Source organism: Anopheles marshallii, chromosome 2, assembly GCF_943734725.1.
Source record: "Anopheles marshallii chromosome 2, idAnoMarsDA_429_01, whole genome shotgun sequence".
Taxonomy (NCBI): domain Eukaryota; kingdom Metazoa; phylum Arthropoda; class Insecta; order Diptera; family Culicidae; genus Anopheles; species Anopheles marshallii.
In genome coordinates this window covers 50271479-50842580 of record NC_071326.1, presented here as the reverse complement: position 1 = coordinate 50842580, position 571102 = coordinate 50271479, and the positions used below count along the sequence as shown (strand labels likewise).

Genomic DNA, 571102 nt, shown 5'->3' with positions numbered 1-571102 from the left:
CGTCACCCTTTCCAACCATTCGCTTATTAGACCAGCTACGAAACTTCTTCAACTGTCTCTACGGAGTATTGTGCAGTTATGAGGGAAAAAAACTGTAAATATGACAATTTGCGTTGCAACGACATATACATAGCAAGCTGCAAATAAACGTACGACATTCGTCATACACTCTTGGTTCGGACACAAAGTGTCGATCCACAATGGAAATTATGATGGAGTGTGAATGATGGACATAACCTACTTGCAAGCTGCTATAAATAAATGCATCCATACACCTTGTTGAGGTCCGATTTATCGTACAAAAAATACGGTTTGCATTAAATCGAACAGAACAAAGAATGCCCATTGGACTTACGTCCATCCGGAACGGGAAGAAAGATTCATATTGGCCTCCAATTGTGTGTAAAAAATGGATTATTTTCGTCATACAGTCTTTATCGCTCTGTTAATGGTGTGTTGGTAAAGGCACAGGGTAACACAGCGGTTTTATCAAGTGCCTAAGCACCGCATGACTAAGTGTATTGACATTTGTCGTACTGCATTTTAGTCTTGCCCCAAGAGGCCGTAAATCGACGCTCTTGACTACAGATTGTGGGATGTGGGTTTGATGTTATTTTCGGTGGAATTTGTGACGTAAAAGAACAGGAGATTTTTAACGTTTATTTTTTATTACTACTTCTTTCATCTGGTGTAATAAAGCAACGCTTACATACTAGATAAAAACAAAATATTATATTTGATCTATGAAGATTTCTGGTACTGTATATCATTCTTATAATACAATGCTTCGTACACATTCAATACAATAACAATTCATCATTCCGTACATCTCTACTTTCACAATGCCATTTTCAATGCATAACAGCTCCCAGAAATTAAGAAATTGCATCGTACGGAATGAATAAAGAGCGGGAAAAATTAAGTTAGAGGAAAGCAAACATTCTCTTATGGGCGTGAGAGAACAGCAAAACATCTTTTGGGATGCGTATGAGAGCCGATGCTGTTTAACGGCGAGAATTTGTTAGCAAAGCAAAGCTCTTGACCTACTAAACCATATACTGTGTGTGCTGGGTACATCGCAATACAGGTGTCGCTGGGTTTTGCTCATACCAGCAGATATGAACGCACACAGGGAGTGTATACCATGGTTCGGCTAAATGCAGCACAATATGTGATGGATTAAAAATGCATATTTAATTTGTTTGCCGAATGATAACGAGAATCGTCCAACGAAGAAGCGCTCGTAAAAATGGTGGTTGGTTTTTGGGAGCATCTCATCACTCATTTTAATCATGATTAAATGCAATTATTTAGTGAAAATGGATTATGATTTATCGTAACATTATATTGCCTTATCTCGTCCTTTACTTTACTTTACTTGAATAGCTTTTATTGAGGATTTTTATAAAAATAATTAGTTTAGTTAGTGTTTTTGTCTACCAATCAGTAAAATTTTGTTCACTACTATGTTTCCTTGATGTTAATCAAACATGGGGTTTATCATTCCTGCCACATGCTATCCATGACCCAACGACATAAAACAACATCGAAAATTATGTATTATTTGAGCAGAAAAACTCAAAAACAGAAAACAATTAGTTACGATTTGTGGACATCCATTTGCGGCTGTTTTGGATCCCGCAATGTAAGCAAATGATACTAAGCTCGTATCACGCACAGGAAAAAAAAACCAAAATATTTGCTACAGAATAACCTCACCGTCACATGTTTTCGTATAACATTTGGTCGATGTTTGCGTCAGAATTAGGTCATTCTTTGCATGGTAGACAGAAGGCGCACATTCTAGCGCGATGATTTGATGTACGCTTCAAACAAACACAGTTACAACAAAAATACATCCACCTTGCACATGGTTTGCCATGCGTACGTGTACACATGTGCGTACGCACGCGCGCATACGCGAGTAAATCGGAACGATCAACCCTTACGATAAAATCATCCATCAGCTAGCGACTACGCACAATTTGAGGTTGCTTTTTTCCAAAATATGTTTATTTTAATTAAAATGTTAAGATGCACTCCAAATAGTTTTTTTTTATATTCCCCATCGCAGTAATTGGTTGTACTGGTTTCAATAGAAAAAGATACATATCGTTCGTCTCTTTGCATAAGATTCTCCGGTGTTCAAGACTTATGGGATGAGTTGTAATCAGCAAAAAACATTTATTTTTCATTTACACCATAAAACTTATAATATATCCCACAAAGTTATAAGCAATTTTTATAATACTAGTAGAATTACTTACATCATCTGCATGCGTGTGACTATTTACTGGAAAATTAGTGACATCCGCGTATAAGACCTTCTCTACACAGTTAGCGACTGTCGCAATTGCGACTGCGACAAAAGTAGCTCAATTTTCACAAACAAATTTTGCGACATTCTTGCGACTTCTCGAGCTGTCAAAGTTGTTTACATTTTCACACACACACACAGTTTGTTTACGATTTTGGTTGAACCGGTTGCAAGAAATCATTATCGAATTTAATTAAATTAAGCTGTTAAAGAATATACAGTGTGTACTGCATTTATTATTTCGCCGAACGAGAGTTGATTAACGAGAGGCTAGTGATGGTGTTTGAAAACAGTCAACAGCTCGACGACGGGTAACACCGGATGGTACTAAAATGTAGTGATAAATAAATAAAAATTAAATACATTCTCTTAATTTATACCAGCACGTAAACTTACTTAAATTAAATATTACTTTATTCCATTCTATTGGTTCAAAACTGAATTTATTTGAATTTAAACGTTTGAATCGACAGCATATCAGGCAACTGCACCCGTGACGACAGGTAAACTGTCATGGCGTCGAAGTCGTACAAAGTCGCAGAAAATACACACATCGACAGTTTAACACAGACACACAGACAGTTTAAGATTTAATCCTGCTATACTGAAGGCACAATTTTAACAAAGTACACGGGAGTACAACAGAACAGTACAAAGTTCTCATACACGGGAAACATCCGTAATTAATTTGTGCTCTTATCATTTTACAAGTCTATATTCTATTGGAACGTATCGTGAGTCTGATCGCAACAACAATATTCTTCTACAGTATCTCACGATTTTTTTATTTCATCTTACGATTTCACTTCGCTAGAATCAGGAACTTTTTGCGGACGTTGATGGAAATGTAATCAACGACAGCTTTTCTGCTTGCTTGTTCTCCTGAGAAGGGGAGAACACAGTGCTGTGATATCACGGTATTGCACGCACACAGGGCACGGTACAAAGCCGTCGGGAGGAGGTGACCGTTAAGACGACACAACATCTGAACTTCATTCATTATTAACTATGAACGGCGAGAAGGCAACGGCACTGGAAGACTATTAAGTTGGAAGAGGTTGGCGGCGAAATAAAGCACTGTTATGTTACGGGTATGAGTACGCCCTGTCCATTCCCTCGACTCTCCTCGCTATTCGAACCATCTCTTTAACCATCCCCGATACGAATCCGTGGTTTGGATTAGGTTCATAAAACATTCACCGTCCTGGAGAAGGAAAAAAAAAACTAGCAACACAAATCGGCAGATCAAATACGTGCGAGAAATTGTTCCCGTTTCCTTTTGTTGCGGAACGAGCTTATTTCTTATATCTCTCGTTTTTGTAATCTTGGAAAACTTTGTCAGCAACGCACAAGAAATGATATGTTTTTCCATAAACGAAAATCACCCATTCATTTTTGTTGTCTCTCAGGACTGTTGCTGCTAGGTTGTGTATTGGAAGCAATGGCATCACAGTTTGTTAGTGTGCAACGTTACGCCGTTGCGGATGATGACTGTGAATTGATGAGTTTTTCTTTGCTTTATGCGGGTGAAAATCAGCTCACGAAAGGGTAGAGACGTATCCGCTCTACGCAACAGGGGGAAAAAATACAACGGTCGCTCCGCTCCTGGCCTGGCCCATTGCCTCGACCTACATTTGCAACATGCGCTTTCCACGTTTGTTTGCGTGATTCAGTAATTTTCACCGATTTTTCACGTATATTAATTTGTGGTCAGCTTTATCTAGGCTGCGAACACGTACGTTCGAATTGCCTGCAACTTTTAAGTGGTGAATTTCTTGTGGGTTAAAAAAAACAAACAAAATCTCTTCTTTATCGGCACTACAACTTTAAGAGGTCTAAGGCCTGCCTTTTCTGGCTTTCTGTGACTGTATTTACCCGTAGCCGGATAGTCAGCCCTGCGTACGGGGGTTTGGATCAGATGGGATTATGGTCCGATCCGTTTGAAGACCAGCACCGCTAACATCATGCCACCGGGCCGCCCCAAAAATAAAATTACAGTGGGGTTTTAATGTCCTTCATTTTTGTATTAGTTTGGAGCTATTCTGCTGCTGCTTCCATGCTAAACTATTTGAAGTCTATATCATGGAGCATTTTTCCTTTTCAAGATGTCTATCGGAGGACCGAGAAATTGATTTTACCAAGTAGCGATGGTGTACCGATTGGTCGTACCAATGTGGCTTGTGTGATTTTTCTTTGTTTTTTCAAAGTTATTAAAAACCTTAATCCCAAAAGCAACAGATGTTCCAAATGTGACAATTTGCTTCGGGTTCTCCAGTTTAGTTTTAATGTGGTGTATCGTGAAAAGCCTTTTTACCCATGTCTCACCATAATTGTCAAGTAATAGAAAAAGCTAGGCCTATAATATTCATGCATTATCAAAGTTTATGGTTCAGCCTGTAGCGCTCTGTTCCCACAACTAATAATTGTTAATGCATTCAAGATGAGCTTTCCTAGTGAATTTCGAACCCAATATTACACCAAGGTAAAACATTCGTTCATACATGAGCCATTGATGATTTATTCTTATGTTAACTCTTCCTCAAACTCCCGACTGTTCAAGACTAATCTTAGTATGGGTTCCATGCGAATTGGGGTCATAATTGAATTAAATAAACTTCCTTGTAAAACTACATCGAATTAATCATATGAAACTGGGGTAGATCACGCTCTAAGCCAGTTTTTTGTATGCGTTTTGACGTTTCCAGCCTTATCCGCTTACAGCACGCCATACAAATGGCAAGCCAAGTTAAGCCTAAGAAAGAAGGATTAAATTGGTTTCTCAATTAAAGTACCCAAGTACCCAAAACCCAAACTCGACAAATGTCAAAACAAAGAATTTTGCTAGCTTAGCCAAGGTTAGGCCATGTTTCCCGTGTGCGAAAAAGGTAAACAAATTTTTTTGTAACGAAATCAACTGAAAAAGGATTATTTTAATAATGAGACTTATATATTATTTCAAATGAATTGAATTTAAAATTAAATTTCTAAACTATAATCGATTTTTCTCAATTTGTAGTTTACAAAAATGATCCCTTGTGTCATTCTTTATGTCAAAATGCTATGTCCTTTACGAATCTGTACAGAATGATACAGCCCGGTACCTGGATTTTTCTGTCGATAAAAAAGACAAAAAGATGCTGATTGCAGCATGATATAATGCATTTAAATTACGAATTTGGCTTAATTCATGTTTGGTCCGCAGTGTATTGTTCATATTGTGTTCGCACATCACTGAATTCGCTTTTTTCGGATTTCGGGACGAAATTGATTTTTTTTTTCGGGACGAAGCTGCAAAACTGGTATCCTTTACAAAAAGACATAAATATACTTTCTAATAGTGATAATAGCGGGTGAATTTTACGCCATTATCATGTTGCATTTCGACGAGTAACTTCTGATCTACACCTCACGTCGTTTTAATTACCGACTGCGCGTCAATATTTCTTGCCAAAAGTGACAACAATGCAATAGTGCAGTGTTCACTAGCACACTGCCACAAACAAAGCGGAAGAGCACATACATATAACGTCTTACGTCATGCAGTTGAAGTAGACGGGCTTCCTAGTTAGTGGTGAACTGATGCACAACAACGCGGTTGGCTCATACTTTACCCCGTAGTGCATCGTGAGCCGTGAGACGTGTGTCGAAAGGAAAATGGAATGTTACCAAACGGCTGTTGGGATATTTGAAGGAAGTTTCACAGCAACAGAGATTCGTACGCTTACAGCTCATAACTTTATAAAACATAACAGCATTTCTTGTCTGTTGCCTTATCTTATTGTTGTTTTTGAGTCGAAAAAAATTTTGCATTTCAAATAAGTTTAAAAGAGAAATTAGAATTAGAAGAGTTTACATCAATTGGTGAAAAGTGTTGGCCTCTATTTTTAACCCAGATACTCATCATTACTTAAAAAAGCTTCAGATTGAAGAATGTTAACGTATCGATTGCAGAACAGATGGCAACAAAACTTGAGTGCGGCCAAAAAGCTAGGGCAATGCTCTATGCTCGTGAGTGCTGTCAAGCTATAACGTACCTGTTCGATTGTCGTCTGATAGTTTTGTCGTAATGACAAAGAGAAGTAACAAGAAGATGTCTACAGAACGCGTAGCACCCACTCGGCAACAGCTGACTTGTCTTGGCAAACGATCCATTGCCGGTACAAGTCAGCATAATGGTTAGCTTGAATGAATCGTGAAAAGGCGCAAACTGATTGCGTTTCGTCTTGTGCGCTCTATTCGTCGCTTTCTTCCAAAGGAACTATTTATAAATAATACGAGTTGGTTACATTACCCGCTGGCACTCTTAAGAATTGTCCATTTTGTTTTGTTATCTATGCACCATTACTTCTTTAGTATAGCTAAACCATCATGAATATTCAGAACGGTACCGATGTTAATCGAATTTGATTTATGCTACTTAATTTCACCTTAAATTCCGTTTACGCCGACCATTTCTCCCCCTGCTACAGTATAGCTTAAGCTCTATAAATAATCTCACAATCAAGCTGACATGTTTGTGCCCTCATGAGCGTTAAACAAACACAAAAACGCGACATAGCTTACCGAAAACCACCGACGACACGGAATGGATTGAATGCTCAATATCGACCGTATCGGTTGCGGCGTTGTGCATCTTCGGACGAAGGTTGATGCAATTCCTATCAACATTGAAAAAAACGTGTGCGACGTCATCGTGCCGATATATCGTACAAATAGGTGAATAAGCAGATGAGCTGATGCAAATTAGCGTCCACCAACGTGTATGTATCGATGTGCGATTTTGTTCTTGTTAGCGAAGCGAAGCGCATGTGTGTGTGTGTGTCTGTCCTATAAAAGATTTCCACCTTTTGATAGAAAAATGATAAAAAAAAACTAACACAAGGTCGCAGGGAACCGAGCAACAAAGGGACCATCGTCTTCCTTGTCGAGCCCTCGTACTACACACATTTGCATCAATACAAATCGGGAAATCGTCCGAAGGGAGCAATCTTGCGAATGTAAGCTTCGTTGTATTTTGAACTTGAACCAATTTGTTGAACCCGTTGCTTTTAGCTCAGTGCACTGGCGAATATTGGTGCGGGTCGACGTTGGCCGATAGTTCAGAATCGCGATCGTTCATATAGTTTGCGTCGGTGATTTAGGTGAAAACTCGTAAACCTTAAGCAAATGGATGGAAGTGAAATGAAGGAAAACTTGTCTTTGGGCAAATTGGTGCAATAATATAGTGTTCAGTTTTCATCAAAGTTATTTTGCGCCGCAGTCTGCTGTTGCTGTGCGCTTGCTTTTGCTAGATTGTGTCTTCGTTACGAAACACTGCTCTTTCGTGTCATCCTGTGTACGTGATTGTGTTAGACTCATTGTGACTGCTAAAATGGAAAAAAGGAAAGCAAATTACGAAAACTCACTTCAAGAAATGTGTGTTACTGTGCTTAGTTCTGAAAAATATTGTTTCATTTATTCATTTAAACTTCCGTTACTTAAGTTACTAAGAGTTGGACATTTTACATTACAGCATTTTCTTGTAACTGGCATGATATTAGTTAATTGTTTCATGATCTCCCATGCCATGACATTAAACTTTACCAAAGGTTTTACAGTAGGTCTGTTCGGAAAGTGGATTATGATCGGTTTGTTTGTTCTGTTTTGTTTTCGTGTTTTCATCGCTGCAATCGACTTTGAGCCAGTGTATATTTTACTCCCACTCCCATACACTTTTTGACGTTTTGTTTGTTTAGTTAAAATTTTCAAAGGCCATCAAAATGCGTACCCTTCCCTCTTAAGGAACCGAAGAAAAAAGGGAACCGGAAGATACTTTTCTTTTGATGATCTTTACTCTCGATCTAGAAACGTTTTATTACTTTGCAATCTTGTATCTGGATTATATAAAACTGTCCAAACAAAACTTCTTACTTATCTAATACTAATCTTTCTCAAAAACTTATCGTTTAGTACATCTTTATGTTAGTTTGTTTCGAAAATGGCTTTTCTTGAGGTTTCCCATCCATTTAATTATTTAATCTGCAAAAATAGCCAAAGAGCATATTTGTGTTGATTTCATCATGACGTTCACACTCACACATACATTAAAGGAAGGCACAATCTCAGTGACGATCAGTGTCGTTGATTTGATGATCGATTTCGAAGTGTAGTTTTCGTAATAAGTGAGAGTGAACCACAGCAAAAAAGTTACTAGACATCAGATAGTGCAATCGGAGGGTTGCGAGCGAACAATATTTTGAAGTGCAACCCAGCAATACAATGCTATTTGAATCGGAATGTGCATTTTTCATGTCGGCTGCTGCCGCCGCAGTGTCAACGGCAACCGCAGCAGCGTCGGAAATGACGGATCCAACCAACAGGCTGAACATGTCTTCATCACCATTTTCAAAAGATGTTACCTTTTCCAACGGCTTTTTCGATATAGAACAACCACATCTGTTGGTACCCCTGACGCTAAAACAAACGGACTTCAATTTGGATCCGCAGCCAAAGCAAACAACAGCGCAGCAAGACACACAGCCCCAACTCCAGCAACAAGAGCAAGTACAGCAGCAGCATCAACAGCAGCAACAGCTCCAGAAGTCTTCTACACTAACAAAAATTACCCTTCAACGACCTATGGAAGTTGAACTACAGCAGCAGCACCTTAATAATGACCAGTCGCCAGTAGGGAAACCAGTTGCCCAAGAACTGCAAAACGCTTCCAATGATCAGCACGAACAAAAACCTGCGAAAAAGAAATCAATCTCAAAGCAAAAGCAACGATCTGCGGAAGAATTGTCCACATGCAGCCAAATGGCTGTTGATTCCGATCATCCCAAGTCTGCCTCGGCACCGGAAGCAACCACCAAGTCTAAGGCAACATCCACCAAAACAAAATCCACTGCCAACGGGGCCGAACCGAAAAAAATTAGTCCAAAGACCAGAAAGGCGTCTTTATCTTCCATTATCTATCGCCAGCTGATGGCCGCCGGTGGTCTGGGACTCGGTGTCGGTATTGATAAGACTGTGCCGATACCGGCACGACAGCGCCCTCCAGTGCGAAAGTCACAAACCGCCTCCATGACGGAGGCCACAGTTGTCAAAAAGTCTTCCACCTCGTCGAAGGCCAACAGTTCCGATTCGTCAGGCGATCCCATGCCGGAGCATTTCGGGTCAGCGATCGGAGAAAGTTAGTAGAGTACATCTGCGTTACACCTGTGAAGGGATGTGGCAGGATTTTTGGGGGGGGGAGGACATTTATTTTTTTCAAAACTAATAAAAGTAAGGAGGGTTTCAGGAGTAGAGACAAACAGTCCTCAAGCACGCGCGTGTCGCATGCATGCCTAAATGTCTGCAAGGTTGTTCGTGGTTGTGAGTGTTTTTTGTTTGTGTTTTGTGGCTGTTTGTTGTTTGATGTATATTTTATGTCACGAAACGACAAAATGTATTGGAGTTTCGTGTTGTTTTCGTGTAATTGTACTGTTAGTTTGCATGTGTTGATGTACACCGCACCATCGAATCATTTATTTAGGAAAATGAACCGTATGTTGACACATTTGGAGGTGACGTTTGGAAATGTGTTGACCAAAGAAAAAAAAGTTTTTTTTCGTTCCAGATGTATTATTGCGAGATAGTTGATCCGTATTAAAGTTCTGTCGAGTTGTTGCAATTCACAATACCTACAGTTCTATTCAGATTTTATGTTCTTGCTTCCTTTTTTGACCTTCTACCCATCGAACGACGGTTTTCAATCAACCACAAAGTATTTTAATAACCTGTTCTGTGTTGTCGTGGTTGCTGATCTGGTGTTGAAATTTGTTGCTCGTTCACCCCAAAATTCTGTGGATGTCCAACAAAATGTGTTCCGAATATTCGTTTCACCACTGAATAAGTTTTTTATATGAAATTGTTATTAATAACTTTCACAAAACGTTCAAGTTGTTCATATGTTTTTTAATTTCCACTATTGTTGTGTAATGAGACGAGAACTGTTCGTATATCTATCCCGAAACAATGGGTTCGGTTCTGGCTACAAAACATAGAATATAGAACCTTTTCCGGTAGGAATCATCTTCTTCGGCAGAGTTCGTAAATCAATGCCAGTTTATTCGTTGGGGCATCGGTTCTCAAAAACTAATTAATAATTCAAAACGTTTTGTGATCGTAAAAATCTTTTCTTGCATTAATCCTAGACCTAATTAACCCAGCTTGATGAACGGGATTGGTGTTTTAATTAAAAGTTAGGTTTGAAACGTGTTATAATCGACTGATGCCATAACCGTCGAGTAAAACATTTGACAATCGACCTCTGTTCCATTCTGCCAGATAATAGATTATGCTTTGATGCATCTATCACGTGTCTTGCTCTCAGCGCCCTCTCTTGGCCTTTCCGTCATATGATCCGATAATTGATCTTCCTCGCACCTGTCCTATGTGGAGGGGCAGGTGCTGCATGGTTAGTACAGACGTACGGGTGCTCGTACAAATTTATGCAATGGGAGCTACACCAGCTGAAAAGAACCATCGCCCACCACACCCATGCCATGGCAGCAAGTTTCTGAAAGCGAATCGATTCCTCCATGTCAGCGACAGGGAAAACTGATAACTTGTGAGCCGGTTTTCGATTACGTTCGGTTTACTTTGTTGTTGACGGATTGACACGTCGTATTCTTATAACGTTTTGCATTGAAAGTCAATGATTCATCCTACAACGGAATAGCCACTAGCACTGACGATGGAGGAGCAGGTCGTTCAATGTTAATTATCAATGTTCAAGAATGTATCACAGCGGAAATAATATGATACTTGGGAAATATTATTCTATTTTTCAATTTAGCATTAAGTATACACGGATCAGTAAGAGTATCATTAAGATAAACATACTGATAAGGTTTTGGTATAAAATATTACACATTTATTGATTGTTTTCTGTCACTGCTTTTCGGAAAATGTTTGCTCCAGTTTCCCATAATTCTGAAACTCCAACCCAATTAGACATTGTTCTTGTCATTCTGACAGCGACATATCAAACAGCGAAATAGTTTATCTGTTGCAATAAAGCTTCATCTCAAACCCGCTTCTTCAGTGCGGTTCTCGTTTCACTTTGGTTTTGGTGCAGGCTAACAACTACTCCAAGCGCATGCCCCGAAAGAAGCATTTGTACGAAACAACGGGGACACTCTCTCAATCAATGTTTCCAACCTGCCGCTGTACGCTCTCGCCAACTCAGCCTATTAGAAGCAGTAAACATCATGACGGCTAGTTTGGCCCGTCGGTGCAGCTGGTAGTGAAATTGGCTGCGGTGTGAATCCTTGCCATTCACCTAGAAAGGATAACTGGAGGAACATGACGCTCGATTCGCTTTACTGGCTGCTGCTGCCGTTGCTGCTGCAGTTGCTCTTGTATGGCATCCGAGTAGTGTAATGCTGCTGCGCTTACTGGTTTGTATGTTGATCCTCATCTGTCTCCGCCATGCTGCCTGACATTGGACAGCTGACGCTGGCAAATGGCAGGACGGACGATGGCGCCACGAATCCTATCTTGTGGTGTCACGAATAGTAGTGCGACTTACTATGACGGGTGTTCCATTTCTGACGCTATAATAATGCCATCCGAGAGAGAGAGAGGGGTGTGGCCGATCGTTTATCGAGATACGTTTATCTTGAGGATCACAAACAAATTTTAAAACGTTATTGCATCATGTCACAAATTTTCCAAACCTTTCCGCATTTTTGCTGATAGTTAGTTCATTCGAAATCGAAGTGAGTGAGAGGAAGTGAATCCATTCGAACAGTGCTAAATTGTGTTTGCTCTGAAACATATTCATTAGCAACTCAAACATGGTCTTCATAGTAGAAACAGTCGAACTGACCTTCATAGGTAAGTGTATACGTGCATATGAACAATGAATGCGTTCGAGAATGTTGATTCCCAAATTAAATGATTTAAGAATTACAAAACAATACATCAAAACAGCTTTCTTATTTATCCAGCACCTCTGGCCTTCGTGTGCTCATTTACATTACGAAACCACCGCCGGAAGCGGAATCAGTCAGATTACTTAACTTGTTTGCTACATAAAATTCGTTCCGATCGGGTGGTGGTAGTTTACCATGGTCATCGTTTTAGCCCCCGTAGCTGTCATCAGCTTCACACAAATCCAAACACTTTCCGTACCATATTTTCCAATCTGGAAAAGCACGCGGTCTCTAGCATCCGTAACCGGGCGCGGCTTAGATCGAGCGTCCCGGAGTTGAATTATTTATATCGTTTCTTCGTGCATTTATTCATGCGAACTCGCTGAATTCGTCACAGGAACGTTCGTACATAGGTCCTACAGAGCAGCGAATGGGTACGAATATTAGGAGAGCAAGACAGGATCAGTAGCACCGAACTGTCCTGGGTTACCATGACACACACAGCTAATGTTTTAAAGATGATTCAATGAATCGGTGGAGGGTGTAACGCTGTGGCAGATCGAAAAGGCAGTTGCGAAAAGAAGTTCAATAAAGAATAGATAGCGGAATCAGCGTCTACGTGTCTCGTTGCGCATGCCGGTCTCCTATCCTCTGCCGGTATCTAAAAATATAACTATCGAAATTTAAATATTTCGGGCCATTCGCGAAAATTCCCGTTGCCGAAAAGAGTCTTTGGATAATGTGCTCTACTGTACTAGAGGGACCTGTTTTATTTTATTGCTCGGTTTTGGCTCGCTTACTTTTATCCTTTAGTAAATCTGGTTCAGTTACAAGAGACGGTTTTAGCGCCTGGTTTATTTTTTCGTGCTAAACTGAAGGTCTTTGCAACTGTCTAAATCCATACTCCAGGGGAGTCCTTTTGCTCTACATCGTCTCCTGATTCAATATAGTCTTGCCAAAATGTAACGAACGTGAAAGTGTATGTAATGACTGAAACGTGCAAATAACTTATGCACTACTTTGAAAAAAATAATGGAGCTGGCTGGTTTACATCGGTATCGCCTGGTACATTAAGCATACGAATACAAGCGATCCTGGGAGCGGCTGTCGGGTTCCACGTTTGTTTCGTGTATTGCATAACTATCATCATCGTTATAGTTATTGAACACGAAGTAATTTCGTATCATTATAAGCTTTCGCACGAAAATGTGTAGTAACCATTTGGACATATAGATAGTCAGTAGTCCTGCGTACGGGGGTTTGGTCTGCATGGGATTTCGGTCCGGTCCGTTCGTGTGAAGACCGGCCTCGCTACCGTCATGCCACCATGCTTATGCTTGCTTATTTTTAGATCATTTATTTTTGATATGATACATCACATATCATACATTGATTTAATGCATCTATCTGTTTTTAATATGCGGTAACTTACCTGTTTTGTATTCCACTCATTCGAATAACAATTGACACTAAGTGGCCCCAGTGGTATTGGGAATAAAAATTCAAATTGTCATTAATTTTTTGTCTTGAAATAGATGCACTAACATGTATATAGATTTTGTAAAAAACCAAAGTTACAAACTAGAGTAAAGTATGTATGCTTGTATACTTGTTTTATAACGATCATATTTTGCATATTTGTATACTGACGTTAATAACATTTAGCATAAGCCAATTTTTGCATTTTACTTCAATATTTTCAATTGTCACCGTTGTTTAATATGTAAATTACGTACTGGATTTATAGCATTTTAAATAAATTTTATGTTCAAGTAAATCGTCCAAACTAAGCTGTGTTGTCAATTTTTGTATTAATTGATTTGTGATAATAGCAACAATATTGCGAGTGAAGCTTGTTACCGTAATTGATGTACCATTTTCGATGCAATTACGTTGTCAACCATTTTATTATAGCGTGCTACATTTAAAAGCTTTTTCGTGATTGATCTATTCTGCCACATCCCTTTGCAATTCTTTTAAGAAAGTTGCACATTTGCTTCAGTTGAATGTTGTCGTTACTTTCTTTAACTTTTTTTTTATTCAAAATGCATCTCAATAATAGTAGCGACCACCATTCCAGGCAACAATCCACCGGTGAGGCAACGTGTTCGTCTAGACGCAGAGCAGCTAGAATGCATGGGTTCGATCTTCATACATCGAATATCGCCATGTAAGCCTTTCGTGTGTTTCAACTGGTATTACATACACTATTTCATGTTTCATCTCTATGCCGAGCGCTCCGACCTATTCTTCTCTATTAACATTGATCAAATATTGCTACCCAAGCACGAATGGGTAGCAAAGCGAAAACAAAACGAGCGATGTTTTGGTGTTGTGTTTCTTGTTCTTCAAAATGTGTAAAAATATTATGGTCTTAGGATTTCGCTTTAATGATAAGGAATACTCCACAGTTACGTAGATTGCTGGTATGTGGGGAGAGACCTATGACTTTCTTATTCAAACTAAATAAGAAAAAGTTGGTACAATCTACAATCAGCCTGCAGATGGTACTGCTATGGACCAATGCCGTTTGACTGTTGGGGCGCGTAATCTAATCAAAATTAAGTTTTTTTTCGTTAAAAAATGTGTCTTAAACGTTGAGTTGAACAGCTGAAATAAGTAATGATCAGTTATATATATAACATATAATAAGTAATGATCTTATACTAGACGTATTTATACTCATATTGATAGCACATTTTTAAACAAATATGATGGAATATGAAATTTTATAGTTCGATTACTTTTGATTCCACCCTTCAGCTATACGTTTTCTTTAAGCCGCCTAAATGCTCTCTATTCAGATACACTTGTGTGTCATATGGATTGCCTAACTTCAGGGGTAGATTGATTTTTTTTCATTATCTGTTCAATGGTTGTTAGTAGATACGCGATTTATTTTTTCGTTTTGTGGGAAATTTTGTTTAGTGCACATACAAAATGGACATTTTATTAAAGCTTTTTATAGAGTCGCCGTATTATTTGATCGATTGTACGATGAACAAATCCACATTTCTCTCTTTGTTTGTTCCAAAAATATCGATATTGGATCTACTTGCTTTTTTTTTGTTTTTTTGATATTGCTAAATATTCTGCTATGAGTTATTAAACCGATGTTTTATATTGAATTTTTATAGTTAGCAGAACACTGATATTATAAATAAAAAATCTACTTGTTTGTATCAAGTAGCTAGATAGTTAGGTCTTGCAATGGGGGAAAACTCCTGGAATTTTATTACTAATTCTGCGTAGTGAAAGACCGGTTCCGCAATCACTGTAAAAGAGTAATAAATTTCACTACACTAAAATTTATTGTACAATATTCTTGCATATACTAGGATCGATAATAGCTCATGTTTATTGTTGTTTCTATTGCTTATCAGTATCTCTGAAATTGTGCCAACTAGTGACACCATTCAATACCACCACTGACATGCATATTCCAATTGTAGCCTTCTTCTGTCAATCAAAGCATTGAATAAATACGGTCAGTGGTGGAGATAGACTAAATTGCTTATGAAACTTTGTTCAAAGTTTTAATCTTCTATAAGAACTTAACTTATGGAACTTATACTTTGAAATCGTTACACACCAACCTAAAAGCATTCAAATATTTTTGGCCCTTAGTCATCCGTTTCGTTTCGTTTCGTTGACACTATTTCTGTCCGCAAACTGGATGCTCAAACTGGCCGTAACCGATAAGATCGTGTTGCTCTAACCAGTATGGTTAAGACCTGGAATTTAAACATAAATGTGAAAATTAGCCACGGGTGGATTCCATTTGTTCAACCATTTAACACTGCACAATGTACAGCGATCCGATCATGTGACAAATTCGTTCGTCGTTATATGGAGTGTTATATGCAGGATAAATGTACCTCATCTGTAGCACAAAGTACACTTCCTAGCTGTGAGCTCTGAATATAAGAAAGCTTCTATTGTATATTGCCCTCCTTCGACTTTATCATGGCATGAGAAGTGAGTGAGTGTATGAGCTGTTTGTGGCTGTGGTTATCACACTTTTTTTAGACTATTATTTATATGTACACAGCTGACTCGTGAGAAGCTAATACTCTTTAATCATTGACCATTTCACGGTTGTGAAACTGTTGAAAAATGTGTTAAAGTAAATGATTTTTTGTTGTGTTGCGAGCTTTGTTCCCATTTGATATCTTTAGGCAATTATAGAACAAATGAAATAAGTGAATGGAATCAATTTTATTCCATTTTAAGTTACACATATTAGAGATGGAAGTAATAAATCACTTGCTATGTGGGTTATTTAAAATTAGTTATTTGAATAAAAAACTAATCTTTCATTTCTAAAAAATGAGTTAATCTGTCATAGAGCTGCAATATGATTTTAATTCATTTAAATTATTTATGTTATTCAACCAATGAGTTAATTTAAGTCACAGAGAGTTAAATCACAAAAGAGATATAAAATAAAAGAGGATCATTGAATGAATGCACACTCCAATCTATTTACTCATTCATTTTTAATCAATCAATATTCTCTTCACTATCACAGACATTAAACAAAGTTTGCACAAAATTTAATAGACCCTAAGTTAATGTTAGTATAATCATTTCACACACGTATAGCTGGATGCCAAATCCCACTACGTCACATTTCATTTTTAGCAACGAGATTAAGATTAAGAGTGAATAGAGTAACTGACCCAGATTTATTTCGAACTCATTACTACTTATATACTTATTAGTACTTAATACTTAGTTCTTCTTATTATTACTCATTACGTAGTACTACTTATTGACACTTATTTTAAACATTGCAATTAGTACATCCAAATGGCCAGGGTTTTGAATCAGCTCGTATTCTACAGTTCACCTTTGACCCCAACTAAGCACTAACATTGACCTTGGTTGGGCAGTATGGCTGGGCTCAGCTGAACATTCGGTTCGGCATCACGAAAAAGAATAAAAAATACCCACCACCTACGCGGAGCCATATAGTTTTTGCGTTGGATGGTCGGCAAACATTCTTTTCGTGCAAGTAGTTCATCAAAGAAGCAGAAAAAAAGTTTTGCCTTGATGGCGGGTTACCCACACGACGTTCTAATGAGCCACAAGACATTCTCTTCAAGCAAGGAAAGGAAGTGTTTTTTTTTTTCAGAGCTAAAAAATGAGCTAGAAGTGCTGCACTGGAATTGTTATTGCCAAGGGCTAGCTGGGTATTGCCCACTCACACACACACACTGTCCGCCCTATAACCGGAGGATGGGAAGGACGTTAAAGTGGCCGCGAACAAAAGGGTAAATTTGCTGACATACGCGCAATAGCGGATGTACTCCTGTTGGCACGTACATAATGCGCCATCTAGTGGGCGAACCAAGCATTAAATAGTTGCTTAAGTATATGCACGAGACTTCGGGAAAGTCTCTTCCTCAAAAGCACGCCAATTGTGCGAAGTTTGTTATCAGGAACCTCAACTGAAGAAGGTCTTTAGTTGTCCAGGACGAACGTCTGGGTATTATAAAAATGCCCACAAATATAAAGCTAATGCAGACACGAGATAATTTTAAGCAATGACAGTGACACATCATACCGCATGCGTCCAATACCTTCCGGACGCAAAATCTTGTCTCTGTAGTTTGCTTTTGACCCGTCGCATACAATGCAGTTATATCCTTGTGATGCAATGTGGAGAGGGCTGTACAATGGTTGTTCGTACCCAGTAGTTGGTGCCGTTGGTGGGCCAAATTTGAACAAGGACATTGCAGCCAAAACGTGAACAGAAACTCTTTTGACGACACTGCAGAAGATGTGCAGTTTGAATACATTTATAACATAGTTTGATTGCATATCCATACCCCCTGTGGTTTCGGTGATTACTTAGTCAGTAAAAGTATAACTTAATTAAATCTTCCAAAAAAAAGCTGCTGATACAAGAGATGAATTTAGCTACCAATGTTCTTTTTCAATATATGTTTATTGAGTCTATCATGCAATAATAATTGTAATTATTTTTTTCTTGTTCTTTTTCTCTCTTTCCAGGTAAGTTGCTGTTACACTACTCCGTGATGTGATATGAACTATACAAAATCTGCATTTGTTAGTGTAGCAATGCAATACGACAAAGGTTTGTCTGAAGCGAGGACATTGCAATTTCTTTAGTTGCTTTACTACCTTTACAATCGCCTTTAAATCGATCAGCAAATAGGTGGCTTTATGTGGTTTAACTACCCAGTTCTTTAACGACGATCACCGCTCACATTACATTGGATTGTTGCAGTTGTCTTTAGTCACATTCCGAGTGAAACAATGAAGAAAATTTAAGAGAACATTTCGTGGTAAATATCTCCATCGTCTAATGATCATCTGACGTATTGATCATTGCACAGGTATGGCATCAGAGGGAAAAGCTCTCATTGATTCTTTTGTGTGCCTACTGCTGTTGGGCCCTTATATGCATCTGATGCATACTTGGGAAATATGCATTGTTTTGTGGTATGGAGCGCATAACTAAACAGTATGTACACTTGGTTTCCCTTGTTACTGTTACCTTAGAAAATTGATCGCCCACAGAGGGAAGTTGGCGAACCTTATTAAATCACTGCACCATTAAACTGCCATTAAGGAAGCGAATTGCAAGTGTCGTTGGATTTACGCAACGGTTTTTACCGTACCATAACACTAGTGAAACAAGTTTAGGTTAGAAATAGACCACAGTAGTTGTTGTGTTGGATTGCATTCACCGGTCTGATCCAGAATCGTAAATATACGATGTTTATTGTTGTACACCATGGCAGATGTACCCTGTGGTGGTGGAAGGTCCTTTTTTCCTTTCAAATGTAAGGCACCGCAACTGCATCACAGCGCAACGGTCCCTGTAAAAGTAAATTCTGGACAAGGTCAACACAGTTACCAATTATTTAACCACCACAACGTCGTAGTGAATCGTCAATGTAGGTCACAGTATATTCGGTCACAGTACACTGAAGACCTTTTGTCGTCGAGTCCGGTTGGTTATGTGTGCGACGCATCAATTGTTATGCTTTCACCAGTCTTTCTAAATCATGTATCATGCTATTTGTAACATATTATTTATTTGTACACAATACCAAAATCAAACGATTGTGTCTTAAAACTGTTTCGGTATGCTTTCCTGTCTCACGTCAGGATGCGATCGTTACGGGAAATGAATTTCGCAGATTGTTTAACCTGTGTATGCACTCATTGGGAACTAGCATCATTTGTGTAGGACGCCAATTCTCTCGAGAGTTCCCGATTCCATGCTTACGTACAGTTTATTCTTGCTAGTGCTAGTTCTACGCGACTATGTTTTAAGTCTTTCGGTTACCTCAAAGGTTTTATTAAATTTAACTACATTTTAGACACTTCCGTTTTCGAGTCTTCCGTCCTCCTTTTATCTGGAACTTTAATATTAAACGATTCATGTATGAACCACTACATCGAGCACGAGTCAATCTCCTTAAGCTCCATGATGTTGGCGGTGTTCTCTCACGCCGCTCTACGACAGTTGGGATCCCTCTTTACAAATCGAAAAAAATCCCCATGCTGCTCCACTGTACACAACTCTTGAGTCTCTCTTTTTCTCAGACCGTGCTCTTTCACTTAGTGGAGCACACTGTCCGCTGTTGCGGGGGGGGGGTTGGTTTTCCATCCGGTAGACGATGGACGAGATGATGGTGCGTTTTCGTACCAAGCGCAAGTCTTGTTGCTCTGCTCTGGTCTCTCTTTGGTGAGAATGAAGGAGCGAATTCGTCCAGAGCGGCATTGCCGAAGCCAGCCCACATAGCCTAGTCGAAACCACTCACCGTACGTATGTCTCTTGACAGACGGTTCGCGGTTTTCTCGCAGTTTCATCGAAGACACGCGTACGATTGGAAGTGTTTCGCGCGCGCGGTCTCTACCTACGCAAAGCAGAGCCGCACGGAGGAAACAGTGAAACAGCTTAGACCAGATCCCCCGTAGCAAGTGGTCCGGGTTTTGCATGTGTTTCGTTTCCTATCTTGTTTCACAGTATGTGGCGCTTAAATTGTTTGGCGTGGAATGTTGAAAGTGTGGGGCACGTTCTCCACTGACAGAGTTCATTTACGAATTTATTCTTCCCATACACCATACGAACTCATCGGTCGCTCCCGTCGTCGTGTTATTTCGCCGCCTGCTGACTGTTAAAACCGCGTGCTAAGTTTGCAAAAATCGTCGCCTACTTTTCATGGGTTGCATTTGCTGCTCTTCTTTTTTTTTCGTTGATGTCGTCCAGTGTCTTATTCTTCTTCCTAGCGCGGCTCTGCTCCAACCGATGGGGGGATAAGCAGTTAAGTGGCCACAGCAAAGAAGATGGTGCGAAAGAGAACGAACGAACGAATGCGTGTGATCAAGAATAAATGTGGTTGTGGGCTGTGGGTGGAACAAAAGGAGGAGGGAGGAAAAACGTCAACGTCACACACCCCGCGGTTGTCGTCGCAGTTTCCTATCTGTGCTCCACTCGCAATGTGTGTGTGTGTGTGCGTGCATTATCCATAGGCGCGGTGGCTTAAGTCTCGTGCGCGGCTGATTTACCGCGTGCGTTTAACGTTTTGTGTACGTGTGCGTGGTTGGTGTTGTAAAAATCGGCGATAGAAAATTTTGGTACGATAATGCCAGTGGGGTGTGTGGGTCGCGTTTGGATATCGACGATGCGCCAAACGGGCGAAAGAGAAGGAAATAACAGAAAAGGAATGGAAGGGAAAATTGATTGATAGAATGATTGTTAGCAAAACAAATCCACATACCTGTTATTTGGTATACTGGCCATGCCAAAATTACTGCTGCTCTTCTAGAAAGATCCAAACACGAAGCCACCGTGCAAAGTTGCGTGCCCCTACTTGAGCGAGCCCGCATACACACAAACCAGCGAGTTGGTCTTATCGTGCGACTTAAATACCCACTCGCAATCGAGGGAAAGAAAGCCACTGGCATATTCGTTCCGCTTGCAACACAATTCCTCCCGGTACGCAGTGTGAGGAGTGTGAAAATTTGGTGAAAAGTAAGCCAAAAAATAAAAATAAATAACGACGTTTGGCCATCAACTCGCGCGTGTACCGGCGCGGGTCCTCTGCGGTTCGTTGTGCTAGTTTACTTCTTCATTCTCTCTCTCTCCCTCTTATGCGCTTTTAATCGATCCGGCTACGCGTTCATGTTTAGTGCAAGTGTCACACGACTAGGAAAACGCAAACAGCAACGAAGGCGGCGCCCCTGTGCCGTGAGTGTGTGTGTGTGTGTGTGTGTGTGTGTGTGTGTGTGTACGCCGATCAAAGCGAGAGAAACCATGTGCCGGTGTGCGTGTCTTCCCTGTCGTCATAGTGATGATTACAGCTAATTGTTGTTCGGTAGATTATTTAATCGGGATCGGTTTTGTGCGTACCTTTTACTTCCGTCGAGATCGATGAACAGGGTGGAGTTGGGGAGAGTTTTTTTCCACTTGGAATTATACAAAAAAATAGTAATTTAACTAGCGCCAACGAGCCGAAAAATGAAAAGTGTGTGCGCAGCGGAAAGTTTCGGGCGCTCGCGCGGTTGTGTGTGTGTGTGCGTGAATTCGTGGTTAATACTGCACGATTTGTATGCTTGCATGTGCTTGTGTGCTGCTTCTGCAATGTCTCTACCGAGCAGAGCGTATATCAGTGGGGTTTCGTATATGCATCGAGTTTTTGGGCATCGAGTGCATCAACTTCTTGTAGAATAAAAAGTGTGGTGGCAGTTATGGGCAAGCTAGCAAAATGCATCGGAAAGTGCAATTTTCGTGGTTGTGCATCGCATTTCACTTTCACTGCCCGTTGTGTAATGTGCCGCGGTGGTGTGCTGTTACGTCCTTGAGAAGCGTGGGCAGAACTAAGAAAATATAAAAGTGTTGAAAGACTTCGGTTTGCAAGAGAAGGAAAAACCTACAAAAATCCCTAACCCCATTCATCTGCCTGCTCTTCAATGTAACGATTATCGGTCTCCAACGAAACACTCGCTCCAAGTACAATATTTATCAGTTTATCTTCCAATTCCCACGGTAGAAAGCCATGGTTATTCATTTTGTGGGATGATGGCAACTAAAAAGGCAACTATGCAATAGCTTTCTTGTTTCCCCCATTCACGAAAACGATACTATTCCCCACCAGAAAGCAAAAGACAATACTTTTATTCACTCTTCCGCAAGCTATTGCATCAACAAAACTGGCTCTAGATATATGTCCCCCCTTCCCTTTCATCTTTGTACAGATGTGAACGCCCACACGACGAACCAACGTTGCTTTTGATCTTTCTTCGGCTAGTTTGACTCTAAACACAGCTGCCGACTGAATTTTCACAGATCGCACTTGATCTCGTTCGCGTGAATCCCATCACAAGCGATCAGGAACGCATCTTGTCCGTAGGTCTGCGATCATGGTCCAACTCACGTACGTAACGCGAATGACGTTTCGTTTAAGGAACTGTGAACTCGTCATACTCGTTTAAGCACCGTTTATGATGGCAAGAATTCCCCTATGAAAACCCCTAGTTTTGTTAGGCTTTGAAAAAGAAAAGAAAAAGAAAAAGGATAAATTCGATTTCCACCATTTTCCGAACGGAACAGAAAATCAATCAGCGCGAATCACACGCCCCCGTTCGCGTTCCCCGTTAGGTTTTCCTACTCAGGGCGCTTTCTGTCAGCTGTGCTAACTCACAGGAAGACCCCAATCAATCAATTGATGGAATAATTTTGCACCAATTTCTGTCTGCCGCCCAAGGTTTGGTTCCGTGGGAGTTGTGGGGGAAGTTCGAGTTGGATGTTATTGGCACGAATATCGAGCTCATCTCTTCAAACGGCAACCTTGAAACGGGCCGTATCGTTGCTGTAGTTGTGGTTTCGTTGTCAAATTGTGTACGAGCGGGTGTGTACACACCACCTCCTAGCCGCGGCATCATAATCTCATTTGCAAGCCATTATCTCTAGTCGAGCCGCTGCACTTGAAAGTGATTGTGTAATGGGTACATGAAAACGAATTGATCATTTCCATTTATTGTGTGCGTCTTTTCAAGTATACTAGTATTGTGCCTAAGGAATCTTTTGAGAAGAGTCATTCGTATTAATCTCTAGTGAGGAGTCACTCAAATCAGAAATCGAGTCCCAAAAGATGCATGGGTCATTCGCCATTCTCGGAGCAGTGATGCATCATGCCCCTTGGAGATCTATAAAAACTGACTCGGATCTGACCAAACACTAAAGTTAAAGTATAAACATTTTCGTATATAAACTATACATAAAGATTAATGTTGGGTGTATCGAATTCAGATCTATGAATCTGAATGAACATATCTGAATCTCTATTTAAATGTCGATTCCCGATTTGAATGACTCCTCACTAATGACTTTTATCAAAGGATTCATGAAGCAACAACACTTATAAAGGTGTTTGATAAAATAATTTCCCCTACTTTTCATGTGATACGATCGTATAAGTTTTCCTTTCTCACATTACAACCGAAACTGGAAAGGTTTTATTCACTGCTGAAAAGCAAAGAACATTCAGTTGCCAAGTTCCACGTTTGTAAATTATTAAGGAAACAATATTTCAATTTTCCTCCGAAGAGAGAGAAAGAAAACGTGCATCGATAGGTGTGTGTACTTTTACGAAAGAAAAACACCGATGAGAAACCCTTGTTAATTGCCTCTCGATAAAGTGTAACATTATCGGTAAACGTGACACAGTTAATTAACAAACGGGGCGGGAAGCTTTTCCACGTTGCGGTGATATAGCCATGTTAGGAAATAAACAGCAAAGAAGTTCTCGAAATGTTTACTCACTTGGTTGAATTCCATGAAAGGAACAACGTTTCGAGGAGCGTTTTTACTTATTTGCGCGATAAAAGACGAAACGCATAACATCACTTTACAAAGAAGTCTTGCTTAATTTCCTGTTAATTTTGTCAACTCGTTATAGTGTTGTTCTGTAATATTGGGTAAATTTTTCTATGTAAAGTTACATTATGTTTTGTTTTTGTCTGTACACAGATGTAAAATTTGGTCCTGTTATGGTACAACACCGTCCAAAACGTGTATGGCGTTGTTGTTAGTCAACTTGTGTGTAGCGGATCTTCCTACGCCATTCGTTCCTTTTCACGTTGCTCTGAGGTCATTGCGTTTTCATCGCGTTTTCAACTCGTGGTTTCACGGCGCCGCACGAAACGATCGGATGACGTTTCGTGGAATTCCGTGGTTCGCCAACACCACCAACACACCGGTTTTCGGTTGAGTTTGTTCGCACTGAACGCCATGGCGCGGTATGATGACTGTTTCAGCAGAAAGTCTCTTCCTTTCAAAGCCGCAGACAGACGATCCCGGCTCGTAAATTTTTATTTTTTTCATAACCTTTTAAAAACGCTGTTGACTCATCGAGGCAGTTTCGAGAATTATTACGCGTGTTTGGTGCGAAATTTCTCTTTTGAAGATTTTTCCTACATTGAATAATTAAAATGCTTTATCAATGATAAATTAATAACCTGGGACTTATTAAAAATTAAGCTCCTCCAAGGCTTGATTTGTTTCAAAATAATTAACACCCTATCGATAGCTTCATTTGAATTATCAACCTTTCATTGCGGTTGCTTCAGGTTAAAAAACAATCATCTTGATTGAGCAATTTGCGCTCAAAGTCTGTAGAAGCGAAGCTCGATTGTTTCTTTTACACATTTCACGCACAGACACAACCAATCCACCCACCCGATTCTGCCCGACTTCGCCAAAATGGGCTGAAATGTAGAAAGAAGTGAAGCAAAAACAAACGAATGCGTTCACTATCCACAGATAACATACTTTCTTTTCAACTCTGGTCACTCGAAGAACGAAATGGAAGCGCAAAACAGACGTTGTTGGCCTCCTCCCGGTGTGATTTCTCCGTAAGATGGGGTCAGTTCCTATCCATGTTCCGTAGGCTTGCGTATGCTGCCGATGGATTGGTAGTAGTGGGGCGGCTTGCAGTTGGTGAGAGTTTAAAATAAATCATTCGCCAGCTGCTGGCTGTTAGTGGTGCTAAAAATAGCTTCCCGAACTGCGAAAATATGTAATGTTGTGCATGCTTTTATGCTACGGCGCGCTACACGATGAATGATCACGGGCGATAGAGTTTATGTTTGTGAGCTTCTGTGCATAGGTGTATGTGTTGCAAGAAGAGAGAAAAGGTGAGAAACTTTCATGTGCTGTCTGTAGCTACTACTGGCTCTGTATTGATAGGCGGTATGCTTCGCACTCAAAGTTTTGCCATCTGTGTATCGTTTGATCGCATGATGCATGGGTCCGGGATAGCATCTAAACGTGAAGCATACCTAGAAACGATCGGCCAAGCAACAATTCACTCTGTACGTCATACAGGGTACAGTCAGAGGTTTATTACACTCAGTAGCAAATTTCACGACTGGATGGAATGGTAGCATAAAAGAGTTGTGTAGCATAATATTTGTACAGCCGGCTTTGTTTTGTTTTACGACACCACTGGCATCGCATTACATAGCATCGAACGCATGTGTAGATGTGGTCCGACGTATATCGGGCAGGGTTGGATGACTGATTCACCCGAGAGCCACAGTTCTGATCGCATTGATTCGCTCGGTTCAAGGAATGATCGTTCGTTGACCGCTACGAGTTATGTGATGCGGCAACAACACACCATGCCCCAAACGCACATTTGTGTATGTTTGGCATACTTCCCTGCAGTTGTACTCCGACCATCACACGGTTCTGATATAAAAATGTCAATTTAGAGAAATGAGCACACATGTGCAAGTTGCCAACCAACAGCCAAAGCTCCTTATGCAATCCGTTCTCACAATAAAAGTATTACCGAGGAAACATGAAATGTAATCTTCATGCAGCGAAGATAATTTTTTTTAAAATTTTTTAAAGTATTTATTATTACGTAAAAGGGTGCTTGAAGAATGGTTTTACAACAACAAAAAAAAACCCAAAATGTTCAATCAACCCAGCCAAGTCAAACCATTTGCTGGATTGGAAGGGTTGGCGTTTGTGGCATGTAACTGTGACGGGAAGGAAGAATATGTTTTCCTTTGTCCAATCGTACCACGATAAATATTTATTAAACGTCCTCATGTTTTCCACGCGGTGCGCCCTGAACTCGGGTACACACTATCTTTAATAAGTTAACGTTTTCATCATCTCCACCGACGTGTTTCGATTTCCCTTTGCGTCGAAAACACGCGAACCTTTTTCTTCAATCGATCGAGAAGTGTTCATGCGCCTTTCCAAACCTCCGCGCGGTCGCGCATTTTATTGTTCGCATTATTCGCTCTCCCGTCCGTTCCGGCGTAGTTCGAACGTTCGAACGAGGACACCGCGTCTAAATTAAAGTGCATCATCAATTGGTGGAAACGCCACAAACATATTGCCCACCGAAGGAAGGCTGGCAGTAATTTTTATTTTAAAGTTAAAGCCTTGTTTCTTGCGGAGCTGACGAGAAAAGAGGCACAAACGAACAAAACAAAAAAAAGATCATTCGTCTGGAACATTCGGTGCGCACCCACCGTTCCCCCGGCATTGTCTCTGTGAATTAGCAATTGGATTGTGTCGTTATCTAGTTATCTATTGTAAGAGAAAGGCCCATTTATAAAACATTTCGTGAATTTTTCAACCATTCAAGCAACTTCAGGCCGGGTGCACACCAAATTGTAGTTCATTATCTGTGTGTGAGTGTTTTGTGCTTCGTGCGGTATAGCACCTCACTTTTGTATATAATTTTTTTTATTTTTAACTTTTTTTTGTACGATTAAGAATGAAATCGAAACAAAAGAACCAAATGCGCGAATATGTTAACCTTGACTGGCGATCGGCGGACCCCTTTCGTTCTACTAAAGCACGATGAATTGCTTCCTCGCTATGGCTCACTGGCCAACAATCGACAGTTTGATGGATACATTACGCCGTTTGTTCAAGAGTTTTGTTTTTTTTTTTTTTTGTTCGTTTGTCCACAATTCGTCAAGCTAGGAATTTTGGCTGATGCAATCGTGCAGCGACATTTCATCAGTTTATCGGCCTTACCGGTGTATCACTTTACATGGTTTATCAACACAATAAAATAAACCCATGCTCTGGTACTGTCGACACATTACCAAAATTGAAAATTTGAAGCTTCGCCTTATCTCTTCGCACGATTCCGTCAGGATAGAGTTTATGTAGCTTATCCAATCTAAAAGGAATTGGGGAAATGAAGCCCCGCACCTCGTTTACCCCGTCATAGTTTCATCACTGGGTTCGTCAACAAAACGTTCCACATTTCGTGTCTAATTGCGTGCGTGAAAAGCTTCCATCCAATATGAATGATCCGTTATGTGAGCAGGAAATGGCCACTGAACCTGCTGGAAACACTTGATCATAAGCACACCGAGACGCTCATCGTGAAGGACGCGATTTACTGCTGCACACACACACATATATACGGGCAGCATAAACCTACCCCGCGGGGTGAAGTTAGAACCGGTTGATGATAAAACCTGGCAGCGAATAATTAACCATCTCGTCTCCCTAATGGCGAATTGGAAGCAGCTACCGACGAAAAGCTTGCTAGAACGAGACGTGCGTTTGCGGCATAACAGTTGCCGTAGGGTGTCGTGTGTTACATGCGAAAAAAAAAATGCCTCACCGCAAAGGAATGCAAGGTTTTCGTACCATCCATTGCCATCTCTTTGGCATTTTGATGCACTCGTGATATCTTTACGCTGGGCTGTATTGCAAATTGGGCAAATATTTGTGTATTGTTTGAAACAAATCTAATTTTTAGTCTGAGCCTATGTAAATTGTATTTTATTAAATTACCCTAGTAGCTGTGCTGTCCAGTGATATCACTAACCACATTCCACGATTTGCTTAAGTTCGCGAACACGTTCCATAAACACGTGAGAGATTATCTCTGGGTTATTTTCTCTCGGCAATTTGTTGTGCTTTTGGCTTTCGTAAACAAAAAAGGCGTCGAAATATTTCCCTTTTTTTTAAGGTTATGTGCCATTTTAACAATTGTGCCATGTCCCATTCAATTTATTGTAAACCTCTGGACAGTGATCGAAGGTTCTCGCGCCCTTGCCACAGCGACCAAAACAGCCAGCATCAATACACGCTCTCACCTGCGCGGGGTTACGGAGCAGTTTTGATGGTGCGCAGATTGATTTAAGACGCAATTTCTTGGTTCTTCTTTGGTTCCCATCCGTTTTCAAGTTGGGGGGACACCACTTTCACGACTAGAGTACAGCGCGTTCCTCGACTTTGGGTTTGGTTGCGGTCGCTAGATAGGGAGTGGGAAGTTCCCCGCACCATTAGGGATTTGTTGCGTTTGTTATGCTGCAAGTTCCAGGCGCGACAGCTTCGAGTGGGTTGTGTATGTGTGCGTATTGTCAAGCACGTCAGTATGCGCCACGGTAAGACCTTGTTTTGGTGCAAAACAGTCAGGGCGAGAAGTGCAAATGGAACGGTCAAACGTGCCGACGTTTGCAGTTTTCTTTAACATCATTTTGTATTGCGCGCTGCGTTGGGAAGTCGGGTGGTCGTATTGTGGGGTTTTCCCTAAAGCTAGCCAGCAGTACAGGGGCACTTTTAGAAAGCAGTTGCGGAGGATGATGATCGCCAGCGTTGTCGGATTTGGAGGAACGACAACCGTTCGACAGTAACATCGGCCTATTAAGATAGGATCACCCACCAGACGCTTAAGAAATGCACTGAATCGTCACAGCCGTCTAGCTTTTGCGAGTGCTTCGTTCGAAGACCTTAGGATATGAGTTTGAATTATTCGGCTGTCTCACCGATAAGTTTGTTATTCTTCATCCAACAGAGCGTGTGTTTGCTACTCTAATCTATAGACAACATACACAATACAAAGGGCAAGTGATAGCTTCCTTTCGCACATCGGAAAGCTTCAAGGAAAAGTACGTGCTGTGAAGTTGAAATAGTTTCTAAATCGGTGCCATAATTTTCTGCCCGGAACAAGATGGCAGCACTAGCGACCACAACGGTACGCGAGATGACTGATAGTGTAAGTGAAGTGTCTGGGACGGCCAGATCATCATCATCGACAGCGCCGATCATCACATTATCGGGCGTGTTTCGAAGACGCATCGAGAACCTCAAACACAACAGTGAGTGCGAAAATGATGAGCAGCGCCACAACCAGACATTACCCTCGTTTGCCGACGCCAAGATGGCCGCATCCGACTCCGGTGTGTTCCTCTCGATGCAGGACATCGATCGAGATCCGCCCGGTAGTGGAGCCGGCAGTGTTATCGGTATGTCACGGTTGCTCTCCAACGGTGGTGGTAGCTCCGGAGCCCGCACCAAGGAGCCAACGCCGCGGCTGGATCGCGATCGTTGCACGGCACCGGAGAGCAATATCGCAAGCAACGCTGGAGTACTGCAGCGGAAGGTCGTACGGGAGGAGGAAGACGACCGCACCGTGGATGGGAATGATAACGGTGTAGATAACGACGACGAGGAAGTGGGCATAACGCTGCGGCTGGGAAAGAAGAAACCCGAACTGAGACTGATGAAGGATCGTACCTGTCAGAGTTTGCCGGACGTCAACAGTCCGCGCCCGAAAGCGTTACCGAAGGTAGTAACCGCCTGTGATAGTACGGATACGGATGGGTTCGCCGAGCCCGATGACGACGACAACGACGACAACGTCAATCAACCCTCCGCACTGGTGCGACCTAGTGATACGGGTGGCACATCCACAATGGCCGCAATAGTGGAGCAACCGGCCGGTAGCAGCAGTGGTGAGGAAGAAAGTGGCACTGCCGCAACCGCTGTTCCTGCTCCGAACAATCCGCTAGTGAAGCCGGTGCCTGTGCCCGGCCCGCCAATATCCGACCCAAACGTACTGCAAGTGTTCGCGATCGATCCCAAACTGATCAACAAATACGACGGGTTGGAGCAAACGCTTTACTACATAGACGAAAACGGTAGTCCCAAGATCCGCGAGAAGTACGCACTGCAACGCCAGCTGGCCGAAGAAAAGCGGCAACGAAAGCAGCAAAAGAAGCTCGAGCGGGCAGCCAAGTACGGCAGTTCGCTCGACGGGGAACCGCCGGTGCAGTGTTCCTGCTTCAGTTTCAGTCGACTGTCCCGCAAGCTCAAGGAGATGTGTAAGTTACCTTTGTTGTTGATCAGTTCAGATCAGATCGTCACCACCTGCATGGGTGGTGTTTAATCAAACATTTGCTCGCTAACGCTAACTACCCGTGCGACCGGCTCCTTCGCGCGTTACTAGTGACTGGAAGGTGGTAGAGCGTCCGTAACGTCCTAAATCTCTGTGATAAGAACGGTGTCAGGTGTTGTTTGCCACGAGGCGTTTATGTTATTTGATTGTTTTGTTTATTTTCGTCTTCAGGAAGCAATTATCACCCTGATTCCTTATCGCGCATGCCGTTCTGTGAGGCAAAAGCCACGAGGATTAAAACGCGGAGCTTGTGCTGATTTGCGACTAAATACTTATGTACGTCCAGTCAAGCACGCTGTTGTTGCCGCGCCTCTAAATGCTTTTCCACCAATTCGGATGCTAAATGACTTGTAATAATGTGCTATGAAGTGTTTACATAAAAAAAGTCAATGAGCACCTATTGATCCTTTACCGTACAGCGAAACACTACCAGAGACCGAGTACAGCAGCGTAGTGATGTTTATTCTAGCAAGGTTTTTTGAAAGTCAACTCTCTCAATACACCACTATTGACGTCAGGTAATACGTAAGCCCGATTAAATTCCGAATAAGTATGTAGGAAGTGCGATCTCTGTATGATCGGTCGCTCCGTCCATCGTTTGTCAGCCATTCCGTTCTCAAACTGTTCTCAAACGTCCATTTGTGGTTGTTACAAACTGTGGATGGTTTAAATTGAGGAATTGAAGGTTTAATTATTTATTTTACTATCAACCTATCAACCTTTCCATCCAGACGCACATTTAGAGCGATTATTTACGTGCAGGTGGAGTGCATGTTCGTTAAAGTGCACGATTGGTTTTAGCAACGGCTAACAAACCTTGAGTCATCAATTTGCAAGTAGAGATTAATTAAAATTCCTACCCAACGGGGGATACAAAACCCGTCGGGGTAAGCCATCACCCCATCGCACACAGGAAAGATTTATCGATTACGCGACACAACCCCATATCATGACGCGGTATGACGGATGCTCTTAATTATTCATCACTTATCACTTGTGATACAAGTTGTAATAATATAAATTTTTGTTTAATTCTTCAATACACAAGTCGTCATCATCGAGAATGTGGGTCTAACCTTTAGTTTTAGAACTTTTAGTTAAACTATTTGATGCATAGCTGCACCACCTGAGCAATGGGTCTGCATTGCGTGAGCTTTACTTAGGTAACAACCCGCATGAGACGCAGTGAACCTTGAAAGTGAGACCATGTACCGCTGTAAAACCCGTTCCAATACCACACGGAACTCGACGGCTGCGGCCGTTACCGTTGAACTCTCCTACCCACCTATGCCACGGGCGTACAGCAGTCTTCGACGAAACGCACGCACAAACATATTCGTGGATCTCCTTAGTGTCTGTATCCGTTTTGAAGGAAACACCGACCAGCCGCTAGTACAAGATCACTCACGATCTCGTTACGTCTTAACCGCGTCGTCTAATTTCAACTTCCGCAAACAAATGTGTTGCTCCGCTTCCTGTCTAGCGGTGCGTCCAGTGCGGACTTTTGGTCATGATCGAAAAGCGGAACACTTCCGCCCAGACAGGGCGGGAAAGGTTAGGCTAGGTGTGGAATGTAACTGTATAGAAAGATTGATAGCTACTCGCGTATTTTTGGAATAGTTCGTGTATCGTAGTATTCTCTTCGACTATACTTCCCACGGTCCCACGGCACGGTATTCATATTCCAGAACGGTAGCGTGATGTTTGCTGTATACGTTACACTTTGCACCAATGTTAATCGCTTTTTGCGTATCGGAGTTTGCTCCCGTGCAAGATTTGCTCAGCCAAGGGGATCACACAAAAATCTCGTTCTCGCTTGTTTTGCGTCGATTAATTCTGTCTCAAGGTGGGATGGCAAACAAACAGCGACATCCTGGATGGAGATAGTGCCGTCATCCTCGAACCGTTGATACTGCGTCGTGTCCAGTACGCCATTTCATAAATACACACGGTTCATGGCAAAAGCACAGGGCTGCGAAGTGAAGATAATGTATGTTCTGGGTGGTAAATGCTGGCAACAAACATTCAAATAATCAGTTCGTTGACTGAACTCTCGACTGAAGCTTCGGTGTCATGGAGAGTCAGAGCAGGGCGTTCTAGGAAATATTCACCTGGCGTGATTCCCGTAAGCCCTTAAAATTCAAAATAGTGCTGTATTTAAGAAAACCAGCAAGCATAAACTGTTGATGAATCGTTTCCACACTAAGGTTTGCGTAACTCATCTCTTACTAACGAAACTATAAATCGCACAGTATTTCTATAAATATAAGACCTTCATTGAATGAAAACGATCGCCTTGCTACAAAACTTCGTAGTGTGCAGTCCTTATCGCGAAAGTCAATCGGTGGTACGGTTAGCAACAATTAACCTATGAATTCTGCATGTGCTGTCTCTTTGTTGAGCGGCTTATCAATATCAGCTCCGAAATATAAAACAATAAATAACGATTCACAAAAATTAACCGCTACCGTTACAACCGTACAGGGATTTATCAACTTTCGTGCGCTTTAGAGTTTGCGGAGGCTCGTCATTGTCGTGATAACGCGATCCAGCAGCACTGGTCCACACAACCATCACCGCTTGGCATGATATAGCAGACATTGGTTACAACTCTTATCTTCGATCGCTAACCCTGTCATGCCATAATGGTTGGGTTGGTAACACAGATCGATGTTTCCTTGTGAATGTATAGCACCGAATTTTACCGAAGTTTCCGTTAAGTGTAGGTTTTCGTAAAGGTTTTGATTGTGTCTGGCATCTTACTGTTGCATTGCTGGAACGCCAATTGCTGTTACTTCCAATCATCAACTTTGTAAGATTGGTAATGGATGTTTGTTTATGGTTTTATTTGCGGCTCTTCGTATACGATTTTCGTGTCAATTGATGGGACATCATGCTTATTTGATAGTTTCTGTCACACATTTTCGTCATGTCGACTGAGTACGATTTGAATATAATTTAAAATAGCATACCTCCCTTGTACTCTGCTGTAAGTCTGCTTATTTTTTCTGATTTGCAATAATAATATATTTTGATATAGACTTATTATTCGGATCCGCGATAACCTGCTGCCACGCGAGATGATAACCGTCGAACGGCTCATCTTGTTTTGCTCTATGAGGCGTACTGCTCTAATTGGAACGCTTTGCATGATAGCGATGTATTTAGAACAAACGTTAATAACATGATGAGAATCGATGTAAACAGGTCACCCGTTTACCACTACGTGTTCTGTTCTCTTCAAAACATCATTAGGTTTAATTCTATGAGATATGTGGTGGGAGATTTTCTCTATCCTTTATTCAACAGTGGAAGGGTTCTGAAACTAAAGTTCGGTATTAATTTCACTTACAATTTCATTAATTTCTTATCATCTACTTTCGTTCCTATTCTTCACCACTGCTTCCTCACTTGATTACTAACTTCCTGACTTCACTTGTGTTGTCCTTGCTCGCATTGTCAACTTATTCTGGCTGTCCCTGACGTTGCGCTTGTTTCGTCCTGTCGCCTGTCACCGCGCCATGAGTGTCGCAACGCCAGGGAGTTGTTTGGGCGTGTGAGAATTTCCATACCCCTATCGCCAACTAAGTATTATACCATTTTTATGTAAGATTTTAAAACGAATCTGCTGGAATAAAATCCTAAAAATCTGAACAAAAAGCTTGACCCAAAAGCGGCACCGCCAATGTGTAATAAATCAAGCGCACTGACATGGTTGCATTGTGTAGGAGTATACAATTGTATAATGAAATAACGATTGTGCATAAATGGATGAAATATCATTTAGATATAGACAATCTAATCAGCGTCGACGACAAAATGTAATCTATAATTGAGCAGCTTGCGACGACATCAATATCTTTGCTTGGCAATTAAAAGACCGACCAGAACCGGTAAAATGGTGTTATCTTCAAGCTTGATAGAGCTGCGGCATCATGGCCAATGGCACAATGTTACATCTTCGATACCCATTCCCTACGACTATAATTATAGAAAGAAAAGGCTTTCAAATTAATTTTATTTGATGAAACTACATGTTTCTTTACTGCTTGCTGCTGATACCAGAATCATTGGTGGTGTTTATTGGGTTGTAAATAGGAGAATTGTAAGATAATAGGATCTCCAGAGATATAAACGTATTGCTTGGAAAAAATCGATGATGATAACAGATACTTACAATTAGCCATACTGACTGTTCTTAGAGAGTTTTTTTTGTTGTTGTTAAATAGTAGTGCTGCGGCGATTTCCATTCTTTATGGCAAACCACCAAACTTGACCGTTAGCCACAGTGGCAACAATTCCTAGGTACAGCATGCAGTCGATCGATTTGCCGATCACAAGGCATAAATTATGAAAATAGGCTAATGTTTCGTAAAACTTCAATACACATTACCGAACCATCTCCAGCTTCAGTTGGATCATCCGTAATGTAATTGGCTTAATTCGGATCTGGTAGGACATTGGGCAGATGTTAGCATCTAGGCGGTTAGTAGGATTTTATTTCATCAACAATTTTAATTGAAATTCATGTAATTACGTAACTTTCCGTAAGTTTGTAAACATTTATAGAGCAATACGGATCCAAAATGTTCTGTAAAAAAAAGTTGATTGGACAATTTTGTTACTGTTACCGTCAATTACCATACATTTTTTCTAATCGATTGCTATCGTTGCTTTTACCGATGGTTCCTAATTGGTGTAACGAAGACGGCACCTAGTTCCCGGCCCCTGTAACGGCGTACCCATTTCGTATAAATTATGCAAAAGTTTCACCTCCACCACCGCGTAACGGGTGACCGGTTAACGCCAACATTATCGTCATCGTATCCCCATAAACGCTTTTGCGTCACTACTTATCCGGTAAAAATAAGAATAAATCGATTTTTGGTTTTTGAGGTGGTGATAACGAAAAAAGAAAGTAAAGCAATCTGCTGTATCAATTAAAAGCTGGTACTAAAGTGAATGTCCGATTGATAAACTTTTGCGACCGATGTGTTATGGGGTTACCGTGTGTGGCACAAGCTAATAATCCAACACAGGCTATTTTGTTAAACCTGGTCGAGAATATTTATCGTTCAGAAGCAGTAGCCTATGAGATTCTATAAATATACACATGTAAAGGTTTTTGCCACTGCGGTAAATTGCTGTTAATGTTGTAATTGTACTGGTCGCTTTAATCGCAAAAGGTTGTGTTGTTGCCGAAGTTGTGCAAATTATCAGATCGATATTTTGTTTTCCCTTTAACATGGCCTTAAAAAATTCTCGCAGTTTAGCGTCCTTGCAGCGTTGTGAGTAATAAACCACCCCGTCTAGTGTAAATTTGTCGTCGGTAAAACTGTAACCATCAATTTGAATATACACCAGGGAGCGAAAGGAAAGCAACATTCTTTGCCAAACTTTCGCCAGGATTAGTAAATCGGTGGGAATTGCACTGTTGCGAAACCCTTTCTCCAACTGAGTTTTGTGTCTGAATATCATTAAGTGCGACTCTTAACGAAGTTCACCCTTGGCAGTCGGTGGTTTACCTTGACACCAGCATCATATTTCTAATCGAATTTATATCATCTCCTTTTCTCTTCATCTCTCCGCAGGTAAGGACGGTTCCAAAGTGACGACGGTTGTAGCTACACCCGGACAAGGCCCAGATAGACCACAGGAAGTATCATACACAGATACGAAGATAATTGGCAATGGAAGCTTCGGTGTCGTCTTCCAGGCGAAACTCTGTGATACGGGCGAGCTAGTCGCCATCAAGAAGGTGTTACAGGACAAACGATTTAAGGTAAGTGTATGGAAGGACGGAAAGTTGTACATAGCTGGCAACCACCAGGCAGTCGGTTTGGTTGGTGGTAGACCGCACATGCTTCACTAGCAAACTGAGCGGTGCATCTAACGATAAGTAAGGAAGATGGGCGTTGCTAATATGACTATCATTAGGATGTTATTAGCAACGATTGCGACAGTAGGGTATAGCGGGAGGAATTCAATTATGCTGCTACCTTGCAGGTAGGTTCACTAGCACTATCAGGTACGAGTGTGGGCAATACACAAACCATCACAAACATACGTCCTTCTAAGTGTGTATGGTATTGTTTAATGGTGCGTCATATTAGAGCGAGCAAACAGCCCTTCGGTTCACTTCCACCTGCAAGTTTACGCTTATTCATTCCCGACTCACATACCACGCTCCGAGCACTGGGTTTGTTATGGGATGTTAATTAGAAGTCTCGACAAGATGCCCTCGTTGCATCATTCATTCGCCAAAGACTGTACGCGGATGTACATGTTGCCTCAGTTTAGCGGTTGCATGTAAATTAACTATTGCACACACGGCAGGGATCCTTGAGCGTGAGGAGTTATTTTTTATTGCTTTTTTTAAATGAAGAGGATTTCGAGCTTAATAAGCACAACGGTGCTCTACCCGGTGAGATGCAGATAATCGAACGTAACATACGCTCATAGAATTTTGTAGATTGTCATCAGCACCTTGTGTGTCGCTGTAAATATGATGGGTGATGTTGACTGTATCAACATCATGTTTAGTGATGAGTCAATATGCTAATGAAGCTGATTCACATTTCCACCCCTCCACGAGCAAAACACACAATACTATTTGACGGCGAAAAAAAAATCGGGTAAAACCGGACACAAGCAGTTTATACTGAATTGATCATGTGGGGGCTTGAACCAATCGCCAACAGATTGAAAAAAAGAGAATAACGACGATAATAAACTCCCCGAATAATAACCGGGAATGATTATCACATTATTGTTGGAAGTTTTGGATGATTGGGACAAATTGTAGGTCACTTAATCGAAAATGAACGCATGAATACAATTCCTACGCTATCCCTGCACTGTGACATGGAATTTAAATATAACGATGCTTGATTCCTGATTTTACCTTTAGTTTATTACGCACTCTTGATACAAAGCCTTCCAAACTTCCGAGAAACTGGCCATTTTCCATAAATTCGGTAATCGGTAGTGAAGTGATCCATGTGAGACGTCATCGGGGAGATCTCATATATGTCCTTGCCTAATTCTCCATTTATCGATTGGGAGTAGTGCCGTGTGTTGACCAGCGCTACCGGAACGGAATTGCCTGTGTCAAGGTTAATTCACCATTCGAAAGGTGAATTTAATGTTTTGATATGATATTGATTGGTCTTTCTTTCGTATTTAAACTCATTTTACCCAAATGAAGCACTTGGTGTACCGCCAGGAGAAACTCGGTAGTAAAATGTGGCAACGTAGATGGAAATAAATAGATTCGTCATATTTCTAGGCCCACTTTACCATGAGTGGGAAAACTACGAATTATCGATTAACTTTTCCCAGAAAGAAACTACACGCGAGCAACGCTTTTTATGCTTTTGCCCTTACTAATCGGACATCTGTCGGGGTGTGGGCAAGTATTAATTATTCACGTCTTAGCGTGTTAGTTTGTTTTTTTTTTTGTTTAGTTATTTTTTTGTTACTTAGTGTAACAAACTGCCAACGGTTGTCCTGGTCCCTACTTTTGGCATCCCTTTCTAACCATAATATGGCAACTGATAGGTTCATTTGTATTTTCTTATTTTTTCCAGAACCGTGAACTACAGATCATGCGACGACTAGAACACTGTAACATCGTTAAGCTAAAGTACTTCTTCTACTCCAGTGGCGAAAAGGTATGTATACAGTGCTTCACGTGGAAAAGCACAAAGCACAGTGTCTTCTGCCACTGATATCCGTCACCCGGTGTTGCCAAGCGGTGGTTGTATGCTGTAGCTCATTCGCTTCTAGAATATTTACTACGTTTTACGCATCCGGTAAATGTCTCACTTCCGTGCCGGCAAACTTTATCGTGCTCTCTGGGGTTCTGTGGAAAGGTGGGCTGGTGCTTTTCGCTTTACAGTTGGTTTTGTCATTTGCAGACTTGGTTACACATCTTTAAGAATAAGGATATATGCTATAAAAGTCTGATAATAGTATGGTGCTATTCTAACTGTTTGCTCTAAAGTGTAAGAAGTTATTAATTTTCTTGGAAGATCATGGTTGTTAACATTAATTGAAGTAAAGTAATTGAATTGAACCATCCTTATGAGATCATTCGAGCAACGGCATTGATTTCGTTTGTGCTACAATTTTTTTTATTCCTTTTTTTTCATTATCAATCACTGCAGGCTACTGTAAATAATAGTGTCGTTTCCACAATTCAGGGGAGATATACAGTCAGCATGTTTGAAAAAAAAAAGTTATTGTGTATCCTTAAAGTTTTAGCTTTCAGGAACATCTGGTAAAATTTTTAATTGGTAAATTAAAAACAAATATCGAACGGCCGAAGGAGTTAATGTATTGCCATGCGGGCATGTTTAATGTTCTTTAATTTGTAAGCGCTATATTCTAGAAACAACTAAATCAGTATCCCAAATTGGTCGGAGACCTTCGAACCGATTGACTTGAAATTTGCACCAGATATTCCAGGAAAGAAATCGCCTTGTGATAAAAGTAAAGAAGATATTCCGATGAAAGACTGACAAAAATGTCAATAATCTGTCAGATAGATACATTACAATTTATTCAATATATGAGATAGTTTTTATAAAAATCCAAAATATTACTTTTTTCGAGCTTCTGAGCCTATCTACCTATGAATAGATGTGAATTAAACAATTTCGTTGAAATGAAATGAGTGAACCAGAGCCAATTTAGCTAATTACACAATTGTAGAGCATATACGGTAACATTGTATCACACTGTACTGTATGTACCATCACTTATGAATGCTGATTTTTTTTACTGAATAGCAGTGTTCTGTAGTTTATTCTTCACGCTAGAAAAAATAATGTTTCGATGTTTTAGCCAAGACATGATGGCATTTCTGTCTCCAAACATGATCAATTGCGTATTAATCAACTCTCTTTTCTTTTTTTATTTCAACTTGTTCTAACACATACCAACATCTATTCGCCCATTATAAATCGCCACTGTCGAAATCGAAAATCGAAAATCTAAATCGAAAACAAATAAAAATATATTGTAAAATAATTGTATCACCACCTCCGAATGAACCCTCACCAAATACCACTCTCCGTTCATTACACCATCGTTTCAAAACACCGTTTCATTACACACACATTCTACAGCGTGATGATTTTCCCTTGGACATGGGACTATTCGCCGGTGCCTTGCAGTCGCAGGTAGAGAGACAAATGCGAAAATCGTATGAACGAATGTGAAATAAAAAATAAAACAAAAACGAATGTGCACACACAATGCTAGGCTCTCCCCGAGCCGCAGATATGCGAACTGCAATGAAATGCAGCTGCTGCTGCTGCGGAGTGCTGGTGTGGTCCCCCTTACCCTCCAATGTATATGCTCTCCGTGCTCTCCTTTGTGTGTGGCAATTATTGGATTTTTAATAAGCATTACTTACCTTCCCAACCACTTTCCATTGATTGATCGCGCAGTATATGCACCCGGCAGCAGAAAGCATAAGGAACGCTAGTTGGAAATGTCTTCCAGTTAGGCACACATGCAGACGTACTACTCCCACATACATTTCGTTAATCGCTTTTGACTCATTAGCTGATGCTACTCAAAATCGAACACCAGCACATTGCCCACTAAGCTAAACCTACCGATCCGTTCCTCCGACGTGTGCTAATGTGTTTCTTTGTGTGTTTGTAATTTTTGTGCGCAAAATTCCTTTTATTGGTTATGTTTCATTTGATTTGTAGAAGCACACTAGTTTACCACGAGTCCATAGATGTGTGTATTCATTATCATATTGGTTGGTTTTTCGCTACCATTTTTAATCACTAAATTCATTTCTTTTGCGTGGTTGTTTTGTTTTTTTTTCATTATTTTTGTATTTTGTTTGTTAATCTACGGAACCGTGCGTTATTTTTTACATTTTGTTATAGCAGTTGTGCCTATACTAGAGAACAAACCGCGCAGTTTGACCATCACTATTGAAACACTGCTTTGTTCCGTTATCAAACCATGCGAAGTGTGTGTATGCCTGTTTTTGAGTGTGTGGATAAAATCAGAAATAAATAATAAATCAAATTGTACCGCAATATCAATTAAATGGCTTGTTTCGCCTTCAGATTTTAAAGGATGAATTGAATAGTTGATGGAACCCCTTCATTGCACAAGTTGTTGAGATGTATTGAAGCTCATTTACGTCTGAATGCCGCACGGTTTCATTTTTTTCCCAGACACCACAATTTCGTAGATATTTGCACAAATGGATAACTGTTTCATTCGTATGTCACGAACGTCAATGTGTAACTTTCATTGTACAGCTCACGAATCTATGGCGTGTTACGTTGAAATGGATTCACTATCAAAACGTTTTTTTTTCAACCGGTTTCAGCAGGATTGGTGTAGATTTGTTCGTCTTAGAAACATAATAATACACCTGTATGTTAATACGCATTACCACCTGTTTTAAATGTGTGGAAGGTATATTTTCTGATCAGCAGGAGGTTTGTAAGTTTCTTTTGCGGGCAAACCTTTCAAGTAAATTGTTTTACATACACTTGATTGATGACTCAGTAGTTTTTCACTATTTTAGGCTAAAGTTGTTTCCGTATACACGCTTGCTAATTCGATAATAATAATAATGTCGCAGTGTGGAGTGGTTAATTTGTTCAAAAGTCGTTTGAAACTGTCCGTTACTAATGATTTCGCAGTTATCTACTATGTCAGCGTTCACTTTCATGTCAAGTACATATCACCTTACTAACTGTTTTATTTTTTTCCACCCTTACAGAAAGACGAAGTTTATCTGAACTTAGTGCTCGAATATATACCAGAAACGGTTTATAAAGTCGCCCGCCACTATGCTAAGAACAAATTAACGATACCCATCAACTATATCCGAGTAAGTAGTGTGGAACACAGATGAAAACGTACCAGAATGTGTCCGGTTACTGACCTGAACGTTTGTTTGTTTTTCTTCCTTTCCCCACGCGGCGGTCTGCGTATGATGCTTCCTTCCGGTTTGCACATTGACCCATTTCATCGATGTCGGACGGTACATTTCTGGCGGGCAGATTTACATGTATCAATTATTCAGAAGTCTTGCTTACATCCATTCGCTCGGTATCTGCCATCGTGACATCAAACCACAGAACCTGCTGCTGAACCCAGAGACGGCGGTCCTGAAATTGTGCGATTTCGGTAGCGCCAAGCAGCTGCTGGACGGTGAACCCAACGTGTCGTACATTTGTTCCAGATATTACCGAGCTCCGGAGTTGATATTCGGAGCCATCAACTACACCACCAAGATTGGTAAGATTTGATTTGTTCAAGGCATGTGTTGTGGTGCAAGTTTTTTTAACATATTCTTTTCCATTTTATGGACAACGGCACACATCATTAGACGTTTGGAGTGCAGGATGCGTGCTAGCAGAGCTGCTGCTCGGACAACCCATCTTCCCGGGAGATTCGGGCGTCGATCAGCTGGTAGAAATCATCAAGGTTCTTGGCACGCCGACACGGGAACAGATCAAAGAAATGAATCCCAACTACACGGAGTTCAAATTCCCGCAGATCAAAAGTCATCCATGGCAAAAGGTACGATGGATATGGGTGGTTTGATAGCAACAAAAAAGAAAACCCACCTAGGACACGCTGCGCGTCAGACCCCTAGCGTATAGAAGCACTTCTGTCGTTCTCCACATCACCCATATGAATCCTGTCCTCCACCGTAGATCGCAAGATCGTAGGCCCTCATTCGTTCATGAGGGTCTGCAATTCTTTTGGGCGATTTATCGATCTGGAGGAAGTGTGTCGTTTTATTTTTTTCCATTTTCCCATCCTTTTTCTCTAATTACAACAACAAACCTTGCACGGCAAATTCTGCAATATGCGGGATATTGGTTTTCTTCACATCCCTTAAAAAGCTTTCTTTTCCTACATTTTAATTTTTCTATTACCATATTACCAAGATTAGTAATCGTTTCGCACTTTCCTGCAATTATGTCAATGACGCCACGTGTGTGTTTCGTTTCAAATCAGTGATGAACCAACCGCTTTCTAGTTAGATGCCGTTCTAAATTTGCCAACCCCAACAGTTACCGGAAACAGAAATCATTTTCCGTACGATTCGCTTCGACTCATTTCAGTTAATGCTAGAGCGAATGTCTTTCCCTACCACGACCAAGACCGACCACCAACGTATTAGAGTAAGAACATGGAAACATTGTTGTCGAAAATAAGATAGGAACGAACTTACCGCTAGCCTACCGTTTTTTCTTACTTTACTTACGCTCAGTCCGGCCACTACAAACAGCCCAAAAAACACCCAATACTCAAAAATATACAACCCCACTATCTTCATTCATCCACCAACTATAAATAGTGAAAAATTGTTAAGAAATACTCACAGAAATTGACAGTAAAGCACTGGAGTATGGAGTATCTACACTTACATACGCTACACGCGTGGCTGTAAAAGCGGAGTCAAAATGTATCTACGTTTTAACAAGTGTTGATTGATTTTCCGTGGTACTACTCCCTGTCGTGATGTTGTTCTATTGTATCCTATTTCTGTTATCTTCATATCTTTTTATGCTGTCTAGAAACTTTTAAAACATGCGAAGGACTTGTGTTGTGCCTTATATTCATCCATTCGGAAGATAAGCATGAGCAGTCATATTTGAACATGATTCTTATGAAGATGGTGAAATTTATGCAGTTGGTGGAATTGTCTTACACACGCACACATAAACGTACACACACGCATACACGCGCGCACACACGCAAAACAATTCTACTAAAAGCAGTGTTCGGTTTGAACTGGTAATGTTTGAAAGTCTGCCAATGTGTTATTATCTACAGTTTTTTTTTCCTCTACTTTATCTATCTAAGCTAGTGCTTTTTCTCCCCACTTGCGGGTTCAGCATCAGCATTTTTGTTCGCTTTCTTTTGTGGTGTGATAAATTTAACATTTAGCACAACCTGCAAAAGTATATGCACATTATGTATGTGTCGATTCGACTTTTCACCGTGACGGAAAGCAACCAAGCGCAACCATCACTCATTCGAAAATTAATTGCCTAGTCATTTGTTTACCGTATTCATGTTTGTCGCCTTGTTTTGTCTCTTATTTTCTATCATATGCATTCCCGAGAATCATTATATCGCTCCTATGCGACACAGTTCTCATACACTTCATATAGCGCTGCGGGTTGAAATCTTTTTTTTAAGATCTAACCAAAACTGGTGCTTCGAAATATACTCGACGATTACAGCTGAGTGGTATGGAAAGTGGTAAATCGCGTTTTTACTTTTATCGCATTCAACGCTTCACAAATAGTGTACAACTATGCACTGCTCCGTCGCGCACTCGTTCCACCGTAACTGAAGTGTATGAGTCGAACCGAGTTATTTTGAACTGAACCGTTCAACGCTTCTATTTTGCCCACTGTTGATCCATTTATCACACATTTACAATAATTGTCAGTGCTTGTCTCTTACCTTTTACGTCACATACGATGAGTTAGCTGCTGTTTTTTTTTTGTTCTGCATCAGCTTTCTTCAACGGTTTTTGCTTTAACGGAATATTCAAATTATACTAGCGCGTGTTCTTCTATGAAAACATTCGCCGGCAATTTCACAACTTTTCTAACGTTTTACACATGTTATGTTTTTTTTTGTTGTTTCTTCACTACCATTAATTGCCCCCGCCCGGATGTACCGGTCAAGCGTCGTGTTGTTCTGTTCTGTTTCGTTCACGTTTAATTATCTCCCTCGCTAATTTGTGACGCATCCATGAGTTCTCACTGAGTTTGGTCTAACGTGTCTTAATGTGTTTTTTTTCTTGCTAGGCACGCTGATGGGACTGCGCGGCGCGCGCAATGCAATGCGTTTTGGCCGATCGCGTCTAAAACTTACCCTGACTAACACAATTCCCTGTTGTTTTCTCACTGTATTCCTCCGTTAAGGTATTCCGGACACGTACTCCACCGGAAGCGATCGCACTGGTGTCCCGCCTGCTGGAATACACGCCGGGCACAAGAATCACGCCGATGCAAGCTTGCGCTCATCCGTTCTTCAACGAGCTGCGGGAAGGCAGCAAGTACCTACCGAATGGTCGCGAGTTTCCACCATTATTCAATTTCACCGAGCAAGGTAAGTTTGTATGCTTGTTTGCCATAACTGTTTGATTGAGTAATGTTATCAATGTTCTTCCACAGAGCTTGCCATTCAGCCGAGTCTGAACCTAATTCTGAGGCCCAGAAACCAAAACGAGGCAGCATCAAAGGCTGGACAGTCGTCCAGCGGCTCCATGGAAGGTGGCAGCGGTAGTAGTGGCAATGGTGGTGCCGGTGTAGGCAGCTCATCTGGCAGTGGTGGTGTTAGTGGCAGTGGCGGCGGTGCCGGTGCCAGCAGCACTAGCGATCCGACCAACTTGGCGCAGCAATCCTGCAGTGGCGCAGCTGGCGGTGCCAGTGGTAGCGGTGTCGGACCGGACGACATGACTACCGCTAGTGGAGGCGATGCGGGCACTTGCCAACCCTCGGCTGCCACCTCCTCGATGGGTTAGCTTTAATGGTTCTAGTTTCGGCAGCAACCAACGTGCAAGCAAGCAAGCAGAATATGTAATGAAAACGGCAATCGCCTTCCACGCGAAATGGGAAAACAAAATTTAAATCAAAGCATATTAGAGTTCTTGCAGCGAAGGACCGGTGCAAACGCACACCGTCACCGCACGGTACAGAAGAAGCGAGCTATATGTGTACAGTGTCTGCACGCAAGGCAATAGGCAATAGGGCACGCAAAATCAATGAAAAGTAAACGAAAATTTAATAATAGCAAATAAATTCGTGAGTGTGTAGTAGCAGTTGCCAGGAATGGTATCGATGGCAAAAGCAACAAGAGTAAGGTGTCTGCTGTATAACATGTCGAACACATAGGACTAGTGCTGAAATAACCGATGGCAGGTGAGGTAGGAGAAAAAGGATACCGCTGAACACGGAGAAAACACATTGGGCGTTAATCTTCGCCTTCGTTCTTCGTTAATTTTAATTATTAAAAAAAGATTAAATTAAAATTAATTAATTAAAATTAATTTTAATTATTATTTAAAGGATCGCCGAGGATATGGGATACAATAATGTATCGCTGTGTAAAATTGAAGAAGAGAAAAACAAACAACTTAGCGCAGCGCAGTATGTAATGCTCGGAGTGGTCCAAATAACAGATGGAAGAGGTAGTCAATCTGTTAAGATCGTTTGTTCGTTTCAAATTGTTTATATATATATTTTTTTTACTTTACATCAGTCATGTTTTGGACGAAAAGCGTGCGTTTTGTTTTTGTTTTGTTTTAGCCAGTAGAAGCAGTAGAAAGGCCCTTGTACGAGTGCAACACCTTGAACATCGTCTCGTTTGTGTGTAGTTACTGAAGGTAACAGAATTACCTCTGTTCAATGAAACGTAAGGCACACACAGATACACGTTCACAAACAACACAAATTTTAAATTCACAATCACGAAGTCTACACTACGAAGGAAGAAACATCAGCAACAAAGTGAATACAATTTGTTGTGCACATATGTACACTATAACACCCCAATCAAAAATAACATGAAAAAGGGAAAAGGCTTAAGAGCTTGCAAAAAGAATGCAAATATTTAGAACCATCCTCTTCGTGGTGGTAATCCTCATTCGCTGCACCACTCAACTAAGATCAATAAGGCATAGCTACAAGCAGAGAACGATTCCTCTTGGCTTGTGGATAGTTAACCCGGATGCTTGACACGGTATAATGGAATCGCCCAATCTTGAACGATTGGAGTGATGTCGGTAATCCAATAAAGTCCCAGGAAATTGCCCAATCACACATAACAAGAGAAAAATACCAATGGGCGATGAAATATTTTATTCAGAAATTAGCGATAAAAAGATATAACACCGAGGAACGCGAAATGGCATTGAGTGGTATCTTGCATGGAGTTAAAGGAAAACTTTTCTTTTTTTTTATTCTTTTTACTCCATTTTCTCCATTTGCGTGTTGACGATATATTTAACTTCTAGACGATTATCTCAAAGTAACAGCCGCAACTTACCACGAAAACGGAGTGAAATTGTATGAAAACAGAAAGTTAATGTTGTGATTGGACCTAGCAAGTCCAGTGAAGCAGTGTGTAAGACGTAATAAAGAGCAAAACAAGAATACGATAAGTGCGAGACACAACCTCTAAACATATAATAAGCCAATAATCTAAGCCCAACGCGTTGGTAAGCCAATGTGCTGGGAGCGCCAGTTAGAAAAATAGACAAATATAGCGAAAATCCTAAAAAGAAACAACCAACAGAGGGAAGAATATAATCGTATCAGCGTGGCATAATTAATTGTGCCGTTTTGTTCTATTTGTTTTTTTTTTCCTTTCGAAGGATTCCGAGATGATGAAAAGTCAGCAGCGGTCACAAATTAGTTACGTAATGGGCTCAGGATGAGAAAGATACGATCACAAACAACGGTCCGCAAAAATGGGAAGGCATTATAATCTTCTCTGCATGGCGCACCATGAGCATAGCCGACAAACGGGACATGACTGTTGAATTGGTGCCGCCCTTGGTGCGTACTGCACGGTCTGCTCTTGTAAGGCAAAAAAAGGAATGATCTCGCAAGGATATCTTCTTCCGACAACATACGAAGTCTTAAAGTGTGGCTATAGGTTTGGTTTAGAACCGAATGCACTACATTTCATTGACCCAAAAACAGCGCATAGTCAACGCGAAATAAATCATCACTCGACTCGATCGGAATCTGGATTGGATGATCACGTGCAACGTGTGTGGTAATTAGATTTTCAAAGGGGTCAAAAAGCGTGTTGTAGATATCGTTCTGCCACAGAAGCGCAAAACCATTGTATAAAAGAGCGACTTTACTCGAAAGCCTAGTACACACACCGTAGTTACATAGTTAGCCCCAGGTTCCATAACTTATGATGCAGACGATCTAGTCGATCTCACGTTCTGCAGCTTAGCATGTAACAAACGCGAACGTAATGCAGCTTTGCATATGCGTATTGTGGATACAGCGAAACTGTTATGAATGAAAAATGATACAATTTATTTACCGTGCGGCATGTTCATATGAGAAGAAAGTGTTAATTGGCTGTTTTCTTTTATCGTTTCGTGTATTTGTATAAGGGCTTTTCCGGTGAATGATGAGTTTCGCTGCTGCAAACATATGTAAAGTAAGGGTAGCTTTTGCTGTTTAGGGTGTTTCTCTCCAAGCATGAAGTTCAACGGCAATTTCCTGTGGTGTACCCGAACAGCACTGAAAAACAAAAGGGAAACGTATTGAATTGTCATTACCGAGAGACGCTGGGTGGGGAAAACCGACAGGTAACTGAACAGAACATATACATAAATCTATAAAAAATACACACGTTGATGCGACGTCTACATACGACAGAATAGAGAAGAGGTGGAACAGTATATGGTTAATCAACTGATAAATTATTTTAAATGGAAGAAAATTAACAAAAAATAATAATTCGTGAGCTGAAGGCGACGAGTAGTGAAGCAAAAAACACATAATAGAGAGATAAACACAGTAAGAATATATGAGTAAAATCTTTGTAGTATATATATATATATATATATATAAATATAATTAATAAAAATGGCAAGGAAAATATACATACTACAGCATAAGTAATTTAAAGGCATCAACCAGCACTGGAGTGTAGTGGAAGCCAGATGAACGGTGGATGGAGGATTATTAATTACACTTTATACATGCATAGTAACGCAAAAGCCACGAGAGATATACCGGCTGAAATAATGTTTGATTCGAATGCTGTTTTGTGTTTGGGACGCGTGTTTTTCGTACCAAAGGACAGAAGGGATGGGGTAGGGGAAGGGGGTGGGGGGTGTTGTTATATCACGGGCAACAATCACGGTCAAGGAAATGTTTATTTAAATGAAATTGTTCCCCGTCTGCCTCTGACCGAAATGTGGGAAGATTTTCTTGTCCGTGTTTTGCAGTGGAAGGGAGAACAGATGGTACAATCTCACGGTGTATAAGGTTTATGTTTTCTTTCGTTAGTGTTAATCAAGAAGCAGGGGCAAAATACGGTTAAAATGTGTTGCCCGAGCACGCGAAGCGCACGGTTCGTTGAATTGTCCAGTACTCTTCTTCGTGTTTTCGCGCGATACACATAGATTGTTCGCTTTAGTTGGTAGCACATCCTTTTGGATTTTGCGAAGTCTTGCTCGAGCTGGAGGAGATGTTGAATCCCTAAAACGAGGAAAATGAAATTAATTTAAATTATTATAAATTTTCACGAGATTCAGAAACACGGTAAAGATGACACAAACGTTATAATTTATGGATCCTGTTAGTCAACTCTACCGCTCTTATTTCAATAATGCAACAAATTAGAAAGAACCGAGATTGGATTCAGCTAAACACGATTAGAGAAAATGACATATAAACAAAAAAAAGATACCAAAACACAACGGAATCGTAATTTCGTAAAACAAAAATCAGCTAACAGCATTTCACTTATACTCACAACAAAGTAAATAGTAATTCAACTCTAGCAAAAAGACTTATAAAGAGAGATGCATTACAAAATTGTAGCATAATTTTCAGACACATGGAAACGCGCACCGGCATAGCAAGAACTAAAGGAACAAAATACATTTTCAATACATTAAAAAAATGTAAAGTCTTAACACTGCGTAACAAAAACGTGTAACAATGTTCCAAAATGTTCTATAAACACACACACACACACATATGAGTTCATCTCAATACTACTTTACGCAAGCAAAGAAGAACACCAAATTTGGGATAAAAAATTGAAAAACACACACATTACAATACAAGTTCTTTGTGCGTTCTATACTAGACAGCATACACGAACAAAACAAAAAAACACACACAGAACAGCACCCAAATGTCAGGCGAACAGATTAAGCATTAAATACTTGCAACTAATACCAGAATTTCCATTTTTATGTCCAGGCAAAGAGAAACCCCGAACCGACAACATACACAAAAACGTGTGTGTAAAACAGAGAGAGAGATAAAGAAAGCGAGACAGAGAGATAGAAGGTGATGAAAAAGCAGTAAAAGTGCATTGTTAGAAAAAGAAATGAAGAAAGTTGAAAAATAAATTGAAAAAGAGTCGAATAAAAAAAAATATGGAAAAACAACAAAACAAACCGCAGATGTAAGTAATCTACAGACTATCATACACCAACGTATGATAAATGATTCTTTGGATGCAATCAACGTACGCAAACCCAAAGAGAGTGGTGTGAATGATCGAATGGTGGTTACGATCAATTTGTAATGCAAGTGTGTCAGTCATACACGCAGGCACAATACAACACAACAGTGTCTTTTCATTTTTTTTGTTGCGCTTTTGTTCTGCAGTAGAACGTCGATTATCCGGGGCCTGATTAACCGTCGGGCGAATTATCCGTGAAATAAAGAATGACAGCTAGTGGAATGGTTTTTACTTGTTTTCACCAGTTGGCCCGAGAGGAACTTGGAACTTTTCTATTAAGAGATTACCGAGTTCAACTCCCTGAAAAATGTTCCATATTGTTAATAAACACTAACTTATTACATTAATGATATATGAATGCTTATAGCGTTATCCTGTCATTTTAATCTTCAGTTATTGTACGTATAATGCTGAAGCGCCTGCTATCCGGGAAAATCGATTAGCTGGCATGCGATCGGTCCGCAGTTGCCCGGATAATCGACGTTTGACTGTACTTTCAACTATTTTGACTTGTTACTACTCACCTAGGAAGCGACTTATTTTCTTTTTTTTCATGATTGGTTGGTTTGTTGGTTTTGTATAATTTAAATTGTAGCTGAAAATGTTGAGAAACGGTTTCATTTACTTTTTATGTACATAAGTTTTACCTTCAAACCAATATTTGTTGTTTGCTTTAGTCTTTCTTGTTTATTAAAAAAACACAACACATTTGTTTCGTAAAGTGTTGCGTGTTCGTTGAGTATATTCATGATACGCACGCTCTCCTTATCATAATCATATCCTGATGATGGAATGCATGTATAATCGCTAGCGGCGAAGAAAGGATTTTATATTTTCCTGTAAGCAAAAATATGCAACACGAACGCGGCGTATTCTCTGGTGTGTCTTTCCGATCTCAGTAGCCAGGTAGCGGTAGTTGGAAGAACGAAACACACGCAAACATACTAGATGAAGTACATACGCAAATCAGTAAAGAGTCAACACCGTTTAGTAACAGTAGAGATGTGTTCAACCGCTGCTGTGCTGTGTGAACACTATGCTGTTTACTCTGTGACCCTAGCTGAAGAGCTAAACGAAAACGAAGTAAGATATAATACTGTCCAAACCCACACACACACATCCAAAACACAAAATAACGATACTCGAGCCGAAACAGACAGTTATGCTATAAAAAATACCCGTTTAGCACCAAAACCGCGGCCCCACGTGTTAAGCCGTCGTGTTTGTGTTGGTACAGTTTTGATGCCGGTTTTTGCTGTTGGTTTGATTTAGAAATTTCATAAGAAATTCAACCTTACAAAAAAAACAGATAACACACACTCAAAACTTACATGAAAATGTTTAGAGTAGAACAAAAGAGAAGAAAGTGACCCGAAACAAACATGATTCCCTAGTTACTAAAATTGAATGTGCAGGCTAAGGAGCTGATTATGACACATTCACACACACACTCAACCGAAAGCAGTAGAACACATGCGTTATAACGGAGAAATTTGTTTGCGACGTCAAACAGTGTGAATCCCAGAAGCCTCTGCGAATCTCATCTTACTTTCTTGATCGTTCGATAGTAGAGAGCAAACTGTGCGAACTCACAGCAAGGTATTTAAACTGTTGTGCTAACAAAAGCATAAAGTGTACATCCGACAAAATATTAACTGCTCTTCTTCCCAGCATTAAACAAAGCAAAATGACAAAACATAAACGAGGTGACAGGAACTTGAAGTTCAAAATCAATAGTTAAAAAAAGACGCAGTGTGCGTTTCTCGTGGCGGAGGAAAATAGTAGCCGTAGTTTCGACGAGAGTAGTAGTGTGAGTGGAACAAATAGCAAGATGGCGGTTGGATGGCATTTCTATAGTTTCCCGGTTGGTTCCTTCTCCAGTGGTTTTCCGTAAACGGGAGCTTGTGCATTCATCTCTGTGCGAAGTTTGTTGCAAATTTTATCAGTAGAAAAAGATAACGAATGGAATTTTGCGAACTCTAAGCTGAATAACAAACATTTGTTATTATCCAACACACTCCGTAGAACAAATCGTAATTGCGCAGCCAGTGGCGTGTGTGCGTCATGTGTAGTCACTTAGTTTATGTGGACCGAGTGTTCTGGGGACTATTTTTTTCTTCAACGTTGTTTAGTTCCCTCTCCTCTAGGGCATTAGTATTAGTAATGAACTCTTCTAGATGAAAAATGAAACACAAACAAAGAAAAACAAATCAACTTAGAAGAACAAAAAATAAAGCTCCGCAAAAAAAGTTGAGAGACATCTTACCTAAAAAAAGGACCAGAACAGTGAAAATAAAGCACTGAACACACGTGTAAAGAGAAGTGGGAAATTTAAACTGTAGTACGTTAGGCACACTGTGAAGGTCGTTCGATCCGTCGAACAATTGGCGTTTGTTTTTGTTTTACCGAACAAACAAGTAAGCACCAAGCTACAAAACAAAAACATAGCAAAAAAAACAAAACACACATAAAAACCAAACAAAAGTATATATTAGGAGGATTCTGTTAAATAGACATGTCTCAAAAATATATATTTATATACTAAGTTTCCGTTGAATGTGCCCATAATGGCTCCCTTCGTGTAAGAATCGTAATGTTATTTGAAGAAGAAGAAAACAAACACACACAGACAGCTACGAAAATAAGAAACAATACAAACACAGAACTGTTCGTTCGTTTCCAACTCATTTCTAAACGCTCCTCCACACTCTTCTTGAAACGGTTCATTTTTATACATTTACCTCTACCGTGTAACTTGATTCAAGCTAGTAAAATGACTAAGTAATGAATGATAGACCAGTACTAGAACGTATCTTAGTACAACACGCATTTGGCTGCGGAAGAGGCGCAAAGAAAGCGAAGCAAAATCCCCAGCAGAAAGCCGGCGAGAACATTAAAAACAAACAAACAGGGAAGCTCGCTTCAGAATAATGCGAAAAGCATTGAGAGCGTGGAAAGTGACATGCAAACAGCAGATACAGAGAAGGAATTAATAGCGATCAGTGAGGAAAAGAAGCCACGTTAGGGAAAACCGGAAACATCGATGTAAGGAAAGACGGATAATCAACTAGCAAACGAGAGAAGAAGGTTAAAATAGGAGGAAGACGGGACCGGGGCGTATGGGGACAGGTGCGAAGAAAAAAAACAGAGAGCGTGAATCAGTTTTGTAAAAACTTGTATGTTTGTTATAGCTTATAGTAAAGTCGAAGGTGAAACAGTGCGTGCGTGCGTTGGCATAACGATATAGAAGCGGGACAAGATCACGGTGGTGTAGTGTAGTAACTGGGCTAGTAGCCATGTACACTACCTTCTCCGCTCTTACGTTCACCACCCAGGTGGCCGTGCATCACACGTGTACCGTTGCGTGTGGAATGCCGAAGAAAACGTGGTAAAGAGGAACGTTTTCGGTGATCGGAGAAAAATAGAGAAAGAGAGAAACGAAGTACACGAGCAGAACAAATATCGCTATACAAAACGATCGGAATGGATTAAGGTAATGTGGCATGAGCGTAACAGATAATTGCAATAAATGTTATAACGAAAAACTGTAAATGACAAATTTCAACCACTAACACGGTTTCTGTATTTGCCAGTTTCACTTTTCTTGTCTTCTATTTCGCTTTTTACTTCAACCATCCAGTCCTTTCAGTGACGGATGTAACGGTAGGCGGTCGCCTGGGTTCCCGAAAAAAAGGTGTTTAAAAGGAAAAACGGTTTGAATTGTGCCAGAAAAGGGCCCGAAAAGCGTCGCTTATACCCTCTCCGGATGCTGGAGAGGCCCCGAAGTGTATCACAAGGAGCCTCTGGAGAAAGCAGCATACTACCCCTCCCCAGCCCTCCCGATTATTTCTTAAATTTGTTTATGACCCCCCAGTGGAGAAAATGTTTTTTTTTTTTTTAAATTAGGTGCCCCGGCTACCTTTTCGCCCAGGGCCTCTAAGGGTCCGCCACTGAGTCCTTCGGAGTGTAGCAAGATTTTCATTCTTCTGTATTTTACAGCAGTGCATTCCTTGCCGTCAGTGATGGAGTGAAACACCCTCAAATAGTCGCCAAGTTAATCGAGATTAGTGGTTTCACTAGTAGACGACATTCGCATGCTATTGGCACCTAGAATAGAGGAACCTCGAAAGACCATCAATTCGCTCGACATATTAACGCACCAAGCAGTGAAATGAGCTGGTGGTGTATTGGTCACGACAGGACCGGTCTAAAATCCCATCCTGGCCAATCTCCGACCAATACGCGCTAGGGTGATATCTGCCAAACAGTCTTTCTACAGCCTACGGAAACTTATCTACTCAAAACTCCTGTAGCTACGAACGAAGTTGGGACTATATAGAACCGATATAGTTCCCGTACTCACATACGCCGCTGAGACATTGACTTTGTCCAAAACTGCAGAAACCCTTTTAACCGCGTTCGAATGGAAACCGCTCAATCGACAATGGAGGAGTCGCTACAATGACGAACTCTACGAACTGTACGACGAAGTTACTGTCGTACAGTGATTTAGATTCGCCAGGCTCCAGTAGACGAGTCGCGTCATGAGAATGACACTTGATAAACCAACCCGTAAAGTCCATTTAGGTTGTCCACATGGATAGAGGAGGCATGGTAGGCTCAAATTGAGATGGATGGCTGGCGTTGATGCATTCGCCAAATAGGCCACGCAATTGGCCTACCGTAGGCCAATACCCCAGCAGTTATAGTGCCAAGAAAGTAAATAAGTATTAGTTCTATTTTAGTACGTATCTACGTATCTAGAGGTTAACTGCTGCGATTTTTTAAAAATTAACTCAGTATATCCACTGATTGGATATAGAGCCGGTCTCAAGATTACAGCTGAATTCACTGCTTCTTGATGTCTAAAATCCTATACTGTTGTGTAGGGATGTTAGTTATGAGAACCCGTGACAGGCTGTTATGTCGGTTTTGTCTATGTACACTCCTGTGCCTTTTCGCTTGGGCCAATCAACAGCTCTACTCTCTTAATGCTCGATACGACGACTTCATCTGACCGAGGCTCTTTAAATTCCGGGTCTCTTGATGAGTGAGATCGATGCTTTTGATCTCTGATTTCTCATGAATTCCTGCACTTCTATCCTTTTCTCTATCCATTTTTATACTCCCTCTAGTAAGTTCTTTTTCTTATTTACCGGTCACAGCCATAAAAGTTCGATTCTCAGCAGAATTCGTAACTTTTTTCGTTTATTTCGCTATTTTGTTTATAATGCTTTTTTTGTCCCCTTCCATTCCCGGATTCCACCACTTCCCCGCGAAGCTGCTTCGTAAGCTTTTAGCTTATTTAAGTATTTCCTTTTCGGGTCTGTATTTAATATTTCCTTTATACCTGGAATTGGACAGCTTTGTATATGCTCGGCAATACGGCCTAGGTCGTAACATCAGAAAAAAAATTAAATTTCATGAAAATCAGAAGATTATTAATGAAATCAAATTTTGCTCACCAAACTTAACACTTCATTAAATGTTATATAGTGCCTGCAGTAGATATGATGGTTTGAAAAATATGTCTCAAACGCAACGGTTAATTCAAAATTAAGTAATGTTGCAAACCCTCTGAGGTATTGTGGATCGATCAACTCTACACTATAGACAAAATGCTGTACAACTGTCACTAGTTGTCATTGTTTACCGCATGGCTGTCAAAATAACATTGTTTACCTATGCCGGCTGCAAGCACGGGTAAATTATTACACCGAAATACGTGCCGTACTCAGTAAAAAGTGAGTTCAATTGAAATAATATTACTAAGGTAAGCTCTATTTACAAAATGTGCATCTATAGTGCAAATGAACAACGTGTAAAACGTGTCAGGTTAAGGCCTCCCACGTTGCTATCTAGATCAGAATATTGTCCTAAGATGTGCTTTCAATGTGCATTCGCGAATATCTCACTAATTTTCTACGTTTCCAGGCTTGGTGAACATCCACTTTTAAGCTACCACCATGGTGCGTCGGTTGAGAAAGACGAAAAAAGCCCAAAAATATGATTACTCTCGCAATAGGAAGCGTTTGTCACAGAAAACTCGTCGCAATGGAAACATCAAAAGGTAAGCTACGGGTGCGAGGTAAACATTCTTCAATAGATACTGTGCAATGCTAATGCATGGGCATTCATTGGTTTCAGTGCCGAAATTCGAGCTGCTTATGATGATAAAAAACGACCGGCGAGAAATATCCGCGATATGGGCCTCGCGTACGATGTGAACCGTGCCATCCCAATTCCAAATGTTAAGAAACAAATGCAGGACATGGAAAAGGTGCTATCCGGGCAGAAGGTAAAATCTGCGGCGCGTAAGACACGTGCTGCACCGAAGCAGCACGTCGCTGAACAGCTGGAGGAGGATGCAAATGAATTCGTCGGCACACGGTTCCGAATGGCTAGATCGATGGTGCGGATCATCACGGCAATGATCGATCGGCATGGATTCAACTATCAGGCGATGGCAAGGGATCGAACCAACTACGAGCAGGAAACGTGGCGACAGTTCCGCAGCAAGATTCGACGTTTTCTACGCATTCCGGAACAATGTACACCGTACCTAGAGCAGAAGGGTTGGATCGATTGCGATATGAGCGATCCGACCGATCCACGATGGAAGGAATTTGGTACCGATGATGAATCGTAACCGATAGTACTTTATGTAAGATTGAACGGTTGTTAATAAAATCAAATAAGCAATCTATGCTAATACAATTTGCATGACTTTTTGAAGCATTTTGTAGGGAAAGAAAGATGCGAATTTTTGGGGCACGAAATCCTCAAATCAGTTGGTTGGTTGGTTGGGCAATGTTATTTAGTTTTTCAGTTTTATTTGTTGATCACTTTGTTCGAGTGCTTTGTTGATTGGTATGTTTTAATTTTGATTGATATTTGATTTAACATTTTCATAAAAAACACGGAAAGTTTTATATTATTTTTTTCGTTAGAACGGGTTGGTATCGACTTATTTAACTACGTAGGCGGGATAGTCTAGCCCTTTGGCTCCGGGGAATGGTCCGGATGGGATTTTAGTCCGGTCCGATCTTGTAAAGACCGCTACCCACATGCCACCTGTCTGCTCCGAAAGAAATTAAATTATATTTAAAATAATATTGCTCAGGAATAGTATTTTACAATTAGTTTTAGTGTTGGTGTTGTAGTATCTTTCTTTCTGCAGGTAACATGAGTAAGAACGGTAGTAGCTAAACAAGCGTTACAAGTGGAGAACTTCACATGTTTATACCTAATGAATCCCCTGAAGTTTTCAACTTATCTGGAAACTCTTGTTATCAAATGTTTACACAAAGCAAAGACTGTTAACTTATTGTTATTTTTACTATTTATTCGTACAAAACACTCTAATGACCTGGTGAAACATACGTTCGAAACCTATTTCTAAAAAATTGACAATATAGTTTTTTTTTATTATTAAAGACTTTTCCACTAGCTTTAGGCTTACTTGGACGTGCGAATAACAACAGAGCATATATCTAACTAATATCTAACCAATGTAAAAACACTGCCTACTGTGTTTGTGTGTGTTATATTTTTTGTGTTTTTATTCTTTTTTTATTTTTTCGCTTAGTTAATCTAATTGGATACATTTCCTCTATTAGCTGCATACCTTTACACCTTATACAATACAAAACACGTTGGCGACATAACTAGACAAACACACATGTAAGCGGATAGTGCGCCAGAAGAGTGCGTTAAAGTAAAAACATATGTATATATTTTTATTCCTACCATGAAAAGATATCGCCGGACAATAGTATATTAGACCGATTAGTATGACAGAATCGGTGAAGGTAAAACGATATTGCAGTTACGATTTAAAACCAAACAGAAAAAACACATGTGTGCGATGTAAGGGTGACGCACACGCGCAATAAAATGTCTTCAGAATATTAGTTGAAAAAGATGGGTACAACTATAGCAAACTGTTATTTTCCCTAACTTTGCCAGTACCGGATGTATATGAACGTTTAGCTCGAGTGTTTCGACTTCTTCTTTGAAAATATTCTGAAAACGCCCTTCTTGTCTTTGCCGCTTGACTCCTTGCCGCCCTTGATGAAGCTGGCCTCGCTTTCGCTAGAACTTTCGGCCGATTGATGACGACCAACGCCACTGGTAACGAGCTGGCCAAAGTCTTGACCTACCACCATCGTGCCACTCGTGCTGCCAGTGTTGGCGCTGTTGTTGTTACCCCCCGGCGGCAAAGACGTTGGTCGAGTACTGTCAAATCTGGTCTGACCCCAGCCTGCAAGAGGAATAAAACACGCATCAGTTTCCGTTTATTATTGTACAGTATACAGTTTGAAGGAATTATTTAACGATGCACCACCACCGACCCCACCGAGCCACCGAGTTAACGGTTAACCAATGTTAACGATTTCAAACAGTTCGACTCATTAAACCTCTTTTTCCTACATTGTTTGCGCAATTTTCGACTTCATTCCACCTGCTACGATGAATCAGTCACGTTGGTGGTCGCTTAAAAAAAACGATGGAATCTTCCAACATAAAAAAAATGTCCACTCCTCATTTTATCGTGGCTTTCGAATTTAAGTTATTTCATTTATTTTCACTACAACAAAGAAAGAAGCATAATAGTTATACAAAGACAGTCAACATAAAGGATTGTTGTTTTTTATACAAATATTTCTTTGGTAAAGCTTAATATTTATATACTTCTACTGGATCGGATGAGTTGTGGGGATTTAATGTTACTGAATGGATAAGCTATAGGACCAATGATAACTTTCAAACCCTAGAACGATACCAACCAAGGTGCTTAAATGATAAATTCCCCGATATACGCAATAGCGAAAGGGACACTCAGTCGATACGCGGTTTTGTATCGGGAAATATTTTTTGTGGCATGTATGTGGTCAGGTATTGTTTTTTGTCGAATCAGCAACAGAATAACAATTCTTTCGATAGAAATAAATTGTTTAATAGTATCAAGTTCGTATCATGGTGGACCGATAGAAAATCTAGTGGTTACGGCACCCTACTTTTATACGAGAATACTGATACCAAATCGTAATCGACGGTTGTTTATTCATATATCCTGAAAGCAAGTACTTGACCACTCATTAAATAGGGAAATAAGTCTATACTATTATGTATGAAATGTGTACAAAGGCTTCACACTAATCTAATCACTACACTAAACGAAGTTTGTCTAATTTTGAAGGTATCGGCAAATAATATAAATTAATTCTTCAATCAGCATTTTAAACTTGTTTTATGTATCTCTGATTATGTTGATGTGTTGCCTTAGTAAATGATCATACCTGTGTATAAACTTGATTATTGGATATAAATAAGACTTAGCAGAACAACCAATTGAGTCAAGTAAATTAACAAAAAAAAACCATCCAACCCAAAACCAAAAATGCGACGAAAGGTTCATAAAATAGAACGAGAAGTTAACAACATTCCAACCACAAATTGATTTACAACCGAACAAACCCGCTGTGACCACTGACAAGGAAAAACCATCGCCCGAGAACGTACAGGAGTTAGCGATAAGAGTCAGAATAAGATTAATGTGCGAAGAGAGAAAACCAGCCGTGAAAATGAGGATGATTTGGAGAGATGCATTTGCTGCAGTACCGGTGCTGAAACCATCCAGGTTGATGCTGTTGCCGAACGTGTTGCTGCTGCTACTGCTGCTGTTGCCCATATGCGCTGGCTGTACGACCATGTTTCCCTGCACGTGATGATGATGTGGATGGTGATGATGGTTGTGCTTTCCGTTACCATTGTTGTGGTAAGCCGGATGGTCATTGGCGGTGCCGCCGGTTCCATTACCGGTTGATTGTGTAGGAACCATCGGATGGTGCCATGTCGTCCGGGAGGTGCCATTGTTTCCGGCCGGTCCAGCCGTAGAACCACGTTGCGTAGCCGAATTGTTACCTGACTGATGCTCCCGTCGTATGAACTGATCAATCTGTTGCTTTTGATGTTGCTGCTGAGGCATGTGGTGATTTGGGTGAGGTTGGAAGGTGGAGGTGGTCCCTGTAGATGATGGCGTTTGCTGGTAGTGTTGTACCGGATGCTGATAACCAGACGGAGGCTTCAGCGGTGTAAATGTGCTCAACGGCGGTGATGTGGCCGGGAGCGGTGGAACTGCACATTTTCGTAGCATTCATCGGGAAATGACAGCCGGTCGAGCGATGGTGGGAACATTTGCAAGGATTTTGCGAGGATTCAGGGTAGGTATACAAAAGTGTATTTTTGTAAGGGATAAGACACATAAATTAGCGACATATAACATGAAACATACACATAGTGCAGATGTATCCGTGCCCAATTACGAATAATTAGAGAGCGTGTAAAAGGGAGTACAGTGAAATTCCGAAAGTTTCGGAGTGTGTAGGTGACGAACCCTTAAAACCAAACAGCTGCACGAGCGAAAGGAACTAAAAAAATGTATCTACTTATTTGGCATACGATTCCCACAAGAATGGTAACAATTTCCCAAACTCTTTCCAGCAGATTTCTAATGTCGTTGTAAAGCTTTCACTTGATCTTCGAATGTCCCATAGAACAATAGAAAGACTAGCACCTACCTGATGTTCTTATTTCACTGTTTCGTAACCACACATCTTCTCCAGTGGCATTGCCATTTTGTGATCCCGATTGCGATTTGTTATGCATTGCGCCAGGTTGCAAAGAGTACGGCCGATTTACACCTCCAAGGTTGGCATTATCATAGTCTAAAAATATGCAACAAATTAATGCTCCGTTGTCATATGAGCAGCAATGGGAACCTTTATAACCAATATGCTTACCACTTCCATTCGGACTATTGCTAGAACCAGGTTTGGAGCGCATCTGTACGGAACCATTGTTGTTGTTCAACACGTTGTCCGTACTGGACTGGCGTTGGGGAACCGGCGGAGGCATGCCACGTGGTGGAATTGGGGGCTTGTCTGCTAAACCAAATACTTCCGGCACCGGTACTGGCGCGGTTGGAGACGGCAAGTTGTTGTGTTGCTGCATTTGACCGGTTGACATACGCTGCTGCGGTGACGAGAAGTTGAGAGTTGATAAGAAAAAAAACCGTTTAATTAATATTACCTCAAATAACGGTCACGGTTCCACCTACCTGTAGTTCCTGCTCGCGTAATTCTTTCTGCTTTTGTAGGAAGTTGGTCTGGGGAGTGTGGAAACTACCGTTACTTCCCGATCCCGATTTGGCACTGTTTAGTGAGGTTCGCGAGTCCCGGCGCTGACTATCTGGGGAGGAAGTTCGCGAACTTATCGACGATGCGGCGTCGCTTCGATCAGGCGTTGGAGATTGGGTGGAGCTGATTGATTTCATGTCCGGCGCGCTATTGTTTTGCTGTTGGGGTAAAATGAGAAGCAATTTCAATGTACATGTAAGTAAAATAGAATATCACTCCGCACCACATACCTTCACTGACTCGTCATAACTCATAAGTTGTAAATTCGGTGGCAGCGCAGCATGGAAGGCAATTTTGTTGACCCACTCGCTTAGCGATTCCTTAGAGTTGGTCATGAACAGGAACTCGGATCCATCGAGCAACACCAACCGGAACACGTTCTTCTTCTTGGTGTAGTTTTCCGCTCTTTCGCATCTTGCGTTCAGGATGTTCACCGGAGCTGTGGCCGCCTTTTGCATTGCAAAGTCTTCGGCATCCTTGAAGAAGCACAATAGCTGACCGCACAATACCGTGTAGTACGGTTTCCACGATCGTACCGGTGCCTTTTTGCCACCAGATTGAAGCTCGTGTTTACGCTCCAACATTCCCTGTACTTCTACCGGAGGCAGAAGGGAAGCATCCGATTCAGATCCCGCTCCTCCGGTACGTTGATTCTTGCGGAAGCTCTGCGCACGGCGACGTGTGGTGAATGAGGGTGCGCGTTTTACTGGCTTCAGGCCCATTTTCATGCTTTCCGCACGCTTGATGTTGCTATCGGACCCACGACGCAAACGTTCCTGCAGCATTGTTGCAAAGGAATTCGATTTCTGCACCGGACTCGTTTGGTCGGCGTGGCTAACGGTGATAGGGACGGTGTTGCTCGATGTGTTCAACACACTAGCCGAGACAGCGGAGTCATTGCGATCGACCATCATGCCAGCGCTACCAGATGGCAAATGGCCAGTCGAACTGCCCATGCCAGAGACCGAATTTAACCCGCCGTCGTTGTAACCGTTGATCGAGACCGGTTCCCGGCGCCGTCGTTCTTCCGTGATTCGTTGCACCTCCTTCTGCTTAAGAGCTTCATGACGTTCGCGTTCAATTCGTTCCTTTTCGGCGATCCGAGCGGCTTGTTCTGCTTCAAGCTGTTTCTTGAATGTCTGCTCAAGCAGCGTGATGCGTTTGAGAGCCAATACCTTCTCCTCCTGAGCAGCTACCGTTTTCTCAAAGTCTTCGTGCTTGCGTAACAGATCTTCGACCTGGGCGATCGAGTCACCCAATTTCGTTTCCTTCAGTTGCATCTGGCGGCTTATAATCCATCCCTCCATGTCTTCTGCTTCCTTCAGGAAACGTTGCGTATCCAAGTTGAGCTCGTACATCTCCAGGCGCTGCATAATAGTATTATCGAGCAGACGCTTGCGCTGTTCGAGCACGGCGATCTTTTCCTGCACTTCATTGGCCAGGAAATGTTTGTCGTGTATCAATTTTCGTCCAGTCCGGTTAAATACTTCGAATGCTTCCTTTCTCGCCTCCACTTCGGTACGATGTTCTTTGATCTTGCCGATCAACGCCTCGGCACCGGCAACATCCTTTGCTAGGTCCGGTGCGGTGATCTTTGCCAACATCTCGTTGATCCACGCCATTAGATCACGATAATCATCGAAGTACGCTTGTAACTGTTCAGCTTGCATGAGCTTCTCCTTGCGTTGGATTGTCCTTTCTTTTAACTCGGACCATACTTCAATCGTTTCATCTCGCTTCACCTCGATATGTTCCTTTGCGTCGGGATACGTTTCAGCCAACTTTTGTGCTTCGTTCACTACCGACTCGAGCTGCTCCTTGATAGCGCCCAGTTCTGCCTCGAAAGCTTCATGTGTGCGTACCAATGACTGGATCGTCTCGAGATCGTGTCCGTAATCTTCCGACAATACAGAGGATATCTTCTCGTTGATCCAAGCGATCGTCTCATCAGCCGTTCTATCAAACACGTGTACCTGTCGGGCACCGGCCAGTGCTTCTTGACGTGCAACCACCAAATCCTTCAGCTCTTCCCACAGCTGTTTCGTTTCGTCTCGTTTTGCCTTAATTGTGTCTTTGTTGGGATTGCCATCGTTAAGCAGTGCCTCACCCTTGGCCACGCAAGTCGTCACGCGGGATTCGTTCGCATTCAAATTCGACACGAACGATTCGAACTGTGCCGTTAGCTGTTCGACGTGCTCCACGTCCGTACCGTATTCCTCCGAACCAGCTGTTGTCATCTGTACCTCGATCCACTCCTGCAGATCATCGATCTCACGTACAAACTCGTACAACTTCTTCATTTCGGCAAGCTTTTTTTCACGCTCTGCCGCCAACCGGTTAAGCTCCTGGAATTGGTACTGAATTTTATCGTTTTTGCTCTTGATTTTTTCACTATCGAAGTGACCACGAGTCTGAAGGCCGCTGGAGAGTTTTTCAATCTTTTCTACCGTCGGTTTGAACGCACCCAGTTCACGCTGAAGCCCATCGAGCTTTTTCTGCAATGAACTGACCGAATCTTCGTCTTTGCCGTAATCCTGCGACGAAATAATTGGCTTCTTCTCGCGTAACCAAAATTCGGCCTCATTTGCCTCTGCATAGAACTGTTGGCTCTCGACGGCGTCTAGCAGACGAAGCCGTCGCACATTTGTTAGGTTCCGTAAGTTTACCAACTTGTTCTGAAGCTGACCACACTGTCGTTCAATTTGCTCAACGGCGTAATGATTATCACGGATCATTTGCTGACCGCGCTGCACCAATGCTGATATGATGGGTTCCTGGATCAGAATTTCTGCCTCGAGAGCTTGATGTTTCTTCTGCAAACTTTGGACCGCTGTTAGGCTGCTGCCTAGATCCTTCGACGCTGCCTGTGGTTCTTTCTCGTTCAGCCACAGCAGCTCATCTTCAGCATCGCGCAAGAATTGATGCAGCTGTAGAGAATCTTCCAGATTGTCCCGCCGTATAGTAGTTGGCTCGTGTAGTGAATGGTAGCGCTTAATTGTGAGCATTGCACTCTCGTGCAGCTCGTCCTTCAAGAAATGATCCGAAGACAGCATCTTCGCATCGGTGCCTTTGATTTGCTCACATGTGTCCGCATGATGAGCAACATCTGCCTCGAGCATGTCGTGCTTCTTCAACAGATTGTGTACGGATGCTAGATCACGACCGTAATCCTCTGACGATAATTGTTGCTCAACTTCGTCCATCCAATTGTTGAAATCTTCCAAACTACGTTGGAACAGCAACGCTTCGTAGGCTTCCGCCAAGCGCTCCTTTTTCTCTCGAGATGCTTCGCGTAGCTTCTGCCACTCGTTTTCCACGATATCCAGTTGTTCCTGCACTAAACTGCCAGCGTAGTGTTCGGCGTTGATCAGGGACTCCCCTTCCTCAATAACGGCCGTCACACGACCAGAATTGGCAAGCAATTCTGCGTCGAAAGCGGCATGCTTCTGAATTTTGCTCTGCAAATTACTAGGTTCTCGGTAGTTCTCATCGAGCGCGATTTGCATTTTCTGGTTCGTCCATTTTTCAACCTCATACAACGATCGTAAGAATTGTTGCAATTGCAAGCTTTCGTGAAGCTTGTGTTTTCTGTATTCGGCCGATGCAAGAAGTTTATCTTTGCGACTGATGACCGCATACAGACGCTGCTTGATCACATCCGCTTCAAACGGACTTTCGGCCAAAATTTCCTCCGCAAATCGTTCCAGTTCGCCGATGCGATTGGAGTGAAGTAATTTCTCAAAAGCTTCATGCTTCTTTATCAGCGCTTCCACAGCCGTGAACGACTCGCCAAGATCATCATTGTTCAGGAAAGCTTCCTTGTTCGTTAACCATTCCACGATCTGATCGGCCTGCTCCTTGAACAGTTGCAGCTGATGAGCTTCCTTGAGACCACGGAAACGTCCCTTCCAGGAGTCATGCAGATGTTTGTTTAGATCCTCCAAATTACGCAACGCCTTTTCGACGTGATCGTTACGTACTGAGCGCTCGCGATTTTCTGCCACCAAACGATCACCGTGTTCCTTCAAGTCTCGGAACACCAGATCTCGTCCATCGATTTCAGCCTTACGCTCGTTGTGCAACTGAATCTGTGCCTCACAGTCAGCAATAGTTGCCGGGTTAGTGGCGGAATCCATTCGTTTTATCATTTCATTAGCCCAAAGTTCAAGCTCCTTCACGTTTGCGGTGAATTTGTGAGCTGTGTAACCTTGCTTGAGCAACTCCGCTCGTTTCACGCTCGCGTTCTGTAGCTCGTTCCACTGTTTCTTAAGCTCGTCCAGCTTCTCCACAATGTTGATCGCATTGTCAGGGTACTTGTCGGCTAGCGATGCAGCACTGGTTTCATGTTCACGAATCTTTTGCTCCACCGCCGTCATGTCCCGTTCGATGGCTTCTTGTTTGCGTTTTAGGGCTTCAACGGCAATTAGATCGCGTCCAGTATCATCCACGCTCATGGCAAGCATCTTCTCAGCAATACGTTCGGCGGTATCGTCGACGTCTCGATTGAACACGTGTATTTCATACGCACCAGCGAGCAAATCGCGATAGCGACTTAGTGCACCTTGTAGTGACTTCCATTTGTTGTTGAAGTTTTCTCTACGCTGTTGTACATTCTTTCCTTCGACTTTGTCTTGGCTCACCAGCTTATCTGCCAATTGGTTGATATTTTTAATGCGCTGATCATCCACCCGCATATCACTATCCACGTCATCCAGCTTCCGCCGTAATGCATTGCAATGCTCTAAATCTCGACCCGTCTCGCCAGCATTTATCATCATCTCCTTGTCGCGGATCCAGGCCTCCAGTTTATCGAGTTGTGTGTTGAATTCCAAAATATCTTGTGCCTCCTTCAAGCCTCTGCTTCTTGAGGCCAGCTCGTTCAACAGTATGTTCCAAGATTGCATCAGCTTTACTACCTCGTCCTGGATCTCCCCAGCACATTCGTGCTTTTTGCCGATTAACTTTTCTCCCTTATCACGCACCTCTCGTATGCGGCCCTCGTTGGCGTTCACTTCCGCATCGAATGCCTGCAATTTCTTTAACTTTTTCACCTTATCTTCCATATTACTGGCACCGGTATAACTGTGCGCATCCGCTTCCAGCTTTTTCTGCTTTTCGTTAATCCATGCCCCGGCCTCAGCACAGTCACGAATGAATTGCGCATAAAGGAGCGCATTTGCCAACTTCTGACGTCGCAGCGCGCACAGATCCTTTACCTTTTGACGTCTTTCGACGATCTCCCGCAAGCGTCGACGGATGTTTTCACTGTCATAGTGATTCTGTTCAACTAGCTTACGTCCATGATCTTGTAGTATCGCTACCTTTTCATCCTGTGTTTGGATCAACTTTTCAAACGCTTCATGTCGCTTAACCTGATCCTGCACCACCTCAACAGTCTGGCCAAAGTCGGAACTGGATAGTGTAGCCTCTTGGCCACTGGAAATATTATCAATCACCTTCGCATCACGCATAAAGCAGAAAAGATCTATCTTCTGTTCAAGTAAAATTTTCTTCTTGTTGTATGCTGAATGCAGCTTTGCTCGCTCGTCCAGCAACGCTGAACATTTCTCTTCTACCTCCGTGGCCGCATAATGTCCCGTCTGGACCATGGAATCGCTGAGCTCGTTCAGTTCACGGAATGTTTGCTCGCGGGCTTCGATTTCGCCGTATATGGCATCATGTTGAATCTTGAGAGCAGTCGCACCAGCCGCATCACTGACATGTTCCTCGGCTTGCAATGCAGCTCGCAAGTTTGTGGCCCACGACATCAGATCGCGTACCTGCGTTAGGAAATGCTGTAGATCACAGCTAGCGTGCAGTTGATCGTTTCGCAGGGCTGATTTTTCTTTCAGCAAATTCCAGTACTGGATTACATTTTCCTGTTCGGCAGCGATTGCCTTAGCATTGTCTCCTGGGTATTTTGTTTGCAAGCGCAATGAATCGTCAACCAGCACCTGCAGCTGAGCTTCCAGCGGTACTAACTCGTTCTCGAACGCTTCATGTTTGCGGGCTAGTGCGAGAGCTGAATTCAAATCTTTTCCTAACTCGCTTGACAGGGCAGCATTTTTATCCTGCAAAATGAAAATATATCAAAATTTTACGTAAATTCCAAGGAAAAGGATCATGCTAAATTTTGAAAATCAAAAATGGTCATCAAAAAAATCAAATATTGCAATTAGCTTACCTGTATACGGAACAATGCTTCGGCAGCATCACGATGGAACCTGTGTATTTCACCAGCAGCGTGAAGTTTCTTTTCACGTGCATCCAGTTGCTCAAGGAGATGTTGCCAAGCAATACTGTTGGAATGTTTACCAATCATTAGTAAAAATCATAGTTTACATTTATTTGAACATTGAACAACATAGCATATGCGCTAACTAAATATGAATGATTCTACATTTTTATATCTATGTACGTATGGTAACAATGAATGCGTACGCTTTTGGAATGATTTGTAGCTAGTTTGCCATAACATATGACATGACACGATAAAGATGATAACATTAAGCTATTTGTGAAACACAAATGAAAAACGAATTTATACGATTGTACGATATACGAAATTTTATACGATGTACGAAATACGATTATAGACATCAATAACAAAAAAGTTGAAAATTAAACATATTTTGACGGAAACATTAAAACACACATTAGTAACATAACATTGAAGCCAACCATTGTGTTGCGTACAAGCAAAGGGAATGTAAGATATTTTACCGTAGGTTATCATACAAATCGACGACATCCAACTGTGCTTCCGAAAATGATCTTTATGGAACAATCCACCATTGATCATCAATTTTTATTTCGTTTATGATGGTTTTATAACAAACAGAGGAAGAGGTGTATAGTGATAGCGCAGAGGTAGGAGAGAGGGCATGCACAGAAAAAAAACATAAATGTCGAAAGTGGGAGTAATTACAAAGGAAGATAAAGAGTTCAGTAAGAGCTGTACAGATCAAATCGGTTTCAATATTTTGAATTTTAATTTGTCGAATGTTCTTAGCATAATCAATTACACGCAATGGACTTACCTCAATAGTTCTTGCCGTTTTTCTATTTCAGATACATACGGACTATCTCCACCGATAAGTTTCTTTGCGAAATTTTCACACTGGTTAAAGCGCTCCGCTCCAACTTCAATGCGATGTTTAAGGTCATCAAATTTGTTTTGAAGAATCTAAAATAGGGCAGATGAAGAAAAATGCTATAGATCGCACTAGTAGTTAATTTTAAATTTCCTAAACTTACCAGCAAATGTTCATAATCATGACCGTAGTCTTCCGAATTGACAGCTTGTTCCTGTTCCTTGATCCACTGTTCTAATTCAGCTGACTCTACAAAATATTCGTGGCGATACAGGCTTTCCATTAGGCGTAGTTGTCTCTGGCCAGCAAGTCTTTGCAGGGATTTCAGCATCTTCTCAATAAGCTGCTGCTTTGTCCCTATTACTTTACTGTCCGGATGTTTGGCTGCAATCATGGCTGATGCCGTATGACCCATCTCGGATACGATACCGGAGTAAGTGTCAAGCTCCAGTTCAATTACCTTGTGCTTGGTTAGCAGCTTCGTAGCTGAGTCACGATCCCGGCCGTAATCCGACGAACGTAGGACGTTATTGCGTTCACCTAACCATGTTTCGATTTCTCCCGCCTCGGACAAATACTGTTGCGCCTTGAGAGATAATTCCAGTTTACGCGATCGCTCCGCTGACTGATCTTGAAGATCAGCCCATGCTTTCTCAAGTGCGTTGCAGAGTTCCTTCACTTTCACTCGCTCCGGATGATTCTGGTTGATCAGATTTTCTGCAGAAGTCAATGTTTTGTTTATCATCGGTTGATGACCCTCTATTTCTGCTTCCAGTTTTTTGTGTTTCTTGGAAAGACTTTGCGCTTGGTGTAGATTTTGACCGATTACTTCCGATTTCGCTGCTGGAAGGTGCTCGTTAATCCACTGAAGCTCGGTATCCAGTTCGAAGACAAACTTGTGGAAGCGTAAGCTTTCATCAAGCGCATCCCTACGTTGCCGGGCAGGATCCTTTAATCCAGCGAATTGAGCTTGCAATTTTTTAGTCTCATTCTGTATATTGTTGGCATCGAAGTGACCCTCGTGTGCCATCTCTTCACCAGTGGTGACCAGTTCAGCTACCTTCTGCTCCCAGAGTGCAATGTCATTCTCCAGGACTTGATGTTTGTTCATTAGCTCCTTGCAGCTGCGCAAATCGTTACCCACTTGCTTGCTCTGTAGCGCATGATCCAGCTCATCAAACTTGTTCTTGGAGTCTTCAATGTAGCGATTGTGTTCTCGTTGTAGCGCAGCCTGTTCCAGTCGCCGGCCCTTCTCCAGCGACGTGGCGACTAGATCCTTCCATTTCTGATTGATAGTCGCAAGCGTATCACTCACTTCACCAGCACGGTTGTTTGTCTTGATCAACGATTCACCTTCTTTGTTGACCATGCGCAACTGACCTTCGTTGGCTCGCAATTCTCTCTCAAAGGCCTTATGTTTCTGTAATTTGCGCGGAAGATTCAAAAGATCCTTATAACTTTCATCGCTTGCAATTTTGGTCTTATCCGCCAGCCATCTATTTAAATCATCCACATCGGACGAAAACTTTTGGAAATCCTTGGAAGCTTGTAATGCGTTGCGACGCTTTTGTGCCAACTCCTTGACTCGTTCACGACGGGCCAATACTTGAACACGACGTTCATCAATGTACTTGGCGTCGTAATGATTGTTGCGAATCAACCGGTCGGCGCCCTCGGAAAAGTTTTTCAGAATCTTATCCTGTGCTCCCAGAGAATTTTCGAAATCAATGTGCCGCTTCATAATGGCCTCCACATCGTCAAGCGAGTCACCCAAATCGTCATATTCCAGGTAGGCCTCATGGCTTTTCGTCGTCGCATCAATTTTGTCGGCTTCGCGATTAAATATTTGTAGCTCAATGCATTGCTGCAACTTCTTCTCTTTCGCCAACCAGGCACCATGTAGCCTCTGACGTTCGGCCTCTAGTTTTGCCATCTTGTTTGCCATATCAGGATCTTCGGTTAACGCAGGATTACGCTCTAAAATTTGCTGGCCAAGCTTGGCTAGTTGTACAAACTCATCATCGTGTGCGTTTATATCCTCACCCAAATCCTTGTGTTTCTTTAGCAACTTTTCTGCCGTTTCAACATCACGCGCTGTTTCTTCTGCGTTCAGCTGGTTATTGCACTCCGCGATCCAACTAAGTAATGCCTTAGTGCTGTTATTGAATATTTGCTGTCCAACAGCATTCTCCAATCGAGAACGTCTTTCTTTTGCCTTTTCCTGTACCTTTTGCCACAGGTTCTGAATTTCACGCTGTTTTTCGCTCACATTATCGCGCTCGGATGGATACGAATTTTTTACGGTGTTACCAAGCAAATTCACTCGGTTCACCTTCTCTTTCACCGGGGCTAATTCGCGTTCAAGATTTTCATGGCGACGTTGCAGTGCTTGCACAGTTTTCAGATCCGGTCCAACCTCTGCCGTATCGAGCTGAGTCATCTTTTCGTTCATCCAATCGATCGCTTCTTCGCACGTTCGATAGAATAGCTCCACGCTGGACGCACCCTCGAGACTCTTCTCCTTCTGTCCTTTCAGGTAATTCAGGTGTTCCCACATCTGGTGAATCTGTCGTTGACGAGCTTTCACCTTATCTAGCTGCGAGTGGCCTTGGCGCACAAAATCTTCTACATCGGAATCGATCGCTTCTACGCGTTTTGAAGACGCAGAAAGATCATTTACAAATGTTTCAAACTGACGCCTGGCGGTCTCCACGCTACCCTTCGGATCATCGGTACGGAGCATTTTTTCCTTGTCCTTTATCCATTTTTCGAAATCATCACACTCGCGATAAAAGCGGAACAAGCAGATTGAATCTTCCAATAAAGCTCGTCGCCTTTCTGCAAGATCCTGAAGCTGATCGTACGTTCCATTGATATGTTTTTGACGCTTATCAACACTGTCGTTGCTATCGAGGGCTGTTAGATCATCGCCTCTAGCACGACGTTTAACCAGAGGCTTCATCTGACTTACCTTTGCCGGTCGCACACGCTTCACCTGTATAACTTCCTTCACCAGGATAGTTTTCTTCACCTTTTGCATCACCTTTACCTTCTCTGCTTTGCGAACTAAGCAGGGCACGGGTCGTGGCTCTATTTCTTTCACATAATTCGCCGGAACAAAACCTTCCGTACCGTCGAGCTTACGAACGTTCCACCAGTCAACATTGTTTTTGTTTTGCAGAATCATTACATCACCTTTGGCTACTTTCATGTTTTGACCCTCGAACCGGTACAAGGCTTGTACGTGGGGCAGCAATTTGTTCTCGGTCACAGTGCGATGTTCAAGCCGTTCGACTGGTTCGTCTTCCCACACTTCCTTGGGAACTAGACGAGTTTCATTAACCCACTCTTCCTGCTCCATTTCTTGCACGGGTTCCGGATCGGCTGATAGGTCTAGCGTACAAATTCCAGCCTTGATCAATTTTTCGGCCTGCTGATTCAAATTCAGTATATCTCCCGAGTAAGCATTCAGTTCACCTTGCAAATCCCGGTGACGCTGCAGGAGCGCTTGGGCTGACGGTTCATCAACGCCAAAATCATCCGAAGCAACCAATGCCATTTTTTCGTTCAGCCACGAATCTGCCTCGTTTGCATCGGCATAGTACTGATAAGCTTCGGCTGCGTCCTCAAGCTGTCGCTTCCGTAGATCCACCAAATCCTCCAAGGCTTTCCAGTGCTCCTGAAGTGAGTCGATTTTTCCTTGCACTTCAGACATCCGCGAGTGTTTATCCGCAATCAACTTTTTTCCTGCTTCGGTGATCTGGTTGGATTTTGGTTTTCGCACTTTCATCTCATCTTCCAGCGTTTTATGCTTCTGCTGGAGTGACATGACGGCACGCAGATCCTTCGCCGTGATACCAGCTTTACATATGCGCTGCTTATCCACGAGCCATCCCTCTTCGTTCTCGTGATCCTCCACAAACTGATAAAAATCCCGGGCTTCGTCTAGCCGCGCACGACGTGCTGCACTCATAGCTTGCAGTTCCTGATACAACTTGGCCAATTCGGCGAGTTTCGCCTCCAGTTGACTGGTGTCCTTGTAGTCCCCTCTTTTGAACGCCTCTCCTTGACGAACGTAGCGACGTTGCGTTTCGCCGAGCGTGGTAACCTGTAGCTCAAGTAAGGAATGAGCCTGCAGTAATTCTTCCACTCCCAGCAGGTGCGGCCCTACATCTTCGGAAGCAAACTGTGTCTGAAGCGCGTTTATTGTAGTCATCGTTGCATCAATCTCTCGCAAAAGATTCATCAATGAACTCATTTGAGACAACTTCTGCTTATGATTTTCCAGTAATTCCAGCAATTCCTTCCACTTCGTAATCACCTCCATCTCGCGCTCCTTAACACGATCCTTTCCGTGATAGTTTTCCTCGTGCAATTCGTTACTCATGTCGGTTAGATCATTGAATCGATCTGCGCGTGCCAGGATATCAGCCGAGATGGCTTCATGTTTCTTGACGGTGGCATCAACCTGCCGCAAAGCAGGACCATACCGTGGATCCGTCAGTACTTGTATCATCTCATTCAAGTATCCTTCGCGAAGTACGGATTTCTTCTCGAACTTGAAGTTCAACTGTTCCAATTTCTCTTGCCGTAATAGTTCGTCACGCAATGCCACCTCTCTGTTGTGCTCAGCATTTTCCAGACGCTGCCAGGCTTTTTCGATGTCGTTTATCATCTTACCATCCTGTGGCGTGTAATGAGGTTGATTCAGTGATTTGAGAAGTGTATTCACGTGAAAGTAGAGGGCTTCGATTTCGCTACGTTCCTTGTATTTGGGTGGTTTTTCTACCGTACGATATTCCTTGAACGCTAACAACTCGCCCTGGATACCCTCGACAGAGTTGGGAAAGTTTCGCTTCTCTAACTCTACCGTCTTAGCCCGTATCCAGCTCAGCAGATTCGTTATCAGGTGCTCGAACTGCATTTTTTTTTTATCCGCATCCATCAGCTTGTTGACAATGTTAGCAATACGTTTTCCGCCCTTTTGTTCGCTTTTCATCCGGGCAAAAGTGTGATAGTATGAGGCAACGTACGTGAGAATGGATTTTTCATCCGGCCGGGCCGTGTCGATATCTTCCGCGTCCAGCAACTGGGGTATGCCGAGCTCTCGTTCCGCCACGTCAAACGCATGGTTAAGGTTTTCAATGTTTCGCCCAGGCATGAGGCTGTTGTAATCGAACAAATCTGGGCGGTGCGAATGAATAAGCGCATTGAAGCCAAGGCCCGAACGCCACGAGTTGGTAAAATCGGTAATGTGTACATGCTGGTATCCGTGGGTCTTTCGCTGGCACCACAGCAATAATGCATCTTTGGCGGATTTCTTTTCCGACGATTCATTTTCTTCGTCCTGCAAACATAACAATAGAATTTGTTTAGTGTGTAATAGTGAAGCTGCATTTTGAAGATATAAGACCACTACGTTTTACTGGAGGAACTCGTTTTTGACATCATACATATGCACGAACTGAACCAACTCTACGAATTTACACATTAACTGGAATTACAAAAATAAACCTTCTAAATACTCTGACTCTTATGTAAAATCTGATAGTCATTACAAGCTGCCAACAATCTTTAATCTTCTCTTCACAAAATGATCATCTTAGTGCGATTGGAATCATAAACTGGACTGATGATGATAACCGATAATAAATTGCCGATGTTATTAACATAATGCAAGTTTATCGATCAATGTTCGGAAAAAAGTTTCGTGGTTCTACTACACGTCCACACGCACACACACACCATACACACTTACCACATCGATTTCGATCTCCTGAATCTGGAAACGAAGAATGATCGTCCAAATCAGGCCGAGAATAAGGCGGGGATTATGGTCTACTATGTCTTCCGCACCGATCGATTCCAAGCGAACCTAAAACGACAGGAATGTAGGATAAAAAAGTAAGAAATAAGAGAAAAAAAACAGTTGATGATTAACGCGGATCTGGAAGACAATCGACGAGGTTAATGGCGCCATTTCTCATAACGGCCGCTGGTTTCGATCTTTCGAATTGATCGTTCAGTCAAATCAGGCCTCGCTAGATACACAAAACTATCTAATGAAAAACTAATCAGCTCTCATCCCTCTTCCCTACAACCCGACTAACGCCCTCTCCCGTTTCGGGCAGCTACTTCAAAATGGTCTAAAACGAAGCCCTGAAAAACCTGCTTCAATATCCGTTAGACACTCCTAACTACAGAACGACGCTGATGGGAGTGCGTTTTTTTTTTCTCAAACTCATGGTTGTTAACTGTTCCTTAGTGTTGATGTTATTTCGGGCAAACTAATTGAATTAGCTTCATTCTTCTGCCGATCGGTGAAAACCATTCGTCTGTTAGGCGGTCGGCAGAAAGTGTTGCTCGAACACGTCCGATTTCATACTGTTTGCAGGTTCTGACCTGCTCCGTACTGGAAAGAAGGTAATTTGCCGCATACATCACCTGTTCCCATGTCTCGCATACTCTTGCCGGGTGCTCTTTAATGAAAAGGCGAAAAGCTTTATCGTGTACCAAAAAAAAATGCTTCAACACAACGAATCGAACACTGAATGGTGCTGGCCGAATCGCACAGTCTAGCAAAACACACAACGGCGGGAAATGGATGCCAATCATTCTTCATCGTACTGTGGGAGCATGAAGCATTTTTTACAACTATCAAACGATGTAAATAGTATTATAGTGTAATTAACAGCAGTAATTGATTCGGTTTGTGCAAATGGCGTACAAATTGTTTATTAGATTTAAGATCAATTTTCTGCCAACAAAAACTGAGAAAACGTGAACTTATATGCTTTTTTAACATGGATAAGAGATAGCACACATTTCTAAATCAACTATGCTGTTTGTGATCTACAGTCTTTTTACACACTCTCTTCACAGTAGTTTGATCGAAAACAATACGCCGAACGAGAGCTTCATCAATTCATGATCAACCTACATCGTGTGCTAAAGGCACGTTTTTATAGATCCAGCCAACCAATCATTGGATTAAGGCAAAAGTCCGTTCACACCGCTTTATTTCACACGTCTTTCGTTCGTACAGTGTATGCATAGCGCACATTCATAAACGTGCTTCCGTCATCGCAAAACGTGCAGATGGTTAGTGGTGGCCGTCTGGCAACGAACGTTTCCCCAGCCTGTTCCGAATCGCTAATTCAATTTGGAATGGATAAAATGCAAATCACACCCTGTGAGAAAGCGTTTGACAACAATATCCATCGCAAACCAGCACCGAGGTCACCAAAACGCAACAAACTAAACCCTGCAAACAACACATTTCTACTATCTCGCAACCGCCCAACGTCCGCACGAGGGAAAGTAAGTAATGGCTTCGGTCAAGTGCGGAAGCGATATATTTAAGGTGATTTCAGACGGCATTTGACCAGTTTGCTTACCAAACAAATGTGTCGTTTAGGGAATATATCTCTTGAAAGGGTTCATCCTCCAAGACAATTGTACTAACTTCGGTTAATAGGAAAATTTTGCACAAATGGCAAAGCATTCCTATCACGCTGGTGAACTGGCGGTCCAAGGTTGGCGAGAAATACGTGACCATAATTGCATTAACCCCGCTGGAGTCCGCAACTCGATCCGAAACTTTGCCCGTCGGCGAAGATCAAGACATTGCCCAACAGTACTGCCTCGACGGATGCTTTACAGACCACCGGAGCTTACCAAAGAAACTAACTTTCAAATTCTTTTTACGCTAAACAGCCGAAAGCGGTATGTTCAACGTTAGTCGCCACTGGAGTTTGCTGTCTGTGTTGCTTATATTTTATCCAGGGTGAAATATTCCATTTTCAGCTCAGTTTTCCATTTTTGGCAACAAAACACCTCCACTACAAATATACGTAACTCACATAAAACACAAAGCAATGTCTCATTGAGACATTAGGCGCACTTCCGCGTTTCGCCGAAGAACCATGGCAGGTGGGAAAGTGATATAGCTCCCCTTTGGATCCCCTGAACGTTGAGTCCGTGAACGGCTAGTGGTCTGTTTTTTTAAGGGGTATTCAATGATCCAGCAAAGTTTTAGTGTACAGCACATGCGCGTTGCATGGCGAAAAATTCAACTAACCGATGTAGGAGCTACCCCTTTGGCTAACAAATTGCTCACTTTAGTCGCAATCAGTGGAATTCATGGATGAACATGGGCCAGACAAAGTCCATCCGAACACTCAGTACATTCACACTCTGCTCTTTCGAATTGAGTTAAGCTTGAACGGTTCGCACTATCAGTTACCGGAAGGCCGCAAATTTCCACCTTGAAGGCGTAGTGATTGTTTGGGCTATTTGTTCAACTGCCACTAGCATAGAGTGGCTAATAAATTGCACTGAAACCGCTCTTACAGTTTGGGCTTGAAAGCGAAATCAGCTGTGCATCAATTCGCCGCTAGCCATGCCTCGAGGGAACTCTTGAATTGCACCGGACGTAAAACAAAACAGAAACCAAATGGCACTGAGATTTTTGTTTTAGTAGCACTACACTACATCGTAGTTTGACAACACAGGTGATTTTGGAAAATAAATTAAAAGTAAACATTTATCAATTCTAATTAGTTTGACACACACACGTTTCAAACCAATGTAGAAATTCGTGTATGTTATTTACTTACTTACTTTACTATTTACTTATTTTACTTTAAACATGCATGAGTGAGAACTAGTTCAAATCACGGTCATTTAGTAATCAAGTATAATATTTATATCTAGCATGTCGTCAACAAAACTGTGTTCATCGAGTTGCATACACTGTAGCTACACTTTCACACAATAGCTAATACATTATTCAGTTTGGTTCGTGTCACCCTTCCCAGCGCGTTAAACAGAACCCTAAACTAAATGCTTCGGGAACGTGATCTATCGCCAATAACAGAAACTAAGCGATTTTGTTTAAAACCACTTAAGTATTCATAACTGGATCTCGATGTTGATAGGGTGAAATCCATCGAACCGACCACCAAACCGCACCTTGTAACACATTACGTTTGTTTCGTGATACAACGGCTCTTTGCATGCTGGTCGTTGTAGCAAAGTTTCAGTAAAACGCGTGACTATCGTTTATTTTTTGCAAAACTAGCAGATATTTCACCCCGGCTGGGAGGCCCAGGCAGGCACGAGAAGAGAATACCATGGAATGTAGCACCGACCATTGAAAGCAGTATTCCTTTTGTTCGGTATTCATCTGCAAGTTGTTGGGCGATTAAAACAAGGAGATTAAATCACCACCAGCGGTTGACTGGAAAATCATTATGTATTTGTAACTAGCTTAATTGTTAATACTATAGTAACAAGATTCAACGATCTAAAATTGTCATAGTATTGATGAAAGTGTGTCATTGAAATAGATTTCATGACGATACGTTCCTTGGTTTAATGAACCCTGAATCCACGATTACAACAGTTTGGACAACGGACACCAGCAGGCCTAATCAAAACCGATTGTTCTGGCCGGATCTAATCGGATTTTCTAGTATGCTAGTGAATCATTCGATTCAATAATTAACAATCCATCACAGAAGTGATGTTTCACCAATCAATTTAATTTCTGTTAAATAGTTACACAATATCCGTGTTGTGGCCGAAATATAAAGCCATTACCTAGGTCAAGGTTGAGCAATTCTGGTACCCAGTGGCCAAGGAAAGAGGAGGCCGTTTTTTTAGATTCGCGCTTCGCCTTCCCTACACCCCCCGGTCAACCACGCGAACGGTTGTTGCATCATCATAGGTGTTGCACGGAAATGATTTAATTACATATACGGTAGCCCACCAAAAGCGCGTAATAAATCATTTTCAAACCATTGTTTGTCAATTTATCCACGGTTCACCGTGACGTGTAGGGGCAAAACATATCCCAAAACGGTAAATTGACACGCTTGTTGTTGTTTGTTGTCCTAAATCTTCGTTCAACCATCACGCAGCTGCTGTACACACACTTGTTTTTAGCAAACTTTGCGAAAAACATATTAAATGATACAAGTCAAACAAATAAACAAAAAACAGGCATTTAAGGTATACATGGTACTAAATGCGAAACGAATTTCAAAACAGCTGCGTTTTTGTTTCATTAATAATGTGAACTTCTTTTTTGTTCGAACTTACCTTCGTGTGCAGAAAGGCCAAACTTTTGTTAACGTTCTCTATCTTATGTACACGCATGCGGCCACTGTTGGGTTTGCCCAGCTTCTCGCCGGAGATGATTTCCAGCAACTTCAGAAGCTTGATACCGTCTGCCAGATCGATAAACAGGTCGTCGACCTCCATCTTGGCCTGTGGAAAAGGTGAGAAGATCGAAACGAAAGGTGTTAGTGGTGCTCCAATCAAACGTCAAGCAAAACACAACGGACCCAAACATAGAACTGGTGAGAAGAGATATGATACTGGAGAGGGAAAATGTTAGTTACCTACCTCTAATTTCGAAGATGAACTTGACTTCATTGGCTGCTAAGAGGGCTTTTCTAATGCTTTCAACATTAGGTTGGAAATGAAGGAGTAAGTAAACGGCTTAGCAAAAACAGGCACAAATATTCATTATCCAGCAGCGATGATAAAATTTTATCATGATTTATGATCTCGGAAAACATGACCCATCGCGGATACATACAAAAACAACACTCGATGGTTTGGGGATGGCCGTTACAGATCTTCAGTCTCCCGCTGGTGATAATTTGTTTCGTCACCATCGAAAGCCTTCGAATCAATAAATAACACCCGAGAAGCATGGTAGGCGTGATACTGATTTTCATTCCTCATTAGCAACACTCCGCGGGATGCGAGAATGTGAGCGATGGACTAGCGCAACCGATTCCGGTTCCGGAAGAATGGTTTGAATGGGTCGGCGAGGAAAGGAACGCAAAATCCGTTACTCATTAGCATGGCCATTTGGAGTTGAATGTAGAACACGCATTCGCACCATTTTGCGGAGCCGGCAACGGCCGGTTAGATTCTTTCATTTCCCTATTGCTTCATGGTAGACCGCTCGTGATGGAGGAGGTTTAAAACATGACTCATTCCCCGTGAGCGCCACTGAGGTAGGCCAATGTTTTTACTTTTCTTGCTTAATCCCAACTCCAACTACATCCATTGCCGGGTTCATGGTTATTCTTTACACCCACTCGGTGAGATGGATCTATTTTTTCACAGCTATGGCACCATAAGTGCAACTTTACAACCAGAGCTAACCACCGACCGGCGCTCGCATGCCTTACAGTGCTCGTCATAAAATGTCATATTCCAGCACGTTCCGATTCCAGCAGTCAAGTGTTGCAGGCGCTGTGGGCACAACAATAGTAATAAAACGGAACAATTGCTCTTTTTCACTGAAACGGCTAAATATTCGCACGATGTGGCCCACTAACCTACCCGGGAGCAGTGGGAGTAGCATGTTGTCACCTTCCGAGATCTGACCCATTTGTTGTGGGTACCCTCGAGCGGTCTCAGCCGCTTGTAGTTGGGCGAGTAGTCCCTTCCCCCGCCGATACAATACATTTAATAAACAAACAATGACGCATTCGTGAGAGAGCGCACCCATGCCTGAGAAATGCAGCTAATATTGCAATTAGCGATTGAAGCATACCTGCGTCGCGTAGTGGACAGGAAAATGGGTGAAATGAAAACACATTACTTTCTCTTTTTTCAATAATGCTTGTTCGGATTAGATGCAGTTTCTTTTGCGGAAAATTTTGCTAAATTATTTTATCGAGCCCAAATTGCCATAAACTTTGTTTCCCTAACAAAAAGCACTGGAATACCAATCTGTTCATCATCTCCACCGCTTTTAAGAAGTCTTCTTCTGCCATTGCTGGCTAATCTTTGGTTTTATTTACCTGTTGTTAGACGGTCAGTCAGATAGATGGAATTTTGTCCGGGTCGTGTTATGTGAAACACACCTCCCGGCCACCCCAATTTATTAATGCCTAAATTAAACCCAAACATGGTGTGTTAACGACACTTACCTTTACCAGAAACGAGTTCATCCATTTTGTAAACGTTTTCTTCTGGATATGCAAACGTTCTTCCTGCAGCGTTTTAATACGCTCATTCTCGAACTTATGAATGCCTTCCCGTTGCGTCATGTTGGTGCGCTGCTGTACCTGGAGCGCATAGCCGCCTGGTTCATAATTGGAACCTATTGTAAGAAAAAAAAATAATACACCGAATATAAGTTATGTGAGCGTTTTTATGGCATCGTATAAATAACATAAACATTCTTGTGAAACGACCGGATGGCGAGTTACATGAGTTATCATGAGTTTGCCAATCGATCGTTACCCGATTTGCGAGCCGCTATGATTTATACCATCGTCCGTTTAGCAAACAAACATTACTTATCGCTAATGTTTGCTTGGTCGTGGGGCCACCATCAGACTGTCATCAGTGGCATATTACCGACCACAATTTTACTTGCCCTATTGAACTTCCGCAACGCTTTAAAGTACCGCGCGGCACTTAGTACAATTCCGCTATGGAAAATAGGAGATGTGATTGAAGATTTCATAGAGGTAAAAGGCGCAATACTAAACAGCTGTGACCATCGTAGGGAGCGTGACATTCATCGCGTAAACGGGGACCAATGGTAACGGAGGTTATCAACAGAAGTAAGCTCCGAGATAAGGGGCCATCGTTATCGATGGTCACAACTGGAGCGACTAGCGTCACTTTGAACTTAGGAAAGGTGGGTTTGCCCGAATGGAATAAAGCGTACACATTGGAATTTAATTATCTGAGCATTTGACATTGTGCAGTTTGCATTTCTACTCCACGGATTATTTGGGTTGCAAAATTTGTTGGAACACTTGTAATATGAGTTTGCCACTCGCCGAGATAAGATGGTTGGATCATCGATTTTATCTTCTACTCCTTAGAAGATTACGGAATTCCAATTTCTTTGCGAGTTACCGCAGGTTCTATCCAAATTTGTTCGAGATATCTCCGATTCTTGTGTTTGAATTTAGTGATTGTGGGATACTGCTTCGCAAATGTACACAATTTTTCCCCCTGCTGCCTAATCTGCCTTAGGCTCATATCGAAAATTGAACGCACATCGCATTCCTGTTTCGGAAGCCCTGTAACGCGCTAGATAATTACGGTCATACGTAAACCTATATCACAGTCGGCCAACAGATAACGGCTTCAAAAATAGAGCTACATTTGCCACACCAGTACTTGGTCAATGTCGGCCGCACGCCAGCGAAGTGTTCTGCACATTAAAAGGTTGGGCTACCTTTTATCACATTCCGCATTCCCAGGTCCATACGACTTTTTGTTTGTTTTACTTTACTTTACACCAGATACAAGAACATCTTCGCGCTGCAAGGTGCGATAACGCTAATTGACTCATCTGCTGTTGGTCAGCGTATGAAACATGATGTCATTCACGCGTACCAAGAGTCGAGATCGTTCCATCTACTTGCTTCTGCTTTGAATAAAATATTTACCCCTCCCCAAATTATAGTGTTTTCAAAACACAAAAAGTTTACAAAACTTCTTCTCAAACTTGTGCCCGTGAAACCGTTATCAAACTGTTTTTAAATTCGCTCGCATCTTCACTACCCTCACTTACCAGATCTTCTGTGTGATGTAAACTCATATCGATACTGGGACATGATGTGCGATAAGTTAACTTGTTTCCAGTGTCTCAAAAACCGATCTTCAATTATCTGTCAACTAACACAACATTTTTCACTTCCCCTTTGCTCTAGGCACACTAGATATTTTATGTATTTCAACTATTTTATTTGCACGTCTGTGACTACTCTTATGCCTGTTCAGATGAACTCTCCTCCCTGCTTGAAAAACACTCGACGACTGTGAGTTACGTTGTGCGCGAAAACATTGAACACATGATATCTTCGGGTTTGGGGAGCGCTTATCAGCACTCACACCTACGGGAAGACGTCCGTCCTACGAAGGCTGCAGATAAAACCCTGCTCGGGAAACAACGTGGACAGCACGGCGACGCACCCTCAACTACACACACTGCACAGGTAAATACAAACGACTTGGTCAAAACGTGAGCATGTGAGCTTGCATACCCAACGAACGACTAATTCTTCTACAGCTGCTGTAACCAGAGATATTACACCTTCTTCCTGAGTAGGAACTCGCTAAATGCCGGAACCAACCATAATTTATTAGCTTCTAATCAGGAACTCAACCTATTCTTATCACATTTTACATCAAATGACGCGTAAAACTCCAATTACTGCATCTTCCATAAACTTCTTAAAATTCTACCCTCTGCTGGTTCTATTACTATTTGTGACGCACCAAGCTGAATAGTTAATTAGTTCTTCAAACTTTTTAAAGTAGGAGTTTATCCAACCGAGACATGATGATTTATATGTAGGCTGTATCACTGATAACTGTACGGCTACAGCTCTAATCGAATAAAGTAATGTTATGTTGAACAATAGGTCAATAGACATAAACGTCCCTGTAATTCAATAGCAGCGGCACCAGCGTTCACACGACAGAACTGGAACGAAATCTGATCCGAACTGTCTTTTTTATGTGGTAAAAGTAAGTCTATTAAAGATATGGCAGGCATGATCTAATATGAAATAGAGTATTGTTTCAGATGCAATAATAAGATGTCCAACGCTATTTAAGACAAGTTTCATTTACTATAAATAGCTATTAAATATCATTCTACGCATGCGATCAGACCGCAGAAAATTTTGCTGTTTCCCATAAATAGCGATTTTTTGACACAATATAATCTTTACCCATACAATTGCTGTCGCAAGTGGTCAATCAACTGAAAAAGTTATAAATCAGTCTGCTTGCTTATTCATGTTTGCTGTCCACTTCACTGCGTATGTCCATCCCAAGAGCATTTACCTCGCTAAGTAAACTGACCAAACGGTTATACATGTGGACAAACGGCAGGGTTTCGAAATCAGCCGGAACGATTATTGAAACGATTGCGTTTCTTATTTGCATTCGTCATAATACCCAAAATCCTTATGTACACTGTCCTCCATACGTTATAACAGAACCGGACGAATAACCGAACGAACTGAATATTCAGAACTAAGTCCATCGGCACCGGCAGCGTTCGCGTGGGTCAAGGGTGTCAGAATCGGATTGAGATGATGGTTATTTAGACATTAACCAACGAAAATTTTCCAATTATTTTTCAAAATGAGTTCCAGTGTGTACTAGGACAACGTGCTAGCTAGCAGTCACGTTTATATAATGTATTGGGAGTTACAGTTACCAACAGTTACCATATCGAATTAATTGAATTTTTCTTCTTCCTCTTCATCGGCACAATAACTTCAAGTATAACCCTGCCATTTCTTGTTCTTTGAAATTATTTACCCGTAGCGGGATAGTCAGTTCTGCGTACGGGGGGTTAGGTCCGGATGGGATTTAGGACTGATCCTGTCGTGTGAACCGACGCCGCTATCAATACACCACCGAGCCGCCCCAAAAACTAATGGAATATTTGAGAATATACCCATTTCACATGAAACCTTATCACTACGAAGTCGGTTCAGGCAATCAGAATAAGCAATTATTTTATTCGTTCCTATTGCACATTACGTAAATTTGTCAACTACGCTTATATCAGCTAATCAATCTCAATCTCAATTATGAATGATTTATTATCTCGTGAAACATTTCAAATACATTTCTATTTGTCATATGTTTAAGGAATTTGCCAAACATATTGACTCAATTGCAATTACAATGAATAATTGCCAAACACAAACCAGTACACCATTGCTCAAACAATCCATCATAAGTAACGATGTTGAGTAATGAAGGTTTAATACTCCTTTACTTTTCTCTAACAAGGAAAAGAACAGACAACCAGTTTATGTTATGCAACAATTTCAAAACATTAAATAAAAAATTCGCTGTTTCAAAAGCCAAAATATATACAATTAAATGTTAACATTAGTGAACTATACCAGGTGGTAAACACATTCACATCTATCGCTTTTGATCATTAGTGTTGTATTATGTTAATAAGGTTCTTTTGTTGTGATGGTAATCATTGCCAGCAACATTTACTTCGAGAGCTAAGTTGTATGTTTAGTCTAATATATAATTACAAGAGGAGGATAAATGGTTTTAATGTCCAAAAAGCGTTGTTGTCTTTTTATGTTCCTTTCTAAAAAGTAAAGTAACTGTCCATCTACTAAAAGTTACTAAATTGCACTCTTCTTTTACTACGCCTATTAACAAAAAAAGAGGAAGACATAGAGCTACAAATCATTGCGATCACAGGTTTTCAACAAAGGTAGTGTAAGCTCCCACATTTTTCCAAACATCTTTCCGAGAAGTTTTATTCTTCATCTCTGCCAACTATTATTATATTATATATTAGCGATAATGAAATTAAATTGATAAAATATTCCAAACTAAAAATGCCATAGAATGATACAAATGTAAAAGTTTTAATTAGACAAACAAGGAAAAAAAAAATTTTGGATCTTTTAAGGCAGAAATTAGCGTTTTAAGGAAGAATTTTTCATGAATGGTGCCTATTTTAGAAACTACCGAACTCAAAGCCGTTCGACTAGCCTTGACTGTCTACTCGTGGTGAATACACCCTAAACCCATGTGACAATTGTATTTCGGGACACTTTCTGTGCCCGGAAATTGATACCAGCCAGTAATAGCGAGCAATATCAACTTTCTTTAGTTAAAGTTCAAACGCTCGTTTCAAAGTTCTTCACCATAACAGGCAAGCATTTGTTCACATACGTTCAGCAACATATGCTCGCCAGATGCTCTGTCTCTTCTCCAGCAAATGAAACGCGTCGAGATTATGGGGAATGTGCGTGTTTTTTCGGTGAGCTCACAAATTCGTCATCATTATACTTCAAGCCTGCTGCGTCCGGCGGGGTTTAGTTCCGAAATGACCTTGAATTTCAAAGCAGAATTGTACACGCGTCTACCTTCTATTCGGTAGTTTCGCTTAGTTTCAACAGGCTACAGAACACAACGAACAGTGTTGTTCGCGCTGAGCGATTCTGTTCGATTCTTTCGAATAATCCCGAAACTCACTCATTAGAAACAAATGTGTTTGTTCCGTTTCTGATATAAGCGTGGTTAAACAACACCATAAACACTACGTTGCAGCAGTTCCTGTGCTAATACAAAGACTCCAATTCAGTCCATTTATGTACTCATGGATGAAACGACAAAATTTCTCATACAAATCTGGAGTTACGTTAGTAAACTGTTTCGAAATTTAGACATTGATAAAATAAAAACAATTCAATATAATGATATAAAATGATTTGTATAGCCACTATATGGCGATGCTACAGTATTTAGAATTCAAATAAACCAAACAGATATATGGTAGTTCAAAGATTTCCAACATTAGTCGTCATCAAGATGTATCTCCAACGCACACACACAGCACAGTTTGTTGCTTGAGTTAAATTTATAAACATACATACAAGGCCGTTCTTAATCTAATCTTCTTGTTGTTTGTTAACACGCACTCAGTAAGTAACCACAATAAATTCAAAATATTGCAATACAATTTCGAAAAAGGTACAAATTGATAAATGTATATTTAAAACGCATTAAACAAATTTATTCTATAACTGTTATTATTACACCATTTCAACAAAGCCACATTTTACACATCCAACAACGTATAATCTTTACATGTCAACATCCATAAATTGCAGCAATTATTTTGAAGTTGAGCAACCAACTTATATTTTCTTTATGTTATCCTTTTATTTCCGGGATACGGGATTTCTTTATACAATTTCCTCTAACCTAAAACTTCCGAATGCACTCTGCAATTCTGGTGCGTAAAATTCAAGCACCTAATGCTTGAGAAAAAAGGCTGACAGAAATGGATATAGTAATGGTGAAATTAAAGGAAAACAAGCCTAGAGGTAAAAACATCGCCCAATACTAACAACACAACATTACCCAAACATTCCAATGCACCAACAACGGGTGTTTTGTTTTTCCGACCCCGATCGCGTTTGGTTGTATACTTCCGGTTCGTTTAGCTAATGAACGTTTAGAGGAAATGGACGACGAAGACTAAAAACAACAGTACCACACCAACGACCGAAAACATTAATTCATACAAAAGACTTCAACTGATGCACAGGGTGGAAAGCAGAGACGTGAATGTGTCTGGTCTGTCAATGTATTTTTCAGAAAGGAGTTATTTTATTCTTTCTACAATAAACAAAAAATCTTGGTATCCATTTTTTTGAAGACTTTTTAAAATATTACGAATATTTTTTTTATCATATTTTACGACGAGACGATATTGCTTTAATGGTGCATAACCTTGTAACACGCGTTGGCAGCGCTCACATTGTTGTATTACATTTGTTTCTCTTGTCACAACAAACTAAGCGCTATTTACCGAAATATGGGTGTGCCATTCACGGGCTGTATAGTCCATCATTTCAGCTTCCTTGGTAGTCAAGAACCTTACACTGAAATATAAAACAGCAAAAAACGTTGTCAGCGTGGCTTAATGGACACATTTGCTCCAGAGCCAGGCAACACGCCCATCAACACTATTTCCAACACAGGCTGCTTGAAACGTAAAGCGCAGCTCTCTTTCAAGGAACAGCGACCTTAGCAAAACCAGCACCAGCGGGCGAAATAACTTCTTGGCGTCAGGCGTCTATAACGTAACTTCAAACACAGACAATCCCTATACCCGTCTTAACCGTAGCCGACGAAAAGCAAAAGTAAACATTAGACTGAATAACACGTGCAACCCTCACGCTAGTAACGACGGACGAACGCTCCAGAACCAGCAGGCTCATCGTCTTGAGCAGGTCTCAGAAGCAAATTTAAACCGGGGGAAAAACGCAAAATACCGACCAATGGAAAAAAAGATTAGTTCTACATAAAGTCAACTGCAGCCGGCCGGAAACACCGTAAGCATTCAACGCAAATGCCAACAGTCAATTGCCACACGAGTGAAACTATTCCTCCGTGTGTGGTATTTGACGAAGTTAAACAAGTTACGTTACGATGCTGGCGACAGCTGTCAGCGAAACTGTGATTCCAACCCAAGGGGTCGGAACTAAAAATACGCATTTACACGACCAGCCAAAAAGGCAAGTTCAAGAAGGAAAAATTCTTGCTTTAGCGACGTTAAAGATGGATTTCGCAAGCGATCGCAGCTAATTCATTGGTGACATGAACGTTACGTGTATTTTAGTTATTTGGTAAAAGATCTTATTAGGTGAATATTTTTCACAACTATCCCGCGAATATCAAGCAGTAAAAATTGACCCAAAACTATCTAAAGTATTATGAACTTGTTCAAATAGATATTTCAATGAAAATCAACACAAAATGTTGGCTTTCAATTTTCGCTACATATTGTGATTTAACACCAACTTGTAGATCAAATTTATAACAGCAGAATAAATTAATGACTTCTTTTAAAAACAACCCTGCAGATGGTCGGCCATCTTAAATACGAATAAATAAAACAAGCCATTTTAAACACTGCTGAAGGAAACTACAATCCGATTTCCAAATCAATTCCAAGCGATCTTTTTTCGTTTGCCCATATATGTTATTGCCATTGGTGTGGGACGCTACAGCGGCCATTCGGGGTTTCGATCACGGTAACATCTGCCTACGGATGACTGTACAAATCTAGCACGGCGCTCACCATCATACGGGATTTGCAGGTACCGTCACCAACAGTACACTCTTCCTGTAGATAACTGCCAGACCAAGGAAGGTTTGCTCAATAATGCTGAAGTGCTGAAGATCTTTTGCGGAATTTACGTTTATCCTTCATCTGCTTATTTGCTAGAAAGATAGGAATCCTCTGTACGGCAAGGAGATTGCATTAATCTGTACCGATTGACGTCAACAGCACTTCGCCAACCATGTTTCTATTACCATTTATATTCGCCAGAAGTAGGTCTCTTGCACTCCTTGCAGCAATACTTCCTTTTGCTAGAGATGGAGGCCATTAGTGTTTGATTAAGTGTTAAATTTCACTCAAGATTAACGCAACTCTAGGATTGTATTGCATACGTCTAGTTGCAACTGCATCAACAACTGCTGCCAGAAGGCAATATGGTGTTTTGCTGTAACGTAATTTCAATCTAATTCAACCTGAATGGAACTATTTTACCATTTAGACCAACAATTTTATAGAACTTTTGCAAAAAAAAAACATTTCGCAGATAGTCAAAACATACATTTCAAGATTTAAAAAAAAATTAGCATACTCAATCTAGCGCTAAACAATAAACAATTCTATTAATAAATAAACTCCACAAAAAAGGAAAGTTATAATCACAACCATCGCTTCAGCTGCAATTCATAAATTCCACACTTTACTATTTTTCTGCCAGTTATAATTTCATTAGAAAGATGCAACCCATCTGCTGGGATCGAAGCAATCAAATTGAAACGTACCAATACAGACAAACAAAGGTATTCGTCTACCGTCCCGACGTGACGCGCTGCATTCCGCGTGACCTTGCCCTTTGTAACGCATCACTGACAATGCACTCGTGCACTCCTGCGCAATGGCACCGTGCGTTGTAGCGGTTTGTATCATGCTGTTCCCCTTTGTTTCCTGCACGGCCATACTATATCTAAAGAAAAGTCGTAACCTAACCTCAGTTACTGGACGTGCTCTAACGAGCTAATTACGTACGTACGATCCGGGCAGTTGCATTTTGTTATGGCTGGCGAGTGCAGAATGGGCGATTGCTTTGAGCTGGCATTTTAAAAACAACAATTTGCTTTCGTGCTTCAATGCGACTTCAACTGATGCACGGATCGATGCATTCGCTGTCACAATAGCGTCAGATTGTTGTCAAGACATAATTTATGTATTCTTTTTTTTATTTTTTTATTGATATTTCGTTCGATGAATAACTGTATTCATTTGTAATACATACATAATTCGGATGCTCGTTACAATCGTTACAATGGTCAACCACTGAAAGATCGACCGATATTGGTCGGAATCATACTCTAAGCCAGTTTTGTTGTATGCGTTTTGACGTTTCCAGGCTTATCCGTTTATAGCTCGTCATACAAATAACAAGCAAAATTATGCTTAGGAAACTAAGATTAGATTGGTTTCCTATTGAAAGCAGCTAACCCAGGCTCAACTAATGTCAAAACAAACCATTTTGCTAGCTGGTCTGGCTGGTAAACAAAATGAAATTTGTTTAACAAAAACAACTGTAAAAGGATTATTTTAATAATCAGACTTTTGCCATGTTTCAAATGAATTGAATTAAAAGTTAAATTTCTAAACTTTAATCGATTATTTTCAAATTGTAATTCCGAATAAATGATCCCATGCGTCATTCTTTATATCAAAATGCTATGAACGAATATGTACATAATGATATAGTCCAGTACCTGGATTATTTGACAGATACAGGATAAAAGCTTAAGCTTTCTAACTTTTGGTATGATCTGCCCCATTATCAGTGAGTAGTATTTTGCGGTAACTAAACAATAGTTTTCTTCTATGACTGTTATCCTCTTTTTTCGTTAGCAAATGCCTTCTAATAGCATATTAACAGCGTTAGAGAAAACCAAAAGCAATTTACACACGCACACAAAATTTTACAACCACAGAAAGCCACCCGTTTGGGAAACATTTGCCATCTCTGCGCCAGTGCACTTTCTTTTACACACTTAACTCATCTCCCGTATCTAATTTCCAGCCATAAAAGGCGGCACCCATCACACTCCACAGAGGTGTGATGTGATGACCGATCTCGATCTTGACATGACGCCTTTGACATGAAATATATGGCCATATCGCAAACAGATATAGCACGCATATGAAGCTAATTTGTGAAACTGTCGCTGTTAAAAATGTGAAAACAACCGTCTTAATACGATGAAAATAAAAATACTTCAGAGTTTCATTTCAGCTGTTTGCAACATGCAGACCTTTCCACGAAACTTAAGGCTCAGAAAGGAAAAAAGTGACATTACATTACGAAATAGAATAGCAGCTGCCATGTTGGTTTGTTATCTTTCTTTCCAACCAGGCACATTTATTTGGCATTAAGTTACAATTCAAACAACACCCAGGAAGTGTCTTTTTCCCGATATGTGTCCTATCTTGCAACGTCATGTCATGCCTGAAGACAACTAGCATAAAATAAGCTTGTACTGTAAAATACTATAAAACGCCCTTGAAGCCTTCAAATAAAATACCAATGGAAATATTATCAACTTTGTGCTGCTTAGTTTCCCTCACTGTTACACTCAGACAATGACATTTAAGGTTGAGAATTGTAATTCAATCTCGTGTAGAGCTTCATACCGATGAGGGATAACACGTATCCCGACAAACATGATTGTGTTATTCGACTCCGCAGCAAGTTGATATGCTTAAAAACAATACGTTCCACAAACACATTTTGTGTTCATAGTTTCACTCCGTCCAAGTTTACAGATTAAATTGTAACCTTGGAATGAGACAATTAAATAGTGTTCGTGAAATGGACATCGAACATGACAAAATATGGAATAAATTGAACATTCCAAACAATTACTGCAGTGCACAATTTAACTTTAAACAGTAATGTAATAATAACATAAAAGAAGGCTCAGTGTTCGAGCTGCACTGGAATTGATACATCAATGGCGAGCACATTCCCTACTGCAGCATACCGTTTGGCGCTTTTAAAATAATTGATCAAATTCCTCGTTCCAATTTTATTACAGAATTGGGAGGCAACTTGACCTTGAACATTCGGCTGGCCAACCGAACCGTTCAACCTTCTAATGGCTACTTGTCATATACTTTCCGTTGATCTTATCCCACCGCCGTACGGTAATGTAAAATGCATGCAATTCGTCTAATATCGGTCAACGCTCACTGAGGCAACCCGCTAAACACGGCATCCGATGACGTCGGCAGTAGTTGTGGTATGTTCTGTTGCGATGTTTACGAAGGAAGCAAACTGTGCAACAAACGGGTGGTTTGAAGTTTACCGGCCAACATAGAAACCGGGTCCCATTCACCCACCACAAACCGGTCTTTTCCATTTGCTCTGATTTCCGTTCCGGCCACCGCACCGATCCACCGGCGACCCGACCTTCACTTCATCGCCGTAATACAAACCCTGGGTGTGTGCCTCAGCGATGCATCAGATGCACTGCGCTGAATGCCAGCGGTTAAGGGTTTGCAAAGGCACGCGAATGTGTTTTTTTATTATTATTCACGTACAACTCTTGAACAGGGGTTGATTTTTGCTGCCATACGACCTTTCGTTTCCAGCCACTCTACTAGTATTGCTCGCTTTCCCGCTCTTTCTCGCTGTGATACTCTCACATTCTGGTGTTTTGGCGTCCTTCATACAACATCCTTCCGACGCGCAGTGCCTCACTAATCCTCCTTCCAGTGGAGTAATAACTGTAAATGAATTATTAATTGCAGCCCCACGAGTTTTAAAATGCCTCACCACCAACGATTGCCCAGTGTCTCAGAGCGATTGAATGGATGCGATTGGATTACTCCGAGCGAAGAAAAACGCAATACCATCCGCCCGATGTACAAAAACCACACAAGTCACACCGTTTGTACGCTGCGTTGTGACGGTAACGCCAAGCTACAAACGAAGCGCCGCTGGAGCTGGACACAGGAGGACATCGCGTGTTACGGAGATCATACACTGCCAACATTTTCCCCCGCTTCTCACCGGGGTGAGCAGCCGCTCGCTGACAAACCAGAAAAGCGTGATGTCATACTGAAGCTATTTCACGCCAGTCACGACCTACTAACATGCTTCAGCAGGGTAGCATATGATGTGGTGGCCGTGCCTGCCCGCATTCTCTGGAAGCACACCGAGCAGCCTCTTATCTTCCCATCGACGGGCATCGGGTTCCACCGCAGATGGGAAAATATTCGTAGCTAAGTAGACAAACCTCTAAAACACGAACACGCTGCTGTACCACCAAACGCAGCCGTCTTGCGAAAACATGTAAAAAAGGAAATTAAATTCAAATAAACCACTCGATCCTCCGCTTGTAAAACTGTTTGGAGCAGGTTCACCGAACTGTGGAGATGGGTGGGAAACTCCGGTGAGAAACAAAGTGAACGTGCAATGTGCACCTGTTGCCAAGTGCACAGAATGGTACAAACCTTCTTAAATTGAATACAGTAGTCAAGTGCATTCGCTTCGCGCACTTAAAACTTCCAAAACCATGTGGGAGGGGTGGGTTTACAGGACGCATCTCCAATACACAGCATACCAGCGATCATCTCAGTTTAATATGTGCCAATTGCACTAGCCAATGACGAAGATCTAACCCCACCTTCCGATGGCGGGATCCACGACCACGAGTCGTCTGGTGATCGCAGATCTCTTGAGTGGAATTTACGTACGACAAACTGACTCATAAATAAATTCAATGGCTTACTACTTAATACCCACTCCGGAGAAGCAGATGCCAATTCCTAACTGTTCCTCCCATCACGAGTATACACACTCATCGCAATGGCGGCCACACGTTCATGGTACAACACTGAAAGATATTTGCAACCCACTGACCACTTGCACTTAAGGACACTCGCCGTTATCAATAATTGTTCATGCACTTTCAATTGGACGCCATCAATTGGCCATATTTAATAAACAATAAGGTATTGGTGGTTCCGGCCACGCATTGTGCAAGGCTAGTGATGGCGAGCGATGGGTTTGAAATAGTTTTCAAACACTAATTGATTCAGTTCTTCTCGTAGCACTCACAACGCAAAATTGTTGTCAGAAGAGTGTTTCATTTGTATGATATTTTCAGCTGTAAACTGGCGCCATCTATTGACTGTATAACGCAATCGATGACAATTTCTTTACTTACATTCAATCGTGTGCTTTTACCTTCCCACAGCCCCACGATTGCAATGTACGATAACGGATGACGTAGATTGACAATCACAGTATCGTTGCAGCAGGTTCTGATAAGGTGACATCCGTCCGCTAAGCGCAATGTTCCATCTGGTTCCACACCAACAATGTCACTAGTATCTTCTTACCTGTGAAAGAGAAGAACGAAAAGTTTTTAGTGAGTGGTGTCAATCAAGCTGATTGTATCAGGTGCTACAATTCCGAACTCTACGAAACATGTTACGTTCGGGGAACATGATAAGAATCGTGAAATGGACATCGAACAAGACAAACTTGTCATCAACTGATTTTTCAGAGGACGTACAAAACATTTCAATGAAAAATGAAACATGTTCTTTCAGAATGGCCTCATTTTGGTAGAGCAACTACATTTTCTACAACCCTTTTCAAAACCAAAATTACTTACTGAAATATGTCATTTCAAATAATACTGCCATACAGTTTAATTGGATCCAACTGAACCTACCTCAAAGAGCAGAGGCCGAGAAATGAGAAATGATTAGCTAGCAAACAACCGTAATTGGCCGTCGAGTAAACAATCTTGACCTAAGGATTTAATATGCGGTCTATCAACGGAATACGCTATTATCACTCGCAAGTATCGTGCCTAATAGTCCGACGTGTTTGATGACAATATGTTCAGTGGAAAACAAACCAATTAGCTAACACAGAAAACGCATTCAAGAAATGACCAGCGTCGTTCCATTGCAAATGAAACACCAAATCGATTGCATCAAGGAGAAAGACCTCCCCAATAAATGCATTTAGCGAACTGTGTACATAGATGGTACGAAATCCTTGAGTGTTTAACGACCCTAGGAGCGGATTTGCAGGTTGGCACACTTTTTATAGCAAACAATTCAGCCTAGCTTACTAACTTACTATCGTAAGCGGTACTTGAGTGATAAACTTCACCTTCCTCGACAGACTTTAGCATCGATAGAGCCCCGAATAACTGCTGCCAGCGTGCGCTCTCGCTTTTATCCGCGCTGCGCAGGGATTCATAGCCTATCGCAAGCCATTAATCAACAGTGCGCGGAGTGTGAAGGGATCATTAAGCAGCGCTCCTGCTGCAACACACCTCATGCTAATGGCCAACCACTAATGGTCAACCGGCTGGGCATATGGGCCATGTATGCCAGCGGCAATCAGCGTCAGCAGTTTACGATCCAAGCTCAACCACACCGTCCACCAGCGAAATAGACGGCGCGTTTCTGACAGTTCTAGATTCTGATACCGAAACCGGATCAGTTTGGCGGTGTGGGTAATGTCCACCCGCGCCCATTCCGTCAGGCAACCGGAGCTGCAGTTTTAAAACATTCACAGTGGCCCAGCGACCAGAAGCCCCCAGTTTCCATAAGATACAATTTAAATTAATTGACTTCCAGTCTAATTGTCTTCAGGCGCAGGCCAACACGCCGGCTGTAGCGTAGTGCACGTACAACCCAACCCTCTTTGTGCACAGCAAGAACAACAAATCAACGATTGGCGATTAACATGAACACACTCGAGCATGCGATGTAAAGACATTGAACCACACACAACGTTACAATGTTTTATCGGGCAACAACAAATACTCCGAAACGATCGAGTCAATCGTCAAAAGGGTATCACCCTTTTGCGGGCCAAGTCCACGCAAAAGACGCATGCTTGCTTGCTGCATAAGCAAACTTGTCGCATGTAACCGCCTTTCTTCTTGGCCCGAAGCGTGGAAATGCGACCCACGGAAAGAACTGCCCGTATGTAGGGCTGTGATCTAATTATAACCGGCATCCCAAACTCCTCACAAGGCAGCACAAACGTTGCCTCCAAGACCGGGAGAAAATTCCACACAATTAACATCTTTTTATGACACCTCCGTCCCGTCCCCTCAACTCGCATTTTACCAGACGCACACGCAAAGAAATGCTTTCTTGATCGAATGGTTTGCCGGTTTGCTTCCAAGGAGCGCGGATTGTACCTTATCGCTGATGCAAGTGTCATCAAGACTCGTATGGCGGGTTATGGCATGTGAACCCTGCCAAGATGTGACGCGCTTGCACCAGAAGAACAGTTACTTAGTATGAACTGAATTTCGTCTGCCGCGCTACCGGCCCTACAACTAACGGCCCGAGAAGAGCAGTCCAATGCGCGTTGAAATGTGGAGCCATCGTAGGCAAAACAGACTGGTTCAGACTCTCCGGAAGAAAAAGACCAAACCCGTTCATGCGAGGAGATTGCGCCGGTTTAGATGATCGCTTTGGACTGGATTAAACCTTATTCTAAATTTAAAGAAACGTCCATTTCATGAGCGCCTGTGACGATCCGCCTGGATTCCCTAAAGAATACTGTATCAAACAAATGGTGCGACAAAACCATCACCATCACCAAGAACATTGAATGCAAGACCGGGAACTCGAAATCTTCTTCAAAGGAATGTTGACTCGCAAAATGGAACCTCGAAAATAACCTCTGAACAGCATAGCCGCCGGAATGTTGAATAAAACATTGAAGCTAATTGGTTGAGTCAATTAAGATCGATTTAGGGTGTCGAGCGCTATACCATCCAAACGAACCATCACGGTGAACTTGTTGACCATCAGTTGGAAACTATGCCAGGAACTGTCTAATTTACTCATGCAACCAACGACCTCCACACGTTTTGATAATATCACACTAAATGGTATCTGCATACAAACGAAATTTAGATAAAGGAAATTTTACTTCCACCTCAGCAATAAATACTCCTAAAGTTTTTTTTGCTTGTGAGAATTGATGTAAAATCAATTCAAGACGAAGGTCGGCCTCAGGCTATTTGTAGGAATCTTCACTAAAACCCACATTATTTCGGCACATAAAATAATCATAAAATTGGTAACACTTTGGGTGATGGGATTGTTGAAACAAATGTAAGTCAAGGATGGAACATTTTGTCTCTCTTTATGGCTTAAGGTCCTTAGTAGATCTTCATTGACTCTACAATCGTTGTCTGTTTTACTTAAGGACATCTGTGTTAACCCAGTCCAGACTATTCGCCCAGGGGTAATAATAATAATATAATATAATATAATAATAAAGGATTGCTCGACTTATTTTTATCACGTCCATATCACGGGCCCGGTCGAGGCAAGATTCCTTCTCGTAGATCTCAACCCAACATAACAGATGCATTGACGAAATCATGCATCAACGATGGAACATTGGAATTAAACAACAGTGAAATTCCAACGAAAGTTAGCAGTTGATGGACAACGAATTAGATCTCCAACGACTTGTCGAATTGTCTGGGATTTAGTGCACCGCAGAAATCACCAGTCATTCCTAAATCTCGCTCTCCCTCTTCAACACCGTGTACAATGACATTTGGCGTTGCAATTAATCCTACCATTGTTTTAAGGCTCCACTGTTGCTCACTTTCACTTCAATATGTCAAAAAAAAAAAGTTGGCAGATTGATTGCCGAGCCCAACCATTAAAAACTGGCTCCAAACGACCAGCTAAAAACGTTGGAGCACAATTCCGTACCCTTTGTTCGTATGGTTCAATTTAATTGGATCGATAGGCACTATAAACTGCAGCGTATAAAGCTGGCAATGGCATATGCAATACAACGGTCGAATCTCTTCTAGTGGCTTGAGGAGCGTAACATTTTCACTTGATACAATAAAAGAAGCGGCTCGTGAACGCCTCACTTTCTACCAGCTGTACAACGTACTGTGACAAGTTGAAACACAATCGGTTATCAAAAATTGAATCCATCCAACTATAACATTTCGAAGCATTGGTGGCATGCAATCCGTTCGACCCTGCAGCATATGCACGATACTACACCGTACACGATGCAAACACACGTGTGCTACACTTGCGTCGAAGAAAACAATTCAACACCCACTTACCACCCGCCCTCCGATGATCATGGCAACGAATTCCGATTCGCCGGAATCGAGATGATTTCAGCTAATTGTTTCGTTTTTTTTTACCGCCTCATATTTATTCAAATTTCATCCTGATTCTCCACTGTTTATATTCACGGTCACACTCTCATTCCCATCATCACACACGGTAGTTAGGGCTGCTGTGCTGTGGCAGCAGCACACATCAAACAGAGCATGAGCACGACCAACACGACGCCAAACAATAGCGGTTGCAATTGCAATCGATGTACCTTTTTCTCAAGGTAAGGTGGCACAGTTCAAGCCATTTTAAGAACGAAAAAAATGCAATCAAGAGTGTAACCTCTGGGAGAGATTACATGATTTTATTAATTGCCAATAATGTTCCACATTTCATGCTTTACGACGTGCGGTCACATTCCACATACCATCGACGATTACAGATGACTGAGAAATCCTAGCTATTGAAGCATTCCGACGAACAGTTGAACGTATAACCAGTGAGTTAATCATGCTTATTGCGAAAATTCAAATCAAGTACAAACAGATACGACAAATGTATTGATAAAACGTTCCATTTCCAGTCTTAACATAAAGCAGCACCAAATTACCTGAAGTCATGTTTTGATAAGCCTTCTTGTTTCGTCCGTCAAATCAACCCGCCCAGCTGGCCACTACCCGAACACTGTGTTCCACTGTTTCTCACTGCCGCAAGTGGTTCACAACGAGCACCAAACAATACCAACAACCACCATTTGCGCATTCAATGTTCAGGCCAGAAAACAATCCGATAGCGGAACCGCTTCTCCCACCGTGAATGGAAAAAAGCCAGAGAACCCAACCAGGCACACGCCACAGGGAAGGTGGGGAGTGGCAGCGGAATGGAAAAACAAGTGAAAAGATGAAACCAGTTTCCACGCACAATGGCATAGCGCAGTGTGCAGGCAGTGATTAAGCGGCAAGCGGGTTGCGCTTTGCGTGAATAAAACGCTGCATTTAGGCATCGCATTAGAAATCATAATAAAATAAAGCAAACGACGCGACCGATCGCGGCACGGGAAGGAAGGCGAAATACAAGTGAAAAAACCAGAAAGTTTACATTGCCCCAACGTCGGAAACCAACCGGCGTGCGGTATCCTCCGCGGCTTTCTAGTGTTATGGGTTCGAGGCAAAGATGATCACTGGAGGCTTATTTCACGGGAAAGATGCTTTCTTCGATGATGGTTTCAAGCAGCAGAGTGCTAGCTCGGACCAGCTACTTTCGGTATTAGTTTTATGAGGCTGTCGGAATTATGATACCCCTACAGCCCTTTCTATCTCGTCGAAATTCCCGTGCTTGTCTTGTTTATCTTGTAGTTAACGATTTTCGTAGATCGTCTCTCAGCTATGACAATCGTACATGGATGATCGCATCGATACGTTCAAGCAGGCAGTCAGTGATCCATCGGTTCACTGTAGTCTAGTATAAACTAACAAGGAAGATGTTGAAAATATCTGTGTTTAAGATACTGCTTGTCTGCTTGTGAGCTGCACCGTAGTATATTTGCAATTGAGTTCAACTCCAAAGACACGCCTACAAGCGCACCAAATGTAATGAAGCTACCATTTTGTCCCATTAACCCCATTTATGGCACCCGTTGTACAGGAAGCGTTCAAATTGCAATACAAAGTGTGCCATCTTTTGACACCCTTCCGCTTCATAATTTGCTTTGTTCTTAGTCCGCAGAAAGCAATGTTCAATCATCACGTAGCTCATACCTCGCCATTCACCTGCTTGCATTGCAATCTTTCTTGTCCAATGCATGGCTCACATCTCCGCAGCACACGTAGTGCAGTTTTTAGGTCGCCGTTGGTGAATACGAAACTCATCCCCAAACTCAGTGACAAAAACTTTGAACAAAACATGTATGCAAACCGACGGGTATCAAGAAAATAAAACGCTTACGTTATAGCGTTGCGTGAGGATATGTGCAAAAAACAGACGCGCGTGATGACTCTCGGAATTTTTACATTAGATACGACGTGGCTTCTGATGAAGTCACAACCGATGAGTGATCCTATGGGTGGCAAATAGTTTAGCAAAGCCAATAGCCATGCGAGTGTTCATTATGAGTCTCAATTTGCGCATCCTGTTTACATCAGCATGAGTCACCTCCTGCTATTGACATCAATGATGTCCAATAGCATTGACTGTTGGCTATTGAGTTCACCACTGGACAAATGTTTCAAGAATGGCGAAACTCATGATGAAGTTCTTTTACATCTGGTTGGTATAACTCACGCACCAACTCTATTCTCATGCATTTGACAGTCAAAGTGTAGCTCTGCTTTTACATTTAGAAATGTTCCCTATCTTGAAAATTCCACGCCAAACTGTGCCACTTAACATTTCAACGAGCAGCATTCTTCCAGCCGGGGGTTTACCTCTTTATTCATCAAAATTCGAAGTTCGTCTGCGGCAGGAAGTCTAGCGCGGCCAAGTTTCACTGTCAACTTCAGCGCAGTAACACGAACTCTCCGAATGGGGCCAACACTATTCATCTAGCAACTGCAATTCATCTATCATTCCCAACGGGATGACCGCAGACAAATGAGTTCGTCTTCCGCTTTCCGCGCCGTTCTTGGCTATCGGATTCACAACGCCGGGGGTTCCACAATTGAGAACGCCGATTGATGACAAGTGAAGCCGCCGCACGATCGCAAGAAACCGAACGGAAGAAGCCACTCGTGTTGCGCCCGGCTTCCCAGCTCTCCCGTTCGTTGCTGCTTTCATCCGACACCGTAGAATACCTGTTCCGTTTCCGACCAGTAACCACGAGCCGCCATGGAGCCGAACGGCATCATCCGGTCGGCCCGTGTCATCGAGAAACGTCTACAGATGTGGATTTCAAAACCAACTCAGAAGAAATAGAAACAACGCTGTACCGATTTCACAGCTGTAACTCGATGCACCGTGAATGGGCTCAAATGTTGTTCGGTTCCACAGTAACACGAACAATCGCGGGTGCCATGTATGCACACAATCAAATAATCACAATCACACAGCGATGATGATGACTTTCCAACCTTTCGCCGTCTTACCCACCGCCAACGAAGGATATGAATAATATATCGACACACTGTCGGAGACATTCGATAGTCGACCATCAATATGGACGACGCGCATCTACAATACAATACAAGCCCTTCGATGAGGAAACGTGAAAAACGCCATTAGGGCTGGATGGAAAGCTCATTTCATTTCGCATCGCGCGCAACGCAGTGGTCAATAGGTTGATGGAAATGCTGAAGTGCTTCCTTTCCACCAAGGGCTACCATTAAGTTCGCCCGAACTGTTGCTCGTTCGTCACTTTGGTTCCGGAAAAACTAACCCCAACTCGAGCTAAAATGACACCACCCGCCCATTCGCATCGGCAGCCTCGGCGTGGAGAAAGTGAACCATCAACGGCGACGGCCCCTGACGTAGTGACACAATGTCGAAATGGGTGGGAAAAAGCACTACGAAGCCCTAGCAGCGGCTGGCAGCCGAAGTTGCCAATGGCTGTTTGAGGTTTTTGTGGTGTTTTTACTTTTGTGTAATAATGGTCGTACCCTATCGCTTTCCCTATTCATTGCAAACTCGGCTGTGTGGATAACGATATGGGGAACAGTATATTCGAAGCCAAAAGAACGACTAGCTTTTATTGTTTCATGGTTCACCAACGAATGCGCTTAATACTATCGCTGAAGGTTTCGCTACACAAAATGCACTCTGGGGAAAAAATGCTACTGACCGGGTCGTTAATTGACAACTCATGTTTTACATTTTACATCATTTAATGTAATAAATTTAACGACAAGAAAATATTCTTGATTCAATTGACTAAGCTCCAAATAATCTTTGCGTTCATTTATCGTTTTCGCATTTCAACAACGACCCCTGCAACTTCTTTCAGTTCCATACTTTATAAATATAACCCATAACATCAGTACTAGTGTTGTGCTTAATGAACCTTTTAAGAATAGTCATTCATATAAATCTTTAGCGAGGAGTCAAGCATATCAGGAATCGACTATCAAAAGACTCACAATTCCTTAGAGCATCAAGGCAGATCAAGCCCAAGCGAAATGGTAGTTTGGCAACCGATGACCGGGGTGGGGATTCCATAGCGGACAAGCTCCTTGGAGGTAAATAGCCTTGAATGATCTGCGAGGATTCATGAATCTTTGGAATAGAGACTCCGATTCACTCATTCAGTTAAAAGATTCATTCAAATTCATGAATTCGAATCAGATTTACCCAACACTAATCAGTACATATTAGTGCAATCAGTACATAAACCATAGGAAATTTTGTTATGTGTGCCCTATCTTGTGGGGCCTAGTGTGGCGGACAACATTACCAATACAAACAACAATAACATACATATAACGAAACGATCCACAAGTAACATTAAATCGATATGCGGATAACGTTTGTGAGAGCTGGCCAAACATATTTTTATCTACCCACCAACTCTTTTTTGTGTGCAGCCTGGCTACCAGGGAATAAATTGCGCTCAACTAATGTTTCTTTTGCGTTTGGAACCAAATCCTACGCTACTACTCCACTGCACGCGTGATGCACATGGTGCAGAATGGAATGTAAATATTAGTGATAAGCTCGCTCGACACAGCGATTCGTTTACATCAACACCACACTTTGATTAAACAGCAGCCACCTTACGGCTCAGCTCGATGAGGGAACAGCAACTTTAGCAGTATGCAAAAGGGATTTTACATCAAAGTGCCGAATGAAGCTATGCCCTTAAACATTCGAAAATAAAAAAAACTTTCTGTGTGTGCATGCAAAATACTGTGCACACTTTCAACGTTGAAGCAAACTCTATTGGTTCCTCCCCAAAACCGAAACTAAGCAGCGAAAGGTCGCTTTCGAGCAGATCAGTACTCGTTCGAACAGCAGAAATATGGTAGCATTGTACAGCAAAACCTCTCTCCAATTTGCATAAATAGAAATAGTTTTTCCATACCATGCTGGGCCGATTCGATTGTTCATCCTGCAAAAAACATCTTTCACCTGGTAGAATATGCATTCAAACGGGGTGTCCAATTCGTTCAAGCGGACCATTTTCATTCGGTCATAAATATTGAGTACATGCTAATAGCTACGTTGAGAAAACCGATTCAAGACTCTCCAAATCGTTAAGTAGACTTGCACAGGCTCTCGGTGAACCATCATTTAGGGCACGATGTGCGCATGAGTAGTTAGTAGCACGCAGCGTAATGTTGGTGGTATTGATTTTGCTACAACATTGTCAGGTTGGTGAAATAAATATCTGTAAGGATTTACAGATAAAGCATCAAAATCCCGATGATCCTGTCTGGCTGTCTATCACTGTCACTGGGAATGGTCTTCAAAATTCCCGCGACCGGCGCCCCGTTTGTTTGTGCATCTCTACTTTCACAATCAATTTATGCAAAAACTGCTCACCTGACAGGTTGGTTGGACGGCGAGGTGCGAACGACGGGGCCGTGGAACAAAACTGATACCATTTTTGGATACAACAGCCAACGTTGACATCTTTGAGAGTCTTTAGAGCTAAATAAACACAGCCGAAAGAGCAATCTAGACAAACTACTAGCCTGACACAAGGCGGGCTAATTTGAACCATCTTAAAGATTAGCGAAAACACATGCCACAAAACAAGCGAGCATCGATAGGATGGAGCGGCGCCACACCGACAGGACACAGGCTGAGGCTCTTAAGTTTCTCCTCGGGCAGGAGAGCTTAATTAAAACAGATGAAACATAGACGTAGAGAGAACGAATGAAAAAGTTGCGCTGCGATCGAAGTGCTTTTGTTGCCCCGAAATGGATGGAAGGAAATGTCACTCCAGGCTAGTGTCAACTCGTTCGTGTGACACAACACCGATAAAAATGCCATCTCTCTCCCCCCCCCCCCCCACACGCACACACACACACACAGTCTGATCGTCAACAAGAAGAAGAACGCTGCACAGTGCACGGCATGCCGAGCAGGCTGATACGAAATATTAAACTTTCCCTTTTCGTCAACGGCTTCGGCCACCATGCGGCAACATCGCACACAACGCCGTACACACCCAGGAAGACCATCTTTCGGACACCAATTTGCTGCACCCTGCCAAACCGACTACCGTCCGACTGGCCAGATGGTTGATCGATGACAAATCTGGTAATTGTATCAGCTTTCACCTGGCATAATCTGGACAGGTTGGTGCGCCGGAGATGAAACGGACTGGTTTTTCTCTAAAAACTCGTGGCTACCGCTCTGCAGACGATCATGGTGCATGCGCAAGTTGAATGTTCGTCTTTTAAGTCGATTCAAATAGTCGATAAAGCACGCCCAAAACGAATTCCAACCGTGCGACGCAGGGAATGGGACATTTTTTCAAACACATCTCGCACATTATTTTAACATAATGCTACAGTGCAAAAACAGAGTACATTGGAGTTTTAGATTGGGATTTGCAATCATTTATACAATGAAAAGGCAATTGGATAGAATTTAAGTATCGAAATAAGCTCCTTATGCTCTTGAGCTACAGATATACTGGGATCAAGATATCTGGAGTCTTCAAGATTAGTAACAAAAATAGTAACACTCTCGAGTAAAAACGATTGTTTCATAAATGTAACAATTTCAACAAGCAACAATTAATTCACGCACTCAATTTATTCGAGTTGAACCGATGTAGCTGTGGACTCGTCGCCAGTTTCTTTCTTTCTCTCCCAACATTTGGATTCTTCCGGCGATCGCAACAAATTAACAGAACACTACCGTTAACAATGGTACCGTGCGATTGGTACCAAAAAACGTAAACGAATTTTCAGCTAAACTATAATGAATGTTTTCCAGCCCAGTATAAAACGCTAAAACGAAACTATTTTTTTTTTTTTGGCGTAATGTCAGAAGAGAACATCATTAAACGAAGTTTTCCCATCCTTAGAAAGACCAATTCAACGCTATTTTTTCTCCCATGTTTTCAACATTTATGTATGGAGCAGAATCACCCAAACTACACACACACACACACGAGCGTAACGGAGGTCGCAGCCACGTTTTGCGACACGGGATGACGACGCAACGTATTGTCTGTTGCGGAATCGCCCTGCAGAAAAACGCACAAAACCGACAACCGTGGCGTGACGAATTGCTCCGGCTGGGTATGCGCAGCACCGGGGATTTTAATGAGATTTTCGACCGTTGTTGACCAACGGACAGTCTACAATTCGGGCGCCTCTTCAACGGTCAGCGAGCATGACACTCTCTTATTCACATACAAAAAAAAACAACAACAACACTCGTCACTCGGAATCATAGAGAATGTTGGTGACCGAAATGCTTTTAATTCGGTACGAGGTAAAAGAACGATTTTTATGTTGTTAATGATAGGTCATTGCGGGTCATTGTGTAGCTGTTAGAATTTGCATGCACCACCCTGCATGCATGGCGCACTATGGAAGTAATCGCACAATGTATTGTATTTAGCCGCAGTAGTATTTTTTACATGCAATACAACTTAACACGTGATTTTAAATGCGTGAATAAGAATATACTTTAACAAACGAACACATATATGAAGAATAAATCCGATTTCAAGAAGAGTTGGGATGAATTTTAGGGGGACGGGCGAGGTTATTGTGTAACAAGTTGGTCAACAGAATGAATCCACCGTAACGGTAGGTAAACCCTTAGCCACAGATTTAAAATATATATACCAAAAATCACATCTACACACACTTCAATAACAAGAAACACTCCATCCTTCCTCAATGTGGTAATGCAGGAATGTAGTATGCGTTCCACAATCACGCCGACGAATCAACCAATGACGATGAAGAGCCGGAATAGCTAAGAGCCTTACCAAGCCATACCCAGTATTTGGAGTTTACAAACAAAATTGACAACAAATTCGTATGCGCTACCCGTTCGTTCTGACAAAAAACGAAAGACTTCAACAGAACGGCAGCAAGAAACGAACCCTTGGCTAATAAACATAATTTTCTCACAAACTCCGCTCAAACACACAAATGGAAAGCAAACGATTACGACCCAGGCAATAAAATCGTGAGTATACAATTTCGACTCACACGCAGCAAGCTTTCTGCCTTTCTGGTTCGTGTGGGCGATCGCAGTCGGTTTTTTGAGCGCTGCATCCACATTGCACATTGCCATGTGTAGGATTTCTTGTGACTACGCTACGGGGGATTGCGGGATGCTGCCAAGCAGTAAACAATCATCCACACTACCCAGTGCAAAATCGCGAGTTGTTGGTACTTTACGGGGTTGCTCTTCCCGTGTTACTGTGCCAGATTGCCACTGATTCCGCTCGTTGTGAATGGAGAGGGTAGTTTTTTTAACTCGATATAAAAATGAACCATAATAGTCTAAAGACTCAGTACCTTTAAATTGTGTTCTCGTTTTGGCCACCGTTTGCGGTTTCTCATAGTTCCTAGAAACGCATAGTTGCATCGGTGGAGTTAAAGTGCACTTATCGCTTGTCTATTAAAATTATTAAACGATACACTATTATAGATAAAGCAAACACCACATAATGCCGTGGTAAAGAATTGCAAGTGTCACCACAAGCTGGATCAAACTGATCAACATACTTTTCCAGATCATCTCACTCACATCCGTTCTATTACAATAATTATTTTTATCGTTTTCATTCACACTGCTGCTTACTTGAAAACTATGTATAGGCAGGCTTATCAAATAAAAACACACAAAAGGCACAATTGCGATTCAATTACACATTAGTTACCCATCACGACCTTCAACACATATTATAGATGAGTGAACGAATCAACTGGTACAAATTTTACGAATCTCATTCACATGAGAAGTGTATGGCCACATTTGCCAGCCTACCATACCTTTATCTTAACAGCTAAGTTGCCGTAGTTTTTCAATGATTTATCTCTATTTTATTTCCAAAATACAGGAAGCTTCCTTTCGACTCTACATTAACCACCGCGTTGAACGATGAGCGATAAGCGTCTTGGGCACACTTTTGGTCGCTTAACGAAACGGTTGGGCGTCCTAAGTCCGATAGCACAGCTATGTTTAACCCACACAGATGGAAAATTTGACGAAGTTTAGTGTTTTTACGAATAAAGAAAATTACCTCCAATTCCTTTACAATAACAGAGCAAGCGATGGACCTTGTAAATGATAGTTAAGCCGATGTAAAATGACGCTATCTTAAAAAACGGAGGTTCGTCGCTTACACCAGCGCAGATGTTTTTCGTACAATATTTGCGCTAGATAAGAGCGAAAGCATGAAGTTTACATTTAACAAGAACAAGAACGAACGGACGATTTAAATGTAAATGACAGCAGCAAACACACATTAAACGTTGTCTAATTATTTCCAGTTCACTTATAACACCTTAAGACAATAACCAAGATGGCAAACAGAGAGGTTGTTGCGCATTTCAAGAAGTTAGCAAAATCAATCCCTTTTAAACCATTATTTTCCACATACCTATAGTGAATTGAACAACAACAAACAGGTTTCTTTCGTAACATCCAAGAGTCGCCGTATCGAACGCAATCAACCGAATCACCTACTCCACTCCAAAGGGAAGATGAAGAGGGAACGAAGAACAGAAGAAAAAGGAAAAAAACTGGAGAAGAAAACAACGGGCATTCTCGCAGATTCCAGACGCAAGCGGCCGCTGCCGAAAATCAAGGTGACATAAGCGCGTAAGGAAACGACAGAAACGCCAAGGAAGTGGAAGAACGAGTTTGCGTAAAACCAACACAAAGCGAAGGTACACACATTCGGCGCCAAACGCACATTCGTGAACGGGGATGACGATTTGCCTCGAGAACCTCGATCCAGCAGCTCCAGTGCTGTTATAACACCGAACAGAACGGGCCATTTTTTGACGTCTTGGGAAGGAGTGTTGGCTTTTGGTTGGGGCTCTGGTGGTGTAAATAAAAGAATAACAGAAACCAGCGCACACCAACAAACCTAAAACCGCGATCCATAAAACGGTCCACCGCTCTTCCTTCCTTCCGAAAGTTGTGTTTATTTTTTGGCCTTCTTCGTTTTGGTGCTGCTTTGGAACCGGCAAGGTTCAGAATGGTTACTCAACATTTTCTTCTGAGTCAGCAACACCAAAAGGAGCGAAAGAGAGAGAGAGAGACACAATGGATGGGATATCACGATATAGAGAAAGAGAAAGAGAGAGAGAGAGCGAAAAATGTCTCGAGTCGTAGCAATACGTGTTGAGATTCTTGTTGTTTTCAACCAACGTTTTTACTTCATTTTTGGTACCCATCATCCTTCGGCGTTGCTTCGACCGAACCGATGCCGTCCTTTACGCTGCTTACGCCAAGAAATACGTAAGCAAACGCGCAGGGACGATGAAGGAACGAGTTTTCTTAACTTCAATAAAACGAAAACAGCGTTCAGAATTTTTGAGAAAAGAAGGCGAAAGCGAGAAGGAGATGAATAGATAGGCAGAGTAGAATTCACCACAGCCGGTCCAAACCCGAAGGCGCGCTGGGTTTATATACGAAAAATGCGTACACTTCTCCAAGTTTCCGATGCTATAGAAAGTGGAAGGCAAAAATTTATGTACAAATACCAGGCAGCCCTCGAAAAGTACCAGTTGGACCTCAGAGTGGGTTCGAGTAAAAAACATAACGCTTTTTGAGTCAAGATTCGCGACGTTGCGTATTTACGTATAAAGCGAATGCGTAAGCGAACCACAAGGGAATATTGGATCACGTTTCTGAGGCATTTGCTGGTATGGGATGTAGGTAACATTATGTATCCTCCATAGCGTACGATGGTTAAAGGAACACATGGAAAACGTGTTCTGCTTTTGCAACCATTTAATCTATAGTTTTACCATAGTTGATTTAATTTTACATTTAATTGTTGATCAGCCTCCAACTATCTCAGTAGTTATTTTTCGTACTTTGATCCCTTCCTATCAGCTTACCTTTTATATCGTCTCCGTATCCGTAATCCAGAGTTGCGGTTTACCAGTAACTGCAAACAGTAATGTAATCAGCACTCTGATGCGACACTTTGCAATCAGACAAGAAGATCTTCCGCAACCTTCGAACTTTCTTCGGCTGCACTAGATTTGTGTTTTGCAGCACACGAGCTTCACTACTGCACACGACTTCAATGCACACAAGTTGGAACACTTTTCACGCTTTAGGATGAAACAATTTTTCAACACTCCAACAGAACTAGTAATGCATCATCCGACGAACCCCGTATGCGCCTACTGCACCGTACTTTGATGGGTTAAAATTTCCTTCGTTCATTTACTGTACACAATGCCACCCGAACGCCTAAAAAGGTATATTAATTAGCAACAAAAGAAATCGTAGCAGATCCGCGAAAGAATCTGATTCCGGTATCGTTTGAAATCACTATGCATCGCTTCCAATCGCCGTACCCTACTTTTCTGTTATGTTAATGCTGCGATAAAGTATACATAATTTGATGTTAAATCTTGATGTAAACACCTTTAATCTACATCCCTAAAAAATAGCGATACATCTAATCTGATTGCAGTTCCGTTTCGTTCTTCTCCGGTCGGAATCAAATTGGTCTTGACCTCCCAAGTCTCAAATAGGAACCACAAAATAATCACCACGTATACACACACATACACACTCATGCGCGCGGGTGCGCACAAGAAAATACTTTTCGAGATCGCACACACACACTATGAACACATCGGATTCCTAAAAACACAGCAAAGCCTTTCCGCAGGAGGATCAAACATCAGGAATATTTGTTTGTATCCGTTTAATGTGGTAGCACAGCAAATTGGTACCCCCTTGGTGCTTAATCCGGCAATATTCAGTACGCAAATGGGTTCAACTTTCGCCGCGATACACGATTGCGATACGTTCGAAACCACACAGAATCTCATCCTGCGTTGCCACGCGACGCCGTCTGGAACGCGATCGCCAATGCTGATACTGGGGCTTTCAGAAGAATGCCACCGTACCGTTAATACCCAGCAAGCGTAGCCGCACGCGTGATAATATGGCGCCGATTAATGATTTTACATTAATTCGTCTGTGCAATCAAACACCACAGTTACACTTCGTGCGTTGATCGAGTAAAAGGGAACGATCTCTCCCTTCCAAACCACACCAAACGAACACAAATTTAGCCAACAAATGTAATGCAAAATAACACTTCCAGCGCAGCACTTTTGCAAAGATAAGGCTTTTACGCGAATTTACATTTCACTCCGATCAAAGATCAACCTGTTTTGGATGAATTCACAGTCACAAAACTCACGCGAAAAGAGCTTGTCTGGAGCGCGCACGAAACACGTCCGAGCTCCAGGAGAAATGCTAGTAGTGTGTGTTTGTGGCATATTTACTGGTGGTGTGTGTCTACCGCATCTATGTCCCATAGTTCACAGTTTTGGCCATGATTGCCAACTGACAAGCCCATAGTTCATCGCCCTGCGATAAAGCCGGAACCCACGTAATTTGAAACTAAATGTGATAAGTAGTGTATTTTACGTCGTTATATTGGCTGATTGCACAAATGATATGGAAATTCCTGTTTTTATTGACCAACTGTTTTCAATAAAATCATTCGTAGATATCTTTTGTGGATGCCTGCAAATGATTGAGGACTACTGTTCAAGATTATTTGTAAAGTTATTCTCTGTCAACTGCTCTGTTTTAAAACTGTACATCCATAAATAAGCTCTTGATAAAACTCTGTTTACAATATCACATTGATATGAGTTTACCGTTGCAGCTGGATTGCCACTGTGCATTACAAATTACCCATTGTAGTTTAGCTACTGTCCGCATCAGCGCTATGCGTTACTGCTGTACTGACACATAGATAGCGCTGTACTGTCTTCAAACAAAACGTTATTTAATGTTGAATTACAAACATGTAATTTACAACATGCAATTTAATTCCTTTGCATATTATTTCAAAAAGAAGACATGAAAAAATGTACGACCAGCAGTGCATCCCTTAATTTATAAAGAAATGCGTTTTATGTAATCGTCTGATTATTGGTTCAATTGTTATTGGTACAAACCATCCCGATACGTTCCCGAAAACTGAGAGTTTTCATTGTTTTCTAATTTTTATAATTTAACGAATCAAAGGATTATTGTTCATATCATTATAACGCTATTTCTTATTTGGATGCGTGATGTGAATATAAAATATTAACAACGCATTTATTTGACACCCTATGATCTAACACTTGATCGAAAATTAAAAACAATTCAAGATTTCAAGACCCATACACAGCTAACTTTTATCAATACTCTTCCGAACTATTTCAAATTATTCAACAATGCTCAAGGTCGTTCTACCAAAAACACGTACAACCTTCGCTGTATAAAGTCTCCTAATATGTGCATCGATACGTGCACATGCGTGCTGATGGTGGTTGGCACATGGCGGATATGGCACAAGCTGCTTTAGTCACAAGCTCTCAGGTTCACATCGTCTAACATTCGTACCTTACAAGTATTACACTGTTACCCGGCATTGTAGCTGCTGCATATCCAAAGAAACAAAAAGCTCTTGAATTCTATTTTGGATTATGCAACGCTTTCTTAATTACGTGGATGTTTCTTGATTAAACAAAAGTGAAACCTCTTCCAATTTGCACCGCTTGTGTCCCATATACTGGATCGCACTTTGCACGAATCCCAAACACGATTCCCTTGCGCCGTTGAGTTTGAATCACGATTCATGGACACTACCAAAAAACTGACATCATTTTTTTTTCAATGTTGAGCATCCAAAAGCTACTGGCCGTTAGGAATCAATGGCACATTTCGTTCCGATCACTATTGCATCGGCAATCGGGAGTGTCAGCGATGATCATATTTCGCTAAAAGTTTACGTACCCCGTACGTACAGTACGTGACAGGAATGGGTGATCCACATATCGCTTCCCTAGAGCGACGGACGGAATCAAATAGAACTGGATAGTAAACGTATACCGTATAAAAGAACTATGAACTACCGAATTCCACGTCATTACGCTCTGGAACGTGAAAACGACTGAGTTGCAGTGTCTCGAGTTGCATTCTCTGAACAATAATGGCTCTTAAATTTATGGTAAGTGTCACCCTTAGGGTTGTCGGTGTTAGAATAAACTGTGACACAAAACAACGATTTTGTTTGATGTTCCATTGCAGATTGCTGTTATTTTGGCTTTGGTAGTGTGCACCCTGGCAGCACCAGCACCAGCCCCGGAACCAAAGCCGGATCCCAAGGCACAGCTTATCGCCGCAGCTCCGTTGGGTTACGCAGCTTACCCCTACCCATACCCCTACATTTCTCCGTACAGCAATGTATTGGCTCCCTACACTACTTACGCATATCCTAGCCTAGGTAGGTACTGGCGTCGCAATTCTGCATAGGATGATACTCAACCAATTGTATTTTCTGCACAGCTTACAGCTACAACTATCCTTATGCGCTTGTATGAACTGATGGGGTATCCTGCAATCTACAAACAGTTAACGTAACACATATACAAAACAAGCCACACTCGAATAAACAAGTGACTTGAAACAATTCAAATTATGTTCAGGCTAATTTAATGTTAATCAAACTTAATGAAGGAGTGAAAGAAAATTGTAACAGCTTGTTCCTGATAGTAGGGACAGCTACGTGTTAGATGATTTAAGAAAGCGTGTTTTCACACATAATTTACACATTTACAAAAGTTTTCAAATAATTGCAGAACTTCATCTTTCTCATCAAAATGTGGCCAATCAGGTGTTCGATATCAACTGAAGTACTCAACCCGATGTGCTAACAGCGTACAATCGAATGCACTTGCATGCGCGCGTGTGAATGAGACGTTTTCCACGTATACGCCTAGACGTATTTGTTTTGATTCGTCGTGTTTTGGTACTGCCGTGGGGTGCATGAAAGTAAAAGAACAGTAAATTGGTTTAATCACACTCACTGGGGCTTAAATCAAAGCTTTGCCGGTTTCACTCTACGAAGTAAATTCAGCAGTATTAAGAATAATAAATACAGCAACAGTTTTGAGTACAAAACAATGGTAAGTTTTTGCGGTATGCTAAGGAAGTGCTTTCGTCGAGATCATTCGTACCGTTCTTAATCAACAGGATATAAGTGCGTTTTCTGGTGAGGATTTCGATGTCAGCAGTTGGATCAATACATCGTACGATCGATCGCAAAGGACAGCCACTGGGTCCACCGGTAAGGAAGCATTCGTTTCGTCGCTCGTCTCCAAGATGCAACTGTACGTTCAGCAAATTAATGTTGCTCTCGAACAAACGGGTGGTCAAGTGTTGAAGAACATCCCAAAGGTGATTAGCGATGCAAGCATGCTCCAGATTGAGTCGGGCTTGCTGAAACAGCGCATGAATCAGGTGCAGCGCGATATTGCTCATCTGCAGACCGAAACCGGTGACTGTATGGTTAGTCTTGAACGGTTAGACAGTATCAAACAGCGGCTCCAAAGCTCAAAACAATGTCTGCAGGAGGCGGATGGATGGGGAAAGTTGGCGGGCGAGCTGGAAGATTTGCTGGAAAAGTCCGACATCGAGGCGTCCAGTGGAAAGCTGCTATCGTTACAGAAATCACTTGCTGCACAGATAGCCCTGCATGGCCATGCGGAACGAGAGAACCAAGTCGAGTATTTTAAGAACCGTCTTGAAGCACTCGTAAGTCCCTCAGTTGTGGTAGCACTACGTTCGATGGATATTGCAGCCTGTCGCCGTTATGTTGGCATTTTCGAAGGAATCGATCGGTTAGCACAGTTGAAACAGTATTACCGAACCGTGCTGAAAACCTTCGTGCAGGAACAATGGGCTAGTGCGATCGAGGGCAGCGAAAGCGGAGGATCAGACGTATTGAAGGAATTTTATGACAATTTACTGGAGCTTGTAAAGAATCATTTGCGCTGGTGCTGCCAGTGTTTCGGTGATGCTAACGACTGTGTGTTGGCGGTAGCGGAAGCTTTGGAAAACCTCGAACCGACGCGTGAGAGTATCGTCCGAAGTGCACTCAAGCGGGCCAATGATAAGTTCTGGACGTTGACACAATTTTCCAAAGTGAACGTTTCGATGGGCGCGTTGATCGAAGGATGGGTACGCGGTGGACCACAGCATGATATTCGATGTGAGGACGAGATCATCCTCGATCGTCTGGCCAGTTCCCTGTTTGTGTACTTTGGCATATTCATGAAGGAATATCCGACACTGGAAAACACCCAACTGGAGGCGGCTTTGCAAAGCTTAACGGTAGTTGGCACTGCTCCTACAGACAGCGTGCACAACCTGGAAAGTGCTAACGCTAAGATCGTACGTTGGGCCACGGAAGCAATGGCCCGCTGCCAAGACATCACACAAAACTGCGCTCTGCTGTCTACTGGAAGCGTTCTGCAGAATTACCTCCTATCCTATTTAGATCAATACAACAAGGTACAGAAGCAGCTTGCAGCCAGTCAACCGAGTCAAACGGATTGGAACCTCTTGCAGCTAAGTGTGGTTTTGTTACAATACCTTGGGACGTTCCGACAAGCCGTACATGAACTTGAACAAACATTCATTGAAAACGTCCAAACAAAGCAATCCCAGATAAGTGTACACCCGACACGTGCCCGCTTTGAGTATCGCTTGCAGACAAAAGGTGAAACTAACGAAATGCGTAAGCTAGTTACAACATTCCAGGCATCTGCTGAACCTAATCGTGAGTTTTTCACCGAATTACATCCTCGCATGAAGCGTACCTGTGAGGATATTCACGATACGATGCTGCAGATTGCATTCTCGCCCATCACAAAACATTTTAAGCAAATTGAACCCGTCTCTAATAGTCCGGTTGGCACGATGATCGGGTCGACTGCGATGGATGCGTTGCCGGATTACAGCTATGCGCCGCAGGAATATATCACACTGATTAGCCAATATTTACTCACGCTTCCGCAACACCTCGAACCGCTGCTATTGTCACCGGCTGGAGTACTAAAAGCTGTGCTAGAAGTGGCCGATCACAGGTACGCTTCGAACCGACCCTGTGCCGATGTATTCCTCGCTCTTGTTGTGGAAGAATCCGAAGCGTTGTACGTTGAACAGATTGAGAACATCTGCTCCCTGAGTGCATCCGGGGCGAAACAGTTGGCTACTGATATTGGTAAGATTTTTCATACCTGTCCTATTCGGTAGTGGATTGACTGTCGTTAACATGATTATTTTGCATCACTAGAGTACTTCGGCAGCGTGTTGGAAGAGATGGGCCAATCTTTGGGATCTAACCTGCAACAAACCTTAAAGCTACTGCGAGCACCATTGGAATCCTACGCGTCAATAGCAACTGGTTGCGATCCCGAATTAGTTGCCGCAATACGCCAAAAGCGTAATTTAATATCTTGCTGAAAGGCTAAATGGCCCAATTTCAATTCAACATTTGTTATATTATTTCGCAATGTGTGCAAATTGAGCATCATTTGTTTCAGCAACAAAATTGATAGTTTTGGTGGAATGTGATCTCGTACACACTCATCAGCTACAAAAATGCCCATTCATTACCATTATTCTGTTTCTCCTAAAAGTGTCAACTATTGCAAAATAATGTGGACTTTACGATTTAGTCTTTGCTTGCACTGATTTGTAATTCGACTGCAACCTTTACTTGATTTATTGTTTGCTATTTTATTTATTACTATCCGATGTTACCGAGTGGTTCGCTTCTGATTCGTTCTGTAAAGGAAAGAAAAATAAGCTGCATATTTAAAACATATTGGACCTTTTGAATACTTAATTTGAAATAAAAAATATAAACGCAGCAAAAGATTAATAAAAAAATCTTATTCACGATGAAACAACCCAATGCCACAACTGATGGTGATGAGCAATCAACCAAATGTAAAGGAAACCTTTAATAAAGTATAACGATATTAGAATTGCAACTTACTTTATCGCATTTTTCTTTGTTGTGCATGCCTTTCATATGCTTCTGGAGGTGGTCGCTTCGTGCGAACTTTTTTTCGCATTGATTGCATTGATGTCGTTTCTCGCCAGTATGCAACTGCCGATGCCGCCGTAGTTCATCACTACGCGCAAATCGTTTTCCACAATTGGCCCAGGTACACGTATAGGGTCGTTCTCCTGCAAAAAAAAAAATACATTCGTTTTTCATTGGATTAAGCTGTACGAGGTTAGCTGAACCGTTCTTCATGATTCAAAACAGTTGTAAACTGTATACTACCAAACGCACATAACCCCTTAACTTACCCATGTGCAACCGAATGTGATCTCGCAGAAGAGACGGTTTTCGGAACACCTTACCGCAGTCGCTAACATGGCATATGTGTTGATTCTTCCGATCTTCACCCGTATCTACTTCACAGTAGTAACATGTACATGGTTTTCGGCGACCTCTATGGCGCCATGCTCCTGTGTCCTTGCTGTCAGTGCTTGATGTTGCTTGATCTTCCTTCTCCTTTGCTTCCGCATCGATACTTACTCCTGTTACAGCAGTTTCTTCCGATATTGAGTATTCCTCTTTGACTACTTCATCTGAAACATCATCCACATAGTTGTTATTGCAATCACCAGTAGTTTGTTGTGAAGAAGATATTATAGGTTTTATGCTTATACCGTTCATTTTGGAAATTGTTTTGGTCGTCAGCAACTCAGCGTTAAGGCATAAAGACAGCACATAAGACTGCAGCGACCACGATATCCGAAGATCCTAGTTTATTCGGTCACTCCCTCAAACCTTCTAATGTACGCACCTAGTGTAGTTTTTGTGTGCTGTAATTCTTAATTGTATACAGAACATCAGCAAACTATAAGTATAACCATACCGATCTAAGTTTACCTTGTTGAAAGTTCCTATGTGCTTAGCCGTACGAGATTGCTTCTACTAACTTCTTGATTTCTGATGTACGTGCAGCAAAGCCGATTAATTAAGGCCCGGCATCGCAACCTATCCGACCATTTGTAGACGGCGTCCTGGGACTTCTTGTAAACGACAACAACTTTTACGAGTGATCTAGAATTTGTCATCCAACAGGCTGCCAAAGAGAAGAAACGTCAAATCACAATTCGAAAAATCAAGATGCATATACAAATACGCGGTTCTTGACTTAGGCCGCCTCTACACGGGCCGAAATACATTGCGAACAATGTACCAAATGTTGAATTGAAATTGGGCCATTTAGCCTTCCAACAAGATATTAAATTACGCTTTTGGCGTATGGCGGTAAATAATTCGGGGTTGCAACCAGTTTCTATTGGCGCCTAGGATTCCAACGGTGCTCGCAGTAGCTTGAACGTTTGTTGCTGGTTAGAATCCAAAGATTGACCCTTCTCCTCCAGCAGCAATCAGTGTGATATATTCCTGAGGCGCATAGCTGTAATCCGGCAACGCATCCATCGCAGTCGACCCGATCATCGTACCAACCGGACTAGTAGAGACGGGTTCAATTTGCTTGAAATGTTTTGTGATAGGCGAGAATGCAATCTGCAGCATCGTATCGTGAATATCCTCACAGGTACACTTCATGCCCGGCTTAAATTTCGAGTAGTACACAACTGAAAAAAACAGACAACGAATGCACACACCTGAAATTACGGTGAGTTTTATTCAATATTTCGCGTTGCACGATACACAGTTTTACACTATCTTAACCTTAACATATTCTTCCTACAATATTGGCCGCGCTATAGTTTTGATTATATTTACAAGTCAGATAATTTTCATTCATTGCGAAAACCCAACGTCGAAAACAAAAAAACAATCTACGCGTTTCATTTACAGCATCATTGTTCTGGCAAACAAAAATAAAACTGATGGACGTGACTTCCTACATTTACAGCGATAATTAAGCCATATTAATGTTGACACTGTTAAACATTTACAGCAATAAATTACTAAAAAGTACCATAATTCTATTGAATCAGAGGATTTAGAGGAAGCACGGTGAGTGGTTTTCGATGCGTGAAGTAATTAAAATATTAATGACATTTTGCCTGATCCAACAATACCCTGATCTGTTATAGGATTGGTTCCACAACGAAAATAAAAGCTTTATCCCGCAGGAAAAACACACCCCGCTGAAAAAAACGAACAAAATTCAAGGAAATACTTCCATGAGTATCGTATCCATGTTTTTTTTAAAGGAAAGTCGGTTTCTAGTTTTTGTCTAGAAGTGAACAAAAACGTTGCCCAAAGCAAAATTACACAAAATGTTACCAAATATCGCCTATCTAATGAGTTGATGAATCGTTAAAAAATAAAAAGCGTTTTTTATTTTTTACTCTCAAAGTAGACTTTCTGCATGCAGGAGCCACGCGTACCATCTTACAACAACTGTTTGCGCCTATTTAGTGATTCGTGAAATGCTACACCATTTTGCATATGAAGTAATGAATGATTTCGTTGTACAATAAAATGCGAAGAATCGCGTCTTGTTATTTTACCGGTAATGGTGCATAGAGACATTTCTGTTTCTGTTATAGCTCACTCGCAATAGCTGAACGCATGGAACTTACAATCGACTCTTGATCAAGCCAATGAACTTATTTTCATCGCGCGCAGAAACAGTTGCTGACATGCCCCTTTTCTGGTGGAAGGTAAACTGTGTCCTCAACCATTGTACTATTACAACGATCTGCAGTTCTACGTTCCGACATACCAATTATTTGTTATATCTTGTAGTATGGATTGTATTCAGTAGGCCGAGATTAGGCCATTACTTTAAACGATACATACATACAGTAAAGTTGCAAACTATTATTTGATTTAGCGATCTACTATTTCATGGCCGAATTTTAACGCTTGATTTCCTAGACTTATTATAAGTCAATCGACCCATCATCAATGTGGGGATTCAGATTCGATTCATCTAAACCCTGCATGAGTAGACTTTGTAAGCAACTACAATTTGTATAGCGATGTATTACAGTGCTTCTCTCTCGACCGTAAAATTCTATACCTATTCCATCAGTTTACAGCTAAAACGGGTTAAGACTCTTTTTATTCTAATTGGGTGTCGTAGTCCGATGGTTTAGTTAACCCTTTCAACGCCGTGTCAAAATCGTTCAATGCGATTTACCCAACAGCATCAAACCAAATTTGGATGCGGCGCCGAACGTTTTAAATCCAATTCGAACAATGTCGGAGATGGCAGACTAAACCCTCAAAAATTGAAGAGCAACAACAGAAAAACGTCATGGTATAACACCGCGACATGCGCTTAAATTCGACCTATACCAAATACAATTATTGTACAAACACACTAATTCGAATCATACGCTTGTTCCGCCTCGTCGGCACCAACGGTAATCATCATTTTCTGATCAGAACTATCATTGCTATCGGACGATCCAGAGTGGTTAGATCCCATGTCATCCTGTAAATGAAAAACAAAATGGTTATGAAATGTTTTGCAGCGCAATGTTGATTTTTCTAGCATGTACATTAGTGATTCTCTCAATAAACAAATTCTGCTTGACAATATAATACCATACAAACACTTATGTTAGCTACATTTTACTACTTTTTCAAATAATGGCACTCTTTCTATAGAAACAGTGAGTGGTGTAGTTGATGGTTTCGATTGCACTGCTCATTAGATAACATTATCAATACCAGGCTGCTTTGTTTTTTGTTTACCTTGGGGTCAGCGTCATAGGCAGCCGAGGAAGAGTTATGTGATTGTCTTTCCTGGTCCAGATCGTCATCATCATCCATTTTGTAGTCAGTGTCGTCAATTTCATGAATTTCTTCCTCCTCGTAGTCAAGCTCATCGCCAGATTTATCGAAACCATCCGAACCCTAATGCATCCGAGCCCCACGTTGAAATCATACATCGTGCAAAAACATAAGCAACCCAACACAAAATACGCGCCCATCCAGCAACGTCCACCGTTACGGCAGAAGGGATAGTATGATTAAGCGCGTTAAGAGTAGCGGAAATGGAGTACAAGAAAATAAAAAGGAACAGTAAATAACTACTATATATTCTACTTTACAGTACGCGATGCAGTATAAGCGATAGGTATAACGAAAGAAAGATGAAAAGCTGATGCTACACCCGTATTCAATTCGAATCTTAATCACATCGAATCCTTTTGTCTGGTTTGAAATTGACTAGTCTGGTCTGGAAATTGACAGGTTTTGTCTGGTTTGCTTTGTTGATCATTCCCTAGCATAACACAACATACCAAGTAACAAAAAAATCTTCAGCGTTATACACTGCGGCGTAATCATTTTACTTTCCTTTCACGTTCGGAAAATAATAAAGTTCGCATTGAAAACAAAACCTAACAGCTCTAAAGCACTGCAACTAATGCTTTCTGATATTTAATCTACTAATTTCTCTACTATGTGCACATTAACATTAGCAAAAACGAACAATAGCGATATTATCCATACGCAAGTAAATCGAAATATTTCCGACTTCCCACACCGACACATTAAGCTTACAAAAGAATAATAACAATGTATCACAATAAAATAAAATTGTCTACCAAAACTCAGTTCTATCTAAAAATTTGAAAACGAAACAATAATATTTAAACAAAATATGATATTGCGAAGAACAATAAATGAAGTTCTACCTATTGTAAAAAGGAGCAATCTAAATTGTAACTTACATGATCGCGTTTTAGTTTGCTGTGGGTTCGTATATGCTTCGAGAGGTGATCACTTCGCATGAACTTCTTGTTACACTCATTGCATTCAAACCTCTTCTCACCCGTATGTGTCCTTCGATGTCGCTGCAGTTCATCCGAACGCGTAAATCGTTTTCCGCAAGTGCCCCAACTACATATGAAGGGCCGTTCTCCTGCAATAATTTAAAACGGTGGTATTAGTGGGTATAAGTTGCAAACTGTATGTTGAACAACACAACTTACCCGTATGCCACCGTAGATGAGCTCGCAGGTGAGACGTTTTTCCGTATACCTTATTGCAACCGCTAACATGGCATATATGCTGCTTCTTGCGATCTGGAGGACCACTTATCTTTACTTCACAGTTGGGACATGTACAAGCCACTCGGCGAACGCGTTGCCGTATTGTTCCATTCATAGTGTGAGTGGCTGAGCCTAGCTTCGGTAGCGTATGTCGCCGTCGCTTCTCCGACGAGATTAACGTTGTGCCAACGGGTGATACTATTTCTCCCATTTCTTCAGCATCCGCACCAGCTTCAATACCTACGGACGTATGTACTCCTGTCACCGCTACCAGTCCTGCTTTTGCTCCTCCTGGTTTACCTGCTACTTCTGTAACAACACTGGTACCGACACTATTGTTAACATTACCGGTGGTTTGATTAGGAGATCCGACTACAGAATCTCGCTTTGCACTATTGGAGGATGTTGTAGTCGTCGTGGTCGAAGTGGCGACGGCAGTAGTATTGTTAGATACTCCCAATGTTCCCAAGCTGACACCACTGTGAACTTCCACTATCTGGGCAGGAGCTCCAGCAGCCGACGTGAAGAGAGCACCGGAGGCTAAAGCCGCCCCAGTACTCGTAGTCGCCGACTGTGTAGACATGGGTTCCTGCTTTACAAAGCTCTTAACGGGTTCGTTTTGATCCTGCTTTGTACTTGATGGTGGACGCGCCGTTGCCTGCTGGAGGGCTGCGACTATAGCACGTTGCTGCTGCTGATGTTGCAGGCTTAGCTGTTGCTGTAGTTGTGTATGCTGCCCTACTTGAGTGACCGGGTTCAACTGAGGCTGCGACGCTGCTGTTTGCGGTTGAACCGGTTGCATGAAATTTGTCGGTATAACTTGAACGTTTCCAATACCGGGTATGTTTTGCACGGGAATCGCCTGCAATCCTGCAAGACCCGGCATATGCTGGCGCAACTGCTGTAGCGTAATCGGCTGACCGAGCTGGGAACCACCAGGTGCAGGGGTGATCGTTATCGGTTGCGACAATCCACCGATTATTTGTTGCTGCTGTTGTTGCGTTTGCTGTCCGCCTGATGTATGGTGAGTGCTTCCCGACGTTGCTGCTGCAGCCGCCGCCACCATTTGCTGGGACACTACATGCTGCTGTGCTTGTTGTTGCTGAGCTTGTTGCTGTTGCTGCTGGGAATGGTTACCACCAGGATCCTGTCCTGCAGCCGCTTGTGCCGTGCTCACAACCACCGGACCGTTTGGACCGTTCTGGATTTGTTGAGTGGCCGCCTGTGGCTGCTGAAGGATAATGTTGGGATGCATCGAAGCTGTTTGCAGGCCAGCCAACGGATTCAATGATGTTAGTTGAATTTGTTGAATTTGCCCACTCGGGGTGATGATGTTGGCCATTTGCGGTATCTGCGGTATCACCTGCATCTGTGGCTGTACCAAAGAGCCGAATGTTTGCACAGGAACGTGAACCGTTTGGTACACGGTCTGGCCGTTCGCTGTGGATATTGGCATCTGTACTGGGATAGTTTGTTGCATTGGAAATTGTACTACTTGAGGAAGTGTGGCACCAGCTGGTCGAACTTGTACGTTTTGGCCTAGAATGAAATAATGTAAAATAAATTAACCAGTCTGACCATTTTCATACTCTGGTATAGTATTATCTTACACTCTACACAACTGTTAGTACAACCCCAATCCCAAAACCACATTTTTTCAAGCGATATCAAATAAAGGCAAAATAATTAAACTCTGAACGCGATTCAATTTTTTCCGGTAGATTTACGACAGCCTGGAAATTTACCTCCTTCTAACTTAATTGTAGTTATATTCCCCGGGAGTTGATTTAGAGCAGCCATTGTGGACGCTGGCACCTGAATATTAGTGCCTGGTATTGTGAATGTTGCTTGCTGAAGCTGCTGCATTTGCTGATTAGCTGCAGACGCTGTTTGCTGCTGCTGCTGCGCAATGACTGCCTGTTGTGGCGTTACTATTTGTTGTTGATTTTGTGCGATTTGTTGCTGGACTGTTTGATGTGACTGTTGTTGTGTCTGTTGGTGAGTTTGCTGTTGTTGTTGTTGCTGCTGTTGCTGCTGCTGCTGCTGCTGCTGCTGCTGCTGCTGCTGTTGCTGCTGCTGCTGCTGCTGCTGCTGCTGCTGCTGCTGCTGCTGCTGCTGCTGCTGCTGCTGCTGCTGTTGCTGTTGCTGTTGTTGTTGTTGTTGCTGCTGTTGTTGTTGCTGCTGTTGTTGGACTTGTTGTTGTTGGACTTGTTGTTGGACCTGATGCTGTTGTTGTTGTTGCGGTACTTGATGTAGTATATTAGGGGCATTGGACATTCCCAAGGGTATGGTTATATTAGTGCCCGGAATGGTTAGCGTAGCCTGACCAGCTAGATGAAAATAAAGCAAATTTGAAGCCAAATGTGGTTGACAGGGTAAGGTATGAGATGTGGTATGCTTAGATGAACATATGTACATAGATGAACGTATTTACATAACTTGATTTTATATATAGAGAATTTCCACATACTTTATTTAATGATTTCGATGGCTTCGATGGCACACTAATTTTTAGTTATACAAATAGCAACACTTCAGAAGATTACAATATGTGCAAAATGTGCAGTGGAATAAAAATGCGTGAAATACTTTGTTATTTGTAAAAATCTTTCGCATTGTACTGAATGTGCTTTTTAATGGGGTAACGGACAATCAAAAGCTGCTATGAACAACGCTGTTGTATCTCTATATCCAAACTAACCACACCACCTATTTACGACACCCATATTATGTTATTGTCAATTCTTAAAACTTACCGTTCGGTAATTGCACTGCCTGAGACATACTCTGAAGGAAGTTTCCTGGCACAACACCGTTTGGTGCGCGAATAATTTGTCCAGACGGGGTTATATATGCCGGCTGACCGTTAATCTGTACTGCCTGAGCGCCGGCTAACATTTGCTGTTGCTGCTGTTGCTGCTGTTGTTGCTGCTGTTGTTGCTGTTGCTGTTGTTGTTGTTGCTGCTGCGCTTGTTGTGCATGAAACCCGGCCGGTACATACAGCGCTTCCTGCCCATCGAGGCTGATCGTTTGCACAGGTTGAATCATTTGAAAAAGCCCGTTCTGGTTTTGTATCAGCTGACTACCTCCTTGCAAGAACTGTTGCGGTAGGCTCTGCAAACTGACAATTTGCGGATGTCCTGTCATCTGTGGCGAAGAGGTAACGAACGTTTTAACCGGTGTAGCGACCGGTGTCGCTCCAGCTGTACCCGTTGCTGCCGTAGCAGCCATCTGCACTGGTGTGCCATCGGCTGTAGTGAGAGTATTCAGTTGATGTTGAGGGAGAAAATTTTGCAGCTGTTGTAAAGTGATAACCTGTTCAAACGCAGAAGAATACATATGAGTTAAACTCGTTTTAATTCACACCCAATTTGAATTGTAAAAGTCATACCTGAGGTTGTGTCTGCGCAGAAACTTGTTGTATCTGTGCCTGTAATTGTGCAGCAGCATGAACCTGTTGATGTTGCTGCGCGACAGCTGCTGCTTGTTGCTGAGCTTGCTGTTGTGCTGCTGCTTGCTGTTGTGCTGCTGCTTGCTGCTGTGCTGCAGCATGCTGCTGCTGTGCAGCTGCCTGTTGCTGTGCCGCTGTCTGTTGATGCTGTTGTGCCTGATGCTGCTGTTGTTGCTGCTGCTGTTGTTGTTGCTGCTGCTGCTGATGTTGAGCTTGAAGTTGTTGTTGAACTTGATGCTGTGCAGCACTTTGGGGCTGCGATGCAGCCATAATTGCTGCATTGAGTTCATTGCCCTTTGATGTTAAAAATAGTAGGGTTATAATAACTTTATGATAGTTTTTGTTTTTTTAAATTTTATTTATAATTTAGAACATAAATTGCATCCAATATGTATAGCTATTTAATTATTACAAACATAAAAAAAATCATAAACCATACCAAATGAACCCACAATTCGACAGGAGTGGGTTATGGTTAGCGGATGAGTAAATGTGCGATGGTAACGAAAATCGAAATTTGCAGATGAACAATTGAAAGAAATTTCGCCCAATAAAAAAATTGTCAGTGCGCAAAACAAAAGATATGAAAGCCCTTCAAAAATTGGCATATGTTAGCGAACAAAATAAAAACAAAAACACGAAATACACAAAGTGCCATAGGAAACCAGTAAATAATCCTCTTCTGCATTAGTTGTTCTAGTTGAAGATAGGTTGGTGAAGTTGTTAGCGATATGTGATCGAACTGAAAATCAATGTTTACACTCGAGAAAACGCAATGATCAACATCACACGTGAAGCAAACACACCATAATAAATCTAAATTAAGTCAACTGAAGATGGTGAAAAGTGATGAATGAGTTATTGAAGGAAATAAGACCTTGTTCAGTAACGGACCTGTAATCCTTGGGCTTGTAAATGTGCCACCACTGAGGCACTGACGATTCGTATTTCCTGCCCAGGTGCTAATGCACCCTGGCCTGTATCCATATCGCTTCCTTCTACACTTTTCGTCGCTGTCGTACTTTGGAAATTCTCATCATAATCGTGATTAAGCGCGTTACGGCAATCTCGAGTTCGTTTTTTAAATTTTGTTTAATTATTTTTCCTTTATTATACGGCAATTAGGACGGAGTCCAGCGTAAATCACTGCAAAGGATAACAAAGGCATATTTTTTACTGATTCACGGTTGTAATGTTTAGTTGACATTAAAAAGGCGACCATGGAAGACGTATATATCACTCTTTTATACATAAAATAATACAATCAACGCCCCAAAACGGAGCCACGAAGAATAGATCATCAAACATAAACAAGTCTTATCGCGGCGGCAACGAGATTAGGGCAACGAGACAAGAGCAAAGAGGAAGAAACGTTTGTTTTCATCGTAAGGATGATAGTATTAGCGTGTTACAGTGTGCGTGTCATTCATGCGCACATGTGTTGAACAAAGCCACTGGAATACCGAAACGAGAGATCACCTACTCTGCATTCTTGAATCCATTCCAAGCATTGTTTGCGAAAGGAGGAGGAAGAAGAATACAAAACTACTCATTTTCACGTTTCTGCAACCACAGTAATCACTGTGTGCGTTATGCAAAATTGCGTATGGCGTTGTGCTGGGAAACGTCAACGCCACAGTTAATGTATATTCGATGGAATTCTACCTATGTTTCATACAACAGAGCACGAAAGCGGAACGTTTTAACAAATTGGGAGATTAGTTTATCGGTATCATTTATAGAAGGCGTAATCTTGTTGAAGAAACGAAACTTATCAAAGATGGGATGGCGACTGTACTCTGTTCAGGAGTTCTGTTTGCGAAACCGTTACGAAAATGAACGAAACGACATTCGATCCTGAATCTTATCATATATCCGTTGCCATGAAAACGTCATGGTAAACGTTGCCTTTGATACCAAAAGAACAATAGAAAACTACTAGAGAAACACTGGAAAGAAAGCATCGCTATTCTGCTTTTCTCTGCTCTATACGTCTGGCCCATCATATAATGTTATGGGTGAGCTAGAAGCTAGATACTACAATACACTACCGTACAAAACATATCCGAATGGCTCGTACCTTAGCTGATTCACTTTCGGTTTTACTAACTGCGTCCACCATATTTTGCTCCTTTGATTCTTTCTTGATTTTAGCTTTTTTCGTCATCTTGTGCACTCTCGCTAGCGGGTTAACGAGTCACAATCACCCAACTTTTTCTGCTCCCATTGGCAACAAATGACACCACACATTTCTTCCACAATGCGCTCGGTGCACAGCTTGGCCAGAGGAACAGCAATCACCCACCGCACATCATATGAAAGATATTTACATAAATGTGCAATTGTTGATGTTTTTCACTTTGTTCCGTAATTCAACGATCTTTAACTTTAGAAAATGTTTTGGCCTTCTCTCTGTTTAGACCAGAGCGGAACCCAAGTTTTCTTCTTTCATTGACAGCTACACTTTCTAAAGGCTTTGCATTTTGTGTGTGTACGCACACCAGCAAAACAAGCGTTTATACAATGCACTTTAGCACTTCAGCGAATGCACCCCATTACTTGAACAGAACACGGTTGCCCATTTTTCGATTTAAAAACCGCTTTCCCATACAACAAACCAGAAACTTTATGTTTTTGAGTGAATTTAACCACTGTACTGATACCCTGTTATACTTATATCAAACAATTCTAGGGACTTTGCGTTTGATGTGTCACTTTGTCTCAAATGAAAAAGATGACGGGGTCACACACGCACCCGCCTCGAATGCTAAACACCGAATAAATTCTACACTTGCATACAACTCACCCTGAAGCACGATTGCACGCACACCTTTACGTGATTATTACATTTTATGTATGTTTTCTTCAGTAACACAGTCACGAAAATGACAGAAAAGAACAAATCATACTTTTATCTCTTTCCCACTGCGCATACATGTTTTACAAGCACCGAATTTATATTGTGATGCACCCCAGTTATGCTCATGCTAGCTTGCAATGCTACTACTTTTGTTATAAATAAACTAATAGTGAGGGTGCACACCCTCTTTTTCCAATAAACGCCAGAACAATCTCTATGGTGGGGTCTTACGGTTCCCGAACACGGGAAAAGGATGGATGTCGTGGGGAATTGAGCAGTTGAAACACAGCATTCCCTTTTCATCGATTCGGGAAGAGCGGTCCCTCCTAGTCGTACCTGGGCTAGCAGCATTTTAGGGCAGTGGTCACATTTGTTCAACGTCCCCTTACGCTGCAAACTGGAGTGAAAGAGAAGCTGGATTTCTTTAAACAAAAAAGGAAGGAATGGGCATGTGCGTACTGTACCGTCCCAGAGTCCCCCATGAGCACAACGAGTACATGTACGTTCTCGTCGTCCGTTGAGCAAAATGCAAGGCAATATGTGTTTATCTGTATAATGATAATACGAGAAAATATGTTTTAAATCAAATATAGATAGTTCCTGCGAATTTGTTTTGCCTTTTTTGTAGTTCGCGTTGGTGTGAATACAATCTTCCATGAAATTTAATAGCCAAACTGGATGCATATTGTCCTATTCGTCAACATTTTCCCTTCCGATCACAATACTTTTCTCACAGGGTACGGTCTTCCCTTCATCGGAAGGTACAATTCGAGGTGGTCCTCGGCACGCACAACGACCGTCTAATTTACACACACAAGTGTACCATCGAATCGCGAGCATATCCGCAAGGCCTCCTAGTTTTCAGTTTTCGATTATAACGCTGTACTGTGCTTGCCTGCCTGCCTTCCTGTCTGCGGGTGCGACTTCAGCCTGCCCAAAAAAGGGCCAAAGTACAGCCAGCATAGTGAGTGTTGCGTTCAAAGCCAAACATAAAAAGGGGCAGATGCAACGCTCCCAAACATTACAACGTTGCCGCTGTTCACGGGGATTTATGTTGACCGGTAAAGCAGTACATTTCCCCACCCTGTCACACTCGTGTGTTATACAGTGGAAAGTAAGAAATGCAGCATGCGCTCTGTTTCTTTCCCTCGAACATCCTTTCGGGCGACCCTCCTGCAGTTTACACGAGCAGGCAGGCGATCAGCATCGAACCATATTCTCTTTTGCAATTCCAAAGACGCTCTTCCCTGTTCTGTCTGTCAGCTATGTTCAGTCCAGAAGAATTTTTGGGCAATCGGTTTAATCGCCTGCGTAACGCCCGCTTGCAAGCACGTGGTCTTCCGCTGACGAGTGGCATCGCATTAAGGGTTGTACTTACATCCAGGGTGTCCTCTTGATGGAATTCAATTCAAACGGAATTCAATTAATTACTAAATCTTAGTTACTACTAAAATTAGTTACTAAATCCTATATCCTTTGAGCAACGATCAGTACAAATGTCCACAATTGTTACTTTTTCATTTGTAAAAATCGAACATGATCATGAATACAAAAAAATACACAGTGGAATGTGTATATTAAAGGGGTCAGGACAAGGGGCGTGGCACTGGTGACTGAGCCACGCTTTACTTGATTCATTTACGGTCATCCCCCACTGGTTGCGTTTATTTTAGTTGGGTTAGTAAATCAATAGTTGGGTTGCATTCCCAACATTTTGCATGCATTGCAACATACATTTTCAATCAATTTGACCTATTACGCATGCTATTTTTTGCAACCCATTGAGGTACCAACCATCGAGAAATCCAATTGAAATAACCACAACCAATGAGGATGACTGTATTGTCTCTAGTGGAACAGACATTTGAGCCGCTTTAATTTAAGAATTGGTATTTTATAATTGAACTTTAAAATGCGGTGATTACAACTCTTTCAAACCAAATAAACTTTCCAAATGCTAAATAACTTAAAAATCCACTACGACCCAGTAGACTTCGATAATATAACAGGAGCTCCTCTATTATTGAAAGAAGTCACCAACTCAAATTTAACAAGTCAGCTAATGTGGTGGACTGGAAGGAGAATTCTTTACCATGAGCCCAGTGTGGGTCCATGCCATTATGATACATCGGCTAAATAGACACATTTGCAGTAGACCTTCCAGAAATGCTAAGAGCTCCAGAACTGCCTGCGAAATCATACGTCGGAATGAGCTGCGGAAGAACGCAGCGGAATTAGTACGTCTGTCAGTCAGTCTGACATATTATACAATTTGTGATAGAAAAGCAATGTTGTGTGAAGCATAAACCCGACGGAAACGTGAGATAATAAGCATTGGTCTGATGATCAGTGCAAAAAAGTCCAACTAACTGCTTGGTAGCGATTCTATACGTGATAAGGCTTTACTGGAAGACAAAGTATCAGTTCACCGCGATCATCTTGAGATGGCCGAGGAGTACTATATTGTACCTCTTGTACACGATATATCTTGGCACGATCATGACTTGCACACTAGTTGTTTTCCTTCTTTTTTGATGCACTATAATTTCGGAGATCTTGGAATACAGGAGTCATTCATGATTTATATTTATACATAGCTGAATAGTAAGTTCGGCAGTGCGAAGGGTGGGTGGTCATCTTTGAAACGTTATAATTATCCATTTTCGAAATAATTCTGAAGCGATTGATCTTAACAAACACTTTTCCACTCACACGGTACTGCAACGATGGCCAAATGTCGGGATAATCATAATGATCATGTTCGATTTTTACAAATGAAAAAGTAACAATTGTGGAAATTTGTGCTGATCGTTGCTCAAAGGATTTAGGAATTAGTAACATTGAGGAACATCGTAGCATTAATTGAATTCCGTTTGGGTACATTTATCGTAGATTTATTATTTTATTTATTTTATAGATTTATTGCTTGTAAGCAATGTTTTATGTTCGGGAATGCATATCCTGTCCAAGCACACCAAGAGGACCCCTGGATGTAAGTACAACCCTTAATGCGATGCCACTCGTCAGCGGAAGACCACGTGCTTGCAAGCGGGCGTTACGCAGGCGATTAAACCGATTGCCCAAAAATTCTTCTGGACTGAACATAGCTGACAGACAGAACAGGGAAGAGCGTCTTTGGAATTGCAAAAGAGAATATGGTTCGATGCTGATCGCCTGCCTGCTCGTGTAAACTGCAGGAGGGTCGCCCGAAAGGATGTTCGAGGGAAAGAAACAGAGCGCATGCTGCATTTCTTACTTTCCACTGTATAACACACGAGTGTGACAGGGTGGGGAAATGTACTGCTTTACCGGTCAACATAAATCCCCGTGAACAGCGGCAACGTTGTAATGTTTGGGAGCGTTGCATCTGCCCCTTTTTATGTTTGGCTTTGAACGCAACACTCACTATGCTGGCTGTACTTTGGCCCTTTTTTGGGCAGGCTGAAGTCGCACCCGCAGACAGGAAGGCAGGCAGGCAAGCACAGTACAGCGTTATAATCGAAAACTGAAAACTAGGAGGCCTTGCGGATATGCTCGCGATTCGATGGTACACTTGTGTGTGTAAATTAGACGGTCGTTGTGCGTGCCGAGGACCACCTCGAATTGTACCTTCCGATGAAGGGAAGACCGTACCCTGTGAGAAAAGTATTGTGATCGGAAGGGAAAATGTTGACGAATAGGACAATATGCATCCAGTTTGGCTATTAAATTTCATGGAAGATTGTATTCACACCAACGCGAACTACAAAAAAGGCAAAACAAATTCGCAGGAACTATCTATATTTGATTTAAAACATATTTTCTCGTATTATCATTATACAGATAAACACATATTGCCTTGCATTTTGCTCAACGGACGACGAGAACGAACATGTACTCGTTGTGCTCATGGGGGACTCTGGGACGGTACAGTACGCACATGCCCATTCCTTCCTTTTTTGTTTAAAGAAATCCAGCTTCTCTTTCACTCCAGTTTGCAGCGTAAGGGGACGTTGAACAAATGTGACCACTGCCCTAAAATGCTGCTAGCCCAGGTACGACTAGGAGGGACCGCTCTTCCCGAATCGATGAAAAGGGAATGCTGTGTTTCAACTGCTCAATTCCCCACGACATCCATCCTTTTCCCGTGTTCGGAAAACGTAAGACCCCACCATAGAGATTGTTCTGGCGTTTATTGGAAAAAGAGGGTGTGCACCCCCACACTGCAATACTGAGGCTTTATAATTTAAATAGTTAAAATTTCCATTAGTATAAACTTTTGATATGATAGATAGTTATGGCAATTTTCACTAAGGAATCGAATTGTATCAGTGGGTGTAAAGCCTCGATTAATCCCAGAATCCTAAACTTATAAGGAACTTAATAACTTTTAATTTATATAAGTATACTTTAATAGTTTTGCTCGTTGCTCTTCGCTTCATACGCTTTTCTTACTAAACAGCTTTTTCCGGGACCAGCTTTTGCCGATGGACGCATCAACACCCTTATTTCACGGATGTGGGCCTACCACGCCTCCTCTGCCCATGCCGACTTTAAATAACTATACGATCAGCCCACCAGATACAAACGAATCTAAATCATTGTAATCAGTATAATATCTGCAAACCAGAATGAAAATCATCAATATTGGCCCATAACCAATATCACAGAGGCTATCGTAAATACAGAGACAATAAATGATGTGTTTAGTGCCTTTTAATGTACATTCAATTTAGATTGTGTATTGTTAAGCGTCTGCAGTAATTGATTTTTCAGCTTGGGTTCTTCTGTGATAGTTTCCAAGAACACATGATACTAAGATTACAACCACGAGGCATCTCCACTATGAATGGGACGTCAATCTTGTAGAATTACAGAAAACATCTGGTTAGCGGCATTGAATACCGAAACACCTCGGGCCTACACTCAAGTTTTTTCTGCCTTCCTGTATATGATATAAATCATAGCAAGATTCCAATCACGAGGCTACGACTCGCATAGCTCAGGGTTATTTTATTAATTTCATCTTTAAGCGGTGCATCTCCTTCATTCTTGAGCAGTTCGACTAGCAAGACAGCCATTAGATGTTTCACTAAACTGCGGTGTACTAGATTTAGTAAACATTTAGGAGCAGACAAACCCTAGCAGGTTTACCAATACAACCCACCGCTACGGCACCGCCTTTATGAACAAAAACTAACTTCTTAGTCTGAACGTTGCCCTAGATCAAGGGTCTCCAAACTTTTCAGCCCACGAGCCGCATTGGTTGAAACTATCGTAGCTGGGGGCCACTTACACATTAACTTGCGGACCATTTACACAGAGGCTTGAGGCTCGGGAAAGCCGCATGCGACCCGCAGGCCGTAGTTTGGAGACCCCTGCCCTAGATGATTTAATCCACGCTTGAACTTAATTACTTACCCAGTGCTACAACCGCTTCGCGGTTTTGGCCTGCTCCAGGAGTCTTCTAACACGCTCACGATCGAGCGCCGTCGTCTGTCAATCCATTATCCCAACCTTTTCTGACGGCGGAATCAACGCCAACCATCCATCTCAATTTGGGCCTTTGTTATTCTCATGACGTAACCAGTTTACTGGAGCCTGGCGAGTCTAATCCGCTGTACTACAGAAAGTTCGCCACACAGTTCGTAGAGCTCGTCGTTGTAGTGGCTCCTCCAATGTCCTTCCACACATACGGGGCCAAAAATCCTTCTTGTCATCTTCCTCTCGAATGCGGCTAAGAGGGTTTCGTCTGTTTTGGACAAAGTCCATGTCTCAGAGGCGTTTGTGAGTATTGGGACTATATAGGTTCTATATAATCCCAGCTTCGTTCGTCGCGGTAAGGTGCTATTTTCACCTATCTATACGTCAACCCGGTGGCAGTGCTGCTGATGGTGCCACCATCAACATGGTTTTTGCCTCGTTAATCTCCAACCCGAGCTAACCTAAGTTAACCCAACTCCTTGGCGCAGACCCTTGGTGATAGCAAAAATCCCTGAGAGTTTTCCATCCACCATCACCTGGCATGTGACGTTAGTCATTGTCATTCGTACTACTATGGTAAGTTTGGTTGGGATTCCAAAAGAGCTCATTGCATCGAAGACCTCCCCCCGCCCCAGGAAACTTTTTTTTCAATACGGGCCCCCAACTATCATTCCGCCCAGGGCCTCCAAGGGGATTGATCCGCCACTGCATACTTGAAGACTCCTAATTTCCGACAGGTCACCCTCCTGCGTCTTGTGCCAAACTGGGGGTCGCTATCGCACACCTTCTTGGTGGGACATGAGTGCGGCATCCTCATAACATGCTCCAGCCATCGTATACTGCCGGTACATATAGTTTTTCGTCAGGATGTCGTACAGCTCAGTAAGCTAGTGATTCATCCTCCTCCTCCACACTCCATGCTCGAACTCACCGCCAAAGATAGTCCGGAAAATGCGTCGCTCAAACACACCCAGAGCGTTTGTTTCCTCCGCTCGGATGGTCCAAGACTCGTGTTCATAGAGGTTCCTCGGCGAATAATGTGCGATATATCTCACAATTCTTGCGGTCTCGAAGTCTTCTGGATCTCAGCAAATGGTGAAGCCCATAGCATGCACGGTTCCTCTCTACAATGCGTCTTCGGATTTCACTGGTGATGTCGTTGTCCGTAGAAACAACCATCCCAAGATGGCAGAATTTCTCTACCATCTCGACGTTGTCGCCGCCGTTGTCGCTACGCTGCCTCCTAATTGGAGCCTATCGCGGGCTGAACCTCTTATCTTGCCAATTATGTCAATATTTTCCGCGAAGCCAAAAAATTTGAGAGACCGGTAGAATATCGGCCACGAATGTCGCTGTCTAGCCCCGCGCTTCGGGTGACACTGCCAAAAACTAATAACCAAAACTAGTAAGTATTAACACTGCATACAATTCTCACCTTGCATTGCACCCTGTTCATGATGGCCTCGAACAGCCGGATCAACTTGCAAGGAAAATGGTTCCGCTGCATGATGTTCCATAGCTCCTTCCGATCTATGGTATCGTAGGCCGCCTTGGAGTCGATACAGGTGGTACGTAGAGATCTGGTGCTCTCAGCACTCCTGGAGGATCTGCCGAGGAGTGAAAATTTTGTCGTAGATAAATTTGGCTTGGTAACTGCCGACGAAATTTGTAGCAAGGGACGCAAGTCTGCAGAACAGTCTCTGGGGCAAGATCTTATAGGCGGCGTTGACTGTCTGTTGTTGTTCTTAAGTTGCTTGATGGCGCTGACAACTTCATCCAAGGATGGCGGTGCCACTTCGTCTTCTGCACAATTACTGTCGCTGGTGCTGCTGCTGTGATTGGCTTGTACTGCCACTTGCGCCAGGTTCTTCACTGCCCCGTTCAGGTGTCTTTCGAAGTAGCACTTTCACCTTTCGAGCACTTCTCGCTCGTCTGTCAGGAGATTTCCATCTCGGCACATTGCGGTTTTAGGAGCAAATTCGCCCCGTGCCTCCTTCAGTCCTTCAGTTCAGTTCAGTTGTTTTACAGGAAACAAGCGGGTGTCCCCCGACTGGGAAAGTTGCTCAAGCAGCTGTTCATTTGACTCCTCAAAATGGCGTTTCTTATCCTGAAATAGCAGGGTCTGCTGTTTCTTCATTCGTTTGTAGTTCTCCACGTTCTGACGTGTTTTATGTTGTAGTATGTGGACGCGCGCTGTATTCTTCTCGGATAGAGCTCGGCTGCACTCTTTGTCGAATCATTCTTTTCTCTGCCTACGTGGTTAGCGGCTTATCTTCGATTCGGCTAGGGTGCTGATGGCTCGTTCCACCATACGCCAGTGGTGTGTGAGAGGTCATCGTGGCGTTGTTGTAGTCGGCCGGAAACGCTTCCCCGAGCGCTTTCGCGTACAGGTCCAGGTTAGGTTGGCTCCTTTGGTTGGCTTTGACGCTTTGACATACTCCTTGTAATTGCGCTACATAGCCCAACAACTAGGTCAAATAAAGAGTTTATTTCTCAACCATTGTCTTACCATGTGCTACTAATTGTCAACTCGAATTAAGATATATTTCGCGTTACTTTTATTTTGATATTTCGTTCAATTATACCATAGCTATTAATATTAAAATTCTTCTTCAAACATAACGAAACATAAACTGTAAACCAAAAAGTGCACTTTAAACACGTTTTTAAAGTACAATTTTTAACGAGCGATACATTTAGTTCGTTTTTGACAACCGATGCTAGTAAGCAATCATTCAATAACTTATAGTCAATACCCGATGGCGACGGTATCAACCTTCGATGATGACTTCAGCGCCAAACGATAATGTGATGTGATTACGAATTTGTATATGACAAATTCAAACAATAAAATGTGATGAGAAAGATCGAAAGTAGTTCAACATTCCATATACTTGTTTTAGATCCTACCCTAACATCAATTTACCGATCAATAAGAACGGATGGACATACAGATGAGTAGAGTTTGTGTTGCTGTTATTGTTGAAGCTCAGATGGAGGAACTCGCCCTTATCTGCCAGCGAGTATTGAAAATCCAATCTTGCCAGAAGCGGGTGCGTACTTGATTTATTGTTGCTTAAAAGATGCAGCGGGTGGCAGAGAAAGGTAAAAAGAACAAAGAAAATTGAAATTAGTATTGTTTTGCGATAAAAATGCGGAATAGAACAATCGAACCAAATGAAAACCCAACAAAACTGGCTACAAATAGGTAAGGCAAAAATCATACACTGCGTGTATAGTACAGTGAGTTCAACAAGTGATGGAAAACGTGATAATATGGGTAAAACATAAAGTAACACATTATGGAAATTACAAAGATTCAAAACAATTAAAACAAAAGTACATATGAACAGTTAAGCACACGAAAAGAAACACACATGTATAAATATAAGCATGATATCCAATCCGAGTCAAATATTGAAGTATTGCAATGAAATCTTTGCTACATAACATTATAATTTTTTTTCAACATCTGACAAACAAACTTCATTTTTTCCAATCATAAAAACACTAATTTTATAAAGTTTGTTTGTTTTGCGGATGAGATGATTTCAGCGGTTTATTTCACCGTAAATTAAAGAACAAGGCTTTAAATAACTGAATCAATTTACCTATAGCAATTGGCTTTGAACTCTTACGAATCCGCTTGTGCAAATCATGTGTCCTGTTTGTATCGTTGGTGATAAAAGCCAATCATTTGTGGTGTATATTGTAAGTACATAAAAAAAACATACTAGCGTCGGAGGCTTCACGGTACTCTAGGCGTTGTCTTTTGTAAGAGATTCTCTCTCGGAGGGTTAAGTTGTTTTGGTGTTAAAAAATATCCACACACACAAACTGAACGATATCCGAGCGAGGTGATGCATACGTTGTTCATAATTATAACGCCACAGTGACTTAAAACGAATATATATGTACATCAGTATGTTCTTACGAAGTAGAATAAATTATTTCGTTTAGCTAGGTGCACGCTTCAATTATTAGAATAACTCTTCCTGCCACAAGTTCACTGTTTTTACGAACTGTACAATCCAGGAAGCAAGTACAAATTGACAGGGGACTGCGCGCAATGCACAAATGTGACTTCATCCGCAAATGTGAAAAAACATCCGCAGTCATATTAACAACAAGGGAAAGGTTTCTCAATGAGGTTTTTGATTTGAGTGCTTTGGTTTTGTAGCCTCACGAATGCACAAAAATAATGGTAGGTGTGCTTTGGGTAAATGTTGGTGGTGTAGGTAGTACATGCTTTAGTGGCGCCGTTTTGAAGACACAAATACGTATAGTTTTAGTTTCACTTTCGTTGACTAGTGGCTGTAAACAAAACAGAAAGAGAGAAAGAGGAGGGAAAGACCCCCGTTAGTGTGTTCCCATGTTCTACCGGCATTACCTTCGTGAGAGAGTTGGCAGGATTGTCTAAACCAAGGTGTTCCAAGTACATCCGCAGGCCTCAGCAATTGCGAGACCCGCTGCTTTGGGTCACCGGTTTGTCCTGACCGGACGCTTATAAGCCACCTCCAGAACGTTCGATGGTGATCTGCTTTCGTAGACGTTCCTGTTCCTTGCGGATTTCCTCCTGTTCCGCGACGGCCGCAAACCGGGAGTGCGACACGAAGCCGGATTTGATGGCTGACATCATCTAATATCATGAAATAACCATTGGAACCATTAGAAACGCGTTGCTACCCTTTATAAACCTATTACGATTCGCTACACTCTGGGGCATCATACCTGTAGGTACTCCTCCAACTCGACCTGTCCGTTCATGTTGGTATCAATTTCCTTCAGAATGTCGTGCAGCTCTTCACCGCTAACTTCTGCGTCTCCGAACGACTTCATGGCACGTTTAATATCGGTAATCGACACGTAACCCTTCTTCTCCTTATCGATAGTCTCGAAGCGCTTCACATACATGTCTACCTCTTGCTTGGCTAGATTGATCGGTACCTTCTCCTTCAGGGTGCGGTTGGCCTGGTGACCCATCTGCGTTTGCAAGAAGTGTTCGCAACTCTTTATCTGGCGTTCCTTTTCGTCCTTCGACCATTTTAGCTCCTCTGCCATGATATCCGCAATCATGGGAAGCGCTTCCAGAGCGGCCTGCACGTTCAAGAACGACAACCGCAGTCGGCGCGAGATCATGTCCACACAAGTGCACGCATACTCGCGAATACCGTAACGCACCTCTGCATCGATGTACGGAAACTCTGGATGCAGCTTCTTACCAATGATAGGCCATCGCTTGCCAGTCAGTGTAGCCAGCTTGGCAACGGCAAACGCACGATCGCCGTAAGATATGGCGAGATGTTTGGCCACCTCCACTTCCAGCCCCAGATCCTGTACCAGGCGAATGTACATGGTCGGAGTCCAACCTTGGGCCCCTTCAATCCACAGCCCATCAGTGACACAGCCGCGCTCGGGCTTAAGATTACACGCCTTAATCGCTGCATCGATCGTATGCTCCGCCATGGCACGAAAAGTCGTCCACTTACCGCCTGCGATCGTAACCAGCTTGGAATCGCTTACGTGCACGATATGGTTACGCGCCAGCGATTGAGTATCTTCCTTATTCGGGTCGGATACGAGAGGCCGGATGCCACTCCATGCCGAAAGCACATCACCACGGCGCACATCTACGTCCTTGTTGAGATAGTTCTTGATTTCGCTCAGGATGAACTGGATCTCGTCCTCGGTGGGAGTTGGAGTGCGCGTTACATCGCACGGCGAGTCGGTCGTGCCTGCGATGGTGCCGTTTAGCCAGGGCAGGAAGAAGATCACACGTCCATCAGAAGTATCCGGATCGAGCAGACCCATCTGCTGCGGGCTGTAGTAGCCCGGCAGTACGATGTGCACACCGGAGCTGGGGCAACAGATTTCCTTCACCGTCGGGTTATCCATCTTACGGATGGAATCCGTGAACGGACCGGTCGCATTAATGACACACTTTGCTTTAATCGTCCATTCTTTTTTGCTCATGTTATCGCGAACCTTAGCTCCACACAGCACATCCTTGCCGTCGGCGCCCTTTTTCTTCAGCAGCTCCAACACCTCGACGTGATTCGTGATTGAGGCGCCATGGCGGGCCGCGGTCAGTGCGATGGCCAGGTTCATACGCGCATCATCCTGTTGCCCGTCGTAATACACGATAGCTCCGCACAGTTTATCACCGCGCAGCATGGGGAAAAGCTCGAGCGCGTCAGCCCTCGAAAGATAGTACGAACTTTTCACGTTACGATCGCCCGCAACGAAATCGTACGCCTTGATACCGACCCAGAAGTACGGAATCTGCCACCAACTAAAACGAGAACCAAACCGGTGCGATTTGCATTAGCGTCTTTGTACAGGATGCATTAATTTGATGTCAACAACACTAACGTGTAAACGGGTAGCATGATCGGCAGAGGTCGCGTCAGATGTGGAGCCGACCGCAACATAGAAGCACGCTCGTGTAAAGCCTCTTTGACCATGCGATACTGCTCGATATCCAGCTGTATGACGCAGAAAAACGAGTATTACAATGCTAAACATCCAACTAAACACAACTAACTATCGTCTTCTTACACCGAGAATTGCTTTCTGCAGGTATCGTACGCCACCGTGGATGAGCTTGGTAGATCGGGACGAGGTACCACTAGCGAAGTCGTCCGCTTCAACCAGCGCCGTTTTAAGACCTCGGGTGACCGAATCCAGTGCACAGCCTGCACCAGTAGCTCCACCGCCGATGATCAGTACGTCGTACTCTTCACCACTCTGTAGCGCCCGGATCTGTTCTGATCGTGGAGGCAGTGTACGCTTACGCCGAACACGTTGCATTTCCTCCATTTGAACCTTATGAAGAAAGATCAATATCAAACTGTCAATGTACAAATGTTATTTATGTTGTAGGCTGTGTGATCTCACCTGATACTGAGGCGTATCTTTGTGCTGCAGGGCATAGGTGGACAGAGCGGCACCTATCGCTATACCGGCTGCTGTTACGCCGAATTTTCGTAGTCTCGATGCCATTGTCTATTAACAGGTGCGTGCGAAAGGCTAAAACGAGAAATAATCCGCTGAATTAATAACTGTATTTGCCCACTACAAACAACTAGTAGACAAAGCAACGAAAATGCTAGCGTTCTAACGACGCAATGTACGTCAAAACTTGGTAGGTTGATCTTCTCTGTATTATTTTGGAGTTCAATTCAGTCCTTTGGTGTCGGCCGGCAAGCTTTTGGATAAATCGGATCAAGCCTGTTCAGCGCCGCCTGTCGTTGTTCGTGCTGCGTGCTCTTAGTGTAACTAGCGTAGCGTTCAACTGAAGTGCTAGGTGAATCTGATTCAGATTCGTGAATCTGAAAGACTCGTTGAATTGAATGAATGAATCTGAATCTCTGTTTGAAAGATTCCTTAATTTTCAATGATTCATGAATTAACCAAGATTTACAACCTCCAGTTAAAAGCATACGTCTCAAAGGGGCAACAACAGACCTGCCATTGCTCTGAGGATTCATGAATCTTTTGAGTGAATATGCCTGATTTGAATGACTCTTCACTAATGATTCATATGACTGACTCTTCTCAATAGATTCATTAAGCACAACAGTAGTTCAATTTGGCTACCGTACACGTTATCTAAAATTAGGTTCACAATCACTTGACCATATACGTAAAGTGGTGTAATCTATGTTCATAGGAAAGCTTTTCACGGGACAAATTGACGACCTCTAGTTAGTTGCCAAACTAAATATTTATCCAAACTTTAGCTCTAGAAAGAAATCATTAGATGTAGGTGATTTTTTGCACATCCCCCGCGTAAGTCATAATGAGCCTTTGTCAATGATGATGCGTAACTATAATGAGTTCAATGAACATTTCGACTTTAGCTCTTCCGTACTGACGTTTAAAAAGTAAACTCCAACTCCTTTATGATGAGTAATGCTCACGCAAGTAAAACTCTTTACACAGTCCGGCGTCCGTTTTACTCCACGTTCAAAGCTCAACTGATTTATTTCACGTATTTACAAGTTTGACAATTCGCTGGCAGTGTTGCCAGAAAAACAGAAAGTTGTTATTTACATTCAACACTTTACTCTAGGGATAGTTCTTAGGGCAGGTTTGAGTACAATGTTTGGCCATACGTTATAGAACAAATAAAATATAAAAAAATAACAGTAAAGGTCAGTCCATATTCAACGTGAAATTGTACTCAAGACAAACGGAAACGAGGCTCAAATACTTTTTCTTAACAGTTAAAATGATATGTTTGTGCACCTCCTTAACCCATCATCGTTAAACTGAGGCACGTGCTACATTATAGATAGGACTGATTGCTTCACATTACATCGCATTGTGGATGCAAATTCCACTCCCTATCAAAAAACAACAACTTCCCCTCAGCGATCAGTGCATCTGACGGATGCACTTGAACTTCATTTCGTAGACCTCGTTTAAAATGACCGACTCGGCATCGTCGTATGAGTGTGGTGCTTCTACAATATTTCATCTCTACATCGCTACACAAACAGGTGACGCGATTAAATAATTGAAAACCCAATGCATGTGGTGTAATTAATCGGGAAGAGTATACGTCGGAGCATCATTTGTTGATTGGCCATAGCAAATACCATCACATTGGTGTTGAATACGAAGCACAAACGCAATGATTACACGTTTTATTGCTGCGTGGCGTCATCTTAGAGATAAATACCGATACCGCAGGTGAACGCAATATATTACGAGCAACTTTAACTTGTGGCCGGAAGGGATGGAGTGTCTTTTCACGGAATTTCACAGTTTTTGTAGGTGAATTCAGCTACACGTGATAAGCCGATGACCGTGCCGGCATATCCTCAAGGGTTGTTATAATGATAGACTGCCGTAAAGCAAACTTTCATGTGTGTAGAGGTCAAATAAAGGAGATATCAAGCTAGAGCGGTAAACACAAGTAAAACATCACAGATGCCACGGTTCTGTTCGTGTGCAGCGTGATCTCATACGCGAACAAGACCCAGCGACAAGAACGAGATTTGTTGTTTGGCCTTGAAGACGTTCTCCATCGCACTATTATGTATCTGCGAAAATCCAAAGCGAAACACGTTTTGGCGCTCAGTCGTGGACTGTTTGGGTGGAGCATAAACAACAATTCAATGCCATGCAAGACCGGCCCTAATCGCTCGCTCTTTTTGAGCGTAGATTTTAACGGAGAAACATTATGTACAGCAAATTTGGCGATGCGTGCGAAACGTGTGCTGTAAGCTTCGCTTGAGTGACATCATCGCAAAGCACGCTACTGACGCCGATGACTCATCAACGACGTCAAACGACGGCATGGCAATGTTTGCTGTGGTACTGAACCTGCATGAATATGCATTACATGCGATGCATTACAATTCATGATCACACTTTGAAGTAAAACCATTCACAGCACACCATGTGCACACCTCGAAAGCATCGTGAAATCACGTGATCACAACAGCGGGGTGGCGCATGATCGTGTCCTGTTTAATCCTCTAAGTGTACCACGGACCGAAACGCACCGACAAACGTATTCGTGCACAGCTGTTCGAGCTGATCACATTTAGCGCCATTCTTGTGCGAAATATTAAACTGTGAATATCTGTGAACGGATCAGAGGCACCCACAAATAATAGCAATGTTCTTCTCACACTGTCTCGCACTGTCACACAGTCACATAATCGTTGTGTCCGATCGTTAGCTAATTAAGACGGAATATCAAACCTGGTCACGGTAGAAAACTTTACATTCCGTTCTATTAATACATGCACCGAATGAAAGGGAGATCGTGCAATTGGTTCACTGTGGGACTAGGAGTTTAGTTCGTTTGATCGTGTCCAATTATCTTGCGAGATGCCACGGTTATGTAAAGGGTCGAAAGCGCCAAAAAGGATCGCTCACATCACTAGCGAAGGGTAAAGGTATCACTTTTATTTTATTCGATGTTCAAAATAAAAGCACTTGGGGTTTGTGTAGATATCGGTGCCGACAGTTTGCAGCGCTGCTCCTCAAACTTTGAATTGTTGAGAGTTTCGGGACTTTATTGTCCTTCTTCATCCTAACACTCACGCGGCATGTGCAGCGGCACCGACCACATGTGGTGATATGAGGTGCGGAATTTCCGATTATATAACGGTGGAACGGTTTAATCACACGTGAATTAGAAAGAACACGATCACTAGGTACTTTACGTAGGCACTTCAAGGGTTACGAGAGCTTGCTGCTGGCAGTGTTCCATGCTGGACATGGATTGTCCCCTTTACCTTGACAAGTGTTGACGGGCGATACTTCGATGGTAGCTGCTGCTGGCTTTCGCAGTGACTGGTGCCGTTGTTTGCCGCGATAGCAGCGTACACAACAGTAGCAGTCTAAGCCTCGGTAAGCTCGCGAATGCCCTTCACAAATATGCTTTGCTACCCCGTTAACGAGCGATCAACGAGCGACTTGAGGCTGCGACGTCCGGTGAGCAAGTGAACGGATATATCATCGCTGGCATCGATATTCCCCGCTCCCCACCCTCAAGCTTGCCCAGTCTTTTGCCATCGGCGTCTGCTCGCATCGAAACTCGTGCCTTTGTGTTGGTAAGCGTGCCCGCGGAATCATCTGTGCGGAAACGGTTTCGCGCTCCATCGCGTCGCCATTTGTCGTTTCATCAGCTTGTTTCAGGCAAATGTCCAAGTGTACGCCTTTATGTGGTGGTATACGGTACAGCAGCATGCTACGGCGTGCAGGTTATTATATCATACCGAACCAACCAACGGTAGACCCCCAGAGTAGGATGCAGTCGGTGACCGGATTGCTTCACCCAGCCGGCAGGTGGAACATGCTATAAATAAGCAGACAATGCGAGGGCGGGAAGTGGGTAGACATATACCGTGCAGGCAGTGCTGCTCGCAAGTTGTGATCAATTCTGGCGATCGATGCACTTTCGGTGCAGTCGATCACCTAATGCACCTAATCGGTTACGGTTTGCCGTAACATTGCTACACACACGTAGTTCTAATGATAGTTTCACTTGATGCTACGTATTAAAAGACTCAACGTGCCTCCCCGTGAACAGAATTAAAAAAAAAAAACAACATCACCCCGGGGCCCATTTGATCAAGCATTTTAACAATTAAACCGTGAGTTCGGTTTCACAATCCATTCAAAACTCTTGTGAACATTTTCACGGTATAAGCTACTAATGTAACACGATATAACTAATTTCTTACTTCCCCTTACAGAAATCACGTGCCGGTAACACACAGCTTCTTCCGCTCAGCATCGACTGACCCTGAACGAAAAAATGCATCAAGATTGTGCAGTATTTTACCGGTGACCCTTCATTGTGGTAGTGTGTGTGTGTAGTGTGCGTTTACAGAGCGGCTTGAGTGCAAACAGCTATGCCGGTGTTTATAGTTCTCGCACACTTGAACGGAGCGATGTTCGTTTCATGGAAGTATGGAATGAGCGTGATATCCGGCATATAGTGAAAATTTGCTCTACATAAACGCAACTATTTGCCGCCGTTTGCCGCCAGTTCAACAAATCGTAACTGCATCGCATAAACGCCTTGTCGCGACATATACTGCATTCGACCTAGGGGTTGTGTAATCGTGCCGGTGACTAGTACTGTACTTGCCAGTGATACTAGTTTTATCGATAAGGTTCAAATCAACCGGAACCAATCGAATATGAAGTGTTTCATTTGGCGTGATTATATTGACGCGTGCTCACTTACCGCAATGAATGATTGGGTATTTTTCAATATCATCCCGATTAAGTGGTCTCCAGTCCAGTCTATATTTGATTTACACTACTTCAATTGTTGAAGGACTTGAGCCTTTACTCAATTTGAACTTATTGAGCAGCTACTAAATGCCAACTTCTCGTTTTCAAGCTCTCTACCGAAAGAATACGGGTATGTTTACAACCTTTCAAATTTGTTTTACAAAGGATCATCAGATGAGAAGTACCATTAAAGGTCTCCTTCTGGTACATTAAACGGTAACATTGGCGTGACACTAAATCTACAGCGGAACTCGAGAGGAAAATGATGTATTTTAAGACAATTTTCGAAACCTGGTCCATCAGTAGTACGTCCCTCTTTTCAATAAAGTTGGCAAGCGATCGATCAATAATAAATGCTACCCACTCAAACCCAAACAACAAAACCTCTTTAACCCAAACGCACTACACTGGCTAAAGCTGCAAATACATCTTGCTAACGCCATTGGATTTTAATAAATGTTTCACTTCTATTTTGTACAGAAATAGAAACAATACGGAACAGCAGTAGCGTAACATACTACTTTGCGCTTGTATCCCACGCTGAGCGATGGAGAGTAGAAGGCAGCGGAAAGTGTCATAAAAGTTGGACACATTGAAAAGATAGCTGGCCATACATTTATCAATTATAAATCCTGTAAAACACACACATTTTTATCAACCTATGTATCGAAACTTGTTTCACTTATTTCACTATGTGCGAACTGTTGTTTGTTTTGATTACAGAACACTTTCTCTGGTATCGCCTGGTTGGGCAATTGATTACAACACGTAATCACGCATTTCCACTTACACATAGAACTCACGGTAAATGAACGAATGGTACCAGAGCGATGAACAAGAGAGATAAAGCCAAAAAGAAACAAAATTTCTATTCAACACTACACTCCTGCCCAAAAATTCAAAACAACACCTATGAGTGACGACTAAATGTTGACAAAACCTGTCCACAAACGGACATTGAAACGTTCTCGCAGTCCTTACCGTCGAGTCGTGCTAGTGCACCTAGCTGGAAGGTTTTCACGATACTACCGACTTTTCACTGCTTTCGCGGAGCATTCGGTGAGTAAGGAGCAAGTGAAAAGTGCGCATGATCCTACTGTCGTACACTGAGTAAAGTGTACGCCGGAGTAACAGTTCCGCAAAAAAATCCTTCAACAGCTGACAGTGTAACCTGACCTAGCTGACCTTGTAAGATGTAGTTCATTTAACAAATACAACAATATGTTTTCCACCTCTCTAAAACCTGGATTAAATACAAAGTTTTCAGAAGTACAAAAAAACCTTATCAGCAAAATGGAACGATTAATATGGAATGAAACCATTCGCAGAAAGTTAGCCCTGTTTCATGACATATTTTTGTAGCATCCTTCTCTTAAGTCTCCCATATGGTCTAGTGGCTAGGATATCCGGCTTTCACCCGGAAGGCCCGGGTTCGATTCCCGGTATGGGAAAGTAGCTTTTTATCATATCTCTTCTACACCTTGATATATATTATATATATATATATATGATATTTGTCACCGTCACAAGTCTGGAACTTTACATGTTTTGTTGAAGTAAGGGTTGGTTTTTATAATACTACACTCCATAACGACCGACGTCCAGTATGAATGTTACCAATTTCTTTCATCATTTACATGCTAGTGGTTAAAACATGTGAACATGAGTACTTGGTATGTAGTGTGCCAAGGTTATTATTATCTTTATACTAGCCACGTTGTATCACCCATGAATATCACCTTCTAGGTACGGTTTTTCAAGATCCACTCACCGACAGAAAAGCCCATCTGTTCCGCTGAACGTAAAACAAAGGCATGCTCATACTTCTTAGTGCAAAGTTCGGCATCCACATCTGGGATGCGTTGTTTTAAGTCGTGATAGTACTTCACGGGTACCCATCCGTCTTTGGATCCATAGTACAGCTTGATACGTTGCCTATTTTTCATTACAGTATCTACATCCAACTCATTCACGTTTTTCATTTCGTCCATAGCCAGAAACCATATTTTATCAATGACATTTGGGTTCATGTACTTCAGACCGGTGCCGAGGTAATATTTTGGAATTCCGTCCACCAGATAGTACATATAGATAATCCACGTACGAATAAATAGTGGCAATAGATTGAACATTCGATAGAACCATTGCCACACGAACCACAACGGATTGATGATTCTGGTCACAATAAATCCATTCCTAGAACCAGCCATCCGTTCCAGGGTGGGGAATAGAAAATAGCAATGCTGGATACGATCGCTTATGTCGGGAATTTTCAGCAGTTCCAATGCCATATAGGCTCCGATAGAGTGACCGATCAGATGAATTTTGACATTCTCAGGAACATATTTTCTTATGAATTCTATTTTATGTTGCAACTGCCCCTTTAAGTTGTACATATTCTCGTTCCCGTTCAACGCAGGAACTGGCTTCTTATAAGGACTTTCGTCAGCTTCATCGTGTCCCGCTTGACCTAGCAATGATTACATAGGATACATTAGATTAGATATCGTTCTTTAAGTGATTTCTACGCTAAGCACGTTTCGCTTACCTATTACCCACACTGGTAACTCTTTGTTCAAACACTCAAAAACAGTGGAAAGGAACTTGGTGTAAAAACCAGGCAGGCCTGGATTGCCGGTAATGCATAGCACGATTTCCCTTTGATCGCCAAGTGATTCCTCAATCCACTTACCCCAGGTAAGAATATGAGTCGGGACTTTGGCTATAACTGGGTAAGATTCCTGCATGATCTGCACCTTGCTGCTTATATGTTTACACAAAATGAAGCTCGATTGAACGGAGGAATTAATGAGATGGACTTTACTTGCCACTCCGCAAAAAAGTTTACAAAACATGGGCAATTATCTATCGAACATACGAGGCGTTCGTAACACCCGTCACAACAATAACACCAAGGTTTAGACAAATTAGATGCAGCACTTCTGTTTCTTCAACACATTCTACCGTATTCAATTGAAATGTAGAAAATTAAGTTGATATATTTCAAGACGTTCACGAGTATATTTTTAATAATCACTGCGCTTTGATCTGATATTTGTTGCAATTTTCATTTCTTTTGTATTAATTTTGTTACACCGGCACACCATCACTGTGGACATCTTAGGCAACATCAATTGTCGCTTGGTTGTCAAGCAGGTTTATAAAAATAGCAAAACAAAACAAATCGCTATTTTCGCATTAATATCGATTTCTGTTAAGAAAGACAAGTGTATTTCAACATTTTTTGCTACAATACAACGGATGATCATGAGTGAGAATCAAAAAAATCAAAACGGTGAAGTAAAGCAAGAGAAGCCTGATTCAAACCATGGCGGCAATAGTGGTGGATCGCAGGAAACCACTCGGCAGGATAGCATCGAACGGATCATGCTGCGCAAGCAGAAGGTATGGGGGTTGGTACCCAACCATCTTTCGTTCAGATATGCAGACCGTTTAAACTTACGTGTATTGTTCTAACCATCATGCCGCAACGCAGGTGTACCAGCTACCAAGGAATCAAAAGCTTACGAAGCTTTCGATGTACTCTTCTTGCCAAGCAAATGAATGCCGCTGTAGTGGTTGGAAAACACCGGAAGAAAATCGCCACAAAGACGTCGAGGTGGATTATTGTCCAGATTTCGCGGAAGAGTGCCGAAATCCGAACTGCAAACATAGCCTAGAGACACACATTCAACACTTGGGAGATATCACCGAGGAACAGATGAACGAGCTGCTGGGTGCTATAGTTGACGTGGAAAATTTGTACATGAGTATGCTCCGTGAGTCGGATACTGATACGAAGAAGGTTTACGCTTATCTGTTCCGTTTGCTGCGGCAATGCATTCTGACCCGAACGCAAGCAGTTATAAGAGGCCCATTAGGAGATCCTCCATTTGAACAGCCGTCGATTTCAAAAGCTGTGACCAACTTCGTACTTCACAAGTAGGCGAGCTCTGTACTGACTTTCGGCATGTTGTAATTAACCCCCCTTTCAACCTCTTTCTTCGTTGTCAGATATGGCCATCTACATCAAGCTGAACTGGATTCGATGACAGATGTCGCCAAAACGTTTCTCCATTGTCTGAATCATTGGAATTTTGAAGCTCCGAGCGCACGGCAAGATTTAGTTAATCAAGAAGACGTTTCGAATTATAAGATCAACTACACACGTTGGTTGGTGTTCTGCCATGTACCGGCGTTCTGTAGTTCACTTCGCCACTTTGAAACGTCAATCGTTTTCGGTCGTACACTGTTGAAGGCCGTCTATCAGTACGTCTACCAGCAGCTGCTGATGCGTTGTAAAATTGAGCGTGACCGTATGCCTCCGGAAAAGCGAATCATGCTGACACAGTTACCCAAATTCCTCGAGGCACTCAAACAGGAGGTGGTGAATGAAGATTCTCCCATCTGGTCTCCGAACTTCAAACCCGCAGCATCACTCTTGCTGCACAAAACCAAACGCCAGCATGAAGGAACATCATCTTTGGTTGGAACTGGTAAGAAGCTGGGTGAAGCAAAACGCTACAAAAAGGAATCGGACTGTGAAGATCTTTCCGATGAAGTGGTGGCCCGGGCGTTGAAGCGCATCAACGACTCGAACTACTCCAGCCGGGCCGAGGTTGTTTTTCCACCAAATGCGCCACGTGATGAAGCAGCTAAGGCGGAAGAGAATAGACGAGAAATCGAGTTTCACGTTGTTGGAAATTCACTTACCAAGGCTGTGACGAAGCAATCGATGCTCTGGTTACTTGGATTGCACAGCGTTTTCGCTCATCAGTTGCCTGGAATGCCCAGAGAGTACATCAGCCAACTAGTGTTCGATCCGTATGTTTACATTGGCATTGTTTTTTTTTTTCTTTTCATTTCATTTTATTTAAAGAGATGTTTTCTTTATCATTTCTTAGGAAACACAAAACACTGGCCTTGATAAAAGAGGGTCGTCCGATAGGAGGGATCTGCTTCCGGACATTCATATCGCAAGGCTTTACAGAAATCGTTTTCTGTGCTGTTACTAGCAGCGAACAGGTTAAGGGATATGGCACCCATCTTATGAATCATCTGAAAGATTATAGTACTCAACGGGGTATAAAACATTTTCTCACGTACGCCGACGAGTTTGCGATCGGATACTTCAAGAAGCAGGGGTTTTCCAAAGACATAAAAGTAGCACGTCATGTGTATGCTGGTACGTACATGGTTGCTGACATTATTTCACTTGCTAAAGCCAACAAAATCTCTATTTACTGACAGGATTTATCAAAGAGTATGAAGGTGCGACGCTTATGCACTGTGAGCTCCATCCCAGCTTGATCTACACACAGTTCAGTTCGGTTATACGAAAGCAAAAAGAGATCGTGAAGGAACTCATTACCCAGCGTCAGCAAGAAGTACAAAAAGTCCATCCAGGGCTGTCCTGTTTCAAGGAAGGTGTCCGAAGTATACCGATAGAATCGATACCCGGTCTGCGGGAAGTAGGATGGCGTCCGACCTTCCGAGCTCAGCGAACTGCTCGCCCACTAGAGGAATCGGCTGACCCGGATAAACTAGCCAATTCGCTGAGTGGAGTGTTACTTGCCGTTCGGCAGCATACAGCTGCGTGGCCTTTCTTGAAACCGGTCAACCAGGTGGAAGTACCAGACTATTATGATCACATTAAATATCCGATGGATCTCAAAACCATGACGGAACGGTTGAAAAACAAGTAAATTAATTATATTTAATAAGCACGTACAAAATTACTAAATCTTTTGCGTTTTTTAACAGATATTACGTCACCAGACGGTTGTTCATGGCTGACATGGCCCGAATTTTTACCAATTGTCGACTCTACAACTCACCAGAAACGGAATACTATCGGTAAGATGGTTTACAACCTTTTCTTCAACTTTTTTTTATTTTAAATACTTTCTATTTAACTGTGAATAGCTGTGCCAACACTCTCGAACGGTACTTTCAAACTAAAATGAAAGAAATCGGTCTTTGGGATAAATGATGTCCACTGAACAATCTCGATAGAGGATTCATGCAACCGACCAACCAAGAAGATGATGAAGATGATGATGAGGACGAAGATAACAATCAGGACGATAAAGATAACGGAAACCATGAAGAAGATGATGAAACTAATGCTTGCACCATAGAAGAAGCTGTACGTACCAGTGGTACCAAAAAGGATACCGCTCTATGTTCACCCAGTTTAGTGGGTGAGCATAGGAAAACTTACAAAAAGTGCATTGCCAATGATGACCGTCGTTACGGCTTTCAACCGTATGGAACCATGTACAGCAAATCGGATTCAAAGTGTAATTATGGAAGAAAGAGTGTACCAGGTGCCGTTGGTCCACCCCGGCACGTTGCCATTTCGATCGCAGGTCCAGTCGGGCCCGGGACGCTGGTAAAGGAAGACATGGTGGTTGGTTTGGACAGCGATAACATCGGTACTGAAAGATTAGCAATGGGTCACAGTAAATAATTGAATGGAATAGTGGAAGAAAGGAGTCAAACCCTTCAAGAATCTATCTAAAAGAGCCATACATCGAACAAATGTATGATGTTAAATCGCCTACATATTTGAAAAAAGAATCACAAATTGTACATTTTCAAAATCAGCTCACACAATGGTATCAGAAAATAAAATGCTATTTGCTTTATTGTGCAACCACCAAGTAACGCCACATGATCTGATTTTGTTTTTAAATGAGAAGATCACCTTTATCAAAACTCGAAGCATACTGTCACGCTTAGGAAATGAATTCATAGATGGTTGAAATTTAACTGCATCCGGGGTTTAGATTTCCGCTTCACAAAGAGTTAATTACACTTTAGATTACCCACCATCGTTAAGTCGATTATGTCTAGTCATACATCATCGAAGTGATTAAGATATCAACGAGCGAAGCTTCATGCCTAATATTTGCGTTCTTTTAATTACCCTTTGCAACACTGCAATTTTTATCGATGAAGTGTTACGTTTGATGAACGTTTTAAAATCGAAAGAAATGTTTCCACTCGATAGTTTAAAACGTTCTTATCGACAACATAACACTCTCAGTGTGCTAGGGACTGCAATACGATAAAATACTAAATACGCGTTGGTGATAGATTAGTGTTAAGTGTACTCCAAACAATTGATCGTATGTGCGTAACATTACGTGTGCTCCAAGAAACCATGTCATAATTGTTGGTGATGAACGTAGCGAACAAAATGTCCTTTGCGGGTACAGTGACAACGTTAGCAGTGTGGAGCATTGTATGGCTTTTATTGCAAACGCAACAAGCGCACGTAAGCAAAATTTTAAATTCCCAAAGTTCACAATATTATTCAATCGGGAGTTATATATGGTACCTTCCACATGAGCATCTCATTCATTCGTTGTATGATTATTGTGCCCCACAGTTCACCTACAAACACAAGCCCAGCACACAATAGTCCATAGCACAGTATGAAGAATGCGCCCAAAAAGTGGCCAATTTCCAACGTTACCGCACCTTCATTGTGCTGATGATTCCTGGAATGTTCGATGTTTTGCAATACGTCCGTCGGAAGGTACCGAATGGCGGTTCGTGTGCCGAGATGGTACAATAATCCAGACTGCTGTACTCGTAAAATGTACTCATTAAGATTCGACAGCAAAGGATTAGTATTGGTTATCAGAGCCGCACAGTTTTGCGTATAAATGTAGTCCTTCAACGGTTGTAAAGTCGTTGAAGATTCTCGATCAAGAAAATTGTTTGGTGCAAAGTTGCCGTGCTGTGCCTGTTCGATAATGAAGCCACTGGCACCCACATGCGCATATTGTTTCATCTCTTCAAGGCCGACTGAAGCATAGGTTTTATTAATTTGCTGCAAATTAGGCTGTTGTGACATGGTGAAATATAGAAAACATTCATTATAATATGCATAAACAGACAATATAATAAGCTTACTTCAGTAGCATTCCAAATCTCAGCCAAACAGTAAGGTGTGGGACCATACCATGGCATTTTGCTTGCAGCGAAATCCTTTAAGGAGTCGATTGATTTTTCGTACTGCGGAACCGTCATGATGCTAGACAAACCAGCACTGTACAGATTGCTCACCATAAACCCGGCCAACAGTAGGGAGGCAAACAGGAAAACACACGACCAAAGATCGTTTCGTATGGACGACGATTGGGCCACGAAGAATCCTACCATCATGAGCACGGAATCGCTCAGCGTAAGTTGTTCTGCGATCAGATCATTCGCCGCACGCTGATCGGTATCAACAGAATGTTGCAGCAAACGGTGCCGTACTGTCTCGGCAAACCATGTTGCTACAATACCGGCAATTAGTGTAACCAACACGGCTATCCACAGTGGCAGAGAGAACGTTAGGAAAGGTGTTCGCCAGAAGGGAAGCACCTTCGGCTTGGGTACGAGCACGGTTACACTGGATCGACTAATGGTTGCCGTGTAGGTTGAGAAATTGTACGGCTTGAGCCAGAGATAGAATGCTCCAAATGCAATATCGGTTCGACGCTCGGCTACACTGCCCATCAACCCGTTGCCAGTACCATTCGGATACACTTCACCCCACTCATCTTCATCTTCTGCAAAAGTTCAAAACAACAACAATATCAAGGAGATCAATCGTTAAGAATTCACCGGCATCGTGAGAAACTACCTACCAGGTAAGACCAGAATGTTACAATTCCGACGTTCGCAAAAGGATACCAGCAATTGTAGTTCCGTCCCATCCAACCATATCGATCGTTTGCCCGTTGCCGAATCGAAAGCATTGCCGGCCCCATCCGCCTATTCGTATTTAAACAAAATGTAGCCGTGATCACTATTTGCGTAACAAAGCCATACATACCAAAAGTTCGTAACCCGTAAACGGCAAATAATTAAGCACGGACGTCCGCAATACATAGCCCTTCAGATCGCTGGATTTATCTGGGAAAAAGGTGAAATTCCTCCAGTTGTCCCACTCTATCGGCAACTGCACCAATGTAACGTTGACCTTCCGGTCAAGCACATCCGTGATACTGATGGCCGTTGTGTAGAGATTCGTAGCAAGCTCCTGCTCATCGTACACTACCAGCAGCACGTTCGGTAGTTCTGTTGATGTAACAATAATAGCAAAACTGTAACCATTACATACTGCGCTCCCAGGGATATGTATTTGAATCATACCACGAAAAACGTCCATCGAACGTAATCGATCAAACACTTGCGTTTGATTTTGTTGCGTTATTAGCAGTATCAGTTTTTTATCCAACGATCGCTGCCGGGCCACATCGTGTACGGGGATATACAGGTGTAGAAATCTCTCAATGCCCGGTTCATCGACCACGAATGCTTGACAACCATTGTCGATGGCGAGCAGCAAATTGGAGTCGAATCGATCGTTGACGGACAGCAAAGTTCTGCTCACTGCTAAGTCGCTGAGGAAATCTTTACCTACCGTACAAAAGCTGTAGTATGGCGTATAGTAGTTGAAGAGCATAAACCGCATTAGAACAGTGAGCGTCGGAATTGTACCGTCCATGTCGTGCGCTGAACTTGAATTCGTACCCTTTTCTGATTGCTTGTGTTTATGTACACCGTAATACGATCGCTGATAATTGTGCGTATCATAGCTAATAACATCATTAGAGTCCTGAACAACTCGATGTCGGTGTCTGTATTGCATTCGTAATTGGCTGCAATCCGAAACATAGCCTCAATTACAATGCCTTTCTTACAGTACGGTTGGGTAAATATTGGTAGTTCAGATTTGCTTGTAACATAAATTATCCACATCATCATGTACGTCCCGAGTTCATCAGGTCTGTGGTCGCACACCGATTATTTTAAATTTCGCACAACTCATTTCATTTAAATTGTTTTAAAATTTTCAGCAGTTGCAGTAAAGATCACTGACAATTACCATGACCCTTTTCTACCTCTTTCACACATGTAGACTATCAGCCAGGAACAGTTGGAAAAGACGGCCAAGACGTTCCGGCAAGTCTGCCAACCGAAGCATAAAATATCGGACGGTACTAAACGCAACCTAGATGCAACCCAAAGCAAACCCAAAGCAATTTTCTTTACCTTTCTGTCTTAGCTGTAGCAGATGATGTAAACCGTGGTGTTTTCGCTGATACAAAAGACTTTAAATGCTACGTTAGTTGTCTGCTGGACATTATGCAGGTGGCCCGCAAAGGAAAGGTGAACTATGAAAAATCGCTCAAACAAATCGACACCATGCTGCCGGACGATATGAAACCGGCGTTTCGGGCCGGGTTAGAAGCTTGTAAAACGGCAGGTATGCTGGAAGCAAACACGAACCGCCACACGGGCCGAGTAATTTTAACAGTAGTTGCATTCTGTTCCCTTTTCAGCTCAAGGTGTTAAAGATCATTGTGAGGCGGCAGCGATACTTTTAAAGTGCTTTTACAAAAACAATCCAATGTTCGTTTTCCCATAGCCGGTTCAGCGTTAGCTCGATATTTCTCACTACTTTCTTCCCACTATTCTTCGGAGGTTTTGTATGATAAGAAGCGAATAAATGGAACTTCTCTGTATGTTGCTGTATTCTGTATTTGTTGTTTTAATACTAACTACAATTCCGCCGTAATCAATCGGAAAACATGCATGTAGAAGTTAGGCAAAGAAATATTTTGTGTTTTTGGCATGTAGACACTTTAGCAGTGCATATGCAGCCTCGCACGAATTTTTAATTCCATTTGCTGTGTTCGAAAAAGTTAAGCAGTTATTTCAAATATGTTAACAATGATAAAAGGCCTACACTATCACTGACCTGATTCACGGCAACCATCGAATGCTTTTATGGTCGGTTCGGCAATCTCGGACGGTATAAGCAAATCAATCTGCTTTATGGCGCTATCGGCATTGATTTTTCCTTTTTTCATCTACAACGATATCGGGCAGTTGGAGTAAAATAGGGACTGGAACAGATATCTTTGATTAATTGCTGCACATGTTACCGCTTGCATCATTTCCAACACACAGTTTGCGTAACACTTGAGTTCCTTCGAGTCGGCAAATTCACCTCGTCCAAGCCCATCGATCAAGCCTTCGTCTGCCTTGTGTTTTCCCTTGCACACCGATCGCATCATGATACTGGTTTTTGCCATTTGATCCATTGTGCCTTTCTGAAGGATAAACAAATATGGAATAATAAATTTGAAACATACTTAACTACAGTAACGTTTAAACCCTATTACTGCTTGTACTCACACTTGAGCAGCAATTAAGTAGCATGACGCTAATCAGCAACAGTATGAGCCCGAATGAAGACATTAGACTTCGTTTGAAAAGTTAAAAGAAATTAGTACCTGTCTCGAGTGCAATCACAAAACACACTGCTTGTCCACACCATTTGCATAGTTGATTTTATACCACTGAATGAAACGACATCTTTTAACAAGACGTCCCACGCTGTCGGCGCCCCACGCTGTGACGCCACCGTTCATTGTATGCCAAACGGTGTTAGCGTTTGCGGATGTGAGATGCAACCTTTGGAAAATCTATCATTAAACTCAGAATTAGTGAGCTCGGTCAATAGCCGGATAATGGGCGTCGTTCGGAAAATCAACAATCAAATATTTCCTGCCGCTATACCTTTGGGCGAGGCCTAGTTTCGCTATAAAATTAGACAATTTTATTTAAATAACACAGCTATACAACACTCTATGAAAGGGTTCGGTTCAATAAAATTCGCTATTACCACACGCCGTACAGCTACAGCGTCACGGGTTTGGGTTTGTGTGTGCGTTGCGTATCCCCTAGAGAAATTTTGTAAACAAGTTGCTGGCTCGGAGAAGCGAGCTTCAAGGAATAAGAGATCTTTTTAGCATAAATTCGCTCTACTCCAATAAAAACCATTACAGTCGCTGTTGTTGGAAACGGTCCCGATTGCGAAGCTTCTTGACGCAAACGTAAATGATGCTCACGGCCAACACGACCAACGGTACGCCGATGCCAATGCCAGCCACAATCAGCACGAATGCGGACAACTCCTCTACCGGTGGCATACCGTAACCGACCTGGAACGTCATGGTGGTGTAGTTTGTTTTGCGATAGAACCCATCCTCGCTGACACCGAATGAAACATTCATGCCCTGCACTAGATAGCTGTCCAGCTTCGTACCGTACAGCGCGTAGGCCAGCGTGGTTTGCAGTGCTGCCGATGGTGACCGTACAGTAACCGGCTGACTTTGTCGCGTTTCAGTCGATGTGGCCACGTCACGTTCGGGGTGAGTGTATGACACGGGTCGGAATTCAATAAACCCACCGGCCGAGAAGGTGAAAGCGCCCGGTGACAGTACGTCGACGATTTCGAAAATACCTGGCGTATGCTCATCATCCAGCGTTTTACGCTTCGTAACCTCGAACTCCGACCCGACAACAGCTTGCTCCGACACGACAAATAGTAGCTCGATCGCAAAGCGTGGATTGGCATAACGGTTCGTTATGTTATTAAACACTATGTCTATCTGGGTAGAGTTCGACGTATGTAGCAAATGTGGAAAGTCCATGCCGTGCTTTTTCGTTGAGTATGCATTTAACTAAACAAAGAGAAAAAAATTAATGGTTAGTACTTTTGATGCATTTGCGAGAAAAACAAGGCAACGATACACCAAACGCAAACGAAAAACTACACTTATGCATATTTATCAGTGAAATCAATACAGCAACAGCAAACTGGCTAGTAAGTAGAAAATCGATAAACAAACGACCGTGAACTAAGAAAGAAATGGGTAGCAGGAAGTTTTTACCTTGAAAAGAAAATCATCACCCGCATTGATTGCCATCATAGCGTCCTGTTCGTTCGACCACAGCAGGCTGCGGTTCCACATAAAATTATGCGGATCGTAAACGAATACATTTGTATCATCGTCCAACTTCGCACGATCATGAGCGTCATCGTATTGGAAAATCTAAACACGTGAAAACAATAACAAAAACATATCCGTTGAATCATAGGAGGCAAACACAGTTGCCAGGCTATCTCAGGGTCTGTGATACATCTGTGAACACCCTCTGTTAATCCGCCTACCCGGTTGATAATCGCCATAAAGGTGTATTGTGGGACTTCGGTAAAGTAAGCAGAACCCGGTTTGCTATCTATCAATCTAGGCCAATCGATGTGAAATTCGGCCTGTTTGCTCGTTAATGCTACCATAATGGTTGGTTTGCCCGTAAAATCCCACACGTAATGGATCGTGTCCGTGTCAGATGCGGCCGCAATATGCACCAGTGTGATAGCTGTATTATTTTCGCAGAATTCTCTGCATCCCGGATTTAAAGTAGCAGTCAGCTGAAAAAAGAAAATACAGCATGTTAACTGGTGACTCACGGCGATCGAGACTAACTGCAGCCAAGATCAGTTTGATAAATGTTCAGAACGCCCTACTTTTCGTTGCAATTTGCTGGGCTCATCGCAAAGGGCAACGTTCAGAAACAGCAATGAAATCGCAAAGCCCCAGGAGAAAATCCATTTATGTCTGATTTGCAACACCATGTTCAGCCTTTTATAATGCAACGGCGTAAAGTACGCTTTGGATATATTTGAAATACTATTGTTCTATTTTTCACAAAATACGCCTTTCAGCTGTTTTCCTGCGGTGAAGGCACTTAATTTCGCACTGAACAAAGCGCAACCGATACAACTGACAACAGCTGTCAGTTGGTCTGGTTGTTTTTGTTTGGATTTCTATGCTGACGTTGTATGTAGCCGCCCTCTGGTGAGGAATCTTAGTGATATAATACTATCGCGCATTATGCTTTCGGACCTGTAGACACATACATGCTGTTTCAAATATTTCTAGCATGGGAGTACAAATTTATTGTGCTAACTTTGATAAGGGTAACTCAAACTTAAGTTCTTGAAGCAATCAATAACTACACAACCATTTGTACGTTATTCTGAACAATCGTTCATTTGTTAGAGTAGATTTTAAATTTATACCTATTTACACACATGCGTTTTGGATCGTGATGGTATCGTAAAGTAATTAGCTGCCGTTTTATTATGGTGCGAGTCGGTCGTCGAACTCGTCTAGCGGTAGAAATTATATTCATCGTAAAACAATCGAAATTAATATTGTTAAACTAATAGAGTCATAAACCATCATTTTGGCTTTTGGTATTTCGCCTTATTGGCAAAGTACAGGTCGTCATTAATCTCTGTATTACTTACATCTGCATTACTTATCCATCGGGAGTTAAACCAAACCGCGCAGCTATGCGAGTCTTCGGTCTAGATTTGACGTTCTAAAATTGTTACAATAAAAAAAAAAATAAAATAAAACAGCATTACTTTTTTTATCAAATGGAAATGGTCACAAATGTTCGCTTTACCTTCAAGACAGTAACGTTTCCATTCTTCTCGTCTCTATCCTTTGTGTCGGCAGTTGGTGGTTTTCTAATGAACGTAGCACTATTGTGCTTATTTTTCAGCTGTTTTGTGTCCGGTTTTTGTGACAGAAAGCTAGCAAATCCTTGCTTCACCTCCGCCTGTTTCTGTTCGACCTCTTGCCTACGGCGGGCATTTTTCTCATTGAAGCTGTTGCTACCTGTGGTTGTAGCTGGCATCGACGATGTTGGCACCACCGTAGCTTGATGCTTGACATCGTTTCCAACCATACTATTATGAGCAGACGAATTATCACAATTCAAAGATTTGTTTTTAACAGTCTTTTTCATAGCCTGCAAAGGCACAAAAGCACCTTTTCCGGCAGGATTATTTTGGTTATAACTCAAATGCTGTGGTCCTTTAGGACCCCAAGTAGGAGGATATTGTTGATGTCTATGCTGCTGCTCTTGTATTTGTTGTGGCTGCGGCTGTTGTTGCAACATTGTTGAAGCAGTTGCAAAAGGAATCGGAGGTCGGATAGACATGCGCTGAGCGAATGGTGGTACCATCGTTGGTTGTTGAAACCCACCAAATGGTTGATGCATGTTCATCCCTGGTGAAGAGAACGCCGGTTGCATATGCATTGACGCATACGGCAACTGTTGGTGTTGATTATATACATGCGTTGGAGGTCCCATCATAGCTCTAAACCCCGGGTGCATTAATGACGATTGTACCATTGGAAGCATATGCTGTTGCGGTATGTTCACGTGCGTTGTAAACGGAACGGTCGAAGAGTTCTCGGAGGAACTTTTCGCAGCGGACATCATCTGCCATTGAATGGGTGGTTTTGGGAGACTGGTTGGGGCGGGCACTGCCATGGTTGTTGGTTGACTTATCTTTTTATCCTGGACACTTTCATCCTCTATGCGTAGCATTTGTTTCAAATAACCGGCCATGTTATCTGCATTCGTTTCAGCAATAATAGAACCATTCTTCAGAACGGCATCGTTCTTCGTTCTCCAAGACACGTTTTCAGTCGACAACCGATTTGTGGCCGATTCATGACTCTGATGACCCGATCGCTGGCGAGGTGATTGTACAAAACTTTCAATGTCGCTATCATCGAATAGAGTTCCCGTTTCATTCGGCGACTCTTTCAGTTTTCTCCACAAACGTTCGAACTCTATCTTTCTGTGTTGGTCAGATTCCTTAGTCTGCGTGGAATCCCGATGCGTGGGTCGATCCATCGATGCTCCAACAAATGCATTATTGCTGTTCCAAACGTTAGTACGCTTGCCGATACGTTCATTTAAGCGCCTCTGGATTGAATCTGCCGTTGCGTTAGATTTGACACAATCTAATACTGCAGTTGAAGCAGTATCTTGCTCATCGCTAAGGTTTTTGTCACATTGTACCTTATACCGATAGCCTGCCGACGCTTTACCATAAGAAATGTTCATTATTGCACCCTGTGCGAGGCGCATCACACGCTTCTCAGTACTGGGAACATCCGAAATACATGCACCCTTCGCAAAAGGTTTATCAAACAAAATTTCCAAATTAATATCATCCTGTCCGACAGCTTCTCGGCGCACCGGATTAGGATCCGACACACGATGTATACCAATGATGGTACCCCGTGCTCCGACCGGGACATCCTCTTTGTCTTGTACCACAATCACGCGATCTAGCAGCTCAAAAGTAGCAGCCGGGTCAATCACTTTCGAGTTTTTCATACCGGGCCGATATAAATCCTTTGGATCAACGAACATTGTCTGCACTTTGGGTTGGTGCATGTTCCCATACTTATTGATGATTTCATTCAGCTTTTGGATTGCATTCTGTTCCAGAGAGATGATGCCGCAGCTCCGTCGTTCGGCATTTATGTGGTCTTGCAAGTTCAGCCAGTTGTTCAGCTCCTTCAGCTTACCTTCATTCCCTTCGCCAAACAAATCCGTCTCGAAGTAAATGTTTGTTTTACCCATGCGTTTGAACTTTTCAAACAAATCGGGAACCTGCTCGAGGTACTTTTCGATAAGCTTGACGGTTTTCTCTGAAAACAGCCACATTTTGTTCACTTTGCGACAGTAGCCAACCGTTTCTTCGTCCTTCGACATCATGCGAAGCCGCAATCCTATATTGACCGTTTTGTCACCTACGTTTAGCGCACGATGCCCACCGGGCGCAACCAGCAGTGATCCGGTCAACTGTAACAGCAATCCTACCGAAATACCGAGCATAGCGGATGTGTCATTGGCATTCCGATACGCCTGCAACGACTGACGGTGCACATAAAACACCTGGCTCAGATCCGGCTCCTCGAAAACAAGAAACTTTGCCTGTACACGTTTCGTTGTTGCTGAAACGTCCACCACGTGGCCCAAACTGCCGTAGAATTCAGTCGCTCGCAGGAATGTCACACATTCCTGTGGAAACATTTCATTCATCTCCAGATATGCTTTTTCTTGCTTCATTACGTCTTGTAGATCATAAACAATAGTCTGTGAAAATGTAGCGAATGGAAACAATGTAGTGGACGTTTGAACAATTAGAAAATTACACAATGAGCTTGCCTGTGCCGGATACGCCATGGTAACGTTGTGCCACAATTTTTTCAACACGAACCCATAATTCTGCAAAACATATTCTGTACCGACAGCAATTCTAACATGTATCAGTTGCTTGATCGCGCCGACATCTATCGCCAGACGGTTGTTGTTGCTGTGAATATAATTGTGTATTGAGTCAGCTGTGTGTCTATGATTGAAGCGTCTAGTTCACATACTGTTCGGTAATTGAAAGACACGACATTTTGAACGATCTTTCATCCGTCTGTAATGGTTCGGTGTTCCGTTCGTACGTTTTTAATCGATCCGACACCCGCACCACAATGGCTTCCATTAGGTGGGGCCAGCTTACATGCACGATTTTACCTAGTAAATTCTTTGCCAGTTCCGCAGTGTCTAGTTCTGATTTCTGGTCCTTCGGTGGATCCAACACTACCACCATGCTGTCGTTTTTACTAGCAAAATTAAATATTTTTACATGCAAACTCTTCAATTCACCCTGCAATTCGTGATAAAAAAAACATAAACAAAGATGATTCGCATTCAATTACAAGAGTTGGCCAGAGCAAATACTTACATGATGAGGCAAATGCTGAAACGTGGGAAATCCTTTCGCATAACCGTGCAATACGGCACCTTGCGAAGGCCCAAGCACCAGCTTGTTATCGGGTACGTGTAGGTTATCGCGCCACATTTCGCTCCGTCTGACCGACAGCTCCTCGATACGCGAAAATCCATACTTTGCCTCAAGCGGAGCCGTTTGCTTGGCATCGTATTGATATTTTAGCATCGGTCCATGAACGTTCCGTTGTTTCTCTTCATCAGTTAAGAACGCATCGCACGGACCCATGGCTTTTAGCAAACGCTTTTCATCGATAAACGGAATCAGCACAACCGCTTCCCATGTCTGTTGCTTTCCATTCAAATCGGTTCTGAAATCCGTTGGATAGAAGTCATATACTGGGCTGTTGGCGTTGATCATGAGATCGTGATAAGCCGACGGCAAATGTTGTCTACTGGCTGCAGGAAGCACACTCAGTAGCTGCTGGAAAGGCAAGAATGGTCGCGCCGTTTCATACTCCAGCTTGAGATCGGCGAAATTATCCACATCACTGATAAACGGTGCATAATGATGAGGGTAATACCACGACCATGATACCACACCTCGATAGTAATAGTGCAGCGTCCATTGCAGAGCTCGGATATAGCATTCCGTTTGTTCCGCTCGAACCTCCCTGTGGGGTGAAACGGAGTACAAATGTAAAACGACTGTTTCAGAAAAATGCTTTGAATGGATATCTGCTCTAAAAATACTCTCCAACACTACTACATACTCAGTGAAATCCGCGTATCCCATCTTCGTCATATAATAATTTCGTTTGTAGCTCTGGAACTCCTTCTCAAACAATTCGGGATCGTTCTCGATGTCATCCAGCGTTACCGGTGCTTCATAATCTTCTCCATCAGAGTCCAACATTTCCGAAGACATGATAAGTGCCACCAAGTCTTTGTCCATTTCACTCGAGGCAATAATCTCATCCGCATTCACATCAAAAGCTTCCAACTAAAGATTCACAGCAAAAAATAATAGGATTTGTTTTAACCTCCTCGAATAGCTGAATAAGCAAAGCGAGTTCCACATACATTATTTTTACCACACTTTTCCTCTAAATATTTCAGCTCGGTGTAACGATCGCGAAATATTTTCCGGTCTATATGCGCTAGATGCCTCATTAACATCTGTAGCCGAGGCAAGTTTAGTATTCCTCCCTCGTTAATGTATCCGTCCATCTCGGGTAATACATCCTTGTACGCGCTGTACAGAATAGGGAGTGCATTTTCGTTGATGTGCAGATGTGGCATATGAGGAATGAAATCATTTCCAACCAAGTAACCCATCAATACCCAGTCATCGATGAGTTTGTTTATGTCGAACGGAAACCGTAGCCGGTCACGAATGCTTGCGAATTCTAGCACCAAATACTCGCTCAACAGCGTCAGATGCAACAGATAGAACCGAATGTCCTTAAGGACCGTCTCCTTTTTGTCGGTTTTGCCAAATTTTACTTCCTCTCGCAAGAGCGAGAAGTAGCGTTCGTGTGTGCACAGTCCCAACATAATCAGATCAGCATCTAAGCCATATAAACAATGGCGTAAGTTTGGGTTAAACCCGGGCTGAGCTTTCGCGTGCCTAATGTACTCCATGATTTTATGTTCTCCTTCCCCTGGCGTCTAAAATCGAAGAAACGAAAGGATCAATGTTTTGCTGATGAATGGCGTAAATAGCATTTCAGTAAGACGTTTTACCTCATGACCACTGAGAATAACAGTGCATGCCTTCCAAAGACGATCTGTAGCGATCTTCACTTGAATAAAATGCTCCAGCGCTTTCTGTAGCCGCACCATAAACGGTGTCCCCGGCGTTATGCAATTGCTATCGAACGGACTATCCGAAGGGATTGGATCACCGTTTGCCTTTGCCCTTTCTAACAGTTCGTGTGCTTCAAGCGCTGAGCGGAAACGCCGACCACGCTGTTGGTTCATTTTGGCGCGCGGTGCCACACCATCAACGGCAATGAAGAACACTTTTTGTGGTCGAATGAGCTTAAATAAAAACTCTACATAATGAAATATAGCCTCAAATATGCCTTCCTCCTGTATCCGGAAGTTGATGTCTGCATCATTGGGGTGCGAACAGTTGTGGATGATGCCGTTCATATCCAGATAGAGGTTGTCGAATTCTGGCACCTATTCAGCCAAAGGGCAATAAGCAGCAAGGGTGACAAAGAGAAAGGAAGTTAGCAATTTCACCATCAATACGTTTCACGTACACATACACATGCACGTACGCACGCGCGAGCAAAGCTTACTTGGTTTTCACGCAGCAGCTCAGATAAACAAGGGTATCTTTCGCTCATATAGCGAAAAAACTTCGGTACACCCATGATCCCTAATTCACAGACACTCCTTTTTCCTTTTTTAATTGACCACAGAATGATGGGATATGATCGAAAGCGTTTGGGTGGTTATTCCAATACGCTATTTGCTGCCATTGATATTCGTGAGGTCGATTTTGACATAAAGAAAAAACCCAAGGTATATACATTAATGAAATTGGGAAATTTCACGAATTTTCAAATTCTTATTCATTGCTTGCTGTTCTATTAGTCTATCGCTTCTGCTATACATGGTTGAATCTGCTATACATGGTTGAAGCACTACTAAACTCGTCCACAGTATGATCTATTTATTTAACAGGACGAATCGTTTGCCCAAACTTGTGCATTTATTCACCTTGCCTTCGTAGCGCCAAAAAATGCAATTGTAAAGTTGGTCGGAACGAGACCTCGGCCTACCTGTGCTGAACGCTTTCACTATGTCAACACAGTGTACAAGAAAAAATATTCACAACATCGACTTCTGCAACAGAATCACGGTTCGCGTCGAATCTCATTAGTAATATGTTAATGTGCTAAGTGATCTAAAACCAGGCTGCGAAGCAGCATGTAGTCATGAATGAAAAGACCAATAACAAGAAAAGGTAAGATAACCTGTTCCCCTCCTGACTTCCTTGCATGTATGCAACACCACCTGTTGCTGACCACTTTACATTGAACTTTCGATTTCGATTTTCTGCACCCAATCCGCAAAGAATCTCCAAAATGACGAGTAAATCATTCCTGTGGGGTGTTATGGCCGCCTCGTTAACGTGGTCCATCAGCCTGTATCTGTACTGGAACCTGAGCAACACGCCAACAACCAACGGTGCAATAGGAGGTGAGTTTCGATTGGCAAAAACACCAACTTCCCCGGCCGTATTAGGAGAAGATTCCCGACAATATCACAACAATCTCTTTGGAGCTTCGGACGAAAGACTGCGACTAAAGTCATCCAAGTTAGGAGACAAGCGCGACAGCCTGTTCAAGGAAAAATACGCTCGGTTTATGCATGAGAAGGAAAAACGTCGCATCAGCCATCGGCTGATTGACCAGCTGCAACCCATGCTTCCGAACGGGACGGATGAGTTCGGCATGGTCCAAAATTCAGAGGAGCAGTTTATACGTGATATCGGTTACAGGAAGCACGCGTTTAACGTACTCGTCAGTAACAAACTGGGGCCGTTTCGACCGATTCCGGACACACGACATAAACTATGTCAAGCGCAAGTTTACGATAAGGTGCTTCCAGTCGCATCTATCGTGATGTGTTTCTACAACGAACATCTCGAAACGCTGGTACGCTCCGTTCAATCGGTGCTTAAGCGAACACCCGCTTACCTGTTAAGGGAGTTAATTCTCGTGGATGATTGTAGCGACTTCGAAGATCTAACTGTTGGAGGACGATTAGAGGATGAGCTGAAGCAATTAGGCACACAAAAATTGCGTCTCCTGCGAAACATCAATCGTGAAGGGTTGATGCGGTCTCGGGTTTACGGTGCTCGTAATGCCACCGGCCAAGTGCTAATCTTCCTAGATAGCCATATCGAAGTGAACGTTAATTGGGTCGAACCACTGCTGGCGCGCATCAAGCACGATCGTACCATCCTGGCAATGCCCGTTATCGATATCATTAACTCCGACACATTCGTGTACACGGCCAGTCCGCTTGTTCGGGGCGGATTCAACTGGGGTTTACACTTCAAGTGGGACAACCTACCGAAAGGTAGTCTCGAGCGGGACAGTGATTTCATCGGTCCGTTCAACTCGCCGACGATGGCCGGTGGCCTGTTTGCCATTGATCGGACATACTTCAAGGAGCTTGGCGAGTACGACATGGGCATGGACGTGTGGGGTGGCGAAAATCTGGAGATTTCTTTTCGCACCTGGCAATGCGGTGGCTCGATTGAGTTACTGCCCTGTTCCCGTATTGGTCATGTGTTTCGCAAACGACGGCCATACGGCTCTCCGGACGGAAAAGATACAATGATACGAAACTCTCTTCGATTAGCGCATGTCTGGATGGATGACTACATACGATTCTTCTTCGAGCAGCAACCACAGGCACGCCACGTTTCTTACGGTAACGTGAGCGAGCGACAACAGCTACGCGAACGTCTTGGGTGCAAACCGTTTCGATGGTATTTAGACAACATCTATCCGCAACTGCGCGTACCAGGGGAAAAGGCTGTTGATGAGACCGGCGATGCTACGCAGCCCAAATTTGAACCATGGCATTCGCGCAAGAGAAATTACGTGGCAAGTTTTCAGATACGCCTGTCGAACAGTACGTTATGCCTCTCAACAGAACGGGACAGCGAGAAAAGCCTCTGGAAGAAGGGTTCCGGTTTGGCGTTACAGCCATGCTTGCGCGTTAAGCAGCAGATTTGGTACGAAACCGAAAAGTCAGAGCTTGTGTTGGGCCAGCTGCTGTGTTTGGACGCACCTTCTAGTGCAACCAAGGGGCAACCGAAGCTGAATAAATGTCACGAAATGGGTGGTGATCAAGCATGGAAACATCGGAAAACGGTAGGTGCATGAAGCGGATATGATCTGTTCATTCGATAGTACTAGCAACATTACACCTTATTCTATTTTTTTTCCAGTCCGGTACTCCGATCTACAATATTGCTTCCGGCAGCTGTTTAACTGTGAAAGATGTACGTAAGGGATCTACGGTGGGACTAGACCTTTGCGTCAGTTCCCCGCGTAGTACTTGGGATCTGATAAGCTCATGACCACAGAACTGATGATAAAGATACTGCAACTTTTTGTATTCCACACAGACTTTATTTTTCGTTTTAATTCGTCCAATTTACCAGACATTACATTTTAGATAGGAAATTAACAAAATAAATCATACCATTTACATACAACCGTTACCGTTATATGTCTTTCATTGTCAAATGTCCTTATCCTTGTATATATCGAAATGTGCACTGGAACAGTAATGTAACGACTGCAAAAAGTACAGTCAGCACGGAAGATCAGTTATTTTTATAACAATGGATAGAGGATTTGTGGTAGGCCCAATTAGTCTGGTAGGAGATAAACTGACGATGTTGCTGCGTCCGCCACAAAGTCCGTGATTTTGGATTAGAAGACGACGTCTCGAACGTTAGCAGTTTAGACTCTTGCAAAACGTCATGTCGTCGAATAAGTATATCATGATCTTGAAAATACTATAACATAATCCAACAGCGCTACATGTACAGACGCATTTCTCGTGTATAGGTCTATAAACACAATTTATTGTTTATTTCTCGTTTTATAAATACAATAATGTTAAAGATACCATAAAACTAATACCTCCTTGGGTTCGGCGCACCATAGCTCTCGCGAATTCGTTCAAATAACTAACGAGCGAACATTACACTGCTTTTCTTCGGATGCATCATCCTACCAATCTTACGCACTTTTATAAATCAAGCCTTTTACCAAAAGAGGCTAATCCCAAAAAGAAAACTATCGGATCGAAAGCAACACAGCGCTCACTTAAACCAAAACGGAAGCGGACGAGCAAGGCTACCGAAGCTTTCGAATGGGTTGCCGGAACCAGCAGCGGAAGCACTAGTGCGCTGTGGCTGCACGTTGATCACATCGTTAATTTCATGAATGATGCCATTGGTGGCCACCACATCGCACTTGGTGATTCCGGCATTCTGTACCTGTGGTCGACGGTTACGATTAAGCTTCAATTGCTGTCCGCTTATTGTTTCGGTGGTACGCACGAATGGCCATTCGGATGGAACGATTCCGGTGCAACAAATAACGTTCGGTAGTATGTGCGCACGTATGATGCGTTCCAGCTCGTCTTGGTTTTGAAGTGTTTCTTGGTACCACGAATCCACCTCCAGAAAAACGTCGTTCTTTGGCACTAGCAGCGTTAGTCCGGAATCAGGAGACGTTAGCAGCTCAGTGAGATTGGTGAGACTAACCAAACGCTGGAACATGCTATAATCTGGGTTGGCGGTAAGAGCTTGCATCAAGTTCTGAAACGAGTCAAGAGTAAAAAGGTAGTTCTTTCTCCTAAGCGACGAATTCTTCTCCACCGTAACCTCTTACCGTCTTAGGGAAATCCAATACTTTGTCGATTTCGTGCACCACCGATCCACACGTTTCCTCGTCGAAACGTACCAGCCGGGCACAGTTGACCGTAGCTCGATTCATAACCGTCGTGAATACGGGATTCTACGGGATAAACAAATGACAAATGACGGTTCATTATACAGCATTCAGGATAAAATATACCGCTACGCTTGTTTCCTCTAGCGTAAGCTTACCGTAGTGTACAGGTTAACGCGAATATTTTGACCAGCCTTCGTTGGTACACTTGTTTCCTCCAACGCACATGTCTTAATCAACGGTTCCGCCACATGGTACTCGAGGAATTCCTTCAGCTCCGTATTTCCACGAAGGTTTTCCGGATGCTCTTTTAGCTGACGAATCCAGTAACGACCCGCGTCCGTCTGCTCGAACGCTTGATCAGTTGGAATGAAGAACGTTCGGTTGGACATTGCATCAAACTCTTCCTCCAGACCGGCATCGGTGATCAGTTGCTTGAATATGGTTAAATTATGGTTGGCCAATGTGTTCGAAATCGGCATACCGCTATCCGTCGGGAGAACGCTATCAATCACATGTAGCACACCATTACTGGCAATCACGTCACGTTCCTCAATCGTTGCCACACCGTTGATGCGGATACGTTGCGTCTTTTTCCCTTCGTCTTCGATCTCGCCCGTTGCAACGTCAGTGTGTGGAGTGTGCGTCTTACCCACCATGGCGTACTCAAATTCAAGCTTCTCATTCAGCATATTGTATGTGGACGTCTTAACACCATTAACGGCAGCGAGTGAGCAGAATGTTATATCCAGTATATGGTTCTTTAGTATGTCTATCGATTTGAAAAACACAAAAGGAGATAATAGTAGTCTACTGTAAAACTTATAGAACTCTTTTTAGGACCAACGATAAAACAAATTGGTATATAAATGACTCCACCGAATTTTAGGAACAAGCCACCATGAAGACAGCGCGTCATTTGCATGCCAAATCGAACATTAACGATGCAACGTCCTTGGCAAAGGTGCGAATGAAACGTTTCGCACGTTTGATACCGTAGCAAAACAAGCACTCGATATCAAGAACGGTAAAGCGAATACGTTGCGGTAAGATCATTTTCATCATGCAGGAAATATTTGTCAATTAACGTAAACTAGTATGCTACATTAACAAATCTAATATAAATCCTCCAATAACATAACAATTACCTTTTCTTCAAATCTATCAAATTTAATTAATCGTATATTCAACGCTATAACGTATAAGTCAATGCTGCGTAACGAAAGTTACCAATGTCAATCCAATACCGTCGTCATGGATGGATCTGGTGTGGATGGTTTATGCAATTTGTAACAATTGCCCATTTATACCACATTCTGACGCGCACCGGTGTATTGTTCCTTCAAAGCTTCAGTGGTGTACAAAAAATGTATGCCATGTCCGAATGCTCTTCTTTACGATCATTCCGGTCACGTACCGGGACAAGTACTACAACACACAATACGCACCGTAATTGTGAATGACGAGGGACTACATAAATTCGTTGGCATGGTTAGAACACCAGTACAACACTGTGCTGAATCATTAGTCATCGATGTCTAAACAATCAATCCGATTACACCCGCAAAGAATTGCTATCGCAAAAAAGCTACGCAAATAATTTGGGTAAAAACAAAAAAAAACACTTACTCATGGCGCAGCCATTGCCCGCCTTCAGCTTGCGGCGGATGTCTTTATCCAGCTTGAGGAAGGCATCATCGTTGGGGGCAAAAATGGTGTAGTGCTTGTCGTCACCCTGTTCGCGCAGAATCTTATCCAGTCCGGTCATCTCCAGGAATGTGCGCATTAGCGTCATATCGTCGCGAACTTCGATTATGTCCATGAGAGTGTTGCGGGCCGGTACTAGCACTCGATCCACAACGTGTACAATCCCCCTATCGGCTACACGGTTCAGTTTCAACAATGGTGCACAATTAGCAGTGTATCGATACGGATGCTCGGCGTATGATTGGTCCCGGGCCGGTGTCATCGGTCCACGTGGATAAATGTTGATACGAATGTTCGCTCCAGGCAGATCCGTCTTAAGCAGCTGCTCGTTGCTAATATCTTCAATATAGTACGATCCATTCACCGTGTGTCCGAGAATCATGTCCCGGGCAGTCATGCTGGCAAAATCAATCGCACGTTTGGCTCGTGCTGTCGGATCAAAGGCAACCAGGTTCTGTTTACAGTAAAGTACAAAAAAATCATGGAATTATAACGAAAGTTGGCATTATGCTTTTTCCAATCATTACTAACGTTTTCCCACATTTGCTCGGCAAAACTAGTGTAGGCACTGTCCGGCACAACGAATAGCGTCACATCGTTCTCCAACGTGGCTTCCAGACCGCTCTTCTTCAGCGTTGAGATGAATTCCTTCGCACCAAGCCGCTCGACCGTTTCCTCCATCGAGTATAAATCCAGCTTTTGGCAGTGTGCGTTCGGTGGTCCATTGCGCGGCCGGCCGAAACCGTGACAGCACTGACGTGTAATTTTTTCCGTACGTTTGCGTCCATTAACATTTTTACTGGGTAGAAGCAAAACGGAAGCACAAATTAAAATCCTATAGTACGTGTAATTTAAACTGCAAACTACAAAATCGCTGCCTTACATCGAGGTGCAGATATATTTATGCTGCTTTTCAGCACACGACTGTACGTTCAGGTTGAACGTGCTGAAACCATGAAAACTAAAGCCACCGTTGCTGCTGCCACCACCACTGGTACCGCCGTTAACCGAAACTTCCTCGTTGTCGGGTGAAGTGATATCTTCCTCCTTTTCTTCGCGTTCAGTACAAACATTTTCTCTGTAAACAAAATAAGTTGAATATTATTTCTATTATTTCCCTGTGCTCCTCAATATCACAAGGTTGGTAAGCGACGCTCTGTTAAAATAACATTCGTGTAGTAGCCATTGAAGAACAAACATGTTTATAAAAGCATGCAGCGAGTGCTGGTACTTTCACGCATGTAAGCATTGTCGCGCGTTTTGGTGTGCGGAATTAAATGAAACTATCAGCACTTTTTTGCCCTTTACAACAATTGTGAATCATAGTTCAACTTTTGTTTTGTAGCAATTTTTTAATGTTTTGAGAACAAAATTTTATTCTTCGTTTCGTTTCGTTTCTTTACGAACACACATAAAACAAAGGACCGTCACTTCATCACTTTTTGCCAAATACAAATTTGGGCACTTATGAGTTACCATAAAAAATATTTAACCATCAGATGAATTCTCAGTTTTATTGCAAACAAAAAATAATAGAAAAGAAAATGATGATCGCAACGCAAAAGCACAACGCCATGTCGTTCGCCAACTCTATATTCCATCCGCAAAATGGCGTAACAAGCTCTGCCACGAACAAACCTCTAGCCACTTAGTTATCGTGGGAAAATATCTATTCATTTTCATTGCCAACCAAACGATAAAGTATTCGTCGTGTCGAAGGCAAAGCGGAGAGACTTTTATGTCGGGGAAATTCAATACCACGTTGCGGTTATAGATCTAACCTGGTGCTGTCTTGACAGGCTTGCTCTGAAAAACATTCGTTCCGGACAACAAAACTAATTCAAATCGACTTAGACTGGTTGGCTAAGGGTCCAACGAATGAAGCTGTTAGAATTCAAGGATGATTAGCCAGCAAACGTTCTCTGTTGCTGGAACGATTCTATGCGCCAAGATTTAGATGAAGAAAAAACGTTGATGGAACGTTAATACAATTTTTACTGCATTCCCAGACGGCGGTTTTATTCATTTTGTATTGTTTTACAAAAAGTGCACCCTTGATCATCTGTGCGCTGTCTGTGCTTGTAATCCTTAGCGCGCAAAAAACCCCTATTAAAAAAATAAAAACAATGGATACCAGCAGAGCTCCTGCACAAAACAAAACAAATTTGTATCACCCCCGGCAACGACATCTGATTGGCCAGTGTCCAGAGTAACAATGACCGAGACTCTTTCCTGCGGTTGGGGCTTTCCTGTGTGAATAATTCACGGACATTGCATTAAAACTAATGAAATTCAAGCCAATTCTCGCCGTAAATCATCGTCAGTCTGCATTTGCGTCGCGAATACGATTATGAGCATCTTTGGAGGGCGCTGCACGCTCTGGGATCGTGAGCAGACATCTCCACTCCCCTGTCCTCTTCTTTGGTTCTTCCACGAAATCTGTTAGATCGTTGCCACTCAGTTAGGTCAGTGGTAACAGCAACGCGTAAGCAAACCAAATGATAAGCAGTCGTCTAAGAAGAAGAGCGTGCTGGTCACTTTACCGAACACCATACTCTGAACTCTGCGGATGAGCAAGCTGCGATGACCTCGATCACAGAACCAGAGGGTACATACGGCACACATCACACACTCCATCTTGCACGACGACGGTAACAGTGTGGTCGGGTATTGAAGCTGTGCGAAGATGTTCCCCTGCTATTCCTACTGGTCAACCTGATTTGAACACATAACCTCTACGAACAATCTCCGTATGTGATCGTCATCGCAATGGTTCTGATGATAAATTATCCGTCACAGTGCGGAAAAGCGTGGCAAGGCATTGAATCTTATTAACCTTTTAAAGCTTCTATTGCACACGCCATAGACACTGCAACAGTAGTAAGTCTCAAGAAATCCAAAATCAGCCAAAAGTGAACATTAAGCAAATTTGCTAAGAAACCGTTCCTAATCCTAATCCGAATAACAAAAACGAGAATGTTAATTTTAATGCAGCTCTGTTCCGTTATGCATACTATTTGGCAATTATCAGGAGTTTTACTGATATCATATTTGTTATCGAATTAACTTAAGTGGTCTAACCTCGCAGCACCTACATAGCCTGTTAGAACGGCAGACCGTATCGACTTTACTCCACCACGTAACCGTAGCGCTTTCCATGACGAATGGTCCTGATGGAATTTAGTCTCGGTCCTGTCTTGGCTGGAATCTTGTCAAGCGCCACTACCAAATACACCACTATGGTTAGAAGTAGCGATACTTCTAGCAGTCTGGGGTACTGCTCGATTAGCAATCAAAATGCATCAGAATAAAAAAATGCATAGAGTTGCACTCAGATTGCGAGTGGTAGATCAGATTTATTTGTTATAATGTTTTAAAATCTCGTCCTCGTCCTCGTCCTCGTCCAAACAGCCGGTTCAAAACTGAGCATCAACATATACTAATGAAAACACATGTTAGAAGCTATATTCGACGAGCAATACTCCATGTACGAAATAATATATTAACAGGTTTAGCGCTAAGAGCGCAGCACACTTACAACACCTTCTGATTTTATGTTATCCACGCCAAAGAGCATGTCTATCGCAAATCGCGATCGTAAAATCGTGCATTACATGCAATTATTTGTTTGTGAAAGCTGGAGACGAAACAGTGTTTTACGCATGTAATATCTAATTACGGTCTCATAAACATTAGTCCACACACTAGACGGACATATTTTCAGGTAGCAACCCAGGCTGTTTCAGGCATCAACAACTCCCATCACCATAACAATGTAGGTATATGAAACAGATCAGTTTTTTTCCTTTGCCCAGCATACAGAGGTTAATTTCACACCGAACAACGGCAACGCGTAGCCCCCATAGCCTAGCAGTTTCTGCTGCGGGCTAATTTCATTTTAAAAAACAACCTTTAGTCGAAAAAGATCACTGTACTTACGTCCCACGAGAAACCAAACCCGTGCGCAACGACCTTCTCACGAGCTTAAAAAATAAAACCGTTGTGCACAATCGGAAGTCCAGCAAGAACGCACAATGAGTACCGGGTGGCAGAGAGGAGGGTGCGTCGTACGCACGTTTGTGCCAAAATAGATTTAACTCAAACTTGGAATCGTGCCACCCTGCACTTGATAGTAATGTGCGAAATTCTCTTCCTCTTACAACCAACTCCAAAATCAGCTGAACCTCAACGATAAGCGTTCGAGTGGTATTGTTCCAAGTGAAAGATGACGACCAAACTTTGTTCCCAGCTGGGTGAGAGGGTTCCGGTACAAGTCACCCTATCACATCCGATCATCAGACTCGGGCCGGGTATAATGAACATAGAAAAATAGATCCCTCCGCAAGTTCACTTTCTACTGCTTAGCGGAGGTAACGCTGTTTAAGCTGAACTACCATTAAATGTGGGTCAGTCTAGACATTAGTCATCCTAGGTACGTCAGCTGAGTGCACTATAGCCGGTAAGTGTCGCCGGAATTGGTGGTTTATATAAAGCGAAATTATTCGACAGGTTTTGGTGCTTTTTTTGTACAAAAGATAAAAGCAAAACCGCCCTAAAAGGCTGGAATTTACATACATATTTTTAAAGTTTTTCAACGCTTTCTCTAGCAGCTATTCTTTTCGATCATCAAGAGATAATATGTAGTATAGATGAAGTATACATAAAAGACGCTACCTAAAAGTGAAACGATGCGCTTGTCACTCGTTTTTCGTATGCAAATCCTTGGGGTATGGTGATCGTACAATCAACCACAAGCATAAACAGTCTAGAGGCATATTTGACTTTACTCCTACAAGTATGTTAAATTTTCTCCTCATTCGTAAATACGGATCGTACTCCAGCAAAGGATCATCGCGGTCGTTGTTCTAAAAAACCAATAGAAAAGGAGGTGTAAAAATGCCACATGCAATGACGACGGATGGCTAATGGCCGTTGTGTGTACACGCCGGAACATGTGTTTACATTTGGTCGTTTCATGTCGGCCAAACGAAAGTTTTTCGTGTGACACAGATGCCAGTATGCTCAGCGGGGCAGGTATGGTGGCATAACTCCGTATGACGCCACACAATTTTAGAATGTCGCGAATGAAAGTCGCCTCGGCAATGGGTAAGCTAGCAGCAGATGCAAATTATTAGTGCATCGCACCCGATGGGGTTTACTAACCATGCGACAATTTTGTACTATATTATCCATTCCATCTCTTATTCTACACCCCTCGTGTTACATTTAATTTGGCATTTGTTAGTCGGAAAGATAGCATCGTTGTGATGGACGTGATGACACCATCCGTTGACGAACTTACCCTTTCCACCACGGTCGGTTGGCATGAGTATCGAAGAATCCAAAGCTGGGCAGACCGGCCGATCCGAAGAAACCCGACTCGAGCGGCGTATTGAAGAAAGTGTTGAAGTGATGTTGGAACAACGAGCTCGAATCGAACGGTGGCCGGTGACCATCATCTAGCGCTTCTACATCGGGGTGTTGCCCCTTGGCCGGTGGACGATACGGAGGAGTTAACCCGGGACGATGCACAGGCGATGGTGGTGGTTGTCTATCGTCCGGATTCTGGCCCAACTCATCGACGAACGTTTCAGCATCCGTTTCTGCAAACGAAATGAGAACGAAACACGATCAATGAACGATGCTCAGAGACAGATCTGGTGAAGAATTCTCTTAAATTCATCATCGATCCAACAAGTATAAGACGGGCTTAAAGGCAAAGTGCAACAACATCACTACAAATCATGTTGCAATTCATGTACTCAACAGCGGTCTCTTGGAAGCTCATAAGTGACTATGCTGTAGCACCAAGAGAGCTTCGTTGTATTTATGAACTATACCATTAATCTCTACAAATCATTGCTACATGAATTGTACAATCAATTTTCCATACGTTACTTGCGGGTGCTGGGGCTGGTAGAAGCGGTATTATTTTGCAGACGTTTTACTAACGACGACGTAGCGGACTAAACATTGCATTCAGCAGTTTTTAATCTTACCCAATGACTCACGATCCTGCGCCCCGATCGTAGCGGTTTCCCGATCCGATCCGCCAAATACTCCGACCGCTTCCGGCACTCTGGAATGGCGATGGGCATTGAAACGGTCAGGCTCTTCTAAATGATGTAGCATCCAGAGGAAAGGGTTCACATCGGCGGTGGCAACGGGTTCATGAAGCTGGGCCGGCCACTCGGCCAAATCCTCTTCGCCGAGACCAGCCAGCCGGATGACTTCATCGCCGAGGGTACTTTTTGGTAGTTACAAGTGCATGGAGGTCCACAAGCCGCGTAGGTAACAAAAACCCAAAACCACATCCAATGTTTCGGGTATGCGATCATGGGCGGGTCGTGGCGGTGTTGGTGTATGTGTGTGTGAGTGTGTGTGAAAGTTTATATCGTTGTGTGGTGCATCGGTCCATATTATGATCACCATTGTTTCCGAACCCGCAGGCAAAGTTATGGATGTTGTAGAGATACGGACAACCACCGGCGGTAATATAACGATAGGTAATAACGTTCGTGTAGGTTCGTAGGTGTGGGTTGTTGGTGGTTAGATGAAACGAAAACAAAAACCGAAACCATTTTCAAAATTAAACAATTAACAAGCAGAAACCCGTTGACCGGGTCACTGCAGTCGGGATTAATCACATAAAAGGGAAAGTGTTGTATTGTGGCGGCGATTGTTAAGGTGTTAATAAATGGGTAGGTACAAACTACGATCGATGAGCTTTATACGATACGATTGATGAATACAGCCCATATTTTCAAACGTGTTTCATTTTAATGTGATTATTGACATCACACTCCTCACGCATCCCGTTAGCAGAACGGCGAGGTAGTTTTGTTTGCAGATCCCACGGGCATATCAGGGAGAAAGTAGTATCTGACACAGAACGATTCGTTGAATTTGCACAAATTTCAGGCTTTCCCCACAATCGTATACCAGTTTCATCCATTCCGGTTTCACTTCAACACTGTGCACGATCGCTAGTGTCGACCATATTCATTTCTAACTCGTTCTAACGGCCATTATTGAATAATCAACCCTTCAACATATTTCGATGGTTATTGGTCACACACAGCTCTGGTTGCACATGGACAAAGCGCTAGCCGAGTGTCAATTTAAAAAAGGAACACTAACAACAGTAATATTAATACCCTGACATAGCAAGAGAAGATGGTTCGTTCTCGTATAGGAAACGGGAAACAGAAACTTCTAGAAACGTATATTATCAGCCGGTTTACAGACAGAGGGCACACAATCGTTTGGTACGACTATAACTGCGAACCAGTCGAACAGTATTGAATATGCAATAATTAAATCTAACGCGAGATATATGCGCGCTGATGCTGCGTTGTGACAGCAGATCACGATCGAGTGCATATAATTGTTCAGTAGTTAAACCATCGTCAGCTTGATACAGTAAAAAAACCGCAACGCCAAACGTTTACAGCTTTGAAAAAGGAATATCTATGCATAAATGGGCTTGTACAAGGAAAAAGGACGATTGATCGAGCGCACTGAAGGTGTTGTTAAGGACGGTCGGAACTAACGGTATTATGGGATGGGTTAATGAAGAAAAAGATCATTACTCGAAACAGGTCACCGAACTGGCAACTAAAGCTAGCACCAGCAGGGCCAAAGAACCCGAATTCGTTCGCAAGTGGAACCGTTCCATTCTTCAGATTTTTAACAGCACTGCACGTTGCAATATGGCCACTTTTCACAGGAATATATTAGAACAATTTTGCACACACACACACACTGCGCACTCTGGAACGGAATAATGCCTAACAGGCACTCTTGACTCCGGAAAAGGTTTCCCTTGCAGTGCACTTGGTCCGCACAATAGCACGGCTTCCACGAAACAAACGACTGATCGTACCGGTGCACCTGTATTTATAAGTTCCGCAACGCCACCGTAACTGTTCTGCCCTGCGCACGAATCCGATGCTGAGCCGAGTGTACGTAGAAACGCGTACGCATACCGGGAAACCGCGCTGTACGTTTGTGTGCGGGTCCGGCCGTTGCTGTGGTGGTAAACGCTGTGAGGTAAATAAACACTAAACAGATGTTATTATTATTATTAAGCTAAGGGAGGGCGGTAATGAGAATGAGGGCAAGCGGAAAGAGAGGTGCGATCGCGAAATAGGCGAGAAGGAAGAATGGCGTGAAGATTCCCCGGTTTCAACCGCTCCACGGGGTAACTTTTGCAAGGAAGGGGGTATCGTTTTTCTGGAAATTTCATCTTCCATCATTTCTTTGCCAAGGGAATAATATACGTTTCGCGTTCACCTTTCTCGCGAAAGTTGTTGTTGATGATATGTCTTAAGGAGGCTTTGGTCCCATCGAAAGTTGTTGTTCTATTCGCATTATAAAACAACAGAAAGTCGTGCATAAAGAGACCGAAATAGAGGGAAAGCACAGTGCATGTGGGTTTATGGCTATGTGGCAAAATGAGGAAATTTTTCCCACTCGCAGAAAAGGATCAATTATTTGAGAACATTCTTAACTGCAATGTATGTATTGTGCGTACTTTTTAATGAATATTTAACGTATTTGTCTTACTGTAACTACTTACATACCTATCAGGCACTACAAGCCCTTCGCGGTTTTGATCTGCTGCAGGAATCCGCTAAACCGCTCACATTCGAGCGCCGTTGTCAGCCAATCAATTATAGCGACATTTCTGGCAAACGCATCAACGTCATCACTCCATCACAATTTGGGCCTAGCACGGAACTCAAAATGACTACGAGCTGGATCGTCCGGTGTCATTCTAATGACGTGGCCAGCACACCGGAGTCTGACGAGTCTATTCTGCTGTACGACAGGAAGTTCATCGTACATCTCATCCGTCATTGTAGCGGCACTTCCATTGTTCTTCCACGCATTTCACGCACAAAAATCCTTCTGAATAATGTTGGGTACATCTGATTCAGATTCATGAATGGGAATGAATCTTTGACCTGGATGAATGAATTTGAATCTGTATCTAAATTCAAAGACTAACAAATCCTCTTAGATTCATATGCATATCTCAGAGATGTACGTGAGTATTTGAAATTTTTAAGTTGTATAAAGTCTCCGCTTCGTTCGTCCCGACGCATGTTTTAAGTAGAGAAGATTCTTCAGACAGAGAGAATGGATTAGTGTGCTGACTGCTACTAAGTGCGTTTCTCAACATCAATGCTGTTGTCGGTGCTTACTTGTGACCAAAGATAGTTGTAAATTTATACGACTTCGATGGTTCGATCACATATCTATGCGTAAGACAGGATTTGTTAGCAAGACTGCTGGTAGGTTAACCATCCTTTTCGTTTTTGCCTCTTTGTTCTGTAAGTATGTAGTTTTTAATTTTCAGATTTTAAACTACGTAAAATTCAGCGGCTCGGTGGTATATTGGTAGTGGCGTCGGTCTTCAGGACCGGATGTTTTTATAGGATAGGACCGATCCAAAATCCCATCCGGACCAGACCCCTAATTATCCCGTTACAGGTAAATAATGTCAAAGAAAGCCAAAAATGACAGGCTGAGGACCTTTTGTGGTCGTTATGCTGATGAAGAAGAAACAACAGAAAATTACCTTTTTTTTTAAGAAATATACGATCTTGCAACACTAGCAGAACAATTATCAATGTTTCCAACGAATGAAAGCAAAATGTGTTCAGTGCGAAAAGGAAAAATGGAAGAGCATAGCTGCCTTTGCTGTTGTTGATGTTCGCAAAGCATGAATTTATAGCAAGCACATTCAAATCTAGATCAAGTGCGCCGATTGTTGGTTTTTGGATAAAGAGTAATGTGTTTTGGGAAAAGATGTGATAAACTCTTCAGCTAGATAGTTTCTTTCTGTCTCATTTAAAGTTTCTCTTAGACAACCATCTTTAATCTTTCACAGTTTCTTCCTTTCTATATTTGTTATCATCATCAAAACGATACACAAGAAAAGCGTGCTTATCAAGCTTGCGTTACATACGCAGAGACATCACACCACCTGCACCCGTGCATACGAACACAATTGATTTCAGTTCTTCACTATTCGATTTGCAAATGCTCTTAAATGTCTTTATCTTCTTGGGAAAGACACACGCATACTGTTACTCTATTGTTGCAAATTTGTTGCATTTCTATACATCTGGAGGCGATCAATTATTTACACGCACCGAGAACCGTTGTACAGTGATGTCTGATTAAAGTAAAACTCTGCTTCGGTCGATAACAGGACACAACAATAACGAATTTTGTGGGCACACATTTCATTGAAAAGAATGCCACTAGGAGGAAGGGTGAGTTTAGGAACGAAATCGTAAATGGATCCGCTGGGTAATTAGTTTGAGTTGAACCACTTGTACTTGTAGTTCAGCAACCAAGCGATGCTAGAAACGAGCAAGGCCGCCGTAGCAAACAGAACGCCACGTATTTTCCAGTGCTGGTTACTGTCTTGTAAAATAGTCAGGATTTTTAGCGTTTGCTCTTCTGTATCTTTAAGGGTTCCTGCAAATCACAAGTCTGTTGTCAATAAAATCCATACAATTTATCAATTTCTCAATCTACTCTCCATGTTTCCTTAAATATATACCTGAATTTTCGATGACAAAATGTGATTGCTCGCACTTTAACTCTAGTGACATCTGCGCTTTGATTCGCTTCTTTGCCTCTGCCTCTGAATATTGGCTGCGATCCATCAGCCTAGTGACTTGGATATCTTCCTCGCTACGAATATCAAAAGCGTACATTTCATGAATGATCAACATCAACATCTCATGATAAAGGTCTGCGCAGTCCCATGTACTCACCATGTGACGGTTATGATTTTATGTATGTAGTTAAGCATTACTCGAATTTCGAACAAGAGCGGAAGATCGAGTACAACAAAACTGTGTCCTAGAAAGAAACACTTGATCACCTCCTTGTAGATGGTTCGATGAATTTCGGGATGCGTAATTTCGTTCAATAATTTACGTTTCTCAACGTCATCGAATATAATGCGTCCCAGTGCTTCCCGGTTTAGCTCACCGGTACTAGCGTGAAAGATTTCTTCACCAAACGTAGCTTTAATTTTATGCCATGCTGGTCGACCCGGCTCAACGACTAAAAGTAGAAGAAAGAAGGGATAAAAAAAACCATCAGTATCCAGTCTTGAACTATCGGGTCAGAATGAACAAAGTGTGGACAAACACTGGAAAGGAATGGTTATTTGCTTATGCAACTAATATGCTAAACGAAACGCCCATCAACCCCCACGCTGTACGCTAACACTAGTGACGCGGATGTCAACTGTCCGTTGCGTTCCGTTCTGTGTAACATACCTTGGCGTGCGATTGCATCGGCATCGATGACCGGAACACCGTTGTCCCGAAATATCTTCGTTACGGTGCTCTTTCCAGACGCAATGCCACCGGTTAGGGCGACCAGAAACATTTCACCACCGTCCGACTATTGCGAATGTAGCTATGAAATATAGTGAGGTTGTAGACAGGCAGTGTTGAACTATCTGTTGGTAGAACTAAGACGATACCAATTAGGATGTGTTATGTCCCTAGGAGTGTTTTGATTTGCTCACCGTACTCTGCGGCACTGTGTGTAGTTAAACAGATAGGGTTTATCTTGTTTGCATTAACATTTGATGGAAATATTTATTAACTTATGGAAAAGCACAACATCGCCTACCCAAAACCTTTGACACTTCTTCTTCTTCTTCTTGTTTTAGCGAGGTTTGTCACGGTTCGGCACAAGAATCCAGCTACCTGGGCCTTCCTGCACTATTTCGTGATTTTGTTAACACAAATACCTCTTCATATGTGGACCGACAACTATGGCCATATGTCCCTATTTGTTACAGTATCCTATGGTGTTTCGCTAACTTTTTTTGGGGTTTTAAGGTTTTGTTGTGTTGTATTTTTAAGCTTTGACATTTCGATTGTGTGGGTTAATTTGGCTTTTGTTTATAACTTGTGGTGCACTACTTTGCTACTTTGTTCCTTCTTTTAGCCTTTTTTCTGTTTTGGTCTATGTTGTTATTTTAAAATGTAATTCTGTTTGTTTGGATGAATTTTAAAATTTTTTTGATATCTCCTATTTTTTTAGATTTCCAACTATTGATGAAGAGTTCTTCTGATGGTAGTTTTTCTTTTCTTCTTTCTGTTCCGTATCTCATGCAGTAAAAAATTCTGTGTGTGGCTGTATCTGGACTATTGCATGTTCTACATAGGCCTTCATCTGTGAGTTTGAATTTGTGTAACCAATATTTACTATAGTCGTGTCCGGAAATCAGTCTGTTGATTATTTTGATCTCTTTCGGGTTCAGTTTCATTTTGTTGTGCCACATTTTTTTTCCTATGTTTCTCTGATATTTTTGGTATTTTTTGCCTTTGATTACACACATGTCCGTGTACCACCTATCTGTTTCTATTTTGGTCTTTTCTTGTAAGATTCCTATTGCATCTTTTGGACGAATTAGGTTGTTTATTATATGACTACTTTTGGTGCCCTGTTTTGCTAAATCGTCCGCTATTTCGTTGCCTTCTATGTTTACGTGACTAGGAATCCATTGTATTTTGGCCTCTAGATATTCGCAGTTGTTTAGGATTCCAGTTACGATGTCATCCGCAAATTTCTGTTCTGTGGCTTGTTTGAGTATAATACAAGCAGATTGGCAGTCTGTGTATACTATGGGGTTTTTAATTTTTTCGAGGGCGGCATATTCTATGGCTTTTTTTATGGCATACAACTCTGTTGTGCATATTGATGTATCATTCTTTAGTTTGAATGCTAATTTTTGATCTGCCTTTTTTTCTTGTATTATGTATAGCCCTATTCCACAACCATCTATGCTTTTGCTACCATCCGTATAAATTGTTAGTTTTGATGCGTTTGCTCTTATCATGTCCATACTGAGTTCATTAGCCAAAGTAGGATTGCAATTGTTTTTGCTTACGGTCAGTCCTGGTACGTTAGTTCTAATATCGACGTATTGGTAGTTGTTATTGTGGTAATTAAAGCTTGTTTTTGCAATTATTTTTAGTGTGTCTGTGTTTTCCTTATAGGATTTTTCTATGGCGGATAGTTTATGTGAAATGTTGTTATTTTGAAGTTTGTTTAGTAAGTGCGTGTTTCTTGAGGGATGGGTTATTGTTTTTATAAGTTGCTTGGCTACTAGGTATTTACTTCGGATTGAGAATGGAATTTCCGCAGCTATGGCATGCAGAGTGTTTATGGGAGTGGTCTTAGTGCATCCTGTAACTCTACGTAGGGATTGGTTTAGTAACGTGTCAATGGATCTTAATTTTGTTTTTTTGGCATTAAGTGTGAAACCAATGCCATACTCTAAGCTTCCACGGATTATTGCCCTATGAACTTGGATGGCTTTCTCGGGGTCTATGTGGTTTCTGTAGTTGCAGATGGTTTTTATGGCGTTTAATCGTTTAGTAGCTTTGGTTTTTTGATTTTCTAAGTGTTGATGGAAGTTCAGTTTGTTATCTATTGTAACTCCCAAAAACCTGTGCTCATTTGTTTTTTGTATTTTTGTTCCTGCTATCTCCAAGTTAGCTTTTAGATTATCCTTGGGGAACGTCATGTATTTGCATTTTTGAGTATTAATTTCTAGGTTTAATTCCTTTAATTTCTGTGTTAGCCCATTTACCGATCTTTGAAGAGATATTTCTACTGCTTTTTTAGTTATTCCCGTTTCTATGATTGCAAAATCATCTGCGTATTGCAGAACCCTAATTTTCCCGGTGTTAATTTCGTGACATCCGCTGGTGTATATATTAAAAAGTGTAGGGGATAAAACATCCCCTTGGGGTAGTCCGTTTGATACTATTCTTTTGATTGTTTGGTTATCAACGGTTATTTCTAGACACCTGTTGTTTAGAAAGCTGTTGATCCATCTAATATCGGCTAGGGGTATCATTAGGGATTGCATAATCATTGTAAGTTCTTTGGTTAATACGCTATTGTAAGCATTTTTTACGTCTATAAATATCACTCCAGTATACTTTTTTTTTCTATTATTGTTTGTTATGGTGTTAATTAGCAGATCTATCATGTCAGTGGTTGATCTGTTTTTACGAAATCCGAAACTGGTTTCAGGCAAAAGTAGATGTTTTTCCAGGTGATTTGTTAGATTATCTAATACTGCAGTATTCGCTACTTTTATGATGGTTGTTAGTAATGCAATGGGTCTAAAGTTAATAATATCGTTCAGATCTTTTCCAATTTTGCCTATCGCGATTATTTTGATTCTTTTTAGTCTTTTTGGTACCTTTCCCTCACAATACATGGAATTAATTTCTTTAATAATTTGAGTGACTACCTCTTTGTTTAGAATTGTTAGTGTTCCATACGTTATTCCATCTACCCCCGGTGTGGTATTTTTTTTTGATTTTAAAATTTGATGCCATTTGTTTAAATTTAATAGCTCTATTTCCGAGATGTATGGTAATGGTAGCAAATCTGGATTATTTTTTGTATTTTTGTACTTTGGGAAATTGATTTTGAGAAAATCTTTGGCATTTTGTGGATTAAAGCTTATAAAATTTGGGACAGTTCTGTGTCCTTTTTTTCCGTGACATTTGTTGACAATGTTCCATAACTCGGTGGTGGTGGTATCGGAATTTACTTTTTCTAACCACTTCTCGAAATTCTTGCGTTTCTCTGTTTTTTTTAAGAATTTGAATTTTGCTAGGTTTTTTTTAAATTCAATGTGGTTTTCTAATGTTTTGCTTGCGTTAAAAATTTTTCTAGCATAATTTTTTTTTCCCATGCTTTTTTTAATTCCTCCGTCCACCACGATTTTGGAGTGTGATTGCACGTGTTTGTGTTATCTTTAATTATTTTTTTAATGTCTTTGGTAATGCTGATAATACTTGTCTGCTCAGAGCTTTTCAGCTGCCGAATTTGTTGTTCTACTAGTACCTTATTAATTATTTTGATATTATTGGCAGGTGTGGGTCCTTGAACTGACGTGTATATTATTTTATGCCCACTGTTGCCTATGTGTTCATCTGTAACTATTCTATTGGTTTCCTGTGCTAAATCTGATGATACCATCGTAAGGTCGATTGCAGTGTCCCTTTTATTTGGATCGCTACTTATGAAGGTAGATTCTTTTTTGTGAATAAGTATGAAATCGGACCCATTGATTTCATTTATAGTTATAGATCCTTTTGTATCATTATAATAGTTGCCCCATATTCGGTGATGAGCGTTAAAATCTCCTGTTATTAATGTTTTTCTACTTGGTAGGTCCAATATTTTCTTTAGGGCTATGTTGTACAAAATTCTAGGAGTTGATGGTTTTACGTAAGTCGATATTACTACCATATTAGTATTCTTGATTTTTATGCCCACCGTTTGAACAAAGTTGCTGGTATGATGGATGTGTACTGACTCAAATTTGAATTTTTTATGCACTATAATACTGCTCCCTCCGTATCCATCTGCTCTTGTTTGGTATACGTGGTGGTAATTGGGAATTTTTACATCTTTTGCAGTATTTTCAGTAAGCCACGTTTCTTGTAAGCATGCAATGTCTATGTTTTTATCCATTATTATTTTTTTTAGTTCATCGTTGTTTTTGATAAGCCCTTGAATGTTTACTTGCATTACTCTTAGGCCATTTAACGATGTGAGAGAAACATTGTTCTAGCTTGGATATGTATTGCTGTTTTGTATTGTTTTTTGTTTTTTGTTTTTTTTTTGTGATTTTTTATTTAATTTTTTTTCCCTTATTTAAGTAGTTTTTTTTCATATGTCTTCTTTAGAAGGACTTTGATTTTTTCTTCTTGGGATAAGGGTGTTTCAGGGATTGTTGTCCCGTCTTGTGTTTTGGGTACTGTGTTCGTTACATTACTGTTTTCATTGTAGTTTGTTTTGGATGTAGTTGGTTGTATTGTTTGTTCTACTGTCTGTATGGGTGTTTCTTTTTCTGTAATTTGGTTATTTTCTGTGGTAGAATTGTTTTCGTTTTGTGTATTTGTCTGTGCTGTTACGATATTTGTTTCGTTATTTTTTGTAGCTTGTGCGTATGTTTTTTCTGTTACTGTGTATTTTTTAGGGGGCATAGGGCATTGTCTACGTCTAATTATTTTTGCTTCGTTGTATGTGAGCCTGTTTGTAGTTTTAATCTTTTGAATTTCCATCTCGTCTACGTATACGGGGCAGTCTTTATTGAGTGTATTGTGGTTGTCTCCACATGATACGCATTTAGTTGTCAAGCAATTATCCTCGTGAACCGGCAGGCTGCAGTTGGCACACGTACGTTCACCTTTGCACCATTTTTTTGTGTGTCCGATTTTCAGACATGTTGCGCATCTCATGGGTTTTGGGATGTATAGGTTCACTAATATCGGATAGAGTCCAAAATCGACAGATCGTGGTGTTCTCATAGATTTGAATGTAATAATTGCCGTTTGTGTGTTAATTAATTCACCTTCCACTTTTCTCTTCATAATGTTCACTTCAACAACTTTTTGATTTTTTAGACCTTCTAGTATGTCCTTTTCGGTCATGAACTCTATATCTGGACAGCGGATTACCCCTTTAGTAGTGTTGAGCGTAGGATGTTCGTACACTTTTACTGTTATATCACCGTTGGTGTTCGATATTTTCTTGATATTTTGGGCCCTTTCCGCCAATTTTTCGTTTTTCACTTTGATCATGAGCTTTCCCCCGCGAATGCGATTCACTTGCTCCGGTTTGCTACCTAGAGCGTTTTCAATCACTTTTTGCAACAAAAATGGGTTACATCTTGTTAGGTCTTTTCCTTCCACTGCAGATTCCATTACCAACACTATCTCCTCCTCTAGCACGTGGTTTGTGCTACTCGAGGCCATGCTAGATTTTTTCCCCATTTTGCGTTTAGGTTCCCCGACATCGCACAACGCGTCGTAATAGTTTTTCAGGGGAATACTCCCCCCAGGGTCTTGGACCCCCATTTTTTATTTGGTTGTCCTCCTTTTTGCTACTTTTTAGTTTTTCACTGGCTACTTAAAGACAAAATTCACTTGGAAGCACTTAAAAAGTAACAGATTGTGGCACCCTTTAACTCTTTGAATAACGCGTATATAACGGTACGGTTGAAAAAACGTGTTCGTCCTATTCGGCGTCAAACTGTCGAATGCAAAACCTTTGACACGAACGTCAGCTGTCAATGCTGCGGGCTAGATGTGTTTGTAGTAGTGTGGCACAGCACCCAACAAAATAAACCCGGCTGTCAAATCAAATCGTCTTCGCTATTGTTTTTGCGATTAATCAGCCTGTTATATTATGCCGTACTTACTGTACTGGGCAGACTTTTTTTTACTGTGTGGCTATAGCGGTTTAGCGGGGATAGCGGTTTGTGTGGCCATGCGGTAACGTGCAAACCAGTTGCCTGTGGGCTGTTGTTAAAGTTTTCGCGCTTTAGCCAAAACATTCAACCAACAACATGGAGCAACTCCATCGTGTATTTCGATGCAGTTGCTGCAATGAGCTCTGTGAAGTTTTGAGAAAATTTGAAACCAGCGTGATGGTGGTGGGAAAATCTGTTTTAGTTCGCGAAATGATGGACATTTTTCAGCTACCCCAGGTAAAGCGTATTAGTTTTTGTTATTACTGGAAGAGTCTTTCATGGTTGTGATTCTCTTCAGGGTTGGAGTATCAAAACTACCGATGGAATATGTTTAACGTGTCTGGAACGTTTGGAATATTGCTACCAATTCTACGCAACGTTACTAACTACAACAACAAATGTAAGTCATTTTACCAATGATCAGTCACCCGCAGCTGAGGACACCAGTGTAAAATGTGCGTTCTGTGATGTTTCGTTTGCTACCAAGCTGGAATTGGAAAAGCATTTAAAAATTCACCATCCGCAGTCCAAACTTCAATTCTACTATTGCCAAGCGTGTAAAACATCATTCAAAACCAACCGTGGTCTGCTTCAACATAGTAAAATTTACCATGATGCTCAGGAAACGTACTGCTGCCACATTTGCGAACGACAGTTCATCACCAAAACCAACTATCTAAACCACCTGCGCCATCACAAAGATCGTGTGTGCGGCTTTTGTAACAGCGGTTGGATCGGAGAAACTAAACTGCTGGAACATGTGCGTACCACACATACGGATCGACTGTTCGTTTGTCGGTTTTGTAACAGAAAAGAAAGGCTGAACAAGTGTCTCAATCGACATCTACGTACAGCACATCAGCAAAAATCGAATCCGTATGTCTGTGGTCACTGTGGGCATGATAGTTTTTCATACGAGACCTACGAAATGCTAATGGATCATCTACACAAACACCACCGCGAGGACGGCGGGAACGATCATGAGAAGGATACATACGGGACACTATTGAATGATACCTTGTTCGGGAAAGAGCTCGAGCTACAAGACATGGGTATGATCGGTAAAGAACAGGAGCAATTTTTACACCATTTTAGTTTGATTAGAAGCGCGCATGAAAAAAAGGAGTTGGCACGGCCGTTGGAACCACGGATCGATCAAAGGATGATTCTAGAGGATTTTCTTGATGAGGCGTTCGAGAATGACGAAATCTGGAATAAGTACATCGAAAACGGGGAGGAATATTTGATCGATGATTACGATATTTATTTGAAGGGAATCGAAAGCAGCACGGAGCAGGAATCGTGCATGTACTCATGCCCACAATGTCAACGAGGGTTTGAAAAGCAAAACCATCTAATTGTTCATCTTGCCGAGGACCATGATGTTCCCAGCCTGGTGTGTAACGATTGTGGAGGTAGCTTTACTCGCTTAGCAGACTATCGAACGCATCGTCGGGAGCATCTGAAAGACAATGTCCGTTTTCGCGAAATGGAAGAAGCTCTGTCACTCGTACAAAGCACATCCCGGGACTACTCGGTGCACGAGGAAGATAGTGGTTGCATTTTCACGTGCAATTTGTGCGACCGTACCTTCCAACGGAAGCACAATCTTGAAAAGCACAGATGTCGGTTTTACGTTAATCACCTACAAGCGCAGTCGTCGGCAGTAGATCGAGCAGAGGACGTTATGCAGGAATCCGAATTGAAGCAATGTACATATTGTCAGTTCCAAACTACATCACCCACTGAAATTGACGTACATCAACGTACACATCGATCGAACATTGAAGCACCGGATGCGAAGCAGGAAGTGGTCTTCTGTATGCTTTGCGATCGTCGATTTAGCTCTACCTCCGGTCTGAAATATCATCTAAAGCGACACACGGGCAATAAGGCGTTTGCGTGTTTGTACTGCGAAAAAAGGTTTACAGCCAACTCGAACCTAAATGCGCACATTCGAAATGTGCATAGCAAGAGGAAGAATTTCCGTTGCACCGAGTGCAACAAATCGTTCACCACGAAAGATCATCTTAACAAGCATCAACGATCTCGGCATCGCCAGGAGCGTGCTTTCGTTTGTGGCGAATGTGATAAGAGCTACTTGCAAAAATCGCATCTGAACGAGCATGTAGCAGCGTGCCACCGGGAAGATCGTTACTTGTGCAACGTGTGCAACGGTTCATATGTTAGTAAAAGTTCATTGAAACGGCATCAACAGAGTAAGCATCACATCGCGCTAGAAGAAAACACATGAATACCTATTGATAGAGAGTCCGCAGCGTCCACTCTCAACTCGCTAAGGACACTTTTGCAAGTTCGAAAAACATTAACATTAAATTTCTAACAAATTTCTTTCGGCTGTGTTTGGGAATATTTATATAACTTTAATTTATCGTTCGTTACTAACCATATGATTTTTCAATTATTTCATTATATTTATGGTACTTATGTTCATTCATTCTCTTACTGGTTTTCTGGTTTAATATTTTCCTATTTTACTTTGGAACAAATCCTTGATTGTAATACCATGAATGACTTGATACCCACACATACAGTGTATTTTCGTCTTACTTCAAAATATCGATTCACTACCCATGTCTTCGATCTTTTCACGATTCCGCTTGGTACTGCTACATATCGGATGGTCTGATCTGATCACACTTTACGGTGACCAACCAATTTTATTTATTTAATCGAAGTGAACCCAGCAGAAATCTAAATACGATGCAAGTTTGTATTTATTTTTGTTTTTAGCCTTAACGATTTATGCGCTCCACCAACCATCTCAGAAATTAATATAACATGATCGAGAGGATTTTTTCGTGATATCATTGGGGCAGGTTAAAAGCAATGTAAAAGATAAACACACATACATACTTGGTTCAAATTACACAACAATAAAAGGATTATTTTCATGGTGCATCAGTTAACAAATAAAAAACACTGGGGTAAATTATTTAGTAAGTGATTACTTAACATTTAAATCCCAAATAATACGTATAAGGATAGGCGCAGAGAGAGAAAGAAAAGAAAAAAAAAGAGAGAGAGAGAGAGAGAGAGCTTTGAAAGAGCTGTTCGAGCTGGAGTCGTGTTCGTTACGAATTATGTAAATAGGGCTCTGTTATTAAACTTTCTACAAAAAATAGCTGCTCAAAGAAATTGAACAATAAAAGACACAGCTGGTATGTCAAAAGTTGCAGTTTTCTTTGGTTTGTTTCAAATTTTCTTAAATGCGATTAATATTTCGTCCGGAATTCTTGAGTACACAGAGTAAAATAGGGCAGATCTTACAGAGTCACTTGGGAATACAGTGTACTATGCGAAGTGTGCACGAACGTTACAGCGTTGCAAACAAACTGCAATTATCGACAGTCATAAGATAGATACAGATAAAAAATTATGGAAGATTAACTATGTGTTTGATTTTGGAATTATCCAAATATAAAAAAAAATCTTCGAGCTGAAAATATCACAACATTTGGAATATTAATTTAACGTTAAATAAAACGTGATAGACAAAAATGTAACGGAACATTTTGAATACACGAGGGAAAAGGGTATGTATGGATATGAACGCATCCTTTTGCATACAATAAGGAAAAAATAACGGATCAGAAAATTGCTCCATCCATGTTTGAGTACAGATTAGTTTGTGAATCCGTAAAAGAACATGATATAAATGATTCCTTTGGTCGGAGTACGTCTTTCCGAACTGTAATATCTATGTTACGTAGTGTTTACTATCGTATTGTGCTTTTTGTTTACCCTGTAATATGTAGCTTAAAGTAGAATTGTAGAATGGAATTGTTCAAATTAGAGAGCTCAGTGTTTCGGTGTAATACGGACTACATAGTGCGTCAATCTCGGTTACTATCCTTGTTTGACAAGACTATTTGATTTCACAATTCAATAATGTTTAGTTCGCTTATTGTTTTTCTTTTCTTGGCAAGTGTTAGTGGATGTTCGAAATCATACTAATTTGCATGCTTTATCGGCTGAGAGAACATGCTTTTAATTACATATAATTTTTTTCGCTAAATGCTTTCCACGTCCTAATAACAACAATACGTTACCCATTAGATGCTACCGGGTGGTAAGTATTTTAATTTGGTATATGTATACGATTAACATTAGAAAGCCGAGGCGAAAGAGAAGGGAAGAGCGAAAAATAGTGCAAAAATATATCCAATAATCTAAAACTCTACCCTTTTCTTGCATTGCTCCTTCGGTATGTGGCTTACTTTCGTTAAGAAACGGTTAAGAACCGTATTGAACAAATGTCACACTATTCAAATTGTAGTCAAATGTTTGTGTGTATCCAATTACTCAATTGGAAGCAGTCGGACTGCAGCTTTCTACGCGTTAGTTACATAAGCAACCGGGAGTGAAGGAATCGATTCTTCGCATCCATCGATATATTGTTTAAGGAATACATTATTTTGGTTTGCTACTATCATTATGATTCGAGCCGTTCGTTAGTACGATTTGGTATCAATTGTTCTGTAGGGGGGTAAGGAAAATGCGAAGGACTTTCTGCCAACGTCAAATTAGGAAAAGACGAACTTTAAAAAACAAAAAAAAACATGGACCAGATGAATAACATCACCTGCGGTAAAATAACATCACAACGTAACAAAAGCAAAAAAACGTAAATTAATACGACTAGATGCACTTAATGGTAGCTATAATGCGAATAAATCTTATGCAACAGTATACCTGCATCGACACTGAGTGTGATTCTATAGTACAGCATATACGAAAAATTAGCGTTAGAGAGCGTTAGATGGTGAAGGTGATGTAAATAAAATAAACAGTAACGTACATAAAAAAAATACGTACGGTGTTCTAAATTCTTATTTCGCAGTAATAAGAAAAAGTCGAAGGAGTTTGTGCAGCAATAATTAAATTGTTGTTACTGCTCCCCATTTCATTTTCCCCACTATGCATGATTCTCATTTTCCTTTGTCTCAGGTTGACAAATACAAGAAATGACATTTTCATTCTAGCTCATATTGCCTTGCAATTGAAAACAAAGCTTGTTCAAACAGAAGTACCATAGGCAGCAGTGAACATCGCACGAGAACTGTCTGTATCGAGCGAAATATCCTCTGGGCTGGCCAGATCAACACGGATCTGATCCAACTGACTATCGTTGGCCGAATTTGTGGCGCTGCCACTATTTAACTGGCCTCCTCCTCCGCCACTGGTAGTGGTAGTGCTGCTATACGTATAGCTGGTATTCCTACGACGGTTACCTTGCGCTCCTGACTGTCCATTTCCACCACCCCAATTCCGAAGCGTCCAATGAAAATGTGTCGGAGCTGTGGTGTTAGGTGACGGTGTTATTGCACCACTGGCGCCACCACCGACTGTAGCTACCGTTGTTGTCGTGACGCTACCGGAACCATTTGCCGACGGCATTATGACTACGGTAGTATTGGTAGTGGTGCTATGTTGATTGATGTCGATAGCAACATCACCACGCCCACGACTAATACCGTCGATCGCAACATCATCTTCGTCATCCACTCCGAGAACTTGTGAGGGCATCATGATCGTTACTTCGCGGTTAGTGCAAGGTAACGTTTCCGTAGCACCCGCTATCATATCCATACTGTCCTTAGTCCCCGAGTTCGACGAGTTCTGTGAGTCGAGCGAATCAATACTGCTATCGATGGCGGCTAGCCCGTCAACACTGATGCCTACTGACCGGTTAGGATGCGAATGATGGTGGTGATTGTGGCCATCGATACGATCGCCCAGTTCCCGGAAGCGCACGATTGCCTCCTGGTCACCTTGACATTCTTCGATCGAGCGCAATATCTCCCAACAAAGTTCTGACTCAATCGGGATCGGTTGGTCCGAGTCACGATTGTAAATTGATATGGCAATATGCACCGGGTGCGGGATAGGAAGCGGAATCAGCATCTTGTCGGCGGCATGCTTTGGTTGCTGTTTTCGTTTCCATGGTTTCCAGCTCTGAGTTTTCTGTTTCGGCGATGGCATTGGTGAACGACGTGCTCGAACTCGCGGTGCTGTCAATCCGGAAGACGATGTGTCGCTATGAATAAACAGAAGGGTATTTCATCGTATAAGTAATGCAATAACTGATATGGAAGAGAATTCTTTTCACATTAAATTAATGTTACTTACTTGCGTTTTTCCGCTCGTCTTGAATTAATCATTACACGAGAACGTGGATTGAATGCGGAAACCTCCAAGTATGGCGAATGTACCTGAATGTTACCACGGGGTGCATAAACGTTGCCCAACAAATCAGGCCCATTAATACCCATGATGTCGCTAGTGTTTTGTACCATCTCGTTGTACCGATTCAAATCTAGCTGTGCATGGGGTTCTAGTTTGAATTGTGTGTCGGTGTCGGACAGTGGAGTTAGGAAGTCTAGACTGAAAATATCAGCGTACAGCATACCCGCCAACCCAGCCCAATCACCCACCGAAAGACCCTTTGCATCCCAGAACTCCTCCTCACTGATTGACAGTCGGGCAATCACATGCGATGGGTAGAATTTTTCGAGCATATACGCTGACTGTTGAATTACGATCTTCAGTTCCATGGTGTTGAGCTTGATGCGCGATTTCACCGCAGTCGTTAGTCCCGTTTGTAAGTCACGTCGCCTTTTCTCTAGCTTTTCGTGCAGTGATGTCATCAAATCTTGACCTTCGCGCTCCAGCTGACGATATGGACCAACACTTTTTGACAACTGTGCAGAGAACGGCCCAAAGCATGCTTCGACAAACTGACTAAAGTCCTTCTGCGGCTGACATATGATAGTCTCCATGGAGTGTTGATATGCCTTGAAGAAATAGGGAACAGCCAATAATCGTCATGTCGATAACATCAGCGTTTATTTGTATACTTACTTGCAGCTCATCAAGCTCCATCTTGGCTTCGAATGCCGCGAGTGCTTGTTCTGGTTTGATCGAAAAGTAGTAGTCCAACGCCAACCCGGGTCCCGCTATACGTCGAACGGCAAAGCTGTCACTAGCCGGCACGCGTCCGCACTTTTTGATGAACAAGTGAAAAGTAGCCGCATCCCAAAACAGACGCACCCAGTACCGTACAATGCCAACGAAGAATACCAGCACCGCTATTAGCGGACAAATGACCGATGCTACCAGTACGGCTGCAAGCGGTTGAAGTAATCCCTGAATGCCTATATTCCATCCAACTGCTTCGAGAAAAATACAGTATCGATTGCGCCGGCTCTCGTCGGGACAGTCCAAATCGTAGATCAGCATCATGTACAGATGTAGCGTAACTGTAATGAACGGCATCCAGAGCGGTGCCGTGATGGCTAGCGCAAGGCTTGATGCGCTAACAGCGAAGCAAAGCAGCGGAAACAGTACCAAAATCACTAACGTCCCCAGAAAGCCCTTTATGACGTAGTTGTACAAGCGATTCAAGTGACGCGTCATCCCCTTTCCTATGAAACCCGTGTCTGGCTCGGTTTCGAAATGTGTCCGAGCTTTGGAAATGTGACGCCACAGTTCCATCAGGCGCGAAAACATCGTCTGTGTGATACTGGTTTTGCGTGGAAACAGTGTACCATTCACTTGTGACAACTCCAGATCGGCCATGAACGGTTTTTTGCAGAACAGAGCGCGTAACCCTAGCGGGCTGCACCATGGTACAATGACACCGAGCAAGAACATAATATTCCATGTCCAGGTCCAGGTGCGTTGAAACAAATTCAGCAGGCGCCACATCGGCCAACGGGTACTAGTCGAACGTATCAACTCCTTCTCGACCAAAAATACTGGCTGACTAGGATCCGAGCGTGGCGTGACAATTGAAGTGGCCTGCTGGCAGATCACGGTCGGCACCACTTCTGAGTGTCCCTGGAAGCTGCGCCGAATAATCCACGATTTGGGCGACCAAATCCGACACGCCCACTGAAAGTTGCGTGTCGGTGTTTTAGCATTTTTTAGTTCCTTTAGCAACACTGGCTCACGCTGCAAAATTTAAAAAATCGAAAGTTGAATATTTTAAAGCTTTAGTAACGAATCTCTACATTAATCTGTCAAACGGAATGTTTACCTCCTTCATGAAGGCTAGGTCACGATTGAGAAAATACACCGTCTGATGTAGATTGAGCCTCTGTGCTGCACGTAATGCTTCCTCATGGGCACCCCAGGTGATTTTAGATAACTTGGCTTGCTCACCAGCATTTAATTTTGCTCGTAGCCAGGGAAAGACACGCGATAGTACGGGATGCTGCTCCTGGAGCGTTTGTTCCATTTCCTCTCGAGATTTCTTCAGTTCTTTTTGTATTTTATCCACAGCTCTGCATTTGCGAGAACAAAAAAATGTATATTATACAAGTTACAACGCTTTTCCACCTGATACTTACTTGTGCATTATGACCACCGATTGAGCCTGTTGCACAAGTAGCTGGGGTATGTTTTCTCCCAATTCAGTAAGTTCAACATTCGAGAGAATAGACGTGTAGACGCGTTGCAGGTATTCCTTCATTACGGCTTCGTTTACTTCTTCCTCAATTTCGGCGTCGGTCATTTTTCGTTCACGCAGTTCCGCAATTAACCGTTCACGAAAGTGCAGAAACCAACCACGCGTTTCCTTCTCTAGGATGCCCACAAGTATGGGTAATGCGCGACGCATGGTATCCTTGGAAAAGAGCCGCAAATCAATATCTTGCCCTTTAGGGGTTACATATAGGTATGGAATCGGTTGCGCTTGGTTGCAGTTCACATCAAACTTTTCCATGGTGGCTCGGCGTAGTTGATGGCGCACGTAACTACACAACGAATCTAGGCAGTCTTCGTACTCACTCTAAGAAAGAGAGATAGAAAAATTCAATTATAGTAGCAGGTATTGCAGGTAGCAGGAAAGGATCGACAGATAATTACCCTACAAACTAGTTCCGCTACCAAAAAACGACAACGCTCTTCTTTAATTTTGTTATCTAAATTTTGCGCTAGCAACGAGGGTACACCTGTTGGGTGAGAAAATAATACATGAAACAATATGATCCATTATTGCATGAACGAAAATATCAATCCTCATACATTATTAACAAAATAAACATCACCAACAAATGTCAAGTACTTACCGATAATCATGTCCACTAGCTTGATGAATCCCTGCAGTAATGCTCGAAAAGCATGGGCAACGGAAAAGAAATGGCCGGTCAGGCGTCCCTTGGCAGTGATGACGATGAAACGAGCGGATAATGCCAAATCGCTCAGCAGCGAATCCCGTGTTCGCTCGGAACCTTTCTGCAAAAATTGTGACAATTGCCATCGATGAACCTGTCCCGGAAAATTCAAGCTTGGTACTTCAAACACCCTGCAAATAGAATAATCCAATTCGTAAGGCTATTGTTATTACTATCAGTTAGGCAGATAAAATGCATAATAAAAAAATGCATGCAACAATCGTTGAACACACAAACAATTTCAACTATATTGCAAACGCCGCATATTCTATTGAGTCAAATAGAACAAACCTATTTTCTGCTACAAACACATGATAGCTACAGGGAAGATAGACTGCTTATGAAATGTGATGTTTGATTACAAGGAGCGAATAAATGGAGCGTTGTTTGGATCGTTTCGTATTCGTTTCCTAAAATTCCATGGATTAAAGAAACAAATGGAGAAAACCATTTGATCATGTGTATTTAACACACTATACCATCAAACGATACAAAGTAAACATAGCATTATCCTACATAAAGGAGAATAATAATTATCTACGGTGTGACAAATGATTTTTAGTATTCACCAACACACATACAACTCTACTACATTGAAGCTATTACAATAGGAAGATGCATTAGTTGGGCTATTTCGCATTGCTGCTCTTTTTCACAAACATAAATTGAAGGGCACATAGTAGATTATTTATCGATATTCAACATTTTTGCAAATATTCCACAAAACTAGTCCTACTCTTCGGTACATCCATTTACATAACAGACAATAACATCCAAGCGGATAGCCAAATCGGATTAATCGAAAGTTGATGGCCAAACACATACGATCGACTTATGATGTTCATATACTAATTGTTACATACACTCTATTTTAGCATAGTTTATGTTTTTTTTAAAGATAACTAAACATCGCACGATTATACGGGAAGAATATGTACGTAAAACATACTATAGATGTAACGGAGGGAGAAAACAACATTAATATTACGACTTCATTTACCCAGTGAACTGAATCGTTTCCAATTGTTCGCAATTCAATTTCTTCGGTTTCCCAAATTTGTCCTTTTGCAAGCTTTCAATGAAAATATGTACAAACAGTTTTGGTGCTGTTTAGTTCCATGACTACACAATGGGTCACACATTTAGTATGGTTTGGATGGAGTACATTGATGGAAATTTGGCGCTCATATGAAAGTGTTCGTGTTCCGCATAAACGATTAAACATAAACTCTTCGCAAACACTGCATGGCCAGATGAATGTTAAAACTTCTCTGAAACAACTGCAACTATATATGCAAAACATTTTGATAGAGAACACAAAAAAACTAACGCAAATAAAATTTCATAAAACATAAAAGTTTTTACGGATAACCAACATAATCGGCAAATCTGCTTATCACTTGCACTGCGGGCACTAAATTGAATTGAAATTACGTTTTTAAAAGTGAAAAAAGCAGGTCGTAATCCGAATGACGCAAAAAAGAAAATAATTAAAAACGCACTAGAATCTTTGAGTTATAGACAAGAACTGTGGAATCGAAAGCACAAGTAATCAGAGGCGTAAAAAAAATAAGCGAGTAGTCTCATGTTATCGTAAATATATCAAACTAGGATGGATACTAACCCTCGTTCACGCAAAGAACGTAACTGAGCATTTGTCAGCAAACGTGGCTCCCCGGAACCATCGGCAGCAACAGCGTCCAGCTCGTCGAACGGAGGCGCAATAAATAAATCACGCAGATTGATTGGGCGAGTTTTTCGGTTCCCGCTTGTAACGACAGTGCTGTGTATATTGGAATTGCTTCCTCCGCCACTACCGGCAACCGAAAGCGAAGTAACACTCTGTCCTCCACCACCCCCTGTGGCAGCTGCCCCTCCTCCACCATTGCCGACCCCGCCACCGGGACTGTTCGAAAGGGGGGTAGGTAAATCTATACCAGAAGAGAGATATGTGGAACATTAGGTTAATCTATGTCGGTCTTTACACGTTCCCTGTGCATACTCACTGATGGGAAATGTTTTCCAGTGATACAGAAACTGCTCAGCAACGGATTTAATGTGTTCGATCAGTTGCTCTACTTCTGGTGGGGCGCCAATCAGATTAATCTGAAAGTTTACCGGCTCTTTTTCAGGAGGTTGTAGTGAGGTTGGCCTCACTAACACCGGCCCACCCGAACCACTATTTGAAGATCCGCGCAAGGCAGCTGCTGCCGTCGAGCCGTCACTGTTTCGTACCGTATCGAGGACCATCTTTTTTCTATTTGGTGTGTTCTCGCTTCGTATTTTCCAACAACTAACCTAAACAGACCGTGTGTATTTCGCAGATGGGTAAAGAGAATTTTAACCGTGCTGATGATGATCGATGTACTCGGTTTCATAAATTGTGCTGTTTGGAATGTGTGCTACAATACTATGGCAAGCTGGCTCTGGCCACGTGGATGACGGCGGCAGTAGCAATAGTAACGGCAATCGTCACATTGACGGATGGCAGACATTTGTACTTTTTAGTAATGATTGCAGCGATTCCGCAACTAATTTCATCTGCATTGGAGTTGATCCTATTAAGAACCCCTAATCAGCGACATTTAAGAGCTGTTGCAACCTACAAAGAGACAATTAAACATATTAATTGAAATTGAATTAAATTGAGAGACTTATGGACATATAATTATGTATTATTATGTTAAAATTACAAACAGTTTGAAAGACTTCGTATGGATTATCCGATTTGTACTGCGGTGATATAACACTTCAACATACATGCTACATGTTAAATAATGTAACGTGGAGTACATTTTTCAAAACCTTTTTAAACGACACTCCAGAAGAACTGCACCAATATTACAACCGACATTCTGCCTCTCTTTATAATGCTCATCTCAGCAGCACATAGAAAGGGGGTTGCATTGGCGTTCGGGGATGATCTAACTATTGATGCATTATTTTCTGCAGTTTGCACGCAATATTCCACAATACAGATACACGCACTTTAAACTTAAAAAACACCAGGATGACCTTGGGTGACCCACTACATCAAAATGCATGTTTTGTTATGGGGGTAATGTGTTTTGTCTGTTTTTCTTTTGAGGTGGCAACGATAATTAACTATTTACTCCTCTTAATTTATAACATTTTTGTAGTACGTATTAATGACATAAGACAGTAGATGAGCATACTTAACACCGTGACCATATCACCCAGTTTGTGATCATTTCAGAGGTGTAAACTCACAATTATTTAATAACAATCAACATTATTGTTATCACTTTTTGTTCACAGTTCACAAGCAAATCAGTCGTATACACAAATGAACCTTTTTGTACAAAAGGCAATCCAATAAATCAATTACAAAACTCACTCCAGAATCATCAGAAGTAAACTATTAACCATTTTCCCGCCTACAAACAATAAGGATTTACTTGTTTGCATGGGGGAACAGCTGCGTTATCTGCACATCATGTTCATGTATATTCAACAAGAATGCTTCAGGGGCAAAGTTTCTTTGGTAACCATACAAATCAACGGGTGCAGTTACTCTTTTTAAAAACTGTAATCACTTGCTAAGGAAATGTGTGGAAAAACTATTGCTTTTATTATTGAGTGATATTCACCTGCTAAATCGGATATGTGCCATTGATTTTGCTACATTTCCTTCCAACAAGAAAATCAACGACTTTGACAGCTGCTGCAAAAAAAAACACGATGAACCAGAGGGGTAGGATAGCAATATCAAACAATCATCATCATAACAATCGCAACTGGTATAACTTGTCAACCAGCTTTATTTAAATTACAACTCAAACATTTTTCGTCGAAAAAAGTAATCCCAATCTTTGATAGTACACTTTTTACAACATTGTTACAAATTTTTAGAAGCAAACCTGAAAATAATACACATTTTTTACGCAGTTTCATGCCCCCAATACGCGTCACGACCTTCGTACCCCTCATGACACTGACAGCCAGCATTCCCGGCAGATGGCGCTTGGCCGATGACAGAAGAGCTTCCGCTCTGCGTTCTGCAACTCTCTTTCTATTCGATCCGAGGAAACAACCAGCAGCATGAGGTGCGCCAGTTGCCAATAAATGGGCGAAAATTCTATTTCACCATAACTTATCCACCGCAAAACAAAGCTCAAGTGACCGAGAACCGATGGAGCCTGAAAATGGATGAAGATCAGCTCGAAACACACCGAAGAAAGTGTCGCAAAATTTGCTGGAATCACATGTGTATGTGGCGCGTCTGTCTCTTTGTATCGATTCACCGTCCGGTGTATTGCGAGTGTGTTGCAACTGGCAGCGACTGTGAGGAGCATGAGCCTGCCGGTGACTGTTTGCTGCTCAAAACATGGGCAATTTTTATCGAAAAAATTTTGTCTTTCAAGCAGAAACTAACGAAAGTGTTTTATCGTTTCCATTCGAAAATGTTATCCAATCGGCTCTTCGTCACTTGAGTGTTTTCAATGTACCATGGACGTGGCAAAGAGGAATATTTTGCAAATGCCGGAAGATGTGAGAAACCCACGAACAGTCCGATTAATAAGTGCTTTGTTTCTGTGTGTTTTTTCAGTTCCCTCAAGCTTCAGAAGAGGCTGGCAGCCTCGGTTATGCGATGCGGCAAGAAGAAGGTGTGGTTGGATCCTAATGAAATCAATGAAATTGGAAACACCAACTCCCGTAAGTAGCGACTAAACTAAACCGTGGTGCTTCTGAAGCGTGTGATGATAACTCTACTTTCGTTTGCTGTTTTCAGGACAAAACATTCGCAAGCTAATCAAGGATGGTTTGATCATCAAGAAGCCAGTGGTGGTGCACTCGCGTTACCGTGTGCGCAAAAACACGATCGCTCGCCGTAAGGGCCGTCACTGCGGTTATGGTAAGCGAAAGGGTACGGCCAATGCCCGTATGCCGCAGAAGCTGTTGTGGATGAACCGCATGCGTGTGCTGCGTCGCCTGCTGAAAAAGTACCGTGAGGCGAAGAAAATCGACCGTCACCTGTACCACGACCTGTACATGCGTGCAAAGGGTAACGTGTTCAAGAACAAGCGTATCCTGATCGAGCACATCCACAAGCGAAAGGCTGAGAAGGCTCGTACCAAGATGCTGAGCGATCAGGCCGAAGCCAAGCGTACCAAGGTTCGTGAGGCCCGTCGTCGTCGCGAGGAACGCATTGCGACCAAACGTCAGGAGCTTCTACAGACGATCGCGAAGGAAGAGGAGTCTGCACAGCATGTTGCGGCTACTGGAAAGAAATAAACCATTCATCCTCGCTCAGTATAAGGCATCTCGAGGAACGTGAAAATGTGAACATCTGTGTATATGTGTTGTGTTGATGGGTACTGCTTATCCGAAGTGAAGATGAAAAGAAAGAAATGTTCGGAATTGGTACTGGTAGTAGTATTAAATGGGGAGCATGAGCATGCTACAGAGCATGAACCTACAGGAATCGACACAGTTCGACTCGTTTGTGATGTTTAAAAATTTTTTTTTTCTTATTTATCGACACAACAACGTCAAGAGGTATGGGCCTGCCATTTCTGGCATTTTTTTTACTTTATTGTGACCCGTAGCCGGATAGACAGCCCTGCGTACGGAAACAATTTACAAAAACCCAAATAGTGTACAACTGGCAAAGCACATTTCAGTATCATCAAGCAGCTAATTCGAATGTTCCATTGCTCCAAGGTACATGGCTCATAAGAAACTTAAATCAACTCTTGGTTGAACTCATGTGCCAGTTTATCGAAAAACATGCTTCACCCTGTTCTAGGAGGAGGGAAGATGCTCAGCTAAATGTTTTCGTCCAGTTTCTGTATCTGGAGTAGAACAATTTAAAAAGATGGGGTGATGGCGTTGATGTGTTTCCCATAAAAAACCGTCATAATAAATGGCAGACGACAGATCTAAAACTTGAACAGTTTAGAGCACACCTGTTTATTGCGCAGACTTAAAAAATACTTCAAGGTACCGATTTTTATGAACGAATTTATCGAAATGATATAAAAACTATAGGCTGAAGATGTAACAAATCTTTTAGTTATTTTTGTGAAAGCAACAAAATGATATATTACTCTTTCTGAGGAATATGTCTATTTGTGCAAATTTAATTCGGCTATACCTTATGCAGCAATTATTAAACCAATTTTCGAACGCTAAATCAGATTAATTTAGCTAGTAACATCAGGAGATAATTAAAATTTTGAGTTGTTGCAGAATTTTTTTTGTCGTCCTTCAATCTAATAAACAGAAGTTCGATTAATGAATCATATCAGAACTGAATCAGATGAATCCCATCGTAGCGCACTGTAGCAAGGACTTGCCCATTCAGTTACGTGGTTTAAGGAATATAAAGAAGTCCAGTATGCCATAAAAGTGTATAACCCATAGTAAGTGTATATGGCAGGGCTCTGCTCTGGAATACTGTTGACGAGAAGAACAGCTTGTAATATTTAATCAAAATGACCTGTTTGATCGGGATAAATTCGGATAGGAAAATGATAACAAAAATTGATAATGTTTGTGCGTCGTTGCATTCCTAACTGGTGAAATTTCTGAAATTCGAAAATTCTGCTTACAGTAATACTTATTAGTCGCTTTAAAAGACTTCACTGTCAATGTGCTAAGAAAAACTGAATAAACGCAGGAGAATTTTCGAACCAAAAACGAAAAGCATGTGAAATGCTCATTTTCCCATTCCTACATTAAGTGCTTCCATGCGTTCCACCGTTGCATTACGATGTTCGTAAAATGTACGTAAAATTAGGTCAGCTGAGGGTGGAAAATGGAGAAAAACAAAGTTCCATACACATACATACGCCGTTTCCTTTTCAGAATGATTATGACCACACCAGTTGCTGTAGCTTAAAAGTCTAAGGCACCATAGAGCAGTCTTGGGCAATGTAGGAGCCGCCACCACATGTGCGAGCGCTGCTTGCTTGCAGTCGATAAACAAAAAATTAAATGAAAAATCCAGTCAACCTGTGTAAACAACTGCTAGCGGAATGAATGATTTCGAGCCACTCGATCTGGGATGCGGCATAGAAAGAATGCACATTCAAGTAGTCTTGATGCCATTCACTTTACATCCGGCAAACATACCGGTCAACTTTCCAGAACGTCAAAATGTACAAAACGATTTCATCTTGGACAACTCTTAAGCTGGTGGTGTCCGTTAGCACTGTATGCACATTCTTGCAAAACGTTAAGTAAAGCTATTCATGGAACCTTTGCCAATAAAGAAGAATTAAATAGGTCAAATCCACATGTAGAATGCAGTTTACAACCCGTCATACCAAGTCATTCCAGATATTGTAGGGTAAAATTGTACACTTGTTTCCCATTGCACATTAAACCATATTCTTTAGAAAGGAATCGATGAATTATTGCATTGCATTAAGTGCATAGATGCAAGCATTGAAGGTTTATGATTTATGTAATACCGAAAAGAGAACTGGCCCAGCACCTGCGTTAGCAGTTTTCATGGTAAAACATTTTCGCAAGCAATGTGAATACACAACTCAACTATGCTGCTCCAGGGAACCGCACTGGGGTCTGCTCTAAATAACAAAAAATCAGGAAAAAACTGTTTATTTATCTGTTGCTTCTTTACTTTACCTTCAACCCGTTTTCCCATAACAATTGCAGAGAATTTAAAGCAAGAGTAACCATTGAAAAAGTGGTAAGTATATATACATACAGTAGTCGCGGCATATCTGACTAGATTACGGTCGGAAATAGTGGTGCTGATGGGAGATAAAACCAAATCAGACGACTCTACCGCCCATGGTTCATCATGGATCATCTATGCCTGCCATGGTGAACATGCAGCGCGGAACCAACCGCCAGTGACAGAGGCAGCACACATTAAGATAAAGGTGTGTGCGATTGTGGCTTGCGTAGGCCGTTAAGTGGAAGGGACGGCAGTGTCTCGTCGAGGGCAGATACAGTGTGGAGAGATAATTCCTTTTAAATCCATCCATTGTTGTTCTAGCAGCATGCCATAGAATGTTTATCGTCGCGGCGATACTGCTGTGCTCCCAGAAAGGACGCAATTGCTTGGAAAAATATCACCTATTCACCGAAGAGGTTGTCGAACTCTTGCGGTATATGCAACAATACACGTCTGACCAGACGTTGATGTTGCCCCGGACGGCTAATTGATGTCATTCCACTATATTGCTTTTTTCTTTGGTGTAATAAAATTTAAAAAACATAACTACAACATTTTTATGTTGCACAAAACATAAAAGCACTTCAATATCTTAATATTTGTTTTCCTTTCTGTTATTATGTTTAAATTAATTCAAAATAGAAAAACGGTTTAAACGGGTAGTATTTCAATACAGTCTTTTCCCGAGTTACGCTACACTCGGATTACGCAAACTCGAGATACGCGTATCCCAAAATTTTGACAGTTCGTGTAATTTTGTATGAGAAATTGAAGTTTTTATTTGTCAAATTTCAAATTTTCCTTAAAATACGTTACATTTTAATAGGGGCGGCCTGGTGGCATGATGGTAGCGGCGCCGGTCTTCACACGAACGGACCGGACCAAAATCTCATCCGGGCCAATCCCCCGTAGCAAGGACTGACTATCCGGCTACGTGGTAAATTAAGACGATACGTAAATTAAGTCGATAGGCCGTTCTAACGAAAAAAAAAAACGTTAAATTTTAATATAAAAAACATTGGTTTTGGTAAAAAATTACTTTAATTTTCGTAATAAACGAAAAAGTATCAATTATTATTACGCTTCGGAACGCGAAAAGAAGAAATCGATCACTGAATACTAACTATAAACGATATTCTAAGGGAAATCCGAGTTACGCGAATTTCTCTGGCACGTATTATTCGCGTGACTCGAGAAAAGACTGTAATGCAATTAATTTCATTGGGAAATAAAGTAACACGCAAAAAGCCATCACCATCCTCGCGGATTCGGAGATACGCGGTTTTTGGAAATTTGGCAGCTATAAACATAGCACAAAATTGCTATGTTGCGATTGCTTAAGAAATCGTTCGGATTCAATCTTCACTTGACGGCTGCATCGATCTATTGGGTGAAAGTTATCTGTTATCACTTTAAAGGTAGGCAAATGGAGTAAAATAAGGTAAGCTATCTTTTACATAACAACTTTCTACAAATATATGACACGCGAATTAAGCTTCTACCTTAAGTTTAGTAACACTAGAACTACCGGAACGGCCCGGTGGTATGATGGTAGTGGGGCCGATCGTCACACAACCGGACCGGACCAAAATCCTATTCGGACAAATGCCCCGTACACCGGACTGACAATCCAGCTACACGAGTAAATAAAGTCACAGAAAGCCTGAAATGGCAGGGCCTCTGGAGACCTTTTGAGGTTGTTGTGTCGATGAACAAAAAAGAACTACCAGACCAGTAATTTTGACTGTGGAGCGCTTAATTTTCATTACATTCAACAAAAAAAAAAACAATAAAACAGGGGTAAAATAATTCAACCATAGCTGATGCATGATTGTTACATATCTTTTCTGTAGTGAGAACTCAAAAACTTATTAAACCATAATTCAGGACATCGACAATTAGTTTAGCCCCGGTTTAGAAATATCAGGCAACAGAATTCTCAACCAAATTGTGTTATTTGCATCTGATTTTTGTCTATTAGCTAAAATGTGACTGGAAAATTCCATTCCACAACTTTCCGCGTTGCATTCTTTTGTACCACATTCAAATTCACGCGTATTTGCTTATACACAAAAACCATCGGTAACCTAAATAAACAATCCGCGCTTGATGTTGGAATGAGTATGAAAATTCCAGAATTGAATAATCCCGTTAATTAATTCTCAAGCCCATCGCTCTGTTGCTGCATTCGTTTATGCCGGTACGACAAACGTGCGTGCGGAACCACTACTGCTGGGCCATTAGGTGTTCGTAGGATCCGAAGAAAGCATGCTTTACGTATTACGAAGCGTTAGGTATTGTGCCTGGCCACGCACTTTTTTTTTACTTCTTGAACCACGATCAGGCCGTATTACTAACCACACGCCCACACCGAATAACGGACAACGACGGGCCAAAACGTTCACTACATAATGTTTTACTTTAACCTCATTCGAATCGACTTTTTTGCGATACTGTTACCTCATTAATAGAAGCGAATAAATTTTTGATTAGAACAAAGCATTTAATGTTCGCAGACAATAGGATTCAGATATTTATGAATTCGTTTAGTATAAGCAGAGAGCTACGAAAAAAAATTTCCGGTATTTTTTGGGAAGAATTTTTGTGTAACAGATTGAAGGTACATCAAGTCGTTGTGCGAGGACTTTACCATGCCTGGGGCGCTCATCATCGTAGCGTAAAATTTTAACCAACACTTCAAAACGTTTACTGAACAATTACTTTATCAACCGTTGCTACCTCACTGTAACTGTAAAGTTTCGCGTTGAAGTGATCATGCTACATTGCACGTGAGAGGGCCATCCGCGACTCGAAGGTAGAAACTTCCGGGACCATCGTCTATAAGTCAATCCAGATCCTGGCATACGCTGACGACCTAGGCATCATTGGTTTACGGCTCTCCTACGTAGCGGATGCTTACCAAAGAGTTGAGCAGGCGGCAGAAAACCTCGGGTGGCACCACCAGCAGCACTACTACCGGGTTGACGTACAAATAGGTGAGCGCACCTTCGAAGTCGTCCAAAATTTCACATATCTTGGGTCAAAAGTCAGCACCGACAATAACATTGATGTTGAAATACGCGCTAGGGTGCTGGCAGCTATCTGGTCTTTCTACAGTCAGAGGAAAGTTTTCCACTCAAAATACCTGTCACGACGAAAGAAGTTGGGACTATGTTTAACTTATAAAGTTCCAGTACTCACATACGCCTCTGAGACATGGACTTGGCCATGGTCCTAAACTGACGGCTAAGAGGGCTTAGCCGCGTTCGGGAGGAAGATGCTCAGAAGGATTTTTGGCTCCGTATGTGTGGAAGGATAATGGAGGAGCCGCTGCAATGATGAGCTTTATGAGCTGTACGGCGAACTTACTGTCGTAAAGCGGATTAGACTTGGCAGCCTCCGGTGGGCTGGTAACGTCATGAGAATGACACCGGACGACCCAGCCCGTATCTTTTAGATCGTCCAAATGGACAGAGGAGGCGTAATAGCCCGAATTGAGATGGAGTAATGGCGTTGATGCGGCCACCAGAAAGGACGGGTAAATGGATTGGCAGACGAAGGCGCTCGACGAAAAGCGGTATAGTAAGTAAGTAAGTAAGTAAGTAAGTAAGTAAGTAAGTAAGTAAGTAAGTAAGTAAGTAAGTAAGTAAGTAAGTAAGTAAGTAAGTAAGTAAGTAAGTAAGTAAGTAAGTAAGTAAGTAAGTAAGTAAGTAAGTAAGTAAGTAAGTAAGTAAGTAAGTAAGTAAGTAAGTAAGTAAGTAAGTAAGTAAGTAAGTAAGTAAGTAAGTAAGTAAGTAAGTAAGTAAGTAAGTAAGTAAGTAAGTAAGTAAGTAAGTAAGTAAGTAAGTAAGTAAGTAAGTAAGTAAGTAAGTAAGTAAGTAAGTAAGTAAGTAAGTAAGTAAGTAAGCAAGCAAGCAAGTAAGCAAGTAAGCAAGTAAGTAAGTAAGTACACTTGTAAGCAAACTTGGAGACGAATGACCGTCAGGTTATATTATCAGATTAAATGAGATACATTATTGCTAAATTTGTATTGAAGATCAGTGTCTAACAGTGTCTAATTGTAGTCTTGAACTACGTCTTGGCTTAATAACCTACCCAGTCAGATAGCCAGCTGCGCCTGCTACAAGGAAACGTTACCAGAAACGTCGTGTGCAAGACCGGCAGGGTCACAACTAACATAAGGGTAATTCTCAACGCCGCCAACATTGTTGTGATTGATTATTTATGTAAAACCAATATTACACTTTATGAGAACCAATCCCAAAGGGTCATACACTCAATCTAACAATTGAAAACCGTGATTCAAAAGCACGTCCGGTTTGTGATTAGTGAAAATAAACAGTGAAATATAATTTAGCTCTGCGAGGTGACTGTATAGCACAGTGAACCAATCAATACAGCATTTATTGCTTTATTTTTCGTTTGAATAATGCTTTCGTTTGCGTGGTAAACCTCGACTCACGAGCATTGCCGACGCTGTTTACTCTTTACAATCAAAATTCACTAAAAAAGCATAAAAAAGCTTAATGAACTTTTTATGAACATTATATCAATGTGGAAAGGAATATTTCATTTTCTCTAAATTGTATTAAAAGGAATGTAGTATAAGGATAGAAACCTTGAAAAGGATTCATACTTTGAAAAATACTTTTAAAAGGAATCTTGACATGAAGGTTGAGTGTATTAGAGTTTGCAATGAAGCAATGAATTTTGTTACAATCAAAATAAACTCTAATCCAATGGATATAAATACGTTGAAAAAACACAAGATATTTTTAAAAAGGTGCACCTTCCGTATTTCTACTTCGGAACTCTTACTCCTAAGCGGACCAATCATTTTATAAAATGAACATCAATGAAAAACGCATAAAACGCTTGGTAGTTCTAGTGTTAAGTGATGTAATAAAATTCGTCGTAATACAAACAGTGTGAACAGATTTGTACGTGCAGCTTTTCGTCTCCCGTTTCCAAGTTCGCATAAAACGCTGACGTAACGTCAAACGTAACGTCAAACGTAAATACGTAATAGAGAAAGAAACATATTGTTTTAACATGATTTGGGTGATAAAACCATAGATATCGGTTATATGGGTCAATTTTTCCGCTAATGTGATCTCACTTTGGAGCAAACATTACGCTTTTCAATCGCAACAATTCTCGTGCTTAGTTTCTGTTCCAGATGCATGAAATAGTACTGCAGAAGCATACCAATTGAGCAGTTAGTCAACACGGTTAGCCCCCTTGTTTGTTAAGACCCGAAGTGGAGAGAAACGAAGAAAGAAACGAAGGAGGAAAAAACGAAAGAAAGAGATATGGAAATAAAGAAATTCCAAAACATAATTTAAAGTATTTAAAAAAAAACACACGATCCAACTTGATGCATCCGCTGCGGAAGGTCACAGGGTCATCTTGGTCAGGGACGTTAAAGAATGAAAGGAATATTTGGAGAAAGAAACAAAAACTAAGCTACCAAGCTACCAAGAAGGAAAGTGGTATCTTCCGCTACAACCGATCCCCATAATTCTTGGCCAGTCATAATACTAACCGTAGTGTTAGTATCTGAATGAACGAAACGGATGAACATCATTAGCATTCCGACGAGAAGTTTGGGCAAATCGTTTCAACGAGACGCTGACTGATTTAGATGCCTAAATATGCACAGCTTCAATAAGTTCCCCAAAAGCAGCATTACTCGCAGATAAAGGTTGGCAAATTGTTATGTTAAGTTTCGCATTCATTATTGTTGATATAACTTATGATTTGCTTCAAAATTTACAGAGCAACAGTCTGAACTTCGTCGCCCAGACCCAATACAGAGAAAAAAAAACAATTCGAAAACAAGCAACTACTGTCCATGAATGGGATGCTTGCTTCCATAAAATTCTCTTAACATATCTCCATCACAATAGGCAAATACAGGCAGTTCCCGAGATACGATTATAGCGGACCGCTATAACCCGGGAAAAATCCGCATATCTCGAATTTCCGCGTAAGTCAAATCCGGGCGTAAAATCGTTTATACTTTAAAGTTAGATACTTGACTTCCTTCTCTGCACTTAATTTATCCGATTCCGCGTATTGCAGGAACCGCATATATCGGGGACTGCCTGTATATGAAAAGACCAACGCAACGTGTCACTTACGGTCCGGTCACGGAGGATTTTGTTGCCATGCGCACGGCTGTAACACAGATCTTAATTGAAAAGGTTTGTTTAAATGCAACAGAAAATCATTCTACAATAAAGCGGCTGTTTATGGTTAGGATATAATTTGCAGGATTTAAAAGTTTTCACATCTTATTATAAATCACAATCCAATTGTTACACACCGTATGCATGCACCGTTGTAATGGATGTTAGGATAGGTACTTGACATTACCCTTGCTATTTTATGTACATTTTCGGCAGCTTTAACGTAATTTGATAGCTTAACATCTTTTAACACTAAGATGTGGACGACTTAATAATTTTAACGTTTAACAAAATAGTTTTCATGGATAAGTTGAAAGCGAGCACGAATTTTTAGGCAAATAAATTAGTTAACAGTCATTACCCAAGCTACGCGGATAATCCGTTCCAGAGAAATCAGAGTAACTCAGATTTTCTTTGATAACATCACTATTAATTATCAAGGGAAACTACATTACGTAGCAGATGCAATATTGATGTTTCTATGATTATTTCGTGAATTTGAGTAAAAGTTGTTTTTTTGTATAATATTATATATGCCATATAATATTAATCATATTACATATCATTAATATACCTTTCCACAATTCAAAACAGTGTATATATTGAAACGTTATACACTTGCTACTTTTTGATCAACTTTTTTTTTAAATTGAATGAAAATTGGAATAAAAAAGTCGTATCGGTCTGAATTAAACATTTATCTGTTCAATTCCCTGTGAGTTTATTCATAAGAGTTTACTTGTGACTAATGTTTCAGAAGAAAATGATTTTAGACCTTTACTTAAGCAGCTTTTACACGCATCGTTTTAATGAATGAATGCTTCTTCAAGGTTCGAAACAAAAAGTGAAACTTAACCATTGAAAGGGAAGCGGGAAAACATTACATTGATATGGTAGAGAAAACTTGAAACAATGACGAGTATTTCACTTTCCAACAGCAATTTCTTTAACATATTTGTTTTATGCGGACAATAAGGATAAGAATATTTGAATAAAACTCATACAGCATTACACACTATTTCACTACGTGAATTATAGTCCGTTTTATGAAATTTAGACCGGTAGAATGAGGCAAATTCCAACATCAACTAGTTATTTCTACAAAGTGTTGCAAAATATGTTTTTGAATCATTTAATATCAGTTAAGCTACGTGAATTCAACATCAACATCAATTTCTTCATCAACTGCCACAAAACTACAGAAAAACATGATGTGTGTTTACACATTTTCTTTTTTCTGTTCGATCATTTCGCTTTTCAATAATGTTCAAGGCAATCGGTACATTAATCGAAAAGGAAGATCAACTCATTGTAACGCTTTCCTTTCGCTTTCTTCGACTATTTCTACAGCCACCTATTTGGCTACGAAATTTCATCGATTCCTCTTAGCTGCCAAATAGAAAAATCAGCAATTATGGCGAGGATATTGCCTTTCGGCGAAAAGAACTATTTGCACAGAGCATGAAACGAATGAATGCTGGAAAAACATTCCCGTAATAAAGGTGGTGTCTACGTCTCAAAAATGTTAAGCCAGCTTGAAAGTAATATCTCCGCCATACGAGAAGGGAGTAACAGTCTCGACACTTGTTCAATGTACGGCAAAAATGCAATATTTAGCCTACTTTTTCCCATCATGTTTGGTTCAAACATCTGATGCTGTCCACTCACTACGCATACGCACATACACCAGAGCACCAATACATAACCAACAGGGCGCCAGAGGTGAAAACAAAGAGGTCGCACCCCTTCAATCCCGAAATACTCGCGAAGGAAAATGTGGAATTCGGACAACACCCTTACTCGCATTTCCTACGTTTTATAGGGAAATGCGTGCGGACAATGCAAAGGAAGTAGTTATTGGCACAGGTTTGCGTGCTACTTACCATTTGGTATATGATCCACACTCCATGCTACTGTGTGGCAGCGGAGGCAGGAACCATGTCACTAGCCCGTGCTCACGGTACACGATAATTCACGATATTCACGATTTATTGGTGGTTTCTGTTCGATGGTCCACTGGAAGCACTTTCCCTCACAAAATTTGCTCTGGACGTACATGAGTTATTTAAACTGACGGTGTTGTTATATTTTTTTGCTTTTCGACGGATTCATTCTACACATTCCAACCCCACTCACATGTACGCACTGAGATTCAAGATCAAGCTCAGCAAATCAGAAGATCGCTAAAGCGCCCTACATGTTATCACTGGACACGTTTAGTATCCTTCCACACACTTATGCTACCTTTACTTAATCGAACATCAAACCAAAATCACAGCAAATCAACTGCACGAACACTAGATGCATAACAACAATCGGACGAACATCTAAACGACGTATCAGAATAATCGCTGTGCGTTTGTGTCACGGAACTTCACATTTTGCAGCGTGTTCGCTCCAACATTTGCCACTGTCTATGCGCTTTGCTTACGTTTCTATTGCTCACGCTCTCTCAAATGCACTTGCGTGCAGGTTTTTTCACTCTTTAACCTAGCAGATTACGGGTTGAATCTTTGCTATGCTTTCAATTTGCAACTGCTCAATCATTTACACACTTCTTCCTACGGCAACAACGCAACGGGATGTACACAAAATTGTTGGAACTATGTGCGCAAAATTTAGAACGATTCTCTACAGACTACCAGTGCCTGCAATGTGTTTCGGTGTTATAATTTTACACATCAATCACAGCGCACTTTTCTACTGAAATATACGACAAAAGATGAAAACTCGCACTTTCTACCAAACATTTGGAGCTGGACGGCTCGCAGTTGGAAAAACATCCAGGTAAGGACATACGGTCGTGATATGGAGTAGTGCTGACAATTCTGTCAAAAGCAGGTTCTGTTCAGCCATTTTACGCATTTTGCATATTTTGAAATGGGCCAACATTTAGATTTCATAAACGATTTTTTGCATTGGGTAACTCATTAATTTGTACTTCATACTATATGCTATATGATATCGGTGATTATTAAATATAAAATAACTTCACTCAGTAACGACAACTGATCGATTACGTGTCAGATGTGGGTTTATTTGGGGAATCTTGTATCGTGTATGCGCACCTTTAGGTGGTCGTTTTTTCAGCTGTCACCAGATAGTTCAATTTGGCTTAATGTTTACATTACGTTCTCTGCAAAGAAAATATTAAAAAGTACGAAACATAGTTCGAATTTTATTAAACCCCTTCATACTGTGTGCCCGCTGAACGTTGATCTGCTGAAAGAAAGCTATGGTAAGTTTATGGAGTTCGCGATTTACCTACGGCGGACGACACGAGAACGACGACGACGAGAACAACATGAAACCCGTGTTTTCTATAATGTTGTCACTTTATGTTTTCCGTGTTGTGAAAAATATAGTGATTTGCCTTTTTCTTAAGTGCGACAAGTGTGCGAAAGAGCGGCTATTATCACTTATACGTTATTTTTGCTTTACAGAACAAACTAAAGCTCAACCAGAAGGTAAAGGTAAACAAATTCATTTCACTCACACACACCGGAGAGCAGACAGCCATCCGATGCTTACAGGATAATGAATGGAAGCTCGATTTGTCCTGCGATACATACTTCCAAAACCCTGACCTGTACTATCGCGAACTGGACAAGAAGAAAATCGAACAGTTGTTTAACGTGTATCGCGATCCATCGGACCCGAACAAAATCAACTCGGACGGTGTGGAACGATTTCTAGAGGATCTGCATCTAAACCCGGAGTCCAAGCTGGTGCTGATCATAGCCTGGCGCTTCAAGGCGGAAGCACAGTGTGAATTCGCTCGGCACGAGTTCATCAATGGGTTCTACGATCTTGGTGTTGATAGCATAGAGAAGCTAAAGGAAAAGTTACCGCGCCTCGAGCAGGAGCTAAAGGACCCGGGACGGTTCAAAGATTTCTATCAATTCACCTTCAATTACGCAAAGGACCCGGGCCAGAAGGGTCTCGATCTGGAAATGGCCATCGCGTACTGGAATATTGTACTTAAGGATCGGTTCAAATTTCTAGATCTGTGGTGCAAGTTTCTGGTGGTATGTACTGAGCATCGGAGCGAAGTTTGAAGCGAGACGATTAACACCATATATTGTTATCTTTTCTTTTAACGTTACAGGAAAATCATAAGCGATCCATTCCGAAAGATACGTGGAATTTGTTACTAGATTTTGCCACCTACATTGACGATAGCATGTCCAACTACGATGCCGAAGGAGCTTGGCCGGTGCTAATTGATGACTTTGTCGAATGGTGCCTGAAACAGAACAAGGTAACCCATCCCTCAGTTATTACTTCCACCACTGGTGGCCACAGTGGAGCTGGCATCGGAAGCGGCTCGCTTTTGATGCAGCATGTCCCATCCACCTCGGCAATGATGAGCAACGTTCCCGTTCCTGGTGCAGCCACGGCAACCTCCACAACGACGACCAACCCGTACGGTGGCAGCCGATCTAGCCCATATGGTACGGCTGCCGGTAGCACGGGCAATATGTTTTACTAGAGTCACGTCATCAATCACATCAGTCAGTTGTTTAGCCGGCAGTGTGAGGGCAGTCAGTCACAGTCTCTCTTACGTTCCCTTCGCCGATACTTCCTCGTATTTGTCGTTTGGATTCCGCGCGTGCCGCATACGTTTTTTCATCATAATTTGATCGTTTTGCTATGATTTACAACATGGGCGGGAAATCGTTGACGCATAGTGCTGGTGTAAATGTGACAGCACATCGCGAAATGCTTTTCGCCGTCGTAACGGTAGCTGGTTCCTGCCGTACAACACATTGAATATAAATTTGGTCGATGTCAGCTGGAACTATTCATGCGATTGCGTATCATTTGATTACATATGAGACCGTACCGTGTGCATTCCTTTTCAATCACAACGTCTGTTATATTATGAAATTCAATAGAAATGGTGGCTTTTTGGCACAGGTCATAGATGATATTTTGTCAGACCACAGATGATATATTTCCAATCCGTTAACCAGTTGGAACCTGCGAAGCGGCGTAATATGTGTACATCAGTGTTCTATTTCTTTCACGTTTCATCCTTTGGTAAATGGCACGTAATGTTTTGTAGTTCTGTTGATTTCTTGTATATTTTTGTTTTCTGTAGGTTTGCCATAGCCCTTGAAAATGCGGCAAACGGCAAATATACGCCGGTGAAGGCATAGTAAAAGAAGAACATTGAAAGTAGAGCATAAAATGAACCTGGGGAAAAATGAGGGTAATTTTGAAATTTACCTAGAAGCTAGATTCTGCATAACATTGATTTAAACACTAATGGATTACACACCAATAATTAAGTTACAAATGTATCTCTTTTTTCCTTTAGTTATTCTTTCTTTCTCGTTTCGCAAAATCCGAAAAATACCACTTACTTGCATACCTACTGGTAAATTTTTATTCTTTACTAATTTACAAGTCCTCATAATTTCAATGGTGCAGTATATATTAAAGTACCGCATTTGTTGTTCGTTGTGCACAAAAAAGGAGCAGGCAAGTTTGTAGAGCTTCTTTATATGCCTTCTACCATTGGCATTAGCAAAACACAAAAAGAAATTGCTATCGTAGATGAATACTATTCACCTACGTTGTCTTTGGTACAGATTCAATGTTGACGAATAGAAGAGAATCAATTTCCGTGAGTTTCGTTCGGAGTCAGACTCTGCTTTCGCGTGCGATATCGTGCCAATCCCGTGCGCAGTAGTTCCCGATTTTCAAAGCTCCAAGTGCAAACGGACAATCCAGTGCAAACAGCTCCAATCAATAGATGACATAGAATTGAACGTTCCCCAAAATACGCTTCGGATATCTTGCAGATAATACCGCATACAATCAATACGCTCAGGTATATCGTCCCCGGCAAAGACTTTAGCAACGGTATCATATTCACCGTCCGGAAGTGCTTGTTAATATAGAAGACGCTGTAACTGATGCGGAAGCTCATGTTGCAGCAATTTGCCAATATGAATCCTACCGGTCCGAACCAGTTAGTAAGTTGGTAGGACAGCAACAGAAACGTGACAGAAAAGAAAGCCATGTAGTAGTTGTACGTGTCGATTTGTTTGGATGTGTTCGTCGCAAACATATACCCCTCGGAGATGCCGTTCGGCGCAAGTAAAACGATTGCAAGACTGTGCCAACGGAGCAATAGCTCGGGAAGCCCACCTTCGACGAAATCTTTTCCACCATACAGTAGCAACACCGTCCCGGAATAGCTTTGAGCAAAAACGAACGCTAGCAGACCGATTGAGGTCACCGTTTTCATAACGTATGCAAGAACGTTCGATGCCTCCTGCACGATTTCACGCTTCTGTTCCACTAGTGTCGTATCGCGTGCAATAGTTTGGGTGAAATAAAAGTAACTGCTGTCTTCTATTGGACGGAAGATGAACCGAGCAGCTAGGCTACCCATGTTGTTAACGACATCATATGTTGCCTGCTCGCTAAACGTCAGCACCGGGCTGACAGACATCACATACTTTTCACCCTCAGTCAACACTTGCTTCAAGATGCCTTGCTTTGCGAAGCTAAGTACCAGCGTTTGCAGATCGGAATTGAAGATAGAGTTCTAGCAAGTGGACATGTACGTGGGTAAAATTAAAAGTACAGTCTTGGCCATTTCTATACATCGGATACTTACCGAATTGGGTAACACTCCCGGCAGCATTTGTTTGATGGAAACAAACGGGAAATCGTCCATATTTTCAAAGTGCTGTCCATACCGATCACGAAGCACATACTTATCATCCACCTTTTTAAGTTCCTTACGGTAGCGTAGTAATTTCGGTATGTAGAAATAGTAGAATGCATAGTTTCCGATGATGATGGTGCACGCACTGGTGATTTGTGCGATTCCAAAAGCGTAGATTGTAACGTCTTTGTTCATCAGCACAATGAAGATGAAAATGAACGATCGTATGAAGATATGTCCGGTATCGAGAATGACTTTAAGCTTCACAAAGCAAAACACCTGTCCTACAAAAATAGGTGCTTCTGCCGTCATTTCGATGATACAAGAAAAGGCAATCGCGAAGCAACCGAACCGATACTGTTCGGCATAGATATCATCAACTGCCGAAAGCCAGTTAAGCCAAATGTATAAGCAAGGGATGGCAAGCGTAAAACATACGGGAACGCTGAAATCAAAGCAGAGAAAATGGACATGAATGCTAGACAATTGTTGTTATATTCGTAAGAAAAGGCAGAACTCACGTTATCCATAGTTGGTTTATAAGTTGTGCCCAACTGCATTGCTTGTTATGGCGTGAACTGAGAGCGGATCGGATGATCGCTTCTCTCGAAAGGAAAAGCAGTGTACTCTCTAGCAGTAGTAACCGTACGTTCGTGATTCCCAGCACTTCCCGCCCAACGTTCCGCACAATGAATGCGTTGATGGCAAATGTTATACATCGGCATAAAATCTAAAAGGTGGTAATGTATTCGCCTTTGCTTTGAATAAAAAAAATTAAAGTATCTTTCGCAATACCTGGAAAATGATGCTGAAGGACGCATTCTGCAAGCTGCTTACTAGAACATTACGACCCATAGCGCATTAGTTTGTCTATTTTCAACTAAACACGTAACAAATGAAACACGACACACATGCAACGGTGATGGGAACTTATCTGGAGCTAAAAAAGGGCCAATATTCTTATCGGTTCGAAGCGCAACTTATTACATCCTTGCCTTCGGACTGAAAGTTGCCCTCGCCTTGGGAAGGAAATTTGCTTGCCACCGGGGACACTTTATTTATGTTTACCGAGCTTGACTGGGACAGCTGATTTGTGCTGTGTTCAATTGTTGTGACGTTGGAAGGCGATTCGACAAATTTGACAGTTGACAGCACATTTCGTTCAAAACATTCACCCTTTGGCACTTCTGGTGTGTTTTCCGACACAGTTGTCGAATTGCAGTCTGTCCATCTGCAATACTGGCGAGTGCCGCATCTGTTTTGCCTTGTGAATATATCGGTGATTGTTGATATAATAATCACATCCCTGCCCGCACGTCATCTTATTACCGGTTTTGTTCGTTAATTCGAGATTACGTGATTTTCGATAACTTCAGGTTTAAGTTTTTTTTTATCTATAACATTACATTGCGCGGTTCAGAACGTGTACAAAAAATGCCCGCAACAGTGGAGAACGTCTCAGCGGATAGCGATAAACACAGCTGTGATACGACGGCTGTTGTTTTCCACAATGATCACGTCTTCAGTGCGGGAGGCGATGGAAAAGTAAAGGTAAATATGAAGGTACTGGGTGCCTTTTTTCCATAAACGGATTGTTTTCGTAACGCTGGCATCTAGAGAGTATTCTAGAATATGAGTGGGACGATCTAAATTTAGTTTCTCATTTCGATCTGACTTACACTTCCGATCATCGTCATCTCGAAAGAGGAAGATGCCATGTTAAATGATGGTGCAAAATGATATGGTATCAGTTGATTTTGGAGATAGCGCTTATCTTTCGAATATATGTTATCCACTGCACTAGATCATGTTATGGGGATCGAGATACACATAATTTTATTAAACTAATTAAATCAAAGTATCACCAGTTAATACCGATAGGAGGGATCATGGAGCGTCGATGAATTCCATGAGTTATATGTTTGCTTAATATTTTAGGTATGGGCTACCGACTTACGATTGGTTAGGGAGCTTGCTCCTCACGAAGGTTATATTTATGCCATGGTAGTCGACTCGAAAGGACAGCTTTATACGAGTAGTTGTGATGGAACGATCAAATGCCTAACGAACCCGCTCACCAGCGATGAGTGCAAGGAACTCCTAAAATGCAACGATGAGATTGAATGTTTGTTCGTAGATCCCAAGGATAATCTATACAGTGGCGATGATAAGGGAATTATAACGATGTGGATCGATCAACGTATCAAGTATAAGTTTAACGTTGTCGAGCAAGTACGCTCGATGGCCATACAAAACAACATAATTTACTCTATTCGGGATAACGATCTCACTGTGACGGAAATCATCGAAGGTTCCGCTTCGGGTCGCTTTATGACGAAAGCGTCTATCCCGGGACGGTGTCCAGTACGACTTTGTGGAGTGTGTACCGAAGATGGCGTTTACAACAATGTTGCTATCCTAACGCGAGATGGACTGGGTGTTACTATGATAAGAAATAGCAAAAAGGAGCAATACCCCGTCATATGGACCAAAGAGGTTAGCTTCAATAGAACAAGGCAGGAGTTAAACAGCAGAAATTAACTGTGCTTGGTTTATTGCAGAGCGCGCATAGCATGATTATTAACACCATGGTTGCGAAGGATGACTATCTGTACACAGCAGGCTACGATGGAACAATCAAACAGTGGTCAAACCTGGATGCAAAAGAACCAAAGCTGACCGGTGAAGTTGTACTTGGTACTAGTGGTGTCTGTATTAATTCCGTTGCAATTGGCGCCGATAAAACATGTGTGTATGCTGGTTGCAGTGATGGTACACTTCAGATGGTAAAATTCGTCTAGCTTGTCCTGCCGAGCGATTTTTGTAGGAAAAGATATGTTCGCTAGCAAATAGATGCCATTGTGCCATCGGGAAACGGGCGAAGTCAAGCTGATTGGGTAAATGCTTGCCGCTAGATTTTCATCTACTACTACTACTCGAACTACTATTGTACGCAAGTTACTACGGCGCTCGTCTCGAAACGATGATTGCGCGAAAGAAAGAAACGATAGGATGCTTTGATGGAAAGTGCTTGTGGTTTTACACTAATTTATCAACTATCTATGGGAGCCAAAGGATTCAATAGCACGTACTGGAAGCAAATGGTACCAAAGTTGAAAAGGTTTGCTGTGGGAATGTATGCAAAATAAAATGAATGCCATTTTTTAATACCAAACAGTATCTTTTGTTAACAGCCTGAAACATGCTTCAGCAATTAAATCATTGTTTGTTTTCATCGGTATTTCAATGCACAAAATTCCAGATCAGTTGTGTTAAAATGTGTTGTTATCGAAAAAGCCTATTGGATGCACAACCCGCCCGTCAGTATATAAACCTTGTCATTATGATGAGAAAACGTCAGCATCGGTGTCAGCATGCTTTTGTTTATTTTTTTTTCATTCCATTCAAGCAATTGGTGGTCGTGTGCTCTGGAAAAGGGACGATTAATCGCAAAGTTAGTTCACTCGTTTGGCCAAATCCTATCTAAACTCAGAAAAATCCAACATGGAAACAATAGCGGAGCAGAGCGGCATTTTTCCAAAACTGAACGTTGAAGAAGAACCAGAACTGAGTGCCACAGAAGTTGAATCCATGTGTATGAGCTGCCAAGAAAATGTAAGTGAACCGGGAGCACGAACATGAAAGTTGGGTTAAGATTCCCCCTACACCAGGACACTGATCATGTGAATATTTGCGTTCCTTATTGCAGGGTATCACTCGATTGTTGCTTACTCAAATACCGTTCTACAAAGAGGTAGTTATTATGTCGTTTTCCTGTGAACATTGTGGCTACGAGAACAATGAAATTCAGCCGGGTGGTGAGATAGCACCGAAGGGTGTCGAAATTCGTACTTCGATTGTGACGGCTCGTGATCTGAATAGGCGCGTAGTGAAGTCAGATTTCTCCAGCATTCGTATAGAAGAGCTTGATTTCGAAATCCCGGCCCAATCGCAGAAGGGTGAGGTGACCACAGTGGAAGGTATCATCGATCGCGTCATACGTGGCTTGGATCAGGATCAACCCGTTCGTCGGATACAGCATCCGGAAGCGGCGGAGCAGATCGATACCTTTATAACAAATTTGCAGACATTAAAAGAATTGGAACGATCCTTCACACTGACGATAACGGACATTTCGGGAAATAGTTTTGTCGAGAATCTAAACGCACCGCACAAGGATCCAGCTACTACGATATCGCACTTTCAGCGAACGAAGGAGCAAAATCATTTACTGGGTATTTTTACGCACGATGAAGTTTCAGAGGAACCAAAAAATGCGGTAGAAGAGACTATTAAGCTTGAAACTGTACCAGAAGAGGTGGACAGTCTACTAAAACCGATTCGCGAAGGTGCCTGGCCGCTGGAAGAGCTTCAGGGAGAGGTGTTGCAGTTCCAGACCAACTGTCCAGAATGTACTGCTGCGTGTGACACCAACATGAAAGTTACCACAATTCCACATTTTAAGGAAGTAGTGATTATGGCTACGGTTTGCGATAATTGTGGTCTGCGTACGAACGAAGTCAAACCGGGTGGTGGCATCGAGGAGCAGGGAGTAAAAATAGAAGTAACCGTACGGGGTAGGATCGATTTTGCGCGGGACGTATTGAAATCGGAATCCTGCAGTTTGCATATTCGTGAGCTGGAATGCGAGGTCGGGGCCGGTGCCCTTGGGGGTAGGTTTACCACGATCGAAGGCTTGCTGACAGCCATGCGTGAGCAGTTGGTAGAAAGTACGGGCATGTTTATGGATTCCAATGATGTGGAAACAAAGGATCGAATGGACAAATTTTTCGGTCAACTAGACGCTGCAATCGCAGGCAGTAAACAGCTAACGATAGTGATGGATGATCCAACGGGTAACAGCTATGTACAGTCGCTGAATGATGACGGTACACCCGATACGGCTTTGAGGATAATTCGTTACCATCGATCGTACGAACAGAACGAGGAATTGGGTTTGAACGACATGAAAACGGAAAACTATTCCGAAGAGTCGAATGATAATGCGGAAAAGGGTGATTGTTGAGCATACATTTCTTTTTCAAATAAACAAGTTGTAAATGCTTGACAAGTTGTCGGTGTATATTGATAAAATGAATATTAATCTTCTTATTTTTCTACCGGTCCCGTGCCTTGTTGGTTCTGGGACTCAGCGTCTTCTCGGATAACCGTTTCACCGTCCAGCTTTTTCAATGGCAGTAACCGTTTGCTGGCCTCTGCTCGCCAGATACTCTCTTCCATTGATTCAACCAATGGATTTCCAGCAAAAAGTAAATCTTCTAACATGGGCAAATCAGCTAACCGGTTGAATTCCACCCAATCCTTGACCAAGTTGTTGCTCATGTAGAGGACCTTCAGCTTTTTCAGAACACTAATACCTTTCAATTTTTCCACCAGGTTGTAACTAATCCAGAGTTCTTCCAGCGTATCACTGACCCCTTCTAGTCCGGAAATGGCCTTGATGTAATTGCGTCCTAAAGATAACACTCGCAGGTTCTTCATGCCGCTTAGTCCATAAATTTTATCGATCATGTTTGTTGAGAGTGATAGTTTGCTTGAAAAAGCATAAGCAGATGGTTCTTTATATATTTCATCCTTTTGTTGAAGGACACGTGCAATACTCACTGGCAAGCGGTCAGTGTCGAGAATGTGGTATCCATTTTTTCTATAGGTGGCCACTGAAAACAGAGATCAATCTCTTTTTCATCACAAGAATTCGTTTTCGTACGGTCTTCCAAGCGTTTGAGTGCTTCTTTGATGGTGGTTGCCTTTGCCATTTCGTTGGACAAAAGCAGTTCGTTTTATGCTTACACCTTGCCCAATGAGTTTGAGAAAATGAAATGATTCAGGAAAATAGCACAAACATAAATAATAACAACCGTTGTCATGGAGAGAAAGAGATCACACTAGCAGTTAGTTATGTTGGTACAGTTGTGTGTACTAAAACAGGTGAACCACCGCCAACAAACAAAGGCAGCAGTATAAAAAAACTTTTTCACGAGCGACCGTGACAGGACTCGAACCTGCAATCTTCGGATCCGAAGTCCGACGCCTTCTCCATTAGGCCACACGGCCAAGCTGGAGGGAGGGCAAAATTTACGCTACAAATACACAGCCTACATTTTCTTACTCAATTTCCCTTATACTTTTTCTTTTCTGAACACACAAAATTAAAATAAATACACAATGTTAAAATAGTCCCAATGTTGGATTTATTATATTTTTCACTTCTTGTGGCCAACAAAGAATTATTCTTTTCCCGGTTGGACAGATTTTCCAACATATCTCCACAACTCATCGAATTTGGGTACTTCGAACTATTTGTTCCTTTAGAACCAGAATACTATTGCGCTGCTCCGGGGGCAAAAGGTTAATCTGTTCATCCGACAGTTGCAGCACTTGCATGATAAGTGCGGCCTTTTCTTGATCAGTGGCGTCACTTGGAAGTGGATCCAAATTCAGCCCGGATGATGCAGCCGACAGCGATGCGGCACTGGGTGGAGGGACCATCGGTCTTCCCACACCGCCACCAGGCTGATTTGCATTTGGTGCAAAATGACCACCGGCTGCATTCATTAGACGAGGATCTTTTCCCATACGTGGATCGACAGGCCGCTGTCTAGGATCGGTTGGAAATGGTGGTGCATTCTGAGGTAGCGGCGTTGGTCTTTGTGCCGCCTGGCCACCAGCAGCAAACCGATTCCGATGATCATAATCATTTGCACCCGATGCGACCTGGCGTCCAAGCCTAGGATCCACATTTGGACGAAAGTTTTCGACATTCCCATTGGCCCCGAACGGTGGCATGAACTGTCCCGAATTTCCCTGCATTCCGCCTTGAGGTTGGTTTTGTTGGAATTGGTCGTTGAAGTTGGGAGCGGATTGCGATTTGTACAGGAACGAATAAGCCGCTGCTGGATCAATCGCCTTGGTGAGCACCTGTACTTGTAGCAGTGCGTAAGCTAGCTGAGGGTTTTGTACCAACAGGTGGCGCGCCTCGAACAGATTTGTCTGAACCAACTGTTTCATCTGCAACATTAGCTCGTGTAAGCGTTCCGGTGGCATGCTGCTAACATGTTTCGTGATAACCTCCGGCGCATGCTGTGGCGAGCAGTGGTCGCCGTATGGGCTTTCGGCACGTGTGACGTGCAGCAGTGCAGCCATTTCCATGCGCGACTTTTCCGTACAAGCATTGTCCACGCGAAGCGGCCTTCCACCGAACACGTACCCATTGAGGTTACGCATAGCACTGAGAGCCGTCTCTTTATCTTTATACTCACAAAAGCCATAGCCTTTTGGTTTACCAGTTTCACGATCGTACACCAACCTAGGACAAAATAGTAAAATGTAAGACAAAATACCCACAACATTACACAAAAATGATTGGCATCTTTACTCACTTCATAGATAGTACCAGGCCAACCTCACAAAAAATTTCCTTCAATGCTTCCTCGGTGGCATCGTACGGTATGTTGCCCACAAACACTGAACGCATCGATTTATCCATAATACCCGGATCATGATTGCGATCACCCATTGTGTATTTATGTTATGACAATTTGTATATTTTGTTAAATATGTAAAATAATTTATACTGTGTTTATTAGCTTTGCAGATGCACCTATGCAAACACAAGAAAAAAGTGGGATAATTTTGAGGAAAAAGATGCGAGGACAGGCTGTACCAAAGAGGGTCATTTGACGTTTCTGCTTTTGACATAAACGTCCCGCAAGAAATTTGATTGTTTTCTTTTTCGTATGTATATTACTCGGGAATAGTGAAATTGAAAGGCTAAAATTGAATTGTAGTTAAAAAATTTATTGTTCCTGAAAACTTGGCAAAAAACAGGCGAAATGTTTTTCTGAATCCAGCACTGAACAATGAAGCATTTCGCTACGCTAAAACATGTAAGTAAACAATTAAACTTGTACAAATTCCTAATGATCTAGTGAAAATCCTCCAGACAGCACCATAGTTTGGGGGTAACACATTGGCCAAACTAACAGTAAGATTGATCTATTTTGCACTTTTCCTCAAACCACCTCGACATAAACTGATTTCTCACAGAAAGCGAATCGTAGCTAACCCTATGTTGGTCAGATTTTGGCACTGGAAAAATCCGCTTCATATCTCCACGATTCATGTGCTCACGATAAGCACGCTGCAGATCGTCCAAATCGGTTTCCTCCAGACACGTGCTGCAGAGTTGGCATTCAACAGGAGCGCAAGATTCAGTACAGGGCAGTTCAGAGCATTGATTAGCAGCAGTTGCTAGATTTTTTAACGATGTCAGCATTGCTTCCGTATCGGGTTGTTGCTTGCGCAACGAATCTCGTCTTATGCTCGACCCCACACCGACGAGTTGAAACAGATGGTAAATTACTTGCTCGTACAGAAGCCGGTTCGGTTTGAAGTGGGCTGACGAAAGGTTTGGGCTCATGTTGGCTTCCATCAGATACACCTTTAGCTGATTGTCAACAACCAAGTCGAAACGCATCATTTCAAAAAAATTTCGCTTGTTGGCATAACGGGACAGCAGCCCAGCAAGTAACGGCTCTTTCTTGAGGATCAGCAATCGTATAGCATCTTCTACTTGCTCCCAGATCGAGCTGGGCTCGCGTCCCATGCTTCTGATGTATGCGTCAAAGGAATCCTTCATTCCAAATCCGTACTTTGTGTAGTACTGACGCAAGGAAGGTACCTCCCACGTCGGCAGGTAATCGTCTCCCACGATATACTTGTCCACGTCTGAAGCATTGAATGGGTAGTAGGGCACGGGACAGTAGCGGAATAAAATATCTCCCTTATAGATGTACACTCGCAGTGGATCAAGCGACGTTATCACAGTGTACACGCCTATATCAAATTTGTACCCATCGACCAGCAGTGGGTCGTCGATAAACTCCTGGATAAAAGTATCATTATTGCTGAAATCGATCTCATCGATTCGCTTGATTTGTATGTGGCGATGTTGATTATTTTTCTGGACAAACTGCTTGCCCGGATTTGCTGCTGCGTATTCTCGAAACTGGGTCGATTCAGCCGGCAATTTAAATGCTGCTGGAATGTACTGAAGCCTAGTGGTGGAAAGGTCCACTTTATTCGTTATGTAGCCGGATCCTGGGAAATGATTAACCAGTTGATGACGCTTCATGTGCTGCAGGTTTACCTTACGAAAAGGATAATCATGTGCCCACAGTAGATCCCATTCAGCTGTATCGTTGCTGGTCTGCTCCACGCCGATTCGTTGCAGTACATTGTGCACATGCAACAGGTGACCTCCGGTAGGATTCCTTCCAAACACCCAATACTTTGGGCGTGTCTCGTGGGAAACAATTTTTTTCTCCACAAACTGTACCTCGGGCTTACATTGTTGCGCTGTTAATTGAAGGTTAAGTACAGACTTCAACGCATCTTTCGGAAGACATTGCACTAGCGTTACAGCAGCGACAATCACCGTGATGAACAAAATCTGTCCCGTTGTTGTGCGCAGATCGAAACAGCTCGCTCGCTCTTCTTCAACGCTTTTATTATGCACGGATGCAGAAGATTTCGACAATCGAGTTTTGTTACCATCCTCGGTGCTAGATTTATCGTCAGTCTGAAAAATATGCGTGAGAAATTTGATGTATTTAAAAAAAGTAGGTTGAAACATATTCTTCTTGAAGGCGATGCAAGGTTTGCACCTAATTTTTTTACCTTTTTCGTGACCTCTTTTCTTTTGTCAGTCATAATTAAAATGCAATGCACATGCCAATACGAAAACACCAAACAAAGAACTAACGTAAACGGATGTGTTTATTTAACTGAACTGGAATTGGAATGCGTTGTACATTTTCGACCGAACAAGTTTTCAGGTTCGTCGCTTGATCAAGCGCACATTCACCTTCGAAGTGGAATCTGATCAGTGGCTCGCAAGCAGCAACAACAAAACGCATAGTGATGGCAATATATATAAACCATTATTTTATCAATACAAGACGTGTATATGAAAGCAAATGTTAACGAGGTCTTAGAGACAAGTGGAACTATTTTTATTTATGTTGCTAAATAGGTCAAAGTGTCCTTTTCTCATTAGTTCTGAGAAGCGTAATTTACAACCACTGAAATGTATTTTATTGAAATGCCACGAATGACAGTTAGAATTTGTTTACGTAGAGCAGCTGTCATCAGAACATGTGTGCGTGTTTTGGTTAGATTGCCGGCAAGCGACAAGAGCAAGCAAGTAAATAACATACTGCCGCGTTAATTGTAAGATGTTTTACATCATTGGACTGGGTCTTGGTGATCCGGAGGACATCACTGTGAAAGGGTTAAACATCATCAAACAATGTGACCGCGTTTATCTAGAATCGTACACATCGATTTTATGCTGTGGACAGGAGAAATTGGTAGGGAAAAGCTGATTATTTGAAACGAAAAAACATTAATAAATCAGGCACTATCAATGGACTTTTGTTGCAGGAAGAATTCTATGGCAGAAAACTTATTCTTGCCGATCGAGAAATGGTCGAACAACGGGCGGATGAAATTTTGGAAGGTGCCGACATGCAATCGATAGCTTTCTTGGTCGTTGGAGATCCGTTTGGAGCAACCACTCACACTGATCTGATGCTTCGAGCCAAGGAAAAAGACATCAAAACATCCATTGTTCACAATGCGTCGATAATGAATGCGATTGGATGCTGCGGGTTACAACTGTATCATTTCGGCGAAACGGTTTCTATTCCCTACTGGGATGATAACTGGAAGCCGGATAGCTTTTACGATAAAATCGTAGCAAATCTGCAACATGGGCTACACACATTATGTCTTTTGGATATAAAAGTTAAAGAGCCAACGTTGGAGTCGTTAATGAAGAAAAAACGCGAATACATGCCTCCCCGCTTTATGTCGGTAGGTGAAGCGGCTGGACAGTTACTAGAGATTGTCGCCAACAAGTCCACCAGTGAGGCAGATAGTAAAGGACGCCAGAACGAGCATGGGCTTAATGAAAACTCGCTGGTTGTTGGACTCGCTCGTGTGGGTCATGAAACGCAGCAAATTGCAGCCCGTTCACTAAGAGAAATGAAGGATGTCGATCTGGGACCACCGTTACACTCGCTAATCATTCCCAATAGAAATCTGCATCCGTTGGAACAGGAATTCTTACAACAGTTTAGCGACTAACTAAACTAACAATTATTGTAAAACATCGTTGAAGGAACCATCTTTGGAAAATGTTAGTTCTACCATGTGTTATAGTTCCTGGAAAATGAAATAAAGTTCATGTAAATACCTACATAATTTACATAACAACAAAAAACAAAAACTTCATAACAAAAAAAAACAGTAAATATCTTTATGCTGTGTTCTTTCGTGCGGCAAAAAAACGTTAATCATATGGCGACGGGATTTTATCGCTACCTGCGATACCAAGGAGCTACAGTCACAGCCAAATGACATCGGGACGGTCAAAGTTCAAGGGTATCGTTTGTTTGGTTCCTTGTCTTAGGATGTCGTGCCTTAAGGCGTGGCGTGCTGGATTAATCATCAAATTTGAATCCATACCAGTTCAACGACTTTTGATTGGCGTACAGTGTCCTTGAAATTTTTCTACCTCGTGTCTCGATTAACGTGTCTGGAACCCAAAAGGAAAAATGGAAACGGATTAATGCTACGTTAATATATAATTTAATAATTACCTTTTTTGTGTTATTTAGCAATAATGCATCTTTTTGTAAAGGACGAGATTTTTAATAAATTTAAAGTTCCAATAAATGAATTTAAATTTAAGCCTCCATTTGTTTTTGATTTTCAGTGACAGTGAATCATTGCACTGATGTCTTAAGATATTTTAGCTACCTCTTTGGTTATGCGTCTCTCAGTTAAATTAATTGCCAACGGTTGACAACGTGCCTAGGTCAACATCTTTAGCCAATTTTATTCTAATGCAATTCCATTATATGCATTGCGCAAAATTAATGCTCAAACATTGGCAGTGGAATATTTATTTGGAATTTATTGGAAAACTCTATTAGAGAATATGAACAAAAAAGTGAATATTCATAGTCATCAGAGATTATTTTTTACCACTTAAATTGGTTGCCAAATGCCGTTATTTTTTCCTATTCAAGCGCCCGAAGATCGTACCCAGCCATAGCGCTAGGGGGTTAAACTTGAATCGAAAATAATTTAAGACTGTTATTGTTGATGGCGTAGAATTTGTCTTGAGCATTGACCTCTCAATTAGAAGTTTCTTTTTCGTTTTAATACCATTTTCACAGTATTCCTCGCGAAAGAACTCTTGATTCGTCGCAGAAGTTTTGGCTGCGTAGCGTTTTGTTTGTCCAAACCGAGTTGCTAAGGCAACCCGCACTTAACCCTTAAACGGCCGGAATTTGGTGGCTCTCGTCCTGTGTATAGCTCGTGTGCCATTAGTAGTAAAACCGTACTGCAGGTCGTAACCTTGCGAACGGAGAAAACACGAATCTCTGTAGAATAAGAAGCAAGACTGCCATAATAGCATTCACACATTATCGATTGGATTGGTGGCGCGATTGTGTTCGCAGACCTGGACGACTTGGTGTTGAACTTAGCTAGCTGTTAATGCTTCCCGGGCCAGTCAGATCATCTTCAGTGACCGAAAAAGAACGTTCGTCGTGGTGGTGTACCAAAACGACAAGTGCGAAGATCAGAATGCCAATATCAGCGCCCAAAATTCCGGACGGTCTACCCGAGCTGATGCGTGGATTGGCAAAGAGTGTGATAAAGGAAAATCCGGAAAATCTGTACGTTCATGCGGCAGAATATTTTGAAAATTTGATCCGTGAGCGTGATGGTCACCTGGACCAAGGCTACCAAACGTTCAATGCGTATCAGGTGTACGCGGACTACAAGGAAAAGACCCGCGAAAAGCTAGGCTTGACAAAAGACCCTTCGCTTAGTGACGGTATCGGTGGCGATGGTGATGAAAGTGGCAGTGGAGGTAGTGAATCCAAGATACGGGGTCGTAAGCGACGTCGCGCGCGTAAACCGTCGTCGAGAGAGAGGGAAAATCCGGTTACGATGGTGGGTAACCCGTCAGTTAGTGATGAAGGAGAGCCTCAAAAATTGAAATCCCTATCCGACGATAGCGCGCCCGTACCGGTTGTAGAGCAGGAGATTGTGAAGGTACATTACAATCCACCAGAGGCAGTCCCGTCACCAGTACGGGTAGTAAGTGCACAATCGGTCGAAGCGGAACAAGCCGTTTCCAGCATTTTGGACGATGGGTTGATACTAAATTCAGATGGTAATGATGGAAAAGAAACGGGTGACGAGTTGGCCGATAATGGGGACGATATAGGAACGGCACCTAGTACTGCGGAAATTACTGAACGTACGGTGGCTGTCGATGTAGAATCTAGTGCGGCGGTGGCCTTGCAAGATATGGAAACGTGTTTCATGCATGCAAATGTTGATGATTTATTGGAAAAACACACGGAAGATCAACCCGAACTCGAAGCGAATGACGTGGGCGTAACGGCTGGGAATGAAACGACTGTTCTCAGTGCACTTGAAGGAGAAGATATTCCAGAGGGCCCACAGATCCTAGGGGAGACTGATACTGATGTGCCTGAGGTAGATCAAACGCCAGAAATAGAGAAACCGGAGGAAAACAATAACGAAAATCAATTGCAGAAAGTGTCTGAGGAGCAGTTGCAAATTGAAGTTGAAGAAATTATTTCTTCGTCGCCGATAGTTGTGCAAAGTGTCGTCGAAGCTCTTGTTGAAGAGATAGAAACCAAAGAAACGGAGGACCAGGCTAATGCACAGCCCGCAAAGGATGCAGAAGAAGCCGTTAGTTCTAGTAATGAACCAGCAGTTGAAGAAATTGTAGAAGCAAGTGTAGATCAATCAAAACTTGAAACCGATAATCTAAGCGATGGAAAAGATATGCCTGCGAATGTTGTTTCCAATACTAAGGTAGATGAAGGAAATGGTGAAGATCCGATTGTTTCCGCTGAAATAACAAGCGCTGACGAACAAGTCCCATCCTCTCCTAACAACAGTGCAGTACAAGAGCATGTACCCAGTGAACCGGCTAGTAATGAAGTGGAAACGCTATTGGGAAAGGAAAATGAACAGTCCGTTGTTGAAATACCTGAAGATGCATCCCCTATTTCGAGCAGAATGGGATTTGAACAGGATGAATCTGTCGGAAATGACGATAGTGAGAATGCATTGCTTGCTCCAGTTGATACTGAAAGTTCGCTACCAAGTGCGGCTGATCCGAAAGTACAGGAGGCTATGAAGACCGAAGAATTAAATATAACAGACCAACCGAATGACATTGAACTAAACGATAAATGTGTAAAAGATGAAGCCAATGAAATTTTAAACCAGATTGATGATATCGTTCCCAACTCACCCGTTAATGAAGATTCATTGAATGATAATGATATAATAGCTAAGGATGCTAAAGACCAACCATCGGAGGTCGCACCATCTGAATCCATCTCCATTGCAGAGCAAATGGAAGAAAAGACAAAACCTGCACAAGAAGATAGTTCCAATGCAGAAGACATAAAAGATGACAAAGTTAAAAAAGAAGACGAAGCAAGTGAACCACAAAATGATAATGAAACATCCAATGCATCCAATATTACAACAGAACCAATTAGTAACGATGTAACAGTGGAAACAACTAAAGAAAATATTGATTTTGTTGAACCTGCGGGCATATCGGAAGAAACCGTTCTTACGGATACAAGAAGTAATGAACTGTCTACTGATCGGATAGTTAATCCTCAAGTTGATGATCGAGACGAAGAGCCACAAGAAGAAATTCTAGAATCAAACGCTGGTATGAACGATGATTTAAAATCCCAGAATGTGGACAAAAACGAAAAATCTGATCCACAAAGCAACGACAATGAGGTAAATGAAAAGCATAATGAAACAGATCAAAATGATTTGCTAACAAAGGATCAATCTCTTGAAGATGTAGCTCACGTTGTGGAGGTAATAACCAACTCAGCAAATGATGCCGTAATTACGAGCGCTGACTTAATTGCTGAAGAAAGTGTTCCCATTATTCCAGTGGATCCTGCTGAAGATAGTTTGAGTACAAACACTGAGCAGGGACATGAAGATAACATTCAGCCAAACGTGGTTCCTGTCACAGAACAAGACGGCGGAGTGGTTCAAAAGAATGGAATGCACCACAAGGAATTCGAAGAAGTGAAAGTTGAAGATGATTCTAAAATTGGTGAATATCCGGAAGCAATTGAACCAACGGTCCAAGGTATAAGTACAGATGCAGATCCCACGTTAGAAAATGTGGTGATGGACGAAATGCAGAAACTACTGCAAGATGATAAAAATGATACGGCATGTCCTAAGGGCACACTCGATGGCGATAACGATTCTGGTAACTTCAACAAAGGTGTAGCAGATACATTGGATGATGTAAATGAAGTAGACGAAAAGGACGCAATTCTAGCAAGTGCCCCGATAGACGAAAGATCCGGAGATATTGCAGATATTCCATCCGAAACGAATCTCGAAGGAAGTTTAGAAAAGCCTGTACTTGAAAACGACGAATTATCCGACCTGAGTCAATCGGTAATCAAACAATCGTCAAGTGATAGTGCGATTGAACCGAAAAACGAGACATTAGTTGATCCGGTTGATCCTTCGGCATTGGCTGATGAGGAGCCGAAGCAGAAAGAAAGTCTGGAAGAAGTAGTTGAAGAGCCGTGTGTAAAGCGTGAAATATCGCCCTCGAAGTCAGTTCGTCTCGAAAAGGATGATAGCAGTGAGAAGCAAGTTGAAGAGCTGGAAGAGATAAAAAAAGTCGATTTGAGTCAGCTGAGCAAGGATTCGGCTGAAGCTTTATTTTATACACTGAAGAAAAGTGAACTTGAAAATCAGGAACCTGAAAAAGACACTGTGGGTAATGAAGAGGAGAGTCCTAAGGTTATGGTAGGTACCCAACAACAAACGACCGAAGACGATGATCAAGACGTAGTGGTAAAGGAAGAGCCAGAACCGATTCCGGAAGCTGAACGCACAAAAAGAACGTTTACTGATGATTTTTTAGATGAAAACCCCATCACTGAACCTCCGACCACGGTCGCGATGCCAAGTGATGGGGGTGGACAGGACGATCCTCTGTCGATCGGTCAGGACCGTGCATCACTAGATGCGGAAGAGCAGAAGGATGAGTTCAATCCTATGGTCATGGTATCGATGCGTTCAAAACAGTACCAAGAACAGCTACACAGCGGCGGAGTGGCGGAGAAGGTCGATCCAGAGGTTCAGAACGAGGGAACACCGAAGCGCCCGATGATGCGAAGATGTATGACCGAAATGTCGGGACTACAGCGATATGATGCAGCGATGGAAGACGAGCTCGTCGATACCCGTCCGGAGGATCCGAGCTACGTTGAGGAGGAAGATCAATTCGATGGGTATTACATAGGCCATATAAAAAATAAAATTCTTGCCTCATCCGTATCGGTAGCAGATTCAGATTGTCCCGATGGAACACGCTCCTCCGTTGAGTCTGTTGACGAGAATAACGTGAGAACGGCACTGGAAACGATTGCTTCTACAGACACGGAGTCAACAATCGCTTCGCAGGCCACCATTCAGCAGGCAGGACCACGAAGCTACCTGAGAAAGCATTCCCAGAACACGTCCTCCAACATACCGTACGCATCATTCGGCAATGCCGCTATCGATCAATCGTTGGACGAGTTCATAGAGCGTGAGGAGCAACACAAGCAGGATGAAGCGATGGCCGAAGCGGCCACCAAGATCCAACGATCTTACCGGACGCATAAGAAAAAACTTCTGCGTGATTATCACAGCACGATGCGCACCTTCACCGAGGACCACTCCGCGGAAAGTGGCGAAGAGTATGCCGCTAACGTGATCCAGATCAAGTTGGATCAGCGGCGCACTGAGGCAGACCCAACAGCGGGTGACGGTGGCGAGGAAAGCGACACAACGACGGGTGGGAAAGTTGGTTTGGGGGCAACCGGGAAACGGCCGATGTACAGCTTGAACATTGACGAGTACGACACGGTGGCACGGCGGATGACACTAACCCGTGGTGTGGCAATGCAGCGAAACTCGACCCCGGATGATGACTCAGGCAAGTCGGCTAACGTGTCGACCGATCGAAGGCCTTCGTTAAACAGTCCTATTGTTAAGGATTCGATGCCGGCTAGTGAATCCGGCGAACGCCCTTCGTCGGATGAAAAACCGGCGGGACCCGATACAACCGATAGAAGCTCGAGTGACGAACCGGAACAGAAGGCCGCTCACAGCTCATCACGATCAAGTTAGTAGGAATTTCAAGATCCGTTCCTAGATAACACCGCACTGAGGGGAAAATACTACCAGAGCAGCACCACTACTATTACTACTACTACTTCTTCTATTGCGGCCCGTACCATCCTCGTGCGATTTCTGAGCGTTTCTCTCTCTCTCTGTCTCTCTCTCTCTGTTTTGCTCTTCCTACCGGCTTACTTCCACGCTCGATCTTCCCGTTCCGTGCGCTTTCTCTATCTTTCAGAACCGAAAAGTAGCCCACCGGTTGCTGTAAACGGGCCTGAACAGGTGCCCAGAACGGTCACCAGTCGGACTACATTCGCACCGCTGGACGTGCAGAATCTGCTGCTGATTGCGCGGCAGCGCACGATGCCAGTACAGATCGATTCATCCGTCATCCGGGTACTTCCGAAGCATATGCGCAAACGGATCAGCAGCGCGGGCATGCTGAACACCAACGGCAAGCGAAAATAGGATTGGAAGTTTTAGGAGCTGGAAATGGAAACCAGATTCCCTACAATTGTACCGTCATTCATGGGTTTCCTGGGAACCGCTTGTAGTGGCGAACGTTGAAAATTTTGGAAAAGAAAAAGAAACATCAATGCTGACAAAATATATACTCCGCTATAGACTAATGACAAGTTTAGCACACTATAACTACAGTGTTTTGTTGCAATCTTTAGTTTCCACCCGTTTCTGTGGGCGAGAGCACGCTATCGATTTTTTGTTATTGCTTCGTGGACACTTCCATCACACATAGTTTCGCTTGCCATTCACAATGATCATGCCCGCATGATAGAGTCCCTAGAAAATGTGGTCACAGCAGGCCGAGAGCCGAGCCTAGCCTATGCAATGCATCATTATTTTAGCTTATCCGGCGTAAAATCTGGCCAGTAACGCGGTGGCATGATACATTACTGCATGTGCTTGAATGACAAACCTTCATTATAATGCTGTAGATAATATTAGATTGTTCAACAAATGTAACAAAATGAATTACTAAAGAAATAAAATTGATTGCTTCTTGAGGCTATGTACGGCCCGAGCATGCTATGTAGTGCGGAAACATTTCTTTTGCAAGTATGACAGACAATCATGAATGTTCGCTAGATGATTATAATAATCTTTATCATATTTCAGGCGAACGTTTAGCAATTTCAACGGAAACAAATGGTAGTGACCTCGATTCTGAAGTTGGGTATTTCCTTCTGTGCACCGACCATTTAGTGTCCCAAATGGAACAATAATGAAGGCCAATGACACTAGTACTAGGTAGGGTGGTGAATCTTTTATTTGACATGTCGTTCAGTAGATTGGTGAGTTCTAAGGTATTCCTTTTATCTCACGGCTCCCGACCACGTCCTTCTTCGTCAGCATCGTGAGTGTTAGCACGGTGACACAAATTACCCATCGTGCGCTGATAAGACGATTGAGCGTGTGAAGTAAAGCCACACTGTCGGGCCGACCGTGTACACGCGTGGTTTTGTTTTGTTCCGTGGGCCATTTTTATACCTTCCCTCCACGCAAAAGCATTACATAAGTGTTAATTGTTTTATGCCAACATTCCCTCCATCAAGTGGGGGCGTTAAAAATTTGGTCGTCTGTTTGCCAGCCTGCGGTCCAATTTTTAAGGCTGTTTGAATGTTTTTGTTCCATCTCATTAACTACGTTATTTGAATAATTCAAGATAATTCCCTTTTAGCTCCGACCCACCTGATGCGTTGCAAGAGTGAGAGTCTTTGTTTTAAGGAATATTTGTTGAATTGTTGAACCAATTTCTGATACACAGAGGCATTGTGTGAAATGGGTCAGTTAGTAGCGAACAAAGTAAATGACGAACTAGACCCCCTCCTTGGTAAGTCCCTCGAGTGGTAGAAGGAGCATTGTTTGCACTGCGCTTTTGTTACAGGAACTTATGCCGGGTGGTAATGTGGCCCCTCGAGGAAACATCTAAACTTGGGAAGGTGTCGAATCTTGCGAATGTGTCTATCGTTTTTGTTTTCCCAGCCGTGTTAAGGAACAACGACCACGCACGTCAGGATGCGTCATAACGACGAAATAGGAGGCATTATCCAACGCGTTCATCACGATGGACGAATGGTGGGGCGGGAGGAAAAAGGTTAATTGGAAGCAAGTGACACGAGAACAAGGGGGGTGGGTAGCTGCGGTTACCAGACCTTCCGTCGATGCGATGATTACGAATACAAAGTACGCACGCGATCTCGCGATGGACGAGCGCGGGAAAAGAAAGCAAAAAACAACAAAAGAGCAATGGCTTAAATTCCTCATTTAACATACGAGCATCACACCGGACGTCGCACATACGAAACGTTTGACTTTACACGCATACACTGTACTGTCCGCTGATGCTGACGTCAAAGCTCAATTGGATGGCAAGCTGCGTCGGTTGTCAGTTGGTCCATTTTTGAGTACCTCCAACCATTGAGACCCAGCCGGGAGAAACCGGTGGCGATCGGGCACAAGGAACGAACTTTCTCACTCCGTTCCTTCGCTGTGTTTTGAGGAAATGACAGTTTTTACACACTGGGAAACTAGGAGGTGCAGCGAAGGTGCAAATGAAATGCATATTCCCATCAACGCCGGCAAACCGTGGCACCGCGTATCTCCAGCACCGGCGGTATGAGGAAAGATTACCCATGCCATCACGAGCCGGATCGACCTTGGCACCTACGGAAAATGTCACGGTGGCGTGTTTCGTACGAGAGAACCGTAACTGTGGTGGATGTTACCGATAGGGGTAGCGGTTAATGGCGCAGTTACCGTGCGGTGTCAATCCACCAAAAACAACTTCATTTCCTGTCGGAGCGAGTGTCATCCCTACCCTTCCCACATATCCATCGGAGCGAATGTACATGATCGATTTGGGTAGTACGCGGTTCGGAGCAACGGTGCAACAGCGGCAGCGGTCAGTTGGGGGAAGGTACCCGTGAGAGTGTCCGCTGAGGTTGTCCCAACAGGCCCGCCGTCCGAATCGAACGTCGGCTATTAATAGTTGCAATATGCGATGGAGATCATCGCCATCGGTGTAGTCTTCTGCCCTTGCCCTTCCTTGTAGTAGATTGGCGGGAAAAGGTTTCGTTTTCGTGAAAAAGATTCTCCATTCGGTGTGTGGAGGGGGGGGGGGGGATGTAATTTGTTGTACATTCTTTGGCGAATTGTGAGAGCATAATAGTGATGTTATGGGATTGGATCGTGCACGCGTACCGTGTAAACATGCACTGTATTTATTGGAGCGAAAATTGATGAGTGAACGAGTATGAGAAAATTGATGAGTGAATGAGTTTATGAATGAAAGTTTTAGTCCTTGCCATTCTAACGAATTTCGGCACATCAGTTTCCGTCTACAGAGTGTTCAATAAGCTCAAATACACATCTGCATAGGCGACATTATTGTGCGCCATGTGCATGTTCTGCTCTGATATTGATGTCAGTTTTAGCTATTGCTCGGCATTGCTCGGTGATTTGGGCCCCTAATGCTCGCGTCCACACCGTATTGAGCGGATGCAGAGATCCTTCACCAGGTTTGCGGTCCTGCGGCAAATTCTTTGGTGGTTCCTCTGCATCCATGCCTAACTACGAGTCCAGGATGTCGCCTGTTCTGTATCGAACCTCTCAAAGACCGCCGCCTCCAGCCCCAAACTATATTTCGTATATTTTCAGCACAAATTTAGCAACTTTATAGGACTACTTTGAGCCAATTACCAACTGCCCGGAATTTAATCCAATCGACGTTTTGTTTGGTTTTGTATGATTTCGACTCTCAACGAATACATGGACATCGATTTGGACCAGTTCCAGACGGTAGTGCTCAAATCTTGGACAAAATTCCCAGGCAAGTCGTGCGTACCGCTTGCTTCTGGCACAAGCAACATGTGAAGCTCGCGAAGTAATACGAAGTACGGTTGTTCTTGCTTAGGATATGTTGTAAACGCTTAAGATGAACAATAGCAAAATCGGGAAATAAAAAGTTTATATCTAATTTTTCTATTCGCATTTTCAAACTCCACTGGAACTTAACGAACACCCTGTATAGTAGAATAAAAGAAGCTGATTCCTAGACTTCAAATATCAGTGCTCCTAGCAATACGGCCTGAACGTTTTTCTTGAATTAAATAAAAATATCAGTGCTCTTTAGCGTTCGATCAACTTCATTTGTACGATCGGTCCATTACATCTCACAGATAACCATAAACCCACACCGCATCATTCTTCGGTTCACGCGCGCAAGCAAGTGCACTTGATTTCCGGTGTGTACACTAGATTCCGAAGGGTAATGCAACCCCTTGCAGCCGACCAAACCATTCCGGTCAGTCATATTTCACAAAAGTTCAAGTATGACCAAACACGCGGCCCAATATGCAGTTCTATCTTTACCGTTGTACAGTGGAGGCCCTGCTCCCAACCCCATATCCGATTTTTTGTTGGCAAGGGCTAGAAGAAATGGTGGCAATAAACTATTACTCGTTGCAGGTCCATAGTGTCGAAAATGAAATAGCGGTTAGCGGGTAATGGTTGGGAAAATTTACGACACCGTGCGGCGGTGCGAGCGACGTCGACGGGTGAGCTAAAAAACTGACAGCCAATGTTGACGACGAATGATGATTGTATGACGGTGTGAAATGCCCCGCGAAGTGCTGCTGCCAATCCCAGGTTGTGAGGGACCGGCGGAGGAGCATTTGTGGCGGTTATGCATTTCGCGAGATTTAGTGGCCCACTCAAGCCGGTTGACCTTGTTTAGAGATGATGCCACACGGGAGAGACACAGGAAGCAGTAGGCGCAATGACTTAGAAAAGAACCGGCAAAACATTGACATGCGAGATCGTTTGGTGATGATGGTGCCGGAAAAGTGTTGTCGGTGTGTAGTAAAAACATATGGGGTTTTGCTTAAGAAGGTTTAATAATTGTATTTATAGTTTCCCAGCAAGAATGTTTCCATTTGGTTCTACAATACGATCTATTAGGAAGAAGAGCAACATTTATCCCACTTCCCCGCATCGGGACTGGTCATAGATTTGACCCCACGTACGTACAAGCTCGTCCAGAGTCGTTGCATACGCACAGTACGTGAGCCGTAATTAGTTGTAAAGATGGATGACCTTCCTTCCCCAAAACCATATCCGGACGGACTAACCGAAAACATGGCACGCACGTGGAATGTGTGGATGGAATTTTTATATGCAGTTTAAAGTATACAGTTTTCAAAACACTCCCATCGTCGTGATTGTTCTGCTTAATGACAGAACGGCCAGATACGGACGATATCATCACGCACGATGGAGGTCTATTTTCGCACTGTGATATAATTTGGAAGCGGGTAATGCTTTGCTCAAGGCAGTAACACATTAAAACAATTTGAGCGTAGACCAAATAAAAAAAAACACAGAACCTAATAAAAATGCCTCAGCAGCTGCCACAGATCCCCCGTACAGTGCTGTATGATGGGTATATGACGAATGAGAACGGAAAATGCAATGCCGTCTGTAGCCGTCTTGTCCGTGTTGAACCGTTTTTTTTTATTTCCGCTTGGTGGTAAAGTAATTCAATTCTTCGCTCTTGTTGTGTCCTCGCGATCTTGGTATTTTCATTTTATTATATGGTGACATGTAAATAATTTAAGCCGTAATATTTAGGCATTGTTAGATTATATTTTTGTTATTCGTATTCTTTTCTATGTTGTAAGTGTTGGAACATTCATGATATAAGTTTGGATGTAACAAACAACAATGGGTTTACTAAATTGTTGAATCTGCATGAGTGGTATAAGTAAGTATTGACCTCACGATCAGTCACGGTTCCGATGGGATTTCACTCCGAACCTGTCTCGTATGAAAAGCTGACGTCACGTCGAATATGAATAACAAGTAATCTAGCGTTGTTTAGGACTGCAAAATCGCATCGCTAAGTACTGCATTCCAGGGGTACGAAACATTGATGCCAAATGACTTGAAACTTTGCAAACCTTCTAGAGTAAGTAAGTACCGTAAGAATTCGGGATATCTGAAGAACGAAAACTCAATTTTTCCATGCTAAAATGAGCTTTTCCGTTATATTCTCTTTAATTTTCGAATGAAAAAATACGCTTCTTATTGTGTTGCATAATTTTATCACAAATTTAATCAATATCAAATGAATAACAATGCAAATTTCAAACATTTTTAAGGCTCCCGTTTTCGACTCGATTTTATGCGAACTTGACACACCTCCAAAATAATCCACCACAATTGACCGACGACGTGTTCCTGGCACTAAAGGCACTCTTAAATTATCATCTACCAGTTAATCAGATACCAGTTAATACTTTAGTTTAATAAATACGCAAAAACCTAATTTTGCGTATGAACTGTCATACGCATCACACACCTGCCGGATATATTCTGCTTGTGTGCCGAATTTTGTTCACGTGTCGAACTTTGCCTGCAATATACTGATCTATCGTATCTCGTTCCGAGAACTCATCGCGTGATCTCACGTAGCGCATACGATGGTACGATCGCTGTTGTTTAAATTAAATTATTAAACTGGCTTAACGAGCTCGCAAAGGAAAACCCCTCCAACGGTGATTGAATTATGCAACGGTTGATGCATCCCCCGGTGACAAGCGCCCGGTACTGGTAAGCAAGTTTCTAAGCAAGAATCAGTGGAATTATCTTAACAAATCGGACGCGTCACACAATCTGCGTTCGATCGAATTAAAGAAGGTTGTCGTAACAATAATTTACGCTCGTTTGGTGGTCCTGGTCCGAGGGCGGACCAAGATCGTGGTCGTGATTGAGCGAATGTAATTGTGCAACAGGCAGCAGACGACAGTTTAATTCCGGTAAGTGTTAAAAATAAAACTATCAGCCAGGCATTCAAAAAGTATTGGCAGCTGGGGAGAAAGAAAATTGAAGCAAGTGGAGATTGAAAAACAAACACTGAGGTCATCCGATCATTGACGACGAGCCGGGTGACGCTACAGAAATCATTTCATTGCCTTCCAATACAACGTACTCAGCATGGGCGTACGTACTAGCCAATAAAGGCATGGTTGGAACAAAAATAAAGTCCGTCCGCTCTAATCAGGATCACTTAAGAATCGGACCATCAGCTCACCTCTCGCGCAATGGCGTACATTTATGTCTTGTGTGCGGAGGTTTAGCTCAAATTGGAGATGAAAAGCTTACAGAACCATACCGCAGCACCGGGCGGTGGACGAGTTCGTTTCGAATGGCTGGATCTAACAAAAGCGACCAATTCCTATTTTTTCCATACATTGTACATAGACGTTGGGAACGCTGTGATTGTAGAAGCAACTGCAACGGAAGAGACGATGTAAATGATTGAATTGCATTGAATGTAATTTTTGCAGTGCACCTCGGATGACCACGCAGATGACGAATGGAATGCACATTTCTTCTGGGCACTGTTGCTGAGAGAACGCTGAGTTTGATTTTTCGTTTCCAACTGAATGCACGTGACTCACCGGAACTGCAGCTTGATGCGACTGGTGTGGCAGGTGTGGGACGGTGGAGGTGGGCTGGAGTTGCAGTGAATTCATGAAAATGATAAGTGCTGTTTTAACGATTGCTTGAAAAAAGAAAACAATAAACAGTCAATCGTGTCGCATGCTTTGTTCCAGCAAAATTGTAACTGCCTACTGCGTGATGTATGAAATATCCCCCTCTAAAATCCAATATTTTTCATAGAATTTGCTCAATAATAACAGCCTCAATTCACATAAGTTCATACAGATTGATTTAATTACCTAATGTTATGAACCTATTTGACAACTGATTTACAACAGATTTACTTTTTTTGTTGGTTGGAATAAACATTCACACCGAAAAGATGTTAAACAAAGTGGTTATATTGTGCACGGGAAACTACAGACGAGCATTACCATAAACAGAGTTAACTCGTTAATCAATCGCTGAGCGATTGCAATACAGAAAAAAAACACACTCACCAAAAGTAGAAACACACCAAAAGCCTACACATTTATTGGACACAACGAAACGTCGACACATCGATGCCCTGACCCTGACCAACAATGGTCAAACATGTCGATGCAGCCACCGGTTGTAAATGTGTGTGTGTGTTTTTTTTTTTGTCAGTTTTGTGGGATTGTTTTGTGAATTGTTTGTTACGTTTTGTGTTTGTGTGCGTGTATGTTTTTTTATAGGTCTCGTAGTGTTCCAATGCCTTCCCAAGGGGGATGACGATGTCACGAAACGAAACGAAATAATAATAAAACGATCATCATCTTTCGACACTCAAAGGGTTCTATTGATTTGTGCATCGCAGGTCCGAGGGCAAACAGTTGCCGTGTACGTTAGGAAGGTATCGAACGCTTGTTACAACGTGCAGCCATAGAGAACCATCCAACCATGGTACCACGTTTGCTGTATGCATAGCTTCCCGCGTCATGGCGTCTACCGTCGTCTACCGTCTGAAGCTGTTGTTTGTTGCGTATGTGTAACTATAGTATAGTATATATGCCCTCTCTCTCTCTCTCTTTCTCTCTCTATATATTATCTCTCTTTCTGTTTCGCTCTCTATTCTCCTATTTGGCAGAAGTTTTCCCAAACGATAGAATTTTCCCGTCTTCTCCTGCGGGATGTTGCTCCGCTAACTGGCAGGTGGGAACTGGCGGTGCATCGGAACGCAAATGCCTTGAGAGAAAACGCATAGACAGCGCGCAGAGCTGTGTGAAACTGTGGCTAAATGTTGTGCTTATGTTGTGTCCATGAACTCCTCCACTCTAGACTTGCGATCGGGGTTGTCCCGAAAACGGTACCATCTGGGGTGTACCTTAAGCCAACCATAAAACTATCGGCTTCTAACCTTCCAAGCTCAGCGGGATGATTACCTTCAGGTGCACAGCACTGAAAACAAAGAAAAAACGTTCATCAACGTTCAATTGTCAAGGTTGTTGAATGGAACTGTATCTTAACTATGCTCCAATGTATTCATGAATGTGTAACGAATATTTGATGGCGTAGCGAAGCTGCGTACGTGTTGGAGCTATAGGTTTTAATTTCTGTTAAACTAAACCACCATACAATATTTACATACTATTTACATATCTTTCTGTACGTTTGGTGCACGCTCAGGTGATGATAAAGATCATCGCTCAGATTCGATCTGCACCAGCACACCACAGTTAGACGCCCAGGTCCCGCGTGGGATTGACTGCTTGCATCATGACGCATGACGGAATGTGTTGCGGGCGGGTTGTTGTTTGTTATTTCGCGTTGTGACGCCGATTGGACCGTACGGAGTCTGCAAAAAAAAAAAAACAAGGAAAAAAGAAACAAAATATGGAAAACAGTGACGAACGGTAAATTAAGCGATGAAACCCAACCTTCGTTTTCAAACATTTTCAACCATGTTGAGCTTTGCTTGGCTCCATACTTCTTTGTTCAGTGGGTTAGCATTGCTGATGGGGTGATTTTGTATATTTTTGTGTTTTTAAACGCGATCTGCCTCACTTCCATATAACACCACCACTGTCCACTGACAGCATCTCCCACGAAAGGCTCATTAATCTGTCGGCGGCACAACTCTCCGGCATGTTCGCTTGGTGTCTCTCGCTCAGAATAGATCTGTCCGTGGCCACTCTCGCTCGGCCTCCCACTATTTATCACGATATCTCTTTCCTTCCACCCCGAAGCGGTCCGCTTGTGTGTGTGTTTTTTTTCTATTCGTTAGCTCAAAACAGTCCGCTGTGGATGAGTTTGTACGCATCTGAACGCGGCCACGATTCCATTCGCGGTACGCGCTCTCGCTCAGTTTTAAAGAAACCGTTCCCCAGACTTGACGTACACAGGTGATCTGCGCATCCCGCTTGACTGGGTCCCGCCTTGTGAGCGTGCTGTATACATCCAGTTGCTGTGAAAAAAGAAACAGTCATATCTCAGCGGTGACCACTTTGGTTAAACAATAGAAGAATAGAGCAAAAATAAGTTGTGCGTGAATTCTTAACCACCGGGAAGGGGAGTGAAAGTTAAAACACCAACTCAACACCAGAAAACCAGAATATACGATTCACTCCTCCGACTGCTTGTCGTTTGTGGGGAAAGACCCAGACCCTAAGCAGCGCAACCTGCGCTCGTATGCGTGTGCAGACAGGGCACGCGATCTTAATACGGTGAGAAAAGTGATCCAGACTCTCCGAAACCACTGGAACCGGTTCCCCGATACGCACGGCACGGCACAGCATCAAGCGCACCAGACCCCCGAACCAACGATCGGAAAAACGATGCACATTCATCCGAGCTCACCGAACTCCTCCCAGTCGGAGGATGATGCGGCCACAAAAATCCAGGCTGGGTTCCGCGGGTATCGCGTGCGTAAGCAGATGCGCGGACAGGGTGCGGTCTCCAATACGGCCGGTGGCGTAGGTGCCGGACCTGGAGCATCCGGTGCGTCATCGTCCGGTACGGTGGAAGACAAATCGGCCACCAAGATACAGGCAAACGTACGCGGTTTTCTGGTGCGCAAGAAGCAAAAGATGGCCACCGAGGCAGCGACCAAGATACAGGCCAGCTTCCGTGGATTCAAGACGAGAAAGGAGCTGAAATCGATTAAGAAGGACAAATAGAGCGGCGAAACAGGGAATGCTGCAGCACAGGGATCGATGCAATCCAGCGGAAAGAGAAGAAAATGTGTTGCGCGTGCGTGCGTGTGTACGATCGTCTTTGTGTGTGTGTGTTTTGAACAGTTAAAGCGCAGTGAAAGAGTTTAAAGGAAAGTAACGAAAACAAACAAACAAACAACAACGCAACTGTGCGAAAGGATTACAACCAGATTCCCGTCACATCTGCTTTAGTTACTGCCTAGGAGATCTTTTTTTCTTTTTAAGATCGAGAAAGTACACACCCGCATGGGGAGATAAGTTTTGGTGTGGTAAAATTGGTTCCAAATGCTTATTCTGCTTTAAAACAATTAAAGTGGTTCTACACGAACGTCGGCAATCGGAAGATCCTGCTGTGTGACTTATGTAGCGCTGTATCTGTTGTTTTTCTCCCCCCTCACAGCCCGAAAGTGGGATAAAATTGGATGAGCTTTCTTAATGTCCGTTGGGAAGATTTGCCACTAATGTGTTGTCTAATTGGTATGGCTGACCCAATGGATCCGAGTGTGTATGTCTGCACTGTGGTGTGATGTTTACGGTGGTGTTGCGTTGCTATATCCGTAACGCATTCCACAGCGGCATTGATCGATGAATCGATCATTTTAGCTTCATGTTTGAACCTCACACATTCTCTCTTAGTCGTTTTGTTTTGGTTTTTGTGTATAATTTCGAAAATGCGAACCCGAAGATAAACTAGTAAAGGTAATCGCAATACGCACGCAATGTCGATCCCAATATATGATCTTTGTCGATCACTTTCCCCGTGTACGCCACGTTGACAGGATATGTTTTGTTTTGATATTTTTGTACCATTTTTCAGTGCTTTTTCTGTGAAGGGGAATAATAACACAGCATAAATCATCGTTCTAGTTGATTCGCTGCGTAGCGCACCATGGAAAAGTGAATGAGATGAGAGGGGCATAGTGAGACGGACGAGCCAGAACATGTTGTTCCAAGTGGTTGAATATTTTAATAGATGTAACAGACGAGCAGTGAAGAGGATGAAGAGCTCGTGAGAACAAAAGAGAAAAAAAAGAAATCGACTGAAATCATATGCTACTTGAGAAAGGTCTAATTTGGACCACGGCTCTTTGCTCCAATCTTCCCCGCAGCCGTCTTGAATGCTTTCCCAGTGTGCACGCCTTCCTGAAGGTACGTCAGAGCTGGGTAAAAGTGAAAGTAATTAGCTCCCTGCCGGTGCTTACGCACATACAACGCACCCCAAAAATTCAAACCACAACCACACGTGTTGCTTCCAACACTTTGACACGAACCAGATCCACCAGACGTACGGAAAACCATCACGATCTGTAACGGGCTGTGGAGGACGGTTAGTGGAATGCATTCTCTCCTGGAAGGCAAGAGAACTACAGTAAAAATATTTGTTTAGTCGTGCGTTACTTCTCTTTTCCGAATAGTGATATAGTAATACGTTTTATTGTGACAATATATACGAGTGAGGACAGAGGCAAGCAGGTGCAAACCGTGTATGAGTTATACTACGCAACAGCATTGCGCAATGATGTGAAATTTGTTAATAAATAATAGATCATAGTAAATTTTAAACATTGTGTTGGTTTTCATTTATCAAACAATCTAAAGCGTCAATTTCTGTAGGATTCAAAAGACCAATAGATTCAGCTCATATTTAGCCGAACTACGCTATAAAGTATCGCATTTTTCAGCAGCAGAAACTACAATATCACGTGGGAGTTCTTCTTATTCAGTTTTAAAATATAAGAACATACAGTCGAATTTATAAAAATTATATATGCAGTAAGTACTAATATACTATATTCTATACTAATGTTTGCAGTTTGAATAATAAGATTGAACAACAACGACACTGATGAGTGATCTGAGCACGAGCTTTGTAAATCTCAAGTATTTAATTTTTTTTCTATTCGTCCAAACATGGTCATGATTAGTCTTTATGGCTTATTGTTAAGTGGAAGAAGTAGATTGAAATAGAAGTCAGTTCCTGTTACTGGCAATAGTATGAGTTCTTGGCAAGACTGCTCGATAGTGAGGTCAACGTACATGGAGAAGAAATAATTCTTCTGAGTATCTTTCTTTTATTTAATTTAACGTACGATACAGAGATACTTACCGCGACATGTGTTTGCAGGAGAGTAGTATCCTCAGGATGAGCGGCTGGGAATGTAAGGCATATTAGTACGTATTCCAGCATCAATTTTGTGATCAATGCTTAATGAAGCAACCAATTATCTTTATATCACCTGGTGTAATCGTGTACGCACTTTTACATTGACCTTTCTTAGGATAATTTGAAAACCATGACTAAGTAAGTTGTTATGGTTTACACGAATGCGAACCCTGCAACGGGGCGAAATCGGTCGTCGGAAATAAAGGATCCGACAGTCGCCCGGATAAAGAGTGCGTAGAGAACAGCGAGAGAGAAAGAGGAAGAGAGAGTAAATGCGTAGCCGCACGCGGTTGCGTAAAAAAAGGTTAGTACAGGTTAGGACACAGGAGCCAGGCTAGCGAAGGCGGACCTTTTCTGAAGTTATTTTTTTTATTTCATTTAATTTTCCCTATTTCATTATTCATTATTCTCTATTGGCGTGAATTAGTGTGATAATAAAGAAATTACTGTCTAAACGCATTTCGCGCTCAGTGTGCCTACATAAGTAATGAAAACTATGTAGCCTGTTTTTTTTAGATTAATCCCGACTAATCTGAAATAAATCTAAGATTTTATTCGGAATCTTAAGGCCATACCTATTACAAGCATTTGGAGATATTAAGTACAGCTGGTGTGTCTTTTGGTCACTTCAATGATCTCGTTGCATACATTCCCTTAACTTAGTAGCGTAGCGAAGGTTAGTTCCATTACACAAACATCATTCACGCTTTCAGGGTCCATGATATACTGTAATTATCAACAACGAGCATGACGTTCGCCTCGCTAACAACAAAAAATGAGACGAGGAAAACGATATGAAAATGGTGTAAGATCACTTTAGAAGAATGTATTGCATGGATCCGGTCTGGACCATTTATGTAGCAAAACATCCTCGACGGACCTTCATTGCAGCACTGATTAATAAGTTTCTACCAGAGTACACGGAGGACAAACTTCTTGCCTATTCTCTCTCTCTCGTTGGCCTGTGGACGATGGAGCACGTCGTCGTGACATAGCCCGGTCAACAATTATTGTCCAGGATACTCAATCCCTGGCAACAGCTTCCTATCGATGAAGACTCCCGATTTCCGACACGTTTTGCTTCACCTGATCCAGCCAACGAGCTCGGTGCACCCTCCTGCGTCTTGTGCCTAACTGAAGGTCGCTATCGAACACCTTCTTGGTGGGACATGAATCCGGCATCCTCATAACATGCCCCAGTCATCGTGTACTGCCGACTTCCGTCACCGTCAGGATGTTGAGTCTGGTGTACGCCTCACACACCTTCACTGTCGTCTTGCCAATGATGTCAATACCATCCGCGAAACCTAGAAATTGGAGAGACCGGTAGAATATTGCCTGTTAAATGGTCGCTATATCTGCCCAATTTGATTGAAATCCATACCAGATCGGGGTTCAAAATAGATTGAATATTTACTCATTATATTCCTGATTTAAAAATGGTAGCTCTCTCGAATAAATCTTTCATTGCCAAATCGAGCTGAGTTGAAAAGTAAAATCGTTTCCCATTACTCGTTGCCTTTTATCGTCCTGTCAGTACACGGGAAAGGAAAAAAATAATAAATCCACTTCCTCTTTCGGTACCGTATTGACCGTTAAACCGATTGACGTGTTGATGTTTTTTTTTAGCTTTTTACTCTGCAATGTTGATTTTCTTTACTTTACAAATAACCTCCAATAGTATGATATATAATATAATATCCGATGAATCTGAAATACCGTCCTCCTCTATCTATTGCAAGACGTCGTACGCAGTTTAGCAACAATGATCCTCTACACGAATGTTTTCGTCTGTTTAATGTTGTGGCCAATCTATTTGTTTAGTTTTAATTTTTAGTCTTAAGCAATTTTGTTTTTGTTAAACCCGCGTGGCAGAAAGAATAAAACTAAATGAAATGAAATTAAATATATGAATCTAGTCTTTTAGTTCCGGTGATAAATAATAAAAGATGGTTTAGGTGTGTTACTTACTTACTTACTTACCACTTGCTTCGCGATCTTGGTCTGCTGCAGGAGTCCTCTACATCACTCACGATCGAGCGCCTTCGTCTGGCAATCGATTATCCCGGTCTTTCTGGTGAACGCATCAACGCTATCACTCCATCTCAATTTGGGTCTAACACGCCTCCTCTGTCCATGTGGACGACCTAAAAGGACGGTATCATTCTCATGACGTTACCAGCCTACCGGAGCCTGGCGACTCTAATCCACTGTACAACAGTAAGTTCGCCGTACAGCTAATAGAGCTCGTGATTATATTGGCTCCTCCATTGTCTTTCCACACAAACAGTTCAGATATAGGTTCAGTTAGATTCTATATAGTCCGATCTTCGTTCGTCGCGACTAATGTTTTGAGTGGAGATGTTTCCTTAGACTGTAGTATGACCGGTTGGTAGCCAGCACACTAGCGCGTATTTCAACATCAATGTTATTGTCGGTGCTGACTTTTCACCCAAGATATGTGAAATTTTGAACGACTTCGAAGATGCGCTCACCTATTTGTACGTCACACGTCATGTTGTATACAAGCTAGCCTATCTTCCTGGCCCAGACCCTTGGTGGTAGCAAAGGGTCCTGAGAGTTTTCCATCCACCATCACCTGGCATGCCTTGTTGGTCATTGTCATTCGTACTAGTCTGGTAAGTTTTACCCTGATTATGCTGTTGTATGCGGACTTCAAGTCGATGAAACGATGGAAGGAGTGTAGCTGCTGCTCTACCTTTTTCTCCAAGATCTGCCGCATGGTGAAGATCTGATCAGTGGTTGATTTTCCGTTTCGGATAGTTTACAACTTTTCTACGAATGGGACAAGACGATCTTGTAGAATAAGCGAAAATAATTTGGTTTTGGTTTAGGTGTGTCGTAATTTAAAAATCGCATCGCATATCGATAATCTACGAATGACGTAAATAAAGTGAGAGATTATCGTGTCTTTTAAATTATCAATTTTGTCTCAGCTCAATCAATCATGGTTGTGTCCAGTGGCTGGTTTAGCTCGTTGGAGGCCCTAATAATTGGGAGTAGCGGGGTTACTATTGAAGATAGCGTAATGCATTGAATCATAATGCAATCGACCGTTTTTTGAGGTTAGGTTTGCCTAAAAATTATTGGATTTCATTCTCTGTTTTAGCTCCCCTAAAATGCTACCCGAAAAAGTTTTGTTCGTCGCATGTGAGTGTTATTAGGAAGGTTGGTGCCCATCGGTAAGACGTTATTCCTAACCATTCCAAAAAAAATCTTAGCACCGGCATGTTCAGTCGCTCAATCTCGGCTATTCCCTGGTGGTAAGACTGTTGGTCTCGACTGAATAGATTTCAACGTCCATTTAGTTCAGTTTCTTCTTAGTTGTTGGGCCAATAGGCCAACCAACCAACCAATGAGAAGATCTGAATGAAGGATTCTGTTGCTATATACGGTCACGTCTTTTGTCGGGTGACTATAGCAAAATGCTATTTGACACTCTGATCTTTTGCTAGGTGGAAGAAGATACTATACCTGATGAATCCGAGTCGAAATCCGAATGAGTTAATTCATATTTGTATGCATATATTTTTATTTATCTAGCATCTCTTAGATTAAACATTTGTTTGTAAGTGTACTAGCTTTTGTTCAACCTGGTGTTCCTAGGTAATATTATTGTCCACTTAAAGAGTAGTTGAAACATTAATGAAACATATTTCTTTGCAAGAAGCTTCCAGCTATTGATATTACGGCAATTGATTCAATAACTCGTATATGTTTTATTTTAATTAATTATGGCCTATTGTTAATTCATAAATTCAAAAGAAAGTGTAAACTTATACTATTATTAACATAAAATTGCTCTGTAAAGATGAAGGAAAGAACAAACAGTCGTCGTCATCGTTGGTCAACGCTCATGTGAAAAGATTTTGACCAATTGCACCTTCGATGATCAAATACATAATGCAGACCAATTTAGTTTTACCCTTTGGTCCAAACTGCGAACCGACAATCTTAGCTTTTGCCAACAGAAGACTAGCGAGTAACACGGAGTATGACCAGCATCGATTACGAAGAAACATGTCTAACGGGGAGCCCACAAGGGTGTTTACTTGAAGATCACCAGTGGGTTGAATATAACGTTCAGCAAATACTTTACACCGCGCAGTAAATCCCGCATCCGACCATTTACCTTCAAACCCTCGTTGAGGTGGACAGCCGGCAAGTCAGAATTACGGCACTGTCGGCAACCAATAGAATGAAGCTCGACCAATGGGTTCTTGCGCCCCAATCGCATAGTGTTCACACCGAAACTACTTGCAGGTCCTTCCAGGTTCAGGCTAAATCCACCATTTACTGTGTCCCAGTGTGTTTGCTCAGTGGTGCCGGTTGAAGGGTGTCCAGACTGGGCAGAATCCCTCAGCACACCCACAAACCATACGCGATCGGAATAGTTAAGGCTTTGGGTGAAGTTACCGAAAGCGTGTTGTGCTTTCAGTATTACTTCCACAGGTTTCGTGAGGAGTCCATTTGACATTCGTATCTTCAGTTCATATTCGTAGCTGAAAAAAAAAACGAATGGTTAAATGGCAATTCGTGACCGCTAACAACTGCACACTTTTACTCACGTGTTCCATTTGTTAAGATGACATGTGCGCTGTCGTTGCATGAAGTGTTTTAAATTTTCACATTCACCCTCGACCGATCCATTCAAATTGCCGCAATCAGGTTCGATAGGTTCGCCATAGATGCAGTTGATGCGATCAGCTAGAAACTTTGGCAGATATCCTTCGATCAGCTGTGCTCGGAGGTTTCGTCGGCTCGATATAGCCATATCCACCACAGTTCCTTCCCAACGGACAAATGTGCCATCCAAGTTGGTGCAACGAAGTTGCGTTTTCACTTTATTCTCCGAATCCCAGGCGGGCTGGTGACAGAACTTGTAGTACAGATCCCAGCTCAGACTCGACGGTAGTGTATCACGGCCACTTGTTTGGTCACGATGATCACCGAGCGAGTCAGACGCTGTCGATTCAAACAGACGATTTTCATTCATACTAATCGTCTCAAAGTTGGACATCATATGGGGCAGCGTAAGAAAAACGGTCCCGATCACACAAATCGCGATCTGCAAAAAGGTAATGTATCTTTCCGTTCGTCGTGAGCTAGCCATGTATCCGGAGATGGCAATTGCCGTCATGGCAGCGGCAATCGATGACCAGAGCCGCACAGTAGAATCCGTTAGTGAAAGCCACTCGATGACGGCGAATACCGGAATAAGCAGTGTTACGATGCCGAAGAGCGGAAGGAACAACAACAATCCCGACAGTCCGAGTGCGCCTCTCACCAATCCAAACATTGTAGCCGACTGGGAGCTAATGATGCAGATCTGCAACCAAGCGAGTGTTACGCAGTGAGGGATAAGATACTGGTAGATGCCCCGCCAGTCGTTACGCCGCGCAATGTACATCAGAAAACCCGGAATCATGAGATAGAGCATCGCGCGGCAATTCAAACAAAACTCAATTCCATTCCCGATGACGAACGTAGAGAAGCCTGGTACTTTAAGGTCCAAAAATCGCCAACCAGTCGTCACGACGTCATCCATTTCGTACGGGTACTTGGCAAGTACGTTCAATCCGAACGAGAACAGGATCAAATAGTCCGGAAAGGAGTTCCTCGAGGTGTAGATGAAGGCGAACATCGTCAGGAAAGTTAGTGCAAAGGCCAGCACGGTAATCTCGGAAAACGGTAGCCACTGGTCGTTAATGTTCGGCTGTAGCACCATGTTGATGAAGAAAGCCGTAAAGAAATAGATGTACGGTTTGAGGTTGTTGCGTAGGTACTGATTTTCCGAGTCGTCCGTGTTTAGATGCTCGTCCCCGTACCGCAGAAACAGCCCAGACCACATGCGAAAGTCGATAAAGTCATGCTTGGACTTGAGCATTCGAAAGCTGCACAGTACCATTACGGCGAGGCTTAAGTAGTATCCACCGACGGGCAAAAGAGATACGAGATTATCGCTCGCAAAGTACCAGTAAGTGACAAGAATAAGGCACAGCTGCATCCAGCTGCCACCGTTCGAACCGGGAAACGTGGACAACAGCGATACGAAACGATGGTAAAGTAGTTGGAAAAACATTAAGGGATGGAAAAACGGACGATGAAAACATGGTACGTGGTTCAAGCTGTGTGGATCCGGTACCGACAGCATAAGTGCGTTACTCACAGCCGGTAGATGTCCGTTCGAGTAATTGACAGCGGCTGCCAAGAGGTGCGCTTCCGAAATGTGGTTCACGGTGGAGCTACGATTTAACCGATGAGAACCACCATTGGGGCTACCGATAGGTGAATCACCTGCATGAGATCTTCTACCATCGGATGGACCACCACCCAAACTGTGTTCCATGCTTCCTTCCGCCTCGGCACCATCCGGTTGGGTTCGGCTGCGCTTTTTATCCATTTTATAAATTTCACGCATACGCTTTTCCAGCTGTGCTGCTGTAACGTATTCTTCGCCGTTCGAAAGACTTGCAAACAGTTCTTGGGCAGCACGCCGGGCAGACCGCTCACCCGGACTCATAGCCAAAATGGTTCGAACGTCTTCCTCGTTGGCCTCCGTAATGCCGCGGCCAGTTTCATAGCATTCCCGTAACAGTTCGATCGATGCTTCATGTCCTTGCTGAGCGGCGCGTAGCAACCAGTGTACGCCTTGTGCGTGGTTGTGTGCTGGATCAGTTTCGGCATTTTCTTCCAGCAACTGCTTGGCCAGTGTAAACTGAACTTCCGAGCAACCATCTTCAGCAAAGTGGTACTTTAGATTCCGCAACGATTTTTTATCTAAAAACATAGCAACCAGGTGAAAATGACGTGAATTTCAAGGCCAGCAAAAAAGAAGAAAAAAAAGCCGGACGATGATGAGATCATCAAGCCTTCAATTCATCAGCTTACCTTCAAGATTCCATTTCTTGCGCGACGAGGACGGACCACCGTTGCTTTCGATGGGAGGACGATTTGCCCAGCTGGCCATTGTTTGCAACTGCCGGATGTAGGCGGAACCCAAAATTTACAACCAAATGTAGAACAACCGAAACAGCTGGGGAGCAAAAGCACAACAGTATCTGTCTGTTTAGATCTATTGAAATGACGATTTGCTGCGTTTCTGTCTAGGACTGTAGTTTTTCTACAAACCTCCAAAATGTTATTTATATTTTACGGTTTTATTGTTGATTTCTAGTTTTGTTGTGATATGCGTGCGGGATTAGTTTGATTATTGTCAATTTTGTTGTCTTTTTTTCAACTCGCTGCTCGTGTGGCCAAATAAGTTTTCTAGCTGTGTTGCCCATAGTTACAGCGAGTCAGAAGAGCGAGAGCGCAAAAAAATTAGACAAAGCCCGCAATTCGTTTGACGTTTCGAATGTCAACGGATTGCGCGCGCAAATTGTGTGGCTTCATTCGCATCAAAGTGAAATTGTTCGTTCTCCGCTGCCAACTGTGGTTATTATCAAACAAAAGAGTTTTATTTAATCAAATCTTAAAGCAAAAGCATCGAAAAATGGACGGATTTGATGATGTTGGTGTTTTCTTCTCGGATAACTTCGACGGTGATCAGCAGCAGAACTCGAACCAAATCAATCTGCAACTGGTGAAGAAACAATACCGCGAGTTTATCCGAACGTTTTGTGAAGCTAATTTCTCGTACAAATACCGGTAGGTATTCTAGCCTATCTTAGGTCTGTATGTTGTAAGGCTTGAGAAGCTCATCCGTAGATGTTCTGCATTGCAGAGATAATTTGAAGCGTAACTACCTGCTGGGACGCTACTATCTGGAGGTAGAGATCGAGGATCTGGCTGGGTTTGATGAATCGCTAGCCGATAAACTGTACAAGCAGCCAACCGAACATCTGCAAATATTTGAAGAAGCTGCTAGGGAAGTGGCAGACGAGATCACCTCTCCCAGACCTGAAGGTGAGGAGGTAGTGCACGATATTCAGGTGCTGCTCGGTTCCGGTGCGAATCCCACCAATATTCGCGATTTGAAGTCGGATTGTGTGTCCAAGCTTGTGAAGGTGGCCGGAATCATTATTGCGGCTTCCGGTATCAAGGCCAAAGCCACACGCATTTCAATCCAGTGTCGCACCTGTAACAATGTCATCCCCAATTTGCCTGTTAATCCGGGCTTGGAAGGATATCAACTACCCAGGAAGTGCAACACGGAACAGGCGGGTCGGCCGAAGTGCCCGCTTGATCCGTACTTTATCATGCCTGACAAATGTCGTTGCGTTGATTTTCAGGTGTTGAAACTTCAGGAATTGCCTGATTTTATACCGCAGGGTGAAATACCCCGCCATATGCAGCTGTTCTGTGATCGCAGCCTGTGTGAGCGCGTTGTACCGGGTAACCGAGTGTTGATTCATGGCATATTTTCGATCCGTAAAATAGCTCGACAGGGTAAGCGCGATGGTCGAGAAAAAGCCATTATCGGTGTGCGCGCTCCGTACATGCGCGTGGTAGGCATAAGGGTGGACACTGAGGGTATGGGAGCTATCTCGCGCTTCAACAACATCACAACGGAGGAAGAGTCGACGTTCCGGAAGCTGGCTTCAAATCCCAACGTTTATGACACACTGGCAGATAGCTTGGCGCCGAGTATTTTCGGTTCGCAGGATATTAAGAAAGCGATCACCTGCATGCTGTTCGGAGGATCTCGTAAGCGTATGCCGGACGGTTTGACACGTCGTGGGGACATAAACATTCTGCTGCTGGGCGATCCAGGTACGGCCAAATCACAATTGCTGAAGTTCGTGGAAAAAGTAGCACCAATCGCGGTGTATACTTCGGGCAAGGGCTCCAGTGCGGCTGGTTTAACTGCCTCGGTCATACGCGATCCGGCCACACGCAACTTTATCATGGAGGGTGGCGCAATGGTGCTAGCCGATGGCGGCGTCGTTTGTATCGATGAGTTCGACAAAATGAAGGAGGATGATCGTGTTGCCATTCATGAAGCAATGGAGCAGCAGACAATTTCGATCGCTAAGGCAGGAATTACGACCACGCTGAACTCACGCTGCTCGGTCCTGGCAGCTGCAAATTCTATTTTCGGTCGTTGGGATGACACGAAAGGTGATGAAAATATCGATTTTATGCCGACCATTCTGTCTCGATTTGACATGATCTTCATCGTGAAGGACGAGCACGATCAGCGTCGTGATATCACGCTGGCTAAACATGTAATGAGCGTCCATATGAATGCATCGAAGGCAACCGCGGAACCGAAGGAGGGTGAGATACCGTTGGCCATGCTGAAGAAGTACATTCACTACTGTCGCATGCACTGTGGTCCTCGGCTGAATGAAGCGGCAGCGGAGAAGCTCAAGAGTCAGTATGTTCGACTGCGTGCCGGTGTCGGCGAGCATGAACGAGCAACAGACAAGCGTCTGTCGATTCCGATTACGGTGCGTCAGTTGGAGGCCATCATACGCATCTCCGAATCGTTGGCCAAGATGCAGCTGCAACCCTTTGCCACCGAGGCGCATGTAAGCGAAGCGTTGCGGCTCTTTGCCGTATCTACGATGACTGCCGCCAGCAGTGGTTCGCTTGCCGGTGCGGAAGGATTCACCAGTGAGGAGGATACCGAAATTTTGAATCGAATCGAGAAGCAGCTGAAGCGTCGATTTGCCATTGGTTCGCAGGTGTCAGAGCAAAGCATTATTCAGGACTTTGGCCGACAAAAGTACTCGGAGGCGGCAGTACGAAAGGTGATCCATACGTTGATACGCCGCGGGGAGTTACAGCATCGCTTGCAGCGGAAGATGTTGTATCGATTGTCTTGAGCGAATTGTGTGGAATATAGCCCATTTTTCAAGTGTGTTTTTTTTTGTAACAATAGAACTATTTCGAATTTTGTGTCTTACCTTTTTAAATAAACATTACAATAAAACAATAGCTTGTCGATTAATATTTCAAAAAAGAGAATGCTTCAGGAATGGTATTAGGATTTTGTCTTTCACTCATTCTGTATTCGTCATTCGATTTATCGCAATGGACAATTTTCATCTACACACTTCCTTACCCATAAAACCACCAATTCTGTGCTTTAGTAGGAACACAGGCTAAATATCATATATAAACTGAAATCCATTATGTAATTCATACATCCAATTCAACCGGGAGCCAATGAAATCCACTATTCCTACCGCTGTTCACCCGTGGAAGGTTTACGATTACGCAGAAGGTTGTTCCTTGCGGCGTGCGGGAATTTGTTCGTATGTTGCAAATTATCCATTCGAGATTAACCTAAAGAGCTATTGGTTTGTGGCATATCCGTGAATGACCATTTTTGGGTAGTGAAGCAAAAATGATTTACAACAGAACAGAAATGCGTTCCCTTGCAGTCATGGTGATGAATAGTAGTATTGGGCGTAGTGCTTTAGGATGGTTATGTTTGTTCATTTTTGTTACATGCAAACACTGCCTAACTAACCATGGTCCATTTCTGCTTGTCCCTTTTTTGTAAATTAATTCCTCACGAGTGGTATCGTTCTATTGAGATGTGTGCACAAGAATTTCCCTAAAAATCCCTATTCGTTTGGTACTTGTTGCGTATTCTTCACTTATACCGTGTGATTCAGTTTCGTTTGGTTTTCGAGAAGGGATTAAATTCGAACCATATTCGGTATATAGAACCTCGAATCGAAAGGTTCGCCATCTAGTAGAATCGCTTGCGAGCGTTCTCTTGATGTTTCTGGTAAAACATAATTCCGATCACTACTAGTACCACGACAATCAGCATCGATAGAAGAATCAGGAAGAATATTTTTACATTCGACATGCCCGGTTTCGGATCGCCTTTATGTTCGCGCGGTGCTTCAAAACTCGCCGCCGACGGAACGATCTGACGACGATCTTCTGCAAGCAGCGACGGTGCTTCTAGTTCGTAAAATTTGATCGATATAATATCGTGATTATCAGACAGATCACCGGTCGTGGCTGATGCACCGAAAAAGTATCCGGTGGGCAGTTTGATACCTTCCACCCGGAAACATTCCTTCCATGTCGCTTTGTTCTCCAGATCGGTAAATACGGTCAACACATCGTTTTCATACCGTATGCTAATCTGCGTGTCGAATTCCACGTTTCGGAACTTTGCTTCGCAGCCTGCTACCTGTGTGTGCGTACCATCACGATCGTGATCGTACGACAAACTACCATTGTTCACCATGACGCTAATGTACGGATGTTGATGATTATGGGGACCATTGTGATTGCTGTACGTATCCAGAATGATGGCCAAACCCATAAAGTTGTCCTTGCTGCCGAATACTGCGCCCGTTTGCAGTCGATCGCGGGCGTACCAAAGCGCAAATCCGTCACCGTAAAGATCTTTACCTTTACCGTGCACCTTGAAGTTGATCTGCAGTTCCCAATTAATCGATGTGCAAGGCTATGAATATGGAGATTAGTGCATGAGAGGGTTGCTATATATAACAGCTTCGTCCGGTTTGCGTAATACAAATTCACTTACCACATGATTCCAAATAGCTCCATTTTTTGATTGCAGATCTGGTGTCAGCCGGACATAGGAGTTCGTCACAAATGTTGTGCCTATGAAATCCCAGTACGGTATTGTCATGCCCGATCCTGGAAGCAGATAACAAAAACATAGCGTGCGTGATGATGTGCTAGTTGGCACTTATCAACTTTGTCATCGTGTAAAGATTAACGAAACAAAGAAAACGTGTCGGATGAAGACACTTACCTTGATACGGTTTAAAAAGCGAATGCTCTCGTTTCATGTAATCATTGAAATCGCCCTGTTGCGTGCTGTGTCGAACTAGAAGCAGCAGTAGGAAGCCACGAGCAATGCATGCCGAAAAGAAAGTGACTTTTCTACTGTTGGTGCTTATATTTCCTTCCATCTGTATGTTTTTTTCGGTGGTCACTCGAGACGAACGGAATATATGTGGCCTTTCGAGTATGGTAGACCCAGGATTAGCGCTGGCTGTATGCTTGGCGATTGTTGCCTTCTAGAAGGACATCAGGATTTAGTTGTGTTACGTCGATGGCCTTACGCGGATTTCTAACGTTAGCACAGTAGGTTTACCTTTGGCCGAGCTGGCAGGGACTTGATTCTCAATAGTAAAGCCGACGAAATAATCCGATTTGCTGCTTAATTCACCGTTTTATTCGCTCGCGGAACGATGATAAGGCGACTCGCTAAACAACAAAACACCGACACGGGATGACAGTCGGCTATCAGTATGTGTACACCTTGAGCGTTTCTCGAAAACTACTCGACGAGTGAGACGAAACCACTCGACCATGGGAAAAAGTGAGAAGCTGATCGAAACGGTGAGTGTAGCAGTTTTGACAGCTGCCATCTTAGAAACAATGTCATTTTTATACGCAAATCTTTACTGTACATTTTCGTGTGTTGTAAATTTCCCGACTAAAATTTGCGAAAAGAAATCTGACGCCTAAGTTCTTGGTCTCATTCTTTTCGTATAGAAATATCGGACGGGTAGGGTGTTGCTGTTCAATGTTATTGACGCGTGCGACGTAACTGATAGGAACGGGTTTGTGTAGTGCGTGTGCATAGTTATAGGGCAAGCGGGTGAGGAAAATTAGGTGCAATCTTGAGGCTCTTTCCAAAGCCTCAATCAAGCCTGCGGGGGTAGGCTTGCGGTCACTGGAAAAAGCGCTTCTGAGATCATTCTCATTTTGAATCTTCCGGTCATCGCCCTTGCCTTACATCAACATTACATACGCCCGTCCTGGTTGGCTGTTGCTGTGGTAGAGACACGGTGTATTAGTTTGCCAAAAATTGTATGCCATTTCACACGGTTTCGCTGTGTTGCGCGTACGAAGGGAGGTTAGGCGGAAATCAAAAGGGACAGATCGCAACGCATCAGTATAAACAATTTTCCCACATTCGCATCTTTACCACTGTTACTCCTGGAACGACTTTAGGTGACGAAAAGTGTTGAGGGTTCAGGTTGGCCATTGTTAGCTGGTCAGCCGTCAGCCCGTACGATGCTGTGGACGTGGGCAAGGTGAAGAAGCGTGGTGTGCATGCGTTTACGACAGCGGAAGGGCACAAAGGGGTCAGAGGTCCTCCGGGTTGTGTTCCTTCCGCGCGATTGCATTGCGCTTCACGGTGTACCGTTTGTTGTATTAGTTGCGTGCTATCAATAGTACAGAATTGTTGTGCCGCAAAGTAATATGTGTTGCGATTCTAGGAAGTACTAGATTACAAATTTATCATATCATTGGATGATCGCGCGCGCGTTTCTTCTTCCCGAGGGAGATGTGGTGTAGTTTGGAAGAACAGTTTTTTCTTTCCCACGGTGCTTTTGTGTACGGTTCAGACGTTTGTATGTATGCGCATGTAGTTTTGACGGCAAGTGAAGAGTTGTTTATTGCTGGAAGAAAGTTTTCTTTGTGTACAGATTTAAGAATAATGCAGTAGTATAGTGGATAGACTAACTTAGAAGTGCGATTTGTTAGATTTCTAGGGAGTGCATGTGCAATTACAGTGTTAATATTTTGCCTTTCCCCTCTCTCTCTCTCTGTATCGAAGTATCTAAATTTCGCAATTGTTTGTGCGCGCGCGTGTGTGCTATGTGTTTATGTGCGGTGTGTGTGTATAGTTGAACAAAAAGTTACAAAATTGAAATAACGAAAACATAGTATATTTCGAGTGTGAAACAATATTTTAAAAGCGTATCAGAACATAGCTACTTCCCACGAGTTCTCCCGGAAGTAGATGCAGGTAAGCTGTAACTATAAACCATTTTTTTGGGCAATTTTTTTTTCCTTATACTAATAGCATTACTCTCTGTGATGTTTTAACCATAGGAAACATCATCTGCCAGTACATCAGAAGCAACAGCCGGAGAAGAAGAAGCGGACAGGGCGTCAGGATGTCACGCAATAAAGACAAGTACGAAAGCAACAACCCCCGGAGGCAGCAAACATTTCTGACCGCCGAGGACATTGCCGCCGGGAAGAAGACGTGTTGGCACGGCATTGAGATAACGGGCAGTGTGCGCAACCTTAGTCCGACGCTCTGGAAGTTCGAGCACCTTACTGCACTCTTCCTAAACGATAACTGTCTGACTCGTGTGCCGCATCAGATCGGTCAGCTGGCCAACCTCCGGACGCTCGATCTGTCCGCGAACAAGCTGCGCAGTTTACCGGCTGAGCTGGGAGAGCTGATACAACTACGGTAAGTGTACAAGATCAACAGCTGGCTGGAAGTTCGCATACTGATACTTCGTATTATCTGTTTTAGGGAATTACTGTTGAACAATAATTACCTGCGAGTGCTTCCGTACGAGCTTGGTAAACTTTTCAACCTGCATGTGCTCGGAATTCACGGAAATCCGCTCGGCAAGGATGTGCTCTCGATCTACAACGAACCGAACGGGACGTCCAAATTGCTGATGTACATGTTGGACAATCTATCAGGTAAGTTAATGTGGCATGCCCTTTATATTTGAGCATAAAACGCTAGTGGGGCAAGAGTGATATTACAAACAATATTTTTATGCAACATGAATTTTTTTTTGGAATTTTGAATACGGAAGAATTGCACTTTCGAAATCACTCATGAACATCATTGATCTACTATATGTGAATTAAAAATAAACTGCAACTACAGGAATACAGGCAGTCCCGAGATACGCTATTATAACGGACCGCTATAACCCGGGTAATATTCCGCGTGTCACGAATTTCCGTGTAAGTCGAATTCGGGAGTAAAATCGTTTATACTTCAAAATTAGATAGATGACTTTCATCTCTGCACTTAACTTATTCATCAAACCAGGCTACTTTTTGGTAGAATGCATTAAAATAAACTAAAACCAAATGTTTTATAAGACAAAGGAAGCTATTTTAAACTAATTTTACACTTGTTTGCTTAGATTTTGTGTTATAACCTAACTCAGCTGTCAAATTTAAAAAAACCGCGTATCTCCGGATTCGCGTATAAGAGGAACCGCGTATAAGATATAATCGCGTATAAGAGAAACCATTCACCTTCGCCTTGTAAAAGTTAGCTAAATTGGTTTGTTTGTTTGTTTTGCTAATTTTGTTAAAAACCTAAACTTTAGTGTTTTTAAAAGCTTTTGTGTTTTTATGCAAAATGATATAGTAAAACAGATGCCAGTCACTCCATGACATGTAGCGAATTCGGACTACCCAGCTACATAGTAAAATAATTCTAATTTAAATTAGTAAAATCTAATGAGCCAGTAAGGGTAGCCATGACTTTAATAGAACGTTATGCCATGTTGTTGATAGTGTGAATGTTTAACATTGCCCACTGTTTTTTTTTTTGGGATATGTGGTGGATTTTGTTATACTCCTATAAGGAATAGATTATAAGGAAGATTTCTTTACGATGTCGATTGTCGTCAACGCTTTATACCTGAATTCTTACTAAATAACCTATTACGCATGATTACTTACATTCTTAGTCGAAATGCTTCTAATTCCTATCGCGATCTTATTCTGGATTTTACAATTTTTTTATTTCTACATTTCTTGCGCGTTTCGTTAACGTCCCCCAAATCCTAGCTATTTTTGCAAAAAAAGGTATAAAAATCAGTTGAAATACATTTTTGAATTTTTTGATCGCTACTAGCACTTGCCACTGGCTTCTATTGTGAATTTAAAGAAAATTTTCGCTCAACAATACAGTGAAATGAATTTTGACCGACAAATAGTGCGGTTCGTGATATTGGTAATCACGAGTGTGAAATATTTATAGAGTTTTAAAAAAAAAAACCGATAACAATCCAATATTAATCAACAAGAACGAAAGTGAAACACGGTCAATTTTTGTTCTGTATGATAAACGTTCACAGCACCAGAAGATTTTTCTATCAGTGCATTCGGGTTTTCAACATTCTTGCCATCACTAAGAATAGCAGAGAACAAGAGTTTAATAGAACATGTCCAGGATAGAATTGAGCAGGAATCCAAACTTAAACCACATCGTATAATGAAACAAGTGGCGCAGGTTGGTAAAAAGTTTACTAACATTGATGTTACCCTTTTTCCGTAATGTAATCCATGCACAGGTTTCAAATCGTTTGTGAATTACAGTGAACAATGCCTATAAGGTGTAATAAGGCTTATCTGTACACAAGGACGAGTTAAGGAACAAACATAGGAAAATAGATGATCAGAAACAATTAATGAACATTTAAAATGTAAGTGTGCCTGTATATATGAGAGAGCAACTCAATCCCTTTGCCTGGTCATTCTGCATGAATGAAAAAAATCTCAAGCCCTTGAAGAGTTTCCGATAAACAAAGCGTATCGGTTCAAAGTTTTCCAAATCAAGATGATTTAACTAGGAATCAAACGAGCCGCGAGTTTACGGTGAGTTAGCATACAACCATTAATAATAACAAGCATATTAAGCATTTTTGTTTGCTTCATTCCATTAACTCATATTTGAGGCGGTGAATATATATACATTATTATATACATTATTCAATAGTTTTGTTATGGCTCAGGAATGTTTCAAGTATTAAATGTTTTCAAATCAAAGGATGTGTTTAGTATTAGGAAATGTATTGCTCACGCATTGCGCATTAAGATATCGCTAGAGCCTTTGTATGGTATGTTCACCGACAGAGATAATAATTAAGGGAAATAACAACAGTTGTTAACAAAATATTGGTTACGTGTTGAATAAATAATACGAAATGTGCACTTGAAAGTTTTTGAGAGCATGGTTTGCCGGGATTAACTAATATGTTTTATAGCATTCAGTATCATAAGCAGTAGCATAGGCTGATGTTTTGGGGATCCCGGCAGAATTAGATAATGCACTACAATAATTTGATTTCATGTCAATGATTATTAGGTATTAGCTTAGAACCTGCATTAAAAATAATGTATATACGTGTAGAGAACGCTTCATTTTTATTTTATTATCATATCGAAAAGGCTTTTGGTATTGCTTTGCAGAAAGCGATTATGAAGATATGTTAACAAAAAACTCTAACGCTGGTTCATACATAGAATCAATGCTATGTATCTATAGTTCTATTGTTTTACAAGGATGGGGATATTTCGAAAGACACCGCATGTACGAATGGCAGCATAGTATGAGTACCAATTAAGGCAACGCGTTTGATGTAGCTTGCCAGTATGCGAATGTTATTCCTTTATGAATCAACCATTCTGTCGATTGTCATTTTGTCGTATCGTTCCGATTGACCACTGGTCGATGTAAAACTCTATGCTGATATCTGGGAATGCTTTGGTATAATGCGCATAGGAGACCAATTGAGCCAATCAAAAAGCAACTACTTTGGAACCATACATTGGACGTAGAACTACTGGAAAAGAACTGCATATACATTTTCGCTGTAGTTGATTCAACGTGCAACCAAAGAATTATCATTTGATTTGAAGGGTTTCCTTGATGAAGCATTTATCTCTCGATTGTGCGCTTATCATAACATAAAACAAGTTTTCCCACAAAAATGATGATCATGAATGTTGAATGAATTGAATGAAGAAAGTTTTTAAAATTAAGGTAAGCGTTTCAACAGAGACTAAGGGATCTGTTATATTTTTAACATTATACCTGACCCATAGGCTAATCGAAAGTTGTTTCGGTCTGCGTGTCCACGTAATATTCAGTTACGATTTTGCTCGTTGGATCGTGCTGCTCAAACGTTCCGTCGATGAAACATAATAAGTAGTTGCGATGGTTAATTTTCAACCCCCCGCATGGCAAGATGGAGGACGAAAGTATGTTTTGGGACCTTGGATAAAGGAAACTATAGTTGCTGAAGCATGTGTTCATAATGCCGTGAATAATTCAAAGGTGGTTAATAGCAAAGCTACAAAGCAGCATTTTAATCGTAACGAGAGCCCTGCAGAAAACATTGCTATTGAGACACTTTAAACATTACCATAGGTGGTTTTTCATTGGTACGGGACAGACTAAAATTATGAAAAATACACTTCCGTTTCTAGTTGGGCTGCTATAATGGCATCGGGAAAAACGTATTTCAACATCTCGGTAGGCTCTAGAAGTCTCAAGGATAGCACAGTAACATAATCCTTCGAAAGATCATAAAAATTGTATTAGCTGAGCAACTCATTACAATTATTGTGGGTTCAAGGCTGTGATACATGAAGGACAGTATTACTTTTAAATTTAATTACGTTGAATTTTGAAAAGTCGTCATTATTTTTCAATCTATTTGTAATACAGGGAAGGGGAGGGGGTACATTTACCTGCGGCGCCAGTTCCACTCGACAGGGCCGACACAAAATCCAATACGGACCGTTCCCCCGTCCTCAGACTATCCGGAAGACAGATGGCTTATTTTAAAATAAAAACAAGTAAATTTTATTAAGCAGGACTCTATAGTATTGAATGTACATGTACATGTTATGTGTATATTTATTTTTTAAAATTTTGAACAATCGATTTGCCATTTGCCTAGTAATTGAGGAAAAAAAACATCTCGAATACGTGTCAGGTTTAGCTTTCCGTCTAGGATATTAAATTTCGGCTCACTCTTCACCGGCGTAAAAATGAAAGTGAAACTGCATGATGGCCCCAGTCAGACTGTTGTAGAGTTTGTTGTGGTCTCGCCATATTCATCCATTCGCGTATCTACAACCCGGATGGTGGTGCTGGGTGCGCTGCTGCATTAAACAACGAACATTTCCAGTTTTGAGTCGGTCTCACAAGCACCCACCGTGTCCGCGTATGAAGCGACACGTAGCGCCAGGGTCTGCAGGTCATGGTAAAGAAAGTTTCGCGCGAAAGTGCAAATCCGTGCAGTATCTAAAGCTTCGGCGCCATGTCTGTACAATAGAAAAAAGGAAAACACATCATTAACATAAATGTCCAAAAATGCCATTTTTTGTTCATTACTTAAAATTTGATCAATTTAGTAGCACATGGGAAGGGTGGGTGCATTTTAAAGTTTTGAAACTTCTAAAAGAAATTAACAAAAAACACTTGCCGTAACTTGCCAATTGTCTAAAAAAGTCTAATCTAAATTTGATTTAAAGTTTTTGATAACATAGATAAAAAAAGATTTTATTTTATTAATTGGAAAAGTATTAAGACATCATTGAATTAAAATTAAAATATGTATCTTATGATCTTTTAAGTTGTTTTTCTACTGCAATTTAGTTCCAGTAGGGTATTGGTAGCGGCCCCGGTCTTCACACGACAGGACCGACCCAAAATCCCATCCAGACCAATCAACCAAATACATGAATGATTATCCTTCTGCTGGTAAATAAAGCTAAAGAAAACCAGAAATAGCAGGACTAGCTCTCTTGAGGTTGTTGTGCTGATAAAGTAGAAGAAGATTTCTGTTATTACAGTGACGCGATTTCTCATTTTTTTGTAAGAATATAAAGAAAATCGAACAGCCGAGTCAGCACCCCAACCGTTTAAATAGCAAATGCTTAAATAAAACTGGATGAAAATGGGAAAGAAATGTGCTACTTATATGTTCCTGCGTTGTTTTAACTAAGTGGGAATTTTCAGAGGATTAATAGTTTACATGAACATTGGATGATCATACATGATCATCTGATCACTATGAAATTGATTCATGATCGTGCATCGCATGCATGTTTTGAACTCGTGCATTGGGTTGTATTATTACACTCAGATTAGCGGCATATTTCTTATTCACATTTTCATTTAGTTTACATGCAATTTTGAAAAAGGAAAATTGAAGCACTAGGCAACGTAAAGAAACAATACTTATTGTTAATCCGTTTGATTTATTTCGTCACACTATATTCGAATAAATATCGTAAAAAGATAAAACAGCTACAAATGTAATGGCTACCATTACTTTCTCTTGTGGAGATATCGTATCGTACATGTTCAGCCGATTAACTCGACTGGTACATACAGATTTGTGGGTAGCATTTACATTTTTTGGCAAACGATCGCAAACTACAAACCGCAACTTCATCTGCAAACTGTGTTGATTAGCGTTAGTAGGTAAAGTACCATGATGTATTTCTTATGGCATTTACCGGACGATAATCGCATTCACAGTCGATAGCCTAGATTAAGGAGTGCTACAACAATGCTTTAATCCTTGAAAGCACGATATCGACGCGTCGGATAATGTAGTGCAAATTTTATCAAACCTGGACAATCGTGTGGCCAGTGGGTATGTCATTTGCTGGATGGCGTTTGGTAAGGAAAAGCGCACAGAGTAAGGTCTGGGCGTCTGGGCGGGTGGTCTATACATTAATTCCTAAATTACCGGAACAGATGATTTTATTGATTTTTCAAACCCTCTTCCGCTGACTGAGCGTTGTGAAAGGGATAGTGCAGTAGAAAGCGTGTTAGCAGCGCTCCAATGGTGGCTTTAGGGGTTGAGATGAAATTGATTTTTGCTGCACTACCCCGCCGAACTGTCCGGGAAGAAGGAAATACACATATTTGGGAAGCTGTTGGTGTTGCTTTTTTATTATTTGTAATGCAATGGACCATTTTCGTTTAGCTTCTTTTATTTTGCTGTGCTTGTGTTGGTTATGGCACAACCAATCATCAATCACTTTTCCAACCTGCTTCTCGTCGAGCCGAGCAAATATTCAATATAATCGATTCGTCCGGTGGAGATTACGCAGAAGGAAGGGGAGTGTTATTGTGTCGCCGGTAAATGGTGGCTTCCGTCACGGATTTTCAAATTTGCTTGCTAGCGGCCCGACGGTTTTGTTGTTGCACAGAAGCCACGGTAAGAAAAACCGACTACTGAAAAGCATACTTTTTTCCGATTCGAAAGTGTAACCAAATAATGAAATTGCAAAATCAATTAAATAATTTGCGCCATTCGTCTACAGCTTTCTTGTGTCACCGTTTTTTTTTTTTGGTATGTGGGTTGTATTTCATTGAGTTCATAATTTTTCATTCTGCTTTTTTCTCGTTTTTCTTTATTTCAGGTAGGTGATATGTTGCCATTACATTCGAACTACTAAAAGTTTTTCATATAGTGGCTGTACAGAGACCATTACTGAAAAAAACTGAAATCAAATGAAAAAAAAAAAATGGTTCCGGATTGGGTAAGCATTACATTTTTTTTATTAATCTCTCGTACACTACTCAGCTAAAATTGAGTCGATATTTAGGTTACTTTTCATCTGGAAACAATGTCAAACGCGGATTAATTTTCGCGTAACGATGACTATTTATTTTCCCATAGCAGTGTCTGTCAGTGTCTCTTATTTAGGGAATTTCCATCTTTATAAATATTTGACATAGCTAGCGAATTAAATCTTTACTGTCTCAAAAGGTCGAATGATGGAGATATTTACTAATAACTTTCTTTTATGCTATTTTCTATCATCATAATCATAAACATCGTCAGTATCGCTTTTAAATCCCTTTCAGATCGATCTTTGCTGTGTTAGAACTGGTTATCCAGTGTCGGAGCAATAGAGAAATAGATTTAAAAAGTAGAAAGAAGTAGTAGAACGAAAACCTCCTGAGATTATAGTTTCAACAATAGACTGTTTGCTGTTTTACAAAAAATAACATTGTAAATCAGAAGCCATCAGCAGTCTTCATAAATTTTCCTCCTAATCGTCTGTCGTCTGGTTAGTGAGCAATTCAATAAGAAAGTAGCTCAAGGTGTTGTATCCTCCACTCGTTACCATTATTATCCTTTTTTAATTATTGCACTTGATGAGTTCACCCGTTTTGTGAAAAACTCACCGCAAGTTGCAGAAAATGTAGAGAAAGTGTTACAAGACGACCAACATTTCTGCACTAGAAAAAGGGAAACTGAGGTAGCTGGTAAAATGAAGATTCCCCTCTGGGGTTATCAATGAGGCTTGTTAAAGCTAAAGACGCGAACTCGCTCACGTGCTTGACAGTGCAAACAATGATCGGAACCTCAACATTATCATCCATCCGCCCAGTGTTGCAGCGTTTTCCTACGTTCCTTAGGCACAACATGTAGCCGTCAACTGTGTGCGGCAGCATAATTGAACAATCGACTGATTGTGTTGTGGCTTGCGGCGGCGGCAACCCCATGGAAAAAGAAGTTTGATCGCGACGCGTGTGAACTCCCGGCCCCCCGATTCGCTCGGAGCCCCATCGCACCATAAGTGACGGGAAAACGATGAAAAGGGGAGAATGCCAGGAGGCTCACTTTCGAATGTGGACGAGATCACCACCTCTTAGTCTTCCTCTTCGACCCTTTCGTTTCCCTTCTGGATTGTTGATTGGTGAGGGGCTGCTCTAGCGCAGTGAATTTTCTTATATAATCTCACTGCAAGAGATCGTTCGTTGGGAATCGTGTGTGAGGATGTGAGAGGGCAAATTAATCGTTAATGCAAAAACGAGAAGGCTATGTTTGTGGGGCGTGAAGAAATTAACCGGCACAGTTTCCCAAGGAACAATTTTTACCCCCCAACTAACAGTTTCACTACGTTTCACACCGGCTGACTTCACATACTGAGCGGCTCTTGGTAATATATCATACCTATCCCTTTTGTACATTGTACTGCTTCTTGTACCTTCTCGCTCGTCTGAGACTGTATTTTTCCACTGTGATGAACCCATTAGCAATTGTTAAAGGCGGTTTCGAAAAGAAGTGCACGTGGATTATTCTAGCACTTTTGTAAATTAACCTAGGATATCGGTTGGAAATGGCAAGCAAATCCAATATAATCGAACAAGCAACGTTTATTTGTACTGTCTATTTTAAAGTACACGGGAAACTGTATTTCGGCCCCTCGATGGGCCGAACAATCCTGCTATCTGGCCGATTATCCGGCCCAAAAACGGCCAATCTTTCGCTTCGTGCCGACATGGGAACTTTTGTTTTCATTCGGTACGCGTTCGGATTTATGCTCTCACAACTGTTACTGAGTGGCCACGCTCTCTGCGCCTGAGTGCCCACGCTCACATACAGTGTTCATTTCACGCTACGTAAAACATTGACGGAATAAACATTTGCTTCAAGCTGATATTGGTATATTTTTATCCGTTTCCAGATGATTGCGTTGTGCGATTGAGAAAAATGAGCTAAATACGACGTATAATTTGGACATGTAGTAGGGAAAGGCATTGCAAAAGGAAGGATGTCGAACTGTTTTGGAACTCCAGATGGCAACGGAGATCGAGAAATGGAGCAAAGAGTTCTGAGCAACACTTTTATGAGAATTAATTCAAACTAAAGTCGAAGCTTGTAAAACAAAAACAGAACCTAAATTATGTTCTGTTCCGTCAATTGCTTGCCCGAACCATTTAACAGGACGGCTTTCTCTGGCACCGCGTGGTCCGTTTGGTGAAAAAGAAAAGTAAAAAGGTGGCCTCTCTGCGCTGCGTTCGAACACGCGGTTTCATTGAGCAGAAGAGAGCGTGAGATAGAGTGAGTGCCGTGCACCCAACCACACCGGGTGCTTCCCAGTTGAGCTGTGTTTCATTCGTTTGCCGGCATTCGAAGCGCGTGGTGGGCTGTTATTGTAACGGACTCACTGTCGGTATCCACAAGTCGCATAAACGGTCGTAGTATCGGTGTTTCGAATCGTTACCGTGTGTGCTTTCGCAGTAGTACTTATTTCCTCATCTTGTGCCTTACGTCTGGCGAACGCAAATTTGCCACATTCTGTGCCCCAACCTGAGAGTGATAACATTAACAGTGTGAGACGTGATCCATGTGTGATAATACTAGTTTGTAGTGTGTTTTCGCAAAAAAAAGTATTCGATAATGACCGCGTGTGCCGTTGCTTTTAATTCATGAATGTACGGAATAAACGATGAACAGCAGTCTCGTACCGTCGACTGGGAACAACAGCAACAGCTGTATGGAACGATACGTCAATCGTTATGTAGTGCATCAGCAACCACCACCTCCGCCTCATCATCCGGTGCATTCTCAGTTGCGGGTTGCGGATCCCGGATCGTCCTCAGTGGCTGGCTCAGCAGTAGCTGCTGGCTATTATCATCAAACGCCAAGCATACATTCTCATCACCAGCATCACCCCCATAACCATCTTCAGCAGCAGCAGCAACAGCAACAGCCACAGAACCAATTTATACCATTACCAGCGCACACCCATTCGGTACAGCATCCGAATCCTTCGGTACCTGTAACACCACTTGCACATCAGCCGGGAACAACTGGCAACCATGGCGCATCATCGAACTATATGGTCGGATGCTATGGCGGGGGTGGATCCGTCGGTACTAACGGATGGACCGGTGTCCCATTGATATCGACCGCAAGTGGCAACAGGCGGCATCGCAAACATTTCACCGGAAGTAGTGTGGCCAACAATGGGAACCATTACCCATATCAGCCTCATCTTACTCAGCAACAACAACATTATAACCTTAGCAAGGGGACATCTTCCGGGACGGAGTTTGATGAAAATGCCAACCTCACCCGCTTGGCCCTACACGCCCATGGAGCACCGTTAATTCTTTCCAATTCTAACCGTTACCACCACGGCCACCATCGTAACCATAAATCATCATCGGGTGCCGCTCATCAGACGACAGGAAGTGGTGTTGGTAGCGCGAAAGCTGTCACTATTGCCAGCGCCCAAATTCAGCCGGAAACCTCGACAAATTATTCAACACGATCCCCCACACAGCTGCCACATCCGGGCCAACGCCGGCAGCTGGATGCGCATTCAACGATTGTCGGAGCTGCTGGTGGTCAATCTGGTGGCGGTGTAATAAAATCGTACGAAGCCGCAGCATCGCTCGATTTGATCCCCCCGAACGGCAACACCAGCAGCCCATCGACAGTTATGTCCGGCTCAGCGATGTCTTCATCGGTTTCGTCGTCCTCATCATCAACCTCCTCGACGTCGTCGACGACATCGTCAGCATCGACGGAAATGTGCCTTCCGCGCATCATAAAACCTCGCAAGCGGCGAAAGAAGGACCGTAAGCCAAACGCTCAGACTACTATCGGTTGCAGTAGTAACGGTGGCACTATGCCAGCAGGCAATGGAACTCATAGTGAATTGTGCGATAGAGCGAGCAATGCCTGTGCTGCTGGTAGTTTACCGTGTTTGGAATCACATCTGCTGAATGTGGGTGGCAGTAGCAATGTGCATACGGTGCACAATATACTGCTGCAACATCAACAATCGCCGCTGCATTGCGATACGACTTCAATGCATCCGGTCGGTGGTGTGGCAAACGTGCGAGACATTTTAAGCGAACTCAGCTACATAGCATCACACAATCCGTCCGTGCTTTTCCCAGAACGGCTAACTGTTGAACTGGCAAAATTCCTCGCTAGTAGTAATGTTCCTGCTGCAAGATATCAGTCGGTTGCTCAGCAGCAGCAGCAGCAGCCTCCGCCACAGCAGCAATATTCACAGCTGCATAGTATGTTGTTGCAGTTACAGCAACATCAGCATCAGTTGCAGCAGCAGCAACAACTCGACCACCAGCGGTTGCTGCATGCTCAACAACAAAATCTGCCAAGTCAGCAAGATCCACATCGTCAGCTGCTGGTGCAGCAGCATCATCAGCCTCAATTTGTAACGCACGCTCAAATTCCTCAGCAACAACAGCAGACCGTGGATCAATTACTGCCACAGCTCAATACAACTTTCGGTAGTGTCAACGATTCCACTAATTTCACTCATCGTCCACAAACCGTACCATCTGGGTTCTTCTTCCCTTCGTCGGATATGAACACAGTATTGGAGGAGCCCACGTCTGCGCAAGTCTCCAGCTCATCGAGTCATTCTACGCTCGTTTCCCTACCGGAACCGGCAAGTCCCTCGGCAAGTTCGAACTGCAGTTGTCGATTGTGCGATCCGTTCGGTCGTATCTGGGCTTTCCCGATGTTACGTCACTCTTCCTGTTCTGCTGGAGACGGGTTCGAGTCGGAAGGTCGTAAAAAGAATGTTGGTGTGATCGGTAGCAATAGGAACAGTGGTACGGCTTTGCGTGGCACCTGGAGTAATTCGGCAGATTCGGTCTCATTTGCGACACTGAACATAGGCGAGACCCCGGATGGATGTCTTTCTCGTAAGGGCAGCTTTAGCGATTCTGGATCGGATTCCGGTTGCGATCTGTTACTTAGCCGACTTCCAGGTCTATGTTCAACGGAGGAGGAAGAAGAAGACGATGAAGAAGAAGAGCACGAAGATCGAATCGATTGCGTTGCTGAAGGTGAGGAAAGTGATAGTCTACTGTCTTCGGCACAGGGTGGTACTAAAACCTTTGCGGAACATTACCGTGACTTTCCCTGGCTTGGTGCGATTGTTGGACATCCGGTGACATCTTCAAAGGTTTCGTCCTGCTCGCGTAAAACAAATAATGAAGAGTTGTTGCTGATGAGTGAGCTTACCAAGAAGCTTCATGAAACGCTCGATCTCGTTGGTGATGCTGGCTCAAGTCACACATCGTCCAGGATCCAGAAGGAAGGGGACGGCGTAATGGCGCCTCGAAGCGGAAGTTGCAGCAGCAGCAGTAGTACCAGTGATAACAGCAGTGGAATGGGAAGCTTCATCGGTGGTGACTCGGCGTCACTGTCACTGCCGTCAGAGGCCTTCGTGAGCTTCGACGAAATGTCGCGCAATAATATGTTTGGTGGAAAGGGCAGTGTTGGGCAGCGACTGTTGATGGGTAGTGATCGTCTGTTTGCCGCTGGCAATGAGTGTCTTGTGATGGATGAAAGTGATATGCGTGCTAGTGAAATGTCGAAATGTTCTGCCACGAATGCTTATCCAATGGTGCCCTTTAAAAGAAGCATAGCTAGCCCCAAATGTGAAAGTAATGAAGGTGGTGTAGTGCCCGTTGCAAATGGTGGCTGTGTATCAGAAGATGGCAATGACGTGTTGCAAGAGAGTAATATCGTTGAGTGTGCAAAGCGGAACCCGCTTAGTTTACGGCCGATATCCGTCGTTGGCAGTTTGTTTTCGGTGAATCAACCAACAAGTGCGCTATCTGGAAGCAGTAGTTGGATCGGTAATACTACCGGTATCGGTGGCAGTAGTTGCCTGTTCGGAGGCGAGCAGCAGCTTCTGGAACAACATCAGCTACATCGACAGCCATCGACAGCTGGTGACATGCTGAATTGCTTCGACACATTCTGGAGTGGTGGCGATCATAAGCAATTACTTCCGGCAGAAAAGTAGTTTGAATGTTACGTGTGTTTGTTCGGTTATGTAAAATTTGTGTTTTTTAAAGCATAACACGTCAGGAAATGAGTCGTTAAAGAGTTCCTGAAGAAGCAGAAATGTGCGCAGTATTTCTTAACGGTGTAAACTGTGGAGCAAATGATTCGGGCACATGTATTGTCGTAGAAATATGTAAATGAATAACATAACTTTCTTTGTACAGGCAGAGAAACGCATAAAATAGGTGACGGTAGAGAGTTTTTTGAGATGTATTTTGATAATTGATTGGGAAACGAATGAAAATTCTAACCTTTTTTTTTTAAGAATGCATTAGTGTGATTCTTACGTACAACAATCTAAAATATATAATATCGCTTTGTGAAGTATGTGATTCTATCGCACAAATATGCATATATTTAAATTAGTTTATCTTGCTATGACATTGAAAAATGAGTCTCGCACCAAAACCACAAGTGATTAAATTTATGGGATCTTTTAAAATTGTTTTTTGTTAGTTTGTTTCAGCTATCTACTGGGTTAATTTAAATTTGGTTTTTTCTTATGCTGTATGCTGAATTGAATTGGTTGTTTTTTTTGTGTTGGTGTATGTTGTGTGATGTATCATCTAATGCAACACTCAAATATTCTGACCAGATAAGCGTTGTCACGTTTGTTTTTTTGTTCTTTATTATGTAGAAAGACGGAAAGCAGACATAAATATTAAAGCATAGGGGTAGGCTCGTCGTTTGCCCATCCCATGTAGCGGGTTAGGGACAGTAGAAGCACAAGTGAAAGACGTGACGATTTTTGGGGCAATATGTTGTCTTCTACTTTGTGCCCTCGCTTATTACCAATCTGTCTAAATCAAAGGTGCCTCTCTGGGTTAAGCAGCAGGCTCCTCTTGTCGGGACTGGGACCTACGGTTTTGACATGCAAAGCGACAAACCTTGGTTACCCGAAGCATTAACTTTTATGACCGACAGTTTGATATGAATGACAATTATCTAGGGAGAGCATTAATCTCATTTCCTTGTCGTGTGTGGTTTCCTTGTCCCACCGACATGATTGTGCTGTCGTTTGCTTTGTTTGCGTTTGATTCAGAGGCCAAGCAACACGTTTTTTGGGAAACTGGACTATCCGTTTTCCTTTCTTTCTTCAAAATGATGCTTTAGTTTACTGTCGAGTCTTCATTGCGTTCTGCATCCAAAGTTATGGTTTCCAAAAGAAGCGCACTGGAGTCAATGTGTGTTTTTTTTGTAATCAGTTGGTTGCTTTCTTAAGGTTTGAGGCTGAACCCAAGAAAAACTTCTCGGCAGGGTGCTGCATGACCAGCCCGGCAGACCTAATGTATTGCCCACGGATGCTCCGATCATATATACACAATACACAGTATGAATTGTGTCGCTTGTGACCTGATTTGTGATGGCGGTTTGTTTGTGGTAAAGTCTCATCGCCCGCTCAGACCGTCGTATGCGCACGCGTCGTGTTCTGAAATATTTGGTAGTGATGCGATGTGCTTTGCCTATCTAATGATTTCGACTCCCAGGAATGATGGAACATTCTGCTTTTGTGGTTCGGGGTTTTTTTCGATCGGATGTTTGGTTTGCAATATAAGTACAAGTACAAGAAGGGATGATAATGCATTTTCCATTAAACCAACCATTTGAGGGTAGGGAGTTGAGGCAATTGTGTTGAAAGTTTTATGCGTGATTATGCGATTGTGTCAAGTCTATATTCCTAAAATACAGCAACAGAAAATTGTTTTTAGCTTGTTGTTCACTAAGAAATTCAATCTGGTGTTGAGCTCTCGACAATACGAACAGGGCAAAAGCCTCTCTATGGTGTTGCAAGTTTCTTTTATGAAACATTGACTTTGTCAGAAAAACAATGGATTCGGTTTTGGAGCGCAGAAATGAGTAGTAAATATATTATTTTGCTTTAAAAAAATGATGTTATAATGGTGAGGTCTGAACTATTTTTGTGTTTGTGTTTTTTTTTCGTTTCATAATTCCTTTTTTTCTTCTTTTGACAATTTTTGCAATACGACAGCACCTTGTTGTTTATGAATAGCGAATTCATGAAAGAAGTCGTCCAAGACACTATCGGCCGTCTGTACCAATCATAATTGTGTGTATAGTTCTATATTGCAAAAATGCAAAAAAAAAAATGTAGCATCGGTCAACCCATTGAAGTCACCCAAGTTGTAATGGATCTTAAGTTCTGTTCTGTACTCATTTTATTTTTGTATATGTTTGAAAGGGTATTGAAGTGCGTTCTAAATGTCCAAATCTTGTGACTAGTTGACATAACAATTCAGAAAGGTCGCTGATCGTATCTGTGTTTTTTGGTTTGGTGATTGCATTGCTAAGCATAGCTCAAAGAACAATTTAACTACAAATTTAGCTACAAATCATATACTTTACCCCATTTAATCTTAAACTTGACTAATCGTTTCTAATGGTTAATCGGAAGATGTATGGTTAAATGCCGGAAAGGCAAAGTACACACAAATTAAAATATTTTAATGAGTCCAGGTTAGAAAATTGAGCTCACTAAATAAAATGCGTTGAAGGCTTCGGTAAAGCAAAGACTGTTAATTAATGCATCGATCTAGCTTAAACAATTAATTAGAACCCACCAATAAACTAGAGAGATCCCACCTTAATTTCGGAAGGGTCTATAAACGTTTTTCGGAATACTTCTGTAGAATTACTTTTGTTACGCAGACCTCTGCACGTGGTGAGATGATAGCCGCGTATGCTTGGGTTCGTTTTACTTTTTCGAGTACTCCTCTTTCACAGGCATGGACGGACCCGTGTTGAAGGCAGAAAGCGTAACGATTTTATGCATTTGTGTGCGTTGTTCGCTCGCCTCCGTCCCTGCATCAGGAGCTGCTCAGTTAGTTGTTGTTGTCGGCCAACGATCATGCAGTGAAATGCAGCCGACACTGTGTTCCCAATGTGCAGAGCTGGGTGAAATTCAAGTCAATTGGTTGGTTAAGCGAACGAGAAGGGTTGGGGATTGTTACTGATACGATGGCATTGATTATGTCTGGCTTGCCAGCCGTAAACAAGTCGGTTAGACCGGAAGCAAGTTTAGTGCAGAGAATTTCAAAATTCAACAGCGTGTTGTCTGTTGGCGACCGATTTACTATCCGCATGGGTTTATTTTACGTTATAAGATATTTTTTCTTTCATGGACAGGTTGAAATTGGTAAGAGAGAGCATAATCTTTTAACAGAGCGTTGGTTTGTATCTTCATCTGTATGAGCAGTTCATCGGTTGAATAAAGGTTCGCAGGAGATGGGCTGGACGATGCCATATCTTGATAGCCAATTATGACTTTGACTATAGGCATTCCACCTACGAATGAGCTGACATCTCCGTCAGCTTTAGTCCAACAGCGTGCCACTGTCCGGCAAATTCAGTTAAGCGAAGTCTATTTTTTTTTTGTTTATGGACATATACGACATACGACGGCGTTAGGCTACTGTAACAATTATCCAAAACCAAACGAGTCGGGATATGCGATGACTCCACCTTTGTTCGACTTTGTTGTCCCAGATTTGATTCCTTCATTTACGATTTCCTGTGATCTCTCGTAAGTTAACGGGTAAACAGAAACTGCATATCTACCTGGTCTTTCACTCATCTTGGGGCCAGGTGTAAGAATGAAAGTACATCCAGATACCTTGGCCTGTTGCTAATCAATGCACAATATCCGTTCTCCACTTTTATCCTGTTCGTAGGACTCTACGAAGGGCGGATTATCTCTTGAACTACAGATGTAATGGCGAATTCAGTGCCTAATGGCGTGGATCCGAGCAGAATAGAGAAAATATTGAAAGCTATCGTTCCGTATTTCGTTGGCTTATCAAGCCAGGATGAACCTGTGGCAGAATCTTTCATCGATGGAGGGTTTACGAATTGTACCTTACTACAGGGAGTTCTTCGGGTGGCGGCGAGGAAGAAGTAAAGACTTCGCGGTCTTCTTAGTTTTACGACGGCTAAAACGGCGACAAACAGGCTTAGCACGACGAGGCATGATACAATAATAATAATAATAAAATATGTTGGTTGGTCGGCTGTGTGAAGTCTTTGTAGAGTATGGTATCCTCAAGGCGCACAACGGCGTAGATTAGCTGTTTAACGCACTGGATCTGCGAGGCGCACAAGTTTGACACACATTGACGGAATAATTAAATTCGGCAGGGTTTTGATTAACTAAAATTTGGTTAATCGGGCGGCAATTCAAAATCCTCAGGTCAGGAACAACAGAGCATCTTTTGAAATGGTCAAACTTTCATTGAAGTTACAACGTCAGCATCAGTTTTGCTGTGGCAATACGGTTATTTGTTGGGAAAGACATCAATGCGCGCGCAGACGACGAACGTCTCATACCCTCGCCCGCAGACTCTCAAAAACAGCTCAATCGACAGGAGACCGTTATTTTTCAATGAGAAAAAAATCATACATTCTGAAAGTTCGATTCTGTTTCGTTTGGTGGCTAATGGTGTGGTGACGGTGAATGGTGATGGGAAAGCAGCCAGAAGGGCAAATTATTGAGCACGTGTACCGACTTTCGCGCGCCACCAGGCTGTAATGATATTTAATTGTCATTCACTGTCCCAGAAAGCTGTTGATGCTTACCACCGAGACACCAACCGCAGGTGCAGGTGTTGGCAGGTTGTTGTCGCTTCATGGGGCATATGGAGTGTAGTGTGCAGTGAGTACACCTCCACGTTCCTCCCAGTGTCAAGGTGAGCAAAGAGAGCTGAAATCGTTTTCATATCGGATGATGCGTTTTCGCTCTCCAATTACTAAATGTGTCGGCGTTAAAGCAGCCAGCGCAAAGATCGGTAAGCTTCGATACGTCTTGGGTTATTTCTGTGTGTGTTCGTATTTTTTTTATACATTCCTCCCTCTTGCACTTCTTCGCAGCAATTTTCTGTTCGCAGTTTGCGTGTGTGAAAAGAAATAGAAAAAAACGGTTTCAGTAGCTCGTTTAATTGGAGACACACTGAGAGAGTGCTTGATGTAAAGCCTACAACGTAAATAGTTCCGTTGACGAATGTGTTGATGAGTGAAAGTTAAATAAACTTACTAAGCGTTTGTAAGTTATTTTTTAATATAACTTCCTTTGCGTCTATACTACACTCTCTTTATCTGTATATTGGATAAAATATTATTGCTGGACTATACTACATATTGTCTTATGCTACCTTTATCCCAGATAGAAGAAATAAGCATTACAAATTGATGTTCGTTGGAGGTCGACCGGTTGTCTTTTAGGTGCATCGAATTTGTTATAACAATGGCCAGAAAAGGAAGATTGACTAGTGTGCTAAAACTTCAGCATAGCAAGAATGACAATAATGCTGTCACTCGGTTGACCTCCGCTACTCTTGAAATTGTCTTGAATGCGCCCGGAACCTGTTTTTGTTGCCCTGGGTGGTTTAAAAAAAACATGTTGATCCTTGCAACCAATTTGAGTTTATGCATGGTTTCTTGTTGTTTTTTTCCGTCGTGGTTTGTGCTTGCATGAGGAATACCTGTTTTTCCTGAGGAAAGATGGGCGAAACATGTGTTGCGTTTCATTTTCCGTAAGTTGTTTTGCCCTTCGAAGTCCGGTCCGAAATACATTGGATTTTTGGTTTAATTTACCGAAAATATCTCGATTGGAAATTTATTGCCTCGGTGTAATTGTGTACTTCTCATTTTTTTAGTCATTCATTTTGCTATCGGTCGTGTTTGGTATGGTCCGTTTTGTTTAACTGCAAATGTTTCTGTTGGATATTTGTACTCGTTTTACGTCATTGTACACTGGTATCGTATTTTAGTTTAAATGATCCATCCACTAACTTGCCTTGGTTTAGTGAGATTGCCGACGAGAAGCCGAAAAGGAATTATTGCTTTTTCCTTCTCCGCGGCAGTTGCATACGAACGGGCAGAATATTAAAGACGAAATGGTCCTTTACACTTTGATTCTGTTCTCCTTTCTGCGCCGGAGGCTAAGGGGCCAAACATTAAATTTTGCCATTCTGTTAACAATTTTCTTTCTTTCAATTGATTGAGGTAATGTAACGATGATGTAAAGAAGCAGCATCATGAATGGTGTTTTCTCCTTCAGCAATGCGTTGTGTTATTGCTCTCTCTGTGTGTGTGTGTGTGTTTTTTTTTCTTTCTTTAATTCTTCGAGAACGGAAAAGCTGTAAGAAAGCAACGAAACCAGCTGAACATTCTAGCTAAAAAGGATATTGCGATACGAGGCTAAACGAAAGCTACAGCAACACCGGGGATGGTTGATTGCCATTATCGCTCGCAAATGATAATTGCACGGGCGGGCGAATTTGGTGATGCAATTTCGCTCTCGGATACAACAGCCAAATTGGATGTTTCTTGGCGGGTATTTTAATTTGGGCTATGAACAGCAATCGTGTAAAAGAAGCATAAAAGGTGTTTTGACAAAAAGCAATTTGCCTCACAAGCAACACCACACATCCCTGCTTACTGTTAATCGAAAGTGCATTTGAATGCATTCAGTTTGGAATGGTTTTATAGGGCGCAATGGAACGGTAATGATGTGTTTCCGTGACGTGATTAGGGCACGATCGTGGTGTGTGGTAGCAACGGCACAGTCTGGTCTTCTGGTCGTTAAGAATACGATTTTCATTTCTGCGGAAGAGGTTACGACAATTACCAATTTCGTTGGTTTGTACAGCACGGTTGTGAAGTGAAATCGAAGAAACAATACGGGCTTAAATTTAAATTCGTTCCAATCGATAAACACTATTTCGGGTTTGAAGGCATTTGCTGATTGCAATGGATATTTGTTCGATAACGTATAATTTGCCGAATGCTCCATTCAAGCTGGATGGATTTGAGTATATTTTGCAACGGACGATACGATGGCTATGCTAATACATTGTTTGCTGCTTGGTCTGGAGTAATAAAAAAAATGTTTAATGCATTCTTTTTAATAATCGACACCCAACCTTGTTAAAAGAAAACTATAACAATCGTGGTTTTTAATCTGTAATACTTTGTTAAAAGAAGTTTTGAAATTCTACAATTTTGCACCTTGTCTAGTATTTGAAATCAGTTTCTTGTGTGCTTACGTTTTCCTCCAGTATTGTTGGGATGGGAACCACAATTCAGGATTCGTAAAGTGCTATTTGTTTGTGACTGTCCAGCGTCGGTGAGCTCTCCACAATTTGTGATTCGGACCGAAAAATGGATGGTTTATGCTAATGCTGATGGTATCATAAACTTCTCTATGCTCTCGTGTGGTCGATGTCATTTGCCTCACCCGGAGTTTGCTATCCGCAACGCGGCAACTGTTTGTCCTTGAAGCGAGCAGTCTCGGCTGGCTAGTTTGTCGCAAAACCGGCCAAAACAGCATGCACACCAAGCGTGCCGGAGTGCGGTCCGGGTAGTAGTCGCTGGACGGTTGGTGGATTTAGTGGCTAGCCTTGAGCTGTGCCGGAGCACTTGTTGCTCATCGATACTGGTTTTTGGGGCGCCTCTTTCGAACACGCAACCTGAAAAAGGTAGTCGGTGGCTTTTATCTGTTCCGTCGAAACTCCAATTCAGTGGAGTCCCTGCGGGCAGAACAGCCACGACCACTGAAGGATTTCAAATGGGGGAGAATGCGAAGGTTTTCGGTGTAATTTTTGCATTTTGGAATATTCGATGAGCACTGCTGACTGCGTGTTCATTCGGCAAAACTCGTCTCGCGCATCCATTTACCTCCATTTCCATTAACGTAGCATGGAGAGTTCGATGGATAATATGTTGTTTGGGCTGCGAAATATGTGATTATGTGTGACTCCAGCTTTATTTCTTAAGTTGGAATTGATTGTTGCTAGAAATGCAATTAAGAAAAATGTTGCTGTTTGTATTTTTTTTGCACATATTTTTATGTTGCCTCCAGTGTTTTTGCTAGAACCAGTTAGCGTTGTGTAAGATATGTTTACTGCAATCGTATGTTTGATCACACCATGTCTTGTTGTTTTTACACGTGCTAGGTAGTTGGTGTCTAATGGGTGAATTGTAATCAACAGAATAAACACACTCATGCATACTGATAAACAAGCTCTCCAAGTCAAGTCGAACCGGAGTAGTTTATTTCGTCCATTCGCTAGCATTCGCATATCGGTGGTAAAGTGAAGAAAAACGTGCAATCATCGGACGCATGTAAAACAAAATAAATGCCACTCCCTACAACTGCTTCAAAATAAAAAAAAACCCGCACATACCATTCCGCTCTCGACGTTTGAACAGCACTTAAGAAATTAATCCCCTGTTTCATTCGTCGGGTTAGGGTTTGGTTCATCCTGCGTCCGCTAGCTAAGATGTACAGCTTCTCCGCATAAAGCGCAGTAATGGTGCGTAATAACACTTATCAATCAAAATTATCACCTCCGCGCGAGCGCGCGTAGTCTACTCACTTCGACTGTTTCATGAGTCAACACAAAGCCTAGACGTGCAATGGAATCTTCCTTAACTGGAGCTGCTGCAAAGGTGGTAGAAACCGAAGAGAATGACGCATTTAATTGCCCGACGACGAGATTGGGGTACGGTGGGGGATGATAGGAAAGATTTTCAGTAAAATCGAAAGTCTTCATCCAATGTGTAGTGCTTTTGAGTAGAAGTTTACGAAGCAAAAGAAAGACGATGGAGACGGAGAAGAATAGAAGCGTACGGATAATAGAAAATGATAGAGAAAGGGAAATCGGAGAAATAGGCTAGTTGGGAAAATATTTTTTTCCTTTACTGTCCGGGTTTTCTGGCATATCACGATCACCATGACCATCAATCAAAACAGCACCAAACCAACGTTACCTAGTAGTACAAGCTACGAAAGGAAGCGCACCAGTTTCAGGGGGAATGATGTTGCGATGTTAAAATGTTGTTTTCACCCTGAAGCAGCGGTAAGAATGGCTGTTCGCTGTAAGTTGTATCATTTCCGTTCAGTACGAGGTGTGTACATTTCTTGAGAACAAAAAAAAAGAATGAATGATGTTGCTGTTAACGAGTGGAGTAATTTTATCCTACATCGAAGCCGGCCAACAGTTTCGATCTCGACGGCCATTCAACGCACCTGCCAGTCGAACAAATCGATAGTAAGGTATTTTTGCTGTTCCCTCCATGGTTCAACATTTAATCGCTGAGCGGGTTTGTCGCTTGCGTTCGCATTGAAGTCTTTCGAACTTTAGTACCTAGGAAGATAGCGCAACAGGAAAAAAGGGCGCACAGATTTTTCTAACCGGCGGTAGGTCATTGCGCAAGTCGAACGAACGTTGGACGTACAGGGCAACATTTCGGTGAATGTGTGGCAAAATTGCCTTTTAATGATCCGCGATTTTGTACATAATGCCCCGCGGCCATTAATTTATGGCTGTTCTTTGCGTGCGCTGTGTACGGTTGTGTGGTTAGGCGATGTTGTGGGCACGAGTGGGTCGAATTTGGCACGGCACACAAGAAGACAGGCAACAATGTGAATTCGCCAGAAAGGGAATTTAGAACGAAGGAAGTATACAAGAGCGTGGAACAACGTATGTTGCGTAAAGCGAAACATTGTCCATTCATCGACACATCGCTCCCAGCATTACAGCGAGTAATTGAACATGCAAAAACCTGTGTACATAAAAACCGTTTTCGAATGCCAGTGTCTGTGATAATGCGTGTGAAATTTTTAAAAAGTCATGGCCGTAGTCAAATTGTTCTCACTTCCTATTAGTACGAGCCTGGTTGGAGGGGTGGCAAAAATAGTTGCAGTTGCAAACGATTATCACTCATATCGTTTTGTATAACGTCTCGTCATCGTCGTAGTGCGGCGCGGGTCACTATTGTGCCATTCACCATTTGCTGACGGTTGGGTGGATTAGGCTTCGTATGGTCGCTGGTGAAAAGAAAAATCTTTCAGACAACCCAGTAGGAGTCTTTTATCTCAATCGTTCGATAGAACGACGACAGAAATGAAAAGTTTTCAAGGTAAATTGGAGATTGGCGCAATTGCGGTGCCCAAGCAGCCCGTTGCCCGATGGAAACTATTTCTAGCAAAATGCGCAGTGGGGAAGCGGGGTTAACGATCATCATAAGAAATAAAATATGATGTTTAGCTCTAGCTGGGGTTAGTTTGTGCCAATACGCCTAGCACGGAAAATGAGGTGCTTCGCCAAACGACGGTTTATTGCCGCTGTTTATTGCACATTTACACTTCTGCGTGGCCTGCAGAACGTTTGCCATGTTGGCAGGGCTTCGTTTCGATTTGTTTCAATTCTGGCATCGCGCTAATGCCGTCGCCCGCATTATTAGCGCATCGAGAATCCAGGGTTTGTGGTCTCTTTGGTGCATTGCACGCGAACGGCACACACCGCGCACCGCTGGCTCGGCGGGAGGGCTTTACTATGACGGCTAGCAAGTGGCAAATTATTATGCATTTATTTGCATGACTGCTGGTGTACGTCGTGAAACTGCTGCCGCGGCCGATGGTGGCGATGTTGCGGTATGGTCGATGTTGGCTACTTACTACCGGCAGAACGGCGCGACGGAACACAGTGTCGGCAACGTTGCTGTTGTAAAACATTTAATGTGCCGCCGGTTGTGGTTGCAAAATGAGGTGCTGGTTGCCAACGAACGATAGGCACAATCTCCGCTCCGATCATGACGTTGCTAGGTTTCGTCCTCATTTTTGTGCTCCCTGCCTTGTTTCGTTTCGTTTTCATAATTCAATTAATGTTCAGCTGATTAGCGGTAATTGTATTTATTTATGCTTTAAAGCTTCGTTACTGTGAGGATTTATGTATGTGTTGTGGGAGGATTGCAGAAGTCGCTACGCAATTGCAGTTTTCGATAGCTTTGCTCAATGGTCGAAGAGTGCAGAACGTGGTTTGCATTAGGGTAGATGTATTGACATATCACCATCTTACAAGCAATAGTAAAAGACAATGTAGTGACAGGCAAATGCGTGTTTGTAAATAGTACCATGAGTGAGTACCATGGCAATAACCATAAACATGTTTATAAGTTTATCGGTATAACTAACTTAAACAATTTCTAGTTGGATTTATTTGTTGTTTTATTATCTCAAAATAAAATTATTTGTCATTTTTGAATACATTTCTTAAAAACAAATTACCTTTCTGGGTCACAGCTTCAGTCTCCTGGATCAAAAAAAGAGTTAAATGCCCCGTTTTGTTTCTCTTTTGGGACGCTCTTTTTTCACTCCTACTAAGCTGCATTTATGTTCTGGGGTTGTCTGTGAGTCACACGGCACGTAACCGCACAATGTTCATTGTGTCGATGGGCAATAATGATTTTTTTGTTCCACGAATGCGATGATGAAACTCGTACGTCCGTTTTGGTTGGAGCCTCTAATGGTTTCTTGCAAAAAAAGGGGGTGTATGAACGGAAAATTAGATTCGCTGCTAGCTAATCTAATTGCTTTGCCCATATATTGATGGTAAGTGATGTAATGAAAAACAGTTTAAACTACACGCACGCGTTTATAGGACCCAAAGTTTTGAAGCCGATGTGTGAAATCATCTATTGCGGGTGTACTGTTAGATTATGTAACCGGGTAACCTAGACGTGGATTCCCCGATTGTCTGTGCACAACACTTTACCAAACATTTGCATGAACGCATCTCCGTAACGGGGTGGCAGACCGATCATTACCGATCTCCGATGGTTCTGATTTCGGATCACGTGGAGAAGACATGCCTTATACTGGCGCATTGGGTTAACTGGAATAAAGTGTTTGTTTTCTTTTATTAGTTTTCGACCGAATGACTGTATTAGTTAGCACAAATTGAAACAATTTATGCAGAAAAAAACAATAAAACTTACTGGTTTTATTTCCTGTTGCACAAATATTTTATCAAAAGCATACACAATGCTTGTTTGTATTCAAAACATGGAAGAATAAATATTTGGAGTAAATATATGTACACAGTTAGATACAAGAACATCGCGTGTTGTATGATTTACTATCGTTTATTATTCCAAGAAAAACGACTTTACCTTATTGCTTCAACTTATCATTGAGAAGGTAAAGAGAAAATCGTTCATTCTTTCCTGTCTAATGCGATAGCGTTTGTTCTCGTAACCATCGCATATATGTGTACCGTTGAATTAAACATTGTAATGCAGAGGCATATAAAGCAAACGATACTAAAAGTGCAAAGAGAATTGTTTAGCTTTAGGCAATTGTGGTTTGGCTGATTTGGTGTTGCATGAAAATTGCAAATTTTGGTTCCGTATGAATGAAGAATCCATTTTTTTCTATAACATTTTTTTGTGATTTCTGATGCGTGTAGCTAGCAGTGCTTTATGGGCTGTTTTGGTCAGCATCCACCATTTGTAATATTCCTCAACTATACATTTCCTCAGGAGTAGTTCACTTTCTTTGGGAATCTACTGGCAGTGTTTGAACGTTTAAAATCTCAAAACGCAAGGGAAATACTTATGAATATTTTTATGTATATAATAATGGTTAAATAATGCCAATCGAAAATGTAATATGAGCTGTAAAGATGGTAAAGTAGGCTTGAGACGATAGAAATGTTTATACACATGCGTTGGATATACAATCGGCTTACCATCGGTTCCGTTTTACATAAACTGAAATATATTTTTGCGTAGTGAATTTAACATATTGTACGCTAGATTGTATCTGTTACTTCCCTACTCAAAGGTAACTCTAATTTTGACGCTGTTTGGAGAATGGTATATCCTCAATCGATCGTGTGCCACTTTCATATGAGGGCGTTGATTTCATCGATTGATATCAACTAGAGATGCTTGAATTCGTCAAACAAAAGCAAAAACGGAATATGGGGGTGTTTGGTAGATTGAGAGTTTAAAAAACAACAACAACATTTCCAATAAACATATTTTATGTAATATACGTATTAACTCATTACGCAACAAACTTGTCGATATTATACCTAAACTACGCTATCACTTTTATATTAGTAATTCTGGGTCGCAACGGACGAAAATGTTGGTGATGGTGGTGTGCAGAATCTTTGAAGGGTAAAAGCATTATACAACATCAAAATACATCTCAGGCAATGGCCAGAAAAGCGTTCCATCGTTTCCCACAGAGCAAAGTGTGCTACACCATGTGTTTCCATTTGCGCCGAATCATTTGCTCCCTTTTCTCTTCATTTCCCCACCGCACAGCGGCAGTGTGTGTGATGTGGTGACGCGTGGAAATGAACGTAGCGTGTACGGGTAGGATTAATTAGTGGTATTATAGGTTAAGGTTCGTTAAATGTTACTTTTTATATATGCGTTGTTCCCCTAACTTGTATCGTACGTTCAGAAAATGTAGTGCTGCCGCTTGGTCCAGCATCAGGGTAAAGAAAAGCGTCTGGCGGAAAGCTGTTGAACTGATCGATCATAATCGGCTTTACGGATAGACAGAAGCGAGGAAAATAGGCGAGCGAACCATTACACTTTGTTCACTTAGTTTCCCGTTTTCCACCGGATCTTTTGAAACGCGAGCAATGGTGGTCTAAATTAGCTGCCGTCCGGGATCGGGAAAATTTCCATAATTTCCAATCACCCAATATAACCCATCCGCCCTCAGGCATAGTGTTATGCTGTTATTGTTATCTGATCGGTTGAGTACTCGTTTAGAAACAGGGCTGCACACTGAAGAAACGATAGCAGCGCGTGCTAAAGTTGTGGGTGGCTAAGGTTCATATCTACATTAATCAGAAAAATAAGAGAAAGTTGATACGGTACAACAAATCACGATTGCAAAAAGGACGAACTGATAGCTATCATACTTCTTGTTTCCGCGAATGAATTTGGTGACTTAATTAATGTGTTCGTCCGTTGACCAATCTTGTGAAACGATAGTAAAGCAACACATTGGATACACGAAAACAATATGCAAATGCTATGTATTTAATAGGAAATTTAAAAAAAATGCTTCAGTGATCACCATTGCGCGCCTTCAACGAATAGTATGTAGTCTTGTTAAGGACGGTTAGTTTTATATTACGATACATAAAATATATCTTACATTGCTTCAAGAGACAGATACAGAGAGCGAAAAAATACTATTACTTTTTAAAGTATTGTTTTAAATACAACCGACTAATGAATGACAGGTGTTTTTATATTGTATTGTAATCTGCTTTACCGTGCTGCTTTAATGTCTATTGATAAAGTTGTTAGACATTATTACTGCCTTATTGTAGAACTCTGTTGAGCTATGTAAATCGATGAACATAGTTACTAGAGCTAAATAGCGAGGATACGTTTTATTATTATGTTTGTGTTGTGTAAGTATTGTTTTATGTCAATAAAAGCTACACGGTTTATTATAAATAGGTTTTAACAAATGCAAAATGCTGGTATGCAGTTGTGTGGAAACACATGCTATTATATACCGAAATAAAATCATACCTTGAAATGCTTAATTCTCTTTGTTTTTATGTTTGTAGTACGCATTGAAAGAAACGTGTTGTTGTGTTTTTAGATGGGAGAACATGATTTGTGTGCATAGTATGCAACCATGAAGATAAATTTCAATTTTTTCCATTAAAATATTTGCTGCTCTTCTTGTTTCACCCTAATTGGTAGACCTAATATAAAAGTATACGTAAAAGTAGAGATAAAAAAAGAAACCAAATCGCTAATTTATGCAAGGAATGACGTGTTTTGTTGCGATTATTCAACGTTCGCTTTCTGTGCGAGCATAACATTATCATTTGGCTTTAAAATGACCATAAATAAAATCCTTTCTACGGCTACGGTTCAAGGTCTTCACCAATGGTCATAAAACGCAACCGGTTCGTAAGAATTTGTAAGTATCGTTTTCATTGGAAAGCTGTTTTCTATCAGACAACTATGGCAGAAGGAATCATCATCATCGGCAAGAATTTCTATGAATCGTTCGAGAGCGAATGAAATCGTCAAATCATGTTTCACCAGTGGCATCAAGATCAGGTTCCGGGATTTCTTTGAATGTGTGATGTTTTGACTCGATACTGTAACCCAATACGAAAGATTTCAATGCCGTACGCAAGAAACGAATCTCGAGAAAGATGCACTGGTATATCCCACCGGAAACGCTTCGGCCATGGGTAACCAACTTATTGACTTTCTCTTTCAACAATATCCAATGCGTGAGTGATTTGAATGCATGACAAGACACGACCGTCCATATATTTTATCGCTCAAAACAGGTTGAGTAATGTAAACGGATAGATATCAACGATCCAGTGTTGGGAGTGGTTTTGACTCCTTGTTGTTTTGGTGGTTTTGGGTTTTTTTTTTGCAAGACAATTTCTCCAATTCACTTATTTTCGCTCTTTTCTTTTTTCACATCTTCCCGCTGCTTGTTTGTTTCCGCTCTCATTCTTACCTCTTTAACAAACAGAAAGTGAAAAGAAAAGCGTGTGATGCGTTCACAAACTGGATCGTTAGCAGCTATGGCGTCTTTTCTCATCGCTGTGCACTATCAAGGTTTTTTTTTTATTTCTTTGACTTTCTCGCCATCCCCTGACTGATAGTACTTTGGCGCAATGTCGCAATGCAAGAGAAAAGATGTGCAAAAAAACGTGGTACGGTGGTGGCTTTCTTTTTTCTTCAATTCTTACGCTTGTTAACTTGTAGATGGATTTGCACGCGTTATCAATAGGGGTGGCTGCTAGAGTTTCGCATGGCGTATTCGGTTACAACCTGTCAGCAGCAGCGGTCTGTAGAAAACAGGGGAAAAGTATGAAAAAGGTGTAAATGATGAAGGGGAAACATTTCAAGCCAAGAAAATGTCCGAGAAAAGCCAGCATCAGTGAATGGGTCGTTTCCGAGATAGGGTTCCGGAACTGGCAAACAATTACGATTCAATGCTAATTCAATTAATTTACACTGATTATTAATCCCACAGCTGCGTCTCTATAGCTAACGTCTGACGTTACCTTTGCTAAGGATCTGTAGAGCAGCAAATGCGCTATTGGCTTAATGTCAGTGCACAATGCGAGGAAAGTGGCAGTAGCAGTTGCGTTAGCGGGCTAGGATAGAAAAAGATTCATTTTCAGTGAGCTAGCTAAAATTTGGAGCAAACGTCAAAATTTTCCCATTACTACTTTGACAGCTCAATTTCCACAGTTCACGCACAGCAGGTAGCCACCCACCGCTACGTTGTTGGACGTGATTCATTTAAATGTTTTTTTTTTATTTTATTTCTTTTCACCCTTTCACTCATTTATGCTACCGAAGGTTAAGTGAGAGTTTGTAATTGGTTGTTTCTTCGGCTCTTTGTCTCATTTTTGTTTCTTGCTATTCTTGCTTTCACGAAAACGTGACTGCGCGCATACGCTCGTACTGCATAATTTGACACTGACATGCACGCACCACTCCGCACGAAGAAAACATTATAATTAGCTGTCGCGTTGGTGGGTTTTTGCATATTTCCATTTACTCGACGAGCCGAATCATTAGTCGTTTGTTGTTAATTGTTGATTTGTTTTCTTCAGGCTGCTGTTGTTTAGAGTGTAATATCTTTGTTTGACTAGTGGTTGGTGAAAGGCGAAAGTATGCGAGTGGGGAAATGAGAGTTCCACTTGACATTTTATATTAACACTAAATTATGGTGTTGGTGTGTTTGGAAGCAGGGCTAGTGTTATTTGGCGATAAATTTTACATGTTAGAAATGAACAAAATGACGGTCGCCTTGATTCCAGTGTTTAGTTCGAACAAAGTAAAGAGAAACAACTAAAGTGCATGATTGGAAAACATTTTCTCGTTTATACTTCGTCGGTCATAAATCAGATGAACTCTATGCACCTGCTGCAGCATCTGGTAGTTCTGCTTATTGGGTGTTCTACGGGTTGTAAAGAAAACATGGCACAACTGTCGAGAAAATTATGACCATCGGCCGTTCCATACCAGCGCGGACCACATAAAATTTAGTTTTCACATCCAATGTGAGTACCTTGAAGACTGATGATGATGCAATGATGTAGGCATCGCAAAACAAAATCTGTAAATTTATTTTGGTCATTCGAGCTTTTGCCAGGCATGGTTTAAAAAGATTTATGGAAAGAAAGATCATAAAACTATATGCTTACTGCTTTGTAAATTTCGTGGCCATATACATTTTGACGGAATTCATTCTACAAGGGAACGAAACGCGTATTCAAAGCCATGTTTTGCAGGTTACCTTTTTACGTTTTTTTTTGCTCGTTTAGCACATAATTGTTTATTGGATGTACGTGGAAGGAACAAAACACATCATATTTCATCTTTTATGTATTTAGAAGCATATTTTTAAGTGTGTACATGCGGCATCGTGAAAACGATGGGAAGATGGAAGAATTTTGTTCTAAGCATTTAATGTTTTATATTCAAAGAACTCAGGCACACTCTAAGCTTGTTTGATTCTACCTAACAACTTTGTTGGGAAAGAAACATTCTCACGAACCCAATGTGCGATAGCATTATTTTTGGAGGATCAAAAACAACAGGACATTGAAGTCTTCTAGACGGTAGCAATCTTTTCACATACAGTTGAAATGTGATTTTTGCTTCCAATTCGTTTTCCTGTAGCTTTGAGTAGTTTATTCATAAATGCTGGGCACTGGCAATGTGAACGGGGGAATATTGTTTTGAAGGACCAGACACGAGTGAAACAATATAGAATGGATCGATGTTCGCTGATGATCTTGATCGTGATGATCTCGATCGTGATGGCACAGAGCTGTACTTTCTTTAGAACTAGGTTAACCCATACTTCAGGGAAGTACACGAGTAGAATGTTCAGCATGCGAAATGATCGACCATACAATTGTTCATAATGAATAGACTAAATGTGGGTTCGTTCATGTTGTTGAAATATCAACAGCACACGGTTCAGTCAATGAGTGACTAGTTTGTTCATTGTGAGTGGAGATGTTTTTCAAATACCCATAGTTTCTATTTCTTTACTATTAAAGATTCGAAATCAACTGTAAAGTTTTCTGTACAACAACTTAATGGTGCTTGTTTTATGAAAAATAAGGAAAATAGGGATTATGTGAGTAACACAATCAATTATTCTGCGATTTTTCAGTCGGCCATGCTGGTCTAGTACTATTATGGGCGGTCTCTGTATAATATAATCTTTATAAAGATCTTTGAAGCTTTGTCAGGGATCAACATTTTTTGAATATTCGATACTCGATAATGAAGTAGAATGGAAGATCCACTGCTTAAAAAAAAAGAATCGGGGATTGCTAAAATATATATCACTTCGTATGTAAAGACTTGCTCACTTGGAGAGCCCCATGCGGGAAGTTGAATGGCCTTTGGGTGCAGTGACGATTCCGTGCAGGAGTTTGGTCGAGTGAGGCTTGGGAAAAAAAGAAAACGCAGCAAAAAAGGGCCTAACGATCCGGTTGTAGGTTTCTGAAATCCCTCACTGTTGTTCCGCCTTTGGTCGTCGAACAACTTTCACTTTTCGGTCAGGAAACTTCGGTCGAAGGTTCGGTTGCTTCGGTGTTGTTCCTCTCCAAGCCGACCGTATATAGTCTGAAGTCGTCATCAGCTCTCGAGTTGCGTCTGGCGTATCGCGACACTTTCTTCTGCATGTCGTCTCTCCACTGCGTCCCATTCGCCGTCCGGTTAGTTTTTTGTACATCCGGTCGCGCTCCTCGGGGGTGGAACGAATCGGCAATCGCGCGACTACTTCATCACCTACCGGTGCTAGTTTCACTTTCGATGATTTCTCCTACCTTTCGCGCTTGCAACATGACTCGATACGAAGGCTTGATCCTCCGCTTGATCCGCCCTGAGGGTTTGCGTTATTTATGGACAATTTCTTCAAGATCCGGTGGTCGTGCTCGGTCTGTTTGAGGGGTGTATAAAATTGGTGCGTTTTTCGCATCCTCGCCAATTCGTCGGTTCGGGTGAAAATGAGTCCGGCGGGTAGAAAAAGAAAGGAAAGCAAATAAATAGAGATGTGCATTTTTTCTTTTCTATGTGGCTTTCGAAAATTCGTACACTTTTGCTTTTCTATAATACATTTTTAACCAATTGCTCGTAGCAAGAGCGGTCAGAAATTAAAATTAAGTTTATTCGATGATAGCATCCGAGCGGTTTGATTTAATTTCCAATCATTACATCTTCTCGCGTCTATCGATCGATCCACTTATCCTACCATGCCACGACTAGATCATAAAATTGGTGATTGATGGATAAAAAATTTCGATCGTAATACGTTTTGAATGGCACATGGCGTATCTATGAGCGCTTTCCTTTTCGATTAAATGTAGACTTTCCTTGGGCACTGTTCCGGCTTTCCATCGGTGTGGTTTTCCTCCGGACGGCGGATGGATTGATTTTCCAACCAGTGAGTGGGTGAAATGGAAATTCAAACGAAAATTCGATTCAGTTTAAGTAGATCGAATGGTTGAAGGAATAATGTGGCGCATTTCAGCATTATTTCAGAATAGCATAGCATCTCTTTTCCTCTTGGTTTCTCTCTTTCTCTTTTTCTTTTTTTCTTTTTTTTGTCTCTCTTTATCTTCTCTTTTTCTCTTGCTCTTGCTTTTCGTGTGTTCTGTTCAACCCACGTTTCGTTTTTCACTGTGTATTTTCCAGCTTGTGGGTACCGATTTGGAGGCTTATTTTTAGAGCGAAGAAAATACAGAGCAAGGTTAGAAAATTGAAAGGTGTCTCTTCCTTTCGCCATGTTTCACGATTTAGAGTGGAGCACAAAAGACTGAGTCGAGAGGGAGCAAAGGGGGCGAATGGGTTGCAATCACATTTTAATAAGCCACAGTTTCCAATGCTTTCAGTACGGAGTACAGTTAGTGTTCCAAAGAGTGGACTCGATACTCTGCCGTTCATTTTGGGACTGCTTGTAATTTGCAGTGTTCTGTTGCTTCATGCAATTGATCAATTGTGGCGTACTCGTTTGCATCGTTTTTTCTTCACATCTTCTGTTTCAGAAACGCTGGTTATGTTTCATTCAAGGAGACTAAGCGATAATTGGAGCTTGATTTGTGGTTTCCGTTTGTTACAAACATATGCTTTTTTGATGCTGAACGTTCATCAAGGTAACATTTAAATGTATCGTTACATTTTTTAATCAAATATTCTATTAATGGAATACAGAGATTTTACTTCACATCCAAAGTACTTTGAACTATTTTGATACTTTGAAAAACTTGAATTTTGATCATTTTTTTTGGAATATGTTACACCTTCCAAACAAATGATCTTCAAAAGTCGCATAAAAATGCTCGTTTAAAAAAAACATTACGAATGAGTATGATTTGTTGACGAACGTGTGAACGTGATAACTGTTTTCCCCTTTCAACACCTAATGAGAAAGCCTTTAAAATGTGTTTGTTTAGGTCATTTTTAATTGGCGTTTTATTTTGCTTCTGCTAATGGTATTGCTGAAAAATGTTCCTACCACTTTCTATGCTCTTCGCTCAAGTAGTTCCAAAGACGGACAGACAGACAGACAAAACGACTGCGACAAATTGTTTGTATCTCTTCTTCTTGAAGAAATAAGATAAGATAGCATCATGCGAGATTACGGTACAAAGATCCGATCTGTCAAGGAGTGAGACTTTTTTTTAACGATCTCGAACCCGAAAATGTCACTTAACTAGCAACCACATCTTATCTGACCTGTCGAAAGTAAGTCACTGGGGAACGCATCCGATGTGAAGAATCACCCAGATTCATTCGAGGTGAAGCAACATCCCGTTTCAGTCGCGAAAAAAGAAACGTTGGTTGATGAGCCGAGAATTGCAGTTGAGAATCCTGCCCACCGTTTCACTCTCATGTTGAAATGTTGATGCAGAATTCGTGAGATGTGGAACAACAGGGTCGATCTTTCCTGTCGCGGGTTTTCAGGGGCAACATAAAAACAAACACATAAGAAAACCCGTAGACAGATAATTGAGTGACAGCGTATGATGGCATGGGCCGAAAATCGTTAAGCAACTCCAGTTAACCCGGGTCGGTACGATCACCATTGCTCGTCACACGCTTTGGGTGACATTTGGGGGGAAAGATTGCATTACACGCTTAAAGGCAGAGCTGAGTTGCTGCTACAAGGTGAATATCTCAGTGGGAACTGGGCTCATCAGTACGATCCCTTGGTAATGTCATCATCATTGCTGAGAGGAAATGTGCAATGTGTGTAAAGTTGTTGATCGTTGTGGATGTTAAGAAAAAGTATGTTGGCTATTTTTTATTTCACTGCAACTACTTTATCGTCAAATGTCGCAATGTTTACCGGTTGAAAAGCTTAATACGAAGTAACATAAATCACGGGATATTTTTAATGGTTTGTTTATTTTTTATTTTAATTATAGTTTCTTCATTAATATTAACGTTGCATGCGGAAAGTTGTTATTGAATCATGATTTTTTATTGATTTTTGCAACTTCATGCTTTTGTAGTACTATACAATTCGCCTAATTGATTAATAGAAAAATAAATCAACGATTTCAACGGTATTGTAATGTTTTAAGATGTGTGGGAAACTTGTATTCAGTTACGTTTCGGCAGAAGATGATGATCCGAAAGCTGCGTGTGAAAAGAAAACAATTATTTGCTAATAGATTCTTCAGTTTCCATGCACACTAACCCTCCGCCTTCGTTCGATTATCGTGTGTACAATGGTGAAACTTTTCGGTGGCACTGATTCCTTTCTTTTCGCATCATTTGTTTATCGGTTTAAAAAACGAAAAGCAAAATGTGTAGTCTTATGCTATGGCAATGGTGTGGCTGTGCTCTATAATAGTAAAAAATGAACCGTACGCTTTCCCAATTAGATGAGGATTATGAGATTTTCCATAAAAGTGCATTTTCCCTCAGCGTTTAAAACCCAAAAAGCAAAAGGGCCTAATGGATGCAATTGTTTTCTTTGGAATAATTTCTGCTTTGCCTCTCGTCTCGAGGACACTCATTATTTCCTATTTAATTTTCTGTTTTTACTCACCCCTTTTTTGGGTAGACAGATCGGTGTTGTTTGTATGTGTTTTCTTCACTTCTTCTTTGTTCAACCCAACATGCAGAAATGAAAATTGAACGCTTCCGGAATGCTTCCTCAAGTCATACGGAAGTGGTGTGTTTACTCTCGCGGCAAAAGACCTCAATGTCAGCGGTGTTAAAAGGGAGAAGAAAGCATGAGGTTGATGGTACGATATTTATTCCTATGCCGGGGATTTGGCTGCAAAGTCCGGTTTCTGGCTTGGGCGCATTCGCAACAAGTAGCGATGGATAGATAGCAAGAGAAAGACAGCCGTATAAATGAAACATGGGGAACCCATGATGTAAAAGAGGATCGTCTCCCTTATTAAAGTACCATCCAGTGTGTGTGAAAGGTTTTACCACGCTTCAGATCACTCAATAGACTTAGTTGTTTTGCTGTTAGGGTTTTTTTTACCATCAACTAACCGGAACGTAACTTCCGTCCTTCTTCTCCTGGGAGAGGTGCGCTACTAGACAAGACTCATCCTACATGCTGTTGATCTCGTAGCGTAATACGAACGCCCTATGATCGTGGCGCGTACGCACGGTCGATGGGTAATAAGGGCAACATAAGAAGTGTTTTAAAAATTACCAGAAGCGAAAACAAACCATCAATGCGTTTGCATCCGTCTGTCCATGCAAACTGGTTATAAGCAAAATCGCCTTCACTTTCTTTCTGAAGCGTTTTCCACTGCAGGGAAGGGGCAACCAATCAGTGATGTTTGGGTCGGGAAGAAGAAAAATAAATCGTGCAAACACACATGCTAATTATACGGCTATTGTGATGTACCAAAATCATACCAGCTTACTAGGGTGTGATTTTCATAATCCCTGCTCTTATGAAAGTTATGCATAATGATGGTTTTGTTAATAGGAATGTTGAATGTTTAATTGGTTCTTAATAAAATTCTCTTTCCTGTTTGTATGCTCGATGTTTTTTGACACGTTAGATTAAGGTGCAGTACGAACGTTTCTTCTAACATTAAAGTGAAACCGATTTGTATGTTCTCAAGAGAAATATATGGTCTTGTATTATTCTTGTATTCTTAGGAGATTAAAATATCTAGATAAAACATAGTTAAACGTAAAGATACAAAGCTCGTAGTATTTGTAACCTTATATTTATAATAATGACTTCAGTTTCATTGGTCATCTTGAACCGACCAGCACCGGCGAGTGCATTTTCGTCTAGGAAAACGAAAGCGTTTCTTACACGGCAGCTGTGAACCTTTCTCGAAGTCTGAGTCAATGTGCGTTGATTCCTGGTAGAGAATCACCTAAACTATCGCATTCGCGTCTGCGTTGGTCACGAGAAGGCTTTAGCGGACAATGAACTAGTCGCTTTGCAGGGTATACGCTACGGTGAACCGAATCATGGATCAGCCTCCTTGCGGGGCAGACAGTTGGATGGGGGAAACAGTATCTTCATTACTTCGTCTGCTTGAGTCTTGGTCGTGATGCAGCTATTGCTTACTTTCACTTTCGTGGTCTCTACACTCGTGACTTGACACTTGCAATTGAGAAGAGTGGCAACGAATCCGGATAAAGCTTGGCGCTTCGCTGCTTGACATTTGGCGGAAGGATTGGGTCCATTTTAGGAAACCCACTCGATTTGGTGTTCCGATCAGCGAAAGTATAGTAAAGGTGTAACCGGTTATTAAAGTGATTGAACCATTTTTTGGTGATTTAAAAGAGAGACATGCAAGACGCAATTGATGTGGGATAATTGCTATAACTTCTATTAGTTATATTATAATTTTTGCAGTTATTCACCATGTAATAAACTACGCAATTGAATAAACACGATCATTTTGTTGTTCACTATGCAACCATAGAAATTGCATTTGATGTGAATAAAAATTTATCTAATTTAAACAGCATTTGATTTAATAAAATAAGTACTTTATGTAAAAGACAAATAACGTAATTCGTGTCACTAGGAGTTTATATAAGAACTTTCTTCATGTGTTTATTACTAATAGCTGCAAGATGTTTACTATACATTGATAAATCCTCTCAAGAAAATCCTCTGGGACAATAACTGGATTGATATTATGGATAGTGTGTTAAAGGTATTGTATTGTATTTCGTATTACACACACAGCTACCAGCTACCACGACATATCATTTAAGGACGAGACGTTTGGTCACAAAGGACCACGTATATTCAAGAGCAGATATATATGCTTTGAAATTTTGACTTTTCGAGCTCTTTTACATTCGATATGCGTGATACTCGCGAATGAGAGAAAAATAGAGAAAGTAAGAGAAAAATAAAGACAGAAAAAAACATTTGGTCATGATTTCGGTTTTATGTCGCTTAGTACAGCTAATGGATGTGAAATATTATCAAAATGTGTTCAATAGGAGCTTTATGAAGTTCTTTGTGAAATGGCTTAAAACTTGTTACGTACGTTGTTAAATATTTTACTATTCCTTAATGCTTAACAGCGAAATGAAGTTATACCTAGTTTCTAAGGAAAATTACGGAATACATATACAGGTTTGTTAGCTTGAAAAATATAAAAAAAACAGAATGTTTTCTGTCTAAGAACTCATACAAAGACCTATTAATCATAAAACCCACGATTGAACCCTACACCTTGTATCAAGTTATAAAATTGTTTCTAACAGACTGAGTCAGGCGTAAATACGATTATCGAAAATTATTCGATTTATTGATATGTTTTGTTCGATTCCGAAAGTTAAAATTTAGTAACCATGCCCTTAAATCCATTCCATCTGAAATAAGTAACACTAGTGCTACTCTCTGCCCAATTCGGTCAGCATGTCATAAATGGTCGAAGGCGTTGCCTCAAAATTCGGTCAGTATAACATCCTGTCCAGACACACATACTGCTTATACATTTTCGGTGTCAATCTGTCAATAAACTCCGGCGCAAGATTGCCAATTAGCCAACCGATCGATGGTAGGGACGTACAATAAATACCCATAGTGTGTCTCGGTTGCAGTTTGTGGTCCACATCTTCTCAGTACTGCTGGTTATGGCATGAGAAAAAAAAAAAAAAAAAATGACTGAGTAAATCTGCGCAGCAACTTATTTTTTGCAACTATGCTCGAAAATCTATTCATTCGTTCCCATGTGTGCGCTCCCAACGGGTGGGATTTCATCGATTTGAGATGTTCATGTTTTTATTGCATTTCGTCATCAATTAAAATGTTCCTCAGTGCTCATCCTTCCTTTCCGATAGCCTGTGGACTTTTAGACACGCCCAGCTACGGTTAACGATTTACGTTCGTTATGTATTCCTATACAAAATGAAACCAATCGTATAAACGTAAGCTGTTTAAGGCATTTTATGTCAAGCGATTCGATAGATTGTTCGTTTTGATGACCCACTGTGTGTTACATTTATTTGCAATGTACAACATGCGAAAGAAGCGTTTGATCCATTTTATGAAAAATTTTCGCGATTGTTGATTTTGGTGTGAATTCGTTATTAAAGGTCGACCATTTGGAACATGAATGTATTTAATAGTAATGAAATGTAAAAATAAAAAAATCTAAAATCGATTAGAAATAATAAAAAATTTAGTGAATGTAATTTCTTCTATACTTACAACAATGCTGCTAGGTTGAGACTCATGTTTATGTCATAACCACCATGCCATGCACCCCTGATGGTTTAATTTGACCTGCTTCGAATTCATTGAAATGTAAATAGAAGGGAACCTATTTTTTGACGAATTTATTTCCATTTTCCTTTACCAGTGTTGTTGTTGAATACGATGTGTTAGTAAACGATAGGTGTATGTTTGTAGCCACCCGCAGTATGATGTAAGCATTAAATGCGCTTTTCCTGCACTGTTTCGCATATTTTATCAACCGCGCAAACACATTAACCCAAAAAGAACTGGAGCAATCCGAAACGCTGGGAAACGTTTGTGAGTTTTCCAATGCGTAGTTTTCCAATGCGTATTCTCGTTCTAGTTTTGCTATAGAAATTATTTGACCGGTAGCTTAACATCAACAAAAATGCCAACTGTTATAGACTATGTATAGTAATAGTTCATCCTCTAATAAAAACAATAATAACTAATTAAAACAACATGGAAATCCCTCAGGGTTAGTAAATTATGAATTAAATTAAACACCCCTATATAACGTTACGACAACGAAGAAGCTTGCATTCTAGTGCTTGTTAACAAAACATGTTTATGCTTATAAAATATTTTGTTCCTTCTAAGCGTATTCTTTTTCTTGTTTTTTATTTTGAATTGATTCAAACAACATTGATAAGATTTTTTTTTAATATTTTTTTTCTTTCTTTCTTATCATTTTCTAAACTCTAGAAATACGGTCTGGCCGTTCTTCTTGATGAACAAAAATAATTTAACTCTATTTTCTTCTCTTGTTTACTTTCAGGTGAGATATACAAATAATAAAGACGACGTATCGTATTGATTGTAAGTAGTATACTTTTTTTGCTTAGCCACTTTTGCAATATCTACTGTAACGCAAAGGAGAAAATTGCTTGACTTATAGTGTGAACCCTCTGGTCATTCCGTTTAACCTGTTGAAAGTGGAAAGAACGATTGCTAACCGGAGATCCTAGGTCGATTTTCTACCACTTTTGAAGGGTTAAATTATCGATTTCGAACGAAACAACTGGATCCTTCTTAGCTTATCATTAACACATTAGCCTGTCGGGCAACCTAAGTCTCAAGTGGGCAGGGCGCATCGGATTGCACCGAAAGAAATATGTTGTTACTGATCGGTTGTCCTCCCGTGCGCTCGATTGTTTCACAATCAAATGATTTGCAAGGGTTACGTTTTGCTACACGCCGGTCTTAGGGACCGCCGAAGGGGTGAAAAGTAAAGCGAAAGGCGAACCCGATCATAAAGACCACCGACCGACCAATCAGCCGATCTCGCCGAGGGTATAACTGCAACGATTGATCGTAATTTTCACCTTAGCAAATCTGATATGAATTTAAAACACGAAAAAAAAAACTAGACGAGTTTCTTGGTGTGTTGTAGGACGATTCAATCGCACCAAGCATTTAAAGCAGAAGAGCCCTTGGGGATTGGCTTGCTGCCAATATGGTTCGATTTTCGAGCCTATCCTCCCACAAGTACATTTAATACCGGCTGCATCACCAAAGTGAATCGGTGCATCAAATGCATACCTCCCTTGAATCGCGGAACCGCGAAACAGCAATGGACAACATCCAAAATGCATCAAAGTAAAAGCGTGACTTGGATCGTGATTATGGTCATTAGGTAAACCTCAGCTCACGATTTCGACATCTCGAGCTGTTTCCTTGTGTACTGTGTGTCCGTATATTCGGCGATCGTGTTTACCCGCCATGGAAGTGTGTGTAGTGTTAGTGCGGAAAAAGTGAGGAAGAGCGAGACACCAACATTTATACTCAGATGAATGACTCCATTCCATGTCCAAGTGCACTTTCAAAACAATAATTTTGCGAATAGCCGCTGCAGCTGGGGGCTTGCTTGAAAAACATGCTCTGAAGTGCAGTAGTAGGGTGCGCTGTTACCGCTTTACACACAGACGTTTGTTTCCCTTTTCACTGAAATTATGGCCCAAAAGTGGACGAGCTAAACTTCAGAAGGAAGTCGGTTTAAGCTAGAGGGAAACCACATCACTTTTGCCCGAAATAGTGGGTGTAACAACAAAACAAAATAAACTAAAAAGCTACAAAACTTCAAGCTCCGTTAAAGCTATCCTTCAAAAATTCAAATTCGACTTAAAACAACTTCAAACTTAAAAAAAATAAAACAAACTAATTATATCAATTTAAAATGTCATAGAGCCTTGAAAGATTATTGTACAATTTGCACGGTTTGATATGTTTGTGAGAGACAGAAAATTTTGGGGTTTAAATTGTTCTTATTTATAAAGCAACATCACAAGATACATCATTGTAATCAGAAATCTACTAAGACGACATATACAAAATGTAGTGACTAACGTAGGTAGAGCTATGCGTTCTGGTAGGATCTTACAATCTTTGCGTGGTTTTTTTTTTATGAAGTTCCAACTCTATATTCCTTGGCATCTACGATGCTGCACCCGTTGCCACAGTACGTTATCGCACGAATAAGTCGATTGTCCATCATGTCCGTGTTCGGTCATGTTTCGTATTTCGAGCACAATATGCCCTCAGGATTGGGCAGGGAAATTAAGGGGATCTTTGTTAGGATTGGGGCACCAGCGCTCCTGCGCTGCAATGAAGCGATATGCAAGCATTTCAGTGAATTGTCCCTTTCCTTGAGGGAGATCGTGATATGTTGCTCAAACTAACGACGTCTGGTGGTGGTGAAAGGGGTCTGCGCATATGTTTCAATCGAACCGAATACATCGTTCCGTCCGGAAGGCAAGCCCACACGCGCTGAGGCACCCAATCCTCTTGACCCAATTTTGGCTCTCCCAGTGTGGTTGGTAGTTTCGGAGGAAATTTTACGAGTAGCAAAAGGTAATGGCGAGTGGCAGAGGTGGATATAGTTATTATACGGGGCATAATGCTAGTGAGTCCTTCCGGACACGCATTGGGTTTCCATGATAAGAAGAGCAGTTCTTCCACTTATATTGCTAGATGTGCTAGTTCGTGGTAGTATTGTGAAAAGAGTAACACATGTGGAATGAGACGAAGACGAAAATGACATTAAAAAAGGGCTTATCTTCGCTTTCGTTATGGTAAAAAAAATGAACCACTGGTCGATCAAATTAACAAAAAAATGAAAATTCGCAGAATTTACCGTACTCCCTGCGAGAAGCCACAGAAACCGTGAAGCAGAACCCAAAAGAAGGGTTGGTTTTTTTTTACATTTAATTCCATCTGCTGTCATATCGGTGAGCGTACGAAATTTGTGACCGTTACTGGGAAGGAAGTAATTTTTGGCGAAGGTACATAAAACGAAGCGATTTCAAGCCGTTCCGTACGTTGCCACAGGGCTATACTTAAAAAGGACCGTCTAAAGCACTAAACCGACACCACATTGAATGGCACCTTTTTGGATACAGGCAGAGCGCAGTGTGTATAAAAAAGCAGCCAAAGTTGGCAATTACAGTCAGGGAGATTTTTTGCGTCCCAGAATGTGACCTACATTAATCTTAGCCGGCGAATCGTGCGGTTCAAGACAGCTTCTTTTGGTTAGCTTATGATGTTTTATGAAGTCAAAAAAAAAATGTGAGTAAACCATTCTGCACTCAGGAGTAAAAAAAGCATTTTTATTCAAATTTGAAATGCTACAATATATATAAAGTGATTTACAACTCAGAGTAATATTTGCATAGAACTTGAATTAGTTTGAAAGTTTATTCCACAAGCTTGTTCTTGCATAGTGTCACAAAAAGAGCTCTACAAATTGTTCACTATTAGCACTAAAAATCACATCGTCTACGAGTGTCACTTGTTGCGAATTTTGGTCAATTGTTAAGTGTTACAATAGAATGCTAATGAAAGATTTTTATGTTCATTAAAACCAACCAGCTTCGATCGCGTTTGTGGGTAAAACAAACTTTCTTCCTTTCGCTCTCTAATTAGACTCTAACAAATGTTACCGTGGTGATGAAGGTTTTTGATTAAAAATGTACCAAAAATTTAGTCTATAAGCCGAAAAGATGATGCCGAGCCATGCTGGAAAAGTGCACCGAAGGAAAGTGTGTCAGTATTTAAACGATAAATTAGCAGGCTAACTATTGAAGGAAATTTGGTTTTCATTTGCTTCATTTGTTGCTTGGGCGGCGTGTTCATTTCCTTAGATGTTTTCCCGGTACAGTTGTTGGTGGAGTATGATCGATCCCGATAGGGAAACTGCTGTGAGTCGTACACAAGGTGAGAGCATAACCACTCCATAATTGAACTATCGGGGAGGTATGCGAAGGTAAGATATTCAGAAAATGGAACCGGATCTACGGTTAGACGTATTTCCGATCACTGATCGTGGTGTAATATTTGTTCGATAGATTTCAGTGTTTCCTGTTCCGGTTACCAAACACCACAAGAAGATACTTCAGACACATTATAAAGCCTAATTTAATATGGCACTGATAATGGTTTTCCGTGGCTTTGCATTGTGAAGATGTTAATTACAGTGTTTTTTTTTTTTGCAGGATCATCTGCAAAACTGAATGCAATGGTTTGAAAGTCCCACTTTAAAGCCTATTGCAATATCGATCGCCCAAGTTTTGCGCCATACTGCCCCCAATATTTGGCTCTCGTTATCAGGTGCAGACAAAGCGATGCAAAAATAACGAGAGGCGCAAAACATGGACCGGCTTCTCTCTTGTCAGTAGCCGATGGAAGTTAAACGTCGACTGGCGGGAAACAGTTTCTCCTAGCGATAGTACCGCTGTATAGTGCTACTGCAAACATTCACACCCGTTACAGACAGCCATAAAAACCTCCGAGAGCCATTTAATTGAAGTGTTTGAAATGTTGCGGAAAAAACCGATGATAAAATGTAGATCATGGTAAAGCGAGGGGAGTGTTCTCTTCGTCAGTCAAACGATGATAGTGGGCAAAAAAGGGCAAATAATGAGAGAAAGGAAACAAATGGTGGCGCACGTCCAGAAACGTCTGGCTCGGGAACCGAATGTCGAGTACAGTCGGATGAAGCATACCCGTCCGAACCGATTTAGATAATGAAATGTGTGAACGAAGTTTCACTTTTTATAATTTCCATTTCTTTACACCGCACACTGTCAGTACACGCAAGTAGTCGTTATCTGCGGAGGGAGCCCCAAAACTATCGCAAGCATCTTTCCCGATGGTGGAGAACGCGTGTTTTTGTTTCCTTCGTTACATTAACATATGCTTGCTAAAGGGTGGCAATGCCTCTTTTCGACAGCTTCTCATAAGACGGTTTCGGCAGCTATGCCGGACGGTAAAGACTGCTAACGAAAAGAAACAGAAACAAATCAGTTCAATTGCGTACGCGAACGCAAACAATGAGATCGTTTTCTTCGTGTTTCCTATCGAGCGGGTGTGATGATCTTTTTTCCCTTTGCCTCACTGTTGGAACATATACGTGTGCTGGGCGTAGTAGAGGTGCTTTCTTTTTTTCAGCCAGCCAACGTATTTATGTTGCGGTCCATTGTTTCCATTAAACTTCACCCGTAGATGCGTACTGTGCGTTTAGACTTGTTTCACTTTTCAACCGATGCGAAAAGGCGAAATGTGTGTTTACGGTAGTAGTACGAATAAATATTAAGAAACCACGAGTTAAATCACCACTCTTAGATCAATTGTTTTGTATTGCAGCATTGCTTTGGAAAGACGATAGTGGGTTGCATTGTGAATTTTATATATTTTGTTTTGATATAAAATTGGTACTATATAAATAATGCCAGGTTCGCAATTTTATGTTTTTTTTTTATATTTATTAAAACATGGTCGTATTGCTTTGCAAAGTTCAAATTAGTTTCATATCCCTTGTAAGTCTTGTAAAAACATCATTGTTTGACGTTGAAAGAAGATAAATAAAAAAGATAAAGAAGATACTCGGGAATGTGTATACATTGAGAATTTTGTTATGAGAAAACCCTACAAAGCGAAAAGCCTTTAAACGAAATTCTTTTCAAGCTAACTCTTTAGTAAGGATCCCAACGATATTCATTTTATACGGAATTCTTTTTAACCAAGAAAGATGCGAATGAAACTAACGAAAAAGGGAAAGACAGGAAAGTAATAATAAAATGAAAACCCTACCTTCCATGGAATCAAGGAAACTAGGTCTGATCAGTGTTGATTGTGAAACATGCTGCTTTAGCACACAACAGTTCGAGGTTCTGCAAAGTTTCAGTTGTAAAGTCCGTTGGCAAACATCTCGGAGGTGGAATCAGGTTTGGGAAGATGTTTTAGGTCGGGGGTTTGGTTACAGCTCATATTTTATGTATTTTTAATTTCACGTACTTCAAGGACTGTGCAGCACTTTTTCGTTGAAGCTGTTTTCTCACTTTGCCCTTTGTTTATGCTTAAAGCACCCTAAAAAAGCTTACAAGACCACACGATACGGTGGAGCATTGTTGGAGTTCTTTTGAACTCCAACCGTCCTGCTTCAGCCGTTCTCTATAAACCCTTGTGTCCAGCAATGCTAGTTGCCATGGTACAGGGCAATTCGAACTCGTATCCTGCCGAAATCCGACGAAGCGTAAAAATGTGCATAAAATGGTTATACCAGCAGTAAAGCGAAGCTGAAGAACCCGAAAGAACAGTTGCCGTGTATCATTGCTGCACGCAAGCGTTTTGGACCGGGGGTCCTCTCCTCGACTGTCCCAACCACATCCCCACGGGTGATCATGACGAGCATGAATATAAATGCTTCAAGGGCACCTCTCGGGTGCATAGGCAGTGCTTAACTGAGCTTCACGGTATCCAGACCGACAACAAACGGGAAGCCCTTCGAAGGCAGCAAACAGTTTGAGAAGATGAAGCTGCGGAGGTTGATGGTTTTGTAGGGATGGAAGTGTTGGTGAGGCTGTCAGACTTTCGGACCCAAAACGAAGGGTTTCATTTTTTCCTTCTCTTGGCGGAATAGGATTAACAAATGCAACATATCTGTGCTTGCATGCTGTTGTAGGTTTAAAGTCCGTATGGGTTATTATTATGTTTGGAGAATCGTAAAACTGACAACTGGCATCCGTTAGCTGCGCTTCTTCCAACGGTATCGCGATGTAAGTGTACGCAGTATTAATTTTACGTATTTTAGCTACAAAAAATAAACCAGAGTATTTTCGGTCGACGGGTCAACAACCATATTGGGTTAATACATAAGTAAAGGCAATGAACACCAGACGACGGTTCATAGACACATCAAATGTTCTGCATTTCATTATATTAAAATGAAAACATGATCACAATGTGCAATTTTTACACAGTTTTAATAAAATGTACGAATGTGTTGTAAATGAATTGCAAAGTCACTGTACCAAGCACGTTGTATACATAGACAAACATTGGATAAAGCATCATTTCGGATTGTTATGCTCCATGACTTTGATCTTCGGTTTGAAGGAGAAAATTAATTCTCTTTAGCCGTCATTTGGTTGGTCATTATCAGTAGAAATATTTGGCGAACGAAAGAGGAAGTTCTAATTGATTCCAGCTTCTTTTGAATCAGGAGTCTGGACACGCAAGAATCAACGATAGTCGGTTCAGTTTTCGAATTGTTTAAATCTTGTTCCTTGCTAAGTTCCAGCATGCATTAGCCGGCAATGGTAGCCTTAGAATCAATAACCATTATTTCATATGACGAGGGAAACCGTCGTTCCTGGGATGCCATGCACGCCATCGAAGGAGTCATTAACTCCGACGCGATCCACCGGAGTGGTGATCATTAGAGTAGTATTTTGTTCTGGTACAGGGCGAACCAAAGCGCTTTTCATTGGACAATGTGTCTTACACTCTTGGTCTAACGATAACCGCAGCACTTGCCGTTTAGGTTGAGTTTGCTTGTTTCCCTTGTGTATTATGATGGGGCCAGTATGGTTCAAGGTTAGCACAAACCAATCTTTAGTACTGGTCCGTTCCTTCTTGAGGCCTCGCTGAAACGAACGAATCTAAAGCTGTGTCCAATCCGGCGAGCAAACATTAATTATCGATTCAGGTCACATCGCATATCGCATTTAGAGTTTTGCGTTGCCTGACGCCATTCAATTTCAAGTAGCTTAAAAAGGAATGAAAGCAAAGACCTGTTGTATTCGTTCCTTTTCTTTCTTCTGTTTGTCGTTGGTTTACATGCGAATCATGAGCTATGTTTCAATGCTTGAACGTATCCTCGCCGTCACGATCGCCAAAACCCTTTCTCGAAGGTCAAAGCTACGATTGAAAAGGATCAGATTGTTTAACGCATGATACACAGTGCTATGTTAAAGGTACAGGAAATGATTGTGAGATGAAACGAAAATCAGCTCCATCGTACACTTTGCGTAGTTATACGGTGCTTAGATATCCTAGTGGTCACTTCGAGCACCCAAGATTGAGCGATATCGATACAACGATCTGACAACGAAGTATTGAAACTGAAATATCATCCAGCGCTAATCTATTGAAGCTGATATATAACGACCGTGACCGAGGGAAGAGGGAGTATCGACGTCGTCCATGTTGCTGCAACTACAGCGATAAAAGACGTAAAAGAATACTTCCTTCCTTGGATGTCAAATTCGTGTGCAAGGAACAGTAGACCGGGTGCTCGCTTTGGGATTAGAGGCCCAAGGTGTTGCTATTGTTTTGCTTGAGGTCGCAGCCGCAGGGTAAGCCATTAAACGATCACTCCAACCTGTCACTTGGTAATTAAATTTTACGTAAAAACTGGTAGTATGGGTTTAGGTTCTGAGTACACCGACATTATGGTTGGCTTATCCTGCGAAGCGTTAACCGTGAAATTTAATCTAATTGACAGCATAGGCGAAGAAGCTGAAGCAGATGATGTAGAATTCAGGAGTCACTGAGGTAAAATTATGGTTTGTCATTTCCTGTTTTCATTCTGATTAAAGCCATATGAGTGCGAATATACAACGAAAGTACTATATTTTTGCTAGGGGAGAAAATGATGGATTGAAGTAGGAAGCTAAAAATTTAAGATGGTATCCGTCACATAATCGATAACTTGGAATTGAAATGTCACTTTTTGTATGGGAGGCTAATAACATTTAAGTTTGAAAACGTAGAAGTGTAAAAAATTGGCTAAACCCATCCAATATTAATTCCCAACAGTGGCCAGAATCACGTTTCACGTACTCACGTACGTTTTGACGTTTCCAGGCGTATCCGCTTACAGCTCGCCATACGACTAACAAGCTAAATTAAGCCTAGAAAACAAGGATTAGATTGGTTTCCTAGTGAAAGCATATAACCCAAGCTCGACAAATGTCATAACAAAGAATTTTGCTAGCTAGTCTGAGCCAGGTTAGGCCTCGTGTGCGAAAAATGCAAACATGTTTTTAACGAAAACAACTGAAAAGGGTTATTTTAATTATCAGACTTATATACTCTTTCAAACGAATTGAATTAAAAATTAATTTTATAAACTTTAATCGATTTTTCTCAAAATTTAATTCCACTAAATTGATCCCTTGTGTCATTCTTTATGTCACAATGCCATGTCCTTTACGAATCTGTACAGAATGATACAACCCGGTACCTGTATTATTGGACCGATACAGGCTAAAAGCTTCAACTTTTTAACTTATAGTATGATCCGGCCCAATCCATTATTAGTTTGTTATTGCTAGATTACCTATTACCGCTTGATTATCAGTGTGGTGTGCTAATTACAGATAAAATACCTAAATATTGTAAAACCGTCAGCTTGAAATAGCTTTAACAAATTTTCAGAATTCGACAAAAAAACAGTGTTTTTTGCGTTGGTTGAAACATATGTGAAACAAAAATGATGTAAATCAATAGGCAAATAATTAAGTTTCTATGCACATAACAAGAGCTACAATACTTTTGACCTCCACAAAGAATCGAAAGATAATGTTCTATTCGAATTCTTTTGTGCGATCATAAAACGTTTTCCAGCCGCACGAATCAACATAATGGAAGGTGTTTTAATTCCCTTTTTCCATTGCTTGGTCATCAATCGACAATTGGTTAGAAAGGTGTGATTTACTACTGACATTGGTGTGAGTAAATATTAATACTTCGCTTCCTGCCAGTGGTTTCCACTTTCCTGTTGATGAATATTCCTCATTCTCTGGTGTGTGATTGAATTAATTTTCACTTTCCCTCCGCCACACCTATAGTAAGCCGCGTATTTTCGAACCCTGGGGGTTTATGCATCTTTATGGCACGTTACACCATTGGGCGGTATCTTTAAACGTAAAAGCTCAACAAACATTGCTTTGGTTTTTTAACTCAAGCATGGAAAATTCTATAGCGCATGGGCATGCCGGCGAATGAGGTTTAAATGTTAGATTGGAACTCTTCGCACGCCAGAATCGTTTCGAATGCAACAATTCTTGTTTCACCATTTGACAGGTTGACTTCTGCCTGGAGGGAAGATTACATGCTAGCAAATGTGTATGTTGAGCGTCCCAAATCAACCACGGAAAAGCAATGCTTCGTGGTTGCTGTGTGTGTTGAAAGTGTGTTGATTTATTATTTTATGGAGTTGAAAACTATGGTAGGTTAATTTGTTTTCGTTAGTTACGTGCTTTCCCTGGTATGAAAAGACATGGCAGAGTAATGCAACTCTTCGGTTACAACCACCAGTTTGAAAAATGACAGCTGACAGGCTTTTGAGAATTTTTTTGATGGAGCATTTGTTTAATTTATTTTCCATTCTGTTGCAGAAACTAAGTAAATTTAACTAACCGATAAGGATCTCGGACAACAGATAGATCGGAAAAGCGGGAGAATACATGAGAAGAAGAGACACGGAGCACGAGAAAAAAACGTAGAACAGATCACGATAAGGCAATAGAAAATTGTTCGAGCAAAGCCGGAAATCTGTGTAGTCCAAGAAAATATTTCATCGCGTCAGTGCCGCTAACGTGACAGCCATAATGTTGTAGTATGATAATGAACTAACGCCTGTGGCTTCACTGGAAAATAGTTGTACGAATTCGTGTCAGAGACGGAAGTATTAAGTTAACGCCATTGTTGCTTGACGAATGGTCTATAGCACAAGAAAATGGTCGTTTAAATTGCTTACCCAATTTAACAGATGAAAGCAAACCCTAACTAAATTAATGCCATTCAAAAAGCTATTAGCTGTGTTGAGAGTCATTGTAGCAGCTTTCGATGTGCCTTTCCAGGATATTATTTGGTGATTATTTGTGCATACGATTACGGATAGCACTGATGACAGAATATTCACACTTTTGTCCGGTATGTGGGTTGTGTTCCCACCTTTGGTATGTAGTCTCTGGTATCGTCTGAAAGCTTCGCTCTAGTACAGCTTGTATGAATGGGTACGTGCATCTTAACGGAAGCAACTAAAAACTAATGAAAAACAGATTTTAGAGACAACAGTTTGTTCGGTTTGTCGGGTTATTCGTTCTTCTTCGAGACGTTTATTACGTTACTCTTAGCTGTTGGGGAAATTTTCTGTAAGCTATTTCCCATCGTTTGACTAGTGTGAAATCTTGACAAAAGCCTAGTGGAGTTTATCATTATGAAATAGCAGGAAAGTTGAATTGACGACGTCTGTGCAGCATATATTTTACGTAAAACTCCTGTGATTGAGCAAATCGTTCCATTCTAAGGTCTTTGTGCATAAATTCCAAAAGAGTAGGGAAACATGCTTTAGGCGATGTTACACCTTTCTTGTTTCTAGTGTAACTGTAATAGCTGCAACATTGGCTTTAGGTTATATTGAAATGACTTCATAGTCGTTCCTCTGTGTACCTCTGTACGATTAGTTTCGCAATTTGGTTTCGGTAGGGCACTAGAAGTAGTAAAGAAGGTGCCCAACGTGGACTGACATTGCGTTTCTATGATCGATTCCCTTTTACTTTCGATTGCATTGCATCAAACCTAGGCCCTGTACTGAAACAGGTTTGTCGCATAGCGTGTCGGTTGGAATTTCCTGGAGAAGAAACCCTGGCGGGGAATACAAAATTCCCATGATGTGAGTTGTGTGTAGTTAAACAACAGCTTAAAGTTTCTTCGGAAAATATCAACATGCGCTCGTTTTGCTTGAGAAAATTATTCACGATCTGGCAATTCTGAAGTTAGCCCCACACGTTAAACGTCTTTTTTGATGAACACTAATGGTAAGGTAAAGTAATTTGTATGGTGAAGAGTAAGGTAAGCAAACTGCTAAAGATCAGCTTGTTTGTTTGCTCCGATGTCGTAGGACTAGGTGCGGCACAATCCCTTACAGCATGTCTCCAGTCTTTGAATAGTTGAAAAGCAAAGAAGCTGAACGGGAGATAGGAAGCAAACCAGGGAGTTGAGGTGTAGCGAATTCATGCTTGAAATTACGGTTTCACCTATATCTGTTCCCATCCATCCGGCAACCACGAGAAGCTGATCCGGACCGACCAAACCGGTTCCAGTGACCTCCTCAGCTCCCCCTTGCACGAACATGGTTCGGCACCTTGCGCTGACGATCTTTTTGCGATCGTTTAGCACCGCTCAGCAGCTAACCACCCCGGTCTCCGGGGACTACCCTTCATTTTCCCCTTCAATACTGGGGGTACGTTGTGCGAAACACACGCGAACCAAATCGTGCGCAAATAGATGGTTCCCTCAGGCCGGCCCTTAGGGAGGATCGGTGTTATTGGTAGTCAGGTTGGTGGAACGTCTTGAAATGGCCGCAAAACCCTTTAGTTCAACAGTGCTAATCGATCTGCAATGAATTGGTTGTTAGTTTTGCCGCTAACGTTTTGTGTATAGGCGGATGCGTAATTCTCCGCCCTTAGGTGGAACTAGGGGCGACTGAAAGAATTATCTGAATGTTTTGTCCTTCTGAATGTTTTTTGTATTATCATCATTCTTTCTTAAAACAAGAAAACACTTTGTTTAACTACGATTTATTTTGTTATTGCTGCAAACAGCATGGGAATGAGCTGGTTGAATATTGGTGACAGATAGACTGTGTCCGACTGTTCAGTACTGGAACAGGATTGTCATCGTACAATGGGAATGTTTTGTCTTAATGAACTCCCGTATTGACTGTAATATTTCCATCCCTTGACATCGTTAAGCGTCACGAACATCTCCCGACCCACAGTGATCGAATTCATTTCTCGGACGATATTGGAACTATCAACACGCGCGCTCCATTACGAGTCGATGGCGCCTACTTGCTCGTCCTTCAAAGTTTTCTCCAAGTCTCGCGATTGTCCTTTTATGGCATCCTCGATTCTAACCTCTTGCATCCTCACTTGTCGTAGGTACTAAGTGTGAGCAGTCTGTTACTCAAGCGTTAAATCGCCATCTTTTCACTAAGCCAGGAAGTGTTGCTCAAAGAATATTGACAAGTGAACTTGGCTGTTGAGTTATGGTACCAAGTGCCTTCCGATGACACGTTTAATCACACGGCGTCGGACACTAATGTGTATAATCCAAGGTTGACCGGCTGATCACGACCTATAGTAAACTCCGGTTTCTCAGTTGCTCATCAGTATAAATGAAATCGCGAGAAAGTGATTCGCTTAAGTCGTCACGTACTTACATCTGCCATATTGAGCAAGTGGTGATCAAACTTTTGAGCTGCTGGAAACAGTTTTTGGGTCATCAAAAATGACTCTTGAGAATTTTTATTTAATTCATTTGCATACCTGATTTCCTCGGTTGAAGATTGTTCTGATAGAAAAATATGACGGCAAATCAATCGGATGCTTTGTTTTATGCTTAAGATACAGCTGTCAGCAGACGAAATAGTATCATGATACAGCGAAATGACGTTTTTGGGAGGTATGTCTTATTTGATACTGACGTGAACACATCGTGCACTCCAGTATACAGAGAGAAACTGTTCCGGGGAATGGTCTGCTGTTGACTACATTTTTCTGTCCGAACGAGGTGCGATCTTGTATTGTGACTGCCCGCGGGCTATGACTATGGCCTCCTCACTGTAATTAATCGATATCGGTTTAGTAGATCACATACCACCGCCACTATCGCGGCGGCACACGTTGGACGCGGGTACATGATACGTGATCGAGAAGATCGATTCGATTGACTGTTGGGTGTGATTGGTGGTGGTCTGACACTCTCTGAACAAACCGGACGGTACGAGACGACGGTTTGGTTTAGATGTTGTGTCTTCAACGGCTTTTCTGCTTTGCCTCTCCCATGTCTTTCTCCAGGTGTCTCGATCGGATCTGAGGAGCCCATTGCCTTATTTCCCTTCCACAACGCTTTCGCACATGCGATAAAACTTGTAATTAGCGAACGCAGCGGGAGGAAACATAAGATAAGCCAAAAACTTTCACATTTGCGCAAAGAGGATAAAAGAAAGGCGATGAATGACGTGTTTTGCAAGAGGAAAATTGCCCGCAAAGCTATCGTAGAGGAAAGGTAGCTTCATAGATAAAAAAAACGCATGCCAGTGAAAGGGACTCCAGTTCTATAAAAAGGGGCTGACGGTCAGCTTCACTCTCGATCTCTCTAGTCGCGACCATTTTCACTTTGATCAGTTTATCCTACGTGACATTTTTTCCTTGTGCATCAGGAAGTGTGCAAAGATGTGGAACAGGTTGCTGGTGATGTTGATAATAAATTCTGCAAAATATAATGTATTGGGCCTTACCGATAGCATGTTAACTCACAGTTGAATTATAGACACACCACTGCATAACTGGTTCGTATCCGGTAGAGAAAATTTCCGCTACCGGTAGTCGAACGGTATTGAAGATGCACGTGAGACAGACAGAGCAAGTGTGAAGAAAGCAAGAGGTGTGTAGTGCAGCTGACGCGGTTGATCATTCTGTTTTTATCAAGTACTGAGCACGCCTAAACAGGTTCGAAAAACAATTAACCTGCACTGTATCACAGTGAAAAAGTATGAAAATGTAATTAAAGCGCAAAAAATAAGGGTATCCAAGGGCGATGACATGGCGCAGACACGCATGTACGGAGCTTGATATGTAAATATTTAGTTATCTGGTACCAGCATTTTTTCATGAGTGATTGAAATATGATCGAGCTTTAAAGTGAGATGCATTAGAATTAGAAAAGCTATACGTTTAGATAACTTGTTTCTTTAGCGGCTCTACAACCTCAAAAGAGGTCTGTCGTGTTCTTTCACTTTATTTACCCCTAGCTAGATAGTCAGTCCTGCGTGCGGGGGATTGGTCCAGTTGCGATTTTGGACCGGTCCTGTCGTGTGAAGATCGGCACCACTACAAAATACACAATCGTGCCCCACTCACCACCACCTGAAAATGACGACGGGCAACTAATAATTATTAATTCCAGTTTTATCCCTAAATTACATTAAATTACAACTGTATTACAAGAATATACATCATGTTTAGTTATTCCTAAGATTGCAATACTTTATTCAGCGGAACCGAATGGAAAAGCATCGTAATATACCATGTTGCTGGGTTGCAACACTGTGTCTTTAAGTGGGCTCGGATGATCTATCACGTTTAAAACTATGAATGCATAGTCTCTAGTTTCACTCACTTCGATCATCCCTTTCCGATCTACAATAGTCGATCTGCAGGTCGCTTGTTTCACTTTTCGCAATAATCGACCCGAACCATTTGTCATAACGTTGTGACAGCGCAGCATAAACCGTTCATTTTTATAACGCTGCATTTGTGCATCTGGCTCGTTCAGCCGGCTCGATTGCGGCTGTCGCAATGTTGCAACCGCACCAGAGTGGTCTGGTAGGATGGTAGCAATGGATCACAATAGCCTTGTTTCCTCCACAAAGCCCCTGGTGTTGTACACCGCAGCACACTACCGAAGTAATTCGGTATCACCGCATCATTCTCTCAGAGCTTCTGTCGGGATCGTGTCAAAGGTGGACGAACGTGTGTACTGTACGGGTGGCGAAACGTGAAGGTGCCTTAGTGACTGCGGTTGTGATTCAGAGAGGGGGACGGAAATCATTTCAGCAGCTGTTCGCAGCTTGCTGGCAGTTGCGCTGCGCTCTGGATGATGCTTCCGATGATCGATGTGGTGATAATATTTTTTGCACCAATGTTTGAAAGAGACGGAACCGTTTTTCCCATCATGCAGAAAAGCTACATTCGGGAAGGAAACGAGAAAAGACTAAGTTATGAACCCTTTCGCCAGCTATTATCAACGTCGATTTATGTCGTTAGCATTTGGAAGGAAGGTGGTTAGGTAGCCTCCGTTTCGAAAGCTCCATTTCATATTTTTCATCTTGTGCTGTGGTGTTGTTTGGGGCCTGGGTCGGGTATGTTCTACAATTTTTCACCCCGCCAATACTTGCAAGCCATTGACCTCGTTATCTAGTGACCCAGTGCAAACCTCCTTCCCTGCTCGGTATGGGGTTCAACATCACCCCTTGCAGACAACCGACGGCAAAAACAAAAACACCACCGAGGCGGCAAAGAAGGTGTCATCCCTTTATCCAGCCGCTGGTGAGGTTTGCGTTGGCTACGGGTGGTGATGCGTTTCTTTTGATTCTCTCTTTTCCTCGGAATGAGGAGCTGCAGTAATGGGGTGTGGCGGGAAGTTTTTCCGCTACTTTAGCATTATTAGCGACGGTGAACAATTCGCGGTTTCCCTTTCCATCATTTCGACATTTCGCTTTCCATGGCGATGTAAAGAACGGCTATTTGGATCATCTGCCCGGCAGAGGCACTCTATCCCGCTGCCGTCGGGCGGATGAGAACAATTCATACTCTGTTTTACTTCAAGCATCCAATAGACACACGGAAAAGCTAGTTGGTAGAACCGTACACACACAGTAAAGGCAGGAAAGGGTATTTTTTCTATGGTGCTTTTCAAGCTTCGCTTCAATTTCCCGCATCAACTGTAAGCTGCCTAACGACGTATGGTACGGCTTATGGTAGATGATTAATTGCCTTTGACGTGTGGTGCTATTGCTGCTCGTCACCCAAAAGCACCAGCAGCATCCGCGCCCGGCGGGTCATTGTGAAGATGTATTGTTGCCTTTCACCATGAGTATAGCGGTTTCGGTCCTAATTCGGTTTCTTTTTAAATTCCCATCGCTCAGAGTGTGTAGATCGGGCGGCTTCTTGGTGCGCCTAGTCGAGCTACAAGTGGAGATTGGTTGGTTAGGGTGACATTTTTATTATATCCACGCTTTGCTAGCGCATCATTTCACGATCTTGCATTAGATGCTAATCTAAATTGCGACTTCCATTATGGTTTTAGCCTACCCGGTGAGAAGACATAAGAAATCAGACGTTTTTGTGCCCGCGAGCTTTATTTGTTCGGAGTTTGAGAAAATTATTGATTGATATTACAATTTGATTAAGAATCTTCAAATTATGCGCATTGTGCGTGGTGTATTGGTGGCGTTCTCACTTTTCACACTATATGATCCAGCACCGGGTAACTAAAGTCAAAGTAAGCTAAAAATGAGAAGCCTAGGCCTCTTGAGGTTGTTGTGTCGATAAGGAAGAAGAAAAAATATTAGAAAAAGAATTGGTTAAACAATTTAGAAAAATTGTCTATACTTCATACTGTTGAAATCTTTAGTATTACGTGCGGGTGTGTATTCAAAACTGGTAATACGTAACTTAAAATAAATTAATGTTTTCGAAGATTTTTTTTTCTTTAAGAATGGCCAGGAGACCGTATTGCTTAAATCTATTAGAATCTTTATCTAAAGTATAATTCATATTAGTTTGGATACATTTCCTTTTTCGAACAGTAAAAGGCCAGCTTATCCCGGGTCTACTCGGCAGATTCAATTTTATTTCATTTTTATAATAAATATTTAATTTAAATGCATTCTAGCTCTCACAAGTGCGCTGAACGACGCTGAGGCACAAGGCGTCGGAAAATATTTAAATACTTAAGATTTAACACCTCGCACGAAAATCATTCCAAGTAAAATAGTTCCTGCAAATTCTATTAAATAACACATATTAATGATAGTTCATTAACACATAATCCATTTTTTCCATTCGATGTAGAACGATTGATTATAAATGGACTTATAATGGAATGGACTGGAAAGGGGAAAACTTATGTTCCTTTGGTAATGCTTTTCACGCGTAGCTTGTGCTATTGAATGGTAATCGCGACCCGTCGATAGCTACATAAATCGCGTGTGTGCGTATGGTGGACAGGTGATAGGATTAGACTAAATAGATGCAGACATTCACCCGGATATGTTCGCACGAATAAGGGGTACATGCAGCCGGGGTCGTTGAATTGAGCGCCTAGAACACATCTTGCCAATAGTAGTATCTTCGTGGTTTGGCGTGGTGTTGCAACTCCCTGCTCGTCGACAACGATCTTTTTTTTTTTATGCGACTTACACTTAAATCTAGAGGAATGTCGTGAAGCAGGGTATCGAGGGTGTTTCCCTTGTCGGTGAGAGGCGTTTTGTTTGTATACATGGCACCGGTGTGATTGAAACAAACCTTCAGGCGTTGTAATGAGCTGATGTCGGGTTGATGTGGGTTGCAATCGGCAATAGTGCTGCAATGCCATATTCAATGATAATTATTTCTATCCATTTGTGACGACAGTACCGGCAAATGCATACCTTCGTTGCACGAGCATCACAAAGTACCGACTCTGAGGGTTTAGCTACGGCCCGTTTGTAACGTAATGAAAATTCATTTTTCTTCAGTTTATAATTCTATTTTATCTTGAACGAATGCGCTAGCCGGTAAATTGAATTAAAAGAAGATGGAAGGAAGGGAAAACTCTCCAAAGAAGTTCAAAATGAAGATTTGTGGGCGTATGTGGAGGATCAAAACAGAAAAGGATCGCCTGGAACTGGTTTCTATTTGCGTTTTCTGTTGCGTCAATACTAGGATAAAGCTTGTATACAGTAACACAGAAAAATAAAATCCTCCGCGCCTTCCTGTCAGACGCAATCTCCTGTCAGAGAGTTTGTTAACATCTCTTTTTAAGCTACTTTACAGCATGGATGGCGGCAGATGGGCTGAACGATAATATCTAGGTGTATGTAAGGAGTTTTCTATATTTCTCTTTCTTCCGTTTGTGTCTAGTAGAACGTTCCTCGCTTGTTGGTCTGGCGCGGAACAAGTCTTTCTCCGCAGTGTAGCTATATTCTTTATAGCGACTTAATGGAATATTTCAATATCAATCCAATGCGTTAGAGGTGAAGCAGATAAAGAATGTCTAAAAGAAACATTCAGCTCCCTCCAAGAATCTGAGTAGACAGACTTTATGACAAAAGCATAATAACAGAACGACAGAAGAGTTGAGCATTGTTCATTGGAATTTTGGGTTGGTTTGGTAAAATTCAATCAAATCATTATAGAAATCCACATCAGCCCGTCGGAATTCTTGTGGGAAGGTATTTACTTTTATCGAACCATCAACACTATTGTAATTCGAGAGCAAAATTGTGCACCAAAATCGATTTATGTCAGCCCGTCAACAGCTCCTTTCACAAGTCACATCATCATGATTTTAAAGTTTCATAGTGTTGAATTTGAAATCGCCCGATCATTGCCCGGACAATTATTGTAAATGAAATAAATCTTCATCTCCGCTTGCATAAGCCGCTGCATCAAGCAATCGTACGCATTGAAAGTCTCTATCCATCGTTGTGAGCATAGTAAGTGTATAAAATTGCTGAAAGGGAATCGAAAAAATAGAATGTCATGATGATGGATTCACGTTGAAGGTAAGCCATGTTTCTGGCAAAGATGGTGATCGATGAACTTTAAAAAGGGATGAAATTGACTCCCATTGTTCTGTTGACGGCAAGAGAAGTACATCAGTTTTTTGAGTATATTTGGAACTGATATTCTTGATGATTCACTTAGCTAATTTACTGGTAAAGGTTAAATTGTACCTCATACCATCAAAGAAAAAAGGTTACTAGTTGCTGTTGAATGAATAACATACAATAAGTTACAAAAAGAGAAGTTGTATATTTGATTATGTAAAATGCAATCAGAATGAACGTTTTTTATCCGTTTTTTATATTTGTTTTTCTTTCTCGAACTCTGATGTCTATGCCATCAGCGTATGCCTGGATCTGGTATCCATTCGTACTAGTCTGGTATATTTGGCCGGGATTCCAATAGAACTTGTTAATGGGACAGATGATACCAAGATTCCAATCGCAAGTCATCAATTCACTATCTCATACCTCAGTAATAATTCGATGAATTTCGTTCTCTAGTGCTGCACCATTTTTTATCAGTTCGGCTACTATTCCGTCGATGCCTGGTACCTTATTATTCTTAAGCCGACGAATGGCCTTTCGAGATTCGCCAATGCAAGGTGGCAGTTGTAAGATATCATCTGCTAGTGGCGCCTCTAGCTGCATGTTGAACTGATCGTTTAATAAATCATCAAAGTACTGAGCCCATCGTGAGAGGACCTCTGGCGGATTACTGGCCAGATCTCCATCCTTATTTTGACCGTAGGTCACCTAAGGTATGAAGTTGTTTCGGTGATCTGCTATCTCTTGGTAAAGCATTCCAGTGTAACGAAAGATTTGAGAGTTTGAGATGGGACATTTTACCCTGATGATTTATGTTAAATCACTTAACAAACTATTTGCATTGTAACTTATTTTTTATGAGCACAATATCCAAACGCATTCGATCGTAAAAATTCGTTTTCCTTATTTCTTGTATGAATCTTTAATGACTCCTTAGAGGTTTCATTTATGTACAAGCGTTGTTGTAACGGAGCACTGTAGAAAAAAACCAATTAAACCATACCCCTTTTTTGATACTGCATCCTATTCATAGTCGAGTAGAAAAAGTTGTGGTCTGCATGGCTCCGGCGGATGCACTGTTTATGATGGCGCCCTTCAAACTTTCAACTTTCCTCACTCAAATAAAACGAATTTATTTGGGGCGTCAAAAGCATCAGCTCCATCGTTTGGTGGCATTCAAAACCTACAACCGCGAACCAAACGCGGATCGCAAGCGAGCGAAGCATGATGAAGGTGCAGGGCCTGTGACAGGGTTGAGTGCGTGCCCTATGAAGCACTCCGTTGTACGGATGGCATTAGAGACCTGCGCCTTTGTTTTTGATCCCACCGGAGGGCATCAATGCTGGGGTTTGGTATGATGTACGAAAGATTGATGCCATGCTCGGGGAGCGTTTATTTTAACTAGCCACCCATTATAACCGGTCCGGGCGGATGAGGTATTATTTAGAAGTTTTGTGTTATTTGTTTTCCCCTCGGTTTGTATTTTCTTCCCAACGTAGGAAATGGTACAACAGACCCCGATGTCCGATGTATTTTCCGGTGCACACGAAAATGAACATTTGCATACTGCAATCGAGTGATGAGTGCTGACCGACCGCCAGCCATCTCTCGTTCACTTTCACCCGAAATTATCGTTTGTCGTTGGGGAGACAGGATAGCGGCTGGCATTTCCTGGCTGCGGCCCTGAGGCTAGAGGGTGATTTCATTTCTAATAACCTTTGGATTATGTCCAGTGGTGGATTGAACTGAAATGAGGTTTCTCCGTGTGATCGATGCTCGCGATGTGGAGAAATAGCATTTAAGCGCCTAGTTCTCTTACCACCCTCAGCACGGGTAGCGACCCAACGAGATGTAAATCGCGGCTCGCGTGAAAGCGCACCGTTGTTCACGATTTGATAGATTTTTTTTGTGATCCATGACATTCCCAGTGATCGTTGATTGGATTCATACTTTCTTCGTTATTAATGGAACCACACATCGAGTCGAAAGCAACATCAGAGCTGGCGGATCGATCGGAAGGCTTTAACTTGAACTGTTGTGGAGTGCTAAGCAACGAAAAGGTTGTGGAATGATATGGGAAAGATCCCTTTATATAGCGATAGGTGGTTGGCAATGCTGGAAGAGAAATTTGGTAAGTCGCGGGATAGATTAGAGCAATTAAGATCGGCTTTCATTTGGATCATCATGGATTAGCTTTGTGGTATCAATTTGTTTGAAAGAATATTAATGTCAAAACCTAGCATACGCACACTGTGTCATAGTTCATTATAGACGAAGCTTTGTTAGTGCAATAGATTTTATGTAAAATAAATTTCATGGGTACTTAATTTAAGTGGCTTTAAATAATGGCTGCTAAATGTGTGCTGTTTGTTGTAAAAAAAGGGTTGCGTATGCAATTTGTTTTTTACTTTGTTTTGAACGAAAACAATGAGATGAGCAGAAACTTAACTCAATCCAAAATTAGTTGGATCAATCAAGTCATCGACTGTTTGCATTAGTTACATAGTGCCAGATTTGTATGGTAGGAAAAGTGAAATAGCAAACAAATTTTGTGCCAACAATGATCAACGATAATTTGAAAATAACTCATCCCATAAGTTGCCGAGCCCGACGAGTGCTACGTTGGTCGGTTTGACATTTAACGTTGGTCGTGACATTTGCAACAATCTTCTGCTCACTGAAAATAAGAATGATCTTCACTTCGGGGCTATGTTTGCAGTTATGTTGCGTCATTTCCGTGTATTGCTACTATGTCTGTGTTGGGGAATCAAGAATAGCATTATGGTTAATGGTGAGTTTGGAATCTGGTCAAGCTTTGGTAGCTCTCCAAGTGTCCAAAAGTCGTGATATCTCTCTCTAAGGTATGAGTGGCTCCTCATCCTGTGCTAATCTATATGATCTTTCGAGCCGCTTTTTTCGCAATCGTTTACCGACAATCGCAAACGGCATAGACTTGAGCCCATAAAGGTTATCCGAAATCCAGCTGGGAGCTAATAAATAAAAAAGAAAACAAACAACTATCTCGGTTCTCTCAATCGCCCCGTTAACGGTTTTGTGCAGACACACCAGTGACTTCTTGAAACGAAACAAGAAATCGTAAAGATATCTAATGTTTCTTTCTCGTCCATAAATCTCTTCTCATTTGTCGGAACGGGTTGCTGCTTCCGGAATTATTTCGATGTATATTTCACTACTCTGATGTTCGCATTTATTGATGACCAACAGACGTTACAATTACCTATGGCAGGGCGACTGGGTAGTGTGTGCAGTTTTACAACAACCCTCACTTACGAAGCGTGATTTAGGTCAAACCGACACCGATGCTTCCGCTCCTGTCAATGGGTGTCGTTTGCAATAGCTCCAAGCGTGTTCAAATGTCTAAAGAAGTCTGTGATTGTAATGAACAGGCTAAATGTGATACGGCTATCGATGCGCGTGATGAAAACCTAACAGACCATCGCCCCCTTTTCAACCCATAACAGTAGTTCGGTAGATCTTTAAAATATTAGGCTACGCGAATTCCCCTTTCGTTGAGCATTTGTTCGAATGCTTCTCAGCTAAGCGTGATTTGTTGCGTGACGTTTGCCAGGAGCACAGCTACGATATATGTGAGGGAGGTTCGGGTGTAGATCAGCAGGTTGCAACTACTGTTAGACTGTGCCAGATTTTGGAGCTCCCTAGTTTTTCGCTTGTCCAGCTCCCAGTTTCGGTACTGGTGCGCTATGTCGTAACGCAACGTTCATGTCCACCGTTCCGTGGAAAGTGTATTAATTGAATTCAGCAAACGGCAGCCGTCCATTACCGTGGATGTATTTCTTGTGGTTTTGGTTCGCCTTTTTCACTGCTGACGTTTCCGCCGGAACAGGCACGTGGAGGGCGACGAAGGTTATGGTTATGGAAATTGAGAAAGCCTCTAATGCAGGTGATTTTGACCGTTGTCGAAAGACGGTGATTAGTTTGCCGATGGTTTGATGATGTTTTCGTATTCGTTTTATTTCGCTTGATGCTTTATTTTCGAATGAAGTAGTCCAGGTCCGGTTTGCTCCATATCTGGTGCATTACTGTTGATGAGTTCATTCCGCTGCCGAACGATATGATTTAATAGTCCGCCCTCTGTGGTAGGCATGTGTAGATTAGAATCTGGCAGCTTACTGTGCCAGTGGCTTCGGTTAGGGTGTATAACTGCTGCAGATAAAAGCGACGGGGCTTTCCTTGGATTAGCAATCGGTCTTTCCGGCTTACGTGCCCTGAACAAGCTAATTGGAGGCAATTAATCTAAACAACTAATCTAGAACCGGGCCAAATGTACCGTTTACTGAAGATTGCGTAAAGAGGTTTTCTGTAACATGTAAGGTGTAACAAAGGTTATGTGTATTGAAAAATGGTAATGATCAGTATTTCCTTTATGCATTTAAACTTTTTATCAATGTCTGCTTACAACCATTAATGAAAGCAAAAGCTCTGTAAAACAAATATAAATTGTCCATTCTCGCACTCCAGTCTCATCATGAAATTGAATTTCTTACGCTATGAAGTGAGCAAGTTCTATGAGAATTTGTTACGAAACAAAAAGATTTGCCTCATTTAAATTATGTTTCTGTCATGACAATGAAGGTAGATATGTAAATGGTAACTTTTGTTAATTGACGATGCCCCAACAGAAAGGCAATATTTGGATGCATCTGTTCCGCGCATTATAATGTTATGGCTTGGAAGTTTCTATTTATTTGAAGGGAACTTCATTCAAACATAAGACAGCCGTACAATGATCTGCAACATTTTTGTTGGTTTGTGCCCCTTTAGTCATTCAGTTTCCTTAACACGTTCAAATGCTTTTTTCGTGCCGCTGGGTGATCTTTTGAATGATCGAGAAGAAAAGAATAGTACACTTATGCTTCAAGTGCTGATTAAGTGAGCTTTGTTGAACACTCAAGTTACTTATGGTCGGTCGTATAAGAAATATTTGGAAAAGAAGCGATAATGGTTTCTTTGTTATATACAGGAAAGGAACTTGACGATACAAACATATTTTGTTTTACATTTCGTTTTGAAGTTTCAGTGAATTTTAAATAGTAAATCGCATTCTGTTTGGAATTGAATTGACATGAATACTGAAAACATTTGGAGAGCTTAATTTATCGCGGTACTTCATACATAATTGCAACGTGGCTCTGTTAACAAATATATGGTTCTAAATAGTTTCGCTAGATCTACCCATCGTAATATACTGTTCCATTGTGTATGGAGCTTACGCGTGCCACTGTTTATGTATTATAATGCGCAGACGTACCCATGATTCATGGCGTAACAAGGAATGCAGAAGAAACGAACGCGGAAGCGGAGTGTTTCCATCGATTCCTTATGGGTAAATTTTGAATAAAGAGTCTTTTCCTCGTCCCATACGCACGACAGTGAAACGTTACAATAGCTATGTATTATGTAATGTTATGGAGCTCATAGACAATAGCTTAATGGGGGAGAAAAACGGTTTAAGCAACGTACATCGCATCAGGTCAGACGAAACGCACGTAGAATTATTGAGTACGCGCGTCGATAGTGTGGTGTCAGATGGGCGCCAATCGGCACCAACAATGCAGCATAGAATCACACGATCATTGTGCATCGATAGCATTATGCGTAAACAAAGAAAGTACCAACGGTGCTCCTTACCGCTTTCGAGTGTTAGTAAGGAACGTACTTGTTTGGGGTTTGGAACAAAATTAAAATTATTATGAGCTACAGCTTAAAGCTTTCACCCCTTTCTCCACACACTTTTTGTGTTCCAACAATCTCCCAAAACGGAGAGGAGAAAAGGGAAGTTTTGGGGTTTTCTTTCGTTAAGGTTCTCAAAAAAATAAATGAATAAGTGTGACCCAAAAGCATTTGGTGCCATATGGGTCGTTAAAGCGGGAAGAAAATACAAATAGCTCTTTCTTACTAACACAATTCAACAACTTCTGTACTGAACTATCGTTTAGTGTTCTACTAATCTCGCCATGCAGCTTTGCGAGATTTCTCAGGTCACACATGTAGTACATGTTGAATTAGAAGCTAAGTTAGAAAACAACGAACGTAAGGCAGAAATAAAAACACAGAGCCCATTTTTTTAACCTCCGTACATTGTGAATTAAATGGAAAAGAAACGCTGTTCCAATGCCTCTCGCACGCGGGTTAAAGAGCTTTATAATTTATAGCTGAGAAACGGCGATCATGATCATCATCCTCTTGTGGTCGGTATGCGCTGTGATGAAACTGGGCGACAAAATGTGTACGAGTTCGTTAACATCATCACCTCTGTGGTATGGCGCAGGTTAATGTGTACAGCTTCCCAGGATGATGTGTGTCCAAAGGAGTTTTTTTTGGTTTTCTTCAATGGGTAAGTCATAACGTTCGGTGTACCCTTTCCTGTCACTTGTCCTTTTGCGTTCACCATCCACCCAGATCAGCTTAATCGGTGAAATCATTCGTATGCACGCAGCGTAGTACAGCATCCCGTGGCTCATTTTTTTTTTGTGTTGCAATGGAAAGGCAAATGTACAGTGATGCCATCGCTGTGTTGGGCGTGTGCGGTACATTTGCATTTATTCAGTCACCCACGAGTTTTCATTCAAAAGACACTGTAGATGCCGTAGCTCTTCTGTTCCACTTTGTGCAGTCATATTTTGGACAACTGCATCTTTGCTGTATTAATTTCATCGTGCCGTAGAATGTTATTTTTGTTTTGTTTTTAGCGTGTCGTTTCGTATGGTTCGTAACCCATGTCACCTCAGCGCTTCACATCAAACGATGAAACGGTGAATGTATATAACTTCAGAATATACAGAGGAAACGGTTGTGTTGTTTTGTTTTTCCTTGCTGCATAAAATGAGAAGCGACGCAGTATGACATAGGAGAGTGTTTCAAACATTCTTCTGACTGTTGGCGTTGGGAACAGAGTTCCCGGCTAAGTAAAAATTGGTCTTTAATGTTCAATATCTTCCAAACATTCTGCTGTAGGAATGGTAGATGGTAGATCATAAAATATCCACTTGGCAATTGTGTATCACTTAATTTAACTTAGGTTTGATATTTCTATCTTTTTTATTGTATTTTCTATTCGCCTTTCGATAATATTTGTGTCATACTCCTATAGACATCCGACAAAATAGCCGTGCGTATGCATCACACAAATAGTAGGAAATTCCATAGGAAACGATTATCAGTATATTTCAGAGAAATGGAAAACCAGAATGAAAAGAAACTGTCAGTGGGACTCGTCAAGTTGAAAATGACACAACGCGTATTGTTGTGTGGCGTTTTGATTGTGACCCATGCCATTGTCCACTTCCCGTGCGTCATATGTGTTTTGTTGGTAAGATTAAAACCATCGGATGTATGATGTGGCTACCATTCCATCTTTGTACAGATAGATACGGACCCTTAACCATTCATCCATCAAAGTTAAGATAATATCCGCTCCAGCAGTGTGAATTGTGCTCAGATCAACATTCAAATTGAACTAGTTTCCATGTCGTTTCCCGGAGAGGAACCGAAACATATGATGGATATGGTAGGTCACTTGACGGCATTAGTTGGTTGTCAAAACATTTAAAAGTTTTGTGGGACATTTGTGACACCGGAAAGGAAGCCCGTTGCGTTTCTCTTCTCCCTTTACTTATAGTATCCAATCACCCAAATTCAACGGATTAGATTTCTGGTTTTATTCACTGACAAGGTCACAGGACGGTACACATGTTGTTGGTTCCCAACCGAGAATCTCGTGAGCCTAACGGACCGCCCAGATGCAACGTATTTTCATGATATCATTGCAAGCTATTGCATTTTTCCTTGATTCGTACGACTTTCTCCATCTCTTCCGAAAAGGTGGACGTCAAATTGATTAAAAGGTAAACATATGGACGGGTCAAAACAATCACAACTTGTCTAATTACCCTACTAACTGTTTTGCCTACTTTTGTCGGGTGTTCTGGTTCAGCTGAGTTGTCTGCCATTGACCGAATATGGTAGATGACAGATGACGCGTGTTGTTCAGTGATTCGAGCTAAATAAGAGAGATGATAATCTACATAGACTTTTATTTGAATGGTATGACGTTTGATGCTCAGATGGTGCAACACATCAAACATTTAGGAAAATATAATCACAATCAAAGATTTAGGCAAAAGCGAACGGAACTTACAAGAGTCACACTTTATTTCAATTTGTATCATTTACTTATATGTCAAAGTAATAATTGTTGATGAACATTACGTACAAATGGTAAAACATTACCGTCGCATATAATAACTGTGCAACATTTGTATATGTTTATGATCGTATAATAAGCTTAATTATTGGTGCGGTCCGGTAGTCTATTGGTTGTGGTCTTCATACAACAGGACCGAGGTAAAATCCCATTCGGACAAATCTCCGTATCAAGGACTTGACTATCCGGCTACGATGTAAAATATGTCGATACGGCCAAGCCGTTGTAACGAAAAAAATAAATAAAATAGACTTAATTATTAATGAATTATTATATTTTATTGTACCCGTCTCCTATCTCTCTTTATTGTATGCGACGTTTTAGGTAGTAGTAACATTGGGTCGCTGACACAATAAAAACGTTAACAGTATTCAATGGTTTAAAATAGTCCAGGGCTTAAAATTGTACAAACAATGATAAATGTTTAGCGAACACAACAAATCAAGAGCGTCGATGAGTCAACAATTAAAAAAAAAGAACAAGTGATAAAACGTCTGAACATATTAACACAATCGCTCTTCGCATTTGCATAGTATGTATAGTTAGTGTCATCCCAAATATTCAACCATCGTTATTTGCATATCGTTATCGTGGCAAGGTCAAACCTTTGTGGCCCAAAAACGATGTGAACGACATTTTACAACCTGTGCAAAACTCACAAAGAATGTTTTTGAGCTTATTGATAAAAAAGCAACATCAGGCGCGGCAGGTTTGTGTGAACTATACGAAATACAATATCAACTTTGCATACGATGAATGTTGCTCTTTTACCCATGTTGGTACAATGCTCGCTTTTGTCTCTATTATATCCAGTTAAATTTCTATTATATCTGCTACCATAGTCCATGTAGGATGTTGAGTGACTTCAAGTTGAGGAGTGTTGTCGGTGACTTCAATGCCATAAAGCCTTCGGATGGCAGGACTTCAAGTGCAGATAGTATTGTCGTTTTCCCGTTCATGACCATGGCGCCCGGGCGCCAGCTAATTCGGTAATTTGTATTCCGTTTGCATATAGCTAGCAGCGCCGCACCAAACGCACTCAGGTTTTTGAAGCGCCAAAAAATAGTTCCATGTCAATAAAGTTAACAATGGTAGCAGAAACGAGGAATGAGCAAACGCAGGAACAAATGAGAAACGCAAAATGGAAACACGACTAGAGGACTAGAATAATACACTCATGGCATATAGGAAAAAAAATAAAAACTAAAAAATATATAGCTGGAATAATTTAATAAAGCCTCTTTAAACGCATAATTTCGATTCGAGTAAAGAGAAGTGCAATACTTTTGTTCGTTACGTGCTGCTCTACACGTGGGACAGCCCAAATAAGAATGCTCTAGCAATATGATGGTAGGTGTGTATAGTTTATTTAACTTGTACATGATATGAATACCCTGAAAAGCCCATTTCTAAAAAAAATAATGCTTGGTTTTTATGTTGAAATAATTTGAGTATATAGTGAACAAAACGAAACCCTTCACATTCTACATATTAACTTCTGGTTTTGTTCAGTGTTTCAGAAAAAGTTCTCGGATTGTTGGGTTGAAGCTTGGGGCTTAGTGATGTTTGCCGTGCGTGCGAAATGTGCTAATTTGATGGGTTTTAGGCGCTTTGCTAATAGATTTCCGACAAACCGGCGACAGCGGCATAAAGAAGGATTTAAGGTGTTTGTCGGGAGTGGATTGTGGTTTCCCATTTTGCTCATCGGTAACAATGGGCGCGGGCACAGTTTAGCAGTTTACCGGTGCGTTGATTCATACCGTGTTTATTAGGGAAGCAAAACCGCGAACCACCGACGAACGAACAAAACGGGTTGAACAGAAGATATAAAAAGTGCTACTAAAGAAGCCTAGAAGCTACTGAAATTTGTCGTGAATTTACTTATCTAATTTATGTACGGTCTGAAAATTAGTTCGCACTTTGCCGGTGCCGATTGTTCTGACGGTACAACGCATTCGTTTGAGTGATTCATATTTTCATTTGTCTTCGTTACAACTCGCCTGGGTGTGATTGACATGTGATGGTGTTAATGGTTAGGGAAAACGTTGCGACGAAAGACGACCATTGACAAGTTGAGATTTTTTTGTAATTAAAAAAAACTACGAACAAGCGATGCAGGTTTTCCGTACTCTCGTTATTTCATTTCTATGCTATGTTAACGTCATTAATGTAGTTTTTCTTTTCTTTTTTAATTTCAGGTATATATGTTGCCCTTTGACATTTATTAGGAGTGAACCTTAAGCATAATTTGTGAGTACTATTTGCACATTTGTAGCTCTGTTTACGTCAAATGTCCGATGGAATCGAGTAGATTTGCACTTTACAATATTTCAATGTACATTTTCAGTATCAATACACAGCAATACATCGATACAGTACCTTCAATATTTATGATTGCAGACCAAAAATAATAGGTCTTTTTACACTAAAAATATTGAAACATCGGTCAGTTTGTTCTTCTTGAATAAATTCTTGAATTCTTCTTTATGAAAATGTACATAAAGTTCCTGTTCGTATGCGTACAATTTTTGTTGAAAAACAAAAACGTTGGGTTTCGCTTTCTAGTGCCGTGATGTTTAGTGATTGTACACTACAACAAATAAACAAAATTTGATATCAGTAAGAAAAAGATATTTGCTACGGGTAGGAAATTATCATGAAATTACACCGGATATGTTTTACTGTTACGTATCATGATGTTATTTGTTACAACATCAGTAGACGTGATCCACATATCAAGCAGCTTTGATGATAATTGTACATTCCTTAGGTAAGAAATTGTTGGCTTATTTTCTGACAGCTCAGATGACTGTCAGTTGTCAGCTATTATTGTTTTCATTCCATCCAGTTATGGTACTGACTCGTGCATAAAAGCTCTGAACTTTGATTCCATGGTCTGTTGCTGCTTATGAACAGCGGCAAGCACAACAGATTGCCCTCGGTTTCTTCGTTACCGCTTGGATAATGGTTACAAGCATAGTTTCAACCGTAATAAAATTAAACTACATATCGTGCGTCCCCGTAGATTCGAACATATTAAGATCCACTGACGCAGCTTTTGGTCATAAAGTAGCATTTCATATTTGCATAAATTTTTCCTTGTTGGCTTGTAGACTAGTCGATAAAAATATAACTCTGCGAAGAAATATCAGTACTTTTATTATGTAACAAGCATGCTTGCTCTGTTATGTTTCTTTTCCATCGAAAAGCTGTAGTTTCAGTTCTTTATAAAAATCGAAGGGAAATGAATATGTTCACATACTTCTACATTAATTCTGTATTCTTGCTAACCTATAGTACACGCGACACGCAATGAGTGCCAGAAATACACCTAACATACATTTTAGTACATGCTCCGAAAAAGGCATCTATGCAATACTTATGTTTGATCCTTAGAAAGGAAGTACAAAAAATACTAATACCTTTCTTTCTGACATCATTTGAAGTGATCGTCGTTTCTACACATCTATTTGCAATTTCACGACTTCTGGATGTGGATCATTAATCTCCGCTTGTGAGGAAAAGAAAATGTAAAGAAAGTACACTAGTGAAGAGTAATTGATGATCACTGGGGTCCATTTTGACATCTCTTTTATAGTTTAGTTTTCCTTTTTTTGGCAGATCTGAACCATGTAGGGCGGGAGTGCGATTCTATTTTCTAAAACCTCCTTTTGGCTGTTGAGGACAGCTGGGAGAATCCCCAGGGTAATCAATCAACAGGCACACAGTTTTGCGTCGTGAATTTTCAATTAGAAGCGCTTTGATACAGAAATGATTTATCATAGCGGGTAGCTTTGCATCTTTCCTGAGTTATCGCTTCCTACCAAATATAACTTGGGCGTGGAAAGGACAGCAGCCTTTTTGCTCTTTAAACTTGCCTGTCTATTTTGTAGTCACATGGTAACTGAAATTAGTATGGCCTACAAACCATCCCAACTAAAGGACGGTTGGGCAGGGCAGTACTCAACGATAACTAGAAGCAACTATGTTAATTTGTTTTTAATACCACTCAACTTCGCGTTGGAGCAGGTTGAATGTTGTGGCCAGTTTATCGTTATAATTATCTATTTTGCGGTACTAAAAGGATTATCTGTATTATTCGTGGCCTTAAATGGTTTCATATCATCCTTTTTTCAGGTCTGGATGTTTAAGTTGTCATTTTACGTATTGATTTTTTTGTATAAGATATACAGCCATACTATTTTCAGAAAAAAGAGCTCATGATGTGCTTCATCAATAATGTCAACAGTGATGTATTTATTATTTTAGGTTACTTGAACATGCATTAATTTGCTCATTTCTTTGTAATAATTTTTGTGTGTTACCAAATTGCGGCTTCACACAACAGGATCGGTCCCAAATCCCATCCGAACCAATCCTCCGTACGCGGGGCCGACTATCCTGCTGGTAAATAAAGTCAAAGAAAGCCAACAATGGCTGGCCTAGATCTCTTGAGGTTGTTGTGCAGGTAAAGCATGAGTGACAATGCAATGATTCACATAAAATGTTCTTCCGGAATTTGACATGGGATTCGATATTCCAGACAAAAACGTTCTCGACATTACGATGGAGAGGTACGTGAGAGTATGACACGTTCCCTTTTCGGATAAGAAATCTCTGATCTGCAAATTACGAGTATACTGCACCATCCATCCTATGTCACAAGTACAACCAGCAAAAACAGACGTTATACTGCTCAAAACATTATGCAAATTGTCGGAATTTAAATTCCAATGTCCTTCGGTCTGGCTGGAGGACATTACTTTTGTGTCTTAGTTCATCTGTTGTTGTCAAAGACATTTTTCTAAGGTTTGGAGATGAAAAATAACGGCCCGAAAGATTCACAAGCGGGAGAAGAAGACAAAAATAAAACAACATTCCTTCCGCAATGGTCGTGCAAAGATATATACAATAAAATGTTAAGAAAATGGAACCATGGCCCATAAATCACAAACACTCAAGGACTGGAAGAACTCGCAGATAGAATGGTTCTTTCGTGCGGTTATATTTGAAAAACAAAGGAAAAGACATTAGAATGCTTCGCGAAAGATGCTTCGAGATTGCGTCCGGGTATTATTTGTAGCGTAAGTGAATGCCTCCCGTCCCTCGGGGTCCGACTGTCGCTAGGCAACGAAACAGCTCAACATTTCCGCAAGAGAAGAATAAATATGGAAAGTAAAATTACGAAACGCATCGTGCAACATTTTTCTCCCGTCTTTAATTGTGGACTAGTCCTGGCAATTACGGGCCACAGGCGAACGAATTGATGAATTACACCACCGCTTCACGGTTGGTAAAACCGACGAACGTTTTTTACGGTCACCGTCTTCATTGAATAGTGGACTGCTTGGACCGCTTCAGCTGCGCAAGCGTGGTGAGTTTATGAGATTTTATTAAGATGTTTACATGAATGCCTGCTTTCCAGATAGGATCTTCACGTACAGTACTGGCCTCCCATGCCCTCGGTAAAACGACCGCTAAAGTATCGTGCGCACTTGATGCTTGCCGCTGCTTACGTAGTTGAGACGCTGGCAAGAATGTGGTTAGAACTAGATAGCCATCTTTCTTGTCACTCACAGCAGATATGAAAGCGTAGCCAATTATATGCAAACACTGGGTGGTAAGAAGACAGAAGGGTAAAGCATCAACAACGACTAATTTGTCGAGCAACAAAGTGCCAATTGACGTGTTGTATGCTTTCAAGTACCTGCTTTAGCATCGTCTGAAGTTGATCTTGTACATCAACTGGAAGAACGATCGTGATCCCTCGGTAAATCCGCATCCCGTATGTTTCCATCCTCTTAGCTCTTACTGCTATATAGCGAGGTGGTTTACAGTAATCCGTTTGATTGGAAATCTTCTGAACATGTTGTGGCGTATAATATTTGTCGTTCGCATCTTATGGTATCAAACAACGAACATGTCGGCATTCTTTTTTTATCGTTGTTGATGGCTGTATGTTTGAAATAGGAAACCGAACCATGGAAAATTAAACCATCCCCAAATGGTAGGTTGCGGTGGCAATGGATTAATTTCTAAGAAGGAGTTTCAGTTTTCGGCCCATAATACTTGTTCCAAGAATTCTAAACAAGGTGTTGAAAAATGGTTTCCAGTCCACCTGCCTTCCTCCTCTTGCCTTCATGAGCATAAAATTTCGTATTATGTGCACGATTCGTCTTCGTCTGAAAGATCTTTCTGCTCGTGTTTCTTTCATTTTGCGAATTTCAACAACTCATCACTTTCCGAAACGTCGGTTTCAATCGTCCGAATGTCGCCTGCAGGGCACAATTCCGCTTCCGACACCTTCGCCTGCTCCACCAAGGTATTCTTGTGTGGAAAAGAGTAAAATGGGCAACAACAGCCAAAAAAAAAAGGAACGAAAAAATCCGCGTCGCTCGTAAAGACATCGTTTGACGTGCACGATCCAGAACGGCATTGAAAAGGCAAGCAACATGTTTGTTTGTGGCACACAATTGACAATTTCACGTTTCGATTGCATGCCGTAGTGCTCCACTAAGGGTAGGGGAGCGGGAGAACTTAAAAAAAGCCATGTTGCGGATGATGGAAAATCGAACCGCGTAAAATGGCATGAAATTGAAAACAACAAACAAACATCGTTCACATTGTACTTTCGTGTGGAGTGAAGGGTTTTCGGTTGGAATTTCGCTCAATGTCGGCACAAGTTAAAACGCGAAATAAAAGACAGCAAGATCGCCGAAACGTGCGACAGTGGTGAATCTTTTTGGACTTGATCATCTTTCATTCATTGCAGACAATTTTTTGTTTCCGATTCGAGTCACTTTTCTCGTCTTCGCAAAAAGAAAAGCAAGTGGGCGGGCGTGTATTCTTTTCGTTTTCGTTGCCCGACTTTTCGGAAAATTGGTGGAATAGTGGTGAGAAAAAAATGACGCTGAAGAAGTGAAGAGTGAAATTAGATCCCTTTTGCCGAGATCAATACGTACTTAAAGTGAAGGGTGCACGAAAGTAAAATGGGCATGAAAAGTAAAAACAAACACTATTTACACGTCTCACAACCACTGTGGCGTTCCATCACGGCATCTCCGTCCTCGCCCAGCATTTCTACCCTTGCCCTGATAGCATTCGTTCCAGCGTGCTCGTTTGAGGGAAATTGGTTCGAATTTCCCGCACAATTTCCGTTTATTTTCGTTTACCAGTCTCCCAACGCCTCGGCACCGAGCGGGCGCTGTTGGATTTGACTTTAGCGAATACAACTAGCACGCTTTTCGTCGGAAAAGACAGACAAAATGCCCGATCGCGAGGGTGTGCTGCACGGGGATGATCGTTGGGAACTGTGCAGACTTGAGAGATCTCCCAGTCTGTGTCTTATGGATGACGGAGGCGGCAAGCATTTGCGAACCAAATTATGTATCTGGGGTGGAGAACGAGATGAGTATTGGCTATTGTAATTTTGTTTGAGTGTGTGTGTGCATGTTGGTTTTCCTTTTTATGTATGTTCTTTGGTTTGTTTTGAGATGAAGATGTGAGTGATGTAGAGCTGCGATCTCTTAAAAATGTGTGCCCGCCGGTTATTTCTTTGACTTTCATGTCTCAAACAACGAAAGTTGTCTTCCGGCTTTTAATATTTCCTTTTTTGTGGCTGATGCACTGGGAAAGGGTGGCAGTGCTGCGGGGCTGCAATGAAATTGTCGAGCCGCGAAGGTAACAACGAGTACGACGGTTTAATTTGAGTGTACCAAGAACAATGGCGCTCATTTTCTTGTCAAGAAACGGGGCTATAGCTCGCCATGGTGCAGTGACTGTCATGTACGAAGCACTTTCGCTCTTTGTCGCTCATTGCCTTGGACGCGATTAGTGTGATCTTAATACAAGGCTTCAAAGAAGCGGAAATGGTTAGCTGTTAGGTTAGCCTGCTGCACATCGACAATCATTAAATGATTTATTTACTACAAATGGAAAGAAAAGTGATAGTTGTATAAATGTGTAGTAATCGGAAAATGAGTTTTCTTATATGGCAAAACTCTTTGATGCTAGTAAAACTTGTTGTTGTTATGTCGTGTCTTTACTTAGCTTCATATTCTCATGCATAATTCATCCGCGCTTCTGTTACAGAAAACCTTTAACGACGGCTACATTAAGCCACATTCTTGATCGGTCTGCTAGTATCGATCAGTGGAAATACTTTTGTATGTCGTCGATAAAATTATGGAATGGTAGGATAATGATTCTGAAATATGTACTGGCAATAGTAATTGCTAAAAAAGGAGAAAAAATAAAAAATAGAAAGAAAATAATTAACATCATGGTGTCACACATTGCTGTTGTTTTTGTTCGTGATTTTTACAGTGATTTCCAGTTTCCCTGAACGTTTGACAAAATTCGAATCGATTCGTTTGATACGTAGTCGCATGGTTTCAATAGGGTTTTTTTTACACAAAAATATAATAAAAACTGCTATAATAATAAAGTAATAAAATATTATCATTTTTGCTTATTTGTAGAATTTTAAAATATTAAAACAAATATTAACAATGAAGTATATTTTAATTATGTTCTTCTACCGCTATAAACAATATATTCAGCCTTTGTTTTGAAACCCTTTAATCTTCGTTCGAAAATTCATCATCGTCCTTTTATTCATCATGGCTTGCTCCATTGAAGGTTGGACGAAGGCTGGATGAAACACGAAACCATTTATCGCTGTCAAACAGGCTTACGAAGATCATTTGATATGGTCGACGTTCGTTTTGGGAGTGTTTGTGTGTATTTCCTCCTTTTGTGCCTCGGTTTTTTATTTGTAAAATTTGTTGCTCTTCTTTTCCTATCCTTCAACGTTGATTCGCGGTTTTCTTCGAACGACGATCGCTCTAGACTTTCCTTTGCCACCCCGACCTAAACTGGTTGCGTATTTGGGAGTATCGCTCAGCGGGGGCTAATTGTAATGATTTATTGTTTCACGATTCGTGCTCCGAAACATACATATTAACCGATATCCTTTTGGGCCACTACCTACCGCCCATTCGCCTTCCCTCCTTCCCACACGTAACTTTCGGCTGCTTCTTTCCGGGGGCAGGTCACACGCAAAAGAATGTGTTAATTTGCAGCAAAAGCAGTAGACCGCTAGGTGGCGTTGGCTGGCACTAGGCGCTATCACCTTCTTCCCGCAGAACGTGGAACATAATCTCGCCACCTTCGTGCAGACAAATCGCGATCGCGCACATTTTAGCCATGTTGGGACATAGATTTATGTGTATACCGTTTTTTTTTTTGTTAAATTCATTCTCGTATTTATCACTTCTCTGCCTTGAACCCCCTCTGACATACCTGTTTGCGAGCTAATCGCAGACAAATCGAAGCTATTACAAGCGCTTGGTGTCACGCTGGAAGCACCCTTTAAGAGGAACGGAATTTCGATTCTCGATCTTCTAGGTTCGACTGGTGATCAAATGAAAAATGTGTTTCGTTCCACATTTACGTAGGCAAATGTGCAAAATGAGATTGCCGAAGAATTTAATACCGTTTAAATTATGGCTAATCACTGGTATAGAAATGATCGTCCAGTCATTAATCATGTTATTCATTCAGATTGCGATTTTGTCCAATCGGTCAAATTAGGCTTCGATTTAGAGAAAGTTTACGCTCGAGTTGTTGTAAAATTAATCGAAAAACAACATGCTTATAATTGTTTAATACAGATGAGCAATTTTTCCATCAGATTTATGATATATGTTCTTTGAATTAATTAGTAATTAATGCAACAGATAAGATGATAATTGCTGCATATTACCGACATGTCGATGATATAAATTTGTTATTTATAGTGCAATCAGTATCAATGGAAATCCCCTCGTTTTCCTTTCTTTGACCATGTTCGATGCATAATGTTTATAATTGATAGGCTTCTGTTTTTAAGCCATAGCAAGTAGCTTGGCTAGGTAAGCGATCGTCCATATGAGAATCGATTCGGATGTTATCTTTACCAGTAAAACTGACGTTTTATATTAACTCGCCATTAAATCGCCATGATCAACTGGAAAGTGCGTTGAACTCTCAGCATCCAATGAATATGTCCGTAGAACCGCACAAGTTATGCATCTTGTATGTGTGTGTGCCTTGCAAAGCACTCAATCAATTGAATGTTTTTAGCTTGCCGTGCACAATTATGTCTTGCAGTTGATGGATGTGATTTAAGTTTTGCTTCTCACACTAGCTTTTAACGCACAGAAATTAAAAAAAATCTTCCAAAATTCAAATGCATCACGGTCTTAACGCGCACAACAGTATTATTCATTGATTGAAAAATATTAATCCCACGTCAGGACCCATTAAGCATTGAATGATGCTTCAAAGACCCCAAAACTGACACTGACTGATGAGTCGTAAAGTTTTATCTGTTTATGCATGAGTGATAGAGCAGGAGGATGGATCGGTGTTTTTTTTTCAATCAAATACAAATTACTGCAATCGATCCCATACCCAGACCACATTGCGCCTTTGCGAAACTAAAACTCGCTGTCAGATCCTTTGCTGTTACGTGTGGTGGTCATCGATAGACGATGTGGGTTTCAAGACGAAATCTGTCTCAAAATCATCTCATTCAAACTTACGTTTAAGGTACAGTGTTCGTACATTCGAGGGTTATTATTTTCGAGTTTTTATTTACGGCCCGCACTGCTGGGGTATATTATTTCTTTCATAACATTCAATTGAACGATTGTGCGCGCGTGTTTCACAGTTTCCCCACAACAACTCCGACAGGCGACAGCTCACTTGGGCCCTTTTCATTGAGCTTCTTAGGCATAAGGAATGTTTTTGTTTTTTTGCTGTTTTGATGGTTGTTTTTTTTTGTAAACAAGAATAGTTTTTGTTGCTCTGTTCCAAGTTGCTGCTCACTGATTATTGTTTTCTTGTGAGGTTATTTTTAACAACCGTGTATGTACCGCACTGATTCGATGAGGTTTAAGATTCAATTGTTCCCATTGTGACATTGAAAAGTTCTGAATTGATGCGCTTGCTATTTTTTTTGTTTACTCATAATGCGTAATGTGTGGGATGTAGAATATACGTTAAAGAGTCACGGATACGTTACATCGGTGACTTGCATGTTTACAGGATTTGTTTTTGCTTCTTTCATTCTAATTAAGACCACAGAGTTACACACGATATTGCGCAAAGGTGCATATATTTATCACCATACCTTGCCTCGACTGGGTTTATGTAATGATTAACTGAACAAATTAACAAGTTTACAATCAAGTTAAAGAAATTTAATTTTAAAAATATTCATAAAATCACAATATTACGACCTAATATAAAAAAGCTTGCACTAAATAGAAACCCGAGTAGTTTGTGACTTTCGCAAAATGTAACGTGCAAAATCAATCGTACCAAAAACGACATACATGTAAATGTCATTTGCGGTCAATTTCATAGGGACGTTGCAAATAAAAGCATTAATGTTTTATTAATTTCTTCCATAAGACCGCGCCATTCTTTCTGGCATCACCCTACTTTGGTAACCTTCATTTGATCGATTCATTCCAAAAGCATTCTCACGGAACGCAACGTCACATAATTGCACATTCCTAACGGTACCGAGTGCAGCCTTTTGTGTCCCATGTCGGCAGATCCCTTTGCGTTTAGCACTACCGAGGTGTGAGAGATACCTTCCATGAAGCCCACGCGGCCACACAATACGGGATATTGAAGAACGTGCGTGAAAGTTGTTTGTCCTTGGTTTGTCCTGCGTGCAATGGTGTACACCGTTGCAGCTCGAAACATACCGCAAAATCTTTTCACAGGTGTTTCGTTTCTGCTGACCGTAGCTAAATGTCACCGTTTTGTAGTTACGCGATCGCGTATGAATGCATACTGTTCCATTAGATGCAGCATTTCCATTCGGCTGCAATGTGCACATATAACGACTGGGAGCGGGTGGCTGGAATGAGGATCATTCAATTAATGTTGCAGCGAACCGTAGTCCCTTGCGGGGCGACTACGTGTGACATACGATATGGATGCGAGAAAGGTGAACTATACTTCGGCTTACAGAGTCTACTTACATCTACCTCCTGCCTTCCTATGGTAAGGTGCATGGAAATGGCAAGGTGACATATCAAAACTGTCATCATTATTTTTACGATCATTTTGCGCCACTAAGAATGTCCATCAGTATATGGTAAGAGGGGCTGGCCACTCTTAGGGCAACGGTTGTCGTAAAATATCTTTATCAGCATTGTTTGTTTTATTGCATCACTATGCTTCCTCTTTGATTTATTCGCGTTTTGCTTCTGGATGGACGTGCATGAAGCGAAGGGGAAAGAAATACAAACTAGCTCTTTTGAAGTTTTTTCGATGTAATCTGTTCAATTGCATACCCTTATACTTCAATGCCATTTTACATGACTTTAGCATTATATCTCTTTCAGTGTAAACAAAATGTTGCCTTTCTTATCTGATAACGGGCGACAATGTGCAGAAGCTGTTTAGGAACCCGTGTTCTGACAAGTCGTAACAATTGTAGTATCAATTAAAACATACTATTCCCGCCGTATTAACCTTTCTTCCTCTATCCAATGCATCGTAGAGAACAAAAAAAGAAAACAAATGACGAATGATCGGATTGAAACGAAGAATGTCTGCTGAGAAAATACCGCAGAGTGCGCACATGCGCAACAATGTTTGAACTTCTTTTTGTGCTTCTAGCGTTATCAAGGTATAATGATCTCTCGCAGTGGTACTTGTTGGTAGAACGATGTTGCGTTGCCATTTGATCGATTTCAAATAATCTTACTAGAATTTCGCTATTGCGAATGTTTTTTCCCCGCGCCAAACCAAACCTTTTTCCTATATACGGCTTGAGATGAAAAGGCTCGATAACAACTGATGATGATGAATAACACAACGAATTGGATGTGGTTTTTTACCATCGAGAGATGTCAACAGTGCGATAGGCGACGAACGCCGTCAGGTCTAAATGTATTCTTGTCCAGGGTGCTCCCGATCGCGTACCCTTCGTCGTGTTTTCGTATTTGTCCTCCCCAACAGAAGAGGAAAGATGAAACATGTCACTGTATGCGTAAACGGAACGCTCCAGCCTTTCGATGGTAAGAGGCACGCCTTGATCATAAATTAAATCCGCTTCGTTTCCGAACGCATCGGGTTTGGATGGCGCAGTCGGTTACCGTTTCGTTCCGCATCAACAGTTTATGGGATCAACGAGTTTTTTTTTGGGATCGAAAAAAAAACTTACTCGTTGCATTTGCATACACGGCTAAACAATGGACAATAAAGAAATAATCTCTTCACCCTGGCGGTTTACGTTAGCCGTCTGTGATGTATATAATAAAATGTAATAAAAATGTAGATGGATCAAATCATTCGTACCTATCAGTAAAGGCAAACAGTGCAAGTATAGTGCATTTGTTACATTGTTGGAAATGTGACAAATGTTACGCAATATGTTTTATTATTATTTTGTTTGCGTTTCCTGTACAATTTTAAGTTCAAATATTTCTTTAATAATCATTAATTATACGATTGGGGTATAGCAAGGTCTAAACTACACCAAGTTGTAGAGACGGTTACATAAAAAAAACAAGTTAACGCTTGCTATTAAATTAATAGCAAGCACGCTTATTAAAGAGAACGCTGCAAAATCGACCGGATAGGCATTTACCTCATAATGCTGGGTTAATTTGTCCAAAAATTGATTTTTGCAACAGAAAAAAAACCAAGAACAAAATAAACCTGCCAAAATAAAAATGATCTGCATTTGGTTCGTTAATAAACGTCACGATCTCACGCGGGAAAGGTACGGTCACTTCGCATGCGAGTTGTGTGTTTAATTCACTCAGAAAACTTCACCAAGGGTAAGCATCATCAACGTAATTGACTCTCAATTACTGTAATCGTTCGCAATCATGCCCGCTGGCTCCGAAAAGGAGATAGGTGCGCGGGTTCATCATTCCCTGCCCGATGCTGAGCATCGTCGTTTGGTGTGTATTATGTCCTGTTGCTAATGTTGACTGCTCGAAGCCGAACACGCCAACGTTCGGTGATGAGCCCGGTGTCGACGATTAGTTGAATCATCAATTGCACGCTGCACGTCATTATTCACCTCGCAAACGAGACCTAGAAAATTCGCCATCAAGTTTTACCGCCATCAATCAATCCACGGTCCCCAGGGTAGCTGTGTACTATGTAGGAATGATTGCACAATTGTTTCTGGTGTTTGTTTTTGTTGTTTAAAAAAAAACAAAATCTATTTGCATAAAATATTGACCCTTTTCTTCTTTATATTCGGTGAGGTGCTTTTATTTTCTCTTACGCTACTTTTGATTGGAACACTTTTTATGATGCGATTGATTTATTGAGTAGTATTGCAATATTATGCAGAATTGGGTGGCCGGCATTGTGTACTTGCGTGTGAATGACAAACTTGAGCTTACAAATTATGATTCATGTCGCGTTCTGTTTTTTGTGGTTTTGCGAAAAACGCCACACATATACCATCAGTTAATCATACACATATACCAGAGATAAATTTAATGTAGGCCTCACGTTGATTGATTTAGGTTTGTGTTTATTAGCTGCACATGTGGTGTTTTGTTACTACAATTGGTGGCTGTTGATTTTTTGGAATTGAATTGAAGGGAGAATTGCAAACCAATACGTCATAAAGTCCTAAAGTCATGAAGTCCTATCATTGAAATTCCTGATATCAGGCATTATCAACTAAAATAAATGAAATTTTTTTGCATGTTTGCTTTCTGTTTCATTGCTGAAAACTCTTAGTACAATGGGAAAACCTGTTCTTGCCCATTGAGTAAGTCAAAGCTCTGCAACGTTGAAGCTTTGTCACTGACGCCGGAAACTTTAGTAACTGTGCCGCAGTGTTATTTTCTTAAAAAAATGTCAAAAAGTGACACTAATCCTAACATTTTTCTCCGAACAAGAAGAAAAGCAGATACGAGAAAGACGCTGCCGAAAAGGAATCGTGAATTCGTTGACGGACGCTTGTCAGCAGAACGAACGGCGGTCATCCATATTTAAGCAGCTCTTTATCATATTTGAAATTGCTCAACGCGCATCGTTTTTATTTCTTATTTGGGCACTCCAGTTCGCAACATTTGCGAGCGCTTTCCGATCTCATTCCTATACGTACGCACTTCAAACAGGATCTCCGGAGAATAGCTCTTGGGCAGAATCGTATACGTATCAAAATAATCCTGCATCCAGTGGAATACAGAACGTGGTCACAGTTCAACGTCCGGGCAAGTAAAGGCTGGGCATCGTCCAATACCATAGAAACGTAGCCATAAGCACTTACAGTGGATCTCAGTACCAGTTTGAGAGAAATTTAAACGAGACCTCATGGAGGCATAAAACTAATCCTACAAGCTTTAAATTAATTACCGAAACAACGAGTCGAAGAAGTCGCACGAGATAAACGATAATGGATGGAAATAGGAAAGCGACAAATGAAAGGAAAAATAAAACACATAGAAACTGCGATGTTGAGTGCCTCCGGCAACAAACTCGCCTTACGGTCCTACGAAGAAGCCTTTCGGTGTTTTGCCAACCTCAGGTCATAATAGCGGACATCGATTTAACATTGAACGATTGTTAAGCAAGAATTAGTCAGAAAAACGTCCCCCAGCAACAAAAATGCCGCAGGGCTAATTTGTTTTTTTTTTTTTATGAATTCAAATTGAAATGTTTGATGTTTGGTGGAACTTTTTCATTTGGGGTTCTAATGTAGCGAGCCCTAAACGGTGGCTCCCAGCGTCTATGTCTAGAATCTGGTTGTCGTCCTGTCAGAACTTTACGATTTACGATCTAATCTTGCTAGGAGTGATGAACATAAAGGAAAAGAAATAACTATCAAAGAGTCTATTTCGGCAAATTTAAAAGGAGTCTGGCATAAAAACTTAACGGGTGCTACAAAATAGTGAAACAGGGCGCGGTACAATTGCTAAGACTGGGAAACGTACGGTCGAATAAACTTTTATCCCTTATGGTCTAAAGGTACGTTCGAATCTAATGATGTCGTGACCAATTCGACAGCTAGGTTTGACGGCTTTGGCAAAGTTTCACAGCCATTCTTCCTTAGACTAATATATTTTTTTCTTTAGAAGTTCTTACGTGTTTTACTCAACTTCGTGAGGCAGATAAAGCTTTAATTCGTTCTTTTCAGCTGCTGGTTTGCGATGGACAGATCATGAAGCCGGACCATCAAGCGACGCGAATGGCACATGTAAATCTAGTTGGTGGAAAGATTTATGAGATACTCGATCAAATAAATAAACAGATAGGGGCCTAAACAGCTGTTAAATTCAGCGGCATAATAAAAGATTTTTTCGATTTAGAATGAAAATACTGTTAGGGTTAATCGTATTGACAGTGAACGAGGGTAAACGTTTGTGGAATTTCCTTTTATTTTCATGTTTGCAAAAGATGCTTTTGTTGGGGTGTGAACAGTAATATTTTGGCACCGTTCTTAAAATAGGTTTTCTACCAACCCCTTAAAAAGGCACAGACACACATACGATCGTGCGTTTATTAAGAGTTGATAGTATGTTCCTAAGAAAAGGAGTGCCAAATCACATTCACCCTTGCTTTATTTTGTTATATTAGATAATGTTTTAATTTACTGTAAACATAATTTTGCATTTGCATGTTCACAATTGTCGCAATAATTCATCATGTTCGGAACTCCGGAACTAGACGAAACATCATCCGTGATAAAAATATGGAAAAATATAACCCGTAAACCATGGAATATTACCCAGCACAATTTATACAATAGCATTCGTTAATTCTATTGCTTGGTTTTCTGCGTCTTATGTATACACCAATCAACTGCATAGTGTGTACCCATTACGATTTTTGCTAATGTCCGGCTTAAGTTCTTCCCCTATATTAAATCATCATCACAAGTCACTGAGAAGCGTAAATATGCATGATAGTTTTAGCAATGGTTTCTCACCTGTGCACTGCTAATTCAGCGATTGACCGGCCTTTCATAGCTATTGGTTATCTTCGCGGTAAGGCACAGGTGATGTGACATTGAATTAAATGTTACATCCCCACCACGGAAATGGTGCAGGAGGAGAATCGCGCAACTGCAATGGTTGCAATGCAATACCTTGAGTTTATCCAGCGAAGCATTTGTCCACCGTAAACTTATCACATACGTACAATCTGCCAAAATAAACAAGCAAAAATGAAACAAAAAACAACATCCTGTCAGATGCAATTAATCTTGGGGCTAATAAAGGAACACGATTATGTTTGATCGATGTATGGAAGTCTGATCTCGCTCAACAAGTGATGTGTCCGAAGTTTGTTTGTGTATTTAATCGCACACTGTACTGAGTGCAAGATGTTTTTTACCCGTTAGAAAAACCAATTTCAATCCCCCCTGTATTTGACGAATTCGGCTGAACGTTTGGCTGTGAAATGCCGCTTCGAATGACTGCAGTTCGCGTTGCAATTAAGCAACCGGTCGGGGTAACCTTCTAGAATGCGACGCAACTGCCATAATGCATCCAAAATCGTGCAATTCGATTCCAGTAGCGTCGTCCGGTTGCTTTATATGATTTAATTCTATCGCTCGTGCTGGTTGCTCTTTGTTGTAAATAGCAAAGGGTAAAACCTTTGAACTAGCATTAATCGTCTGTGCTTGTTAGTCGTGATTCCACAACGGCAATTCACGGCGAAATGTATTTCATTGAGGCCATACGTTGTTGCAGCACCGAACTTAAAACAACCGGTCCAAATTTGTACTGAAAGCTACAACCACAAAGATGAATTGATCACCCACAGATAATCTACTGCGCCGAAGTTATAGGGTATTCGGGTAGACACTGCTTTTTAATAGCACCTGGTTGCAAATTGGCAGCAGTAGTATAATCACTGATCAGCTGAATTCAACCTTGTATCTGTTGCGGGATGTGTAGTCAACCACTTTTGGCAAATAAAAGTTTGCAAACGGATTTAAATTCCTACCAATTAGAGGTTATTAGTCTGCTTAATTCCTTTTCTATAAATAATTGTAGATGTATGTCACTCAGCAAAGCACTATTACACAAGAATCGCACTAGGCCAAAGGGGCATATATTTTAACAAGATCGATCGAGCAGTGGCCCATATTTATATCTACCAATAACGCATCAGGCATGTTTCTCGTGTACAATTGTATGTCTCTAAGTTCTTCAGCAAGGGCCAAAAGAAAAGGGAAGTTTTCTCATTGCTCCTCGTTGATGGCGCGCGTTGATGTTGTTTAGCCAGGAGCGGCGCGACATACTTGAGAAAAGTTAAGCAGCCTGCGCTGCGAAACTCGGTGCTACGGGTGCGGAGGTCAACCGTGGCCTCGAGGTGAGCATATCTTTTCTTATTAATGCCACTCTCGGAGGACACACATCTGGGACCGCAGCAACACATCCGGTACTACTACCATCTAGCCGCGCTTTCTATGGTTTAGATTGATTTCGCTTGTGCTGCTTTAGAAATACGACGACAACAGAGTGAGCGAGTGAGCCCTCATCATGACGTGTGGTGGGCGCGTAGCGGAGCATAGAGATGAAGATTAAAAGAATATGCAAACATCATAATTTTCTGCGATGTTGCCTAGCATCAACGGTGGGATTCGCTATTTGAGGGAAGTTTTGTTCACTCCATGTTGCGTTAGCAGTTTACACCTGAATTGGCCTAAGGGTTGGCTCAGCGAGAAGGCATAATGGAGTGCGGCATAATGAAATTTTCTTTAGCCAATTTGACGCCATTGTGCCTTGTCAGCTTGGTGTATTTTTTTTCTTCTCCGCTCTTTCCATCGATCAATCTCTACTGCAAGCCTTATACCACCTGTCTTGGCTCGTTGGCCAAGCTGAAGTTGACTTTAGAATTGTTGAGGTTGCGCCTAAAGCAGCATCATCACAGACACATTTAATGTCCGCACAGATGTTTCGTGATTTTTGTTTAGATCATTGCCTCGGACGATGCATTTGTCATCTCCACAACTAAATATACCGGTCCAGTTTCCGCTAGTAAGCCTTGTGTGAGAGTCTTGTGCTGTCCTGCTTTCATGTCTAAGTAGACGAGATACTAAACAAGGCAGAAGAGTGAGCTTTGCTTGGCACTTGCAAACGTTCACCGAGTGACACCTTCGCATCATAATCATCGTGCTAACATCAAAATGTGTAACGTGTTAGTACGGCTTTAGTCTTTTTTTATTTTCTTCTTTCGTCTTTCTGGCTTTCACCGAGTCAATCAGCCAGTTGGAAAATGGTAAAATGCGCGATCAACAAGCAAGTACATAAATAAATAAACGAATAATCGGATACGCGATTTTGCGAATCATTTTCGCTGGCCTAATTTTCACTCCGGTGCAGTTTTCGAGTAAATCGGTGTGTTGCGCACCGTTGTTGTTGGCTTGGGAAAGGCGTAGATTTTCCCAATCAGATTTTACTCTCGGTGCAACGGTGTGCTGCAGAGGCTTAGATTATATGCTAAATGAAAAATGCATGACCATGCAAGAGATAGAAAATGAAATGTATTTCATATTTTAGCTTTTTTCACTCATAATCTTATGTCAAAACATTTCCGTTATGTTTTTGTGATTGTGAAAGAAAATTTATTGTAAAATATTTAGAAAAAAATATATTATGAGGAAAATGAATTTCCGTTTTTCAGACGAACATTGAGCAGACATTGGGAAGAATAATGAAGAATGTACTTATACTGGGGAAGGTCTGTACATTGTGACGCCTACGAACCTTCACATGACAATTCTTAACTTAAACCCTCCATCCTGGAGGCAGATGACCTCAAAGCATGACGTAGAATCTATCTGAACAATATAGTAAAATGATAAGTTTGTAGAATAAAATATCTTACAGGTCAGAGAGGAATACATTTGATTGGACCTAGCTATTACACTCGGTGTTTGACCTTTGTACTCAAAACTGTTGCAACTCGTCGTGAAGTAAGAACATTAATTGTAGCAGAGCTCGATTGTCTGGAACTGTTATCTAGAGTCCATTTCAATCTACCTGATCGTACTTTAAGAAGCTATAAGTCTTAATTAACTAACCAAACCAGTCGTGCGTATAGGGATAATGATTCAATGACTGCTATGGCTTCTAGAGTTCCTCAAAAATTTAACTGTTTTGATTGGGACTATTATTTTTATTATTATTTATTTATTATTTATTGGCACAACCACCTCAAGGGGTCTAAAGACCTGTGCCGCAATAATCATGTTTCTGTTCAGCTTTTCTAGTCCTATAAGTTATTTCTATAAATGAAAAGTGTCAAGTCCTCTTGTTGGCAAAAAACAATCCCCAATGTTTCAAATATATAAATATACAAATAGTTGTATTACCTTAAGAGTTGTGCTGCAATTCAAATATCTCAACTCAACGGTCGTTTATTTCTCAATTCTTCGTCATGAAAATCAACCGCGTAACACTGAAATATAGAATATTTTACTATTACAATAACTTTTCATACAAAAATGAATAATTTATGTCCAATAACACTTAAAAGAATTAAACATTGTACGTTCTTCCCACGCGCACCGCCTTGTGTTGCTTCGGCTGCTAGCTGGTTGGAGTTGTAGAATCATTTGAACCCATCCTTCGAAGTGCAGCTGGATCGCGCTTGGAACGCGATCAGCACAGCCAATCCAAACCATTACCCAGGGGCACTCTGTTTGACCAGGAATACCACCCAGCAGGATCCCCAGGCATCATCATCTGGTGTGAAATCGTGCACTTAAAGGTGCGAATAATGCGCAATACGCGAATGCACTCAACGATGGCTCATGGGAGAACAGTATGGCTCACAACAGTGATTCATTTCATGTTGACCATAAATTAAGCTATAAACTATTCTAGTATCGTTGAAGTTGAAAAGATCCGATTATTTACATAGCCTGGTGTGCATGAAGTGAAGTAAGTGACACGAAAGAAATCAAAACGCCAGTTAAAGTGTATGTATGTTTAAAAAAATGGCATCAACCCGACAAGTGGATCGTAATACTCGCCACGGAAGGGAAAGTGAACCGTCTTGCGAGGCATCTCTAATTACTCTTTCCAGTGGAGTAATCGGGTTGAAGTTAATTGAAACAAAAAGGATTCTCTGTATATGTCCTTTTTGAGCTCTTAAATACGCTTACAATTATTTCATGAGAGATTGGAACAAATATTAGTATTAATTATCAATAAACCATTTAATTATTTAGTTTTTTTTTCATAACTTCAGAAGAATTGAATTAAATGCTTTGTGTGCATATTGTTACTTTATATACTGGCAACACAATAAGTGATCATCGGTTTTTTCAGTTCGAAACTACTATTCAGGATGAAGCAGTGCAGTGCAAATTGCAATGATTTAGAAACGTTAAGTGAGATTACACCTTATTTATATTTGCAGTTGACCACTCCTAGGAAAATTCTGCACCTAGGTTGACTTGTCAGGAACCGAACATTTCCAACAGCATTGGCAACCTGCTATCTGTTTCACGCTTAAGCGTTTCCTTAATCGATGTATTTTTTGTTTTGTTCCTGTACTGCTTCTTCCGTGTTTAAAGCGATGTACGATCGAGAAACAAAAAAATGATGCTCGGTTTTTAGGTACGGCTCGACCCATTGCTGCATGCCCTTACTTATATCAAATGTTGCATGTATTGCAATTCCCCTCTTATGGGAGGGGGGGGTTCAATTCAACATTTAACAAGCACACCGCGTGGTCACACCTCGTTTCTTCACCATATTCTTGTTTTTTTGAATGGTTACTGGCGGGACTTTGAGAGGGGGATAGTGCTCCATCGAAGGCTGCTGGTTTGTTTTATGAACAATTTTTGTTGCAATTGCCCTAGCTCACTCCCAAGGCAGATTTATTTATTTATCTGATTGGTTCGGTAAGCAAAAGCATCACGTTAATTACCAACAAGCGCAATGATGTTATCCGTCAGGCTTCTGGGTTTTGCTGGAGCTTTCTCGTAGGTGCGGTGTACCCCCACGACCAGAGCGTGATGGAATACCTACAGCAGCCGGCTTGTTTAGGGGTGTGCCGAGCCGAGCCGAGGGCTAGCAACAGAGTATCTATAGGATAGGCTCACTTCTTCTTCCAACTCTAATGCAGGGCACTCTGTTTTCCAATTAAAGTCTAATATCATTTCGTTTTTTTTTGTTATTCCATTTCCACCATCCACCCAACCAACCGTAAAACCTTTTTGCGCTCATGAAAAGGAAAAGCTTTCGCACAGTTTACTTTGATGTTAGTCTGACAGTTTTCAGCCAGTTTTGTAAACAAACAAAGGTTACTGCTTGAAAAGAAGGTGGAAAAAATAAAAAAATCAACAGCTACTTGTCACGCAGGACGGAACAAACATGATCCCGAGCGACAAATAACACTCTTAAACCTTCCGGTCGTTGCCGGTTTCGTCGTCCCACGGCACTGCAGCAGCTTATCTTGGCGAAAAGCAATTCACTAACCTCTCGCTATGTCATAGCGCTGTTTGCACAAAACCACGGAGCGATGTAACGGCATTATCCAATACTTACTCCACGTGGCCCACTGAGGCAACTCGCTCGCACTGAGGCTAATCTGGGCAATTTGTTTTTGTTTCTTTTGTTCAATTGCCCTCTTCTTGAAGATGCTGGTACCGCCAACACACGGTTGCCGATTCCTTGTGGTTATTGTGGCTGCCTTATGCAGTGCTTCCTGGTGCTTGTTCAGATTTTCAGCAAACGTAAAGCAAACTTAACCCATTTCTACTCGCTACTATTTCCGTTTTGTCGCGTATCTCGATGCATCTTTCAGTTGATTTATTGGGCTAAGGGTTATTAGTGTGGTTTGACCCAGTTCTAGCAGGATGAATGCTGGGTGGTTATCCTCAACTACCGGCAAGCTTCAAGCGCTAATTGCCTGACCCCAAGGTTCGATTTCTGCCAGCGGAAAGATCTTTACGGGTAGTGCCCATTGTATTATACGATACGATGGGTCGTACGGAGAAGCCACCAATCTCTTCTTCCATTATCGTCCGCACAGATTTGTAACAAAACTATCGCGTTACCTTACCTTTCTAGCGAATGAATCGAGTAAGGTGTGTACTACGCGTTTGCATGCGTAGAAACAGCGTTTAGTTATTTCCCACCCCAATCCACACTCTACTATCACTCCACGGTTAACCGAACCGTGGCTATCACACACTGCAACTAAAACAACAGACTTCTGGGCCTTTTTTATCACACCTGCCGTCCCTTCTTGGGGATCTTGAGCGATCTCCCTATCTTGGGTGTCTGTAGTTATATAGTAAGATTTATATCCCTTAGCTGGAAGGCTTTCCGTGCAGAAAATCACAGCACCACGCAGCCACATGAAGATGATAAAATCAGAAGCCATCAATTGCAGCACCGCACACGATGCCCGAAGCAAACGCATTCACACAGTCGTTGTGAAATGCGCAAAAGCCTTTAACTCCTTAACAAAATCCTATCGATAAATTATCTTTCGCCTGTAGCTGCTTGGGCAAGAAAATGGTGATTTGCACCACACGATGGCAACGTCAACCGATGTGGACTTACAATGTTTTGTTTTTATAGTGTGGTAAACATATGCACTACCAGAAGCGCTACACACCATTTCCATACACAGTCAGTAGTGTTGACAAGCAAATGTGGGTGAATTTTATTGCATCCATGGACAGTGTACAGGATCAGGAATTGGAATAATCGCGGTTAATGATCGTGATAAATAGATCATCTTTAAATTGTTTCCTCCATTCATGATCTCTTTTAAGATATGTATTGTCCTAATCAAATTAGACACTGAAAACGATTCGTAATGACTATTGTCTTTCCTACATACCATGCAAATGGTACATTTTTAACTTACTCGGTGCAAAATTTGGGCCGCATACGAAATAACAAAACGAGCTGAATGTGTTATGGACACAAATCACCACCCTGACATAGAAAAGTATGTTACTGGAGCTAATCGTGGGTTGACGAGTTGTCGGCTGCTTGTCACACGCCATTCTTCAGGCAACCAGGGCCGAGGTGCCGTTCTTTACCAGCCAGAGCTGGAGAAGAAAAAGAAATGTCATCGAAACGGATAGACGCCAACGTTCTCGTACACCCTGGTGTCTCTGTGTGCCGTCTCTAACCCATCATCATCGCGTATTTCGCAAAGAACCCGCCACATCCCTCTGACATCCTACGCAGTTTCTATTCCGGGGAAAGATTATTTTGCTGCCCACCATCTCAAAAGCACCATGAAGGTATTGTTTCGTTTCCAGGAAACGATTCTCATCGGGAAAGTTTTGCACCATTCCCTACTCATTTTCCCATTCGCACCTTCTCGTGTATAAGATATGCAGAAGGGCGTGAAGGGGCATATAAAACCCTAATGCCGATTGCCTCCCAACACCCACCGATGTGTCTATTATTTTAACAACTTATTTTCCGCCCGATTTCCTCGGTTTGAAGGTGTGCTGGTACTGAACCCAATTTCTTGCACACACCATCCGGAAGACGTTTTGTTTGTACACGCCCAAGCAAACTTCGCCTTAAACTTTCAAAATACAGCTCTATTGTCCCCGTGCAGTTTTCGGTTGTGTTTTCACGCGTTCTCACTTTCCGCACACAAGAAATATGCGAAGACTGCGATCAAAATTAATCGATACGATTAATGTTTCGGGACAACAACAACAGCAGCAAATGATCCACACGGTCGCACACCAGGGGCAATCAAACATCCAATTAACACGTAGTGAAACAAATCGTTCATTTATTTCATATTTACACGTTAGCACGTTGCGATCATAATTCGGCTGGTGGCGGCTACGTTGTGAAAACGAATACGGATTAGTCTAGTAGCCCAGGTGCGTTTCTCGGGCTTGTAGTACAAATACTTTATACGGTGGCTTCAAGCCGGCGGAGCGTTAAACTTCCGTGCCTATCGAAAAGTCAGTGTCGATTCTGTCCCTGTTGACATGGAACCAAAGAACATAGTTGCTAAAATATACCACTGTTTGTTCTGAATTATACACAATAACAGAGGATTCGGTCTAGTGGGGTAAAAAATTTAATGTCGTTTTTCTGTGTACATTCTATCATTTCAGTTACGGTTGCTCCGCCACCACAGCGGCCCTGGATCCCACTAGCCAGACCCAATCGCAACCGTGGTGCATGTAAGTAATATTATTAGTAATTTTGTGAACATCATGTAAATAACGCCCGTTGCTCCATTATCCCAGGTATATTTACGGTCATGTGCTACAACGTGCTGTGCGATAAGTACGCGACGAGACAGATGTACGGCTACTGTCCCAGCTGGGCATTAAGCTGGGAATACAGGAAAAAGGTAATGTGAACGAGGTGACATAATAGCGGCGGCAACCGCTTAGAGGCTGCATTGTTAATTTAACTTTGCCTGACCTTTCGGTTGGGGGTGTACGTACCCGATTTTAGGCTATTCTTGACGAAATCCGACATTACGCGGCGGACATCATCAGTCTGCAAGAGGTGGAAACCGACCAATTCTTTAACTTCTTTAAGCCGGAGCTTAAGAACGATGGCTATGAAGGCATCTTTTCACCCAAATCGCGAGCTAAAACGATGTCGGAAGCGGACCGAAAGTACGTCGATGGTTGCGCAATCTTTTTCCGTTCTGCAAAGTATGTACAAAACTGAAAACAAAAAATCGGAACCGTTTTTCACTGGTTCCAGGTTCAACAATAGTATTAATGTTTTGTTATGTTTTGCAGGTTTACGCTAATTAAGGAGCATCTGGTCGAATTCAATCAGTTGGCGATGGCTAACGCCGAAGGTTCGGACAACATGCTCAATCGCGTGATGCCGAAGGACAACATCGGACTAGCGGCACTGTTAAAGGTGAAGGAGAGTGCATGGGAGAGTGTTTCCCCAGAAGCGGCCCAGATCTCGCAGCCGATCCTGGTGTGCACGGCGCACATCCACTGGGATCCGGAGTTCTGCGACGTGAAGCTCATCCAAACGATGATGCTGAGCAACGAGCTCAAGACAATATTGGACGACGCAGGGCTGAGCTTCCGGCCAGGACACAAGGTCGATGTAAATAACGTGCAACTGGTGCTGTGTGGTGACTTTAACTCGCTTCCAGACTCTGGTGTGATTGAATTTCTAAGTGCCGGGCGTGTATCAATGGACCATCAAGATTTCAAGGAGCTGGGCTACAAATCCTGCCTGCAGCGTATATCAAATTGTGATACACCAAATGAATTTACTCATTCCTTTAAACTAGCGTCAGCGTACAGTGAAGATATAATGCCATATACAAATTATACATTCGAATTTAAAGGTATTATCGATTACATATTCTACTCGAAGCAGGGCATGGTGCCGCTCGGGCTGCTCGGTCCAATCTCGTCCGACTGGTTGCGGGAGAACAAGGTGGTCGGTTGCCCCCATCCGCACATACCGTCCGATCACTTCCCGCTGCTAGTCGAGCTCGAGCTAATCCATATGCCAACGACGGGCGCCCAACCGAATGGGCTGATCGGTCGAAGGTAGCAATAAACAGCTGCTAGCAATGTAATAGCCAGTAGGCAGAATGACACCGTGCAAAACTGACTGCATAATATGACCTCCGCCGCGAACATACCACCACCACCACCCCCAAATTCAATCACAAGCCGAAAAAAACATCTTGGTACTCTCTTGTACGTAACCATCGTCATTGTAAGCAGGCGGACATTTAAACAGCACAGCACCACGCCAGACTAAGCATATAATAAATGGCACATTACTAGAACATCATCATCACCCTGGAAGTGCTATGGAATGGGAAATTGCTCTTGTCAGTAGCAGCAGATGCCAAGATCAGGACAGTGTTTCCTACATCGAAATCATTGTTGTATACATCGGAGAAATGCGGAGACATTGATCATCACCTTGTAATGTCCAGTGTAACGCGTTGTCTTAAGATCGGCGAGCAAGCAATTGCCGAGGCCATTAAGAAGAATGACATTAAATAATTGTATAATAAGCAGACACTCATACATGCACACGCACATACACGGATATCAGATTGAGTAATGATTCGTTTGCAGATACAGCGACTTTGATCGAAAAAATGACAAACAACGGTCGTGTAGATGAGAACAAACGAAATCGCAAATTTCACGTAATACAACACCGCAATAACAGAACAGTACAGATTAACGGAAGCATGAAAGTAAAGAGATAAAATTACATGCAATGGACAACCTAGTTCAAGTAAAAGAGGACACAATATTATGAAACCAAAATGCAAGGAACAACTCATACAGCAGAAAACAGCATCTACAACAAAACTATGCTGCTAAAACCTTACCTACAAGAACAAAACAAAAAACGCATTAGCATATGAGTGACTTAAATCATGGAAAACGTTTGTACACATAGCATAGCTACCGGATCGTCCACAAGAAGGTCCTGTGTGGGCCTGTGAAAAAGTGCGTTCATGGTGTAAGATAGTGAAAACAATGAAAAATCAAAGTCCTATTGTACAGATTGACGTAATTAAGAAAATGAGTAAATGGGAAACACTTTCACGAAACGGTTCGAATCTCAGCTTTAAACGAAATGAAGCGCACCGCGTCATGGCATGTCTATGGGATAGCAGCATTTTCGGACGGTTTTACGTCACGGATTTGGCGTTGTCTCTTCCTTTCCCGTTTGTTTTGTTTTTTTTTTTCATCCTTCAACTATTTGTTAGCTTTCGCTAAACAAGTTGATGATCTTTAGTTGCTCTGTTTCATTTTTATATTCCATTTCCCATCCGTAAGTGTGTATATGTTTGATAATTTTACAATATTTTCCCCGCCCTCCTTTAGTCAATTTTACCGCTTAAAGCCGAGACAAGAACCAAAAGGATCTTCTGTATTGTACAACTAAACATGGACAAAATGTAAACGAGAGAACATTTTTGTTTGATTGCTTTTCAAAGCTTTGCTTTTCGGTAGTTATTCGTTGAAGGATTATTTTTTATTTGGTTAGCCAAGATTGTAAGTTCTAATTGGGAAAAAGCTTTATCTTTTGTTTATTTTAAGTTACTACAACACTCACAACAAACGCCAACCCGAACCGCAGATAGGTTTCGAAATGAATCATAATGCATTTTTCGTTACACTTTTTCATTTGGGGATTTTGTATCATGTTAATTGTATTTTACACGAACAAAGAGATTGTGCTACTACTATTGTGGTTTTTCCTGTGTCTTGAATTTGTGTGTTTAAGTAGTTCAAGGCAATAAATATTCCGTTTTTGAACACACATGAAAAATTATCAAAAAAAGAAAATAAACGTTTAGGAACTTGTGCGTCGTTAGCAAAGTTTGTGGCTCTGCTGATGATGAGCAGTGAGGCATAGAACGTTAAAACCGAAAACAAACCATGCGACCATATGTAAATGGGAAGAACACAAACAGACAAACGACCACCCAGAAGGAAAGTTTGTTGTTACGGATACTACATAGAAAGCGAAACTTTGGAGGCAATAGAAACCATAGGAAGGTATATCCGTATCTTTTTAAGGCTGGATTATAGAAGTAATAAAACTAACAGAAATTAAAAAAAAAAACAGAGTTTAGCAAATGTGCAAATCTTTGAAGAGGCCAGATAAACATCATGCACACGGAATACAAAATGTGTGCTCACCCAGAAGCAAGATTTCTGTCGAAAAACAAACGTTTCAAATTTGTGTATGAAACAGTCAATCAACGATAATTAATCTGATTGATGGAGAATTTTAACAACACTGTAAAACACGCATCACGATTTAAATTTGCCAACAAAACGCGATGTGCGTCGTCGTTAACCGGATATAATTTGTGTATGTATCGACGAATAGTGTCATGAACAACGCCACATGACAACAATAAGAGTACAAAACAAAAGCAGTTGGGAAAAAAGGAATGGTAATTCGTGTGTGACAGTGGAAGGGTCCACGAAAATCGATACACTCAAAACAAAATGTATAGGTATAGTAAACTCCCTTTCTTCGTCAGACGAAAAAAAAACATCCACAGTCACTAAATCTACACACATTTCGGCATAAACAGCTCTTGTCTATTTACCTGACGCATCTTAAGAAACGATATGCGTAACAGTGATGGTGATCGTTGCGAAGAATTGCTCGTCGAACTCATTAGCAGCTACTTGAACCTCGAAACGGCAACTAGCGATCGTTGGTTAAATACCCGTTACAGTAACACATTCAAAGAGGCGATCAGTTAAGTTGCTCAACCTAAATGTAGCAGGAGTGCACAGTGGTCAAAATTCCTATAAGCGTCAATACATCATATCTGAGCATATGTTGATCAGAAGAAATGGATAGTGCGCCTGTTTAGAATTTCTGGCAACTACGAGTGCGAAAGGAAGTTTCTATCGTACCTGTATATATATTCGTATCTGTACAGGATAACCAAAAGCATAATAGACCGAACATCGCAAGCCGAATCGGATCATTGAGATCATTGACAACCAATCATTGAGCAAACTGATAAAATTGTCGTGCTGATAAACGTACTTCTAGAAAGATGATCACTCATTGAGCCGGATTTTAGAATACGATTATTGATACATCCAAACACACTGACTGGGTCAAAGTCACACGCGACTGTCTAGGAGGATATTTTGTACGACCATTTCGATTGGCCTACGACTGCTGCTGTATGGCGCTATTGCATATGACATACTACACGCAATTCGCCGTTGTGGAACTCGAAAGATCATTCTTATCATTCATTCGATTAAAAAAAGAGGTACGATGCAAAAGCACAGCGAGGGGGCATCTCAAATTGTGGACAACTAGTTTGATCCCCCGTAGGGACAAACGAAACATAAGCGCACACCTTCATACGATCGCAACACAATGGGATTTGTGTGCGGTTTTATTCAGCAAACAGTGCAATCCTATGTATAGATTATGCACACAGAACCGTGACAGACGAACGAAGAGTAACAATCGGCATAATGGAAAAGATTTTGCATTAGTAACACATTACACACATCATACAATCATTTTCTTTTTCCTGTCGCTCATCAAAAACAGAACAATTTATACTGAATTAGGGTGTAAATGTAATATGCTTCTAATAAGGTAGGACCTTCCAAATTTGAATAGGTTTTGAGTTCTTCTATTCTCAAGAAGTGTATCCTTTTCTGTTCTCAAAAGGTCAAAACGCAATACCTTTCCCGCAAAATAATGATTTATGTTTTAACTCATTTTAAATAGATCACACATCTCATACGCACGTCCGTCGGATGCAGAAGCACTCGGACGCAACAAAGGCCGATGAATGCACTATATGCGATTCGCAATGACCATTGCATTAAGATAAATTTACAGTGTAATTGCCGCGTGTAATCAGGAACATCTGGCAAAAAACACACAAGGACAAATGGCGGAGTTAATAACATAAAAAGCAAAGGAGGGTGAAAGTGGACGCACGACCCAAACGAAATCATAAACTCCCCGGGAGGAATGAAACGACAAAGGAAGAATAATAAATGAATAAATGAAAAAATACGTATTGTGCCGTTGTTCATTTTACGAGGTTATTTTTTATATTTTCCTTCTATTTACAAACTACCTCCTATTGCAAACGTTCGACCATACCAAGCGGGGAACTAAATGTACTTGAAGATGACATCTTTTTTATCCTCAGTGGTCTGCAGCTCGAGCGAAACTGGGCATTGTAACCAGTATGCCAGCAGCTCCTCGCAGTATCCGATTAGAAAGTACATTTTTCTGGCCGGAATCGATCGGCTGATTATGGCTGCTATGCGAACGTGATTATGTTGCCGTTTGATGATCACTTCCGATAATACCATACCGTGCCAAGTACCGGCCATGAACCGGCGAATGAAATCGTCTTCCAGCATGGTTTGCGACGGACGTAGCTCACCCTCAAGATTTGCTGCAAGGTTATATAACAACCATTAACGGAATGACAATGATTGGTGAAAACATAACCATTCCCATCGTGCCTTACACGTATTCCAGGAGTTCCATGCTTTCCGATGCGCTATTTGGTGAGGTGGGTTTGCCATTTCATACGTAAGAGGACGGTCGCCTTTTGGTGAAATCTTGTAGCGGCCCGACTGTGATTTCGCTGCGAATGCCGTTGTATGTACGCATCGTTTGGTTAATACGAATCTGGAAACCTAAAATAAACGGTTGGTATGAGCCAAATTCATACAATTACGCAAAAATAAACGATTGTTTCCTACCGAATTCATGCTGGACAACATTGCTTAACGTTTTATGCGTGTTTTCCCCTTCGGTGCGACAGTGCGAGCATGGTTTGTTATGACATTTGCCACGCCTAAGGTATGTAGATACAAGCTGTACTTCTTCAAATGAATTTAATTTTGTTCAACAAACAAGCGCAAAATTTATTTTTCCGCATAAGTTTTCTTAAGAATTGGTAAAAAATGGTCATCATAATCACTCCTGCACCTGTGTGCATCACTTGAATTCACAGCAAATTGGCCAATGAAACATGCACCTTTTCGGTTCCTGCTTTTCCCAGTCGCCTTATCAACGATCTAGTACTGCACGTTATCTGAATCGGAAAAGTGTCAATATAGTGGGGAGGAAAATTTCGAATGCATGGAGAAGCAGAAGAGAAGAAAAAAAGTTGGACCGTGTGAGGGTTTTCCAACTTGCTCGTTTTCGTTCACCATTCTGCGGGGTCAGTGCAGAATGTAAAATTGCCTTCGCCAAAGTTGCCAACTTACTGTTTAATGTGTATCCGTGTGTATTATGTTGTTGTTTACGGGTTTCCTGTGGGTTTGCTAGCGAAATAATCAAACGAAAAGTGTGATGCCATCAATGGAAGCTGTATTATAAGAGCTGTTTTCCTTAAAAGCGTTACTCGTGAATAACAAAAGCCAGTGCCAATAAGCGTGGGAAAATGTGATTGTGAAATGCGTCTTGTTGAATGGAAGCAAATTTCTAATCGCTGGTAGAAGTTTAGAATAAAATAAGTAAATCCATTCGCCAGAGTAGGAAGCTGTGTAGGTCCTTCTTTACTTTAAAGAAAAAGGCACACCAGCAACGCCTATGACAGCTCGTGTTACGAAAAAAGGAGCATGGAAAATGAATTAATGTGCATCATGTAATCGGCGCCCTTGGTTTGCTGCGATGGATGTTGCCCGTGAAAGATAGAGACCGATGCATCCTCTCGGTAACGATTAGTGAACCAGTTTGGTGGCCTTGCCATCGCTTGTTTTTCAGTCCAGCTTCCATTTTTAAAAGGAATTGCACCTAATGCGAAAAAGCGTTAAAACGGATACGGGGAAAATGCCCAACATGGAGCAGGAAATTGGCAGCTGGGATTCGGTCCTGCTGGAGAATCTCTCCGAGGAGAGCTTCATTAATAACCTTCACCAGCGCTACAAACGGGATTTGATCTATGTAAGCAATGCACCCATTATATGGTCGGAACAGATCATGCCATTTAACCGTGTAATTCTTGTTGCAGACCTACATAGGAACGTTTCTGGTTGCCCTGAACCCATACAAACCACTGCAAATCTACAACCCGGATCAGGTTCGCAAGTACGCCACGAAAAGCCTTTTCCAGCTACCACCGCATATGTAAGTGCATTAATTATTCACCACAAACTTCCCTGGCAAGCTTAGCGCATAATATTTATGGTCTCTTGAAACAGATTTGCTTTGGCAAATTCGGCCCATCAGTTTCTGCTGAACTACAACGAAGATCAATGCATCATAATGGCGGGCGAATGTGGCTCGGGCAAAACTGAATCCTCGCACATGATAGTACACTTTCTGACCCAGCTTTCCGAGATGCGACGCAGCCGTGCACCCATTTTTTCGCTACGGGGATCCAATCCAAATTCGAGACAATCGACACCGAAACATTCTACAATCAGTCGCGTTGGGTCATCGTTTGAAAGTGCCGCACCGTCCGGTGGCCGACTGGATAGCATCATGAAGTACAACTCATCGAGAGTATGTATCCGTGTGTACGACAAGTGTGCCAAAAATGGGTAAAAAATGGTATTTACCCCTAGCTTTTTTTTCTTTCACAGCAACAAAAATGCTCACATGAAAAAACGGTCGAGTTTGACCTTATTTCGCACCACAAAAGTACGGAAAACATTCCTGCGATGGCTAACTATGGCTTCATGCCCGTGGCCAGCATGCCAAAGTGTTTGAAGCACTCGAATCAATCTATAAGCCGTTCAACGGAGGGTAACGAATTTCCAACGAAATCGACGCTCAAATCGTCCAACGTAAGCTCGTGTCCCAAGCACAACTGCACCAGCAGTCACGCGGATTTGAACCGTATGTGCGGAGCATCACCATCGCCATCATTGCAAAAGCGCAGCAATCTGATGCGCTGCTGCCATCAGAACAGCAACAACAGTACACGATCGATTCATAAATCGTCTTCGTCGATCGCGCTTACGCACGATCACGGAACGACCTCACCGTCGACTTTTCATCGTCGTCAGATATTGAAATCCATCTCAAAGGAAGTGTACATACGCGACCTGGAGTTGCAAAAGATGCGTGAACGTGTAGCACAAGCGGAAATCTTCCTAGAAGCAATGGGCAACGCAGTCACGGTGAAGAATGCCAACTCGAGTCGCTTTGTAAGTTCCAAGGACGAAAACCGAAACGAAAACGAAACAAGGGATAATGAACGAAATGGTTAGATAATTGGCGTAACTTACTTTTAGGGCAAATTCTTCGACATTGAGTTCGATTACAAAGGTGATCCTGTGGGAGGACATTTGACAATATGTAAGTACATCAGATGTTGTCTTTGATAGCATTCGGAGATTTAACTCTATCTCTAACCTTCTGTCATGCTTGCGCTCATATAAGACATGTTGGAAAAGGTATTCTACAAGCAAAAATCCCATTCACTGTCCATACACTATACTTCCGCTATACTATTCTTTTGCAGTCTCGTGTCACTACACACGCTTCAGGCGAACGGAACTTCCACATTTTCTACCAATTGCTCTCCGGTGCCGACATTCAACTGCTCAGTAAGTACCTCAAGTGCTGCAAATGGAAGCAGGAGAGTTATGAATATCTTCGAACGCTATATTTCTCTAATAGAATCACTTAAGTTGCAACGAAACATCGATAAGTATGAATTGTTGAAAAACAGCTTCGCCAATGAGGACGATAGGACGAACTATACCTTCACTAAGGTGAGTGATGACGCTTCCAAACCTACCGTCAGTAGCTAGCTTTAATACGTTTTTCTCTTTTACACTTCCAAAGCGTTCACTTGAAATATTGGGTTTCGGACAAGAAGAGATCTTTTCAATATTCACCATTTTGGCCGTAGTTCTCAAGCTTGGCAACTTAACGTTCATTCCAACCACCAACATCGACGGCAGCGAAGGTTGTGAAATCTCCAACGAGTATGGTAAGTGGTTGGTTATCGAGGTATTTCGAGATAAAAAATGTGTTGCTACTATCTCATTATTTTCAGAATTGGACGAGATTGCGCAATTGCTTCAGTTGGATAATCAAATGCTTTTCAATTGCTTAACCCGGCTGGGTGATAACTGGGCACAGCTAGAACCGGATGGAACCGAAATTGATGCCAACTATGCATCGCGCATCAAGTTCACACTGTGTCGCACGCTTTATGGACGACTTTTCACGTGGATCGTAACACGGGTGAACGATGCTCTGAAACTCAAGACGGGTGGTACGGTCGGTAGTCGAGGGAAAACTATCGGTCTGTTGGATTTTTACGGTTTCGAAGCGCTTGAGAAGAACACTTTCGATCAGTTTGCTATCAACTACTGCAACGAAAGACTCCAACAGGTTTGTGTTTACGAAGAATCGTTTCTGAAGGGACGGCTATTAAGCGATGTTTACCATTTCCTTATGTTTCAGCATTTCATCAAGAGCGTATTGAAACACCAGCAGGATTTGTACGTCAATGAAGGGTTGGATTGGATACGGATCGACTACTTTGATAATGCACCGATCTGTGAACTGATCGATAAGCCTTGTTTCGGTATTCTGCACCTTCTCGATGAGCCACAGGTCGTCAATGATGGGCTTTTGCTCACACGGCTTCATCAGTGCTGTGCCGGCCACACCAACTTTCTAGCACGCGATGCATCACTGCCTTCCAATTGTTTCCAGTAAGTGAACTTTTGAAGGGAACACTGAGGGAATCCTTCCAGCAAAAGGCTTACATACCTAAATCTTATACTTTATCCGTTTTCGTTTCTGCAGAGTACGCCATTTTGAAGGTCCCGTCGTCTACACAACGAACGGGTTCACCGAGAAAAACCTTGACCTGTTGCCGCGGCACATCAGCAGCTGCCTGTTTCAGAGCGATCTGCTAATCGCATCCTGCCTCTTTCCGGAGGGTAACCCAAAGCGTCACTCGAATCGCAAACCATCGAGCTTAAGCAACAACCTACGAACCTCGCTTCAAACGCTGCTGAAGTTGCTTGAACAGCGTTCGAATCATTACATATTTTGCATCAAACCTAACGAGCTGAAACAGGCGAAAATGTTTGAGCTTGGGCTGGTGCAACACCAAGTACGATATCTTTGGTAAGTGGTTGTAACGTTCGATGCACCGAATGCGCATTCCCAAACTAAATTCCCATTTATTTTATTGTTTGCATTTTATTTATTTGCAATGCAGCCTAATGCCGTTGATAAATCTGTGGCGCAACGGACATTGTTTCAACATGGTGCACGCACGGTTCCTGGCACGGTATAAGCTACTATGTCAGTATACTTGGCCCCACTTCACTGGAACGATCGTAGACGGCGTGGCGCTGATCATACGCAGTGTACCGCTGCCAGGTGCCGAGTTTACTATTGGGCGTAAGAAGGTTTTCATCCGCAGTCCTCGTACCGTGTACGAGCTGGACGAGTTTCGCAAGGTACGGCTCAACGAATTGGCTGTGCTGATCCAGAAAACGTACCGTTGCTATACAAAACGGAAACTTTTCGTGACGCTTCGCCACAGTCAACTAATCATTGCAAGCTACTGGCGTACCTGGAGGGTGAGTATATAGGGGCTGTTCATTTGGAACGTATGCACGTCAATAATTTGCAATTGTATTTGCCTTTTAGGAGCGAGAGAAAATACGTCTGGTAGAGTTTCGGAAGCAGGCACTATGGGCGGTACAAGTGATTGGAAGGTTCTTTGTTCTGCTTAAAGTAAGTGCATACATTTTCCGGTGCTGTTTAATTGAGTATTTTAAGAAGCTTTTCGTCTTATTTTTTCAAAGACACGAGAATTCCTGCTAACACTGTTGCTACGTCTGCCACACGATAATATGAGTCCAATCTGTCACGAGTGGCCGTCTGCTCCAACCTTCCTAACGGAGACTTCCCAGTTGCTGCGCACCATCTTTCACCGTTGGCGATGTTACAAGTATCGGAAATCGTTCGATCAACCGGCTCGAAATCGTATGCGTGAAAAGGTTACCGCAAGTATCATATTCAAGGATCGCAAAGTGTCCTATCCACGTAGTGTAGCGCATCCATTCCATGGCGATTACATTCGACTGCGGCAGAACATTCAATGGAAACGGGTGAGCTGTGAGCACAACGATCAGTACGTCGTATTTGCGGACATCATCAATAAGATTGCACGAACCAGTGGCAAGGTGCGTGAACAATTGGCGAAGAAAACAAAATCCGTTTCTGAATGGTATATTTGTTTCCTATTCCACACATACAGTTCATTCCGATATTGTTGGTCATCTCAACGAACTCAATGTTGCTGCTGGATCAGAAAACGATGCAAATTAAGTACCGTATTCCGGCATCGGAAATATACCGCATGTCCCTCAGCCCGTACTTTGACGACATCGCCGTTATACACATTCGCGCAGTAAGTTTCATGATCGTCACGCAAAACAGTTTGCTTGATTACTTGCCAGGGATCCAATTCGAACGCTTAATTACGGCACATTTTCCACAACAAAAAAGACAGAACAAAAAAAACGAAACAGAACACCCCAATGCACCCTTTGATCGGTTTGATTGTTGGTTGTGAGTTGTGATTTTCAAGCCAAGCAAAGCGAGAGTTTAGCTCTCCGATGTTCATGTACATGTTTTTTTTTTTTATTTTGTTTGGCGTCCTTCCACATTCATGATCATCGTTATCACTTTTCTTTCCTTGCACCAAAACCATATGGCTCTCCTCTTCCCGTAGGATAACTATTGCTCGTCGAACATGTCCGATCGATCGGAATCACCCACCGGATGTTTGTTTCAGGTAAGTCAGCTAGCAGACACTCTGCCCGTGTTAGGATAGTTGCTGCCTGTAGTACCCTGAACATCTATACCGCGATTAGGTTGTTTCGTTAGAACACTAGTTAACGTGCTTCTACTGCCGACTCATTTTTGTGTGTGTTGTGTTATCAAATCCAGCGATTTTGCTTTGTTGTGTTTGTAAAAGAAAAACGTGTTAGAGTAGTATTGTTTGTAGTAGAAAAGCGAAATTAAAACTGTTGAAAGCCACTTCCACGGAACATTTCGACTCTAATAAGATGTGTGTTTCACACAATCCGCTCTTAATGGAAGATCAGATAATAAGTATGCTTGTGAAAGTTTTAGTCTGTTAATAGTTTCTCTTTGCCTTAGAAAGTGAACGCCATAATACACGTAATAGACAAGTACAACAAAAACTACAATAGAACAATATTCTACGAACAAATTATAACACACATTAAACAGCTAATTCAACATCTTTCTCTTTACACGGCAACAGTCGGAAATAGGTAAAAAGAAGGGCGACTTTGTGTTCCAAACTGCACACTCAATTGAGATAGTCACAAAACTGTTCCTGGTGATCCAGAATGCCACTGCCAAATCACCGGAAGTGACCATCAGTACCGAGTAAGTATTTTTCTGTGGTCACCCTTTCTTTAGTGTGATCATATGATGGCATTCGGTATCATTTTAGTTTCGAGGCCAATTTCGGTGGACAGACGGTCATATTCACCTTTAAGTGTGGTGGACTGGTAGACAATCCGTACAATCAGACGCGAGTAACGCGCAAGGGCAATCGGATGGAGGTGATCGTGTAACAAAACGCTTCCCCACCGGCACAGACGGCACTCATGGACTGTCGTGCCCGGCGACGTTCACTGCTGGTGGTCGACAGCTATACCGATGACGACGGCATGGAGTTTGGAGTCCGGGGTCTGGAGTTTGCGTAGAAACCGTTTATCTAACTAACAAAAAAAAGGAATCGTTTTGAGAGATGAGGACACACGCCAACAATACGCAATGGCGGAACGGAATTAATCATCAATTAGCAAAAATGTAAGAGACAACGGTTGTACTGATCCTGTCGATTGGTTAACCTTTGGAGCAATTTAAGCAAGCAATTCTTTACCTATTAGCACATTAAAATCTAGTCCTAAAACTATCAACAGAACTATTAGAAATTCCTAATAAGCGGTTCAGTAAGTCTTATACCTTTTCCCCATCCTGACGCGCGCTTCAACACTAGTTCGAACGCTTTGTTCCTACGGTACGATCAGCATATAGCATGTTTTTAAGACGAAAATCGTGAATTATTGCAAGAGAATTGTATTTTGTTAAACCCAAGATACGGGAACTGTTCCTTACATGTTTTTTTTTGTTTGCTCGGTACTGTTCATGATGGGCCACACGGGATAATGCAGGCTGAAGTAATGAATATTTGTGTGCATGTGTGTGTGCGTGTTTTATATAAACTTTCTAAGATAGAAGGCAAATGTATGAATGTAGCGCCTATCGGAGACCGTGTGGTTTAGTTCGTTGATCAAATTTACAAAACGTGAACCTACACTGAGGCTGTACTGCACGATTGTGCACCCAGGTGTCACTATGAGATGATTGTGCGTCGAGCAACGTGTTACACATTAGCCAGGCCGTGGACGATAGTTGATGTTAGTTTGAAATTTCCTCGTACGATTTTACCCGGAGCGGATATAGTGTAACGTGTTTTACCCTCGTAGGTACCAGTGAGTGTAAAATTTCTTAGCTGTCGCTGCATGAGAGCATCAATATACTAGTTTGCGATGGTGGTAACAAACATAAACCGAGTTTAGAATGTTTAGAACAATCGAATCATTAGACGTGTGCGCGTACCGGAACGTTCGGTTCAATTGTTTGCACCGTTGCACAATTCGACGTTTCACACTTCATCACCGAACCGAATTCAAATGTACGTAATTAGTCTCTGTCCCTGCCAATGGAGAATAGCTATGCGCTGGGTGAACATTTGACCCGTTTGCTTCGAACAAACGCAACCACCGTAAAAAATATAGCAATGAATGGAAAACGTTTGTCAAATTAACACAAAACACACACAAAGAGAGAAACAGTAGATAGTAGAATTTGTTATTGTAACCCTGAGACAACCACCCATTGTGCCCCTATGCGTCCTGGTGGCTCTGGTCGTCGTCGTCGTCGTAATCGTGATATGTTAGCAAATCCTACGTTTTTTTAAACCATACGGGACCCATAAGCTAGTTTTTATACACGCACAGCAGCAGCAATCCGCAATTGAGGCAGAAGGAGATCTATTTTGGTAATAGTTTTCCTGCGTCTAGAGCCTTACCTGTTAAATTAATTAGTCGTAATCGAAGTCGCGTTTTGTGTGTTTCTGATGTGTATTTATAGAGGGTGGGAAAGGTTAGTTCCACGTTTATATACCTTGTTCTGTATTCTGTTTTCAACCAAACTCTTGCGCTCTTAAGTTTTTTTTTAATCGATAGCGTCTAGATGGTATGTACAACAAACTACTACTGTGTTAGTAAGAAACGATGCCCCTGCAAACCCAAACTGTTAACCAGTGTAGCGATGAAGTCTTTTTCCTATATCGTTTTCATACGTCAAGAAAAAATAAAGTAAGCGCACCGTGCGTCATCTTGTTCAAAAAGGGGCGCCTCCTGTTGCGTCGTCCTTACAAATGCTAATGTCCTCCTCTATGGGTTGTGCGATATGATATGATATGAAAAAGGGATTGCACTGGAAGCAAATACCGTGTCAATACATAAAGAAACAATCACGCTTGGACGTTTTTATTCTAAACGCTAAACAACATTTAACCAAGGCATTAAACAAAAAAAACAAACAACAAACGTACCTTTCCACCGGCCGGGCCTGGTTTATGATCGACTAGGCAACATTGGTGGGATATTTTATAAAGCGGAACAGAATCGACGAATCGGGAGAAGTAAAAAAACACACACAAACTGTCATTCGCAATGCACTTGTCGATCAAAATGCACTTGACCTGTAATATCTTTCTAGTCTTAAATCATTGTTTAAACTTTGTATTGTTCACTTCGTTAGTCCTCCGCTCCTCCGATAGATCGAACCCGTCGTCCGTGTCTCGTCGGGAAGGAATGGTAGTCGGTTTGGATGGATTAAAAGCTTTTTATATGAAACACAATCTTTAACATAATAGTCAGTATAAAACAATTGTGCGCGGTGTGTGCTGTAGAAGAGATGTGTTCTTACAAAACCCACATTTTGTAAGCTAATCATAACCCAACATGGTGAAACTAGCACGTACGAGTGCGGATGTACTAATAGGCGATGTGGGTACAGTTTAGTTTTTTTTATGTATTACTCTAAACAATAGAAAAGGTGCGGGAAAGTGTGTTGTTAAAGCACGCGTCACACGGTCACCAAAACATAACCTAACTACAATTAATATTTATCATTAGGAAAATGAAAAATATCTCCCAATATAGCCAACTTGCATTAAATCTAAACGAAAAAAAACAACAACAACAGCAACCAAAACACAGAAGTTATGAAACTACTTATACAGACATTTAAATATTCGACTATACTAAACAAGCATAACAGTAAGTAGAACAAAAATACATTCCAAAACATAATGTTAGTGCCAAACATATAATTGAAAGCAAGTAGCCAATTCACCATAAACCTTACTATTAAAATGATTACGTCGATGCCAAAACGCGGAAGAAGGAAAACCCCTTGTCCTGTCTCCGTCAAATGCCGTTTTTCCGAGGCGAAGGAAACGTTGTGACGTTTGAAATGGAACACGTTACCCGCTTATAACCGCACGTGCCAAGGGGTGCGCAGGTCGGTACCATTGCATTGTGAAATGGCTGCACTATTATATGAAGAAGGAGAATTTGGATGAAACAAATCAATGACGCTTACTAATACTTATAAATATATACATACATATAGATATATACATACATAAATGGAATAGAAATACTTATGAACTATATTGTAACAGATGATTAAAAACGTAAACAAAATGATATTATAATATAACATGCAGGTAGCAAAGGAAGGAAAAAAAACGTACACTACAACCTTAGCAAACAAAACAAAAACTACGACAAGACAAACGGCACCTTGTCAAACAGTGGAATAGTGGAATGTCCGTCGGTGGTTCTGCGGGAGATGCTCAGTAACACGCTGGCGTAGCGTGCGACATTACTTCACCGCAAAAATCACACGGATATAAGCCGGTGGAAATGAAAGGGAGAAACGTTTTCTAAACATATATTTTCCAAATGGGGAGACGTTAATCAGTCGCACCTTTTGTGTCAAACTGCGTTTTAATACGATAACAGCAAGGGCAGCAAAAGAAGGGATTAAGTTTGGTTTTTACGTTAAGCAACGGGGTCAGATTCTACATTACGGATGTGTATGAACACAATTCTGAAACCGAAATGTCTACGTGCATTTTTTAACGAATTGAACTTAATTCCATTTTTCGCACAGTATAAAGGTTGATTTTGTTGAAAAAAAATAGTAAATTGCATTATACGTTTAATACAAGCAAGAGCTGGTATGGCAAGTAATAGACAAATTGAATAGTTTAGTAAATTAGCATGGAAAGCGTAATAGTAACAATATTTAGATGAAGGTACAGCTGACTGGCGGAATGCGCAACAGACCAGAACAAACATGGAGGACGCGTGGACGACGGAGCAAGAAAAGTCAATGCACAAACAGTGCCGAACGATTGCAAACGGAACAAGAACAACACAAAAAAAGGAATTATACGGGAGATAGAGTTAACATTAGAGATTTTATGAAAATTTTCTTCGAAAGAAGGAAACTTGTAGCAACTGATAGCGTGTGTGTGTGTGTAACGTGTACAATGGAATGGGAAACGGAACCGACAGTAAACTAATCGCAAACGTGTAGAAACCCTTATCAGCACAACAACAGTTGTGGGTGGGCATGGCAAACACCTAGATTATGTAGCATAAATTCCCCCATAGTCACTTTTCCTTGAACTTCTTCCAATACTCCTAGAGCGCGGATAAGGTGATATGCAACAGCGAGACACGAAAGTTCCAGAACCAGAAGGCTTCGATGCATCTTCTTACGTTGTGGCTAGATCCAAGTGTAATCGGGCTCTTCTCGTTAGACTTTGCCCGTCAGGGAGACACGTCATATTGAAACAAAACTCTCTACTATGATTTTCCATTTCCAAGAAAATTTGAATATCAAACATCTTGGAACATCATCGCTGGCAAGCATTTTTTTCTTTCTTTTTTGTACCAAATGTAACTTGTCGAAATTGGATAAAAAATCGGAAGCTTGTTGCAATTGTGTGCGATGTTTTTTAGACCCAACGAAATTTAACAACTAACCCGAAAGCCTGCCGATATGACCGGATATCGGAAAAGGCCTTTTAAAGCCAAAAGCTAGAACATTTAAAGTAATAAAGCTCACGGCACAGCTCCAGACACTAAGAAAGGGCTACAGTGGCATAAAATATATGTATTAAGTGCTGCAGAGCGGGCGGTGTGCGGAAGCGAAGCAAAATGGAAAACCATCGGAACTCTAGTTACGAGCATCAGTTACCGAATATATAGTTGCGAATATAATTACAATTACTGTCTCACTCCATTGTTAGAGCAATATTTTTAATTATACATACATATCTCATCATTAACGTAGCAAACGTTGCATGCAGGTGTGGGCAAGACGAAGATTGCGCTGAAGAGAATTTAAACGCAAAAAAAAAACGCGTCGGCATAAATGGATTAAACGTAAAGTCATTTTTAAAGCTGCAGCAAGAAAGATGCATGGTGAGCGTAAAAAAGAGAGCGTGCAACACAACTGCAAAAACAACAACAACAACAAACATGGAACAAAATACAAAATCATTTAGTATCTTACCTATACCGGTGGTGTCGTACTGTTTTCGGGACATTGTTCTGGTAGTTCTGGTTGCTTTTGAAAGAAACAAAACACAAGCTTATGTGGTAGTGTTTTAAAATTGTTTGCTATTACTCACGCACTTACCGCGAACATTGCTTAGTGTGAAATTCTGCGCTGTTGAGCGTCATCGTCCGAACGCTGTTCTTGTGGGCGCTCTCAACTACTGCGATAGCTCACCGAAGTGAGCGGAATCTTATTTTTCCAGGCGCTTGTCAGGTGCTTCAATCACGAAGATATTCATTTCTTTTCCCTCATTGAAGTCCCCGCCGAGTGAGGCAAAGCCCTCCACAAAGGCCAATGTTAATCCTTTCAGATACCAAAAGAATTTGTTTGTTTGATAGTGGTACGCGGTGAGCATACCCTTAGACCTACCTCAAAACAGTCCGATCGCGAATCTAGTGAAGTAGCGCTGAACTTTTTCTATTCTAGTGTTCCAAAGCACTGCATGAAGCCCAAACTACACTAGCATATTCCAAAGAGAATTGCATCAAACTACAATGTAGAGTAGTAAGTAGTAGTACCGTATCGTTGTAAACGGAACAAATCCTACGAATCAGGCCAAACGTCTTCAAGTCCCAGACGCCCAGGAGACTAAACGACATTTGGTGGTCCAAAATAAGCCCCCATTCTCGCACAAGAGCACGCTGTGAACGTGTTCAAGCATACATGGAAGTGAACAATATCACAGGATCTGCAGTAGGACATTACAGAGCACTTGTCAGAACGGAGGGTTAGACAATTTTCGCCGCACCGAAAGGAAAAGGAATGTAGGATGGATTGAAGGAGATGGCACTAGGAAAGAAAAGAGACTGGAAGACATATTTTTAGGTCATCTGCGTACAGCAAATGGCCCATTTAAAATAAGATACTGCAACAAGGTAACTGGATATGATTCAATTCAACACTCAGTCCACCTGTAAACGGGGTACACTCGCGTCACACTTTCCGGTGTGTAGGTCAGTTACACTGACATCGTACGATCGGACCAAAGAACTTCGATCGTTCGGGGGCTTCGTCTGTACCCTCGACTGTTGGAGACATTGAGGCCTTAGCTTGGGTAGAGGGACATTCAAAGCTCTTGAAAGAAGAACACGAGGGTTGTAGTCGTATGAACTCTAAACCTGTCAGTCCAACTTCATCTCCGACTCTGACTTTTCCAAGCTTTAGTTGGTTTTATTCATATCAAGACGGCTTCTTTTCATTGTTACATTAATATGTTATGCTTCATCTGCTTAAATTGATGAAGGTTTGTTGTTTGTTGGTTTGTTGGCGAGTCCAGATTGGAAACCAAACACTCCGATCACCCTTCTTGAAGATGGGGATAAGCAGAGCTGACTTCCAGATTACAGGGTATGTACAAGTGGACAGGGAGAGCTTGAAACAAAATACAGGGGGGCAAGGACAATACTGCATCTTATTAGCACCGAAACTGGAAAGACATCAGGACCAGGCGAAAAACAAAAGGTATGGCCAGCCAGTGTCCACTCCACCTCATAACCATTGATGGAAATAGACCTAATGTCAATCACGTTCTAAGGAGTACAAGTGAGTCAGACTTGGCGAATAGCAGTACTTTTTCACCAATAAACTTTGGTTGAGGTTAGGCAACTTTCTACTATCTTATCTCTTCATCCGATCTACCTACCCCTCCTCCACCTTACTGGCATAACAACGTTTTGGTGATTTTTTTTTTTGCAGAAATCGTAAAAAAAATGTTAATCATCACGTTACAATCACTCAAAAATAATTTTGTTGTGATCCCGTCCGAAATCGTGCTGTTCTGATACATGGACCGGTGTAGGTTTTTTAACACAATAAACTTGCTTAAAATATATTCTTATTGTACTTAAGCACGTTTTGAATTTTCGGTTAGTTTTTTTTTTAAGTTTACGAGGATTCCCCACATTCGTCAAAAATCCTGGGGTAGACAGGTTGTGAAATGAATCAAACGGCACATCACTACTCGGAAGGTCCTATCGCGTCCATTACTTCGTTTGTCATCGTTATTTACTATCCAAATAATCTCTATATCAAACATCAGTATATGCGAATATGTCTGTGCTCTATGTTTCTGCAGTGATTCTTTATATTTTCCATCTTTTCATTCTCTTCTCTATATATTTCCATTTTTTCACATGTTTGAGTTTCATTTAATCGGTTGCCATCAACCGACGATTAGTCATACTTTATGTACCCAATCTGCTGCATGATGATTCAATAACTCTAAACATAGCTATTGCTATTTTTCATAAGGTCTAAGCTATTAAGATAATAATCCGAAGGATGTTCTTGTTTTTTTTTACTATTGTTATTTTGCAACTGATGCATGTTGGCTTGAATCTTTTGACTGAGATCACAAATTGGAACCAACTGCCTCGGTTAGTGTACTGTTTTAACCACATTCTCACCGTAAAGAATAACTTCATTTATAGTTATTCGTCGTTTTTACTTCTACTCGAATAACGTGTACGTAACGTATACGTAATAACGTAACAGCACCGAATCGTCTGGTTGTTGAGAATGTGATCAACCATAATGAGAAGATGTTTCTTATTGAACTTCCACAACTTGGCTCATTTTAAAGTTTAGTCTTACGTTTTTTAGTACGGAAAGTTTAATGCAACGGGTAAGTTTCCCACGTTTTTCACCCTTATTCTACTAGGATGAAAAATATCCCTCATACTATACTACTAAAACGGGGGATGATCTCGCGTTTGTTTGTTATATAGGCACGTATAGTTTAACAGAGTTCCCATAACAGGGGGACAGAGAACAGTAAAGAGTCGGTGCGGAATATATATATGTGAACGCCGCTATGCTTCTACATATTTCCCCGTTGTTGGCATTCGGCATTATGGAATTGCTTGCTGCTTATTGTCGGTGCAAAATTGCAACAATAAGACAACGAATGGCCGAGCACAGTGGTATGATAACAAATTGAGAGCGATTAACGCTCGTACCGCTACCACTTCTTGCTTTTTTTATCAGCTACCGTAGATGTGCACTCATCCTACTACACCTAAAATAATTATAATGCTGTCTGTTTACTGAACAAAGTGTTACAACTAAGGAAACAAAAGTAAAAAGCACAAAGAAATGAAGAAAACATACAATGACATATAGTTACTCATAACAGACTAATGTGAACAACAACTGCAACAAATAGAGCCTTCAATAGATCGTCGCTTAAGGGCGGCCAGGTGGCATGATGGTAACGACGCCATCGCGCCACACGAACGGATCGGGCCAAACTCCCATCCGGACCAATGCTCTGTAGCAAGGACTTTGACTATGCGGCTATGTAGTAAAATAAGTCGATACGGCTAGAAGACCGTCAAACAAAAAAAAAACGATCGTCGCTCGCACAAAAAAAAAATGGCTCTTGTTGAGCAGTCAACTAAAAGAACTTTAAAATAAACTGATCTGCTCTACTCCTGGCAATGTAAAGAATAAACTTTGCAAAATGTCGGTATACGTGCGTGTGTGTGCCCTTCGTTCCTTTCCACTTTCTATGGAACATACGAACGTTAAAACTGGGTTTTAAGTGAATGTATTTAATTTTCGTCTATGCAATCGATCAATTTAACGAATAGTCTTTATCAGATTTGTGAGTAGCACATTATGGTTCACACCATTCAATAACACGACACAAACTTCCTCTCTCTCTCTCTCTCTCTCTCTCTCTCTCTCTCTCTCTCTCTCTCATACACACACACACAAACTTTCCATTCTACGTTTTCCCTGATTTCCTGTTTTATTTTACATTCATCTCTTGATAATCGCCTTCTATCCTTCGTTCCTTATCCTTTCCATCGTTTCCTTATCGAATTAATCACATATGTTTTCCTCCTCTAGCGTACTACATAATTACTGCTCCGAATCTGTTTTAACTAAATTTTAAGTGGAATTTTTGTTTCAACTTCCCATCACTCACCTTACCAGTTACTTTCATTAACATTAACTGTAGTCACGAGTGCAAAGAAAACCGAAACACAATACAGTGTTGTATCGACCAGTGGTGTCCGTTCCTTCATTTCAATCGTCATCGTCGTCGTCATCAAACTTGAGGCCTGGCTCCACCTTTATCATTGGCTGATTGGCAATCACGGCTGAATCATCCGAAGACGTGATTTCCGGATCGGTAACTGGATAGTTCCACGATTGTATCTCCGCCGTTCCAAACACCTGGTAGATAAGGTACGTACTAATCGCTACCACCGACGATACACCAAACACGTGCAACCACTGGTTAATGTTTTGCTGTAGATAAACCAAAAGAATCACGCGAGAGCGTGTTTAATGATTGCGAATGAATGTTTACCACCAGACGACTGAACTGGACCTACCGAATCAGTCACCATAAAACCGGTAACGAGCGGCTGTAGGAAGGAAGCGGTCATGTGGATAGTTTGCGCAAATGCCAACACCGGTCCTGCCAAGTTCGGGGCAATGTCGACGATATTTGCCATTGCGCCAGCATACGACGCCGTGATGAAGGTTACGGCGACAAACCACAGTATCAGTACCGTTACGATCTGGTAGCCGAGGTAGCCGACCAGCAGCACCAGCACGCCCGGCACGATCTGTGACAAAGCGGTGAACAGCTTGCGGACGTTGGTGAGTGTTAGCGTCTTGTGATCCATCAGCAGATCCGCTATATAACAGAACAGTACGGATGACAGATAGGAGCAAAGGAATGGCGCACCGGACAACAGCCCGTTCTGCTGTATATCGAAGCAGAAGATCTTCTGCATGTACTCTGGCCCGGACATGATGAACGTGTAATGCACCCAAATGCGTCCAAATGTGGTTAGTCCGATTGCCCACACCGGCATCGAGGTGAATATGCGTCTCCACGGTACACGCATTCCCTGCCCATTCTTGATGTCCTCGCTCACATTTAGCTCGATGTACTCCAGCTCCTCCGGTGTGATGCGCGGATGCTCCTGGGGTGTGTTGTAGGCGAGCAGATACCAGAACACGCACCAAACCATGCCGATCGTACCGGTCGTGTAGAACACCTGACGCCAGCCAAAATGGGCAATGATGAAACCGCACAGCGGATACGTCAACCCAATACCGATACTGAAGCCCTGAAAGCTGCTCATGAATCGACTTCGCTCGACCGGCGGTATCCAGTAGCCGACGATGGCGTACATGGCCGGCCAGGTAAGCCCACTGGCGAAGCCTTGCACAGATCGCAGCAGTATCACGGCACCGTAATGTAAATCCGCTGCATGCGGTATGAGCAAACTGCAAGCTGCCGTCAGGAATTGGGACCACCCGAACACGTTCTTGGTGCCAAAGTACTGGGTCGCTACCCCACCAACTACTTGCGACAGTACGTAGCACCAGTAGAAGGACGATTTGATTACTGCCTGCACCGTCGAATCCCAGTCGAACTTGATGTCATCGATGGAGGCAAGCCCATCCAGCAGCACGGTTGTGGTGGAATTGGCCATCGACAGCGTATAGTTGTAATCGTCACCCTCGTTCAGTGATGCTGCGGCATCCGCCCCAGTATTGCAGTGATCGTTGGCGGTGGAGTTCGTGCTGGGATCCTGTACCATCGCCACCAGGGCAAAGTTGATATCGTTTCGCATTACGAATGAGACCAGAAATCCGGACCAGGACAGAAAGTACAGCACCAAACGGGCCGGAATGCGATCTGCGAGGATAGAAAAGAGATGAGATTATTATGTATTCTTCAACAAGTTGCCAGATACGACCAAATCAACCAAATTAAACCCAAATCACACCGACACACAGAATTCCTTGTCACCCGATCGACAAATATCGAATCGGTGATATACAATACTACTAGTGTTAGTGCGAAAAATAATAAATTGTTATCATAAAAGCTGTATAGTAAGTGAAATGTGTGAACCCTACTGAACAAACTTATACATGCGTTCAATATTTTAAATACTCCAATTTCAAATGTTATATTCCCCGTGGGCGTTCCGATTAGTATTCGTCTTATGTTAGTGTACTCAAAATTCCGCATCATGCGCCACAAACTGCAGTAAGTGTTGTTGTTAAGGTCTAATAAAATCATTGAATTATATTGCATTTGATGGCATGAAACCGTGCTAACCTTTGTCGCGGATACGTGTACGTTCTGTTTCCATTTTATCGGTAGAGATTCACGAGAAGTGACGTCGTTATTATTGGCTTATCCGTACACTCTTTACAGTGCGGTACAGTTGCGAAAATGGGTTTTCATGGATTGTCTGTGTTTCTATATTTCCCAACACTTCCTTTTCCCGCTCTTCAGAACAAACGAAACCCGTTATGGGCTAGTCAATAGCTTTCGTGCGCTGAGTGGGTGGATGAGAGGATGAGAATGATAATTGACATGTAACTTAAAAAAAGCGCATACAACGAACACAGTATGAACGATGTTGGGGCCCACTTTCACAATTAGGCAACTATAATGTCATCTACATTGTACGCAAACTTACCACAGATCGCCCGGAAGCATCCCACCTTCGGCATTTTCGGTTTCGGCAAGAAGTTAACTTCCTTCTCGTCCATTTTGACAATTAAATACGTGCCGAATAATTCAAGAAACTAAGCAGCAAAACGATGGAAACAATTTGGCTCCACACAAACCCGCATAATATGTACTATCACACATAGATCAAACGTGTAAAAAGCTTGAACACACAATGTTGTTTTGTGTTGTGCTTAACAAATCATAAACAAAACCAGAGGAGAGGTTTGCTTCGGAAAATAAACTTAAAACAGAAACCACCGTTAGAAACTGTTGTGGAAAAGGGCAACCCCCAAAAATTAACTACTTCAAAGCAAACAGAATGAATCGGCGATTGAAACACCAAATGACTGCCGACAGTCGATTTTGTGCCATTGGCCAAATATTCTCACACAGCGACTGCACTTCTTTCGTTTACTGTTCGCACGTGGGAATAAAGCGAGTTTTCACCATTCGCAGTTGCTTCCTGGGCCGGGTGATCATCTACTGCAGCTAAGCAACTAGCGCTCGGTAGAACACTTCTTAGGCCACTGAGGCCAATGGGCAGATCGATCGATGCGAACACTAACAGCAGATCATGTGGGATGAGCCAATGAAGCAGAACGGTTGGTCCTTGTCCAATTGCAGGGCAGTTGAAGATTAGCAGCTAGGCAGTCTCGCAGCAAGCAGAATAATGATGGTTTATCTGTTGAAGGAAAATGGGGAAAAAACACAAAAATCAGTAAAACCTCAGTGAACAATATTGGATTTTAGTTAGTGCCTTTCTCACAGTGCATTTAGTATATGAATTAATTGTTCTAGAAATATTCCACACTAAACAATCCAGATCTTGAGAATTCTTGATTCCTGATGCTGGATATGGTTATAAACTGTAATAAACTGCAGTACGAACCGAATATTGGAATACATTGGGAGCGCATTCACCACATCAACGATTTTGACAAGGATCTTGTACACAACGTTTCTAGACCTTTGACCTACCAGACTGCGGAGGCATCGGGGATTAGTTGCAATGAATTACTAAGATACGCACTCCTCCTATCCAAGGTCTTTAGAACTATTTTCCTTAGAGTACGTGTACTATAGCGTCCACTTCCCGCAATATAAGAGTATGCGTCTCTAGTTTGGTGAATATCCATTTATAGTACAGACCAACGTCTAACGACAGATGCTATGCAGCACAGCTGCTCTCGTAATGCTGTACGCCTGCTTCCTTGACCAGCTGGAAGTCTCGGCTCATACTTCCTAGTCCACAACAAATCTGCGACAGATGGCGAATAAAAACAGCAAAGGTTTTATGGCTGGCTTACTCACATATTGACTGTTCAACCTTACTGCAACGTTTTGATCTATGCACTTCCACAATTCTCCCACATCTGCGACTATAGAACTATCTATAGAACTAGAGACCTTCGAACACCATTGTCTATGAGTTTCAACGAAATGTATCATCTTACTGAATCTTCTATTGTGAATCATCGTTTAAAACCCGCCTCAAAACTCGACAAAGTGAAATAATGTTTATTAAATTTAGACATAAAGTCATAGCTAGCGCCTTCAAATCCATCAAATGGAAGAAATAAATAAATGAGCATTTTTTATTGAAGAAGAACGGCCAGGCCGTATTGCTATAAATGAACATTAATTGAACCTCAACAATTTAAAAACAAAAGCTCTCCCCATTAGATACAAGCTTTGCAATTACTTCTTTCATAGATCGTTCTAATGAGTAAACGAGGATCATAAGGGGTAATCCCAAAATGGAACTAACTATCGCCTGTCTTGCCTTACCGAGATGGATCGATTCGATTTCACAACCGCGCATAATACCGTTTCTTGATGTCACCAAAGCGTAGCGCTACGCTCGAGAACCATCTGTCACGGCCAATTCGGCCGAATCGATCAAAAAACCCATCACCCGCGTCATCCATACACAAAAGAAACGATTCAATGTGTGTTGACCTGTGAGCCTCCGAGACACATTTAATTGCTGCGACGAACAACGAAAACCCAACAGATTGACAGCTATGCGAGCGATTAGAAGCATGAAAACGTGTGCGGTGTGGACAGCACTTTAATATGGTATCAATTAATCGCACTAGCTGTAGGATGTGCGACCAACAAGCGTTTCAGGAGCGTGGTGGAAAATGAATCCAGCAAACCATCTGACAGAAATGATTATAACCTCACGATCGTCAGAGCCACATACATAAAAAAGCAAAAGTTCAATACACGAACGGTCTCACCCTTTATACAGCTCAAGTAACCGATATTATTGCTATCTCTTCTCTATCACCATCGCCGTCATAGCCGTCGTCGCGTGACTCCACTGGAGGGTTTCGGAGCTCTTAATTGAATCCATTAAAATGCTCAATCGCGTAAGAGCGAAATGATTAAGAAGTCATCACAAATCGATTGATTCCAAGACCAACAAACCACCCGCTGAGCTGCCTGTACCGCATTCCGGGAAGACTTTCGTTATTCCAGCGAACGTAACAATGGATGGGAATGGTGGTTGATGTTGAAGTTTTTTTCACTAAAATACTTGGTATTATTCTTTTTTCAATAGACTAACCCACCCAAAGGTTCGCAGCTAGAATGCGTTCCATCACGAGCCGCTTTGAGCTCGCCATTCCTTTCACGGGCAATGCAGTGTGCGTGCGGCATACGCCACGAGAACTATTCCGAATGATAATGATCCACTTGTTTTTCGCATTCTTCACTCACTCACCTATGTATTCGTCTCACTACAACGATCGGCACAATTTAAATGCAATGATATGCACTATTATGCAGCTGACCGTTACGCACGTGTCGGGTACTCGCCCACGATGATGGTGGCGTTCCTCGCTTGTCGCTGAGCATCGAAATTAAATGTTTGTCAACAGACAGCGACGTTGTTTGCAATTCGCACAAAGCGAAACGACTGTAGAAACCAAAAAAAAAACACACACAACTCTGCTTACGAGGCTCATTTTAAAACACCTTCAATTGGCATTCAGTAACGCGGCACTTCCGCCTGGACGAGACAATCAATATGCAAGGTAATGCTTTTTCGTTGCAAAACAAACAAAAACAGGACCACCAATAGCTACTACCTACAGACCAATGGGTAAGAGGACAGGTCCGAACAAATAGCTGACAAGGTGTAATAGCAGTACGGTGGAATCAGTGGCCCCCAACTGTCACCACAATACGCTGGGACCACATCACAACAATTGGAAAACGATTACAAGTTAGCAAACAGACGGGAAAAGATCATAGTGACTATAATCCTAACCCAGTTTACGTTTGTTAGCAAAATGAGTTCTAATGATCGGAGTAGCTACCATTGTTGTGTGAGCAAACTATTCAAGTTGATGGTTGAAATAACTACCTAATAGCGCGTTGTAGCATGCATTCTCGTACTCCTCATCATAGCGTGTAATCTGGAACAGTTAACTTAGACTGAATACAATCGTGTTAGAAAGGTACTACTATGTAGTCTAGACTACCACTAGACCAGATCTGGTCTCGAATTCCAGATGGCAATTTATTGACTATAAATTGGCAGAAATGACACTGGACTACAGTCATCTGCATTAGGTTAACATTAAAATCCCTTTTAAAATTATTTGAATACTATGTCATTCTTCGATATCAAGAAGATCTCCTGTAAAAGCAAAATCGATTTCACAGCCCGATAAATAACCGATCATATCAGGCTATCGGAGGTGGCCCGGTGGTGTGTTCGTAGCGGCACCGGTCATCACACGACAGGACCAGTTCAAAATCCCATCCGGACCAAACCCCATGTACGCTGGACTAATTATCTGGCTACAGGTAAATAAAATCAAAGAAAGCCAGAAATGGCAGGCCTAGACCTCTTGAGGTTGTTGTGCCGATGAAGAAAAATGTCAAAGCTATAGAGCTATACCAAATCGAGGCTTTCAACTATCTACGATTAAGCAATTTTTTCCCTTTAGTCATATTCTGCCAGTCATTCCTCAGTGAGGTAGTATCATCTGGAGTGATGGATGGATGGGAGTGAGGCATCAGATAATGAAGCAATAGTAACTAAGCTGATCAAGAAATTTGGGTACAGCATAAAACACGAATTTCTTCATATTAATATTGTGATATAGGTTAATATAGGTTAAAAATTCGTTCCATTGAGTGTCTAATATTGGCATCGTCTATTCCACATGCAAGCAAGGTAATAAATGAGGTATTTTAAGGTGTTCAACACCGCCTAGGTCTTCTTCTAGGCCATGAGGACATGTCCAGATGATCTATTCATTTTCAGGATACTTGCACCAACATTACTCACTTCCACCCCCAGCTGCGTCCAATCTCCGAAGGATCTAACTCCACTTGATCCAGTCAACGATCTCGCTGTTGTACTTCTCAACGCTTCATGGCGAACTGATCGCTGAAGAGTACCTTTCTGGTAGGGCATGAATCGTGCATCTTCATCACCTACCCCAGCCACCTTATCCTTCCGACCTTGGCCACTGTCAGAGTGTCTGCTGAGCCAAACAGCTAGACTGGCTCGTGGTTCATTCTCCACATGCCCAGCTCACAATCACCGCCCAAGATAATCCGTAGCAACCGCGCTCGAAAGTGGCGAGAGCGTTGACGCCCTCCGCCGCCCGTGTCGTGCAAGACTCCACACCATAGAGCACTATCGGACGTATAGGAGTCCGATAAATGGTTCGTGTCTTGGTAGAGCCTTTGAAGTGTATGGAACCCACAGTAGACACAATTTCCCATCACAATTCGCCTCCGAATTTCGTTACTTAGGTTTTTATTCGAAGTTTCTCCTCAGAACTCCTCTAATTCCGCCATATTGTCGCTGTCAACTGATACTCTTCCCCCCCAGGCAGGCCCACTCACGACCAGAGCCTCAGACAAACAGGTACTTTGTCCTCCTCAATCCTCAATCCGAAACTTAGGGCCTAGGCGCTTCAGTTGAGTGTACACTTCGGACAGACTATACGTCACATTTCTTCAAGATAGCGTCATCCCGCCATTTGTAGAAAAGAAAGCTAAGGGATCTTCCGCTCGATTCACCTTCCGAAATTGGAAACGATGACAGATGAACAGCTCCAGTTCTACGATCACCTCGTAGAGTGTACACCAAAACCGCTAAAGCAGTCGTTTTCACCACAATCAAGCGGATTTTTCATATATTCTTCTCATTTTAAATCACCATCGCTAATTCGAAGGTGATAAATAGACAATTTGCGCCGATCATTCATAATGTTGTGAAGCACCCGAAATAAGCACATGTGGTGTAATCGGTTAGTCGAGAATCTACTACGCTACCACATCAGGTCAAACACACCTCTGCTTAGGATACCACCGGACCTTACCGTCAACAGGTATCATACCACAAAAACTTCTCTATAAAATAGCTGAATAATCGGCGATAGACAAAAAGCTTGATTAAGCTCAGTGTTACTGGGACAACTGAAACTAGCAGTGATATATCTAGCAGATTGTTGTCGTTTAGAAGGGAACGATATGGAAACAAAGCGGAATTTTAGCGTGTTCCATTCATAGTGAGGTGTCAATTGTCGTCATCGCGCAGGGGAAAAAAAACATCCGTGTTCAGGGAGGCTACAGTAGATGATTTATTGCACATAGGGTCTGCACATGCGAATCATTGAAACAGTGTCGAGAAATAGTTCCTCCCCCAACAAAATGGGGGAGGTTGTAAAAACCAAAACCCATTTGTATCCGTCTACCAGGCGCCATAGCCTGGTAGGTAGGGGGGGGGGGGTAAATGAACATGGTAAGTAGGTGATTCTTTTTTTCATATGTTATGTCCACACGAATTAAAACTTTCAGTGAAAGCAACAAACTATTTAAAATGAAAACAATAAAACAGATACAAAACATACAAAATGTAGTAAAATTGTATTCTTGTTTTCCTTATTTTGGATTTTTGTATTCCTTTTTGCATCTAGTTCACTAGTCTGACCGTATAATCAATCAAAATGGAAGACCTGAATGTGGTGTCCTTTGCTAATAAAAAGCCATCATTTATCCACTTCAAACATTAGCGACATTTTAATAACAACCCACACGCAAATGCATATTTAGCGTATGCTCCAGAATAGCTCGAAGGAGGACACATTGCGGCCACCTACGTCTAATCACATCACCCGCCACAGACTTATCATTTGACACAAGCACACTAGCCTGAATTCACTTCTAGGCTTGATTTCATCAAGTGCTACTGGCCCCATTTGAAGACTGGCCCAAGTTTTGTTTACGAACAGAACAAACTAACCGTTCAACCGTATATAAAACCAGACTTGCACCATATTCTTCCGAATGCGTATCGGACCGGATTTTGGTAACTATTGCCGCCCCAACAGGCGATCTCAGTGAAGCCGGCTACACTTTCGTCGGACTGGTTGAATCGGGCAGTTCCACTTTCGTTTGTCGCATTGTCGTGTGCTGCTGCTTCGGGGTACCGGTTTGGCGATTTCGTTACGTTTTTTTCCCTCTATTTACATAGCATTAGCATCGAACACCGATCGGAAGCAACTCCTTCACACTGTGAAGGACGATACGTTGTGCGATTGAATCGGAAGCGAATGAACGACATGCAGCACCAAATGGACGATCGACTAAGTTGACCTTCAAAAAACAGTATCAGTCAAAGCGGAATGGCAATAGCAAAGGGAAGCCGAAACTCGCTCTTTGCTGCGCTTTTGGCCTTTGAAATTGCGTCATCTTTTCCAACCGAACAGGAAGAAATGCTGACGAAGTCGATCCGTGGAACAAAACTTGTTTTATTTTTTAATCGAACCCAAGGCAATCTGGGACTTTCTTGATATGGAAATTGGCAGCGTTGGGGGAATCTTCTGTTTATCGACTTAATTGGGCGTTTTGGAGTTTATGGGCAGCTTTATTTATTTACTTTTCATTTTCGTAAGAACGGTCAGATCCCATACATCTTATAGGCCTTCTTTATAGTAAACTAGAAACAAAAACAGTTTTATGAGACTGCTCGTGATCGTGGTCAGATAAATCAAACTGACATCTAAACACGTTTGTGTTTTATTTACATTTTGAAGGTAAATAAACTCTAGCAAGTTAGTATTAAATGGCAAAGACGTTATTCTTGTACCACAACAGTTACAAACTTTAAATAATATCCCTTCCTCAAATACTCAAATGCAAGTACTTGATCGTTGATTTATAAATGACATTTTACCATGGCCCAGAATGGCACAGCAGGTGAAGAAGTTATCCTTCGACTTTACCCAAGACATGAACATTCATCATTCGAGGGTAGCCACCGAACGGAGTCACTCGTGCACAAACATCTATCGATCATTTATCGATCATTTCAAGGTGTTTGGATAAGAAAGAGTTGATGCGTCTCATTGCGCTACCAAATACACTAAACTATACAGTTATTGTCATAAATAAATATGTTGTTGCAATACAAAAAACTGCGGTTGAAATTGTTCCTCTCAGCAATAGTGTGGATATAGGGATATTGCAATTTATTTATTTATTTTTTATTTATTTATTCCATGATGACGGCGTTTGCCGTATTATCAACAAAGTGTTGAGTTTATACAAATCGATCAAATTTTACAAGGCATTTTCTCCTTGCGAATTGCCTTATCCCGGGCATACTCAGTTGTGATATTGCAATGAATGGCACAATATTTCACAACATGCGTTAATGAGACACTGGTTTTTCAAACTGTGAGACATGTCGGTTAAATTTAACTTCGATTACACAAAATTTAAGAAAAGTAAAAAATATAAAGTCATAGAACAGCTTATTAAAATTAAGGTGAAATTCCACTGTCCAATGCTTTCTATGTAGTATGTCTCTCTTCTTCTTAACACATTTTAGCACCTTCCAAATACTTATTGGTAAGGGAAGCGTTGCCCGCGCCCATTTCCATTTTTTTTTTTTCACTTTGTGTGTCTGAACATAGTTTCAATGTCCGAGCCATGTTCGATCGAATATTCAGCCTTCAGTTTCGCAGTCCATCTATCAGCGCCCTGATAACGCTCATATGTGTCGTTCGAAGGCTTACTACCCTTCCGCATTCTCGTTATCACACTCCCTTTCTGCAATCCTGTCCAGCACTAAGGCAGTCGGCACTCGCTAAATCTTATCAAGCATGTCAGGTCAGATGCTCAATGACACGACACGGTTCTCAACATCAATGGTCTGACATTTGTTAACCAATTTGTCGAAAGTTAATAGCCTAGCTAGTGGCAACCGAAATAGCGGAGAGCCTTTTAATTGAAATGATTCTTTCAGGGTAAGATGTGCAGTACACGAAAAAAAAGACAAATGATGTGAAACTTTCACTATTCTTTTTGTTTTACAACTGAACAGCTAACCATGTTCAGGGTAGTCTTATAGATTCGCGCTTCGACGTTTAGTGCAACTGTTAGACTCTAATACACTAGAAGACATGGATAGTGCAAACAACCAACCATCATGGTAACGTTGAAAATTTAATTCTGGTGAGAACTATATGACTCTATTGAGGAACCTGGCATTGATGAACCTGGCATTGAGGAACCTGGCATCGAGGAACCTGACAGGCATATGTCCTTAGTGTCAAACGGTAAGTGAAAAAGTGAATAAACAAACCTCGTTAGGGCGAACACGTGTTGCATCAACATAGAGATATGAGGACGTCGGTTCAAGAGACTCAGCAACGTACCTCATTACGGACAACAATTTAGAAAGTTTTTGCCATTTCCGAATTGCCTTATTTTGTATTTTCCTATATAATCAAGGGTAGACCATGTCGATAATGTTGGCAATTAAGTTATTGATACTGCTGTTCCCTTGTACAAAAGATAAAAAAAATACCCCACGTGCAAGCTGTAACAGTACTAGACGAAAGCAATAGCTGGCAGAATAAAAAAGTAATTATGGACGAAAAGATTTTTTCCATTTAGTTTAATTTAATTTTAAAACTCTGATTTTCTCTTTGGGAAATGTGTCGATCGTTGATGGCGATGCTGCTCACTATGTTGATCTTGGCGTATTACATGTTCTCGGTGTATTTTTAATTCTCCAATAAAACTGTTACAATATAAAGTAAATCACACTTAGAAAGACGAAAAGGAACTTTTTCCGAATCCTGCGATTACACTTTCGTTAGCAATGTCATCACAATCCTCATCATGCCGCCGGTTTATGGAATGAGCACTTCGCTTAGCCACTCTGTGTTTGCAAAACAACACACTTATTTGCATCGTGTGCCGCTATCATGTTTCATCCATAAAGAACGGCAAAATCACACTAAATATGACACTTTCCGTTTGCTTGTTGAATGCCTCCCGGGTGTTAGGTGGGCCGATGAGTGTGAGGCCTTTATGAATAACTTCTTCTGGTCGGCCTTGGGTAGACTGGACTAAATGGTTGGGGATATCTGTTATTTGTATTACTCATGGCATTCCTAGTCCAGTAGAGATTGGCACCCAGACCGCGCGTGTGGTTAAATCACTACACTTTCGACTAAACTATGTTACCCCTATACTTTGAAGCTCTTCATAACTACTGCAGTAACATTTGTATAACGAGCTGTTGCCAAGTACAAGATCCTATTCGAGAGTCAGTTAAGATTAATTTTCACAAACATTACACTGGCAGATAATTTCACAACTGCTCATAATAGCGTAACGCGGTTACGCCCCTCCCAAGACACGAGAAGTAGTACGCATTTTACGTTATATTAAATGCTTACTAGATTACCTATACAAATAAGAACCTGCTGCCGTCAGCCATAGTTTTGTCCCATAAATACAAGCGCTAGCACTAATCCAAATCACCGCAAACACAAATTATACCCACTGCCAGACACAGCCGGTCCGTGCTGGATGCAAAGACCGGTCGGATTATTTACACGGACACGTAGTAACGACGCTAACCCGCGCGATGTCAACAAACAACTGGCTTTTCTACGCCGGAGGACGCGTTGGACAACCAGTGAGAGCTTTCCAACGTACAATTACTCACCCAAAGCCGGAGTGTATCGACTCATCCCTAGCCGAACGTCCACTAACGGTGCACAACGTTTTTACGCAACGTGAGCAGAAAAATACTAAAAGTCAGTTGTAGCAACCGTAGTATAAACACACAGCCACGTCTCGCAGCAATGCCACAGGCTCTCCCGGCTACGCGATGCTCTTTCTCTTTAGGCAACATCACAATGTTCATTCATAGCTTGCCCTGATTGCTGACAAACGATTCCACTTCGCTGGAAAACGTACTCTCGCACGCTTTGCGTGGTTGTTATCGTACAGGATGACTTGCGCTCCTTTTCGTAAGGTTGAACGAAAAGTTAGTGGTGGCAGCAAAAGAGCAGGAGTAGCTCATGCAAGGTATTATAATCTTTGTTCTTGAACGCATCAATTAGTCATAATACACAAATGATTTAGAAAATGGTGAAATATTTCTAAATAATAGTAGCCGATACGATAATAGTTGTCAAGCGCAAAACCAATGAATGATTTAGACGATGGTGAAATATTTCTGCATAATAGTAGCCGATACGAGCACAAAACCAATAAACATGTTTAATTTATCCATTTGCAGCTTTACGTTTATTTCTGCGTGCCTTTTTTCTCTTGCGCCCACATGCCAACAGATGACATCACGATGTTTTTTTTATTGCCCCGAGTGAAGTGACACAAATCTAGTAAAACGAGTTAAGCTACAATGTAGTTCCCCGTCGGGCAATATGCAAACAGCAACTCGTGTAGAACCATCTCACCGAGAAAGCAATGTGCAATGTTGGGTTTTTCCTTCATTTTGTAACACTTTAAATTGCATTCGTTAAAAGAAGTGCTGTAGATGTGTTGTTATTTGAACAGCCAAAATCGATCGGCTGCGGCCCAAACAAATGTTCCATTTTCCCATAACTCTGGCAAAAGATATGCGTCACCATTTGGTGCCACGATGAAGAATTTGAGATGGCGACGGATTTCCACCATTTTGTCAGCACTTTTGATTCGCTTTGCAAATATTTTTCCCATTCCCATTTGCGGTACATGAAATACCTTAACTGTTCCAGGTTTCGTAGTTGCGGCTATTATCCGGCACATTAAACCTGATGACAAAATCGATAATCGTTCCGGCTGCCGGCTGAATCTGCTAGTGTCCTTCACTCCCTTGCCGCTAGTGTAACGCCGGCCCTCAAAGTTTTTTCTTTGGTATGTGAAACTATGTCCCACACAGAAGGGAAAAATTATAATGTTAGGAAGAAACACATTCCCTCACGTTCACACCGCATACTCATTTTTTCTCGTTGACAGGTTCTATCCTAATTCATCATAGAATTTCATCATCTTGAGTAAAGGTTAAAATAACATCTGTTAAGTGTTTGTTTTACCCAAGACGATGCTGTAATAATCCAACATACATACTGTACAAAAATACATATTTATTACCTTGGTGGGCAAACTCACACATCTCAGTGAACGAATAACGAATTGTACGTACAATAAATTATGCTGCATCATCCTGTGATTACATACAACGAAATGAGAACGATATCCTATTACGTGTTCGATGATAAGACATTGAAAACATAGTACACATTTCGTACTATGTAAATCGTAAATCACATAAAATAGCAAAGAATGATAAGTTAATTGATCTATTACGTACAGCAAGTCACTATAGCAACGAGAACCAAAGGGTCTTCCATGGTGGTCGCTATGGTTTCATTGTGCGAAACATTAGCATACATTTGCCAATACGCATCATGTGTGAAGAGTACGGTACTTGTCGAAATAACACTTTTCGATTCCCGTATCTGTTCCCTAGCGCTTACTGTCCCTGACCCGAATTTCTGGCCGTTCGACATCGTGAGCCGAAGGTCACAAACGAAATCTAATGTGTATCATTCAATCGTCAGCACATGGCAGGCACTTCCTCACCAGGCGACATATACATACCATTAACTTCCGCTGTTGGCCAACATTGAAGCACCCTTAGCACCAGTCAGTTTACCAATCTCGCCCTTCGGCATCCGGTACTGTTGTTTCACTACGGCAACATTCGACCGGATCGGTCCATTTCGAAGGTGCAGCACCGGAACGCTGAGACACGTTCGATAACTACTACCGGAAAACATGCTTCTGAGAATCTTCTTCCCGGGAAGTGTTATGTTCTCCGTGGAACACTTATTCTACCTTTGTCACCGTCCCCAGCTTTGCCGTTTTAGAACAGTTGCCTTTTAATACCAAACTGCGTTCAAGGTAAGCGCTACACTCTTGTTATCACTTCGCCACTTTCCTGCTACTAGCAATTACACAACGAAACAAATCATTGATTAGAATCGGTTGAGGATTACTCTTTCGTTGTACGTGTAACACTTTTTTCAGCCCACCCTTTGCGAGCTGAAGGTACCAAACATTATCATCTTTGCAACAGCGCACGCACCCACGTCCTTATCGTGACGACGCTCGTACACTTTGCACACACTCTCTAATGCTCATCAAACACTGCACAATGGGTGCTGTCAATGGAAAGAAAATAACAGTTTCAGCACAATTGCTTTCCATTAAAAATTGCACTCAATGTATTTTGCGCACACAAGTGTTTGCAAAACTCCCGCGAATTAGGTACGCAAACACGCGGCTTGTCCAATTGTAGCGTGGCGAGTTAGAAATATTAGAGTTACATTCGCACTGTGTATTTAATATAGTAAAGAAAATTAAAATAAACGTGATCGAGTATGATCAAGTAATTTACTATAATCATTAACAACTACACTTTTCACTGCTAAAAATTACAATAACAAACCATCACAATTCAAATGAAGACAAGTGTTTGTATTGTGGATTTTTTCGTTTCGTGCTGTTTCGTTAAAATTCCAAAAATACGTTTCGTAACAGTTCTAGTACTTAAGAGAATATTCGGGTTTTGAATAAAAGTAAAATATCGGAATGCTAAACCTCCTATTTAACCAAACGCCGCAATACCTCTAAATGGAACACACAACAAAACACAACAAACCAGAATGTCATTGCAAAACTTGCCTTCTTCCCTGCATATTTTAGCCGGATAATCGAGCGTTGATGATTTCTTCGATGCACGAAACTCGACGTTCGAGAAAATAGTCCCAAATAACGTTTTTCCGCAGGATTCCAACAAAAAATTGACAGCTTGGCAGCCTGACAGCTTGGTCAAGCAAAGAAACCAAAATCAAGCAAAAAAAACAATTAGACGATTTGGAGTGCTGCAAGGTCCCGAAATTTACAACAATTTTGGAGATTTGTTGCAATTTACTAACTACTTTAGCAGCACTAGTGTGTCGTGCATCTGTTCAGTGTATCAAAATTAAAGAAAGTGTCACGAACAGCTCCAGGGGAATCTTATTCTACGCGATAGCAAACTCACCGTCACAACAGCTACACTGTTGTTGCAAAAATAAGACTCCGAAAAAAAATCACAAATGGAGTAGAAAAAATCCGGACAAAACAAGGCTCGTACTATCGCTGCTGCTGCCCAGCCAGAATCGCACCGTGGTGCAACTGCAAACCATTCCTTGAAAAGCGAGCCGTGATATTTACGGCAGTGCGTGTCATTGGGTATCCCCGACCAGCAGGAGCCAATCGCGCTTACATTTCGAATGTGGTCCTTCAAGGCTCCAAGCGCTGAGATGCTGCTTGAATTAATAACGAGCAGATAGAAGCTTTCTTGCATTAGACACAAACTCATCGATCTCACTCATTCCAACTCATCTACGCCTAGGATCCTTGGTGCATTGGACGTTTCCCTTCATCCAGAAGCAGCTGCCAAGCATCCAAGTTCGCGATAGCTTTGAGTTGGTTATTCCCTACGCAAATCGGGAGCCGTGAACGAGTGATATACACATCTCAGAATGATAGATGAAATTGTAGATCGTATTGTTCAGTTCTTTTCTACTGGTTTGGTGGAGAAAATCATTAAAGCTTTCCTAGTCCTATGCGATCGGTTCGTGAACTTTATTCTGTCCCTGTGTGAGGGAAACAATTACAAGAAGAAGGACGAAACGGTTGATGTGCTGTACACCAGTGGCAACTTTTTGGTGATTAACAAAAAACATGATTTACTGATCAATTCAAATGACACTAAAAAGGTGATTTGATTGGCTGCTGATGCGAATGATGTTTAGGAATGATAAGTGTAACACCTGCTTCTTTCAGAAAACTGTCCAAACGATCATGCGGAAACAGTTCCCCGAGTACGTACAGGATAACTTAACACACGATTTCTACTTCGCTCATCGGTTGGACTTTGCCACCAGTGGAATACTGTGCATTCCGCTGAACAAAAACGCATGCAAAGAGGTTTGTCAAGTATTCGAGGAGCAACGTGCCAGAAAGTACTATCTAGCTTTACTCCGCGGGCATACCGATTTTGACGAAGAAGTGATTGATATAGCGATAGGTAAGGTACTTTACAAAACAATTTTGTTTCCATCCCCCTATATAATTGGTTGCAACATATTACAGGCGAGGATGTGCGGTTCAAGGATACAAGCAAAAAAATGTGCACCATCCTCGAGGATGAACTATGCCAAAATCCGCGTCGCAGTATAACGAAGGTGCTGGTGCTAGATAGAGGCTACTACAATGGAAAGCCCGTTACCAAAGTGCTTTTACGGCCAATCACCGGTCGACGGCATCAGTTGCGACTGCACTGCTCGCAGATCGGTCACGTGATCGTGGGAGACTACACGTACAGTCTGAAAATCGACACATCACCGCCACGGATGTTTCTGCATGCGTTTCGGCTCGTACTGCCGAACACGATCGAAAACCTTGACATCCAGACGGACGACCCGTTCACGGAGAAGGCGCTCAAGTACAAGTGGAAGGTAGTTGAGCAGGTGAATAGCATTGCGAACGCGTTTGACATCATTGACTCATTTTAACATTTGTGGGAACCATGTAGAATATACTTTTGTAGGTCACGTTCGTTCACGTTTAGGTTGGACCATTTCCGGCGCCGGTTGAATGTAAATATTCGATCCTTTTCTCGAATTTATTCGCTCTAGACCAAATATTGCACCAGGTTTCCATTTTCTGTCGAGCGTTAAAGTAATCAGTTTGAATTAGCACATATGTCATACGCCGGAAGACTATCGGCAGCTTTCGGGAACCGTTTACGTTTACGGTGCAATCGTTAATCTAGAAGCAACGTTAATTTTTCGTTCATACCTGGTTAACGACTCGATTCAACGTAGTACGTTCATTTGCATGCTACAGTTCACGGTACTGTAGTGTGATAATGTGTTATTACTATTAGTAGGATACGATTGAATTTGGATTACAGTCTAGAAAGCCTAAACGTAATGCACCATTACGGTGGTCCGTAATGTAATATGGCGTGGAAAATGTCCGGTAAATTGTAGCTGAATGCATTGAACACACACAATATATCTACTATGGGATATGAACAAATTTATGCTAGTCAACACAACCAAAAACACGCTAGTCTAGAAGAAATAATTGATAAATAAGAGATCATAACTCATAGATACATAAAGTTTCTTTAGCTTCCCTCTCAGGCAGACTGAGTGGATCGTAACCGAAAGAAGACTGTAGTCTAGGAAACACAACAAAAAACACATCCACTTTCTGTTACCTTAACTGGCATGAAGAACATCCAATCAATCGTTCCAGTATGAAAAACGATTAAGATAGAGTGGAAGATCCCTGAATTTTTTCTTGGCCGGTTCATTTGATCTAAAATCGGCAGTAATTCTAATCTCACAATTGTGTTTGTTTCAAATTATTTTCCAACCCTTTAATAAATAAGATGCGAAATCCTCTCCAGTAGAAAATATGTGAATGATTTGTTCAAGATCACGAATCTATAATACTGTTTATGCAATAGAAGCAGAAGTTAGATAGCGATTACTATTCAAATGATGTCGTATAATCTTGCCAGTACACGGAGTTACGTACTTTACAATACATAATAGGCAAGTAATTAAAACAAATCTAGCAGATAGAAGCGATTACACCGATGATCACGCAAATACATAAATTAAACAACCAAACGAAAGCAGAGCGTCAAAACCTTGTATCTTACGATGCGATTTAGTAAGATACAAAATGTGCTTCTAAAGAGGGCATAACGGGACGAGGTAATCTGCTTACGGCTAATACAAGCACGATTGACAAATATTACGCACTCCGAACGCTACAGGTTAGGTGTAATTATGTTTTCTTCAGTGATCTCCAGTGATTTAGCTTTGCCAAGAGGTAGTTTAATTGAGTGCGATAGGATGTTTGATCTCAATTGTTATTATTAGTAACTGAAACACGAAGCTTTACATTGCACGTTCCTTTCATTGTGATTAGGCAGAAGGAGGTCGCCTACATGCTAAATAGCAAATGCACAATTTAACCGCAATCTTTGCTACGTTGCGCACATTACGCTGTGTGTTTTTTTCTCTGTTAGATAATTTCGTTAATGCACCTGTTAATGCGATTGCGAGAAAAAAAGGAGACACTGTACAGGGTTAGTGAGAGGCAAATGATGTTGAAAAGCTTACCGTAAAGAAACAAATTTTTCATTCTTAATAGTATAGTTACAAGCGGTTGCGCAAAAAAGAAAGAATAGTCTATCGAGCCTCAGAACAAACATAAAATCGAAAAAATATCAACAAAAATAGACAAACCATAAACTCTATACGCCACCTACTTCACAATTTTGTACCTTTATCTCAATTCAACTTCGCGGATATTGCACACTTCTGCCCACTAATACCCCAGAAGCTCATGGGCCGAAACATACGACGCTAAGCAAACGTAGAAGCACAACATGAAACAACCACAAACAGTCCCTCTTTCGCCACAGGTCAATGAAATCTAGTTCAGCTTTGTTAAAATTCTCTTACTATCTATCGAAATGATGGACGAAGGTGGACAGAGTTTTCCAATCTTACCATTAAAACATACATTCGTGCGAGATGTGTTAGTTGAAGCGGCAACAAAGTTCTTTCCATAAGATGCGAAAGATAATGAGATACTACTGAGAGAGCGAGCGGTACAATATAATGCAATGTCTTTTGCTTCAAACGTTACATTAGATCGTGCTAGGATCTACACTGAGGTACCCATCGCGAGACCTGTTATATGATTGTTTTTTTTTTACATTATCTACATACAAGTTAGTGTGAATGTTTCCATTGGAAAGGCATTGGAACCTGAGCACTGATTCTTGAAGTGAGTACGTTGAAACTAACCAGTAGACATGCAAACATAACAGCTAAGAGGATCGGATCGGAAGTCAAAATGTTAAGAACAATCAAATTGGAGCACTCGCAGTTCAAAAGTGCGCCAACAAAACGCATACGAAATGGAATCGAACGGGCGAATCTTGTTGCGACTATAAAGTTATAAACAACATGTTTGAGTTTGTGCTTCTACGAAGATCGAGGACAGGAGGACAGCGAACGACTTGTATTACCGAGTACGCGAAGGATCCAGTTTGTGATATACCTTTGACTTTAGTGGTGACCGGAGCAGCATTGTTCGCATTGTTTTTCCATCACTGCCATGTTACACTTAACAAAAAATAAATAAAACCTCCGGAGGTAACAATGATAAACAGAAGTCTAAAGCTAACGTCGTTACTGTACGAACGTAATCGAATATCCTTGTTTTATCAAATCAACGTAAACTCAGGAAGCAGCCAGCAGCGAAGACAGTCTGTTACCTAGGTCTATACGATCCATTACCGTGCGCTCTCACCACATTACCGGCACACTAACGTTTACTCCACTGGCTATCGGTTGTACAAAAGTTGTACTCAACGTGATTGACTCGAACGAAATCAGTGTACAAAAATGCGAAAAAAATCTCCTGTACATGGTGGGTGCACGAGCACGAGGGAGCATTTAAATATTCACGCATGATCGATGAATAAGCCAACAGGACTCGTGGACCCGGTACAATTTAGTGAAATAAGAGCACATTGCGAGATATGACCGAAATGCAGCATCGGTAGCGCTAACAATAATTGTATTTTATTTTCCTCAAAGTGTGCAATCTTTGACAAATCGACGATAAATGTAGTATAAAAGCGGGCAAATGAAGAACCAAACACATAGACCGGCCGAAACGAGCACAGTATACTAACAACACATACACATTCTCACACGAAGAAAGCAATTCTTTGCGCAGATAGAATTTGTTCGACTGTTTTCGTTCTTTGATTGTTGACTAGTAAGAAATTGCAGAACCTAATAGAAATGATACAATCCTCACTCACACGCTAAAATCGATTGCAAACATCATTATAAGAAAATTGGCAGCCATTTAGATGGAACAACAAATAGGAGCTCAAAGCACGCTCGCTCGAACCGTGTGGTTAAGCTGTTAAGGTGTAAGTAAAAGCGAGTAGATATATATATAGTAAAACCCGAAAGAACCAACAACTAAAATCGAATCCAGATTTTTTCTTAAACATACACGTCAAGGAAGAAAATCAAGCCAGACGAATAGAACGAAAGGCAACAGTTTATGTACGTACATTAAATAATTTCTTTTGAAAAGAAATAAAAACGCTTTTTGAAATCGATCCAAAGACACGTTGTTTCAATTCGCAGCTTGCACTTTGTAGCGGATTCATTTTTTCCGATCTCACAAAAAAGTGCGTAAATGAGTCAAAACATTCACGATTCGTTTTATAAACGGTATTGCACTTTCAAATTGACAAGCAATTTTTTACCATTTTACCAAGCTACATAAGTTAAGGTGTACCAACTGTCAAAACATCGGAAAAATCAACCGATTGTTCCGGGTTGTTCGAATAACCGGGTCCCGAATCAATCATTTTTTCCGTGGTGGTAAGAAAACATCGACTGGTTTTCCTACATTTTGATTCATTTTGTACAATTTCTGGCACACTTTCAGTCTACGAATCTACGAGTTTGCAGACCAGTTTCGCGAAAATGATTGCTAACGCTACCGTACCGCGATTGGCCAGCGTCGCCGCCCAGGCCTTGCAGCGCAGGACGTACTTCTCCGTCACGAGCAGCCTGCCTCAGGTTCGCGTATCCCTCGCGGTAAGTGATTCTTAGCAAAACGGGATCTGCGTTCAAAGGTTTTCCGGTGTTCCGATGATCTGCATGATTATGTTTCCGCTCACTCAAACTGCTGTGGGTCGTGCCAACTTCCGAGGGAATGCTGTTCGCTTTCATTGATGTATTCTAACATTTGCATTACGTAATGTGTTGTTTTCCTTCACTTTCGTTCTTCCGTAGGAAAAAGCCGCCCATGGCTTAGCCATCTTCGGCGGCGTTATTGCCTACCCGATCTGGGTCATTTCTCACGTCCGTGAGTACAAAGGAGGCAACTAAATGCTTAGCGATGGAACGTTCTAGTGATACACTGTAAACCTGGTCGGTTCGCAAGAAAATTTCCCAGCCATACCGATTTGCTGTGTCGCTTGTGATGCAGATCAACATGTAAAATTTGGTCTCAGTATGAATAAAAGCATGGAATCTTGCGGATCGTAACAAGTGCGTGTCCTGCTTTTCCACATTTCGGAAGTCGGTGTGATGACGAATACTGAATAAACGCAGCACTAAAAATGATGATAACCAGACTTTTTGTATGGTTTGACTGGTAGGCTAGTGTATCAACTTCATTGTCTGCTCAGCACTATATTAAAAGCATGACATGAACATAATACCCTGAACGCATTAAAATGAGATTAATCTGATAACTATCAAAATCTATTAAATTATCCAAGGCAGGCGGTCAATATTTCGGAGTCTCTCGATTAGCACTTATTTCGACTAACCGTATACGATATTACGATTGCCGCGTATACGATATGCCTAACTGATTTTACCTAACTATCTCCTGCGCTGCGGAATAGTACGTTTTAAGTAATTTCCTCAAATAATACTTTTGCTTCATTTTGCAGTAAATATGGTGTAATGATGACAGCTGATCAACCACTGTTCTGCGGCGGGTGCTGGCAGCACTGCCGTTGTGCCCTGTCACCAACACAGTGAAGATTTGTAATTGAACATTGTGTTTATTTACATTCGCTTGATTAGCTGTGTTTTGTTATGGGTGGACCACGGTGTACGGGAGGAAATATCGGTTCTTTTTCTGTGTCGTGATCTTGCTGTCCCGCAGTACCTGTCCGGAGGTGGTTGTACTTTTATCAGCTTCAGTGCCGTCGTGCGTCTAGCGGCGAAAGTGTTTCCGAGAGGGTAAGTACAGCGCGTGAAGAAAGAAACAAACCCTGGTGTGTTACTCCACTATTGTGCAACTGTGCACGTTCTATTCCATGCGTGTCAGATGTTGGCCACGCTCTCTGGAGCCTAAATTGTTGTCCGTTACGAAAGGTGTCCCAAATCACTGTTAGAAATTGTTAATACCATAGGTAACAGCAGTGTGCGTACAACTGCGAAAACTTCCTTCCTCGCTAGGGTTCATTTAGTTGTAACATGATGATCGTCAAATGACCTTGAGTGGATAACGTGGATCCACGTACAGTCGCTGGTGGATATGTTTTTAATCTTCCACCATCAGGTCGAGTTTACAGTTTCTATTGAATACTCCGCTGGTGCTTTAACCTTGCAGCAGGTTAACCATGCCCAGAGTTCTTTGAACCTACGACTCATGGCAAACCGCTTAATCACATGCGTTTCATGCAGATGTAAAAATCCGCCGGGTTGTTGTTTCGGCTAGTTTTCCCACACGACGACGGTCCGTAGGGCAGTTAGGCTTAAAATAAGAATTGAAAAATATCAGAATTTACCGATGAACGGTGAAATACGGAGAAGTAACAGAAGACTTGTTGCCCCGGTTAATATATTGCGCATACGCAGTACAACACGTAGACACTGCTTGTGACACCGCATAGGTTCGAAATGGCTGTGAGCAGCACAATTAAACTAGCGTCATGTGTGACTCATAGGGTAATGTTCCGATTCAACCAATATGCAATATCAAATGCACTTACCTTTGTACGCAATAAAATCACACCTTGTTCTCCGATTTCCATTCGAAACATGTGTAACAAATAGGGTGTGACGCATTTGAGCGTTCCAACCTTGAAAAACTGGCCAAACAACTTAGTGTTTTTTTTCTAGATGCATGGATTTGGCATATTATCAAAAAATTTTGAGCCAAGTTGATTTGCTTCTATGGAATCAGAAATAAACTTCGGAGCAAATCACATCTGGTACAACACCATGCTGGAGGAAATTCATTCGACGTCCACAACGCATCGTAATTGCGCAACGCAAAACTTACGGGAACACACACACACGATCCCCGTGCATTGTGACCATAGGTATGTACACCCGTTTCCAGAGGAAAAAGTATACCGTAGAACCCAACACAGAAGACCCGCGATAAACAAATTACCGAATGCAGAGAATGTGGACCACGTTTTCGTACCGTGCCGTATTTCATTCATCAACGCAAGGATGAAACCATCACGCAGCGAACGAATGTTGGGAGGATGAATGGAATTCCTGAGTAATTGGGTTTGGGCAAGGGCATGAAAGGGGTACTGGCTTACCAGAGCCGGTTTTTTCGTGTGTGTTTCGTCTGAGCGTATACGGCGCCTTCGGTTTCAGTGGATTGCGTCTCGTTTTCTCCTATTTTGCTTTCCACTCGGTTATTGTTCTGCCTTTTTGCCTTTGTTTTGTCGCATACCATTCGTCCAGCAAGGTTCTTATCGAGATCTTACCTCGAGAAGAAAATATGAACGAAAAAATGTACGGAAACGGAACAGAATACCCAAAGGAGGTATGAAACTTCCCGACTTCATGGCAGTCCGAGCATTTGTACATAGAAGAAACAAGGCTTCGAGGAATTTTTAGTTGCTTCCAATATTCTAATTATTGAAGATTCAAACAACGATCGATTAAAGTGTTTAAATATCACGCAATCTATTTATCTTATCTTAATATCTAAACTCCTAGGTGGAAAATGTCCATGTACATGGGGAAAATAGCAGAAAGTTAACATTTGTACTGGTTTAGGATTGCATTAAAGCTTATAAATATCTTTGAATAACTGAATTCAGATTTAATTCTACAATTAATTTAATTCACATTTTGCACTATCCAACATGAACAACATTACAACTACCTCCAAGGCTCCAGCCGCATCTGGCTGATGGTAACAGTCAGTGGTCGATGCACTTGGTACTTGCTGTCGCTAGTAATAGTACGCACAAGTACCACGTTGCTGATGGTTCCTTCGACAATGCGCACTCCACTGTTAACGTCTTATTCTGTTTCTGGAGCAAACCTCCGGCAGTGTGCAAACAATCCCGGGCAGATGTAAAGCACGTATACGATATGGGTGTGAGTGCGAGTGCGCCGTTCCGCGCCACACGGAGGAAGGCTGTGGATGTCTTATCAGGGGATAGGAATGGTCGTTTCGGCTGTTAAACCGTAGCTCCATTGGTGCACATTGGTGTTTTCTCGCTTGCTCGCCCACAGTGGACGAGTCCGACACACGGTGCACGGAACCGTCGATGCCGTGTTCTTCGGCACACTCAAGGACGCGACTCCGGCCCGTATTCGAAATGCTCCGGTCTGGTACGAGGATGATGCGCTACAGCAACCGTATGTGCAAACGTCACTGTCGTCGTCACCATCATCATCGTCGTTGTACGGTACGGGTCAGCACACATGCATAGCTGGCTGCATCGGTATATCCAAGGCGTACGACGCACCCGTGATCGACCGCGACAGAGCACACGATCAGATCGCCATCCGAAGACACTGCTCAGTTCGCTCCGAGCCCTTTCTGTAAACGGCACGTGGTACTGTGGCCAGCGTTGGCACTAGAACGTTTGCTTCCAACCCAATCAATCGCGCACAAGGGCGTTTAGCACTGTAATCGTGTTGGTCTGTGTTGTGTGGTGGTAGTTTCTTGTAACTTGTCTTCACTCTATGTACCGTTCTAACCGCTTCCATCTTATTCATTTCCGTTCTATCGTAGGTGAAACAAATATGTACCACGGTATCGTTTGAAACCTCGCCATTCATACCGACAACGCGACAGCAATACAGTGCAGTGCATACATTGTGAAGTTGAGACTACTCCAAAGTCGCAACGTTCTAGCTTTGTTGCTAGATTCAGACGAAAAAGGAAGGCAAAACAACGACCCAGAGCACCCAGTGGAAGAGAAAAGTCAACAAGTGTTTGGTGCGGGAAAGGCGTGCAGCGAAAGAGTTCCATCCCGTGGAGACGCAACATGCACAAAGCAACGTACAGTGTTACCTTCGTTCGCCATGGCGAAAGCGAATGGAATAAGATGAACCTTTTCTGCGGATGGCACGACGTGGGTCTCAGCGAGGAAGGTAAAACAAAAATCGCACTACCTGTGGTAGATGCTTCAACAGCACTTTCTGTTCATTGCAAACTTATTGCATTTTGATGCTGCATTTTCAAACCACCATACAATGTGGCGTACACAACGCGTCGCATTCGATTCCGTTCAATCACGTTGGACGTTCTATTTTTAGGTGAAAGCCCACGATATCAACATTGCTATGTGCTGTGACGGTTCTCGACAACGACAACAACCGGTCGAGTGTATAAGTGTTTTTTTTTGTTTTCAACGCTCAGTTATTTTGATCACCATGTTTTGGCGGTCATTATCGGACCGAAGTTCGAAAACCTGATGCCGGAAAGCTATTAGCTAGCTAGCAGCTTTATTTTCCGTGTCGTTACCATGTGCACACCGGAACAGTTGAGGGAATCGTATTGATATGTGTGTGACTGTAGATGTGTAGATCAGCAGCAAAAGATACGTCACAATTCAAGAAACAATTTGATTGAAACAGCTGTGTGTGATGCTTTTCTTTCTTACCATGTAGAATTGAAGCCAAACTGGCCAAAGGTGACACTAGCGATAGTGGAAATGGGTCCATTCGTCCACACAGGCTCACCACTCGTGGAAAGCTTATCGCGCTAGAGAGCAGCAATATGCGAGAAGCGATGCAATGAGCACAGACAACCCACGCGAAGACGCACCGATGGATGGCCTTGCAAAGATAACCGAACTAACGCACCGTTTCCGGTTCTTGCAATTGCAGGTGAATGGGACGCCCTGGAAGTGTCGGCAGCCGCACTGAAGCGAGAAAACATGTGTTACGACGTCGCGTTCACTTCCTGCCTGCGCCGCGCCAACCAAACGCTGGACATTATCCTAAAGGAGCTAAATCTGGGCGATATTCCGGTCCGGCAGCTGTGGCGCCTAAACGAACGACACTACGGTGCGCTGACCGGTTTCAACAAGCGGCAGATGGCCGATATCTACGGCGAGGAGCAGGTGCAGGTGTGGCGCCGAAGCTTCAACGTGCCGCCACCGGCCATCGAACCGACCAACCCGTATTATCACGCAATCAAGAGCAATCCCCGGTTGCGGCACATCAACGAAAAAGATTTCCCATTGACCGAGACACTCGAAACAACCATGGAGCGGGTCGTGCCGGAGTGGACCGACTCCATCATACCGGAGGTCCGCGCTGGCAAGCGTGTGCTGGTGGTGGCGCATGGTACTAGCTTACGTGGTTTGGTAAAACACATTCAAGGTAATTTCCTATAGTCTGTCTGCAGAATAATAACTCTAGACATATCTTATAAGACTTACGATGCCGGACATACGATACCGCATTATTGGAAGGAGAGTTTATAAGATTTGTAACTGAGCATATTGTTTGATTTATTTGCAATTCTGAAGAGACAACGCTTATTTGATTTTGGTGATGGTTAAAATTAAACTAATGTTCTCTTTTCGAACGTTTGTCTTTCTCTTCCTTTTTGTCTTGTTACACACATACACACAAATGCACCCACTGTTGTGAAATAATTGAAACATGATTTTTATTAACTCCGTAACGATCATCTACCATTACCATTACCATTACAATTACCTAAATGCCCTACATTTCGTATCACAATACTTATCAATCAAAGATATTTCAGACGCAGATATCATGAAGTTCAACCTGCCGAACAGTATTCCGTTCATCATCGACTTTGACGAGTCGATGAAGATGGTTGGTGGCATCCGGTTCCTGGCGAACGACGAAACGGTACTAAAGGCAATGGAGAAGGTGGCCTCAATCGGTGGAAAGTAGGAAATGATGTCGGTGTCCATTTCCAAACGCATAGCCTCTACCATTGGCTCCGATTTGTCCGGTGCTACTCTACCTCATACGTTAGCCTGATTCCCCAACAGCGAAGACCGTTGTTTTACTTCTCCCGAAAGGGTTTAATCAGAATTAAGGATTATTTCTTTTTTTTTTTAGTTTTAACGTGCTTCTATTCGTACGCTATTGGACATGTTTTGCTTTTGTGTGATTGTGTTAGGAAAAAGAAACCCCGCTAGATGTGTTATGTCGTAAGCAGAGATGCTTTACAGTACAACCGTACAGGAAGGATTTGGTACACATTAAAAGATACCAATGTTAGTAACAGTAATCTTGAACACTTTTTCATTAAACGTTGAATTGATGCATCCATTGCACATGCAATTGGGGATTATATTTTTTCACATTATTTTCGTCCGTTAGTTTTAATCGTGCGTGAAAGTGGTGGAGTATTACAGTATCGTATTTACATCGATACCCCCGTTTACAGTCGTTTATAATCATGTAATGGCGAGAAAAAGATTTCGTAACGCGTGTATTCATGTGTGCAGAAACGTAAAATAAAACATTTGTAAACTAATGTGAGCATTCTTCTCTCCGATAGCTCTCCGGGTGTGGCGCGATGATGAGAAATAGAAAGGGAAAAACAAATATTTATATTTATTTAAATCGTCCCTATGCAGATCAGTAAAACAAAGAAAAGGTACCCCACTAGGGTTGAGCACTAAAATCTTTTTTAAGTTCTTTAAAGCTTGTATTTACAGTAGCAATTACATTCAGGAAGGCACAAGAAGAAGTTGATACAAAGGAAGAGTATATTATCAATCAACGAAGCAATATCAACAACCAAGAGCAAAAGTCTTCCACAAAGTGCATCAGCAAATAGATCCTTTTAGTCGTGATATACACGCCGGTAGACTGATTGAAAGAGCGTGCGGTTGCAATCAGCTAAAGCCCCACTCGTAGTATGTGATTCACTGTTGGCTACCGTTCGTATTGAAGAACACACTTCTCTGGGGATTATTGTTGAAGTGCTCTTCAGAGTGTTGACTTCAATTATGCATGTTCGAGAGTCGAACGTAAAAGAGCTTATTAAATTGTGTAGTTACTGTAACACAGCAAAACTGTGTTTTGTAATTCATGCTCTACATGGTGGAAAACCTGGTTGAATCGACCAATTCCAAGTGGTGCAAGGGTTTTTGGTGAGATTGTTATATCTCTACACGTGTCGTTCACGTTTCTCGACGATAAGGCTACCATAAACGAATTGCTTATCGTGCTAGGTACTTTTCTTCGTGTGCGTCCACCCGTGGCAAGCAAGACAAGCATTTGTTCCCGGCATTTGTTTTGCTGTATACCTTATTGGCATCATCGATTATTAGCTACTACAAGCTGATAACAGTTCCTCAGGAAGGAAGCCAAAAACACAGGGCTCAAAGAAACAAAAAAACTACTCAATGACACACTTGCCGGTTGAGTGCCGCGTTCGATTTAGCCTTGAATGTAGGGTTGTTGTTGTTGTTTTTTTTTTAGCGAAGCATGATTACACAGCTGCAACTTTCGTTTGCGCTGCTTTTGCTCGGCACAGTGTCTTGATGCTTATCAAGCTGGTTGCATAACAGGTATGGCTTATCGATACCGTGCTAGCAGCCATACAGATGGGTGTTTATTTTTATTTTTCATTTCTTCTTCAAGTACATTAAACTCCAAACATGTACGGAGGAATGGCCTATGCATTATTCTATTTTTGGTAAATTATGTGGTACTCTGCTTCTTGTTAACAAGCTACTCATTGTTGCAACAAACATCTCATGCGAGAAAACTGACTCCATGTCCAGTCGTTCTATCGTTAATTGCATCTGATCTTGGTAAGTAACGGATGTTGTTCTTGTGGGTGATGTTATCAGCATGTCATTAAAAGAAACTGAGACAGGAACACATGCGTAGTACAGCACATTTTCATTGGTTTATCGTTGAAGATTTTTTTTAACTGTTTCTCTGTTCGGTTCTCTAATGGCATTCACTAGAGAGCTAGGGAGAGAGTTCTTTAAAAAAAATTACCTTTGAGCTAGAATAAAAAACGTCATTTAAAAAATTATTCTTGACCGATGGTGGTGGTTTCGTATCTATTCTTGCTCTTCCTGCTCCACTCACTGACTCATTCGGGCGCGTCGGCAATAGTAAACAAATTCACGATTGCATTCGTTATTCAATTAAGATTTCATCTAGCGATAAAGTTTGATGCCCCTTCCCAATGGGGTTCCGTCTGTTACTCTGTTTCCGACGATCTTTATCGCTCAACTCATGACCCCCTGGTTTTTTGGCGGTTATGCTCGAATAGCACTATTGGCTGAATACACTGCGAAGTAATGCCCCGTAAATCATAGCGGAGTTGTTTCCCATCGTTGATGATTGTAGAGTGCGCTGCTCCAAATGCGAATTTTTCGTTCCCGCATTTTTGGTGTCAACAACCGATGTTTCCTCGGGGTGGGAAAACAGTCTGTGGCCTCTTCTGAAGAAGCTTTGAAGCAAAACAATATTGTAGCAAGGCGGAACAAGCAGGGGCAAGAAGACTGGGGGAAAAAAACTTGCTGCCCAATTCTGGTCAGCCAATGAAACTTTTACAGCGAACTTTCCGGTTAGCCAAACAGCACGTTTCAACGCACATTTCATCGGCAGTGCTTGACCAGCCGCCACGGTAACCTTTTACAACCGTACGTGCCGTTTTTGCAGTTCCTCATAGCGTTATCTTTAAGATAAGATTTTTTTAGTTTAGAAATCATAATCAAAGGCAACTAACTTATTCAAACACATGTTTAAACATTAAAGTGCACAGCCAGACAGACAGGCAGATACTGCGTGAGTGATTACAACATTATTTCAGTTTCAACCACAACAACGAAGCAACGGTGATTATTTCATGTATTTACCATTCTAAGTAAAGCAAACAGAAGATAAAGTATGAGAAAGCATAAAGTCGATTGTGTGGAAACATATTTTCACTAGCCAGAAGTCTGTTGCCAATATTTTGGATGATTCGTTATGCGTACATTCCTTGGTGTTGGTCATTTCTGCCATTTGTTTCGGTTATTTGCGCTGTTTTGATAACAACGTTTTAAAAGAAAAAAAAATTAAGTAATTTTTTTTTCATTATTTTCTATCTAAATATTAATAACAGTTTTGCAATAAATGCATGTTGTAGCACGATTAAGAAAAATAATAATTACGTTGTGCAAAGTTTTATAAAATAAAACATACGATTTGCTATGGATTTTGCATAACTTTAGCCACACGTCATTTAAAATTTCGTTTAAATTTAACAGCTGGTTGTAAGGCATTAAAAATATATAATAAATAAAATATTTTTGAACTATTTTTACAAAAGTTTTGTAACTCCTGTCATTCAATCATGAGGACCCCGTTCGCGTGTTTTCATCTTAAGAATTTTGAAATTTGAATCTCACAAATAAGTTTTGTATTTAAAAAAATTATAGGTTTAAAAACCACTAGGTTTGAAAAAACAAGCATTAGAGCCAATTACTCAAAAATAAAAAAAAAATTACCGGATAAGCTCTATCTGGAGAAACTAATTCTAGTTTCAATAGACGTATTACACCTATTCTGGTAGTTGATTCAATTCGAAACCATACTTGAGCTGTTAGATCGGTAATCTTGTCAGATACACACAATTCTATAAAGTTGAAATGAATAATTCTTTTTGTTTACATTTTACTTACAGTGTAAACCTGATAATACTGCGAAGAAGCGCGAACATAAACTACAAGGTAACAACAAGGCAAACCGTACTTAAATATTATTATTAGTTATTCCAAACATGGTTTCGGAATAAGTTGTATCGCAACTACATGCTAACAGCTGGTTTGCTGACAATCGTTCACTGTTCCGTCTCTTCCGTTTCTGTGTGTTTACGCTCATGTGTTAAGTCGATTCGCTACACAGCTCGACTGTGTGCTGACTCACGTGACCCGCCAACAACTTCATCCAATGGCACCCTAGCGCGAGGTCATTCCAGATAAAACACACGCACACAAACAAGCAAGGGACAAGAATCATCCAAGCAAGCAAATAGATGCAACCGAAAAACAATCAAACCCAACGTCTGTTATCATGCCTCTCTACACACTATCAGACGATGAGTGGCGGCAGAGGGGTTGCAAGACTACACACATTTACCATGCATTGGTGCTTCGCTGCGTGTGCTCGCATCCTATGTCTAACGGTAAGCGAGGCCATTTGAACAAGTGTTGAAATTTGTTTATGTTTTGATTGGAATTGCCGACTACCGAACGCGAGAAGATCGATCTCACCGTCATTAGCTGCGCTTAATTCTCCCACCATCAATCTTGAACGTTCAATATTTGGAAAAGCATAAGCAGAGAGAGAGAGAGACTTACGCATTGAGAGAACAAACATGAAAGTACATGGCCAAGGGGTGAATAAAAAAAATATTCCGATCTTACGAACACTAGCAATGGACCAACGGTCAGGCGGATGAGGTCGAATGTGCGAGTACAATGTGCATAATCTGCCACTACCACTACCAGTACGGAGCAAAGCAGGCGAGGAAAATCCGCCAAGAAAAATCATTTTTGCCTTCGTGATTTTCTCGCCCATGGCGTAAGGTTAAAGAGACGGCAAGTGGTTGCGCTTTGCGCACGTGCAGCAACAGTGCATTGCAAGTTATTGTAAACGTACGATAATGTGGAAATAAAAGAAATACGTTTTCCATTAGATTTAACATTCTTTAAAGCATATATTATCATGGCTAATCAGTCACTGTACATTAATTTAACTTTAAACTGGATTTAACGAAACATCATCTGTTGAGGTACTGGGCCACTCCATCACTCAAGTGTTGCACTTTAAAGCTTCGTGCATACTTGTATGTTAAAAACTTGAAAACTTTAACGAACATAATTATGCTCGGAGCGTCTGCAACAACTTGAAGAATGATAAGCTTCCCATCGTTTAATTTGAGTTAACTTTCAATATGAAAAACTTAGTACAAAACAGCTGATTATACGCTGTTTTGGCATCTACCATTATACCTGCTACCGGTGTGTCATTCACTGTGGCATGATTACGGCATTGTCGGTGAGAGTTTCGGTCCCGCATCCCGCAGATGTAAAGGATAGGAGCGGAGATTAAGACAGCAGACGAGGAACTGCGAAATCCCCCGTGGTCGTGCAATAGCGAGAGCGAGAGCCTGTCCGAGCATGATGTAAACAGTGCAGCACTCGCGGTAGAGCTGTGTTAAAAATAAGCAGACGCCAGCGTGTGCATGAGCGAAACGGAACGAGTGGACGTACGCAATGGCGGCGAATGGGGCAGCATGCTGGCGACTTAAAAAAGAAACCGCAGTCTCCCCGCGATTCGGAGCCGTCTTATCGTAAGCAAACGGTCGACTGTCGGTGTACTTTGCGCTTCGAAGGCGCCTGTGTGCTGGTGAGCAAGTGTCAAAACGACGGCAGCAGTAGCCAGTGCCAGATGTGCGACACGGGCTTTCGCGGTTCGCGCACGATTCGTGGAAATCGCAGCAGGTGTGGGACGACTAGCGCCATTTACAGTCCGGCAGCATCCACAGATACCCGGAACTCGGCCGGTTACTCCATCGGTGTGAATCGTTGCCGCGGTGTCGTCGTTGTTCGATAAGAGGTGTGACAAGCGAGAGAAATCACAACAATCGTGCGAAAAAATCGTGCTTAGGTGACGTATTTTCTGCTGCGTTCTGTTCATCGTGCGCACGCCCCTTGTCGTGCTCCGTTCTCTGTAGTGTTGGCGTTTGTGTGCGAGCATCGCGAAACAGGGGAGCAACCCTGGAGTCACTAGTCATTCGATTCGATACAGCGAACCAGCAGAATGGCCATCGTGAATCCGTTCAGCACACCTCCCTAAGTGCGTGAAAATGAATCGCCTCGGAAAACTCACCCCGGGCCAACCGTGAATAACAGCTGGCTCGAGACACAGTCCTTCAATCGCAGTAACCCCACGTCCATTCGCCCGAACCCGAGGTTTCATTCATCACCAAGCAATGCTCGGACCAACACCAGTGCAGTGTACCACTCCTTTGTACGAACCGACCCGGTTCCTGCGGTTCCCAGCAGGAATAGCATCGCCAACATATTCATTCCTGGGGCATGTTTTTGCCTCCGCTGTACAGGTGTTATGAATGAAAGTGTTTCCGCGCATGCTTGACCATGTGCCAACCTCAAGCAACGGAGGTGGGAGGATTAGAAATCATAGAATATCGAATGGATTTTTACCATCCCATCTCGCACCCACTGATAGGTTTTGTTTGTCTTTTATTGTTTGGTAAACTAGCAGAGAAAAAATCCTCAATTCTTAACAACAATTTGTGGACGAAAACATTTGCAGTAACAACAATCAACGAAAAAGTTGTTTTCGATCCAAAACACACTCATAACATGCAAGTATTTTCATAAACATTACCGGTTTCCGTGTGCTAGTGGCAGCAGCTGTTGGTTTTTGCTGTTTTCGTAATGTGTTGGATGTGTTCAGCATTTTGCAGATTGCATAAGGCCCGCACACTGGGAATTCCCATCATTTTATCAAACCAATAAACGACTTTTAAGGCGTTATCATAGCATTCCCAAATGTTGATTATCGCTTTGGAATATGTTTTTGTGATATAAACATTACTTTCAAGTTCTTTGCAATCAATTTGTTGTTATCAATGTCCCAAGATGTTACTAGTTAGTAGCAGCGTTTCATAGGACTTAAAATTGATGTGTGACACACTTACGACACGAGTTACTCGAAGAATCGCGATGTTGGTTCAAAACCCGGCGCCACAAACAATTTCGCCAATTCTCGGACATTGTCCGCGACGTCATCGTTTGTGCGGTGAGTTTGTTTGCTCGTAAGCGTCATCAGACGTTAAACAGTGTTTCCTCACAGCAGCACGGGAGACACAACAGTGTCAGTCTCTCAGCCGGTCCGGCGGAAGGGGGTCACTTTGACGACACTGGCGGGGGCCTGCGTACTCTGTCGGGCTTGCGTCGGTCCGGCAACGTCATCGAGCACGAGCGCAGTTTTCTCACTCTCCCGCCGGAGCACATACATGCAAGAGCTATTACTAAGCTGTGCTGGTGTTGCGTCCACCGGACAAAGGCTTCGACCATTAGTACATGCGTGACTGTGGCAGCGAACGCACAGTTCGCCTACTGTATCCCGGACCGTCTCCGCGAGAATCGAGCGGTCGATTTTTCCAACGCAAACGCGATACCAGTGCGAAAATCTTGAACGTATTCGTGGTGGGAAGCGAATTGACTATTCATTTCCAGCTGTGAGCCGACCGCGTCAACGTGACGTGCGATAGATTTGCTACAGTTGCATCTATCGATTGGCAGCGGTGTAACTTTGCAATCGACTATAGCATTGGTTACGGGGCGAGGTGAATATTTTGTGCGAATACATTGATGAGCTGAAGATCGCTTTGTGAACCAATTCGTTTGTCGCTGCTCTGCTGCCGAAGAATAGACGGACAGTAGTGTGCGCGCGTGATTTTTTGTGATTCCTTCCTGTCCGTCCTGTTCTAGCCAATAATGCTGTCGACGGTTGTTCGGTAGTTGTTTATTTGGTGTCACTGCGTTACTTGGTTTGATTTTGAGTAGTCCGCGAGCCGCTACCAGCAGCAACGCAATCTTCGTTTCCAACGCCACTTTCATCGAAGCAACGTAACCGCCGTCGCAGTCATTCGTCGTCTTGACTCGGGTTATGTTGCTTTGATTGAATAAACGGGCGAGTGGAACCTGCTTGAAACTGTGCTGCCTCACGGCGAAAGGGACGGAATACATGGTAATGCCGCCTAGTTGTCTTTTGCAACCGAGACGAAATTCCAGTTTGCTACTCGCAGTTCCGTCGAAACGGGAATTCCAACATTTTGGAAGGGGAAAAGGAAGGAAGAAAAGACTATATTGAAGTTGTTACGGCAATTGTATGCAGGCGGAAAAATATAAGGCAATTTTACCACTAACCCGCGCCTCTCTGCAGCAACTTTGTGGGCGATTGTGCGTAAACGCGTTGCTACCGCGGCCACTTCCAGTAGATCAGTGAAAGCAGTGGACCGGCGTCCGAGGTCTCTCCAGACGCAAGTGTAAACATGAAGCGTAATGTTTAAATATAAATAGTGTTTAACCTCGTGTGTGACGGTGTGGAAAGTGTCCCGAGAATAAAAAAAAGCAATCTACGTACACACAACACCAAAAACGTGCAAAAACAGACGTATCACTTCATCGTCACAATGCTGCGCCCCCGGTTTGGTTATGTTTGATGCAGACAATTTTAGCTGCCTTGGAGTATGCAAAGGTAAGTTTACCATATATTAAAGTTTGCTGTTTTAATTACCCACCACCACAGCTCTCTTTATTAGTACGCATCCTCGCGCCCTATTGGGCATCTGGCCGTGTACGAATTGGATGTGAAGGTTATTTCTCACAAGCGGTACGCGGGACCAGCAAGGGCAAGGCCGCTTCGGTACGATTAACACTCCACCATGGTGGCGTACACGTCGATGAACCAAAAACCCCGTAAAACACCGCAATGCGTTCCACCATTAATTGGCGCGGGCAAGAAGCAATTTCATGCTAGCCGTGCTTGCCAAGCCGCGTATTGAGGATTGATCAAGGTGACAAACTGCCGCTGATGGACGATTTCGCCAGGATTAACAGCATGCCTGTGAGCATGCGACGTGCTAGCATTTTTGTTGATTGTGGTTTTGTGTTTGATTAATCATTCGCACAAAACTCCATTTTTCTGTCTTGGCAATGCTTAGAATATCCTTGCTTCAGTCATCCTATCCTTCAACAATGCATATTGTTATGCGATAAATGATAAATTGTGTGAATTTTATCTATTTTATAATGGAATTGTGTTGTTGTTTGAAGATCCTTTTTTGATTGTGATTTGGGTTTATATTGTAATCCATGATTTAATTCAAAAAAGGTTTTACCTACATCAAACGTACTTACTTTACTTGATTCCCGTGTCCAGCCCAGTCTTAACATTGAGTGAGAAATATGTAGGTTAAGTGTACCAATAATGGTGCAAACAATTTAAACTATGTTGGAGGTGTATCGAAATTCTGATTCTTCAACGAAATATGTTTTTAAAAAACCATTAAACATAGCGAATTTCATGAAGTTTTATAACTATTTTGTGAACGTTCTATTGTTCCTATAATGGATATGGCACAATTGTGGTGACTTCGTGTAGTGCTGTTATTTTTGTTCATCAGTTTATCATTCACACTTTTCCCTTAGCAATGAGGTAATGATCCAGTTTCTTTCTCCATCTTCCGTAGGACTTTGGAGGTCAATTTGTCTCTCAAATGGCTACTCAAATGCTACTACGACTACTATAGGAACATACCTGTTTATGGTTCCCTTAGTGGTTCCTATAGTTTATGGTTCCACTATGGCCAAAATCGACAAAATATTAAGAAATTACACTCAAAGACCGCATATTTGCAAAATCTATTTCAGCACATTCGTGAAGACTTCATATGATCTTCTTGTCACTTATTGCCGTAAGAAATAGAAGAAGAATAAGAAATGACTTTCGTTATGAAATCATAAGTAATTTTGCATATTGTTGCAGCCTATTTGTAAAAGTTGAATATTTAAACCATTTTAACACAGAATGAGGCCATTTGTATTTTACGCGATTCGTCCTGCGATAATTTCGTAAAACTAAAATTATCGTCATTAAGTTCAGTTTGTCGCAGGGATGGTATATTATTCCACTACCACCATTATTGGTACACTTATACTATGAAATCTTACCTTTTCGATACATCAAAAATATGTCTTTTCAAAGTGATAAGCTGAAATGCAACGTAGATTTATCAAAAGTGCGCCTTTATGTTTACTACTATTCCTAAGTTCGCACATTTATCGTCATCACCAAAAGAAGTCTCTATTTGTAGAGCATGATATTTTAAAATGCTCAAATAATTTACTTGTCGCTCATCGTTAAATTTCCTACAAAAGCCTTTGAATACGATAGCGCCTTCAATCAGCCAAATAAGTTGGCACGAGTATTTGAGCAACAATAATCAATGCAACTTGTAGTTTAAACAGATTTAAAATGCATTTTAATCTAGAGTCTATGTTCAAGGCGTTAGGACTAAATGCGACTGGAAAACTTTCCACTTCACTCACACCCACACCATCTTGGAAAATGTTGATTGACTTATTCTATTTTTCACGATTTGGGTCCTTGTAAAGTTTTGTGTTCGAAACGAATTGTTCGTTTTTATAATTAATTGTCATTGTTTGGAATCGGTGACGAATGCAGCTCCACACCTATTGCTGCAAATTGTTTCACGAGCAATCCCATTTTAAATCAAACGCGATAATATCGCGACCAATTGATTTGTTTCGTACGATTATTACGAGCAGCTTGGAGCTATTTCTTGGAGCTGCAACGAATCATTCAGCATGAACGGGTCACGCGGGTGAAATTTGTTTTCGTTTTCTACGGAATGATTTAATCTCACCGCCGGTACATAAAACGAACATATGGGTTTGTTTTGGTATAACGTCAATGTAAAGTGATAACACAACCAACATTGATCAGCATTATTTATAAAAACCAGGTTTTTAATCATGATAGCTTTTCTGCAAAAGTACCAGTATTATATTTGGAAGGAATGTTGCGAAATATCGGCAGGTTTTTTTATAGTCATAATGCAGTTATAACATTCTTCATAACTAAAGATTTGTTTCGGAATCGGCTAGGGCGAGAAGCATGCAAATGAAGTGTAAATTTAATCATATAGCAAGAATCGGCATGCACTTTAATGTTGTTATCAAACGATCGATAAAATGCTCATGTTACGGAAAATGTAAAAAATACATCGTAAATAAATGCTATTGACTGTTTGCTCTGCTCGGGTTGCACAAACCAATAGATAGAAAAACCCGAATCGTAATCATGTCCCTGTCGGAAGAGGTTGAATGGAACGCAAACGGTATTCTCGTGTGACCTAAATTTAGTTTTACTAGTTTGCGAGAAGAGCGATGGCAGGATAGTAAATGAGGGAAGATAGATATGAACGAATGGCACGTTTGCAGGATCTGCGAAAGATCAAACTTCAACCGATACGGTTTAAATTTGGCCGTAAATCCTACCGGTGTACGTGTGCCGGTTGCAATGTCCGAGGGATTTCCGTTCACTCGCACCTTCTCCATAAACCATTTTGCGAAAGGTGTACGATTCCAATGCGGCTATCAGGGTTGGCGGCTGACAGAGGCATCATAAGCCATTCGAGAAAATCCCCCGTCGATCGTGCACGGAATCGAATTTCCACATTCCGAATCGGCGTCGTCCGTGCCTCTACATTTTTCGGTCCAATAAATCCCAGCACAGTCAAGTACAAACTTGAACAAGTCCGTGCATTACGGGAAAACAATTCGAAAATAAATTACCAGATTTGCAATGGCAAAGGAAATGGTATTATGCCGATGTTCGACCTACATGATGCGGTGTCCTGGGACATGGAAAATCATTAACGGCCACACATCGTATTTATCCGTTTTTAAACCGAGTGGTTATCAATAATTCGATTCATGGAATGTTCTGTCTTTCAAACGGATGGAAATATAAAGTAAGAGTGTGCTATTGAAAGGAACGTTGAAGACTTTTTTGCAAGCATTTGAGGTTGATTAGAACATAAATAATCAGAAAATATGTTGTTTCTTTGTGTTACCTCATAATTAAATCCTTCTAGCAGCGTTGGCTTCTAGCGTTGGTATAGATATACATTCGTGGCTCTCTTTAGCCTTTCGTTAATTGTGTCATGAAGCAGTAAAATAAGTAAGTTCGTTGGAATTCAGATTAATCAAAACGTCTAAAACGTGACTGAAAATGTACACCTGTTAGTGGTCTGCCCCGTGGTTGTTGAGAATGTACAAGATGTCCATCCGACCCCAACGTCATACTTTGGGGAAACAACGCACCAACTCAGCGCACGAAACTGGCGATAATACGCAGATAGCTTTCAGGGGCATGCTGACGTACATTGTTGCCTATTGGGCCAGCTCTGCCGTTAGCCGTTGTGTTTTCATTCGTAATCTAGTATATTCAACTTCCATATGCCGCTTAACAACAATGTACTGCCGGTTATCATAGTTGGGGATGCGAACATTGATTAAGGCTATCTCGGGGACAGTACGGATATGGCGTGTCCTATTGTAAACTATTTTTAGGTCCAAAGCAATGCGATGTTGAAAACGGACGATGACAAATTTAGCTGCTGACTTGACTTCATGCAGCCACTTGGAATTGAAAGAAGAGAAAGCTGATGTACTTGAAATCCACATGAGAGGTGGAATATCACCTATTCTAGAGATCGTCGATCTTTGGTGCAGTTGTCCAGGAGAAACATAATTAATTACATTTCAAATATTATAATTTAATTTTACTCCATCTGATAAGGTTCACATTTTTTTCTGTATTAAAAAATATAATACACCGTTTCGCTCATGAATGTAGAAGCTATCTCCTAGCCATAGCATTAGTTTAGATGCAGTCAATTAGTTGCAATTTCGGATCTCATTAAGTTTAAACCACAACTACGAATTGACACAATCTGTCCCTTCGTTACCTTGTGTTCGCAAGAACGAGAACTAAACCACAGATGCGGAGTTCGTCGTCGCCTAATTAAATCAGAATCGTTTTAACAGCCTCTCGACCCGCAATTATGGTGTGTAATTAGTGAGACGTCAGATTTATTGCTAGAACGGGCTATCAGTACATTTCATCTCAAAATTAAGCACTTCGGAAGATAAAACCATGACATACCGGTGCCTAAGCGTTTTGGCAAATGATTGTGACCTCTTTAAGTGAAATTCTTACCACTCTTTCATTGATCTTGATAATTCCATGCTTTCTTGTAGGCCATTTTGATAAAAATGTTCGATAAGCTATTTTTCCGCGGAGTAGCATCGTTTCCACTCACAAGCTCCGTAACGTGTCGCAGTCGTTTTATTTTACATGGATTTTTATCTTGCGCGTGGCCAATTTAAAAACATACTAAACCTCACCCCACCGACATCAACTTTATGGGTTATTATTTTTAATTAGCAGAGGCAGTATCACCTGTCCAGCCGGCGGTTCCATGTTGTTCTGCAGGGTAGAAGCAGTGTCACTTTTTCTCGACAAAGCGCAAGCGCCACCCGATGTATCAATTCTGTATTGTTATCGTGTCGTCATTATCTATCATCATCACTACTAAATTAAACATTATGCCCACCCTGGGTACGGTTTGATTGTTGCGAATCGAACCCGTTTCTTCGTCCTGTCCCGAAATTTTGTATCCTAATGCGATAACGCCCGGCACTTCATTCCGTGGGCTACGATCACCCGGACATTGCCATTGCCGTCGTTGTTGGCACGATGGACGGATTTGTACGAAGCCATTTGTGCGCTCGCAGCAGAACGGAATGTAATTTAAGCGGAATGGAACATTACGATTAGGATACTGGGAGCTATTACCGAATGAATGAAATGTCGCTCAATTTCTGGCTGACCTTGTTACATGATGTGTGGGCTTTTTTTTTGCAGGCTTGCTATCTGCACGTTGAAAGTCATTTCGTTCCCCCCAGCAATCTGCAACGAGCATTGATGGGTATATGATTGTGCTTTGTAAATCCCTTGTGTTAACTGCGCAAAAATACCCTATTAGCTTTATTTTGTAGTACAACAATGCTATTGATTCAAATTGATGAAACATTCACATGTGCTTAAAGCGGCATGCATCATTACAACCAGCAATGACCAAGGCTAATGCAAACATCCCATGACATTGCTCGTTAAAAAGAAATTTGTAACCGTAGTCGTTAAACAATATTCAGATGTATGAGTATGAAGCTCTAGACAATTGAACTGTACGAAATCATCCCATGTCTGAGCTCTTATCGCTTAATGTATTGTTGCAAAGTGGTGTGTGCCGTCTAACATATCGTTAGTCATCCACATAAACTGTTACTTTGCGTCACTTACTATTTCTTTACTAAATAACACTCGATTAAAAGACAAAAGTGCATTATCATTCATCAACGCCAGACGTTTGCAGCATGTTGTACGAATGGCATGTTGCGTGTCGACCACACAATTCTTTGCACCCTAAAAGGTAACTCCCGAAAAGCATTTGTTTTATTATTCTATAGTTGTTTATAGTAACTTGTTTTCGTTGCTTTTTTTCATCATGTCCTGGCGATGTTTCCTCTCCGCTTTAATCTTTCGTTGCACGTCGCACGAACAAATTGCAATCTATTATTCATTCACTTCCGGTCGTATTGCACACTCGAAGTGCATTGTGTGCAGGATGCACATCACGGTATTTCGCACCGTACAAAGGAAACATTGTTCCTAACTTTGACATTCATACATTTTGCGGTGAGCTTGCTGTAAACGGCAAACTTATCTTTCTCATGCATCAGGCAAACTTACACTTGCTTCATATTTGCTAAACTTATTGATAAGTTGTTAACACAGTGTGGAACCTACTTTTCTGTTTTTCATAAATTGCATCTATCTTAATATACAAGTTTATATAGAATACATGAAAGATAGAAAAAAGAAAGGAAACGGAAAGTAGTTAGTAACAAGTCAGAATCAATTTAGAATAAAAATAGAATCAGATCAAAACAACATCAATTACTATTTCGAGACATTATTCTCTAGTGCTACAAAAAGTCATCATTGCCATTTATGTGCAGATCGTTTTTAGCTTTCCCATCTCATTTTCTCCTCAAGGGGAAATTTCTCACCCTTGTGCGGTCACGAAAATGACAATTAGTTCCATGTGCAATGAAGAGGCCAGAGCGTATAATTTGCTGCTGGTGTGAGCGGCAGTTATTACACCTCCGCATGTACATTTTGACCTTCCGAACGTAATGTAATCCACGAAAGATCCGGTTGGAACTGTTTTAATTTCTTTTCACCTCGATGGAGAACTGTAAACGAAAAAGTGGCATTTCATTAGCGCCCATCAAAGCACGATTGCCCACCCCCAATGTCAGCCAAACGTCCAACATCCGATGTTGATGAAGTACTTTTCCCAATGCTTTATGTGTCTTTAATTTCACTCTGCGAATGACCATAATCGGCAACCAAACGGAACGAAACGATGTTGACATTGAATTTGCATTTTGGTTGCAATACCCTCGTTTTTCCTTTTTTTTATGAATGAGAGCTGTTCCACATTCAACCGGCACTGGGTGGTTTTAGGCCCAAGTGCTGTCTTCATCGGTCACTGGTTAATGGGGGCATCGGTTGAGCTTCAGTAGACAATCCACTGCCCAATTGTTCTTCTGGGCCGTGTGGGGTTAAACTCCAGTTTCGGTACGTTATTGTTTTATGTGCAAGCAGGGAGTAATTTTACAAATTTGTTGTGCCTTCCATTTTAAACTAGAAATACTGTATGTCAACTTTGCAAGTCTGTCACTCAGCTAACCCCACAAAGTTAATCACAATATTTTGCTTCAAAGCTGCATAATAAACATGAACGTTATTTGCTTTATCCGATAATAAATACAGCAAACCAAACCAGAAACGAACAGTTGATTTTTGGTCTAAATCCGAACCGTCAATCAATTTTTACCGTAATAGAAGCCCTTTTGCTGATACAAGTAAAATAATCTATTACCATGTGCGCAACCATCGTGAAATTGAAAATGCCAAAGGAGATCAGATTGAAAACGCATTCTGACGTGGCTGTCGTTGACTTTTCGTACACCGCCCAATCAAACCTGTCCAGCGTTAAGTGCTTCTCTTATCACACTTCGAGGATCGAAGAATTGTTTCGCAAAAGACAGGGTGAAGAAACACATCTACTTGACCAAAGCCACAAAACCATACCGAACCCAAACCGGAAACGGATCCAAAACCATTGCATAATGATTGACATACACGTGAAGCTGTGTAGAACACTCCAGCGGAAAAGATGATGATGGTTGGTATCCGTACAGAAGTTGCCGACACTGCATCTAGTTCCGGAATCAGTGAGGCAGAAAAATAAAAGACTTTCAACATGACCATGGCAGCACCCGGCAGTATGCGTCTTCGTACCCAAATGATATTCTGGGCGGTGAGGGTTCGTTTGGGGCGTTGTCTTGCAGCAGAACTTACGTCCCATCCTGTTAGCTAGCTGGTAATGTCAATTTGCTTTTTCGTTTCCCTTTTGAGTCATGATCAGTGAAGCAATGGTGCCTTCTACTAGTACCATTCAGCGAAAACCGAAAGCTATGCCTTCAAATAAGCTAACAACTATTTCCTTTTTCGGAGCATTTTCAACAGCACCACAGCAAAACACGGTGAGCAAACTGTGTCGACTCAAGGGTAAACGTCCTTCGACGCGTTTGAAGAACTTATCTTATTCGACAAGGCATACACCCCTAAAGGTAGTACATATGACAGAGTCAATATCGAGCACCTGGTTTAAGATGTGGGAATTGCCTTCGTATCCAGGAATTATTGTTGCTTTAGGGAATTACAACTATATGAAGCGAGAGTAACTAACTAGCTAAAGCTAACATTAGTATCTAAGTGTATCTAAAGTATTATATAAACATGGATCGATGGTTTTTTTAATTGATTTGCTTAACTTTAGCATCTTAATGCGTACTAGCAGCTAACAATTTGGGACGGCCCGGTGGCATGATGGTAGCGACGCCAGTCTTTACACGAACGGATTGGACCAAAATCCCAAAATAGAATCAAAGAAAACCAAAAATGGCAGGCCTAGACCTCTTGAGCCTATAAAGAAGAACTGTCAACTGTGTAGGTATCTGCAAATATGCACCTGTTAGAGAGTGTGCTTAGGTAAAATAGAAATATCAATTGTATTTTTTGTAACACCTCCAGCTGTTTGGGGCGAGTTTTACATGAATGCAACAGAAATAATCGACTAGATAAATATAAAAGCGTACCAAACGCAATCGTTACCCAAGAAACAATACCGTATAACAATAGAACAAAATTAAATTCTTATCATGCTTTATGCTTCCCACTGTAGCAAACAATAGTTGTTCTAAAGGCTACATTAACGATAGCACGTCTAATGAGAAAAACCCGTTCGTGGTTGAAAATTCCTATCCATCAGCCGTTCACGAACGCCTCAATCTAACACTGTGCACTAGCACTATTGCAATTGATGTAAATTACCATCCCTTTGGTTTCTTTTCGTCCACACTACCGGTACCGTCACCGTCCTCAAATGCAAATATTGCCCGTGTGTCGTAAGTTTGCATTCGGTTGCAGTCTGCATGTTAAACAGTTTCTTTCACCGATGGCGTATCTTATGCAGAAGACCTGTTTCGTCTGCTCGTTTGTTTGGACTCCTAACCCAGCGAGTGACACATTCCCATCGCGCTCCATGCTTTGTGGTTATTTGATTTTCAAAAACCTTAAAAAACATACTTCGCCCTATCTGGGTTCCGGTTTTAGACGACAAATTGTGTGTGATGGTGAGTGGTTAGTGATCTTTTGGAAAGCAAACGAACAATTTCCTCAATACTGTGTTGTGCATTCCGTTCTATTTTACGGCACCGAACGAACTTTTGCGTGACGCTGGATAATTTACTCATGGAAATTACGCTTAAACGGTAATGTTGTTCATAATTTTTTGCTTAAATAATAGAGGAAAACACATTTATACATATTCATATGTGTGCGAAGAACAAATGAGGGTGTTAGTACATTATTAGCCAAATGGAATGAGTTATTGAAGTTATGATGCGAATTTAAGGGATGAGATAGTGTAAAATCATTAATAGACTTGTTCATGATCAGTTTTATCACAGATTTGTTATTAAGTGTGCCAAATATATCCCAAAACGATAAGAAATGTAATTATCGTATTTTAAGATAAAGATAAATTATGTCTTTGTCTTCCACGGTTTTAATATGAGTGCTAATTCTGTACCTGTTACTAATCTCAAATTATGTTCACTACCACTGCGCCATATCACAACCTATCAAGCCTACCAACGAAATCCATCGCTGATAACAATTTCCGAGCCAGCCATGTATTTGTCTCATGTGATATAATGTAGATAGATTGTGAGGGATTTGTTTGCCTAATTCCGCCATTTAACTGCCATACTAAATCGCTGCAAGCACCATAAAGCAAAACTAATCGTAAACTTATCACGTGTGGTTTTCTTTTTGCATCACGCATTATGATTACCGCAGCGTTATCTTTCAACTGCGTAAGATTTGACCCTCCATCACGATCTTTTTGACGGATGGTTGCTAGTTATTACGATCCTAGCACGTCTTCTCGTGCTGTCGGAACCGGCAGCAGTATGCAGCTACTACCACTTTCTTCATCATATTAATAAACGATAATTAAACGCCCGCTCAGAATGGCGTTGATGGCGCACAGGCTTCCAGTGATGGCGTGATGGGTTTTCTTTCCCATTCTCGTTGGGGATGAATTTATTTTTCGCTTCATCTTCACCGCGGCGGCCGAAAGTGCGCCAACGTTGAAAGTAAGCTACGTGCTACGTGTGGTAAGTCGCTTGGTATTGTGTGCAGTGTAGATGATCCAATGGATTTCCGGCACGAGCATGACGCGTGACGGTCGGTTGGTTTGGGGAATGGGTACGCTTGACACCTCATCTGTCGTGTTAATTTGTAGTGTGCATAAACGACGCTAACCGTGTGGAGACGGTCATGGAAAACCAAGGGCGATTGCTGGATTAGCACGGCGACACAATTTAGTCCGAATAATGTTTGAAACTTTGAGTCACAGATTGTTTAAAATAAGCGAACGAAAATATTACTATCATAAATGTTAAATATTATTAACAATATTATTAGTTTATATATCGATAATACCACGAAGAGCCGTCAAAATTATAAGAAATTAAATAAATACATTAGTTTAATTATCTGCCCATTGGCCGATCATAAGTCTAAACATTTCAATAATTATTTGTTAATGTTATTTATCCACCACTGTTTCTCAGACCAATTCTGTAATACCTTCAATGACCTTCTTGCAACAAAATATTCTGAAACATAAAGGCACCAAATTTATTTGTTAAACAATTTGTCAACAATGTCTGTCAGGAACATTTCGTGCAATATTTATATCTTACAAGCTCCCACAGTGCACTGCACGCTTTGCAGTATGAACCAAGGCGATGGTTGTCATGTTTCTTTTCATCCCTTACAATCACTCATGGAACCACTGCAAATCTTGGCCCTTTGATGCTAACATTATCGCACGAGAGATGCTAAGTAATGAGCCAGAAGTTACATAATTACAGACACACTCTTCCCTTTTTCCCCTTCCTTCTCGTCTTTTGTGTGTTCTACATCATTGAGAGCAAGTGCGCAATGAAAGGCGTCTAGAAAAGCCACGACCACGGCTCTAATGTATATACTTTAGAGGTTTAAGAAGCATGAATATAGTAATATTTCCATTACTGTATGCGTCTCCGATGTACTCCTTTATATTACAGATCGTAAGGGTTTGATGATGGCTACGGCTAGGCGCCCTACACGTGTGGCGAATAAATCTGTGGGTGGTTTTTACGTTAACGGGTTGGGAAAATTTCAATGCTAGCTACTTCTCACTTCCAACATCATCTTCAGCGCCAACAAAGGAAGGAAGCTGTTGCTAAGCTTCTATAATACATTGCAAATGCATGCAATTCTCATTGTTGTTACAGGCGGGCTCGTTAATGCTATTGTTTACCTCACGATTCACATCCCTTCACTTCCTCCGCTACCTTTTTCGTCACGCCCTGGCATCCCTCAAAAAAGCCAACACATATGGCAAAATCAGCCAGCAGTCGTGCCTTTTAACGGATGTTTAATATTTATTATTTAAGAACCCAAAAATGTCACATCTCCACTGCCGATTTCGCAAATACTCCCGGAAAACAAGTGCTGCAGTTTATAAAATTTCCACTCCGCTTCGTGCAATTAAAACGAAATTGTTTTTTCTCGCTCTATCGACGCATGTTTAACACGACATGTTAACTGGTTTCTACCCAATTTCACAACACCTATAATCATTTAACACCAGGCTGGGCACTGCATTTGGCATGGGTTTTTTTTTTATACCTTGGTGATGGTCGGAAAATTGAATGTCCCATCATTGCGTGGAGACGTGTAGTGAACGCAGTCGTAATGTGATACGAGTGCTCGCATCGTCGGTGTTTGGCTTCCGAATGGCGGTAATGCCATGCTGCTGAAAATGAAAGCTTATGCAATAGCTTTGTTAAAACTGAGTCTAGTTTTACAACATGCACTCCTGTCCGATTTTACACTGGATTTTTTAAAGTAAAAAGATACTTGGCACAAAGAACATATATTTATTATCTAAGAAAACACCACTTCTAGGCAATGGTGGGACAAACGTGTGTTCAGAATGTAATGTAAACCCTGAGCCGTGCTGCTGCCAAGAGATTGTCGTATTTATGTGCGCAGTAAAACACCTCCACCAGGAGGTACAACAATTTTAACTACCGAAAAACTAGTGTCGATGTCGCGGGTGCACTTTTACCGCTTCGAGCCTGTTGCCAGCAAGTTTGTGGAAAGTGATATTGTTGCCTTCACAGCAGACTCTTTCTCCGCACTGTCGTACGAAGTGTCTTTCCGGCGGAGGACCAAAGTTTGCACCGGCTGGCGTAAATTACAGTCGGTGCAATAATCCACCAGCAGCTTATGTACCAGTTCGAATTGCATTCCGCCGAAAATTGCATTCGGGGTTTGGAGCACGCTGCAGGCCTGGTAATAGTTGCTGTTGAAAGCCCATCAAAGTAATATTCGCACGTGTGGCAAGTGTGACGCCCCCGTTGGCCAATGCTCTCGAATATCCATTTCAACACATTGCAATCTGTTGGAATGTTCTCTATTTATCTTGTACCAAATGGTCTTCGCCTTTTGCCGGAAAATGTTTTCTATTTCGCTTTTCGGTTGTAACGATTTGGTGGGAGTGTAGATGGAAAAGGAGGACAACCATGTTTTATCCTCCGGCGTCGCCACTGCGCCGGTACCCCAACACTGGTTCCGGAAAGTAGTAACAAACATGGAAACCACATGGTGACAGCGTATTAAACCGTACGTAGAGCCAATAGATGACTGAGAACGGTGACACTACTAATTGTTTATTATCTAAAATCGTTTGCAGATGTTGCATGAATCGAATCACATGCAGCGTTTCTGTACTGTTTAGTATGTATATATATTGAAGCGAAAATATAACAACACACTTGCGAAAACACAGACCTTTGCAACGTGAACGGCATCTTTGGTTAACAGAACATCGTCCCAAAAATTCTACACGATTGTTCCAAGCTATCCTCCCAAAGATATTTCATCCAGTAACTTTGGGCTTTGTGTTCATAAAGTAATGAAAATAACTTTCAAGATACTCCCATGATCAGAATGCTATCATCCAAAGCCCGGTTTGGAACTCCCCAGAGTGTGGTTGAAACTACAATGTGATACCACCAATTATTTCTGGAGCTCATTTCGAATGGAGAAACAAATCCTGGAATGCAACCACACCCAAGATAACAAACTAGAACCCATAAACTATGCACTATAAATCACAATCAAACATACGGCTTAGGAAATGAACATTCAAAACACCGACAATCCCGGGACAATTCATGCTTACTCCACATTGCCTTATGAAATTATCTCGTGAAGTTTTACGACTAATGTTTCTCCACATCGGCCATATAAAAAATTCACTACAACTAAAACAGATATCCAATGTTCAATAACGACCCTTTGTCCTTTTGAAGAACATACCCAGACCTGAAACATTGTCCCAATTACTTCAGGAATTTACTTCCATTCCATTGATTGGTAAAGATCTGTTCGATAGGGGCGTATTGTTTTGTAGGGTAGTAACTAAACTACGTCCTGTCATTGTAGTTACTTCCGTGACTGCTTTATTCAGTACTGAACCTCGCAATTGTTTCTTAATTTTTACGCCAAGGATTCCAGTAACACGTGTCATTAAAAATTATAAGCCGAAGGTCAACATGCAATGATCGTATCTTCCCATGGTAAAATATTCACAATCCCTTTGGGCCGTTGCATTTACGAATCGATCTAACTGAAGCGACGGTTCTGTGTTCTACAACCCAACCATCCGACGCGGTTCTTCGGAACCATAAATAAACGATGAATGGACAAGCATGTGGCCGTTGTACTCTAAGCATGCGGAAATCTATAATCTGCCGGTTTGTTCCATTTTCAAATGTTCGATTCTATTTTCATTCCACGATCGACGTCGTAGCCCTGCTACGTTGACGTTCGTGGCCAACTAATAGCATTTGCTCTTGATCCTCATAACCGCGAACGGTGAGACGTGTGAGTGTTTGATGGGTGATAAATTTCCAGCCGTCGTAAGATAAATGTTTCTCCCGTTTTCTAAATGTTCTGGTCGGCGACATGCAATTCTTCGATATGGTGCACCTGACTCCATTACGAAATTATGTTGCATGTTGCAAAAAATGAGTCACCATTAATAATAGATTTCAATTAGTTACCACCAGCAGGCGTTCATGCCTTGTTTGATGGTGGGTGCTTGCACCGGCAATGTAAGGACCAGCTACACTTGGGATGCATTTTTATTGAATTGAAAACTTGAGTAGAATTACAAATTCTTTTTTGACCGAAGCTCGAAGCTTTCCAGTCAACTTCAAGCTTCTGGAGGCGTTCCATGAAAGAAAATCTACTCCACCATTTTTGATAGTGTTTTTTTTTTCTTTTGCAAAAGCAGCCATTTTCACACTACATATTCTCGACACGTTTCGGATGCTGCAGATTTTGCAGGCAATTCCGGTTTTCTTCCGTTGTTGAAAGCTGAAAGTGACAGGATACATAAATAAAAGAATTAAACACACACACACCGCCCCGCTACCTTGTTCTAGTGCGGCCGACGGTCGTGATGAACAGTGACAGTGTCAAAGGATGCCTGTCGGAGCACGACGATACTGAAAAAAACAGAATCAGAGCACATAGCACAACTAATGTGGTATGTGATGTGACAAGATTCACATATTTTTCTACCGACAGATACAAATTGTCCCTACCTTGCACATAAAATCTGTCTCCGAAAATTTGAAAAATATACGAATGAAGGTTGCTCTACGATATCCGCTTTCTAGACGCGAACTAAATGAACAGAAAAATGTTGGGTTTTAACTTGATAAAGGGTATAAAAGGGAGGCCTGATAAAGGGGCTCTGTCGGCTTGGACTGACGTTTCGAATATTATCCATACCAATAACGTGCAATGCACACGTGTGTGTAGTTGCTTCGCAGTGACGACGTGGGCGTTTTTGGACAATCCATCGTCTGTTTATTGTACTGTATTACGATAACATTTGACGAATGTTAAATGCCATTGGTGGGTCACTTCCCACGTATTCGTCAAAGCTCAGCTGAACGGCAGATGGATGAAAAATATCATCCGCTTCCTTGTGACCATGGAAAAAGCGCAGAAAAGAAAGCATGGACATTGTAGAAAATTCAATTGCAAAATCGTAACTCAATCTCTATCATACCAGCACAGAGGAAATGATCCAGATATGACTAAGGGACAACGAAGCAATGAATGGTTCTCTGCAATTTTGTATTAATTATATTTAATTTTTATGTTCAAGACTTCTTTTTTTATGCTTTCATCATTTTCAAGAACGGTCCATAAGCATTAATTCGTAGAACTAGCAACAAGCGACAGACGTCTACATGGCTATGATGATTTCAGTGTAGTTCGTAAGAAATGTTTGCATTTTTCTTAGCATAATAGAGCCGGTCGGGAGAATTAAGCATGATTGATGTTTGGGAATATGACGAACCGGTTTCGCATACTAATATTCGTCCAAGAAAACCATTTCCGACAAGTTATCAGGCCGCGCTGGAGGAGGAGAACACCATAAACAATAGTACTCTAACGAAACAGATGCCACAGAATGTTTTGCATTCTAACTCAATTTTCCGCTAATGAAATATTGTCAAGGCATATCGTTCAGAAGGAGATCGTTCAAGAGCTATGCTGTTAGTCAAAAATGGAGTACCAATTAAGAATGATTTATATCAACGATAAATTTTTTCGTTAAATCGACTGATGGGCGCACCATACAGGTCGCTTCTAGTAATAGGTCTACTCTAGTACGCAAAGGCGCGCCCTCCTCCTCCCTCCTTCTGATACAGTATTATGCAATAAATCAACATCAGTCAACATTGTAGTTGAATCCTGTGAAAACTGAAATACAATTAGGACAATTTTTCGAGAACTCATAGAAACGTCTTGAACGTTCCAGTCATATTACGGATGCATTAATTGGTGGTAAAAGTAGGTTAAGGATTTGTTGCAGATGTCTCTGCCTATAATTTGTGCAAATAGCATTACGGTGTTCGTCAGTGGGAAAATGGTCACCACTTTCCCGGCGGTAAAATTTACTGCATACTTAAGATTGTTCCTCTCGAGTGCTTACATACACTACACAACAGGTCTCGGCTTCGGCTCAGCCAAATAGAACGTAATACCTATTTCTTACCACTCTATGCTGCTGCATTTTATAGCGCACTCAATCGCAATCTCCATGCACAATACATAAAAAATACAACAATACAATAGATGGGAATATTTGTTGTTTGTGGGAAATTTATCAATCAATTTAGTAAATACACTATTATTTACATGTAAAATTGTTTGTTTTTTAATAATAATTCAACTTACTCCCAAGTTCTGATTTCATCAAATAAATAAAGTAACACTATAAAATGATTAAAAATGCGGTATTAGTGCTGCGGTAATTAATAACACTCAATGAGTTATTTAACCTGCCATTACTTATGCAGTACGTGATAGTTTTACTTTTTGAGGAATACGATCCTTGCCTTCTTTCTTACCGGAACAATAAATTCAACAGGTCTACAGGCCTACGATGTTTGGCTTTTTGGGCCAACCGGAGATTGGTCCGGATTGGTCCTAACCTATCAAAGGTATTGTTGCATGCGATGGCAATTTACCTTCCAAGAAGTAACACAATCGATTAGATGCAGAAGAGTACACTCTAACTCGATCTCGGTTTTTTCAGCTTTGGATATATAATTCATGAACCACATAGCATCAATCAGCGGAATAAAGAAGCTCCATTACCTTGTAATGTGCTGGAATACATATCATTCGACCTTGTCCGAATGCTTACAATTCGCTTCCGCTGACAAATGCATCGACCGTACACAAACCAACTCATAATTGACCATCGCTCAGTAATCGTAACAATCAGGATAGGGAAGAAAAATAACACTCAATACCAATTATTTGTAACATTTCCATGTGCTCCCATGAACTTGCTATTCGTTTATTTACACACGAAAACATACAAAGATTAAGGATTACTCTGTACTAGTTTTAGAATAGTTAAAACAATTTATTTAATTTAGAACTAATAAAAGATTTTCCTAACACCCTCTTTGCAATATTGGTGTATTGCAGGCAAACGTCTGTGTGCTTGCTTGAACGAAATTAATTTGACATTTACCATAAAAAAAAATTACATTTTCATTCACTTCATTTAAGATTCATTCTACGAAATTTGTGAAAAGAAGAAAGGCATAACTATTTACAGTACAACAATTCGCCTGAACAATTTGCAGATATTTGAAACAGTTCAGCGTTAGTTTCCAGTACATAACTTAAGATCAAAGCGCAAAGCTCCCGAATGGGTTGGAGGCTTTAAGCTTCATAAAATATTCAAATCATACAACGCGACTTCACGGAGTGTTGGTATTCGCCCCACCTGCCACCTTTCGGTGCCTCGATCTAATGCAAAAAACCTTCCACGCTAACCTCACTCAAGCTGTTCTGCTTCCTGGACATCTTTGCCCAACACGAGAAAACTTCCTATTATGTTTCACTTTTATTTAGCCATGTTTTACTTACAGTTTACGAGTTTTCGAATCATCCCTTTTTCCCATAGGACCTTTTCAGCTTGCGGGAACCGTAGTAAAGACATTAAAAGTGGACGCTTTTAATTACTCTTGGGTTTTGATAGCCCATAAGAATTGAGCGGTCGGTTGTATCAACCTGCTTATGTAAGAATCACATTAAATTTAATTTTCTAAAGCACATGTTTGCGTTTTAATGTATTTGCTAAACCGTAGACAACTTACCGACATGGTATGTCGAAAAGTCGTTAAGTGAAACATTAAAAGTATTGATAAAATAAGATTTTAATCGTTGCACTTCTGTGTATACCATTCACCTAATTTTTTAAAATGTATTTGGTGGTTTTGGAAAAAGTTTATAAAGATTCATTACATTAGTCATGGAAGTGCATCGAATTGTTCGTAGTAATGCAAAAAACAGATAGGAAAGTTAGTATATATATATAACTTGAATAATACATTACTTTAGGCGTGCTTTAGTCCTTAGTTCCACTGGATACGCATATTAGAACTTGTTTTGGGCCACCTCTTGCAACTTTACTCGTATTTTGGTCACAACATTCTTCGTTGTACGAAAAGTTTTACCGTTCGGTGAAGCACTTTTTGTGCCATTTTGTTTTCAAAAGTTTTTGATCCATACGCACTGAGCATTGGAATTGAAGCTTCCGCGAATACTTAACACCCGTCTTTCAGTTGAAATGAAGGCCGGAAATACGTATCGTGGCTCGACCGAATGTATCCTTGTCGTGCCTAGACACGATGGATAAAGCAATCTACAATGCAAACTACGGCCGTAACGAGCTCCAATTCAATTCAATTTGTTCACAACATTTTGCTGCCATTTATTTTTCTAGAAAATGGAAAAAACGACGTTTGATGATGTTTTACCCGGTTGAATGAAAATGTTTTCACTCGCGTGAAAGACGTTTTGGAATGGTCGACCTGCCTTAAGTATCTGTGAATTGAGATGAATGAAGGATTACCGCCAAAAAGGGATCATTTCTAATAATGGGCTACAGTTGCGCTGCCGTTCCCAATACAAAACCGTACTTTGCGCCACTTCAAACGGAACAGAGAAAATGACAAAATTTGACGACCCATCGCCTTACTGAAACCCTTAGAGAACGGGATCGTTCTCAGCTGTTCCTTTGGAGCGTTCTTATAAAGTGATCTGCCAGGTATAATTAAAAGGAGAAAAGCGTCAAACGAGATATTTTGTGACAGAAGCGTGTTTGATGAGAAATGTAAAACAATTAAATTTGGGTTCCACTTGAACAGGTCTTACTAGCATCTTGCGAAAGCCGTACATTTTTGCTCTTTTTGAAACGAGACACTGGGAAAATTTTGCTACTCTACCTTGCTTGTGTTCCCTCGATCTTGCGTTTTGCCAGTATAAAACCTGTTCAATTCCCACCGGTGCATTGATTTTCCTACTTGAGCGACTCCCAGCCAAGAAAATGTGAAAAGAACTTTAGGGCATTGGAAATAATGTTTCTTCTTTCTTTCAGTAAAAGGTTTCATTTTAAGTTTTTCTCCGTACTTTCTTCAATGTCTGCTTCAATCAGTGTCACCGGTACTTTCTGCCGTACCATCCGTCAGCTGTTTTGGTTTCAAGACAAAGTTTCTTTGCAATTCGTCCGTTTCCCCTTTGGAATCGGTTTAATCAGACAGAATCTAATAATTGATACAAAAAGCGAATTGGGTTTTTTTTAACTTCCTTTCGTTTATTTTCTCTACAATTGCTGGGCCATTTTCTTATAAAACCAAAGTTTCTTTCACGAACTGACGGGCGCTGTTTCAGAGATTTGTTTCAAAGAAGCAAACGAATCGACTAAAATAAATGCAGAAATCTAATTGATCGAGATATTAATTTCAAATTGTTGACGGTAGAAAGACCCATACTTTTGCTTGATTCTTTAAAATATGTTCCACCCATTAGTATATTAAGATTACGGCAGATGAACAATATGAAAATCTTATACCACCTTCCATTTGAGGAGTGGGAAATATCCTTAGATTAAGAAAATATAATATCGTCCATCAAATTAACGGAAGTTTCTTAATGTGTCTTAATCAATTTAAATTAAATTTAATTTCCCTGTTCTTTCTATCTCTATTCCTCACAGATGCTACCGGGTGTTACTAACCAGCACACGAAGCTAATTGCAGCACTAGCAGCGAGCGAGTACTGTTGCTACTCTCCCCTCAGCACCATACTGACGTCTGTGTTTGTGTCTCTGCCACGTCATCCATGCCGTGGTGGTGTAACACAACGTCCTAACGTCCGGGAACAATGCGACTCGGTTTAATCTCAGGACACTCTGTCTCTTGCCGTCGTCGCTTGCATCTGTCAGCTCTGCACAACAGCATCCGGGTTCGGATATTGTGTTGAAATGCAACCGGGTACGATGCACAACTAGCTACTGTGTGTGAAGGTGCTTAACTGTGCTGCACGTTAGTACACATCACCTGAAAGCTTTCCTTATACTCAATCTCTTCTTGAGTGGATCTTCTGAATGAATGGCAAGCCGTGCAAGTGAAGTTGTATTTCTCCAAGTGACTTTAAACGCTGTTATTCATACGTAGCATCGCCGTATCATCGTCTTAAAGTAGGGTGACATTGAACTGTAAAAGTGCGAGAAAGGAGAACTTCAGGTGAATCGAACTTATCGTGCGACAAATACACAAATAGGACATCTGATCCGGCACCGACTACCTCTGCGGCCACAGTCTGGAAGTACTGGTTCAGTGGAGGAACCCCTCTTGGCAATCTAGGACAGCCGAGTGGACAACGTTATATAATGAGAGGTGAGTAGTGAAACCAGAAATATGTCCTGAGGGTTAAGTTCAAACTTTATTGCGCAAACACCACTTTATCATCATGTAGCAGACGAAGTTTGTACTAGCCAATACCTACATTGTTGAGATTTTCTCACAGTTACATTCAAACATCTCGTTTCAATTGAGATTAAAACCCTCATTTTCAAACCAAGTACTTTTCTCAATTTCCACCATCTCACCAGAACAATCTAAGGCATCACTTGCGCCCAAGATTGTGGACAACAAAGTCCTGTTTTCTCCATCAAGTTCGCTAAAGTAAAACACTAAGAATGTTTCCCGCAGCTTTGGGGCATGTTTCATGGTTTGCTACCAGTTTGAAACACTCACCACGAAGCACGTTAAGCTACATCGACTACCGCAAAACAGCAAACAACAACATCCCTCCGAACTCAGATTAAAGCAACTCCCGGTGAGCTGCTGCCTGCTGATGTCTGTTTTCCTTTCATTCGACGCGATATTGTGGTTCACCTCGTTTCTTTGTAATTTGTGGTTTTTCTATTACGGCAGCAGTTCCGGACGTTACTTGTAGCGATGATTTTTTCATAGATGAATTGTTTGCTAAATTGGCAGCATCCCTACCAAGATCTTCCTACACCTGGAAGCAGTTTCCAACCAATATGCGCGTTTTATACACAAACCCGGTCGCTGGAAAATTAATCCATTTAATCGAATTATTGCGCTGTGGGAGCGAGGATCTTACCAGTACGAATGTTTTGTTACACTGCTAATGTTTAGTTCACTGCCGTTCCCAACGGGGACGCACTTTTCTGCTGGCTTTATCCGCGAACTCGGCTGGAATGGCAAACAATACATCAGCTTCACCGCGGGAAATTACGAAAACAAACATTCTGGTCCGTGTTTTGAGTTCGCGGACTTGAGTAAATACTTAATTGTGAAGATAAATTGTGTCGTGCGAACGGGATGAAACGAAAGAACCATGCCTTATGTACTGTCTCGTCGTGATTAATGGGCCCCAATAGTCGCATGATGCGTGATTTTGTAGCACCAGAGTACAGCTTGAATAATTTAGTGGTTCATGTAAGTGAAATGAAACACACCAGCCCATGGTTGTTGTTTTTTCTCGACACATCTTAGTGGAACGACATGATGAACTCTATCAATTTATGGTACGAGACGAATTATTTTCGCAGTCGAAAAATTCCAGCACAAGTTGAAAACGACGCAGTAATTGTGTAGTAGAAAGTAATTTTTTTTTTCCCAAATGCTTACAATTGTATATACTACTAACAATTGAGGGAAAACTGGTCTTTTATTTTATTTTTTTTATGAAAATATTTTTTTATATATTTTTTTATGTGAAGAGGTTGAGTTGAGCATAGATTTTCCTCGTTTGGCGCGAGGGTCTATAATTCATTTTTTTATGTGAAACATTTTGTGGTGCTGCAGCCATATGATGTACAACATGACCTGGCGTAGCCTATAACATGAACATTGCATTCTTGAATCCAAAACAAACATGCCACACATCCCAAGTGCATCGTCTATGATGGTTTGGGGGGCACTCACCAAAGTGGAAATTTCCCTTGGTATTGAAAAACCTTTGAAAAACAAGGCCAAAATCTAGTTTTCCGATAACAGGGTACAAACTAGGGAAAATTCGGTAATTGGGTACAAACCAATGATGAGAACTTCGTTCCGAACCTCCTAGGTTCGTACCGTTCCTTCTGTAAAACGATCGAACCTAGGAGCATAACAATTCCCAAAGTGGGTTTTTTGCACCTATATGTTGTTTGTCTTGCGAAGATTATAACGATAACATATACTTCTGTTACTCTTGCTCACTTGCAACGCTCAATGTACCAAAAATTTGTCCACGTTTGTTCAATGAACTTCTGCAAAATTCATACACTTTTTGTTAGAGAATCTAGGATAATGTTGTATTCCATTCTCATGGTTGACGACTGTCTGTATGCTTTGATGTTGTTATGTAGGCTCCTGAAACGACGGAATAGAATTTTGTTTAAAAACCTTAACCAAATACGTTAACATAAAACATAATCACGGTCGTTCATGGTTGTAGTTGCGATTGGTTCGAATATTACATCGTTTAATATACGTCTTTTATGGCATTTTTTAACTTAACCACTTGGTCTTAACATACCAATCATTTCCTAATTTCTTCAGTTTCTTTTTCTGTTTAAAAATGTGTTCAGAACTATGAGAAAAAAATGATCTATAGTAACGAAGATGATTCATTTATTTTATTTACATCCCAACCTTTTTTGAAAATCATAAACAGTACATGAATTATAGTAATATGTTTAAAGAAGGCGATTGTTTATTGGGATTGTTTCAAATTTTCTTGTAAAGGTTAGTTTAACGAACATATTAAGTTCGTTCCGTTCCTTTAAGAAAGTAACCAGGTTCCGATCCCAAAAAATTTGATTCTCTCATCACTAGTCCAAACCCGGCTACAGAACTTACAGACAAATACTGTTGCTGTGATTCTGTTTGATGTCGATTCCCAACGAATATAAGGTAATCGCTTTGGACCAGTTGAAGACGGTATTTCTCAAATCCCAGACAAAATTTCCAAACAAGTCGTTCATGCCGCTACGGAGTCTTTTATTATATGTTGAAACAAAAAATGTCATCTAGTTTTTTATTGTGTTTTGAAAGCGTTTTCGAACTTATTGATCAAGGTTCATGTGAATAAAAGAAGAACATCTATTAATGTGGATGTTGTCCCCATTTTATATAAAAAACTGTCTCACTGTGTTAAAAGGATAAAACTAATGCATTCAATGATACGAAAAATTTATTTCGTATGCCACGGAAAAAATTATTGCTGTATAAAAAAGAATTCTTCTATGAGCTAGAAGAGTAAGACCGGCCGAACTACCGGACGAATATAGCTTCCAGAGGGGCTTTCAATATTATCTTCAGACATTAAACTGAAACCATAAAAGTATGGTTATATCTGAATAAACGCAGGTTATATTAATAACTCTCCTTCGGTAAAGTCTCTTTCGGAAAAGGCATTCAACCCCGAAAAGGAGCTTCAACATGGTTTACGTTTGACAAATTTTGAGCATCCTTCGGAGCACGATCTGAGGCCCATTCCATGTGAAACCGAGGGTAAAACCGAAAGGTTTTGAAAATTCCAAATGAATTCGATTTTTCGCACAGAAGGTCAGTCCTTCCGCGTTAACGTCGATAGTGGAGGAAGAAGTATTATGCAACAGCTGACATTTAAAGTTTTCATTCAACGAACATGAATTTGAACATCCGTTGTGAACGATCCGGAAGGATTGGGGAAATTGGTTTCCAGAAGCCGTGTATTCTTCTCCCGTTCGCACTAAACACGTCCAGCTCCTGTCGAAAAGTACTCTTGTGCATTATTAGCAAAGCTCGTTTCATTTTCGGCCCCTATCACTAAGAGGTTAAGGGTACATATTATGGCATCAGCCGCTGATGCTTACCTTCGCAGTCCGAAGCTTCCGACGCGAACACAACTCCCACAGCGCTGGAACGGAAAATTATGTAACGGAAATGCGGGCTATGACAATGCTTCCGATTCCGATGACACAGTTGAAGCTGCTGTTCGCTCGGGAAAAATGTGCTCTTTCCTTAAACAGCTGCAGACGGATCTGCCTGCGAGATGACAATGATTCCCGTGGCGTACCGACCCATTCACGGGGCGCTGTGGACCTAAATATACTAGAGACGATAAAATCCACTGGTGCGAAACCATTTTGACACAAATGTGTGACATTCGCTACCATGTTCAACCCAATTCGACCTCATGGGTTAGATGTGGACCATGGGTGTGTAAAGAAACGATAATATGACTTTAGTTTTGTTTCATCTTATTAAGAAGCGCATTTTTCCGCTTTTCCATCAGCTCAACGTGTGAGCATGTCGGTAGTCGCTTCTATTATCCTCGTCAAAAGGGACTTTCGGGCAATTTTTCGCATGAAACTTTTCCCATGTTCCATGCCAACAATCCATCCGACGAACAAAATGCTTCACCATTGTCGGTGTCGCAGACTTTTCGAATTATTCCGTTTTTTTAAGCAAACTTAGTGTTTTGTGTTGTTTTTCGTCAGCTTAGAGAAATCATTAAAATGCGTTGTTTTGATTGTGTTGTATGTGTGTGTGTGTATATTTGAACAAACTTCCGGCATAAGAAATAAATAACAAATACATATAGGATGGTACAAATCGGTAAACTTCCCCTGGCGAAACGACGAGCGCAATGTCACATGCGCTTGACAATCGTTTTGCTGTGAGTTTTCCGAGAATGTGTCAAAAAGTTTTGCCCGCGAGGATTAACATTTCGTGCGAACACACATTGTTTCCATCCTTCGATAATAATTCTATACGAAACATGGCATCGGCAAGAGAAACCGTGTGGGTGCGCTGGGTTGGATGTTTTTGTTGTTGGTTCCATTTCATGCTGGTTCTCCGTAGTGCAGGAAAAACAAACGCAGAAGTTTATCGAATTACATAAGGCTACCGTCATTTCAATCGTCAAATACCGTGAAATTGCGTATGTGCGTTTTTTTTTTTTGAAAATATCCTTTATCATTCTTACAATTAGCCTTTCAACCTCCTACTTTGTTAAAACTCTTCAGGAGTATCACTGTGGTGAACGCTGTGGTGAATTTCATCCCCTTCGGCAATTTTGTCAAAATCAGCCTGAATGTATGCAGTCTGATGTTTATAGTAATACAGAATTGGAAACGGTTAGTGCACAGTTTAACCAAACTGATTCAGTCTTGAATGATTATTAAAGTTTAAACAAATAATTTACGAATTGCGAATTGCGTGACAAACGGCGTTAAACGAATGTTAGTAGTCGAACAAATCAACATCTTTTACAGCGGAATACTATTTGCTTGTACTGGCTTCTGTTATGCTCAGCAATCTACTAAAAACAGTATTTAACCAACCGTCAAACACTTAATTTGCTTATCCGTTCACAGGTCGACGAATACCAATCGCACTACCGAACACTGGCGCACTGTCCCGTAGAAGACACACGCTGTACATTCGATCCGCCATAATTGTATTCATCCTGTTTGCGTTCCTGCAGTTTCATGTGATAAACTATGGTAAGAATCGGTATATCGGTAGCGAGTAGCTACTGTCTTTCATCTTACAGTTGTCGCAAATACACTCGCATCTCGCATATCTTTCCCGTTCTGCAGACTCCTCCGATAGCGGATCTAGCGACAGTACCAACTATTCCACGGCAGCGATCCTGCAAATGGTGCCGCCGGTATTTCACAAGTATTTGACCGGAAAACCTCGCAACTCCACACATGGTAAGTGCCACATTCAATCTACAAGATTTCCACGGTCGAGAATGTTTGCGAAAGTATTTCATACCACTTTGGATGATACAATCCAGCCGTTTTTTTATGCTTGCCTGTTGGCAGTTAATCCTACCGAACCTTCCAAAAATGCGGCTCATCGTTGAATGTTGATGAATCATTCATCATTCACTATTCTGCCTCACTATGATCGTTTACCTCGCACGATAGCAAAGGAGGACGATGTTACTAATATTAATGGAATAACGTAAACTTTTATGGCACCGTTCCTGTCAACAACGGCGCAGTCAGAAGCATCCAAACACACACCTTCACGGTTCGGTTTTCGGCCAACTCTCGGTGGAGGGGTGATGAATAATTTCGGACCGATAAGTTCGAACAGCTCACCCGTTGCTTTGCTGTTAAATATTAAGCATCCTTCAGTAACTCAATTACCGTCGGAAGGCACCTTAAACCCCGAAGAACTAGTCGAGTTTTTATGGCACTCACCAAACAAATTAATTATGAACCACCTATACACCTGAGAGGAAAAAGTCCTGTCTAGCATTACGAAGACTTGACGATTGGTAGGGTTGTCTGGCATGTAACACAATCACTGACACACAATTTAAGAACATCCAAAGCTCAACAGGGCCGTTTCGACTCTATAAAATATTGAAATATTTAACAGCACAGCTGTACAGAGCTGCAGTTATGATACTTTTCCTTAAATAAACTATTCCGATTCGTTATACTTTTATGCATCAGTAATGCGTATAACGAAAAACATTGGTTATGTAGCTAAGAGAACATTTTTATAAGAAACGACGAATGTTTGATGCTGATGACTGAACGTTATTCGCATAGAACGTATTGTGCAGTACTCGCTTAAAACATTCCTCCTGTACGGCTGATAGCACCGGTTTATAGCTTTTACGATGATGCTCAAACTTTGGAGACTTCCTCCAACGGCAACACGGTTTACGCTTCACTGCAAGTTGCATAATGGAATGGAAGCTGAATGTTTAGTTTTGTTTCATTCGCTCCATCTCCTTCATTCTTGTGCTCCCATTTTGGGATTTTATTCTGGAAGGAACAGAACTTTGATAAAGACTGTAACAGCATTCGTACAAAGCGCTCGATAATGGGAGGTACGCGCGAAAATGCAGCCTTCAAACGAATACTAAAACCATATTCCTCCAATCCCAGCGCCAGACGAAGCAGGCCACTCGGTACTCGTGGCACGAAAAGTGTCACTTTTGATGGAAAACGTGTTTGCAGCGTTTGTGAAACACCAAACGTTTTTTTTGCGTTCTATTTATTTACCCTGTTTAGCCCGTTGGTGGAAGGAATTGATTTTACGTCATATTGGATCGGTTCGGTGAAATATAACAAAAAGTTGTCAGGGTGGAACCGTACAGCACGCCAAGAGGAATTATAAGCGTTGATTTTTGAATCATGATGTTCATAACAGTGGACTAGAACAAAATGTACTAATAATCCAAAACAGGCTACCAGGCTACGTGTAAAATAAGTGTAGTAAGCCAGAATTGGCATACATGGCCCGGACCTAGTAGGTCGTTTCACTAAGAAGAAGAAGGCTAGTAGGTCTTTAAATCAAAAATAATATTAAATTTCCCTTTTTATGTTGTATAGATATTGAGAGAACGCAGGATTAATTAGAACTTTAAATATTTTCACACCTCTTTATTCAGCATTCTGTCGTAATTGCAAATGTATCTCTCCCTCTCTCTGTTGCAGGTCAAAATGGTACACACTTTGGGGGAGAGGGGCCCCGGACGGCCAACATCAGCGACATCCTTCGCATGATACACCGCTACAATGACCTGCAGACTGTTCTCAACGAGGACATCTACGGTCCGTTACAAAATGATTCTGTGATAATAGTAGTGCAGGTAGGTCTGAAAAACGAAGCGTGAGCGGGTGTGCTGTCCTTTAGCGTGTGGGTCTCTTGCGGCGGGAGGTTTTAGCCGATACACTGTTTAGTCGTAGCTCGTAACTTCCGGTTGTACGCTTGCCAATTACCATTAGCTGTTGCCGCTGTAACTGTTGCACCCGCTGCTGATCGTCTTGGTCGTCGTCGTCCGGCACATCGATCGATCTGTCCCGACTCAGTCGCCGCCCGGTCGAAGAGGTGGTCGCGGTAGTGATGGTGGTGGTGGTTAAAGAGGAAACCGTTCGCCCTGTTCGATACCTGCCCTGGGAGCGCTGCTGCTCCAAGGATGCAATTTTTGCTGCTGTGCGAACGATAAACGCACTGGTCAGCATGTCATAGGGCCGGATCTGCCAGATGTGCTGCGATGGGTAGTCCTGGTGGAGGCGAGTAATCCGGTTGCGAACTGGATCGCCGATGCGTATCCGGGGCCAGCGCGGCTCATGCCTCAAAGATTCCGTCAGCAGACTCCAATGATTGGCATAGTTTACGCTGGCCCTGAGATGGATGTTGAAATCCTGTGGGCACTCCAGCTGATGTCGCACGCTGATCCGGCGTGACTCTGACCCGGGCAGCAACGACTGCAAAGGAAGCGATACAACGGGACAGAAATTCATTCGTCGAGTGACATCCTTTGAAAGCAATCAATTACGTAAGTGGACGGGCCTGTGATATGGTCCCAGTAGGGATGGGAGATCGTACGGGAAACAAAAGCCGACACTGGGTCAAACAATCGCTCCACTTACCAGCACGGTTGGCCAGAACTTTCTGCGCGGAACTCGACTACCCAGCAGCTTCCGGAGAACCAACTCGCACATACTGAACAACGTGTCCGGTGTAGTGTGGGCGCTGCGAGGAATCCTGTCCGGTCCAGGGAGCCGTGCATGTAACGATGGAAGATGAGATGGGAAACACTTCCACTGCATTATTTTGCATCAACGCGTGACGGTGCCGATGCACCGAAACGGCCACGGCATATCGCGAGTGTTTACTGCTGGCAGGAAGCTAAACCATTCTTGCGCTCCCGGTGCCAGCAGTCAACGCAGTGGGTGAATAACTTCCATAATTGGTCAACTTTATGCATGCACATGCACGTACAGACAAGGGTCCACCGATTTTTCCGGTTCGTTTTCCCTTGTGCGAGGTGGGGCTTGAGGAGGTTCAGACAGGAAATTAGTAGTGACGATGGTGTACGAGTTGGCGAAAGAGTCAAGGTCGCACAAAACGAGGGGTTATGGTACAGCCATTTTAGGCAAAAAGTCATCTTTGCTATTGTATGCATTCTATGGTGGGTTGGTTTTGCTTATATTATATCATTTCCCTATTAGGGCACTGGCACTAACACGGATAAGTAGTATTAGTGTGTGGGTATAATTTCTATTCCATTTAATTAAACCCCATAAGTGCGGCTTTGAAACAAACTGAATTACATTGTGATGCAACCGAAATCCAACAGTGGAGTATCGGATATCCAATCAATTTATTTAATGATCTAACATAGCGAAAGGTGCGTTTGTTCGGTGATATTCTCCTGCCCCTGCCCCGAACAGCACAATTTGTGGAATTGGTGCATTTTTTATTTAATTCCCTTCGCTTGTGCACTGCATACGAACAACCACTTTACTCCCGCGCCACAACACTAACCTTCGCCGGCTACGGTACACCTTGCACTTCGGCTCAAAGCTAACCGGAAGCTTAAACTTAATCACATTCATTACACACTATCTGGTGCGTGCCACCAGTTGGATCCTCCTGCAAACTTCTTTCCAAAACTGATGGTTCCGATCGCCCGATTAATCGATGTGACCCTCAGGGGAAATCGCTTATAAAATAAAGACCTCCACCGACCGACCGAAACCCGTTCCGATCGCTTGAAACACCGAGCTCTGAATGAAATCGATTCAGCTCGGCCGGAACGTTTTTCGGGCTCCCAACGTCAACCTTATCCCTTTTTTTCCCTACCATTCGCTCTGCTACCTGGGCAATTTTCTACGGGCGCGTTGTGCTAAACTTCGATGGTCGCTTTTTCAATAATAACCGTTCGTTTGGTTTACGACCAGTCCGAATGTGGGAGCCTGTACGAGGCGAAAGGCTTGTTACGCCTTTCACGGTGAACGCAAAAAAAAACACCTCCGTACTACACAACACACCGTACCGCTCGGGTGTCATGCAGCGTGGTGTGGTACCTATTATAATTCCGGACGTCCTAAATATGTCCGTTTCATGTTTTCCCAATCTCACCTTCCCCGGAGGCCAAACCCACACAAAACCCTTCCGCGTTGTGGAGGGGTTTGTTCCCAATACGAGCGGCCCAACATCACGGGACACGGGGACGAGAAAGGAACGATGCGGGATCTGACAATCGAAAGTTTATCGCTTGCGTTGCTTAATGTTGGTGACGTTATTATAGGTCAGGTCTGAGTCCCAATAGGCTGCAGGAGCGCGAGGGATTGATTGGGACGCACATCAAACTCCACATCAGGGATATCTATTTGTGGTAGCTTTTTCAATCTGCCACCCAAAAATTGTATTTTAATAAAACATTTTATATACACAATCGATGCGCTGCAAACATAAACGGATCCACCATGGCGTATCACGTTTTTACGATTATGTTCGTCTTGCCATCGGTATGTTCGTCTCATTGAAACCAAAACACCGTTTGCGTCGTTATCGCTAAGACCCAGCGACGGTTATTAGTTGAATGCAAATAAAATTCCTTTGTCAGCAAAGCAACCGAGTGAATCCGTTCTATTTCCCACCGTTTAAATCGCACTCGCCGTCGTACCGATCGCCGATCCAAGCGGCCGTGATTTTTGTGGTAGGTTAAGCTGGAAAATTCCCCATCATAATACTACCCGGAAGTGATTTTCTTTCGGTTGTTTCAGCGTCGTTCCCTTTTTGCATGACATTTTTTCGTTTCGTCTCATGACGAAGTTGCCCCCTGGGTAGAGGAGCATGAATCGATTCTTGGCTTTTAAATTGCAAACAACTTGCGGACCCAAAACGAAAGCCAAGAAACAAGGAATATCCCCAAGTCATGAGCGATGTCGAAAGGGAAAATGCAGAACAAAAAACCCACCTTTTTTTTCGGTCGTGACTTTTGCTGACTTTTTACGCCGGAACCGGATCGAATCGAGAAGCGTGGAAAATTATCCGGGATTAACAATCCCGCCCCATACTATGCCGTGCGGATGATTTCCAAAGGTTAATGCTTTAATGCTGAGTTGGGATTTTGAAACCTGCTGGAGGCAACGCTTTCCATTCATGATTTTCTTAAGGAAACGGGAAAAGAATAGGGAATAGGAATGGAAAACAGTGTGAAGGGTTTGCAAGAATAATATCCTTATCCGCTTATCGGCTTTTCTTCAATTATTGTTCTTTTATTAGACATGCTACTAGTGTGTTGCAAATTGTTTTTTAAATAATGCAGCGATTTGTCACAATTTTATCAAATGCTTAGCAACACGAATAGTTCTTCCCGAAACTCATGTTGTGAACTCAATATTGTAATAATTTCTTTTTAATGGTACCGACCACTCGGAGAAATAATGTTGAAACACCATCTACGCCATGCCCAAATGGTGCAATGTTCGATATTATATTACAGAGCTACCACTACGTATAGCCAAACAACCCGCCCACGGTCTTCTAGTGCATTGCACCAGCAATCTTTTGCTTTGGGAATGGTGACTCAATTATTTCCCCATTAGACCGACAACCAGGCGGTAATAATTACTACCCTGCATTACGCACTGGGGTACGCATTCCATTACGCATTCCCTATGTCCTTGTGCAGAGCCATCCCGATGGTGGAGCGGAAAACAACCAGGCGCCTCCATTGGAATGTCGCACGTGGCCGTCGCTAGAACGAGCTAACTACGTTACAGCTCAATAGCTTCGCACTGCGATTGTGCGGCTAAAATCACGTACCGTGCAGCAACCGGCTGGTCAGAAAGAACTTAGTTGAGTAATATTCACTATTCGGTGTACACAGCACACTTTCCACCTAAATTATTCCACTCCCGTGCGCGTAGGAAGGCGTCCTTCGGAACGCATCGGTTGGTAGTATGAATGTTTGCTTTTAATTACTGATAGAAAACGCGATTTGATAAGTTTGGAATTTAAACTTTCCAGTCCAATAATGATGGTATGAGATATTTGCGTTTCATCAGAGCCTTTTTTGTACGACGGGATGTTCACAGCTGGAGCAAACTTTTAAAGGTGTTGAATAAAACATTGGGAGGAGTTCCATTTATATCTGACTTGAGGGTTATAGTTATGAGTACTTTATATTTAAAATATACTTTTTACTTCAACATTGTGCGAATTTGAATATTTCATTGTTGTACTCAAACCACTTCTCTACATTCCTTCTCTTCGCACACTCTCTTCAGGTACACAAAAGGATAACATACTTACGGCATTTAATTGTAAGCTTGGCCCAAGCGAGAGATATTTCGCGCACTTTGCTCGTCTTCTCACACGACCACTACGACGACGATATCAACGATCTGGTACAGAGTATAGACTTTTGTAAGGTAATGCAGGTACGTACCCATTTGTCGTCCGTAACCGTTTGGAACAATGGACGTGTTAATCCAGCGCATAAATTGACTGTTTTGTATCACTTTTTCATACCATACTGCCCTTTTCCCTCAGATTTTCTATCCGTTCTCCATACAAACGCACCCGAACGAGTTCCCCGGTGCCGACCCCGGCGACTGCCCGAGGGATATTAAAAAAGAACAGTAAGTCTTTGCTAAGAGATGCTTCAACAGTCATTGTCTGATGGTTTGCTTGGCATGCGCTTCACCCACAGGGCGCTGCTGCGGAAGTGCAACAATGCACTGCATCCCGATCTGTACGGGCACTACCGGGAGGCGAAATTCACACAAACCAAACACCACTGGTGGTGGAAGGCGAACCGTGTGTTTGACCAGCTGGAAGTGACCAAGTACCATACGGGTAGGTGCACAAACTGAGTTAAAAAATCCCCGCGTCAACACTCAATCTGCTTTCGTTTACCTTCCCCCGTCCTACGTTCAGGGATGGTAGTATTTCTCGAGGAGGATCACTATGTAGCCGAGGACTTTCTCTACATCCTCGAGCTAATGTTCCGGAAATCGCAGGACCTGTGTCCGAAGTGTAACATCCTATCGCTAGGCACATATCTGAAAACTTTCAACTACTACACGTACAACAAGAAGGTAATTTCATTGATCAATTTTAAAACACCGAAGAGTACACAATGCCACATAAAAACCACCCCAAGCGCACAAGTTCCCCGAAACGAAAACAGTCGAAACAGTCCAGCCAGCCCGTGAGCGCTGGCACAAGTACGGTTGTCCGAGAGTATCCTAGGACACTGAACTCACACCTAATTCGGCACACTAACCAATTATCGAGTGCATTTAGTTCCTTTGCAACTACCACAAGTGAAGCAAAGACACAGCGCAAACAGACCACCATGGCCCACCCCCTACATGCAACACAAACAGGGACAAATCCGAATGTACAGAATAGATCGATTCCGTTTCTTGCGTTGGCTATGGTTATTATTTCCCGTACCATTTTTGTTAGCTGTAATTGATTTACATTATTTCTCGATTTATCGACACACTGCCCGACACATATCACACGGTGGAAGTAATTTTGCCCTCGGCTGCAGAAGTGAAGCAGCAATGCAATTATTGATGCAAGTTGATCGATTATCTGTGTTTTTTAATCTGATTTCTAAAGCAACCTTTATAAAACCGTGCAACGAAATATTTTAATTTAATGTACAGGCAATCCCCGCGATACGCTGTTATAGTGGACTGGTATAATTCGGGAAAGTTCCGGGTATCTCGGTTTTCCGCGTATGTCGAATCCTAGTGCAATATTGTTTACACCTCGAAGTTACAGAGTCGACTTCCTTCTCTGCGCTTTATTTATTTGACAATTCAGGCGACGAAACAATACTTAATTTGTAAAAAAATATTTAATATGACAAACGAAATGTTTATCGATCAATTTTTCGCCTTTTTGGCATATATTTTGTGTTGTAAACTAGCTCAGTTGTCAAATTTCCAAAAACCGCGTATCACGTATCTCGGGGACTGCCTGTACTCATTGATTTGTAAATTCGGTTATAATGAAAATTTCTTCTCTTACTCCCAATTTTGTAATTATAATTAAAGACATTTAAGTACATTACATTAAGTTCCACTGCAACACAGAAGTTAATCAACGAAGTACACTTTCATATGGTCCTTAGTTCTGCTTGCTCCAACGCCACTAGATCACAAATGAACACACCTACACACCCTGTGCTTTGCCATTCACGTCTTAGAATGTTTAAATACGAATAGATATGTTACACTCCCTCACGTATACGATACACTACACATTTATTGTCGCTGATTGCTCCTTAGCGAAGAGGATGCACACAAGGGGAGATATCAAGAGGGATCACCTGGGACATCGATGTCTGAATGTCTGTAACGTCCGTCATTCGACATGTGCTGTCTCACAACTCTCACAACACTAACTATTGTATCACTTTGTCGCATAACTCACACTCTCACGTACACACTGCTGCCGCCGCTGCTGCTACTAAAGGTTAAAAGAACATTAAATATCTCTCTATCTACCCTTACAATCTTTCGTGTCACTAACGCGTGCTTCAACACATCAAACCGCGCCATCATTCACCATCAACACCACCATCTACCTCATCTTCGTTCATACCTTCATTTCATCCCACCAAACGCCACACTTGGCCGAAACCTCCAGCGTGCCCAGCTGAACGGCTGGTATCCGAGAAAGGTAGCAAAAGTGGGAACTGTCTGGGAAGGGCAACAGTCAATTCTATTGCACGGTACGAATACCGATCGAGGATCGTCCGGCTCCTTTTCGAGCGCCTACAGTGTGCTTAGTAGAAGTCAGTTGAAAGACGCAGAACGCCGAATTCGGGCAACGGTCGATGTCGGTGCGCTGCTAGATCGAAATCACAACTTCCAATCGGATTCGACGGGATCGATTCTTGGCACATTAGATGCATTGCGGATGCCCACTAGCCGCCGGTCACCGCCCGATCTGCCTGCTTGGTTCGATCGGCCACAAGACGCACTGACTGGACAGACACACCACAGCAACATTTTTGCAAACAATGAACGTAACGGTTTTCTGAATCATCCTTCCAATTCAAAACCACAACCGGTACCCGACAACGTCTGGCAACAACGGCGTCCGCTGCAGCATCAGCAACAGCAGAAGCTGCTCCAACAGCAACGCCAATTGCAGCAGCAACAGCAGCTGATGCTACAGAAGCAACGACAGCAGCAGCAGGAACGGCAGCAGCAAGAGCAACAGTCGCAACAGCAATCGCTTCAGACGCAGGTCACCACGGAAAAGTATGCGTCACAGTCGCAGTGGGGCTACCAGGTGCTACCAACCCTGTACTCGATCTATCAGAAGGTAGCGCCATCTATCCACTCCTTCTCACGCCACTACAGCTATAGCAGTTACTGCAACTACTACCACTACTACTACCATTACCTATACTTTGTTACCCAATATCTGAAGTTATTTGTTTTCTAATACCATGCTGCTACTATTATTGCTATCAATTACATCACTTTGTAATGGCATACTTTTACTAGTTTTGACCTTTACACTTTACCCAGCATATACTAAGGTGGCGTGTGAATGTCAGCTTCTCCAGATATATTTGTAACACCTGGTTTTCATTTGGATTAGATGGCTTTGTATGGGATCAATTTTATTGTATTACATTGTTTTTATTTCTTTTTCGTCGTTTGTTAATTTGCCTGTTTACTGCTGAACCGACAAAAACATTCCGCTTGCTTTATTTGCGCTAGTTGATGATACTTTTGTTTGGTGAATTTGCTTTTTACATAAGAATCCCGCACAAACGATTTGAAGAATTCAGATGTTAGGCGCATATTTCAATGGATTTCAATAACTTATAAGCGAACTCAATGTTTATATAATTTATATAATATCTTTGTTCAAATGAAATCAAATTGCAGTAATCACGTTTGATAATTAAACTGCTTTGTTGTCGCCGTTGTTCGATAAATAAATCTTGTTTGCTTTATTGTCCTTGATCCCAGGCTTGTGGATCAGGACGAAATATCGCTCTAGATTTTTTTTGGTACGGGATTAATGCTATAAAATGTATGAACTTTTTCGTACACACAATTTAACAAAACGATATCATATGAATAACACGTTCGTGTTGGCTAATATGCTTTTTTGATCATATTATGTCGGTGGAGGTGGATTCAAAATTAGATTGATATCTATTATTTTTGCGCGGAATTGATTACTTTATTTAACATGTATCGGATTTATATCCGATCCATCCATCCAACCAAATATACATGGTTTTTTGTGTTATTCGATGCCATTTCAAAGGCGACTTCCTGTAGAGGACCTCTCATTTTTAACAAATCACTAGATTGAAACGGTCCAGTTGTTGACAGTAGGGACCCGAATTGAGCAATTCGGAATACGGAAGCAACTCATAATAGCAGATTTCCTTCCTGTCCCACCAACTACTCGGGAGTTACTACTAAGCATTCTACTAAGCATTCTGGCGGAAAATCTTTGAGAACTTAAACGGTTTTATTCCGTTTGGCCAAGGTTTCGTGGAAATTGGCGTTTGAGTGGTAAAACACCGAACTTCTTTTTGAATCCATCTTTACAGTTGTTGTATACTTTTGTTTAGCTTTAGTAACTTATTGGTCAACTAAGATGATCTCAGAATGTTTTTAGTGTTTAAAAATAATGAACGTCATTTTCCCCAATCGAATATTGGGGTAGATCACGCTCTAAGCCAGTTTTTTGTATGCGTTTTGACGTTTCCAAGCTTATCCGCTTACAGCTCGCCATACAAATGGCAAGCCAAGTTAAGCCTAGCAAAGAAGGATTAGATTGGTTTCCCAATGAAAGCAGCTAATCCAAGCTCGACAAAAGTCATTACAAAGAATTTTGCTAGCTGGTCTGAGCCAGTTTAGGCCATGTTTCCCGTGTGCGAAAAAGGTAAACAATTTTTTTTTAACGAAAACAACTAAAAAAAGATTATTTAAATAATCAGACTTGTACATTATTTCATTGCATTGAAATTAAAATTAAATTACTTAACTTAAATCGATTTTCCTCAAATTGTAGTTTACAAAAATGATCCCTTGTGTCATTCTTTATGTCAAAATGCTATGTCCTTTACGAATCTGTACAGAATGATACAGCCCAGTACCTGAATTATTTGGCAGATACAGGCTTAAAGCTTAAGCTTTCTAACTTTTGGGATGATCTACCCCATTATTGGAAAGTTAATCACCATCTTCCGTCATCAGTGAAATATCCTCCATGAAAATACTTGTTGTTGTACACAGTTCTTGTTGTTGGTGGCCTGTTTGGTACAAAAAGTTGATAAACAGTAACTCTACCTGTGTTCATACGCTTGTTTCGATTATTTTAATCGAGTCACTTTAATCACTATCTAATAAACACTTTATGAGGTAATACGACCAAGCCATTCTAGGCTCATTCTAGGCCAAGCCATTCTAGGCCATTCCATAAAAAAGAAACCGAACTATCAGAGCATCCGCACTGAATGAAGTATTACAATGCTACCAAATTAATAATGCCCATGTAAATAAACGGGTTTAAGCTATTTGTTACCGTGTATCAGGAAGATTGCATCGCGAAGATTAATCGAAACTGAAAGTGTCGTACAACGTGTTGGCAGATTATACAAACCATTCATGCTCCATTCATTGTCGACATGTTCAACCGTTCGATATGATGCATCCTTGCAGCGTTCACCGTTTCAGTGTCAGCCGATTGCGGAAGTGTGCCCGTGTCACTGCTCTCTCACTCTCTCTCTCTCTCTGTCACGTTTCCCTACCCTCTGTACAAATTTGTCCGTGTCCATGTATTTGAGCCTGTTATTACTGTGTGTATGTTTGCATTCCATCCATTATTGCTCGCCATACCGCACGATATCGATCATAGACCGCGTGTAGAAGTAGTTATTGTTTTAATGAGCACCACCAGAGCACCGTTGCACAGCACGTACACTTACACTGGACTTGCATGCTAGTTGCTAAACTGCAATCCTGCCATCCTTTCCCCTACCCATGAGCCAATTCGCCCGTTTACCCTGCAGTTTGCCCCGCACCAGTTATCCTTCATTTCATTGTGCAATTTTCATTATCGTCTGTGGAGCACCTAAACGATAGTATTCCGATTGCAAAAGTAACATTATCGCACGTAGCTTTTCAACCATTCAGGATGATTTATCCTATAATCAAAAGCTTGTATTTTTGAGTTTGCTTTCAAATGTGTGAAAAGCTGTCTTTCGAACCAAGTATGTTTGGATATGTTTCTGTCTGTTCCTGTTCTGCTAGAAAGTTCTTTGTTATGGTTTTCTCTTATTAGTCGTCAGCGCGGAAGATTGCAATGTTTTATTTGGACACGTCCACCACCAGTAAGGGCCTTCCTGAAATTAAATTATTAAAGTCTTCTCGTAAACTGTAAACTATATAAATTCACGGGTAGTTCTATTGCTAAAATTATTACAACCTTGCATTACAGCACTAAACTTAGTAGTAACACCCCCAAACTGTTTGCCCGTACGTTTGCGTTACGTTGCGTTACGCTTCGGCGTTATCCCATCTACTCACTACTGTGGAATTGGTTACAGGGCTACTTGCAACTGCCTAACTCACATTACACCCATACTCCTTACGCAGGTTGAGGTGACGCCCTGGATAAGCAGCAAGCACAACATGGGCATGGCGTTTAATCGTACCACCTGGTACGATATAGTACGCTGTGCGCGTCATTTTTGCGAGTATGATGACTACAACTGGGACTGGTCATTGCAGCACGTTTCGCAACAATGCCTAAAACAAAAGCTGCACGTGATGGTGGTGAAAGGACCGAGAGTTTTCCACATCGGCGAATGGTACAGTGCACGCGCAGGAGGTAATGATCTCTATGCCTAGTATATTAACATCCGTTTACTTCATTTTCCAGTGGAGTACATCATAAAAAGAGTAACTGCGAATCGAATCAGGTGATCTCGAAGGTGCAGCAGGTCCTGAAGGTGGCGCGTGGCTCCCAGCAGCTGTTCCCCCGTTCGATATCACTCACACAGACCAGTGTGATAAAGAAAACGAAGCTGCGCAAAGGTAATGGTGGATGGGGCGATCAGCGAGATCATCAGCTGTGCTTCAACATGACGCTCGTTGGGCGGTAATGTTTCGGAACACCAGCACGTACCACTCCCGAAACTCGTTGCCCTTAGTTTTCAACAATACGCACATTCCTTGCTGTCCATGGGGCACTACTAGGAACGATCGTAACACTACAACGACCGTATAAAGAATCGAATCGTTTGCAAGGGAGTTTAGCGCTTACGTTGTATGTAAGTAGAGTAATAAACCCGAAACCCCAGCCTCCGTAGCTAAATAGGCAATGTAAGAAGCAGTCCGTGTGTTTTTTTTTTACTGGGCTGGAAAAAGGCAAGACCAAAGTTAATGTTTGAGTTGAATGTTTGTTTTAGAATATTATTTAAACTAGCCAATTGTTCCATATTGTTCTTCTTTCGTTTGTCTACACAGTAAATCAATGGGAATTCGCCGAGTGGTTGATTTTAATCGAATGTTACCAAAAACTGTACCAAATAGGCAAAGCGAAGGTACTATTAAACGTAGCGTTAGAGTAGATGTAAGTGAAAAAGACAGAACCTAAGACTTGGCAACAGGCCAGTAAAGCTCCTGAGCGCTATCAATTACAGGATGCTTTTTATAGGTATTTTCTTTATTTATTCAAACATTCTTTGTTCATGTCAAAACATCGATAACACCATGTCGTCCGTTAAGTTACTGTGTTGAAAGGTAAAGTATTTTGCACACGAATGAAATTAGCAATGCAAACAAAAATTGAAAAAAATTCTTTGAATGCTCCATTGTCAAGCCAGCAACACTCTAGTCCCGGATGTGTGTTTTTTTTTATTGATTTCATTTTCAGTTGTATTTGGTAGATATTGTTTTCCAAAACATATTTGGCCACAAGTCAGAACAATCTTTTTTTTTCATGATTTTCAGCAAAAGAAACATGCAATTCGTTTGTTACGGTTACTGTGCGCCTAACGTATGCCGATCATGTTAAGTGCGAGTGTTATCAAATTGTCCCTCTATTGGCAATAGTGCGTAAGTGTAATGTTAGGTTTAACGGAAACGAATACAATAAACATTAAGTGAACGGCACAGGCACTCAAATAAATAAATCGGATGTATATATAAATGGAGAGACGTTTTTGAACATTTATATTCGTAGATGGTTTGAACTGAATTCTCATGCAGCACGCCATGTAAAAAAGCAGATACGCTACGGGCCAGGTTGTCCTGTGTCACATTCGAATGACTTGGCTAGTTCCCCGCAAAGGCGAACAGCTTGAAGAGCTCATCATTCTAGCAGTGCTTCATTATCCTTCCACACATACGGGACCAACAATCATTCAGCAGCTTCCTCTCTTGAACGATGACCTATATGTACGTCACTCCTACGAAAGTCACGATTTGTTGGCAGAACCGCTGGCGATACCACCATCAATTTGATTTTTGGCTCGTTAATCTACACCCTGAGATTTTCCGTCGAGCCGCAAACTAACTATGTCTGTGCACAATGTCTGTGCACAAGTAAAAAAAAACGTTTTAAATCGATGTAAAATTACTTTAATGACTCTTCCCAGAAACACTTCAACCGGTGAACGAAAAATGCTTCGGTAAAATTCAAACAGTTTCGTTAAGCCGCACTGCTGGGCCAAAATGAGAAACAATCGGACAAAATGCGAACAACCCCAACTATGGTTGTGCGCTTCGTGCTACACGGCCAAAGCGCACTATGAAATTTCATTTCTTCGGTCAACACTCCAACCACATTGTCGGCAGTAAATGTCAAACAAAAGTGACACCACCGATCGAATGAAAACAACCTAGTTTCGCATAACTCGACGCAAAAGCGGGAGCAGAGCGTGTCGGCAGTGCAAGTTTGTGCAAAATTACGGCCAACCACACAAAACCCAAACAGACAGCACTACAGCGGAAGCACATATTTCGCAAAGTCCATTGAATAATTGCAGTACAAAAACATGTCTTCATTCGCACTCCGCTTTGCTCCCCGGTTGTTGCTCACCGGCAATTCTGCCCCACGGTTGGTGGCCGCGGCCACGCAGCGGAATTCCTACTTCACCTATTCGAACCAAATTTCGCAGCCACTCGAGCGCGAACCCAAGTACACGACGGCGGAAGAAGCGGTCAAAGTCATCAAATCAGGTAAAGAGCACCGTATAACGACCGGGAGCAGGAAAATGAGTTCCTACAATTGTGCAATGTGCGTGCGTGTGTGTGTATGTGAGTGTGCATGGTTCGGTAATTTCGTGTCTGAAATTAAAATCAAAAACTCAAAACGAAACAAAACCGGATCCGGGTCTTCTTGAAATCCGTGTAACATCTCAATTCTAGCGGTAGTGTGAAAAAGATATCCGTAGAAATGAACCGTGCGCCGTTACGCAATGCTATGTTTATTTCAGCTGCTATGATTTCGCACGCACAGATTCACACTTGAACCTTCCGCCATATTCTCCTCTCCCTTCATAAGTTTCACTTTCGGATGAGTTTTTTTTTTTTGGTCTGCTTCACATGACGATGTCAATGCCCAATAGGTGCGGCATACTCTAGCGCTGTTCTGGCAGTGTAATGAGTAAGATGTTCTGGCCTACTTATCGCCATTATCAGCGTACAAAGGCCGAATGTTTCTGTACCCTTTTCCCTATTTAGCTACAGCTGCTCAATCCTCCTTTGACCTTTGAGACAGGAAAAAAAGTCAAAGCAGTCGCATCACAATCCGAGCAGCGTGTGTTGGTGTTCTTAAATGGAAACATACCCCAGTACAGCACCACTTGATTAGCGATGTTTATGGACTTTGAACGCTAGGGAGATGATACGTCGATTGTAGAATGCATGGTTCCGCTGACTTGTATGTAACGATTGGCTACTTGCCTGGAACTGTTTACATCGCTACTTCTGTAACTTTTTTTTGTATCGTGCAACATTCATCACAGAATTTAAAACCCAGCACATCACATAACGCATTTTAAAATCACCGAACTCAACATTTAGTGAGTTCCGATCGGACCGGATCAAAGGTTTATTGCATCTGTAAACGAATAGCTAGTCGAACGGGCCTCCATTAACGTTCACTTGACATTAAAGGGGAAAAACATATCACCTCCAGGAGTGCTAACACGGACGTGATTTGAGCTTGAGAGGTCCTAATTGCATGATAACTCAATTGGCGCGAACTTGCAGTAGAATTGTCCGTCGGAGTGTGTTCGTGTGATATGCTTGTTTATTCAATTACCATTGCATTACCAGTGCGCTCCGGAAGTTAAGCGACATCTGGCGTTAGCAGTTGATTGTTACAGGGGTAGCAAACTTCTACAAAGCATGTGTTGTTTATCAAGTGCAAAGAGCAAAACCAAACAAACGGATAAACCCTTTGAAAAGGGAGTGTTGTCTAGGTCAACTCGTTGCTGAAACATATGGGGAACATAGGAATCGTACCTTGCCCTTGACACATCAAACCGCGACCTAGGAATAGAATCGCGTCACCAGGAATTGGACTTACCATCAATATTACTCCCCCACCCGTTTTTTTTCGAAGTGATCCGGTTTTAAGGTTCAGTTTGAAACGCAAACGAACGCGCTACAAAGAATGTGTGTTCACGATGTGGCTAAAAAAAGAACACACCAGCAACCAGTTTCCTCCTTACTGATGGCTACCCAATGGCGTTACCGGACGACGCTCCGTTGCTCTTGACTACCTAGTACAAGGTTGCTATTATCACATCCAAAATTCATCTCCAAAGTAGCACCATCGATCTACCAATGTCACCGATTATTAGTAATGAGGGTTACGCAAAGTACGTAATACAGGTCGCTTCTCTACTCGATCAAGGTAATCATTGGGAAAAAGCTCTTTTCATTAATTTAAACAACAAATGACATGCAATCGCACAGCAATCCGATGTAAGCCGCAGTCACATTACAAATGTGTCTCTCGGATAGGGCATATAAATGTGCATGTGTCATTGCTATACAACGCACACGGCAAAAGTTTCATGCCCTGTTGCTACCCCACACACGGTTGCAGTAAAATTGCTTAATTATTCAATGCAAACGTTCACTGTTCATTGCCGATCATGTTGCCTATGCTTTGAGTAACGAAACTACGCGATGAGCAACCCGAAAGAGCCCCGTCTGACTCCATCAAGGTGACTTTCTTGAACGTGGTACAAACTTGTTTAAAATAGGCAAAAATTTTTCATTCGTCGCAAAATAGCATGCATTAATGTTTCGGGTTTTATAGCGGCACGTTTGTCCTTCTCCGAACGTTTCACTGGTAGAACGCATGACCACCGCACGTGAGATTATTTCTAGTTATTACCGACTGTTGACAATTCTGATTGGACCTTAGTAGGAATTCGTAAAATTTCTTCAATATTCTCCAAACTGTTGACAATAGCCTTTTACACGTGAAGTTAAAAAAAAACCTAATGTGTCACTCACGAAACAGATAACACCTACCATTTGTTTCACGGACAAGGGCACAGACGGCATAAACCACAAGGAAGGAATATTCTTCTGTCTTTTTCGGGATCCGTGGAGATAATCTATTTTCGAGAATATTGTATGCTCATCGGCCTTTACAGCAGAATTGTTGACTTGCTTATGTTTGTCCAATAGCTGCAGGGCTATTAACACGAGGGAGATAAGATACGGCTTATCTACTGCAAACCTGTTATGGTCTATGATCATATGATTTGTCTATGTTAGTCCCGTCTGTACCCCCCGAATGGGTTATCCAATTTTATGATAATTTTTACGATATTATCAACACAAAATATATACTTTTACGAAAAATGTAACTTTTCTACAGAATGAGGTTGTTCTTGAAGTTTGAACAGTTTGTTTTGTTGTTTAACTTATTTCTAAAGTACCTAATTTTCCTTCTCCTACTTACAGGTGACATTGTATTCGCTCAGGGTGCAGCGGCTACCCCGGTTCACGTACTCGATGCGATGACCAAGCATGGCATGGATAACAACCTGCGAGACATCACGGTGACCCACATGCACACTGAGGGTCCGGCATCTTACTGCAAACCCGAATGCAAGGATGTGTTCCGCTCGAAATCACTGTTCATGGGAGGTAATGTACGTGCGGCCGTTGCCGATGGACGCGGCGATGCCGTACCGATCTTCCTGCACGAAATTCCGCTCCTGTTCCGACGCAAGCTCATCCAGCCGGACGTAGCGATCGTGTCCGTGTCGCCACCGGATAACCACGGTTACTGTACGCTCGGTACCAGCGTGGACTGTGTGCGTGCGGCTTTGGAAAATTCAAAAGTTATCATCGCCCAGGTCAACAAGCAGATGCCGCGCACATTCGGTGACAGTATTATCCACCAGTCGCATTTCGACTATGCGATCAATGTGGATATACCGCTGCCGGAGCATGGTGGACATGCGATGTCGGAAGTGGAAACCAAGATCGGAAAACTGATCGCGGAAAATTTGGTCGAGGATGGTGCGACGCTGCAGATGGGCATCGGCAACATTCCGGATGCGGTGCTGAATGCACTGCACAACCATAAGGATCTAGGCATTCACTCGGAGATGTTTGCGGGCGGTGTGGTCGATCTCGTGCGCAAGGGTTGCGTGACGAACGATAAAAAAAATTTCCATCGAGGCCGCATCGTCGGTTCGTTCCTGATCGGTACCAAGAAGTTGTACGACTTTGTCGACAATAATCCATTCATCGGTAGGTAGTAGGTCTGCCGGGTATGAACAAGCGTGAGTCATCTTCATAAGAATTTGGCATCTTTCCTAATCTACAGAAATGCTGGAAATTAACTACGTCAACAATGTGAGCATTATTGCGCGAAACCCCAAGATGACCGCCATCAACTCGGCGATTGAAGTAGATCTCACCGGGCAGGTTTGTGCCGATTCGATCGGTACGCGCATGTACTCTGGTTTTGGAGGCCAGGTCGACTTTATTCGCGGTGCTGCCGAAGGATTCGATGGCAAGGGTAAACCAATCATTGCGCTACCATCCGTCACAAACAAGGGTCAGAGCAAAATTTCCCCCATCCTTAAGCCTGGTAAGCATTGGTGGTAGACAGCGTGATCGCGATTGAGTTTGAAATGGAATTAATCACATTTTCTGTCGCATGGTTTTTAGGTGCTGGTGTGGTAACGTCTCGAGCCCATGTCCACTATGTTGTCACCGAGTATGGTATTGCGAATCTGTTCGGTCGCAGTTTGCGCCAGCGTGCCTACGCACTGATCCAGATCGCACATCCCGATCACCGCGAAGCCCTTGAGAAGGCTGCCTTCGAGCGTTTGAAAACGATGCCAACACCGAACTAAGAAGCTGCTGTCGTGTTCAAATCTGTGAGATCTTTCGAAAGTAGGATAATCACACACACACAAACTAATCGACGAACGAATCGAATTTTGCACGTTCGTCTTCGCGTCGATGTCCCCAGCAGAGTCCTTCTGCATTCACAAATGCAATGGATTTCATTTGATTCATATCTACGTGTTGAAGAGAATGCACCACCACACACAGTTAGAGATTATCACGTTCCACGCGTTAAAAGCAAAAGAAATCCACTCCGGCGAACGGGATCTTATTCGGCCATACACGGCAACTTTTTAGACCGTTATCAATTTCTGTTTAATGTGATTGTTTTTGTTTTATATCTTCTTTTTTACCATAAACGCTTCATGTGATGTATCTTTTGGCATTCTAGCATGGTTTGGCCATTAAAGTTAAGAACTTTGCGCAAAGACAAACCCCGTGGAAATGGAGGGAGATAAAATCCCGCACGCAACGCTAAGCAAAATTACCAAATAAAGCAATTTAAGTTTAGTAAATCATCGCCGAAAACAACCTTCATTGCGCAGGTTGGACGAAATGTTCCGTTTGTAATAGCAATGGCACACCACAATGCCTGATACGCAATATGAAACAAACAAAAACTGCCATCACGGGATCAGATAAACAAAAGCATGCCTTGTATGACCTTCCGAGGCTCGTCGAAATACAGAGCGCTGACTATAAATTGCCGTTTGAAATACCTGCTAAATTAAATTGCTACGTGTATGAGCAGTAGCAGCATAACCACATGTAGAACAATCCGCTAACAGTGTTCCCGGTTTTTTTTAGGTAATTCACTTATTCCAGAAGTTTGCTAATTAGAGCAAAAACAGTAGATGGGGTTAAACGAACAGTAACAAACAAAATACTACTATCGTCAAACGAACTATCTCACACAATGATACACCTACGGTGTATTGGCCTGCAGAGACGGCAGAAATGGATGGTAAGACCGTTCCGCTTTTTTACATAACGTGCGCAAGGCAAGCGGGAACCACAATCATACAGCAGCAACTTTAAGAGCAAAAATCAGTGATCAAATTACAAAAAAACGAGTGAATAGAAACCTCAAAATCAGCTTTGAAAATAAAGTTATCCTAGTGAATACAGAACGTTGTGTCTTTGAAAAAGGATTCAAGTCGATCGATCCGATCAACCATAATTCAGCCTAAATGTATGCAAAGGCCACGACTATATCCTCCTTCTTGTGCTCCGCACATCCTGTCGTAAGAAGTCTACTCCCATTTTGTTACGATTCCTTCTTTATTTGTCCATTTTGTATGCTCATTCCTTTGTTACATTTGATGAATTTCACATGCGCCATGTGTTTTCGTCCTGCTTTCCAAACCTGTGTACGAACACTGCTTGTCTTCCAATATGCGTTGTGAAATTTTGCCTGTATGGGAACGGATGCAACATCACACATCCGAGTTTCCTTTTAGTTCCGATTTGGCTGCTTTGTCATTAAAATGGATCTCAATTTCGCGTCCTGCTACCTGCCAACAGCTTTGTCATTAGAAATTGACCAAAATATTCCCCCGAGCCCAGGGGCGCACTGTTGATGAAGATGATATAGTCCTCCTCCTACCGCTGTTCTCCAATAATGATGAAAACTCTTCCCCAAAGGTCTGTGTGTTTGTGTGTGCGCACAGCAGAGTTGCCGTATCCTGGCCCCTGTTTGATACGCGGTCGTAGATGTCCAACAAACCCCAATAAAAATAAAAACTTACATCCGTTTGTTTTCCGATTCCATAATTATTTGTGGAAGTTTATCTTAGAAGTTTTGCTTCATTTTAGTTATTAAACAATTCTTGCGGTCTCTTTTTCCTGCGACTTTTCCGATGCAAACTCCCTTGGGTTCTAAATTGTTGAATGCATTTCTTGGTTAGTGGCTACGTTTTAAATCGAGTTGTAGGGATATTGGATGATCATATCTCTGTGACGCGACTGATGCTCTACTACGTATAGGCTAGTCTAATTGGTTTTAAGAAAGCAACGCTGCTTCCCCGTCGTCCGGAGCACGCGCGCAACTGCTTGAATTGCAAAAAAAGAAATATGCGCTTTCGCGCCTGTAACCGACCTAATCGAACACGGACAAACTGTGCGAGAATTACGAACGAGAGGATGCATACCAGAGCTCATGGACAGCTGGAATATATATAGGACAATTTCACCTGATTCTCTTCCTTTCTCGCTTGACCCAAGGGATGTTGTGTAGTGCCGATCTTCCCAAGATTGACGGCTATACGATGCATTTATGGTGGTTGCAGATTTTGTTTGTCTGTTTGTTTTCTTTGTTAATACATATATTTAAATTGTGGTGAGGAATGATGACACGTTGTGGCGGCCTTGCTTTTGCTGCTGCTGCTGCTTGCAAATTTTGCTCGTTGGCCGGAGCAAAACCAAAAAAAGAACGTGCCCGCGCTGCTTATTTCCTCTTCCGGTTTTTGTCGTTGCCCGCGGGCCCACCGGCGACAGCACCTGGTTTGCCCTTGGAATTGTTGGTCAATTTTGGCTTCTTCTTCTGTGACGCACCGTCCTCATCCTCATCCTCGTCGGCTTCCTCCTCGTCCAACACTTCCTCCTCCATCTCTTCCATATCCTCGAACTCCTCGACCAGCGAACCGAGCAGATGCAATCCGTGAATGTGCACCGGGCCCTTGCCCTCAACCAACGTGAATGTAACCGGGGCGTCCGAGAACTCCAGGTCCATGCGGGCCTGTCGCAGCTCACCCACCTTTAACACAGCGATCGGAATGCGCAGCGTGTCCCGTATAGTCATGGTTTCCACCTGTACCACATTGAACTCGTCCGCGGCTGCCTCATGGCCGAGGAGACACTGTTTGATCACCAGCTTGTTCGTCCTCGGGTAACCTTCCGGCTTGTTGTCCGGATCCCATGTCACTGTTTTGCTGCCCTCCTTCAGGGTTGCTCCTATGGTAAGATTATACAAAAAAAAACAATTACAATCGACAAATATTATCGTACGCATCTCTGAACATTCCGAAGCCTTCCGATTCCAAGTAACACATACACGCAATAATTGCAGACGATCGAAAATTGACTCTGCACACCGCAAGAGACATTTTTCGGCTCTTGAAAAAGTATTCGTAACGCAGTAGACGACGACGCCGCCATTTCAATGAACTAGCTTTAACCCTTCATACAACGGCATCACACACCCGGCATCAGCGTAATGAGCAGGGGGGGAAAAGTGGAACAGGATGAAGTAAACAAAAACGAAAACCATTCCCACCAATACACGCTCAACACATGGCGAATCTGGGCAGCAACGCGCGCATGGATGTATAGGTGTGATCCGCATACTTGCCACACAAAAAGGCGCTAACGAAAGAACACTTTCGATAGCCGAGGTGATAAATCGGGCCAAGAAAACGGGGTGCTGGTGGTAGATGATGCAGCCTTGCAAAGCCGAGTGAGTAAATAACTAACACACATGCTTTAGTCCACACATCCACACTAGGCAACACCGTCAGAAACACCGGGAAAATAATAGCCTCGCATCATAGGAAATTATAACCTCACATCGAGGCGCCGCCGTACTTGCTTACTATGCATATAAAAATGAACGTAGCAAAAAAAAAAGCGTTCGCTCACAGCGAATGTATCTCCTGCTATGTGCAGTACCAAAGTAGTCCGTTTGATGGTGAAATGGCTTTTGTCAAATCATACAAACAATGTAACATTGCCAATTTAAAGGGAAGCTGCTGCTGCTAGAAGTGACACCCCCTCTGCCGTTCCAATTATTGGAGCTACCGGCAAATCATGCCCGTTGTTCATGTGGTAAAGGTATCCAAAAACGCTATGCGAGACGCCATTAGACCAAGCGTACCAGAGATGCTGCTGCAAGCAAAAATCTTCCCGAAGCACGACCAGAGCAAAAACTTCACCAGCGGGTGATGATTCCGGAAAAAAACATAATGTGTGCGCGCGGTATGGCGAAAAATCGACGACGACGGCCACCATTTCCTTTCCTCGGTGAAGCGAACGCGTGCGGTAAATATGCGCGCGGTGCGGCGGTTGGCGGCACACTTCACACTTTTCGACCGAAAATCGCTCGAAATAACATACCAGCGGCACGAAACACTAACGAAATCGGTTACAAAAGTTGTCTACTCACCGTAAAAGTATTCGTCGGTCATATTTGTGTGCGGGTAGTTAACTTTTTCCGGATTTTCTTCAGGAAAGCAAATGGATGCGCGACTCTCACCACGTTTGGAACTTGCAAGAGAATGAAAAAAAAAACACATCCGTTTTGCCCAAGTTGAATAAAATGCCGATGAGACTCGCTTGTCAAACTTCGGCCGAGGTTGCGAATCGTCGGGCAAACTTCGTGCTAACAATAGGCAACTGTCATTATGCCAGTTTTAAATTTTAGAACTTTTATGACGTTTGTTGATCTTCCACGAATTGTACTGGTGGATAGAACTCTTGCCGAGAAATTACAATTTTTCTTTCCGAATGCTTGCCAAAAAATGATGCATCTACTAATGTAGACAGTATGTGAATGTACCTTTTAAATAACAAATATTATTTTCAAAATGTTCATTTATTCAATTCTATTTCTCGAGGAAACAGATTCCTTGCCAAACTGTTTTGCGCTTAATACAATCCTTCGAAATAACGTTTATCCGCTGCATGGATGCGTTCTAGCACTTCATCGATTTTCGCTTCCGGAAAGCGCTCAACCCACGATTGAATGTAACCGGCAAAGTTGGCTTCGTACGTTTTTAGCATCACCTTGCCCGTATCCGCATCGATACTGGTGTTCGACTGAAGAAAGATCATTCTCGGTTTTTTGTGCAGTAGCACAATATCTCGCCACTTGGCCCACGGATGTTCTCCACCTACGGACACTTCCGAGTAATGGTTGTACATTTCAGTTGCTGCCGTTACATTGCCAGTGGATTTGTAGAATTGTAGCTTCAACAAAAACTTCCTTATCGCTTCCTTTCCTACCGTTTCGATCTTGCTGCGATCGAACTTCAGCAGCAGATTTTTGCCCTCTTCAGTTTCCTGTACATTAACCAGACCTTCGCCTGCCTCCAGCAGCACCTTCATGATTACAAATCGTGCCTGATAATGTGCCTGCAGCCAGGTTTTCTGCGCCGGATTGTACAGCTCCATCGCTACACCGACTCCCCCCCAGACAAGCAGCAACCAATTGACGTAGATGATGTTGTCGACTTCCTGTTCATCAGTGTGCCCAAATATCTTCAGCACGTCTCGGTTCAAGCTAAGATACAACCCAACCGCCTCCGCACGGCATTCCTCGTACGAAGAACCAAGCGATTTAAATTTCGAATCATAAGTTTCACCCGGTTCGTACCAACAACCGACCGGTTCCCCAGTGAGCGGATTCTTCAGCTTCGTCGTATCAAAGTTATACTCGCCTGCTTCATCGATGCGCAACAGTTTGCCGCTACCATGGCCCAGCAATTCGTGTAGACCCACTTGCACCTCAAACGCAGCCGCCTTGTACTTCTTCATCAACGACTGATCCTCCTCCGAGAGGAAAGTAATTGAGTCAGTCTTGTTCGTGTTGGCAAGCACGTTTCCAAGGGATACGTTTTTAAAACCTTCGTCTTGGCGGATTTCATCATCTGTAAGTGAAACAAAAATTCCATCCCATTAACAAAGCGGATGTTAAGTATACTTAGCGCTTTTCACAAAAAGTCCGGCATGCTTACAGTTGGGAATGTTAATACCACACGGTACACCTGATCCGGCAAACGTCAATATGTCTAGTGAAGTGAAGTCTGGTTTTAGGTAGGAATCTTTTTCGTATTCCTTCCCCCAAGGCAATAACTGGATGAAATTTTCAGCATTTGACACCAACGTGCCGAATTTTGCAGACATCTCCTTGTTTACCATGGCAACGAATCCTTCAAATTCTCCTCGCTGCCCAACTGGATCCCTGTACGTTTCAATGAATCCAATGTACGTTTCGATTACCGGTCCCTTGTCCTTGATCCAGTACCGCGAACCGGTCTTGTGCGCGTCCAAACTACCTTCACGGAAGCTTTCGACATACGATTCGATCATACGCTGCTGGTTTTCATTGGCACAGTGCTTCATGGCTTCCTCTAGCGAGTCGGCCACCATCTGCATCAGCTCCTTGTAATCGCCCCGCGTTATCTTGAAAACGCATCCTTTGTACTCTTCGGGTTCACGTGTTAGCCCCTTCTTGTCACCTTCTTCGCTGGACGCAAGCTTTATATCGTACACCGTTTTGCCATTCTCGACCGTTTTGAAAGTACGGCAAATGTACGCCTCAAACTTGTGCTCCTTCATCCATTCGCTTATCAGCTCCGTGTCATCGTGCGTAACGTTGCTTGAGAAGTAGGTTGTTACACCTGCATCACACAGACCAAGTGTCTTCATACGATCCGCCAGGAGGAAGATGGGCACCTTGGTAGATTCCCATAATGAATCGATGACGTTAGCATTCGCTTTGTAGGCGGCAGAGCACTTGACGATTGCTTCGAATTTATCCACATCCAAGTTGGGAACGATCTTGCTATCGCCCATACCCTTGTAGTTGCCAGCGTTAGCCAGAAATCCACAGGTATACACAAGAAAGGCCTGAGGAATGCAAACAAATGAACATTCATATTTATAACATTGCGATAAGATATGTGCTGTGTAATGGTCCTTACACATCAACACATAAACCAATGGTTGTAAAGCAATTACATACGGTAAATTCATCTTCCGATACGCCAGCTCCAATTGCAGATTTCTTCAAATCCTCTACTGTCTCAGCTAGAAATACTCGATGAAGCAAAGAGAAAATGATTGGAGATTCTGGGCTTGACTGCACCAGAGCGATTAATCCTCCAGTCCAAGACGCCTAATCAAATGGAAAACAGAACATGAGAAGGGTATATGGAAAGTCTCTCGAATTGCGGGCCACATAACAGATAAAATAAGGAACTACATACCTTGCTGAAGAAATGAGCATACTGCTTTTCCGTCTCGGTCAAATTATTGAAAGCCGTGGCACATTCCAATTCTACGATCGGTTGCGTGTTGGGCAAAACAAACTGAGCTTTATCGGACATGTTGATTACCTCTTGGCTGAAGGCTTGGTATTTTACGACTGCTGTCGAGATTGCGTATGGTACGCAAAAATTAACTGATTTGAACCGAAAAAAATGACCCGCAATTCAGCAATCTATGCCACACAACGATTTTTCTCAGAAACAGTCACAAAAGTGATGAGTTTTATTTTTTATGTTGACAGTTTCAGACCCGACAGTACCCAGGGGGCAAAAATCCGCCCAAAGAACAAACCAAATCATTTAGAACGCATGGTTGATGGGTTGAACATGCTCTATTGCTAGGAATGAAACGGAAGGATCAATAGAAAGAATACAGTTCGTTCATTATTAGTTCTCTCTTTATGTTTTTTTATTTGAAGCGATTTCGTTGCTTATTTTATTTACGTTTTTAAATTATAGTGAATATAATAATTGCGATTTAGTACTTTGTGTCAGAATTGAGCGAACGAATGTAACTCCTAACAATCACTAAACTGTGTACGCGACATGTGAGTATATAAATTGGCAAAGCCCGGAAAGCTATCCTGTTTTAGTTCCATTTGATGTTAATGTACCCGTATAAATGGGTTTCAACATTATTTTAATGCCGTGACATAATGACATTTCATCTTTTGTAACTTGGGTTTCGCATTAACCATGTCAAAATTTTCAAACGTGCAAATAGCGTTCGCGCGCTTTTGAGTTTTGTTTTCGTTTCGTATCGGCATGTAGACGAGATTCTGCTAGTAAAGTGATAACGTGAATAGCGGTGTAAAATGGTGTCAATTCAAACAATTCGGGAACAGTTTGATGAACTAGGTATAGAACCATCGGATGAAGTTATAAATAAATGTAAGTCCAACGAAAAACGGGGTGCAAATGAAAAGAAATCAATGAGTGCTTTCAACGTGCATATCGATCTTTTACCCATTTTATTACAAACAATTCTCACTCGGCTTTGTTCCTTTTAGGTATCGAAATATGTAACAACAACGATATTACCGATCCGATCGAGTTTGTAGAACAATGGATGGCGTACAGCGTATCGAAATTAAGTGGTGCCGAACCAACGGTTTCTTATCTGAGCGAAATGGAAGCCCACGAGTACACAAGTAAGGTACGAAAAGCTAAGAAGATGTCTACCATTGCTGCAGCAGCCGGCAACGTTGGCGCATCTCCGCGAATGGACACCAAAGTGTCTAAGATAACAACTTACCGCAACGTTGATTCTGTTGAGCAAGATGTGCTGGAAATGTATGGCTGCATTACACCAAAGGTAAGTTACAATTGAGCAGTAGTTTCCATTTCAGTTTTCGTGTTAAATATTGTAAACCCAAACAAAAAATAACATTCACAGCACAAAGCTTAATCGTGTTAAGATACTGAAGAACTTTAAAACAAGCATTAGTTGGAATGTTTTGGAACTACTAGTCTGTTTTATTCCATGCCCTCTTATGCAGGATCGACTATCCTGCAAATAGTCAGTAAAGTCAGGGATACTTGCTGGAAATACCAGGCCAAGACTTATTAAGGCTGCAGAACATTTCTTTTGCTCCATGAAGAACAGCTAGGTCATGTTGTACACAGAAGATTTCTGACGGCATTTCCGTTTGCCCAATTGTTTTGCTGCATTCCAATACTACAAACTTCATTGACCACTAGTTTTTCTTTTACGTGCTGATAATGAAAGCGTTACCAAGAAATAACAGCGTTAATGAGGTCATCGAACTCAGTTTTTAAATCACCATCCTGTGCAGCTTTAAAATGCTGCTGTGCGGCGCATGGAACCACCACAGTACGAAAGCATTAGTGTGTATCGATGGAAGTTGGAACGTAAATAGTAAACGTAAAGCAGAAAGATCATTAGGGTGGAGGAACCAAAACAAAGAACTACCTCTTCCATCTTCCTTCCAGCGGTATCCAACATGATGGCATATTACAATTTGAGTACGAATCGTAGCTGCCTTCATCCGCCCATACCATCCCCATGCCAGGAGAATAACGGGAGGTCTCGCACAAGGTAGAAAACGCGCGTGAAATAAAGATGCTCGTTCGGGAGAATTGCACCCATTTCCCAACAACTCAACATCCCAACAAGCATGACACAATACAGTAAGAGCGGCAACGCTTCCCATCCCGCACGAAATCACGGACCAACGTGTGCAACGTATACTATCGTAACAGCTAACCCCAAACAACATCAGTATCAGTTTATTAAAGAAAGACGATTCAGCGGTAACAGCGATACCTTACAACAAACAATCTCTTCGGCACAAATACTCCAAAGCATCTTCTGCAAAGCAACTACTGGCTACCTATATTCATACACCGGGATCCGGTAATGGAGATGATGAGGGTTGCAGACAATTTTCTGCTAGATTCCCGCTCTAGCCAACGATGTATGACCAGAAATGCCGGGGAAAAAGCAACATTGCTGTTCCAGCCGCAATAGGATTGGACGGAAAAGTCATGCAAATTATTTGACCGGAAAGTTAGATGACCCTTGGCGAACACCGGAAAGTATCTCGTTCCTTCTTTCACGCGTTTGCCTGTCCCACCACCAAGGCACCAAGTTTAAAGCGTTCTTCTCCTTTGCATTTAATTTTTTTTACTACGGTTATGATTTTTTTCCATTAGAAACTTTTCTTTTAATACTGCTGTTGGGTTCAGTTGTGCCTTCAATGGTTGGTTGTTCTATATAAGAAAAGTTGTTGAACGATTTTACTATTCAATGGACATCATTGAATTATCTGGTAGACCCTCCATTTACAACGTTTTGAGCCCTATTTTCAACTTATGAATATAATATAACAATAATATGCAACAATCTTATAGAAATTATCGATGCGATGGTCTAGGTTCTAGTTATTTGCCCGCGGGGTTCGTCGTTCATAGTAATATCGAACTCTTTCATTATTTGGCCAATTCTTGCCAAATAAAATGTATCGTTTTATATTACATTTATTGTGAAATTTGCTTTGAACTAAATGTTTGTGTGCCAAGGTATGTAACTCCTTGATTTTCTTGGACACCAAGCGCAGCTTCAAGAGGAAAAAAGACGTTGGAGCAACACATACTCTAATCGTAGGCCACAAGCAGTTATTATAGGCAATTTCGTTTCCCTTTTCTTTCGCTCACTCTTCGGCATCTTAAGTTCAATCTCCTTCACTCTGACGCATTGCTACGATCGCAATTCCGCCCGGAGATTTTGGCATCGTTTCTTCCGTCCGTTCTCACGCCTTGCCGGGAGTCTTTGGCTTGGGTTCGACTTGCGCGTATACCACTACCAGTACACAGGGACCACTCGGTATGCTTCTTGACACTCCCTTCTACCTACCTAGCTTTTACCTTTCAATCCTTAACCTCCGATTCCCTTGCGCCTTCCTTCCAGACTGCGAATATCTCAGCCAAGTCAGCCCTCTCGATTGGTGGTGGGAGCTATGAGAAGAAGAATAACCTCTCGTGACTATCTTTCTTCCCCACCGACCGACAGAACCTGTTGTACTACAGCGGGCCAACAAAAAGTGACCTCGCGCACACCATCATCGAATCCCGCATCGTAACGATCTCCAGGCCCTTAGCTTTCGAAGGGACGCGGCACTGTGGTGGTGTGTACTTTTTCCGCTTTCCAAAACGCGATCGCCACAAGCTCTCCAATACAAAATAAACTTTTCGTCCGCTCCGCGTCTGGTAGCCCTTCGCATGTTGTTTGTGTGGTGATTAAGCCGGTGGAAAAAAGCAGAACACTTGCAAACTGTTTTCCACACTACCCTCCGCATTGCGTTCTGTTATTCGACGCAGGAAAGACAGTATTCCCGCTCTGGCTTTTGAGTGGCTTTGCTTTAGTGATTTTTGTTGCCGTTTCGAATCATTTACCGATGGCGCGATTCGAGCATTTATTTATATATACATACACACACATATACATATATATATACGTTTACATAAACATCATGCACACCATAGTACAGTATGAACACCGTCTCACGATCTGCTTCTACCCGGCAAGATTTTGTGTTCAAAGTTGCGCGTATTCTGGTTGGCTTTCGATCGATGTTTGATATTATGCAACAAATGATAAACTTGCGATAGATCATCGGCTTAAAAACAAATCTCAAGATAGTGCCAAAACAAGACAATGCATTATTGAAATTGCTTGAATACTATCTTGTTCTGTTAAAACAACATGGAAACACGATCGATATATGCAGCTTTTTATATCAAAGCATATAAGCATAGAGTGTTTATACAAGATAAAAACAATTTTGTAGCTAGTGTGATCATTAATTCAGTCGTTTTATTTATACTACTCATTCCTTTAATGTAAGCCTTATGCTAATTCTTTCCCTTCCTCTGATATAGTGAGCTTATTTTACGCGAACTATTTCGAAAGGTTCAACGATAGTGCCAATTTCGTGGCCGGGGAATTAAAGGATCGGCCGTCAGTGTTGTTGGTCACTGTGTGGTTCTTCGCGAGAGCACATTTCTTCCTACTCAAGGGAAGCAAACAGCAGCAGCAAAGGGTCAACGTCGTCGAGGTCGTCAGCATCAGCGCGCACCCCTCACCGTGGTCATTGGTCTGTTTCTTACGCTCGAGGCGGACAAACAGACTTGTTTTGGTCGTTACTTGCCGTACATTTGTCCCAGGGGTTTGTGGTTCGTTCGTTTCACTTATGTGTATGCCTTCGCTTTAAACCAGGCGTATAGCTGCTTTCTTGTACGTACGTGTGTGCGGTGTAATTCTACCGCTCATATCTTGTCCTATGTATCGCGCTGAAACAGTCCGGCCCGAGTTGTTACAGTTGCAAATAAAGGCAATTTCTGCTTGTGTGCTTCTCATTCTACGTTTGTAGCGTAATTATTTGGTGCGGTAATTTGCGTATACATCATCATCCCTCGTGCGTCGTGGAGGTGGCGTGTTTCGGAAAACTGTTGAAGACGTCTACCTACGTACACCTGCCTTTTTTTTGCGCTTCAATTCCATACCTTAATTCAGTGGGAAAATGATATAAAATGACGCTCGCGCTTAGACCATCATCGTCGTCTGGTTGGTAGAATAAACCATTTCCATCGTCGTTCTATTGCAAACGTGTATATGTGCGACGATTTTACTTAGTTGGTGGAAATTGACAACCTGGAAGCGGTGATGCACAAATCGCTTGTTAGTACGCTCTGATCGGACATCAAATTTCTAGCAACAAAACATCCATAGCAACCCTTTCCTAGGTTCTGCTAGCCCGAAACAACGCACAGCTGGCTATGCCGTGACCACCATGCTTGTACATAAGGGTACGTCGTACTCTGTTCTATTCCCTTTTTATCCGAATATCCTGTTTTCTTGCCGTGAAACAGTGTATAGCAGACTGGTTACTCTTCAAATCACACACCTGAACCCAAAAGGCGCTGAATCTCTGCACACTGAATGTTTCCTAATCTTCTGTGCACGGACCAACAGCTTTAGGCTAGGGTTGTTTTGTACAAAACAAACTGTATTGGTGATGCTCGAGTCCTGTACCTGTAGCAGTACCGCGAGTGTATTGGTGAATTCCAATTATACCGGAGTTTAAGCTTTGTATTCGGTCTGTGGAAGAAATGGACGCTACAATTCATCATCCGATCGAAGGTATCCATCATCCAGACTCAAAGTTGTACAACGGACAGCGTGGACAGCAAATAAAGCCATAACGCTGGGTAGAAAAACAAATATGTTGTAACTGGTAAAAAACACGACGATCAGCGTAATTATTTGCTAAAAACACATGGCTGTGTAGAATTGTAGCTGCGCAAATGTAATTGCTAATATGCGCACAGTTTCATCTTATTACTTCACAGTTACTTATTTTATCAAATTAAAAACTATCTAAACCAAAAGATCTATTGCAACGAAAAGTTTCCTTCAGTTTGCTCTTTGTTGTGGACTTTAGGATTTGGGAAATAGAATAACCGGTTCCAATTTTTACGAGATCCAAGCCTTTCCCGCAACCGATTCGCCTTTTCCGTTAAATCCCTTTAGCGTTTCTTCCCTTCTCCAGTTTTTCCTACGATCCGTATCCACTCTACCGATTCAGCAGATATCTGTCCATTCCGTCCGGCGTTTGTATTTTTCACCCGCCTTGCACCAGTTGCCAGTTGCTCGCCATGCTGCAAGAAACACACAAAAAAACTCTACACTTCACTAGCACGCGAATATCCGTAGGAACGAATGTGAGGCACGGCTAGACATTCGAAACCGCAGCGAAAAGGGGCATCCAAAAGAAGCTTCTACAGTGGCTTACGTTGGGTACACCAGCGGACAACAAAGCAGAGGAAGACGTGCCTATTAAGAAACTAGAGTGCGCGCACAGCAAAGGGCTGCCTACCCTCCGTCAAGAGTCGTTGATGTAACTTTGCTGGCTTTCAAGTGCTGCTTGGTGGTTGTTCCTGCGCGAAAGGATTTATTTGCTCTCTGTTCCTATGTTCATGGTCGTATTTATCGGGTATGTCTTCGACCGACACCCATCCGATGGAAGAAACCTACGAAATTGTGGAAAATATTTTCCCCCCCATGCCAGGTCGATCCTCAAGAGGGCGGATGTTGAGAAGCAGAAACTCTCGATTTAGTTGCATGACTTGACTATATTTCGGAAGCTAATCAAGTCTCTTTTTTCCTCATTTTCCATTTGATATTCGATTCCTTCCTCGTTCCTTCGCTAGCTTGAACATTAATATCCGGAGCGGGCATAACCCTCCTTTCGAGTGATTCCAACCGGAGGCAGTGTACGTACCTAAGTTCTCTTCTCACTGTATATGTACGGCTACAGTTACAACGTTGCCAACAGCATCACAAAACTTTATTTCGCTGACGTAAGGTTATCGACCACCAGCGTTCAAAGTTTGATCATCCCGCTAAGGGCATTGTAACGATCGTTGAATTCTCGTAGTGAACCGAATAGAAGTTAATCCATATATCTACACTATTTAAAAGAGAATAAACATTTTATATAACAAGTGGTAAATTTTATTGAAAAGTCACACCAAATGTGCATGCTCAAGCTTTACTGATCGCTGAAGATCAAGAAACTTGATTAACGCGTACAGTGCTATTAAAGTTTTCCTACATTTCGCCTATTTCTGTAAAGATTCAAAAGATAATAACGAAGCGTTATCGCCTTTGGCACACTTTAAGCTTACACACATTACGGAATACCACACTAATCCATTCAGCATGTGCAACGTTAAGAGAAAGTTTCTTAGCTTGGCGACGATGTGGTGTTCTACCTTGGTTTTGAATAATGTCCTGCGATCCATTCCCCTACCTTTATCCTTGGTTTCTGCCATCAGCATCCGATAGTTGTTGCCTTCAGGGCAGAAGTAGTTGACCAATGCGTCAGGATGGATAATTATTTCCTTCCTCAGACGGGTATGAGTAGGCCGAACGAATTCGTTGTGCTATGATCTGTTTCAAATCTGTCTGCTCTTTTTCCTTCACATGTCAGTGGCCAAACAGTGAGTCTCATCTTTAACAAGATTGGTGGTTCTACTCGAGACCCACTGTAAATGTTTTGAACGCTACACACGTACATTTTCTGCTTATGTTGCCGTTTCCCGCACGAGAAGATTACCCATAAAAGAAAAACTTGGATCATTTATGGCCAACCTACAGTTGTTCGCTTCGTTCCATCTTCCTTTGGCTAATATGGGAACTCTCAACGAGACCGACATGCGTTGGTTCTTGCACAGCTTCGCCTTTGAACTTTGATTTTATTTTGCAAAACAACAGAAAGTGTCTCATATTTTGCTTTCACATATGAATGCTCTTGTTATCCTGAAACATAACCGGTACGGTGCTAGTGGAACACCCGGTTTTGGATTAAATTATAAACCGATCCATGCGCCTGGCCTTACGAGACTTATTAAACAATTTATAGTAATTAAATAATAGGAAATCTAAGCAGACTGTCAAATATTTTGTTGGGTTGAATAAAAAATATAGGTTAATGAATTTATTGAACAATGTTAACTAAATAATCTACAACTCGGATGCGTGGATGGGGCTTATATTAGTCTGAAGCGACAAAGATAAACAATTTCGGCCTTTTTATTTTACTTAGAACCTTCAAACCAGTTGAGATTGTCTTTTTTAATATTAATCATTAATTATATATCTTGCACACAAATGTTATATAATTTTTACACTACTATTTTGTTTTCGCGATGAACACATTTCTCTTTTGACTGCTTGAGTTAACGTGAAAATATTTGAAGTAAGCTAAAAAGTTCTGGGAAAAAAGCGCAAAAGGTTTCCACACGTGCAAAGTGCTTCGTTTGGTAGTTGAGTGGAAAGTATACAAAGCGAATGGGAAGGGTGCATGTTACGGTATTCCGAGTACTCCTTTTGTTCACAGAATGTTTGGAAGCACCCTGTAACCCGCGCAGGTTAACTTACCGCCACAAAACCGCTTACGCGTACGCTTTTCAAATTTGTGCACGCACACACAGAGCCTCCCGAAGCGGTTCTACGCTGGAACTACGCACACATCTTCACGTACTCCATGTGTAACACACATCGAGTAAGAGCGAGGCGAATGATCCATTATATCGCTCTGCGCACAATGTGTGTGAAGAAAGCGAATGGAGGTTCTTTTTGCAAATTTGTGCTCTCCTGCGTGCGGAAGAAAGAGATGTTCTCGATGTGATGCGAGAGAGTGTTAGTGAAAGACGATCGGTAGAGCTGGAGTGTGAAACCGTTGGCTTTCCGGGTAGCGTCGTCTGTATTTGGATAGAGTCTCATTCTCAGTTCGAAGCGTCGGCCGTGTTGAGGTTGTGTTGCGATATGGCTGTGATGTTCCAGTACGGCGGTGACAAACCGGTGGACCAGTTTTGGCGCTCGAATAGTGATACCGAAGTTTGCTTCAAAACGTTTATCGAAAAGTATTTTCCGGCTCGCATCGAAAAGTTACAAAAAAGTTCGTACTGGTTTTAATTACGGATCGCGTTACTCCAGTGTTGCAAGTGAAGATGTAGAAAATCCACGATGGTGACGTTACTTCAAGCAGCTATCGCAGCGATTTTTCGTAACGGTTAGTGTCCAACGCATCAAGATAGCGTTGATATGTAATAAGAAACGCAATGTCGTTTTTATGTGATACACATCGCATAGCAACCGAAGGTGTGCACGGTGGTTCAGCTTGCAATCGCGCACGAAAAATGCAAGCCAATTTTCAGCCACAAAGGTTTTCGATTGGGAAAAAGTACGGCTTAAAAATGGCGGCCGCGCGCCTGATAGTTGGTTTTGATGTGCTGCTGCGCGCGCGGTATGTGTTGGGTGCGGTGTGTACGGGTGGTGGAATTGGAAGAAGAAGGGATCGAGTTGTCCGTGGAAGCGATAGGCGCGAGTGTGTGAAGGCAGCAAATTGGCGGTAGCGAGCGTCGGCATTCTCTTCGTACGTCACCACATCCACCTCCTTCTGCTCTTCGACGTTTCACCGTTTGCCTTGCTAAACCAGTGTGTACGCGCTTACTGAGATTGGTCCTCACAAACACAGGCACAAGATTTCCGAGATACGAAATATACACAATTAACGCCGTTTGCTTGGGCGCACGGCTGTGTTTCTGATGAAAGCAGCAACCAAGAACAGAGCGCCGCCAGCACGAATCATGGTGTTCACACAATCCCTAATTCTCGGTAACATTCAGACTGGTGAAAACACGTTTTTGTGCGAGATTTTCAGCAGCTGGAGTAAGTGGTATTCTACTAGTTCTTTTGGGACGGATACCGGCTTGCTGATACTACCCCGAGTACTTGAAACTTTTGTCCCTAAACATCGTTTTTGGAGAAAATTGCTTTATCCATGTATCCATGTGTTATCTATACGAACATCTATTGGACAATTTCCCAACATTGCGCGCGAATTGTATGATCCTTCAGTAGCCAGGACGTTCTCGAAAGAAAAAGTCATCAGTCGCGCTCGTGCTGGCGGCATTATGCCCGCTGATGGCGAAAAGTTTCCAGTTGAGAATACTGAAATGAAGTTGTATAGTGTTGCTATGTGTATGTGTGTGTGATACAGCATGTAAAGACTGCATTGCGCGTGGTGTGTGATTATTCCACTGTCCAACAGTTCAACACCGCAACAAGAGAACTTTTTCGCCCAATTAATTTCCACCAAGACGATCGAGAGATAACAGCACTGGCATCAATTTAGAGAAGGGATGATTACTAATTTCAATAATTAATAATTGCCATTGGAGAAAGGTTATTGTGGAAGATACGCTATTTATCTATAATGTATCCTAGATTTAACTTCCTAATCTGTTCGCTGTGGAATACAATTGGTTGTGTGCCTTTGTGTACGATAGTGTATGAACCCGTTTCTCTAAATGTGTGATACAAAGAAAATAGATTCTTTGCGTATGTTCTTTGAAAGTTTGCATCGTCACAATCATTTGACTGTCGTACCCCAGAAATAACGACGTATCCACGGACAAAGAGCTGGAAAGACGGATTTTTTCAAGTATGTGCACACCGGTAGATGACCCCGCTGGTGCGATCGTTCGTACTCACACATTCGCACATGTGCGACACGCGCGTGCTCCTCTCGCCCTTCTACCAGCTTCTTTTTCTCTCACCGATGCATGCGCACTGCCGTTGCGCCATACCATTTTGAACGAGGGAATGAGCTTGAACGTCACGCGAATGATCATGATGAGGGGCGAGAGAGATTGTTGCCCTTGATAACGCCACTCTTCTCATCACTTTTTGGACAAATCTTTCCTCGAATGTGTATGTGTATGTGCGCTTGCTGTTGTAGCAAGTGGAGGCCAATAGAAACAACCATCCGGAGAAGGCGCGCGCAGAATACAACACGCGGCTGTGTGTTTTATTCTTAAGCGAGCTTCTGGAGTATTGGAAAATGTCAAGATTATTGGGGGCGACGAGCCATCATCATCATCATTCTCGTATTGAATAGAGCTGCTATGCGATCAATGCAAGACTAACTTTAATATTTGACTCTGTTCGTACAGCTGCTCCAGGTAATATTAGGCAAGTTATAATACTACAAATCAATTAATGAAGAACAGACAGGACCAAGTACATCACGTCAAATATTCGACAAGATTTGATAGACGGAGGGGAAAAGATCGCTTATATTGCTGATAGTACATTCCAATTGCACTATATGTGCATAGTAGAAAAAATGTTACAACACCACCAATCACACCGGGTGTGATGAGGAAAAGATGTGTGATGATGTGTGCCACAACGAGGGAACCAATGATGCGATTCATCCATGATGTGATGATGGCAGTGAAGCGATAATGGAGCGTTGTTGTGCTGAGGAAATGCCCCAAGAGTGTGGCTAATAGTAATCGCTTTGAATAGTGCGCTGATAATTCCTTGGAAAAAACTTCACAAAACAACCTTTTGGTTAGGGCCACTTTTCAATGAGTTTTACAGTTAACGTTATTGAAAATTGCATTACAGATGATCGTTTCCAACAGTGTGCTTAAATATAGTTCGTCAGTTTATTAGATAAACACTAAATTAAGATGCTTCCGGCAATGTCGCGCTTATCAAAAACCAGAGTAAACGCGGACTTCAAGATACGAGTGTTCAAGGAAACGAGCAAAGGGCAATAAAAAGACGGTTCAGGAAGTAGCGAATCGATTCGCTGCACATTGTGGCTGTTCAATAGCACCCAGCGAGGAGGACCATACATACTATACCATGCAAGGGGCAACAAATCTGTAATAATAGGGTTGATGGAAAAAACGAACAACTATCATCATCATCATCATCATCGTCATCGCAAGCTTCTTTCCGAGAACGAATGTTGGTCTGTGCTGCTGTGTAGAGTCAACAGGTTTTGTTGTGTGTGCGGCTGACAGGGGGAAGACAGAATTTTTTTCTTTATATTTTTTTTCTTATTCATCATTGTGGCTGGCGGCCATCTTAGTCTTCGATGATCGGATTCGCCGCCATTTTTACTCTCTCCCCTTCTCTTCCACTTCCCCCTGTATCTTTTTGGCTCATTGTTGTGCTTTCCTTCGGTTTGTAGAGGAGTGTTAAAGTCCGCTGGGGAAGTAAGATCTCTTCCCGGTGGTTATTGGTGTGTTCGTAAGAAAATCCGGAGCAATGTACTTTTTTTTTTTAATTATACACACTCTTACACTACCATCCAACCCCACCCCGCCAATCATCATCTCTTCTGATGTATCTTTTATCGTACGGATTTCTCTGGCATTGTGATCGATCCGTCCTATGGCGTCTATAGCAGCAAAGAGGACTATTGCATTCGGAATGTAACAGAAGCGGAAAAGTTCATAAAGAAAACACGAGAAACGGTTCAGGGCCCCCTGAAATAGGCACCTGAAGTTTTGCAGGTTGTTAATTTCATCTAGAAACCGTGATTATAGTCATCTCACGACACAGAAAATTTTCTTTGCTAGCAGAGTTAGAAAAAGGCTCGGAACAGCAGAGAATTTCTTGGGCCAATGTCTTCGCGATATATGGCAGGATATTGGGGGAATATTTACCCGAATCGGTAGAAGTAGAACAAAAAACAATTTGAAACTCTACAAGAGAAATGCCATGAGGAGGCAGTACACGAACACGAATCCTCACTGTGATGAAGTTCCAGCACACACAGCACACAGCGTGCGCGTCATAAAGTGAGAAGAAGCCGGACGAAAGACACGGCACTACCAAAAAAGAAAGACAAGAAGAAAGGAGAATCGAATAAAAAGGGGCACCGAGTACCTAAGGAAAAAAGAAATAATACATAGAGGAGCTCGGTTGTAAAAAGAATGGGAAGAGAATTAAAACCTGTGGTCGGTAAAAAGTGGTCATCATGGTGATGTTGTGTGCTGTTGTAAGAGCTTCCAGAAGGGATGAAAAAGCACGCAGATCGCGCGGTGTTATTGTGGAAAGAATGATGAAAGAAGAAGAGCAGCAGAAAGAGGAAGACGAGGGTGATCAAAACGTCGCTGACGACGTACCAAAGGAGTTATGGTCGAAGAGAAGAGAATGATCGGATGAAGGAAATCCGGAAAAGGTGGCGGAATGGAAAAAGGTACACTCAAGACAAAAGGAGACAGCATTTGATGTTGAGTGCGATAGATAGCAAGCGCAAAAACAGTTCTTTCTTCTCGGTACAGAGAATGTAGTGTCCAGTAGTTTGCGTGCGTGTGTATATGCGTGACTCGGTGGATTGAAAATGCTTGATCAGCACTTTTTTGTACATGGGTAATGGGGAGAATGTGTGTCCGATGGAGTTCGTGAAGGGGAGCTTTTGTGTATTTTCATTTTTTACTCTACTCCATTCCAATCGGGAAAGGTAGGTAGGTAGCAAAGCCTCTCCAAGCATTACGATGGGGATATTCAATTTCTACGCTCGAGGAGTTGGTCGTCACACGTTGTCTTTGTAGCGCATACGATCCAAGTAAGCTTTTACTACAGCAACGATGGAGTAACTACTGTAGTAGATCATTTGTTGTTTGCTTCCTGTTGTAAATGTTTCAACATTACGTTGGTTGTCCGTTGTGTATTATCTTATTTCGCTTTATCTTAAACTTATCACTTTGCAAACCATGTATGTGCTGTAATGAGCGATTTACTTTTATATCCGCAATGCAACATACGCTTTGAAGCTATCTCACACAGCAATGTGTGCTGATGATCACGCCTCAAATCTTATTTATGTAATCCATGTGCAGAAGAGTCAGCCAGGAATAGTCATCTTAATGCTTCCAGGTCTCTCAATCGTCTTTCACTTATGTTTCCTGGTTGCTGTGCCGGGATTCGGAGCAATGAGAGATTTTCGCTTATGAACTATTGGTTTTTCTTTTGGTGTGTTGGGTTATGCTCGGTAGAAAAGATCGATGCGAATAATCTATATCTATTTACCCATTCTTTCTGCTTCTTCGGTTGTGGTGTTGCGCTCTCCCCCATCACCTCAAAATAATGAAGGTCGTCAACCTTATTTCGCGCGTGTTATAGAGAAAAAATAGATCTCCGTTGGTGTACAACTGTGTTAAGCAATCGTAATTAACTTTTTTTAAAAATATGTTTTATGACTACAGTACAACAATTCACTAACAATGACAAACGTAGAATGAGAATGTAGTTCGTAATAATGGTTCCTATATAACTAGTTAACTAGTTTGAAACCACCAACCAGCATGAAAACCAGCACACATTTGTTTTAGAAAACGCTTTCCCACGCTATAGTAAGGTTAATGCGGGAGGAATTTCAATGTGAGGGGCAAATATTTGTAATCAGAAAAAACGAGAGTAGGGTAAGAGGGGAGGGTACGCTGAATTTAGTATTGGTTTTGAAAAAAAGTATCCGTAATTTATACTCCTCATGGACACGTGTCCAGCATAAACACTGTGTTTAAAGACGATTCGAGTAAAAGTGATGTTAGATCTTCATATCAAAATCGAAGCTGAAGTTATAATCCGAAGATTTAAATAAAGAATTGGTTTTGGTATTACTCAAATGTAGAAAAACATTTCCTGTCGGCATGAATGAGTGTGATTCTAGTTCTTTCACATTTTTTTTATATTGTGACTAGATCCACACTCATTAATGTAGATAAGGAACAGTTCAACGATTTTATGCGGTGTTAAGTGTATTCAATATGTGTAAAATATAAATTTGTAATAACACTGCCTAGAAAAAGTTTCAAAGGATTCGATGGTGTAGGATCATCGTAACGACCCGTTTCGTACAATCGGGAATAAGGCGGCAATACTAACCTTACAGTTAACAGTAACGCGGTTTTGTTTCATCATGTAAAAGTCGTGATCACGTTTGTGCGCAACGCTGGTTCATTTATTTTATCCCTTTAATAAGTATTAAATTCGCTCCACTGCAAAACGGCACTGAACAAAAGTTATCGTGATCGATCCGAGGAAGAGAGAAAGCGAATGGGGATTCAGAGCAAATCTTTACAATGGACATGCATGTCACTCCATCTTCGTGGAAGGGCATGTTTTCTAGTATCACGGTTTTATGAATTTCGTGACTAGATTACATGCTCGTCTATGAAGCGGAGATAGTACGCCAGTGTATGAGAAACTCCCCTGTAAAGTGAGAAAAAGTATAAAAAGTATCATTTATCTTGAATAGAGCATTCCAATATTATATTTTTCTGCCGATTATACTTTATACTATGTATAATTGTTTTTTATTTTAATTCAATTGCAATAAGCCGTTAATCACAAATAATTGCATTACTGTATATTATAAATGTGTAATTGTTCCAACAGTCATTGTGAAGATATTTCTTCAACTCTTTTCGCTTTCTTCATTTCAGAACAAAAAATCAACGTCACGCTTGCAACATAATGTGAACACGCCGGACGGTGTCAGAGGCGGTGGAAGTCCATTCACAACCGTCACCTATTCACCAATGTAAGTGTGTTACAAATAAGGAGTATTTACTCTCTCCAATCCCGTCCAATCGTTGTGATACACATTTCACATTTTTTGTTCCTTTTTCTTCGTAGATCTGCTTCGTCCAAGAAAAATGATCCAAATGTACCGAGCAAAGCTGGACAGGTCGTGTACACTTATGGCAGTGCCAAGTTACTGAAACAATTCCAATGGTTACCAGGATCAGCCACGACCGGCGAAATCAACGATTCCATCCCGACGGTCGACGATCAAGATGATGTATCGTTGGGTGATCGAAACAAGCGGAGTATTGTCGGTGGTGGTAGCCGTGGGAAAGGTATAAGCTTTGCAATGAACGCGTCGAAGTTTGCTAACGATGGAAGCAAATACATGTTTGACACGAGCTACGATCGTGTGATGATCCTCGGTGATCGCATCTACGAGTGTGGCAATGCCATCTGTAAACGGTTGGCGGTAAAAACAAAGCAATCAAAGATGCAGAAACAGGAACAGGTCGAAGCCTCCAACAACGAGACCGATTCTACACCTTTGGAAGCGTCTAATATTGTGAAAAAGGAACCTACGGAGGACGACGAAACCGGAAATGATGGGATGGAAGAGGAGAAATTCTGCAACTGGTTCGATGGCGTTAAGGTACATCATGTGGACTATCCTAGCTCGGAACCCGTTCGTGTACTGGGGAGAATTGTTGCCGAATCGTCCCTTAGTACCAGTGTCGCCACCTCGGTAAGTGCTGGTGGTCGTAATCAGGCCAGCAAACTAGCAATCGTAGATTTCGATGAGCATACGCTGCGGTACACCAGGCTCGATTTGAGTAAGGTAAAGGTCCCTTCGTGGTGGTCACTCTTTCCCGGACAAACCGTGCTGTTGGAAGGCATAAATCCGCGTGGATTAATGTTTTCCGTGAGCCAAATACATTGTGAGCGAACGCTGATGCTTCCACGCACGCCAACAAGCCTGGACAAAACTCTGACGATAGTGATTGCGAGCGGTCCGTTTACGGATAGAGACGATTTACTGTACGAGAAGCTCTCCAATCTGTTGGTCTACTGTTCGAACAATCCACCGGATGTGCTGATCCTTACCGGACCTTTTGCCGATGCCAACTGCAAGCTGTACGCGGAAGTTGCCGAAACGTTCGACGAATATTTCGAGAAAATCATCGGCACGATCATGAACACGGTCGGTGGGCAGACGGAGGTGTTTGTAGTCGCCAATCATGACGATTTGGTGAGTTCCTTTGTGTATCCCACCCCACCGTACAAGGTGGCAAGCTTCTACAAGAATTTACACTTCCTGCCCGATCCGTGCCTGTTCAGTATCGAGGATTTGGAAATTGGAGTTACAACGGTTGACGTAATAAAGCAGCTGATCGAAAGTGAATGTACTGCTGCGCATGTAGCGATGGGTTCGGCTGCATCTGCCGGTGGCGATAAAATCAAGCGTGCGTACGGTCATCTTTTTCATCAGGCATCGTTCTACCCGCTGAATCCACCTTCGGAGGATGTGCCGTTAGATGTGGATATGCTCAATGAGTTTGGCCGGTTGACCCGGGTACCAAATGTAATGATTTGCCCAAGCGCTCTTAACCGATATGTGCGAGTAAGTGTTGACATTTAATTTAAATATACTATTTAGTGCCGCTGTTCGGAAGAAATGGTACTGATTTGTGGGTTTCTATTCGCAGGAAATTAATGGTTGTGTTTGCATAAATCCTGGCTTCGTCGATGGCGGACTTGCTGCAGACGGTTCGTACGCAAGATTGATCCTTCAACCGCCAGAGATTGATAATTCAACCGTCATACAGCAGCAGAAAGATAATCCATCTACCGGTTCTTCTACTACTACCCCGGGAACTTATATTGCTTGCCAATTAGTGAAAACTTGATGTCACGGATGATTAATAAAAAGCGACTGCAAACCATTCTCGCCAACTGGAATACATACAACAGGAGACGTTACCCGTAAGCTACCTTTTGAAATATGAAGGAAAGAAAATCAGATGAATGAGATATACACTCTTCAGAATTGCAATTTTTCTTTGACATAGCGATACACAGTGCATCTTTCATCAAAAGTTGTGATGCTGTTTTTTTCCAGGCAATGGCATCTTATATTTCTTTCAAAATCACAAAGTAGCAATTGAGTAGAGCGCGCTCTATGCGTAAAATCCCGTTTATTTGCTTAGAAATTGTTTTCCTTAACTCGGAAATCGTACATTGTAATGTTCTTGATTGGGTCCTGCTTAAAATGGTTGAATTATCTTGGTTAGCTTAGTGGGCAAAAATTAGCAATAAGGACAAAGTATGTCTTGTTCCGATTACGTTCTTTATTTTCTCTGCCCAGCAGATTACATGGCAAAAATGTATTGAAAAATATTTGTTTGCTCTATACGTGACTTCTCCCCGTCCCCGTGCCCTTTTTCACAGCGGCGTGTGTATTGTGCAGGAAAGGGATGGATCTAATTTGTTGCGTGTGTTTTCTCGTATGTCAACTATGGTTAGAGAGACGATGCATTTTACATCTACTGTTCGAAATCAGATCAGGTACTCTTCCCTATGTAATCTACAGAATTCTATACGCTAGCGAGAAAAGGGTGAAAATATTCGAAATACGTTGTATTGGTCTCCATCCAAAGGGGGCAAGTTGTGTGGAAGCGCAACATAGATTGGCCAGCGAGAACAGACTAGCAAAACACAAGCATCAATGAATGGCCTTTCCGTGCCTGTGTGTGTCTGTATTTGTGTGAAATTAAAATTCGTTCGCGTACGCACTCCTATTTATGCTACAATGCGTGGGTAATGTGTTCGCGGTATATAGTGATAGGATGGATAGTAAGTATGTGGAGATCACTACCCGCTTTCTTAAGATCGACCAGATTTGTCGGAACGAAAGAACTAAGCGCGCTAGGGATGAAGGGTGTGAAACCATCGTGAAGAAATATTCGATAGAGAAACAAGAAAAGCGATAATATAAGTAATGAATGGATGCGCGGGAGACACCATCGCCAGGAAAAACGGTTAGAAGATTACAATCGGCGTCCGGGCAATGGAGCTGTGTTCCGCGAGATAGCCGACTGCCACGAGGGGACGAAAGTTACGTCCTAGGAACTACCTCTTACGGAAGGATATGCAAGCACCCGCATAAAAGACGCGTCTGTCTAACACTCTCCCCTTTGCTCACGGCTTACCCTTTGGCAGCCGTTGGGACCATCGCCAAATTCAGCTGCTACTGCTGCTGCTGCCATTACTGTGCTGACTGCAATCGTTGCTGGAGCTACTGTATGTGCTGTAAAGATCGGGTATCTCCGGTAGAATACGATTGTACTGTGCTGCTCGGTTGCGCGTTGTCTTCTGCTCGCGGTCGCCAGTGTCCATTTGTGCCGGGGTTCGTCCGCGGAACGACGTCGACGGTGGTAGCAGGGCCGGTAGCTTCAGCACATTGTCCACGATCGCGTCCGGCCGCACATGGTCCGGCACATCCTGCATCGTCCTGTCCCCGACGATGCGCTGTTCCGTAGGCAGCGGAAGCCAAACCGTTGCCCCTAGATTTGCCTCGATGCCACCCTGTGAGAGTGTGACCAGCCCAGCACAGCAAGCACCAACCATAACACAAGCGATCATCATCATCATCATCGTTCGTCCCCATACACACAATTTCATACACGCACACGTGCGAACATACACGACCACACACGTCCCCGTGTCAAGCGGTTCGTTTCGTTAGGGGGCCGCCCAGCGCGGGATTTTGTTTAAAACACCCGATTGGAGCCGGGTTTTTTTTGTATCATATGTGTTTATCGAAACAAAATAGATATTTACCAATCAATAGAGCAGGCCAATGTTTGGTGTAGTGTACAGGCGGCAGGTAGGCCCACATCCAGCATCGGAGACATGCCGTCATCAAGCCAGTAGGTAAGTCCACATGATGTCGGCCGATTTTGAAGGGTCCAAGGCAAGCATTGTGTTGTTGATCGTTCGGTAGAGCACATCATCATCCGCAATAGGGCGTTCGTAAGTTTTGAAGTAATGTTTTCATGTTTTCAGTGTGTGCAGAAAATTCGGAATTCAGACATATTGTTGGTCGTTTCGTGCGCGCACCATGTGGAGGTAGTCATTTCGGGAACGGGAATGGGAAGGAAAGTAATGCTTCAATCAAATGAAATTAAACTGGTAAACGTGTGTAGTGTGTATCAGGTTTGGCATTAATGCTATTATTATATAGAAGAAATACGGCTACGACATATGTATGGATAACATGATCTGGAAGGAAATTCTTTTCTCTGATATATGTATTCTCTTGACCATGATCGCGAATTGCTTATACGTAAACAGAAATACCGACACTCCTGCTTTAGTCGCCACGATGTTACTTCACCATATGTTAGGGGAAACAATAGTGAATTAGTGCGGATGATCGTCGTCGCATTCAAGCTATTCAAGTGGATTTTTTGGTTTCGTTACGAATAATACTTGTTTGCCTGGAAATTATGATGCATTACAGTTTTGTAAGAGAGGTTGTTCGAGCAAGGATCAATCAATTCACAGCTGAAGGATTTTAATTGAATTGTAATATTAAACTTTTAACCGATTATACGGAAATGATAAGATATATTAAGTGTAATTAAGAATCTTCTCGCATCACTAATAACAACGGACATTAATGTGATTTATGTTTTACGCTGCATTCGAACCAAACAGCCCTCACAGTATGGTACTATATAGTTCCAATGGAAGAAAAACAGTATGAGAAGGAATTATGTGTGTTGTTGGAACAAGGGGACAACTTACCGTTAGCGCTCTCTCTTGTTAAGCGGTTCGCGCAATAGGGCAACCCATTTAGTATTACCATATCTGTGTGAGAATGTGTTTCTTAACTACAAAAAGAAAGTTTCGTTTGGGGTTTTCATCTGTTTTTTTTTTTTCGTTCGGCACGATTAACTGTACGAGACGACAACCGCGGGCCGTACTTTGCGAACATACCGCATACTACCAACTCGCTTCCCGCCCTTGCCCACATGATACACTTGGCACTTACGTACAAAAGCCGATCGGTTGTAGAGGCACAACAACGCATATGTCAACACGGAATACGACTCAATTACGACGCTCGGTTATTGATTTTAATTCGACATTTTTTGCTTCTCTTGCTTCTCTTTTCTTTTCCTCCCAAGAATCGTTTTCCCCGGTGAACCCGAAAGCGCGCGGTCTTGTCGATGAACATGTGTGTGGATGATTTTGCTTCCCCGGGTCAACCACCACTTTTCTTCTTTCCTCTATTCACGCAGGTGAGGTATGGTTATGGTATGGAAATGGTTGTAAATGAACGAGCGCGCCCGTATGATGATTGTTCTTTCTTTTTAGACGCGCCGCACAAAGGATGCAGATGAAAATGGCATTGAATGGGGTGCAATAAATGTAGATCAAGAGAAGGATACACCTGTACATCATGTGGGTGTGCTTATAATGGTACCTTTTCGCAGTGTGTCTCGTATGGGTTCGATCGCTTTCCCATGAAGGACGGATCGTGAGCGGTTTATAGGAGGACGCGTTATACACATCCTGGAATGTTAAGATACGGAAACAACCGCGGAAGGGTGTGTGGGGGAAGAAACACAGAGCCGTCCTTGTGCCGTGGCGATCGCCACCACTCACCTGAATGTCGGTCTCGAGCTTATCACCGATCATCACGCACTGGCCGGGCGGGACACCTAGATAGTGGCAAGCTGCGTAAAAGATATTGCGATCGGGCTTGGCCCACGGTAAATCAGAGGATACCAATATGCAATCGAAGTACTTGTTCAGCGCCAACCGGTCGATCTTTTCCCACTGTGCCGCCGTCGGACCGTTGGTGATGATGCCGAGCAGGTACTGGAGCCGCAGCGTTTGAAGCATGGTCTGCAGTTCTGCGGGCAGTGCCAGATAGCGGTAACGCCACTCCAGCCACCGTCCGTACAGTTCCGAGGCCAAGTGTTTGTGTGTAACCGGCAGCACGTCCTGCCAGAGCTGGGAACGCCACTGGGCCAGCGCCATGTCCGGGTTGTCGGGGCAGCGGCGAAACGCGGTCAGATAATCGGTACTGGTTTCATTCGCCAGCTCGCGACTAAGGCCATGTTCGCGGTGTAGCAAATCGGCCACCTGATGGGAGAAAGAGCAAAGTTTCGTTCCAGACGGTTCATAGTAAAATTAGTGATGGAATATACAAATCCCCAAATGCAAATATTTCGGCGGTGCGACGTGTTTACTCAAGCGGGAGAATATTTACGAGATGATCGAAATATGCAGCAAGGGAAAAATTCAACATTGGATTTAAAATATTGATAGAATCTGCACCAGCAATACAGCAGTATGATCGTCTACTATCAATAATCTGGTCGATCAGTACAATCAACAGCTGCAAAGAAAATAATCCAGTAATGATATTCCAAAATGTCCCACTGATCTCTTCAGACGTGTACATGTACAAATGTCTTGCGTTAATCTGTTAAATTTTTAATTACAGAACATCTTTAATCATCCAAACGATGTCCCGCGATCTTCCACGATATATTCCGCAATTTGCTCAGAAAGGGTTCACCACAATATGCTCATACATCATCTAACTGGGGGTAAGTGTGCTTGCTTGTGGTTTACTGGGCAAACAGGAGCATGTGCAGGCGATCACGTATGTACCTCCCTAATGCGTCCCTTCAGTTCAGTGTTATTTTCCCTCCACAGGCCAAGGCGCAGCACTGAAATTGAATGCTATTTTCGGATTTGCCGCACTCTTGCACATGGAAATACGACGATTTCTTCAGCGCTGCTTTGCCTTTTTGTTCATACTTTTCAGGAAAAAAACGATAGATTCCTAGGAGGAAAGTGTGATCGGAGGAAAACCACAACTAACAGCATGCACTTGTCGATTGATGAAACAAGAAGAAGTGCATCTTCGTTGTTATTGCAGTACAGGCAATAACGCATTTACTTTGCACACCGACCACAAGAGGGCGCTAGAGAGAAAAAACTTATTTTCACTGTTCATCATTACGACGCGATGATTTTTTGCTCCGCTCAATTTGTTGCCGCAACATCGATGCCAACAAAAAAGAAAATGAAAGTGTAGAACGCGAGATTCCTTGGCATGTTCCATTCGTTCGGACGTGTATTGCCGGTGTGTGGTGGGTGTTAAATGGCACCGTACCAACTGGGGGGACATTTTGGTTTCTCCAAAATAAATATAATTTTAATATTTCGTCCAAACGAAAACGTGTGTAGTTCGTGTTTCGCCATGGGCGATTAAGCGGATCCTACCAACGAAGGAAGGGAATTACACGGGAAGAACCGAAGAAGTATTCTACTCCTGCAACACCGCTACTCATCGGTATTGGAGTGCCCTGACATAGAAGATCGCTATGGGAGATCGAAATTTCTTTCATTCATTTTTAAATTTTCTTCTTGTCCGATTTCCCTGCAGATATCCTCCAACTCACGCGACATGCAGAAGAATGGGTGGAGTGTGTTGTTTGCATCGCGCACCACCTCACGATACTCACTCGCCCAGTGGGTAGGAAAGAAAGTTCTATTTTTAACGGGAACCTACACTACCGCATAGCCAGCCGCCCAACAAAATGTACGTCCTCCGACAACGGCGAAAGACGGCCGAGAAATTGGTGCTCATCTTCTCCTCCGTTTCTAACCGAGATTTTCGTTGTCCAAGATGGGCGAAATAAAAGTAGGACATCAGAGAACTGATCTTTGAGAGCTTACAAATGACAACTGGAGTATGTTCAGTCCATATTACCTTCGTATCTGATATATTACACGTTGCTAAAAGATCTAGTTAAGAAACGTTACGAAACAAAGAAGATGTCCTATTTGTTTACACGTAGAAAACACGTTTATTCTGCACATTATAGCGTACATTCACAATTTGCTCTTCTCACACTTTTCTCCTTCAGTATCACCCATGCATCATGCATATGGCGGTTATAAGCGAACGCTAAAGTATAAGATGGACAATGAAAATGAAAATGCAGCAAATAGTAGTATAGTAAGTGATGGATTCACTGTCGCCCTGGCAAAAGGGTGCAAAAGGACGGCCGACAACGAAAGAGATGAATTCAGAATGTAAAAAAAAATGAACCGCAAACTGCGCACTTGCAGGTTACGGTGAATTTTCTAGTCTCCAAACAGCTTCTTGCCCAGATCCATCATCCGATGGTTGCGACACACTTTGAGGGCGTCCGCCTTCTTGAGCACGGGCGCTACGGCCGGATTAGCGTCGACGAGCTGCGAAAGGAAGTCTTCGTACGCCAGTTTCACGTTCGGCGGCAACGTGCCAATCTTCACCTTGCGCAGCGTTTCCACAATGCCCTCGGCCCATCCACTCTCGATCGCAAACTCGGAGATCCAGGGAATCAGCTTGATAATGCCGCTCATCGTCTGCATGCCCAGGAACCACAGCTCCATGATCTCGAACCAGTGCTCCTTGTACTGCAGTGACACTACCAATGCCTGCGGATCGTTCGATTCGTCGATGTTGTACGCGTCCCACAGGAACCGGATCGTCGTCTGGATGTAGCGGCAGATGGAGAAATCATTCTTTTTGATCTTGGAAGCTTGTTGCTTCAGCAGTAACAGCCCGAGTACGGCCAGATGACCGTGCATTACAAGATTGTCCGGGATATCCTTCAGCTCTGGTAAGTTTTCGAAGATGAACCGCAGAAGTTGGGCGAACAATGTGCTCTCTTCCACCAGCTTGGCCTCAAGCACGGTTATGTTCATCAGGATATTGCACAGGCTAACGATTGCCGTTCGCGAATCCTTCATGTCGTCCAGCTGCTGTGGTGTCAGTTCTGGGTCTGGTTCGTTCATGCGCTTGAGACGTTCGGCGCGAGGTACCGGTGGTTTTTTGTAGTGTGCAATCGACCAGTGGAACAGAAGACAATCGTACAGCACCTGCTCTTCTTTCTCCTTCAGAAAGATCTGACGTGCCTCCTCCTCCACCACCAGGTGACAGATGGCGGGTAGCATCACGCGCAGAATGTCGGCCGGCGGTTGCTGCTCGTGATCGTCCACGTTGTCAGCCTTGTGCGCGATGCGGTAGTCGCGCGATTCGTAGAATGACTCATTGGCTAGCTTGAACAGGAACGGCAGAACCTTAGCGACGTGATTCTTCATGGCCGTCGTTTCCTGCGCCAACCAGGCAGTCAGTACGCGCACCATCGCGTACGCGAACGCCTTCTCCGTTTTCTGCAGCCGATCTTTTTTGGTATCATTCGCTAACTTTACCAACAAACCGAGCACGGCAGAGAAGGCTCCCTTAAGGCCGGTATAAACCTGCTGTTTGTCCTTCTGATCGAGATCGAGCTGATCTGTGGACATATAATTGATCGACAGCTCGAGAATAATGAAGCAGGCAGTGATCAGATCGGCTTGCTGAACGCACTGATTGAAGCTTTTGTTATCCATCTGCATGCGCACCTCGATCGCGGCCAGCTGCAGTAGCAGAAGGAAAAATTTCTTCGGATTTTCCACATCGTGCAATGTCCACTCGATACCGAGCACATCAACCGCGTTCGCTGCCAGCTTCAGGGCTGGATCGCGCTGTGCCTTACCGATTTTGCTTTTCAAAATATCGCTGATTCCCTTGTACAAGCATTCGGGCCAGATTTCGCCCTGAACCGTGCGCGCAACCAGATCTCGACGACAGTGGAACAGCAGTGCACTGATCATCTCCGCCAGCTCGAACTTGCGCTCGGCGTGATCCGTCTCAAAGTCTAGCGACACGCGCTGCAGCAACGCATGGAACAGCTTTGGATCGCTTTCCCACGAGTTGGCCCCAAAGCGGGATACCAAAGTCACGATCAACGTCAGTGCCTCGTCGATCTGGAAGCTGCGCTGCGTGTAGATCTGCGCCATCTTTGTGATGACATCATGCTTGCGCAGAGCCAGCCGGCCACTTTCGTACAGCGAAATGCTCTGCAGACAGTGGTACGCCTCGTTGATGACGATCAGATTATCGTCGTACTCGTCGTCATCGCACGTCGACACGATCCCCAGAAACACCGGTATGCTGTCAAGCATGTCCTGGTGCGTCGCGAGCTGCTCATCTTCACAGAAGCAAGTGAGAATCGACAGCGCTACACTCTGATAGACCGAGGCGGGACAATCATCCGGTACGTCTTTGCTCGTGAGCAACTTGCGCAAAAATTCGAACCCGATCGATTCGAACAGCATGCGTTTGCCGGCCTGGTTGCAGTCTTTCCCCTTGATCAGCTTCGTCACCATGAACAGTGCGGCAAACTTTTCCGTGTCACTCTTTGCGTTCTTCAGAATCAGCGAACACTTTTTGATGGGTTCACTCACTTCGGCCGACATGATTACGCCTGCTTTGGTGATTGCTTTACCGTTTCTAGTGTTCTTCTCACAGCGGCACAGAGATCTCGCTCAGCCACACACAAACACACTCACTCGGATTCCTGAAAGTAGACGACTTGGGCTAGAAATGATCTTTCTATAATAGAAACACCGCCGTGGACTGTCCGCGAACCGTTCCGTACCAAGACGTTTTCTCGACTGATTCTGGCAACGACGACGGCCGGTGGAAAACTGTTCTCTACTTTCCCAGCAGTACATTTCCACTCACTACACGATTTGGTCGCCGAAGTTTCTCCACGAGAGAGTCGGGAAATCGTTAAAATAGATTCCTTTCTCACGCTCCCATAGGAAAATGACCCCGGCGTCTCATCATCTGTACCGCGCCTGGCTTTTGCAAGGGTTTCCACAATGCTGATACACCGTGCTTGCAAGAAGGACCTTCGAAAAGCCTCGCGGAAGTAAACAATCCCACGCGTGTACACTATTCACTGCCCATTACGGGCAGGATGATGAATAATCGTTTGTTTTCGACACATTTTCCACACGTAGTGTGGGAATTTCAATACGATGACGACTCACTGCCACAGCCGCAGACACCGAAATCTCCCGAGCAAAAGCACACACGTTTTTCCGCGCAAATAAAAATAAAACTCGTGACAAACGAAAATAGCGCTGTCAATGCGACAGGCCCAAATGAACAACGTTGTGTTCATTTGGCACGGTCGTTCGATAAAAACCCTTTGGTGTTTTGTTGTGGAAGAGATGAATCATGTCAATGGAATTTTAAAGAAATATTTCACGTGCACTTGGCAAATAATTTTAAAACTGTAAACTCTGTTTTCATCGATTTGATTCGTCTTTGTTGTGCTCTTAAGCATTTAAACTCATCAGAACTCTTTTGCCACTGCTTCTACTCAGTCAGATACCAAACGTATCATTGACTACGTGAGTGTATAACGTGTGCTTGACCGTTAAGGGTTTAAATAATGCACACAGCCTAGACACGGAAGGTGGATTTTTACACGTTTTCAAGTGCACGTTTTCCACATTAAAACAACAGTTTACAGTACGACCTTTTGCATTAGACCGATTTTAGCCGCAAAGAAAAGGCGCAATACAAATGCCGATCCATCTAGGAAGGGTAATTGAAATGACCTGCGAGGTCAAACAAATTGTTCTGCCACCTCGTTTTTCACTTCAAAAAGATCCACTAGTGCTGGCTGCAAAGCACTACATCAGGTCGATCTGTTATGGTTGCGTTATATAAGTTATTTTACACACCATATTTTAGCCAGCTCCTGTTGCCAAATAGCAGGCCCCACTAAACTTACCTTGCTGCATGCCTTTGCATCGGCTTTCCTGGTTGCGATCAGAGTGTTATCAAGGTCGAAGAAAATAGCAGATATCTTCGCATCACAGTTCAGTCTCTTGATGGCACCACGGAATGTACTCATGTTTGCAAGTTGATTTGTTTTGGATGGTGAGCACGAACGTATTTCTTGTTTGGTGTTCTAAATGCAAAGTGTGCCTCGTTCTGTTGGTTTGACCAAGTTGCAGGTAACAAAAAGTGTTTATGTCTGCTGCTCACATGCTGGAGGGGTGATTACACGGTGTGTAATTTTGTGGGATTTCAACGTTTGACAGCTAATCGGTCAGGTTGGGGTGTTGTGTAAACAGGACTCAATCAAATTATATCTACATCGCGGAAAAGGTACTTGTTGGAAGGAACCTTTACGGAAGCAAATGAAACCATAATCACTTTACATTTATATAGCAATTTCCGCTAATGATAAAGCATTCAATTTGTCTCCAAATATGTTTAAAAATGGCTATTTTAAAGCAGAAGTTTTATCGATTAACTGTCACTTTTCCATACCGTGTAGCTGTACCTTAAGTACAGCCAGTGCATGTGAAAATCGTCAGTTATTCAAAAAGTTATCAGGAAATTGCTACGCAACTTATTTCTCGCTCTGTAAAACAAGTAAGTCACACCATAAACGGATTTTAAAATTGATTGTCCATCACCTGTGCTGCACTTTGTGCGTTTTTATTTAGCAGAAGAAGCATTTTTGTTCAAATTAAATTTAGAGCTTTGATTTCGTTTCGTTTACAAAGATATCCGGCGTGAGAGTAAGCGCGTTTCCAGGAACGCAAGCGTATTGTGCAAAATCCTTGATTCCTTCGGCGGCCAGTACCTCATCGTCGATGAAAAAGTTACCAGTGCTAGTCCCTGGCGTTCGGCAAAGGATCGCATAAGCAGCATCCGCCATAATTTCTGGCTTGCGGGAGAACGGATACCCTTCCTGTCCGTGCAACATCTCTACTGCGGCGGTGTAAATGATCGTACGGGGCCATAAAGCGTTCACGGAAATGTTGGCACTCTCATACTCCCGTGCCATACCGAGGACACACATGGACATGCCATATTTGGCCATGGTATAGGCCACATGGTTACTGAACCAGTGAGGTTCCATGTTTAACGGTGGCGAAATGTTCAGAATATGTGCATGCTTACTTTTGCGCAGATACGGTAGACATTCTTTCGATCTGGAACGAGCATACATGTAGACGTAAAAAAAAGGTCAAAGCAAGATCGTAATCCCGTTGCGTACTCACACTAGAAAAGTCCCTCTGGTGTTGATATTGTGCATCAGGTCGTATCGCTTCATATCCGTTTCCTCGGTTGGAGTCAGGGAAATGGCACTAGCATTGTTAACCACAATATCGATACCACCGAACGTTTGTACTGCTTTTTGTACCGCTGCTCGGACAGCTTCTTCACTGCGCACGTCAACGATGCATGGTAATGCTTTGCCACCGATCGCTTCAACTGAAATCGAAGCAATTGATAGAGCAACCGCTCGGTACGAGAAAACAATCACAAATACTCACTTTCCGCCGCAGCTGTGTAGATGGTTCCAGGTAGCTTCGGATGTGCCTCTGCCGTTTTGGCCGCTAGCACAATGTTGGCACCATCTCGAGCAGCTTTCAGTGCGATCGCCTTGCCAATGCCTCTAGATGCACCGGTAATAAACAGCGTAATGCCAGCGAGTTTTCTACAGAAAACGAAACGCTAATAAGATGGATCTTTAACATCACAGAAGGACGATACTTACCCTGTGTTTTGCATCGTTAATTCCTTTCCACAACACGGTGCGACGTACTCTAAGCTTGAACTTTAGCACCGCACACACCGGCAGCTACTATGACTGTTGCCCAGCGAAGAAATAATCGGAGAATGACAGAGCGCATTGTTATCTACGCCAACGGGTAATCTTGTTCGCTCCCAACGCGAGAACCATACAAACAGAAGATATGCAATCAACATGTAAAGCAATTTCCTCGGCATCACTCCGAAACAGTAATATGTACGTTTTTTTCTTTTCACTTTCCGATTAAGTCATTAACGTTTTCTTTATTTGTTTTTGTCTTTTTTCAGAATATGTAAGGGACGAATAGCCCCTCTTGTGATGTACCATGATGAAGATCGTACTCCTTCAAGCACTTTTGAGGTAGAGTGATGTTATGAAAATTTTAAATATTTATTGAACTTTTCCCCTACATGCCAATCAAGAAAATGACGATCCATCTCCTTCCCACTCATATTACCATTAGCTTAAAGCTTAGACTTTAAACCACCCATCAATTTTTCCAACTTCATCGCTTTCTGTAGATCACCAGAGATCTTCAGCTTGCCCGTCATAAATGCATTTGCCGGCTTCAGTTTTCCTGTGAACATGTCGAAGAAGTGCTTGGAATCCATCGTCAGCACCGCATCAGCCGTTGCCGGCGGATTGCCCTTGCCCACCTTGCCGGTACCATTCTTCAAATCGGCGAACCACGTTCCGGCCTCCTCACCCTTCACCTTGAACTCGTACACGGCACCCGTCTTGCGGACGATCTCTTCACTGAGCAGGCTCTCGATTTTCAGGAACAATCCCTCAATCTTACCACCGGCAGCGGCAGCTGGTTTCTTCAACGAAGCCGCATGGCTACCTTCTGCCGCAAACTCCACCAACTTTTCCGGCTCGACGTCGAGGAAAAAGTCCGGCATCAGTTTGTCTGCGTTCTCGGGTACGCACGCGTACTGCTTCATGTCTGTTATACCTTCCGCCTTAAGGACCTCGTCATCGATCATGAATTTGCCCGTCGCAACACGGGGTTCCTTTGAAAGGATGGCGTATGCCGCATCGGCCATGATTTCTGGCTTGCGCGAAAATTGATCACTCTCCTTACCCGTCAACATCTCCATGGCCGCCGTGTGGATGGCAGTACGGGGCCAGAGCGCATTGACGGCAATGTTGGCGTTCTCAAACTCCTTCGCCATACCGAGAACACACATCGACATTCCATACTTGGCCATGGTGTAGGCGACGTGATTGCTGAACCAAAGCGGAGCCATATTCAAGGGTGGTGAAATATTCAAGATATGTGCATGGTTGCTCTTGCGAAGGTAAGGAATGCATTCTTTAGATCTAAACGTTTGAAAAATAAGGCATTTGTACTAACGGGCGAATTATGCATGTCTACTATTACTTACACCAGGAACGTGCCACGCGAGTTTATCTGGTGCATTAGATCATATCGCTTCATATCGGTTTGTTCCGTTGGCGTGAGTGAGATTGCACTGGCATTGTTGATTACGATATCGATTCCTCCGAACTTGGCCACGGCATTCTGCACGGCGGTACGAACAGCTGCTTCGTCGCGTACATCCACCACGCAAGGAAGAGCTTTACCGCCAGCGGCTTCGACTACAAAAACAAGAGGTGAAAAGCAGAGATTTGAATGCCTAATGATGTTTTCCGCATGTTTTGCAGCTTAATTAGTTGGTTCCAACTTAGTCACACTTACTCTCCTTTGCCGCTGTGTAGATTGTGCCGGGGAGTTTTGGATGTGGATCGGCCGTCTTGGCTGCGACCACGACATTCGCTCCATCTTGGGCGGCTTTCAGTGCGATTGCTTTGCCTATGCCTCGCGAAGCTCCCGTAATGAAGAGCGTACGTCCAGCCAGCTTTCTGTTAAAACAAAAGGTAAGATTATATTTTGGTCACTTAAAAATGATGACATCCACATGACATGACACTCTGTGGGGAATAAGTAGAACCGGTTTCACGGGTGTGTGAATGTTGCAATTACTAAAATTTCATAAGATCATTACGAAGGTTTACAACATGATGTGATTATGTATTATGACGTGTCACTCAGACTGAACGACCCTACATAAGAGGAAACACTAAATTTCTGGATTGATCGTGCATAGTTGGGAATCATTCCCTTGTGAGCATCAGCAATCATTCATTGTAAGGGCTTTAATCTTTGGCAGCGATGCTGTCTGACGACCTTCGTACCCGGACGATATTACGTTATCTACGGCCGGTTCATCCGATAACATTTGACCACACATGAAAATGCACCGCTTTAACCGGAAACTTTCTATAGAGTGGCACACTTTTCTTTCAAGAAATACCAAATCACTTCTTACCCAGTGTTGATCATGTTTTTGTTTCTCTTTTGGGGGCAGTATTGATGGGAAATCGGCAGTCGAGTCCGTTGTTCACGAAATAACGGCAAAGATGATCACGGAGCAAGCCTTAAGCTACGAGGAATTCTCGCATATGCCGCGACCTATGTTATGTTGCGTGCGGTGTTCGAACTGATGAGTCTTTTCTGCGTAGCGTTTGTTACTAGACCCGCAGCTCACACACACTTTTGCTGATTGTATTGCAGCCGTACGGTGGGGAGAGGTTGGGGCCAAAGTCCATTTGGTAAGCGAATACGGTGCGAAATCGAATAGAAAACAGGAGCTTTGACAGTTCCTATGTTTACATCAGGGGTGCTGTACTCTGCTACTCCCAGTGTGGTCCGAATGGATAGTGGTTGTTGGTTGGGTTATAAAGTTTTAGAGCAATTTGAATGCTTTCTTTTGCTTCTAAATGTTTCCTTTATTTTTTTTGCTTTTAAAACTAACGTATTTTCGTCTATTTTGTTTCCAAACTTAGAAAATTAAATTGTGAAGTTTGAAAACAATCTTAATTTTTATTCTCCAAAGACATTAGCAGTGAGTTGGCGTGTGGAACACTATGCCTTGTGTAGGCAATGGAAGTACATCCATGGAGACTGGTCTCAAGATGGCAAAGATAAAGGTGAATGTTGGTAGTGAAATGAGGCATTAAGAGGCGGGGTTTGTGTGAGACTCCGTGGCGCAACGGTAGCGCGTCTGACTCCAGATCAGAAGGTTGCGTGTTCAAATCACGTCGGGGTCATTTTTTTTCCACTGAATCTTATGTTTTTTTTGTTCATTAGCATTTAGTTTACCAGTTCATTTTGTTAATTAGTATGTTTGTAATGAGTAGTAGAGTAATAGAATAATCACTAATTTGTTGTTAAAGCATAGTGAGTGTTACTATTGGCGGTAGAACGGACGTGCCGTATATTTTCAGATTCGGTGGTCACCGTTATGCATGAAGATGAGTAATGAATACAAAGAATTTCAATGAAATTGAATTACAGACCTGCCTGGAAATTGTAGTTTCCTAAATCTTTATATCCTGCAATTTAGTATAATTATCACTTATTTTGTATTGCTTATGTGTTATTGTTTCGTAATTTTGCCGTGACATGCATGATTGATAAAGCAAGATCAAAATACAAAAAATATATAACGCTTATAGAAAATGTTAAGAAAAGTACATACATTATTTGTAGTGGTGTGTGAGTGCAGAAAAATATGGTAAGAAAAAAAGAAATCATTCTGCCCCGAGTGAGGATCGAACTCACGACCTTAAGATTATGAGACTTACGCGCTACCGACTGCGCTATCGAGGCCGTCGTGGAGTTGACATTCTAAGCTGATCAAAATAAGTGCGTAATAACGCGTAATAATAACGAAGTACAATCCTTTAGCTTAGTGGCAATTTATTACCATCTTCGTAATCAGAGTCGTCGGTCAGAATAACGATCATTTTGTCAAAAAAGAGGGGGAAAAATATTAAAAACGTACCAGTTAATTTAATTTTCAACTGTAGGAAAGTTTCCACAGCTATCGAAGGGCTACGGTTAAGTGCTTCATAAAATTATATTGTAATAGTCTTGATAGCTTGTAAGCTGGTGATGTACAATGTAAACTGATAGATTTGCTCTATACCTGTGCAGTAGTTACATTAGGGAATTGAGTTTCCTTAATTTCAGTTATGTTGAATTGTTAAGAACTGTGGATTTTTAACATGTTTAACAGAAAGCATGGGAAATTATTTGACAAACAGGCAAAGAATTTTAAAAACCGAAAATTTTTATTCATATAAAGTTGGGAGGTAAAAACTGTGACTTTCAGTTTACTTTTAAATCGGCGCTGGTAGGTTTAACACCTAGAACTGGTAGGTTGCTGGACGCCCAGTTGAAATTTGACGCCCACATAGACTGAGCCTTCGCTAAAATTAAAAAAAGGCTGAGTGATGAGTAGAATAATGTTGATTTTGTTGAAACATTTCAGTTCTATAGATCATTAATATCATACCATGTCGATTTTCCCTAGACAATCTTTTTTCTTGGTAGTAGAGGAAAAATAACTGGATGAAAAATAGTGTAATGAGGTTTTGTATAATGTGATATCCTAAAATCGATATCCGTCGAACAAAGAATAGTGTACCAAACTATGATCTTTGTAGAACTGCGCTGAAATGATATGCTGCTTGAGTATTTGGGGGAGTGAATAGTGCATGGTTCAAACTTTTATCGATACCGATAAACACGCACGCACACGACACGCAGTGTAGTTGCACCTAGAATTACATAGTCCCAGCTTCGTTTGTCGAGTTAGGTGCTTTGAGTGTAGAAGTTTCCTCAGACTGTAGAAATACCGGTTGGCAGCCAGGACCCTAGCGCGTATTTCAACATCTATGCTATTGTCAGTGCGGACTTTTCACCTAAAATAGGTGAAATTTTGGACGACTTCGAAAGAGCGTTCACCTATTTGTACGTCACCCCTGCGTAAGTTAGGATGTGTTAGCAGGGGCGCTGGTGGTCATCAGCGTATGCCAGGATCTGGATTGACTCATAGAAGATAGTCCCAGAAATTTCCACCTCCGAGTCGCGGATGGCCCTCTCTAGCGCTAGGTTTAAGAGTAGACAGGCTAGCCCATCTCCTTTGCGCATACCCTTGGTGATAGCAAAGGGCCTTGAGAATGTTCCTTCCATCAAAGCAAAGATGTAGATTAAAAATTATTAGCAGAATATCACAGAGAAAACTTATTGTCCGTCGTAAGAATAATACGATTTTTTTTACGTCTCGGCAAATGTCCGTGTTGTTATCTATTAATCGTATCCAATAAGCACGTTAGTTTGAGGTTCTGGAGTTGGTCCTACTTTTATTGACCGGAGTTAGCTCCTACTTTTATTGACCCTTCCAGGTTGCTGGATACCGGGCACAGATCGACGATTGGACTGAAACTCCCCGTCGGAGTGATGAACGATAACTGGCTTTGAAACGGATATTGTGCCGTTTTTATATCATTTTTTGTCCATCTGTCCACCTCTTATGTGTTGGTATGTGTTCTTTTGTGTTGTGTGTTCCGCGCAATAGTCGTTCCGTAAATCCGTCCATTGCATCCTTTTGTCCTATTTTTTCCGAGTTTCTTGTATCGGCCAACCTAAAAACAACTTCCCAACTAACATTTTCTTATTAAGCACTAAACTTGCTGCTTGCTTGCCGTGTCCTAGCTATCCAGGGCGCTCTGGTCGCCACAAAGCTAAGCAACTATATTTAAAGTATGTCACATAAAAAAACGAATTAGGACCCGCACGCACACCGACCGATCGCACCAAGCCGCCGGATGGCGCCATTTCCTTTTACCATACCTGCCGAGGTGATCCTTTACCTACACATCGACACGTTGACAGCTTGACTGTCAACGGCGAGCAACTGGTCTAATCAGCTGGGCCATGTTGGGTCACAACAATATTCAATCTCGGTGGAGCGACACTCGGTTGCCATTCAAAGAGGAGTGTGAAATAAAACCAAATAATCAAAAGAACAAGTGATAATGTACGTACCCTGTCTGTAAGTGTATTTGTTTAAGCTGTGACGCATAGGACAATATAGTTGTACTAGTCTACTAAAATTTTTGCTCGTGCGCTTTGCTGCCCTTGTTTGTGACGTTGTGGGTTAGCCCGCACATCTTTAAAGTAAGTAATTGAAAGATGAAATAAAAAAAACCCACAAAAATCCGAAATAAATTCACAAAAGTACATTTAGCTGATAAATATTGCGTCCTTGTTGGGCTTATTGTAAATGCAATTGACATGTAGTGTTGTTGTTTTTCCGTTCGCATGTGGTACTGCTTCAAACACATCCACAGCTTCCACTACTTGCCAGCAGTTCGTTGGCGCACACGTCTGTTTGTTGCCATAAGTTTCATTCGAGTCGCAGACGCCCCAATCCGCGATCACCATTTTATTGATTGGCTATCGGCAGGCATTAGTGACGATGCAGTACGCATCGTCGTGCGCTTTCTCTTGGAGGGTGTATACATGCGCGGACACACGTGTACATTACGGGGCACGGAATATTCACGATCGGAAATCAAAATATTTACCCACCACACAACACACCGGACACGGAAAAGCTAAATCGTTACAAATACCGCGCGGGGTTGGCAGTCTGCTGCGCGTGAAAAAAAAAAGTCTTACTCCTTTTACTTGTTCCGCGGTGCCGTTGGCCGTTTGTCGCTGATGCCGTGTGTTGTGTGTGTGGCTGAGCGAAGAGGGCCATCTGGTTTTTTGCCGGAGTTATCTCAAACGTTCGAGATTAAAATGTATCTAATATTAGCTTGTAACGCACGCATGGATGTGGCCACTCTGCAGCAAAGGTAGTACAGTACCCTTGAATGTTGGTTTGCTCGGTTTGATTGAAGTTTCTTTCGCTTATCAAAGTGTGTAAGGTTAAACAAGTCGAAAGTTTGATGAGGAATCGTTTACCATTTATTGGGCAATAAGCGTCAACTCTACCGATGGTTATTTTAATTGCTTTGGCACAGCCTCCCATATTTTGAACGCGCCAATCAGTCGAAAGCAGTGGAGGAACGAACTATCCGATATAGAATCTGTACATGGTGCTACTACTATTAGCCTAATGGCAAAGCGGGGACGATTAGCGTATTGTTGTGTGCGCCTTCCAACCTTTGTCTACTACATTCCATTAGGATTAGGGTTTACGGCGAGATTCTAGAAGTAGAAGTGCAGTAATTCATGTCTTGGGCGTCTTTTAAAAAACCTTCCTTTGCTACGTTGTGTATCGACTCGATACACATCGAGGGCAGCCTAAAGGTGGATTAAGCGTTTGGAATACGCTTTGCATCTCTATCTCGCTTGACCACACCAACATTGCTCTTTGTGTTTGTGGCGATACTATCGATAATGCTGTGAAGAAACAGTGATCGTTTGTGAAACTTGACCTCAAACGGACGCCAAATTGTTCTTCCGGGACACACAAGCGCGCTGATTAGTGACGGGCCTTTTATTTGATAGTGGTTTTCGTCTCCAGCGCCCAAACATGCTGCGGCCACCCGGTACGGCCTTTGATTTTTCGTCCTTCCGTCACTGGTGGACTGGTGGTACTGGTGGCGTTGGCAGTCCCACTGGCGGTGAAGTTCTGTGTGAGAAAGAGATCGGTAAAGGATTAAAACGTTTTGTAGCACAATCATTGCGATTGTTAGCGAGGGCATGTCTATGCGGGTCTTCAAAGGCCAAATTCGAGAAATTGTTCAAACATTTCTAATGGCAACTTCATTGGGACAAGCTGTGCGAGCATTTCTCACCAGCATTTTCTCACGACTGTGTGCGGCTTTTCGTTTGTTTTCTAAAGCTGGCGGAACTGAAACTCAATTTTCCTTTTTCCACGTTTCAATTACAATTGGGAAAATATTTTTCCACTTGAGATAACGTTGGGTATTACTGAATAGTACAGGTTCCTGACATCAATTTTGAGCCTTATCCTTTGGACAACGCTTCCTTTTTTTCATACTTTTATCGTGAATAGGATGAATTTATCTGTTCCAATTGGATAAACACCACTTTTTAATAAAGCATTTATAACCCAGGCTGGCGGACGATCGTTTTGTCGTTGAAAAAGTACAAATCGGACGCCACGTCATTTGTCGAGCTCAAAACAAATGTCTCCGTAAGTCACAGAGCACACCGCCGTAGTGGTTGGTGGAGAAGATTAAGACCAAAGTAATCGTAATTTGTTTTATGGAAAGTTCAAGTGCAGCTTTATCGTTGTCAAGTGCCGCCTCAAGCAAACGGGAAAAAAAACATAAAAGGGCCGTGGGAAGTCGGAAGGGTTTAGTAGTTGAAACAGGCCCAAAGGCAAGAAGGCAAGCACTGTTATGGCTGAATTCGGGTACTTCAGTTATGAAAGGCGTCTTTTAATTTTTCCAAAGTGTAATGCGGCAGGAGGCGAATGCATGATATGGTGACATGTTGTGGTGTTGTGGGATTTTCCGGGTAGTTTTGATGCCGCTGAGTGGTTCTTCCCGCATCGTTCCTGTGGACACTTGAAGGTTTACTTCCGTCAGGAAATGCATTTTATCTCCCAATGGTTGATTGCGTGGGCGATATGAATTGAATGGATGATGCATTATGGAAACATCAGAAGGAATGCACTGAGCTATATATATATCAGCTATATACAGCGAAGCGAACTTTGAATTATCTTTTCTTGCCCACGCTCCGTGGAACCCATGTAAATCTAGCAATGTGTAACTTGCTGCAATTTATTTATATAGAAATGAAATAGAATTTATTGTTGGTGTCAATTATTAAAAAATGTAACAAATTATCCGACACAATTAGGTGTGACTGTTTATAAAGAGACGGAAGGAAAAAAGGTATAGGAATTTCGAATATTTTCTACCAGTAGGCAGACTATGTGGATGAAAAGGGGCGTCACTCGAGTGACTGTTTTTAAATTGTTCCAATGATTGATTAGTGGAAAGGGTCACATATTTGACACAATTTTTCAATGTTCTTTTTTTATCTAGCTGACGAAGCGCAGCGAAGAGCGCATGCGCCAAAATGCACTTTTTTTTTCCACAGTGTTGTTATTTTGCATGGGTAAAAATAGAAAAGGGGCGTTGCTTGTCTGGTTGATGCAGTGAGTTATCAAGAATGTTACTGAATGCAATCGATTTTTATATACGCTTTGTGTGGAGAGAAGAGACAAGACTCCGTGGCGCAACGGTAGCGCGTCTGACTCCAGATCAGAAGGTTGCGTGTTCAAATCACGTCGGGGTCAAGAATCGGCTGGGAAAGTTTATTTTAATGTTTTTTTTATGGTCCCCACACATCCCTCGATGCTTATTTTGTGACAAGGAGTGTATGTCAATATCCAATGTTTTGTTCAAGTTGAAACGTCATCGAATGTACATAGGTGTGTTTTAACATTACTGAGAGGCTGAATTGTTTACAAATTCACTGTATAATGTGTGTAATATCTCCATTTATCTTTTTATATACGGATAACTTACTGTATGTTTGTTAGCTTATACAACTTTTTGTGTATTTCTTCTGCATTGTTACAAATTTGAAACTATAACTTGTAACTTGCAACTAACTGCACTAGTGCACTATACCGTTAATTAAGGTTAAGTTTTGATTTGTTACTATGTAAAAACATATTTCATTACTACACATAACTTAGCGGAGTTCTTGCAGAATTTGATGTCGCACTGTGACATTTTTGAATTCCAAATGTGTTTTTAGTAGCTTTCATAGTAGCAGTAACGGCGGTAACAATAAAAGTTAGAGATACATATCAGATTACATATCTTATTTTTTATGTTTATTTATGTGATGTAGTAGTAGTAGTAGTTACTGGATGGATTTGTTATTTAGGCGAAAACTTCTCTCCATTCATTTCTCTACCTTGCTTCCGAATTTGAGCTTATTCATATCAAAACTGAATGTTGTTATTAATGCGAATGCGGTGGAGAATTTCGAAGACATAATAAATTAGAACAAAATGGAAAAATATTGTTAACACACGTACCATTCTTTTTGACATATATGAGAGAGTGGTCAACCGAATGTTGAAAAGAAGATTTGGATGAAGAATTCAGCTCGAGCTGCTGAATATCTTTTTGACGTAAAATTTTCAGTTTTCCTGTGTGATTTCAACCACAATTTTCGACTTCATGGATGATTGTGTATCGACCAACCAACCAATTTCCCTTTAAGGGGTGCATCTATTAAATTGAACACATATGCACCAAAACCAAAAAGACCAAAAATAGTTCTTCTCCTGCCCCGAGTGAGGATCGAACTCACGACCTTAAGATTATGAGACTTACGCGCTACCGACTGCGCTATCGAGGCTTGCGATGGAGGGAGTGTTATATCGCATCCTGTCGGTTTGCGTTCACCATAACGTTGTGGATAAGGAAATGTTTTGCAAACCACAACTGCGGTGTCCTTGCTGTGTATGGTGATTTTCTCACCCTCCACCCAAGATTAACGCTCGCATGGTGAAAGCTTTTTCTCACTCTCCGTAATTGGGCATTTGATGGCAGGATAATGGAGTTGCAATGTCGTGTACTGGCGGAGTCAAGTGCTATACCCGCACAGTTTCCCATCGTTATTGTGCACGTGCATACACAGCTTCCTTCGTAAACAGCAGGGGAGTTTGGGAATAAAGAAGGACCTGTGACAGGTTTCTATCCCAATTCTTCATTACGCACCACCGTCGCGTTGGATTGTGTTGTTACTTGACTGTTGAGGTTATGACAAACAATCAGCGAATTAAACTCTTACACAGCAGAGCAATGAAGGGCGCTTGGTGCAGTCGTTGGGTGAGGATAATTGAATTACCCGCTATTAGTGGGCCACTTTGCGGTATTAAGTTGTATCTGTGGCAATGGTAGGTAATGAAATTGCGGACTTTTTCACACCCCTCGACTAGGTATGTGACTGGCCATGTTCGGTAAGATACACAGGGAAAGGGAGAGGCGTGAAAACCAGACGATTCTGTTAGTGTTTTATGTTGGCTGCAGCATGCGCAATGCTTTCGGTGTCGTTGCGTGCCGTCTCAGTGTTCTGCATGGTTAAATTGATCTCGTGCAGTAGAAAGAGGTTTTTTTGTTGATAAATTCTCTATTCGATTTGCTGCTTAAATTGTACCTAAAATTTCATACCATGCAGAGTTGTGGGTTGAAGGTCCAGAAGCAGAAAGCAAAAACCAGACCCACCCAATAAAGATAATGATTCGATTAAGAACATTTCTCTATTTCTCGCTTGCTGCTGCACTGTTTCCAACTGGTTCGTAACGGAGTCGTTCGTGTGAGCAGACATTATAGCGATGTGTGGTGCCGTTTTTGTGGCATCAAATCGCGCCATTACTTACTTGCATTAGCGTCTTCTGGGCACGACGTTCGGCATTAATCTTGCGCGACGAGGGCACCAGCTCTGCGCGGAAATCGCACGAAGGATCCTGGTTTCCGTTCACGACCGCCAGCAGATGGGCGATGTAGGAAATGGCCAATCGAAGCGTTTTGATCTGGAAATGCAAGACGACAATGTACGGTAATGAGGAATAGAAATGTCGAGTGCTACACAAAAAATTAATGATTCTGATGAGTGATCCTATTCCAAAGTTTCATGAATCCCCAGAGATTCTTGAATGCTCAAGGATTCATAAATCTTTAAAGACTCCAGAATCCCCAACGTTTAATGAATTCTTAGAGAATGAATTGGAATAACTGAATGCTAAAGATTCAAAATTCCTCCAACAAAAAAGTACCATGAATCCTCAGAGATTCTTGAATGCTTAAGGATTCATAAATCTTTAAAGACTCCAGAATCCCCAACGTTTAATGAATTCTTAGAGAATGAATTGGAATAACTGAATTCTAAAGATTCAAAATTCCTCCAACAAAAAAGTTCCATGAATCCTCAGAGATTCTTGAATGCTCAAGGATTCATAAATCTTTAGAGACTCCAGAATCCCCAACGTTTAATGAATTCTTAGAGAATGAATTGGAATAACTGAATTCTAAAGATTCAAAATTCCTCCAAGTTACATGAATCCTCAGAGATTCAGAAGATTAAATCAGTGAATCATTCTCAAAAGATGCTCAAAGCACAACAATTAACCTGAAACGAGGCATTTACCTTGGAGAGTTTTGTATCGTTGGGAACGTTTGGAATACGATCCCGCAGTGAGGTGTATGCCGAGTTGATGCTTTGTGTCCTACGGCGCTCTTTCTTGTTGGCCGTGTTGCGACGCTTGACCACCCGCACTACCGGCACACCGTTGCCGGGCATTACACCAGAAGAGGAGGGCGCCATGTGCATGAGCGACTGGTGTTCGTTCCCCGTCGCGCCAGAAACGGGGTCAATGGAAGTTCCGGTTCCGCCAAAATATCCCTCATCCGGGACGTAGATTCCTGGTGGAAGGGTGATACATTGGCAGCATGAAAATGTCACTTGTCTGCATACATTGGTTTGTCTCAAGCTTACCGGCGGTACTCTTTTCGTAAGCAACCGTGGACGAGCAGTACATGGACGAGGCCATTTGCTGGTGGTGATGGTGCTGCTGATGGTAGCCCGCGGCAGGATGCGGATGCCCGGCACCTCCATACGGTGACGAAGACGCCGACATCGAGGACGACGTGGAGGAAGCCGACGACAGCGACGTTGTCGACAGGGACGATTGATCGGGCGGTTGGTGTTGGTGGGGTTGCGAGATGTTGCGAATAGCGCTTACCACAACCGAGGAGGTGTTCCCGCTGACACTAGCAACCGTTGTCGCACCTACGGCCGGCGGCGAGTATCGGTCCCTGTGGATGTCTGGGTGTGATTCGCTCGAACTGCACGGTGAACCCCAGTAGCCTTCCTCGTCCATAATGATCACACCTCCACCACCGCCGCTGGTCACCTGTACCCCTGTGGCATTTCATGAACACAGAGAGAGAGAGAACGAAAGATAAACAAAAATAACCATGAACGCACACTGGACGGCGAACGCCAAAGAAAAGAAAGACCCCTTTGCCACCCACGTGCGATCCTCTGGATCCGTCCAACTCGGCGAGGATGCTGGGACGCATACAAACATAAAACCGTGCAGTTGAGATTCGTTTTTTTTTTCGGCCAACTTCCAGCAGTAAACGAAACAACAACAATAAACAAAGTGCGTTGCGTGCGCCTGGGAAGGTAAATCGAAAAAGGGGGAAAAATGCCGACATACGTACGTAGCCACGCGCACTATCACCATCATGCACTGACCTCACACGCGGGAAGTTCGCTCAGGGAAAACCTGCGAAGGCAACACCGAAACCGGCGGATGAGGACTCGAACACCGGAGATGCTCGTGTATCGTGTCTTAATGATTTGTTTATCGAGGTACAAGTGATACAACACTACGAACAGGATGAATGGGTGGATGGGGGTGGTGCCCGGGAGAGTGGAATTGAGAAATGTCTTCGGTAGAACCATTTTCCGAGGTTTTACCCTCGATCAAGTTGCAGGCAAAAGCAGCAGTGAAAAGATTATCGGTTGATGTTTTTTTTGGAAACTACTTCAGAATAGGACGGAAAAACAGGGAGGAAAATCGATACCCGCTACTACATGTACACGTGGTGGAAGATCGTTCTCGGGAGAGGGATAGCCCGTGCAATGCTCGGGGTCAAGTACATAAATCCCCAACCTGTTGTTTATATTTGCAGGAGTGCAACGGAGCAACAAGCAGAAAAAAAAACACAGTTGTCTTTTCCCTCTGGCCGACCCGGTGCTACCGCGCTAGAGAAAGTCTTCTCCAAACAGAACGTGAAAAATTGCACGCGTGAATGGAGAAAGGATTGATCCTCGAAAATGCTGACAAGTGAATGTATCCGATTTCCGGACAAACATCGGAACGGCAACGATATGGCTCTGTGGCATTCGATATCCTTTCGGAAGCAGCACATAGGAGCGCGCTTGTTTGCGAGCGTTCCATCACTTCGGCTGCCTCGTAGTGTTAAAAAGAGCTTCACAATTATCAACTGCATCGTTGCGCTGGCAACTGGGTGAGTGTTACGAGCGTTGTTTGTGTGATAATTTCCCGGTTCATTAACGGTTTGGTGTGTTTCAGCTTTACCGAGGCCTCAGTGCACCCTAGAGTGGGGCTGTGTGTGACTCTACTTGCAAGCGCATTAGTGATTATTTGATATTGCTCAACGGCAGGATATCAGCACTTGAGAAAGGGCAAGAAGCTGTTTATTTTCCTAGCTTCACAACTTCCCGGTTCGAGTAGCGGATACAAACCGGAAATATCCTTATAGAGTTCGCACTCAAGGCGGATCTAGCGAGTAACACAATTTATTTACTTCCATTTGGTGCATTCCAATGGATGTTTAATATCTTTGCTTAGTTTACAGTATCGCATGGCTGGATTGAAATGATTCAATGTTTAGTCAAATTTGCAAAGTTCTATTAGCAATAATGTTTGTTAAATAGTTCATCCAGCGAGAAAGGTTTAACGAACGGGTTAACTTTTATACAGTTACAGAATCTAGTACTTGAAAAAATACATAAAAATATGTATGTGAAATTTACATAAAATGCTACTGTAAATGTAAACTCGTATTGAGACGAACAATAACTGAATCATGGCTTTGAATAGGGCGTTAGCACTATGCACTGTTTGAAGGCGAGCTTCGCATTTAATCTCAACATGTGCAAGGATTCCATGAAATGAGGAAAAGTAAATGATAAATCCATAAAACTGAAGGTTAATATGACTGAAATAGAAACTGATGCTTATAGATAGAAAAAAGTTACAATTGCATGATAAATTAACAATGAGTGTAGTACAAAAAGAGTCCGATTTGACCTTGTAAACGTGTTGAGATGTATAATTCAGCTGTTTATTTTCAAAAACTATTGGGAGTGTTGATTTTTTTTTCTTTAATGCCAGGTAATCCCTTCCGTATAATTAGAGTAATAGTTGCCCTACAAATAAGAAGTTTTCAACTGTACCTCTTACTCTTAGAAGATCAGTAAACTGTGCTGGCTTTTCTTGCAAGATTTCTTGTTTAATATCATTTATTAGATAAGACACCCACAACAAAACGAAAAAAAACTGGCAAGGCTACATTTAAAAACCGGAACCGAACCGTCGTTTGTACCGACAGTGAATTGGTCTTCAATGCACAATTAGCCAAAAGGCAGAGTATTGTTGAGCATTTTAATAAACTAGACTCTTGAACATCTGTAAACCGAAAATATGACCTGAGATCTCAACTCTGAAAACAAAAAAAAAACTCGCGTTGCATCGGCCGGGAATCGAACCCGGGCCGCCCGCGTGGCAGGCGAGCATTCTACCACTGAACCACCGATGCTTGTCGAGAGTAAGGCTCATCTATAACAACTTAAACTGCAATTATACTCCTGTTAGGTTTCATTCCATCCAGCGCCACAATTCATGTTGGTCATGGCTTAATATCCTTTCTACGTGTACCGATTTGTTCCAAAAGCTTTTAAATGTGCACAGTTCTTTTTTTCATGTACTGTCAAGTTGCATAACACTGTACCGATGATTACAAAACATTTTTAACGCTACCCTGCCCTGTACCGCGTCGGACACGTGGTAAATCTCATCACAACCAGAGCGCCATCATTCACTCATCCTAAAAATGCTTCCCAAAATTACCAAACGATTAGTCAGTGCGCCGGGCAATAATTATCGTAGTCGTGCCTCGTGTCACGTGCGGGTGTGAGTGCTTCAAAGGTAAACGGTGAATTGATGGCTTATTGATGGAGCGTCGGATTCGGTTACTTCCAAAGTAATCAAACTAATATCGTCAAACTAGTGGTTCCACGAGGTAAAATGTACACACCAGGAATGGCAAAGCAAGATACCTTAATGTCTGCGGAGGGAAGATATTGTAAGTAAACTGTGAAACGAAATGGGATCGAAGTGTGGTGCATATTGGAGAATTAACGTGGTTTTTATTTCACTTTTTTCGTAGTATGACGCGGTGGCGATACCGATGGAAAAGAAGTTGAGGCCTTGGCTTATCGGACGATCGTACGGTTTTATGACGGCAGTATGGCTAATTTTAGAGTAATCGTACCCTTTTCGCTTCCAAGATCTCGGCGGAAGGTACGGTACAGACATATTGGTTTGTTGTTGTTTGTTTCGGTTACCGCCCGTTTGCTAAACTATGTTTTATTCTTGCGTGAAATCTCGCCCTCAAGGAATGAATATCGAGAGTGTGATGTTTGTAGAGCAATAGACGGACAATATTAACGAATAGTAATATTACACAGCGCAGGGTAATAATCGGGGTGGAAACAATAGTAATAAGGGTGGTAACAATAGAAGTTGAATTAAAAGTGTATCATCTTTTTTTTTCATGTTTCTAACACTATTAATTGTATTAGAGACCGTAGAACTGTAGAAAAATGATTATCAAGTAAGTAAGCATTTGTTCAGTTAATTTGAAGAGAATCATAATCAATTGTATTTAAATTGAGGAACACTTTATTAAAATTGAGTTATTATAATGAAGACCAACGGAAACTTATGGACTTTTCTTGGTAAATTTTGTAGATTAACCTCCACATTCAATAAAGTTATTTGCACTTACCGGAATTTTGTGAATCTGCTGGATAGAGTTGTGTATAGTAGCTTCCATTCGACTCGTAGTACGAGTCTTGGTCGCAAACACGGTGACAAAGATCGCCATCCGACGATGCAGTTTCATAGCTGGACATTTTGTTATACATTTAGACGCGTCTTGGTAGGTCTCTACACTTTCACTCTTTTGAATTTGCTGTAGCTCGATTAGGAGGAGCAATTTTAATTGTCAGATTATTTTATGTTTTTAATATAAATCACTGAACTTTCCCAACTTTTGTTTTCTAAAGCACTCGCACGAATAACGGGGACAACGATGTCTTACACACAGCAATCTACATTGCATTTGAAGAGGATATTTTCGTAAACACTTGATGCACCTGATTCCGGACGGTCGGTTTAGTTGTTGAAAAACCCGATTCCATAAACTTTCACGCACGCACGGCTCAAGTTCTCGCAGAAGACTAAACTAACATCACCCCTTCCTGCTAAGTGTGCCGAGCGGTTTCGTTGTTGGTTCAACGTTTGGTTTTTAAAAAATTTCCTCAACCAGCAACGCTCATACTGGCTGCTGATTGGCTGAAGAAGCGATGCCTCAGCGAGTTGGAAAATCGGGGACGCTGTAGATTTTCCACCGATGCTCTGTTGTTTTCCTTTCGCTTTTCCTCTTTCTCAACCAGCTCGTCAGTTGGGACAGTTTTTTTTTCGCCGTCATTCTAGACGAAGTTGAAATTTCCGTGCCATGGTAACGGTCGTTCAGTTACATCTTGTGCCTCCTTTGTTCCACATCGATTTTGCGCAACTTGATGGTTGTTCGCCATGTTTAGCCACGCCTCTTTGTCGCGGAAATAGGATGACGGTGCGGATCGCCTTTCTGTGATGCACTTTTCCGCGGCATCAAAACATCAGATCGCACATTAGCTCTGTTCAGGGTTCGTGTGCAGTTTCCTTCCTTCCTGTCGCCTGCCGTGCGTTCAGCGCTGTGTGTTTGTGTGGTCGGGTCGTTTTATTTCCTCTCGTCGTGCTCGCAACAACCGCGTCGAAATTGGATTGTACTGAATTTCAGCTGGATACTTTTATTACGCAAACACTTACAACGAATGTGTTGCGGTTGAATAATTCTTCCGCAAAAAAGGGGGAGAGTGTTGAGGTTGCTTGCTTCAAGAACTATAAATTCATGTCCTTAAGATCAACTAAACACTCAATATGAAAATGTTCTAAATTGACATGACTGTCATGACATGTTTATGCAACGTTTTTTATGTGGTACTTTTTTTTAAAGAGGAAGTTATCATTTAGATGACATTTTATTTATTTTGAAACCAAATGTTTTCTTCTGCAGTCTTTCTGTAGTTTTCCTCGCAATATGTTTCCCATTAAATTGATAGTTTCCTCATGCGCCGTATAGTTTCCTCATTCATCTTATCCCGAACTATCTCTGCAAGTTGATGAATAAAGTGAAGGAATGCTGTTGAGATGCTGTGGCATGAAGCGAATCCCAGCGGCACCGCTGCCACAAAACAACTTGACATTAGCACTTGAAATGCACTAGTGGAAAGGAAAAATCTCGTCCAGCAGCGATCAAAGGAGGGCCTTCACAAGGGAAAAACGATAGAAAAGGGTCCCGCTGTTAACATTTGTCCTCATTTGTTTTTCCCGTTGTTGGTCGCACGAACCCATCAACCTGTTCCGTCTGAGCTGGCATTTCATCCTGTGATGCTCTTTGTTTCTTCTTGCTGGTTGCTGCATCTTTCTCATATTTTCTTCCATGTCGAGTATTGGCTTAGTGCAATGTATGTGTACATGAGGTCAAACAAAAGTGAAATGCTGACACTGTGTTGGTGTATTGTTTGCATTCGTTCAACATTTTGTTTCCTCATAACCCATTTTTAAAACAGACATCAAATTATAAGTTGTGTAAAAGCCTGATATCGAGCATTGTTCGACGTAAAAACTTTAAACGACGGTTTAAAATCTGCAATAGAAAGAAGATGTAAAAACACTATGCCGCACCAACCGCTTTTGGGCTGTAGCCAAAAGAAAGACGACCACACAAACACAAAAGGAAGATCGTAAATTTTGTGAAGTTCTTCACTTTTGAACGGCTGGTGTCATTTATGACGTTTAGTCTCGAGCGTGTTGCACGAATGTAGAGGAAAGGTCCTTTTCGCTGTGTAGCAGCTCCGTCTGCCGTTAGCGCCACGTTTTTCCAGCGCTTTTGCTTTACAGGATTCTCAAATTGGTTCCATATGTTTTAGCAATCATCGTGATTTGATTTACAAAGTGTCAAAACATTGACCACTGCGGTGTACAAGAAAACACCCGACCTTTTAGCTGTTTTGTTTGGCTGTTTGGTTTGTTACTAAATTTCTTTATTTTGTAATTTCTATTTTTGTTCCATGATTTTATTATAACATGATAAATGTTGTCTATTATATTAGATTGTGAAGTGTAGTGTAGTGTATGCACCTGTTTGTTGAAATTTCTCTTATACGTTCAGAGGTGCGCCTTGTACACATTGTGCAGCTAAAACAGAGGCCGACGCTGGTTATGAGAAGAGTGATTTCTTTCACAATATAAGTAGAGGTGGTGTTCACTCTTCATGGTGAACATAATTCTTTTTTTATACTATTGAAAAGTTTTTTCACTCAACCCATGATTAAGAACAAATTGATCTCGAAAAAATGTACTTCTATAATCAAAGTATAATGTTACCTTATTCATGGTTGATATTTTCGTGCAAGTTTGTTGTGGTTTGTACATTTCAAGAGATTTTGGACCTCTCGAATCACTTTCATCTTTTTTCGTGCAAGTGGGGAGAGAAAGCAATTCCTTCAGACGGTCCATTAACCATGATAATATGGTATATTGATAGTATAACTACATTCCTCTCAACATCCGAATAAGTTTAATCGTCGCTGTATTAATAATTTGTTCACTAGATGGCGAAGGCATACAGAAGTAGGAAGGAAAGAGTTATATTTGACGACCGAATGAAGTTGAATTCCATTTAAGAAATCCCATCCAGGTTGTCCAATAAAGTGTCATAACTTTCTATACAACATAGCATATCGTTTATTGATTTATCGTGAACGTGATTTTACCGAGAAAATCTATTTATAACCAAAAATTGTGATACAAACGGAACCAGTCTGTATTGTCTACGTACGCAGCCAATGGTTTTAGTATTGGCTAAACACAACGGACTGTGTTATACTGTGTCTTTGCTATTCTACGGTTGATTTCATCGACTCACATTGGGTACGGATTTTAATGAAAATTTTTTTTTTGTTGTAAATAATGCAATTTAAAATTCGCAAGGTGATATTTGTTTTTTTTTAATCAAAACTCAATGTTGAGAGCCATGAGATTGGATATTTCTACACTTTTATACTTAAAATGTATACAAACAAAAATTTGTATAAAAATAAAAAAAACTGAAGGGGATCTTCTTCGTTTTAGCTGTATCATGGTCATAAATTCACGACGAACTTTGCCTAATGACTGAATGTATTCGTTTTGACTTGTACACGGCTGTCTAGTTAATCATATGAATGAGGCTGCAAGTATAAGATTTAATTCGAGGCCGGGGTTAAGATTGGAGCAAAGAGCTTTGAGCCAGTTATTTATTTTATTAATTATAGGTATAACGGCTCCTCGCCGTATTATCACATTATTCGATTATGTTGTGGCGAATTCGTCTCCGGTGTCATCTCATTGAAACATAATGTACAGTTGTGTTGCAGGTTGCGTTGCTTCTGATTATTACCTAAACTTTTACTTTATTACAACTGTTCACTTTACACTTTAGACTTCGAACTTTGTTCCGACTGGACTTGGGTTTTGAACTACGTTATATTGGAGTTATATATTGGGTAACAATACCTATTGTCTTACGCAATTGGATGAACGCTCTCTATCCAAATTACATTGTTTACATAATCGAATGTGCTATAAAAATATTACCTTCTGATGTCTAAAATTCGTGCGCATCTTTCGATGGTATTTTATGTGGCGATAACTTCTCATCTAATTTTTTATTAGCAGAAAAATAACTTGAATTGTATGTATTGGGGACGCCACTTCTCATGCTATGTCATTAGCAATTTCGTTCTAATTTTGACTGCTTTAATTCACTTTGATCGTAAGTGGTTCGTGTCTAGGATGATCCAAAAATTCTAGTGGACCTACTGCATAAGACGTTTTACTAATCAATGAGTCTTGGCTACTTTATGTGTTAGTAATCAAGGGTGTTAAACCTACATGTTACGATGCCATTATAACTATAATCAAATGTATCGGTGAGTATGCTGTTCGTAGACATTCTACCAAACGTGCGCAAAAACATGTATGTATACAAACCAGAGTGACATCATTGATTTGTATGGAGTATGCATATCAAGGCGCCCGTTAAGCTCGCGATTGCAACTGAGGTCTTTGTTTTGCCTACCCGTCAGCTCGGTAAGCGCCTCTGGACACTGCTTAAAGCTTATAGAGCTGAATTTTGTTACAGGGGAGGTGCAAGTTTCCGTAGAGAAGGGAAGTTTCCGTTTAGAATATTTTAAATATTGGACCTGTGTGGTACAAATTAGCCCATTGTGCCAAATCATATGTTTTTTCGCGCTACGCAACTGCGCGGTATCCAAACGGCAGTGTGCGTCAGCTTGGTTTACCCGGTTAGCACGCGTGTTGGTGTGATGTTGTTGCGACTCTGGCATCGGTAGTAGATTTTTACACGACGCGGGGAGACAAAGCGGCGGCCACATCTTTGTTCATGCTGGCAGTGTGTGCGTCTAGCAACTGCCCCAACGAATAGTGGACCTGAATTGAGTCAACGTTTCCAAATTACTGTCAGGTGTGTAAAAATGAAACAAACATTCAGTTGGTTGTTTTATGATGAATCTTATGGGGTTTTCCAAAGCATCTAAAGGCATCTAGTATCTCTAAAAACACTATCATAAATGTGTAATTATGCAATGATTGATGCATCCGGTATGAAAAATTAATAAAACTTTGATGTTGGGAAGGTGGAATACGTCATGGTCATTCAAAATACTACAAACCGCGTCAAGACTATTTACTAACTATCTTTACAGATGCTACAGCCGCTTGCTTATCGTGGGCTGTATGCAAACATGATCACGATTGTGTTTACTAATCATTTGTTTCGGCCTTGCATACGAACGCATTAATCGTTTAAGTTTTTAGGAATTGTTCAACCGAAGTTGGGTCCTATTTTTATTCTTCCTTCCAACTGCTGGGAGTTAGGTTCCAGACAACTTTGCTTCCCTACTTTACGATTACTGGCAGAAGGATTTTCTTGTCGAATATCGGAGCGATTACTCGCAGAAGGTCTTCCTCGTCGGGGGCCGGAGCGATAACTCGCAGAAGGTCTTCCTCGTCGGAGGCCGGAGCGATAACTAACTTTCGTTCGGACATGCCACCGCTTTTATATTGTGCTGGCCATGTCTCGAACTTTCCTGTCTCCTTTCGTGTTTGATCCTGTCTGTTTTTTCGTTTGTTCGAGTATTCCTTCGTTCCTCTCCTACAAACAAGGATCTTATTGTTCTAGCTTTTACCGGTTGCTAGTTTGGGTTTACCTAGGAACAAAGGACTGATTGTGTTCGTCGTGTCCAGGCAAAACTTCCCAACTAGCAATTTGTTTAGTACCCTCTTTTTTGCCTAGGTGGCGCTATTTTGTGTCTTGGCTATTTGCGATGCTCTGGTCGCCACAGTACTCCCCTCCTAGAGCGGTGTTACCAGAAACTGTGTGTGACTAGGAAACACCGATCGAAAGATTCCGCCAGGAAGTGGCGATGAAGGATAACACATCGATGATGGGATCAGGCAACGGTTGTTGCTAAGCCTCGGTGATTCGGTCGGGTGACGGTTGTCACGACGTGATGAAGGCGGGCACATCGGTGATGTGATCAGGCAACGGTTGATCCAAGGAACTCCCTCAGCTGGTCGATCATCGTTGGCGTCGTATCGCGGACTATGACGGTTGGCTCCCGTGGATGAGGGCAGGAGGCTGCGAGTCGGTCGAGGGCCCGAAAGTTGATCTAGAGGGCGTGAGGCGCGTGCCGGTGTTTGTCGTGTGTCGGAACCGAATGGTCAATCCAGGGAACTCCATCAGCAGGTCGATGATCGTCAACGTTGTATCGTAAACCAATTCGGTTGGTTCCAATGGATGTCGTCAGGCTCAGGATCAATGTGCCATCAGCGATGATGGTAGTTCGTTCGTTCCCAGGACACTCAACGCGGTTGTGTTTGTCGTTGAGCAGTGCAAAGAAAACGACCAGTAGATGGTGTGGCTGCGTTCGTCACGCAATAAGACGGCGTGGATAGCGTTTCCTGGGAAATTACAGCGTCTAGTTTTGTCGAGTGTAGGGGCGCTCCGTATGTGCTTTTTGGCGCACTAATACGGCGTCACTGCGGATGACGGACGCTGTATATTTGATGGAATACGTGTAACGAAACGGCGTCGAACGGGATGATGTCTAACGGAATGATGTCCTACGGAAAGGTGCGGACGGGATAGCGTCGGTACGGATGGTGTTTGTCGACATGAGCCGTTACACGACGATGTGTAAGGTAGCAGCATTTACGGGCCGAGGCGTTGGTACGAGGTGGTACCGGATGTTTCGTGGCTGCTGGTGTCGTTCCTCGGCTGCGGAGTTATCGCTCGTTTCTGCGTTCGTCCTTCTATGGTGGCGTTGTTCAGCACGTGGTGAAAGAAAATGGCGGCGTTCGGAAATCGTCACCGTTCACAGCGATCGTGATGATTGCGTTCATCGTGCGGTGAAACGGCTTGAGGTGGTACGGCGTGTACGGACACAAGGCTAGGCGTGTACGAGTCGGCGTCGGAGAGCCAGCGTCATACTCAACAGTGTTGGTACGGGACGATGTCGGGTGAAGCGGCTTGTGCGGATCGAGACTGTACACTAACACGTACGTGGAGTAAAGAAACCGGATGGTTCCTCAGTACCCATGTTGATCCTCGGTGCCAGTGGTGCGGTACCCAACAAGCCTGTTTGAAGGCTGATGGTGGAAGGAATCACGTCGGGGTCACCAGTTTTAGGAATTGTTCAGCTGAAGTTGGGTCCTATTTTTATTCTTCCTTCCAACTGCTGGGAGTTAGGTTCCAGACAACTTTGCTTCCCTACTTTACGATTACTGGCAGAAGGATTTTCTTGTCGAATATCGGAGCGATTACTCGCAGAAGGTCTTCCTCGTCGGGGGCCGGAGCGATAACTCGCAGAAGGTCTTCCTCGTCGGAGGCCGGAGCGATAACTAACTTTCGTTCGGACATGCCACCGCTTTTATATTGTGCTGGCCATGTCTCGAACTTTCCTGTCTCCTTTCGTGTTTGATCCTGTCTGTTTTTTCGTTTGTTCGAGTATTCCTTCGTTCCTCTCCTACAAACAAGGATCTTATTGTTCTAGCTTTTACCGGTTGCTAGTTTGGGTTTACCTAGGAACAAAGGACTGATTGTGTTCGTCGTGTCCAGGCAAAACTTCCCAACTAGCAATTTGTTTAGTACCCTCTTTTTTGCCTAGGTGGCGCTATTTTGTGTCTTGGCTATTTGCGATGCTCTGGTCGCCACAAGTTCAATTTCGGATCTTCCTTCAGAAAAGGCGAATGTCCCTGTTCAACACAAAGTCTTTTTAAAAATAACAAACAACATGTTCTTTCGTTGCTATCCACAGGGCCTTGGTTGTAACTACCTTGCTCTTCAATAGACCAGCTATCAGGTCGGCAAAAATCATTATAGTAAAGCCATCAGGAAAAAATATTTCATAACTAAAAAAAGCACTGTTTCATTTTTACACAACCGCTACGTGTCAGTTGCGCATTTTAAAATATTTTTTAAATGACTTTAAAATATTCAACCCAATTGCACACTTGCACATTGATGTCCTATTATTGGATTTTGCTCGTATCATAAAAAGAAATAAAAAATAAAAGGATAATAATATATTGTCCACTAGGCCGTCCGCAACTATCGCACTGTGCCGAACTAAGATCTGTTACTTTCGCGCATGAGAAGTGAAAATCGAACAGAAATGAAAAAGCAGCGTAGCAGACATAACGTGAGTGCATCATAGTAACAAATCGTCCTTTCTTGCCTGTTGCCAACAGTTAGCCTTGGCCGGTCCCGCGGTGTGCGCTATGTGAAGCGAGTGTTCCAAATTGGACAGGAAAATCTTCGAATCAGACCGGTGATTTAGAACAAAATCGATCAATGACCTTTATCCATTTCGCGCTGTGTTTGTTTTGACTGCGTAAGACCAACAGTGCAAAATAGTGTGTGCCCGTGTTACGTGGAGTGTTGTTGGAGGTTGCAGCGCATGGAACAGCGTGGTGACAATGGGGTTTTTTTTATTTTGGAGAAAAAAGGCCGTGGCCTTCACCTAGTCGTGAGCTGTGTTTGTTGTATTAGTGTAATGATGGGAAATAATATTTGGGGATTGCAGTGCAACTGAACAAAGGTGGAGCCTGCGAGTGTTGTGAGAATGTGACGGAAGAAATGTGTATGAGCGCACGACATGGTTGAAGCATGAGTTAAACTTCTAGGTGCAATGTTTCCTAACCGACCGCCAGGCAACTTCCACTGACGCAGTGCAGTCGTACTGCTTTGATGCATCAGCGATACGGCAACGAACTTGCGTGCGAATAACACACGCTGTGCGTTATGCAAAAGCAGCAACTGCGGTAACGCCGGAAGCAAATAGAGAAAAAAAACACCATCATGAGCATGATGGTCCAAACATGGCCAAACATGCTCATCGAAACATACGCACGGTGTGAGGGGAATAGACCAAAAGTTTGTTTAAAACGGCCAAAAAGTTACGGTTCCACGTATACCGATACCTTCCTTCGATCCGATTGGCCAGTAGTGGAAAATTTCCGATTCGTTTCGCTGTGTTTGTCTGTCTTCTGTAGGTTACATAAAAAGAGGAAAACGGAACACCGAATGATTGGGCAAATGGCACAGCAAAGCTATTTAAAATTACCTATTGCTACGAAGAGTGACTAACATTTGCTCCATTTGATCGTATCCGTGCTTCGAACCGTACGGTAAATGTGGTGTACGTTGTCTTTGTTTGGACACGCTTGACGGTTCTTACTTTGTTAGATTCAAAGTAATAAAAAAAACAGTCCGCTGGGCAAATCAACGCCAGAACTCACTCCGATTGCCAATCGATAGTCGAACGACAATATTTCGACAAGACGACCCTCTGCCGAGCCACAGGCAAACCGCAACTGAAGATAAACCGCATCCCCTTGTGGGTGATAAGGGGGAAGGAAAACAAAACGACAAACGTCGAACGAAAATAAAGCCACCCGTCAAAAGTCAATGTCAATGACGCGCACAATTTGTGTTGGAAACGCATGCGAAAACGACAAACGCGGGCTGGCTGAACCACCGACAAGTGTGTGGTGTGCGGATGCTACAACGAGAGAGTGCCAGTGGTGCGGCGGGTGTCGGTCAGCTGTGACGCGCCAGGTGATTTTCTTCGCACGAGAACTCATGCTGCCGCGCCTGACAGCTGGTTTTTGTTGGTGGTGTGCGTCTAAAGTCTAGACGACAGTGAACCAAGTGGCGAACCAGCAGGCGAAGAGGGTTTGTCGTCTCGTGCGCAGTGTATTTTTTGTTGTTGGGAGACGTGAATACAGTTTCTATAGGCTTTCGCAACGCGAAACAGTATTCTTTTGCATCGATTCAATTCCATTTCGTACAGAGCGGTTTTGTGTGTACTTAAGTGCTAAGTTTTGGTGCTGAGTGATAAACACAACGTAACGCATGCTCTTAGTAAAGTTGGTGGCAGAGTTTGATGTAAATCAATGTAACTTTTGGGTCAGTGCGGCCCCAAACACGTAATGCTAATCGGAGAATTCTGTTTTCAGTTTGTTTTCGTTTTTAGTTTGTGGTTTTATAGTAAACGTGTGCTTTTGTAACATTGGCTTTAGGCTACGGAACAAGTGAACCTTTTCGGTGAATAGTTACGGTTATCTAAAGAGGGAACGAACAGGAATCGCCCCAGTCGAAAGGGTATTGAATGAAACATATCACCGAACTACAGAAACACACAGGGATTCACAGCGACGCGACGGGTAAGTTGCTAGTTACGTTCCGCTTGCGAGTGTTTGTTAGAACATTGAACCACCACTGTTGATTCAGTTCGATATGGCTATTTATCAGCTAATCACTCAATCCGTACATGAAGCAGAATAAAAGTAGATTTGCCTTGTGATAACATAAGATAGTAATATCATATGCATTATAAACATGAACTGATTTGAACGAGTTTTCAAGTGATTTCGCTGTCACCTATTGGAGAACTCCACTTTGTTTCGTCTTATGTACGTACGTTATCAGCCAATTTGTAATGGTTAGGAAACAAAGTTCACTTGCACATTGGTCGTGCATTGGTAGCGGCGCCTGTCTTTACACGACAGGATCGAGGAAAATCCCATTCCAACCGTTTCCCCGTAGCTAGGACTTGCCAACCGGTTACGCGGTAAATTAAGGGCTTTATTGGACAAAATGGGCTTTGTTTTGTGAAGCTTTCAGTTGAGATCAGTTGCATCAGACCAGAAGACTCCTAGAAGGAATTACCGAAGGCCCTGGTAAACATTCTTTTTCAATCAATAAGGGTATGTTACATCGAAGATCGACAATTTCAATTCCAAGGCAAACCTCCACCGGAAGACCTTATCGAACTGTTTCGAGGCAGACGCGCAGAGACAGTTGATCGCCAAGGCCATGGAGAAGCTAAACCACATGCTTACGTTAGTGATCTCGGTGGCTTTGTGGGCAGCTATTGTAAGGCAGCTCGGTAAACCGTTGACGATTCTTTATATGAATGATTATGTTGATGAAGGCTTATTGAAAATATTTTTTAAGCTTACTAGTGAAGGTTAAAGTTGTTAATAAAAGTTAACACATTGCAGTTTGGAAACAGAAAATCTATCCCAACTTATGTGAATTGCAACATAAATTGTTTATTTTGATGATGACGGTATTTGACTTATTGTCAATGGCGCTTGTCAATCTGAATAAATAAAACCAAGATGACCCATTGCTACATTTGAAATAATTGCTTGAACTACAAGAATTGTTGAGACACTTAAGCAAAGCTCGTGAATGGAGATGCTTGGCAAGTACACGAAGCAATTTGCTATTCCTACATTTTTCCTTGTTGAATGCACCTTACCACTGTGGATCTAACTACATCACCCACTGCTACATTGTAGACAATCGAGTTTGCTTCCCTTCGGCCACTGTCGTAGCAGAGAAGTGCATTTGCTCGAAGCATGCAGCTTAGTGTAATCATTTCTGTCAACACGAGGCACACGCGTTTTCCGTACTTCGTCAAGAGGGGCGTTTGCTGTACACCTCGTTGGGTGATTAATGTGTCGCGAAGAGCAGATGAAAGATAGCATAAGAATGCGAAATAATTAGCGACCTTCTATTAGGAGCGCTGTTTTACAGCACCAAGGAAATATCATCGTCTCCGTACCATTTGCTCATTAGAACCGATGGGACTTTATGAGTTTGCAGCCGAGATGTTGATGCTGTCAATCGGTTGAGGCTGGCCTCGAATGGTCCTTCGTGCGCGTGATTGTGTGTTTATGGAATGTGCGCTGGATTCAGGAAACGGTGCAGCGATGTGGAAATGGTTTCATGATTCAACGGCCAAATAATCCTTCGGTCAGACGAATCGAACGCAATTACTGAGGCATTGTGCACATGGGTCGTTTCAATGAACAAGTTTATGGGCGGTTAATAAAAATTGCAAATAGAAAAAAACGTTCCCCGAAGTATGAATTTTGTAGTGTTTCCGTATTTATTATAAAGGACATGGATCAAAAGAGATAGGAAAATGTAGTAAACGTGCTCAAGAAGATGCAAACTTGTATGTTCAACTGAGGTGAATTGTACAGTTTTTGAGCATTCTCCTAGAAATTAGCACTTGCTACTTTATAAAAGCATGTAACAACGGCCACAGACCGTACTGCTTAAGATTTTATTTAATATAAATAATATACAAATCCAACACATGCAAAAGCGATTGAAATGTGCTCCCAAGAAACACCTTCTACTTCTGGAAAATTCTTCATGCACGAGTGCCGCTAGTAATCATGAGCAAATGAAAAACAAAGTACATTGCAACGCTGATTTCCGTTCGATTAAGCATGGTGCAGTCAATGACCCGGAAAATGTTTCTTAGCACAAAACAACAACCGGGGAAATCATCAATCCGTCCCCGTCAATCCTATAACCTTCCCTTTGGTCATTTCAAAACATGTGTTTTACAACTTCACCAAAGGTTGTCGTATATGTACGTAACGCAATGATGATTGCAAGTCCGGAGTCCACGTGTCCAGTGGCCGGCGTGTTGTGCGCTCGCTCTCTCTGACAAAGGACGGCCCTGTCGGGGTTGTGCAAGTGCGGTTGTGCGTAAGGGTGGACAAAGTGGCTGGCCCCGGTATATAGTTGAAGGTGGTTGTTTCGCAATTATAATCGCCCCGTTGGTGTGTGACCGACGGAAGGTAATGATTGAGTATGCGAGGGCACTAGCATAAACATAAGCAAATGCTCTGAATCTCTTGTTTGTCAATATGTAATGGAAAAGAGATAACTAGAGAGAAGGTTTATTACGAGCGTCGAACAGATATTCGATCGAATCGAATTTTATTTATTCGTGTGTACAAACATTGTTAATTGCCGTGTGTGATTTAATCACAATTCAGCACATTTCGTGTCAACATAGTTCGGAAATAGCTGGGCAAATGATGTAAGCAAAGCTTTTACTATAAATCGTTTCGCAGGTTTAAAAAAAAGCCAAATTTATGTGACATGTTTAATGTTCTTTCCAACTATAGTACTTTCCAACTGTAGGTATAGTACTTTAGTGGGTTTGTATAAGTAACAGTAGATGAATTTTTGTTTATAATTAATGATTAAAAAAATTTTCATCTTAATTCTATTGACGAAGATTCATAATCATTTTTCATATCTAATTTTCGTATTACTTTTTAAATACATATTTTTACAGCAAATAGTCCAATTCTTCGGACGCTCATCTTTAATTGACTTGTTCGTTTAGAGTAATTTTTTTAAATTTTTGGTAGCAGAATAACTTTTTTTTATTTGCATCCAGCGTTAATCTACGTTTCAATTTTCCTCAATCACACGCTGACGTATGGATCGTTGCGTAAAGTCACCTGGCAGGGTATTAGAGTAGAGCAGACTAATTGCAATTAGAGGATGGATTTCAGGTCGGTTTGATCCGACGGTCCCAATGTGCTTGCGTCTGTGTTCGTTTTTCTTTTAATTGCTTTAGATGTTTGATGTCCAGAATGAAAAAAGGATTGTGGGAAGTGCGCCAGCATTTCGGTTTTTCCCGTTGTGTGATGGTGTGATTTGAAATCAATCACCCGATGATTGATTAGTGTGAAAAGGGGCTGGGTTCGTGCAGTCCAACCCGTCAAGGTTGTTGGAGAAAATTAAGAGAAAATATAATACATTTTTCATTTGAATTGCTTAGCTGCTGTTTTTTTGTCGCTTTGGAAAATGTAGTGCCAAGTTTCGCTAAATCAACATTACATTGAATCGGGTTTTTGTGGAAAAAAGATTATAATTAAAGATAAATAATAAAGATTCTGGGTTTGATGTTACCCTACTATTTGTAGATAACTTCAAGCTATCGATTATTGCAGCCATAGAACTACCGGAATGATATAATACGCATTCGGCTGAAACAAACATAAAAACATGACGCTTAGGTTAACGTATCAAACGACAACTAACCCTGAAACGAGGCCAGTCCATTTTGGATGGATGTGAAGGAACGACATTGAATCGAGGTGGCAACGTTGGTGTTTGGATGGCGTGTTGTTGCTAGCATTTTCATGAAGTTCAATGACTTCCACCCCTTCCTAGCTCATGGACCCACTGGCAACTATTCGAAGTGCTGGAATGGGGAGGTGGACGTTTCAAACACCGCCGTCTTAATAAAACGTTACCGAGTAGCGAAATAATAAACAACCAATGGCGCGATGACGAAGATAAAGGACGCCACTGTTCCATAAGCAACATGTTGGTGAATGAAATTTGAGGCGCAGTTTTGTTTTGCCACCAAGTGACGTCACTGAACCCCGCCGGGTCGCACTGTTTTTGTTTGCAATGTTTTATCGCATTGCTGATTAGAGCAGAAACCTTCGCCCCAGTAGATAACGCTGACTAATATTGCTCTTGAGCTTGCTATTGACCTATATTTTCGTGAGGATGCCCCAAAATCTGTTCACTATTTTGTAACAGTGATAATAAATGCCGGTGTATGAGATACGTTGCACTAAAAATTGTATCTTTTAGATGCAGTGTCTGCAGAGTTGCGGGGTCACGAGTGCTGAAACTTAGTCTCAAACTTCTTCAAACCCAAAGTCTTCAATTGTGATTTGGGGATATAAAACTAAACAATAATTTTATTACTTACATGCACTTAATTGATGGATAATATTTCAGATGAAAAGTGTGAATTGTGAAACATGTTCATAAGTTTTATCACACACTGTTCAATAGGTTTGTTGCTGAGATAAATAATATCGTCATACCGCACGGCAGAACATGTGTGATTGCACAATCATAATTACGCAAAACACACTTTCAGCTGCCGGATCACTCTGATCGTGATAGAGATCTCTCGGAAGTAGATTATCAGTTGATGACGACAATCTCGAAATGGTAGAGGAGTTTTACTACCTTGGAACGATCGTAACTGATCGGACAACAAGCAGCGAAATCCGAAGGCGCATTGTTCAGGGAAGTCGTCCCTACTACGGGTTCCACAAACTCCTACGATCCAGAAGACTAAAGCAACACACGAAATGCACGATATATCGCACATTGATATGTCTGGTAGTTCTCCACGCGATACGAGTCCTGGACTATGCCAGCCGAGGACGCCAATGCACTCGTTATTTTCGAACGGCGGATGCTACGGACTATCTTCAAGCGGTAGTCAAAGCCGAAAGGATACGATGATTGGGGCATGTGCTGAGGATGCCAGACTCGTGCCCTACAAGAAAAGTGCTCGACAGCGAGGCGTAGAGAAGCTCAGAGAGTTCGTTGGCTGGATCAGGTGGAGCCGAACCTGCTGGAGATTGGTTGCAGCCGTGGAATGGGGGAATGCAGCCCTGGACCGAGTTTCCTAGAAGTGGATTGACGACCTGGCCATGTCCACACGACGTGCTCAGCCCTGAATAGGCCAAGAAGAAAAAGAAGACACTTTCATCTTGCAATTACATCAATAACAGCACGCAACATAGTACTGGCATACAAAATTACACCAATATTCAACAACAGGTTTCGGCTACATTTTGAGGTGCTTATTTCTAAGTGATCTCAATTCACTCAAGAGTGTGAGGTTTTTAGTTTTGAGGGAATCCTTATTGCTCGTGGGCCCTCAGCTTTAGATTTTGTAACATAGCTTGATTAAATAATTAATATCTTCACGCTATCTCTCCGCTTCAAATGGATCAAGAAGCGAAAGACATTTTTGATGAAAAGGGCTTTGATCCTTTTTCCATACGACATGATAGTCACAATAGTCCGTAGGATGCCATCAGCTCATCTGGCAGGCTGGCTTATCCAGCATCGCATTATACACCAACAACTTACTCAACTTACTGGATCTAGCTGATTGCAGAAATTGAAGAATTTCACCACATACTGGAATACTATAAACTTTTTTTGTATAGTTTAAATTTAAATTTAAATGGATATATTAAACCATATCAGTTTCAACTTTGATGTAAGGTAGGTGATAATTGGGAAGATTTCAATCAGACAGATGACATAACATCACCCATGCGTAAATTGGCCTTTATTAGCAAGATCGCTGGTAATCCGAATAGGTTAGGCATTTGGATATGCCTCAAATATTCTCCCACAGAACATACATTGACGTAAATGTTATGCAAATGTTTTTTTTTACGGTACGATATACATTAATTATATCTTATACGTATTCATCAAAGGCAAAAAAAAAAAATTAAAACCTAATATATCACCTCAACTTAAATTACTTTGAAGCTTTGAAGTTCCTTGTTAGGATATTGGCGGTACAGGTTTTGACCTTCCTAGCTAATGAATGATCATTGATCTCCTGCAAATAAAAACTTCTACGAGCGTACTTTAGGGTACTGATCAACAATACACATAAATTAAAGCGCAAAATGGCTTTCGTAACGTTGACCTTTGCCCTGCAGCTAATGAATTTCAAAGTTCTACGCAGCAACAAATCGAAAGGAATGAAACTGTCAATAAAACCGCACATTCGTTTGCGGGAGATTTGAATTTGTTTGACCTATTTCATCTTTTGGGGTTTAAGCGCGCATTAGAATAATTTCCATCGTTGACACATGTGAAGATTGTTTGTACTTGAGTATGATAAATGAAATAATGCAACGATCGGGTTGGATGATTGAGTAATGTTAGTTTTTTGTTTAATTTATTCTATTTTTTACTGCACCTTATCTCGTCTTACGTACCTGCTAATCGTTCAATACAATAATCGATTGTTACAATACTGCTTCGTTTATGTAACGTACTCCTTATCAACTTTACTACGTGTTTTGCATGCGCAATTGTTATCATACGGCGTAGTATTACTGTCCAACATGTGTGAAGGATTGCCATTTGTCTTTTTCTGAACCGAGCTGTTGATGTGCCAGTTCAACACTGGTGCTGTCTTGTTTTGGTTCTTTTGCCTACCATAACGAACTTTAACGCCAAGGTCGGCCATCGGTGATGAATGGGGTTGGTGTATTCTGGAGTGTAGGTGCTTTTTTCTGTGTACTCAATCGTAGCTGCCATAAACGTAGATAGAGCGATGGGCGTGTGTAACCGCGGCAATTCCACTGTGCCATGAGATTTACGATAAGGAGCCGAGAGGAGGATTATCAGTGTGCGGGTGGTACGAGTTTGAGGTACTATTCCCAGTAATCTTCTGTCCACATCTGCTAAAATTGTTCAACATCCGTCTTCGAGACAGTCAACATCGTTACAGCCACGCAACTTACGAATGTAACAATCTTAAAACAGCATAACATTGTCGATGGTTGGATCTTGAAAGTCTGTTTTATGATATGGTTACAGTAAAGGTACAGTGAAGCGATTTACGTTTTTCCGGGCCCCAAGCGGCGATACCTAAAGGGGCCCCTAACCATCTCCCAACATATGTGCAATTTAATGTCAGTAATACTTGAAAATAATTTTCATTCATTCAATTTCAGTTTTGTTATTTATTAAACATCTATTTTTCCAATTAGCAATTAATTAAATATGCAATGAATATGAACATCTTCAAGCGGATATTTAGTCTAATGTTGTTGAATGTCTCGATTTTTTGAATGTCTCGCCTTTAAGGTCGAGGTCCACCACGGCCGCTTATAGGAAGATCCGCCTCTGGTGGTACATGTAACCGAGATGCCGTTATATCTTCTACTTTCGAATAAGGAATATAATCTGGGAGTAAAACAAATGTACACCTCAGTGACATTCATAGCTTTACTACCGAAACGTCCCTGTAGCTTCAAAAGCAAACACAATCTTTACATTTACCACCAATACCCTGGGATACGGATCTGAGCAACCTTCGCAGTTCCGGCAATAGTAGTTTTTCTTGGACGCGTTCGTGGTTCCTCTTTAGGTCAATGTAATGTTTATCCTTGAGAACGTCGGTGACATTGCCACCACGCTTGGGCACGGTCACGTTTTCACTCTGTCCAAAAGGCGGTGGGGTGGTTTCGTGGAGCGTTTTGTGGATGATTATATGATAGCAGTTTGTTGTGTTTGGTTGTAGTTTGATTGAAAAGATGGCGGTTTGGTTGAATGGTAAACAGGCGAAACAAGTGTGAGATGTGTGATGAGCACGTAGCCCCACTGTTCGTTTGTTCGTCAGCTGTTGCCGTTCTGTGAGTCACTTGTTGTGCGGAAGCAGATTTACCCTTTCTTTGAACCGGTTTTGGGCGACCCAGTTGCTGTGCTGTTTTTGCATTACTGTGGGAGGTTATCAGCCGGGCTGGTTGGTATTACCATTCGGTAGTACGCTGCTGGCATGAGGATGGTGCGTTCGAATTCGTGAGGAATTTGTTTCGCTTGTTTTTCAAGTTTGCAGCAGCAACGAAGGTCACATGAAACGAAGAAGCATTGGGCACGATCACTTCCTAGCAAAAATTTACAGCTTTTGAACCATTGCTAGCCCTGCACGTGGTCTGATTTGCATTCGTTATTGCACGTTATCTTTTCTTTCTTCTCGTCAGGTATAACGGATGGTTTGCCGGCAAGGAACATTGCGTAGAGCGCAGCATCAAGCGTAGGACACTTTGGTTCGTGCTGGGCACCGAATGGAAGCAACGCCGGTGGAGTGCGATTGGATCAGAACCGTATCCGATAGCAACAGTTCCAAGACAACCGTTGCAGGTGGCTCCATGTCGTCGCCTCATCGAAGAACACTGTAAAGCATCTCCATAGGTCCACTGCGTGTACACGTGACAAGCGACGAAGCCATGGGCGAGGAAAGCTTGGAGCGCAGCGAGGGAAAGCTGCTGCAGCCGCACGTGGCCGATTATAGCCCTGTCCGGCAGGACCACCATCAGCAGCATCCTTCACAGGCGCCTTCGCAGGACGAAGCGTCCCAAGACGAACAGAACGCCCGCGACGAGGACAACGCCCCGCAAAGCATTGTATGCGATCCGGCAAGCTCTAAACCGACCGGTAAGAATCTTTTACACCTTTACTTTCAACGCGTGCAGCGCTCACGAAATCACGTGAACATTGTATCACTAGACGCATGAAGCGTGGGAGACTTCCGCGTGTTAACAGCAACATCGAGCGATAACTGCCCCATTAGTCATTTTGCGCACTTGCGATATGTACGACGAAGCCGACGCATTTGTTTTGTGAGATGGACGAGATGATTCGCGTGATCTTCCGAGTGGTGTCTTCACTGACAGGCCAGTCCCATCAGACTGATTAAGGTCAATTGAATTGCGGTGAAATTGATGGTCAGTTGATAAGCAAAATAACTAACCGCATGACTTCGAGAACGTACGTACGACGTGTTTTTCGACTTGGTTGGGTCGTCCCCACGTTTATTCACGGAATATGACTACGGGCAAGGTCGATTAATGGACGCATTACATTGCGGGCACAGGCTGCCGGACGGTGGTGAACATGTTTATGCTGTTTGAAACTCCACAGCAGATGCTGTGCCTTGTGACGCACGGAGCAGTGTTTGTCTAGCAACGCCTTTTTCGGCATTGATTTGTTATTGTCGAAGAATGGCGTATTTTATTGTTGCGAAACTTATTGTTATATCCTTAAAAAAAATATGGAGTTATTTAAATATTTTTTAATGCACTATTAACCGGTTTAAAGCTTGGGTTAGGTACACCCAACACGGTTAAACATAATGCTATTTCCCAATTAATGCCATGTCGATCACCAAGTCGCTAAAGCTGGATATTAATTGTAATCTTCATCGTTTTAGTTGGAAGTCGAAAATTAAAGTAGAAATTCAAAAATTAAATGCCTCAATGCTGTTCCAATCGATCTCTCAAATGCGAGCTGGCATTTTTATTTCTTTATCGGCAACAACAACCTCAAAAGGTCTAAGGTCTACCACGTCTGGCTTTCTGTGACTTTGTTTACCCGTATAGCTGGATAATCAGTTCAGCGTACGGGGCATTGGTCCGGATGGGATTTTGGTCCGGTCCGTTCGTGTGAAGACGGCGCCGCTACCATCATGCCACCGAGTTGCCCCGCTTCTATGCGAAGCGTCATAGATAATATTATTACACGGGTGTAGTGTAGTAAGGTCTGCTTAAAAGCATCGTTTTAAATTCAAAAAGGGAAATATGCGCTAGATAGTATTCCTATATAAAGAACATGGTCATGCATGTGAGAGTTCTTTTTAATGGCGTTACATCTATTAAAAGTAATCACTCTGAACCAGCTGTACGCTGTTGGCTCGCGATTACATCATTCGTTTTTCTATGGAAAGACTTTCCTATCAACAATTATCTCTTCGGTGGAGTTGAATGCGTAAGCAACGTCCGGTTGAAGTACGCCTTTTTGCCGCAATGTTTCTGCATAAAACGGTTTGAAACTGAGCTCCAGAAACTAACAATTAATTTGCACCAAATGAGTTCTGTCACTTGCTAGATATAAACGGTCCTTACCGTCCGGACAGTTGGCCAAGGCTAATTGTAGTGCGATTGGTTTTTTCGGTGTTTCGAGGCCACCGGGCCACAAACGTAACATGAAGTGAGTGTAACTGAAAGCCAGGCACCGGTTTGATAGGTATCGGTTTTGAAATCAGCCTGGTACGTTGGACAACATTTTGTGCTTGTTGAAGCATGGTGAACGGTATGGGGTTTGCAACAAGCATCAGCAACATCATCATCACGATCCGTCGTCGTCGCCCCCTATTTATAGGCCGTAACCCACATTTTAGGTGCAGCAAAACCGATGCCAAAGAAAGAAACCACCCCTTGCGGTGTGTTTCGGTTTTTGCGGGTTTGCGACAAAGAGATCGATCGAATAATGGCATCTGGGGTTGTTGGTTGCTGAAAGTGGTCGTACTTCAATTGGTCGTTTAAAGTCGTTAAACAACATCCATCCTGTGGGAAAACGCGTCCCTTTATCTCCTTGCTTGTGATGCATGGGAAGTAACCTTGAATCGAACAGGCCTCCACCCCATTTGAGTATGATACGGTATAAGATACCGATAAGAAAGAAACCATGGATGCCGTAAAAGATCGTGCAAATTGAGACCCATGGTCCCCTGTCGAGGCCCATGGTGGTTCCCAGTGTTGTAAAGGCGTGTGTTTTTGCTATTAATTATCAACCCGTGATAGACAGATAAAAGGCCACACACTTCGCGGATACGCTTGTCGCACAATTGGTAGTAATTGTTATCAGTTATCGTTGATTCAATGGGGATAGCATGATCGTGATGGACGTTGGCCTTGAGAAAAGAAAACAGACGGTCATTGGAGGGTGTTACCAGGCAGAGGAAATGATTGCTTCTGTTTAGATGAGCAACAGACAACGCAAAATTAAGAGATCGATCGATCAGTGACATATCGAGATGGTGATAGCAATACTTGTGCAGTTTATACTTTTGGAATTCCCCGTTGGTGTATTGGTAACGGCGCCGGTCGTCACACGACATGAGCAGTCCAAAATCCCATCCGGATCAATTCCTCGTATGCAGGACTTGACCATCCAGCTACGGGTAAATACAGCCAAAGAATGCCAGAAATGGCAGGTCTTATATAGTTAGAGACCTCTTGAGATATTTATGTCTGAATTATATTTAGCTACTGTGAACTGTTAATTTTATACGAAAAGCTATTGTCAATTTCCCTCAAAATTCACATTTATGAGTATGAATTTAGTTTGCATACCGTAATGTTGTTTCAAAAATTATGTATTTTTTATCAGTGTCGGTGTCAATATATTTTTATTTTGCCATATGAAAAACCTAATGTTTAGCTGGGCTATTTGTGATATAGAACATGAATGTGTCAAAGTTTGAACCCAGATATTCAAAATTTGCTGGAAACATACTCTAAGCCAGTTTTTTTGTATGCGTTTTGACGTTTCCAGGCGTATCCGCTTCCAGCTCGCCATGAGAATAACAAGCTAAATTAAGCCTAGAAAACAAGGATTAGATTGGTTTCCTAATGAAAGCAGCTAACCCAGGCTTGACAAATGTTATAACAAATAAGAATTTTGCTAGCTGGTCTGAGCCAGGTTAGGCCTCGTGTGCGAAAAATCCAAACAACAGGTTTTTAACGAAAACAACTGAAAAAGGATTATTTTAATTATCAGACTTATATATTCTTTCACATGAATTGAATTAAAAATTAAATTTAATAACTTAATTCGATTTTTCTCAAATTGTAATTTCACTGAATTGATCCCTTGTGTCATTCTTTATGTCACAATGCCATGTCCTTTACGAATCGGTACAGAATGATACAACCCGGTACCTGGATTATTGGACCGATACAGACTAAAAGCTTAAGCTTTCTAACTTATAGTATGATCTGCGCCATTGTTAGTCGTGCATTATGGTATTATGGGTTTCATTTGTCTAAAAATGTGTAGCTTCACTTTGATACTTGTTTTAAACGCAACGATCAATGATGATGCTTAAAGTTAGGTCATCAATAAAATATCCGCGTTTTTACCGCGTACCGAACAACGGTGCATACGTAAGAGCTTTTTGATATGGTGCAGAGCAGCACTAGCGATTGTAATTGTGAACTAATAACAGGTAATCCTGGTTTATTATTACTATGTTAACATCATATGGGTAGAAAGAGCGGAAAGTGTCAATAATTGTCAAACCATAAAAATAACATTGCCGGCGATGAAACAGAATGATTTGTGGGTGATGAAGGAAAACAAATCCTTATTGGATAATCATTTGCTAATGCACGTTTAACTTCAGTTCGGTCAGATGAGCGATAAGAAGAGTGTGCGAATGTTAATATGAGGCGTGTGGACACAATTGACGGTTCGTAAGTAGACCTCAAACTGTGAGCCAGCCACGTGCAGTAGTTTTGAATCCGTTCCGGTAAATATAGGCACGTTACGGCATGCGTTACCAAATGTTCGGATCGTTTACGTGTCCCATTTCCTATGTCATCTCCACAAAATAATGTTCTGTGTATCCTCGTTTATCGATCATTATCCACCACTTTATAGTTTCGGGGGTTTGAATTTCGGGATGGTGGAAATCAATTTCCCCTTTCTCATACTCTGGTGTGCAATACGTTTGGTTGTTTCGTACACTTCCATAGGCAGGGAAAGGGTATCTATTTTGAGCATCACGTCACAAAGCGGTGTGTGCACTACCTTGATGCGGGTGTCCATATCCATTTGCCCCGGTCAAGAAGGAAGATGTTCATTTATTTAGCCTGCCGATGACACATACCGTTCTAGTGCAAGGTTAAGGTTATCGAGATGTAGCAAACGCGCCGTAGCAGGTTGAATGCTACACATTTAGTCTATGAACAGCGCCAACTCATGAGTGTTTTATCCTTGCCAGCAGAATCGCCCATCACGACACATCTCGCGGCCACCAAGAACGATGCATGGAGTGAGATATTTTTATTTGACCTGAAAAGCGATCAAGCGATTTGGATAAAATGAGACTCGAAGTGAACGAACGAACGGTTTCAGCGAGCGCACACATGAGACATTAATTGTTCTACTGGTATAGCTCGAATGATTCTAATTCCACGTGATTATGAAGAGCTAAATGAAGGTGTCACGAGCGGCAACAACAATGGGCCAACCACGATGTACCAAAGGTATAGGTGGGTGTATGCGAATCCGTACCTTTTCAATGGTAAATGTTTTGATTCCGTTTATTTGGAATGGATGACGTACTGTCGCCCATGCGCATTCGGTTTGTTTATGATTGCTTGTAAATGATAAGAAAGCAACAACCGTATTCGTAGTTTTCAAGGGAAAATGTGTATATTTGCAGTTACAAATTTCCTGAAATCAATTGCATTCGGATCCGGGGAAGCAGCAAACGTGTCTATCGTATTATATGTCTATTCGGATTGGAAGAAATGTGATTAGATTTTACAATTTGTGTAACGATATAGGTAACGGCTCCACCAAACAAATACAAAATGTTGGAAACAACTGTTTTGCCGCTATCAGCTGATCGAATTCGCACGCCGAGCATACTAATGAGATTTTTTCTGTGATGGACAAAAAGGCTGCGTACGTACTACGGTTTGGTTGATGGGTTCGTGTACTTGCTACCAACATGTGGCTGCGTTAACCCTTGTGTTTATTGGCACAATATTACAATGTAATATTCTTCTATTATTTTCATTTTTATGTTGTGTAGGATTCATTCATGGATTCATTCAGAATCCTTCGCGATTATGTGTTTGTGTTAAGTGAGAAAGACAATGAGGAAGAAATTAATCGATATCTGCCTTCATTACCGACATGAATTACCCATAGACGAAAGGGGATAAAATGAGTGCTCACGTTAAAAATGGCTGTGTTATTTATTTATTATAATTATAATGGCTATTAGCCGTATTATGAAAAAATGGCTATTATCGCTGGCATTTTTTTATTAAAAGAACTTTAGACAAAAAAAATAGTTCCCTTATTCGTAGAGATTTCTGGTACCGATGACCAATGCCTGTATATGGCAATTTAAATAGGTCATAACAAAGGATTCCCAATTAGTCCCACCGAATGCACTACATAATGATCATTCAATCGAAGATCGGGTAGAACATAGGGACAGAGAGAGGGAGAGAGAGAAAGTAAGAGAGAAAGGCAGCGAAAGAGGAAAAGAGAGAGATATAGAGAAATAGAAAGAGAGAGAGAAAGAGAGAGAGAGAGAGAGAAGGAGAGAGAGAGAAAATTGAATGCTATCTGTTTGTGGTATCATATTTCATCGTTGTTTTGTTTTGTTTTGCAGATTCCACACCTACACAAGCGGAGGAATCAACAAAGCTGAACAAAGTGCTTCCACCGGCACTGCTGTTTGTACCACAGAACGAAAACACAAATGAACCATCCCGCGCGGAAGAGTCTCAGGATAATACGCAGAACCAGGTTGAATCGAACGGCCGGACAACTTTACTTCCACGCAATGGAAGTGCCACTATTTGTCGCAGCATTTCCAACAGTACCATGCAGCCGAATGCTAAACCCGGACAAGCAGACCGATTCCGACTACCTGAGGAAGGTGATCCAGAGGATGGTACAACCGAAGATGACTTCGAGCTCGTACCGCCGGACGGTGGCTGGGGATGGCTTGTGCTTGCTGGCTCGATGCTGGTGAACATTCTCGTCCCGGGCACGATCAAAAGCTTTGGTGTGCTGTTTGTCGAGTTTTTGGAAGCATTCCAGGCATCCCCATCGACGGCAGCCTGGATTCCGGCACTTTGCTACTTCCTGTACAGCTCGCTGGGACCGCTTTCGAGCATCCTGTCGGTGAAGTACAGCTATCGTACGGTTACGATCGTGGGCGGAACGTTTGCGGCGGTCGGTATGATCATCACATTCTGGGCAACCTCGGTGAACTATCTGTACATCAGTTATGGTGTGTTGGTGGGTACCGGAGCGGGTCTATCCTTTCCGCCGACTGTTTACATCGTAACGTCGTACTTCGTGAAGCTGCGCGGTCTTGCGAACGGACTGTGTATTTCAGGCAGTGCACTCGGTTCGATCATCCTGCCACCGGTGTTGCGTTTCCTACTCGAGAACTATGGTTATCGGGGTGCCTGTCTGATTATGGGTGGTATCACGCTGAATGTATGGGTGGCGGCCATTTTTTACGAACCGGTCGAGAAGCATATGAAGCGTGTCCGCAAGGTACAGCCCGAGGTGGATGGCGAGGAACAGACGGCAGTGGTTGTTCAGCAACGGGACGTGATCTTGGAGGAATGTGAATCCAACGAAACCGATCCACTGGCTGACGAACTGGCGAATGGGCAGATGGCAATAAATGTCAATGCTTCCCAGTCGTTACTGCCACAAGGAAAACCGACGGGTGTGAAGCCAAAGTTCGCCATTACCGGCGATGACACCCCGACCATCTCGACACCCACGCTGGAGCACAAATCCCCGGACATATTTCGCTTCAATCCAAAGAATGGACTCATCGACAGTTTCGCCCGAAGCGCATCGGCTGCAGCCGTTCCGGTTTCGTATGGAAGGGATCGAGATGACATGCTCGGTGCAGGAGTTGGTGGAGGTAATCAACGGCAGCGGAAAATAAGCACACCCATCAAGGAGGAGCACCGAAACCTAACCTTCACCAGTCAACTGAGCTCGAATTCGTTCCTTGGCAACGAAGGTACACTGGGTTCGTACTTTCGCCTGAACCGACTGAACTCGATACGCAGTGGAATCGGCCAGCAGGGAAGTGGCGGACAGCAGTTGCAACATCGACCACCGAAGCGTTCCCCATCGACCAGCAGCTTCCAGTACATGAGCACACCGTTCCACGGGAGCACACTCTCCACTCATCAGCCGAAGGAGTTCGCCTCCCATCTGTCGCTGCGCTCGTTCGGTGGCAGTGTATCGCGGGGTAAAGCGTCTGCCCCGGCAGAAGACAAAGCGGACCGTAACAAATCGGATAAGAAAGGCGATAAGACGTTCTTCGATCTGTCGTTGCTTAGCGATCCGACCTACCTCGTGATCCTGATCTCGAACTCAACGAACGCGATCGGTTACACTAACTTTATCATTCTTCTGCCGGCGTACGCCATTTCACTCGGGTTTGACAAGAGTTTGGCCGCGTACCTGCTATCGATCGTGTCGACGCTGGATCTGGTCGGTCGCATTGGTGGATCGGCCCTGTCCGACACTAATCTCATCCCCAAAACGTGGTACTTCGTTGGTGGTTTGTCGATATCGGGCTTAGCGCTTGCACTGTTACCAACGGTGAGCGATTACACAATGGTAAGCGTGTTTTGTGGTTTGTTTGGGCTCGCTTCCGGTACGTACGTCGGCATTACGGCAGTCATTATGGCAGATATGTTGGGTACCGAGCGTCTTACCTCATCGTACGGCATTAGTCTGTTCGTAAACGGCATCCTACAACTGATTGGCCCGCCGATCTGTGGAGTGATCTTCGAACGGATGGGTCTATACCAACCGCTGTTCACGGCTCTCGGTTTTGTGCTGCTTGGAGGATCGGCCCTGTGGGGCTTTATGCCTTTGATTAATCGCCAGAAACGCAGAAAAGCGCAAGCAGAAGCTAAAGTGGCAGCAGAAACCGCGAATGTACTAGCTGATCATCCACAGCAACCGTTTGACGAGGACGATGATGTACCGTTACAGTTAAAACGAGATGGAGTGGACAAGTCACTCGTCGCTTAGGAGAAGAAATGGAATTTTATGCAGCATTTTCGCACTTAATGACAATTTCGCTCAATGCGCCAGCCACTGGTAGTAACGAAGGAAGTAAGATTCCACTCTGCGACGGAAACAAGTTGAGGAAATAGAGCTAGGGTAGGTGAATACAGTAGATGACAAACGGTAGGTAGGTGTTAGAAGCAGCAGAACCAACTAAAGTGACCATATACTAGATAGGAATACAACCGGAAACAGGAGAAACAGAAGGAGAAACACATAGAATTACATTAACATAAGTGAACAGTGGCCATCAAGCTCAAAGCGGAGAAAGTCCAATCGATCCAACGCTCGAACACAAAAGAATACAGCGCTGAGACAGGGATCAAAATCGGATCCATTAGTATTAATTATTAGTATGGCGTATCCCGAGAGACTCGTAGGTGACGTTCTCATTCAGACTATTCGTATTGGACGTGTTCGTTTTTCAAACAATCGATATTTCTCTCACCCTTTCATCTACACGTTTCACGCGTGCCTCACAAACGTTGGGACTATGCTATAAATCAATCGTTGCACTGTATTGAAACAGGACAAACACGATCCGTGAACGTGTGATCTATTAGGATGTGTGAAAGTGAGAGTGTAGCTCCAATGAATGTGTCAGCCTTAAAGCCTTTTATTTCTTTAACAAAACATTTCCTGCTCTTGATGAGATTGCGATACAGGATAATAGTTGATACAGTAACAGCGAGATGCCGATATATGCATGAAAGTATTGTTTAGAAAAGTTTACTACCCTAAGCGTTTGACCAAGAGCCTATTAGTTATGTACGTAGATTGTGTGTTGTTTTTTTTCCCTCCCTCCCTTTTATGTACTTCTTTATGTTTTACTCTGTAGGTGTGTTTGCGTATTTGTATGTGACATAAATGGATGAGCGCGGTTCACAATCAGGATCACTACTGAGAAAGAATACCAAAATAAATAAGCGGCATGAGACGGATAGTAAAGTGGAAGAGGAGGATATTTAGAAGGTTACATACTGGGATGAGTGCATAGAAATATCAACCATTCAATATATAGTTTATTTTTTGTTTGCTACTGAAACGGAACTAAAACAGGATGTAGATAAAACTACCGATAAAATATAGAACAAACCATAACCGAGTACTGCGCAATGCTCATTCGTAAACATGTCCGAAACGTGGCCCGAAATGTGTTGTGATCTGGATTAGGGTAGAGTTAAGGGATGTGTTTTGATTTCGTGCCCCACGACGATGATTCTGATGAATCAAATAATCACACTAACAATATTACTGTTCGATAGTTTAGTAAATTACATTTGTACTCGTTGCTGGTTAGGCTTAGATTCTATCTTAAGTTTATTCCGCTGCAAATACAAATACACTATTTTTTTAATCCTATCACGCATATTAATTAAATCTGCCTTAACACTAATGCTTGTAGTAATTCCCATGTAACGTATCTGTGTACTGCGCATTGCCTAATCATAGGCGCCAACAATTATTATGATATTTAAATGTCATGCAGTGTTCGTCTTGTTGAACTAGCGAAGAATTCTAATGTTCTTCACTTGTTTTCTTTGTGGAGTATATTTTACTATTGATCGTTGGGTCTCCTCATATGACGTAATTAATTGAACGAAATTAGAACATATGAAGATTACGATAAAAAACGTATCGGTTGAGAGTCTATTAATAATAATTCTTGGGAAAATGGATACTTCTTGAAAAGCCCTATAATTTCCCCATCCCTTGTTTATCATGCAGTTTATTAATTATTTATATCACCCATTACTATGTCTTACAAAAATCTTTACCTGTATTGATAGAAAGAAAGGAGCTTTTGAAGAACTTCATTGTCTTACTGTCTTTCATGTTAATGTCTTCAACAAAAATTCGCATTCGTCATGTTTGCCTAGCACGAATCATTATTATTTATATTATTCATGAAATATATTCTGCCAGTCATCCATTAACTAAATATTTATTTTGAAAGTCTACGTACAATGGCTTACTATACTTATTTCAGCGAAGTATTCGAATAGCCCGGAAGTAATGGGGGCGCCCGGTACTTAAGTAATTACGACCCCCAAACCAACTCGCATTCGGACAATTCCCAACGGACGCAGCACTGACTATTTAGTTATAGATGAATGAGGTCAAGGAAAGCCAGGAATGACAGACTTCATGGCTTCTGTGGCTGTTGGTAATTTATGTCATGAGGAAAATATTGTCAAAATAACCAAGTAAGTATAGGTCAACCATGTTTATGGTAAGTACTTAATTTCACTTATCCATCTAAGTGTGGGTTTCTTTGTTCCGTGATTTTCTATTGTAAGCAATAAGCATAAATAACTGCAACGCTGTGTCTGCGGTCCAGTGGAGTATGTGGTTCCACACGACAGGAACGGTGAAAAATCTCATCCAGACCGTTCCACCGTAGGCAGGACTGATTATCCGGGGATTAATAAAGTCAAATAAAGGCAGAAATGGCAGGCATGACCTAGTGGACCGTTACGGCATTAGAAGTATTGTATTGTACAACTGTCCATATCTACTCTACGACCATATCAACCCTACGTATATTCAACGTTATTCAATTATGTATTATACAATCATACGTAATTATATATACATTGTTGAACTATATTGATAACTACAAAACCACAAAACCTAAATTATTGTTAACTTTTGTTAAGTACTGGGCGCCTCCAGTTAAACATGCAGGATACACAAGCTTACATAAAGTTGTAACCATTCTAAGTCAGTTGAGGTGGTTTTTAACAGAATTAGTCTCCATTTTTACAAGCTCCTGCAGGTGGGAAGGAGTAAAGAACTATCTACACATAATTCTAGTTTTGTTCGAATCTAGTAACGCCTCCGACTTTGCCAAACTTCTAATGCTATCTTCTAATTGAATTACTCATAAGTTTGTAGAAGTTTGCAGCAAGATACGTTTTTGTACTAAAATTTTAGTGAATCTAAATGCAAAGTGTTGAAGTATCAGTAATTCTTCAAACATTTGAGCCACATGTATACAATAAATTCATATAAAAAAGCTTTCTCTTTATAGATTTAGCATTAAACGACCGAATATCGTTGAATATGATAATGAACGATAATAAAAGAAATCAACAAATAAATTATTGATAACACAACGCACTGGTTATCGTGCAGCTACTCCTTATGACACTTTTGATAACATTAATCGATGAGCAAACTTTATGATAACAAATCATTTGCCGATACAGATAACATTAAGCAATGAAGTATGACAAAGTCAATTCTAACAGTCTTGGCTATTTTTAAGGTGATGAACTAAGTACGATGCAAGCAGAGTTATAGAGAAAGACCAAACTCAAGATAAATTGTTATACTTTTGTGCAAACTTTTCTCATCTAATACATTATAACTTTGGCATTTCTAAACTTTATCATACGAAGCATAAAACAACCATCAACACACGTCAACACTGTCCACTTGCGACAGTCGAACGTGTCTCGGAACTGTTTGGTTTGAAGCCACTCGACTGGAGATAGGTGGCATCGTAACGGACCCGAAACATTTCATCATACACAAACGCTTCGATCGAATTTACGCTAATCCGCTTGCATCTAATGCGTTTGTGTTGGTATCTTTCGGACCACCGAATATCCATTCAGAAGTATAAAACTACCCCACCGACGGGTGGATCCGTATCAGTCGCCGTACGACCGTTGTTCGTTTACCAACATTACTCGATGGAGCTGTACTTTAACATTGTGTCACCGCCGTGCCAAAGTGTGCTGCTGGTGGGCAAAATGCTGGGCCTTACGTTTGACCTGAAGGAAGTCAATCCCCATCTGCCGGAAGTGCGGGAACAGCTGAGGAAGGTACGCGGTTCGACCACATTAATCACAACCATTCGACCTCATTAATCATTGTCCCGCAATCTTCCGTTCCGTTTCGTTTCAGTACAATCCCCAGCACACCATACCGACGTTCATTGAGGATGGGCACGTTATTTGGGAGTCGTACGCCATCGCCATCTATTTGGTGGAAAAGTACGGGAAAGATGATTCGCTCTACCCGAAAGATCCGAAGGTGCGCTCCACCGTGAACCAGCGATTGTTCTTCGACAATGGCGTCATGTTTCGGGGTGCCATCGAGTACGTGGAGTGTATTTTGAAGAAAAAACTTGAACCGACCGCTGAAATGGTGCAGAAGCTGAAGAAGGCGCTCGGGCTGTTGGAATCGTTCGTGAAAGATCGTTCGTTTGTTGCTGCCGAGCATTTGACGATCTCCGACATCTGTCTATTGAGCAGCGTGACGCTGCTGACGGGTGTTAAGTACGATCTGGAGCCATATCCAGCCATTCAGGCCTGGGTAGCACGTGTGACGGACGTACTGCCAAATTATGGCGAATTTCACAAGGAACTGCTAGAAAAGAGCCTAGAGTACATAAAAACATTGTAGAGCATTGCTATTGGGTGAGGATCTTCAACCAACACGTTGCATGTATAACATCTGGAATTACTCTTAAATATACACTGGAATAGAAATCAACAAATAAAATCACCTTCATTATCATTAACCCATTATGGTTGACATTCATTAATTGACCTTATGGCTATAGTACGAGTGTTGCGTGTCGTAGCACGGGCCTCGTCAACATATGAAACAATAGACCCTTCGTAATACCGAAGTGTATATTATGTAATATACATAATGTGTACATATAAAGTTATGTGTATACATAAAGTGATATATTATTTCTTAATTGTTAATATCAGATAATACGTATATTGAAATTCATTGAAAATCGTAGTGTCACGTTAACTATAAATTATAATAATTTTAAATTATTGGAAAAATATATGATTCGCGTTGTATAAAAAAAGCCTATGCTCTATGCAAAAAAAGACATAAAATTAATATTTCAAGGCAGTGTCCCTTGCTGCTGTTGGAATTCTCTTTCATGTTAAGTTATGGAAGAAATAGTGGAAATTACCATACTTTTCTACATGTTAGAAACGAACGATATTCTAATGCTTTTAGACAGTTTTTTCAAAAGCTAATGTAGACTTAAATGAGAAAATCGTTTATAAGTAAAATCCGTTAATTTAAGGCTCAGATAATTTTACTAATCGTAAATTTACACCTGTAAATGTGAGTCTTTAGTGTTAAAAAGAGATGCAAAATTGCTTCAGAACATAATACCGATAACGAAACTGATTCATGCTATAATTACGATTTCATGTGCTCGGTTCCGTGTGTGCGTGCGTGTGTGTAGTTAAGAATGAAATTATTTATGCTTCAACAGCAGCCACATACCACCAAACACCTTACCAAACAACAAACACCTTCCCCAACTCATTATGACGCTGCTGGATCTACACCACACAGAGAGGAGCAAAAAAAAATGCTTATAATTGAGGTAACACTTCACGTACAGATTCTCCCGTTGGCGGTGTGTGTTGGTGGCGCACTTTATCGACCGAACCGGGAAGATACCCGAGAGTGTAGAAAACGAAAACGACTGCAGGCGATTCCTATCGCTGTCCCCAACACACAATGAACAAACAACATTTTGGCCAGTCATGCCGTTTTGCCGGCATACTCACCAATGTGTTGGTGAAGTTAGTGGTCTGACATCATCGCACACTCTCGTCCGACTGTGGTCGGGCGGAGCAGTATTAGTTGCGTGTTGTGCTTGAATGCTGTGTGGTATTATAAAACCACGCGCCAACGCTTGCTGCAGCGACAGTCATCTTTTAGCCGGACACACACGCGGGACGCGCATTCGTTCAGTTGCTCAAGTGATGGATTACTACTACAGTCTTGTTTCACCGCCCTGCCAGAGCCCACTGCTGGTGGCGAAGAAGCTTGGAATCACGCTCAATCTCAAGAAAACGAACGTTCACGATCCGGTTCAAAAAGAGGCACTTACCAAGGTACGGCCATGCCTGTAACACTCAACATCTGCAATGGTTGCGATGAAAGTGCCTCTAAAATGTGGTTTCTGTTTCAATCCGTAGCTAAATCCCCAGCACACTATTCCAACGCTGGTGGATAACGGGCACGTTGTGTGGGAATCGTACGCGATCGTGACATATTTGGTAGAGGCCTACGCGAAGGATGACACCCTCTACCCGAAGGACCCGAAAGTGCGTTCCGTCGTAAACCAGCGGCTCTTCTTCGACATTGGCACGCTGTACAAGCAGATCATTGAAATCATCCACCTGGTGATCAAGAAGGAACAGCCCACCGACGAGCAGATGGAAAAGTTGAAGAAAGCCCTCGATCTGTTGGAACATTTCGTTACCGAACGGTCGTACGTCGCGGCGGATCACCTGACGGTGGCGGACATCTGCTTGCTCGGCACGGTAACCGCACTCAACTGGTTGAAGCACGATCTGGAACCTTTCCCCCACATCAGGGCATGGATTGCACGGGTGACGGCTGAAATCCCTGGCTATGCCGACTTCCGGAAGGAGGCTGAGCAAGCCATCAAAGAGTACGTCGCCAATCGAAAGTGAGCAGACTGACGGGCGGGATTTTTGTTGTAGTTGAGAGTTCGTGTAGCTGACAGCATGCAATGCAGCGTATGTTTAATGTGTGCAGCTTTGCAAACTTTGGAAATACATTTCAGAGGCGTGTGCTTTACCATAACCGGCATATCCGTTCAAATCTAACACATCACTGTGAGCTGCCAATTCTTATCGGATTTGGAGTTAATTATCAGTGTGCCTACATTTTGTAGTCAATTAGCCGCACTGCACGCAGCACGTTGGAGAATGCACCGCATTGAATCTGGTCGCACACACTTTTCGGAATCTTGTGGACAGTAATTTATAAATTTTGGTTATTTTCTGATAAGGATACACGCAATCAGATTGACGTTTTTAATCATTTTCTTGCGGACGAAAGACACAAGTGTCGTACGGGAGGAGTTGAGCAAATAATGTTTTAAATTATATTCTCCCCAGTAAAATGTGCAAGCTTTGATAAGGTTATTCTTACATGCAGCACACATTTCCACATTGTCACAACTATGTTGCACTCCACGACACATGTGCACGCTCACTTTGTTGCGGGCATGGCCGGCATCGTTAGTAGAAGGGGATGAATAAACTCAGGAATTGTTCAGGATTATTGAGGATTGTTATTATTTTTCAATAAGAAAACAGTTACGAAACCTACCTCATCGCCTTTTAAAATACTCATGGAAGGAATGGAGGCACACACGCAAACCATGCCTGAGTAATTTTAGGAATTGCATTTTACAGTGTTGCCATTTAGATTAGATCCAAAGTACGGGCCGCATACTCGTGCGCATGCCCCCAGTGGGCAACTATTGCTATATTGCTTTTGTAACCACCTGAAAAATTTATCTCACTAGAAAAATATGTCTATTGCTATCACCCTCGGTTTGCCCCAAGGAGATGGGTTAGATTGTCTACTCTTCAACCTAGCGCTAGAGAGAGCCTTCCGCAACTCGGAGGTGTAAACTGCGGGGACCATCTTCTATAGGTTAATCGAGATCTTGGCATACGCTGATGACATAGACCGGTATGCCGGGCTGCCAACCGGTCTTTCTACAGTCTGAGGAAACTTCTCCACTCAAAACACCTATCTCGATAAACGAAGCTGGAACTATATAGAACTTATACAGGTACAGTGCCCACATACGTCTCTGAGACATGAACTTTGTCCAAAACTGACGAAACCCTCGAAGCCGCGTTCGAGAGAACGATGCTCAGTAGGATTTTTGGAACCGTGTGTGTGGAAGAACACTGGAGGAGCCGCTTCAATGAGGAACTCCATGCTTTGTACGGCGAATTTACTGTCGTACAGCGAATTAGTCTCCCCAGGCTCCGGTGAGCTGGTCACGTAATGAGAATGATACCGAACGACCCAGCCCGTGAAGTCCTTTTAAGTCGCCCACGTGGACAGGCGGCGTGGTAGGCCCAAATCGATATGGAACGATGGCGTTGATGCGCCCGCCAGAAAGGCCGGGATAATGGATTGGCAGACGAAGGCGCTCGACCGTCAGCAGTTTAGAGAACTCCTGCAGCAGGCCAAGACCGCGAAGCGGTTGTTGCTCCGGTTAATAATATTAATATTCATTCCAAATAATAACACTAATATTCATTATGCAATATAAAATATATATATACAATATATGTAAAAATATTGTAGTGGTTTTAAGAGCCGGTTTCGACTGAATGTAATAGGTTTGCATCGTTATTTCTTTAACTCAGCGATACTCAGTGGCCTAACCTAACGGTAGGCGGAGTAGGCGGCCGCCTAGGGCCCCGCCGTGTTTAGGGCCCCGAAAAAAGCTGTTTAACAAGAAAAACTGTATGAATTGTGCCAGAAATGGGCCCGTCAAGCGTCGCTTAAACCCTCTCTGGATGCTAGAGGGACCCCGAAGTGTATCACAAGTTAGGGGCCCCGACTATTTTTCTGTATTACTTCTGTACTCTTTTTAAACTACATACTGGCTACATAATTCGATTTTTTTTTGAAAACAATGAGAATAATTTTTAGACGTATAAAAAACTAATAAACCCCTATGTCCGCAGGTCACTCCATATGGATGAACTGTCGGTGATACTGAAAACAAACTGTACATGAAGCAAATATATATCGAATAAATGCGTACGTTAATTACATTCGAATCGGTAAGGCAGGTAAGTAAAAATCAAAACTATTCACTCAACTTATCGAGGCTAATCCACGGCAGATGTTCCGTAAACATCGTAAATCCTTGATAGTAATTGTTGTGTTCCGTATTGTTATAAAATTTTGTGTTGCTAACAAGAGTGCTGGAAAGTTTTCTACTTTAGAAGGATTACTACTTTAGGAATCACATTAAACCTCAAGAAAACGAACATATACGATCCAGTAGAGCTAGATGCATTATCGAAGGTACGCTAGTGCGGTGAAAACCTTACCGAATGAGATACTCTACTTGGTCAACTTCAATCAAGCTTACCTCTTCCAGATCTATCCCAACCTTCCTTTGCTTGTAGACAACTGGAACATATTGTTTGAATCGTACGCAATCGTCCTTTATCTGGTGAAACGTGAAACGCCAACGATGGCACACTCTATCCGCACGATCCGATCGTTCCATTGTCAACCAACGTTTGTTCGACGATGTCTCTACACTGTACAAGCAGATCTATGAAAACATTCACGTCGAGAAGCAGAACCGAAAGCCGACGGAGAAACAACAGCAGAGGTTAAAAAGAACTACAGTGAACTACTATCAACAATGTGAGCGAATGGTCCACTGCTTTAAGACAAAATCTAATACGACTAAATGAAACGACAGTTAGAGCTGATGTAGCCGCTCTATTGCCGTTTCAATGTAATTATTGTTATACACCTGATGATGCGTTTCCTTTGCTGTTAGAGAAATATTTGTACCAGTAACACAACTGCTCACTCATACCACGTCATAGAGATAGAGAGAACGAACGAAAATTGTTCAATAGAAAACAACACACTGCAGGGCTTTTATCACGGAGTAAATTACACGGCAAAGAAATAGTCGCTTTGTTGTACCGAATCATGCTCATCATCAGCAGTAATGTTCAGCTCATTGCTGAACTTTCTAGATTCCCCAGGAAAATCATTAGTTTTTAAAGTGTAATCAAAAACCTGCACAAGAGAACGAACCATCCCCAAAACCCCTGTAGTCTACTGATTAGATGTGTTCGCTTCGTGAGATAACGATGCGCGGAAATGATGCGTGTGGTACGGTTCAATTAATTTCCTCGCGTACAGTGCCGTTTGCTAGCAGTGACCGAAAACACCGGATGGATCTGTACTACCACATACGTTCGGCGCCATGTCAACCGGTGGCGTTTCTGCTCAAACACATGGGCCTGGAGGTAAACCACAAGGTGACGAGCATCTACGATCCGACGGATTTGGAAGCGCTTAAGAAGGTATGTACTGAGCAGTAATAGCAAGGGTCAATCAAACAAGCAGTGCAAGTAATGTGCAGTGTCGCACCTAGGTAAATCCACAGCACACCATTCCAACGCTGGTGGACAATGGGCATGTGGTCTACGAATCGTACGCCATTCTGATCTATCTGGCGGAGAAGTACGGGCTGGACGACAGTCTCTACCCGAAGGATCATGCTAAGCGTTCGGTCGTCCACCAGCGTCTGTTCTTCGATAGTGGATCGTTCCAGAGGAGCTCGTTAGAGGCGTTGAATCTTCACTTGGGGAAAAAGCCGATCCCGGACGAAAACCTGGCGAAGATTAAACGTGCGGTGGAGGTTGTGGAGATGTATCTCACCGGCTCACCGTACGTCGCGGGGCAATCGTTAACGATTGCCGATTTCTCCATCTTTGTGAGCGTTTGCTCGCTGGATTTGATAAACTACGATCTAACGCCCTACCCGAACGTCATGCGATGGTTCAGCACGATGGGAACGCATATTCCGGACCTGGAGACGATGCGTACCCAGGGCAGGGTTGATCTCGAAGCTCTGCTAGCGTCAATGAGCAAGTAAATCTCGAATGAACGAGATCGCGAATCCGTCTATCGATTGATCGGTTGTTGAATAAAGCTGTCTCGAAATGTATGTGTATAGCGTGTGTCCCTCAAATACGCCCGGCAATGGTTGCTACAGGTGTTTATTTATGACGGCTGATACAAGGAACAGTGACTTGCATCGCGATGGTTAAACGTGCGTGATAAGCTGATAAGATACGCACCGCGATAGTACGATCGCCAGGGGGACAGCATAACAATGTACAAAAAATTGCTTCTTTACTGCTTGTGCATCACTTCTCGGCCACGGTCCATCGCCATCGGCGAGCGATAAGCGTTGGCACGTTTGGGCACATTTATTGACTTCACGCTTGCGCGACACAGAAGCCGTAATGCGACCAATGTTTATCGCGTTACTTCGTTTCCCACACACGGGATGGGGCCTAGCACCCAGCCGGACCCTAATCTCCTGTGGACATTCGTGACGACTCATCCGATTTTGCTTCATCCAGTGGCGTGGGGATAGCTGGCGCAACCGCTTTCGGGCACTCACGTGCGCGTGGCTTTGGCGGCGTCTGCAGCTCGGTGTAGTGTTGTTTGTGCTGGTCATCCTTCTGCTGCTGCTGCACTTTGCTGTGTTGTTGCTGCTGATTGCACAGCTGCTGCTGTTCGCCCGCTCGCATGGCACGAAATCGCTCCAGGAAGGCTTGCGTCTTCTGGGTGGCTTCCTTCGTGATCTCCGTGTAGCCAACGAGTTCGCGCTTGCACTGCTCATACCAACGGTGCACATTCGGGTAGACAGTAAAGTCGAAGTTTAGAACACCGTCCAGTGCGGCCACCGTGACGGCAATGGCAAAATCGGCCACCGTTATATGCTCACCGGCCGTCCAGCGACTGCCGTGCAGGAAACTGTCCAGCACGCCAACCGCATCTTGCACCTTCTTGAAGTCCTCTAGCTTGCCTTCGCCCCCCATCAGGATGGGGTGGTAGTACGTGGTAACGCTGCGCATCAGCGTCCCGATGTCGTAGAACAGCCGCTGGTTTACCTTGGCGCGCAGTGCAATGTCCTTCGGGTAGAGAGTTTCGTCCGTGCCGTATTTTTCCGCCAGATAGATAAGGACTGCGCTCGACTCCCAGACCACAACGTCACCATCGACCAGCGTGGGAATGTAGTGTTGTGGGTTCAGCTACCAAGAGACAAAGCGATCTACATTAGCACCCTTAAGGCCAAAATTCGTCTCCAAGCATGGTGTTACCTTCAGAAACTCCGGCTTGCAGTGCTCCCGTTTCAGCACATCCAGCTCGATGAGGTTCAGCTCCAATTTCAACCATTTCGCAAACAACAGCACCACTCGACACGGAGGCGATATTATGCTGTAGTACAGATCGAGTGGCATGGTCGTGGATTGGCTTTCGCTTTCAGGTACGATGTGGCAACAACTGATAAAGCTCCCACCGGCGGGGACCCATGCAAGGCGCACTGGTGAACCATCTCGCGTTTGTCATCTTTCACTCGGTCATCTTATCTAATCGTACGTAATCGGGCACGGCACGTTTATCAACCGACAAGTCGGGGCCCAGACCGGGACATACGCGGGCAGTAAGCAACCATCTAGTGGTGGCATTTTTTTGTCGTTGGTGTCCCCTACTGACACCCGACTCATGAAGCGGACGAATGAGCACACTGTTCGGATGGTAATGTATGTGAGACTCGGTTGCACTGGGACACATTCTTCTCTGGATTCACCGGGTTTTATTGTGCCACTACTATCGTCAGTACGTAATGATTACTTCTTGTCCGCGTTGAATGTTGCTCGGAACAGGGTGGCTCCTTCAAAGCAAATTTCATGGTATCCCGCGACGGATTCCTTCAGCTGTGCGTACCAGCGTTGAATGTTCGCATACTTGCTAAAGTCATACTCACAAGCCACTTGGATTGTTGTGATGCTCGCCAGCAGGCTCAAATCCGCCACCGTCAGCTTATCGCCCGCCGCGAATGCTGTCTTGTCGAGGAAAATTTCCAAAAAATCGAGCGCTTCGTCCAGCTTCACAACATCTTCCGCAACCAGCTCTTTGCCCTCCATCATGACCGGGTAGAATACCTTCGAGAACCGCTGATACAGTGTTCCCATGTCGAAGAATAGGCGCTGGTTTACCAAAGCGCGCTTTTTCGGATCTTTCGGATAGAGGCTATCGTTTTTGCCATACTTTTCGCACAGGTACGTCAGGATCGCTCTCGATTCCCACAGCACAAAGTCATTGTCGACAAGCGTCGGGATGACGTGTTGCGGGTTAATCTGTGAGGTGGATCAATCGAAGCAAGTTACGACACCAATTTGTACGCGGTTCGGCTGATTAGAATAGCTGCATACGCACCTTCAGGAATTCTGGCTTCAGATGCTCCCCATTCATTAGATCAACCTCCTTCAGATTCAAATGAAGACCGAGGGCTTTGGCAGTTAAACGAACGGCCTGGCACGGAGCCGACAGAGGAAGATGATAGAAATCCATACCGTGAAGACGTTTGCGACCGCAGCACACGGAAAGTACCCAATCACTTGTGGCAGCAGCGGAATGACAGTGCCACTTGAGCGTCGGCTACAAATTTATTTTATGAATTCGACCGTTATCAGCGCTATCGTTTGGTTGCGTCATCAACTAGTATTGCCTCTACCGCCGGTGGGGTAACATAATCATTCTTTGCAGATATGGTGGTTTAAACTGTGGTTTGGTGAGATGACATCACGCTAAGGTCTAATTTGAGAAAATATGGTAGAAAACGTCATTCGAGCAACATGGTGGAAATGTACAAGTGGGAGTGACAATATAACAACGAATTACCCACACCGAGTAGTACGAAGCGATTGTATTAATCCATTCTTTTCCCATCATGGAAGAATCGTTGTCCTTCAACGATAGTGACATTATCGTTTGTATATGGATAATTAATCACATAACAAAGGTTTCTTCGTAACTTATCCTTTGCTACTATCCGATTAATGTTAGAAACATGTTGGTTTTTAGTTTTATGTTTGTAATTAGGGAGCTTACCAAGCAGTACAAACTCTGCTCGGATCAAGATCTAGGAGAGATTATCATTTAAGCATTTGTTTGTATCACGGTTTTTATTTATCGCTATAATAGTATTTTTATCAAAATAGTTCTCCTGCAACAGTTTAAAAAATACCTGTGAAAATACCGCTTAAATATACCTTACTATGTTAGAAACAAATCGGTTAATATTCGATAACCACGTGGTGCACACCATACGAAAATTGTTTTAAAATCGATGTAATGAAATATTTCAACGGTCTCCATATTTTAAAATAATCGATTTTGACAACCGCGAGACACCCTGTGCGGATTTACTGTCAAACCAATGTCAACGGTTTTTTTTGGCGTTGGTGTAAACAAACCATCGTAAATAAATCACTACAACGCTGCGGCGGTAGTTCTGTTTGCAAAGGCGTGCAAACTAATTTGTTTGTGTTTCAACGCTCTTATTCAGCTATTTCAACGTTCATATTAGGTGCTAAACCGTTCTTTTTTTTTTTAATGTAACACATTTTGCACTCATTGTTCAAAGATGGGTGGATGTAGATGTACGTTCCGTGAATGTGAAAATGCAACGTCTATACGGAAGGAGTTGCACTACTTTCGGTTTCCCGTGCGTGATCCGGAACGGATGCAGGTATGGGTAAAGAACGCTAACCGTAAAGAATTTTTGGATCTACCGAATGACAAGCTTTGCAACAAGGTCGTGTGTCAGGAACACTTTGAACGTAAAATGTTTATGAATGAACTGTGCGATCGCCTGACGAAACTGGCAATCCCTCGGTTGATGCCGAAACCGGACGGCACTATAATAAATGTGGAAACGGGTGTAGAATTTGATAGCCAATCGCCCAAAGATGGGGCATTAGAAGGAGCATCTGCGGAGAAAACTACGATAAAGGTAAGAAGATGTTTGATTGGGAGAAATCATTCGTTTATGTACCTAATTTATTTTTACATTCTCTTTAGATCGAGCAAATACAAATGCAACATACCGTGCGAAGGAGTAAAACGGCAGAGCCTCCGATTAAAAAAATTAAAATATTAAACTCGGAAACGATGATTCGCAACAAAGCCGGCACACCATGCGAAGTGATACGTATTAAACACGAACCGAAAGGAAAAGAGCGTCTTCTGCAATTGCTGAATAAGAAAGTGAATTCGATGCACCATAAAACTAAAGCAACGATCATTAGCGACGAAAATGGTGAACCTACGTTTGCCGACGACGACAATTTGGATGTTTACATTCATGACGAAATACAATGCATCGATGAGCCGGGTGAATCATCGTCTTCTGTGAACGATCAACATGACATGCCGATCTCTACCGTTGATAGCGTCGTACTGCCAACCCCCGCAACCGTCACAGTGCCCGTCCTAGATCCAGTATTATCGAAAAAAATGGATCAGAATATTCGCGAATTAGCCGAACTCAAGAAGCTAGTGCAAGATCTTGCGAATCGTCCGGAACCACAGCCTGTGATTATTCCTGCTGCAGCCGCACCGGCAAAGGTAGTCATGGAAAAGGGTCCGCAGCTTACTAAGGCTCAACTATTTAACAACATTAAACGATACCTCAACCCCACGATGGTTACGCTACTGCGAATGGAGCTGTTTGGCGGATCAACCGAACGTCAATGGAAAACAGATGAGAAGAGCCTGGCAGTCGATATGATCAATTTAGGCGAGCAAGTGTATGATCACTTCAAGGAAGAGTTCCGTTTCCGTTTACCGTCGAAGGGTGAAGCAAAAGAATGGAAGGAGTCGGGAGAAATCGTTGCCGACGATGCATGCTAGTGGCAGCTGTTGTTGTGCGTATTATTTTTTGTGACAATATAAGTAAAAACATACATCCGTCAGATTTCCTCAGTGATTTCTTCTTCATTTCTGATTTCCTCAGAAATTTCTTCAGAGACAGTATAAGACTATAGTACCCTCCGTATTGGAACATGGAAGTATATACTTCCATTGTGCAATACGCAGCATCTCAAATTGATTTAAGTATCGTAAATTTAGACTCTCACTAGGGAGCATAAAATCTACACACATGTCCCTAGTAGTAATTCCCATGAGCTTACGTTTTGGAGTGCTGTCGTTTGGCCTTCTAGTTCGTTCTCCAGTAACAAATTTCTTGATCATAGAAAAATGTAAAGTGCAGACAGGTATCAATTGTGCAGCCAGGTACCAAAAGCAAGCCGCGTTCATAATACAGCAAATACCGTCATCATGGGGAAATAAAAAAATGATATGAAATAAGTAGAAACAATTTATTTCTTCCCTGGTACGATTCTTACAAAACTGTTTCGTGTGGAAATCCGTCATTGTACAGATTTTGGTCGCTATTGGTCACGAAGCACGTCAAATTTATATACTACCTCATGCACGTACAGTGCCCCAGGGTTTAACACAGCCGATGGGAAGTTGGTATGATTGATTGCATCGGGAAAATTTTGTGTTTCCAAACAGAATGCACCGTGTTTGCAGTATTTCGCTCCACCCTTCCCTCGAATCGGAGGATCGGCCACACCTTCGGGAATGACCGGTTCGAGACGAGTTACGTCATAATATTCCGGAGCGTTTGCCTGTTTTGGGCGAATCTGGGAAAAAGGAAGGCGTCTTTACAAAACCATCTTTTGCTAACTGGTAAACGATCTTACATTTTTGTTTGGATCCGGCATAAAGTTGCTTGTGTAAAATTGCACACCCGGCTGGTCGGTGTACATCTCCAGCACTCGTCCACTATGCGGATGAATTACACGGGCGATAAAAGTTCGACCCTGCTCGGTACCCTTGGTGATGCAGAAGTTATCATCGAATCCTTCACCGACAGTTTTCGCCATAGCTGGGCCAAGTTCGCGCGGTATGCGCAAATCATAGGGTGTGCCACCGACGCAGATGAATTTACCACTTGGTATAGAATCGGCATCGGTGTCGGTAATCTTATCTGCGTTGATGCTAACAACATGGCGATAGATTTCCTCATGGCCTGTTGACTGTTGGAAAAGACAACTTACATTGAAACTGTAAAGATAATTGTAATTTAATATGGGATATAGGCCATAGCCCTTACACTTACATGACCCGCCAAGTTAAAGTACGAGTGGTTGGTTAGATTAATCGGTGTGGGTTTTGTTGATACTGCCTTGAAAAGGGCTTCGAATCGGTTGTCAGCCTTTAGCTCGTATCGGACGCTTACCATTACTGCGCCAGGGTATCCTTCGTCACCATCCGGGGACGAGTGAGTAAGCGTCACCACAGTCCCATCGACGAACGCATCCCAATTGTACTTATCGAACCCAATCTTGCCACCATGCAATTGGTGCCGGTTTTCAAAGTTCTTCGTCACCTGGTACACTTGCCCGTTGAGCGTAAACTTGCCACCTCCAACACGGTTCGCAATGCGCCCAATGGTTGCTCCAAAGTATGGATTGTTGGGCGTCTGGTAACCGGGTATGTCGTCGAAACCGAGCACCACATCGTCTACGCGGCCGTTGCGATCCGGGACCTTCATTACCGTGATAATGGCCCCGTATGATATAACCTGCACCGACATACCGTTAGTGTTCTGCCAAGTAAACCGTTTCACCGTCTCGGTAGCACCCGTTTTGGGATGCTTTACCGTACCGAAACCATCCACGGTCAGCGTTACTGGTTCGCTTCGGCCCGTATCGACCATTTCGTAGCTTTCTGTCTGTGATCCGCGCTGTTCAGCCACACTGTCCATTGATTTGATCGTGACCGATGCGCCCGAATGTTGGCTGTTATCTGGAGTCGACCCGGTTAATTCTCCCCCGGCATTCATTGCGTTATCAGCGTTTTGAAGTGATAAAATGAGTAAATAGCTTTCCCAAGTATCGCGAATGTTGGTTTTTGCCGCTGCACTAAACTGCCTGGATGGTTTTATCACACTGAAAATTTGAGACAGCAAATAACTGCTGATAAAAGTAAGGAAATTTGCACAAACCTTTCAACAAGTGACAAGTGGAAGTGATAGTTCGCAGCCTGCTGAGCGTTGTTTTTATTTGCGTTTGTTTGGTGCCGCGTAATCGATGCTGCCACCGACCGTGCAAGTGTGTGAGTGATGACACTGCGCTGCACAGAACAAGTTTTCTGTTATCACCATCATCCAATACAGGCGCATACACTCACTGTCTGCTCTGATGTGGTGATCATCTGTTCCATCGTACGAAGATCGACTAGCAAAGTGTGTGTTTGTGTGTACGACGGAGGGGAATTAACTGGAGCATCTTGATTTGGTGTATAGCTGGATTGTTTTTTTGTAGCGGTTAACCACAAGGGTTAAAGCACTTCAGCCTGAATATGTATCTCTGTTTGAATAATGTTATCAATTTTTAAAATGTTCTTTTCATCAACGTATACTCTTTCATATTATTAAATTAATTAGTTTTTAAATTTCTTTGATTAAAAAAAATGTTTCGCCTGTTTTAATGTCTAATTAGGTCCACAACTAAGCCACGTTCGTTTTTTGATCGTGTGAGCCGGCGCTTCATGTTTAATTGTCCAAAACGTAATAAATCAAAGCGAGGGCTCTTCTTCTTGGCATAACGACCTTACTAGGTCATATATGCCTGCCATTGCTGGGGCTTAGTAATTAGTCCTTGCGCAAGGGAGAATTTGGTTCGGATTGGATTTTGGGCCAATCCTGTCGTGTGAAGCTCGGCGTCGCTACTAATACACAACCGTGCTGTCCCAAAATGGGATAGAAAAGGGCTACAGAATGGATGGATGGCTATGGATGTGATTTCGACAGTGACGAAAATTTTGGCGCAGGAAGCTTAAAAGCGCTCGAAGATGTTGTACTGAGGGGACCAGATCGGTGTACACTACCATGTGATGCCTAATTTAAGGTAAACCAGCACTAGAGAATAATATCGAATCCAATAAATTAACATTAAATCGAAAATTATTCATAAAACATCGCTTGCCCTTTGATGCCAAATCGGCGAAAACCTATATGAGAAAGGGTACTATCTTTATCGCTAGACACTATCAGAAAATCGACATTTCTCTTCGTTGACACATGCGAGAAAAAAATGGTTTGAATTGTGAATTACTTGCAAAGCCGAAGGAAGACGGTTAAGAGATATTAATGTAGTATTCGGAGTTACCCAATATTTCCTATAAAATTAGCAAATGTCTATTTAGTATGTGTTTTTAATAAATCTTTTAAAAACAGACAAAATACAAATAAAGGGTCCTTACTAAGTTGCGCAACTAACATTTCACGCTTGTACTATGAACGAGAGATATGTTTACGCAATTATAAAACTTTCATGAAATAGCAAAATAAGAAACAAGTAGTAAAACGACCTGATCGTTTCATACGAGTAGAAAACAGAACGGAACTGATTATAAGAACAAACGAATTGAAACATGCAAACGAAAAGATGATCCTCCGTTTGCTTGGTATGATCATCACTAACAACTGGACAGGATATGTCCACAGATGGGATCAAATGAGATTTGAGTTTTAAATAAGCAGGTAAGTGTTGTCATCTTAAATACTAATCTCATCTTCTTAAATTCTAATAAAGTATATACTGTACATTGTATCCATCTAAGTTGTTCGCTCGTGCAAAGAAGTGCACGGCGATTTTTACTTCAGCTACATGCTTCTTTTGCGCGTGTAAACACGCCAAACTAGACAACACTCCCCATTACCGTGCATAAACATTGATCTGCTAAAACGGAAGCAAACAGCGGGGGAACCTCCAAGCAAACATGCTGGATGCTGAACATAAAGCAATCACGTGCCCAAGTGCATAAACAATCGCGCGGATTGACCGTAAAGTGCAATGCGTAATTTGCGCACCACAAAATGATGAACGCATCTCACCCCGGCAAGCCGGATAACTTATGTTTCGTTGCCACCCATTCACACTGTAACTGCTGGAGCTGTCGAAGCCTGTTAGGTGAAGGTTTTTTTTGTGTCTGTAGTTCCTTCTGACGGTCAAACGGGCTACGTCACGGCAAAAATCTGCACCCGGAAGCAATTATTGAACAATTACTGCGCTCGGCAAAATGGCAAAATGGCGAAAAAAACAACTCCCAACACTACAGTCGAGCTTAGGGGAAGGGTTTGAAGGGGTAAAGCCAACGCCAAAATCATCTACCCTGAGCTACGTGTTTTTTATCGAAAGAAAATATCATTATAAAAAACACACACAACATGCCTTGAACGGTTAAGGTTGTGAACCTTTGAAAACAAATTGCCCAATGTCGAGATTACGCAAAAATGCCTTCACGCCATAGCGGCCGGTTTGCTTTGGTCAATCAGACTCAACAAACACAACCAAAACGATAAATCGACAAATAAGCGCATTACTGCAGTCAACAGTCAATTCAGGTAGGGATGGCTCGGTGGTATGCAAATTCAGTTTACACCTTACGCCCGGAATAACAAACGAACGGAATTCGGCATTTAATGGTAGGATGGGCGTACTTGCGACCGCTGAGCAGGCTAGGAGCGCAACTTTTCGATGGGAAATTGTCAATGGACAGAAATGATCGTTGAAGAAAACAAAGTTTTCTTTTAGCAGCAAAGTGCAAAAAGCACACACCCGAGCTCCAAACATTTGAGCGGGGTAAATATGAAGTTGGGAAACAAAACAAAACCAAAACCACGCACTCACGATAGAGCGATGAACGGAAAACCCAATCGTACGTGGTAGCCAGTTGAAATGGGTGTGAGGGGGAGGAAAGTGAAGCCGGCACGGAGGTGTTGAACGTGATTACAGCTATCGGCGCAGTGCATGTTGCATAAGAAGATGCTCACTTATCAACAACGACGACAGCCCACGATCGTAAAGTAAAGAAGGGACCGATCGATGGGTGGTTACCGAGGAACAGATTGAGCTGCCTGCTCAATGGGCTTATTCATTCGAGCAGTGAGAACGTGTACCATCGGTTTCCACGATTAAACGCTAACATACAATGCAAATGTTGGCGGAACTAACCCGTCTTGAGTATATGTCGGTTACAAACGTCTCCCCGCGAAACGGGCACGGGAGGGAGAGGTCTCATGAGCAAACTGTGACAGAAAATACAATATTCTCCCCAAATTTCCATCTATCACTCAGGGCAGCTCTACTGTTCCGAACGCTATCTGTCAAATTCCAGGTACACTAATCGCGACAGTACAGACCAAACAGAGGACAGATCCCTCATGTGGCGCTGTTCCCTTCGGTGAAGCGGGTCGTTCCATTAGCATGCAAGCAAACCGCATCTTTCGGCGAAAGCATTCCAACGGTTGCGAAGTGCTGATCGATTGAGCTGAGGAATAGAAGAAAACCAAATGACGAAGGATGATCGGGCCCATCGATTCGTGGACTCCACGCATTTCGTAGCGTAGCCTGTCCAGAAAGAGAGAGAGAGAGAGAGAGAGCTTGGCGTACGTACGAGAGCGAACGTGTAAGAGTGAGAGATAGGCTGCGAGGCAGAGCTCGAATGGGCGGTGGATTTTCGAACGCGCCGCGGGACACACCACAGAGGAAAGCAGTTACGATCTAGCCGGCACCAGCGACGGAGCTCAGGAACGGCCGAACGGCGTTGCTTGTCGCGATTAGGCTAGGGCACACGAAGAGACACAAAGCGAACCGCCAACAAGACCCGGAACCTGGCAAGGTAAAACGAAAAAAAAAAACCGCGTGCGGACGTTCGAGCTGAAACGCAATCGATTCTGGCGCCGGCTATTCCGGCCGGTCCGTCCAGTGACCGTGCGACAAAGGTCGGTGGCAAAGCACCGCCACACGTACGCGATAGGTGGACGGGCTCCATTAGTCGGTCGGGCATCAGCCATCACGCAAAACTGATTTCGTTTCTGGCCTTGACGCATCGATTGATTACGCGAGTTCACCGTGGGGAGCAGAGCACCTGTGAGCTGTTCGCTGGCAGTGCGCGGGATTAGAGGGTTGCGCGTATTACGTGATTAGATGTGTTCGCTGTGTGTGAGGGTGTTTGTGTGCGGTGTGTAAGGAAACGGGAAGAACGTGAGATTCGGATGTCCCAGGATGTGCACGTACAGCGTCGTTCATGTCCGGTGCACACATTGCGGGATGCGTGCTCAGTAAGCTACCTCAACGCAACGCGGTGAATTGTGTTCAATTTTCGCCATTACCTTGACGTGGCCGGATCGATAGTGCGATTCGGTGAACCGCCGACTGTGCATCAGGTCTACTGTAAACAGAGAGCGCGAATGACGAGTGCGTTTCTTATCGGCGTGTGACGTACTGCTGTGGCACGGTAGAAAGTGGCCATCGGGTCCGAGAGAGTTCCGAGATGTCGCGTTCGCGATTGTAATAAAAGGCACAGCCAAACGGCGCGAGTTCCATTAGCCAAAGAGCGGGAGACACAGAACCAATTCAAACAGGAAAATCATCGCAAAGGGCGAAGTGGCCGCCCCGAACGGCCGGGAATTACCCGTTTCGAACAAGCAACCAGTGCATATGCCGGCTGCAAACTGTGTATGTTTAGTGCGAATGAATTATGCAGACCCGCGACAACAGCGCGGTTGCAGCATGCGTGGATGGTAGCGATTCTGAGTGGACAGCAACAAGATCATGCGCAACGGCGGTCTTTGTTTGAGAGATAGATCGCCGATCGAACGGAATGTACGTGGTGCAAATTAGTCTAAATTGAAGTGCCTACAGCAGCGGTGCGCTCTTTGTCCGGGCCACAGTGCCGCACGACGTCTCCGAAAGATCTTGCCCGGCTGCAAAGTGGCCACCGGGCACCAACTTCCACGGTGCGAACAGTGTTAATTCGTCTTAGCCCCGCATTGCGAACCTCACCGACTCCGACGCCCTCCGCCAACGAGATGCGAACGAGGCCGGCAGAATGAAGCTTCAGCGCAAAAAACCGATCGTCTTTCTGCTGATCGTGGCGTTTGGCGTCCTGTTCTTCTGCTGCAACAACCTGTATCTGTTTCACATGCCGAAGATGCGGCGCAAGGTAGATCAGGACCAGGCGGAGCAGAATCTCATCGGCGGGCTGCAGGTGGTACGCAGGCTCTGGCATGGATGGGCCATGGAAGAACCAGCACCACCGTCCGGGGGCGGTGGTCCAGCCCTCGTGACTACAGCGGTGCCGTTCGAACAGCATCACTTTAACCGTACGGTTAGCGATCGACTCGGTGCCGAACGGCCCATTCCCGATACGCGTCATCCAAAGTGAGTAGTTACAGTTTTATGCGGGATTCATGTTCAGGGTGGAACATAATAATCGTGCTGTTCCCTCACATTGACGTGGGTTTTTTTTCTCGCAAATGGTGGCACAGTGTGTGTGCAGATTGTAACTATCACACATTGTTGAGAGCAGTAAAATTTTCTGGATTTCCTAACCGGAAAACCGTTGAGGGCTGTGCTATGCCATATTAAAACCATCTCTCAATCCGTTGTTTACACCCGCTTGAAATAACAGATACGCTTCTGTTTCTACGTTTCATGATCGACCCGTGATGGAGTTTTGTTCGCTAGGAATTAACCAAACAGGGGCGGCCCGGTGGCATGATGGTCGCGGCGCCGTCTTCACACGAACGGACTGGACCAAAATCCCATCCGGGCCAATCCCCCGTAGCAAGGACTGACTATCCGGCTACGTGGTAAAATAAGTCGATACGACCAGGCCGTTCTAACGAAAAAAAAAAAACCACCCCAAACTCTTCGTCCGAGTTCTTTGCGAAATTATCAACACAATGAGAAACAATATATACTAGTCCGATTTGTGCCGGAGTTGGATGCCAATCACCACACCCAGCTATAAAATGTGGACACAGTGTGTAACATAACAATGTAAAAACCTCGAAATGTGGGGTTTGAAATCAGTAATTGAACAAGCACAGTGAATATAATTGGCATATTAGCAAATATTTAGCAAATGAAATGTTTATTAATCATTCGTTAAAGTTTTTATCTAAGAAAAGAATTTCCAGAATAATATTTAAACGTTTATTGAACGAACCGTATTGAAGACACATATCGAAAGCTGTATTCTTCGTCTTTAGTTCCACAAGCGACCTATAAAGTGTTTGTATGTTTCTATGACCCGGTGTTTCGAGAATTCACCGAAATACAGCGAAGGTTGTAGATCGAATCTCATTTTGACCAGCGCTTGCAAGAAGATATTTGCATGTTTAAATAAGATGTTTTACGTTGTTGATTTTTTTAAACTTATTTCTTTACTTAAAAAAGAAATAATTAGGAAAAATATTAGAAACGATTATAACAATTAGAATAAGAATTATTAGAAATAATATGAGGTGCCATAGTGACTCAAAGGCTCGATAATCTAAGTAAAAGAAAAATATGGTCTACAGCCCACATAAGGCTGACACATTTACGGCAGCCGTAATTCTCAATAATAAAATGAAATAAAAATAAGGAAAAACTATTTTGGTTTCAAGCTGTAAAAGTGTTTTAAGATTTATGGCTTTTAAATAACTTTTTTACAATAATAGGAAAATAGTTGGAATTTAAAAATATATTTTATATTCATATTTAAATATTTATTTTTGTAATAGCACTCTTTTTGCATAATACAACATCTTTCTGATTTGGAACTAGAATGTTTAGGAACAAATTTAAACTAATGAGGCTAGTAAATTATAACCCCTGAAGGTCATTTTAAGATAGTTTACGTGGAGACGTGTTTTCCTAAGTCATATGCATACCATTTAATGACCCGGTAAGATTATTTTTATCCCGTAGGCGGTGTAATCCTTGCCACGTGGAACCTATCCAGGTGTGTTTCGAGTGCCGAGACACGAATTCAAGGCCTTTATTGATGTATTGTTTAATTAATGTTCAATTGGGTAATAATAACAAGTTACGAGAATAAATCATGTTGAGCATTACACACGCGTACAGGTTTAGAACCACTGGCTGTGTGCCGATTAAATTTGAACCCGTTGGTAAACAATCTTGACCGGCGTTTTTCATCGCTTACCCATCGAAACATTGCCCGCACGTGGTCGAAAGCAACAGGCGTAGGCCGCTATAAGACATTCCGCTAATCAGCAGGAACGAATCACTTCGCAGTTTGTGGGGATTTTCTCGCCAGTTATTGACCCCAAAGCAAGGAGCCGAGGATGGGCTCAGTTGCTTCGCAGTAGTAAAAACGGTCAAGTGTGTTCAGCAACTCATCGGATTTGATTGACGATGGTGTGAGCTTGGCGCAGATAATCATGCAACTTCACGCACGATTGTTGGCAGAAGGATTCATACCTATGTATTGAACCATTGAAAAACACAAACATAACAACAAACTCGCACATTGTTATCTGTTCTGCGCTAACATTTCAACATCAATTGAGACTAAGCTAACGAAGTGTTGGGGTTCGAAGCAATAAAAGGTTGATTCTATAGTGATAACATGCGTTTGTTTGTAAGTCATTCAACATGAAGGGTTTTTAAAAGTTATTTCTTTTATTTAGTAAAAAATTGGATTGGACACCATTTTGTAATCCACTTGAAATCGACGCCAGTGTATCTACACTCGAAACAACTGGAAGCAAAAAAAAAATCAAACAAATGGTAATAAATTATAATTGGATAAACGTTACCAAAATATGCATAAAAGCTCCCCCATACGATAATGCTGTGATCGTTAAAGTGGAATATGTTTGGAAACAGGAGATCATTATGCAGCACATCACCTTTACACCAAACAGTTTTGTTCGTCTGACTGTCACGTTAATGCTTCTCACATACGGTACGTAACGTACTGGCCATTAATTGCTTGCCTCTTTGGTTTAGTGATGTGGCTAATTAAAATTCCCAGTTGTTCTTGTTGTTGATATTATTTAGAGAGACTTCTTCAAATTTCTTTTCTAAATTAATGGACAAAAATGTTCATATAAGGCGTACGCAATAGTTTGAGGTAATAGAGAATATGACATTATGGGAATTGTTGTTAATACTGTCCAACATTCGTCTGTTTGTTTGGCTAAAGGTTTAATGCTTCGAACTATGCACATATGCCGCACTAGGGTGCAATTAAAAAAACCTTATAGATAAAGTGTAATGAGAGTACGACATGTCCAGGTAAAGATCCTGTATTAATCAGTGTCAGTATAGCAGTATTTTCAAGAGTTATTGAGAATTGATATTAACTCTACCATTAATACAAAATAGATATTTAACTATCAGGAAATAAATTAAACGGAACACGGAACACAGAACGATAGGGTTAAACCGAAGTGCAGTAGCATGTCAAATACGGACCGGCCGCATGCCGGTTAATCCAGCCTGTCCAGCCCAATGGAACTTAACGAACGTATAATTCGCTGCACGACATTGACGACGGCGAACGCCGTCACTAACGAACATAGAGCGTTATTATATCAGTTCTTTCTCCATTGTACCAAAAGTGAGTACAGCACATTAAAGAAATCTTCTGAACAAACCTCTCTATTACGATAGGCTATCCTAATCCATCCTATCTGCTGAATGTCCACGAGAACGAAGAACACTTACTGTGAACTCCTGGAAGATGTTTTGATTCTGTATCTGCAGGATTATCCGGATGATTTGGAGCAAAATACTGCCTAATTTCATGCATCACATCAATCAAATGAATTGTTGGAGTCAGAAAAAAATCATTGTTCATGGCCAAACTGCAGATTGTATTGTGACCTTATCCAGATTCTTTGGAGAATAATGGCATCGAAGTTTTGCGCCAAGGGACAGTTGGCATCAAAGTTTTTCAATCAACATCCTACAGGACATCAAAGTGTGCATAAGAGATTGCAGAAATCAAATCGCCTCTCAAACAGAACAAAACCCTCAATGTTAAAACAAATCTTTGAAGTAATTAAAACCAAAGGAGGAGCTACCAAATACTAAACATGTAATTTCAAGACAGTTTGTTTCAGTGGCGGGTTTAACGGTAAGCGGACTGAGCGGTCTCGTTCACAAGGGGAAAACCTTACAAGAGGTCGAGTCCACAAGAAGCATCAATTTTGCTCAATGAACGTGTGTCGCTTTGCTTCAACCGTTGTCATGTTGAGCTCGAGTAAATACTCACAAAATTAACACGATAATCGTTACTTTGGTCCTTTTCCTGCTCTACATGGTTGCAGATATCAGAGGCTTCGCGTACGCTTAGACCCACAGAAAGATCATGATCGATTGATACTAAAAACTAGGAAGAACTTACTTACTTATCAGGTGCTACAATCGCTTCGTGGGCTTGACCTGCTGCACGTGTCCTCTAAACCTCTCAGTCAAACCGCCTCCTCTGTCCACGTGGACGACTTAAAAAGACTTTACGGGCTGAGTTGTTCGGTGTCATTCTCATGACGTGATCAGCCCACAGGAGCCAGGCGAGTCTAATCCGCTATACGACAGTAAGTTCGCCGTACAGCGCATAGAGTTCGTCATTGTAGCAGTTCCTCCATTGTCCTTCCACACAAACCAGGAAAAATTCTTCTAAACATCGTCCATTTTTGAATAAGCTGAAAAGATAGAAAAACTTATAAAAAAGTTAAAAACGGATTTTTGTTATTCAAGAAGAAGGGCCAGGCCGTATTGCTTACAAGTAAAGGTAGCTTAATCTAAGATACAATTCACAGTCGTTTGAAGACATTTCCTTCTCCAAACAGTGAAAGGTCACCTGATCCAGGTTGTACTCGGCCGTGAATCCGATTTCATTCAACATCATATTCATTAGCATAATATAATAGATCCGCTGATAAAATTATATATTTAAAAAACGGAATTTATTTTTAAACGAAAAAAAAATATTAGGCTAAATTCCATTATTTCCCGGGTATAAAATGGGTCATTAAAACAAATGGGAGTAATGATATAAATAATGAATACTTATAACTAGTACTTGTTATAGTATAGGTACTAACACTGTAATACTATAACTATAATACTTATAACTTTAAGAATAATATAACTTATTCATTTCCAATTAAATTAATTAAAGGTAAAATCGAATAAAATTCAATCAAATTGGAAGCTGAGCTCAAACAGGTATTGAGAAATCCAATCACACACCACACATAAATCTACATTGTCCTGTTGGTAGTCGTAATCCACTCGAATTGATGAATGCGTGATTACATGTTATATCTCACGGCTCATGCTCACCATAGGCTAGGTTCCATCACCGCCACCCATTGGGGTGGACTGGGAAATGAAATTTAAATAAGTATTCAAAATATTTGGATCTCTAGCAGGAAGTCGGCAGGCCCTATACATATTAGCGTCTGTTATCAACTGGCGTAATGGCTTTTGGAGCTTGGCTAGAGTAGTATGTTGAAACGAGTTATTTACATATGCTTCATTATTCGATTTGAAGGCTTCACCGCCACCGTCAACACACAGATTATGCCGCCTCATGAGCTTGAATGTCATCGAACTGATTCACCGGTTCCGTGTGGCTTTGGATACATTCGCATCGGAAAATAAGAATTTACGGATTTAAGCTGTTTTCGTGTGTGGTATACGACAATCGGGGTTGCCTGCCCCTGGACCCGAAGCAGTGAGTGCCGCTCCTACGGGACTCGGTCTACTAATGATGCGTACCGAGGTCAGGCAGAGTGTGTACGCTGTTCTCGCCTAGCAGCCTAGCCAACAAGTGGTGTATCGTACAGCTGAATGTTATTCATTAGTCTTGTAACTAAGTGTTTGTTAACATGTTTAAAAACAATGCAGGGGTTTTAACAATGATAACTTGATACAAAACAACTCAACAATGCACACTTTGAACTTATCTTTTTAGCTGCCAACAGCGCACCTACCTCACGACTCCTGGGCGTACTACAACTGTGATAATAACGTTCCATAATGAAGCTACCTCCGCACTGTTGCGAACGATCGCCAGCATCCTGCAGCGTACTCCGCCCGATATGTTGCACGAAATTATCCTGATCGATGACTGCAGCGACAATCATGAGCGCAGCAGCTTGGAGCATCCTGCGAAAATTGGTAGAAAACCTCAGGATGTTAGGTATTACGAATCATTAAACCAAATACCACTCGTGAGATACTACCGAAATTCGGTGCGACAAGGTAATACTTGCTGGAAAGCGTTATTGCATTCAAATGCAGCGTTTAATTCATCACTTTCCGTGTGCAGGACTGATACGCTCCAGAAACATTGGGGCGACGTACGCGAGTGGAAGCTACATCCTGTTTCTGGACAGCCATTGTGAGGTGAATCGGGGCTGGCTGGAACCGCTGCACGATCGTCTCGCGATCGACGCGACTGCCATCCTTAGTCCGGTGATCGACATCATCGATCCGCGTACGTTCGAGTATCGGGCAAACAGTGCCCGGTTGCGGGGCGGCTTCGATTGGAGCCTTCACTTTCGCTGGTTGCCAATCGCCGAGGAAGAGTTCGAGCATCGGCGACACGATGAATCGTTACCGTTCTACAGCCCTGCCATCTCCGGAGGCATATTTATCGTGGCGAAGAATCTGTTCGAGCAGCTGGGAGGGTTCGATCCGGGTATGGACATTTGGGGTGGCGAATCGCTCGAGATGTCCCTGAAAGCGTGGATGTGCGGTGCACACGTGGAGGTGGTGCCCTGTTCTCGTGTTGGGCACGTCTTCCGGCGCAAGCATCCGTTCAGCTTTCTACCCGACGGCAGCCATGTGACGTATCTACGGTAAGTAAGCACTTGTAAAGGTGCGTTGAACGCAATTGTATCGACATCCGTTTGCTGTTACAGCAACACGAAACGTGTGGCACTCGTTTGGATGGATGAGTTCCAGAACTTCTTCTACGAAGCCCGCCCAGAGGCGGTACCGATCGATGCGGGATCGATTACACAGCAGCAGCACCTGCGACGGTCGTTAAACTGTCGCAAATTCAGCTGGTACCTGCAGAACGTGTTCCTCGACCTGAAGCTTCCCAACGAGAACAATGTCGCTTTCGGGCAGCTACGACACGGCGAACGATGTCTTGCCGTTAAGCCAAAGAGAATGCCAGCATCGGCAAGAACGCGTAAACGATTGAGCGAGAATGACATCACATTGGTGGACTGTGGGGCACGTGATATGGACGGAAACGAAGGGCAGCTGCAGTGGGCGCTACATAAAACCAACGGTCAGTTAAGTACGGACCGTGCGGTTTGTCTTACGGTGCGTAATGGTTTCGTCGCGGTAGAACGCTGTCGCCAGAAGAGTAACCTTCCGCGAACGGACGATAGGGATGGACAACGGTGGCAACGGCAGGGCGGTACACTGATACACCAAGCAAGCGGGATGTGCTTGGAAAATCTCGTCAGGGATGATGTCGGTGCATCCGAGTGCCGCCGTGGTGCACCGTCGCAGCTGTGGAGTTTCTCTGTAGAAGTGCAACAGCTCACGTAGGTGGACGGTTGCGGCTCATGTACCAAAAATATACATTAATCGTTTTAACTTCCGCCTTGAACGGTTCGTTCTTTCTTTCCGTCTTTTCGTAAAGAATATACAGCCGATGGTTGTTTGTTAGTTGATAGTATTGTTTCCTTTCTCCAAGTGTGTTTGTTTACATCACAAGATTACATCCGAATTGAGTACCAGCCGTGCGTTCGCACTTGCTTTTGGTATTTTGCTTGTCGTCTCGATTACCCACAATGCTCTTCAAAGTCAACCATCGTCCATCCGATCATCAATAAATCTTTGTAACGTGTAGCGTTAAAAATAATGGGCTCCAGTCTACTGTCCATTGTCCGTGACGGAACTGTGATGGTTTGTTCATCGTTTCAATTATGCAGTTCTACATGTCTGTGGCTATTCTTCCTTATCCTTCTAAGTGATAATACACATTCTTCCTTAACATTCTACTAACCCGTACCCTGGAACGGCCCAAACTGTTCCACCCAAAACTGATGCTAGTTAAACTATAGTTGGGACATTAGATTTCCCTTCCATTTCCGTGAGGTGCCGTTAGTGACTGTATTTAAATATTGTTCTGTGTTGCCTCCTGGTACATCCTATCTGCTGCTTATGCTTGGAAAATTAAGGTGTTGCTATGTGGCGCAAAACTGGTAATTGTGTGCTTTTTTTCTCCCAGTATTCAAATAATCTAATTAGTTTTGTAAGGTAGCTGTCCCTCAACATAAATATTTCTATTGAAGAAAAAAAAAATGCTTACAATATAGAAATGACCTAAAACCACATATAAATATACCCAGAATGTGAATGAGATTCTTCTCAATAAGTGTACCTCGTGACTTTTTTATCCCTTCATAGCAATGAAACAAGGAAGAAAAGAAACCTCCCGAAATCCTGCACATTTAAGATGCTGACGCAAAGTGAAAGTACTAGAACAAGTATGGTTGTAGATCCAAAAACATGTAGCAGAATAATAATTTCGTCTAGCGAGTATCGATTTCGATTCCAATTTAACAATTCCTTCGTCTGACGCAGCATCACTGGGAAGCTTACTGTACCGTGTACTCTAATGACTAAGTAGTTGGTGGCAATGCAACGCGCAACGAAACATACAAAAAATAACCATTATCGATTAAACTAAAACAATGTAACGAACGAAACAACGAAAAACAACATGTGCTTCCTGCTCAGCTTCGATCCTCCGCCTCGATTACCTGCTTGATATACACATGAATTAGCTGCTCAGTTGTCTTTGGGTGGCAAGCAAACGCCCCAGCCTAACACTCGCCGATCGAAACCGCTCGAGAAGAGATTGCAGTTTGAGCTGATATCCTCGGTCCAGGCGACCGCGGATACCATACGTCGATGGCCTTGGCGGCTCGTACGGGGTAACCGGGCAATGCGCTGTCCGTTCAGATCGAACAGCCGAATATGGCGATTATCGTGCGGGATGGCGATCACACCGCTGGCCGACACGGCCAACCGATTCACGGCGGAATCCGTGCGGATGGTTGTAAGCGCAGACCGCATGTTACGCAGCTCCCATACCTTCACCGAACGGTCATCTGATCCGGAGACTACCTTGTCATCACGTGTGAATACTGTAGAGGTTACATTTCTGGAAGAAAACGACAATTAAATTTACAGGACTTGCCAGGAGGAGATTCGCAGACGCTTTCTTACTCAGTGTGTCCTTGGAAAACTGAAACCGCCGGAATGGGGTCACGGAAATCCCACAGCCGGAAAGTGGAATCGCGTGAAGCAGTCACAACGAGCCGTTGGCTCGGATGGGCCGACGCGTGGGTCAGCTCGTGATCGTGGCCGCACAGTGGATGCAACGGCTCCCGTGTTTCCACGTCCCACAGAATCGCTGTCCGATCCCAGCTGGCCGTTATGACCTGATCTCCACCGGGTAGCCAGTCGGCTGCTACCACCACCGCCGTATGTCCTCCGGGGCCGGAAAATTCACACAACGGCGTCCGCAACACATCAATCCGTTCCTTTTCTTCGTACGGTCCTTCCTCCTCTTCTTCGAGTTCCTCCTCCGAGGAATGACCCTTTCGTGCCGGTACCTCCCAGTTCACGGCAGCTTGCCATATTTGAGCGGTGGCATCTCCACTGCCAGTCAGCACAATGTCACGCGTCGGATGAAACTTGATCGAGTTGACCGATCCACTGTGGCCCTGATATTGCAGCAGACATCGTCCCGTATCGATGCCCCAAATGCATGCACTGTGATCGGCCGAAGCGGTGCCGATGATAGGCTGACCGGCTTTCGTGCTGACCTGCCAAACACCGTCCTTGTGGCCGCAGAATTCGCGCACTAGCGAACTGACGACGGACTGAGCCTTGAAGCTTGAAACGATGCGACTCGTCTGTGCTCGCAGCTTGTGGCCCGCCTTTACTTTGCTGCCTGCACTGCCAAGCTTCGATTTGAAGCTCTTATTTACCGATCCATCCACCTCGAATGCGTCCTGCATAGGAAGCCTCTCACCGACGGTTGAATCACGCGGAGTTCCAGCGACAGCTTCCAACTTTTCACGCACTGCAAAAAAAAACAAAAGCAGGGATAAAGCAAATGTTCACGAAATGTCCCAATTACTTTCGGTCCAGCGTACTTACAGCTCATGTTTTCTACATGCAATAGTTCAAACTCCTTCTCGATCTGCGAAAACAGATGATGCAGTCGTGCTCGGAACGGTTCCTCGCCTCCTCCCAACGATCCAGGCATTATGTCTTCCGCCAAACTGCCCAGCTTTAATGAGCGTTTTGCGGTTAGCTGTTTGCCCATGACGGAGGTCCCGCTGACACAACCGGCCGTCGCACCCGTTACTGCCGGTCCAGTGGCACTTCCTCCCACACCAACCCCAGCAACTCCAGCTGGTCCCACGACGCCTGCCGTAGTACCAACCCCGGCGGAACCTCCACTAGCCGAGGAAGAGCCGACCGCAGGTTGCTTCGACGAGGATCCATCTAATGGCATTTTCTGACGACCAAGCAAATCTAAAGCCATCGATTTTATCGAATCCGCTACCGTGAGCTGGTGCCTTAATCCGTTTCCGTGCGCCACCACCACCACCGTTGCGCTCCGGGAGCGCTAGCGATATCGTTGTCGTTGTTATGCAAGTGTGCAAATGCGTTGATTGCCCCCTCTCAAAGCCAATGCCACTTTCTGCCGTTGCTGCCGTTCGTTTTTCAAGGCAATAAGGAAAATTCACCCACTTCAACCCACTTTTCAGCTGCACTCTCAAAAATCGTGTCACTGAAGGTCAATATTTCCTAATCAATTCCTATCCGCACGATAACAGGGGCGCAATTTCGTTCAAAGAATCATATTTATCAGCGAAGAATTGAAGTGGCACTACATGTCCCGCTTACCACTTAGTTAAGTTTCGTCGTTTTCCCTTGCCACGGCAAGGGTACAGGTGTTTTGAGGCCCAATTTTATGCGATAATCTACACCAAAACAGGGACTAGATGTGATCCTCCTAGCGCTACTTGTCGAATTTGTTTTGAGCACCAGATTTGATCGAAGTGACTAAAGGTGAGGTGTGCTGTCAAGAAGAACAGGGGCGTATAACTTTTGTCTATGATTCATGATTGCGACTAAAATAAGGGGCCATTTTATTTCTTCACTGTTGTGCAACAGAATTTAGATTATTTCGAATTTAAATAAATGTTATCGCTTCCAAGAGTAAATAGTTAACAAAAAGTTGAAATTGAAAAATAAAGATAATGTGTGATATAGTTTCACAGCCCTGCAATATTTAACAGTTTGACGTCTACGATGGCGTTTGACAATCACTGACCAGGGGGTTTAAAACTTTGTGCGTGTAGGCTATTTGAAGTCCTTTCGCTCAGACTCCTCCGCTACTTAATGCTAACTTTTCTCCTTGTTTAACTTCGATTTTTTAAATTTCATAACAAATGCCTCACTATTGGGACAAAAATGCGTTATATGGTAAATGCAATTTAAATAATTCGAAGGGATCGCCTAAAACGTGTTTTGAATACCCACGTCACGTGACTATCAAAAGGCAGTTTTTGCATTCAAGAACTAATTATGTTGTGTTGTTCAATTTCTTTCCCAGTTTCACGATAATGACTCAAATTTACGAATTAATTCTTTATTTCGCTTGGCTTCCACACCAAATCTACTTCGTGCGACTTTTTGGATGTACGATCGTCATAACGTAGTTTATTGCACTGCTATCATCACCACGCGACCGTTGCACAACGTTTTGTTCGGAACTGTTGACAAAGGATCGCGATCGAACACTTGCTTTCATTTCGAGAAAATCTTCTTGCAGCTCCTTGATGAGATATTCGAACCGAGTGATGCGACCAATGTACGACTCGAAAACATCCGGGTCTTGTTCTGACGTGGTTTTTGATTCGCTCCTATCCTTCAGCTTGTTATAATCGTCTAGCAATTGATCATATTTTTGACGGCTCACAAAATTATCCAGGTCCTGAGTTGTTTCGATTTTCGGCAGATCTCCTACTGTCTCCATGTTCAAGAAACGGTTTGTATTGTTGCGTTGCGTTGTACTCCGCTAATATTTCACGAATGAGCTAATCTCACCGAAAGACAAGCTATAGAATAAAGCATTCGCATCAGTTGCCAGCCGTAAAAATTATCAGCTAATGATTGCTGGCATAACAATGCGCGGTACTGGTAGATGAAATGCCTCAGATAAATGATACAAAATGCAAAGCTTGGCTCAAGTGACGAAACATGCAAGACGCTCAAGTCAACATACGATATGGTGTTTGTTGTTGTTTTTACAAAAATAGTATGAGAAGCTGCATCCAGAACCAGATTTTAGACGTGATTCTTTTTTCATCGCCCAAAAATAAGAGATAATGCTGTCGTACAACTTCGTATCAGATTGGTGACGTTGTTTAGACCTGGGTGTACGCCTGATAGGGGGTTTACGCAAAAGAAACGTGTACACTTATCTGACTTTACAAGGTGAAGCGAAATAGATAATGTAGGAGCGGTTTTTTTCGGAGTTATGCCTTTAACATTCTGTTCTTGGCAAGCGCCATTGGAAGGGCGATCTTAGGTAACGTATGCATAAAAATTGGATAAACTGCAATGAAAAAAGAAATATTCACAATGATTGAATCCAGTAAAGTCCGCTTGAATCTTGTGTTCAATAAGCATTTAGGCAAAGTGTTGCGAAGCCTATTGTCATTAGGCGCCATTAGGTGTTAGTTGTCTTCAATTAATCGTAAAACAAGATACGAAAATATTTGTATCAGCCATTCCTTCTGGAAGAATGTCTTATATTCAGAAGTGACTGGTCTCGACAAACACTTTCACAAAATTAAGCCCATCTTTTACAGGTATTTCTCCCGGAATTTGTCCAGATTTTTAATGGGCATGTTAAAAGGTTATTCTCTACCAGAGCGTTCAGGTGCTTCTTCTGGCAGATTGTCTACTAGTCGGATGCGAGTGGTCTCTAGGGACTTTTACACTTAAAAATTGATCCTGTCCAGGTACTTCTTCATCATCTTGCCGATTGCTGCAACCTCCAGGATGAGCGAAAAGATCACTTTGTCGCTGATGCACGCTGTACACTTCTGTTTGGCAAACCAACCTTTCTCCAGATGGTAGAAGCTATTATTACAGAGAATGGAAGTACCACGTGAATCCCGTGGAATGGACCGGTGCCCAAGGACCGACAAATAGCAAAGTAAGGCAGGTTTCGATTTTTGGCTAAGAAATTCATCGAGGACGAAGCAAACGTCCAAAGTCAACGGTGTTTATATTACCCCAGACATCGTAGAAAGGTTGCTGTCGAAGTACTAGGAGAATTCAGTAAAAAACTGACTCTGCTCAGCTCAGTCTAAGGTGATCCAGTTATGCAACATCGAGAAACAAAGGGAGCAGCGTTAAGGACGTTCATGCACAGGATACTACACCTCGGTTCAGGACGGTAGTGTCAAAGAGACTAACATAGACTCACCGAGATATGATAGTTAAATAAATATCCTGACGTCCTTCATAGATTCTGCTTCACGCTAAAGAAGCTATATTGAATCCACTAAATCCTGCTAAACCCCGCTAACTTTACTTGCACACGGAGGAGTATGTACCACCTTACAAGTCGTCTTATCCTTAACACGCCTACATAAGCAGAGGAGTCGCGGGTGGTTCCGATTATAACGCCGGATAGAAAATTAGTAAGATAATGTACTCCGTGTGTCAGTTCAAAAGTTTATTTTTCTTAAACTGTGTGTGTATGTGTGGCTGTATTGGGTAAAACTACATGATTGCTGTTCGAAACGATTGTATGCTTAGCGTTTAGTATGTAATCAACAAGGTTAAACCATCTAGAGCTCGCTAATGTGTGAGGCATCACTCAACAGTAGTTTAAACCCTTGCTTTACACATGCAACAACACATCATCGGTTTAGCTGTACAGTGAACAGTAAGGTAGTGTTAGTCAGTTAGGCTCCTATTTGAACAATGCTTTTGTTTTTTTTTCACAAAACCATAAAAGTTATTCGTCTAAACACCCATGAATGATCAATATCTACACACCTGGCACCCATGGCGAATTTGTAGCTCAAATACCCACAATATACTATTTTATCTATTACAGTTACCATTTACTCTTTCTGCCAGCAGAAAATACAGCTAATAAATCGTCGTTGATCGCAATGTCGTTTAATCGGTCGCTCTCTTTGTG

The 571102-nt window shown here is 42.1% G+C and overlaps 60 protein-coding genes and 7 non-coding genes across 69 annotated transcripts; 31 read left to right on the top strand and 36 right to left on the bottom strand.

The window, feature by feature from the left end:
• The first annotated feature begins 8575 nt into the window (after positions 1-8575).
• On the top strand, positions 8576-9493 carry LOC128718099 (uncharacterized protein DDB_G0285291-like). Its single transcript, XM_053811773.1, has one exon. It carries the CDS (start codon positions 8576-8578, stop codon positions 9491-9493), a length of 918 nt encoding a protein of 305 aa, XP_053667748.1.
• A 19708-nt stretch (positions 9494-29201) lies between these two features.
• LOC128706833 (protein kinase shaggy) lies at positions 29202-44973 on the top strand. The gene is made up of 9 exons (XM_053801774.1): positions 29202-30354; positions 36020-36210; positions 38018-38101; positions 39560-39613; positions 41194-41304; positions 41477-41714; positions 41806-41999; positions 44372-44558; positions 44624-44973. The coding sequence occupies exons 1-9, from the start codon at positions 29202-29204 to the stop codon at positions 44971-44973; spliced, it is 2562 nt and encodes an 853-aa protein (XP_053657749.1).
• Positions 44974-55648: 10675 nt separating this feature from the next.
• Positions 55649-56331, top strand: LOC128707518 (nucleolar protein 16). Its single transcript, XM_053802473.1, has 2 exons — positions 55649-55752; positions 55830-56331. The coding sequence occupies exons 1-2, from the start codon at positions 55649-55651 to the stop codon at positions 56329-56331; spliced, it is 606 nt and encodes a 201-aa protein (XP_053658448.1).
• Positions 56332-57670: 1339 nt separating this feature from the next.
• On the bottom strand, positions 57671-80069 carry LOC128709942 (spectrin beta chain, non-erythrocytic 1). The gene is made up of 13 exons (XM_053804978.1): positions 79935-80069; positions 78082-78249; positions 73736-73852; positions 68141-73324; positions 67924-68069; positions 67607-67657; positions 67068-67182; positions 61114-66954; positions 60805-61041; positions 60488-60719; positions 60266-60412; positions 59307-59822; positions 57671-57945 (listed from the first exon to the last, which is right to left on the bottom strand). Exons 1-13 carry the CDS (start codon positions 80052-80054, stop codon positions 57671-57673), a joined length of 13149 nt encoding a protein of 4382 aa, XP_053660953.1. The 5' UTR covers positions 80055-80069.
• A 30756-nt stretch (positions 80070-110825) lies between these two features.
• Positions 110826-114142, top strand: LOC128718098 (conserved oligomeric Golgi complex subunit 7). Its single transcript, XM_053811771.1, has 5 exons — positions 110826-110843; positions 110924-111119; positions 111182-111210; positions 111869-113900; positions 113973-114142. The coding sequence occupies exons 1-5, from the start codon at positions 110826-110828 to the stop codon at positions 114140-114142; spliced, it is 2445 nt and encodes an 814-aa protein (XP_053667746.1).
• A 276-nt stretch (positions 114143-114418) lies between these two features.
• Positions 114419-115373, bottom strand: LOC128718097 (specificity protein transcription factor 2-like). Its single transcript, XM_053811770.1, has 3 exons — positions 115001-115373; positions 114681-114874; positions 114419-114466 (listed from the first exon to the last, which is right to left on the bottom strand). The coding sequence occupies exons 1-3, from the start codon at positions 115371-115373 to the stop codon at positions 114419-114421; spliced, it is 615 nt and encodes a 204-aa protein (XP_053667745.1).
• Positions 115374-118011: 2638 nt separating this feature from the next.
• On the bottom strand, positions 118012-124130 carry LOC128710456 (transcription factor Sp4-like). Its single transcript, XM_053805510.1, has 9 exons — positions 124038-124130; positions 123084-123437; positions 122449-123007; positions 121707-122022; positions 121438-121607; positions 119633-121231; positions 119372-119562; positions 118389-118550; positions 118012-118125 (listed from the first exon to the last, which is right to left on the bottom strand). Exons 1-9 carry the CDS (start codon positions 124128-124130, stop codon positions 118012-118014), a joined length of 3558 nt encoding a protein of 1185 aa, XP_053661485.1.
• LOC128710465 (60S ribosomal protein L19) lies at positions 123139-200687 on the top strand. 2 transcript variants are annotated; one of them, XM_053805519.1, is made up of 3 exons: positions 123139-123144; positions 200001-200108; positions 200185-200687. In XM_053805519.1, exons 1-3 carry the CDS (start codon positions 123141-123143, stop codon positions 200685-200687), a joined length of 615 nt encoding a protein of 204 aa, XP_053661494.1. In that variant the 5' UTR covers positions 123139-123140. The 2 variants fall into 2 exon arrangements, with proteins under 2 accessions (XP_053661494.1, XP_053661495.1); XM_053805520.1 differs by lacking the exon at positions 123139-123144 and adding an exon at positions 199467-199498 and having other exon boundaries at positions 200002-200108.
• LOC128710460 (glycerol-3-phosphate dehydrogenase, mitochondrial) lies at positions 135761-138468 on the bottom strand. 2 transcript variants are annotated; one of them, XM_053805513.1, is made up of 6 exons: positions 138364-138468; positions 138025-138291; positions 137839-137951; positions 136198-137758; positions 135982-136105; positions 135761-135780 (listed from the first exon to the last, which is right to left on the bottom strand). In XM_053805513.1, exons 1-6 carry the CDS (start codon positions 138466-138468, stop codon positions 135761-135763), a joined length of 2190 nt encoding a protein of 729 aa, XP_053661488.1. The 2 variants fall into 2 exon arrangements, with proteins under 2 accessions (XP_053661488.1, XP_053661489.1); XM_053805514.1 differs by lacking the exon at positions 135761-135780 and having other exon boundaries at positions 135971-136105; positions 138025-138279.
• Trnae-uuc (transfer RNA glutamic acid (anticodon UUC)) lies at positions 144612-144683 on the top strand. Its single transcript has one exon. It is a non-coding gene; the product is annotated as a tRNA-Glu (tRNA).
• LOC128709280 (lipid droplet-associated hydrolase) lies at positions 144975-146087 on the bottom strand. The gene is made up of 2 exons (XM_053804269.1): positions 145781-146087; positions 144975-145702 (listed from the first exon to the last, which is right to left on the bottom strand). Exons 1-2 carry the CDS (start codon positions 146085-146087, stop codon positions 144975-144977), a joined length of 1035 nt encoding a protein of 344 aa, XP_053660244.1.
• On the top strand, positions 146500-149224 carry LOC128710459 (histone acetyltransferase KAT2A). The gene is made up of 7 exons (XM_053805512.1): positions 146500-146637; positions 146729-147174; positions 147247-148056; positions 148137-148417; positions 148483-148933; positions 148996-149088; positions 149158-149224. The coding sequence occupies exons 1-7, from the start codon at positions 146500-146502 to the stop codon at positions 149222-149224; spliced, it is 2286 nt and encodes a 761-aa protein (XP_053661487.1).
• Positions 150554-152743, bottom strand: LOC128709273 (uncharacterized). Its single transcript, XM_053804260.1, has 5 exons — positions 152389-152743; positions 152060-152313; positions 151881-152007; positions 151159-151802; positions 150554-151087 (listed from the first exon to the last, which is right to left on the bottom strand). The coding sequence occupies exons 1-5, from the start codon at positions 152741-152743 to the stop codon at positions 150554-150556; spliced, it is 1914 nt and encodes a 637-aa protein (XP_053660235.1).
• On the bottom strand, positions 153844-154503 carry LOC128710466 (general odorant-binding protein 72-like). Its single transcript, XM_053805521.1, has 4 exons — positions 154441-154503; positions 154188-154355; positions 154001-154112; positions 153844-153929 (listed from the first exon to the last, which is right to left on the bottom strand). The coding sequence occupies exons 1-4, from the start codon at positions 154501-154503 to the stop codon at positions 153844-153846; spliced, it is 429 nt and encodes a 142-aa protein (XP_053661496.1).
• LOC128710462 (glycosylated lysosomal membrane protein B-like) lies at positions 155088-156727 on the bottom strand. The gene is made up of 4 exons (XM_053805517.1): positions 156620-156727; positions 156263-156523; positions 155982-156143; positions 155088-155771 (listed from the first exon to the last, which is right to left on the bottom strand). Exons 1-4 carry the CDS (start codon positions 156725-156727, stop codon positions 155088-155090), a joined length of 1215 nt encoding a protein of 404 aa, XP_053661492.1.
• On the bottom strand, positions 157417-163076 carry LOC128710454 (5'-3' exoribonuclease 1). Its single transcript, XM_053805508.1, has 9 exons — positions 163002-163076; positions 162439-162879; positions 161776-162363; positions 161466-161695; positions 160709-161366; positions 160350-160630; positions 160138-160285; positions 157567-160065; positions 157417-157479 (listed from the first exon to the last, which is right to left on the bottom strand). Exons 1-9 carry the CDS (start codon positions 163074-163076, stop codon positions 157417-157419), a joined length of 4983 nt encoding a protein of 1660 aa, XP_053661483.1.
• On the top strand, positions 163644-165805 carry LOC128710461 (polypeptide N-acetylgalactosaminyltransferase 35A). The gene is made up of 3 exons (XM_053805516.1): positions 163644-163672; positions 163784-165596; positions 165674-165805. The coding sequence occupies exons 1-3, from the start codon at positions 163644-163646 to the stop codon at positions 165803-165805; spliced, it is 1974 nt and encodes a 657-aa protein (XP_053661491.1).
• LOC128710458 (transforming growth factor-beta-induced protein ig-h3) lies at positions 166559-176577 on the bottom strand. The gene is made up of 9 exons (XM_053805511.1): positions 176492-176577; positions 174899-175146; positions 174202-174502; positions 169783-169977; positions 169431-169698; positions 168822-169353; positions 167351-167964; positions 167133-167258; positions 166559-167059 (listed from the first exon to the last, which is right to left on the bottom strand). The coding sequence occupies exons 1-9, from the start codon at positions 176575-176577 to the stop codon at positions 166559-166561; spliced, it is 2871 nt and encodes a 956-aa protein (XP_053661486.1).
• Positions 179227-180320, bottom strand: LOC128710463 (dephospho-CoA kinase domain-containing protein). The gene is made up of 4 exons (XM_053805518.1): positions 180209-180320; positions 179696-179990; positions 179479-179612; positions 179227-179393 (listed from the first exon to the last, which is right to left on the bottom strand). Exons 1-4 carry the CDS (start codon positions 180318-180320, stop codon positions 179227-179229), a joined length of 708 nt encoding a protein of 235 aa, XP_053661493.1.
• On the top strand, positions 186409-188485 carry LOC128709258 (PR domain zinc finger protein 5-like). The gene is made up of 3 exons (XM_053804246.1): positions 186409-186468; positions 186530-187867; positions 187958-188485. Exons 1-3 carry the CDS (start codon positions 186409-186411, stop codon positions 188483-188485), a joined length of 1926 nt encoding a protein of 641 aa, XP_053660221.1.
• LOC128710455 (uncharacterized) lies at positions 191272-197681 on the bottom strand. The gene is made up of 10 exons (XM_053805509.1): positions 197438-197681; positions 197056-197362; positions 196432-196503; positions 195327-195562; positions 195124-195209; positions 194607-195046; positions 194294-194540; positions 193117-194208; positions 192385-193049; positions 191272-192292 (listed from the first exon to the last, which is right to left on the bottom strand). The coding sequence occupies exons 1-10, from the start codon at positions 197679-197681 to the stop codon at positions 191272-191274; spliced, it is 4410 nt and encodes a 1469-aa protein (XP_053661484.1).
• An 11020-nt stretch (positions 200688-211707) lies between the features above and the next one.
• LOC128719145 (DCN1-like protein 1) lies at positions 211708-213783 on the top strand. Its single transcript, XM_053812767.1, has 3 exons — positions 211708-211737; positions 212735-213319; positions 213400-213783. Exons 1-3 carry the CDS (start codon positions 211708-211710, stop codon positions 213781-213783), a joined length of 999 nt encoding a protein of 332 aa, XP_053668742.1.
• A 1131-nt stretch (positions 213784-214914) lies between these two features.
• On the bottom strand, positions 214915-216831 carry LOC128707735 (protein RFT1 homolog). The gene is made up of 4 exons (XM_053802694.1): positions 216772-216831; positions 216498-216706; positions 215926-216421; positions 214915-215853 (listed from the first exon to the last, which is right to left on the bottom strand). The coding sequence occupies exons 1-4, from the start codon at positions 216829-216831 to the stop codon at positions 214915-214917; spliced, it is 1704 nt and encodes a 567-aa protein (XP_053658669.1).
• A 579-nt stretch (positions 216832-217410) lies between these two features.
• LOC128708250 (uncharacterized) lies at positions 217411-218777 on the top strand. The gene is made up of 3 exons (XM_053803210.1): positions 217411-217527; positions 217915-218472; positions 218538-218777. The coding sequence occupies exons 1-3, from the start codon at positions 217411-217413 to the stop codon at positions 218775-218777; spliced, it is 915 nt and encodes a 304-aa protein (XP_053659185.1).
• Positions 218778-219480: 703 nt separating this feature from the next.
• LOC128707986 (zinc finger protein ZPR1) lies at positions 219481-221002 on the top strand. The gene is made up of 2 exons (XM_053802942.1): positions 219481-219591; positions 219686-221002. Exons 1-2 carry the CDS (start codon positions 219481-219483, stop codon positions 221000-221002), a joined length of 1428 nt encoding a protein of 475 aa, XP_053658917.1.
• An 83-nt stretch (positions 221003-221085) lies between these two features.
• LOC128719585 (dynein axonemal light chain 1) lies at positions 221086-221753 on the bottom strand. The gene is made up of 2 exons (XM_053813210.1): positions 221602-221753; positions 221086-221530 (listed from the first exon to the last, which is right to left on the bottom strand). Exons 1-2 carry the CDS (start codon positions 221751-221753, stop codon positions 221086-221088), a joined length of 597 nt encoding a protein of 198 aa, XP_053669185.1.
• A 225-nt stretch (positions 221754-221978) lies between these two features.
• On the bottom strand, positions 221979-222051 carry Trnar-ucg (transfer RNA arginine (anticodon UCG)). Its single transcript has one exon. It is a non-coding gene; the product is annotated as a tRNA-Arg (tRNA).
• Positions 222052-222270: 219 nt separating this feature from the next.
• Positions 222271-223513, bottom strand: LOC128719902 (cleavage stimulation factor subunit 2-like). Its single transcript, XM_053813542.1, has 2 exons — positions 223377-223513; positions 222271-223303 (listed from the first exon to the last, which is right to left on the bottom strand). Exons 1-2 carry the CDS (start codon positions 223511-223513, stop codon positions 222271-222273), a joined length of 1170 nt encoding a protein of 389 aa, XP_053669517.1.
• A 462-nt stretch (positions 223514-223975) lies between these two features.
• On the bottom strand, positions 223976-225708 carry LOC128708488 (probable tubulin polyglutamylase ttll-15). The gene is made up of 2 exons (XM_053803467.1): positions 225676-225708; positions 223976-225577 (listed from the first exon to the last, which is right to left on the bottom strand). Exons 1-2 carry the CDS (start codon positions 225706-225708, stop codon positions 223976-223978), a joined length of 1635 nt encoding a protein of 544 aa, XP_053659442.1.
• A 524-nt stretch (positions 225709-226232) lies between these two features.
• On the top strand, positions 226233-227145 carry LOC128707759 (diphthine methyl ester synthase). The gene is made up of 2 exons (XM_053802718.1): positions 226233-226367; positions 226441-227145. The coding sequence occupies exons 1-2, from the start codon at positions 226233-226235 to the stop codon at positions 227143-227145; spliced, it is 840 nt and encodes a 279-aa protein (XP_053658693.1).
• A 1509-nt stretch (positions 227146-228654) lies between these two features.
• On the top strand, positions 228655-233754 carry LOC128708762 (titin homolog). Its single transcript, XM_053803741.1, has 2 exons — positions 228655-233290; positions 233525-233754. Exons 1-2 carry the CDS (start codon positions 228655-228657, stop codon positions 233752-233754), a joined length of 4866 nt encoding a protein of 1621 aa, XP_053659716.1.
• Positions 233755-243542: 9788 nt separating this feature from the next.
• Positions 243543-243884, top strand: LOC128708301 (IQ domain-containing protein N). The gene has a single exon (XM_053803276.1). It carries the CDS (start codon positions 243543-243545, stop codon positions 243882-243884), a length of 342 nt encoding a protein of 113 aa, XP_053659251.1.
• A 6269-nt stretch (positions 243885-250153) lies between these two features.
• On the bottom strand, positions 250154-253075 carry LOC128707621 (wolframin). The gene is made up of 3 exons (XM_053802579.1): positions 252997-253075; positions 250674-252885; positions 250154-250607 (listed from the first exon to the last, which is right to left on the bottom strand). Exons 1-3 carry the CDS (start codon positions 253073-253075, stop codon positions 250154-250156), a joined length of 2745 nt encoding a protein of 914 aa, XP_053658554.1.
• A 525-nt stretch (positions 253076-253600) lies between these two features.
• Positions 253601-255878, top strand: LOC128719465 (DNA replication licensing factor Mcm5). The gene is made up of 2 exons (XM_053813088.1): positions 253601-253755; positions 253832-255878. The coding sequence occupies exons 1-2, from the start codon at positions 253601-253603 to the stop codon at positions 255876-255878; spliced, it is 2202 nt and encodes a 733-aa protein (XP_053669063.1).
• An 875-nt stretch (positions 255879-256753) lies between these two features.
• Positions 256754-257963, bottom strand: LOC128719907 (vesicular integral-membrane protein VIP36). The gene is made up of 3 exons (XM_053813547.1): positions 257804-257963; positions 257570-257685; positions 256754-257488 (listed from the first exon to the last, which is right to left on the bottom strand). The coding sequence occupies exons 1-3, from the start codon at positions 257961-257963 to the stop codon at positions 256754-256756; spliced, it is 1011 nt and encodes a 336-aa protein (XP_053669522.1).
• Positions 257964-259967: 2004 nt separating this feature from the next.
• LOC128710319 (CCR4-NOT transcription complex subunit 6-like) lies at positions 259968-353302 on the top strand. The gene is made up of 6 exons (XM_053805369.1): positions 259968-260272; positions 260339-260514; positions 351796-351864; positions 351931-352037; positions 352145-352350; positions 352441-353302. Exons 1-6 carry the CDS (start codon positions 259968-259970, stop codon positions 353222-353224), a joined length of 1647 nt encoding a protein of 548 aa, XP_053661344.1. The 3' UTR covers positions 353225-353302.
• Positions 353303-357324: 4022 nt separating this feature from the next.
• LOC128707110 (28S ribosomal protein S24, mitochondrial) lies at positions 357325-357948 on the bottom strand. The gene is made up of 3 exons (XM_053802055.1): positions 357928-357948; positions 357690-357861; positions 357325-357614 (listed from the first exon to the last, which is right to left on the bottom strand). Exons 1-3 carry the CDS (start codon positions 357946-357948, stop codon positions 357325-357327), a joined length of 483 nt encoding a protein of 160 aa, XP_053658030.1.
• A 1048-nt stretch (positions 357949-358996) lies between these two features.
• Positions 358997-364788, top strand: LOC128710258 (unconventional myosin-Ib). Its single transcript, XM_053805303.1, has 19 exons — positions 358997-359116; positions 359184-359299; positions 359374-359677; positions 359758-360324; positions 360412-360475; positions 360560-360573; positions 360642-360726; positions 360800-360894; positions 360968-361115; positions 361182-361522; positions 361595-361848; positions 361943-362269; positions 362364-362730; positions 362801-362887; positions 362959-363339; positions 363414-363566; positions 363891-363953; positions 364449-364576; positions 364644-364788. The coding sequence occupies exons 1-19, from the start codon at positions 359003-359005 to the stop codon at positions 364765-364767; spliced, it is 3732 nt and encodes a 1243-aa protein (XP_053661278.1). The 5' UTR covers positions 358997-359002; the 3' UTR covers positions 364768-364788.
• Positions 364789-373939: 9151 nt separating this feature from the next.
• On the bottom strand, positions 373940-376441 carry LOC128719464 (vesicular glutamate transporter 3). The gene is made up of 3 exons (XM_053813087.1): positions 376369-376441; positions 374251-375572; positions 373940-374164 (listed from the first exon to the last, which is right to left on the bottom strand). Exons 1-3 carry the CDS (start codon positions 376439-376441, stop codon positions 373940-373942), a joined length of 1620 nt encoding a protein of 539 aa, XP_053669062.1.
• Positions 376442-390274: 13833 nt separating this feature from the next.
• LOC128708987 (RNA pseudouridylate synthase domain-containing protein 1-like) lies at positions 390275-391309 on the top strand. Its single transcript, XM_053803970.1, has 3 exons — positions 390275-390511; positions 390579-390822; positions 390888-391309. Exons 1-3 carry the CDS (start codon positions 390275-390277, stop codon positions 391307-391309), a joined length of 903 nt encoding a protein of 300 aa, XP_053659945.1.
• Positions 391310-399627: 8318 nt separating this feature from the next.
• LOC128707697 (2,3-bisphosphoglycerate-dependent phosphoglycerate mutase-like) lies at positions 399628-401518 on the top strand. Its single transcript, XM_053802655.1, has 3 exons — positions 399628-399733; positions 400472-400969; positions 401355-401518. Exons 1-3 carry the CDS (start codon positions 399628-399630, stop codon positions 401516-401518), a joined length of 768 nt encoding a protein of 255 aa, XP_053658630.1.
• Positions 401519-430310: 28792 nt separating this feature from the next.
• LOC128718096 (alpha-1,6-mannosyl-glycoprotein 2-beta-N-acetylglucosaminyltransferase) lies at positions 430311-448858 on the top strand. Its single transcript, XM_053811769.1, has 11 exons — positions 430311-430317; positions 435300-435428; positions 435525-435641; positions 437391-437545; positions 441981-442133; positions 442246-442334; positions 442406-442551; positions 442633-442793; positions 444361-445044; positions 448350-448564; positions 448636-448858. Exons 1-11 carry the CDS (start codon positions 430311-430313, stop codon positions 448856-448858), a joined length of 2079 nt encoding a protein of 692 aa, XP_053667744.1.
• On the bottom strand, positions 437586-439298 carry LOC128709979 (uncharacterized). Its single transcript, XM_053805018.1, has 3 exons — positions 439228-439298; positions 438330-438444; positions 437586-438164 (listed from the first exon to the last, which is right to left on the bottom strand). The coding sequence occupies exons 1-3, from the start codon at positions 439296-439298 to the stop codon at positions 437586-437588; spliced, it is 765 nt and encodes a 254-aa protein (XP_053660993.1).
• Positions 448859-450754: 1896 nt separating the features above from the next.
• On the top strand, positions 450755-455098 carry LOC128719813 (4-hydroxybutyrate coenzyme A transferase). Its single transcript, XM_053813450.1, has 4 exons — positions 450755-450938; positions 453690-454487; positions 454564-454830; positions 454911-455098. Exons 1-4 carry the CDS (start codon positions 450755-450757, stop codon positions 455096-455098), a joined length of 1437 nt encoding a protein of 478 aa, XP_053669425.1.
• A 2423-nt stretch (positions 455099-457521) lies between these two features.
• Positions 457522-459382, bottom strand: LOC128719316 (nucleoplasmin-like protein). The gene is made up of 2 exons (XM_053812941.1): positions 459253-459382; positions 457522-458045 (listed from the first exon to the last, which is right to left on the bottom strand). Exons 1-2 carry the CDS (start codon positions 459380-459382, stop codon positions 457540-457542), a joined length of 636 nt encoding a protein of 211 aa, XP_053668916.1. The 3' UTR covers positions 457522-457539.
• Positions 459383-459734: 352 nt separating this feature from the next.
• Positions 459735-462196, bottom strand: LOC128715514 (dipeptidyl peptidase 3). The gene is made up of 4 exons (XM_053810424.1): positions 462077-462196; positions 461833-461985; positions 460823-461717; positions 459735-460735 (listed from the first exon to the last, which is right to left on the bottom strand). Exons 1-4 carry the CDS (start codon positions 462194-462196, stop codon positions 459735-459737), a joined length of 2169 nt encoding a protein of 722 aa, XP_053666399.1.
• A 755-nt stretch (positions 462197-462951) lies between these two features.
• On the top strand, positions 462952-479464 carry LOC128707558 (DNA polymerase alpha subunit B). The gene is made up of 5 exons (XM_053802515.1): positions 462952-463027; positions 463147-463451; positions 477476-477573; positions 477669-479178; positions 479264-479464. Exons 1-5 carry the CDS (start codon positions 462952-462954, stop codon positions 479462-479464), a joined length of 2190 nt encoding a protein of 729 aa, XP_053658490.1.
• Positions 479465-480797: 1333 nt separating this feature from the next.
• On the bottom strand, positions 480798-489496 carry LOC128718094 (N-acylneuraminate-9-phosphatase; the record flags this gene model as incomplete). Its single annotated transcript, XM_053811768.1, is given in 3 exon segments — positions 480798-481142; positions 483231-483713; positions 489266-489496. Coding segments are annotated over 3 exon segments (1059 nt in total), but the record flags the coding sequence as incomplete, so codon positions are not given.
• On the bottom strand, positions 485733-487934 carry LOC128709902 (neurochondrin homolog). Its single transcript, XM_053804939.1, has one exon. It carries the CDS (start codon positions 487932-487934, stop codon positions 485733-485735), a length of 2202 nt encoding a protein of 733 aa, XP_053660914.1.
• A 522-nt stretch (positions 489497-490018) lies between the features above and the next one.
• LOC128709903 (hydroxysteroid dehydrogenase-like protein 2) lies at positions 490019-491064 on the bottom strand. Its single transcript, XM_053804941.1, has 4 exons — positions 491051-491064; positions 490827-490990; positions 490551-490764; positions 490019-490481 (listed from the first exon to the last, which is right to left on the bottom strand). The coding sequence occupies exons 1-4, from the start codon at positions 491062-491064 to the stop codon at positions 490019-490021; spliced, it is 855 nt and encodes a 284-aa protein (XP_053660916.1).
• A 486-nt stretch (positions 491065-491550) lies between these two features.
• LOC128719114 (hydroxysteroid dehydrogenase-like protein 2) lies at positions 491551-493433 on the bottom strand. Its single transcript, XM_053812737.1, has 4 exons — positions 493420-493433; positions 492789-492952; positions 492475-492688; positions 491551-492409 (listed from the first exon to the last, which is right to left on the bottom strand). The coding sequence occupies exons 1-4, from the start codon at positions 493431-493433 to the stop codon at positions 491551-491553; spliced, it is 1251 nt and encodes a 416-aa protein (XP_053668712.1).
• Positions 493434-494128: 695 nt separating this feature from the next.
• Trnaw-cca (transfer RNA tryptophan (anticodon CCA)) lies at positions 494129-494200 on the top strand. Its single transcript has one exon. It is a non-coding gene; the product is annotated as a tRNA-Trp (tRNA).
• A 489-nt stretch (positions 494201-494689) lies between these two features.
• Trnam-cau (transfer RNA methionine (anticodon CAU)) lies at positions 494690-494762 on the bottom strand. Its single transcript has one exon. It is a non-coding gene; the product is annotated as a tRNA-Met (tRNA).
• A 3685-nt stretch (positions 494763-498447) lies between these two features.
• LOC128708185 (heart- and neural crest derivatives-expressed protein 1) lies at positions 498448-507692 on the bottom strand. The gene is made up of 5 exons (XM_053803145.1): positions 507554-507692; positions 503445-503870; positions 503097-503371; positions 502330-502482; positions 498448-498582 (listed from the first exon to the last, which is right to left on the bottom strand). The coding sequence occupies exons 1-5, from the start codon at positions 507690-507692 to the stop codon at positions 498448-498450; spliced, it is 1128 nt and encodes a 375-aa protein (XP_053659120.1).
• Positions 500155-500226, top strand: Trnaw-cca (transfer RNA tryptophan (anticodon CCA)). Its single transcript has one exon. It is a non-coding gene; the product is annotated as a tRNA-Trp (tRNA).
• Trnam-cau (transfer RNA methionine (anticodon CAU)) lies at positions 501233-501305 on the bottom strand. Its single transcript has one exon. It is a non-coding gene; the product is annotated as a tRNA-Met (tRNA).
• Trnag-gcc (transfer RNA glycine (anticodon GCC)) lies at positions 506232-506302 on the bottom strand. The gene has a single exon. It is a non-coding gene; the product is annotated as a tRNA-Gly (tRNA).
• Positions 507693-526125: 18433 nt separating the features above from the next.
• LOC128707977 (monocarboxylate transporter 12) lies at positions 526126-534502 on the top strand. Its single transcript, XM_053802934.1, has 2 exons — positions 526126-526333; positions 532092-534502. Exons 1-2 carry the CDS (start codon positions 526126-526128, stop codon positions 534500-534502), a joined length of 2619 nt encoding a protein of 872 aa, XP_053658909.1.
• A 3737-nt stretch (positions 534503-538239) lies between these two features.
• On the top strand, positions 538240-538954 carry LOC128709635 (glutathione S-transferase D4-like). Its single transcript, XM_053804639.1, has 2 exons — positions 538240-538371; positions 538454-538954. Exons 1-2 carry the CDS (start codon positions 538240-538242, stop codon positions 538952-538954), a joined length of 633 nt encoding a protein of 210 aa, XP_053660614.1.
• Positions 538955-540300: 1346 nt separating this feature from the next.
• LOC128708561 (glutathione S-transferase D5-like) lies at positions 540301-541017 on the top strand. The gene is made up of 2 exons (XM_053803538.1): positions 540301-540432; positions 540517-541017. The coding sequence occupies exons 1-2, from the start codon at positions 540301-540303 to the stop codon at positions 541015-541017; spliced, it is 633 nt and encodes a 210-aa protein (XP_053659513.1).
• Positions 541018-544308: 3291 nt separating this feature from the next.
• On the top strand, positions 544309-545015 carry LOC128718093 (glutathione S-transferase 1-like). The gene is made up of 2 exons (XM_053811767.1): positions 544309-544440; positions 544512-545015. Exons 1-2 carry the CDS (start codon positions 544309-544311, stop codon positions 545013-545015), a joined length of 636 nt encoding a protein of 211 aa, XP_053667742.1.
• A 442-nt stretch (positions 545016-545457) lies between these two features.
• On the bottom strand, positions 545458-546465 carry LOC128710142 (glutathione S-transferase 1-like). The gene is made up of 2 exons (XM_053805183.1): positions 546253-546465; positions 545458-546183 (listed from the first exon to the last, which is right to left on the bottom strand). The coding sequence occupies exons 1-2, from the start codon at positions 546391-546393 to the stop codon at positions 545458-545460; spliced, it is 867 nt and encodes a 288-aa protein (XP_053661158.1). The 5' UTR covers positions 546394-546465.
• Positions 546466-546783: 318 nt separating this feature from the next.
• Positions 546784-547516, bottom strand: LOC128709974 (glutathione S-transferase 1-1-like). The gene is made up of 2 exons (XM_053805013.1): positions 547373-547516; positions 546784-547293 (listed from the first exon to the last, which is right to left on the bottom strand). Exons 1-2 carry the CDS (start codon positions 547505-547507, stop codon positions 546784-546786), a joined length of 645 nt encoding a protein of 214 aa, XP_053660988.1. The 5' UTR covers positions 547508-547516.
• A 1066-nt stretch (positions 547517-548582) lies between these two features.
• LOC128709019 (uncharacterized) lies at positions 548583-549850 on the top strand. The gene is made up of 2 exons (XM_053804003.1): positions 548583-548951; positions 549020-549850. The coding sequence occupies exons 1-2, from the start codon at positions 548583-548585 to the stop codon at positions 549848-549850; spliced, it is 1200 nt and encodes a 399-aa protein (XP_053659978.1).
• Positions 549851-550392: 542 nt separating this feature from the next.
• LOC128708952 (galactose mutarotase) lies at positions 550393-551855 on the bottom strand. Its single transcript, XM_053803934.1, has 3 exons — positions 551130-551855; positions 550711-551046; positions 550393-550650 (listed from the first exon to the last, which is right to left on the bottom strand). Exons 1-3 carry the CDS (start codon positions 551853-551855, stop codon positions 550393-550395), a joined length of 1320 nt encoding a protein of 439 aa, XP_053659909.1.
• A 5054-nt stretch (positions 551856-556909) lies between these two features.
• On the top strand, positions 556910-564396 carry LOC128708731 (polypeptide N-acetylgalactosaminyltransferase 14-like). Its single transcript, XM_053803710.1, has 4 exons — positions 556910-557241; positions 562802-563091; positions 563159-563690; positions 563754-564396. Exons 1-4 carry the CDS (start codon positions 556910-556912, stop codon positions 564394-564396), a joined length of 1797 nt encoding a protein of 598 aa, XP_053659685.1.
• Positions 564397-565644: 1248 nt separating this feature from the next.
• On the bottom strand, positions 565645-567415 carry LOC128708267 (WD repeat-containing protein 37). The gene is made up of 3 exons (XM_053803228.1): positions 567025-567415; positions 566086-566947; positions 565645-566020 (listed from the first exon to the last, which is right to left on the bottom strand). Exons 1-3 carry the CDS (start codon positions 567413-567415, stop codon positions 565645-565647), a joined length of 1629 nt encoding a protein of 542 aa, XP_053659203.1.
• Between the last annotated feature and the right edge of the window lie 3687 nt (positions 567416-571102).

Bases quoted from the DNA above. Each gene is read 5' to 3' on its own strand.
- LOC128718099 (XM_053811773.1), top strand. From the start codon at position 8,576: ATGCTATTTGAATCGGAATGTGCATTTTTCATGTCGGCTGCTGCCGCC.
- LOC128706833 (XM_053801774.1), top strand. From the start codon at position 29,202: ATGGCAGCACTAGCGACCACAACGGTACGCGAGATGACTGATAGTGTA. The intron at 38,102-39,559 runs GTATGTATACAG...CACATTCTACAG, and splicing joins TCTACTCCAGTGGCGAAAAG to CGTGATGATTTTCCCTTGGA. The intron at 39,614-41,193 runs GTAGAGAGACAA...CCACCCTTACAG, and splicing joins CCGGTGCCTTGCAGTCGCAG to AAAGACGAAGTTTATCTGAA.
- LOC128707518 (XM_053802473.1), top strand. From the start codon at position 55,649: ATGGTGCGTCGGTTGAGAAAGACGAAAAAAGCCCAAAAATATGATTAC. The intron at 55,753-55,829 runs GTAAGCTACGGG...CATTGGTTTCAG, and splicing joins CGCAATGGAAACATCAAAAG to TGCCGAAATTCGAGCTGCTT.
- LOC128709942 (XM_053804978.1), bottom strand. From the start codon at position 80,054: ATGACGCAACGGGAAGGCATTCATAAGTTCGAGAATGAGCGTATTAAA. The intron at 73,853-78,081 runs GTAAGTTCGAAC...CTGTCGTTTTAG, and splicing joins TGGCCTTTCTGCACACGAAG to GTTCGCTTGGAATCGATCGG. The intron at 60,720-60,804 runs GTAGGTGGAACC...TCGTCACCGCAG, and splicing joins TACGCGAGCAGGAACTACAG to CAGCGTATGTCAACCGGTCA.
- LOC128718098 (XM_053811771.1), top strand. The intron at 111,211-111,868 runs GTATGAACTGAT...CTTAATCAACAG, and splicing joins ACAACTATCCTTATGCGCTT to GATATAAGTGCGTTTTCTGG. The intron at 113,901-113,972 runs GTAAGATTTTTC...TTGCATCACTAG, and splicing joins ACAGTTGGCTACTGATATTG to AGTACTTCGGCAGCGTGTTG.
- LOC128718097 (XM_053811770.1), bottom strand. From the start codon at position 115,373: ATGAACGGTATAAGCATAAAACCTATAATATCTTCTTCACAACAAACT. The intron at 114,875-115,000 runs GTAAGTTAAGGG...TTTTTTTTGCAG, and splicing joins TCACATTCGGTTGCACATGG to GAGAACGACCCTATACGTGT. The intron at 114,467-114,680 runs GTAAGTTGCAAT...TTTCCTTTACAG, and splicing joins ACAAAGAAAAATGCGATAAA to AACGAATCAGAAGCGAACCA.
- LOC128710465 (XM_053805519.1), top strand. The intron at 200,109-200,184 runs GTAAGTAGCGAC...TGCTGTTTTCAG, and splicing joins AATTGGAAACACCAACTCCC to GACAAAACATTCGCAAGCTA.
- LOC128710456 (XM_053805510.1), bottom strand. From the start codon at position 124,130: ATGGATACAGGCCAGGGTGCATTAGCACCTGGGCAGGAAATACGAATC. The intron at 119,563-119,632 runs GTAAGTTGTGTT...AAATTATTGCAG, and splicing joins TCATCTACGGTGGCATACGG to GAGAACGGCCCTTCATATGT. The intron at 118,126-118,388 runs GTAAACAAAAAA...TTTCATTTACAG, and splicing joins CCTATGACGCTGACCCCAAG to GATGACATGGGATCTAACCA.
- LOC128710460 (XM_053805513.1), bottom strand. From the start codon at position 138,468: ATGGCATCGAGACTACGAAAATTCGGCGTAACAGCAGCCGGTATAGCG. The intron at 137,952-138,024 runs GTAAGAAGACGA...TGCGTCATACAG, and splicing joins TGCAGAAAGCAATTCTCGGT to CTGGATATCGAGCAGTATCG. The intron at 135,781-135,981 runs GTGGCTTATAAG...TTTTGTTTACAG, and splicing joins CACCATCGAACGTTCTGGAG to CCACTAGTCAACGAAAGTGA.
- LOC128709280 (XM_053804269.1), bottom strand. From the start codon at position 146,087: ATGTTTTGTAAACTTTTTTGCGGAGTGGCAAGTAAAGTCCATCTCATT. The intron at 145,703-145,780 runs GTAAGCGAAACG...AATCATTGCTAG, and splicing joins GTTACCAGTGTGGGTAATAG to GTCAAGCGGGACACGATGAA.
- LOC128710459 (XM_053805512.1), top strand. From the start codon at position 146,500: ATGAGTGAGAATCAAAAAAATCAAAACGGTGAAGTAAAGCAAGAGAAG. The intron at 148,057-148,136 runs GTATGTTTACAT...ATCATTTCTTAG, and splicing joins AGCCAACTAGTGTTCGATCC to GAAACACAAAACACTGGCCT. The intron at 148,418-148,482 runs GTACGTACATGG...ATTTACTGACAG, and splicing joins AGCACGTCATGTGTATGCTG to GATTTATCAAAGAGTATGAA.
- LOC128709273 (XM_053804260.1), bottom strand. From the start codon at position 152,743: ATGGACGGTACAATTCCGACGCTCACTGTTCTAATGCGGTTTATGCTC. The intron at 152,314-152,388 runs GTATGATTCAAA...TTACATCAACAG, and splicing joins TTCGATGGACGTTTTTCGTG to AACTACCGAACGTGCTGCTG. The intron at 151,088-151,158 runs GTAAGCTTATTA...ATGTCACAACAG, and splicing joins AGATTTGGAATGCTACTGAA to CCTAATTTGCAGCAAATTAA.
- LOC128710466 (XM_053805521.1), bottom strand. From the start codon at position 154,503: ATGTCTTCATTCGGGCTCATACTGTTGCTGATTAGCGTCATGCTACTT. The intron at 154,356-154,440 runs GTGAGTACAAGC...TTTATCCTTCAG, and splicing joins TACTTAATTGCTGCTCAAGT to AAAGGCACAATGGATCAAAT. The intron at 154,113-154,187 runs GTAACATGTGCA...ATATCGTTGTAG, and splicing joins TGTTGGAAATGATGCAAGCG to ATGAAAAAAGGAAAAATCAA.
- LOC128710462 (XM_053805517.1), bottom strand. From the start codon at position 156,727: ATGGTGTTGCAAATCAGACATAAATGGATTTTCTCCTGGGGCTTTGCG. The intron at 156,524-156,619 runs GTAGGGCGTTCT...TTCTTTTTTCAG, and splicing joins CCAGCAAATTGCAACGAAAA to CTGACTGCTACTTTAAATCC. The intron at 155,772-155,981 runs GTAAAAACTTCC...CTCTTTGTTTAG, and splicing joins GTGATGATTTTCTTTTCAAG to TTAAATGCATACTCAACGAA.
- LOC128710454 (XM_053805508.1), bottom strand. From the start codon at position 163,076: ATGGGTGTACCGAAGTTTTTTCGCTATATGAGCGAAAGATACCCTTGT. The intron at 161,367-161,465 runs GTATGTAGTAGT...TTCACCCCACAG, and splicing joins GGATACGCGGATTTCACTGA to GGAGGTTCGAGCGGAACAAA. The intron at 160,631-160,708 runs GTAAGTATTTGC...CACGAATTGCAG, and splicing joins TTCAGCATTTGCCTCATCAT to GGTGAATTGAAGAGTTTGCA.
- LOC128710461 (XM_053805516.1), top strand. From the start codon at position 163,644: ATGAATGAAAAGACCAATAACAAGAAAAG. The intron at 163,673-163,783 runs GTAAGATAACCT...CAATCCGCAAAG, and splicing joins AAGACCAATAACAAGAAAAG to AATCTCCAAAATGACGAGTA. The intron at 165,597-165,673 runs GTAGGTGCATGA...TTTTTTTTCCAG, and splicing joins CATGGAAACATCGGAAAACG to TCCGGTACTCCGATCTACAA.
- LOC128710458 (XM_053805511.1), bottom strand. From the start codon at position 176,577: ATGGAACGGTTCCACTTGCGAACGAATTCGGGTTCTTTGGCCCTGCTG. The intron at 169,699-169,782 runs GTAAGGCAGCGA...GCTTCTACCCAG, and splicing joins AAATATATCTGCACCTCGAT to TAAAAATGTTAATGGACGCA. The intron at 167,965-168,821 runs GTAAGTGTTTTT...TCAAATCGATAG, and splicing joins GGGCAATGGCTGCGCCATGA to ACATACTAAAGAACCATATA.
- LOC128710463 (XM_053805518.1), bottom strand. From the start codon at position 180,320: ATGTTTCTGGTCGCCCTAACCGGTGGCATTGCGTCTGGAAAGAGCACC. The intron at 179,613-179,695 runs GTGAGTACATGG...TGATATTCGTAG, and splicing joins AAAATCATAACCGTCACATG to CGAGGAAGATATCCAAGTCA. The intron at 179,394-179,478 runs GTATATATTTAA...TGTGATTTGCAG, and splicing joins TTTTGTCATCGAAAATTCAG to GAACCCTTAAAGATACAGAA.
- LOC128709258 (XM_053804246.1), top strand. From the start codon at position 186,409: ATGGTGGTGGGAAAATCTGTTTTAGTTCGCGAAATGATGGACATTTTT. The intron at 186,469-186,529 runs GTAAAGCGTATT...GATTCTCTTCAG, and splicing joins ACATTTTTCAGCTACCCCAG to GGTTGGAGTATCAAAACTAC. The intron at 187,868-187,957 runs GTTAATCACCTA...ACATATTGTCAG, and splicing joins AGCACAGATGTCGGTTTTAC to TTCCAAACTACATCACCCAC.
- LOC128710455 (XM_053805509.1), bottom strand. From the start codon at position 197,681: ATGGTCCTCGATACGGTACGAAACAGTGACGGCTCGACGGCAGCAGCT. The intron at 195,563-196,431 runs GTAAATGAAGTC...TTCTATTTGCAG, and splicing joins GAAACGATTCAGTTCACTGG to GGTGTTTGAAGTACCAAGCT. The intron at 195,210-195,326 runs GTAAGTACTTGA...CTCACCCAACAG, and splicing joins GCTAGTGGACATGATTATCG to GTGTACCCTCGTTGCTAGCG.
- LOC128719145 (XM_053812767.1), top strand. From the start codon at position 211,708: ATGCGCTTTGCTTACGTTTCTATTGCTCAC. The intron at 211,738-212,734 runs GCTCTCTCAAAT...TTTGCTTTACAG, and splicing joins CTTACGTTTCTATTGCTCAC to AACAAACTAAAGCTCAACCA. The intron at 213,320-213,399 runs GTATGTACTGAG...TTAACGTTACAG, and splicing joins TGTGGTGCAAGTTTCTGGTG to GAAAATCATAAGCGATCCAT.
- LOC128707735 (XM_053802694.1), bottom strand. From the start codon at position 216,831: ATGGGTCGTAATGTTCTAGTAAGCAGCTTGCAGAATGCGTCCTTCAGC. The intron at 216,422-216,497 runs GTGAGTTCTGCC...CTTTGATTTCAG, and splicing joins ATAAACCAACTATGGATAAC to CGTTCCCGTATGTTTTACGC. The intron at 215,854-215,925 runs GTAAGTATCCGA...TCCACTTGCTAG, and splicing joins CGGGAGTGTTACCCAATTCG to AACTCTATCTTCAATTCCGA.
- LOC128708250 (XM_053803210.1), top strand. From the start codon at position 217,411: ATGCCCGCAACAGTGGAGAACGTCTCAGCGGATAGCGATAAACACAGC. The intron at 217,528-217,914 runs GTAAATATGAAG...TTAATATTTTAG, and splicing joins GAGGCGATGGAAAAGTAAAG to GTATGGGCTACCGACTTACG. The intron at 218,473-218,537 runs GTTAGCTTCAAT...GGTTTATTGCAG, and splicing joins CCGTCATATGGACCAAAGAG to AGCGCGCATAGCATGATTAT.
- LOC128707986 (XM_053802942.1), top strand. From the start codon at position 219,481: ATGGAAACAATAGCGGAGCAGAGCGGCATTTTTCCAAAACTGAACGTT. The intron at 219,592-219,685 runs GTAAGTGAACCG...TCCTTATTGCAG, and splicing joins GTATGAGCTGCCAAGAAAAT to GGTATCACTCGATTGTTGCT.
- LOC128719585 (XM_053813210.1), bottom strand. From the start codon at position 221,753: ATGGCAAAGGCAACCACCATCAAAGAAGCACTCAAACGCTTGGAAGAC. The intron at 221,531-221,601 runs GTGAGTATTGCA...TGCTTTTTCAAG, and splicing joins TCGACACTGACCGCTTGCCA to CAAACTATCACTCTCAACAA.
- LOC128719902 (XM_053813542.1), bottom strand. From the start codon at position 223,513: ATGGGTGATCGCAATCATGATCCGGGTATTATGGATAAATCGATGCGT. The intron at 223,304-223,376 runs GTGAGTAAAGAT...ATTTTGTCCTAG, and splicing joins GGCCTGGTACTATCTATGAA to GTTGGTGTACGATCGTGAAA.
- LOC128708488 (XM_053803467.1), bottom strand. From the start codon at position 225,708: ATGACTGACAAAAGAAAAGAGGTCACGAAAAAG. The intron at 225,578-225,675 runs GTAAAAAAATTA...CATATTTTTCAG, and splicing joins GAAAAGAGGTCACGAAAAAG to ACTGACGATAAATCTAGCAC.
- LOC128707759 (XM_053802718.1), top strand. From the start codon at position 226,233: ATGTTTTACATCATTGGACTGGGTCTTGGTGATCCGGAGGACATCACT. The intron at 226,368-226,440 runs GTAGGGAAAAGC...CTTTTGTTGCAG, and splicing joins GCTGTGGACAGGAGAAATTG to GAAGAATTCTATGGCAGAAA.
- LOC128708762 (XM_053803741.1), top strand. From the start codon at position 228,655: ATGCCAATATCAGCGCCCAAAATTCCGGACGGTCTACCCGAGCTGATG. The intron at 233,291-233,524 runs GTTAGTAGGAAT...TCTATCTTTCAG, and splicing joins TCACAGCTCATCACGATCAA to AACCGAAAAGTAGCCCACCG.
- LOC128708301 (XM_053803276.1), top strand. From the start codon at position 243,543: ATGCACATTCATCCGAGCTCACCGAACTCCTCCCAGTCGGAGGATGAT.
- LOC128707621 (XM_053802579.1), bottom strand. From the start codon at position 253,075: ATGGCCAGCTGGGCAAATCGTCCTCCCATCGAAAGCAACGGTGGTCCG. The intron at 252,886-252,996 runs GTAAGCTGATGA...CTATGTTTTTAG, and splicing joins CAAGAAATGGAATCTTGAAG to ATAAAAAATCGTTGCGGAAT. The intron at 250,608-250,673 runs GTGAGTAAAAGT...TTTTTTTTTCAG, and splicing joins CATCTTAACAAATGGAACAC to CTACGAATATGAACTGAAGA.
- LOC128719465 (XM_053813088.1), top strand. From the start codon at position 253,601: ATGGACGGATTTGATGATGTTGGTGTTTTCTTCTCGGATAACTTCGAC. The intron at 253,756-253,831 runs GTAGGTATTCTA...TCTGCATTGCAG, and splicing joins AATTTCTCGTACAAATACCG to AGATAATTTGAAGCGTAACT.
- LOC128719907 (XM_053813547.1), bottom strand. From the start codon at position 257,963: ATGGAAGGAAATATAAGCACCAACAGTAGAAAAGTCACTTTCTTTTCG. The intron at 257,686-257,803 runs GTAAGTGTCTTC...ATCTGCTTCCAG, and splicing joins GCTTTTTAAACCGTATCAAG to GATCGGGCATGACAATACCG. The intron at 257,489-257,569 runs GTAAGTGAATTT...CCATATTCATAG, and splicing joins GAGCTATTTGGAATCATGTG to CCTTGCACATCGATTAATTG.
- LOC128710319 (XM_053805369.1), top strand. From the start codon at position 259,968: ATGTCACGCAATAAAGACAAGTACGAAAGCAACAACCCCCGGAGGCAG. The intron at 260,515-351,795 runs GTAAGTTAATGT...CTATCATTTCAG, and splicing joins CATGTTGGACAATCTATCAG to TTACGGTTGCTCCGCCACCA. The intron at 351,865-351,930 runs GTAAGTAATATT...CCATTATCCCAG, and splicing joins CAATCGCAACCGTGGTGCAT to GTATATTTACGGTCATGTGC.
- LOC128707110 (XM_053802055.1), bottom strand. From the start codon at position 357,948: ATGTTGTCCAGCATGAATTCG. The intron at 357,862-357,927 runs GTAGGAAACAAT...CGTTTATTTTAG, and splicing joins TGTTGTCCAGCATGAATTCG to GTTTCCAGATTCGTATTAAC. The intron at 357,615-357,689 runs GTAAGGCACGAT...ATAACCTTGCAG, and splicing joins ATGGAACTCCTGGAATACGT to CAAATCTTGAGGGTGAGCTA.
- LOC128710258 (XM_053805303.1), top strand. From the start codon at position 359,003: ATGCCCAACATGGAGCAGGAAATTGGCAGCTGGGATTCGGTCCTGCTG. The intron at 361,523-361,594 runs GTTTGTGTTTAC...CTTATGTTTCAG, and splicing joins GCAACGAAAGACTCCAACAG to CATTTCATCAAGAGCGTATT. The intron at 363,567-363,890 runs GTAAGTTTCATG...CTCTTCCCGTAG, and splicing joins CCGTTATACACATTCGCGCA to GATAACTATTGCTCGTCGAA.
- LOC128719464 (XM_053813087.1), bottom strand. From the start codon at position 376,441: ATGGACGAGAAGGAAGTTAACTTCTTGCCGAAACCGAAAATGCCGAAG. The intron at 375,573-376,368 runs GTAAGTTTGCGT...CTATCCTCGCAG, and splicing joins ATGCTTCCGGGCGATCTGTG to ATCGCATTCCGGCCCGTTTG. The intron at 374,165-374,250 runs GTAGGTCCAGTT...GTTTATCTACAG, and splicing joins GTTTTATGGTGACTGATTCG to CAAAACATTAACCAGTGGTT.
- LOC128708987 (XM_053803970.1), top strand. From the start codon at position 390,275: ATGATAGATGAAATTGTAGATCGTATTGTTCAGTTCTTTTCTACTGGT. The intron at 390,512-390,578 runs GTGATTTGATTG...TGCTTCTTTCAG, and splicing joins ATTCAAATGACACTAAAAAG to AAAACTGTCCAAACGATCAT. The intron at 390,823-390,887 runs GTAAGGTACTTT...AACATATTACAG, and splicing joins AGTGATTGATATAGCGATAG to GCGAGGATGTGCGGTTCAAG.
- LOC128707697 (XM_053802655.1), top strand. From the start codon at position 399,628: ATGCACAAAGCAACGTACAGTGTTACCTTCGTTCGCCATGGCGAAAGC. The intron at 399,734-400,471 runs GTAAAACAAAAA...TTGCAATTGCAG, and splicing joins CGTGGGTCTCAGCGAGGAAG to GTGAATGGGACGCCCTGGAA. The intron at 400,970-401,354 runs GTAATTTCCTAT...TATCAATCAAAG, and splicing joins TTTGGTAAAACACATTCAAG to ATATTTCAGACGCAGATATC.
- LOC128718096 (XM_053811769.1), top strand. The intron at 442,134-442,245 runs GTACGTACCCAT...CTTTTCCCTCAG, and splicing joins ACTTTTGTAAGGTAATGCAG to ATTTTCTATCCGTTCTCCAT. The intron at 448,565-448,635 runs GTACAGTGCACG...TTCATTTTCCAG, and splicing joins GTTTTCCACATCGGCGAATG to TGGAGTACATCATAAAAAGA.
- LOC128709979 (XM_053805018.1), bottom strand. From the start codon at position 439,298: ATGAATGTGATTAAGTTTAAGCTTCCGGTTAGCTTTGAGCCGAAGTGC. The intron at 438,445-439,227 runs GTTAGTGTTGTG...TGGACCGGACAG, and splicing joins GTGTACCGTAGCCGGCGAAG to GATTCCTCGCAGCGCCCACA. The intron at 438,165-438,329 runs GTAAGTGGAGCG...CTTCCTTTGCAG, and splicing joins AGTTCTGGCCAACCGTGCTG to TCGTTGCTGCCCGGGTCAGA.
- LOC128719813 (XM_053813450.1), top strand. From the start codon at position 450,755: ATGTCTTCATTCGCACTCCGCTTTGCTCCCCGGTTGTTGCTCACCGGC. The intron at 450,939-453,689 runs GTAAAGAGCACC...TCCTACTTACAG, and splicing joins GGTCAAAGTCATCAAATCAG to GTGACATTGTATTCGCTCAG. The intron at 454,488-454,563 runs GTAGGTAGTAGG...CCTAATCTACAG, and splicing joins CGACAATAATCCATTCATCG to AAATGCTGGAAATTAACTAC.
- LOC128719316 (XM_053812941.1), bottom strand. From the start codon at position 459,382: ATGTGTTTTTTTTTTCATTCTCTTGCAAGTTCCAAACGTGGTGAGAGT. The intron at 458,046-459,252 runs GTGAGTAGACAA...ATCTTACCATAG, and splicing joins GACCGACGAATACTTTTACG to GAGCAACCCTGAAGGAGGGC.
- LOC128715514 (XM_053810424.1), bottom strand. From the start codon at position 462,196: ATGTCCGATAAAGCTCAGTTTGTTTTGCCCAACACGCAACCGATCGTA. The intron at 461,718-461,832 runs GTATGTAATTGC...TGCATTCCTCAG, and splicing joins TATCGGAAGATGAATTTACC to GCCTTTCTTGTGTATACCTG. The intron at 460,736-460,822 runs GTAAGCATGCCG...TTTCACTTACAG, and splicing joins TGGTATTAACATTCCCAACT to ATGATGAAATCCGCCAAGAC.
- LOC128707558 (XM_053802515.1), top strand. From the start codon at position 462,952: ATGGTGTCAATTCAAACAATTCGGGAACAGTTTGATGAACTAGGTATA. The intron at 463,028-463,146 runs GTAAGTCCAACG...TGTTCCTTTTAG, and splicing joins GGATGAAGTTATAAATAAAT to GTATCGAAATATGTAACAAC. The intron at 463,452-477,475 runs GTAAGTTACAAT...TCTTCATTTCAG, and splicing joins ATGGCTGCATTACACCAAAG to AACAAAAAATCAACGTCACG.
- LOC128709902 (XM_053804939.1), bottom strand. From the start codon at position 487,934: ATGTCGGCCGAAGTGAGTGAACCCATCAAAAAGTGTTCGCTGATTCTG.
- LOC128709903 (XM_053804941.1), bottom strand. The intron at 490,765-490,826 runs GTGAGTATTTGT...CTTCGATTTCAG, and splicing joins CTACACAGCTGCGGCGGAAA to TTGAAGCGATCGGTGGCAAA. The intron at 490,482-490,550 runs GTGAGTACGCAA...TGCTCGTTCCAG, and splicing joins ACCAGAGGGACTTTTCTAGT to ATCGAAAGAATGTCTACCGT.
- LOC128719114 (XM_053812737.1), bottom strand. The intron at 492,689-492,788 runs GTAAGTGTGACT...TTGTTTTTGTAG, and splicing joins CTACACAGCGGCAAAGGAGA to TCGAAGCCGCTGGCGGTAAA. The intron at 492,410-492,474 runs GTAAGTAATAGT...TCAAACGTTTAG, and splicing joins TCGCGTGGCACGTTCCTGGT to ATCTAAAGAATGCATTCCTT.
- LOC128708185 (XM_053803145.1), bottom strand. From the start codon at position 507,692: ATGTATAACAAAATGTCCAGCTATGAAACTGCATCGTCGGATGGCGAT. The intron at 503,372-503,444 runs GTAAGCTTGAGA...CCCTTCCACCAG, and splicing joins TTACGAAAAGAGTACCGCCG to GAATCTACGTCCCGGATGAG. The intron at 498,583-502,329 runs GTAAGTAATGGC...TTTCTCACACAG, and splicing joins CCCAGAAGACGCTAATGCAA to AACTTCACCGCCAGTGGGAC.
- LOC128707977 (XM_053802934.1), top strand. From the start codon at position 526,126: ATGGGCGAGGAAAGCTTGGAGCGCAGCGAGGGAAAGCTGCTGCAGCCG. The intron at 526,334-532,091 runs GTAAGAATCTTT...TTTGTTTTGCAG, and splicing joins GGCAAGCTCTAAACCGACCG to ATTCCACACCTACACAAGCG.
- LOC128709635 (XM_053804639.1), top strand. From the start codon at position 538,240: ATGGAGCTGTACTTTAACATTGTGTCACCGCCGTGCCAAAGTGTGCTG. The intron at 538,372-538,453 runs GTACGCGGTTCG...GTTTCGTTTCAG, and splicing joins TGCGGGAACAGCTGAGGAAG to TACAATCCCCAGCACACCAT.
- LOC128708561 (XM_053803538.1), top strand. From the start codon at position 540,301: ATGGATTACTACTACAGTCTTGTTTCACCGCCCTGCCAGAGCCCACTG. The intron at 540,433-540,516 runs GTACGGCCATGC...TTCAATCCGTAG, and splicing joins AAAAAGAGGCACTTACCAAG to CTAAATCCCCAGCACACTAT.
- LOC128718093 (XM_053811767.1), top strand. From the start codon at position 544,309: ATGGATCTGTACTACCACATACGTTCGGCGCCATGTCAACCGGTGGCG. The intron at 544,441-544,511 runs GTATGTACTGAG...TGTCGCACCTAG, and splicing joins ATTTGGAAGCGCTTAAGAAG to GTAAATCCACAGCACACCAT.
- LOC128710142 (XM_053805183.1), bottom strand. From the start codon at position 546,393: ATGCCACTCGATCTGTACTACAGCATAATATCGCCTCCGTGTCGAGTG. The intron at 546,184-546,252 runs GTAACACCATGC...GTCTCTTGGTAG, and splicing joins GCAAGCCGGAGTTTCTGAAG to CTGAACCCACAACACTACAT.
- LOC128709974 (XM_053805013.1), bottom strand. From the start codon at position 547,507: ATGGATTTCTATCATCTTCCTCTGTCGGCTCCGTGCCAGGCCGTTCGT. The intron at 547,294-547,372 runs GTGCGTATGCAG...TCCACCTCACAG, and splicing joins TGAAGCCAGAATTCCTGAAG to ATTAACCCGCAACACGTCAT.
- LOC128709019 (XM_053804003.1), top strand. From the start codon at position 548,583: ATGGGTGGATGTAGATGTACGTTCCGTGAATGTGAAAATGCAACGTCT. The intron at 548,952-549,019 runs GTAAGAAGATGT...CATTCTCTTTAG, and splicing joins CGGAGAAAACTACGATAAAG to ATCGAGCAAATACAAATGCA.
- LOC128708952 (XM_053803934.1), bottom strand. From the start codon at position 551,855: ATGAATGCCGGGGGAGAATTAACCGGGTCGACTCCAGATAACAGCCAA. The intron at 551,047-551,129 runs GTAAGTGTAAGG...CTTTTCCAACAG, and splicing joins ACTTTAACTTGGCGGGTCAT to TCAACAGGCCATGAGGAAAT. The intron at 550,651-550,710 runs GTAAGATCGTTT...CCTTTTTCCCAG, and splicing joins TGCCGGATCCAAACAAAAAT to ATTCGCCCAAAACAGGCAAA.
- LOC128708731 (XM_053803710.1), top strand. From the start codon at position 556,910: ATGAAGCTTCAGCGCAAAAAACCGATCGTCTTTCTGCTGATCGTGGCG. The intron at 557,242-562,801 runs GTGAGTAGTTAC...TTATCTTTTTAG, and splicing joins CCCGATACGCGTCATCCAAA to CTGCCAACAGCGCACCTACC. The intron at 563,092-563,158 runs GTAATACTTGCT...TTCCGTGTGCAG, and splicing joins CCGAAATTCGGTGCGACAAG to GACTGATACGCTCCAGAAAC.
- LOC128708267 (XM_053803228.1), bottom strand. From the start codon at position 567,415: ATGGCTTTAGATTTGCTTGGTCGTCAGAAAATGCCATTAGATGGATCC. The intron at 566,948-567,024 runs GTAAGTACGCTG...TTTTTTTTGCAG, and splicing joins GCATGTAGAAAACATGAGCT to TGCGTGAAAAGTTGGAAGCT. The intron at 566,021-566,085 runs GTAAGAAAGCGT...GTTTTCTTCCAG, and splicing joins GTTTTCCAAGGACACACTGA to AAATGTAACCTCTACAGTAT.